This window comes from Homo sapiens, chromosome 1 (genome assembly GCF_000001405.40).
Source record: "Homo sapiens chromosome 1, GRCh38.p14 Primary Assembly".
In the NCBI taxonomy this organism is placed as follows: Eukaryota; Metazoa; Chordata; class Mammalia; order Primates; family Hominidae; genus Homo; species Homo sapiens.
This window is the reverse complement of record NC_000001.11, coordinates 31,994,561-32,536,973: the sequence shown is the minus strand read 5'-3', so window position 1 is coordinate 32,536,973 and position 542,413 is coordinate 31,994,561. Positions and strand designations below refer to the sequence as shown.

The 542,413-nt window shown below is 47.4% G+C and overlaps 17 protein-coding genes, 3 long non-coding RNA genes, 1 other non-coding gene and 4 pseudogenes across 88 annotated transcripts, besides 84 other annotated features; 8 read left to right on the top strand and 17 right to left on the bottom strand.

The window, feature by feature from the left end:
* Positions 15,575-15,694: an enhancer, noted in NCBI's record as "active region_693". NCBI's record gives its function as "activates an Ori minimal core promoter by ATAC-STARR-seq in GM12878 lymphoblastoid cells {active_cell/tissue: GM12878}" and the evidence as "EXISTENCE:reporter gene assay evidence [ECO:0000049][PMID:35858748]".
* Positions 15,745-15,794: an enhancer, noted in NCBI's record as "active region_692". NCBI's record gives its function as "activates an Ori minimal core promoter by ATAC-STARR-seq in GM12878 lymphoblastoid cells {active_cell/tissue: GM12878}" and the evidence as "EXISTENCE:reporter gene assay evidence [ECO:0000049][PMID:35858748]".
* Positions 36,069-36,338: a silencer, noted in NCBI's record as "silent region_600". NCBI's record gives its function as "represses an Ori minimal core promoter by ATAC-STARR-seq in GM12878 lymphoblastoid cells {active_cell/tissue: GM12878}" and the evidence as "EXISTENCE:reporter gene assay evidence [ECO:0000049][PMID:35858748]".
* Positions 36,429-36,558: a silencer, noted in NCBI's record as "silent region_599". NCBI's record gives its function as "represses an Ori minimal core promoter by ATAC-STARR-seq in GM12878 lymphoblastoid cells {active_cell/tissue: GM12878}" and the evidence as "EXISTENCE:reporter gene assay evidence [ECO:0000049][PMID:35858748]".
* Positions 40,288-71,902, bottom strand: ZBTB8B (zinc finger and BTB domain containing 8B). Its single transcript, NM_001145720.2, has 4 exons — positions 71,869-71,902; positions 65,359-66,390; positions 55,905-56,083; positions 40,288-51,873 (listed from the first exon to the last, which is right to left on the bottom strand). The coding sequence occupies exons 2-4, from the start codon at positions 66,347-66,349 to the stop codon at positions 51,556-51,558; spliced, it is 1,488 nt and encodes a 495-aa protein (NP_001139192.1). The 5' UTR covers positions 66,350-66,390; positions 71,869-71,902; the 3' UTR covers positions 40,288-51,555.
* On the bottom strand, positions 78,839-79,139 carry RN7SL122P (RNA, 7SL, cytoplasmic 122, pseudogene; annotated as a pseudogene).
* Positions 98,079-98,862: an enhancer, noted in NCBI's record as "OCT4-NANOG-H3K27ac hESC enhancer chr1:32903713-32904496 (GRCh37/hg19 assembly coordinates)". NCBI's record gives its function as "activates a minimal SCP1, AML or CMV promoter by ChIP-STARR-seq in naive and primed H9 embryonic stem cells {active_cell/tissue: H9 hESC(naive and primed)}" and the evidence as "EXISTENCE:reporter gene assay evidence [ECO:0000049][PMID:30033119]".
* Positions 104,765-105,094: an enhancer, noted in NCBI's record as "active region_691". NCBI's record gives its function as "activates an Ori minimal core promoter by ATAC-STARR-seq in GM12878 lymphoblastoid cells {active_cell/tissue: GM12878}" and the evidence as "EXISTENCE:reporter gene assay evidence [ECO:0000049][PMID:35858748]".
* Positions 110,437-112,498, top strand: LRRC37A12P (leucine rich repeat containing 37 member A12, pseudogene; annotated as a pseudogene).
* Positions 130,769-130,848: an enhancer, noted in NCBI's record as "active region_690". NCBI's record gives its function as "activates an Ori minimal core promoter by ATAC-STARR-seq in GM12878 lymphoblastoid cells {active_cell/tissue: GM12878}" and the evidence as "EXISTENCE:reporter gene assay evidence [ECO:0000049][PMID:35858748]".
* Positions 133,791-135,075, top strand: GAPDHP20 (glyceraldehyde 3 phosphate dehydrogenase pseudogene 20; annotated as a pseudogene).
* Positions 136,062-136,181: an enhancer, noted in NCBI's record as "active region_689". NCBI's record gives its function as "activates an Ori minimal core promoter by ATAC-STARR-seq in GM12878 lymphoblastoid cells {active_cell/tissue: GM12878}" and the evidence as "EXISTENCE:reporter gene assay evidence [ECO:0000049][PMID:35858748]".
* Positions 140,705-141,400: an enhancer, noted in NCBI's record as "H3K27ac hESC enhancer chr1:32861175-32861870 (GRCh37/hg19 assembly coordinates)". NCBI's record gives its function as "activates a minimal SCP1, AML or CMV promoter by ChIP-STARR-seq in naive H9 embryonic stem cells {active_cell/tissue: H9 hESC(naive)}" and the evidence as "EXISTENCE:reporter gene assay evidence [ECO:0000049][PMID:30033119]".
* Positions 142,099-142,794: an enhancer, noted in NCBI's record as "NANOG-H3K27ac-H3K4me1 hESC enhancer chr1:32859781-32860476 (GRCh37/hg19 assembly coordinates)". NCBI's record gives its function as "activates a minimal SCP1, AML or CMV promoter by ChIP-STARR-seq in primed H9 embryonic stem cells {active_cell/tissue: H9 hESC(primed)}" and the evidence as "EXISTENCE:reporter gene assay evidence [ECO:0000049][PMID:30033119]".
* Positions 142,099-142,807: a biological region, named in NCBI's record as "NANOG-H3K27ac-H3K4me1 hESC enhancer GRCh37_chr1:32859781-32860476".
* Positions 142,148-142,227: an enhancer, noted in NCBI's record as "active region_688". NCBI's record gives its function as "activates an Ori minimal core promoter by ATAC-STARR-seq in GM12878 lymphoblastoid cells {active_cell/tissue: GM12878}" and the evidence as "EXISTENCE:reporter gene assay evidence [ECO:0000049][PMID:35858748]".
* Positions 142,518-142,807: an enhancer, noted in NCBI's record as "active region_687". NCBI's record gives its function as "activates an Ori minimal core promoter by ATAC-STARR-seq in GM12878 lymphoblastoid cells {active_cell/tissue: GM12878}" and the evidence as "EXISTENCE:reporter gene assay evidence [ECO:0000049][PMID:35858748]".
* BSDC1 (BSD domain containing 1) lies at positions 142,533-172,341 on the top strand. Of its 7 annotated transcripts, NR_125352.2 has the most exons (12): positions 142,533-142,570; positions 142,834-142,894; positions 150,079-150,195; positions 152,977-153,144; positions 155,706-155,760; positions 158,135-158,250; positions 158,691-158,759; positions 158,926-159,004; positions 160,233-160,712; positions 167,636-167,744; positions 168,424-168,527; positions 170,320-172,341. NR_125352.2 is itself a non-coding variant. In NM_018045.8 (11 exons), the coding sequence occupies exons 1-11, from the start codon at positions 142,560-142,562 to the stop codon at positions 170,350-170,352; spliced, it is 1,293 nt and encodes a 430-aa protein (NP_060515.3). In that variant the 5' UTR covers positions 142,533-142,559; the 3' UTR covers positions 170,353-172,341. The 7 variants fall into 7 exon arrangements, 6 of the variants coding, with proteins under 6 accessions (NP_060515.3, NP_001137360.1, XP_047279768.1 ...); NM_018045.8 differs by lacking the exon at positions 167,636-167,744; NM_001143888.3 differs by lacking the exon at positions 167,636-167,744 and having other exon boundaries at positions 152,926-153,144.
* Positions 142,795-143,492: an enhancer, noted in NCBI's record as "NANOG-H3K27ac-H3K4me1 hESC enhancer chr1:32859083-32859780 (GRCh37/hg19 assembly coordinates)". NCBI's record gives its function as "activates a minimal SCP1, AML or CMV promoter by ChIP-STARR-seq in primed H9 embryonic stem cells {active_cell/tissue: H9 hESC(primed)}" and the evidence as "EXISTENCE:reporter gene assay evidence [ECO:0000049][PMID:30033119]".
* Positions 172,342-172,661: 320 nt separating the features above from the next.
* TSSK3 (testis specific serine kinase 3) lies at positions 172,662-174,435 on the bottom strand. Its single transcript, NM_052841.4, has 2 exons — positions 174,128-174,435; positions 172,662-173,379 (listed from the first exon to the last, which is right to left on the bottom strand). Exons 1-2 carry the CDS (start codon positions 174,270-174,272, stop codon positions 172,718-172,720), a joined length of 807 nt encoding a protein of 268 aa, NP_443073.1. The 5' UTR covers positions 174,273-174,435; the 3' UTR covers positions 172,662-172,717.
* Positions 174,489-175,704, top strand: FAM229A (family with sequence similarity 229 member A). Its single transcript, NM_001167676.2, has 3 exons — positions 174,489-175,016; positions 175,098-175,244; positions 175,439-175,704. The coding sequence occupies exons 1-3, from the start codon at positions 174,883-174,885 to the stop codon at positions 175,539-175,541; spliced, it is 384 nt and encodes a 127-aa protein (NP_001161148.1). The 5' UTR covers positions 174,489-174,882; the 3' UTR covers positions 175,542-175,704.
* Positions 174,558-174,757: a silencer, noted in NCBI's record as "silent region_598". NCBI's record gives its function as "represses an Ori minimal core promoter by ATAC-STARR-seq in GM12878 lymphoblastoid cells {active_cell/tissue: GM12878}" and the evidence as "EXISTENCE:reporter gene assay evidence [ECO:0000049][PMID:35858748]".
* Positions 174,908-175,207: a silencer, noted in NCBI's record as "silent region_597". NCBI's record gives its function as "represses an Ori minimal core promoter by ATAC-STARR-seq in GM12878 lymphoblastoid cells {active_cell/tissue: GM12878}" and the evidence as "EXISTENCE:reporter gene assay evidence [ECO:0000049][PMID:35858748]".
* On the bottom strand, positions 175,646-185,372 carry LOC124903933 (uncharacterized). 2 transcript variants are annotated; one of them, XR_007065636.1, is made up of 3 exons: positions 184,846-185,372; positions 184,172-184,262; positions 175,646-183,518 (listed from the first exon to the last, which is right to left on the bottom strand). It is a non-coding gene; the product is annotated as an uncharacterized LOC124903933 (long non-coding RNA). The 2 variants fall into 2 exon arrangements; XR_007065642.1 differs by having other exon boundaries at positions 185,319-185,372.
* Positions 183,325-183,839: an enhancer, noted in NCBI's record as "H3K4me1 hESC enhancer chr1:32818736-32819250 (GRCh37/hg19 assembly coordinates)". NCBI's record gives its function as "activates a minimal SCP1, AML or CMV promoter by ChIP-STARR-seq in naive H9 embryonic stem cells {active_cell/tissue: H9 hESC(naive)}" and the evidence as "EXISTENCE:reporter gene assay evidence [ECO:0000049][PMID:30033119]".
* Positions 185,044-185,563: a silencer, noted in NCBI's record as "silent region_596". NCBI's record gives its function as "represses an Ori minimal core promoter by ATAC-STARR-seq in GM12878 lymphoblastoid cells {active_cell/tissue: GM12878}" and the evidence as "EXISTENCE:reporter gene assay evidence [ECO:0000049][PMID:35858748]".
* On the top strand, positions 185,110-193,838 carry LOC105378629 (uncharacterized). 5 transcript variants are annotated; one of them, XR_947157.3, is made up of 3 exons: positions 185,110-185,364; positions 185,636-185,720; positions 193,741-193,838. It is a non-coding gene; the product is annotated as an uncharacterized LOC105378629 (long non-coding RNA). The 5 variants fall into 5 exon arrangements; XR_007065654.1 differs by lacking the exon at positions 193,741-193,838 and adding an exon at positions 191,549-191,938; XR_007065648.1 differs by lacking the exon at positions 193,741-193,838 and adding an exon at positions 188,074-188,491.
* Positions 187,492-187,786: a silencer, noted in NCBI's record as "tiled region #14076; K562 Repressive DNase unmatched - State 7:EnhWF". NCBI's record gives its function as "represses a minimal TATA promoter and a strong SV40 promoter by Sharpr-MPRA in K562 cells {active_cell/tissue: K562}" and the evidence as "EXISTENCE:reporter gene assay evidence [ECO:0000049][PMID:27701403]".
* Positions 187,875-201,597, bottom strand: LOC124903949 (uncharacterized). Its single transcript, XR_007065661.1, has 2 exons — positions 201,470-201,597; positions 187,875-188,568 (listed from the first exon to the last, which is right to left on the bottom strand). It is a non-coding gene; the product is annotated as an uncharacterized LOC124903949 (long non-coding RNA).
* Positions 199,368-199,496: a silencer, noted in NCBI's record as "fragment chr1:32803079-32803207 (GRCh37/hg19 assembly coordinates)". NCBI's record gives its function as "represses an EF-1alpha promoter that drives an FKBP-Casp9 reporter gene in an ReSE screen in HepG2 liver carcinoma cells {active_cell/tissue: HepG2}" and the evidence as "EXISTENCE:reporter gene assay evidence [ECO:0000049][PMID:32094911]".
* Positions 200,160-200,249: an enhancer, noted in NCBI's record as "active region_686". NCBI's record gives its function as "activates an Ori minimal core promoter by ATAC-STARR-seq in GM12878 lymphoblastoid cells {active_cell/tissue: GM12878}" and the evidence as "EXISTENCE:reporter gene assay evidence [ECO:0000049][PMID:35858748]".
* Positions 200,430-200,959: a silencer, noted in NCBI's record as "silent region_595". NCBI's record gives its function as "represses an Ori minimal core promoter by ATAC-STARR-seq in GM12878 lymphoblastoid cells {active_cell/tissue: GM12878}" and the evidence as "EXISTENCE:reporter gene assay evidence [ECO:0000049][PMID:35858748]".
* Positions 200,430-201,129: a biological region, named in NCBI's record as "H3K27ac-H3K4me1 hESC enhancer GRCh37_chr1:32801487-32802056".
* Positions 200,519-201,088: an enhancer, noted in NCBI's record as "H3K27ac-H3K4me1 hESC enhancer chr1:32801487-32802056 (GRCh37/hg19 assembly coordinates)". NCBI's record gives its function as "activates a minimal SCP1, AML or CMV promoter by ChIP-STARR-seq in primed H9 embryonic stem cells {active_cell/tissue: H9 hESC(primed)}" and the evidence as "EXISTENCE:reporter gene assay evidence [ECO:0000049][PMID:30033119]".
* Positions 200,741-203,135, top strand: MARCKSL1 (MARCKS like 1). 2 transcript variants are annotated; one of them, NR_052852.2, is made up of 2 exons: positions 200,741-200,802; positions 201,877-203,135. NR_052852.2 is itself a non-coding variant. In NM_023009.7 (2 exons), exons 1-2 carry the CDS (start codon positions 200,941-200,943, stop codon positions 202,375-202,377), a joined length of 588 nt encoding a protein of 195 aa, NP_075385.1. In that variant the 5' UTR covers positions 200,741-200,940; the 3' UTR covers positions 202,378-203,135. The 2 variants fall into 2 exon arrangements, 1 of the variants encoding a protein (NP_075385.1); NM_023009.7 differs by having other exon boundaries at positions 200,741-201,027.
* Positions 200,980-201,129: a silencer, noted in NCBI's record as "silent region_594". NCBI's record gives its function as "represses an Ori minimal core promoter by ATAC-STARR-seq in GM12878 lymphoblastoid cells {active_cell/tissue: GM12878}" and the evidence as "EXISTENCE:reporter gene assay evidence [ECO:0000049][PMID:35858748]".
* Positions 201,260-201,339: a silencer, noted in NCBI's record as "silent region_593". NCBI's record gives its function as "represses an Ori minimal core promoter by ATAC-STARR-seq in GM12878 lymphoblastoid cells {active_cell/tissue: GM12878}" and the evidence as "EXISTENCE:reporter gene assay evidence [ECO:0000049][PMID:35858748]".
* Positions 201,480-201,919: a silencer, noted in NCBI's record as "silent region_592". NCBI's record gives its function as "represses an Ori minimal core promoter by ATAC-STARR-seq in GM12878 lymphoblastoid cells {active_cell/tissue: GM12878}" and the evidence as "EXISTENCE:reporter gene assay evidence [ECO:0000049][PMID:35858748]".
* On the bottom strand, positions 203,348-244,891 carry HDAC1 (histone deacetylase 1). Of its 2 annotated transcripts, NM_004964.3 has the most exons (14): positions 244,756-244,891; positions 234,241-234,353; positions 220,192-220,309; positions 212,421-212,495; positions 209,897-210,035; positions 209,297-209,438; positions 207,814-207,906; positions 206,288-206,396; positions 206,066-206,206; positions 205,392-205,500; positions 205,168-205,298; positions 204,732-204,884; positions 204,225-204,273; positions 203,348-203,957 (listed from the first exon to the last, which is right to left on the bottom strand). In NM_004964.3, the coding sequence occupies exons 1-14, from the start codon at positions 244,802-244,804 to the stop codon at positions 203,930-203,932; spliced, it is 1,449 nt and encodes a 482-aa protein (NP_004955.2). In that variant the 5' UTR covers positions 244,805-244,891; the 3' UTR covers positions 203,348-203,929. The 2 variants fall into 2 exon arrangements, with proteins under 2 accessions (NP_004955.2, XP_011539611.1); XM_011541309.3 differs by lacking the exons at positions 209,897-210,035; positions 212,421-212,495; positions 220,192-220,309; positions 234,241-234,353; positions 244,756-244,891 and adding an exon at positions 209,516-209,830.
* Positions 206,690-206,890: a silencer, noted in NCBI's record as "peak162 fragment used in MPRA reporter construct". NCBI's record gives its function as "represses an SCP1 promoter by STARR-seq MPRAs in K562 erythroleukemia cells {active_cell/tissue: K562}" and the evidence as "EXISTENCE:reporter gene assay evidence [ECO:0000049][PMID:32103011]".
* Positions 243,452-244,026: an enhancer, noted in NCBI's record as "H3K27ac-H3K4me1 hESC enhancer chr1:32758549-32759123 (GRCh37/hg19 assembly coordinates)". NCBI's record gives its function as "activates a minimal SCP1, AML or CMV promoter by ChIP-STARR-seq in primed H9 embryonic stem cells {active_cell/tissue: H9 hESC(primed)}" and the evidence as "EXISTENCE:reporter gene assay evidence [ECO:0000049][PMID:30033119]".
* Positions 244,098-244,157: an enhancer, noted in NCBI's record as "active region_685". NCBI's record gives its function as "activates an Ori minimal core promoter by ATAC-STARR-seq in GM12878 lymphoblastoid cells {active_cell/tissue: GM12878}" and the evidence as "EXISTENCE:reporter gene assay evidence [ECO:0000049][PMID:35858748]".
* Positions 244,768-245,177: a silencer, noted in NCBI's record as "silent region_591". NCBI's record gives its function as "represses an Ori minimal core promoter by ATAC-STARR-seq in GM12878 lymphoblastoid cells {active_cell/tissue: GM12878}" and the evidence as "EXISTENCE:reporter gene assay evidence [ECO:0000049][PMID:35858748]".
* Positions 250,809-285,709, bottom strand: LCK (LCK proto-oncogene, Src family tyrosine kinase). Of its 8 annotated transcripts, none has more exons than NM_005356.5 (13): positions 285,603-285,709; positions 262,540-262,649; positions 262,156-262,237; positions 261,891-261,981; positions 261,555-261,653; positions 261,302-261,405; positions 260,911-261,060; positions 260,485-260,637; positions 260,188-260,367; positions 257,227-257,303; positions 256,980-257,133; positions 256,764-256,895; positions 250,809-251,460 (listed from the first exon to the last, which is right to left on the bottom strand). In NM_005356.5, exons 2-13 carry the CDS (start codon positions 262,642-262,644, stop codon positions 251,258-251,260), a joined length of 1,530 nt encoding a protein of 509 aa, NP_005347.3. In that variant the 5' UTR covers positions 262,645-262,649; positions 285,603-285,709; the 3' UTR covers positions 250,809-251,257. The 8 variants fall into 8 exon arrangements, with proteins under 8 accessions (NP_005347.3, NP_001036236.1, NP_001426075.1 ...); NM_001042771.3 differs by lacking the exon at positions 285,603-285,709 and adding an exon at positions 262,748-262,853; NM_001439146.1 differs by having other exon boundaries at positions 261,891-262,237.
* Positions 271,780-272,079: a silencer, noted in NCBI's record as "silent region_590". NCBI's record gives its function as "represses an Ori minimal core promoter by ATAC-STARR-seq in GM12878 lymphoblastoid cells {active_cell/tissue: GM12878}" and the evidence as "EXISTENCE:reporter gene assay evidence [ECO:0000049][PMID:35858748]".
* Positions 282,527-282,626: an enhancer, noted in NCBI's record as "active region_684". NCBI's record gives its function as "activates an Ori minimal core promoter by ATAC-STARR-seq in GM12878 lymphoblastoid cells {active_cell/tissue: GM12878}" and the evidence as "EXISTENCE:reporter gene assay evidence [ECO:0000049][PMID:35858748]".
* Positions 282,907-283,056: an enhancer, noted in NCBI's record as "active region_683". NCBI's record gives its function as "activates an Ori minimal core promoter by ATAC-STARR-seq in GM12878 lymphoblastoid cells {active_cell/tissue: GM12878}" and the evidence as "EXISTENCE:reporter gene assay evidence [ECO:0000049][PMID:35858748]".
* Positions 283,137-283,216: an enhancer, noted in NCBI's record as "active region_682". NCBI's record gives its function as "activates an Ori minimal core promoter by ATAC-STARR-seq in GM12878 lymphoblastoid cells {active_cell/tissue: GM12878}" and the evidence as "EXISTENCE:reporter gene assay evidence [ECO:0000049][PMID:35858748]".
* Positions 283,307-283,356: a silencer, noted in NCBI's record as "silent region_589". NCBI's record gives its function as "represses an Ori minimal core promoter by ATAC-STARR-seq in GM12878 lymphoblastoid cells {active_cell/tissue: GM12878}" and the evidence as "EXISTENCE:reporter gene assay evidence [ECO:0000049][PMID:35858748]".
* Positions 283,417-283,496: a silencer, noted in NCBI's record as "silent region_588". NCBI's record gives its function as "represses an Ori minimal core promoter by ATAC-STARR-seq in GM12878 lymphoblastoid cells {active_cell/tissue: GM12878}" and the evidence as "EXISTENCE:reporter gene assay evidence [ECO:0000049][PMID:35858748]".
* Positions 283,517-283,616: a silencer, noted in NCBI's record as "silent region_587". NCBI's record gives its function as "represses an Ori minimal core promoter by ATAC-STARR-seq in GM12878 lymphoblastoid cells {active_cell/tissue: GM12878}" and the evidence as "EXISTENCE:reporter gene assay evidence [ECO:0000049][PMID:35858748]".
* Positions 286,357-286,446: an enhancer, noted in NCBI's record as "active region_681". NCBI's record gives its function as "activates an Ori minimal core promoter by ATAC-STARR-seq in GM12878 lymphoblastoid cells {active_cell/tissue: GM12878}" and the evidence as "EXISTENCE:reporter gene assay evidence [ECO:0000049][PMID:35858748]".
* Positions 286,497-286,706: an enhancer, noted in NCBI's record as "active region_680". NCBI's record gives its function as "activates an Ori minimal core promoter by ATAC-STARR-seq in GM12878 lymphoblastoid cells {active_cell/tissue: GM12878}" and the evidence as "EXISTENCE:reporter gene assay evidence [ECO:0000049][PMID:35858748]".
* Positions 286,897-287,106: an enhancer, noted in NCBI's record as "active region_679". NCBI's record gives its function as "activates an Ori minimal core promoter by ATAC-STARR-seq in GM12878 lymphoblastoid cells {active_cell/tissue: GM12878}" and the evidence as "EXISTENCE:reporter gene assay evidence [ECO:0000049][PMID:35858748]".
* FAM167B (family with sequence similarity 167 member B) lies at positions 288,118-289,752 on the bottom strand. Its single transcript, NM_032648.3, has 2 exons — positions 289,292-289,752; positions 288,118-288,603 (listed from the first exon to the last, which is right to left on the bottom strand). Exons 1-2 carry the CDS (start codon positions 289,550-289,552, stop codon positions 288,373-288,375), a joined length of 492 nt encoding a protein of 163 aa, NP_116037.2. The 5' UTR covers positions 289,553-289,752; the 3' UTR covers positions 288,118-288,372.
* Positions 288,335-288,494: an enhancer, noted in NCBI's record as "active region_678". NCBI's record gives its function as "activates an Ori minimal core promoter by ATAC-STARR-seq in GM12878 lymphoblastoid cells {active_cell/tissue: GM12878}" and the evidence as "EXISTENCE:reporter gene assay evidence [ECO:0000049][PMID:35858748]".
* Positions 295,152-295,461: an enhancer, noted in NCBI's record as "active region_677". NCBI's record gives its function as "activates an Ori minimal core promoter by ATAC-STARR-seq in GM12878 lymphoblastoid cells {active_cell/tissue: GM12878}" and the evidence as "EXISTENCE:reporter gene assay evidence [ECO:0000049][PMID:35858748]".
* Positions 295,264-305,314, top strand: MTMR9LP (myotubularin related protein 9 like, pseudogene; annotated as a pseudogene). The gene is made up of 7 exons (NR_026850.1): positions 295,264-295,837; positions 296,310-297,105; positions 297,549-297,679; positions 301,764-302,022; positions 302,160-302,270; positions 304,790-304,932; positions 305,005-305,314. The product of NR_026850.1 is annotated as a myotubularin related protein 9 like, pseudogene (transcript).
* Positions 295,602-295,751: a silencer, noted in NCBI's record as "silent region_586". NCBI's record gives its function as "represses an Ori minimal core promoter by ATAC-STARR-seq in GM12878 lymphoblastoid cells {active_cell/tissue: GM12878}" and the evidence as "EXISTENCE:reporter gene assay evidence [ECO:0000049][PMID:35858748]".
* Positions 295,872-295,921: an enhancer, noted in NCBI's record as "active region_676". NCBI's record gives its function as "activates an Ori minimal core promoter by ATAC-STARR-seq in GM12878 lymphoblastoid cells {active_cell/tissue: GM12878}" and the evidence as "EXISTENCE:reporter gene assay evidence [ECO:0000049][PMID:35858748]".
* On the bottom strand, positions 300,804-314,567 carry EIF3I (eukaryotic translation initiation factor 3 subunit I). 3 transcript variants are annotated; one of them, NM_001394168.1, is made up of 12 exons: positions 314,530-314,567; positions 314,344-314,436; positions 312,853-312,940; positions 312,499-312,564; positions 310,654-310,803; positions 310,444-310,571; positions 308,365-308,475; positions 308,158-308,247; positions 307,766-307,839; positions 305,955-306,047; positions 302,425-302,550; positions 300,804-301,963 (listed from the first exon to the last, which is right to left on the bottom strand). In NM_001394168.1, the coding sequence occupies exons 1-12, from the start codon at positions 314,530-314,532 to the stop codon at positions 301,669-301,671; spliced, it is 1,317 nt and encodes a 438-aa protein (NP_001381097.1). In that variant the 5' UTR covers positions 314,533-314,567; the 3' UTR covers positions 300,804-301,668. The 3 variants fall into 3 exon arrangements, with proteins under 3 accessions (NP_001381097.1, NP_003748.1, XP_024306286.1); NM_003757.4 differs by lacking the exons at positions 300,804-301,963; positions 302,425-302,550 and adding an exon at positions 305,370-305,859; XM_024450518.2 differs by lacking the exons at positions 300,804-301,963; positions 302,425-302,550; positions 310,444-310,571; positions 310,654-310,803; positions 314,530-314,567 and adding an exon at positions 305,370-305,859.
* Positions 303,705-304,205: an enhancer, noted in NCBI's record as "H3K27ac hESC enhancer chr1:32698370-32698870 (GRCh37/hg19 assembly coordinates)". NCBI's record gives its function as "activates a minimal SCP1, AML or CMV promoter by ChIP-STARR-seq in primed H9 embryonic stem cells {active_cell/tissue: H9 hESC(primed)}" and the evidence as "EXISTENCE:reporter gene assay evidence [ECO:0000049][PMID:30033119]".
* Positions 314,149-315,348: an enhancer, noted in NCBI's record as "BRD4-independent group 4 enhancer chr1:32687227-32688426 (GRCh37/hg19 assembly coordinates)". NCBI's record gives its function as "activates an origin of replication core promoter dependent on BRD2, P300/CBP, MED14 and CDK7 cofactors, and independent of BRD4, by STARR-seq in HCT116 cells {active_cell/tissue: HCT116}" and the evidence as "EXISTENCE:reporter gene assay evidence [ECO:0000049][PMID:35650434]".
* Positions 314,239-314,872: an enhancer, noted in NCBI's record as "H3K27ac hESC enhancer chr1:32687703-32688336 (GRCh37/hg19 assembly coordinates)". NCBI's record gives its function as "activates a minimal SCP1, AML or CMV promoter by ChIP-STARR-seq in naive and primed H9 embryonic stem cells {active_cell/tissue: H9 hESC(naive and primed)}" and the evidence as "EXISTENCE:reporter gene assay evidence [ECO:0000049][PMID:30033119]".
* On the top strand, positions 314,621-322,497 carry TMEM234 (transmembrane protein 234). Of its 11 annotated transcripts, NR_133636.2 has the most exons (11): positions 314,621-314,667; positions 314,956-315,107; positions 315,777-315,843; positions 319,397-319,537; positions 319,623-319,715; positions 320,027-320,085; positions 320,457-320,590; positions 320,693-320,780; positions 321,179-321,301; positions 321,758-321,838; positions 321,925-322,497. NR_133636.2 is itself a non-coding variant. In XM_017001816.2 (9 exons), exons 1-7 carry the CDS (start codon positions 314,652-314,654, stop codon positions 321,432-321,434), a joined length of 519 nt encoding a protein of 172 aa, XP_016857305.1. In that variant the 5' UTR covers positions 314,621-314,651; the 3' UTR covers positions 321,435-321,505; positions 321,758-321,838; positions 321,925-322,497. The 11 variants fall into 11 exon arrangements, 8 of the variants coding, with proteins under 8 accessions (XP_016857305.1, XP_047281435.1, XP_047281439.1 ...); NR_133635.2 differs by lacking the exon at positions 319,397-319,537; XM_017001816.2 differs by lacking the exons at positions 319,397-319,537; positions 320,457-320,590; positions 320,693-320,780 and adding an exon at positions 321,426-321,505.
* Positions 320,030-321,229: an enhancer, noted in NCBI's record as "CDK7 strongly-dependent group 2 enhancer chr1:32681346-32682545 (GRCh37/hg19 assembly coordinates)". NCBI's record gives its function as "activates an origin of replication core promoter dependent on BRD2, BRD4, P300/CBP, MED14 and CDK7 cofactors, with strong dependence on CDK7, by STARR-seq in HCT116 cells {active_cell/tissue: HCT116}" and the evidence as "EXISTENCE:reporter gene assay evidence [ECO:0000049][PMID:35650434]".
* DCDC2B (doublecortin domain containing 2B) lies at positions 320,782-327,885 on the bottom strand. The gene is made up of 9 exons (NM_001099434.2): positions 327,615-327,885; positions 325,651-325,702; positions 325,137-325,213; positions 324,773-324,904; positions 324,338-324,484; positions 324,181-324,220; positions 322,042-322,177; positions 321,431-321,534; positions 320,782-321,172 (listed from the first exon to the last, which is right to left on the bottom strand). The coding sequence occupies exons 1-9, from the start codon at positions 327,878-327,880 to the stop codon at positions 321,077-321,079; spliced, it is 1,050 nt and encodes a 349-aa protein (NP_001092904.1). The 5' UTR covers positions 327,881-327,885; the 3' UTR covers positions 320,782-321,076.
* A 406-nt stretch (positions 327,886-328,291) lies between these two features.
* Positions 328,292-331,303, bottom strand: IQCC (IQ motif containing C). 2 transcript variants are annotated; one of them, NM_001160042.2, is made up of 5 exons: positions 331,011-331,303; positions 330,677-330,820; positions 330,213-330,465; positions 329,854-329,972; positions 328,292-329,734 (listed from the first exon to the last, which is right to left on the bottom strand). In NM_001160042.2, exons 1-5 carry the CDS (start codon positions 331,290-331,292, stop codon positions 328,892-328,894), a joined length of 1,641 nt encoding a protein of 546 aa, NP_001153514.1. In that variant the 5' UTR covers positions 331,293-331,303; the 3' UTR covers positions 328,292-328,891. The 2 variants fall into 2 exon arrangements, with proteins under 2 accessions (NP_001153514.1, NP_060604.2); NM_018134.3 differs by having other exon boundaries at positions 331,251-331,303.
* Positions 331,146-331,365: an enhancer, noted in NCBI's record as "active region_675". NCBI's record gives its function as "activates an Ori minimal core promoter by ATAC-STARR-seq in GM12878 lymphoblastoid cells {active_cell/tissue: GM12878}" and the evidence as "EXISTENCE:reporter gene assay evidence [ECO:0000049][PMID:35858748]".
* Positions 331,587-340,963, bottom strand: CCDC28B (coiled-coil domain containing 28B). 7 transcript variants are annotated; one of them, NM_024296.5, is made up of 6 exons: positions 336,265-336,379; positions 334,875-335,061; positions 332,929-333,095; positions 332,595-332,788; positions 332,354-332,376; positions 331,587-331,780 (listed from the first exon to the last, which is right to left on the bottom strand). In NM_024296.5, the coding sequence occupies exons 2-6, from the start codon at positions 335,036-335,038 to the stop codon at positions 331,726-331,728; spliced, it is 603 nt and encodes a 200-aa protein (NP_077272.2). In that variant the 5' UTR covers positions 335,039-335,061; positions 336,265-336,379; the 3' UTR covers positions 331,587-331,725. The 7 variants fall into 7 exon arrangements, with proteins under 7 accessions (NP_077272.2, XP_016857796.1, XP_047286173.1 ...); XM_017002307.2 differs by lacking the exon at positions 336,265-336,379 and adding an exon at positions 335,172-335,242; XM_047430217.1 differs by having other exon boundaries at positions 334,875-340,963.
* Positions 331,815-332,316: an enhancer, noted in NCBI's record as "H3K4me1 hESC enhancer chr1:32670259-32670760 (GRCh37/hg19 assembly coordinates)". NCBI's record gives its function as "activates a minimal SCP1, AML or CMV promoter by ChIP-STARR-seq in primed H9 embryonic stem cells {active_cell/tissue: H9 hESC(primed)}" and the evidence as "EXISTENCE:reporter gene assay evidence [ECO:0000049][PMID:30033119]".
* Positions 335,002-335,051: an enhancer, noted in NCBI's record as "active region_674". NCBI's record gives its function as "activates an Ori minimal core promoter by ATAC-STARR-seq in GM12878 lymphoblastoid cells {active_cell/tissue: GM12878}" and the evidence as "EXISTENCE:reporter gene assay evidence [ECO:0000049][PMID:35858748]".
* Positions 335,002-336,053: a biological region, named in NCBI's record as "H3K4me1 hESC enhancers GRCh37_chr1:32666522-32667041 and GRCh37_chr1:32667042-32667562".
* Positions 335,013-335,533: an enhancer, noted in NCBI's record as "H3K4me1 hESC enhancer chr1:32667042-32667562 (GRCh37/hg19 assembly coordinates)". NCBI's record gives its function as "activates a minimal SCP1, AML or CMV promoter by ChIP-STARR-seq in primed H9 embryonic stem cells {active_cell/tissue: H9 hESC(primed)}" and the evidence as "EXISTENCE:reporter gene assay evidence [ECO:0000049][PMID:30033119]".
* Positions 335,402-335,621: an enhancer, noted in NCBI's record as "active region_673". NCBI's record gives its function as "activates an Ori minimal core promoter by ATAC-STARR-seq in GM12878 lymphoblastoid cells {active_cell/tissue: GM12878}" and the evidence as "EXISTENCE:reporter gene assay evidence [ECO:0000049][PMID:35858748]".
* Positions 335,534-336,053: an enhancer, noted in NCBI's record as "H3K4me1 hESC enhancer chr1:32666522-32667041 (GRCh37/hg19 assembly coordinates)". NCBI's record gives its function as "activates a minimal SCP1, AML or CMV promoter by ChIP-STARR-seq in primed H9 embryonic stem cells {active_cell/tissue: H9 hESC(primed)}" and the evidence as "EXISTENCE:reporter gene assay evidence [ECO:0000049][PMID:30033119]".
* Positions 336,312-336,391: an enhancer, noted in NCBI's record as "active region_672". NCBI's record gives its function as "activates an Ori minimal core promoter by ATAC-STARR-seq in GM12878 lymphoblastoid cells {active_cell/tissue: GM12878}" and the evidence as "EXISTENCE:reporter gene assay evidence [ECO:0000049][PMID:35858748]".
* Positions 336,604-337,161: an enhancer, noted in NCBI's record as "H3K4me1 hESC enhancer chr1:32665414-32665971 (GRCh37/hg19 assembly coordinates)". NCBI's record gives its function as "activates a minimal SCP1, AML or CMV promoter by ChIP-STARR-seq in naive H9 embryonic stem cells {active_cell/tissue: H9 hESC(naive)}" and the evidence as "EXISTENCE:reporter gene assay evidence [ECO:0000049][PMID:30033119]".
* Positions 337,162-337,720: an enhancer, noted in NCBI's record as "H3K4me1 hESC enhancer chr1:32664855-32665413 (GRCh37/hg19 assembly coordinates)". NCBI's record gives its function as "activates a minimal SCP1, AML or CMV promoter by ChIP-STARR-seq in naive H9 embryonic stem cells {active_cell/tissue: H9 hESC(naive)}" and the evidence as "EXISTENCE:reporter gene assay evidence [ECO:0000049][PMID:30033119]".
* Positions 338,689-357,299, bottom strand: TXLNA (taxilin alpha). Of its 7 annotated transcripts, none has more exons than XM_017000563.2 (11): positions 357,198-357,299; positions 356,460-356,660; positions 355,298-355,732; positions 352,358-352,449; positions 348,850-349,020; positions 346,725-346,919; positions 344,544-344,663; positions 344,243-344,317; positions 343,674-343,766; positions 342,814-342,909; positions 338,689-342,072 (listed from the first exon to the last, which is right to left on the bottom strand). In XM_017000563.2, the coding sequence occupies exons 2-11, from the start codon at positions 356,626-356,628 to the stop codon at positions 341,779-341,781; spliced, it is 1,740 nt and encodes a 579-aa protein (XP_016856052.1). In that variant the 5' UTR covers positions 356,629-356,660; positions 357,198-357,299; the 3' UTR covers positions 338,689-341,778. The 7 variants fall into 7 exon arrangements, with proteins under 7 accessions (XP_016856052.1, NP_787048.1, NP_001363787.1 ...); NM_175852.4 differs by having other exon boundaries at positions 355,397-355,732; NM_001376858.1 differs by lacking the exon at positions 356,460-356,660.
* Positions 356,296-356,345: an enhancer, noted in NCBI's record as "active region_671". NCBI's record gives its function as "activates an Ori minimal core promoter by ATAC-STARR-seq in GM12878 lymphoblastoid cells {active_cell/tissue: GM12878}" and the evidence as "EXISTENCE:reporter gene assay evidence [ECO:0000049][PMID:35858748]".
* Positions 356,356-356,515: an enhancer, noted in NCBI's record as "active region_670". NCBI's record gives its function as "activates an Ori minimal core promoter by ATAC-STARR-seq in GM12878 lymphoblastoid cells {active_cell/tissue: GM12878}" and the evidence as "EXISTENCE:reporter gene assay evidence [ECO:0000049][PMID:35858748]".
* Positions 356,603-357,361: an enhancer, noted in NCBI's record as "H3K27ac-H3K4me1 hESC enhancer chr1:32645214-32645972 (GRCh37/hg19 assembly coordinates)". NCBI's record gives its function as "activates a minimal SCP1, AML or CMV promoter by ChIP-STARR-seq in primed H9 embryonic stem cells {active_cell/tissue: H9 hESC(primed)}" and the evidence as "EXISTENCE:reporter gene assay evidence [ECO:0000049][PMID:30033119]".
* Positions 356,603-357,425: a biological region, named in NCBI's record as "H3K27ac-H3K4me1 hESC enhancer GRCh37_chr1:32645214-32645972".
* Positions 356,636-356,715: an enhancer, noted in NCBI's record as "active region_669". NCBI's record gives its function as "activates an Ori minimal core promoter by ATAC-STARR-seq in GM12878 lymphoblastoid cells {active_cell/tissue: GM12878}" and the evidence as "EXISTENCE:reporter gene assay evidence [ECO:0000049][PMID:35858748]".
* Positions 356,916-357,095: a silencer, noted in NCBI's record as "silent region_585". NCBI's record gives its function as "represses an Ori minimal core promoter by ATAC-STARR-seq in GM12878 lymphoblastoid cells {active_cell/tissue: GM12878}" and the evidence as "EXISTENCE:reporter gene assay evidence [ECO:0000049][PMID:35858748]".
* Positions 357,236-357,425: a silencer, noted in NCBI's record as "silent region_584". NCBI's record gives its function as "represses an Ori minimal core promoter by ATAC-STARR-seq in GM12878 lymphoblastoid cells {active_cell/tissue: GM12878}" and the evidence as "EXISTENCE:reporter gene assay evidence [ECO:0000049][PMID:35858748]".
* Positions 357,362-358,121: an enhancer, noted in NCBI's record as "H3K27ac hESC enhancer chr1:32644454-32645213 (GRCh37/hg19 assembly coordinates)". NCBI's record gives its function as "activates a minimal SCP1, AML or CMV promoter by ChIP-STARR-seq in primed H9 embryonic stem cells {active_cell/tissue: H9 hESC(primed)}" and the evidence as "EXISTENCE:reporter gene assay evidence [ECO:0000049][PMID:30033119]".
* KPNA6 (karyopherin subunit alpha 6) lies at positions 360,411-428,918 on the bottom strand. Of its 5 annotated transcripts, none has more exons than XM_024446165.2 (15): positions 428,840-428,918; positions 397,110-397,219; positions 382,253-382,386; positions 380,029-380,121; positions 379,529-379,628; positions 378,613-378,707; positions 377,443-377,574; positions 376,271-376,359; positions 374,928-375,027; positions 374,450-374,613; positions 373,661-373,739; positions 370,744-370,869; positions 369,678-369,805; positions 366,914-367,092; positions 360,411-366,267 (listed from the first exon to the last, which is right to left on the bottom strand). In XM_024446165.2, exons 3-15 carry the CDS (start codon positions 382,379-382,381, stop codon positions 366,080-366,082), a joined length of 1,602 nt encoding a protein of 533 aa, XP_024301933.1. In that variant the 5' UTR covers positions 382,382-382,386; positions 397,110-397,219; positions 428,840-428,918; the 3' UTR covers positions 360,411-366,079. The 5 variants fall into 5 exon arrangements, with proteins under 5 accessions (XP_024301933.1, XP_047272627.1, NP_036448.1 ...); XM_047416671.1 differs by lacking the exon at positions 428,840-428,918 and adding an exon at positions 397,703-398,353; NM_012316.5 differs by lacking the exon at positions 397,110-397,219.
* Positions 421,152-421,446: a silencer, noted in NCBI's record as "tiled region #5670; K562 Repressive DNase matched - State 14:Gen5'". NCBI's record gives its function as "represses a minimal TATA promoter and a strong SV40 promoter by Sharpr-MPRA in K562 cells {active_cell/tissue: K562}" and the evidence as "EXISTENCE:reporter gene assay evidence [ECO:0000049][PMID:27701403]".
* Positions 428,188-428,705: an enhancer, noted in NCBI's record as "H3K27ac-H3K4me1 hESC enhancer chr1:32573870-32574387 (GRCh37/hg19 assembly coordinates)". NCBI's record gives its function as "activates a minimal SCP1, AML or CMV promoter by ChIP-STARR-seq in naive and primed H9 embryonic stem cells {active_cell/tissue: H9 hESC(naive and primed)}" and the evidence as "EXISTENCE:reporter gene assay evidence [ECO:0000049][PMID:30033119]".
* Positions 428,663-429,092: an enhancer, noted in NCBI's record as "active region_668". NCBI's record gives its function as "activates an Ori minimal core promoter by ATAC-STARR-seq in GM12878 lymphoblastoid cells {active_cell/tissue: GM12878}" and the evidence as "EXISTENCE:reporter gene assay evidence [ECO:0000049][PMID:35858748]".
* Positions 428,663-429,224: a biological region, named in NCBI's record as "H3K27ac hESC enhancer GRCh37_chr1:32573351-32573869".
* Positions 428,706-429,224: an enhancer, noted in NCBI's record as "H3K27ac hESC enhancer chr1:32573351-32573869 (GRCh37/hg19 assembly coordinates)". NCBI's record gives its function as "activates a minimal SCP1, AML or CMV promoter by ChIP-STARR-seq in naive H9 embryonic stem cells {active_cell/tissue: H9 hESC(naive)}" and the evidence as "EXISTENCE:reporter gene assay evidence [ECO:0000049][PMID:30033119]".
* On the bottom strand, positions 434,111-464,943 carry TMEM39B (transmembrane protein 39B). Of its 14 annotated transcripts, none has more exons than NM_001319677.2 (9): positions 464,522-464,943; positions 461,897-462,023; positions 461,152-461,371; positions 460,128-460,211; positions 459,656-459,810; positions 444,963-445,299; positions 442,003-442,190; positions 436,412-436,532; positions 434,111-434,543 (listed from the first exon to the last, which is right to left on the bottom strand). In NM_001319677.2, exons 4-9 carry the CDS (start codon positions 460,179-460,181, stop codon positions 434,301-434,303), a joined length of 1,098 nt encoding a protein of 365 aa, NP_001306606.1. In that variant the 5' UTR covers positions 460,182-460,211; positions 461,152-461,371; positions 461,897-462,023; positions 464,522-464,943; the 3' UTR covers positions 434,111-434,300. The 14 variants fall into 14 exon arrangements, with proteins under 14 accessions (NP_001306606.1, XP_047279796.1, XP_006710788.1 ...); XM_047423840.1 differs by lacking the exon at positions 464,522-464,943 and adding an exon at positions 463,923-464,035 and having other exon boundaries at positions 434,111-436,233; XM_006710725.5 differs by lacking the exon at positions 464,522-464,943 and adding an exon at positions 463,923-464,035 and having other exon boundaries at positions 434,111-435,902.
* Positions 444,683-445,208: an enhancer, noted in NCBI's record as "H3K4me1 hESC enhancer chr1:32557367-32557892 (GRCh37/hg19 assembly coordinates)". NCBI's record gives its function as "activates a minimal SCP1, AML or CMV promoter by ChIP-STARR-seq in primed H9 embryonic stem cells {active_cell/tissue: H9 hESC(primed)}" and the evidence as "EXISTENCE:reporter gene assay evidence [ECO:0000049][PMID:30033119]".
* Positions 449,967-450,025, bottom strand: MIR5585 (microRNA 5585). The gene has a single exon (NR_049850.1). It is a non-coding gene; the product is annotated as a microRNA 5585 (primary transcript).
* Positions 464,031-464,636: an enhancer, noted in NCBI's record as "NANOG-H3K27ac-H3K4me1 hESC enhancer chr1:32537939-32538544 (GRCh37/hg19 assembly coordinates)". NCBI's record gives its function as "activates a minimal SCP1, AML or CMV promoter by ChIP-STARR-seq in primed H9 embryonic stem cells {active_cell/tissue: H9 hESC(primed)}" and the evidence as "EXISTENCE:reporter gene assay evidence [ECO:0000049][PMID:30033119]".
* Positions 468,881-469,675: an enhancer, noted in NCBI's record as "H3K4me1 hESC enhancer chr1:32532900-32533694 (GRCh37/hg19 assembly coordinates)". NCBI's record gives its function as "activates a minimal SCP1, AML or CMV promoter by ChIP-STARR-seq in naive H9 embryonic stem cells {active_cell/tissue: H9 hESC(naive)}" and the evidence as "EXISTENCE:reporter gene assay evidence [ECO:0000049][PMID:30033119]".
* Positions 473,272-473,566: a silencer, noted in NCBI's record as "tiled region #7843; HepG2 Repressive non-DNase unmatched - State 12:CtcfO". NCBI's record gives its function as "represses a minimal TATA promoter and a strong SV40 promoter by Sharpr-MPRA in HepG2 cells {active_cell/tissue: HepG2}" and the evidence as "EXISTENCE:reporter gene assay evidence [ECO:0000049][PMID:27701403]".
* Positions 474,212-474,506: an enhancer, noted in NCBI's record as "tiled region #15509; K562 Activating DNase unmatched - State 25:Art, and HepG2 Activating non-DNase unmatched - State 18:Pol2". NCBI's record gives its function as "activates a minimal TATA promoter and a strong SV40 promoter by Sharpr-MPRA in K562 cells, with weaker activity in HepG2 cells {active_cell/tissue: K562 | HepG2}" and the evidence as "EXISTENCE:reporter gene assay evidence [ECO:0000049][PMID:27701403]".
* Positions 475,521-476,133: an enhancer, noted in NCBI's record as "NANOG hESC enhancer chr1:32526442-32527054 (GRCh37/hg19 assembly coordinates)". NCBI's record gives its function as "activates a minimal SCP1, AML or CMV promoter by ChIP-STARR-seq in naive H9 embryonic stem cells {active_cell/tissue: H9 hESC(naive)}" and the evidence as "EXISTENCE:reporter gene assay evidence [ECO:0000049][PMID:30033119]".
* Positions 476,124-523,106, bottom strand: KHDRBS1 (KH RNA binding domain containing, signal transduction associated 1). 5 transcript variants are annotated; one of them, NR_073499.2, is made up of 11 exons: positions 522,597-523,106; positions 506,552-506,676; positions 505,334-505,450; positions 503,640-503,786; positions 499,931-500,064; positions 498,938-499,139; positions 498,355-498,422; positions 497,401-497,459; positions 494,255-494,447; positions 491,584-491,643; positions 476,124-476,811 (listed from the first exon to the last, which is right to left on the bottom strand). NR_073499.2 is itself a non-coding variant. In NM_006559.3 (9 exons), exons 1-9 carry the CDS (start codon positions 522,976-522,978, stop codon positions 494,350-494,352), a joined length of 1,332 nt encoding a protein of 443 aa, NP_006550.1. In that variant the 5' UTR covers positions 522,979-523,106; the 3' UTR covers positions 493,097-494,349. The 5 variants fall into 5 exon arrangements, 2 of the variants coding, with proteins under 2 accessions (NP_006550.1, NP_001258807.1); XR_007066502.1 differs by lacking the exon at positions 505,334-505,450; NR_073498.2 differs by lacking the exons at positions 476,124-476,811; positions 491,584-491,643 and having other exon boundaries at positions 493,097-494,447; positions 498,855-499,139.
* Positions 491,662-492,545: an enhancer, noted in NCBI's record as "VISTA enhancer hs645". NCBI's record gives its function as "enhancer in: other[4/5]" and the evidence as "EXISTENCE:transgenic organism evidence [ECO:0001131][PMID:17130149]".
* Positions 522,098-522,207: a silencer, noted in NCBI's record as "silent region_583". NCBI's record gives its function as "represses an Ori minimal core promoter by ATAC-STARR-seq in GM12878 lymphoblastoid cells {active_cell/tissue: GM12878}" and the evidence as "EXISTENCE:reporter gene assay evidence [ECO:0000049][PMID:35858748]".
* Positions 522,301-522,871: an enhancer, noted in NCBI's record as "H3K27ac hESC enhancer chr1:32479704-32480274 (GRCh37/hg19 assembly coordinates)". NCBI's record gives its function as "activates a minimal SCP1, AML or CMV promoter by ChIP-STARR-seq in naive H9 embryonic stem cells {active_cell/tissue: H9 hESC(naive)}" and the evidence as "EXISTENCE:reporter gene assay evidence [ECO:0000049][PMID:30033119]".
* Positions 522,301-522,897: a biological region, named in NCBI's record as "H3K27ac hESC enhancer GRCh37_chr1:32479704-32480274".
* Positions 522,688-522,897: a silencer, noted in NCBI's record as "silent region_582". NCBI's record gives its function as "represses an Ori minimal core promoter by ATAC-STARR-seq in GM12878 lymphoblastoid cells {active_cell/tissue: GM12878}" and the evidence as "EXISTENCE:reporter gene assay evidence [ECO:0000049][PMID:35858748]".
* Positions 528,197-528,756: an enhancer, noted in NCBI's record as "OCT4-NANOG-H3K4me1 hESC enhancer chr1:32473819-32474378 (GRCh37/hg19 assembly coordinates)". NCBI's record gives its function as "activates a minimal SCP1, AML or CMV promoter by ChIP-STARR-seq in naive H9 embryonic stem cells {active_cell/tissue: H9 hESC(naive)}" and the evidence as "EXISTENCE:reporter gene assay evidence [ECO:0000049][PMID:30033119]".

The following is a 542,413-nucleotide window of genomic DNA, read 5'->3' as shown; positions in this document are numbered from 1 at the left end:
GGAGGCAGGGGTCAGACCATCAGGGCCTTGTCGGGCCAGGTTAAGAACTTTGGGAGCCATTAATGTGTTTTAAGCTGCATGGGGTGTGTGTGCTATGATGAGGTAAGCATTTTGAAAAGATGACTGTGGAAGATAAATTAGAGGGAAGGAAGAGTGGATCACAGTGGCCCAGCTAAGAGATGGTAGAATCTTGAACTAGAGTGGAGGTAGATAGAAGTGGGGAGATCAAGTGAGGTGGAGAGTTAAATATTAGAGATAATAGTTTGACTCTGAGAAATGAGGGAGAAGGAGGAGTCAAAGACAACTCCCAGCCTTTTGGAACTGGACAGATGGTGGTTCTGTTCACTGAGAGAGAGAGGACTAGAAGGGCAGGATTTTTAAAATTTTTAAATTAAAAAAAAATTCCTACTTGAACCCAGGAGGTGGAGGTTGCAGAGAGCTGAGATCATGCCACTGTACTCCGGCCTGGGCAACAGAGTGAGACTCCGTCTGAAAAAAAAAAAAAAAAGAAAAGAAAAAAGAAATTTCATCATCAAAGTCATATAGGTGGGATGGGAATTAAAACCATGGATATGCATAGAGAGAGAATATAAAATGAGAAGCAAAGAAGGCTTAGGACCAAACATTGAGCTACTTCCTCATCTAGTGGGTGGTTAGAGGAAGCTGAAATTGCAAATGAGTGTGAGAAGACTGGAGAGGAAGGAAGAGACCTGGGATAATGTGATGGCATAAAAACTAAAAGAAGAGTCCAGACACAGCGGCTCATACCTGTAATGCCAGCACTTTGGGAGGCTGAGGCAGGAGGTTGGCTTAAGGCCAGGAGTTCCAGACTAGCCTGGGCAACATAATGAGACCCGATCTCTACAAAAAAAATAAAATAAATTAGCTGGGCTTGGTTGTTTGTGCCTGTAGGCTTAGCTACTTAGGAGGCTGAGGTGGGAAGATCGCTTGAGTCCAAGAGCTTTAGGCTGCAGTGAGCCATGATGGCATCACTACTACTCCAGCCTGGGTGACAGAGCGAGAACCCAGCTATAAAAATAAGGAAAAAAGGAAGAATTGGGCAGTAGTGCTAAATATTGCTAAGAGAACAAATCTAAAAGAAAATGTCCATTACATTTAACAAGTTGGAGATCATTGACTTTAGAGAACATGATTAGGCTTAAAAGATGGGGTGGATTTCCAGATTAGAGGAATAAGTGGAGGATGAAGGAATAGAGATGATGAGAACAGACAATTCCTCTCAGAAACTGGTTTATAAAGGGGATGTTCCAGTTATTTTTACTGTGTAATAAACCAAACCAAACTTACTTAGTAGTAGAAAACTGAAGCTATTTTATTATGCTCCTGGATTCTGTGGGTCAGGTCACAGCAGGGGTGGCTTGTTTTTTTTTTTCCTGTTGTCTGGAGCCTTAGCTGGGAAGACTTAAATGACTGGGGGTAACTTGAACTACTGGGAACTGGAATCATCTGCAGGTTTCTTCGCTTAAAGGTTTGGCACCTGGGCTGGGATCACTTGAAGGTTGGCTCAGCTGAGATTTGTCATCTAGAGCACCTACCCATGACCTCTCTGTGGGGCTGGGGCTTCCTGCATCATGGCAGCTGGGTTCTGACAGAGTGTGTCCAAGACAGGTAGGAGGGAGCTGCATGACTTTTTCTGCCTATCTATGGAAGTTGTCCCAGCCTACTAAGATTCAAGCAGAAGGGGGACATAGTTGCTATCTCTAATGGAAAGAATGTCACAGAATTTGGGGTCATGTTTTAGAATTATTACAGGCAAAGAGAGATGGTGGTAGCTAGAAGGGGATATGTGTAAAAGAATTTTTGTTTGTTTGTTTGAGATAGCTGTCGCTCAGGCTGGAGTGCAATGGCATGAACACGGCTCACCGCAGCCTTGACCTCCTAGGCTCAAGCAATCTTCTTGCCTCAGCCTCCCAAGTAGCTGGGACTACAGGTGCACACCACAATGCCTAATTTTTTAATTTTATGTAGAGATGGGGATCTCCCTATGTTGCCCAGGCTTGTCCCAAACTCCTGGGCTCAAACGATCCTCCCACCCCAGCCTCCTGAAGTGCTGGGATTACAGGTGTGAGCCACCAAGCCGGGCCAGTAATTTATTATACAGCAATAGATCACTTATACAGATTGTGGTACCTAGAAGTGTTGCCATAACAGAAACCTGAAAATGTGACTTTAGAACTAGACAGTGGGTGGAAGGGCTTTGAGGTGTTAGTGAAAGCTTGAAGAATCTTCTAAAAAAATAGACAACTTATACCGGGTGCAGTGGCTCATGCCTGTAATCCCAGCACTTTGGGAGGCCAAGGTGGGTGGATCACTCGAGGTCAGGAGTTCCAGACCGGCCTGGCCAACATGGTGAAACCCCATCTCTACCAAAAATACAAAAATTAGCCGGGCATGGTGGCAGATGCCTGTAATCCCAGGTACTTGGGAGGCTGAGGCCGGAGAATCACTTGAACCCAGGAGGCAGAGGTTGCAGGGAGCTGAGATTGCGCCATTGCACTCCAGCCTTGGTGACAGAGTGAGACTCCGTTTAAAAAAAAAAAAGACAACTTCTAATGGTCTTTGAGGAAGATGCAAGTGAGGGCTTACAGAAAAATCTACAAATCTTATGGAAATCTGAAGCAAAGGGAGTCCTTGATAGGTATTGGTTGGGAGTCGGGGGGAAGCAACACAGTTGTCTGCAATAAGGTGAAAAGTAGAAAATATTTGAACTTGGTGATCTAGCTAAGGAAGTTGAACTTGGTGATCTAGCTATAAAGCTTCCCCCCAGAGTGTTGAAGGAAACAGGTGGTTTCTCCTTGCTGCTTGTAGTAAAATGTGAGAGGAGAGAGATAAGCTAAAGGAAGGACTGTTAGACAAAAGGAAGCCAAAGTTTTCTGGCTTGGAAAATTCCCAGGCTCTTAAGGTGGCAAATGATGATATGATTAAGAAATGACTTCTGAGCAAAGTTTAAATTTAGAGTAATGTCAGCAAAACAAGTCTAAAGATGAACTCAAGAATGTGGCTGTAAGATCCTTTGTTAAGTTTTCAGAAAGATCATAGATGGTACTTTAGAATACCATTCAGTTAGACAAAAAGTTCTCTGAAGAATTTAAGAGACTGGGCGCGGTGACTCACACCTGTAATTCCACACTTTGGGAGGCCGAGGCAGGAGGATTGCTTGAGTCTGGGAGTTTGAGACCAGCCTAGGCAACATAGTGAGACCTCGTCTCCACAGAAAAATTTAAAATTTTAAGTAAATAAATAAATAAAAATAAAGATAAAGAATGTAAGCATGTGACTTATAGATCATCTCAATCAAACAGTAGAGCTTCTAAGAAGCTTAAGGGGGCTGGGCACAGTGGCTCACGCCTGCAATCTCAGTACTTTGGGAGGCCAAGGCAGGCAGATTGCTTGAGGCCAGGAGTTCGAGACTAGCCTGAGCAACATAGTGAGGCCCTGTCTCTACAAAAACAAACAAAATTAACGGGACCTGGTGGCTCATGCCTGTAGTCCCAGCTACTCAGGAGGCTTGAGACTTGAGCCCAGGCAAGCTTAAGGGCTGTTCCTCAGCAGAGGCCCAAGGTAGAGAAGAGCTTATCTTGAAGAGATTTTTGGGGGTGTCTTTTGTCTAATGGAGTGAACCCCAAGAAGATTCACAAGACACCTACTGTGTTTCAAAGAGAATGTTCAGAACTAGGCATGGTGGCTCCTGCCTGTAATCCCAGCACTTTGGGAGGCCAAGGCAGGAGGATCATTTGAGCCCAAGAGGTTGAGACCAGCCTGAGCAACACAGTGAGACCCCATCTCTACAAAAAATAAAAAATAAAGAACAATTAGCCAGGCATGGTAGCATGCACCTGTGGTCCCAGCTACTCCAGAGGCTGAGGCAGGAGGTCAAAGCTGCAGTAAACCGTGATCACACCACTGCATGCCAGCTTGGGTGACAGAGTGAGACCCTGTCTCAAACAAACAAACAAATAAATAAATGAAATAACAATAAAGTGTTCAGAGGAGCACTGTCATGTTGGACTGAAATGGCCAGAGGCAGTACAAAATGATAGAAAATGGACCCCAAAAATTCTGGCAGGATACAATCTGTGAAAACTGCACAACTGTAAATATGAGCCACCTTTCTTTTTTTTTTTTTAATTTGAGACACGGTTTTGCTCTTGTTGCCCAGGCTGGAGTGCAATGGCGCGATCTCGGCTCATCGCAACCTCTGCCTCCTGGGTTCAAGCTATTCTCCTGCCTCAGCCTCCTGAGTAGCTGGGATTACAGACACCCACCACCATGCCCGGTTTTTTTTGTTTTGTTTTTGTATTTTTAGTAGAGACGGAGTTTCTCCATGTTGGTCAGGCTGGTCTCAAACTCCCGCCTCAGGTGATCCAAAATATGGGCCACCTTTCATGCAAAAGGAAGGGTGATTCAGAGGGCAGAAATAAGAGCCCAGAAGGTAGAACCAAAAGTCAGGCATAATTATTCCCGGGCCCTTGTGTTTTTTTGTTTTTGTTTTTGTTTTTGTTTTGAGACAGAGTTTTGCTCTTGTTGCCCAGGCTTGAGTGCAATGGCGCAGGGATTCAAGCGATTGTCCTGCCTCAGCCTCCCGAGTAGCTGGGATTACAGGCATGTGCCACCACGCCCGACTAATTTTGTATTTTTGGTAGAGACGGGGTTTCTCCATGTTGGTCAGGCTGGTCTCCAACTCCCGACCTCAGGTGATCCACCCGCCTCGGCCTCCCAAAGTGCTGGGATTACAGGCGTGAGCCACAGCACCTGGCCCAGGCCCTGGATCTTAATCAAGGATTTCCAACACTTGCCCAGTTGGATTTCAGAATTGCTATGGACCAGTGCTTCTTTTGTGCCTATGTTTCCCCCCATTTTGAGTATTAATGTCTATTTTATTTTACTTTATTTATTCGAGACAGAGTTTCGCTCTTGTTGCCCAGGCTGGAGTGCAATGGCGTGATCTCAGCTCACTGCAACCTCTGCCTCCCAGGTTCAAGTGATTTTCCGGCCTCAGCCTCCCAAGTACCTGGGATTACAGGCACACGCCACCAAGCCCAGCTAATTTTTGTATTTTTAATAGAGACAGGGTTTCACCATGTTGGCCAGGCTGGTCTTGAACTCCTGTCCTCAGTTGTTCCACCCACCTTTGCCTCCCAAAGCACTGGGATTACAGGTTGGAGCCACTGCACCCGGCCTTGTTTTTTTTTTCATATAGAGGGTCTCACTATGATGCCTAGGCTGATCTTGAACTCCTAGCCTCAAGTGATCCTCCTGCCCTGGCCTCCCAAAGTGCTGGGATTACAGGTGTGAACCATTGTGCCTGGCCTGGATTCTTTTTTATATTTACCTGTTATATATTTTTTATCCTTCTGTTTTCATCTTTTCTATTTCTTTTTGTTTTAAATATATCTTTTGATAAATCATATTGTTGGAATTTTAAAAAATCTGTTCTAAGCTGGGCACAGTGGTTCACGCCTGTAATCCCAACACTCTGGGAGGCTGAAGCAGGAGGATTGCTTGAGCCTAGGAGTTCAAGACCCGCCTGGGCAACATAGGGAGACTGTCTCTACAAAAAAATTAAAAAATCAGCTGGGTTTGGTGGTGCATGCCTGTGATCCCAGCTACTTGGAAGGCTGAGGTTGGAGGATTGCTTGAGCCCAGGAAGTCAAGGCCACAGTGAGCCATGACTGCACCACTGCACTTCAGCCTGGGCAACAGAGTTAAAAAAAAAAAAAAAATCTGGCCGGTGCAGTAGCTCACACCTATAATCCCAGCACTTTGGGAGGCCGAGGCAGGTGGATCACAAGGTCAGGAGTTCAAGACCAGCCTGGCCAAGATGGTGAAACCCCGTCTCTACTAAAAATACAAAAATTAGTCGGGTGTGGTGGCAGGCGCCTATAATCCCAGCTACTTGGGAGGCTGAGGCAGGAGAATTGCTTGAACCTGGGGTGGCGGAGGTGGCAGTGAGCCAAGATTGTGCCACTGCCTTCTAGCCTGGGTGACAGAGTGAGACTCCGTCTCAAAAAAAAAAAAAATCTGTTCTGAGAGGCTCTGCTTTTTAGTTTTAAATTTAACCCAATTGTATTATTGTATTTACAATTAATTTTAAATTTACTTCTGACCTGTTCTTTTGTGTTTTTTTTTTTTTCTTTTTTGAGACGGAGTCTTGCTCTTTCACCCAGGCCAGAGTGCAGTGGTGCTGTCTCAGCTCACTGCAAGCTCCGCCTCCCAGGTTCCCGCCATTCTCCTGCCTCAGCCTCCCGAGTAGCTGGGACTACAGGCACCCGCCACCACGCCTGGCTAATTTTTTGTATTTTTAGTAGAGACGGGGTTTCACCATGTTAGCCAGGATGGTCTCGATTTCCTGACCTCGTGATCCACCCGCCTTGGCCTCCCAAAGTGCTGGGATTACAGGCGTGAGCCACCGTGCCTGGCCTCTTTTGTATTTTATATTGGTTAATGTTTTATTGCTTTTATGTTGTTCTTCCTTGTAGTCCACTGGCTAGATTTTCTTCTGCTATACATTTATATTTTGCTCATTGTAGTTGCCTTTATTACTTATACTCATGGTTTTTGCCTTTCTGGATATAAAAAATGCATTGATATTTATTTCTTCCCCTTAATAAGAATATACTTAAGGCTGTGCACAGTGGTTCACACCTGTAATCCCAGCACTTTGGGAGGCCAAGGTGGGTGGATCACCTGAGGTCAGGAGTTCAAGACCAGCCTGGCCAACATGGTAAAACCCTATCTCTACTAGAAATACAAAAATTAGCCAGGTGTGGTGGTGCATGCCTGTAATCTCAGCTACTTGGGAGGCTGAGGCAGGAGAATTGCTTGAATCTGGGAGGTAAAGGTTGCTGTGAGACGAGATCGCGTCATTGCACTCCAGCCTGGGCAACAAGAACGAAACTCCATCTCAAAAAAAAAAAAAAAAAAGAAATATACTGCATATCTTCATGTCTCTTCTCCATCCCCTCCAATATAGGTATAGGTATTACTTATTATGAATGTATTTTTCCTTTTTTTCTTTTTTTTTTTTTTTTGAGACAGAGTCTTGCTCTGTTACTCAGGCTGGAGTACAGTGGCACAATCTTGGTGCACTGCAACCTCCATTTCCTGGGTTCAGGCGATTCTCCTGCCTCAGCCTCCCGAGTAGCTGGGATTACAGGTGCCCAGCCTCCATGCCCCGCTAATTTTTGTATGTTTAGTAGAGACGGGGTTTTACTATGTTGGCCAGGATGGTCTCAAACTCCTGACCTCAAGTGATCCGCCCACCTCGGCCTCCGAAAGTGCTGGGATTATAGGCATGAGCCAACACTCCTGGCCCCTTTTATTTTCTTTAATACAAACCTTTTTATTTAACAACAAAGACGGGCTGGGCATGGTGGCTCACTCCTGTAATCCCAGCACTTCGGGAGGCCGAGGTGGGCCGATCACTTGAGGCCAGGAGTTCGAGACCAGCCTGGCCAACATGGCGAAACCCTGCCTCTACCAAAAATACAAAAATTAGCCGGGCGTGGTGTCATGTGCCTGCAATCCCAGCTACTTGGGAGGCTGAGGCACGAGAATTGCATGAACCCGGGAGGCGAAGGTTGCAGTGAGCCGAGATCATGCCACTGCACCCCACCCTGGGGGACAAAGCAAGACTCCGTCTCAAAAAAAAAAAAAGAAAAAGAAAAAAGAAAAAAATAGCAAATACGGACAAGGACAAACTTTACCAAAGTATTTGAACACTTATTTTTCCTCCCTTGCAGCATCTCCTGGATGTGTTTCTCATCTTGAGTACTCTCTTCAAGGTTGTTTTCAATGTTTGTCTTTGTGTAACAAAGTTTCCAAGGCATTGTATGCTGGAGAATATTTTTATTATGCTTTAACATTTGAATAACAATTTGAATGGATATAAAACTCTAGATTCAAAAACAAAAAAAAATTTCTAGATTCAATGTGCTCTTTGATACTTTAAAACATATTGCTCTACTATAGAAGTATTCTGCCAAAACCAAAAACAAAACAGAAAAACCATATGGCTCTATTTTTATCTTGCATCCAGTGTTGCTATTGAGTAGTGTGGTATCAATTTGCTATTTCTATATGAGCCTGTAGGTTGTTCTCTTTGTCTTTGACGTTCTTTTTTTTTTTTTTTTCGAGACGGAGTCTTGCTCTGTCTCCCAGGCTGGAGTCTTGCTCTGTCTCCCAGGCTGGAGTGCAATGGCGCAATCTCGGCTCAGTGCAACCTCTGCCTCCCAGGTACAAGCGATTCTCCTGCCTCAGTCTCCTGAGTAGCTGGGATTACAGGCGCCTGCCACCGTGCCCAGCTAATTTTTGTATTTTTTAGTAGAGACAGGGTTTCGCCATGTTGGCCAGGTTGGTCATGAACTCCTGACCTCTGATGATCCACCCGCCTTGGCCTCCCAAAGTGTTGAGATTACAGGCGTGAGCCACGACGCCTGGCCGTCTTTGACGTTCTTACATTTTGTATTTGCTATTCTTACATTTTATTGTAATGTGCCTACGTGTAGATTTTTTCTTAACTATCCCGTTTGGCAGTCTAAGGGCACTTTTTTGTTTTGTTTTATTTTGAGATGGGGTTTTCCTCTGTTGCCCAGGCCAGAGTGCAGTGGCATGATCATAGCTCACTGCAGCCTCAACCTCCTGGGCTCAAGTGATCCTCCCACCTCAGCCTCCTAAGTAACTAGTACTACAGGCACATGTCATCATGCCCGGCTAATTTTTGTATTTTATTGTAGAAATGGGGTTTCACCATGTTGCCCAGGCTGGTCTCAAACTCCTGGGCTCAAGAGATCTGCCTGCCTTGGCCTCTGAAAGTTCTGGGATTACAGACGTAAGCCACTGCACCCAGCTGGGATTTATTTTTATATTCTCTAGTTCTTTGTCTTTTCCTACTATCTTCTGGGAAAGGTCCTAAATATAATCTTGAAATTTACTAACTTTTTATTCAACTATATCCATCCTGCCATTATTCTATCTCTTTGTTCTTTCTTTCAACTATTCAATTCTAATATTTATTCTTGGTTCTTCTTTACGATTTCTCGTTATTGCCTCAGATTGTCAACATAATCTCTTCTCTAAGTATATCTCTTTTTTTTTTTTGAGACAGTGGCTTCGCTCTGTCGCCCAGGCTGGAGTGCAGTGGTTTGATCTCAGTTCACTGCAACCTCCACTTCCTGGGTTCAAGCGATTCTCCTGCCTCATCCTCCCAGGTAGCTGGGATTACAGGTGCCCGCCACCACACACGGCTAATTTTTGTATTTTTAGTAGAGATGAGGTTTCACCATATTGGCCAGGCTAGTCTGAAACTCCTGACCTCAGGTGATCTGCTCGCCTCAGCATCCCAAAGTGCTGGAATTACAGGTGTGAGCCATCGCACCTGGCTAAGTATATCATTCTTATTTTAAATTTTTGATCCCTCTATTCTAATAATTCTTAGATTATATATCTATGTATATAATAATAATATACTACACTATATACTGTGTGTATATGTACATGTAATTTAGCTTACCCTTTTTTTTTTTTTTTTTTTTTGACAGGGTCTAGCTCTGTCATCTGGGCTGGAGTGCAGTAGCGTGATTATGGCTCACTGCAGCCTTGACCTCCCAGGCTCAAGTGATCCTACTGCCTCAGCCCCCTGTGTAGCTGGGACCACAGGCATGCACCACCACTCCTGGATAATTTTTTTTTTTTTTTTTTGAGATGGAGTCTCGCTCTGTCACCTCAGCTGGAGTGCAGTGGCGCTATCTCGGCTCACTGCCAGCTCCGCCTCCCAGGTTCACGCCATTCTCCTGCCTCAGCCTCCTGAGTAGCTGGGACTACAGGCGCCCACCAAGACGCCCGGCTAACTTTTGTATTTTTAGTAGAGACGGGTTTCACCATGTTAGCCAGGATGGTCTCGATCTCCTGACCTCATAATCTGCCCACTTCGACCTCCCAAAGTGCTGGGATTACAGGCGTGAGCCACCACGCCTAGCCTTTTTTTTTTTTTTTTTTTTTTAAATAGAGACAAGGTCTCATGTTGTTGCCCAGGCTGCTGTCTAACTCCTGAGCTCAAGCCATCCTCCCGCCTCAGCCTCCCAAAGTGCTGGGATTATAGGCATGAGACACATTACCTGGCCTATTTTTATTTTTTGTGGAGACAGGGTCTTGTTTTGTTACCCAGGCTGGTCTTGTACTCCTGGCCTCAAGTGATCCTCCCACCTCGGCCTCCCAAAATGTTGGGTTTACAAGCGTGAGCCACCGTGCCTGGCCAGCTTACCCTTTTTCTCATGGTGGTTGTATTCTGTCCTGTAAAGTCATGTTCTCTGGAGTATTGGCTACTCTCTCGCTAATGCGGCGTTTCTGTGGTAAAGAACCAGATTATTTTTGTTCCCAATCTCTTGTGGGCCTATTTATTGCAGCAATATCAAATTGCTGTAAAACTTTTAAAATGCTTGCTCTCGCTTTCTGTACTCACCGTAGACTAGGTACATCATTCCTTGGACCACATTTTGACTAGTATTGTCCTAATGTGTGTTGGGAGAAGGTGTTATTCATGATGGTATACTGTATTAGTCTTATTAGTCTTTCCAAATGTTCCCTCCTTCATCCCAAGAGGATTATACATTTCCACCCATTGCTATGTGACTTTCAATGACTCTCTGTAGGCAGAGTGCAGTTCCCTGCTCCAGTGTCTGGCTTGGCCTTGGGACCTGCTTGGGCCAGTGGAATGTAAGCAGTGACAGCGTGCCAGCTCTGAACAGGAGCTTTAAGAGGCATGATGCATTTTCACCAGCAATCTTGTTCTTCCTCTCTGCTGCAAAAACAGTATGACCCAAGTAGGGGCTGCTCTTGCAGCTCAGCCTGGGTCATGGGGTGAGCACGGAAGCTGCCCTGTAGTCACCAACATGTAACGTGAGCAAGAAATAGATGGTTTTTGTAAAGCAAGGGTTGCCAAATTACAGTCCATGGGCTGAACCAAGTCTACTCTCTGTTTTTGTAAGATCTGTAAGCTAAGAATTGTTTTTTATATGTTTGTTTGCTTTTTGTGTGTGTGTGAGACAGGGTCTCGCTCCACTGCCCAGGCTGGAGTGCAGTCGTGCAATCACTGCTCACTGCAGCCTCGACCTGCTGGGCTCAAGCGGTCTTCCCACGTCAGCCTCTCAAGTAGCTGAGAATATAGGTGCATGCCACCAAGCCCAGCTAATTTTTTAAATTTTTTTGTAGACATGGGGTTTTGCCATGTTGCCCAGACTAGTCTCAAAGTCCTGAGCTCAAGCGATCCTCCAGCCTAGGCCTCCCAAAATTTTGGATTACAGGCATGAGCCACCACACCTGGCTTTTTTTTTTTTTTTTTTTCATTTTCGAAGGGTGGAAAAGTAATCAAAAGAAGAAGAATATCTTGAGATATTAAAACTATATGAAATTCAAATTGTTAGTATTCATAAATAAAGTTTTATTGGAACACAGCCATTCTCATTCATTTATATATTGTCTGTGGCTGCTTTCACGCTATAACTGCAGAGCTGAGTAGTTGCAGCAGAGACGATATGTCCATCCCACAGAGCCCAAGATATTTACTGTTTCACCTTTTACAGAAAACATTTGCTGGCCTCTGTTGTAAGCTAAAGAGATTTTGAGGTTGGTTGTTACCTCAGCAAAGATGACTAATGTAGTCAAGATGAATTTAAGGAGAGAGAGGGAGTAGCCCCAGAGCAGGGAGCACCAGGCACCACAAAACCACTCTGGCTCACTCCTGTTTGCCCTCACTGTGGTCAGGTGGCCCTTCTGAGCTTTCACCTTTAAACTCCTCGGAGGAAGTAGCATTGGGATGAGGCAGTCTCTTGGCTTGTAATTCCTTAGCCTTGGGTATTTGGAAGAGAGGCTGACAGTGAATGCGCACCTGCTCACACTTTCCCCATTCTTCCAGCAGGACTCGGTGCTGCCCTGACTTTACTCTGTCAGTGCTGGCAGCCTGGACTTTACTCCCTCTCCCTCTCTAAGTTTAATTGGAGCCTCTTCTTGGCTCTGTTTTTTTCCCTTTTATTATTTTTTTATTGATACGTAATAGATGTACATATTTTTGGGGTGCGTATGATAATCTGATATATTCATGTAATATGTAAAGATTGAATCAGAATAATTGGGATGTCCATCCCCTTAAATATTTATCTTTATTTATTTTATTTTTTTTTTAGACGGAGTTTCGCTCTTGTCACCCAGGCTGGAGTGCAATGGCACTATCTTGGCTCACTGCAACCTCCGCCTCCTGGGTTCAAGTGATTCTTCTGCCTCAGCCTGCTAAGTAGCTGGGATTACAGGTGCCTGCCACCACACCTGGCCCTAGTATGTCTTTTTGTTTTGTTTTTTAAAGAGACAGAGTTGGCTGGGCACGGTAGCTCACGCCTGTAATCCCAACACTTTGGGAGGCTGAGGCAGGCGGATCACCTGAGGTCAGGAATTCGAGACCAGACTGGCCAACCTGTCTCTACTAAAAATACAAAAAAATTAGCTGGTGTGGTGGTGCATGCCTGTAATCCCGGCTACTCAGGAGGCTGAGGCAGGAGAATCGCTTGAACCTGGGAGGCAGAGGTTGCAGTGAGCCAAGATCGCACCACTGCACTCCAGCCTGGGCAACAGAGCGAGACTGTCCCAAAAAAAAAAAAAAAAAAAAAAAACCGCATGCGGTAGCTCACACCTGTAATCCTAGCACTTTGGGAGGTTGAGGTATGTGGGTCACCTGAGGTCAGGAGTTTGAGACCAGCCTGGCCAACATGGCAAAACCCCACCTCTACTAAAAATACAAAAATTAGGTGCACATGGTGGCACGCACCTGTAATCCCAGCTACTCAGGAGGCTGAGGCAGGAGAATTGCTTGAACCTGGGAGGCAGAGGTTGCAGTGACCTAAGATCGTGCCACTGCACTCCAGCCTGGGTGACAGAGCGAGACTCCGTCTCAAAACAACAACAACAACAAAAACAAAAAACATACTAGGTCTTATTTTTTCTAACTGTATATTTGTATGCTTTTTTTTTTCTTTTTCTTTTTTTTTTTTTTTGAGATGGAGTCTCGCTCTGTTGCCCAGGCTGGAGTGCAGTGGCGCGATCTCGGCTCACAGCAACCTTTGCCTCCCAGGTTCAAGCAAGTCTTGTGCCTCGGCCTCCTGAGTAGCTGGGATTACAGGCATGCGCCACCACACCTGGCTAATTTTTGTATTTTTAGTAGAGACAGGGTTTACCATGTTGGCCAGGCTGGTCTGGAACTCTGGACCTCAGGTGATCCACCTGCCTCAGAAGCCCAAAGTGCTGGGATTACAGGCATGAGCCACCGAGCCTGGCCAGGAAAACTCCTATTTTTCCTTCAATATTCAGTTCAGACATCAACTCTCCTGGGAAGCCTTATGGCATCCCTCCGCTCTGCTTCTGGAGGGCCCTAAACAAACATCTCCATTACTGTTCTTATGAAAAATGTTCTTGACTTTTCCTCTGTCCATTTCTTCAACTATGGAGGACAGCCATTTCCTGTTAGTTTGCTGAAGTCACTTACATGTATGTGCCCTGTGTCAGGTCCACTGCTGATGTCAGTAGTGTACAGCCCAGAGACATAAACCATGCCACGAATTTGAACATAGAAACTTTAATATAAAGAATTATACTAAATTATCCAGGTGTGGTGGTGGACACCTGTAATCCCAACTACTCGGGAGGCTGAGGTGGGATTATCAATTAAACCCAGGAGGTGGCAGTTGCAGTGAGCCAAGATCATGCCACTGCACTCCAGCCTGGGCAACAAGACTCTGTCTCAATAAAAAAGAAAAAAGAAAAAAAGAAGCCAGGTGTGGTCGCTCACGCCTGTAATCCCAGCACTTTGGGAGGCTGAGGCAGGTGGATCACCTGAGAGGTCAGGAGTTCGAGACCAGCCTGGCCAACATGGTGAAACCCTGTCTCTACCAAAGATACAAAAATTAGCCAGGCATGGTAGCACATGGCTATAGTCCCAGCTACTTGGGAGGCTGAGACAGAGAATTGCTTGAACCCAGGAAGCGGAGGTTGCAGTGAGCCAAGATCATGCCACTACACTCCAGCCTGGGCGACAAAGTGAGACTCTGTCTCGGGGCAGGGGGAGTGGGGGGAAGAAAAAAAGAATTATTATTTTCATTTTTATTTTTTTCAGACGGCGTCTCGCTCAGTCACCAGGCTGGAGTGCAGCGACACGATCTCAGCTCACTGCAACCTCCGCCTCTGGGGTTCAAGCGATTCTCCTGCCTCAGCCTCCCGAGTAGCTGGGACTACAGGTGCACACCACCAAGCCCAGCTAATTTTTGTATTTTTGGTAGAGACAGAGTTTCACCATGTTGGATGGTCTCGATCTCTTGACCTCGTGATCTGCCCGCTTCAGCCTCCCAAAGTGCTGGGATTACAGGCGTGAGCCACTGTGCCCGGCCTAGAAAAAAAGAATTATTAACTAGTAAAAGGTGGGGAGACGTTTTTTGTTTTGTTTTGTTTTGTTTGTTTTTTGAGACGGAGTTTCACTCTTGTCACCCAGGCTGGAGTGCAATGGTGCAGTCTTGGCTCACTGCAACCTCCACCTCCCAGGTTCAAGTGATTCTCCTGCCTCAGCCTCCCAAGTAGCTGGGATTACAGGCGCCTGCCACCATGCCCAGCTAATTTTTGTATTTTTAGTAGAGACAGGGTTTCACATGTTGGCCAGGCTGGTCTCGAATTCCTGACCTCAGGTGATCTGCCCACCTCTACCTCCCAAAGTGCTGGGATTACAGGCATGAGCCACCACACCCAGCCAAGAGAGATTTCTTATAAGGAATTGGCTCATGGGATTATGGAGGCTCACAAATCCAAATCTGCAGTGTGGGCAGGCTGGAGACATAGGAGAGCTGACAGTGCAGTTCCAGTCCACAGAGTCTGCTGGAGAATCCCCTCAGGAAGGTTGCTCTTTGTGTTCTATTTGGGACTTGAGCTGATTGGATGAATCCCACCCATGTTATGGAAGGCAATCTGCTTTACCCAAAGCTCACAGATTTAAATGTTAATCTCATCAAAACACCCTCCAAGTTGACACACAAAATTGACTAGCACAGGTAATTATCTACTAAAATGGAAACAGGGCTCCAAAGAAAACAGGAATACAGCCAGGCATGGTGGCTCATGCCTGTAATCCCAGCACTTTGGGAGGCCGATGTGGGAGGATCACTTGAGCCCAGGAGTTTGAGACCAGCCTGGCCAACAAATTAGCCAGGCATGGTGGTGCATGCCTATCATCCCAGCTACTCAGGAGGCTGAGGCAGGAGGATCACCTGAGCCTGGGAGGTTGAGGCTGCCATGAGCCATGATTGCACTACTGCACTCCAGCCTGGGGGACAGAGTGAGACCCTCTCTTAAATACATAAATAAACAAACAGGAATAGCAAATGTAGCAAATGGCAAAGACAACAGGACCAGCTATTACCTTTAAGGTTGAAGGAGAGTACTCAAGGAAAGAAGAAACTTGCAAGAGGACTTCCTTTCCCATGCCCCACCAAAGACTGGGATTTAGACCTCTTCAGAGAGGATATGTCTGCCGCCTGCTGGATGGTGAAGTTCATTGAGGTGCCACAGGTGTGGGCTGGAAGATCTGTGGCCACCCACCAGGGTGCCAGCAAACTCACTGCAGGGTGGGCACCATTCCCCATGGAGCTGTACTGTAGGATGAAGAAGAAAGTTGCACTGAAGCCGGGCACGGTGGCTCAAGCCTGTAATCCTCGCACTTTGGGAGGCTGAGGCGGGTGGATTGCCTGAGGTCAGGAGTTCGAGACCAGCCTGGCCAACGTGGTGAAACCCCGCCTGTACTAAAAATACAAAAATTAGCCAGGCATGGTGGCGGGCTGAGACAGAAGAATTGCTTGAACCCCGGAGGCAGAGGTTGCAGTGAGCTGAGACCACGCTATTGCACTCCAGCCTAGGCAACGAGAGTGAAACTCTGTCTCAAAAACAAAAAAACAAAAAAAAACTTGGCCTGGCGCAGTGGCTCACGCCTGTAATCCCAGCACTGTGGGAGGCCGAGGTGGGCGGATCACATGTCAGGAAATCGAGACCATCCTGGCTAACACGGTGAAACCCCGTCTCTACTAAAAAATACAAAAAATTAGCCTGGCGTGTTGGCGTGAGAGCTGTAGTCCCAGCTACTTGGGAGGTTGAGGCAGGAGAATGGCGTGAACCCGGGAGGCGGAGCTTGCAGTGAGCCGAGATCGCGCCACTGCGCTCGAGCCTGGGCGACAGAGCGAGACTCCGTCTTTAAAAAAAAAAAAAAAAAAAAATTACACTGAAATCACTAAGCCCCTGCCTCTGCTATTGCAGTGTCCCTCTGGCGCCCTCTATTGACAGGGCCTAACATTGCTCTAGCTGGGAAAGAAGAAATGTTTATAGAGTCCAGCTGGTTGCACAAAGCAGGGCAAAAAAAGCTTAAGTTTGAAGTTAAGTGATGATAAATTGATAATTTGCATACATTTGAGGAATAAATGAATGTCTTCATCACCAAAACTGTAACTAACTAGGAGGATCATCGGTTATCTGAGATATTCAAGTGAGAAAAATATTTAAATTTAATAAAGAAAGATGTGGGACTCTTCATTGGAAGAAAAGGGGAAAATAGGCGGTTGGACAAACCGCTGGTGACCAGGGAGATAAAAGACTAATAGAAAGCAAAGAGGAGGGGCCTGGTGCGATGGCTTGCGCTTGTAATCTCAGCCCTTTGGGAGGCCAAGGCAGGAGATCGCTTGAGCTCAGGAGTTTGAAACCAGCCTGACCAACATGGCAAAACCCTATCTCTACAAAAAATACAAAAAATTAACCAGGCGTGGTGGTACGCACCTGTGGTCCCAGCTACTCGGGAGTACTACTTGAGCCTGGGAGACAGAGGTTGCAGTGAGCCAAGATCATGGCATTGCACTCCAGCCTGGGCGACAGAGTGAGACCCTCTCAAAAAAAAAAAAAAAAAAGCAAAGAGGAAACAAGAAGCTGGAACAGATACCTGTGAATTTGTACCAGCTCTTTAACAAATGTAATGATCTTACCCTCATCTTACTCATCTCAGAATTAGAAACTTATACTTTATATGTTTATTATTCCAGTGACTATAGTTCCCATACCACACTTCAAAACACATCATCTAACAATAACTGCAGTCATGCACCACATTTTGGTCAACAATAGACTGCATATACAACAGTGGTCTCTTAAGAATATAATGGAGCCGAAAGCTTCCTATTGCTTAGTGATGTTGTAGCTGCGGTAGCATCCTAGCACTGCGGTGACACTGGTGTAAACAAATCTGTGCTAACAGTCATACAAAATTCTAGAACACATAATTATGTACAGTGCAGAATACTTGATAATAAATGACTATGGGCTGGGCACAGTGGCTCACCCCTGTAATCCCAACACTTTGGGAGGCTGAGGTGGAAGGATCACGAGGTCAGGAGTTCAAGACCATCCTGGCCAACATGGTGAAACCCCATCTCTACAAAAAATACAAAATTAGCTGGGCATGGTGGCGCGCGCCTATAATCCCAGCTACTCGGGAGGCTGAGGCAGGAGAATCACTTTAACCTGGGAGACAGAAGCTGCAGTGAGCTGAGATCATGCCACTGCACTCTAGCCTGGGCAACAGAGCGAGACTCCATCTCAAAAAAAAAAAAAGTTACTGGTTTGTGTGTTTAAATACTATACTTTTCATCATTATTTTGGAATGTACTCCTTCTAGTTATATTTTTAAAAGTTTTCTGTAAAACAGCCTCAGGCAGGTCCTTCAGGCGGTATTCCAGAAGAAGATACCATGATCATAGGAGATGACAGCTCCACGCGTGTTATTGCCCCTGAAGACCTTCCAGTGGGACAAGATATATAGATAGAAAACAGTGATATTGGTAATCCTGACCTTGTGTAGGCCTAGTCTAGTCTAGTGTGTGTGTGTGTTGGTGTGTGTGTGTCTTAATTTTTCACAAAAAAAGTTTAAAAAGTAAAATTAGCCGGGTGAGGTGGCTCACGCCTGTAATCCCAGCGACTTTGAGAGGATGAGGTGGGCAAACTGCTTCAGCTCAGGAGTTCAAGACCAGCCTGGGCAACATGGCAAAACCCTGTCTCTACAAAAAGCCCAAAAATTAGCCAGTCATGGTGTTTCAAAAAAATTTTTTAAATAGGAAAATGCTTATAGAATAAGGATATAAAGAAAGAAAATATTTTTGTACCGCTGTAGAATGTGTGTTTTAAGCTAAGTGTTATTACAAAAGAGTCAAGTGGGTTTTTTTGGTTTTTGTTTTTTATTTTGAGACAAGGTCTCCCTCTGTCACTCAGGCTGGAATGCAGTAGCTTGATCATGGCTCACTGCAGCCTCAAACTCCCAGGCCTAAGTGATCCTCCCCACTCAGCCTCCAGAGTAGCTGGGACTATGGGCGCTACCATGCCCAGCTTATTTTTTATTTTTTGTAGAGATGGGATCTCACTAAGTTGTTTAGGCTGGTCTTAACTTCCAGGCTCATGCAATTCTCCGGCCTCAGCCTCCCAAAGTGTTGGAATTACGGGCTTGAGTCACCACACCTGGCCTAAGAAGTTTTTTGTTTTTTGTTTTTTTTTTGAGACGGAGTCTCACTCTGTCGCCCAGGCTGGAGTGCAGTGGCGCGATCTCGGCTCACTGCAAGCTCCGCCGCCCGGGTTCCCGCCATCTCCTGCCTCGCCTCCCGAGTAGCTGGAACTACAGGCACCCGCCACTACGTCCGGCTAATTTTTTGTATTTTTGGTAGAGACGGGGGTTCACTGTGTTAGGATAGTCTCGATCTCCTGACCTCGTGATCCACCCGCCTCGGCCTCCCAAAGGGCTGGGTTTACAGGCGTGAGCCACCGCGCCCGGCCGTAAAAGTTTTTTAAAAATTAAAAAGTGTATAAAGTAAAAATGTTAGAGCAAGCTAAAGTTAATTCACTATTGAAGAAAGAAATTTTTAAAAATAAATTTAGCCAGCTGGGCGCGGTGGCTCAGGCCTGTAATCTTAGCACTTTGGGAGGCCGAGGTGGGCAGATCACCTGAGGTCAGGAGTTTGAGACCAGCCTGGCCAACATGGTGAAACCCTGTCTCTACTAAAAATACAAAAATTAGCTGGGCATGGTAGCGCGTGCCTGTAATCCCAGCCACCCAGGAGGCTGAGGCAGAATTGTTGGAAGCCAGAGGCGGAGGTTGCAGTGAGCTGAGATCGTGCCACTGTACTCCGTCCTGGGTGACAGAATGAGACTCTGTCTCAAAATAAATAAATACATTTAGCCTAAGTGTACCGTGTTTATAAAGTCTACAGTAATGTCCTAGGCCTTCATATTCAGTTACCACTCACTCACTGGCCCTTCTAGAGCAACTTCCAGTCCTGCAAGCTCCATTTATATAGTAAGTGCCATTAGGTGGACCATTATAGGTGTACCTTTTGTTAATTTTTGATACTTTTTTTGGGGGGGTGGTGGGGGGACGGAGTTTCTGTCTTGTTTCCCAGGCTGGAGTGCAATGGCACAGTCTCTGCTCACTGCAACCTCTGCCCCGCTGGGTCCAAGCCATTCTCCTGCCTCAGCCTCCCGAGTAGCTGGAATTACAGGCTCGCACCACCACGCCCGGCTAATTTTTGTATTTTTAGTAGAGATTGGGTTTCACCATGTTAGCCAGGCTGGTCTCAAACTCCTGACCTCAGGTGATCCACATACCTCAGCCTCCCAAAGTTCTGGGATTACAGGCGTGAACCACCACGCCCAGCCAATACTACATTTTTACTGTACCTTTTCTATGTTTCAATACAGAAATACCATTGTGTTGGCCGGGTGCGGTGGTTCACGCCTGTAATCCCAGCACTTTGGGAGGCTGAGGCGGGCAGATCACCTGAGGTGCAGAGTTCAAGACCAGCCTGGCCAAGATGGTGAAACCCCATCTCTGCTAAAAATAAAAAAATTAACCAGGCATGGTGGCAGGTGCCTGTAATCCCAGGTACTTGGGAGGCTTGAGACAGAAAACTGCTTGAACCGGGGAGATGGAGGTTGTGGTGAGCCAGGATAGCACCGCTGCACTCCAGTCTGAGCAGAGCAAGACTCCGTCAAATAAATACATACATACATACATGCCATTGTGTTACAGTTGCCTACAGTTTTCAATACAGTAACACACTGCACAAGTTTGTAGTCTAGGAGCAACAGGCTATAGCAGCGGTCCCCAACCTTTTTGGCACCAGGGACCAGTTTTGTGGAAGACAATTTTTCCATTGAAGGCAGGGATGGAAATGGTTTTGGGATGAAACTGTTCCACCTCAGATAATTGGGCATTAGATTCTCATAAGGAGCACACAACCTAGATCCCTCGCATGCGCAGTTCACAGTAGGGTTCCCACTCCTATGAGAATCTAATGCCACCGCTAATCTGACAGGAGGTAGAGCTCAGGCAGGAATGCTTGCTCGCCAGCCACTTACCTCCTGCTGTGCAGCCCTAATAGACTAGGGACTGGTACCAGTCTGTGCCCCAGGGGTTGGGGACCCCTGGGCTATACCATATAGCCTAGTTATATAATAGGCTATACTATCTAGGTTTGTGTAAGTACATTCTATGATGTTCATGCAAATATGAAATTACCTAATGATGCATTTCTCAGAATGTATCCCATTGTTAAATGATAAAAGACTGTATTTTCCTTTTTTTTTTTTTGGACAGGTTCTTGCTCTATCACCCAGGTTGGAGTGCAGTGGCATGATCATGGCTCACTGAAGCCTCAACCACCTGGGCTCAAGTGATCTTCCCACCTCAGCCTGCAGAGTAGCTGGGGCTACAGGTGCGTGCCACCATGCCTGGCTGTTTTTTATTTTTTGAGACAGAGTCTCGTTCTATCACCCAGGCTGGAGTACAATGGCATGATCTCAGCTCACCCAGGAGCCTCCACCTCATGGGTTCAAGCGATTCTCCCGCCTCAGCCTCCCAAGTAGTTATTTTGTGTATTTTTAGTAGAGATGAGGTTTCACCATGTTGGCCAGGCTGGTCTTGAACTCCTGACCTCAAGTGATCTGCCTGCCTCGGCCTCCCAAAGTGCTGGGATTACAGATGTGAGCCACTGTGTCTGGCCTTAAACATTTTTTTTTGTAGAGATAGGGTCTTACTATGTTGCCAGGGTGGCAGTGAGGTCTGTGCTGCCTATAGACTCTTCAGAGAGTCGCCTCCAACAAGAACTCCTGGGCGCAAGTGATCCTCCCACCTTGGCCTCCCAAAGTGCTGGGATTACAAGTGTGAGCTACCGTGCCCAGCCTATATTTATTTTCATGAAAACTTTTACAAAGGGAATCACATTAAATGTCAGTTTCATCTAATGTTGTTTTACCTGAAATATCTTGCCAAAAATTATTGGTAATGTAATATTAGGCTAGTGTTTCCACAATTCATTTTATTTATTTGTCTACTGTATTGGCTACACAACAACTATCATGTTTCTGTTTTATTGTTTTTTCTTTTTCCTTTTTTTTTCTTTGAGATGCGGTCTTGCTTTGTCACCCAGGCTGGAGTACAGTGGCTCAATCGCAGCTCACTGCAACTTCCACCTCCCAGGTTCAAGTGATTCTCCTGCCTCAGCCTCCCAAGTAGCTGGGATTACAGGTGCCCACCACCACACCCGGCTAATTTTTGTATTTTTAGTAGAGACAGGGTTTCACTAAGTTGGCCAGGCTGGTCTCTAACTCCTGACCTTAGGTGATCTGCCCACCTCAACCTCCCAAAGTGCTGAGATTACAGGCGTGAGCTTACTAGACTTGCTTTATCTCATATCTGTCTATCACTCTGTCCATTCATCCATTCATTTTCCTTTTTGATACATTCCAAACCAAATTGCAGGCATCAGTATACTTCCCCCTTAAAAAAGGCTCATATATAATTAATTAAAGTTCAATGTTTATACATATTTTTTTCTTTCAAGGTAAAATTTACATACAATGACATGTACAAATCTTAAGTCAACTTTTGCTGAGTTTTTAAAAATCCATACACCTGTGTAACCAAAACCTCTATAAAGACACAGAACCTTTTACTGGTTGATTGAGACAGAGTCTTGCTCTGTTGCCCAGGCTGGAGTGCATGGCACAGTCATGGCTCACTGCAGCCTTGACCTCCTGGGTTCAACAGACTCTCGTGTCTCAGCCTCCCAAGTAGCTGGGATTACAGGCATGTGCCACCATGCCTGGCTCTTAGTTATTTTTTTTTTTTTTTTGTAGAGACAGAGTTTTGCCATGTTGGCCAGGATGGTCTTGAACTCCTGGCTTCAAGCAGTCCTCCTGCCTTGGCCTCCCAAAGTGCTGGGATTACAGATGTGAGCCACTACACCCAGCCCAGAACCTTATCATCACCCCAACAAATTCCCTCATGCCCCACCAGGTCAATTTCTTTCCTTAACTTCCTATAGGCAAACCTTCAACTTTGATTCCACAAAGTTTAGTTTTACCTGTTCTAGAACTTCATATAAATGGAACTATAAAACATGTGATTTTTTTTTTCTTTTTTTTTTTTTTTTGAGACAGAGTCTCACTGTGTTACCCAGGCTGGAGTGCAGTGGTGCGATCTCGGCTCACTGCAACTTCCACCTCCTGGGTTCAAGCAATTCTCCTACCTCAGTCTCCCTGGGATTACAGGCACTCACCCCCATGCCCGGCTTTTTGTATTTTTAGTAGCAATGGGGTTTCATTATGTTGGCCAGGCCGGTCTTGAACTCCTGACTTCAAGTGATCTGCCCGCCTCAGCCTCCCAAAGTGCTGGGATTGCAGGTGTGAGCCACCGCACCTGGCCAAACATGTGTTCTTTTGTGTAAAAATTATTTTACTCAGCATAATGTTTTTAAGAGTCATCCCTGTTGTTGCATGTAGCTGTAGTCCATTCATTTACATTGTTGAGTATGCCACTGTACGAATATATAAGATTATATATATTCTCCTATTGATGGACACCTGATCTGCTTCCAGGTTTTAGCTATTGTGAAGAGAGCTGCTATGCACATTTCTGTACAAGTGTTTTTATGCATGTACATTTTCATTTTTCTTGAGTAAATAACCTAAGAGCGGAATTGCTGGTTCATAGAGTAGGCATATGTTTAGTTTTATAAGAAACTGCCACATTAAAAAAAGAAAAAGACAAAAAAAAAAAAAAAAGAAAAGAAACTGCCACATTTTTTCCCCAAAGTGGCTGTACCATTTTACACTTAAAAAAAAAAAAAAAAGTGAGCACCAGTTGCTATACATTCTTTCCAAATTTGGCATTGTTAGTTTTATTCATTTTAGCCATTGTGGTAGGTGTGGAGTCATGTTCATTTTAAAGGCTGATCTAGGCTGAGCATGGTGGCTCATGTCTGTAATCCCAGCACTTTGGGAGGCCAAGGTGGGTGGATCATTTGACGTCAGGAGTTTGAGACCAGCCTGGCCAACATGGTGAAACCTCGTCTCTACTAAAAATACAAAAAATTATCTGGGCGTGGTGGCGGGTGGCTGTAGTCCTAGCTACTTGGGAGGCTGAGGCAGGAGAATCGCTTGAACCCAGGAGGCAGAGGTTGCTGTGAGCCGAGATTGCACCATTGCACTCAAACCTGGGTGACAGAGTGAGGCTCTGTCTCAAAACAACAAACAAGCAAACAAAAACAAAAACCTCTTCCTAGTACCTTATCAACTGGATATTATGAATCATTTTAATTGTTGCTAATTTGATTGGTTAAAAAATAGCAACTATCTATTGTTTTGACCTGCATCCTCCCCTCACCAGTGAGGCTGAACATCTTCTCATCTGTTATTGAGTATTGGGTGTTCATTTCTTCTCCTGTAAATTCCTGTCCATAGCCTTTGTCTTTTTTGTTGTTGTTGTTGTTGTTATTTGGGTTTTTTCTTTTCTTTTTTTAGACAGAGACTCGCTCTGTTACTCAGGCTGGTGTGCAATGGCGCGATCTCTGCTCACTGCAACCTCCGCCTCCCGGGCTCAAGCAATTCTCCTGCCTCAGCCTCCCAAGTAGCTGGGACTACAGGTGCATGCCACCATGCCCGACTAATTTTTGTTTATTTAGTAGAGACAGGGTTTCACCATGTTGGCCAGGCTGGTCTCAAACTCCTCACCTCAAATGATCCACCCACCTCGGCCTCCCAAAGTGCTGGGATTACAGGCGTGAGCCACTGCGACCGGCCTTTTTCTTAAGGAGCTCTTTGTGTATTATCAATATCAATTCTTTTTCCATTATATGTTTGACAAATATATGACTCCAATCTTTTTCATCTTTTAACTTTGTTTATAATGTCTTTTATGTTACAAAACATTTTATTTTGACCTAGTAAACCTTACTTTGGACTACACAGTAGTTCATTCTTTTCTTCTGTGGTCTCTGGGTTTTATGTTTTTTCTTAGGAAATATTTTCTCACATCAAGTTTATATTATCTGTTATTTTCTTTAAATATTTTAATGACTTTTTTATGTTTAGAACTCTTACCTATCTAAATGTTATTTCGCTGTATATGATCTAATTTTTTTTTCCAATATAGCTATCCAATTGTCCCAATAATGTTTATTTAATAAGGCATCCTTTCCTTCAGATTTAAAAAGCCACTTTTTTCAGATATTAAATTTACATATAAGCCAGGTGTGGAGGCTGACACCTGTAGTCCTAGCTACTTGGGATACTGAAGCAGGAGGATCACTTGAGGCCAGGAGTTCAGGGATGTAGCGCATTATGATTGTGCCTGTAAGTAGCCACTGCACTCCAGCCTGGGCAACAGAGTGAGACCCTGCCTCTTAAAAAAAAAACTTACATATATTCAAGAGTCTTTTTCTACATATGATATTGTTTTCCATTCATCATCCCCTGATGTCTTAGTTGGTTTTCTGTTGCTATAACAATACCAGAGACTGGGTAATTTATAAAGAAAAGAGGTTTATTTGTTACAGTTCTGGGGGCTGGGAAATCTAAGACTGGGGCGTGCATCTTGTTGGCTTTTGGTGAGAAGGCATAAGAGGGTGAGGGAGCACACTGAGAGCCAAGTGGCTTTTATAACAAATCCACTCTGTGATAACTAACCTGCTCCCACAATAAATCTTTAATCCATTAACCCATAATCCATGAATGGATTAATCTATTTATGAGGGCAGAACACTCATGACTCAATCACCTCTTAAAGGCTCCATCTCTTAATACTGTTACATTGTGTATTAAGTTTCAACATGAACTTCAGAGAAGACAAACATTCACACAATAGCACTTGATGTGCTAGTACCATACTGCTTTTAATACTGTAGCTTTGTATTATATTTTACATTTATTTTATTTATTTAATTTTGAAATAGAGTCTTGCTCTGTTGCCCAGGCTGGAGTGCAGTGGCATGATCTCGGCTCACTGCAACCTCTGCCTCCTGGGTTCAAACAATTCTCTTGCCTCAGCCTCCTGAGTAGCTGGGACTACAGATGCATGCCACTACACCCAGCTAATTTTTGTATTTTTAGTAGAGACAAGGTTTTGCCAATGGCCAGGCAGGCTAGTCTTGAACTCCTGACTTCAGGTGATTCACCCACCTTGGCCTCCCAAAGTGCTGGGATTATAGGTTTGAGCCACTGCACCTGGCCTACATTTTACATAGAATAACCTTTTTATCAAGGCCTAATAAGATATACTTCCTTTTCTGCCCATTTTAGTATTTTTAAAAAGAGACAGATCTTGTTACATTGCTTAGGCTGGTCTCAAACTCCTGGGCTCAAGTGCTCCTCCTGCCTCAGCCTCCTGAGTAGAGAAGGGACTACAGGCATGTGCCAGTGCACCTGGCTCATTTTAGTATGCATTTTTACATTAAAATTAAAATGTATCGGCTGGGCGCAGTGGCTCACACGTGTAATCGCAGCACTTTGGGAGGCCGAGGTGGGCAGATCACGAGGTCAGGAGGTCGAGACCATCCTGGCTAACATGGTGAAACCCCGTCTCTACTAAAAATACAAAAATAAATAAATAAATAAATAATATAAAATAAAATTAAAATTTATCATTTAGCAACATGACCTCATAAAAAGCATCAAGAAAGCCAGGCACAGTGGCTCACGCCTGTAATCCCAGCACTTTGGGAGGCTGAGGCGGGTGGATCATGACGTCAGGAGATCAAGACCATCCTGGCTAACATGGTGAAACCCCGTCTCTACTAAAAATACAAAAAAATTAGCCAGGTGTGGTGGCGGGCACCTGTAGTCCCAGCTACTTGGGAGGCTGAGGCAGGAGAATGGCGTGAACCCGGGAGGCGGAGCTTGCAGTGAGCCGAGATCGCGCCACTGCACTCTAGCCTGGGCAACAGAGCGAGACTCCATCTCAAAAAAAAAAAAAGCATCAAGAAAACATTTACTATTGTTATTACCTCTTGTGCATTCAATCAGTTTTTGTTTATTGCCACAATTATATGGCCTTTCATACAAGTCTATGGTGAATGAGTTTAAGACTAAAGTCCCTTGTCGCAGGTTGGTTTTTCTAAAGCAGATGCTGAGATAGAGTCAGGAGTGTAAAAGTATTGATGGGAGTGATACCTTTGACAGAAAGGGGGAGGAAGCAGGATTGAGGAAAGAAATCAAATTGTGACAAAGTCTCTGTCAGCCCAGTGGGAAACTCAGAAGCAAACACTGCAAGGTAGCGGAGTCCTGTATTTGGGCCAGGCTTCTAGAAAGCTAATGCAGCTGCAGACACTAACAGCTGGAGGCCATTAGCAAGTTCTTTCATCAAGGGGAACCTCAGTGGCACATCTGTCCATGTCTGCCACATCACTCTTCTCAGCTCTGTGGTGGACATAGGGAGGTCTTTTAGTCATTCAACAAACATTTTCAAGCACCTCTTATCTACAAGATACTAATGCTACAAAGATGACTGGAGTATTTTCAATGAGCTTCTTTTCTCAAATAAGGCTCAGTCTCTGCAGAGGTGGGATAGGAGCTCACCACTCAGTGAGAGAAAAGCCAGCACTACTTGTGGGGTGTCTTTCAAATCTATGAATTCCTACATATCTGTGTTATAAAGTGAAATATGCTAAGTGCAAAGGATACAAAAGTGCAACACCTGGTGCAGGGTCTGGCAAATAATAAGCGTTGAATAAGTACTGCAGATTGAAAGGCTTGGAGAATTCAGAGAAGAGAAAAATAATTTTGTTCTAGGGAGCAGCTTTGTCTGTCACCTACCAATTGGTCAACAACAAAAACTTTATAAAAATCAGTTATGGCTGGGCACGGTGGCTCACACCTGTAATCCCAGCACTTTGGGAGGCCGAGGCGGGTGGATCACCCAAGGTCAGAAGTTTGAGACCAGCCTGGCCAATATGGTAAAACCCCATCTATACTAAAAATACAAAAAATTAGTCGGGTGTGGTGGTGCATGCCTGTAATCCCAGCTACTTGGGAGGCTGAGGTTAGTTGGGTGTGGTAGTGCATGCCTGTAATCCCAGCTACTTGGGAGGCTGAGGTAGGAGAATCATTTGAACCCAGGAGGTGGAGGTTGCAGTGAGCCGAGATTGCGCCATTGTACTCCAGCCCTGGGCAACAAGAATATAACTTCACCTAAAAAAAAAAAAAAAAAAAAAACTTTCATTCCCTAACTCTATTGGGTGTCCAACTGATTATTCACTACAATTCTTCACACCAACTTAAGAATGACTTTTAACTCTGCAAATTTATTTGCAGTTTTAAAAGAGGAGGTGTTTAAAACAAATAATTCTGTTGTTAGAGGAGGTATTTTTGAGGAGCAGGATCAATACTCCTGTCAGCCGCCAGTTCTATCACTTTCTCTCCTCTTCAGACACACCCTTTTCCCTTAAAAGTTAGAAATAAAGAATGTGTGATTAGCCTTACAGCCTCACCTTATTGCTCCTTCCTGGTTTTGAAAACAAAATTCAGAAGAATATTAGAAGCTCCAAATCTGGAGCCCCTGGGGCTCGCAGCAGCTGACCTCTGTGTGCGTTGTTAGGTGACTCAGGCCTCGAGGAGACTGAAAGATGAGGCTGCTCACCCAGGGCCATGCCCCCCAGGACTGCTGTTGTAAGAGACTCATTTCTTTGGAGTGGTACAGGCATGAGTTTCCAAAGGAGGAACCTATTGGGGAGCGTTCACTAAGGGACATGACTGACGGGGACACAACTCACAGCACAATATTAGCACAGGGGAAAGAGAGAAAGAGAGGGTGTCTAACATCTGTGATGGTTCTGCTAGTGACCTCTTTTTAAGTACACCCCAAATAAAACTGTCGGTCAACGCTGGCTTTGGCTGAGTGGGTGCACGGACTCACAGTCAGGCCCACCCTAGGCTGACTTCACAGTGACCCTTTTTTTTTTTTTTTCTGAGATGGAATCTCGCTCTGTCACCAGGCTGGAGTGCAGTGGCGCAATCTTGGCTCACTGCAACCTCTGCCTCCTGGGTTCAAGCGATTCTCCTGCCTCAGCCTCCCAAGTAGCTGGGGCTACAGGCGCCTGCCACCACGCCCAGCTAATTTTTGTATTTTTAGTAGAGACAGGGTTTCACCATGTTGGCCAGGATGGTCTCAATCTCTTGACCTTGTGATCCACCCTCCTCAGCCTCCCAAAGTGCTGGGATTACAGGCATGAGTCACCATGCCTGGCCCACAGTGACCCTTTAAAGGAAAATGGGAGGGACCTACCTCGGAGGTTGTGCAGAAAATGTTGGCTTCCCCAGCACTAGGTTTGGTTCCCTCCTAGGTCCTCCCACAGCTGTGCTTTGACACATAGCAGTCTCTATTAAAGTGCCTCTTTAATTTGTCTGTCATTGCCACCAGACCACAAGATACTTTGGGGCAGGGCTGTATTTCATTCATCCAGGTATCCCTAGCACCTGCAGCTACTCTGTAAACAGAAGAAAGAACAGTAGGCTGGGCACAGTAGCTCATGCCTGCAATCCTAGCACTATGGGGAGGCCAAGGCAGGTGGATTGCCTGAACTCAGGAGTTTGATACCACCCTGGGCAGCATGGCGAAACCCTGTCTCTACTAAACATAAAAAACTAGCTGGGCGTGGTGGTGTGCACCTGTAGTCCCAGCTACTCAGGAAGCTGAGGCAGGAGAATAGCTTGAACCCAGGAGGCAGAGGTTGCAGTGAGCCGAGATTGTGTCACTGCACTCCAGCCTGGGCAACAGAGCGAGACTCCATCTCAAAAAAAAAAAAAAGAAGAAGAAGAAGAAAACAGCGTTGCGGGCCCACTGTGCAAAGAGTAAGACCTAGTTCTTGCCCTACGAAGCAGGGATTTCAGGAAAAGGAAGCCTACTGGGACTTGGACTCAAAGAAGTAAATTTTCACCAGGGTGAAGTATGGAGTGAGGAAGAGATAACAGGGCAGAAGACAGCTGGGTGCAGTGGCTTACGCCTGTAATCTCAACACTTTGGGAGGCTGAGGTGGATCATCTGAGATCAGGAGTTTGAGACCAGCCTGGCCAACATGGTAAAACCCCATCTCTACTAAAAATACAAAAATTAGCCAGGCGTGGTGGTGGGCGCTTGTAATCACAGCTACTTGGGAGGTTGAGGCAGAGGAATCGCTTGAACTCGGGAGATGGAGGTTGCAGTGAGCCAAGATCATGCCATTCCACTCCAGCCTGGGCAGCAAGTGAAACTCCGTCTAAAAAAAAAAAAAAAAAAGAAGGCAGAAGAAAACAAGAGCAAATGCAACATGAAAGGGAATGGCATTTGCAGGGAGTATTCCAGAAGACGCAAGCAAGAGAGTGAGGCTGCCTTTGAAGGTTATGCCAGTTTTGGATGCATTGGCAAGAATATGACTCACTTGAATTAATATTTTTATAACTTTTCCTTATGATTGTTTACAGATTTTTTTTTAAGTCTGATAATTTTAAGTAGTATATTCTTGCTTTTTTGTTTGTTTTTTGAGATGGAGTCTTGCTCTTGTCACCCAGGCTGGAGTGCAGTGGCGAGATCTCGGCTCACTGCAACCTCCGCCTCCTGGGTTCAAGTGATTCTCCTGACTCAGCCTCCCGAGTAGCTGGGATTACAGGCGCCTGCCACCATGCCCAGCTAATTTTTGTATTTTTGGTAGAGATAGGGTTTCATCATGTTGACTAGGCTGGTCTCAAACTCTTGACCTCAGGTGATCCGCCTGCCTTGGCCTCCCAAAGTGCTGGGATTACAGGTATAAGCCCCCGTACCCGGCTTAAGTAGTATATTCTACTTGGTGGAAAAATTTTACTCTGTATTTGATGATTGTTGCTCAAGACTGGAAACACTTTACTTTTTTTCCAATCATGATCTAGACGTGTACTGTCCCATATGGTAGTCTCTAGTCACATGTGACTACTGAGCACTTGAAATGTGGCTAGCGCAAATTAAGATGTCCTATAAGCATAAAATACACACCAAGTTCTCAAGACTTAGTACAAAGAAAAGAATGTAAAATAGCTCATGAGTAATTTCTTATATTGATTACAGTTGAAATGACCACATTTCAAATACATTAAGTAAAATATACTAAACTATTACATTAATTTTAATATCAAGTCTTTTATTTCTTTTCAAATGTAGCCACTATAAATTTTTATTTTTTATTAGTTATATACAGTAAAATCCACTTTTTGGTGTACAGTTCTGTGAATTTTGACAAAGGCATAGAGTTGTATAACCAATACCACAATCAAGATACAGAACAATTCTCTTGCCCACCCCCCAAAAAAAACCTCCCTTATGCTGAACCTTAGTAGTTAGCCTCCTTTACACTCTCCCATCCCGTGGCAACCATTTTGACCACCAGTAGATAGTCTTTTGAGTCTAGTTTCTCTCAGTTAACATAATGCACTAAAGATTCATACTGTTGTTGCATGTAACAATATTTTTTCCTTTTGTATTGCTGAGTAATATTCCATTGTGTGGATGTTTATTTGCCAGTTGAACATTTTGATTGCTTCTTTTGGGGAATTTATGCAAAAAGCTACTGTAAACATTCATATCTAGGTTTTTGTGTAAATGTAAGTTTTCATTTCTCTTGGGTAAATAGGAGTGGGATGTGTGGGTCATATGCTAAGTATGCATTTAAATTTGTAAGAAATGGCCAGGTGGTGGCTTATATCTGTAATCCCACCACTTTGGGAGGCTGAGGCAGGAGGATCAGTTGAGCGCAGCGGTTTGAGACCAGCCCGGGCAACATAGGGCGACCCAACCTCTACAAAAAATAAAAAATTAGCTGGGTGTGGTTGTGCATGCGTATAGTCATAGGTGCTTGGGAGGCTGAAGCGGGAGGATCACTTGAATCCCTGGGAGGTCAAAGCTATAGTGAGCCGTGTTCACACCACTGCTCTCCAGCCTGGGTGGCAGAGTAAGACCTTGTCATTCATTCATGCATTCATTGATTCATTCATAAATAAATAAGAAATTGCCAAACTGTTTCCCAAAGTAACTGTATAATTTTGCATTCCTATCAGCAATTTGTGAGAGTTCCATTGTTTTGAATCCCTGCCAGTGCTTGCTACTGTTGGTTTTTGTTTTGTTTTGTTTTTGGTTTTTAGCCTTTCTAGTAGGTATGGTGGTTTTATTTTGCTCTGCTGTTTCAGTTTGCATTTTCCTAATCATTAGTGCTATCTTTGTCATCCATATATCTTCTCTGGTGAAGTTCAAATCTTTTGCTCTTTTTTTTTTTTTTTTTTTGAGACAGGGTATCACTCTGTTGCCCATGCATGCTGTAGTATTAGTCTGTTCTCACGCTGCTAATAAAGACATACCTGAGACTGGGTAATTTAAAAAGGAAAGAGGTTTAATTGACACACATTTCAGCATGGCTGGGGAGGCCTCAGGAAACTTACAATCATGGCAGAAGGGGAAGCTAACACATCCTTCTTCACATGACGGCAGGGAGAAGAATAAGTGCCCAGCAAAGGGAGAAGCTCCTCATAAAACCATCAGATCTTGTGAGAACTAACTCACTATCACGAGAACAGGATGGAAGAAACTGGCCCCAAGATTCAGTTATCTCCATCTGGTCCCTCCCACGACACATGGGACTACATGACACGACAATGGGAACTACAATTAAAGACAAGATTTGGGTGGGGACACAGCCAAACCATATCACATGCCCAGCTAATTTTTTTTTTTTTTTTTTTTTTTTTGAGACGGAGTCTTGCTGTCACCCAGGCTGGAGTGCAGTGGCATGATCTTGGCTCACTGCAAGCTCTGCCTCCCGGGTTCACGCCATTCTCCTGCCTCAGCCTCCCAAGTAGCTGGGACCACAGGCGCCCGCCACTGTGCCCGGCTAATTTTTTGTAGTTTTAGTAGAGACGGGGTTTCACCGTGTTAGCCAGGATGGTCTCAATCTCCGGACCTTGTGATCCACCCACCTCGGCCTCCCAAAGTGCTGGGATTACAGGCTTGAGCCACCGCGCCCGGCCATGCCCAGCTAATTAAAAAAATTTTTTTTTTTAGAGACTAAGTCTCACTATGTTCCTCAGGCTGATCTGGAACTCCTGAGCTCAAGCGATCTGCCTGCGTTGGCCTCCCAAAGTGCTGGAATTACAGGCGTGAGCTACTGTGCCCAGCATCCTCTTGATTTTAAAGCTCCAGCCCTGAATCAGTTTAGATTACCTAAAAGCTACAAACTTAGACACTTAGACAATATGTTTATGATTTAGTGTTGTATACTTGGATTTTACTGATGGCCCATGTTAGAAACACCTCTTGTGAATTCTATAAAAATGCTGATAAAGGAATTGTCACCAGGCGACAAAGTAAGACCCTGTCTCAAAAAAAAAAAAAAAAAGGAATTGTCTATTTTCCAACATCCCTGATAGAGGGATACATTCCTCTTAGAGTTTAGTGTCAGAAAAACTTCCTTTCTCCTGACAGACATCTTTCCTATAATTATACAATGAGAACTATTACATTTAACAATCTTTTTGCTAGAAAAGTCAGAACTATGTTTAATGTTTAATTATACAATCTTTTTTTTTTTTTTTGAGACGGAGTCTCACTCTGTCCCCCAGGCTGGAGTGCAGTGGCGCGATCTCGACTCACTGCAAGCTCCACCTCCCGGGTTCTCGCCATTCTCCTGCCTCAGCCTCCCAAGTAGCTGGGACTACAGGTACCTGCCACCACGCCCAGCTAATTTTTTGTGTTTTTAGTAGAGGCGGGGTTTCACCATGTTAGCCAGGATGGTCTCGATCTCCTGATCTCGTGATCCACCCGTCTCGGCCTCCCAAAGTGTTGGGATTACAGGCGTGAGCCACCGTGCCTGGCCTAATTATATTATCTTTAGCCTTAATTATCCTTCCACTTTCCATGGCTTTTTACTGTTGATATTTATTTTAGGGTCTTTTTTTGTGGGGGAGATTACAGACCCCTGGCTAATGTTTGTATTTTTAGTAGAGACGGGGTTTTGCCATGTTGGCCAGGCTGGTTTTGAACCCCTGACCTCAAGTGATCTGCCCACCTTGGCTTCCCAAAGTGCTGGGGTTACAGGTGTGGCAGGATCTTACATGAGGCCCTTTACTGAGCGGTTATTGTTCCAGTTACGACTGCTGCTCAGCACCCATCTGAAACACAGTGGCAGAAACCACCGCCACCGTATAACACTGATTCTGCGGGTCAGGAAATCTGAAAGTGCACAGAGTGTCGGATTTTCTCTGCTCCACCGTGTCTGGGGCCTCATGTGGTGACTAACATCTAGGAGCTAGAACTGCTGGGGCTGGAGGAGCCACTCCAAGGTGGTTTCTTCACTCACAGGTTGAGCCTGGGCTAGGCTTCACTGGGACTGTATTCAGAGCACCTCTACATGGCCTCTCCTTGTGGCTGGGTGCCACTGGAGAGCAAACCCAGAGGGAAAGTCCTAAGATCCATAGACTGTATTCCAATAAAACTTAACATAAATGGACACAAATCTGAAATTTCATGTAATTTTCACGTCACAAAATATTATTGCTGTTTAGATTTTGTTTTAGCCATTTACAATTTAAAAACCAATTTTAGTTCACAGGGATACAAAAATAGGCAGTGAGCCAAGTTTGGCCTGTGGGCTACTGCAAAATTGAATGAAAAAAACAGGGTACAAAATTGTATTTACAGTATGATGTCATATAACTCAAAGAAAGAGAACTATATGTAAAGAAAAAGCTGAATGTAAATCTACCAAAATACTATTTATTTATTTATTTATAGAGATGGAGTCTCACTCTGTCGCCCAGGCTGGAGTGCAGTGGCGTGATCTCAGCTCACTGCAACCTCCGCCTCCCAGGTTCACGCCATTCTCCTGCCTCAGCCTCCTGAGTAGCTGGGACTACAGGCGCCTGCCACGACGCCTGGCTAATTTTTTGTGTTTTTAGTAGAGATGGGGTTTCACTGTGTTAGCCAGGATGGTCTCGATCTCCTGACTTCGTGATCCGTGCGCCTCGGCCTCCCAAAGTGCTGGGATTACAGGTGTGAGCCACCGCACCCGGCCCCAAAATGTTATTTTTATACTGAGATTATGGTTGATTTTTATTCCTTTTTGTTTCAATTTTACTGAAATATTTTACTGTAAGGATGGGAATAAACTGTTTTTGAAAGAATAAATGTGGTAGTGTTCACCTTCACAGTAGAATAGACCAAACATCATGGAGAGGAAGAAAAGAAGAGTGAATTCTATGGTGTTGGATTGGAATTGGAGTTTCACTCTCTCTCAGAAAATGTCCAGTGTGAAGGCCTGAAAGCAGCACCACTTCAAACACAATGAAAACACCCAGTATCTGGATCTTGGTTTGTAAATAACTGCTCTCCAGTAAACAGAACCAGGAGTCCCTGGAGAAGTATCTGATTCCAGGGCTGGGGCAGGGAGAAAGTACAAGATGAGCCTGGAACATCTTGTGCCGGAAGGAAGGAAGTATTCAAAGAACAATAGGGACATGCCAAATGAACACACAAGCTGGCTTGAACAGGCTTTCACTGGCCAAACCTGGGACAATTTGAACATTAAAATAAATGACAGCGGCCGGGCGCCGCGGCTCACACCTGTAATTCCAGCACTTTGAGAGGCCAAGGAGGATGGATAACCTGAGGTCGGGAGTTCGAGACAAGCCTGGCCAACATGGTGAAACTCCGTCTCTATTAGAAATACAAAAATTAGCTGGGCATGGTGACGCACGTCTGTAACCCCAGCTACTCAGGAGGCTGAGGCAGGAGAACCCCTTGAACCCAGGAGGTGGAGGTTGGAGTGAGCTGAGATCGTGCCACTGCACTCCAGCCTGGGCAACAGAGTGAGACTCCATCTCAAAAAATAAAAATAAAATAAAATAAATGACAGCAACAGATTATAACCTAACAGCCAGGCCCAGTGGTGCGCCTACAATGCCAAGTTATGCCAGAGGCTAAGGCAGCAGCCCAGGACTTCGAGACCAGCCTGGGCAATATAGTAGAACTCCCCATCAGCTAAAAAAGAAAAAAAAAAAGGAAACCATGTGTCCATATGTATGAAAAAAAAAATAAATGGGCCGGGTACGGTGGCTCACACCAGTAATCCCAGCCCTTTGGGAGGCCAAAGCCGGCGGCACACGCCTGTAGTCCCAGCTACTCGGGGGACAGAAGTGGGAGGACTGGTTGAATCCGGGAGGTTGAGGCTGCAGTGAACGGTGATCGCACCACTACACTCCAGCCTAGGTGCCAGAGCGAGACTTTGTCCCAAAAATAAAAATAAGGTTTAAAAGGTTTGATGAGAAATGGTGATTCATGAAAATTCAAAGTACCACCCTACAAAATACTGTTATTATAACTGCCAAGTGAGTGTGACCTTACAGCGGAGAAGCCTACAGACAGCATCTTAAAGATAAAAGTGAGCATCATCAGTGATGAGACAAATTGACAAGCTGAAATTGTGTGCCACTAGACGTGCTGCGTTGAGAAGACCGCAGCAGCCCTTCTGTGACAGTCCTGTCTAGGATAAAGAACCTGAATCCAGTCGAGATGAGACAGACAAAGCCCAATTGAGGGAAGTTCTGCAAATTCGCTGGCTCGCGCCCCGCCCCCGGCGGCTGCTGTCTCTGCGCGGCGCAGACCAAGCCTCCCCGGAGTCCGCCGCGCCGGACGGCTCCAGACACGCCCGACGCCGTCCCCGCCGCCTTCCCGCCGCCGCCGCCGCCGCCGCCAGGAGGCTCCGCGCGCCTTCCCGGCTTTCCCCGGGCCGGGCCGGGCGGCGACAGCGGCGCGGCCATTGTTCCGCAGCCCCTTCCGGGCGCGCAGGAGAGGCCGGCCGGCCGGGCGCGGGGAGGGACGGCCGGGAGCCGGTGCCCGCCAACGCCCACCGCCGCCGCCCGCGCCTCCTCCTTGGCCGTTCCCAACCCCTCGGAGACAGCGCTGCAGCTGCTGCGCCCCAGGCTGCAAATGGCGCCCGCTCGGCTTGGCGCCTCCGGCCTCGCTCTCGGCCGGGAGACGGCTGAGGGCCGCACGCCCGTGGCCCGCATCCCAACGCCGCCGCCGCCGCCGCCCGCTACCAGGCTGGTTGCAGGTCCGGGGCAGCCCCGACGCCCTCCCGCCCTCTCGCCCTCTCGCCCTCTGCCCGCGCTGCGCGCAGCGGCAATCATTCCCCCTCCACCCCTCCTGCCAAGGGGACCTACGGGCGTCCCAAGAACAATAATTAGATTATTTTAAAATTGTAAAATACATAACAATATCATTTAAAAATGCAACTTAGGGACATTAAAGATATTCATGGCGTGCAACCATCAGTACTATCTAGTTCCAAAACTTTCTCATCGCCCCAAAGGCACCGGCACCATGAGCACTCAAGTCATTCCCCATTCCCTCCTTCCCTCAGCCTCCACCAACCGCCACTGGACTTTTTGTCTCCACGGATTTGCCTATTCAGGATCTTTTTCTCTCCCTTCCTCCCTTCCGTTCCTTCCTTCCTTTTTTTTTTTTTTTTTTTTTTTTGACGGAGTCTCTCTCTGTTGCCCAGGTTGGAGTGCAATGGCGCAATCTCGGCTCACTGCAAGCTCCGCCTCCCGGGTTCACGCCATTCTCCTGCCTCAGCCTCCCGAGTAGCTGGGATTACAGGCGCCTGCCACCAGGCCCGGCTAATTTTTTGTATTTTTAGTAGAGATGGGGTTTCACTATTGCTGTCCAGGCTGGTCTCGAACTCCTGACCTTGTGATCCGCCCGCTTCGGCCTCCCAAAGTGTTGGGATTACAGGCGTGAGCCACCGCGCCCGGCCAGGATATTTCGTATAAATGGAATCAAACAATATGTGGTCCTTTGTGACTGGCTTCTCTCACCTGAAGCAATGTTTCAAAGGTTCCTCCATGTTGTAGCAGGCATCAGAACTTCCTTTTAATGGATGAATAATATTCCACCTGTGTGTGTGCGCGCATGTGTGTGTGTGACATTTTTGTTCATTAGTTGATGAACATTTGGGTATTTCCACCTTTAGGCTATTGTGAACAGAGCTGCTATGAACCTTTGTGTACAAGTTTCAGTTTGAACACCTGTTTTCAAATAACTAAATACACTTTACTCTCCTTCTAATGGAAAACTCTACAGCCACCTGCAGTTTTTTCCCCCATTAATTCTGGGAGCTCCTGGAAGTATATCATGTGCATTCCTCTCAAATTTCCTGCCAGCCATGATTTTATTTATTTAGGAGACATGTAGGTCAACTTTCCTGCCCCTCTCCAGGGCCCCTTCTCAGGGGACCTGTCCCCATGACCACCACTCATCCTTAGTCAGAGCCTCATGCTTCCTGACCCAAGGGGTGCCATGTGATCTGAGGGAACCGATCTTTTGCTGGGCAGAAACTGAGGTGTTTTCCTTTGGAAGATTTGGACTGAAGGACAGGACAGTGGTTAGGTCAGGGCTGGGCAGCACTTTTGAGCTGAGGAATGGGCAGGAGAAAGGTGGTCTTCTGAGAGTAGCCGGGGACCCCACACAGGCACAAAGAGAAGTGTACAGGAAACATGGGCAAGGCACATGACTGACCAGGAGCAGCCTCAGCCCTGCTTTCCAATTCCAGGTGATCTGCTGATTTCCTCTCCCAGAATGATCGTAAAGTCACTCACTTTAATTAGAAACAAATCCTCTTAAAACTATTCTCGGTCGGGCGTGGTGGCTTATGCCTGTAATCCCAGCAGTTTGTATGGCCAAAGCAGGTGGATCGCTTGCGGCCAGGAGTTCGAAACCATCCTGGCCAACTTGGCAAAACCCTGTCTCTACTAAAAATACAAAAATCAGCCGGGCATGGTGGCAGGCGCCTGTAATCCCAGCTATGCAGGAGGCTGAGGCAGGAGAATCACTTGAACCCAGGAGGCAGAGGTTGCAGTGAGCCAAGATCATGCCACTGCACTCCAGCCTGGGTGACAGAGCGAGATCCTGTCTCAAAAAAATAAAATAAAAAATAAAAACTATTCTCAAAACTTTTTTATTTTTATTTCTTTTTTGTGAGACTGAGTCTCGCTCTGTTGTCCAGGCTGGAGTACAATGGCACAATCCCGGCTCACTGCAACCTCTGCCTCCTGGGTTCAAGTGATTCTCCTGCCTCAGCCTCCCAAGTACCTGGGATTACAGGCTCCCGCCACCACGCTCAGCTAATTTTTTTGTATTTTTAATAGAGACGAGGTTTCACCAGGTTAGCCAGGCTGGTCTGGAACTCCTGATCTCAGGTGATCCACCTGCCTCGGCCTCCCAAAGTGCTGGGATTACAGGCGTGAGCCACCATGCCCGGCCTTGTTTTTAGTTTTTGAGACAGGGTCTCACTTTGTTGTCCAGGCTAGAGTGTGGTGGTGCAATCATGGCTCACTGCAGCCTCGATTTCTTGGGCTCAAGTGAGCCTCCCACCTCAGCCTCCAGAGTAGCTGTGACTACAGGCACATGCCACCACACCCAGCTAATTTTTGTATTTTTTGTAGAGGCTGGGTTTCACCATGTTGTCCAGGCTGGTCTTGAACTGGTGAGCTCATGTGATCAGCCTGCCTCGGCCTTCCCAAAGTGCTGGGATTCAGGCGTGAGCCACTGTGTCCAGCCTATTCTCAAACTTTAGTTTGCATCAGAATCTCCCTAGATGATGCCGATCCTGCTGGTTCCGAGACCACACTTTACGAATCATTGCTTTAAGCTTGTTTGAGTGTCTGTTCTTTGAAGCCAAATGTGCCCTAACCAAGACAGGTTATCTGGATTCCCTCTGTGAGGTTTGGTGCTGAATTGTAGGTGTCAGGAAAACTGAAATCCCAGCTGCCTCTAGTGTTAACCCTTAGAGCCCATCCAGCAGGGACTCAACCTCTCTTGCTCCTGCCTGGGCCACACCTGTACTGAGAACACCCTGAGGACATGCAGTATTGCGGAAGTGCAGGGCAATGCCCCTGCCCTCCTACCTGGCATCAGGTGTTTAAAGCATTGCAGCAGTATTTAAATAAAAAAAAAAAAAGCAGTACAGTTTGAACTCCTAGCATCTCACCAAGATTATAGATCATGCTCAGTTTCTGCATGTAGCTCTCAAACGGAAGGCTTAGGCATACTTCCTTGGAGCTGAGCCAAGTGACCATCTTTCTCCTGGCCAGATCCTTCTAGTGACTTCTCTAAAAAAACTTCATACAGATCAGCGGTGCCCGCTCCACTGACCTTCATACATACCAGACATGTTTAAATCCTAGTGATGCTCACAGATTGGTCCAAAGTAGGGACTTATTCTACCTCCATCATCCCTACATAAGGAATAAAAGATCTCCTGTCCCACCCAACATCATAGGTAGGCAATTCTCTGTGAAGGGCCAGATAGTAAATATGTTAGGCTTTGTGGATAAAGGTGTCTGTAGCAACCACTCACCTTTGTCATTGATGGCATAAACAATGACAAAAAGGAATGGATGTGCCTGTCTTCCAATATAACTTTATTTACCAAAAAAACAGGCAGCAAGCAGGATTTAGCCTAACCCCTGTTCTACCTAGTAGCTTTTTTTCCTATTACTAAATGAAGTTAATGAGTCTTTAAACAGATGGAAACATATTTAGTGTTAGCAGTTCTATATTATTATGGGAATCCTTTAAAAATTTATAGGCTATACATGTTTTTCTTAAGAGCAGGCAGCGAGCCCAGCTAATCTTAAATAAACCCAGCCTCAACATTTAAAAAAATGTAAAATTATATCAATACATTGCTGAAACTAAACCAATTTTGTCTTCAAAAGAGAAATATTTGAAACTGTTGTTTAAGCAGAAATAATTTTTAAAATAAAAATATGCACATATGTCTTAAAGATTTATATAAAAAATGGAATGCCAAACAACTGAAAGGAGAAATCAGATTTAGATTATATCCACGAATTTATTCTCTCGTAATTTTAGTTCTTTATATATAAAAAAGTAAAAACAGCAAAACAATACAACCTGGGCAACACTGACCTATATAAACAGACCTGGTACATTACCACTTAAAAACCAATTCAATTCCAAAAAGCAGAAACTGTCTTACTTGTTAAACAAGGTATCAGTTGCTATTTTTTTAATGGTCAAGATGATTTCCAACTCTGGCTCCTCTTTTTAATAAATATGTTTTGACAAGTGCCTTTGTAATGAACTAATCCATTTGCAAACTTGGCAGGCAAAGATAAAGTCAGTTTCTGTTTTTCTTCCGAGAGCTGTTGGACAGTGTGTAACTGTAGAGCTCGGCACGTAGAATGGCTGCACTTCCTGTGATTTTTGAGTTGTCTGCCTTACTTTTTTCATACATTGCATCATCAATTACCCATTCATCAGACAGTAGTCAGTCTTCTTTCACAGAATCTAAAATGTCCCAGCTTGGGATAGTCTGCCAGAAATTGTCTCGTATTACTAAATTGTTGGTCCTAAGACCGTGGGACAAAAAAGTGGGAAAAACGGTTTGATGGAAGCTTCTTCTGTTTAGAGCTCTAATAGTTCTCTTTATTTTGTGGGGTTATTTTTTTCCTTAACTAAAATCTTGTCCATAAAATTCTCCATTAGAATTTTATATAAAATAATTGCCCTGAGAAAAACAGTAACTAAAATTATGAAGGGTTATTCACTCATTAATGTGAGACGATCCTCAATTCCTTATTGCATTCATTCAATTAAAAAAAAACCTTTTTTTTTGAGACAGGGTCTCATTCTGTTGCCCACGCTGGAGTGTGGTGACATGATCCTAGTTCACTGCAGCTTTGAACTTCTGGGCTCAAGCAATCCTCCTGCCTCAGCCTTTGGAGTAGCTGGGACTACAGGTGTACACTACCACACCCAGCTAACAACTCATTCTAAAGAAACTGTTTTAACTATTTTAACCTTAGCCATTTTAAATTTATAGGTACCAAATTCAGGTCAGCTTCAAATTTGGGACGGTACAGAAAATAGTTAAATTGTATTTGTTTCCGAGGACAAAATGAGCAACAGAGGAACAAAGGACTTTTTCCTTTGTTGAGGCCACTCCTATTCTAAACTTGTAACTAGGGTGTTTCAATCTGACTGTATATAAATCAAAACAAAAATTTAGCTTGAGATTATTTCCATTTACTCCCAGGTTGATTTAACCAAATTAAAGATAATTTGCATTTTTGATGGCCCTAAGTTAATTTTAATCCCAAACTAGATAAATATTTCATTAAAAACCAGGAATACTGCATCTAGGTATTTTTAGATTAAGTGGCTAATCTGTTTTTCTAATAATTCTTATATATAATTGCAGCCCTTTAAATAAAACTAGCTTTTGCAGTAGACTGATTAAAATCCACTGAGTCAAGAAATACCTAAGAATACATTTTTACTCAATACCATCTTATCATGTGGGCTGCTGACTTAAAAATATGTGGTTTTCTGTTTCAAATAAGATTGTTCTTGTTACATTCCCTGAATCACACCCAATTTATATTTCAAAAATCAGTTAGAGGCCGGACATGGTGGCTCACACCTGTAATCTCAGCACTTTGGAAGGCTGAGGCGGGTGTATCACCTGAGGTTAGGAGTTCGAGACCAGCCTGACCAAAATGAAACCCCATCTCTTCTAAAAATACAAAAATTAGCCGGGCATGGTGGCATACCTCTGTAATCCCAGCTACTCAGGAGGCTGAGGCATGAGAACTCTTTGAACTCTGGAGGCGGAGATTGCAGTGGGCCGAGATTGCACCACTGCACTCCAGCCTGGGTGACAGAGTGGAACTCTGTCTCAAAAAAGAAAGAAGGAAAAAAATCAGCGAGGTTGGAAAAAATCACTTCAAGTTAATAATATATATATTTTTACTTTTGAAATTTTTTATAAGTAAAATGAATACATTACAATCAAACACAGAACACATATTAAGTGGACAATAAATATTTTAATTTGCCTTTTGTGTGTATGTGAGTGTGAGTGTGTTCCATGGTGGTTTATGTTTTAGATATGTGTGGTATTACAGGACAAAGAAATTAACTCCCCCATGCTCAAAATGTGATTTCCCCCTCCCTGTCTAAGCATTGCAAGAATGCAGACCATAATCACACAATGCATACTTTATCATATGAGGCCAAAACAGCATTTTCCTCTCCTGTGCCTCTGGTCTGATGGATACCCAGGGAAACAAATGTTATCTATGAATGGTCTTTTCTGCCTGCCCAAACATGTCTGTCTATTATCAGGACTGGCCTGGCAGGACCTGGTTTCTGATCCTAACCAGCTGTGTGAGAACTAGAAACGTCATTTCATCTGTCACATGGAGTTGGACTAGACTATCTCTCCTGTCCCTTCTAACTTTCAAATCTCTTGATTTAATGGTTCTGTCCTATATGTATCCTGATTTCTTTTTTTTTTTTTTTTTTTTTTTTGAGATGGAGTTTTGCTCTCGTTGCCCAGGCTGAAGTGCAGTGGTGTGATCTCAGCTCACTGCAACCTCCACCTCCTGGGCTCAAGCAATTCTCCTTCCTCAGCTTCCCAAGTAGCTGGAATTACAGGCTAATTTTGTATATTTTTAGTAGAGATGGGGTTTCACCATGTTGGTCAGGCTGGTCTCAAACTCCTGACCTCAAGGGATCCACCCACCTTAGCCTCCCAAAATGCTGGGATTACAGGCGTAAGCCCCGACGCCTGGCATGTATCCTGATTTCTGGGGTATTAATTAGTTCACATGGCCAGCCAAGACCCACTCCAGATGCAGTGGGGCTCCTCCCCATCTGTCACAGTACACTGGATCAACATAATGGGAAGTTATCTGTTGTTGTCATTTCATTTTTACTTGAAAAATAATTTACATACTATATTATTTTTTAAATAAGAAAACCATATTATTATTATTTTTTATTTTTTTGAGATGGAGTCTCACTCCGTCGCCCAGGCTGGAGTGCAGTGGCATTATCTCAGCTCACTGCAACCTCTACCTCCCGAGTTCAAGCGATTCTCCTGTTTTGTATTTTTAGTAGAGACGGAGTTTCACCATGTTGGCCAGGCTGGTCTTTAACTCCTGACCTCAGGTGATCCACCCCCGTTGACCTCCCAAAGTGCTGGGATTACAGGCATGAGCCACTGCTCCCGGCCAGAAAACCATATTATTTTTTAAAAAAGAAAACCACCCAGTCAGGCACAGTGGCTCACGCCTGTAATCCCAGCACTTTGGGAGGCTGAGGCAGGCAGATCACGAGGTCAGGAGATCAAGACCATCCTGGTCAACATGGTGACACGCCATCTCTTATAAAATACAAAAAATTAGCTGGGCGTGGTGGCACACGCCTGTAGTGCCAGCTACTCGGGAGGCTGAGGCAGGGGAATCACTTGAACCTGGGATACGGAGGTTGCAGTGAGCCAAGATCGCGCCACTGCACTCCAGCCTGGCGACAGAGTGAGAGTCTGTCAAAAAAACAAAAAAAACAAACCTGATGCATATTTCCTAAAGACTACAACATTCTGATATTCTATGTATAGTATATATTTTTGCATAACTGAATAAAACACATAATTTAAACACTGTTAGTGACCAAAGCCACCATGTTTGAGAAAAGGCAATAAATTTCAGCAACTGTTTAAACTGCTTATAAATATAGTATGCCAAAGCTGGAAGTTTACTGGATAGGAAGAGTAGCTTAGACAGAAAGCGTCTCTGAGGCTCTATGACTGGCTAGGTACCCGACCCACGCGTTCTCAGAGTACCCTGTGCTTGTCCCTGTTGTCACACCCAACATGCCGTGTTATAACTGCCAGTCTCTGTGATTACACACTGCAGGATCCTTGAGGGCAGGGATGGTGCTGGTTCACTGAAGTACCCTTCGTGCTTGACATACAGTAAAGACTCCATAAATAATTGTTTGATAACTACTGAATGAGTAACCAGCCATCTTCACTCATTGATCTGCTGGGAGCAACAGAAGCAGGCAAGAGTAGCACCACATGACACAGGAATAAGAGGCACGGTTTCCAAGAGCAGGCCGGACGCAGTGACTCACGCCTGTAATCCCAGCACTTTGGGAGGCAGAGGCGGATTGCCTGAGGTCAGGCCGAGATCAGCCTGACCAACATGGTGAAACCCTATCTCTACTAAAAATACAAAAATTAGCCGGGCGTGGTGGCGGGCGCCTGTAATCCCAGCTACTCAGGAGGCTGAGACAGGAGAATCGCTTCAATCCAGGAGGCGGAGGTTGTGGTGAGCCGAGATTGCACCACTGCACTCCAGCCTGGCAACAAGAGTGAAACTCCATCTTTAAAAAAAAAAAAAAAAAAAAAAAGGCACGGTTACCAAGAGCCTGTGTTTGGTGTTTGCCAGATGGCCAAAGGCTCCCATCAAAATATGACTGATGGAATACTCAGACATGTCCATTCAATAATGTCCCTACAGTACGACATACTATACTCACCTATTATGAGTGACACCAAAGGATACATGATATTTTGGCTAGGATCATTTTGACTGTTAAGCCAACTCTTACACACACCTTACCAAAATTTGCAAACTGTCTATTAATCACAAGCAACTAAGCACCAACAACACTATTCAAGAAAGGAAAAATGAGTTAGGGTGGGTTATATTTTACTAGGAAATTCCTCTGGCTATATTCTATAGGAATTAGGTGTAATATCTGTTATGCAATTGCTTAGCATAGTGTTTGGCAAAGTATTAACAAAGCCTCTTTCCCTTCTGCATGAGAATTTTACCTTTGTTAACTTTCTAGCTCTGTTCCCCTGGCAACCTAATAAAAATTCATATGTCAACTGCTAGGCAATGTTACATATGGTAGACATGATGCCCAATTGGTAAACTGCATCTGGACTGGGAGAACTATAAATGCCTGATAGGAAGCCTCAGCTCTGGGCATCCCTAAGTACAGTGACGCTTGGAACAGGCATGTCTTTTATAGGGACACTGGAGGCCATGTCTATGAAGCTGTTATAAGAGATACTTGTTCCTGTGGGACAAGGGGCTCTTAAGCCGGGGAAGCTTCCATACTTGCCCCATGTAGATCTGTCTCCTTGCACCTGCACTATGCCACACAGACAGCTGCAGAGACTTTCAGAGAAGAGCAACTGGTTCTGCCTTGCTAGTAAGCAGTGCTTCCCATTCTATATCCTTTTAAGTGAATCTGATGCCAAGTGTGGCAGTTTATAAATTTGAATGTTTCTAAACCTTCAGTTGGGCCTAAGACCCTTGGAGGGCACTGCAGTATTATTTGCATGTTTTTCTGATGGCAGTAGATGCTCCTCAGGGGCTATGGATGGTAAAAGATGTGAAACTGTTTGGTATGTTTTTCTACTTCCAAAAAAATCCTGACCATACCCTTCACTGTATGCATGACAGATAATCCATATCCATTACATGTCACCAAGACCTGTATATGAAATTGATGCCTTCCTTCAAAATCCCCAAGCTTGTTACTACTAAACCTTCCTCATCAAAGCACATAATCCCTGCCCTAACCTCCACTGATTAACTGACAAAGGTCCAGAAATCAAATGATGGATATAAAAATTGCCCCCCCTAAAACCACAATTGTCAATGAAGAATTGGCAGTAGTAAAATAATCTACCTGGAGGGTCAAGACGGATGCTAAATGTTCTCCTTCAGTTATGAAGTTTCCATGTCATCCGATCATGCAGTCATGTGAGTTACTGTCACCTTTTAAAACTAGGATATATTTAGGCCGGGCGCGGTGGCTCACGCCTGTAATCCTAGCACTTTGGGAGGCCGAGGCGGGTGGATCACAAGGTCAGGATATTGAGACTATCCTGGCTAACACGGTGAAACCCCGTCTCTACTAAAAATACAAAAAATTAGCTGGGCATGGTGGCGGGTGCCTGTAGTCCCAGCTACTCAGGAGGCTGAGGCAGGAGAATGGCATGAACCCAGGAGGCGGAGCTTGCAGTGAGCCGAGATTGTGCCACTGCACTCCAGCCTGGGCAACAGAGCGAGACTCCGTCTCAGAAAAAAAAAGAAAAGAAAAACAACAACAACAACAAAAACTAGGACATGTTTAGGAACCAACCAAACTACTCTGACCCCAAAACACTTTTCGTTTTTCTCTACAGAAACATCATTTGAAGAAAAGAATTCAAATTTCCAGCACTACAATGAAAGGTTTGTGGAACACAGTACTGTTGAGTGGAGAGAACTACAAAAGCAACAGAAATCAATGAAAACAGTGCCCATCATATGCACCTGAATAAAGTGTCCCTTTATCAGGTTAGAAGATAGTGTGATCACATGAAAACACAAGGCAAGCTACAAGAGACCAGCAACAACAGGAAGCACAGTGGGAATGCTCAAAACAGAGCATAATAGGAACTTCTCACCCATCCCAACCCTTTGCCCCTCCCTACCCCATTACACTAGACTTCACAGAGATCATTCTCTTAATGCACAAGGGACACACACAAGAAAAATCTAGAGTTCCAAATAAAACAGTCTGAGTTCAGTTAACCAAAGGCCACTCCACTCTTTCCTACGGCTCCCAGAATCAGTGCATGCAGCCCTACCTGTTGCCTTTCTCTCCCTGGGGTTTGTCACGACATCAATGAACAATAACAAAAAAAACCCATCTCAGTATTCCAAACCACCAGAATACTCAATTCCATAACATGTTGCAGAACACTAGGTCAGCAGCTTCCTTAAGGAATATTCAAAGTCTGGTGGCCACCAAAATATTTACATCAGAACGGCATCTTTCTGCCAAATGATCAGAATCATGATGCACTATGTCATTTCTTAATTATTATAGGTAAGGCCCTATTTACATTCCTTCTCAACTTTTGAGAAGGGGGTCCTCATCCCCCAAGAGAAATAACTTCCCAAGAATGCCATTTTGGAATTCCATTACAAGTAAGAGTCCTGTTCCCATTCATGCAATACATCTAATATGAGACGAAAATATCCCTTTGTGAACTTGGGTGGAATGTGCCAGAATAGAAACTAAACCACTAACGGTCTGTGTTGGGCTCAACTGTAAATTTACTTAGTATAAAAATACCACCAACCCCACAAATTAAACCTCAAAGACACTGTGATTATAAATACTGACCACCTAAAGGGGACCAATTTATGATCTGATAGTCTAGACAGAGGAAGTATCTCCTTTAAAAGTGATAGAACTCAGTGATCCAGTTATTGCCAGTGCCTATACACAAACTCCAAATAGTCCACCAGAAATGCAACAATCTGAGATATTACGAAAGAAAGAGAATCATTTAAACATTAGGTGTCACATTCTGTTTTCTTCCCAGTGATTCTGCTACTTTAAAAATTAACAAAATGATCAGAACCTAGTAACGATTCTGGGTGTATGAATGAGTCAGAATTTTCTAAGTTTCCACATTATAAACCTAAATCAGATCTTGGGCAAGCTATGAACCATCTGGCCTCAGCGCTTCATTTTACTAATCCACTATTTTCTAAAATTTGCGAGAGTATAAGGGGCTACTAAATATTATGAAGGTCAGCCAGGCACGGTGGCTCACGCCTGTAATCCCAGCACTTTGGGAGGCTGAGGCAGGCGGATCACTTGAGGTCAGGAGTTCAAGACCAGCCTGGCCAACATGGTGAAACCCCATTTCTACTAAAAATACAAAAATTGGCCAGGCGTGGTGGCGCGTGCCTATAATCCCAACTACTCAAGAGGCTGAGACAGAAGAATCTCTTGAACCTGGGAGGTGGAGGTTGCAGTGAGCCGAGATCACGCCATTGCACTCCAGCCTGGGTGACAAAGATGAAACTCCATCTCAAAATAAATAAATAAATACATAAAATAAAATTAAAAATAAATAAATATTATGCAGGTAAAAGGTAGCTTAAAATAGAACACAAAATTAAGTCCACTCATTAAAGATCCTTTAAAAAATCCTACTTTATCTTACAGCAGAGTTTCTCAACATTGGTATTACTGACATTTTGAATTGGAGAATTCATTGTTGTGGGGACTGTCCTGTGCATTTCAGGATGTTTGGCAGCTTCCCTGGCCTCTACCCACTAGATGCCAGTAGCCACCTGCAAGGCACGAAATCACCCCCAACTGAGAATCACTGTCCTACAGTGAAATCTCTAATGTAAAATGTTTTACCCAGGGATATGAAGAGGTCACGGAATCACTGAAGAGGATCATAGCTCCACTGGAGAAAGCAGGCAAAGAGGCTGAACTATGAGGTAGAAAAGTCATTAAAACATCAGAGATAATTTAAACAGAGAAAGCAAAAATATCAAACACTGTTCCTGGCCAAGTAAATCTTCTACACATCCATTTAGGTTTCCTTTTTGCTGAGATCCCTCTTTTAAAATAACAGCAAATATATGTATACATTTTTGGAGACAGTTTCGCTCTTGTTGCCCAGGCTGGAGTGCAGTGGTGTGATGTCGGCTCACAGCAACCTCCGCCTCCTGGGTTCAAGCGATTCTCCTGCTTCAGCCTCCTGAGTAGCTGGAATTACAGGCATGCGCCACCATGCCTGGCTAATTTTGTATTTTTAGTAGAGACGGGGTTTCTCCATGTTGGCCAGGCTGGTCTTGAACTCCCGACCTCAGGTGATCCACCTGCCTTGGCCTCCCAAAGTGTTGGGATTACAGGCGTGAGCCACTGCGCCTGGCCACAGCTAGTATTTTTATTTCAGATAAGACAAATATCTCTGGTCCCTGATAATTTTCAATGAGTAACTCTTGATCTAGAATATTTTTCTTTTATTTATTTATTTTATTATTATTTTTTTGAGACAAGGTCTCACACTGTTGCCCAGGCTGGAGTGGAGTGGCACGATTCCAGCTCACTGCAACCTTTTCCAGGCTCAAGTGTTCCTCTCGCCACAGCCTCCTGAGTAGCTGGGATTACAGGCACATGCCACCACTCCTGACTAATTTTTGTATTTTTGCTAGAGACGGGGTTTCGCCATGTTGGTCAGGCTGGTATCGAACTCCTGACCTCAAGTGTTCCATCTGCCTTGGCCTCCCAAAGTGCTGGGATTATAGGCGTGAGCCACCGCACACAGCCAAGAATGATATTTATCGAACTACCTGTGATAAGAGAAGTTTTAAATTTTCCATTCTACTGCAGACCAATACGTGGTCCTGCTGTACAGGCTGGTATCCAACCTCTGCACCATGTGGCCCTCTAGCTGACCAGAACTGAACTGGTCCATACCTCACTCAAGAAGACAAAGCCATGAGTCACAGCAATGTCAAAGTGTTATCAACATTTCTATATGTGTATTCTTAATTTCTGACTTTCCTTGTAGCAGACTGGTAGAAAACAGTTTACAGAACAGGGCCTCTCTGTGGGCCAGAGTTTGAGTTGCACTGTTCCAGTTTTAACTACTATTGAGAAGTACGACTTAAACACCTGTCTAATGCTTTGGCTAACATTTACAAGCCAATTTATAATGTTTTTGACTTTTTTGTTGTTCAAGAGGTAGAAATAAAAGTGACTTTTACCACCTTTTGAAAGACAACTACACTTAAAGGAAGACAAGAAGATTTCTTTTAAAATCCATTTTGGATATTTTAACATAAGACAAAATTATGGAAATTGCCTTCAATTACATTCCGAATTCCTAACACTGCCTGCCCTTTAGCCCTTTAAAGAGTTCAGCCTCTTTTGTTACAATAATTGTGTGGCTGGAAAGTGGGCGAAAGGTAGACTGCTTTTAAAAACCTGTTCTGCTACTAACCTTCCCTTTCCCTCATGAAGATCTTTTAAAAGATGAACATTTTAGAAATGTTACTTGGCATTATGGGCTTATACTTTCCCTCCAATTAAAGTTCTAGGCAAGGAGGTAGAAGGCAGGACTCAACTCCAAAGGCCGGACTCGGACATGGACCAAATTGAGGACTAGCTAAAACAGGGCGGTGGTGGGAGGGTGGTGCAGGAAGCAGATTTCCATAAGAAACACTTATCACTGTGCCATGTCAATTACCATTGCCATGGCAACACCTGGAAGTCACTGCCCCTTATCATGGCAACCACCCAGCGGCTTGGAAGTTACCACCATTTTCCTAAATATTGCTGCATAATCTGCCCCTTAATTTGCATGTAACTAAAAGTGGGTATAAATATAAGTGCCGACCTGCCTCTGAGCTACTACTCTGGGCACACTGCCTATGGTGTAGCCCTGCTCCACGAGGAGCGGCCCCTTAGCTGCTGTTGGGCACTGCTGCTTCAATACAAGCTGCTGTCTAACACCACTGGCTTGCCCTTGAATTCTTTCCTGGGTGAAGCCAAGAACTCCTCTGGGCTAAGCCCCAATTTTTGGGCTCACCTGCCCTACATCAGCATAAACTAAGTAAAAGAATGCCAGAGGCAGCTACATTTCCAAGTTACACAGCTCCAGCTTTTGGAAATTGCTGGAAAAAGTAGGGGAGCATTTTGAGTTTTGCCCAAATGAGTTGTTTTATGATAACAGAACAGGTTGTATGTGTAGAATCGTCAAATGCCAAACCAGACAGGGAAACCATCCAGACCTGGGGTCATAGCCTCCCTTCTCAGGGCTAACTTAAAATTTAATTCAACTGGGCAAGTCAGGATGCCATAATGAGCCTTTCAGATCATTCCCATGTTCGTCTGCCCATAAGTATTCCAAGCCTTTAAAATTGTTCTAGATTTAGGGAGTACCTTTTATGATCATGTAGCCAGACCGCCCTGCCTGCTTTATATCAATGAAGGTTTCTCTTTAATACTTTGCCAGAAAATTTAATGTGGAATTCATTAGGAAAGGCTTGGCAAAGGTAAACTTGATCCCAAAACTTAATGGTTTTTAGAGAAAGAGGATGATAACAAAGGAATGCAGAGGACTGAATCAATATAAAAACAAGCCTGGAGATTTTCTTATCTTTCTCCTAACCAGAGTTTGGACACACAGCAAGAAAAACAGGAGACCTCAGGGCCTGCTTTGACTCACTCAGAATTAAGGAGTGGCCAGCAAAGCCCTCAGAAACCAAGGGCACCACACAAAAAGGTTATCTGTCCTTTGAGTCACAAAATCCAACCTCTATCAGATAGTCTAATAAAAATGCACATATAATAACAGTGAAAAAATGTTCCTCTCAGGGTTCCACAAAATTGGACAAATGGTATCTTTCAACAACAGAACGAGCACTAACAAGTTTTAAAACCTCCTCTTCCCCACCAATTTATTGCTACGTAAGTGTCTCTCGGTCTGATAAGTTAGGCTGAATTTGTGGTTTGTCATCAGAATCATCTCCAGCAGGGTCATTTTCCTCACCCGACTCCACATAGATTGGCCAGTCATTGTCTGTGTCGCTCTTTTCTTGGCTTTCAGATGAAGCCTCCACCAAGCTAAGGTTGATGGGCATCAAATCATCATCATCATCGGGTGTGTCTGTAACGCAGGTGCAGCTGTCACACAGCCCGAAGCGCCGCAGCCCCTGGGACAGGTGACTCGTGAATGTTCTCCTGCAGCCCTTGCAGATGATTGGACGGTTGGATCTGTGGACCTGTAATCACAAGCAGACACAGTAGATGTCACAGAAAAGGAGATGAGTGTTTTCCACAAGGCCCCGTGTGATCTGGCCCCTGCCTGATCCTCCCGATTCCTTTTTCAGCACTCCACCTGCATTCTCTGCCACAGTCTTTGTATTAGTCTGTTCTTGCACTGCTATAAAGAAATACCTGAGACTGGGTAATTTATAAAGAAAAGAGGTTTAATTGGCTCACAGTTCCACAGGCTGTACAGGAAGCATGATGCTGGCATCTGCTTGGCTTCTAGGGAGGCCTCAGGAAACTTACAATTGTGGCAGAAGACAAAGGGGGAGCCGGCACTTCACATGGCCAGAGCAGGGGGAAGAGAAAGAAGGGGGAGGTAACACATATTTTCAAACAACCAGATCTCATGAAAACTCACTATCACGATGACAGCACCAAGTAGGGATGGCGTTAAACCATGAGAAACTGCCCCCATGATGCAACCACCTCCCACCAGGCCCCACTTCCAGCATTAGGGATTACATTTCAACATGAGATTTGAGTGGGGACAGAGATCCAAACCATATGAGTCTTCATCTTACCAAGGTTCTTTCTACCCCGGAGCCACCGGACACATGTGGGACATTCCCTTCTGCCCATCATCAACCCTTCACCCCTTATGAACACCTTGGAAGGAGGTCTTTCCTGATGCTCTAGGCCAGTTAGGGCCTCCACCTAGCGATTCTCACCCATACTTCTTCCTTTGTTGTACTTCTCACAAATTGTTCATAAAAGTCACTAGAGTGGAAGCTCTAAGAGGGCAGGGACAGAGTCTGTCCCATTCCTTACTATATCCCTAGTGCTTGGCATACAAAAAGCACTCAAATGAAAGTGAACTGATTGGGATTTTTTTTTTTTTTTTCCAGAGACAGGGTCTTTCTCTGTCACCCAGGCTGGAGTGCAGTGACATGATAATAGCTTACTAAAGCCCTGAACTCCTGGGCTCAAGCGATCCTCCCCCTCCAGCCTCCCAAGCAGCTGGGACCACAGGCGCCCACATATCATCATGCCTGGCTAATTTTTTATTTCTTGTAGAGGTGGAGTCTCACTATGTTGCCCAGACTGGTCTTGAACTCCTGGCCTAAAGTGATCCTTCCACCTTGGCCTCGTAAGGTGTTGAGATTTCAAGCGTGAGCCACCATAGTTGGCCAGGATTTTTTTTTTTAGAGATGGGGTCTTGCTATCTTGCTATGTTGCCCAAGCTGGACTTGAACTCCTGGGCTCGAGTGATCCCCCTGCCTCAGTTTCCCAAGTAGCTGGGAATATAGGTGTGTGCCACTGCATCTGACTCTCATTAGGATTTTTGACATGGTTTTTTTTTTCCCTCTCATTGGACACCTTTGGTAATTGACATTTTATTTATTTTTATTTTTATTAAAGTATACTTTAAGTTCTAGGGTACATGTGCACAACATGCAGGTTTGTTACATATGTATACACATGCCATGTTGGTGTGCTGCACCCATTAACTCGTCATTCACATTAGGTATTTCTCCTAATGCTGTCCTTCCCCCATCCCCCCACCTCTTGGATTGTTTAATTATTAGGAAGGCAGATTTGCTAGGGTAGACAGCTACATTCCTCAGATGTGCCAGCAGCTGCTTTGGGAACTATGTTTTTTTGTTGTTGTTTTTGTTTTGTTTTTTTTGAGACGCCGTCTTGCTCTGTTGCCCAAGCTGGAGAGCAGTGGCCCGATCTCGGCTCACTGCAACCTCCGCCTCCCAGGTTCAAGCAATTCTCCTGCCTCAGTCTCCTGAGGAGCTGGGACTACAGGCGCGTGCCACCAAGCCTGGCTAATTTTTTTTTTTTTTTTTTTTTTTTTTTTTTTGGATTTTTAGTAGATAAGGGGTTTCGCCACACTGGCCAGGCTGACCTCAAACTCCTGACCTCGGATGATCCGATGATCCATCCACCCCAGCCTCCCAAAGTGCTGGGATTACAGGTGTGAGCCACCGTGCTGGGCCTAGGAACTATCTTTTTAATGTGTACACTTTTCAGGAACTCCAGCCGATAGGGGCTCTGTGAACCAATCACAGCCTCTCTTCTAGAGAGCTCTGGGTGCAAGCAAGAGGCAGAGACGGGGAGAGGCTGATGCAGGAGAGCCACCCACAATTAGCGCAGTCCTAGTGGGTGGGAAGTGGCATCTCACTTTGATTTGCATTTACCCTATGAGTAATGATGTTGAGCATCTTTTCATGTGCTTATTGGCCATTTGTCTATCTTTTCCTGAGAAATATCTATTCAAATCCTTTGCCCAGGTTTAATTGAGTTATTCATCCTTTTACTATTGCATTATAAAAGTTCTTTATTCTGCATACTAGACACTTATCAGATATATCCCTTGCAAATATTTTCTCCCATTCTGAGGGTTTTCGTATTCTTTTTTTTTTTTTTTTTTTTTTTGACACGGAGTCTCACTCTGTTACCAGGCTGGAGTGCAGTGGTGTGATCTTGGCTCACTGCAACCTCCACCTCCCGGGTTCAAGCAGTTCTCCTGCCTGAGCCTCCTGAGTAGCTGGGACTACAGATGCACACCACCACAGCTGGCTAATTTTTGTATTTTTAGTAGAGACAGGGTTTCACCATGTTGGCCAGGATGGTCTCCATCTCTTGATCTTGTGATCTGCCCACCTCAGCCTCCCAAAGTGCTGGGATTACAGGTGTGAGCCCCTGCGCCCGGCCAGTTTTCGTATTCTTAAGAGCGTCCATTGAAGATCAAACTATTTGTATGTTAGATTTCCCAAACACTGATTGTCTTGCTCAAAGACAATCATAACTGCACATGGTGGCTCATGCCTATAATCCCAGCACTTTGGGAGGCTGAGGCAGGCAGATCGCTTGAGCCCAGGAGTTCAAGACCAGCCTGGGCAACCTGGAAAAACCCTGTCTCTACAAAAAAACAAAAAACAACAACAACAAAAAAACACGTTAGCTGGGCATGGTGGTGTGTGCCTGTAGTTCCAGCTACCTGCGTAGGGGCTCAGGTGAGAGAATCACCTGTGCCTTGGGAGGTCAAGGCTGCAGTGAGCTGTGATCTCTGCAGCCTGGGTGACAGAGTGAGACTCTGTCTCAAACAAAACAAAACAAAAAAAGATGATCATAAAATGCAACATCTGCAGCCATTAAAAAGAATGAGATCATGTGTTTTGTGGGAACATGGATAGAGCTGGAGGCTATTATCCTCAGCAAACTAACATAGGAACAGAAAACCAAATACAACATGTTCTCACTTATAAGTGGGAGCTAAATGATGAGAACTTATGAACACAAAGAAGGAAACGGCAGACACTGGGGTCTACCGGAGGGTGGGAGGTGGGAGAGGAGCAAAGAGAACTAATTCCTGGGTGATGAAATAATCTGTACAACAAACCCCTGTGACATGAGTTTACCCATGTAACAAACCTTCTCGTTTACCCCTGAACCTAAAAGTTTAAATAAATAAATAAATATAACATCTTTCTAAGTGGCCTGAATGGTTTTCAGCGGGTTGGAATCACCAGCTCACATGGAGACAATGCTAGGGGGCAGCTTGTTAGAGGGGAGGGTCTCCTTGGGCTGGAGCCCTTTTTGTCTGCTGCCCACAGGTAGCTCTATACATGGCAGTATACCCTTCCCTTACCCCTAGGTGCTGGGGCTCGGTGGGAAACTGAGGATGCAGCTTACCTTTGGTATCACACTGGTAGGAAGAGATCCACAATCCTGTCTGAGCCCTGTTGTTCTCTACATTACAATAATCACCTCTTATCAGGATCTAAACTTTCTTGGCTCTTCCCCTTAGAAAACTAGTCTAACTTGAAGTTAAAACTTAACTCTAACATATAAAGTTTTAACTTTCTGTAAGTGCCACCACCTGAGCTTTAATTTAGTAGTAAAAACATACGTGGAAATTATCTGAAAATACCCCAGTAGACAGAGAAATGAAAGACAGGCTGGCTTCACCCTTCCATTAGATGATATCATGAATAGCTCTTGCCACAAGGGCATGGCCAGCTCGAACACTTACACTCAGTGCGTGGCTCCGCAGGTGCTCTTGTCGAGTGAACCTCTTGCCGCAGGTCTCACAGGGGTAGGGCCGCTCGCCTGTGTGTGAACGGATGTGCCGCTTGAGGATGCCCTTCTGTTTGGCAGTGTAAGGGCAGAAAGGACACTTGTGGAGCTTGATGGGGACCACCAGCACATCACCTGGGGAACCAAATGCTTTCATTTAGCTGTGCTGTATGCAGTGACCAACCCTGGCTACCCGCCGGTGGATGGGATCCAGAGCTGGGGAATTCCACCAGCCCAGATAGAAGAGGAGGACACCAACTCCGCCACCAGCCAACAGCAAGACATCGTCTGCAATTCCAACTCAGTCTGGCTCCCAGTCAGCCCCAGGATAAAGTAAAGTGGACTTCTTATAATGTCGGGAATGCTATAAGGCACCAGCTTCCACACTTCTGTGTGACTGACAGAAACTCAGCTTGCACTGCAACCTCAGAACACACGTGCCTTATGTGGATAACTGGAAAAGTTTCCCAAAACAATACTCACCCTGATAGTGTTTATTCTGTTTGGTTTCATTTTAAGACTGCTGGGTGAGACTCTGTTATGGACTTAATTGTGTCCCCCTAAAATTCATACCTTGAAGTCTGTATTTGGAGATAAAGCCCTTAAGAAGGTAATTAAGGTTAAATGAGTTTATAAGGTGGGGCCCTAATGATAGGACTGGTTTCCTTATAAGAAGAGGAAGAGACACCAGAGATCGACTGATCTCTCTCTCCTTCTCCCTGCATACCCCCCACCATTCCTCTCACCCCCACCCCCAGCACACACAGAGGAAAGGCTATGTGAGGACACAGTGGGAAGGCTGCCATCTGCAAATCAGGAAGAGGCCTCACCAGAACCCAACTCTGCTGGAGCCTCTAGAACTATGAGGATACATTTCTGTTGTTTAAGCTTCCCAGTCTGGGGCACTCTGTTGTGGCAGCCTGAGCTGACTAATACAACCCTCTGAATTGATCTCACTACCTTCAGAACTTGGAAAACGCTGTTATGATGGATCAGATTTCTAGACCAGAATTCATGCTTTCTTGGACAGTAGTTCCTAAGAATATTTTCTAAGTATACATAGAAGAGGCTTGCTTTGATGAAGACCCTAAATTGTTTGGAATTTATATTAACTCTATATATCTGAAATCATCAAATATCCAGGAATTCACTTAAATCTTTTTCCAATTTATTCCCTCACCTTGCTCATATAACCATTAAGGTGACAATGTGATTATCACTCACATGTATAGAAACTGTTCCATTCAAGTTCTGTGAGTTACACTTACTGCTATAGTCATCCCTTGGTACCCACTGGGAATTGGTTCCAGGATACTCCTTGGATACCAAAATCCAAGGATGCTCAAGTCCCAAAGTCAGCCCTGCGGATCCTGTGAATACTGTATTTTCCATATGTGGTTGGTTGAATCCACGGAACCACGGATGCAGAAGTTATGGACACAGAGGGTCAACTATATTCCGAGATTTCTCCTTCATTTTTATTTTTTTATTTTTTTATTTTTTGAGATGGAGTCTCACTCTATAACCCAGGCTGGAGTGCAGTGACACGATCTTGGCTCACTGCAACCTCCACCTCCTGGGTGCAAGTGATTCTCCTGCCTCAGCCTTCGGAGTAGCTGGGATTACAGCCACCCACCACCATGCCCAGTTAATTTTTGTATTTTAGTAAAGGCGGGGTTTCACCATGTTGGCCAGGCAGGTCTCAACTCCTGACCTCAGGTGATCCGGCTGCCTCAGCCTCCCAAAGTGCTGGGATTACAGGCATGAGCCACCATGCCCGGCCCGAGATTTGTTCTCTCTATCCATGCCCTTCAATATTTATAGACTTTGGTCATATCATATCATATCATATCATATCACCTATGAAGGCACTAGTGACTCAAGCTTTCTAGGTACAGAAACCTGGTTCAAGTCCTGGCTCTAGCACTGATCAGCTGTGTGGCCCTGGACATCTCACTTAGCTTCTCTGTGCCTCACTTTCCTCATCTGTAAAACAGGTATGATAACAGTTCCCACCTCACAGGATTGTGGTAAGAATGAAATAAAGTAACACATAAAGCATAGCACGTGGCACATAGTAAGAACTTGCAAATGTCAGCCATGTTTGTCATCATCGTAATCTCTTCAGAATTTTTTTTACCAGGTAAGCAGTCCAGGCTCTTGTGGTCTCTGTCAACACTGGAGTAACTCTTTTCTCTGGGGCTGGCTTGGGATACCTAACTGGCTCTGTCTTTCCTGAGGTGCTATGAAAAGTATGGCACACTAAACTGAATGTGAAAGTCCAACATCCTTTATGTAAGGGTGGAAACTCTCTTTGGTATCAAGTTCCCATCCTAATAATGCCTAACATTTTGCATACTCTATAGTGACTCCGATATCTGTTTCCCAGGATAAAAGCAGCAGCTCAAAAGCTCATCACTGCTCACATATGTGAGATTATTAAATCTCTGACTGCTCACACTGGTACTGATACAAGTAAAATAGGAATTATTACTATTATTATTTTTTTTTCCTGAGATGGAGTCTCACTCTGTCACCCAGGCTGGAGTACAGTGGCACGATCTTGGCTCACTGCAACCTCCGCCTCCTGGGTTCAGGTGATTCTCCTGCCTCAGCTTCCAGAGCAGCTCGGATTACAGGTGCACACCACCATGCCTGGCTAATTTTTGTATTTTTAGTAGAGACAGGATTTCACCATGTTGGCCAGGATGATCTTGAACTCCTGACCTCAAGTGATCCACCCGCTTCAGCCTCCCAAAGTGCTGGGATTATAGGCGTGAGCCACCATGCCTGGCCTGTTTTTCGTTTTTGACACAGGGTCTCTGTCACCCAGGCAGGAGTGCAGTGGCATGATCATGGCTCACTGCAGCCTCTACCTCCCAGGCTCAGGTGATCCTCCCACCTCAGCTCCCCAAGTAGCTGGGACTACAGGCGTGTGCCACCATGTGCAGCTAATTTTTTTTTTTTTGAGACGGAGTTTTGCTTTTGTTGTGCAGGCTGGAGTACAATGGCACAGTCTCGGCTCACTGCAACCTCCGTCTCCCAGGTTCAAGTGAATCTCCTGTCTCAGCCTCCCAAGTAGCTGGGATTACAGGCGAGTACCACCATGCCTGGCTAATTTTATATTTTTAGTAGAGACCGAGGTTTCACCATGTTGGTCAGGCTGATCTCAAACTCCTGACCCCAGGTGATCCACCCACCTGGGCCTCCCACAGTGCTGGGATCACAGGTGTGAGCCACCATGCCCGGCCATGGGCAGCTAATTTAACAATTTTTTTTTTTTTTTTGTAGAGACAGAGTCTCACTATGTTGTCCAGGCTGGTATTGAACTCCTAGGCTTAAGGGATCCTCCATGCCTCATGGTCCCAAAGTGCCAGGATTACAGGTGTGAGCCACAGCACCCAGCCAGGAATGACGACCTGTTTCCTAGGATCAAAGTAGCAGCTCATAACTCATCACCCTGCTCACTCCTCTGGCACTGTGGAACTTCCTTGTTATTTATCTCCATCACCTTAGCTTTGTACCACACACTTCTTCCTGATTATCTACAAAAACATAAAATAAAATAGGCCCAGCATAAGTCCTTGGGAAAAATAACTGTTAACTGTTTCTCCATCAGAAAAGTATGGATTGTCTCAACACTTTCTTCCCCTTTCCTGATCTCACTCCAATACCACAGTTCACCTGAATCCTATTACATGACAGGCCATTGTAAGACACCTGTTTCCTCCCTCAAGAAGTTAAGTCTAGCAGGAAAGATATGTAAACATATTCATACAATATGATGCCCACATGCAAAGTTCAAAGTGATGAAGAAATATAAATAAAAAGTGATGATTTTCCCTAGGAGTTCAGAGAAGATTTCACAGAAGAGGTTAACTTTGAGCAAGGTTTTAAAAGATGAACAGGAGTTCACCAGGACTTCAAGACAGAGAAAGGTATCTTGGGCAGAGGAAGAACACGTACTTAGGCATAGAGGTAAATGAGAATATGAAGTATGAAGTGGGGGTTAGGAATGAGGGCAAGGAAGGGACAAGAACTAGATTGTGATGGTCACATTCATTCATTCATTCAGCAAATTTATACTGAGCACTCACTATGTGTCAGGCTCTGTTCTAGGGTCCTGGGGATACAACAGTGAACAGAATAGACCAAAGTCCCTGCCCCTCATGGAGCTAACATGCTGAGAAACTTGGACTTTACCTGTAAGCAGCTTGGATTTTTTTTTTTTTTTTTTGAGACAGAGTCTCGCTCTGTTGCCCAGGCTGGAGTGCAGTGGTGCGACCTCGGCTCACTGCAACCTCCAACTCCAGGGTTCAAGTGATTCTTCTGCCTCAGTCTCCCGAGTAGCTGGGACTACAGGCCTGAGCCACCACTCCCAGCCAGCTAGGATTTTAAGCAAGGAAGGTACGTGGTCAAACTTTCATGGCCAGATTTAAAAGATCCCTCTGGGCACAATTCAGGGAAAAGACTTAAGAGAGTCAATATTAAAGGCAGGAAGTCCAGGTGGGAGGGGACCATGAGTCTGGATGAGAGATGACAGGAGCTAAGGCAGTAGTTGTGGAGGTGGAGAGGAGACACACTGAGGAGGAGTGAAATTAACAGAAGGAAAAGCAGGTACATGAGGAAAGGGGAGTTCAGTTCGGATTTTACAGGGATTGAGGCTTGTGCAGAGCATCCAGGTGGGAATAAAAATTTAAAAGAAACTACCAAAAACCCCCCTATGACCAGGCATGGTGGCTCATGCTTATAATCCCAGCACTTTGAGAGGCTGAGGCAGGAGGACCACTTGAGCCCAGGAGGTCGAGGCTGCAGTGAGCTGTGATCGTGCCACTGCACTCCAGCCTGGGTGACAGCGTGAGACCCTGTCTCAAAACAAAACAAAACAAAACAAAACAAAACAAACCTGGCCAGGCACAGCAGCTCACACCTGTAATCCCAGCACTTTAGGAGGCTGAGGCGGGTGGATCACTTAAGGTCAGGAGTTTGAGACCAGCCTGATCAACATAGTGAAACCCTGTTGCTACGAAAAATACAAAAATTAGCTGGGCATGGTGATGCCCGCCGGTAATTCCAGCTACTTGGGAGGCTGAGGCAGGAAAATCACTTGAACCTGGGAGGCGGAGGTTGCAGTCAGCCGAGATGGCACCACCGTACTCCAGCCTGGGCAACAGAGTGAGACTCTGTCTAAAAAAAAAAAAAAAAAAAACCTCCCCTCTTTGCATTTAAGGTTTTCCATGATCTGATTCCAGTCAATTTTTCCCTGTCCCCTCTTCTTACCTTCAGATGGCACTTTCAGGATGCCTCCCTGATCTCCCAGTAGGAAGCCAGTTCTCCTTCTGGACTACCATGAACTCATACCTCTGAGTGTCTTTCAACCCTAGTACCTTTCTAGCATGTGACGTCATTTACATTTGTGTCTTTTGTTTTGTTTTGTTTTTTGAGACAGTCTCGCTTTGTTGCCCAGGCTGGAGTGCAGTGGTGTGATCTTGGCTCACTGCAACCTCCGCCTTCCGGGTTCAAGCAATTCTCCTGCCTCAGCCTCCCGAGTAGCTGGGATCACAGGCACTCGCCACCACGCCTGGCTAATTTGTTTCTGTATTTTTAGTAGAGACCGGGTTTCACCATGTTGGCCAGGCTGGTCTTGAACTCCTGACCTCAAGTGATCCACCTGCCTCGGCCTCCCAAAGTGCTGTGATTATAGGCATGAGCGACTGAGCCCGGCCCACATTTGTGTCTTATCTCCTATACAACACTATCAGTTCTTTGAGGGCTGCATCCATGTCTGACTTATCTTTATGCCTTCACACAAAAGGTACTCAAATATTTGAACAAATAAATGAATAACCAAACAAATCAATCCTACTCTGTGCCTTAGCACTTGGAAAAACTATACCCTGGAGCCGTATGAATGAAATAAAAACATGGTAGACAACAGGGCATGGCCAGGGGCCAGGGCAGCTGCCTTGCCACACCACAACACCTTATAGCAAGAACTCTGACTTTCCAGACCAATAAGGACAGGACCTGAATATATTATAAGTGGCACAGAGCCAAATGCCTATTTCCTGATACTTCTTGTGCTTACATGCAGAGGGGTTCAAAGAAAAAAATCATTGCACTGAAATCCGCTACCTACTTGTGTTGCTTTCACTGTTTGTTTAATGAATGAAAGAAGCCACTCCAGTTTTCTGGTTTTAGCTGGGCCACTTACTACTTACATTCTTACGAAACTCACTAAACCCTTCTAGGTAACAGTTTCTCCATATTTCCTCTGCCAAAGGCATGGGACACCATGAGAGACTTGTGGATGTGAAAGGGTGATCAGTCTGTGAAATGCCATTATACACACAGCAATGAGAATTTGAACAAGTTCCCACGGTGTGTTCATGGAAGCAGCCACTATCTTCCCAATGCTGGTGAAGCCAGTGTCTCAGAACCAGAAACAGCATTTTCAAGTGTTTCTTTTTTTTTTCTTTTTCCTTTTTTTTTTGAGACAAGGTCTCACTCTGTCATCGAGGCTGGAAGCACAATCACAGCTCACCGCAGCCTCGACCTCCCAGGCTCAGGTGATCCTCCCACCTCAGCCTCCTGAGTAGCTGGGACTATGGGTACATGCAATGACGCCTGGCTAATTTTTCAATTTTTTTTTTTTTTTTTTTTTTTTTTTTTTTTTTTTTTTGTAGAGATGGGGTTTTGCCATCTTGCCCGGGCTGGTCTCAAACTCCTGGGCTCAAGCAATCCTCCCTCCTTGGCCTCTCAAAATGCTGGGATTATAGGTGTGAGCCACTGCACCTGGCCATTTTCAAGTTTTTCAAGTCTTGTTTTAATCAGACACACTGAGTGCTCTTGCTTTTTAAAAAAATGAAATTTGAAGCCGGGCATAGTGGCTCATCCTTGTAATCCTAGCACTTTGAGAGGCCGAGGCAGGGGGATCACCTGAGGTCAGTAGTTCGAGTCCAGCCTGGCCAACATGGTGAAACCTCATCTCTACTAAAACTACAAAAACTAGCCAGGCATGGTGGCACGTGCCTGTAATCCCAGCTACTCGGGAGGCTGAGGCAGGAGACTCGCTTGAACCCAGGTGGCAGAGGTTGCAGTGAGCTGAGATCGCACCACTGCACTCCAGCCTGGGCAACAGAGTGAGACTCTGCCTCAAAAAAATTAAAATAAAATAAACCCAGAAATTAGAAAGTTTCAAGACAGGCCAGGCACAATGGCTCACACCTGTAATCCTGGCACTTTGAGAGGCTGAGGTGAGAGGATTGCTTGATCCCAGGAGTTTGAGACCAAACTGAGCAACATAGGGAGACCTTGTCTCTATTATAAATCAAACATACAAAAAATTAGCTGGGTGTGGTGGTGTATGCCCGTAATCACAGCTACTTGGGATGCTGAAGTGGGAGGATCACTTGAGCTCGGGAGGTCGAGGCTGCAGTGAGCTGTGATTATGCCACTGCACTCTAGTCTGGGCAACAGAGTAAGACCCTGTCTCAAAAAAAAAAAAAAAAAAGTCTCAAGACAGCCATTTAGTAATGAATAAAAATAGCTGATCTCCCTTTATTTAAAAGACTTTCACTTCAGAGAATCAGAAGCTAAAAAAAGGAAAAGACTTTCACTACTCAATATTTCACTACTAGACTGCAATTCATGAATTTCTTGGCTTGAGGTTCTGGTATTTTTTTCCTTTTCTTTTCTTTCTTTCTTTCTTTTTTTTTTTGAGAAGTAGTCTCGCTCTGTCACCCAGGCTGGAGTGTGGTGGCACGATCTCGGCTCACTGCAAGCTCCGCCTCCTAGGTTCAAGCTATTCTCCTGCCTCAGCCTCCTGAGTAACTGGGATTACAGGCGCGTGCCGCCGCGCCCAGCCTTGGCTTAAGGTTTGGAAGCCACGTTTCATCAGTAAGTTGGCAGCCAAGTTTATTTTTGTCTCCTACAAGACACCTTATAACACAATTACCTCACCTGTTAAGAGGAGTTAGCCATATTAACTCAACTCTCATAACTGTTCAAAGAAACAAGCAGGTTCTCTTAAAACGCAAAAGCCCACCAAAGGATGTAAAAAATTAGCTCACATGATGTCAAATACTGGCTCTAAAATAGTCTCAAGTCAGCCGGGCACAGTGGCTCACGCCTATAATCCTGGCACTTTGGGAGGCCAAGGCAGGAGGATCACTTGAGGTCAGGAGTTTGAGACTAGCGTGGCCAACATGGTGAAACCCTGTCTCTACTGAAAATACAAAAACTAGCTGGGCGTGGCGGTATGCGCCTACGGTAATCCCAGCTACTCGGGAGGCTGAGGCAGAAGAATCACTTGAACCTGGGAGGCAGAGGTTGCAGTGAGCCGAGATCACACCGTTGCACTCCAGCCTGGGTGACAGAGCGAGACCCTGTCTCAATCAATCAATCAATCAATCAATCAAATAGTCTCAAGTAGATGGCATCATCAAGCATGCCAGGCTGGGTGCCTAGTCTCTGACAAGCACCTTGGCTGACACAGAGAAGTATAAATCTCTGGAGCATATATCTCTGGACATCACTTCAATCTCATTCTCCCCACACAAAACTGACCTCCCAGCATAGAGGAAATCTAAGATGATATGTGAGAAAAAGTTCTGAAAACTCTCTCATTTGGTCCCCACAACAAACCTGTGAGAGAGGCAGGGCAGGGATGATTATTCCCGTTTTACAGATGACAAAACAGACTCAAAGAGATTCAATGATTTAACCAAGGTCCCACTGCCGGTTAGTGGAAGAGAGTGGGTTCCTCCCATGTCTCCAAACTGCCCCCAACACACTTACATTCCAGTTGTAGAGGTAAAACACAAACATACATGAAGAAATAATGCCCTGCATATAGCAGGTGCTCAATTAATGCATATTGGTGGTGGTGGTGGTGGCAATAATGGTGACTGATGATGATCATAATGAGATGGTGATACTGGTGATGATGGTAGTGATGATGATGGTACTGGTGATGATGGTAATGATGATGGTACTGGTGATGATGGTAGTGATGATGATGGTACTGATGATGATGGTAATGATGATGGTGATACTGGAGATGATGGTAATGATGATGATGGTACTGGTGATGATGGTAATGAATAGTACTGGTGATGATGATAGTGATGATGATGGTACTGATGATGGTGATACTGGAGATGATGGTAATGATGATGATGGTACTGGTGATGATGGTAATGATGGTACTGGTGATGATGGTAGTGATGATGGTAATGATGACGATACTGGTGATGATGGTAATGATGATGGTACTGGTGATGATGGTACTGATAATGTTGGTAGTGACAATGATGATGGTGATAATGATCATGATGATGGGAGAACACAAGGCACAGACAGTGTGTACTCAATCACTGGCAGGGCTGATGAATGCTAAGGGAGCTCACCTGAGTCCTCTCCATACCAGTCAGCCTGGACATCCATCATGGAACTCATGGCTACTCCTGCACCTTCTGGTCTTCCTTCCAAACTCCTAGAAAAGTGATGGTCTGCATCATCCTTGCTCGGGGCAGCGCTGTTGCGCAAGAGCGCCTCCAGGAACTGCTTCACGTGGTAGTTGCTGTAAGCCAAGTCAACCGCCTGGCCGCTTGGCAAGGCCTCCTCCACGTGGGCCAGGTTCAGCGGGGCAGCATACTGCTGCAGCTGTTCACCAACGTCCACCTCCACTTCATCAGCATCAAATTCCACCTTGGGCTCTATCCGTTTGGGTGGAGTAGAGAGGTTGCTGTCAGCCGAGCCACCGCCAAGGCTGTCTCTCACCACCAGTTCCAAGGGGTGGCAGTCTCCGCAGTCACCGCAAGGGGACTCTCTCAGGCACTCCACGCTCTTTTCTCCCTCGGCTGGAGAGGAGACCAAGCTCTTGGTACCACAGGAGGTCCCCTCCCGGCCTGAACTGGGGCTTTCACTGTCAACCTGATGAGCCGCCGCTGCTGCCGCCGCTGCAGCCGCCGCCGCTGCCGCCGCCACTGCTGCAGCCACAGCAGCCTCCTTCTCCATCTTTCGGCAAATGTCGAGGGATGACCTAATGTATGTCTTGCAGAAGTTCACCACGTCATTCATCTGCAGGTAGCTGGCAGCCGACATCACTTCAATCACATTCTCCCCACACAAATCCAACTTCCCAGAATAGAGGAAATCTAAGATGATGGAGAAGGCATCAGAGGTGACAATGTCCAAGGAGGCGGTGCTATGCCGCCCGCTGTCCTGGATATAGTGAATGAGCAGGGCTCGGAAGTAGCCGCTGTTAGCAAACAAAATGTTCCTGTGGGCCTTGAAGATCCGCCCTTCCACAATGATGCTGCAGTCACAGAAAAAGTCCCTCTTTCTCTGTTCATTCAGCTCCCCCAAAAGCTTGGCATAATAGGATTGCATCTCCATTGCTCCGCCAGCTGCTGCTGCTCCAGAGCAAACCTGTATCTCTGCCAAGATTTTTCTTAAGTTAATTCACAAATCCCAACCTTTACAAACAAGATTTCTTTTTTTTTTTTTTTTTTTTTTTTTTTGAGTCAGCGTCTTGCTCTGTTGCCCAGGCTGGAGTGAAGTGGCGCAATCTCGGCTCACTGCAACCTCCGCCTCCTGGGTTCACGCCATCCTCCTGCCTCAGCCTCCCGAGTAGCTGGGACTACAGGTGCCTGCCACCACGCCCGGCAAATTTTTTGTATATTTAGTAGAGGCGGGGTTTCACCGTGTTAGCCAGGATGGTCTGGATCTTCTGACCTCGTGATCCGCCCGCCTCGGCCTCCCAAAGCGCTGGGATTACAGGCGTGAGCCACCACGCCCGGCCAATAAGATTTCTTTTAAAAATTTTAAACAACTTTTCCAAAACCAGTGGTGCAATAGTGTCTTTAGGATATGGGCTTCCCAGCACTTTGGGAGGACAAGGCAGGCAGATTACTTGAAATCAGGAGTTTGAGACCAGCCTGCCCAACATGGTGAAACCCCTTCTCTGCTAAAAATACAAAACTTAGCCGGGCCTGTAATCCCAGCTACTAGGGAAGCTGAGGTGGGAGAATCGCTTGAACCCAGGAGATGTAAGCTGCGTGAAACAAGATTGTGCCACTGCACTCCAACCTGGGTGACAGAGCAAGATTCTGTCTCAAAATAATAATAATAATATGGTCTGCTTTGGATCTAATAAAAATAAGAGGTTATCCAACTGGGTTAATTTATGGAAAAAAATAACTATAGCTAATTGCATGTGAGCACAGTGCTTACTGTTTTACATGAATTCTTTCAATGAATTTTTATAAAAACCTTGTAAGTAAATATTAATATTGTCTCCCTTGTTCTGATAAGGAAATTGAGGGTAGGAGATGACCCAGTTGTAACAGATCTGGGACTCAAAATCAGGTCTATTGGCCTCCAGAGCCAATGCTCTAATGTACTACATTCTACTTTCTTCAAGGCTCAAACTATAGAAAATATCCACATCTAAGAATTATACTTGAGGCCAGGCACGGTGGCTCACACCTGTAATCCTAGCACTTTGGGAGGCTGAGGCGGGCAGATCAGCTGAGGTCTGGAGTTTGAGACCGGCCTGGCCAACATGGCAAAACCCCATCTCTACTAAAACTACCATCTCTACTAAAAATTAGCCAGGCGTGGTGGCGGGTACCTGAGTCCCAGCTACTCAGGAGGCTGAGGAAGGAGAATTGCTTGAACCCAGGAGGCGGAGGTTGCAGTGAGCTGAGACTGCGCCACTACACTCCAGCCTGGGCGACAGAGTGAGATTCTGTCTCAAAAAAAAAAAAAAAAATTATACTTGAGTGTTTAGTGTATCAATCTGAAACTGGTTTTCTTTTTTAGAGGAAGGGTCTTGGGTCTGTCGCCCAAGCCAGAGTGCAAATGGTGTGATCATAGCTCACTACACCTTCAAACTCCTGGGCTCAAGCAACCCTCCTGCTTCAGCCTCCCAAGACCTAGGACTACAGGTGCATACCACTGCGCCTGGCCAATTAAAAAAAAATTTTTTTTTGTAGAGATGGCAGTCTTGGTATGTTTCCTAGGCTGGTCTCAAGCTCTTTGCCTCAAGCGATCCTCCTGCCTCCACCCCTCAAAGTCCTGAGATTACAAGCATAAGCCACCACACCCAGCCTCCAGTGTCCCAATTCAAAACTTTGAGACTGGTCTTTTTTTTTTTTTGAGACAGATTCTCCCTCTCTCGCCCAGGCTGGAGTGCAATGGCGCGATCTCGGCTCACTGCAACCTCCGCCTTCCATATTCAAGCGATTCTCCTGCCTCAGCCTCCCAAGTAGCTGGGATTACAGGTGTATGCCACCACACCCAGCTAATTTTTTGTATTTTAGTAGAGATGGGGTTTCACTGTGTTACCCAGGCTGGTCACGAACAAGACTGGTCTCCCTTTATCATCATTATACTGAAGTATTTGGTGGATTCTTGGGCTAGCCAGCATGCATTCCCCATTCTTTTGGTTCTAGTGCCTTTTTTCGGCTTTGATGGAAGCATCCTTCCCCCATTCTTGGCCAACATGCTTTGCATAAAGCTGGTGCCATCCTCAAGCACCAGGTGTGTAAGCTATAATGTAGGCTAATAAAATTAAGGCATCCCACCCTGTGACCACAGTGATTGGCTCGGAGATGGCCATGTAGTTTTCAGAGCCAATGAAAAGCAATGAAACATTTGCTGGAATTTCAAAAAAGAGCACTCTTTGCTCTGTGGGATGCAGGATGTGAGGGATGTTGCTGCCATACCACCAGGGAAGTCAGCCTAACAAAGATGACAGCCCAGCTCAGGCTGATGGAGCCTGGGGACAACATTGGAGCCCCAACTCAAGCAGTGCCAGAAGCCAATTAAGTTCCTTTTTGGTTTAGCTGGTCTGAGTTGGGTTTTCTTTTTTAAATATTATTATTATTATTTTTTGAGATGGGGGATGGGGTCTCACTCTGTCACCCAGGCTGCAGTGCAGTGGTGTGATCTCGGCCCACTCTGACCTCCGCCTCCCTGGCTAAAGTAATCATCCTACCTCAGCCTCCCGAGTAGCTGGGACTACAGGTACCCACCCCCACGCCAGGCTAATTTTTTTTGTACTTTTGGTAGAGACAGGGTTTTGCCATGTTGCCCAGGCTGGTCTCGAACTCCTGGCCTCAAGTGATCTGCCCCCCTCAGCCTCCTAAAGTGCTGGGGTTACAGGTGTGAGACACCACACCTGGCCTCTGAGTTGGGTTTTCTATTTCATGCAACTGGGAGACTCCTAACTGACTGATTCCACTACCCTTGGTTAACTCCTGTTTATTATTTATGTCCTGGCCCTTCTCTGTCAATGAACTACAAGCCCTTTGAAAGCATGAGCCATGTCTTATTCAATTTTATATCCCTTACAGTATCTGGCAGAGTGCTTTGGACAAAATAGATTTGTTAAGCAAAAAAGGAATATTCATTTCTTAACTGCTTAGTAGATAAACTATAAACCAAGTTTAAAATCCACTTGGGGCCGGGTGTGGTGGCTCACACTTGTAATCCCAGCACTTTGGGAGGCCAAGGTGGGTAGATCACCTGGGGTCAGGAGTTCGAGACCAGCCTGGCCAACGTAGTGAAACCCCGTCTCTACTAAAAATACAAAAAAATTAGCTGGGCATGGTGGCGGGCACCTGTAATCCCAGCTACTCGGGAGGCTGAGGCAGGAGAATCACTTGAACCCAGGAGGCGGTGGAGGCGGAGGCTGCAGTGAGCAGAGATTGTGCCACTGCACTCCAGCCTGGGCGATAGTGCGAGACTCCATCTCAAAAAAAAAAAAAAAAACAAGTGTGTGGAGGGACTTTCGCCTTTCATTTTAAACCTTTCTGATAGAATGTTTTACTATGTGCATGTATTGCTTTTCTTTTCTTTTGAGACGGGGTCTTACTTTGTTACCCAGGCTGGAGTGCAGTCCATGATCACAGTTCACTGCCGCCTCGACCTCCCAGGCTCAAGCAATCCTCCTACCTCAGCCTCCCAAGTAGCTGTGACTACAGGCATGCAGCACCACACTCAGCTAATTCTGAAAACATTTTTTTGTAGAGATGGGGTCTCACTATGTTGCCCTGGCTGGTCTCAATGGTCTTGAACTCCTGGACTCAAGTGATCCTTCTGCCTTGGCTTTTTTCTTTGTTAACTAAGAAAAAAAGGAGGCAGGGCAGAGGGGTAAGGAGTTGGTAAGCCAGGTAGATAAATATGTAAGTACGCACAACACTTCTTAACTTGTAGTATGGTCTGATCTATAGGGGCTCTTCCCAGGGCACTTCCGTCTTTCACTGGAAAAGCCTCCTTTCCAGAAATAGCACCTAAAACCAATTTCTTTTGGCTTTCTTACTGAAATTATTTTTTATTCTATTGCAATTATTTTTATTCTACTTCCTGACGTTGCAAAAGTCTATCCGTATAGTATTTTCTTCAAAATTTTCCCCAATCCTGTACTTGGTATATATTGTGTAAATATTTATTTATATCACCCCCATTTGCCTGAAGTGCTCTGCTGCCCCGGGAAGTGCTGAGGATCACCACTTATCCCAGAAGAGCAGCTCTTAGGGCAGACTGCTCTCAGAAGCACATTTATCCGCACTCTGGCAGGGAACCTCCCAACCATCCCACGGTTCCAACTCAATTCAACGGTTACCGGCTACATACAATGCCTGACACAAGGAAGATGCCAGGAATAGAAAAATGAACCAAGTATAGTGCCTGTCCTCCAGGAGACAGCAGATGCCAACACAACTACCTGCAATACAAACTCTCATATACCCTTGAGGGAGTCCTAGCCAGATCACACAACTGTCTCTGTTCAGAGGCCAAAAGCAGCCTTGAATTCCACCTCCGACCCTTTCTGACAAGACTCCTCCAGTCCCACCAACCTGAGAATAACAAAAACCTGCTCCTCAATTTTAGTAAATATTAAGCACTATTCCTTATAAAACACTGTACAAAGTACAAGCATATTCATTTTACTTTTTAAATTAAAATTTTTAAAAGGCACGGTCTTGCTCGGTTGCCCAGGTTGGAGTGCACGATCCTACCTCAATGCAGCCTGGAACTCCTGGGCTCAAGAGATCCTCCCAACCTTAGCTTCCCGAGTAGCAGGGACTACAGGTGCGCGCCACCATGCCTGGCTTTTACAAGCACATTAGTTTTCACCTCACAATAATCCAGTACGACAGATACTCTAACTACATCCTCTTTTTCAGAGGAGGAACTGAGATTCAAAGATGCAGATAACATCACCAAGTTAGTAATAGAACAGAGATCCGACTGACTCCCGGGTTGACATCCTTAACCACTATGCTAACCGGCCTCCTCAAACCCTCCAGGACACGATGCGACAGGTTGGGGAAGTCACTCCTTTCTTTTAGGCATGGATCGGAGGAGAAGGACACTGGAGAAGTTTCCATTTCCATACGAAGAATTTCAGGGTCAACTGCATCTAAACTGCTCGCAAGACAGACCCTCCCCCGTCCAGCATCAGACGACCTGCAGAGAGGCCACCAGAACCAGCTACAGGGCACGGCCCCCGAGGGTGGGACCCCAAGGCCTAGCCCCTCCCATGGCCTCCCGCGGACAAAGTGGCCATCGCTGCCGCTGGCACTTCTCCAGTGTGGCCGAGCCCCCCACGCCTGGGCACCATTCACCGTGGAAGTAGTCGGCGCCGCGACCCCCGGCTGGACGACGCGGAGGACACCCAATGACAGGGAAGCTGGGGCCCCACGGCCGCGCCTGCCCCTCCCCACGCTAGAAGGGCTCGCGGGGCGGAGGTCCCAGGAGTTGCCAGGGCCAAGCGGTCCGAAGGAGGATGACTGAGTGGGGGCAACCCTGCCCGCTAACCCCAATCTCCAGCCAGCCTCCCGGGTGCTAGGAATCCTCCCCAAACCAACGAAAGCGGCAGCGCCAACCCGCTTCTTCGCGCTCACCTTCCAGCGGGTTCCAGCAGCGCAGCCACGGAGCACCGCGCACCGACACGCCCCCCTTTCATTCACCTGGCGCCCTCCGATGAGAGGCGGGGCGGCTGGCCAATCGCGGGAGCGCCTGGCCTCGGGAAGGCGGGCCCTTCGGCCAGCAGGGTGGTCAATGGCGCTGGTGCCCCTCGGAGGATGCGCTCTGAAGGCGCTGGTGCTCGCAGGGTGATGGGAGTTGTGGTCTCAGCGCTGGCTTTTCGGGTAAAGATAGAGTGGACAAAACTACAAGTACCAAGATGCCAAAAGGGGCGAGGACCAGTGCTAGCGAAAGGCTGCAGCTCGGTTCGGTCTTTTGAGTCCCACTTGAGGGACCTGCCAAGTACCGGTCTCTTTGTCTGGAGAGCGAAAAGCACGTCGTGGGTATTAATGCAGTCCAGGGAATAAGAGCTTTGACTCATCAGTCCGCACATATTTCACCTACTGGCGCTTTCCGCAAAAATCTGGAAATAAGGGAAATGGTTTAATCGATTCAACAGGTTTTTATTGCATACCCGCGGTTTCTTTCACTGGGTAGTCGTTACAAAAGATAAAAGATTCAGCTCTTCCCTTGACAGGCTCTCCGGTTCATACATACTAGTGAAACGGTTAAATGGCAGTACTAGGTGCTAAGTGACCGTACAGGCGTGTTCTTGTCAGCTGTGAGCAAGACAAGGCAGCTTACCGCTCTCAGGGAGCTTAGTTCTCATGGGGGTGTATTCGTTTGCTAGGGCTGCTGTACCTAAGTATCACCAACCCGGTGGCGTCAATAACAGATCTTATTGTCTGACAATCCTGGGGGCATCTGAAAGCAAGATGTTGGCAGGGTTCTTTCCTTCTGAGCGCTGTGAGGAAACGGTCTCTTCCAGGCTTCTCTCCTGGGCTTGCATATGGCCATCTTCATGTTCACAGGGCATATTCCCTGTATATGTCTCCATGTCAAAATGTCTCCTTTTGGTTGCAGTGAGTCGAGATCGCGCCACTGCACTCCAGCCTGGGGCGACAGAGAGAGACTCCGTCTCCAAAAAAAAAGTATTTTTATAAGGATACCAGTCATATTGGATTAGGGGTTCACTCTATGCCAGTATGACTTTTTTTTTTTTTTTTTTTTTTTTTTTGAGACGGAGTCTCAGACTCTGTTGCCCAGGCTGGAGTGGTGGCGGGTGGATCACCTGAGGTCAGGAGTCCGAGACCAGCCTGGCCAACATGGTGAAACCCCATCTCTACTAAAAATACAAAAATTAGCCGGGCGTGGGCCAGTAATCCCAGCTACTTGGGAGGCTGAGGCAGGAGAATGCTTGAACCAAAGAGATTGCAGTGAGTGGAGATCTGGCCACTGCACTCCAGCCTGGGCAGCAGAGCAAGACTCTGTCTCAAAAAAAAAAAAAAAAAAAAAAAAGGCTACCCCCTTCGCTGAGAGACCCTAATGAGGAGTAGTGAGCCATGCTAAGATAAAACAGAAAACCGGTTGGTACATATCTAAGAAACAGGAGAATGCCATTGGGTTGAGGAAGTGGATGGCAGGTAGACCAGCTTAATGGACGTGCAACCCACGCAGTGGCACAGGCCCGCACACTCAGAAAGGGCTGGTGCTTCCAGGTGAGGTTTTATACTTAACAAAACAAAACAAAAAAAGAGCCAGGTGCGGTGGCTTACACCTGTAATCCCAGCACTTTGGGAGGCTGAGGCGGGCGGATCACTTGAGACCAGCCTGGCCAACATGGCAAAACCCAGTGTCTACTAAAAATACAAAAATTAGCTGGGCATGGTGACACATACCTGTAATCCCAGCTACTCGGGAGGCTGAGGCATGAGAATCACTTGAACATGGAAAGTGGAGGTTGCAGTGAGCTGAGATTGTGCCACTGCACTGTTTCAAGGAGGAGGAGGACGAGGAGGAGGAGAGAGGGAAGAGGGAAGAAGAAGAAGAGGAAGAGGAAGGAGAGGAAGGAGAAGGAGGAGGAGGAGAAGAAGAAGAAGAAGAAAGATTTAATTACTAACAAAAAGAAAATCTAAATAAATATTTTAAAAATTAAAAAAAAGGAAAGGGCTGATGCCTGGTTTAATGCTCTGCCATTGCCCTCTTAAAATTCTTAGTAGTTTTTGAACAAGGAGCTCTGCATTTTCATTTTGCATTGGGCCCCACAAATTATGTAGCCAGTCCAAGCGACAGGAAATATGAATGGATAGAGAAGCAAAGGCCAGATTATGTAGGAATTTGTAGGCCACCTTAAGGAGTTTGGATTTTTTCTTATGAATGTGAAGGGACACCTTCGAAGGATCTTAAGCAGGGAAGAGATAAGATATGATCTCTCCCCTGCTGATAGATGCTGATAACTGGGGATAGGGTAGAGGTGGTAGAGATGGAGGGGTTTGTTTAGGATATATTTTAGAGCTTGTCAAAAATGTAATTGCAGTTCACTCTAAAGATAACTTAATAATTTTAGAAGGTAAAATGTCAGCCAAACACCACTATACTATCTATCAAAGAAAAGTAGTTTACCTATTTCTTGTAAAGCTGGATACCCAGAGAGGGACAGCAGCAGTTACATCTTTCCTGTTAGTGTGGCTGTCCTTGCCACCTGGTTCCCAAAGGCCAGCTCAGGTGCTGAGGACTTTTGATCATCATAGCAGCAGAGAAAGCATCAGAAGTGAGGAGCACCAAGCTTCTCTGGGCTCAGCCTTTTGTATCTTCTTACCTGGGAAGTCATGTCACTGATGCCTTCACCTTAATTATGACTGTACCTGGAACTCACCCTAGTATTCATTCCACATCTCCTGCATCCAGGCTCCAAGTTTCAGGTCCCAAATTTTATGACTATGGCACACGCAACCTGTACTGGATGACCTAGTAACATTCCAGACTGCTAACGTAAAAGGGCTTTTTGGGGTGGCCTGCATAGGACATGCCCCTGACAACTAGGCATAGGAAATGTTAGAGGCCTTATGATCTCTAGATCTGTTGTGGTCTGCTGTGGGACTTACTCTCGCCACCAAGACCAGCACAACCTTTAGTGTTAGATGCTCTGAACTTCAGTATATTTTTCAAGGTTCAGTTAAAACCAACCTGGCTAGTTTAAGCAAAAAGCAACCTGGCTAGTTTAAACAGAAAAGAATTCATATAAGGAATTAAGTAATACAAATTATCAGGGAGGCTAGAGAATGACTCTGCAGGGATGACTCCAAACTGTCCCAACAGGGTAGCTACCCATTTTTGCTGCAATCAGGAAGGTAAGAAATCAGGACATCACCACTGTACCTGTTAAGCTCAACAACACACTGTTGTGGCTGTGATTAAGGGATTGGAAGTCACCATCACTATTGCTGCCCCTGAAACAGGCTCTCGACCCCTACATGGCTAGTGACTGGACCCTGCAACCCTGCTGCAGACACACCTCATACCTTTGCTGCCACACTTCAGCAGCAAGCAGCAGGCGGGTGGCCTCCACTTCATTTCCAAATCCTGGCCATGACATTTTAACTCTCCAGATTCTGCAGCATAGGAAGGGACACTAGAAGGAGATGGGAATGGATGCTGACTGCTAATCGACAGTACCCAGCAGCATGAATGGCACAGCAATGTGTCACTGAATCTAAAACTTAGGACCTCCAGAGCAAAAAATAGAGAATTAAAAATTGCTGGCTGGGTGCAGTGGCTTACGCCTATAATCCCAGCACTAGGAGAACGAGGCAGGTGGATCACCTGAGGTCAGTAGTTCGAGACTAGCCTGACCAACATCGCAAAACCACCCCCCACTAAAAATACAAAAATTAGGCTAGGCGCAGTGGCTCACGCTTGCAATCCCAGCACTTTGGGAGACCAAGGAAGGTGGATCACCTGAGGTCAGGAGTTTGAGACCAGCCTGGCCAACATGAAACGCCTCTCTAATAAAAATACAAAAAAATTAGCCAGGCATGGTAGCACGCACTTGTAGTCCCAGCTATTCGGGAGGCTGAGGCACGAGAATCGCTTGAACCCAGGAGGCAGAGGTTACAGTGAGCAGAGATGCTGCCACTGCACTCCACCCTGGGCAACAGAGCAAGACTCCATCTCAAAATAATAAGTAAATAAAAATAAAAATACAAAAATTAGCTGGGTGTGGTAGCATACGACTGTAATCCCAGCTACTTGGGAGGCTGAAGCATGAGAATCAACTTGAGCCTGGGAGGTGGAGGTTACAGTGAGCTGAGATGGCACCACTGCACTCCAGCCTGGGTGACAAAGCAAGACTCTGTCAAAAAAAAAAAAAAAATTCCTAAGGGATGACTTCCTGGAAAACAAGCAACCCTATCTTCCCAAAGGGAAATGAGAAAGCATCGCAGCAGGCACTATTTGTTTCCCTTGCCTCTTCCTTAATTGTTTTGATTTAAGATATCATAGAATATTTGGAGCTGTTTATTAGTTTCTACAATGCCAGAGTAATTGATTGAAGTATCAGGGTATAACCCCTTCTCTGGTAACTGACACATTTTTGAGTACTGACTGATGTTGGGAGACAGCTTCTGTCAAGAAGTTGACCTTCTGGAATGCTACAAAGGATACGTTCATGAAAACCTCTAGTGGTTAGGGACAAATTGTGAATACCCACAGGGTGACTTTTGCACTATAAGAAAGCAAAAATCAGGCTGGGTGCAATGGCTCACACCTGTAATCCTAGTACTTTGAGAGGCTGAGGCAGGCAGTTCACTTGAGGTCGGGAGTTCGAGGCCACCCTGGCCAACAGGGTGAAACCCCATCTCTACTAAAAATACAAAAAAAAAAAAAAAAAAAAAAGCCAGGTGTGGTGGTGCATGTCTGTAATCCCAGCTACTCAGGAGGCTGAGGCAGGAGAATTGCTTGAACCTGGGAGACAGAGGTTGCAGTAAGCTGGGATCATGCCACTGCACTCCAGCCTTGGTGACAGAGTGAGATCCTGTCTCAAAAAAAAATAAATAAATAAAAATTAAAAAGCAAAAACCAAGCTCCCTACCCCTAACACCAGGACATGTTCTGGCCTGACAGTGCCCTGTAGAAGCACTTGCTCTAACTAGGTAAAGCAACAGTGTTATGATGCCAGCAGGCTCCAAGTTCCTAATGGTACAAGTACTTGACCCAGGATAGGATGCTATTGACTTATTTCTCACCAAACCACAACTGTCCTCCCACTAATATATGCACAGAGCCAAGAGCTGTGCTTGAGTAGGATGGGGAGCATGGGCCCATTCATGGCAATGCTTTGTATGAAAACATAGCAGGAGAGTGATATGATTTGGCTGTGTGTCCTCACCCAAATTTCATGTTGAATTGTAGCTCCCATAACCCCCATGTGTTGTGAGAGGAACCCAGTGGGAGGTAATTGAATCATGGGAGCAGGGTGCTGTTCTCATGATAGTGAATAAGTCTCAGGAGATCTGATGGTTTTATAAAGGGCAGTTCCCCTGCACAGACCCTCTTGCCTCCCAGCATGTAAGACATGCCTTTGCTCCTCCTTCACCTTCCACCACGATTATGAGGCCTCCCCAGTCATGTGGAACTGTAAGTTCACTAAACCTCTTCTTTAAAATTACCCAGTCTTGGGTATGTCTTTATTAGCAGCGTGAGAACAGACTAATACAGAGAGAAATGAGTATTGCGGGAACCCGCCCCCAATATTTCAACGTAGGTTCTTTCTATTTTCCCTAAGTGTCGGCTCATCTGAGAAATAAAGAGAAAGAGTACAAAGAGAGGAATTTTACAGCTGGGCCTCCAGGGGTAACATCACCTATCAGTAGGTCTGTGATGTTCCCTGAGCCACAAAACCAGCAAGTTTTTATTAGGGATTTAAAAAGGGAGGGGGGCGTATGAACACGGAGTAGGTCACAAAGATCCCATGCTTCAAAGGGCAATAAAGATCACAAGGCAAAGACAAAATTAGAATTACTAATGAGGGTCTATGTCCCACTGTAGCATGTATTGTCTTGATAAACATCTTAACAGAAAACAGGGTTCGAGAGCAGAGAACGAGTCTGAGCAAAATTTACCATGCTGGAATTTCCTAGTCCTAGTAAGCCTCAGGGTACTCAGGAGATTAGGGCGTATTTCAGTCCTTACCTCAACCACATAAGACAGACACTCCCAGAGCGGCCATTTATAGACCTCCCCCCAGGAATGCATTCCTTCCCCAGGGTATTCCTTGCTGGGAAAAGAATTCAGCGATACCTCTCCTATTTGCATGTCCATTTATAGGCTCTCTGCAAGAAGAAAAATATGGCTCTATTCTGCCCAACCCCACAGGCAGTCAGACCTTATGGTTATCTTCCCTTGTTCCCTGAAAACTGCTGTTATTCTGTTCTTTTTCATGGTGCACTGATTTCATATTGTTCAAACACACGTTTTACAATCAAATTGTACAATAGTGGTCCTGAGGTGACGTACATTCTCAGCTTATGAAGATAACGGGATTAAGAGATTAAAGTAAAGACAGGCATAAGAAATTATAAGAGTACTATTAGGGAAGTGATAAATGTCCATGAAATCTTCACAATTTACTCCTAGTGAGAAGTACTCAGAACAATAGAGAGCCACTTGAGGAACTACACACAATTCACCTCTTCTCAGGGGTTCCCTAAGTTTCCACTGAGAGTGGATGTGTGTGATACTTGAATAATAGAGTCAGGAGCAGCTGGGCACTTCCCAAAAAGATGCAAGAATAGAAGCTGCCCACGTGGTCAGGAGGCATCTGGTTTGTCAGGAGCAATATGGTAGAGTGTGGATAACTTGTGTTGCAACAGATGTGGGCTCCACCTGCCTTCATCCAACAAGGTGCTATAATGTCCTTGCCTATAACCGATACCAAAGGCAAAACCATCCCCTCTGCATCTCCAGGTTCTGGGCCACCATCTCTCCTCTCCTGGGAGGAATCATGAAGTGGTCACCACAAAATATGTTGCACCTCAATGGAAGTCAGTGTTTGTTTGTTTGTTTGCTTTTAGAGATAGAGGTCTCACTATGTTGCCCAGGTGGGAGCACAGTAGCTATTCACAGGCATGATCCCACTACCGATCAGCACAGGAGTTTTGACCTGCTCTGTTTCCAACCTGGGCCAATTCACCGCTCCTTAGGCAACCTGGTGGCCCCCTGCTCCCAGAAGATCACCATATTGATACTGAACTTAATGCAGACACCCAATCAGCATAGTGCATTACAGCCCAGAACTCCTGGGCTCAAGTGATCCTCCTGTCTCAGCCTCTTGAGTAGCCGGGACTATAAGGCACGTGCCACCACACCCAGACAGGGTTTCTTATTAATATTAGTTTAGGCTGGGCATGGTGGCATGTGTCTGTAGTCCCAGCTACTCGGGAGGCTGAGGTGGGAGGATCACTTGAACCCAGGAATTCAACACTAGCCTGGGCAACATAGTGAGACCCTGTCTCTACAAAAAATAAAAAATTAGCCAGGCATGGTGGCACATGCCTGTTGTCCCAGCTACTTAGGAGGCTGAGGTGGGAGGATTGCTTGAGCATGGGGGGTTGAGACTGCAGTGAGCTCTGATTGTGCCACTGAACTCCAGCCTGGGTGACAGAGTGAGGCCTGTCTCAAAGAAAAAATTCCATTTAACCCAAGGGCAACTCTGGGTTGTCCCTGCCAATGTAGGGCACTCACATTTATTCTTAGGTGTATGCATTTTCCCCTGGATTAGGTACAGTGGCCACTGCCTCTTGAGTCAATTCCAAACACCCTCTCAATCTGTATTTTACTCCCAATTGAAGCCCTGACTTTATAGAAAATGTTATAGATGGACATTTGGACAGGATGGCAGGCACAGGAATGGTCCTCTGGTGTGATTGCCTCAATTTGGTTGTTGTTTGATAGTACTTTTTGTTACAGAAAACTTTTCATATACAAAGTACATTTATTGTAAATATCCTTTATGAGATAAAGAAAGTTCCATTATGGGACAGAAAGACTTAACAGCAGGGCTGCAACCCATTCCCTCTCTTTCCTGGGGTCTGGGGAAAAAGAAATGATCCTGGTCAAATCTTAGAAACATGCTACTAACTCATACCATTGGTAAACACATGAATAGAATTTACTGGCCGAAAAATAACAGAAAATCCTTATTTATGAAACATTCTTAACCGGATATACCTGGCCTGCCTAGGTTGCTTACTATACATAATCCTGGAATTTACAGATTTATGAGGAACTTGGCTAGCAAGAAAATGGAGGATAGTCATATAATAAACTGTGTAATTAACTGGATATAAGATGGAGATGTTCCATAACCAAAATGTTTCCCTTTCTATAAGTAATGGCATCCACTCCTTGGCCTTGGCCTTGCTTCAGCATACTCCACAGCTGGGCCCCACCCTGGCCACCCTGGCCTCAATGTCACTAGCGAAGCCTCTCCCGAAAGTTGCTGCTGTTTCCCATTCCAGGGACCCTGTGGCTTCTGGGCCCACCCGCTGCACCAGGGTCATCCGCCATTTGGTGTTTTCTCATAGAAGATGCAATTTGATAATATTTTGTTTAGGATTTTTGTATTGATATCCATGATTGAGATTGACCCTTCATTTTTATTCTTGTCATATTCTTACCAGGTTTGGTTTCATGGTTATGATGCAGCACAGGTGAGCCCTGTCCTGTATCATAACCATGAAACCAAAAGGTGCTTTTAAAAAGTCTTGGAGCAACTTTTATTGAAGCAGCAGTGCACAGCGGCAGCAGAGGTACCACTCCTTGCAGAGCAGGGCTACCCCGTAGGCAGTGTGCCCAGAATAGCAGCTCAGAGGCAGGTCTGCACTCATATTTTTACTTTTAATTATATGTAAATATGATCTTTGCATATAATATAATAAGGGGCAGTTTGTGCAGAAATTTCTAGGAAAAAGGTGGCAACTTCCTGGTTATCAGAGTCATTGCCATGGAAAGGGGTGGTAAAGTCTGGGTGTTGCCATGGCAACGGTAAACTGACATGGCATACTGGTAGGCATGTTTTATGGAAAGCTGTTTCCACCCCAGACCTGTTTTAGCTAGTCCTCAATTTGGTCCAGAGTCTGAGCCCCAGCTCTGGAGTCCAGTCCTGCCTCCTACGTCAGTTATGCCAACTTCATGCAATGCACTGGAGAGTTCTCACTTTTTCTCTTCTCTGGAAGAATTTGTATAGGATGGTAATTACTCAGTCTCTGCCACAGTCCACTTTTTGACTACTCAACATCCACACTCATTCTTCTTGCAAAATATAAAACACATTGATCTTCTCCCTGAGAGGTAATCTAAAGTCCCATCCAAAGTTACTGCATCATACTTAAAGTCTCGTTATGACATGTGGTCTTCTCCATCAAATTCACATGTATAAAGACATTATCTATCATTCAACACTCCCAATATACAATGAGAGAGAAGAAAGGATGACTACAACTTTTTAAAAACCTATCATTCAAAGGCTGGGCACGGTGGCTCATGACTGTAATCCCAGCACTTTGGGAGGCCGAGGCAGGTGGATCACAAGGTCAAGAGATTGAGACCATCTTGGCTAACATGGTGAAACCCCGTCTCTACTAAAAACACAAAAAATTAGCCGGGCATGGTGGCGGGTGCCTGTAGTCCCAGCTACTCAGGAGGCTGAGACAGGAGAATGGCGTGAACCCGGGAGGCAGAGCTTGCAGTGAGCCGAGATAGTGCCACTGCACTCCAGCCTGGGCGACAGAGCGAGACTCAGTCTCAAAAAAAAAAAAACCTATCATTCAAAAAGCAGATATTATTTTTGTTTGTTTGTTTGAGACAGGGTCTTGCTCTGTCACCAAGGCTGGAGTGCAGTGAGCATCAAGGCTCACCACAGCCTCCACCTGCCTGGCTAAAGGGATCCTCCCTCCTCAGCCTCCCAAGTAGGTGGGACTACAGGTGTGCATCACCGGGCTCAGCTAATTTTTAAATTTTTTGTAGAGATGAGGTCTTGCTATATTGCCTAGGCTGGTCTCAAGCTCCTGGGCTAAAGCAATCCTCCCACTTTGGCCTCCAAATTGTTGTGATTACAGGCATGAACCACCATGCCCTGCCAGTTGTTAGTTCTTGATCAACCAATTAGCCAGCCCCTGGATGGATTCTCTGGAAGGATCTCCCTAGTCCATTGTTCTCTATGTCTACCTCTGGGGGGAGGGGGCATTGGAGACAATGTTCTTGGCAGCTGCCCAGCTGTGCTGATTACTAATCTGTTGACTCTTGGCTTTAAACCCACTGTCTATGCTCTGCTTTCTAATGCCAGAGCTGAAACTGAAAACCTCCATTCTTTTTTTCCAGCTGCAAGTGGAGTACACCAGAGGGAAACTGCAAAGCTAGAAGCTCCTGTCAACTTCTTATACCCGTCAGCATCCCCTCAGCAATGATTTTTCACCTGGTAGCTGCAGTTTATTCCAGTATAAGCAGTTGATTTGTTTGTACTTTTCTACCATTCACAGAATCATCAGCTTCACTGTGGTCCCCTCAAAGACACCTGTCACTGCCAAGCAGCCTCCTCGCCTCAGATGTCAGGGTTCCAGCTAGGGTTGCCAGACTTAGCAAAGAAGAACACAGAGCATCAGTTAAATTTGAATTGTAGATAAACAATAAATAATTTTAAAGTATAAATATGTTCCAAATCTCACATGGTGTATAGACTAAAATTATTCATAGTTGGCTGGGCACGGTGGCTCACGCCTGTAATCCCAGTACTTTGGGAGGCTGAGGCAGGTGGATCACCTTAGGTTAGGAGTTTAAGACTAGACTGACCAACATGGTGAAACTCATCTCTACTAAAAATACAAAATTAGCCAGGCATGGTGGCGCATGCCTGTGATCACGGCTACTCGGGAGGCAGGAGAATCGCTTAAACCCAGGAGGCGGAGGTTGCAGTAAACCAAGATTGTGCCATTGCATTCCAGCCTGAGCAACAAGAGCAAAACTCCATTTCAAAAAATAAAAAAATAAAAAATAAAAATAAAGTATTCATAGTTTTTCTGAAATTCTGACTTAAAGGAGTGTCCTCTATTTTACCTGGCAATTTTAGTTCTAACTTCTAAATTGGAATAATTTCACCCTTTTCCCTATGATTCCCAGATATAAGGGTGGCAGCTACTTCTTTTTTATGATTCTCTTTATGATACTTTAATTTCCCTTTTTGCCTTTGGTTCTCTAATACGTGCTTTAAAAATATTTATAGGGCCGGGCGCGGTGGCTCATGCCTGTAATCCCAGCACTTTGAGAGGCTGAGGCGGGTAGATCACGAGGCCAGGAGATCGAGACCATCCTGGCTAATATGATGAAACCCTGTGTCTACTAAAAATACAAAAAATTAGCCGGGCATGGTGGCAGGCACCTGTAATCCCAGCTACTCGGGAGGCTCAGGCAGGGGAATCACTTGAACCCAGGAGGCGGAGGTTGCAGTGAGCCGAGATCGCTCCACTGTGCCATTGCACTCCAACCTGGGCGACAGAGTGAGACTCCGTCTCAAAAAAAAAATACACACACATATATATATATATTTATGTTAGCCAGGCACAGTGGCTCACGCCTGTAATCCCAGCACTTTCGGAAGCCGAGGCAGGCGGATCACCTGAGGTCAGGAGTTTGAGACCAGCCTGGCCAACATGGTGAAACCCCATCTTTACTAAAAATACAAAAATTAGCCAAGGATAGTGGCCCACACCTGTAATCCCAGCTACTTGGGAGGCTGAGACATGAGACTCACTTGCACCCAGGAGACAGAGGTTGCAGTGAGCAGAGATTGCGCCACTGCACTCCAGCCTGGGCGACAGGGCAAGACTCTGTCTCAAAAATAATAATAATAAAATAAAATGTATATTAAATTCTTTCTTAAAATAATTGAAGTCATATTGGATCCTAACTGATAGACCATCAATCACAGCCCACTTCTTGCTGATGTGGATTCCGGGGACACAGGAATGACCTTAAAGGTTGAAAGTTCACAGACTTTTACCAGCCAGGCTCACAGTGTTGTGTTGCAATATGTTCGCTCAGAAATTTAGTAGGTTTTGAAGTCGGGCACAGTGGCATGCACCTGTAGACCCAGATACTTGGGAGGCTGAGGCCAGAGGATCACCTAAAGCCAGGAGTTAGAGGCTAGCCTGAGCAACATGGTGAGATTCATCTCTAAAAAACAAACAAACAAAAAAACTCAGTAGGCTTCTAGCCTCTTTGCTTCTAATAAATATGCTTCTGTATCGAAGAAGTTACAGCCCAAACTCTCCTCTAGACATAGTTTTTTTTTTTTTTGAGACAGAGTCTCGCTGTCGCCCAGGCTGGAGTGCATTGGCACGATCTCGGCTCACTGCAGGCTCCGCCCCCTGGGATTCACGCCATTCTCTTGCCTCAGCCTCCCGAGTAGCTTGGACTACAGGCGACCGCCACCTCGCTCAGCTAATTTTTTGTATTTTTAGTAGAGACGGGGTTTCACTGTGTTAGCCAGGATGGTCTTGATCTCCTGACCTCGTGATCCGCCCGCCTCGGCCTCCCAAAGTGCTGGGATTACAGGAGTGAGCCACCGCACCCGCCTAGACATAGTTTTAAAGCCTGAGAATTGTTGCCGGTATTGCTGATCTCTGAGCTCTGCCCATCAACCCCTCTCCATGGCCACCTCCTTAAGTCTCCTTGAAACAATAGGTGAGCTCATTCCCAAGTGCTGCCAAGTGAAGGGTGCTTTTTTTATAGGTGCCAAGTTTTAACTCCTTCAAGGGTGCTCCTTTGCTGCCATCACTAATAACCTATCCAGCGGGTGCAGTGGCTCACGCCTGTAATCCCAGCACTCTGGGAGGCTGAGGCGGACAGATCATCTGAGGTCAGAAGTTCAAGACAAGCCTGGCCAACATGGTGAAATCCTGTCTCTACTAAACATACAAAAATTAGCCGGGCGTGGCAGGACATGGACATGCTACACAGGAGGCTGAGGCAGGAGAATCGCTTGAACCCAGGAGGCGGAAGTTGTGGTGAGCCGAGATCGCACCACTGCACTCCAGCCTGGGCAACAAGAGTGAAACTCCATCTCACAAAATAAATAAATAAATAAATAAATAAATACCTATCCAATTAGAGACAAACAAAACAGTGTGTAACTGATATAAGGATAGACATAGAGATTAATAGAATCGAATTTAGCGTCCAGAAACAAACCCAAACATCTATGACCAATGAATTCCAACAAAAGAGTCAAGACCAACGGGGAAAGAACAGTCTCTTCAACAAATGGTCCTGGCACAACTGGAAACCACATGCAGAAGAATGAAGCTGGATCCCTACCTCATTCCATATGCAAAAAATGTACTCATAATGGATTACTAGCCTAAATATGAGCTAAAACTATAAACTCTTAGAAGAAAACATAGGTGGCCACTGTGAAAAACCTCAATTCCAGGAAAGCCTCTAACATTTTTAGTTTATTGTTCCTTGTGTACGATTACATTCTTCCCATAAATCCTTCCCTTAGGTCAAAATAACCTTCACGTTATTGAAGTTTGGTGGATCCCTCAAAACCTTAAACATAGGATTAGCATATCAGCCAGCAATTCTACTCTTAGGTATATACCCAAGAGAAATGAAAATATATGGCCAGGCTTGGTGGTTCATGTCTGTAATCCCAGCACTTTGGGAGGCTGAGGTCGGTGGATCACCTGAGGTCAGGAGTTTGAGACCAGCCTGACCAACATGGTGAAACCCCATCTCTAGTAAAAAAACAAAAATTATTTGGGCACAGTGGCAGGAACCTGTAATTCCAGCTACTTGAGAGGCTGAGGCAGGAGAATCACTTGAACCCAAGAGTCCAAGGCTGCAGTGATCAAGTTCACACCACTGCATTCCAGCCTGGGCTACAGAGTGAGACCTTGTCTCAAAAAACAAACAAACAAACAAACAAACAAAAAATAGCCAGGTGGGGTGGCGTGCGCCTGTAATCCCAGCTACTCGGGAGTCTGAGGCAGGAGAATTGCTTGAACCGGGGAGGGAGGTTGCAGTGAGCCGAGAATGCTCCACTGCACTCCAGCCTGGGTGACAGAGTAAGACTCCATATATTAAAACAAATTATATATCCACAGAGTAACTGGCACATGAATGTTTATAGCAGTTTACAACACCACTCATGTAATCCCAGGACTTTGGGGGGCCTAGGTGAGAGGATGACTTGAGCCCAGGAGTTCAAGACCAGCCTGGGCAACATGGTGAGACTATGTCTCTAATTGAAAAAAGAAGAAGAAAGAGAAGAAGAAGGAGTCAGAGAAAGAAGAGGAGGAGTAGGAGGAGGAAGAGGGGAAGAAAGAAGAAAACAGAAAAAGAAGAAAACCTCGGGGTAAATCTTCATTACTTTGGATTTAGCAATGAATTCTTAGATTTGTCACCAAAAACACAAGCAACAAAATAAAAATTGGTAATTATCAATTGATAATTGGTAATTGGACTTTAACAACTTACAATTTTGTTTTATCAAGAATGAGAAAAGATAACCTACAGAAACGGAGAAAATATTTGCAAATCATATATCTGATAAGGTTGCAGAATATATAAAGAACTCTTACAACTGGCCAGGCATTGTGGCTCACGCCTATAATCCCAACACTTTGGGAGGCTGAGGCAGGAGGATGGCTTAAGGCCAATATTTCTTTTTTTCTTTTCTTTTCTTTTTCTTTTTTTTTTTTGAGGCAGAGTCTTGCTCTTGTCGCCCAGGTTGGAGTGCAATGGCACGATCTCCACTCACTGCAACCTTCGCCTCCCAGGTTCAAGCAATTCTTCCGCCTCAGCCTCCTGAGTAGCTGGGATTACAGGTGCCTGCCACCATGCCTGGCTAATTTTTGTATTTTTAGTAGTGGGGTTTCACCATGTTGGCCAGGCTGGTCTCGAACTCCTGACCTCATGATCTGCCCACCTTGGCCTCCCAAAGTGCTGGGATTACAGACGTGAGCCACCATGCCCGGCCAGGCCAAGATTTCAAGACCAGCCTGGGACACATAGCAAGACCCCATCTCTAGAAAAAATTTAAAAATTAGCTGAGCGTGATGACACATCCCCATAGTCCCACCTACTCGGGAGGCTGAGGGGGGAGAATCACTTGAGCCCAGGAATTGGAGGCTGCAGTGAGCTATGATTGCACCATTCCACTCCAGCCTGGGTGACAGAGCAAGATCCTGTCTCAAAAACAAACAAACAAACAAAAAGACTCTTAAACTCAACAACATGTTAGATATGAGTTCTAAATTTATTTTCGAAGAATCAATATGTCCGTATGTTCAATTCTTTGCCTTCTACTTTTAAACTTAACTTCCTCATAAAGGAAAGTTTTTCGATTACCTGCTCCACCCTGACTCATTCCAATTACCTGCTCTACCCTGACTCATTCCGATTACCTGCTACCTGCTCCGCCCTGACTCATTTGCCACCCTGCATAACCATTTTTCCTGCCAAACCACTCACCCAGTAATTCTCTTTAAATTAGCCAGTCGGAATTAGTTTAGCCTGTGCTGTCTAACCCTAGCCAATAGGGGAACGACACAGCAGCAGGGGCCACATGCTTCAGGGATAAAAACCCTTTCCCCTCCCTTGTCCAAGTGTGCACTCACCATTGCTCCATCTGTAAGGGTGCACCCTTCTATAGAAGTACCTTGCCTTGCTGAGAATTAAAAAGAAAATTTTATATTTGAGTGCTGTATCTTTTGCGGCACCAAAACTTTATTTACAAGAATTTGGGGGCTCATCCGGGATTACATTCCCCTCCAGGGATGGTCTCTGGTTCTCTCTCCTGAGGAGGCATGCCCCGCCCCCTAGTGGTGGCCTCAGGGGTGAGAAATCAAGACCCACCCAGTGCAAGGAATAAGCCGAGCTCTCAGCAACATGGAAAAACAAAATGGCCAGCAACCTAGCGTAAAGGAGCCTCACATACTGCAGCGATGACTCTGTAGGGTCCAGCCTGGGAGGGCCTTTGGGTTTTCTCTTCGTGTGCAGAGACAAGAGATCATAGAAATAAAGACACAAGACAAAAGAGAGAGAAAGACAGCTGGGCCTGGGGGCCACTACCACCAAGACGCAGAGACTGGTAGTGGCCTTGAATGCCTGGCCGCACTGCTATTTATTGTATACAAGGCAAGGGGGCAGGGTTAGGAGTGTGAGTCATCTCCAAAGATAGGTAAGGTCATGCAAGTCACATGTCCACTGGACAGGGGGCCCTTCCCTATTTGGTAGCTGAGGCGGAGAGAGAGAGGGGACAGCTTACGTCATCATTTCTTCTATGCATTTCTCAGAAAGATCAAAGACTTTAATACTTTCACTAATTCTGCTACTGCTATCTAGAAGGCGAGTCAGGTGTACAGAGTGGAACATGAAAGTGGACCAGGAGAGTGACCGCTGAAGCACAGCATCACAGGGAGACGTTTAGGCCTCCAGATGGCTGCAGGCGGGCTTAACTGATGTCAGGCTTTCCACAAGAAGTGGTGGAGAAGAGTGTTCTCTAACTCCCCCAGAGAAAGGGAGACTCCCTTTCCCAGTCTGCTAAGTAACGGGTGCCTTCCCAGGCTTTGGTGCTACCGCTAGACCAAGGTCTGCTAAGTAACGGGTGCCTTCTCAGGCACTGGCGTTACCACTAGACCAAGGAGCCCTCTAGTGGCCCTGTCCAGGCATGACAGAGGGCTCACACTCCTGCCTTCCGGTCACTTCTCACGGTGTCCCTTCAGCTCCTAACTCTGTATGGCCTGGTTTTCCTAAATTATAATTGTAGAACAGAAGTTATTAATAAAAGAGTAATGCTACAAACTAATGATTAATAATATTCATATATAATCATGTCTATATTCTATTTCTAATATAACTATTCTTATTCTAATTATTTATTTTATTATACTGAAACAGTTCGTGCCTTCGGTCTCTTGCCTTGGCACCTGGGTGACTTGTCGCCCACACAGACCAAGGAAGGAGAAGCCGCAGGAGCCAGTAAAGTATTTCCTTGGTGGTCGGGACTAAGGAAAAAGCCGCGGGGCGGTAAAGCATTCCTTGGTTAGGACATACCAAGGAGAGAGAAAGTGCAGGGGCGGTAAAGCATTCCTTAGTCAGGACTAGGGAAAGAAAGCCGTGGGGGGCGGTGAAGTATTCCTTAGTCGGATGTCTCGGAGGTTAAAAAGAGGTTAGAAATCCCCATGAGTGGGGATTGAACCCCAGAAAGAGGTGAGAAATCCCCATGGGGGGGTTGAACCTCAAAAAAGAGGTGAGAAATGCCTATGGCGGGGGGGTGGGGTTGAACCTCACACAACCCCCCCCTTTTCTTTCTTCTCGGGGGAAGAAAAAGTAGCTCCACTCCCACTGGTGCCTCCCCTAGGGGAAGGGGAAGGAGGGGGGAGAACAGCAGCATAAGTGGCTGGCAGAGGCAGGGAAAGACCAGCAGAGAGGAAAGAGAGAAAAAGAGAGGGGCAGAGAGAGGGAGAGATAAAGAGACAAAGAGGGAGTCAAAGAGAGAGAAAGAGAGAAAAAAAGAGATAAAAGTAGTAAAGAGAAAACAGTGTACCCTATTCCTTTAAAAGCCAGGCTAAGTTTAAAACCTATAATTGATAATCAAAGGTCTTCTCCATGACCCTATAACACTCCAATATAACCTTGTTTTCAGTGATAACAAAGGTGTAGCGGGAAAGCACTAAGGCCACTGACAACCTTTAGCCTTCCTATCAAAAATCCTTGGCTGGGCTTTGGTGGCTCAAGCCTGTAATCCCAGCACTTTGGGAGGCTGAGGCGGGCGGATCACCAGGTCAAGAGATCATTAGATCCTGGCTAACACGGTGAAACCCCATATCTACTAAAATTATCTGGGCATGGTGGCGGGCGCCTGTAGTCCCAGCTGCTTGGGAGGCTGAGGCAGGAGAATCGCTTGAACCCGGGAGGCAGAAGTTGCAGTGAGCCAAGATCGTGCCACTGCACCACAGCCTGGCAACAGAGCGAGACTCCGTCTCAAAAAATATATACAAAAAATTAGCTGGGCATGGTGACGGGCGCCTGTAGTCCCAGCTACTTGGGAGGCTGAGGCAGGAGAATGGCATGAACCCGGGAGGCGGAGTTTGCAGTGAGCCGAGATCACGCCACTGTACTCCAGCCTGGGCAACAGAGCAAGACTCTGTCTCAAAAACTAATAATAAATAAATAAAAATAAAAATCCTTAACCCAGTGCATTCAGTCTGTAGAGGCAACTGCTTTGCTAGCAGAAGAAAGTACAAAAATAACTTTTAGAGGAAATCTCATTGTGAGCACACCTCACCAGTTCAGAACTAACCTAAGTCAAAAAAAAAAAAAATAGCAAAAAGGTAGCTTACTAACTCAAAAATCTTAAAGTATGGGGCTATTCTGTTAGAAAAAGATGATTTAACATTAACCACTGATAATTCCCTTAACCCAGCAGGTTTCCTAACCGGGTATCTAAATCTTAATTAATTACCATACAAAGGCCCTACCAGACCTAGGAGGAACTCCCGTCAGGACAGGATGATAGATGGTTCCTCCCAGGTGATTGAGGGAAAAAAACCACAATGGGTATTCAGTAATTGATAGGGAAACTCTTGTAGAAGCAGAGTTGGGAAAATTGCCTAATAGTTGGTCTGCTCAAACCTGGGAGCTGTTTGCACTCAGCCAAGCCTTAAAGCACTTACAGAACCAAGGAAGGAACCGTCTATACCAATTCTAAGTTAATTTAGACTAAATAAGTTCTTATTAATAGCAAAGGATAATTGAAATCCCAAACTTACAAGGTTTTCAACAAAAGTAAAATTTGCTAAAAGTTAACAGTGTAACATTTATTATCCTAACTTCTAATATTGTGGCCTTAGGCAGTCTAGTCCACAGACATGAAGGAAGTTTGCTTTGGAGAAAATTAAAAAAAAAAAAAAAAAAGGAGGGGAAGAATTTATATAAAAAGAATGTTATATGGTAAATTCTTATCCTAAAGTAAATTAATTGGTTGTTTAAAAAAAAGGAATGTTTGCAACAAGTCAGAAGGTTGAGGCATGTCGAAGATTGTGAAGTCGTAAAAGAAAAAAGTTATAAAAGGGAATTTATGCAAGAAATGTTGTATAATTTAGAAGTAATTAGGCCTCCTGAATGTAAAACTATCGAAGAAACAGTTTATGTGCAAGTTGTACAAGTAAACTAAAATATACTTTTGGTAAAAGGATTATAAGGAGGCATAAAAATGTGAATTTTTACCTACTTTAAAAGGTTAAAAAAATTGTTTTACAGGTTTAAGCAAGTTTTAAAATGTTAATTGTAAAGGAAATTCTGTGTGTAAATATATTGGCTAAAGTTAAGGGAGTGTCATCCAGTTTTTCTGTGAACTGGACATTAAAATAAAAGCACAACAGGTTTTTCTTAAAGCACTAACCTGTTCTTTAACAAAAATTATAAAAGATTTAAAAGAGCCTATAAAAATCTTACCTTATGGTCAGACGTTAAAATTGAATAAATATGTCTATAAGGTTTTATTAACATTGAGTTTAACATAAATAACACACTAATATAAAGGTGAAATTTAGCTTATCTAGTATAAAAATCATACAGGAAGCACTGTCAAATATAAAGTGGTGTTTGGCTTTCTTTGGTCTAAAAACTAATAAAAATAGGTGCTAAAAGAAATTTCTCAGTAAGAAGGCACCAAGGACGATAAAGTCCACTGCTGATGTCCCCACATTTAAAACAAAAGATCAGTTTCTTAGAAATTATATACTTGGTTTATCTTCCATTTTCCTTTCCCTCAAAACTAAAAGTCTTTTAGCACAGGTACCGCCCCTAAAATTTCTGGTAAACCAGCACCAGCCTGAGAATCATGTTCTCATCAAAGGGTGAAAAGAAGGAAAACTCAAGCCAGCCTGGGAAGGACTCTACCTTATGCTGCTAACCACCCAGACTGCTGTTCCTTCAGTGAAAAGGGGATGGACTCATCACACCCAAGTCAAGAAAGCGCCGCCCCCTCCAGAGTCATGGGCCATAGTCCCAAGGGAAAACCCTACCAAACTAAAGCTAATAAAAATTTAACTCTTTTCATCTATTCTATTACTCTTTCTTCTTTCCTCGCTCTATTGCTGACCATCTAGTTATTAACATAACCAAGTCAATTTCACCTCAAACTATTGCATTTAATGCTTGCCTTGTCATACCCTTTGGGGACTTGCCAAGTCAAAGACAGCTCTCTACTTCAGAAAAGTACCTCTGTCCCTCCTGACTCTGCTCAGACTGGGCATTAGTGAATTGGGACCATTTAATCTGGGGAGATTTCAATAAAGACCCCAGTTTTCAATCATGAGTCTTGCTCCTCGATGTAGAGCTTTTATGCCGTAATTGGTCAAACATTCTGTGGACCACTAAAGAGCAAGGATGGACTGCTCCAACTGGTTTTTGTAATTTCCTAAAACCATACCTTCATTCTACTAGAGGGATAGCACCCACCCCCCACCCCCAAATGTCAGCTAAACCAGTGCAATCCTATACAGGTTATTATCTCAAACCCTCAAAGTTCTTCCCCTTTTATAAGCCAGTACTCTTCTTTAAGCCGGTTTTATGGTATATGGGGGCTAAGGTTTCAGGGACAGACCCTATTGGATTCTTTGAAATGCATTTCTTTGATCCCCCGTCACCTGCACCTTCCTCTAAGCCTTCTTCCAAAACCTCTCACAAACGGAACAATTGCTCCTCCTCCATCTAATGACAAGACCAAGATAGCTATTGTAGAAGTTAAAGACTTAAACTTCGGCAATTAAGACAGGATACCAAGATGCAAATGCCTGGTTGGAATGGATCAAATATTCCATCCATATGTTAAAGAAAAGCAATTGTTATGCTTGTGCGCACGGCAGGCCAGAGGCCCAGATTGTCCCCTTTCCACTAGGTCCTCCAGTCGACTGGGCGTGGGCTTCATGGTGGCTCTTTTCCAGGATTCTACAGCTTGGAGTAATAAGTTGTGCCACACTCTCTCTCTGCTATATCCCAAAGTCCAGCACCTTGCAGGTCAGCCCCCGAGTGCCATCCAGCTTTCGTCTCCCAACACTAAGTTCACTTCGTGTCTCTCACAACAGGAAGGAAACTTAGCATTCCTTGGAGACCTGAAGGGATGCAGTGAAGTTAAGAATTTTCAAGAGCTTATCAGTTAGCCCTTGTTCATCTCCAAGCAGATGTGTGGTGGTATTGTGGTGGACCTTTACTGGACACTCTGCCAAATAACTGGAGTGCTTTAGTCCAATTGGCTATCCCTTTCACCCTGACATTTCATCAACCAGAGGAAGGAAAAATAAGACATCATAAAGCGAGAGAAGCCCCTTATGGGTCTTTCGACTCTCACATCTATTTAAACGCAACTGGAGTCCAACAGGGAATACCAAATCAGTTTAAAGCCTGAAATCAAATAGCTGCAGGATTTGAGTCAATATTTTGGTGGGCGGCAATGAATAAAAATGTAGATTGGAGAAACTACATCTACTACAACCAATAGCGATTTATTAACTACAGTGGAGATGCTGTTAAAGGAATAGCTGAGCAATTAGGGGCTACTAGCCAGATGGCTTGGGAAAATAGGATAGCCTTAGACATGATATTAACAGAAAGAGGAGGAGTTTGTGTCATGATTAAAACTCAGTGTTGTACCTTCATCCCAAACACCACCACCCCTGACGGAAGCATAACAAAGGCATTGCAAGATCTGACTGCTCTATCCAATGAGTTAGCCAACAACTCAGGGGTAAATGACCCCTTTACAGGATGGCTAGAAAAGTGGCTCAGTAAATGGAAAAGAATAATAGCCTCAATTCTTACTTCCCTCACAGCCGTAATGGGTGTACTTTTTCTTGTCAGGTGCTGTGTCACACCATGCATCTGTGGGTTGGTGCAGAGTTCGTAAAAATGGCACTTACTAAAACCTCCCTTAGCTATCCTCCACCTTACCCAGAGAAGTTTCTTCTTTTGGAAAATCAAGCAAAGCAACTAAACCAAGACATGGTAAAAAAGAGTTCTAAAAGAAAGAGCTGTAAGGAAATGCAAAAGAAGGGGTTGTTAGATATGAGTTCTAAATTTCTTTTCAAAGAATCAATATGTCAGTATGTTCAATTCTTTGCCTTCTACTTTTTTTTTTTTTTTTTTTTGAGACAGAGTCTCGCTCTGTCACCCAGGCTGGAGTGCAGTGGCGGATCTTGGCTCACTGCAACCTCCGCCTCCCGGGATCAAGCGATTCTCCTGCCTGAGCCTCCCAAGTAGCTAGGACTGCAGGCGCCTGCCACCGTGTCCAGCTAACTTTTTTGTATTTTTAGTAGAGACAGGGTTTCACCGTGTTAGCCAGGATGGTCTCGATCTCCTGACCTCGTGATCTGCCCGCCTGGGCCTCCCAAAAGGCTGGGATTACAGGTGTGAGCCACCGCGCCCAGCCACCTTCTACTTTTAAACTTAATTTCCTCATAGAGCAACCTTTTTCGATTACCTGCTCCACACTGACTCATTCCGATTACCTGCTACCTGCTCCACCCTGACTCATTAGCCACCCTGCAAAACCATTTTCCCGCCAAGCCACTCACTGGTCACTCGCTTTAAATTAGCCAATCGGAATTAATTTAGCCTGTGCAGTCTAACCCTAGCCAATAGGGGAATGACACAGCGGCAGGGGCCATGTGCGTCAGGGATAAAAACTCCTTTCCCTCCCTTGTCCAAGTGTGTGCTCACCATTGCTTTATCTGTAAGGGTGCACCCTTCTATAAAAGTAACTTGCCTTGCTGAGAATTAAAAAGAACATTTTATACTCAAGTGCTATTTATTTTGTGGCACCGAAACTTTATTTATAACAAACAAAAAGATGAAAAATCTCGTTTTAAAATGGGCAAAAGACTTGATAGACATTTCTCAAAAGAAGAAGCATAAACGTCCAATACACACATGAAACGATGCTCAACATCATTGGTAACTGAGAAAATGTAGGCTGGGCACGGTGGCTCATGTCTGTAATCCCAGCACTTTGGGAGGACAAGGCGGGCAGATCACAAGGTCAAGAGATCGAGACCATACTGACCAACATAGTGAAACCCTGCCTCCACTAAAAATACAAACATTAGCTGGGCATGGTGGTGCATGCCTGTGGTCCCAGCTACTCAGGAAGCTGAGGCAGGAGAATCGCTTGAATCCAGGAGGCAGAGGTTGCAGTGACCCGAGATCGTGCCACTGCACTCCAGCCTGGCGACAGAGCAAGACTCCGTCTCAAAAAAAAAAAAAAAGAAAGAAAATGTAAATCAAAACCATAATGAGATACCACTTCACACCTTCACACCCAACAGGATGACCTTCATCAGAAAAACAGATCGGGCATGATGATTCATGCCTGTAATCCCAACACTTTGGGAGGCCGAGGCAGGCGGATTGCTTGAGCGCAGTTCAAGACCAACCTGGGCAACATGGCGAAACCCTGTCTCTACAAAAAATACAAAAATTAGCCGAGTGTGGTGGCACGTGCCTGTGATCCCAGCTACTCAAGAGGCTGAGGTGGGAGGATCACTTGAGCCTAGGAGGCGGAGGTTGCAGAGAACCGAGATCGCTCCAGTGCACTCCATCCTGGGTGACAGAGTGAGAGTCTGTCTCAAACAAAAACAAAAACAAAAACAAACAGATAATAACAAGTATTGGCAAGGGAAGAGGACAAAGCGATTCTATTCTGGATGTTAGTCTACCATGTTGACTTCTGATTAACCTCAGTTCCAGGAAAGCCTCTAAGATTTTTAGTTTCTCGTTCCTTGTGTAAGATTACATTCTTCCCATAAATCCTGCCCTTAGGTCAAAATAACCTTCATGTTCTTGTACTCTCCATGAGATCTGCCTATAAGCAATTGTCCTACACATCCCTTCTGAATCACATATGCCCTTTCCCTATGGTAAATAAGCCCTGGGTTTGGGGGGTAATGGCACAGGTAACCATTATCTCATCTCACTGCTGCCCAAGACAGACGTGGCTTCTGTTCGTAAGTCCCTATTAAATGTCTTTTTTTTTTTTTTTTTGAGATGGAGTTTCACTCTGTTGCCCCAGCTGGAGTGCAGTGGTGCCATCTTGACTCACTGCAACCTCTGCCTCCCGGGTTCAAGCGATTCTCCTGTCTCAGCCTCCCGAGTAACTGAGATTACAGGCACCTACCACCATGTCCAGCTAATTTTTGTATTTTTAGTAGAGATGGGGTTTCACCATGTTGGCCAGGCTGGTCTCGAACTCTTGATTTCAGGTGATCCACCCACCTCAGCCTCCCAAAGTGCTGGGATTACAGGCGTGAGCTACCATGCCCAGCCTGTATTTTTTGTCTTCAAAGAAAAAATTAAAATAGGCTGGGCACAGTGGCTCATGCCTGTAATCCCACCACTTTAGGAGGCCAAGGTGGGTGGATTGCTTGAGCTGAGGAGTTCAAGACCAGCATGGGCAACATGGTAAAACCCTGTCTCTATAAGAAATACAAAAAGTAGCCAGGTGCAGTAGCATGCACCTGTAGTCCCAGTTACTTGGGAGACAGAGGTGGAAAGATCATTTGAGCCTGGGAGGTCAAGACTGCAGTGAGCCGTGATCACACCACTGCACTCAAGCCTGGGTGACAGAGTGAGACCTTGTCTCAAAAATAATTAATTAATTAATTAAATAGTGTTGAGGTCTCACTGTATTGCCCAGGCTGGTCTCAAACTCTTGAGCTCAAGTGAGCCTCCTGCCTCAGCCTCTGAAAGTGCTGTTATTATAGGTGTAAGCTACCATGACCAGCCAAAAGGTCACATTTTGTATGATTTCTTTTATGTAATTTATTAGTTGAGATTCTCTAAAAAACAGAACCAAAAGGAGAGAGAGAAATTGATTTATTATGAGAAATTCCTCATGGTGAAACCACCTTTGCAAAAATTATGTCAGTGAGAAAATGATGACAGTGGGAAGACCTGATTTACTCTAGCCAATCCCCCTCTTACCTTTAGCCTTGCTTTGGGAGACATTTAGGTTATAATGTAAATGATAATAGCCTTTCCCCAAAACTCAGCCACCTTTGTAAATCTAATGAGAGACCACCAGGTTAGGGGGAAGAGAGGAGCCTGAATTCTGCTAAGGTGTAGACATAAATGATTGCTAGCCATTATTTCAGGAGTCACAAGATATACAACTTTCCCAGTTACTCCTATAAATAACATCACTATTGTAGAACCCAAGATTGGCATTGTGAGATATCTTTTCAGGTTTTTTGCATGTCTGACACCTAGTTCCACCTGGACCCATCTGCTGATGGCTCCTGTAGCCCTACCCAGAAGCAATTTGGCATGCAGGAGGATGATTTCCCACACCCCTATAATTACACCCCCAACCAATCAGCAGCAAGCACCCATTTCCTAGCCACCCCTCCCTCTTCCCCCAAACTGCCTTTGAAAAATCCCTAACCTATGAGTTTTAGATGATATTGATTTGAGTAATAACTCCATCTCTTGCACGACATGACCAGCCTGGCATTAATTAAACTCTTTCTCCACTGCAATGGTGTAGTCTTCATTTGTGCAGCAGGCAGGAAGAACCTGTCAGGTTGTTATAATGGAATCATAAAGGCTTAGAAACCCATGATCTGCCATCTGTAAGCTGGAGACACAGAAAATCAGTGGTGTAATTCAAGTCAAAGGCAGTAGAACCAGAGGAGATGAAGGTATAAATCCCAATTTAAGTGTAGCATAAAATAAGATGTCCCAGCTCACCGGGCATGGTGGCACACGCCTGTAATCCCAGCACTTTGGGAGGCTGAGGCAGGCGGATCACCTGAGGTCGGGAGTTCGAGACCAGCCTGACCAACATGGAGAAATCCCATCTCTCCTAAAAATACAAAATTAGCCAGGCGTGGTGGTGCATGCCTGTAATCCCAGCTAGTTGGGAGGCTGAGGCAGGAGAATTGCTTGAACCTAGGAGGCGAGGGTTGTGTTGAGCCGAGATGGCGCCATTGCACTCCAGCCTGGGCAACAAAAGCGAAACTCTGTCTCAAAAAAAAAAAAAAAAAAAAGATGTCCCAGCTCAAGCAGTAAGACAGAAAAGAAGCTGTGGGCTGCGAACAGTGGTTCATGCCTGTAGTACCAGGACTTCAGGGGGCCAAGATGGAAGGATTGTTTGAGGTCAAGAGTTGGAGACTAGCCTGGGCAATATAGCAAGACCCCTTCTCTACAAAAAATTTAAAAATTAGCTCAGCAAGGTGGTGCACACCTGTAGTCCCAGCTACTTGGAAGGCTCAGGCAGTGAGTTCAAGGTTGCAGTGAACTCTTGTCAATGAAAAGAGTTGAACTCTGTAAAATATTTGAAGAGATTTATTCTGAGCCAAATATGAGTGACTAATGGCCCGTGCCCATGAGACACCCCCAGGAGATCCTGAAAACATGTGCCCAAGGTGGTTGGGCTACAGCTTGGTTTTATACATCTTAGGAAGACGTAAGACACCAATCAATACATGTAAGATGTAAACTTTCTGGTTTGGTCCAGAAAGATGGGACAACTGGAGGTGGGGTGGTAAAAGGACTTCTAGGTCATAGGTGGATTCAAAAATTTTCTTTTTTTTTTTTAATCCTATTCTGTTGGTCCTGAGGCTCCAAAAATATTCGAATTAGCAATTGGTTGAAAGAGTTTACCTAAAGACCTGGAATCAATGGAAAGGAATGTCTGGGTTAAGATAAGGGGTTGTGAAGACCAGAGTTTTATCATGCAGATGAAGCCTCCAGGTAGCAGGCTTCAGAGAGAATAGATTGTGAATGTTTCTCATCAGATTTAACTAGCCTGTTCTGCCAGTCTTAAGGTCTCTGCATTGATGTTAATCTGGCCAGCTGTGCCTGAATTCCAAAAGGGAGGAGGATATACTGAAGCATGTTGGACCCCCACTTCTCATCATGGCCTGAACTAGTTTTTCAGGTTAACTTTGGAATGCCCTTGGCCAAGAAGAGGGCTCACCTGTCAGTTGTGGGTTTAGAATTTTATTTTTGGTTTACACTATCATTGTGCTGCTGCACTCCAGCATGGGTAACAGAGCAAGACCCTATCTGTCTCAAAAAAACAAAAGAAAAGAAAAGAAGCCCTGACTTTCATGCATGTCTCTGTGAAGAGACCACCAACCAAGCTTTGTGTGAGCAACATGGCTGTTTATTTCACCTGGGTGCAGGTGGGCTGAGTCCGAAAAGAGAGTCAGTGAAGGGAGATAAGGGTGGGGCCGTTTTATAGGATTTGGGTAGATAAAGGAAAATTACAGTCAAAGGGGGTTTGTTCTCTGGCAGGCAGGAGTGGGGGTCGCAAGGTGCTCAGTGGGGGAGCTTTTTGAGCCAGGATGAGCCAGGAAAGGGACTTTCACAAGGTAATGTCATCACTTAAGGCAAGGACTGGCCATTTTCACTTCTTTTGTGGTGGAATATCATGAACCAGCCATCTGGATGTGTACGTGCAGGTCACAGGGGATATGATGGCTTAGCTTGGGCTCAGAGGCCTGACATTCCTGTCTTCTTATATTAATAAGAAAAATAAAATGAAATAGTGGTAAAGTGTTGGGACGGTGAAAATTTTTGGGGGTGGTATGGAGAGATAATGGGCGATGTTTCTCAGGGCTGCTTCGAGCGGGATTAGGGGTGGTGTGGGAACCTAGAGTGGGAGAGATTAAGCTGAAGGAAGATTTTGTGGTAAGGGGTGATATTGTGAGACTGTTAGAAGAAACATTTGTCATTTAGAATTATTAGTGATGGCTTGGATACGGTTTTGTATGAATTGAAAAACTAAACGGAATAAGAGAAGAAGAAAAACAGGTATTAAAGGTCTAAGAATTGGGAGGACCGAGGACATCTAATTAGAGTGCCTAAGGAGATTCAGCATAGTCCTGTCAGCAAAGATTATTTATTTACTTCAAGAGTTAAGAGTGGCAGTTTGAGGATAGCACCAGGAGATATCAGCTGTGATGGCTTGGAGAAACAGTGTAAACCAGCAGTGTAAACAAGAGTAGGGCATTTATAAGTAGTTGAGAATGGAGAATAGGAGTATGACTAGACAGAAGATAGTAGGGATGACAAGTTTTTTTGGGGGGCACAGTCTAAGTTGGTCTGGTGTCTGGAATGAGACTGGGGCCTAATAAAAAGGAGCGTCTATACAGGAGCTCAAATGGGCTGTACCCTGTAGCATTCTGAGGACAGGTCTGACTTCTGAGAAGGGAAAGTGGTAAAAGTATTGTCCAGTCCTTTTTAAGTTGGTGGCTGAGCTTGGTGAGGTGTGTTTTTAAAAGACCTTTAGTCTGTTCTACTTTTCCTGAAGATGGAGGACCGTAAGGGATATAAAGGTTTCACTGAATACCAAGAGCATGAAAAACTGCTTGGCTGATTTGACTAATAAAGGCTGGTCTGTTGTCAGACTGTATAGAGGTGGGAAGGCTAAACTGAGGAATTATGTCTGACAGAAGGGAAGAAATGACTGCGGTGTCTTCTCAAACCCTGTAGGAAAGGCCTGTACCTATCCAGTGAAAGTGTCTACCTAGACTAAGAGGTATTTTAGTTATCTGACTTGGGGCATGTTGAGTAAAGCTAATTTGCCAGTCCTGGGTGGGGGCAAATCCTCGCGCTTGATGTGTAGGGAAGGGAGGGGGCCTGAATAATCCCTGAGGAGTAGTAGAACAGCAGATGGAACACTGAGAAGTTATTTTCTTGAGGATAGATTTCCATGATGGAAAGAAAATGAGAGGTTCTAAGAGGCGGGCTAGTGGCTTATACTATAGCATAGCCTGCCTTTGCTGGTGTGTGGCGATTAGGCCTGGTGGAACTGCCATCAATAAATCAAGCATGATCAGGGTGAGGAACAGGAAAGAAGGAAATATGGGGAAATGGGGTGAATGTCAGGTGGATCAGAGAGATACAGTCATGAAGGTCAGGTCTGGTATCCAGAATAACGTGGGAGGCCGAATTGAAGTCCGGGCCAGGAACAATGGTAATTGTGGGACTTAACAAAGAGTGAGTACAGCTGAAGGAGCCGGGGAGCAGAAAGTATATGCGTCAGGTATGAGGAAGAAAATAGATTTTGGAAGTTATGAGAAATGTAGAGAGTGAGTTGAGCATAGTTTGTGATTTTTAGGGCCTCTAAAAGTATTAAAGCAGCAGCAGCCGCTGCGCACAGACATGAGGGCTAGGCTAAAACAGTAAGGTCAAGTTGTTTGGACAGAAAGGCTATAGGGAGAGGTCCTGGCTCTTGTGTAAGAATTCTGACCCCACTAACCATGCCTAGGAAGGAAAGGAGTTGTTGTTTTGTAAGGGATTGAGATTTGGGAGATGAATCAGACACAATCAGCAGGGAGAGCACGTGTGTTTTTATGAGAATTATGCCGAGATAGGTAACAGATGAGGATGAAATTTGGGCTTGACTGAAGTAATGGGGGCTGTCTGTGAAGCCTTGCGGCAGTACAGCCCAGGTAATTTGCTGAGCCTAATGGGTGTCAGGGTTAGTCTAACTGAAAGCGAATTGAGGCTGGGATGAAGGTGCAAAGGAATAGTAAAGAAAGCATGTTTGAGATCCAGAACAGAATAATGGGTAGTAGAGGGAGGTATTGAGGATAGGAGAGTATATGGGTTTGGCACCACGGGGTGGATAGGCAAGACAATTTGGTTGATAAGGGGCAGATTCTGAACTAACCTGTAAGCCTTGTCTGGTTTTAGGACAGGTAAAATGGGGGAATGGTAAGAAGAGTTTATAGGGTTTAAAAGGCCATGCTGTAGCAGGCAAGTGATAACAGGCTTTAATCCTTTCAAAGCATGCTGTGGGATGGGATATTGGCATTGAGTGGGGTAAGAGTGATTAGGTTTTAATGGGATGGTAAGGGGTGCATGATCGGTCGCTAAGGAGGGAGCAGAGGTGTCTTATACTTGTGGGTTAAGGTGGGGAGATACAAGGGGAGGATGTGAAGGAGGCTTTGAACTGGGGGAAAAGGCAACAGTGAGGTGTGGCTGTAGCCTAGGAACAGTCAGGGAAGCAGATAATTTAGTTAAAGTGTCTCGGCCTAATAAGGGAACTGGGCAGGTGGGGATAACTAAAAAGGAGTGCTTAAAAGAGTATTGTCTAAGTTGGCACCAGAGTTGGGGAGTTTTAAGAGGTTTAGAAGCCTGGCCGTCAATATGCACAACAGTTATGGAAGCAAGGGAAACAGGCCCTTGAAAAGAAGGTAATGTGGAGTGAGTAGCCTCCGTATTAAGAAGGGGACGGACTTACCTTCCACTGTGAGAGTTACCTAGAGCATGTGTGATGGTCCTGTAGGCTTCTGAGGCGATCGGGCAGTGTCAGTCTTCAGCTGCTAAGCCGAGAAGATCTGGGAAGGAGTCAGTCAGAGAGCCTTGGGCCAGAGTTCCAGGGGCTCTGGGAGCGGCTGCCAGGTGAGTTGAACAGTCCGATTTTCAGTGGGGTCCCACAGAGATGGGACATGGCTTAGGAGGAATCCCGGGTTGTGGGCATTCCTTGGCCCAGAGGCCAGATTTCCAGCACGTGTACCAAGCTCTTGGGGGAGGAGGTTCTGGAGGAACGCCTGGCTGCTGCAGTTCAGGTGTTTGGAAGTTCTTGTGTGCTGGAGATGTGGCTGGGGTTTGTCTCACAGTGGAGGCAAGGAATTGCAACTCAGAAATACATTGCTACTTGGCTGCCTCTACTCTATTATTGTACACCTTGAAGGTGAGGTTAATTAAGTCCTGTTATGGGGTTTGAGGGCTGAAATTTAATTTTTGGAGTTTTATTTAATGTCAGGAGCAGATTGGGTAATAAAATGTATATTGAGAATAAGACGGCCTTTTGACCTTTTAGGGTCTAGGGCTGTAAAGCGTCTCAGGGTTGCTGCTGAACGAGCCATGAGCTGGGCTGGGTTTTTCATATTTGATGAAAGAGCCTAAATGCTCACTGATTTGGGAGAGGTCTGATAAAGAAAAAGGAGCATTAACCTTGACTATGCCTTTAGCTTCAGGCACCTTTTTAAGAGGAAATTGCTGGGCAGGTGGGGGAGGGCTACTCACGGAATGAAAATGTAAACTGGACCAGGTGTGAAGAGGGGAGGTGATAAAAAGATTATAGGGTGGAGGAGCGGAGGCTGAGGAAGAATTGGGACCTAGCTTGGCCTGGCGAGAAGCAGCCTGGGGAGGAGGGGAGAGGTCAGATGGGTCTGTAGAAAAGGAAGATTAGAAAGACTCAGCGACACTTGGGGTTGGGACTGAGGGGACAGGTGGGACGGAAAGAAGGAAGATTTGGGACAAGTTGCACTGGACACAGAGACTAGGGAGGAATGGATGTGTAAAAGAATGCCTGGACGTCAGGCACCTCAGACCGTTTGCCCATTTTATGACAAGAATTATTTAGATCTTGCAGTATGGAAAAATTGAAAGTGCCATTTTCTGGCTATTTGGAACCACTGTCGAATTTGTATTGGGGTCAAGCAGCATTGTAGAAGAAAATAAGGCATTTAGGTTTTAGGTCAGGTGAGAGTTGAAGAGGTTTTATGTTCTTAAGAACACAGGCTCTAAGGGAGAAGAAGGAGGAATGGAGGGTGGAAGGTTGCCTATAATGAAGGAGGCAAGTTTAAAGAAAAGGGAGAGTAGAGACATGGAGGGAAGCGGTTCGGGGGTTCTTACCTTCCAGAAAAGTGGGAAAGGGGTTGAGGCACAGAGATAGGAGGTCGGGGCATGGAAATAAGGGATCAGGGCACAGAGATGTAAGAGGTTGGAGTGTGGAAATAAGGGATCAGGGCGCAGAGATACGAGGTTGGGGTACTTGCCCCTCCCCTAGAAAAGTGGGACTTGCTGCTAAGGGTGAAGGAGAAGGGGTTGGGGGTTTCTTGCCCCCCAGAAAGGCAGAGAAGGGGTAGAGACATGGAGAGAAGGGGTTGGGGTACTTGCCCCTCCCCCAGAAAAGCGGGACTTGCAGCTAAGGGTGAAGGACCAAGGCAGGCATCCCTCCGTGGTCTGACACCTCTGAAACCTGGGTGAATAATCAGAGAGCATCCCTGCAATGATTATACACCAAGGGAAGGCTGCCTTACCTAGTCTGTGACCGGCACCGGAGTTTTAGGTCCACGGATAAAACATGTCTCCTTTGTCTCTACCAGAAAATGAAAGGAATTGAAATTAAGAGAAGGGAGAGATTGAAGTGTGGCGCCAAGTTTGAAAGGAGAAAGAGGTTGAGGGATAGTGAGGGAGGTTGGAGAAGAGAGTAAAAAGAGGCTGCTTACCGGATTTGAAATTGGTGAGATGTTTCTTGGGCTGGTTGGTCTGAGGACTTGAGGTCGTAAGTGGACCTTTCTCACGGAGCAAAGAGCAGGAGGACAGTCGATTGATCTCCCAAGGGAGGTCCCCCAATCCAAGTCACGGCACCAAATTTCATGTGCGTCCGTGTGAAGAGAATACCAAACAAGCTTTGTGTGAGCAACATGGCTGTTTATTTCACCTGGGTGCAGGTGGGCTGAGTCCGAAAAGAGAGTCAGTGAAGGGAGATAAGGGTGGGGCCGTTTTATAGGATTTGGGTAGACAAAGGAAAATTACAGTCAAAGGGGGTTTGTTCTCTGGCGGGCAGGAGTGGGGGTCGCAAGGTGCTCAGTGGGGGAGTTTTTGAGCCAGGATGAGCCAGGAAAAGGACTTTCACAAGGTAATGTCATCACTTAAGGCAAGGACTGGCCATTTTCACTTCTTTTGTGGTGGAATATCACCAGTTAAGGCAAGGAACCAGCCATCTGGATATGTACGTGCAGGTCACAGGGGATATGATGGCTTAGCTTGGGCTCAGAGGCCTGACACTGACTTCTTCCATGCTCTGAGTTTTGTTCTATTTAGGCCCTCAACAAATTAGATTATGCCTACCCACACTGCGGAAGGCAAGCTGCTTGACTGAGTCCAGAGATTCAAATGCTAATCTCATCTGGAAATACCCTTAAAGACACACCCAGAAATAATGTCTAACCAGATGTCTGGGAATCCCCTGATCCAGTCAAGTTGACACATAAAATTAACATCACACATGATATATCCCGAATAGGCAAATCCATAGAGACAGAAAGATGATTAGCAGTTAACAAGGCATGGGGGAGGGGGAAATGAGCAATAATTACTTAATGGGGATGGGATGTTTTTCTAGAGTAGTAAAAAATGTTGAAATGGGCCAGGCACAGTGGCTCACGCCTGTAATGCCAGCCCTTAGGGGGACTGAGGAGGGCAGATCACCTGAGGTCAAGAGTTTGAGATCAGCCTGAATAACATGGTAAAACCCCATCTCTACTGGGCACCTGTAAAAATTAGCTGGGCATGGTGGCAGGTACCTGTAATCCCCATTACCTGGGAGGCCAAGGCAGGAGAATTGCTTGAACCTGGGAAGTGGATGTTGGAGTAAGCTGAGATTTCACCACTGCACTCCAGCCTGGGTGACAGAGCAAGACTCTGTCTCAAAAAAAAAAAAAAAAAAAAAAGTTGAAACTAAGGAGAGTTGCTGGTGTACAACATTGTGAATACACTAAATGCCACTGAATTGTACACTTTAAAATAGTTAATTGTATGTTGCATGACTTTGACTTCAATTTTTAAAAAAAGCCTAGAAAACTCTTTCTCTGCTGCTGTGTAGTGACGCAGAGGCAGAGGCTTGTGTGCATTCAAGATTTGGCTTCACCTGTAACCCACCACCACGGCCGAGGAAGGCATTGCTGCAGGAGTTGTGGACATCAATACTGCTTTACAAGAGGCTCTGAAAATTGCCCTCAGCCACAATGTTCTGGCACTTGGAATTTGTTTATTTATTTATTTTATTTTATTTTTATTTATTTAGACAGGGTCTTACTGTGTTGCCCAGGCTGGAGTGCAGTGGCCCAATCATGGCTCAGTGCAGCCTGGACCTCCTGGGCTCAAGCGATTCTCCTACTTCAGCCTCCCCAGTAGCTGGGGCTTCAGGTGTGTACCACCACATCTAGCTAATTTTTATATTTCTTGTAGAGACAAGGTTTTGCCATGTTGCCCAGGCTTGTCTTGTAGTCCTGAGCTCAAGCAATCTACCCACCTCAGCCTCTCAAAGTCCTGGGATTACAGATGTGAGCCACTGTGCCCAGCCAAGACTAGGTTAGATTTCTTAGTGAGAATTGTCTACTGAGAGTAGAGATGCAATGAGAGAGTTGTCTACTGAGAGTTGTCTACTGAGCCCTAAGAAAGTGTTCCCAGCCGGGTGTGGTGGTTCATGCCTGTAATCCCAGCACTTTGGGAGGCCAAGGTGGGTGGATCACCTGAGGTCAGGAGATCGAGACCATCCTGGCTAACACAGTGAAACCCCGTCTCTACTAAAAATACAAAAAATTAGTAGGGTGTGGTGGCAGGCACCTATAGTCCCAGCTACTTGGGAGGCTGAGGCAGGAGAATGGCATGAACCTGGGAGGCAGAGCTTGCAGTGAGCTGAGATGGTGCCACTGCACTCCAGCCTGGGCAACAGAGAAAGACTCCATCTCAAAAATAAAAAATAAAAGAAAGAAAGAAAGAAAGTGTTCCCTTCTCCTTTGCCTGTAGAATTTGCTGAAGAATTTGATCCTCCTTTAATTGGGAAAATTATCCTAATTGCTGGAGAAAACAGGTCTCTTTTTCCCCCTTAGCCAGAACTAAAGTCCACACCTAGCATGTCCTAGGGGTTGAAAAGTAGACAAATATAGGGCAGAATAGGTCTTCCCAAATAAAAAAATTACAGGAATTTACTACTTTATTTAATGAGAGGGCAGGGGACTATTTATGGAGGTGGATTTGGAAGGTTCTCAACTAAGGCAAATCTGAATATAATTTTAGATCAAAATGAATTTATCGATTCGAGTGTACTTACTGGCCGATTCTGCATCCGATGCTCTCCCACTGACAGCTGCCAACCATTATTGTAGAAATTCGAAGTGTTAGTTTATGCAAACCTGGATATGATTCTGGCCCATCATTAATTTGTACAACAGTGGAAGTCTCTTGACATAAATTAGAGGAAGAAATTTAAAGACCTCAGGAGGCAAGAATGATTTACTGAATCTATATATGTATCTTGCTGAGCAACCCAATAATTATATTCCTTGAAAAGGCACAGAATTCACCTTCATTACCAAAGCTAGAGGACAATTGATGAAGGAAGTGCCAAAATCATTAAAAAGCACTTTCCTGACCATCCTCTCTAAGCCCAGAATAGTTGTGGTTGGGTTCACCATTGAAATGGCTCTGACCTCAAGGAGGATGAGAGGATTCTGGGTTGTTAGAGGCCATGTGGTGACAGTGAAGCAGCTACATCATCTGGTGTATATATGCTGGGGTTCATTGTTGTGTGCCAGGAAAATTTAGGACACGGACACACACAAGTTTAGGAGTGCAGGTTTAATAGGTAGAAGAGAAGAGAAAGAGAAACAGCTTCCTCCATGGAGGAAGGTGTCTCCAAGCGGAAAGGACCGAGTGGAAAAGGACTGGCTGTCGGTGAATGCACTGAGTTTTATAGTCCAGTTTGAGGAGGTGGTGTCTGATTTATGTAGTGCTTAATTGGTTCAATAAGGTATGACATTTACATAGTATACAGGGAAGACTGGTTGCCTCATCTTAATCTTACTATGCAAATGGGCTTTCCAGTTGATTGGCACCATCATGTCTGCTCCTTTACAATACACGTGGCTGGCAGAGAAGGGAAGATGGAGCTGCCATCTTAAACATGTCTAGTCCTTAGTTCTTTCCTGCCAGCATTCACCCATGCAAGCTCCCAGCTTGCAGGCTGCTCTTTGTTAGAAAATGATTTGGAGGGCCGGGCACAGTGGCTTATACCTATAATCCCAGCACTTTGGGAGGCTGAGGCCAGCAGATCACTTGAGGTCAGGAGTTCGAGACCAGCCTGGCCAACATGGTGAAACCCCGACTCTACTAAAATTACAAAAATTAGCCGGGCGTGGTGGCACACACCTGTAGTCCCAGCTACTCAGGAGGCTGAGGAATGAGAATCACTTGAAGCTGGGAGGCAGAGGTTGCAGTGAGCTGAGATTGCACCACTGCACTCTAGCCTGGGCCACAGAGCAAGACTCTGTCTCAAAAAAAAAAAAAAAAAAAAAAAAAAAGAAAGAAAGTGATTTAATGATTTGGGGCTGCTTTTCATTAAAAAGAAAAGCCTTACCGAGGACTCCCATACCCTTACTATCTGCCTAAGTAATTTCTTCTTAACTCCTGTATCATTCCCCGCTCTGGAGTGGTAACCCTAACTGCTGTTAGGGAGTGTTGGGCAATGACTCTTTCTGGCTACTTCCTTCTGAAAAGGGGCGTTGTGTGGGGAACAGCAGCTAGGACTCCTCCTGAGGTCTATCTAAGGGTCCTTGGAAGAAAGGCGTGCTCATGCATAGTTCAGTCTGCAGCAGCATTTGGAGTTTGATTGCTTCTAGGCAAGAGGAAACAATTTGAGTTATAATATTGAGCAGACAAGGTCACATGAGCAAGAGAGGGCTTAATAATGGAGCTAACCAGTTCCACAAAGAAGACTGGAATTCATTAAAGAGGGATTGTAGCCATCCAGGGCTGGAACCTGCATTTTCTCTTGACCTGTCAATGATTTTTACTTGATCTTTAAGCATCTGTAAGTTTTCTTCTACTTGACTAAAGGTGTTTATCCAGAAGCAGCATGTTTCATTTAAGACTGCACAGGTACCCCACCTTTGCTGTAAGGACATCGAGGGCCAGTCGATGGCTAAAGAGTCTATGGATTGTTGTGCTTCCACAGCTCCTAATGTTGCCTTCCATCCTCGTTGCATCATAATGGAAACATTAAATGCTGACCTTTCAAGGAGAGGAATACCAGCAAACCGGAAGAGGCCTCTGGTTATGGAATTCCCCATCCATGGTCCTTCTAAGATGAGATTGTCATGTGTGTGCCCTCCCAATCTTCTCTTTCAGTTAAACCTCTACATGAGGGCATGGAAATGATAGGTCTCTTTGCTCAGCGTATTCAAGATAGTGCACTTTTTTTTTGAGAATTACAATAGGTACCTTTTATTGAAAGCTCACTGTTTGCAAAGCAGTGTACATTCATTATCAAATTAAATCATCAAAAAACCCTAAAAAGTAGGTGTCAGTATCACCTGCACTTTGTGATTGTGCCAGACAATGAGTAATAAAATAGGTAAGAATGGCTGTGGGTGAAGCCAGCTGAGTTCTCGTTATAGTCGCATTTCAGGAAATTATTTAACATGCTGACTTTAACAACCTAAGCGTCTTCTCCATGTGTGCACATAGGGTAGACCTCTGAGAGTGGCGCTGTAGCTTCTAGGGTAAAGGCTGTGTTAAGTCAAGGCAGGATGACATTTTGGCCTCCTCCCAGGCTAGTGCAAAGGGCTGTTCACTCGCATTAAGGCCTTCTCTCTCAGACTGAATTGCCCACACCCCAAAACCTGTCCTACAGAAAATTTGCAGTCCTCGCTTGTTGCCTGGCAGCCCGTACCTAATAGGGCGGTGAATTAATTATCAAACATGCAACAAAGGGTATCGAAAGTTTAGCGAAAATGGCAACATTTTGGAATAAATGACCATAATGTGTGTTCTGCCTGCCACCCTAACTGGCGCAGATTTTGCAGGTCAGTTGTTTTCCCTGGAAGCCGTATTGGCCAAGAGGAGGAAGATTATCTCTCGGATTTCAGCTTGGAGGAGAAAGAATTCAGGCTGCCAGAACTGGACTAGCACCTCTGAATATCCCGAGGTGAGGTCCCGTGACTTCCTTGGGAAGCTCTGCCGCGCCTGCACCCCACCCCACCCAACCCTACACCACCACCACCACCACCACCACCACCACCACCACAATAGGCTGCTGGAGTCTTGGGACCACCAAGGTCTGCTGCCCAAATCCTTCCTCGCTTAGGGGAGGGGAGGAGTGTTCCTGCGGGGCGGGGCGAGAAGGGAGGCTTGGGCAGGATTGTGGGATGAGATCGCCCTGGTGACGCGGAGCGGATCTAGACCTCACCTAATAAAATTTGCTTATAAAGGAGGGGGCGGTGCCCACGGTTGCTAGGGGCGCTAGCGTCTTGGGGCTGCCAGAATGGCTCCAGCTCTGTGCGCGGCGCCAGCGCATGTCACGTCCCGGCTGTGCCTCTGGCTCCCACGACCCCCTCCTCACGTAGCAACTATTGTGGCTACTCGTCCAGGCGGCTCAGCCTCTGGAGTGGGTCCAGGACCCGCTGCAGCTGATCTCCGATGCCCTGTGGCCGATGAGCCCTTGTTTTCCCGCTCCTCTGATCTCCCACCCGAATCGCCCCCATGCGCTTACCCTCCCCCCACCACGCAGACCCGGGGCCTTTGAATACCTGGGGTCCTCTGCTTCCTCCCAGATGTCAGCTCTGCCTCAGGAATCGACTGAGACTTTCACCAAGACTTTGGTTCCATTCCTGGACACGGATACAGCTGGAGAGCTGCCCCCGTGGCCAGAGCAGTTCGTTGCTGCACACCAGGATCTGAATGACAAGCTGACTCGGCAAGAAAGGCTCCCAGAGGTGGTCCCAATGCTGGACTGGGATCAGAACCAGGCCCTAGCTCGGACTCTTTGCCTCAAAAGTAAGGTTAAAACTGCAAATCTAGATCAGGCTGCAGATCATCAGGCATATGAAATACTTGTTCTACCTCTGGATAGAATTCACAAGCAACGAAGCTTATTGTTTGGCCCAAGAACCTGAAGAAAGGTCTAGCTTAGCATCGGAGGCTTGCTAAGGTTGTGGCTGGAACTCCACACCGATTTGTATAAAAACCTCAGCGTCAGAAACAAACTTTGCAGGATATTTAGATGGAAGTATGGATATACTGTATCCAGGCACCCTGTCCCCAGAACTCCAGGTGAACTCAGACGAGCCTCCAGGGCCCCCTGAGCAAGTTGGACTTTTTCAATTTCACCTAGAGCCCGAAACTCAAAATCCAGAGACCTTGAAGAGATCCAGTCCTCTTCACTCCAGCAAGAAGCCCCAGAGCAGCTTCCACAGCTCCCTGGGGAGGTAGAACCTTCTTCAACCCAGCAGGAGGCCCCAGCTCTGCCTTCACAGTCCCTTGAGAGGGTCTATTCTACTTCAACAGAGCAGGAGGCCCCAGCATAGCAGCTACCTGCCTCCGAAGAGATTGTAGCTCAGCCATCAATACATCATGAGGTAAATGTTCTATTTAGAAGTTGGAGTGAAGCAGCTAGGCGCGATGGCTCCTGCCCGTAATCCCAGCATGGGAGGCTGAGGTGGGCAGATCACAAGGTCAGGAGTTCGAGACCAACCTGGCCAAGAGACCAGCCTGGCCAGTATGGTGAAACCCCATCTCTACTAAAAATACAAAATTAGCCAGGCGTGGCGGCAGGCGCCTGTAATCCCAGCTACTTAGGAGTCTGAGGCAGGAGAATTGCTTGAACCCGGGAGGCAGAGGTTGCAGTGAGCTGAGATCACGCCACTGCACTCCAGCCTGGGCAACAGAGCAAGACTCCGTCTCAAAAAGAAAAAAAAAAAAGTTGGAGTGAAGCTCAGCACTCACACTTGCCCAGTGTCACAGTCAAACCTGTGGATGTGGAGCTTACAGTAACTCCAGAGCCAGGTAAGGAACTTACGTCAAGCCAGGAACAGGCCGCAGCTCAGCCTCCAGAGCACCCTGAGGAGGTGGACTCTTCCTCAACCCAATTAGAGGACCCAGCTCAGACACCAGAGCACCCTGAGGAGACGAAACCTTCTGCAACCCACCAAGGGACCCCAGCTGAGCCTCCAGGTCCTCCTGTGGAGGCTGAACTTTCCCCCAGTGAGCAGGAGAAGCCAGCTCAGCATTCTGAATTTCCTGGGGAGGTGAACTTTCTCAGACCCAGCAGGAGGCCCCAGCTCAGCCTCCAGAGTCCTCTGTGGAGAGTGCAGCTCAAACTCCACCGAATCATGAGGTGACACTTCACCCTCTTGGTGAGGATCAAGCTCATTATAACTTGCCCACTGTTACAGTTAAACCTGTGGATGCAGAGCTTATTATAACCTCAGAGCCTACCAAGGAGACTGAATCTTCTCCAGCCCAGCAGCAGGCCCCAACCCAGTCTCCAGAGGAGGTAGAACCTTCTGCAACCCAAAAGGAGGCCCCAGCTGAGCCTCCAGGTCCTCCTGTGGAGCCTGAACCTTCTCCAGAGAGCAGGAGCAGCCAGCTCAGCCTTCTGAGTCTTCTGGAGAGGTTGAACCTTCTCCCGCCCAGGAGGAGATCCCAGCTCAGCCTCCAAACATCATGAATTAACAGTTTTACCTCAAGCTCAGCATTCAGATTTGCCCAGTGTCACTGTTAAGTCTCCAGATATGCAGCTCACCATAGCAACGTAGCCTACTGAAGAGGTGGAAACTTCTCTAATCCACCAGGAGGCTACAGCTCAGCTCTCAGGGCCAATTAATGATGCAGAACCTTCCGCCACCCAGCATGGGGGCCCATCTCTGCCTCCAGAGTCATCAGAAGAGGCTGGACCTTTACCAGTTAAACGGTAGACTTCAATCTCCAGAAACTATTAAGGATGAGAAACCCTTTCCAACCCAGCAGGAGGCTGCAGCTGAGCATCCACAGATCCCTGAGGAGGTTGAGTCTTCTCCAACCCATCAAGAAGCCCCATCCCAGCCTTCAGAGCCCCCTAATGAAGTTGTAGCTCAATGTCCAGAGCATCATGAGGTGATAGTTTCTCCTCTAAGTCATGATCAAGTTCAGCCTCCAACATTGCAAATGTCACTGTTAAACCTGCGGATCACATGGTTTCCATGACTCCAGAGTTCACTAATCAGGTTGAAATTTTAACACAACAGGGGGTCCCAGCTCAGTCCTTAATGTCCCCTGAGCAGTTTCAACATTTGAAAGACCAGCAAGAGATTATAATTTAGCAGCTAAATACCCCTGAAAATGATGAACTTCCTCCAGTCCATCAAAAGCCCACAACTCAGCCTCCAGCTCAGCTCTCCTCAGACTTTAAGTTCATTGAATGATGAGATGGTATTTTCAACTCTAGATCTGTCTTCAATATTCAGAAGTAATTCAACTTTGACTAATGCTAGGGTCACCCCGACCAGACTGTTCTCTTTCCTTCCCACAGGCCTTACAATACAGTCCCTTGCGCTCTCCACACAGCCACCTCAGGGCAAAAGACAAACCCCCTTTCACTGACCCCTCCAGTAACTGTTTGTCCAGAAGATTTCAGCTAAACTGGCAAACAGTTACAGGACGCGGTTAACATGTCTGCTAACCTTGCTTAACAAAGCTGGCAAAAACATCTCCAGGAAGCAGGCAGAACACCTGCTCCCAACTCAGTTCACATACCCCGACCCAGTTCCTTGCCCTGTAAAGCCCTGTTGCAGCCTGTAAGCAGGGCTGTCTCCTCTGCTAGTCAAGGAGCAGCCCAGCAGGACAATAAAAACTTGCCCGCCTGACTTTGGGTCTCCTTGTCCTTTTCCTCGGCTGACCTCACAACTAATACCACAGTTAAAAATGTGGATATGGAGCTTACCATACCTATAGCAGTCACTATCGAGGTTGAACCTTCTCCATTCCAGCAGGACAACCCTCCAATTCCCACTGAGCAGGCTGACTTTTCTCTAACCCAGCCTTATACCCCTTCCCCACCTCTGGATTCTCTTGAACGGATTGAATCTCCAGCCCAGCAAGAGGCCACAGCTCAGACTCCAGATCCCCCTAAGGAAGTAGAACCTTCTCCAGTCCTGCAAGAGTTCCCAGCTGAGCCACCAGAGCCCCCTAAGGAGGTTGAACCATCTACAAGCCAGCAGGAAGCCTCAGGTGGTCCTCCAAAGTCCACTGAAGAGGTCAGTCCTCTACTGCAATGGGAGATACCAGCTCAGCCATCAGAGCCACCTGAGAAGGTTGAACCATCTCCAGTCCTACAGAAGGCCCCAACTCAGGTTTTAGAGACACATTCAAAGTAATTAACTGGCTGGGCACAGTGGCTCATGACAGTAATCCCAGTATGTTGGGAGGCCAAGGCAGGTAGATCACCTGAGGTCAGGAGTTCAAGACTAGCCTGGCCAACATGGTGAAACCCCATCTCTACTAATACTACAAAAATTAGCCAGGTGTAGATGTGGGCACCTGTAATCCTAGCTACTCGGGAGGCTGAGGCAGGTGAATTGCTGGAACCTGGGAGGCAGAGGTTGCAGTGAGCCGAGATCGTGCCACTGCACTCCAGCCTGGGCAGCAGAGTGAGACTCTGTCTCAAAAAACAAACAAACAAACAAAACGAAGTAACTAACTGGCATTTCTGTTCAAGAGATTGGACAGATAGGAAGTTAAACTTCCTAGAGATGCCTCATCATTTGTGCCAGTGACCCCACATTATTTCTTGATTAATTGTGCAAACTGGGAAGCTGATAGCTAGTTTTTCCAATTTAAGAGTCATCATGAGGATATTTTCAATTGTTGTAATGGGATTTGTGTTGTTCCAATGTCTAGATATTTTAATCCTGGCAATTTTTTTTTTTTTTCTGAGATGGAGTTATGCTCTTGTTGCCCAGGCTGGAGTGCAATGGCGCAATCTCGGCTCACCGCAACCTCTGCCTCCCAGGTTCAAGCGATTCTCCTGCCTCAGCCTCCCGAGTAGCTGGGATTACAGGCATGCATCACCATGCCCAGCTAATTTTGTATTTTTAGTAGAGATGGGGTTTCTCCATGTTGGTCAGGCTGGTCTCGAACTCCTGACCTCAGGTGATCTGCCCGCCTCGGCCTCCCAAAGTGCTGGGATTACAAGCGTGAGCCACTGCGCCCGGCAATGCCGGCAATTTAAACAGATACGAATCTTCAACATTGTCAGAGGATTGCAATTGAGAATTGTTAGTGGTGAAGTTTTGAAAAGCTCTTCTTGCTGTCTCTCCTGCTGCTCCCTTGTATAGTGTCAATGCTGGAAGTTTCTGAGAGCAGTCTGCAGGTGCTGAACATCATACTTTAACCGGTCAACCTGAAGTTTGGCATTCTGCCTTTTGTTAGGGGGCTCCTTGCTAGACAAAATCTCCAGATGTTCTAGACCCCTGAATATCTGGTCTGTGCTTGCTTGGATTTCATTTTCTACTAAGTGTGAAAACTGCTTGTCTGCCATCTCCAGGCATCCCATGTGAGACTGGATCTCATGGACCTGCTTGTGGGTTTACTGGTACGGGGGCTCCATATCACCAGTCCAGCTTGACCTGGCTGCAGCTCTGGCTTCCAAGATAGTGCACTTTCTAAAAAGGACCTAGGTTAGGGATGTCCCCAGATGATGTGGGGCAAGAGATTGGACAGATAGGAAGTTAAACTTCCCAGAGATGCCTCATCATTTGTGCCAGTGACCCCACATTATTTCTTGATTAGTTGTGCAAACTGGGAAGCTGATAGCCAGTTTTTCCAATTCAAGAGTCATCATGAGGATATTCTCATGTCAGTGCAATTCCATGTCAGTGCAATTTAAAAATAGTAGGTTGGGGACCATTGCTACTATAGTGCAGTTTCCTTAGCGTTATTGAACTGAGCAAATTGCTCAGGACAGACCCAAGAATTAGTCTTTTTGTACAAATGGGCCATGGCTGATATTGTAGGAGCTAAAGGGTGTGATGTATCACTAAACCCAATAAAAAGTCCTAGCAGACTCGGTGATAGTAAAACTTTCATGCTTCCTTTTTGTTGGTAACTATTATCCCTGTTATAAGGATAATAATTAAACAAAATACTACAACGATGGAAACTCTCTGTCCAATATTTCAGTTAGAAGGTGCTACTGTGTATAGCTCTACTGCAGTTAGTAGAATGACTATAGCAATTTCTGCAAAGGTGATGTACTAGATTATTTCCATCTAAAATTTTACTTACCAACATACAGAATTTCACTTTGGGGGTCTATGAAGTTCCTTGGTTTTATTTTCCCAAACAAAGAAACCTCTGGGTTATGGGACCCTACTCACTTTCATTACCTGGCAGAATTTGCAGGATAATTGCCCAGAACCAGCGTATTGATCCAAATATTCACATTACCCATCCCTTTCTGCTTCTTCCAAGCTGCAGAAGATCACCACTTGATCCACAGGAATAAGCAGGGTTAGTCTAAAACATAGGCAAAAAGCTTAAAAACAATTAGACTAGGATTTAATGACAAATATGTGATAAGCTTGGGAGCATAATTTCTCTCTCTAGTCCTCATTTTTGGTAAAAACAAATTATCATAGGACTGTGTTATTCATAGAATAAACTTTAGTTTTATACTTGGCCTGGTTATTTGCATAAAGTGCAGCAAGAATAGTTATTTCAACATAAGCCTTTTGGACTGGTTTTGATGGAACTCTGTTCCACAAGGAATCTCAGATAAGACCTTTTAAAGCTGAGCCCAGCCATGGGTTTGTATCCTCAAATACCTGTGAGTTGGGTGATCCTCTTCTCATAAGGTCCCAAGATAAACTTGGAGCTCCTGGACCTGTTAGAAAGTGACATTCTTTACTGACCACAGGTTAAGAACCCTGTGTGGGAACTGTGCAGACAAGGTATGAGGCCTTGTTCTCCCCATGGGGCTTTTATCAGCTCAGCAAGTCAAGATTGACTCCTTAAAGGAAAGCATACCCTTCCAGTCAAAGCCTTGGTAAAATAACCAGGTTTTCCAATTGTGTCCTGTTGCAAAAGAAAAATGGATTCTTATCGCACCGATGCAAACAACTATATTGTCATAAGTTAAGAATACGTGCAGATAGTTTCCAAATTCTAGAGGAACCAGGCAGACAGAAACATGCTCCAAATTTTGTTCACAAGAGTATGCCTTACTCAATTATATAAGGCCATAAGTCGTTCAAAATACATTTCCTTGACTCTGAAAAACCAAACAAGGATCAGCAATATTTCAAGCAAAAGTCAAAAAGGTTGCTTTAACTTTCTGAGTGCAGTCCATTTAGTTAGCTCTTGTTTTGCTTGATATTCGTGAACATTTCAGTTATTCATGAGTCCCATACATTCTTTCTCTATTACAATGTTACAATCTTCAAAGCTATTAAAAACCTGCCTTTGAGAACACCTGTTAAAGTCTTATAGCTTGATTATAACCCATCTTTTGAGAAGGAACAAAGCAAGACAAAAATTATCTGTGAATGACAAAATTTCCAGGGTAGTTACAGTTAAAAACATGACTGACAAAGAAGTTTAGTTATATTTGTGGTTTACAATAACTTAACATAACAACCTTAATTACGATTGATAGCATATACTCATACATTAGAATTTTAGAAATCTCATATGATTTTGGAACATGTATTAGTATAATTCACCAAAATATAACTTAAAGAAGATTGGACATTGGCTGGGCATGGTGGCTCAGGCCTGTAACCCCAGCACTTTGGGAGGCCAAGGTGGGCAGATAACCTGAGGTTGGGAGTTCGAGACCAGCCTGACCAACGTGGAGAAACCTCGTCTCTATTAAAAATACAAAAAATTAGCCAGGTGCAGTGGCACATGCCTGTAATCTCAGCTACTCGGGAGGCTGAGGGTAGGAGAAAGGCTTGAACCCGGGAGGCGGAGGTTGCAGTGAGCTGAGATCGTGCCGTTGCACTCCAGCCTGGGCAACAAAAGCAAAACTCCATCTCAAAAAAAAAAAAAAAAAAAAAACCGCCAGGCGCAGGGGCTCATGCCTGTAATCCCAGCACTTTGGGAGGCCAAGGTGGGTAGATCACGAGGTCAGGAGATCGAGACCATCCTGGCTAACACGGTGAAACCCTGTCTCTACTAAAAATACAAAAAATTAGCCAGGTATGGTGGCGGGCACCTGTAGTCCCAGCTACTCGGGAGGCTGAGGCAGCAGAATGGTGTGAACCCGGGAGGCAGAGCTTGCAGTGAGCAGAGATTGCACCACTGCACTCCAGCCTGGGTGACAGAGTGAGACACCATCTCAAAAAAAGAAAAAAAAAAAAAGAAGCTTAGACATCATTTTGGCAATCTCATGTGACTAAACATGTCAAATAATCCTGTTTACCTCTTCTCTGGATTATTCAGGGGAACTGTGAACCATCCAGAAAGCCAGGCATCAGGAAAGACAATTTTGAAACTTGAAGTTTGATTTTGGGATGCCTGTTAAATGTTAGAGGTTTAAAACACTTGATGTTATGAAATAGAATTCTAGAATGCCATAAATTATTTATTTTGCCAAAATGATGACTCAGAAGGCAAAAACCATTCATTAGCCTTTACTATTACATAAAAATTCTGCTTAAAGACAAATTTTAACCTTGCATTAGTTTGTTAATGTTAACCCCAATGTGTTTAAATGAAACCTTATAGACAATTCTATCTATTGACCATGAGGTGGTCAATTTGACCACAAGGTGAAATCTTTACAAACCCTTTATAACCCCTTTTGCTAAAGGGCAGATTAGTGTCTTAAGACAACCTTGCTGTGCTTTTATTTCAATGTTCAATTTATGAAAAAACCATATAATATCCTTTTGAATTCAGTTAATTTTTATACATTTTTTGCAAGATTACTTTTTACAATCTTTCTATAACTTGCTTAAACCTCTAGCTCTCTTATCAAATTTAACATAATCCCTCATACCAGGGCAAAATTTACATTTCCATGCTTTCTTATAATCTTTACTAAAAAACACATTTTACTGTTTTTATACACCTTGCATGTAAAACTGTTTAGTGATCTCAAATACATGCTGCACTGTTAACTCTTAGCAACTTTTACTTTTGGTGAAAAACCTGGTAAGTAAGCAATTTTAATTATGTACCAAGTGTGGAGCCTAGGACCCAGACAGAAGTGCAGATAAGGTCTGACTCTTTCCAGCATCTAACTCCACATGTCCCAGGCCTTACCCATCTGCAAAGCAGGCAGTATACAACCTTGGAACATTTAGCAAACCTAGTATCTAAGTTGTATGTATTAGACCACCTATTTGCATTTTACCAATAATCCTTATGACTAATTTCTTAAAGACTAAAGTCACGTGAACTAAAAAATATTTGATTTAAGCCCTTATTTTTCTTTCAGCCAATCAATTAGAGCTCTTTTTATAGACATTACACACAAAACATATATAGCGACACAGACACAAGATTCAGCACTTGTTAGATTTTTTATTTGCCGGTTTCTTAATTAAATTATTGGTTTCAGGGTGGAGCCCTTGGAGGAACAGGGCCAGGAAGGCATGCATTTCTAGGGCATAATAAGCAGGCACGGCTGAAGGCAAAGACAGATCCTCAAAATTAAGGGTGTCATTTGATATTGGATCCCCCAAATAGGAGAGATACTATGGGAGAAGACAGTGCAGTGCTTCTACTGTGCATTTCATTGCAAAGCAACCCAAAGCCAATCAACTTATTTTGTAATTAGCCCATCTCCCATGGGAGTCTCATCTCTCGTTGTGGGGATAGGGGGAATGTTTCTGTATCTTTCAGGTGACCAAGAGCATGCTTCTCTGATTTATAACTACTATTAGCCATCCCTTAAAGTGTATTTGCTACCTAGTTATTACACACCAAACCTCTCTCCTAATGTAATTTGATACTCCCAAAATTCAAAACTGTCAGATAACATAATGCAAAACATAATGCAAAAATAAAGCCTTTGATTTTGAGAGAGAAATATCTGCTTCTAGTTCCTGGGGTTTCATGGGGAAAACGAGGTTTTTCTCCCAAAACAGGGTCTGTGGTGCCTCCTCTGGTTTTCCCAAGGAATCCCATGCTACCAGAAGTTATCTTAGAGCCTCTCATTGTGCATTACGAGTGGCAAGATAAAAAATGTAGACTAATAATTCAGTCAACTGAGAAGGAAAAAACCTTTTTCCAGAAAAACAAGATCCAAAAAGAGAAAAACATAAAGGCCATTAAAATATACCTATAACTTGAATATCCACTTTTAATTAACCTGAGTACTCTTTAACAAAATCCTTTTAAATCCCTTGTAACTTGACATTAGCCACCTCAAGCAGTTAAGATTTTTGGCTTTTGAAATTTACAAAAAGTAACCTCACAGGTGAAATCGACAAGCCTTAATTAGGTTATGACTTAACCATGAGTGCATGTGTACAAGGTATTTTTAAAGGGGTGATAGGCGGTTTTTGAAACTGTCATTTCAAAATTGTGACCACGATAGTGAAAGAGATCCAACCCAACCAACTCCATTTTGTTTCCAGCCCCCAAGCTTTCCTTGCTTATCCCTGGGCGTAGACCAAACCAACTTTGGGAGGAGCCTGGTTTAGAGTTTATAGTCTAAAATAAAGATGATGACAGCCCCTTCTTAAGATTTACTTCCTTCTTGCCTGGGTACCAGACCAGGAAACTAGCCACAAGATTAAAAACCATGGCCTAGAAGTCACACAGCTGGAGCCTACAAGATTTTGACTCTCCCTAAACTGCTCTCAAGATCGGTGCTGGCTGGGTGCGGTGGCTCACACCTGTAATCCTGGCACTTTGGGAGGCTGAGGCGGGCAGATCATGAGGTCAGGAGATCAAGACCATCCTGGCTAACATGGTGAAACCCCATCTCTACTAAAAATACAAACAAAAAAAAAAATTAACCGGGCGTGGTGGCAGGCGCCTGTAGTCCCAGCTACTCAGGAGGCTGAGGTAGGAGAATGGCGTGAACCCGGGAGGTAGAGCTTGCAGTGAGCCGAGATGGCGCCACTGCACTCCAGCCTGGGTGACAGAGCGAGACTCCACCTTAAAAAAAAAAAAAAAAAAGATCAGTGCTGAAGACATTTTTAAACCCTCCCCTGGATGGATCAGCTGGCACCATCCAGGTTGACAAACTGGCTTATCTGATTTTGTGGCCCTCACTCAGGAACTGATTTAGCATAAGAAGACAGCCATCATGTAAAATGGTGGCAACTAAAACAAAGTACTGCCATGTGGTTATGGGTCATGATCCCAAGGACATGAAACAAGATAGAGACCTGTAGCCAAGTTTATTACTGACCATTCTGTTGGGCTGCCTTGAACAGCAGGCTTATGAGGTCCACGGTCTGTATCCGAACCTAAGGTACCCTTTCTCTTAACAGAACCATATGGAAAGACACACAAAGCACATCAGAATGGCTACAGCTTAAGACCAACCTCACGATTTTTTTTGATTAATTAAAACTTTACAGAGAATATAAACAATGAACCTTATTATCCCTTTCGCTGGTTTGCATAGGGAGAGAAAAGCCAAAAGCTTGACTGTTAGAAAAAACTTCTACCCTTTTGCCAGCGTGTCAGGCTTCTGGGTTCCCTTCCCCTAGCTCAACTCTAAGCCAAGCATTTTAAGGTTTGGAGAAACTAACTTTTCCCAGTTTGGAAGAACATTATGAAAGAGCCATTTTAAACTGTGAAAGTAGGCCAGGTACAGTGGCTCATGCCTGTAATCCCAGTACTTTGGCGGGTCGAGGTGGGCAGATCACCTGAGGTCAGGAGTTTGAGACCAGCCTGGCCAACATGGTGAAACCCCATCTCTACTAAAAATACAAAATATCAGCTGGACGTGGTGGTGCATGCCTGTAATCCTAGCCACTCAGGAGGTTGAGACAGAAGAATCGCTTGAACCCAGGAGGCAGAGGTTGCAGTGAGCTGAGATCACGCCACTTCACTCCAGCCTGGGCAACAAGAGTGAAACTCAATCTCAAAAAAAATAAATAACAAATAATAAAAATAAATAAACTGTGAAAGAAGGAAAAACACTGTAGAAAAGTCTGGGTGTTCCAGTTAGGGTTGTCAAGAGGTATTTCCTCTCTTCCTATTGGGAATGGTGTTTCCCGTTTTTTTTTTTTTTGCCTTTCGTATTTTCTCTTTTCCTTTTAGGCCTACTATGGGAGACATATTCCTCATCTCCAAATTTCTCTGCTGCCTACAGAGCTGGCTGGCTCTCAGCTGTGGTTAGGGTTTGGCTTAGGAGAAGCATAACACCCCTCCATGAGAGGTCAAATACCTAAGTTACATTTTGGAAAGCTTCTATATACCTATTGGGGTTGTCAGAAAATTGGCCTAAGTCTCTCTTTATTTGCCTAAGGTCCTGTAATGAGAAGGGAACTTGAAAGGGCCCCAAATAAGGGAGATCCTCAGATGGATCCCCCAGAAGTTGCTTCTCTAATTTGGGGGCATTATTCTCTTTGGTCATGCCAAATGTGATTGCTAAAAGGGCTGGGTTAATTTTGTAACACTTGCAAAGGTCTAATAAAAAGGCCATGCCCTTGTGCAAAAGAAAATGAGCCACTTTTTCTTTAAAGTTTCAGGGTGAAAGGAGTCCCAGTGCTTCAGAATGCATTCCAGGGGAGTGCAGGCTGAAGATGGTACCCATCTAGAAAGAGAAGTGAGAAAAAGGCATCCTTTTAGTCTCCTTCCTTTTGGTGTGACCCAGGGTGGAGACGAAGACAGTGGGGGTGTCCCCCTGATGTTTTCCCTCCGTGGTTCCTTGGTCCCAGCACCTTGTTGAACATGCCACCCATGGTTGCAGGCGTGACCTCCAGCCATGGAACCAGAAGAACTAAGCGATTGGGGCTAGTCACGCTCACCCAAGTGACTCTAGTCCTCTGCCTGTGATTTCCCTTTGACTTCCTGGATTTGTGTGATCTACCTGGCTCCCCAAAAATTGGATCCCAAGAAAAGCTATGTAATAGTTGGGCAAGGACCCTTTAATGGAGTGGGAGTGCTAAATTGAACTCTATATCCTGCTATTATGGCCCATACTGAAGCGTTTACCCTTAGAGAATGGTTCTCGTTAACTTCTGAACTTAAAATCCCCTTACCAATTAAGTACCACTCTAATTGGAGGCAGAATAGGTGCCTTAAAAGAATGTAGGTATTGAATGGCCCTTTTACTGTTGATGGGACAGTATTGACACTAAAATTTGGTTTTGGAGGATATTTTACCCCTAATTGTTGAAGGCAGAGTTTTCCCATTTACAGAAGTAGCGTGAAGCCTGGTTTTTAGTAGAGAGGCACAAAAAGGGGAGAGAATTGGGAGGCTAGGGTGTTTCAGTGAAGGACAATGTGCCTCATGGAGAGGATCCCTATTCCACTAGGTGGCGCTGTTTACCTTGAAACGCCATGTGCTCTCTAGACCAAGGACAGAGTGACATTGACATGCCATATGTTCTCCAGACCAAGGACAGAGAGAGACCTGGAAATGCCGTGCTCGCCAGACCAAGCGCAGAGACACATGCTCACTGTTGGGGAGGAACCCTCTGTTCCTAGAAAATCACAAAGACACCTTCCCCTGAGCTATATCCCCAGTTACTATGACATTCCCTGATCTTGCCAAACAAGATTACTTCCCTGAAGTGTAAAACTTCCTGCACACTGCATACACAGAGAGGATAAGAGATATGACAAATGTGGTCAAGGAAGGAGGAAATTATGAAGGAAAGTTGGAGATCCTGGTGCCGACACCCCACTGGGGTGGTTGGAAGCAGGGGTCAGTCCAGAAGCCTTTGGATAACACCGGGGGGTAGCCCCAGCCAGAAGCCCTCAGTTGCCTCAGGACTTCTTCCAGCGCCACACCATGGCTGTCCTTCAAGAAAGGTCTAAAATGGAGACTGAGAGCCTCAGAATGAAAAGACAGAGTTGGAGTCCACTCCTTTACTCACTGTTTCGATGAATGTTGTACTTTGGTATCCCAGACAGGCCCCCATTATGAAGCAGCTTCGTTTTCTGGGGTATATACCCTTGGGTTCTTTGTTGTGGGCCAAAAAATTTAGGACACAGACAAACACAAGGAGTTTAGGAGCAGAAGTTTAATAGGTAGAAGAAAAGAGAGAGAAACAGCTTCCTGCACAGAGGAAGGGGTCTCCAAGCAGAAGGAACCTAGCAGAAAATGACCAAGTGGAAAAGGACTGGCTGGTGGCAAATAAGCTGAGTTTTATATACAGTTTGAGGTCGTGGTGTCTGATTTATGTAGGGCTCACAGATTGGTTCGATCAGGTATGGGTTTACATAGGGCACAGGGAAGACTGGTCACCTCACCTTAATCTTCTTATGCAAATGGACTTTCCAGTTGATCAGCACTATCTTATCCACTCCTTTACAGTACCCATGGCTGGCAGAAAAGGGAGGATGGAGCCATCATCTTGAACATGTCTAGTCCTTAGTTCCTGCCTGCATTCACCTGTGCAAGCGCCCAGCTTTCAGGCTGCTCTTTGTTAGAAAATGATTTGGGGCTGCTTTTCATTAAAAAGAGAAGACTTACCAAGGACTCCCATCCCCTTACTATCTGCCTAAGTAATTTCTTCTTAACTCCTGTATCAACAGTTACCCATCAAATACAAAGGAGGAAGGGTTACCAGTAAGCAACAGGGTTGACATGAAAACAGAGTGGTGAGACCTACAGAAATCTTTGGAAACAACTGCTTATGAACGGCCTACCAAGTTCCCACTTTTTTATTTTTTTTGAGACAGGGTCTCACTCTGTCACCTAGGCGGGAATGCAGTGGTGCAATCATGGCTCACTCATTACAGCCTCAACCTCCCGAGCTCAAGTGATCCTCCCATATCAGCCTCCCAAGTAGTTGGGACTACAGGCACGCACCATCATCCCTGGCAAATTTTTGTACTTTTTGTAGAGATGGGATTTCACTGTGTTGCCCAAGCTGGTCTCGAGCTCCTGGGCTCAAGCAATCCACTCACCTCAGCCTCCCAAAGTGCTGAGATTACAGGCATGAGCCACCGTGCCCAACTCCCACTTAATGTTTTCTTTTGTTTTTTGAGTCAGAGTCTTGCTCTGTCACCCAGGCTTGAGTGCAGTGGTGCAATCTTGGCTCACTGCAACCTCCATCTCCTGGGATCAGGCGATTCTCCTGCCTCAGCCTCCCGAGTAACTGGCATTACAGTCATGTGCCAACACACCTGGCTAATTTTTTGTATTTTTGGTAGAGATGGGGTTTCACCTTGTTGGCCAGGCTGGTCTTGAACTCCTGACCTCAAGCGATCCACCTGCCTTGGCTTCCCAAAGTGCTAGGATTACAGGCATGAGCCACCACACATGGCCTCCCACTTAGTTTTTATATCAAGACAAACAACAAAAATACCTCCTTGTCCAGTAAACAGAGGTCTATTTTGACACAATAGACAGTTTTCATCTTTCACGCAATTCCCATACATGAATCAATTCACAGGTGCACAGACCATTGATTAAAGGAAGAGTATAGGATGCTTAAGGAAAGATCCAGCAACAGCAACACAAGTTCATACTATGAACATTTTTTCCTGTTCTTTCCCAACGGATAAATACACAAACCTCTTGGGGACAATCAGACAACTAACCACAGATTCCTGGAGACCCACAATGCCTCTGGGCTTCAGCAGTCAGAGTATGGGCTTATGGAAATGTATGATTAAGTGTTGATAAGAAAAACAGAGAACATTCAACATATTTCAAGCAGAAATGTATATAATGCAGGGACTTGCTTACAAAGATGTTGGAAATGCCAAAGGAGCTAAGAGTAAAATGTGACATTTTCCAGAGCCCAGGAAACCACCCTGGGGGTGAAGCCAACAACCCCACTTTCACTACTGACAGTGCTGGAAGAGCCACCACTGCTAAAGGTAAGTCACCTCCTAAAGCCTAAGAATTTCTCCCTTCTTCTCACCTTCAAATATAACCAAGCACCTCCCATTGGCACAATGTAACTGGGACCCAGCTAGCAGTGGAGTCTGGGAAGTGTTGTTGGCTGGTGTCTAGCTCTGGCAGTACAGGGCAGATGGCAGATGGTCAACTGAGAGGCTAAGTACCAAGAGACAACAGGAGGCATGGGGATTTAGGTGACAAATGGAGTTTTGACCAAAGTCCACTTTAGGGTGGATCTAGTCCCCAAAACTGATAGTTTTGTCCTTGTTTGTATAACTGTAAGGAATTTCCTAAAATACTGGCAGAAACCTGCATTAGCCTACTGACCATAGGTTAATAGCTTTTATTATAAGAATAGGTTATTATATAACTTAACATAGGTTAAATAGAATAGGTTTATTATAAGAATAGGTTAATAGCTTTTATTATAAGAAGAACAGGCTGGGCGTGGTGGCTCATGCCTGTAATCTTAGCACTTTGGGAGGCTGAAGCAGGCAGATCACCTGGGGTCAGGAGTTCGAGACCAGCCTGGCCAACATGGGGCAACCCCATCTCTACTAAAAATACAAATATTAGCCAAGTGGCAGGTGCCCGTAATCCAAGCTACTCGGGAGGCTGAGGCAGGAGAATTGCTTGAACCCAGGGGCAGAGATTGCAGTGAGCTGAGATCACACCACTGTACTTCAGCCTGAGTGAGAGAGTGAAACTCTGCCTCTAAATAAATAAATAAAACAAGCTGGATGTAGTGGCTCATGCCTGTAAACTCTCAACACTTTAAGAGGCTGAGGCTGGCAGATCGCTTGAGGCCAGGAATTTGAAACCAGCATGGGCAGCATGGTAAAACCCTGTCTCTACTAAAAATACAAAAATTAGCTGGGCATGGTGGTGCACGCCTGTAATCCCAGCTACTCAGGAGGCCGAAGCAGGGGAATTGCTTGAACCTGGGAGGCAGAGGTTGCAGTAAGCTGAGATCATGCCACTGCACTCCAGCCTGGGTGACAGAGTGAGACTCTATCTCAAAAAAGAAAAACAAAGTAGAACTCATCAAAGTTTTTCATTCCCACCAAAATGTAAATTAAAATAAAAAATTCTGGTATGCTGAGAGCAACTAAAAGAATTTTTTAAATAAAAATAAAATAAAAAATCCTGAAAGCATTGCAAAGTTTAATGCCACCATCAAAGACCTCAGATATGCAGAGGCGGTGACTTCTGTCACATCCATATCCATGTCTTCAGTTTAGATAAAGAGACAGATGGTCTTCAAGAAGGTGGAGGAATATTGAAAACTGAATCAAATGGCAGCCTCAGTTGCCACTGCTATTTCAGATGTGGCTTTTGGGGGAGTACATCAGTACGACTCCCAGAATTTGATCAAGCAAATGCATTTTTCTCCAATATAACAGAGGATATAAGAAGCAATTTGTGGCCAGGCATGGTGCCTCATGCTTGTAATCCCAGCACTTTGGGAGGCTAAGGCAGGTGGATCATTTGAGGCCAGTAGTTCGAGACCAGCCTGGCCAACATGGTGAAACCTTGTTTCTACTAAAAATACAAAAAATTAGCCAGGCATGGTGGCGGGTGCCTGTAATCCCATCTACTTGGGAGGCTGAGGCAGGGGAATTGCTTGAACCCTGGAGGTGGAGGTTGCAGTGAGCCAAGATCGCGCCATTGCACTCCAGCCTGAATGACAGACCGAAACTCCATCTCAATGGAAAAAAAAAAAAAAAAAAGAAGCAGCAGCAATTTGCTTTATGGCCAGGCATGGTGGCTCACACCTGTAATCCTAGCACTTTGGGAGGCTGAGGCTGGCAGAAGTTTCAGTGAGCCAAGATCATGTGTGCCACTCCACTCCAGCTTGGGTGACAGAGTGAGACTCCCTCTCAAAAAAAAAAAAAAAAAAGCAATTTGCTTTATAATCTTTACTCAAAGAAAATCCAACACTTCTGCTCTGTGCCCCAATTTGGTCTGTAGAAATTTTGGCTCTGCCATCATCTGTATCAGTCAGTTCAGTGCAGAAAACAAACAACTCAATGTATTCAAAACAGGCGTTTCCTGCCAGCAGCCACTTCTGCAGAAAGGTGACTTCTGCCTCATGTCTGCTTTCCCAAATCTCACATGGATGTGCCTACTTGAAGGAACCTAGTTCACAAGCAGAACCTTAGCTGCAAGGGACTCTGGGAAATGTGGTATTTCACTTTACAATGCATCCAATAGAAGGAGGGTGGCATAGAGGTCAAGAGTCAGTCCAAGTATTTGTCATTCCATCCTACAGGCTGTCATGCTGTTCCACTATTTTGGTGGCATCGTGCTGACAGAACCCCAAAAGTAGAAAACATTGGGTATAAAAGGGTGGGAGATAAATCCAACAAAAATATAGCAGCCTGCCATTTCATTAAAATTTTGGAAGTCACACAGTCTGAGACACACCAGGACATTCCCTCCAGAGCAAAGGACAGGTTGCTGCACTTTAGTCTTCCTTCCTCTAAGAAGGAACCCCAGTGCTTGATAGGTCTCTTTGGATTTTGCGGGCAACATACAAACATTACTAGGTACACTACTTCTTTTTTTTTTTTTAATAATTTTTTTACTTTTATTTTTAGCAAAGACATGGTTTTGCCATGTTGGCCAGGCTGGTCTTGAACTCTTGGCCTCAAGCAATCAGCCCGCCGTGGCTTCCCAAAGTGCTGGAATTATAGGCATGAGCCACCGCACCCAGCCAACTCCTTCTAACTATTTGCCAGTCTCCAGGTTTGAGTAAGGCACAGAGTTAGAGAGGATGCCTCTCCAACTGGTCCAGGCTCAGCAATTTGGCCCTGACAGCTGAACAGATCCACAGTCAAAGTGTCTGAGGGAAGGCCAGGTGCGGTGGCTTACACCTGTAATCCCAGCACTTTAGGAGGCCGAGGCAGATGGATCACCTGAGGTCAGGAATTCAAGACCAGCCTGACCAAGATGGAGAAACCCCATCTCTATTAAAAATACAAAATTAGCTGGGCATGGTGGCGGGTGCCTGTAATCCCAGCTACTCAGGGGGCTGAGGCAGGAGAATTGCTTGAACCTGGGAGGCGGAAGGTGCAGTGAGCCGAGATCGTGCCATTGCACTCCAGCCTGGGCAACTAAGAGTGAAACTCTGCCTCAAAAAAAAAAAAAAAGCGTCTGAGGGAAATGATGCCATACTGAGCCTATTGCAAACATTGGTAGAGGGATCACCATAGAGGCCCTCAAAGTTTGGAGGCAAAGCTGTTAGCCGTTCCTCATTCATACTGAGTATTTTTCTTTTGAGAAATAGCTCCTGAGTTTTAGTAGTAGTAGCTACTCGTAGCTAGTAGCTACTTTTTTTTTTTTAAAGAACATGAACCAAAGTTTTATTTGTTCATTATCGCATTTGAAGTACTCTTCGATGACATCCTTGCCCTAGTAGTAGCTACTAGGATTTTCCTAATAGTTCTAGTAGGCTGAATGCTTGACCATAGAGCACTAGGTGACGTTGCAACCTGAGCTGCCCATCATGAATTGGGTGTTTTCTGATCGCCAATACTCAGTAATTCTCAAGTGAAAGTGGCCCATAGAGAATGTGGCCTAAACAGCCCTGAAGGTGCAATGAGCAGGCTGTTCTTACTCCCAGTACCCATTCCTGCACACTGCTCCAGAGACTCCAACCCAGGCGACATGGGAGGAAACGAGTGTGAACTGTTATGCATGGCTCTGTACAATGTGCTGGTATGAGCCAGAAATGGACTGTCATGGCCTGAGCAAGGTCACTCTGAAGGATAGCAGAGAAAGGAACTCTTCTTGGTGGCAGTTGGAGCAAGGCATGTGGTTTTCCACTGTCTCGAGGCAGAGATGTCTTGAAATCAGAATCAACATTGAATCACAGGCCATGGTTACTGAAGGAAGCAAGATGAGAGAATAAAAAGTTTAGGAGAGGATGGGCACGGTGGCTCATGCCTGTAATCCCAGCATTTTGGGAGGCCGAGGCAGGCAGATCACTTGAGGTCAGGAATTCTAGACCAGCCTGGCCAACATGGCGAAACCTTTGTGTCTACCAAAAAACACAAAAATTAGCCAGGCTTGGTGGTCACGCCTGTAATTCCAGCTACTCAGGATGTGGGAGCACAAAAATCACTTGAACCTGGGAGGTGGAGGTTGCAGTGAGCAGAGATGACACCTCTGCACTCCAGCCTGGGCAACAGAGTGAGATCCTGTCTCAACAACAACAAAAAAAGTTTGGGAGAGAGAAACAAGGATAGACCCGCTGAAATAGACCCAGCCATTAGAATATTCATGACTATGTAAATGATTGTGACAAGGCTCCACTGTAAAGAAAAAATTATATGAGAGCCTGGTTTTCAGATGGCAGATTCTGAAAGAGCAAGAAACAGTTTTATGAAAATGGTTATATGGCCCCAAAGGATGCTGGAGAAGGAAATTCCTCAATAGGCAGAACTGTAAGCAGTGCATTTCATTGTCCACTTTGCCTGGTAGGAAAAATGGCCTGAGGTCAGGATCTATACCAGTTCACGAGCCAATGACAAATAGTGTGAGTAGCTCAGCATCTTAAAAGATTGCAAGTTAATGACAAAGAGGTTTGGGAAAGGTGGATTTCCTGGAATGGTCACAGATCATGAGACAGCAGGTGTGCCAAATGATTGCTCACCATGGGCCCCCGCTGTGCAGGAAGCTTTCACTAATCAGCAGATCTGTTCTGTGGATATTAACTAGATGGCCTTTTCCACCAGCCAGTCCAGTTCTTGTTCAATGGGTTCATGGACAAAGGACGATAGTGACAGGAGTGGAAATTATGCATAGGCCCAAGAACAGGGACATCCCTGTCCAAGGCCGTCCTGGCAACCACCACTACTGACCTACTGATGCCCTGTTTGCCTACAGGAGCAAACAGTCCTGGACTCTTGATGTGATGTCATACCTTGAGGGAACAAACCAACTATCTGGTGGCAGATCAATTACATAGGACCATGTCCCTTGTGAAGAAGGAACAATTTGTCTCACCGGTGACAGTGCTTACTCTGGGTTTGAATTTCCTTTCCCTGCTTCTCATTCTTCTCTCAGAACCTCCATCTATGGACTTAATACACAGTCTTAGTGTCCCACACAATATTGTTTCTGACCATGAAATTCACTTCACAAGAAAAGAAGTGAGAGTGAGCAGACACCAGAGGATTCACTAACCTGAGCTCCATCAGCCAGCCTTCTAGAGTGGTGGCAAAACCTACTGAAGGTCCAGGTAATCTACCAGCTGTTAGATAGCACCCTGTGAGATACAGCACTGTTAAAAGGATGCAGTATATGCTCTGAACCAGTGTACCATTTCTTCCTTAGCCAGATACATAGTTCAGAAACCAAGAGCTGTGTGTAGGAGTGGTTTCTTTCACACTTAGACTTTTTTTTTTTTTTGGAGACAGGGTCTCCCTCTGTCACCCAGGGTAGAGTGCAGTGGTGCAATCTTGGCTCACTGCAACCTTCACTTCCCGGGCTCAACTGATTCTCCTGCCTCAGCTAGCACCACAGGTGTGAGCCACTATGCCTGGCTAACTTTTTTTTGGTATTTTTTAGAGACAAGGTTTTGCCATGTTGCCCAGGCTAGTCTCAAACTCCTGGCCTCAAGCGATCCATCTGCCTCAGCCTCCCAAAGTGCTGCGATTACAGGTGTGAGCCACTGAGCCCAGCCCACAGTGAAACTTTTTGACTCACTCATAAGTTATTTGCTTCTTGACTCTATGACTGTAGGGAGGGGAGGTATGTTAAAAGCTTTTAGTGTCTAAGAGAGAAATGCCTCCATCACGTGACACAAATTTTCAACAAATTGGAAGTTGAAATTGCCACTCAACCTTTTTGAGTATCTCCTGCCACTGAACAGACAGGCCAAAAAAAAAAAAAAAATCAAGATATTTTCTAGAATTTTTTTTTTTTTTTTTTGAGACGGAGTCTCGCTCTGTCGCCCAGGCTGGAGTGCAGTGGCGGGATCTCGGCTCACTGCAAGCTCCGCCTCCCGGGTTCACGCCATTCTCCTGCCTCAGCCTCCCAAGTAGCTGGGACTATAGGCGCCCGCCACTACGCCCGGCTAATTTTTTTGTATTTTTAGTAGAGACGGGGTTTCACCGTTTTAGCCGGGATGGTCTCGATCTCCTGACCTCGCGATCCGCCCACCTCGGCCTCCCAAAGTGCTGGGATTACAGGCGTGAGCCACCACGCCCGGCCATTTTCTAGAATTTTATACTCTAGTTACCAAGCGGAAATAGGTTGTTACCACTGAGTGGAGGCAGGGAGGTTTAGTGATAGACTTTGCTATATTTCCTAAGGATCCTACAACTACTGCAATATTCTGTGATCAAAGTCACGGCAAAACTACTGCAATTCTATACAAAAGGATCTTCTAGGCCACAGATAGCTCAGGAATGAAGGGGTGGGTCTCTCCTGTGGCTAAATAACTTGAACATCTGTTGCTGACTGAAGGCAGATGGAACCTAGAATAGATAGTAAAGAAGGAAAGTCATAAATACAAGATCAGCCTTAGACTGCTTTATATGGGGGGGGGGCGGATTATAGTCTCTACTTGAATTTCTTTCCTTGATGTAGATATTTACATATTTCAAATACTTTTGCTTCTCTTTCTTCTCCCTTTCTGCCACTATCGTCTCTAGGTGGTTTTATAGGGAGATTAACTTCACCATTCAGTGATGGATTGCAGATTCCTAAGCAGGAATTCTGAGAGCCGGAGGACAGTCGTCAAGGCTTTGGATGCCTTCTTTGGAGAGTAATTAAAACAGTGTTTTTAATTACAGAAGTGGTAGCTACTTTATGCTAATTGGGAAGCAAGTCTAAGTTCAAAACACAGAGTATATGTGTTTGGCAGCAAATGGGGAACAGGACAGTTGATGTTCGGGCTATCTGCATCCAAGCCCAGTCTCCCTTTTGGGAAAAAACCCTCACTGTTGTAGTAAGAATATTCCACTTCCCACCTCCCACCTCCCTTACACAGAAGCCAGAGGGAGCTAAATCTTTCCCCACTCCCAGAAATAGCCAAGAAGGAGGCTTATGGTGTGTGAGTCCCAAAAACAATGCTGGAGGTGCCCAGAAGAATATTATTATTGACTGAATGCGGTGGCTCACGCCTGTAAGTTTAGCACTTTGGGAGGCTGAGGCGGGTGGACTGCTTAAGCCCAGGAGTTCAAGATCAGCCTAGGCAACATGGCAAAACCCTGTATCTATAAAAATACAAAAATTAGCCAGATGGTGGCGTGTGCCTGTGGTCCCAGCTACTTGGGAGGCTGAAGTGGGAGGGTGGCTTGAGCCCAGGAGGCAGAGGTTGCATTGAGCCGAGATCGTGCCACTACACTTCAGCCTGGGAGACAGAGTGAGACCCTGTCTTAAAATATATATATATTGCCGGGTGTGATGGCACATGCCATGTGATGCATGTGATGAGTAATCCCAGCCACTCAGGAGGCTGAGGCAGGAGAATCGCTTGAACCCAGGAGGCAGAGTTTGCAGTGAGCCTAGATCGCGCCATTGCACTCCAGCCTGGGCAACAAGAGCAAAACTCCATCTCAAAATATATATATATATAATCTATATAATATATATTACATATTTTGCTATATTTCCTCTGAGCCAGTCCACAGTGCCATCTTTTGGGAACTCTGGTAACAGAGCCACCCTGGAGACAAAGTTCTTCTTTGCTCTTTGGGCTACAATATTCCACCCCTTTGGTTGTTCTAAGAATTCTATGAGACAACAGTGCCTAGCACACAAAGGATGCTCCCCTTTTGTCAATTATAAAGTGATACGTAAATATATGGGAGTCTGGGGAGAACAGGGCTTTGCTCAAAATCACATAGGACATTAGGAGTACAATCAGGACCCGTGTATTCTGGTAAAAGTTTAACAATTGGCTTGGCGGAAGAAGGGGCATGATTTGTATTGTTTGTGGATTTTAATGATTAAACACTCCCACCTTCATCAATTTTAAGGTGCCAATGTGACATCAATCACTGAATGCAGAGTTGAGGAGAGATATCTCCTATTAGGCCGGGCATGCTGGCTCATGCCTGTAATCCCAGCACTTTGGGAGGCCGAGGCAGGTGGATCACCTGAGGTCAGGAGTTCAAGACCAGCCTGACCAACATGGTGAAACTCTGTCTCTACTAAAAATACAAAAAAATTAGCCAGGCATGGTGGCATGCACCTGTAACCCCAGCTACTCGGGAGGGGGAGGCAAAAGAATCGCTTGAACCCGGGAGGCAGAGGTTGCAGTGAACCGAGATAGTGCCACTGCCCTCCAGCCTGGGCAACAAAAGTGAAACTCCGTCTCAAAAAAAAAAAAAAGTACACTATTATATAGTATTTCCACCATATAGATACAATAAATGTAAGTTACTTCAAGAACACAGATGAGCTCTCTGCTCTTGCCATACAACATACAGACACATCTCGTGTAGCACCAGCAGCAGCCTTGAGACATCATGGTGTGAGTGAAGGCCAGAGTAAATAGATGGGACCATATTGGAAGCCTGTTTACCAGGGCTGCTTTTAACTCTAGCAAAGTGGATAGTGTCACCATCTATGACCACTTCATTCAGGTCAACTCCATGGTCTACATGTTCTAGTATGACTCCACCCATGACAAGTTCCAAGGCACCATCAAGGCTAAGAACAAGAAGTTTGTCACCAATGGAAATCCCATCACCATCTTCCAGGAACAAAATCCCATCAAAATCAAATGGGCTGGTCCTGACGCTGATTATGTTATGAAGTCCACTGGCATCTTCACTGCCTTGGAGAAGGCTGGGGCTCACTTAGAGGGTGCAACCAAAAGGGTCATATCTGCTCTCTCTGTTGATGCCCCCATGTTTGTGATGGCCGTGAACCTTGAGAAGTATGAAAACAACCTTGTGATTGTCAGCAACGCTTCCTGTACTGCCAATTGTTTAGCTGCCCTGCCCAAGGTCATCCATGACAACTTTGGCATCATGGAGGGACTCATGGCCACAGTTGGTGCCAATATTGCCACCCAGAAGACTGTGGATGGCCTCTCTGGGAAACTGTGGCGTGATGGCCACAGGACTCTCCAGGACATCATCCCTGCATTTACCCACTCTACCAAGGCTGTGGGCAAGGCCATCCCTGAGCTTAACAGAAAGCCCACTGGCATGGCCTTCCATGTCTCCACTGCCAACATGTGGGTTGTAGACCTGATCTGCCATCTGGAGAGAGCTGCCCAAATATGATGACATCAAGAAGGTGGTGAAACTGGCATCGGAGGCCACCCTCAAGGGCCTCCTGAGCTACACAGAGCACCAGGTTGCCTCCTCCAACTTTAACAGAGACACCCACCTTTTCCACCTTCAATGCTGGGAATGGCATTGCCCTCAAAGACCACTTTGTCAAGCTCATTTCCTGATATGACAATGAATTTGGCTACAGCAACAGAACGATATACCTTATGGTCTACATGGCCTCCTAGGAGTAAGGGCCCTCTGAACCACCAGCCCCAGTGACAGCACGAGAAGAAGAGAGGCCCTCAGCTGCTGGGGAGTCCCTGCCAAACTCAGTCCCCCACCACACTGAGAATCTCCCCCTCCTGAACACTGTTTCCATGCCAGGCTCCCTGAAGAATGGGAGGGGACTATGAGACCGCACTTTGTCATGTACCATCAATAAAGTCCCCTGTACCCAGCCAAAAAAAGTAAAGTGAGCATAAATGATAGTGAAATATATAAAAGTAATTACATAGTGATGAGTTTGGGTTATTTATTACCTTTGTTTTTATTTTATTTATTTATTTTTTAGAAATGAGCTCTTGCTCTGTCACCCAGGCTGGAGTACAATAGTGTAATCATACCTCGCTGTAACCTTGAACTCCTGGGCTCAAGCGATCATCCTGCTTCAGCCGCCTGAAAAGTTGCGATTATAGGTGTGAGCCACCACACCCAGCTCTATAACTTATTTAATGGTAAGTTTATAAAATTTAATTAAATAATGTCCGTGTTCAACAACCAGCTTTTAAAATTCCTTTTTTTCTTTTTCTTTCTTTTTTTTTTTTTTTGAGACAGGGTCTCCCTCTGTCACCCAGGGTGGAGTGCAGTGGCTCGATCCCTGCTCACTGCAACCTCTGCCTCTCAGGCTGAAGTGATTCTGCTGCCTCAGCCTCCCAGGTAGCTGAGACTACAGGCGTGAGCCACCACACCCGGCCAAAATTCCTGAAATGTTAACAATCAGCTCTAGAGGGCTGAACTAGAACCAGTCCATGGGCTTTTAGGCATTCCCTGTGCTGCCTGCATCAGTAACTTAGGCATTTTGGTCTTACACTGGGTTCTACAAATTACGCAGCCAGTCCTCCTGCCAACTCTATGCTGGAATCTGCACGCCAAACCGAGGGCGGGCTTGGGCCTTGGAAATTTCTGAAAGGCTTGAGTCACCTCCCAGGATTATCCCAGGCCTAGCAGCCTTCCACGGAGGAACCCCACCCTGTCCAGAGGAGCCAGAAGGCCTCTCCTAGGAGCCGGGGAGATAGGGAGCCGGGGAGCCCGGGAGCCAGCTTCCCGTGAAGAATGAGTCCACAGCACCATCTGGTGGCACCTGGGTGTCAGGGCTCCTTGGGAGCAAAAGCCAGGATCCTGGGATAAGAATCACCTGCCAATTCTAATGGGGTGGGTAGGGGGAGTAGGAAAAAAATCATCTGCCAAAAGGGGTCCAGCAGTGTCAGAGGGGGGATTTGAGTCAAAGGAGGGTCTGAGGGTGTGGGATTTACCTGCATTCATACTTTGCCTAAGAGCTGCAGGAGACTGTAGAGGCCCCAAGGACAGTGAAAAAACTGAATTTCAGAGAGAAAAAGTGACAACTGCCCATAAACCAGTATTAAAATCTAGCTCTGCTGACTCCCAAACCAGTGTTCTTTCAACATACTGTTTAACTCAACAGATGTCCATTAGCCCTCTACCAGCGCCTAGCATTGTATGAGGCTCTGAGGACAGGGGTAAGGAGGTAAGACAATCATAATCCCTACATGAGGACTTTATGCCTTGCAATGTGCTAGGTGTTTTATTTATTTTCTTTAGTCATTACAACAACCAGAATTAGTATCCCAATGTTAAGGATGAAGACATTGGCCGGGCACAGTGGTTTATGCCTGTAATCCCAATACTTTGGAAAGCCAAAGCAGGTGGATCGCTAGATCCTAGGGGTTCGTAGACCAGCCTAGGCAACATAGCAAGACTCCATCTCTACAAAAAAAAAAAAAATTAAATTAGGCATGGTGGCACATGCCTGTGGTCCCAGCTACTCAGGAGGCTGAGGCAGGAGGATCACTTGAGCCTAGAAGGCTGAGGCTGCAGTGAGCCATGATCATGCTAGTGCAGTCCAGCTGGGGTGACAGAGTGAGACCTGCCTCAAAAAAAAAAAAAAAAAAAGGATGAATATGTTTGATGCCAGAGGTTATGGCAGTGAAAGGAGCCAACGGTCAAGGTACTGGGGTGAACAGATAAGGAAGACCAAAGAAACCCAAGCAAAGGGTCCCACTGAATCCACAGTCACTAGGGACATCATGGGCGAGCACTCTGCTGGGCCTGGGGGTGAGGAATGAGACAAGGTGAAGATAACGAAGGACAGGATGCCTGCAGCTATCATCTGGGTGGGGAGGCAGGACATAAGGTTGGAAGAAGTTAAGACTAGCATGAAATGCACAGAAGCTTGATTTTATTAGACAGCCTTGGGTTCAAATCCGAGTTCTGCCATTTCCTAGCTGTGTTACCTTGAGAAAGTCACCCCATATCTCAGAATCTTAGCTTTTTCACTTTTATTTAAAAAAAAATAATAGAGGCCGGGCACAGTGGCTCATGCCTGTAATCCCAGCACTTTGGGAGGCTGAGGCAGGCGGATCACCTGAGGTCAGCAGTTCAAGACCAGCCAGGCCAACATGGCGAAACCCTGTCTCTACTAAAAATACAAAAATTAGCTGGGTGTGGTGGTGCACGCCTGTAATCCCAGCTACTCAGGAGGTTGAGGCAGGAGAATCGCTTGAACCTGGGAGGCTGAGGTCGCAGTAAGCCAAGATTGCACCACCGCACTCCAGCCTGGGCGACACAGTGAAACTGTCTCAAAATAATAATAATAATAATAGAGATAGGGTGCCATTATGTTGCCCATACTGGTCTCAAACTTCTGGGCTCAAGCAATCCTTCCATCTCAGCCTCCCAAAATGCTGGGATTACATGAGTCACCGTGCCTGGTCACCTTCTTCATTTATAAAATGTAGATTAAAAATAGTTCCCACCTCATTGAGCTTTTGGGAAGGTACACTGTATAAAGTGCTCACCCCAATGGCACCGTTAGATCTGTTAACAGTAGCATTCAATCATTTGATCACATCATCTTCACAACACAAATCATTTCCTTATTCCAAACCTTTGGTGACTCTCCTCTGTCCATGAATTTTAAGTCCTGCATTCAAGGCTCTCAAGAATCGAGATGTTAATGACCTTTACAGCCTCACGTCCATCCTCTCTTTTCCTTTTTCTTTTTAGCTATTCCAGATTGCTCTAAATTAGTCCTGTCTTTGTCCTCACTCTCCTTGCATTTATTCTTTCATTCACTGAACAAATATTGAGTGTCTATTATGTACCAAACACTGTTGTAGGTGCTAGCCGTAGACAAGTGAACAAGACAGACAAAAATCCTGCCTTCATTGAGGTTGCATTTCTAGTCTGAAGGAGGCAAACAATTTTTTAAACAAAGTATAATATACAATATGTCAGAGAAGAGAAATGGGGGTGCTTGTTATGCAACTTGTGATTTTAAATAATGTGGTCAGGGTGAGTAAGAAGATTATATTCAAGTAAAGATCTGAATGAGGTGAAAGTTAGAAGCACATAAATATCTGGAGGTAAGTGCAGTCTAAACAAAAGGAACAGCAAGTTGAAAGGCCCCAAGTCAGGAGAGTCCCGGGAATTTTCAGGGAATATCAAAGTAGCCAATGTGTCTGGAGCAGAGTGACTAAGGGGGCCAGTAATGTGAGGTCAGATCAACTATACGGGGCCTTAAAGGAGACTGTGAGGACTTATTGGCTTTTTCTCTGAGTGAAATAAGAGGACATTGCAGAACTTTGGGCAGAGGAAGGCTGTAATCTGGCATGTATATACATATACATATATATATATATACACACACACACACACATGTTTTTCTTTGTTTTAAAGACAAGGTCTCTCCATTGCACAGGCAGTAATGTAGTGGCATGGTCACAGCTCACTGCAGCCTCAACCTCAAAAAATTAGCCAGGGCTGGGTATGGTGGCTCATACCTGTAATCCTGGCACTTTGGGAGGACGAGGTGGGTGGATCGCCCAAGGTCAGGAGTTCAAGACCAGCCTGACTAACATGGTGAAAACCTGTCTCCACTAAAAATACAAAAATTAGCAGAGCATGGTGGTGGGCACCTGTAATCCCAGCTACTTGGGAGGCTGAGGCAGGAGAATCGCTTGAACCTGGGAGGTGGAGGTTGCAGTGAGCCAAGATTGCTTGTCACTCCAGCTTGGGTGACGAGAAAGAAACTCTGTCTCAAAAAAAAAAAAATTAGCTGGGCGTGGTGGCATGCGCCTGTAGTTTCAGCTACTAGGGAGGCTAAGGCAGGAGAACTGCTTGAACCCGGGAGGCAGAGGTTGCAGTGAGCTGGGATCGTGCCATTGCACTCCAGCCTGGGTGACAAGAGCAAAACTCCATCTCAAAACAAACAAGCAAACAAACAAAAAACCACCAAATATCTGTTTGAGTACTTGCCTTCTATTCTTTTGGGTATATACTCAGAAGTGGAAGTGCTGGATCATATGGTAATTCTGTTTAATTTTTTTGAGGAAATGGCATATTGTATTCCATACCAGTTGCATTCCCAGTGACGTATGTCTTTTAAAAGATTACTTTCAGGCAAATGAAGACTAGACTTAAGGAAGGCAAGAGTGGATGCAGAAATATTTGTTAAGAGGCTCTTGTAATTAACCATGAGATTGATTATGGTAGCTTGTATCTACATAATAACAGTGGAGGTGGTGAGAAGTCACTAGATTCTGGTTTTGTTTGAAAGGCAGAGCCAACTGGATTTGCTGATGGGATTAGTTTGGGAGTATGAAAGAAAGTGAGAAAGCAAGGATGACTCCTAGGTTTTTGGCTCGAGCAACTGGAATAATGAGGTTCCATTTACAAATGTGGGAAAGTTTGCAGGAAGATGAGGTGGATAAATCAAGAGTTTGTTTTGGGACATGTTAAAAATAATACACCTATTACACATGCAAATAGACAAAATGAACCTGATGTTCAGAGAAAATGTATGGGTTGGAGAGGAAATTTGAGAGCCATCAGCATATACATGGCATTTAAAAGTATGAGATTAGTGAGATGGCTCACACCTGTAATCTCAGCACTTTGGGAAGCCAAGGTGGGTGGATCACTAGAGGCCAGGAGTTTGAGACCAGCCTGGGCAACATAGTGAAGCACTGCTAAAGAAAAATTAAAAGTAAGGCAACACAGGGAGACCTCATCTCTATTTAAAAAAATAATAATAGCTGGGCTTGATGGTGCATGCCTGTAGTCCCAGCTACTCAGGAGACTGAGGCAGGAGGATTGCTTGAGTTCAGGAAGTCAAGGCTGCAGTGAGCCATGATCGTGCCACTGCACTCCAGCCTGGGCAACTGATATGGTTTGGCTCTGTGTTCCCACCCAAATCTCATCTTGTAGCTCCATAATTCCCACGTGTTGTAGAAGGGACCTGGTGAGAGATGACTGAATCATGGTGGGGGCGGGTTTTTCCCGTGCTTTTCTCATAATAGTGAATGGTTCTCATGAGATCTGATGGTTTTAAAATCGGGAGTTTCCCTGCACAAGCTCTCTTCTCTTGTCTGCCACCATGTGAGATGTGCCTTTCACCTTCCTCCATCATTGTGAGGTCTCCCTGGCCATGTGGAACTGTGAGTCCAGTAAAACTCTTTCTTTTGTAAATTGCCCAGTCTCAGGTATGTCTTTATTAGCAGTGTGAAAATGGACTAATATGGCGACAGAGTAAGATCCTGTCTTAAAAATAAAATAAAATGGGCCAGGAGCAGTGGCTCACGCCTGTACTCCCAGCACTTTCAGAGGCCGAGGTGGGTGGATCACCTGAGGCCAGGAGTTCAAGACCAGCCCGGCCAACATGGTGAAACCCCATCTCTACTAAAAATACAAAATTAGCTGGGTGTGGTGGTGGGTGCCTGTAATCCCAGCTATTCTGGACGCTGAGGCAGGAGAGTCATTTGAACCCAGGAGGCAGAGGTTGCAGTGAGCCAAGATCATGCCACTGCACTCCAGCCTGGGCAATAGAGTGAGACTCCATCTTAAAAAATAATAATAAATAAAATCATGAGACTTTATGAGAATATCTGGGGAATGACTATAAACATCAAAAAGGAGGAGGACACCAAGGGCTGAGCCTTCTCCCAGGGAATATCCCATTCCAGCAACAAGAAGGCGGTGAGAAAACAGCAAAGAATACTGAGATGCCAATGAACGGGGAAGAAAGTCAAGAGGGCATGATGTCCTGGAAGCCAAATGAAGAAAGTGGTCAACTGTGTCAAATAAGATGCGGATGTAAAACAAGAACTGAAAAGTGGCCATTCCTCTTGGCGACCTTAAGAAAGTTATGTCAGGCTGGGTGCAGTGGTTCATGCCTGTAATCCCAGCACTTTGGGAGGCTGAGGAGGGCAGATCACCTGAAGTCAGGAGTTCGAGACAAGCCTGGCCAACATAGTGAAACCCCATCTCTACTAAACATACAAAAATTAGTCGGGCATGGTGGTGCACAACTGTAATCCCAGATACTCGGGAGGCTGAGGCAGGAGAATCGCTTGAACCCGGGAGGCAGAGGTTGCAGCGAGCTGAGATTGCACCACTACACTCCAGCCCGGGCAACAGAGCAAGACTCTGACTCAAAATAAATAAATAAATAAAATAGATGTTTCCGTCTTCCACAGGGAGGACCAAAAATAAATAAATAAATAAAATAGATGTGTCCGTCTTCCACAGGGAGGACGTGGGATGGTGGCGGAGCTGGCTGCAGCAGAGCTACAAATAAATATAAAATAAATAAAATTAAATAAAATTAAATAAATAAAAGAAAGTTATTTCAAAGGATTGTCTGAGAGGCAAAAACCTAACTGCAGTGAGTTCAAGAGAGAATGGGAGGAGAGGGGAGTTGCAGACTGTGAGTAGGCAACGCTTTTGCTGTAAAGGGGAGTAGGGAAACGGTGAGGGATATAGAGAGGGCTGGTTTTTGTTTGCCTTTGAGATGGGAGAAACAGCAGTACGGATGATGACAAGGATAAATGCAGTCATCAGAGGGAAAAGAGATGAAGGGGGGATTACTAGATCTATGTCCTTAAGCAAACAAGAGGCGATGGGATCTACCGCACACGTGGAGGGGCTGACCTTAATTAAAGTCCAAAGTATGTGGGCTGTGGAATCTCCCTTCCAATCGCAGTAGAACTCAATCCAGGCGGTCTCCGGATTTCTCCAGACCACCTCCACCTGGCGTTGTTCTGAGCTGGGCCACCGAAAGTTGAGATTACTGAATGTGTGTGTCTCCCATTAACCCGTAAGCCCTCCAAAGGCTGCATCTAAGTCGCCTCTGAATTATTCACATTCCTCCAAACTCTGGGCCACAGCCCCGCAATATGGGCTTATTGAATTAGCCCAAAGAGACACAAAGCAGCCTCTACGCAGCTGGTTTCACAAAGGGGGGCGGTCCTAACCCTGCGCTCTGGGATCCTGACGTTCGAGCTATCTCTCCTCCTCCCCTCTGCTCCCAGCTCTCCGCAGTCCAGCTTGTCGGCTGATCATCGTCCATAGAGGCCACCGTACCCGACGTTTGCGGACAGTGACAAAGAGTCAAGCTTGGTGGAGCCTGAGGACAGGACTGAATGACGATTGAACTGAGAGTTCAGGGGCGGAGTTTGAGGGCGAACTCGGGACAGAGACTGGATAGAGTTCAGGGAGGCGGGACCTAATGATGGCGCAGGGAGGGGATTGGGCTGAGGGCGGTGCCGGCGCGAGGATTGGGCCGAGCGCCTCGGGGGCGGTCCTTGAGGGGGCGGTGCCGTGTCGGAAGTCAAAGGTCAGTAAATAGTGGTGATGTCATGCAGGCAAGATGGCGGAAGGGTGAGCTTGTCGTTTTGCTCCTAGGCGTTGGGGCCTGAATTCTCCCAGGGTTGGGGTGCTGGGCGAGAGTCCCGGTGGGGAACGTGAGATCAGCGGGGGCGTGGACTGATCTGAAAGGGCAGAGTGGAGTCGCATTGTGAGGGGGTGGGCAAGCGGTCTGCGAAGCCTCGGCCCGCAGGGTACATCTGAGCGGGGAACAAACCGGATCCTTGGGCGGGCAGGAATCGCACCGCGGTGCTGCCAGATGTGTCTGTCTTCCACAGGGAGGACGTGGGATGGTGGCGGAGCTGGCTGCAGCAGAGCTACCAAGCAGTCAAAGAGAAGGTAAGCCGGGCCCGTGCCCTTCTTCCCTCAGCAGGGCCCTGCGCCGCCTCAATGCAACCTGGTCCAACCAGCCCCGCCCAACTTTTGCGGGCGCTAAGTCTCAAGGATGAGGCTGACCTGGGCCTTTCTTTTAGCCTCTACCGGTCCACGGGAAGACAGACCTCGACGCAAACCAGTGTGATACTAGCCACAGTGAAATAAAGATGGTTTTAAAGGCTGGAGTTAACGAACGTTTTGTAGGAATCCATAGGAAGGAGCAATTTATTCCAGCTCAGGAAATTCAGTTTCTTCGTGAAAGAGAGAGCATTTGATACAGGTCTTGAAGGAAAAGATTCTAGCAGTAAAAAAACTTACTCGTATAGTCATTCAAATATTAGAGTATATGCGACAACCAGCACTCTGATAGGTCTTGAGGATACAGACTTCAGCCAAACAGATGTAATCCTGGGCCTTACAAAGCTCACAGTCTAGTGGAGAGACAGCCATTAACCGAGTAGCCAAACAAATAGTTGTTTAGTTACCGTTGTGGTAAGTTCTGTGAAAGGAAAGTACAGGGGCACCTTGTCTGTTCTGGTTAGTCAGTAACTCACCAGGGAAGGCCCCTGTGGAGAAGGAACCTCATCAAGGGCAACCCTGCCTAGACAGGATGAAAAGCAAGAACCCAAGCCAGAGATGAGCATGAGCCATACACACTGGTGCCTGATGAGTTCTAAGTAGGGGCTATGCAACGGGCAGTAGAGAGAGAGAGATTAATCACCAGAGAGTGGAAGGCCTTCTTGCTGAACAATCTCTGTGGGATGAGTGATATTTGGCTGTGCCAGTGGGTAATTTGCCAATGTGTATTCCTGTTTCATTTCATGCTTATTTGTCAAAATCAGCCCAACTGAATTGTGGGAAAAGTTGATTACTATTTACCTCAAGCAATTGGGATGAGTCCTGCTTCAGGGCCAACTCCAGGAAGCTTCTGACCTCACCTAAATAAGTCCTCTACTCTGGGAGTATTTTTGTTTTGTTTTGAGACAGAGTCTCACTCTGTCACCTAGGCTGGAGTGCACAGGTGCGGTCTCAGCTCGCTGCAACCTCTGCCTCCCAGATTGAAGTGATTCTTGTGCCTCAGCCTCCCGAGTAGCTGGGATTACAGGCATGTGCCACTACTCCTGGCTAATTTTTGTATTTTTAGTAGAGACAGGGTTTCACCATGTTGGCCAGACTGGTCTCGAACTCCTCACCTCAGGTGAGCCACCTGCCTCAGCTTCCCAAAGTGCTGGGATTATAGGCGTGAGCCACCACACCCAGACATCTGGGAGCGTTTTTATTCCTCCCTTATCCTGGGTACTCCTGGACAGCCTCTCAGCAATAGCCCAGCAAATCTGAGAATGCCCTGAGCTGTTTATGTTGTTGATGAGGACTGAGAGGCTTGCACCCTAACATTTGATAGAAGAGACCCGATAGTAGCATATTTCCTGTTGGGTAATTTCCTGGCAGGAAAGTCTGACATTCATTCAGCAGATGTTGCATGAGGGCCTCCTGTGTTTGTCTCAAGGTTGGTCTTATCATAACTTATGAAAAATAGATAGTTGGCCAACCTTCCGTCTTCATTCTTGGAATTCCCAGTTAAAAGCTGGGGTGGGGGTGGAGGTGGGAGTTGTTTATGCCTTTTTGGAAAGAAAAGACGTAATTTCCCTTTTTTTACTTTCTTACTCTTATATGTACTTGGGCAAGTGTTTTTTGTTTTTTGTTTGTTTGTTTTTGAGACCAAGTCTGGCTCTGTTACCAGGCTGGAGTGCAGTGGCTCAGTCTCAGCTCTGCAACTTCCGCCTCCTGAGTTCAAGTGATTCTCCTGCCTCGGCCTCCTGAGTAGCTGGGATTACAGGCATGTGCCACCACGCCCAGCTAATTTTTCTATTTTCAATAGAGACAGGGTTTCACCATGTTGGCCAGGCTGGTCTCAAACTCCTGACCTCAGGTGATCCGCCTGCCTCGGCCTCCCAAAGTGCTAGGATTACAGGTGTGAGCCACCACGCCTGGCCTCTTGGGCAAGTTTTTAACCTCTCTAGGCCTCAGTTCCTCATCTATAAAATGGGAATACTAACAATACCTACTTGATGAGATTGTGGTGATGGTTAAATGTTAATATATGTAAAACACTAAGAACAGTACCTAGCATACAGTAAGTGCTATATAAGCATTAGCTGTTATTAAGTGCTGAGGCTGATGGGAAAACCTCTTAGATACCACCCCCAGTTCGTTTTTCCTTCCATTTTTTTTCTTGGTCTTTTGGTGCTTTCCTATCTGTATGTCCCATTCTGGCTCCATCTGGACCACTCACTTCTCAGCACTCCTTAGAACACATTGCCCTGAAGACCACAGCTATGAGATGGTGCTATCATCTGCTTTCCTCTGCTCCTTACCTCCTCCTGTCCTGTCTTCCTGTGTGTTGTCAAGGGCAATATGACTGACACAAATACGTGTGCATACACGTTGATAGAGAAAGGCATATCATTGCTCTACATACTTACCAGAAAGAAGAAATTAAAAAGAGAAAGGCACCAAATGCTTTTTGGTTCCATCACAGATTCCCCAACCTCATCTGGGCCCACATACTCTTCAGTCTCCAATTTGCTTCTCCTCCCCTTAACTTCAGAAACTTTCCCAAAACCTAACTCTTCCCTGGGGTCCCCTATTCAGCCGCTTTATCCCTTTCACTTCCAGGAGACAACCTCATCTACTTTTTGAAACTTCAGGTGAACAAACAGGATCTTTAACTCTCTCCCCACCCTCAAAGCCACCACCTATAAACTTATCTTTACTCAGTCAGCTTTACCTACTGCTTGCCAAATCCAGTGGGTGGTTTTCAGCCCTTATCTTCCTGGACCATTCTGCTGCATTTGACGCTAGTGATCACTCCCTCTCTTGAAACGCTACTCTCTTGGCATTTGTGACATGATTCTTAAGTCTCCACATACTTCTCCAGACGTTGCTTTTGTAACTGTCTCATGAGTTCCTCTTCCTCTGCTTGCCCCCTACAGGTAGTGTCTGAGGACACTTGTCCTCAGCCCATTGCTCTGTCCACTTTCCAAACTCTTCCTGGGTCACCTTCTCCACTTTCCTGTTAGGGCGACTCTTAGACCTTTTGCCTGAACTTTAGTGTTGTGTTTTGCTTTGTTTTGAGATGGGCTCTCACTTTGTCACCCAAGCTGAAGTGCAGTGATGCAAACATGGTTCTCTGCAACCTCCACTTCCTGGATTCAAGCAATCCTCCCACCTCAGGCCCCCAAGTAGCTGGGACTATAGGCGTGTACCATCACGCCCAACTAATTTTTGTATTTTTTGTAGAGATGAGATCTCGCCATGTTGCCCAGGCTGGTCTCAAACCCCTAGGCTCAAGCAGTCTGCCCACCTTGGTCTCCCAAAGTGCTGGGACTACAGGCATGAGCCACCATGCCCGGCCAGCTTTAGTGTTTGAGGATAGCTATTGCTGGACAGCTATCCTAGACAGCCCACAGTCATCTCAAGTTCTGCGTGCCCAAAGTCATTGTTACCACCTTGTCTCTAGGACTGCTCCTCCTCCAGGATTTTCTCACTTAGCTGGCAGTACTGCATCTACGCAGTCACCTATTTTAGCAGCCTGTGGTGCTTCCATGATTCTTTTCTAGCCCTCAGTCAACATACCTGTTCAGTCACCAAATCCACCTTCTTCCATCTCCTGTATCTTGAACCAGTCTCATCCTCTCCATCTTTACTAGCATTGTCCTTACTCACATTTTTCTATTTTCTTTCCTGGATTATTGCAGCAGCCTCCTGACTGGTCTTCCTTCTTCCTCTTCTAATCTTCTCGCCTCTGGACCTTTCCTCCATTCCAGTCACTGGAGTAATTTAGTGAAAAGGCAAATCTCATGTCCCACCCACTTCAAACCTTTGGTGGCTCCCCATCATCCATAGGGCTGACCAGGCTCTCCCTGGTTGCCCTTGGCAACCTCTCCAGCTTTATCCCTCACCACTCTTGCTTCACATTTTATGTCCATCAGGACTGTAATGCTTGTAGACGTCACTAAACCCATGTCAACACTTCTTAGCTGACTCCTGTTCTTTTTTTTTTTTTTTTTTGAGACAGGGTCTCACTCTGTTACCCAGACTGGAGTGCAGTGGCATGATCACAGCCCACTGCAGCCTCAACCACCCAGGCTCAGGTGATTCTCCCACCTCAGCCTCCTGGGTAGCTGGGACTATAGGCGTGTACCACCACTTCTGGCTAATTTTTTGTATTTGTGTGTGTGTGTGTGTGTGTGTGTGTGGAGACGGTTTTGCCATAGTGTCCAAACTGGTCTCAAATTCCTGGGCTCAAGCAATCCTCCTGCCTCGGCTTCCCAAAGTGCTGGGATTACAGGCATCAGCCACTGCACCTGGCCCACATCAATACTTCTTAACCAACTCCTGTTCATTCTTTAAGGGCCCATTCCAGGCTTCTGGTCACCACATCTTCCCAACCTCCCCATAGTACAGCAGCTACTGCTCTGCCCTTGCACATCAGCACTATCATGGGACCATTTTCCCCAGTAGACTGTGACCTGCTTGAGGGCAACGTATGTTCATGTTTGTCTGCTCAGAGCTCACAGTCTAGCGGGAAGACAACTGTTTAGTCACACAAGTGGTTACATAATTGAAATTTCAATGGTCCATGTAAATTTAACAAGCAAACATTTTTTGAGTACCTACTGTATGCTCTGTGTCAGATACTGGGGAACCATCAGGGAACAAAACACATAGGACCTGTGTTCACACAACTCACAGTTTATCCAGGAAGACAGACATTGAACAGGTCATCTGAAGTCTAAACTATGTTCAGTGTTAGAAAAGAGATAAATTGGGAGGCCAAGGTGGGCGAATCATGAGGTCAGGAGATCGAGACCATCCTGGCTAACACAGTGAAATCCCGTCTCTACTAAAAATACAAAAAATTAGCTGGGCTTGGTGGCGGGCGCCTGTAGTCCCAGCTACTCGGGAGGCTGAGGCAGGAGAATGGCATGAACCCGGGAGGCAGAGGTTGCAGTGAGCAGAGATCGCGCCACTGCACTCCAGCCTGGGTAACAGAGCGAAACTCCATCTCAAAAAAAAAAAAAAAGAAAAAAAAGAAGAAGAGATAAAGCAGGGAGAGCCAGCTGAGCCTGAAGAGGCAGCAGGAAGCCCCTCTAGGGAAATGAAGCATAGACGTTGAGGATGAACAGGAGTTTTCCAGATAAGAGGGTTCCTTCATCGTGTTTACAGACTTGGTTTTTTTGAAGAGTTAGAACTCTGTATCAGGGAGAGGAAACAATGTGTTCAGATACTCTGAGGCAGGACAGATGCTAGGGCATTTTAGAAACTTGAGGAAGGCCAGCTGGAGCTCAGTGAACGGCACAGTGGTAGGGGATACCAGTCTGCCAGAGGCCAAGTTATATAGGCTTTGTAAGTAAAGGTGGATTTTCAATTTGCTCTTAGGATAGTGTGTAAACTTAAAGAGTGTAAAGCAGCACGGTCTGCCCTGACAGACAAAGCACCCACTGGGTGTCATAAGGAGAATGAAGTAAAGGTGGCTGAGACAACCTGGGAGGAATCCAGGTGAAAGAATAAGTTGGCCTGGACTAAGATGGTGGCAGTGTGGATAGAAAGAGTGAATCGGTAAATGACCCAGGGCACAATTTCATGGTGCTGTGAAATATTTTTTAAAATTTTAATAAAAGTAAATAAGTAAATGACCTCCTCCACCCCCAATTAAGGAGTCCTGAGTTGATATGGAGGCATGATTACCACCCCTAGAGAAGCCTGTAGCTGATAGACTGTGCCATTCAGAAACTTCCCAAGCTAATGAAAAGTGGGCAGGCCCTTCCCAGAAGAACAAACCACAGGAGCGCTCAAAAACATGCTTTAAAAAATGCAGGTGATTATCCCCGTGTAAGATGAAAGGGCTTGCAGGGGGAGTGGCCACTGAGATACTCCAGGAAGCATCCTAGAGTTGGTGAGTCTGAAGCAAGACAGGGCAAGACCTAGAAGTGAGCTGAGGGTCTGCTTTCTCAAGTGAGGTCTGGGTGCAGGCTGAGAAACAGATTGGTTTAGCAGGAGCAAATATGCATTCTGCCCAAAGGAGCTTTGTATATGAATAGAACCTCGGGATGGTAGAACCAAGAAGGCCTCCAAGAGAATCTGATCTAGTCTTTCTCTTGACCGCTTCCTCCTTTGTTGAATGTAAAAAATCACATGCCTTTTTACTGATATTAAATTGTTAAGAATTACTCATAAAATAGCTTTCCAAGCTATTGCTGTTACTAATACAATTAGTAATTACTAATTCTTAAACCCGAAGGCAAATAACTTCACATACTGCCTCATATTTCAACTCAATTTCTCTGTAACAAAAAAAGTAAAAATAGAAACACTTTCCTTTGATAAAAAAAATCACATGCCTTAGGCTGGGTGGCTCACGCCTATAATCTCAACACTTTGGGAGGCCAAGGTGGGCGGATCACCTGAGGTTGGGAGTTCGAGACCAGCCTGACCAACATGGAGAAACCCCATCTCTACTAAAAATACAAAATTAGCTGGGCGTGGTGGCGCATGCCTGTAATCCCAGCTACTCGGGAGGCTGAGGCACGAAAATCGCTTGAACCCGGGAGGCGGAGGTTGCGGTGAGCCGAGATCGTGCCATTGCACTCCAGCCTGGGCAACGAGAGCGAGACTCTGTCTCAAGAAAAAAAAAAAAAAATCACATACCTTTTTTTCATGTTATTTGAAACTTGGTATGAATATCGTGATTTAAAGCATATCAAAGCAATTCATCAAAGTCAGTATTGTTTTCAGACTATGCCCCCTCTTTTCCTGTTTGCTCTTGAGAATCTCTGATCTAGATCACCTCATTTTACAGGAGAAAACTGAGAACTAGATGAGACTTACTCATGGCCACATAGCTTGCGAGTGCCTAGGCTGAGACTCAGTCCTCATGCTCAGAGTAGCAGGAAATTCCCCTGCACTCTCTGCTGTCAGGTAATCCCAGATCATGGAATTGGGACAAATGAGCATTGTTTCTGAGCCGAAGCTCCCCTGCCGCTGGAGATTTCCATTTGTCTGTCTGGTACTGAAGAAACACAGGGAACAGGAACAAGGGGTGGTGGGGCCAGCTGGCCCTGGCATCCCTCTCTGTCTTCCCACAGTCCTCTGAAGCCTTGGAGTTTATGAAGCGGGACCTGACGGAGTTTACCCAGGTGGTGCAGCATGACACGGCCTGTACCATCGCAGCCACGGCCAGCGTGGTCAAGGAGAAGCTGGCTGTGAGTACCACCCAAACCCTCCCAAGTAACTGCCCCTCGCAACCTGTCCTGTCCTGGGCTCCCAACCTTTCTACCATTAAGTGATTATTTTTCCATATGGGGAAAAATATGTGGATTACTTTTCCTCCCATTTTGAAAGAATTGTGTCTGGCAACCAAACAAGCTGCATATTTTAAGTAATAATTAGTTTTCCCACTTCTGTATTGTTTTAGCAAATGTTTTCCATTAGCAAAGTCATTCATGTTGACAATTTAGAAAACACAGACAAGTGAAAGAAAAGAGAAAGAATGAGAAAAGGAAGAGAGAGAGAGAAAGACCTAGAGACATCCATAATTCCATCTTCCAAAGATAGCTACTGTTAATATTTTGGGGGTGTATCACTTATGTACACTTCTTTTTCAAAACTGGGGTCAATTGAACACCATGTTTTGTAACCTATTTTTTTTTTTTTTTTTTTTTTGAGTTGGAGTCTCCATCTGTCGCCCAGGCTGGAGTGCAGTGGCGCCATCTCGGCTCACTGCAAGCTCCGCCTCCCGGGTTCATGCTATTCTCCTGCCTCAGCCTCCCAAGTAGCTGGGGCTACAGGCGCCCGCCACCACGCCTGGCTAGTTTTTTGTATTTTTTAGTAGAGACGGGGTGCACCGTGTTAGCCAGGATGGTCTCGATCTCCTGACCTTGTGATCTGCCCACCTCAATCTCCCAAAGTGCTGGGACTACAGGCGTGAGCCACCGCGCCCAGCCCTTATTTTTTTACTTAAACTGCAAACCTTATTCTAGAGTGTAGTAAGTGGCATGGTATTCCATTATGTGGATTTAACCAGTTGCTGCTTTCTTACTTCAGTTTTTTCCAGTATTGTACACTGAGCTACAGTAAACATTCTACTAAACCTTTACCCAGTGCCATAATATTTGCTTTATAATAAAATTGTGGAAAGTATCACAGAGTGGTTAGGTTAAGCCTTTTACTATCTACTCAAAACTGCCCTCCAGAAATGTTGTACCAACTTATTTTCTTACTGGTCCTGTTCTTTGGTGGTGGTGGTTATTGTTTTGAGACGGGGTCTCTCTCTCTTGCCCAGGCTGGAGTGCAGTGGCATGATCTCAGCTCATTGCAACCTTTGCCTCCTGGGCTCAAGTGATTCCCCCACCTCAGCCTCCCAAATAGCTGGGACCACAGGTGCATGCCACCACACCCAGCTAATTTTTGTATTTTTTGTAGAGATAGGGTTTCACTCTGTTGCCCAGGCTGGTCTCAAACTCCTGAGCTAAAGGGATCCACCTGCTTCGGCCTCCCAAAGTGCTGGGATTACAGGCATGAGCCACCGTGCCTGGCTTGTTTGTTGTTTTCTAATTTTAGATTCAGGGGATACATGCACAGGTTTGTTACATGGGCATATTGTGTATATGCTGAGGTTTGGGCTTTTAATGAACCCATCACCGACTAGTACCCCATAGGTAGTTTTTCAATCCTTGTCCCCCTCCCCCAATACTGTTTTTATTAATCAGAAATGTACAGTGGAAACCTCTTATAAGATGGAAGTTAGATTCTAAAGTCAGTGTGAGAAGGAAAAATTGTGGTCAAAGATATCCCTGCAAAGTTCTGAAGTTTCCAGTGAGGTAAAGCATACTGTTTTTTATATTACAATTTTTCCTTTAGCATTGGAACAGATTGCAGCTTCTTAATTTGATCACCAGCTGAATCAATTATCTTGTAATTAATTACTCATGTTACAAAAAATGAGTTTTGGAATTTTTTTAGACAAGCTTATTTTGCTGAATCCTCTTGTAAAATACCGTCCACCTGCTAATCACAGCTACTGATGAGCATGAATGACAAGTTGTAACCCTGCTAAACTGCTATAAGTCTAGTCAATAGCAGAGATATCACTTGTTTATTTCATTCATTTATTCTTTTTTTTTTCATTCAACAAATATTGTTACCTGTAACAATATGTGCCAGGCACTATGATAGGTTCTAGGTTTAAAATGCTTCAGCAGCTTAATCAAGAGTAAATAAAATTTTCCATGAGGTTTTTAGACCCTTTTCTCAGCACCCTATCCCTGTCTGCTGGAAGGCATTCTGACCAGTGTGGTCTGTATAGTGACCCTCAGTTGGTCCCAGGCAAGGCAAGGCTATCTGTTCTAATCCTGCCCATATGTTTCCAACCTTTTGTACAAAGTATTCTACTTCCTGAGCAATGATGATGATGAAATTGCAGTATTACAATGCTGCAGTTTATTAAGCGTATGCTGTGTGCCAGGCATTGTCCATACCCTATCTTTTAATCTTCATGGTAACCCTATGAAGGATGTATACTTAACCCCATTTTATAATAAGGAAACTGAGGTTCAGAAAGGGTTTCGGTCTCATGACCAACAAGTGGTAGAGCAAGGATTCAAACCAGCTTTGTCTAACTCCGAAGCTAGTACCCTTTCCACCACTCTACCCATAGGCTCTCTTCCCTGTTGATGTGTCTATGGCATGGACCTTCTCTGGCCAAGTTTTGACCGGCCTGACTGACCTTGAAATTTTGATGAAACAGCCAATCAAAGATCTCTGATCTACACAGGCCTACCATGGCCCTGTTCTGCAGCCCCACTTGGGGGATGGAGGACCCTTGCCTCCTCCCTCTCCTGCAGCCCCAGAGACGGGTGAAGGGTCGTGAGCGCTTCCCTGGTCCCCCAACACACGGTACACCTTTGCCCCAATGTTTTACCCCCATACCCCAGATTGCAGCCTGTTCCCGGGGCGCTTGCTTCCTCTGCCCGTTCTCTATACAGACGGAAGGCTCCTCAGGAGCAACAGAGAAGATGAAGAAAGGGTTATCTGACTTCCTAGGGGTGATCTCAGACACCTTTGCCCCTTCGCCAGACAAAACCATCGACTGCGATGTCATCACCCTGATGGGCACACCGTCTGGCACAGCTGAGCCCTATGATGGCACCAAGGTATTCACTGACAGTCTCCCCTGCAGATGCCTAACATCTGTAACCTGGGCTTTAACTTCCATCCTGTACTCACAAAAGCAGCCCATGTTCAGGCCAAAAAATAAATATGGGTATATTATTAATAGTAAATCAGAAAATACCAGTAAGCAAGGACAGGATAATTATTTTTAAACTCACAATTGCATCACCCAAAGAGAACCCCTGATTTCTTATTGGTATATAACCTTACATTTGTTTTTGTTTATAAACATAGGTAAAGATAGTTTGGTTTTTTCTTCTGAACAAAAAAGACATTTTATACATGCAGTTTTGTAACCTACTTTTAAAAAATCAACAAACATAGCATCTTTCCTAATCATCTTTTTTTTTTTTTTTAATGAGACAGGGTCTCACTCTGTCACCCAAGCTCTCTCTGGGGCTCAGTGGCACAATCATGGCTCATTGCAGCCCCGACTTTCCAGGCTCAAGGGTCCTTCCACCTCAGTCTCCTGAGTAGCTGGGACCACTGGCGTGAACCACCACACCCAACTAATTTAAAAAAATTATTTTGGTAGAAACGGGGTCTCACTGTGTTGCCCAGGCTGGTCTCAAATGCCTAGGCTCAAGTGACTCCCAGCTTGGTCTCCCAAAGTGCTAGGATTACAGGAGTGAGCCACTGTGCCCAGCCAGCCATAATTTTTAATGTCTTTAAATTCTTACAAGTGAATATAGCATTATTTATTCCATTATTTCCTTCATGTTGCATATTTGGATTCCTTTCAGCTTTCAAGCATAATAAGGAACGCTGTGGAGAGCATTTTTAGAGGCATAATCTCCACATTTGGGTTATTTAGACTAATTTCTAGTAATACACGTATAGGTAAGGGGAGAGAGGTGTCTTCAGAGCACTTAAAGCAACAGCCACAGTAGCGTATTTTTGCTGCATTTTCTTTTCTTCTTCTTTTTTTTTTTTTTTTTTTTTTGAGACGGTCTCACTCTGTCACCCAGGCTGGAGTGCGGTGGCATGATCCCAGCTCACTGCAGCTTCAACTTCCTGGTCTCAAGTGTTCCTCCCACCTCAACCTCCCTAGTATCCCTAGTAGCGGGGACCACAGGCGTGCACCACCACACCTGGCCTTTTTTTTTTTTTTTTGTAGCGATGAGGTCTCCCTATTCTGCCTAGGCTGGTCTCAAACCCCTGGGCTCAAGTGATCCTCCTACCTCAGCCCCCTAAAGTACTGAGATTACAGGCGTAAGCCACCGCGCCTGGCCACATTGTATTTTCTATTTCATGGAGTGTTTTCTTCTAAATTCACAATATAATGTCATGGCAGTTGGGCCCTCTTCGTAGTTTTTTTGTTTGTTTTTTGTTTTTTGTTTTTTTTTTGAAATAGGGTCTCCCTCTGTCCCCCAGGCTGGAGTGCAGTGGTGCGATCACAGCTCATGGCAGCCTCGATCTCCTAAGGTGCTCCTCCCACCTCAGCCTCCTGAGCAGCTGGGACTATAGGCACACATCACCACGCTCAGCTAATTTTTATGCTTGTAGAAATAGGGTTTCCCCATGTTGCCTAGGCTGGCTTTGTAGCATTTTATCACATTGACTTCTGTTTTTTTTTTTTTTTTTGAGATGGAGTCTCTCTCTGTCGCCCAGACTGGAGTGCAGTGGAGCAATCTCGGCTCACTGCAACCTCCACCTCCTGGGTTCAAGCGATTCTCCTGCCTCAGCATCCTGAGTATCTGGGATTACAGGCGCACATCACCATGCCCGGCTAATTTTTGTATTTTTAGTAGAGATGGGGTTTCACCATGTTGGCCAGGCTGGTTTTGAACTCCAGACCTCCAGAGATCCACCTACCTTGGCCTCCCAGAGTGCTGGGATTACAGGCGTGAGCCACCGCACCCGGCCCACATTGAACTTTTGTTCCAAAAGTACTGATTTTTCAAGTATGTGTTTTAGCACTAGCATTAGCGCCACCACTTAGTGAACATGTGAGTGGAATTGTGAAAATGTTTGATAAGATTTTGAGCTATAACGACAGTGAATTATCACCAGACCGCTTACACATAGCCCATGCTTCCTGCAATACTGAGGAAGAAAGGTGGACTTTGTCTTTGCCAGCTAAGTTTGCCACCCTGTGATCCTAGTGGGAACGTAACTTGGTAGAGACTGGCTATACAATTAATAAATTCTTGAGTGGTTTTAATTTGAGGGAAATTGTGTTATTTTAAAATTTGTCCCTAAATTTTGACTTTATTAACATATTGGCACTAACATTTTTCAAATTTTACTTACTACAAAGCATTTTATACAAATAATTTTGTAGCCTGCTTATGCTGTATTTTCTTAGTTCTTGGGGTAGAATACTGGGTGAAAGGCCATTTTTCTGGGAACCCCAGTTTTGGATGCCTAGCCTAGTGCCCCACTCTCTGTGCCACAGTGCTAATTAACAGATGCCCTGGGGGTATCCCAGCCAACAAGGGAGAAGCTGGATTGTGGTTGACTGAGTATCCTGGCAGAGAAAGGGTGCTTTCTATGCCCAGTATCTCAGAATTTCTGTTTTCCTCTTCTCCTTTTCTTACAGGCTCGCCTCTATAGCCTGCAGTCGGACCCAGCAACCTACTGTAATGAACCAGATGGTGAGAGGGTAGCACTGAGCGGGTGGGCTTGTAGGGCAAGTAGACTAAGGGGGCTGGGTTGTAGACCCTGTTTGTCTCAGGTAGCAGAGGCCGGGCACCCCCTATGTAGGGAGACCAGAGTGAGACTAGTGTGTACCTTATACTTTGTGGGGTGGGTGGATGTTCTCTTTTCTTTCCTGAACTTGAGCTGTCCTGCCCACCCTGCAGGGACTTGGCCCCTCTCATCCCTCATCCTCAGCTCAGCCTCCCTCCCAGCCCTGCTGCCCCCCTTGCCTTCTCTTCAGCTCCTGTTAGCTAAGCCCCTGCCATGCAGCAAACCCCATTATGGGAACTGGAGATCAGAAATGAGCCAAACCCTCCACCTAGTCCAACCCTCCAGGAACTGGCAGTTAAGAGGGGGAAAGCAGAAACAGTCAATAAAGTAGAAATACTAGAGAGCAGCATGACTGCTTCTGCAGAGCAGCGGGGCAGCAGGAGCCAGAGGAATGGCACCCTTCCTGGCCTGGGAACCAAGCAAGTGATGCTGGAGTTGGGTTTTGTTTGTTTGTTTGTTTGTTTGTTTGTTTTTGAGATGGAGTCTCACCCTGTCTCCCAGGATGGAGTGCAATGGCGCGATCTCGGCTCACTGCAACCTCCGCCTCCCGGGTTCTAGCAATTCTCTTTCCTCAGCCTCCCGAGTAGCTGGGCTTACAGGCGCCCGCCACCACATCTGGCTAATTTTTGTATTTTTAGTAGAGACAGGGTTTCACCATGTTGGTCAGGCTGGTCTCAAACTCCTGACCTCAGGTGACCCACCCGTCTCAGCCTCCCAAAAATGCAGGGATTACAGGCATGAGCCACCGTGCCTGGACGGAGTTGGGGTTTTAAGGTTAAATTAGAAATCAGCTAGTTTCACTATGAGAAGTCGGGAAGAGCATTCAGGCAAAGAGAGTGGGCAGAGAGAGCAGGGAGCACCCGCCTTTTAGTAACGCCGGGTTAAAGGGTGCGTATGAGGAAGTGAAGGCAGTGAGAGCAGCTCGTGGGAGCCAGATTGTGAAGAGCTTTGTGTGCCAGACCAGGCAGTTGGAATTTTGGCCTAAAAGGCTCACAGTAGTAGCTCTAGACCTCTCTTTAGTCACAAAGGCCTTTACAAATCTATTGAAAATGACAAGCCCTCTCTCCACCAAACTTTTTGTGCAATATGAGAATTCTTTGACCCTTTGAAGCCCATCTTGGACTCCAGCTTAAAAAGCCCTCCCATAGAGAGCCAATGAAAGGTTTTGAGGCCTGGGGTGATCAGAGTTTGCATTTTGTAAAGCAGCCCTTGGGGCAGCATTGTGAAGAATGAAATAGAGAGAAAGACAGAAGACAGGAAGACCAGTTAGGAGGCTAGGTAGGAATCCCGTGTCAGAGGTAAGGCCAGAACCTAGGAAGAGTCAGTTGGCATGAAGAGGACAGTGTACATATAAAAGACACAAGTTAGCCAGGCATGATGGCGTGCCCGTAGCCTCAGCTATTCGGAAGGTTGAGGCAGGAGGATCACTTGGGCCCAGAAGTTCAAGGTTGCAGTGAGCCACGGTTGTGCCACTGCACTCCAGCCTGGTGACAGAGCAAGCCTCTATCTCTCAAAAATAAAAAGGAGACACTGAGGAAGTGTGATCCAGAGTGATTGGATAAGGGAGGAGATAGGATGGCCCCCAGGTTGGATAACCCTGTCAGATAACCAGATGGGAAGGAAAATGAGCACACGGTGTGTTTGCAGGTGGAAGTATCGGGGGTACCTGGACCTCTGGATCTGGGGCCAAGAGAGTAGCCTGGGCTGCAAAGAGACACAGGAATTATCAGTGGGAGGATGAGGTTGAAACTTGTGGTTTAGTGGCAATTATTTTGGGAAAAAAAATAAAAAGCCAGAGAGATATGGAAAGGAAAGGAAAACGAGAAGCCCACAGAGACTCAGATGGACCAACCAGAGAAGTGGAGGAAAATAACAAAGGAGTGAGAAACCAGGAGAGACGAGGGCTTCAGGAGAAAGGCAATGGCCCCCAGAGTCAGAGATGGTCACACGAGGGAAGACAGAGAAATAGATGTTGGCTTTGGCAGCTGGGGTCATGAGACCTGAGAACAGCTGTTTCAGAGATGAGGAGATTCAGCAGCCAGGTGCCATGGGCTAAAAAGCCAGCAGGGATATGAGAAAATGGAGACTGCAGCCCCTTCTGGAGATCACTCAGGTGCGGCACCCGCCCCTTCACCCTGCCTGACCCCCTACCCTTGGCTAAGTGGCTTTGAATACACAAGCTTTCTTCATTTTCCATGTCCAGCCTTAGATATGTTCTGTAAGCCCAGTGTTCTTTTCCCAGACCAAGGCAACTGACCGTCAGCATCTGTCCCTCTGCAGGGCCCCCGGAATTGTTTGACGCCTGGCTTTCCCAGTTCTGCTTGGAGGAGAAGAAGGGGGAGATCTCAGAGCTCCTTGTAGGCAGCCCCTCCATCCGGGCCCTCTACACCAAGATGGTGAGGGCCCAGCCTGCAGGGCCTCAGCCAGCTCCAGGCTTGAGGTGTTGGGAGGTGGGAGGGACATGTTCAGAGTCACTGCAGAGTCATCTGGCCCGGAGAGCACTGGGAGGCTCCATAGAGCCAGACCAGCTGTGTCCTGAGCCAAGACCCCACATGGGAGAAGCTGGTTTGCCAGGCTTCTGGCAATCAGAGAATGGTGAGAAATGGAAGGGCCAGCAAAGCCTGATGGGAGTTCTTTTCTCACTCCTTGGCCAACCCGGACTAGGAAGGTGGGTCTGGCTGAAACTTTGGTGGGGGTGGAAGTGCTCTGACTGTCACTGCTAAGCCACTTACTGGGTCTGAAATCCAGACTGGCTGGGAATAGACTGATAAGGCTGGGGACACAGACCCCACACAAACACTCCCAAAGTCTCACCTCCATTTTCCCCTCCCTCCAGGTTCCAGCAGCTGTTTCCCATTCAGAATTCTGGCATCGGTATTTCTATAAAGTCCATCAGTTAGAGCAGGTATGCTGGTCTAGCATGGGGAGGTCCCCACTCAACCCTGGGGGAAGCAGGCTGGATTTATTGAGAGAAGAAAGGGATACAGGGTGCCAAGAGTTGTGGGATCAGGACCAGGGTCTAGGAAGAGGGTGCCCTGACTGCCTGTGGCCTTCTGCTCCCCCACATTCAGGAGCAGGCCCGGAGGGACGCCCTGAAGCAGCGGGCGGAACAGAGCATCTCTGAAGAGCCCGGCTGGGAGGAGGAGGAAGGTAAGAGGCGTTGAGAGGTGAGGGGCAAGTGTCACATCTGTGCGGGACGCTCTGGGCTGGGCCATGCTCTCTGAAGCCTGGAGAGACTTGGTGCCCATCAGGGAAGAGTAGGGAACAAGCACATTGTATGTGTGAGGATAGGCGGAGCTAACAAGGGGATATTGAACAAGGCTAGTGGAATTCCGATTTAGCTACAGAAATCACATGTGTCAGTTGGTGTAGATTCCCCTGCCAGCCCATGAACCAGCTGCCGCTTAGTCACTGGGGAGCTTCTTGAAAATCCAGATTCCTTTCCCCACCTTCTAAAGAAGACTGTAAAGATGCGGCCAGACATGTATTTTAAACAAGTTCCCTGGTAATATTAATGCCCAGGCTGGTTTGGGAACCACTGAGTTAGGGAGGGAGCTGAGCATCTTCTACCTGTAGCTCAGCTTAGAACAGCATGTTGAAGCCTTCTGGATGATATAATATTAACGCATTTCTTGTTTACACCATATGTCCAGGCTGCCCTAAGAGCTCTACACAGAGTCCTTACCACAACCCCATTACCCCTCTTAAGGATAAAAGTAAGTTAAGAGTAAGTTAAAAGTTAGGTGGCTTGCCCAATCATACACCTAGGATGTAGCAGAGTCCAACCTGAACCCAAAACTGACTCACTTCTGAGCCTTGGCTTTCTAATCCATAACAGCCCCTTGGACTGCATTGCTGGAAGCCCACCAGGCATTAGGCCCCAGGGCTAAACAGGACTTTGACTAGCAGGGACTGTCTGCAGAAGCGTTGTGATGGCGAAGGGGTGAGCTGAATGACACTATTGAGTCTTTTTTTTTTCGTTTTGAGGCAGAGTCTCACTCTGTCATCCAGGCTGGAGTGCAGTGGCGCAATCTCCGCCCACTGCAACCACCGCCTCCCGGGTTCAAGCGATTCTCCTGCCTCAGCCTCCCAAGTAGCTGGGATTACAGGCACGTGCCACCACACCCAGCTAATATTTTTTGTATTTTTAGTAGAGATGGGGTTTCACCGTGTTGGCCAGGCTGGTCTCAAAAACTCCTGACCTCAGGTGATCCACCCGCCTCATCCTCCCAAAGTGGTGGGATTACAGGTGTGAGCCACCATGCCCGGCTTGAGTCTTGATCAGAGTACACTTTGGCAGGAACTTGAGAGCTCCAAGGTTGTCTTATGGCTGGCCAGGTTACATTTCCCTCTTGCCCCTCCCTTTCTCTCTCTACAGAGGAGCTCATGGGCATTTCACCCATATCTCCAAAAGAGGCAAAGGTTCCTGTGGCCAAAATTTCTACATTCCCTGAAGGAGAACCTGGCCCCCAGAGCCCCTGTGAAGAGAATCTGGTGACTTCAGTTGAGCCCCCAGCAGAGGTGACTCCATCAGAGAGCAGTGAGAGCATCTCCCTCGTGACACAGATCGCCAACCCGGCCACTGCACCTGAGGCACGAGTGCTACCCAAGGACCTGTCCCAAAAGCTGCTAGAGGCATCCTTGGAGGAACAGGGCCTGGCTGTGGATGTGGGTGAGACTGGACCCTCACCCCCTATTCACTCCAAGCCCCTAACGCCTGCTGGCCACACCGGCGGCCCAGAGCCCAGGCCTCCAGCCAGAGTAGAGACTCTGAGGGAGGAGGCGCCCACAGACTTACGGGTGTTTGAGCTGAACTCGGATAGTGGGAAGTCTACACCCTCCAACAATGGAAAGAAAGGTAGGTCTGGAGGTCCAAGCCCAGAGGGTTGTGTGCGGTCAGGGCCACCTCCTGAGGCAGATTTGTCTCCTTGTCCCTTGTTAGGATACTATGAGCAGATTTTTTTTCGTTTCTGATAATGATGACAGCTGCTATATATTGACTATTTGCTAACATATTTCATTCTAAGTTGCACAACATCTCTGAAATAAGAATGCATCTTCAATTGTTGGCATCTTAAGAGTCAACAAAACAAGTTTGATGCCAGATCCCATGCTAAATATGTTATATGGCACCTAATTTCTCAGTATTATTGTCCTCATTTTACAAATGAAAAAAAGTGAGGCCCAAAAATATTAGGTAACTTGCCCAAGTTCACATGGCCAGGAGGCCCAGATTCAGACCCAGGGCTGTCTGACTCCAAGCCCATGCCCTTAACTAGCACACTGTGCCAATTTCTATCTTTTTGGACAATTTAACCTTACCCTGGCTTGGGAATCCCAGTGACATTGATGTTAAGGGTCTTCTTCCTGTGTAACCTTAGGAAAGTCATTCAGCTTCCCCAAGCCTTCGTTATTATGAAATATATAAACAAAACTCATACCTACAGTTTAAAGAAGAAATAATGAACACCCATGAATTTACAGCGACCCAGCTTGAGTAATGGAGCTTCAGTTTCTTATCTGTGTAATGGAATTTTAGACTGGAGACTCTGAGTTTATGTCAAAGAGCAACCTCTGTAACTGCAGGAATTAAAGGACAAGGATAGCCTTGGTGTCAGTCAGCCTTTTTGCCACATCCAAAATACCACTTCAGGGACGGCTGATTATCACTAAGAACCCCCCCTCCAGTCCCCCCACCACCTGTACACTTCACACACACATCCTCCTGTCTTTGCTAACACTCAGCACCAGCCACAGCCACAAAGCTTGCCCAGCAGGTAAGGCCTGGCCTGCTGGTGTAGTAAGGGACTGGTTTGCCACAGTGGATGGGAAATGGACCCCACCCCACCCCTAACCTATTCCCTGATGGAAACCATAGAGTTTCCAGTCTCCAACCCAGTGTCTCCCTTCTGACTTTGATCAATGAGGTCATCCATTGGGCTCCTACCTGGTTTTTATTGTTTTTTTTTTGAGGCGGAGTCTCACTGTCGCCTAGGCTGGAGTGCAGTGGCGCGATCTCGGCTCACTGCAACCTCCGCCTCTCAGGTTCGCGCCATTCTCCTGCCTCAGCCTCCCGAGTAGCTGGGACTACAGGCGCATGCTATCATGCCCGGCTAATTTTTTGTATTTTTAGTAGAGATGGGGTTTCACTGTGTTAGCCAGGATGGTCTCGATCTCCTGACCTTGTGATCTGCCTGCCTCGGCCTCCCAAAGTGCTGTGATTACAGGCGTGAGCCACCGTGCCCGGCCTGAGCTCCTACCTGTTCTTTATGAGACACTGAGTGGGAGAGGGGCAGAAGCCGCAGCCTTTGTGAGGAAGCATAAAGCAGGGTGGGCCAGTCTGGTACTGGAGGAGTTCAGAGAAAGAAGGAATCTCTGGACATCTGCGGTGCTTCACTGAGGAGACAAGCCTCGTATAGGAGAGTTGGTGAGTTTGGGGCAGGTGCAGGGGAGTGGTAGTCTAAGCTGAGGAGGCCTACAAAGACTAGCTAGCAAAGGGCATGGGGCATGTTTAAGGCGCGGTGACCTAAACCCACTCTTCTGTATTCTCTCCCAGGAGAAGGAGGTACAAGAAGGGTGAGTGGGTTGACTCAGAAATAGAACTTCAGAATTTAAAACCTTAAGCTGGATTCAGAAGGTTGGCCTTGGGGCCATAAAGCAGCAGAGCATGGATGCTAAGGCTGTGGGTTCTGGAGTTCAGACAGTTCTGGGTTCAAATCCCAACTTTGTTCATAAGTCATGTGACTTCAGAAAGATTACTAATCTTCTCTAAGCCTTTGTTTGCTCCTCCATAAACGGGATAATTGTTTCATGATAGATCCTCAGTCAGAGCAGAATTAAGTAGAGCCCTGCTTTGGGGAAATGAAAATAGAGGTAACATTCTCTGAGCACTTTCTCTGTGTCTAGATCTGTGCTAAGCACAGATGCATATGCACAGTAATATGCATATTACTCAATCCTTACAAAAGCCCTGTGAGATCTGTGTACTTTTTCTCATATTTCTAGTGGTAGGAACCTGAGATCAGTGACCCACCCAGTAAATATTTCAGTGTGAAATAGTCCTGTAGAAGAGGGAGGAGTAGGTGGTGGGCCTGACAGGTGTAATAGGGTTGCTGGGTGGATGGTCCCAGGGCCCACTGAGGTTGTGATTGTAGGTTTTAAGTGAGACCATCAACATGTTGTATTTTTGTTCAGCCATATTCAGTTGCTCAGGTGCAGGAACAGAGCAGATGGGGAGTTGGATCTAATTAGGTTCAAGTTTAGCCAGGTAAAATCAGTTGATGAAAAGAAGAAAGTCCGCTGGGCACAGTGGCTCACACCTATAATTGCAGTACTTAAGGGAGGCTGAGGCAGGTGGATCGCTTGAGCCCAGGAGTTTAAGACCAGCCCTGGCATTGTGATGAAACCCCATCTCTACAGAAAATACAAAAAATTAGCCAGATGTGGTGGCACGTGCCTGTAGTCCCAGCTACTCGGGAGGCTGAGGTGGGAGGATCACCTGAGTGGGGAGGTTGAGGCTGCAGTGAGTTGAGATTGCTGCACTGCCCTCCAGCCTGGGTGACAGAGCTGAGACCCTGTCTCAAAAAAATAGGAAAGAAAAGAAAGTATATGCAAGAAGTGATAAGAATGATGCCTCATGGAATCTGAGCTGAGTACGGGAGAGAATGAGGGATAGTGAAACAGTTGGAGGGTTACAAATTATAGGTTTCATTTGGAATTGGGCTACAAAGGGTGATCAGAAAAAATCAGTAGTGGTTGGAGACTGGATGGAATTGAAATTACAGGAGAGGTAAACATAAGCTCTTAACTACTCTGCTATGCTGCCTCTGCTGCCCTCAGGGCCTGTGAAAGGAGAGGCTGAGGATGTGCTATAGAAGACTCACAAGAAACAACCGTAGTCAGGTGGGAGGAAGCCAGAGTCTTGGACTAGGCTGGAACAGTGGGAACAGAGTAGAAGAAATAAAAAGAAGAATGGGGGCTTGGAGACAAAGTGACTCCTTTTTCCTGTTGGGCCCAAGTCCTAGGGTGACATAAGGCTTGGTCTCTGGGTATAGCAGAGTCTCTTGGGGTACCCTAGCCAAAGGGTTTTACTGGTTCCCAGGGTGATCCCTGTCATCGCAGAGCTGCTTTCCACCTATGTTTTGTCACAGCATTCGTCTGTTCTGAGAGACTGGACTTCTTTCTGCAGAGAAGGGGAGGAGAGATTGGGGCAGGCCTGTGGCCTGGAAGGAGCCTGGAGGTTAAGACCTCACTTCATGACCGTGTGACCTAAGAGCAGTTTTGCCTCTATTTCTTAACTGGGGAAGCAGAGAGCCGATTAAACAGAATAAAATGAGCTGTGAGTGACAGCACTACAAAGTTAGCAATCACCCGAAAACTTCCATTTTCAAAACCAAACCAGTAGAACTCCATTCTGAAGTCTTAAATTGTAGCATAGGCCACCTCTCTGCCACATGCACATTGTAATGGAGATCTTAGTGCTCTCCTTGTGTGACAGGGTAGGACGGTGGAAGGAGGCAGATGGCAGAGAGAACCCAGCTTCACAGCTCCCTGCACCACCTGAAGCCTTCATTTCCTCATCCGTATACTGGGACTGTTAATACCCACCCAAGAGCTAGATGTGGAATATTCCAGAAATGTTAGTGGATACTCTGTTCTCTACCCCTGAAAGGTTCTGCCATAGCATTTAAGCCTGAAGAGACAGTTTCAAGTCCCTAGAGGGCAACCTGAGGTTAGGGAAAGCTGTCATGGCCACAACCAAAGCCCTGAAGTGAGGAAGCAGCGAAGAGTCTGGCTAACCCACAGGAAGCCTGTGGTGACAGCCAGATGAATGTCACCTAAGTGTCCTGAAGGCACAGAGGGATGTAGGTGCAGAGTCAGAAGAGCTGGGTCTTGGCTGCCCTGACTTCCTGAGGTACCGTGTACAGAATGACATAACTCTGAGACAAGGCCCTTAGAAGAAAGGCAGCACCATTCATTACATAGCCATGTGTATGTATGTAATAGGCACTTTACATTCATACCTCTAATTCTAACACCATTGTTTCTCAAACGGCAGGGCCAGGTCTACACAGAACACACAGGTACCTGCTTATAATGCAGCCTTCCCAGCCACCAGCTAGACCTGCTGAGTCTTAGTTGGGACTGGGGGTGGGCAGGGTAGGAGTCTGTATTTTAATACGCTTCTCCAGTGGTTCTTTGCAGAGGTTGCTTTTATCCATATTTTATAAATAGACTGAAGCCAACAATAATTTGCCCAAGACTACACAGTAAAGGAGTAGGTATTCAACCCAGGTCTGCCTGGCCCCAGAGACCATGCTCTGGCTAGAAGAGAGGATGATGCAGGATACCATAGAAGGAATGTGGGAGCGGGGCTGAGGGGTAGGTCTCAGCGCGGAGGCATCTGGTGAGGAGTAGGTCGGAGAAGAAGAAACGGAGATGTTTACTGGTCATGCCGTTGGAGGATCAGGGACCCACTCTTTTTAAAGGTACTTAAAAAAAAAGACTACAGGCTGGGTGCGGTGGCTCACGCTTGTAATCTCAGCACTTTGGGAAGCCGAGGCGGGCAGATCACGAGGTCAGGAGATCGAGACCATCCTGGCTAACACGGTGAAACCCCATCTCTACTAAAAATATAAAAAATTAGCCGGGCGTGGTGGCGGGCGCCTGTAGTCCCAGCTACTCAGGAGGCTGAGGCAGGAGAATGGTGTGAACCCAGGAGGCAGAGCTTGCAGTGAGCCGAGATTGTGCCACTGCACTCCAGCCTGGGCGAGAGTGAGACTCCATCTCAAATAAAAAAAAAAAAAAAAAAAAAAAGATTACAAAGTCGTATGTGTTCATTTTAGGAAAAAAATTAAGGAAAATCACCTCATGAACTCATCACCTAGAGATAACTTTGCTAGTGTATTTGGATATCTTGCTCATCTCTTCTGCATGTGTGCATGCATCTATGGGCACATTTTAAAGCTGGAATCTTACTGTACATGCTTTATTGAAAGGAACTATTTGTGTAGTTTACTTCTTAGTAATAACTTTTATATATATCTTTTTAATATTACCTGTAAGAAGTCATAGCCAAATATGAATGTTTAGAGCAATGATCATCAAATAGTACAGACAGGCATCAGAATCATCTAGAGCAGAGGGTGGTAAGCTTTTTCTGTATAGGACCAGACCATAAATATTTTAGGCTTTTTGGGCCATGCAGTCAAAATTACTCATCTCCGCTCTTGCAGCATGAAAGCAGCCATAGACAGTATGTAAACAAATGATGTGACATGGCTAGAATTTTTTTTTTTTTTTTTTTTTTTTTTTTTGAGACGGAGTCTCACTCTGTCACCCAGGCTGGAGTGCAATGGCGGGATCTTGGCTCACTGCAAGCTCTGCCTCCCGGGTTCAAGCGATTCTTCTGCCTCAGCCTCCCGAGTAGCTGGGACTAACAGGCGCTTGCCACCACCCCCAGCTAATTTTTTGTATTTTTAGTAGAGATGGGGTTTCACCACATTAGCCAGGGTGGTCTCGATCTTCTGACCTCGTGATCCACCTGTCTCGGCCTCCCAAAGTGCTGGGATTACAAGCGTGAGCCACCACGCCCGGCGACATGGCTAGATTTGATCCCTGGGCCATAGTTTGCCAACCCCTGGTTTACAGAAAGGGTCTGTGACTATTGAGTGCCAACTATGTGTTCTAAAAACTTGAAATACATAAGAGAACAAAACAAAAGATCCTGGCACTCACAGGGCTTATATTCTAACTCCTCTATTAATATACAATAAACATATTAAGTCTGATTATGTAATATGTTAGAAAGTGATCACTACAATGGGAAAAAGAACAATCCAGAGCCAGGCGCAGTGGCTCACGCCTATAATCCCAGTACTTTGGGAGGTCAAAGCAGGCGGATCACCTAAGGTCAGGAGTTTGAGACCAGCCTGGCCAACATAGTGAAACCCCGTTTCTACTAAAAATACAAAAATTATCCAGGCATGGTGGCATGCCCCTGTAATCTCAGCTACTCAGGAGGCTGAGGCAGGAGAATCACTTGAACCTGCGAGGCAGAGGTTGCAGTGAGCTAGGATCGCGCCACTGCACTCCAGCCTGGGCAACAGAGCGAGACTCCGTCTCAAAAAATAAATAAATAAGTAAAAATACAAAAATTAGCTGGATGTGGTACCAGGCAGGTGCCTGTAATCCCAGCTACTCAGGAGGCTGAGGCAAGAGAATCTCTTGAACCCAGGAGGCGGAGGTTGCAGGGAGCTGAGATCGTGCCACTGCACTCCAGCCTGGGTGACAGAGCGAGACTCTGTCTCAGAAAAAAAAGAACAACTAGAGCAGAGTGAGGGTGATGATGGGTTGCTCTTTAAACTAGGATGGTCAGTGTAGGCCACATCTAGAAGGTACGATTTGAGCAATGGCATGAAGGAGGTGAAAAGTTGGTCTTGTAGATATCTGAGGATACGAGTTCCAGGTGCAGGGAACAGCCCATGCAAAAGCCCTAAGTTGGGAATGCGCCTGGTATGTTTCTGGAGGAACAAGATTAGTGTGGGCAGAATGGAGTGAGGAAGAAGAGGTCTACTGTTTGGGGGTCCGAGGGGAGGTTTTTGTTTTCTTTAGAGACAGGGTTTTGCACTGTCAACAGGCTGGACTGCAGTGGCATGATCATAGCTCACTGCAGCCTTGAACTCCTGGGCTCAAGTGATCACCACACCTCAGCCTCCTGAGTAGCTGGGACTCCTTAGGTGTGTACTACCATGCCTGGCTAATTTTTAAATTTTTTTCTAGAGACAAGGTCTCAGTTCACTGTTGATTTCCTCTGGAAGATTTCTGTGACTCTCTTGGAGCCTCTGGGCCAAAGTGCTTCTCCGCTCTTTAGTAACCTGCCTTTTCCGAGGTAATAGTTTAAGGCTGTTTGGCATGGATGTGAAGTTCTTCTCCAGCCTAACCTCTAACAGCCTACAGTGTTCCACCATGTAACTCACTGTTTACTTGTCTAATTCCCTGTCAGTGGGCTTTCAGATTGTTTCTAGGTTTCCATCACTATGACAGCACTGCAGTGAACACTCTTTGCTAAATTTCTGACTGAATCCAAGATTTTTCCTTAGAATAGATTCTTAAAAGTGGGGGCCAGGTGCGGTGGCTCACACCTATAATCCCAGCACCTTGGGAGGCCGAGGTGGCCAGATCATTGAGGTCAGGAGTTTGAAACCAGCCTGGCCAACATGGTGAAACCCCGTCTCTACTAAAAATACAAAAATTAGCCAGGTGTGTGGGGCGTGCGCCTGTAGTCCCAGCTACTTGGGAGGCTGAGGCAGGAGAATCGCTTGAACCTGGGAAGCAGAGGTTGCAGTGGGCCGGGATCACACCACTGCACTCCAGCCTGGGTGACAGCAAGACTCCATCTAAGAAAACAAAAAAAAAAAGTACGATTGGTGCGCCAGAGTGAACACAAAATGTAAAGACTTGTGTATTTGTGAGACCCTTTTGAAGCATGCTATCTCCCCAGCTACACCCTCTTCAGGTGCCCCTTCCCTGCCTCCTCCTGCTTTTCACACTGTGGCTCGTGGTTCCAGGCTCAAGCACGGACATCAGTGAGGACTGGGAGAAAGACTTTGACTTGGACATGACTGAAGAGGAGGTGCAGATGGCACTTTCCAAAGTGGATGCCTCCGGGGAGGTGAGTGGGCCTGGTGGGTCAGAGGGAAGCGAGCCTAATGGTCCTGGGTGTGAGAGCTCTCCCCAGCCAGCCCAGCTGTCCCCTCAGGAGGGTCCCTGCTCCTGTCTGAGGTGACAGGTGGTGGGAAAGGAGCTGGAGCTTCCTGCTCAGACCCACAACATTGGTCATCAGCAGGCTGCACTTTTCCTCAGTTCCAGGGTGGATAGAGGGTCAAGTTCTTGACCTTAGCTCTGTATCAAAATTGCCTGAGAAACTGCTTAAGAAAACAGATGTCATGCTGAGCGCGGTGGCTCACACCTGTAATCCCAACACTTTGGGAGGCCAAGGTGGGAGGATTGCTTGAGGCGAGGAGTTCAAGACCAGCCTGGCCAATATAGTGAGACCCCATTTCTGTTTTTGAAAAAAAAAAAAAAAGGAAAAAAGAAAACAGACATCAAACCCTGCCTGACCTTCTGAGTTGTGGTCCTCAGGTATGAGGCCTGAGTATATACTTGGCCTTGGAGACAAAAGACCAGTGTGATCAAGGGCAAGGGCAAGTTACTTAACCTGAGCCCCTGGTTCCTCATCTAAAACATGGAATTGATCATTATAAGACCTGGCTATAAGCTGTAATGAGGTGATCCATGTAGACACCTTAGGGCTATTGCCTGAGACATGGTGACCAGCACTCAGGAGACATTAGTGATAAACCCCACAAAACCCATTCCAGTTATTAAGCTCAAGGAGGCCTTAGTACTGTTATTCTTCACTACCTCTCAGAATCAAAAGTGGCTCATTTAGATTGAGAGGCTGGAACAGTCCAAAGCTCTCCCAGCTAATAAGTGACAGGACTGAGGCTGCAACCCAGACATCTGATTCATGTCAGCGTTAGTTCCACTGTCACATAAGAACCACATGAGTCCTTCCATCATGTAACTTATGAGCCTGTTAGAAAGAGGTGGACAGATTAGAGAGACATGTGAAGGGCCTCCTTTTTCATGATGGGAAACTGAAGCCTTGGGGGAGTATTTTACCTACTCAGGAGTATTTTGCACTTGTGACTACCTCACTATACCCAGGACAGAGAAAGCCCATAGTGCCCTGTCAGGCCACAGGGGCTTGCTGGCTTTTTGTGTCTTTGCAGCCCCCTTTAAAACCTGACGTGCAGTACACGTGAGCATTCTAGAACCTGCTATACCAGGGCTTAGCCGACAGCAGGCCAAGAGTAGGAACAAAGCAAGAAAACGTTCCGTGGGGAGACTTGAGCTGGGAATTAGGGTGTTGGTGCCCCTAGTGAAGACCTAGTGGGCATCTGTAGGCCACTGCCACCTCTGCTTTTGGCCACAGTGCCACTCAGGCAGTGGCCTCCATTCACCCAAAGACTAAGTAACTTGCCCTTGATTACACTGGTCTTTTGTGTCCAGGGCCAAGTATCTGCTCAGGCCTCCTGAGTTCTCTGCTTCTCAGAGCCATGGCATTATCTGCTCAGCAGGAGGCAAGTTCTCCTTAAAGGACTGAGGCTGACTTGGTTCCTGTAGGCAGCCATCACCTTGTGGTGTCTGGTGTTGGTTGGGGGAAGTGTTTCCTTTAGGTCTGAGGTAATCAGAGCATCAGGCCCACCCCTCAGGCAGAGGGCAGCTCTGCCCCTCAGACACATTCCTTAAGACTAGGGGTTCACTCTCAGTGGGACCTCAGAGTATGGCCTGGGGTAGGGGATGGGAGGTGGCTCTGCTCAGCAAGTGGAGGTTAGGTCTGGGCCTGACTCAGGAGTAACTATGTGTTTGTGATTTCCATTACCCCCTCCCATTTGCAGCTGGAAGATGTAGAGTGGGAGGACTGGGAGTGAGGGAGCCAGAGGGAGCAGCTCCCCCACCCATGGCATCTCTCGCCTCCCTCGCTCGTCTCAGCCCAGCCCTGGAAGACTGAGAATGTTCCCCCAAATCTCCTCTGCCAACCAGAGCTCTGGGCACAGATTCTGGTGGCTCCCTGCTGGCCCTCTTGGGCCTCTGCTCACACCTGGGAAGGGGCTCTCTAAATCCCGGCCAGAAACTCTGACTTGTGCCAACAATAGGATGACCCAAGGGAGAGGAAACCTATCCTCCTCACCAGAAGAGCCTGTGTTTTTCTGCTGAACACCCACTGTTCCTGAGGACTCCTGCTGGGAAGTCCCAAGGGATAGTTCTAGCCCTTCTGCCTGTGTAGACAGAAGCTAAACCACCAGTCTCTCTCGGAGGAAGCTGAGACAACATACTCTGTCCATACATAAGCAGGCAGGGAGGGCCATGCCACCTACCCTTGGCTAAACAGGGACAGTGAACACATTTTGGTTCCTATCCCAGTGGGTAAGAGGCACTTATCTCTGGGAAATTTGCCTCTCTTGGGACTCTCCCCCTCCCAGGCATTTTCCATTCCTGGAAAGGCTCCTTTGGGGTTCAGAATCCAGAGACCAAACCCTGACCCACCTCCTTCCTTTCCTCCAGCCCACGCTGGTCTGTCCCCATGCCTTCCCAGGGCTTCTTCATGTCGGATGCACCCAAGTCCTTAGCCCAGCTGTGCCACCTGCAGGAGTTCGCTCTTGCGTTTCTTCCCCTCCCCAAGAAGGGAGGGGGCTACTTCAGGCCCTTCTGTGTGTTGCCTGGCAGGATACCTTGTCCAACCAGCTACCCACCTCAACTCCCCTGTAGTTTAGGACACAAAACAGCTACCAGCGGTACAGAGCGGTGATCAAAGCCGAGTACTTACAACTCTGGTAAGCCTAGCTTCTCCGCCTCAGCCCTTCTGCTTCTGGAAGGGCTATCCTGGGGGTGAACTTGAAACTCTCATCAGGCTTCTGCAAAAGCTCTTCTTCCTGAAGACAGACCCAGCCTTTGTGCTCTCACCCTCCACTCTGGTAAAGCTGCACCTCTGGGGGAATGAGGGGCTGCAGGAATCTCTGGAGAGCCTGGTGCTTCACGATGCTGCTCTGGTGATTCTTGTACCTAATCTGGTGTGCTCACCAATGAGTGAAAGGGATCGTGGGTCAGGGACACCGAGAGAGTGAGGTCACTTCCACTTCAAACCTTCAGTGAGGGGGTGGGATGGAGAGAATGCTGAATCTTTTTTTTGACGGGATGGGGTTTTTCTCTTTGTAATTATTTCTTTAGTTTAATTAACCTTTTGGTTGTTTGTGCAATATTATATATTTTAAATTATAATGCATCTCCCCAGAGTATTTTGTAGCTGGGAAAAGAAAAAAGGAAAAAAAGAAAAAAAGATTCTAACAGCTGTTAGTTTTATAATTAAAAAAGAAAGAAAAAAGAACTTTGTCCTGAACCTTTTACAGACTTGCCGTTAACAGCATTAAAGTGATTCACCCGAAGCTGAAAGGTGTCTGGGGGTCTGTTTTTGTCCCCTTGGCAGCTGCACTGGGCCAGGGCAGGACTGGCTTCCCACTTGGAGCCAGAGACAGGGTAGGGGGATAGCCTAGGTCCAGAGGACGTACCTTGTCCTCATCCCAGATTCAGCTTTGCCTTTGGGATGAGAAAGGGTCAGGGCTCGCAACAGGCCTCTCACTGGGACAAGGAGTCGGGAGGCCATCTCTGCACTCCCAGTGCCTCTGCTTTCCTTTGGAAAGGAAGTTGCAACAAGAATGGCTTCAGTTGCTCTTGGTCATTTTTATCCTCTCTTCCCCCTGTTTGTATATGATTCTTGGGTCTATTTTAATTAACTTTAGTATGAAAATCACTTGTCATGCCAGGCGCAGTGGCTCATGCCTGTAATCCCAACATTTTGGGAGGCCAAGGTGGGTGGATCACTAAGGTCAGGAGTTCCAGACCAGCCTGGCCAACATGGTGAAACCCCATCTCTACTAAAAATACAGAAATAGCCAGGCGTGGTGGGAGGTGCCTGTAATCCCAGCTACTGGGGAGGCTGAGGCAGGAGAATCGCTTGAACCTGGGAAGCAGAGTTGCAGTGAACTGGAATCGTGCCACTGCATTCCAGCCTGGGCGACAGAGCAAGACTCTTAAAAAAAAAAAAGGAAGTCTGAATGAGGCCCTTTGATTCCATGAAGATCTCTAAAAGGAAAGAGTAGTAGTAAGGCTGGGGTAGATGTAGGTAAGTTTTAGGATAAGTAAACTTAAAGCGTAAAATATATATCACCATTTTAGAAGCGGGTTTTTGGGTTTGCTTTCTCCCCCTACTTTATTGGAGAGCACTTGCCATTGCTTTTATCAAGTGCTTGCTAGCCATGGATGCCAACTAACTTCTTCAATTGAAGGCCGGAGGATCATATCGGGTTCCAGGAGCCTCTTGAGCAGGTCCTGGCAATCGGCCGAGATGCTCAGATGAGTGGGGAAGGACACCCCCTTCTGCTGCTGCCACAGCATCTTGGGGATGTCTGTGTCGTCAAAAGGTAGGCTGGCACAGAGCATGACATACAGGACCACACCCATGCTCCAGACATCACCTTTTTTGCTATCGTGGGGAATGCCCTGCAGCACCTCGGGGGCAGCATAGGCTGTACTGCCGCAGAAGGTCTGGCTCAGCTCCCGGTGTGACTTGGGCAACACCTTGGCAAAGCCAAAGTCAGTCAGCTTCAGGTTGAAGCCCTGCAACAAGGCGTTCTCACATTTGAGGTCCCGGTGGGCCACACCACAGCCATGGCAGTAGCGGATGGCCTCAACCATCTGACGGAAGAGGGCCTTGGCCCGGCTTTCAGGCAGTGGCCCCCCATTCAGCACGCAGTCAAAGACATCCCCTCCCTCAGCGAGCTCCATCACCAGGCAGATTTTCCCGTCGGCAGACTCCAGCATCTCATACACCTGGATGATGTTCTTGTGGTCCAGGGTACGGACGATTTGGAGCTCCCGAGGGAGGAATCTCTGGATAAACTCTGAGGAAGTAAGGGGAGGAGAGATGGGCTGGCAGATCAGAAAGGCCCACCTCCTCACACCTGTCTCCTGCCTTCCAACTTCTGCCCACCTTGTCTGGGTCTTATTTCTTGGCTTTCTTAATGGTCTTAAGTGTGTCTAGCTGCTTGGACATTGCAAAGAATGTTCACTTCTATTATTTTTGTCGTTAGTATATCATTCAAAAGAAGCACTCCCCACCAGCCTTGTGGACTGTTGTGAGCAGTCTGTGAGACTGGATATCAAGGTGCTTTAGGGACTTTTAGACAAAGCCACAGAATCACAAATTATAAGGCCTGATTTGTCCACAGGGTGGTGAGCCAGCTCCTCCCGCCACTGTCCCCTGACCCCACAATTCTTTCCATGAGCCCTGTCTTCCTTTTTCCCATCTCCACGGGCCTTGGCACCAGCCCCTGTTCTCTACCAGCCCTGGTTGTGGCCTCTGCCAGTCTCTGTTCCCCTGCCGGAAAGGAAAGCCTGGCTCAGGTTTTGCCTCTGAGGATCCTTCACCTCATGCCACTTTCATCTTGCATTCTGGGGGGGTGTAATGTTCCTGGACTCCCAGAACCCCTCTGTTCCCCACTGACCCACTCCAGAGCTGCCATCGGGCTTGCTTGGTTCCAGGCCAGCGGGAGCAGGGAATGATCGAATGATCGTTCTAACAAACAGGAGGAAGCACCCACCCACCTCAGCCAGTCCTCCCTCCTTCCCTCCAAAGGGGCCCCGGCTCACCTTCTGGCCCTCCCATCTTGTCTATAACTTTAATTGCCACTTTTCTTTGGTGTTTTTTGGAAAATGCTTCTTTGACTTTTGAGTAGGTCCCTTCCCCAATGGTCTTGCCCAGCTGGTACCCATTGGAGAGCAGAAAGTCCTCCATGCTGTCTAGCGCCGCCTTCCTATCACCCTCTCAGCTCATGCTGCCTCTGAGAGGCAGCTCTACTCCACCATCGCCCTTGGCCTGCTCCTTTTCTCCCCAAGGACTTCATCCGCAGCCGCCCCCAGCGTTAGAACATTCTCTGTCTGGACACAGCGGCGGGTGGTGGGGAGGGACAGGGCCAGACATTTTTAAACTCCGGTGCAATTGTGATGTAGATGCTGTGTGACCCTTGGCCAAAATGGGCAGTGCCCCTACCTGCCCTCACTACCACCACCAAACTCAGCCCGGATTAAGTCACCGCCGAGCCCGCCCCCGTGCCAGGCATTGAGTTGTAGTCCCGCCTGGGAGGGCGCTCCGCCGCGTCTGTGTGGACCGGGAATGCGCGGCTCCTCGGCGTGGACGCCGCCTCGCGGCGGGTTGCCCTGGCCTGCTGCGCCCCCCTCGGGTGTCCGGGGTCTGCGCGACCCCGTCTCCAGGCGCCATGGCCAGAGGCCTCCAGTCCCCGATTCTGGCCCGCGCTGAGTGCCAGGGGCGGCAGGGGGCACCGTTGGGGGTTCTCCAGTGGGAGGAACGTGCTCTGTGAGGTCAGCGCGCCGCGGCCCGGGTCACAATGCTGCCCTCCTCGACGCCCGGGCCCGGGCACGCCACAGAGACCTGCCCGGCTCCGCCTGGACCGGAGCGTTCTCCCGCGGCCAGGGCTCCGGCAGCTGCTTCTAGCCTGGGACCGGTCTCAACCGCCGGGAGGTGAGCGACGGCCCAGGGGGCGGGCGCGAGGCGGCGGCGCCCGGCGACCCGGGAGAGGCCTGACCGCCACTCCCCGCGCAGAGCGCCCCGGGGCTTGGACATGAGCGCCCAGGAGCCCCCGCAGGGTCGGAGATTCCCCATTGAGGCCGGAGACTCCCGTGGCCTTGCCGCCGCCCCCGAGTCCCAGGACAGCCCGGAGGCGGTAGCGACGGAGCACAACCCGGTCAGGTAAGGCCCGCGCCCCACCCCCGCCTCCGCCCGTCCCGCGGCCCCGCCCTCCGTCCCACTTGGCGCCCCCAGCAGTCAGGACCCCGCATCCACGTCCGGACCCCCGGGGACCCCAGGTGCACTCCCTGGGTGCGCCCCACAGGATGGGCCAAGCCCCTGCCTCAGCGGCCCCTGTCGCGCGTCAATTTCCCCAGGCCGCTTCGTCGCTGCCCTGGATGCCACTGCCTGACGCTGCTGCACGTGCCCATCGACGTCTACCTCGCCATGGGCGGGAGCCCCCGGGCCCGCGCCACGTGAGTGCGCCTGCTCCCTGCGGCTCCGCGGGAGCTGGGCGGGAACGAGGCCCCCAGCGGGCCACCACGCTGAGGTCGCATGCGCCGAGCACGAGACAATGATGCACATTTTAAAATAAAAGAATGATGCACATTTTAATAAAGCACAGCACAAACTGTTCTTTCCACTCCGGGCTGGCAGTGTATGTCTATCCGTCGGGCCCACCAGCTGCTCTGCCCAGTCCAATAACACTTTCCCTTCCGCAGCCTCCTCGTTTGGACCCAGCCTTAGGGGCCCGCCCTTCCGCCTTTCAACCTACGCCACTTCACTCCTCTCGTATCTTGCTGGTCCTGACCCCTCCTGGGCAGCCTTTCCCTTGGGCCCTGCCCTGGTCCATCTCTCTAACCCTCTGGTGATTCTCCGGTGAAATTCACATCACTGTGCTGGACCCTGGCAACCCACAGAAGCGGGGAACAGGAGGAAGAGGTGGACCGACAAGTAACATAGAATACAGCCATAGGCCACCCACACCAGGCTATCTATCTATCTTATCTATCTATCATCTATCTATCTATCTATCTATCTATCTATCTATCTATCTATCTATCTATGAGATGGAGTCTCGCTCTGTTTCCCAGGCTGGACTGCAGTGGCATGATCTCTGTTCACTGCAACCTCTGCCTCCCAGGTTCAAACAATTCTCCTGCCTCAGCCTCCCAAGTAGCTGGGACTACAGGCACCCGACCAGACCCATTTTAATCCTCTCGAGCGAGAAGTTCTGCGACAAAGTTCTGCGACTTGCTCTTTGTGGCCCTAGGTGCCTGGGACCTTCCTTATTGGAAGGGTTTGGAGCTGCCCCAGTCCATCCTGAGCCTTGGTTTCTCCCAGGACTGAAGTGATCATAAAAAGATTGGGGAAGAGGCCATTTGAAAAATGGTGGCTTGCCAGGCGCGGTGGCTCACGCCTGTAATCCCAGCACTTTGGGAGACCGAGGCAGGTGGATCACAAGGTCAGGAGTTCGAGACCAGCCTGGCCAACATGGCGAAACCCCGTCTCTACTAAAAATACAAAAATTAGCTGGGTGTGGTGGTACGCACCTGTAATCCCAGCCACTCGGGAGGCTGAGGCAGGAGAATTCCTTGAACCCAGGAGGCAGAGGTTGCAGTGAGCTGAGATCATGCCACTGCACTCCAGCCTGGGCAACAGAGCAAGACTCTATCCAAAAAAAAAAAAAAAAGAGAGAGAAAGAAAGACGTTGGTTTAACTTCCTATTTTACAGATGAGTGAACTGAGCCTTTGAGACTTACCCAAGGTCCCCCAATGAGAGTCTAGCACACTCCTCAGCATCCTGAGACCACATGACCTAAGATCTGCCCTCGGAGGGGCCCATGACAGGAAGCCTGCCTGGAGGTGCTAGTATTTAAGCTAAACAACTATTTCCTACTTTCCAATTTGGCTTTAATGAGCCCGTATATTCTACTTTCCAATTTTGTTACGGGGGGAGTGTAACCTAAAGGTCAGGTTCAGTCTCCTGTCCCCTGAGATCTAAGGACAATTGATTCAACACCCTCCTCTAATCCTCATAGGGTAGAGAAGTCCAAGCTTTCCCTAGAGCACCTTAAAATTCCACGTCACCCAAAAGGGATACCCTTCTCAGTTTCCACATAAAATGCTCTCCCAGGCAGTCCCCATGTAGGAGGCTTACTAAAAGGGCCTATTTCCTCACTGGTTTAAAAAAAAAAGGCATCAGCTGGTCTCTTTGGACTCTGCCAGCCCCCAAATAGTGAATCCTTCTCATTCTTCCTTTTTTTCCATCTCTCCCACTTCCTTCTCCTCTCTTCTCAACCCTCCTTTCCTTAAAAAAAAAAAAAAAATAGGCCAGGCATGGTGGCTCAGGCCTGTAATCCCAGCACTTTGGGAGGCTGAGGCAGGAGGATCACTTGAGCCCAGGAGTTCAAGACCAGCATGGAAAACAGCAAGATCCCATCTCTAAAAACAAAACAAAACAAAAAAACCAGGTATGGTGGCGTGTGCTTGTAGTCCTAGCTACCGGGGAGCCTGAGGCAGGAAGATTGCTTGAGCCCAGGAGTTTGACGCTGCAATGAGCCAAGGTCACACCACTGCACTCCAGCCTGAGCAACAGAGTGAGATCCTGTCTCTAAAAAAAATTAGGCTGGGCATGATGGATCACGCCTATAATCCCAGCACTTTGGGAGGCCGAGGCAGGTGGATCATGAGGTCAGGAGATGAAGACCATCCTGGCTAACATGGTGAAACCCCGTCTCTACTAAAAATACAAAAAAATTAGCCAGGCGTGGTGGCGGGAACCTGTAGTCCCAGCTACTCGGGAGGCTGAGGCAGGAGAATGGTGTGAACCCAGGAGGTGGAGCTTGCAGTGAGCTGAGATCGCACCACTGCACTCCAGCCTAGGTGACAGAGTGAGACTCCATCTCAAAAAAAAAAAAAAAATTTAGAAACCAGTTACTGCCACATCCCACGTACCTGATTTGTGAGGGATACAAAGATTCTAGACGCAGTCCTTGCCAATGGGGCTAGTTAGCTCTAGAATGTCCATGAGCAAGAGAAAGGGCATTCCCTTTGGGGAGGAAGCATTGTGGGTAAAGGCCTGGAGGCAGGAAAGTGAAGGACAATTTCAAGAAACTCAGTTCATCAATTTTCATCAACACCTTCCTGGGCCATGCCTGGTACTGAGAACCCAGCCCTGAATCTGACATCATTTTCCCTTTCAGAGCATAGAATGCAGGGGATCCAGGAATGGGTTAACAGAAGAGAAGCTGGATCAAGGAGACCTTTGCGTACCAGGTGAAGGAGTTTGAACTTTGTTCTGCAGGCAGGCAGAGCACGACAGGCTCCTACCTGGGTCACTTCATTCTCCTATTTCTCTTCTCTTCCATCCTGTTCTGTTTCTTCTTACTCCTTTCCACTGGAAGAGCCACTGGCCGAAACTAGTGCTGAGTTCAAGTCCTAACTCTGCTGTTTCTCTAACTGTGCAGTCTTGAGCTAGTTACTTAGCCCCTCTGAGCCTCCATCTTCAAATCTGTTAAGTAGGGCTAATTGACACCTGGTAGAAAGTTTCAGTAAGGACCTGTATGTATAGCACCATGCAGGAATCACTGCCAAAGCTACCACTTGATAAGCAAGAGAGACTGCTACGGCTGCTGCTCCTACCTTTGGCTTCAAGGGACAGCAGACAGCCAGACAGCCAAAGACACTGTCCCCAGGGGTTGGGTGATGTCCAGCCCTGAAGAGGGCTGAGGAAACCCTCTTGCCTCTCTCTGCCAACTTCCTAGCAGTTCTGTTCAGGAGCCTAAGAACTTGGTGGGGGGATTGGGGGCAGGGGAATTTCCAAGGGAATCCCCAGGTGGAAAAGACAGAGCTGCCTCCCTCACCCTAAAGGTTACATCTGTCCCCGGACCCCAGTGCAGGACCCAATGCAGATCCCAGCCTTACTCTCTGGGCCTGAGGAATGGGGAGGGGCCAGGCAAAGGGGGATGCTCCAATCACTGCCTTCCCTGACTTATTTCCCAGACACCTTATTAGCCAGCCCCTCCCTAAGGGACCCCCTTTTAGAAGGAGGGGGCGAAGTACAGATGGACCCCCCAGGTTACCATGGAGACAGCAGGGAAAGGGTTGCTGTATCACCATGGCAATAATCGACGTCAGCGCTACCCTTTCCCATCGCTTGATATGAGAGGGGGACAGCCACCCCAACCACAAGCAAATCCCCCACAAATCCTCCTCCTCTTACTGAGCCAATCAACCAGGGGGGTCGCCAGACTTAATATAGCACAGGAGTTAAAAGCACAGACTCTGATGTCAGTCAAACCTTGGTTCAAATCCTCACTCTGCCTCATCCTAGCCGTGTGAATTTGAGCAAGTTCTTTAACCCTTTGAAGTCTCATAGGTGCCATGGGAATAAATAAGCTATGTGCCTCCAAGGATTACATGAGGATGACATGGGATCATGCAGGTAACAGGCGTGGGGTGTGCCTCACCCGAACTGTACATTGGCATTAGGGACGGTCAAGAATCCTACTCACCACCTTGAAACTTGTCAGGGGATTGTGGACCTCCAGATACAGACTCACACCCCCTAGAGGGCCCCCAGGACTTACAAGGACTGGGCCTCAGGGTTTGAGCATCTCAGGATTTGGGGATCTCAGAGTGGTCCCGGAAACAGTGGAATTTCCAGGCTCTGAGGAAACCCCAGATGCCACTTTCCCTGAAACCTCATCACATCCGGACTCGGACCCAACTTTCCCTTCTCCTCCCCTCTGCCTTGTCCTAGGCCTTATTAGCAGCCTTCTACCTCTTAGGGGCCTCCATCTGCTCTTCTAAGAAAAAGGATGGGTGCCCAGGCATGGTGGCTTATGCCTGTAATCCCAGCACTTTGGGAGGCTGAGGTGGGCAGACCTCTTGAGGCCAGGAGTTTGAGACCAGCCTGGGCAACATGGCAAAACCCTGTCTCTACAAAAAAAAAAAAAAAAAAATAGCCAGGCGTGGTGGCACATGCCTGTAGTCCCAACTATTTGGGAGGCTGAGGCGGGAGGATCACCTGAGTTCAGGAGGTTGAGGTTGCCATGAGCCAAGATCATGCCACTGCACTCCTGGCTGGGCACCAGAGTGAGACTCTGTCTCAAAAATAAAAAAGAAAGGGAAAGAGAGAGAGAAAGAAAGAAAAGAGAGATAAAGGAAGAAAGGAAGGAAGAAAGAAAAGAAAGAAAGAAAGAAGAAAAGGAAGGAAGCAAGGAAAGAGAAAGAAAAAGGAAAGTAAGGAAGGGAGGAAGGGAGGAAAGGAGGGAAGGAAAAAGGAAAGGGAAAGGAAGGAAAGAAAAGAAAAAGGATGAGGCCAGTGCAGTGGCTCACACCTGTAATCCCAGCACTCTGGGAGGCTGAGGCAGGTGTATCTTTTGAACACAGGAGTTCAAGACCAGCCTGGACAACATGGCGTCTCTACAAATTAAAAATATTAGCCGGGTGTGGTAGCGTGTGCTTGTAGTCCCAGCTACTCAGGAGGCTGAGCTAGGAGGCTCGCTTGAGCCTGGAAGGTCAAGGCTACAGTGAGCTGAGATCATGTCACTGCATGAATAAAAGAAAAAAAGATGGCCAGGCGCAGTGGTTCACACCTGTAATCCCAGCACTTTCGGAGGCCGAGGCAGGCAGATCACAAGGTCAGGAGTTCAAGACCAGCCTGACCAAAATGGTGAAACCCCGTCTCTACTAAAAATACAAAAATGAGCCAGACATGGTGGCGTGTGCTTGTAATCCCAGCTACTCAGGAGGCTGAGGCAGGAGAATCACTTGTACCCGGGAGGTGGACGTTGCAGTGAGCTGAGATCGTGCCACTGCACTCCAGCCTGGGTGACAAAGCGAGACTCTGTCTCAAAAAAAAAAAAAAAAGAAAAAAGACAAAGGATGGATGAGGGACTGCAGGTACGGTCACCACAGGGATATGGGTGGTCCAGTTCCCACTGCCCTCTCCCACCCACCATTAGGGTAGGAAGACCAGAATCATTCTCATTCCCTCCCTCTTCCCTGACTCCAGTACAGGCAACCACAGTTCAGTCTGCCCCAAATCCACTGCCACTGCCCTGAGTCAGGCCCCCCTTACTACTCACCCAATTATCCCGGCAGCTCCCTGCCAGGTTTCCCTCCTTCCTTCCTCAATTGATTCCTCCAATCCAGAATTATTTTATAAAGACCACAAACGCAGCTGGGTCAGTCTCCTATTTAAACCTCATCAATGGCTTCTTCACATCACTTGTGCAGCCACACTGGACACCTTTCAAATCATCACAAAACATTCCTCCTACCTTAAGTACACCATCCCTTCTGCCTGGAATAGCTTCCCCTGACCCCACAGATCACCCTCAAAGACAGTCCCCCTGACCACCATCCTTAGGGCCTGCATGGCCACTGTGTTGCCTTCAGTGTCCGTATCTATTCCTGATCTCAGCTTAATGCCTGTCTTCCCCATTACATGACAGGGGCCAGGGGCTGGACTGTCCTCCTCCTGACATCCCCAGGATCTAGAACAGGAGGGCTCAGGAATCTGCAGATTAGACTAGTTTGTGAATGACTGCTTGCGATGTCCACAGAGGAGAGGCCTTGGTGCTGTGAGGAGAAGAAATAGCAGAGCCACCTGCCTGGCTGGGAGTTTGGAAATGGCTCTCATGAGGAACGGACGCTTGAACTGAAGGATGAGAAGCTGTTACCCAGGCAAAGACTGAGGAATGCCCCAATACTGGGGTTGGCAGGGGCATGGGTTGGGTGAACTTGATGCTAAAGACATGGTGCAGGGAGACATATTCCTATGTTGGAAAGACACACCCAGCTGCCCTATAGGAACAGACCACACAGGGGATTGAGAGTGGCAGCAGGGAGACAGGTCAGGAGGCTGCTGCAGGAGGTGAAAGGTGATGGGCCCTTGGCTCAAGTGTTGGTGGCGGAAGTGGAGAGAAGCTATGGGATTTTAGGTACGTCCTGAAAGGACAGGTTTTCATAGCTGCTTGAGGATGAAAAGGGTGAGAGAAGCTGGGCACAGTGGCTCACACCTGTAATCCCAGCACTGGGAGGCCGAGGAGGGTGGATCATGAGGTCAGGAGTTCAAGACCAGCATGGCCAACATGGTGAAACCCCATCTCTACTAAAAATATAAAAATTAGCCGGGCATGGTGGTGCACGCCTATAGTCCCAGTTACTCAGGAAGCTGAGGCAGGAGAATTGCTTGAACCCGGGAGGCAGAGGTTGCAGAGAGCCGAGATTGCACCACTGCACTCCAGCCTGGGCGACACAGCAAGACTCTGTCTCAAAAAAAAAAAAAAAAAAAGGCGAGAGAGGGCAGAATCTAGAACCAAGTCCAGATTTCAGGTTCAGACAACTGGGAGATGGCTAAGCTGGGGAACATGGAGGGAGGGCAGGTATGCAGCCTGTTTCCTGAGAGGTGGGACATCCAGCAGGAGGGGTCCAGGAGGCAGGTGTGGGGTTGGGGAGAGGGCTGGACTGAGAAAGAGACATGAGTTTCTGACATGGGCTGGATGCTGAAGGCATGGGAGCTGATGAGACTCCCTGGGGACAGACTGTAGCAGGCCTGGGAACAACCATGATTAGGCAGTGAGCAAAGGATAAGAAATTTGCCATGTGGCAGCAACCCATAAGATAGCAAGAAAATCAAAAGTGCACAGTGTCCAGAAATACAAGGGCCTAAAAGTATCTGAAAGAGGAAGGAGTATTTGTGTCAAAGCTGGCCACTGCTAAGGGGTCAAGGCAGATAAAGACTTTTAAGCATCCCTTGGATTTAGCAACAAGGAGGTCAGCAGTGACCTTGGCAGGCTGTTCCTGTGGAATGGTGGGGGAGGAAGCCAGATTGCAGGGGCTGAGTGAGGAAGTAGAAACAACGTGTGTATACAACTCCTTCAAGAATGCTGGCTGCAGAGGGGAGCTGGCGAAGGATGTGGAGTTGAGGGAGGGCTTTCTTTTTTTCAAAGATATGAAAGACTAGAGCCTGTTTGTCTGCCTATGGAAGAAGCCATCAGGGAGGGTGAGGCTGAAGATAAGGAAAAATGGTTGAAGACAGGGAAAAAAGGAAGGGATTAAGGGAAGGAGAGTCCCCAAGGAGGAAAAACATTAAATTCCCAAATATGGCTGCAGAACTTGGGGGGCAAGTCAGGGCCTGTACTGGGCTCTGGGGGCTCAGAACAGCTGCCCACTCTCTCCGGCAGCCAGTGTGAGTCACTGGGGGGGAAATAGCCCAAACTGGCAGTGTGGGAAGGGGAGCTGGGCCAGCATGTTCCTTAGGATCCCCAGGGGTCAGGGAGGAGCAGGGCCCAGCCTGGGCTCTGAGCCCTGAACCCCATGCTGAGCTGGACAAGGACACACAGAAGGGTTGTCTCACCTTTTGTAGGAGCAGGCAGAGTTGTAGAAAGCCTAGGTTTTACTTTTGGCTTTTCACTGCCCGATTGTGAACCTCAGTTTCCTCTTCTGCAAAAAGAGAGGGTTAAACAGATCAAGGGCTTTTCAGTTTTGGGGAAGGAAAGTGTCAGGACTTTGCTGACAGTTTAGGGAGTCCTGGAGCCCCAGCAGCCTCCTGAACTAGAGTTGGCTGAGGAGCTGCCATTTAAGCATGCATAGAATTAGGGAAAAGGCTCCCATGAAAGCCATGGGGAGCAGGTCAGGGTGTGCCTAAGCCTGGGAGAAGAGGAGGCCCTTTGAGGCGTGATTTGTGCCTGAGCACACCATCAGGAGTGTGGGAGGCCAGCCAGGAGTGGTGGCTCATGCCTGTAATCCCAGCACTTTTGGGAAGCTGACTGGGAGGGGGGCAGATTGCTTGATCCCAGGAGTTTGAGACCAGCCTAGACAACATGGCAAAAGTCTCTACAAAACAAAGCAAACACACACACACACACACACACACAAAAATTAGCTGTACTTGGTGGTGCAGGCCTGTGGTTCCAGCTGCTGCAATCCCAGCAATCCTCCAGCTAATGTAGGAGGACTGCTAGGGCCCTAGGAGGTCGAGGATGCAGTGAGCAGTGATTGTGCCACTGCACTCCAGCCTGGGTGCCAGAGTTGAGACCCTGTCTCAAAAAAAAAAGAAAAAAGAAAATAAAAAAAGGTTGGGCATGGTGGCTCACCTGTAATCCTAGACTTGAGAGGCCAAGGCCGGTGATTCACTTGAGCTCACGAATTCAAGACTAGCCTTGGCTACATAGTGAAACCCTGTATCTACAAAAAAATACAAAAAATTAGCCAGGTCTGGTGGTGAGTGCCTATAGTCCCAGTTACTTGGGGGGCTGAGGCAGGAGGATCGTTAGAGCCTAGGAGGTCGAGGCTGCAGTGAGCTATGATCGCCCCACTGCACTCCAGCCTGGATGACAAAGTGAGATCCTGTCTCAAAAAAAAAGTGTGTGAGCAGGGGCTGGAAGCCCTGGGTGGGATGAGGAAGGGTTTCTCCAATGGGCAGCTGACCTTCCTGTCCCTGGCCCCCTCCTGCTGCCTCTGTTTGTCCTTGCACTTCTGTCCTTGACCCTGGGGAGGAGTGTCTCTGGGGAACCTGGAGATCTGGTGACCAGCCCCCTCCCACTGAAGCGGCTAGTGGGGGCAGACTAGACTAGACCTCACGAGAGAGACCAGCTCTGCCCCCAACCCCTCTGCCAGCTGACGCCTCCTGGCCTTCTGCTAAAAACAGCCGGGCCCGGGGGGAATATGGGTTTTCAGGCCTCCCCCTCCTCGCCCAGGCAGGTATTAAAGAGAGGCCGAAGTCGGGCCAGACCGGCTGGACACCATGCTATTCACCGAGACTGCTCACTTCGTGGTGAATTTTCTTCTGTCCCAGTGAGGGGGCCCGAGGGAGGGCGCCAGCTGGATAAAGCGCCCTGGTCTGGCAGCTGGGGGAGGAGGCACTCAGGTCCTTGGGAAGGCGCCAGTGGGGGCCTCCAGTCCCTTTCCACGTCCCTCTAAATCGACCAGGAGTGACCCCGGCCCGTGCCCTGCCTCGTCCGATCGGAGGCAACTTCCTCCTCCCCGCCTGTCGTGTTCTCCTGGGGTGACCGCTGTCCCATCTCCCCCGCAGGCGGCCCCAGGCCACGGCCCCGCACCGCCTGGACCAGGAGTTGTGTTTCTGGGGCAGCCGGGGCCCGGTCTTGCCGGCGCCCGCCGCCCGCCGCAGCCTGGGCGACTACTGGCTGAGCCCGCAGCGCCGCCACCCTCCGGGTGCCGCCTGGCACTGGCCCGCACGCAACCTGTTACTGCTGCCCCCGGCCACCGGCCTGGCCGACGTACCCTCGGCGCGCTGGCCCAGCTGCTACGGCGCGCGCCCGAGACTCACGTGAGTGCGCCGGGAGGGGCGGGGCGAGGGCCCGGGGAGTAGACGGGGTGACCGGGGCCTATGCGAAGGGGCGAGGTCTAAGGAAGGGGCGGATCCAGAGCCGAGGATCCGGGCCTGGGGGCGAGGGGAGGGGGCGGAACTGGGTGGGAAGGGCGGGGTCTGAGGGCGACCGGGAGCGGAAGGAAGGGGCGGGGCTAGGCGGAGTGGGCGCAGACCCGGAGGGAAGGGACACTTGCCCCAATCCCGTCTTCCCGATTTCCCTTCCCTCCAGGTGGAAGCACCGGTGGCAGAATATTAACTACTATTTTCTGGGCAAAAGGAAGCGACATCTAGTTCCCTTGCGCCCGTGAGAGCCGGTGAGGGGCGTGGCCACAGGGGGCGCTGTAGGTGGGCGGGGGCTCGCGGAGGGGCAGGTCTTGGGCGGGGCCTAGCTAGAGGCGTGGGGGAGGGGCGAGGCCCGAGCACGAGGTTGGCCTGCTGCAGTCGCGGCCTGCGAGGCTCCAGGACCCTGTGCAGATGAGCCGCAGTCAGAGGGGCCCCGAGTGCAGGGCGTGGTCTTTGCAGGGTTATTTTTCCCCGCTCTTCTTGGGCTGACACAAACATACTTTTAAAAAGATTGACAAATTTGACTATGTTGAAATTTCTGTTTGTCAGGAGACATCCCCAAAAAAGTAGAGGAGCCCCAAATAGGACTCCTCAAACATAATACCAGCTCTGTGCCCAGTGCAGGGAGTCGGGGACCAGGAAAGTGGTGCACTCGGGTGGGCACCAACTGGGTCAGAGCAAAGGTGACTCCAGCCCTGGGCCTAGAGGCGAAGCTGAATGACCAAGGGAAGGGAAGCTCGGGGTCAGTTTGAAGGGCCCTGTCGTGGTGATCATCCTGTGTGTCTGTGTTCACATTTCGGTGCATCTCTGAAAGTCTGTACCACCTCTGAGTGTGGTTCTGTTTCTGTGTGTTCTATCTCTGATCTATGTGTCTATTTAGTCAACGAATATTTATCAAGGGCTTGGCCAGGTGTGGTGGCTCACGCCTGTAATCCCAGCACTTTGGGAGGCTTAGGGGGGCAGATTGCTTGAGGCCAGGAGTTCTAGACCAGCCTGGGCAACATGGCGAAACCCCATCTCTACTAAAAATGTGAAAAATTAGCTAGGCGTGGTGGCGTGCACCTGTAGTCCCAGCTACTCAGGAGGCTTAGGTGGGAGAATCACTTGAGCCCAGGAGGCAGAGGTTGCAGTGAGCCAAGATCGCACCACTGCACTCCAGCCTGGGCAATACAGCAGACCTTGTCTCAAAAAAAAACAAAAACAAAACAATTATTTATCAAGGGCATGTTTTAGTGATTTGTGACAGGTTTATACACTGAGTTAATCACTGGGTTTACACTGGTGAAGCAAACAGTTGAGGTCCCTGCCCTCATGGAACATACATTCTGGTGGGGAGACAGGCCATAAACTGGAGAGAGAAACAGTGTGTTATGTTTGAGAAGAACAGGGCTGGGTCAGGTGCTACTTGATATGGGATGGGCAGGGACTTGGTCTTTTCTTGAGGGGGCAGGGGGACGGAGTCTCGCTCTGTCGCCCAGGCTGGAGTGCAGTGGCGCAATCTCGGCTCACTGCAAGCTCCGCCTCCTGGGTTCACGCCATTCTCCTGCCTCAGTCTGCCACCACGCCCGGCTAATTTTTTGTATTTTTAGTAGAGATGGGGTTTCACCATGTTAGCCAGGATGGTCTCGATCTCCTGACCTTGTGATCTGCCCGCCTTGGCCTCCCAAAGTGCTGGGATTACAGGCGTGAGCCACCACGCCATGCCGGGACTTGGTCTTGTTCACAGGTCTAGAACAGTGCCTAACACATAGCTGGGGCACAGTAAATGCTGAGAGAATGCATGTGTTGTCGGGAGGTCACTTCTGAGGAGGCAAGTCTTAAACGAGGCTAGCAAGGATGGTCAGCCGCTTCCAGAGCTTGGGAAGAGTGTTCTTGGTGGACGGAACAGTGTAGTCTTGTTGGTAACCACTTGCCTCTGGCTCTCTGTGCCTGGAGAATAGTGTTTCTGTGTCTTTTTTGTTTGTAGTCTGTGATCCTGGGAGCCCTGGGGCCAGTTTAAACAGGGCCCCATCAGGGTCTCTGGAAGTGAGGTCACTGCCCAACAGATTCACCCCACTGGCTAACTCTGGCTTAACTGGCTGGGCCTGGCCATTCCCCTGGAAGCAACTCCTCCCCACAACAGCATCAGTCCCACGACCTCTGGCTCCTTCCCAGGGCAGCATCCTGCAGTCCGGAAGGAAGTTCTTCGTCCTGTCTAACCACAGACCCCGCTGAGGCAACCCCAGCCTTTTCCTCTTATTCTGCCTTGTGGGCAGAAGGGAGGAGATGGGCTGACCCTTCAGCAACGGGTCCTGGCCTAGACGGAGAGCCCAGTAAAGACCTGACAGAGTGGGGGTGACAACACCCTGCAGCCTCGGGGAAGTGAACTTCAAAGGGCAGAAATAATCACTCATCTCAGAAGCTTCTTTGGCATCCATTATCTCATTTAATCAATTAACACCTACTTTATAGACAGAAACTCAAGCAGGCCCAGGGAGGGAAAACAGTGGCAGAACTGGGACCAGAATCCAGGCCTCTTGATAAAATAGTAATAATTAATATTATTGCACATATACTCACTGCCAGGTACTGTGCTAAAACTTTGCATGCATTTTCTTCTTTAAGCCTCATCACATCCCCATGAGGTGGGTACCCTCATTATTCCTGTTGTCCTCAGATGAGAAGGCGGAGGCTCAGAGCTGTCAAATGACTTGTCCAAAGACACCCAGGCAGTTCATGGCAGGACAGAATTTGAGCCCAGGCAGTCTGGCGTGCTCAGCCATGCTCCCTGTGCCCTGGGATTCGGGAGGATTGTCACAGATGTCTACTTTCCAGGGACTTGGGGAGACAGGCTTCAGGCTCTATCACATGATGATCCTGGGGCCGACTTGTGCCAAGGCTGGGCTGGGAGGGAAGATGGCCTGGACGCACAGCGTAATCCTGAGTCCCCTCTCTGTGGATGACGATGAGTTACCTTTGCCCTCCCTCCTGAGATCTCTGTGGTTCTGCCCTTCATTCTCCAAATAAAATCGCTGTGGCCTCACTCTGGCTATCTCTACTTTGAGGGGATGATCTCGGTTTTTCCCATTGACACACACTGAGTTGACCAAACCTACAGGGCTGGAAGAGATTCTGCCATCACCTCTTGACCTTCCCACCATGCCCACCCCACCCATGAGCTCCTTGGGGGGATAATGGATGAAAAAGGCCTGGTTCCTCCTCTCCTGACTCTCAAAGTGCCACAGAAAGAGGAGACATGCACCAGCTGAGTACAGTGTCACAGGAAGGTGACATTAGTTTGGAGCACAGTGGGTCATCTGGTGGGTCAGGAAAGTCTTCTGGAGGGGTCCCTGGAGCTGGTTCTTGACAGGTGGGCGGGCACTGGGGTGCACATGCCCAGGGAGCTATATTCCAGGCAGAGGGCACAGCGTGGAGAAAGGTTTGGGGATTTGTGAGACTGGCAGCCAAGCGGGCTCTCCCTAAAATGAGGCCAGCCAGGGCATAGCTTCAAAGACCTTGAAAGCCAGTACAAGGGGTTATCCAGGCAGAAACAGGGAGTCATGAACAGGTTTAAAGCAGGGGAGGGGCTGGGTGCGGTGGCTCACGCCTGTAATCCCAGCACTTTGAGAGGCCGAGGTGGGTGGATCTCTTGAGGTAAGGAGTTCGAGACCAGCCTGGCCAACACAGTGAAACCCCGTCTCTACTAAAAATACAAAATAGCTGGGCATGGTGGCGTGCACCTGTAATTCCAGCTACTCGGGAGGCTGAGGCAGGAGAACCACTTGAACCCAGGAGGTGGAGCTTATAGTGAGCCAAGATCACGCCACTGCATTCCAGCCTGGGCGACAGAGCGAGACTCTGTCTCAAAAAATAATAAATAAATAAATAAATAAATAAAGCAGGGGAGGGGTGCGGTCTGGCGATTGGTCCCTGGCTGTCAGCTAGGTCTGAGGCCTCAGGCACCTGTCCTTGCACCCTCTCTTACCCACTCTCCCAGGTCCTGTCCAGGACTGTGGCCTTGATGGGTTTCCCCCAAGCCTCCGTGCAAAGGTCTGGCAGAGGTTGCTGATGGCTAGAGGAAAGAGCTGCCCTGACTCATCCACTCACTGCTCAACAGGAGCCCCCCTCCCTCACCCACATAAGACCCCCCTATGGGCCAGGCACTGTGGCTGACGCCTATAATCCCAGCACTTTGTGAGGCTGAGGCAGGCAGATCGCCTGAGGTCAGGAGTTTGAGACCAGTCTGGCCAATATGGCAAAACCCTGTCTTTACTAAAAATACAAAAATTAGTGGTGTGGGGCACCTGTAATCCCAGCTACTTGGGAGGCTGAGGCAGAATCACTTGAACCCAGGAGGCGGAGGTTGCAGTGAGCCGAGATCACACTACTGCAATCCAGCCTGGGCAACAAGAGCAAAACTCTGTCAAAACAAAACAAAAGAAACAAAAAAACCCTATGATCCATCCCCTGCCCTTTACGGGGCTCTCAGTCAAAGAAACAGGTGAGACTGGCAGCCAGGTGGGCTCCACCTCAAATGAGGCCAGCTCAGGGCAGCCCCATACCCAGCTCTCCGGAGCAGCAGCCATGTCCCTCCCTCCTCCAGCCCCTCTCCCTTCGCGCAGAACCTAGTCCCCATCTCTGGGGCTCTCTGATCCAGGAATGTCTCTAGACTTCATCCTCTCCTCCTCTACCCTGTTCCCTCGCCTAGTTCAGGCCACCATTGCCTTTGTCTGGACGAGTCCATTGACTTTTCCCTGGGTTTCCTGCCTCCAACTCTGTCCTCTCTGATCTGTGTCCACTGGGGCCTGTTTGTCTGTTTTACAGGTCCCTATGGGACATCCAGGGTGACCTCCAAGGTCACCGGGAGTTCTGGACAAAGATCTAGGCTGGAGATAGAGACTTCAGAGTAGCATATAGCTGAGCTCATAGATATAGGAGAGAGAAAAGACAGACAGAGGGGTGGTCGATGGTCTCATTTTTTCTCTCCAACACAGATTTCTCTCCAGGCCATAGATCTAATGACATCCCAAAGCCACCTTGGTTTAGCCTGGACCAAACCGACCCCTCTTTTTCTATGCACACACCGCTGCTCTTCCCCAGCTTCCTCCGTGGTGCTTGACACGCCCTTCTGCCCATTTTCCCAAGCCAGACCTTCGGTCCCTCTCAGCCCTCCCACCTCCCCACTCCCACGTTGAGTCCTTCCCTGAGTCCTGTGGCTGCTGCTCCTGAACGTCCCCCGTGCTCCTTCCCTCTCCTTTCCTCTGCCTTTCAGTGGCATTTAACATGGTGGATCACTCACTCCTTCCGGAAGCTGTTTCTTCCCCCAGCCTTGAGGACACCCCTGCTCCTGGCTCACTGGCCATCAGCTGATCCCCTGATGGGAGTCTAAATGTCTTCTGCCTTCTTTTTTTTTTTTCTTTTAGAGATGGGGGGTCTCACTACATTGCCCAGGCTGGTCTCGAACTCCTGGGCTCAAGCAATCCTCCCGCCTCAGCCTCCCAAAGTGCTGGGATTACAGGCATGAGCCACCGCACCAAGCCTGGCTCTGCCTTCCCTTCTTGAGCCACTCTTTCTCTCTAGTGGATCCCGTTGAGCCCTTTGGCTTCAAATTTGGGATCACCCCTGAACTATTACCTGGAGATGGAGCTTCAGGTATTAACTGCCAGCCTGATGGCTCCATGGGGATTCTAACAGGCACCTGGAACTTCAACTCCAAGGCTACCCTCTTAAGCCCCGGCACTGAGAGCAGGGAGAACCATGAGCTCAAGACACGTGGGTGCTGGCCAACTCTCCCTTCCACTTGAGTTCAGGCCCCATCATCTCTGACCTCGATTACTGCAACAGCAGGGAAAGACAGCCAGGCAGAGGGGACTGCCTGTGCAAAGGCAGGAAGGAGAGCAAGGTTATGGCTTGGCCAGAAGCCCAGAGTGTGTTGTGGGGCTCCGATAGCAAATACCTTAAATGTAAGGCTCGGGCTTGGTCCTGAGAGCAATAGGGAGCCACTGAAAGGTTAAAATCCAAGGGGAGCACATTTGTTTTTACACTTCTGTCACGCCTTTGTTCATTCCTCCCCTCGTTTACTTTGTCTGTCAACAAATAGCTGCTGAGCACCCTCTATTAGAAAGTGACCCTGAGACAGTGGAGAATGTCTGGAGGGGCAGAACTGGTTGGCAGAGAGGTCAGTGAGAAGCTGATGACGTAACCCAGCCCAGGTGAATGAAGGGTCTTCCACAGGGCGAGGCATGGAGAGGAGCAATGAGCTGAGATCAGTCCAGGTTCCTGGCTTGGGCAGTGGAGGAGGTAAGTAAGGTGTGAGAGGTGCCGAGCCCAAAGCTCAGAGCGATGGAGTCTATGGTGGGAAGAGCCAGTCCTTCCTCCTGGGGACTCTGGAAAGCTCCTCGGGAGTGGCTTGATCTGGGTTTTAAAAGAAGAGTAGGCCGGGCGCAGTGGTTCACCCCTGTAATCCCAGCACTTTGGGAGGCCGAGGCGGGCAGATCATTTGAGGTCAGCAGTTTGAGACCAGCCTGGCCAACATGGTGAAACCCCATCTCTACTAAAAATACAAAAATTAGCTGGGCATAGTGGTGGGCACCTGTAATCCCAGCTACTCGGGAGGTTGAGGCAGGAGAATTGCTTGAACTCGGGAGGTGGAGGTTGCAGTGAGCCGAGATTGTGCCACTGCACTCTAGCCTGGGCGACAGAGTGAGACTCCGTCTCAAAAAAAAAAAAAAAAAAAAGAGAAGAGTAGAAATTTAGCAAGTAGAGAGGAATGCTGGGCAGAGGAAACAGCATGTTCAAAGGCCCTGAGGCAGGACGGAGCTCAGCACTCAGAGGAACTGAGAAGCCAGTCGAGTTGAAGCTCAGCAGGCCAACTGGAGTGCTATGGCTTGAATGTGTCCCCCCAAAAGTATGTGTATTCCCCAATGCAACAGTGGTGAGAGGTGAGGCACTAGGGAAGGGTCGCTAGGGATATGAGACCTCTCTGAACAAGCAGAAGAGAAGGGGAATTTAGGCCTGGTGCAGTGGCTCATGCCTGTAATCCCAGCACTTTGGGAGGCTGAAGCAGGCAGATAGCCTGAGGTCAGGAGTTCGAGACCAGCCAGGCCAGCATGGTGAAACCCTGTCTCTACTAAAAATACAAAAATTAGCTGAGCGTGGTGGCAGGCACCTGTAATCCCAGCTACTTGGGAAGCTGAGGCTGGAGAATCACTTGAACCCGGGAGGCGGAGGTTGCAGTGAGCTGAGATCACGCCATTGCACTCCAGCCTGGGCGACAGAGCGAGACTCTGTCTCAAAAAAAAAAAAAAAAAAAAAAAAAAAGAGAAGGAGAATTTAAGGAGGGGCTGGGAGGGGACAGAAAGATGAAGTATGTGTTTGGGTGCGGGTGGGGGGCCACTCCAGAGTATATTTTTCTGGAAAAAGGCACTAAAAGGTCCCAGGAGGACACTTATGGGTTGCAAGAGGAAAGGGAGAGAATCTTCAGGATTCTGAGGAAGAGGCACATTCCTTTCTCATATAAGAAATTAATTGAGGCCAGTGGCTCACGCCTGTAATCCCAACACTTTGGGAGGCCGAAGTGGGAGGATCACTTAAGTCCAGGAGTTCTAAGGCCAGCTTGGGCAACATGGCGAGACATTGTCTCTGTGGAAAAAAAAAAAAAAAAAAGCTGGCCATGATGGTGTGCACCTGTAGTCCCAGCTACTTGGGAGGCTGAAGTGAGAGGATCACCTGAGCCCAGGGAGGTCGAGGCTGCAATGAGCTATGAATGCACCATTGCACTCCAGCCTGGGTGACAGAGCAAGACCCTGTTAAAAAAAAAAAACAAAAACAAAAAAAGAAAGAAAAGAAAAAGAAAGAAAGAAAAAGAGAAGAAGAGAAGGAAGGAAATAAGGAAATTTATTGAAGCCAAATAAATTCCCCCCTGAACAATTCCCATCCTTGGAACAGCCCAGTCAGTGCCTTCACTACCTGCCCCAGACGAAAGATGATGAAGGGGCCACAGGGCTGACTCAGGGCAATCCTAGGCTCCCAGCTCCCCTCCCCAGGGCAGAAAGAGAGGAGAGAGAGAGAGGACAAGAATGGGAAACTGTTGAGCACCAAGTTTGTGTCTGGCACCTGCCCCGGAATTTTATGTAACAGCCCTGAGGAACATTATTGAAATCCTCCAGTGTGGTCTGCACCTCAAATGCACGGGTTTTTTGGTGTGTGTGTGTGTGTGTGTGTGTGTGTGTGTGTGTGTGTGTCTGTATGTTTTGTTTTGTTTTTTGAGACAGAATCTCCCTCTGTCACCAGGCTGGAGTACAGTGGCGTGATCTCAGCTGACTGCAACCTCTGCCTTCCGGGTTCAAGCGATTCTCCTGCCTCAGCCTCCGAAGTAGCTGGGATTACAGGTATACGCCACCACGCCCAGCTAATTTTTGTATTTTTAGTAGAGATGGGGTTTCACCATGTTGGACAGGATGGTCTCGGTCTCTTGACTTCAGGTGATCTGTCTGCCTCGGCCTCCCAAGGTGCTGGGATTACAGGCGTGAGCGACCGCGCCCAGCCAGGATGCTCTGTTTTAAGGGCTTTCCTTGATGCTTCCAACTCATTTATTTCGCAATAACCCCACAGAATGAGTACTATTATCATTCCCATTTTATAGATGAGGATACTGAGGCTCACTCAGAGAGGCCCTGAAGTCACACAGTGGTGATGGAGCCACCTCTTCACCACGAACACCACCTCAACACAACGACACCTCACCCAATCCTCACAACCACCTGAAGGGGTTCCCAGTGTCTTCATTTTAGAGTGGGCGAGTGGGGCTAGCAAGGGGAAGGGACCTGTCTAGGGCTGCAAAGCTGGAAGGCAGCAGTAGCGTGGGCTCGGATCATCTGGGGGAAGAGGCGGAATAGGAGAGGTGGTGGGGTGGGGTTGGAGTGATGTAGAAAGGGGTGGGATTGGGGACTAGCTAGGAGGGAGTTTCAGTTTCTCTTTTTGTTGTTGTTGTTTTGAGACAGAGTTTTGCTCTTGTCACCCAGGCTGGAGTGCAATGGAGCGATCTTGGCTCACTGCAGCCTCCGCCTCCCGGGTTCAAGCAATTCTCCTGCCTTAGCCTCCCGAGTAGCTGGGATTACAGGAACACGCCACTATGCCCAGCTAATTTTGTATTTTTAGCAGAGACGAGGTTTCACCATGTTGGCCAGGCTGGTCTCAAGCTCCTGACCTCAGGTGATCCGCCTGCCTCAGCCTCCCAAAATGCTGGGATTACAAGCATGAGCCACCATGCCCGGCCCAGTTTCTCTTTTGAAGGGACTTCCCCTAAGTGGGGATTTTGGTTGGAAAGTTGTAAGCAACCCGCATTCCACTGGTTTGGCCACTCCTTTCCCAAAGGTACCCAGGATCTGTAAAGAAACTGAAAGTCAGGAAGAGGTGAGAAGTGGGAGAGGGTAAGCTCCGGGCAGCCCAGATAAACTGGGTTGAATTTCTGGTGACCTCATCAAGCCTGGGGGAGGTCAGCAGGTGAGCTGGAATTACAGGCTTCTTTGCTATTGGGGAAACTGAGCCCCAGAGAGACAGCTCTATCAGATAGTGGCTGGGCCTCATCCAGTCTATGCAACCACCACACATACACATGCGTGTGCACCTGTGCACAAGTGCATACACACACACAACCAGGGGAAGGGGGAGGGGAAGGGAGAAATGAAAGGTCTGGGTGGCCTAGAATTCTGAAAGGGAACTTTCGAACCCCTGTCCTTATGATTTGGTCACTGTCTGGATGGCAGGTCCCAGTGAAGGGCCCCTGAGGTGCCCCCGTATCCAGAGCAGGGCTCAAGGCCTGTCACTGGCAGGGACGCAGCACACCTGGGTCTTGCTGACAACCAAGCCGGGAGCCAGAGAGCCCAGGCGAATGAGAATAGCTCTGGTTCTGCAGTGTCCAGCCCCTGGGGCAGGCCCTGCAGCTGCCTCAGCTCTCCTTGCCAGCACCTCTGGCAGCTCCTCTCATCCTGAGCTCACAACCCTCTCTGGATGCCTCCAGCTGACCCTAGCACCACACACGCCTCAGAGCTCTTGAAAGCCACCTTCCCCCAGTCCTGGCCTTGTTTCCTCCTCTGGAAATGGGGACAATGGTGGTACACATCTCACAGGGCCAGAGGGAACATATGGAAAGCAGGCGGCACAAGGCTTGCCATACAACAGGCACGCAACCAACGCCGGCAGCAATGACGGTGATTACTCTCTGTTCTTCCTGCCTTTAAAAACATTTATTTATTTATTTATTTATTTACTTATTTTTGAGACAGTCTCACTCTGTTGCCCACACTGGAGTGCAGTGGTGCAACCTCGGCTCACTGCAACCCCAACCACCCCGCCATCCCCTAGCCTCCCAAGTAGCTGGGACTACAGGCACACACCACCACACCCGGCTAATTTTTGTATTTTTAGTAGAGATGGGGATTTACCATGTTGGCCATGGCTGGTCTTGAACTCCTGCCCTCAAGTGATCTGCCTGCCTCGGCCTCCCAAAGTGCTGGGATTACAGACATAAGCCACTGTACCCGGCCTATCTTATTTTTTGTAGAGATGGGGCCTTGCTATGTTACAAGCCAGGCTAGTCTTAAGACTTCTGGGCTCAAGCAATCCTTCTGCCTCAGCCTCCCAAAGTGCTGGAATTACAGGTGTGAGCCACCGCACCCTGCCCCTATTCCTGCCTTTTGCCTATTTTTCTTTTTTAAGACAGATTCTCATTCTGTCACCCAGGCTAGAGTGCAATGGTGCAATCTCTGCTCACTGCAACCTCTGCCTCCCGGTTTCAAGCGATTCTCCAGCCTCAGCCTCCCGAGTAGCTAGGACTACAGGCATGCGCCACCACACTCAGCTAATTTTTGTATTTTTTGATAGAGGTGGGATTTCACCGTGTTGGGCAGGCTGGTCTCAAACTCCTGGCCTCAAGCAACCTGCCCACCTCGGCCTCCCAAAGTGCTGGGATGCGCCCTGCCCCCTTTCTGCCTTTTAAAGATTCTTCCCATTGGTCTGCACTCTGTGCTTTCTCCTGCCCCTAGTCAGCTGCTGGCTTCTTCCCAGAGCCCTCTCCTGCTGCTGCCCACCAATGCAGTGCTCCTGCCACCCAGGCATCTCCTGGGCGTCTGATGCACGACTTGGCTGCCGTTACCCTCTTATTGGCAACAATCAGAGGCCTAGATTTCCAGGGGTCAGTCCTGACTTAAAAACCTTCTGTCTGTTGTCCCTGTAAAGTCACTAGCCAGCCTTTAGGAACAGCCTTTGGCTCAGGAAATGTGATCACATGTCTATGTGAAGTATACAGACTTCAGGCTGCCTTCTGCGCATCCCCCTGAATCTTCCTTGGACATCGCAAACGCAACAGGGCTAGATTCAGCAACTCCCTCCCATGTTCTTTTTCCCTTTGATGGCCTATCTCAGTTGACAGGTCCACTTCACCCACTGTCACCCCAAACAGAAAGGTGGGCAGCATCAGTATCTGGTCCCTGCACGCAGCCAGTTACCAAATCCTAGAGATCCCACCTCCCAAACCTTGCTCCAGCAAAGGCCTCTGCCTCCCTCTGCACCCTCACACCTACCATTCCTGTTCCCACTTTGTCTTGCTCTGAGCTCTTCTCCATGTTCTTCTTCCTCCAGGCAGCCCACAGTTCCTTCATCTAATGCTAGGTCTGGCTTTCTTCTCCCTAAGATATGGCCTGTCTCTTTTCTCCCTCCCGTCATGGGAAACCCCTGAGGGCTGGGACCCTGCCTGACTCACTACTTACTCTTAGACGTCTAAGTGTGAGCAGAAAGAGGAACTCCAGTCAGTATCTGCAACTATGAATCACAGAGCCCAACCTCTCACTGTACAGATGAGCCAACTGAGGCCAAAGAGGAGAGAGGACTGGCTGATGGTGACAGCAAGAAGTGCCCAACCTGGGGCAAGAACCGAGGTCTCCAGGTCCAGCTGATGCTCCCCAGAAGGAGATGGGGACTGGGGCTGTGCCAAGTAGCTGTTCCCTAGGGCCTCCGTTGGGACCTCTGATGATGTGTCTTCCCATCTCAAGGCCTTTACATATGCCAGTCCCTCCGCTAGGAAGGCCCATGCCTCCATCTCTGACTACATATTGCCCATTCACACCTCCCCTGGCATCTAATCCAGTCCTCAACACAAGGCTCCGGGGCCTGACAGACCTTAAAGTATCCCCCAACCTCCTTCATGGGGCATTGGTTTCTGCTGCCCCCTCCCATCTTCACCCCTGCCCTGCGTCTCTCCAGAGGCCCCAGGTTGCCTGCCAGGGAAATTCATCCCCTGCTGTCCGTGCCTGATTCATGGTGGGGCCGGGAGCATCTCAGGCCAGGGCCAGGGCCAGAGCCCTTACTAGGAGAACTGGGACAGATGAGGAGTTGTATGAACGTGGGGTCTCTGGTCTCTGCACCTTCCATTCCCCCATCCATCCCAGCGTCACCCTGTCCTCATTCCTCCTTTCCCTGTCACTCCATCCTGGCAAACGCCCACATCTCAAAGGTTCTAACCACCACAGCCACAGCCTCAGTGACACACTGAGGCACACACAGCTCCCCACCGCCACAGGAACACTCACCCAGACATAAAGGAGCCGCTCTTTGCTCCACACATTCAGATATTCCCGAACTCTGGGCTTAAGCAGTCTTCCCGCCCCAGCCTCCCAAAGCACCGGGATGACAGGCGAGAAGCCACCACGCCCGGCCCATCGATATTCTCTCATACAGCCACACACTCAGTTTCACACCCAGTCAGACACAGTCACCAACAGTCTCAAGGAAGGGCAGGCACAAACCCAGCAAGTCTCAGTTACCAGGATCACCAGGCTCTCTCCTTCACCCTTGAATATACAGGGCCAAACAAAGATCCAGACGCACGCAACCACAAATGTGCACACCTGGGCACACGCGCACACACACACACAGCCAGAAAGTCTCACACACACAGACACAGAGCAATACACACAGTCACACACAGAGAGAAACAGATACACGCAGTTGCACACTGGCTCCCGGAGACGCAGAACAATGGGCGCATTGTCTGGGTTGGCAGCAGCTGGGGAGGAAGGAGCTGCAGTGTGGACCGAGGAGGCCATGGGGCTGCTGTAACCTCCCACCCCCACCCTGAAGCATCCTAAACCTCTTGCCTCTTCCAGAAGTCAGATTCTGCTGGGACCTGGATTTGCTGAGGGATCAGGCTCCCAGGCGCCCCCTCCCCAGCCTCCTGGGATGTCTGGTGGGGATACAGGGCATCCCCTGGGGACCAGGCTCCCTCTGGGGCTCTGGGGACTTGGGGTCTTTTACCCTGATGCTCTTCGATGCCCCTCCTGGGATCCTTGGGAAGATTTGCCTCTCATCCCCGCCAGGCAGTGCCTGGGGATCAGAAGCCTTAGGTTCTGCTCTTAACCTCTGACCCCAACCCGTGCAAGACTCACACACCCTCCGTCCCTCTGAGCCCAGCCAGCTGGTGCGGGCAGCGCCTGGCAGCATTGTGGGTTCCCTATTGTGGCTGAGACAGAGAGCAGGTCATGACATCCTTCCCTTAGTGGCAAGCTGTGGAGAAGTCACGGTACTTTCAGTGAGCTGCAGTGGGGGCACAGTGCCTCTCCCCGTCCCAAAGCTAGCCCTTGCCTCCCACTCTGACCAGGCAGCCCCAGATCTCAACAGAAAATTCTGCCAGGGGATTCCTTACAGCCCTTGGCCCATGTTATCAAACCTCTCCAAGCCTTTTCTCACCCTCAGCTACTGGTAGCTGCTGTGTGCCCTTGGGCATGTCACTTTCTCTTCCTGAACCTCAGGGTCCCAGTCTGTGAAATGGGGCGGGGGTGGGGGGCAAGTGAAGCTGAGATAGCTGAGGGTATTCTGTAGTCTCAGGGTGGGGGTGGGGATGGAGGATACAGGAGTGAGTGCAGAATGCAGAAGCCACCTCAGCCCTCCCCGCCCCTCTGTGGTCAGATCTCTGGGGAGTTCCCAATTTCTCAGGCCCTGGGGTGTCTCCACACTTCACAGCCTCAGGCCTCCCAGGAGGCTTCACCGTAGGAGGGAGGGGAGGGACTTGCTGAGCTGGCTGGGACACAGCCTTGCATTTGCAACACTTTGCTTCCTTCCAGCCCCCATCCCTTTCCTCCTGGGGGCTGAGGGCTGGCAGCCGGACACAGACATCCGGGGCCGGCCAGGATTCTGGGGTTCCCACCAGCCTATCCAGGCCAGCAGAAGGAGAGGTGGCAGAGGACCAAAGCTAGGGAGTCTCCAGCCCGGAGCACCTCCGGGCTCCCTTGCTCTCAGGCAGGGTGGGAAGCTGGGCTGGGCAGCTTTGAGGGCTGTCCTCAAGGGGCTGTCCCTTGAAGGGACCCTTGGTAGCATCCTATCCCTCCCCTTCAGAAACTGGGGTGTTTTGAGGTTTGTTGAGTCCCCAGCTGGGGTTCCTCTGCCGGCCTGGGGCACCCTGATGTAGGGGAGCAGAGTTGTGTGTGGAGGTAAAGAGGAAGGACCAGAGCCAAGTCAGACAGGTTGTCAATGCCTCTGAGCCTTGGCCTTTCAATGGGGATGGAGATGCCCTTCAAGGTCACAAAGTCCCCCACGTGGGACTTTGCAGTGGGTCCAGGCTGAGGGCAGGAGGGGCTCAAGGCGAATCTGTCTGTCCCCACTCAGAATGACTGGCCACCAAGGGACTGAAAGGAGGAATGAGGGAAAGGCCTCACTAGTCCGACCAGAGTGACCCCGAGGCAAGGCAGAGCCCTCCGCTCCCCGGCTGGCCATGGCAGGCAGGCAGGGACGTGGGTGGGACCTCTGACCGCTCTCCAGGCCGGAGCGGGTGCCGAGCCCAGCGCAGGGGCCCTGCAGCTTCTATGACCACATTTCTAGAGTATAATTCAGGACCAGCCATCTGACGAGCCTGGTCGTGTGAGCCCTTCGAAGGGTTCAAGCGGGAGACTGCCAGCGGCTGCAGGACCAAGGCGTTGGGGGCCGCTCCAGGCTGCGGGGGCGCCCACCGGAGAGGTGGAGCGGAGAGGATGGAATGACTGCCCGTCTCCTTCCTCCAGGCCCCCCGCCCCGCCCCGCCCAGCTCGCGGGAGGACTGGCCTCGCTCCTGCCCACACCGGACTCTACCTGCCCCTGGGATTCGGGTGGGGTGGGGGGTACCCGACCGCCAGCGTCGCCTGCTGCGCAAGTGGGGCCTGCGAGCCAACCCCGCCTCCGCCCCTCGATTGGGCGCGCATTTAAATGTCCGGCCCCGCCCCGAGCTCCGGGCGCTTATATATAGGCAGCTCGGCGGGCGGCGGGCGGCATTCTGGCGCGGAGCGGAGCGGCGGCGGGCGCAGCTAGCGGGTCGGCCGCGGAGCGGAGGTGCAGCTCGGCTTCCCCCGGCACCCCTCCCCCTCGGGCGCCAGCCCCACCCCTCCGCCGGCCGGGCCGACCCCGCCGTACTATCCCCTGCGGCGCGAGCCCGGGGCGGCTCCAAGCGCCCCCCAGCAGACCCCCATCATGGGCAGCCAGAGCTCCAAGGCTCCCCGGGGCGACGTGACCGCCGAGGAGGCAGCAGGCGCTTCCCCCGCGAAGGCCAACGGCCAGGTGGGTACGCTTGGCCCGGCCGGCCCCAGCCCCTCCTCTCGCACCTCGCCCCTTCTAGGGCCCGGGGCCGGGGCCGGGGCCGCGCGCTTTGTCCGGCCCGGGACACGCGGCGCCCCCTCCCCCGCCCGGTCCCTTTGTTCTCGGCGCCGCAGCCCCCGCGGGCGAAGCGAGGGGAGGGGCGGGGAGGGGGCGCCGGCCGGGCCCTGCCGCCTTCTTTGTTCGCGGCCCCGGTCCCCGGCGCTGCCCCCCGGCCGCCCCGAGTGCCGCGCGGGGAACAAAGGCGCTGCTGGGCCACGCCAAGGGGGCGCCCAGGGGCCGCGGAGCTGGGGCCCGGCGGGGAGCGCACTCCACCCGCCGACCCGACCTCGGTGGCCCACGGTCTTTTTTTTTTTAAGGGGGAGCCGAGATGCGGGAGAGCCTGGGGTGGGTGGGGGCCACTTACACAAAGCGGGAGGCTGGGAAAATAGGCCGTCCAGGTGCAGAGAGACAGCGCCCCGGGGCGGCTTCCCGCCCAATGTCGCCTAGAGCGGCTCGCCCGCCTGCCCGGGATCCGCACAGCAGATCCGGAGCGGTTCCGCGCGGAATAGAGAGCGCGCCCCGGGGGACGGGGGTGGGGGCCACGGGACCCCAGCGCCTCCTGCCGGTCGCGCCCTCTGCGCGCTCGCTCCCCGCGCGCCCGTGAGGGGCGAGAGGGAGGTGTTTGACGGGATCCTGGGTGTGGGTGAGGCTGAAGCCAGACTTTCGGGTTGCAGTAGAATCGAATCGAGGACCCCTTCCTCTAGAAGGGATCAGAAGCGGGCTGGGGGAGGGGGAGCCCCTGCCCTCATTGCTATTCCCTCTGCCCTGCAGGAGAATGGCCACGTGAAAAGCAATGGAGACTTATCCCCCAAGGGTGAAGGGGAGTCGCCCCCTGTGAACGGAACAGATGAGGCAGCCGGGGCCACTGGCGATGCCATCGAGCCAGCACCCCCTAGCCAGGGTGCTGAGGCCAAGGGGGAGGTCCCCCCCAAGGAGACCCCCAAGAAGAAGAAGAAATTCTCTTTCAAGAAGCCTTTCAAATTGAGCGGCCTGTCCTTCAAGAGAAATCGGAAGGAGGGTGGGGGTGATTCTTCTGCCTCCTCACCCACAGAGGAAGAGCAGGAGCAGGGGGAGATCGGTGCCTGCAGCGACGAGGGCACTGCTCAGGAAGGGAAGGCCGCAGCCACCCCTGAGAGCCAGGAACCCCAGGCCAAGGGGGCAGAGGCTAGTGCAGCCTCAGAAGAAGAGGCAGGGCCCCAGGCTACAGAGCCATCCACTCCCTCGGGGCCGGAGAGTGGCCCTACACCAGCCAGCGCTGAGCAGAATGAGTAGCTAGGTAGGGGCAGGTGGGTGATCTCTAAGCTGCAAAAACTGTGCTGTCCTTGTGAGGTCACTGCCTGGACCTGGTGCCCTGGCTGCCTTCCTGTGCCCAGAAAGGAAGGGGCTATTGCCTCCTCCCAGCCACGTTCCCTTTCCTCCTCTCCCTCCTGTGGATTCTCCCATCAGCCATCTGGTTCTCCTCTTAAGGCCAGTTGAAGATGGTCCCTTACAGCTTCCCAAGTTAGGTTAGTGATGTGAAATGCTCCTGTCCCTGGCCCTACCTCCTTCCCTGTCCCCACCCCTGCATAAGGCAGTTGTTGGTTTTCTTCCCCAATTCTTTTCCAAGTAGGTTTTGTTTACCCTACTCCCCAAATCCCTGAGCCAGAAGTGGGGTGCTTATACTCCCAAACCTTGAGTGTCCAGCCTTCCCCTGTTGTTTTTAGTCTCTTGTGCTGTGCCTAGTGGCACCTGGGCTGGGGAGGACACTGCCCCGTCTAGGTTTTTATAAATGTCTTACTCAAGTTCAAACCTCCAGCCTGTGAATCAACTGTGTCTCTTTTTTGACTTGGTAAGCAAGTATTAGGCTTTGGGGTGGGGGGAGGTCTGTAATGTGAAACAACTTCTTGTCTTTTTTTCTCCCACTGTTGTAAATAACTTTTAATGGCCAAACCCCAGATTTGTACTTTTTTTTTTTTTCTAACTGCTAAAACCATTCTCTTCCACCTGGTTTTACTGTAACATTTGGAAAAGGAATAAATGTCGTCCCTTTAGTGGTGCTTTAATGAGTGGTCTTCTGGGGGTAGGGTGAGAAGATTGGTGGAAAGTAGTTTACCTCAAACCTCAAGGGAGGAGTTAAGGCAGGCAGGTAAGTTTATGGGGTTTTCTTGTTCAGGGGGTTGCCCCAATACTCATGGACACCAGAACGGCAGGGAAGTAGAGTTGAAACCAACCCAGGGACACATAGGAAACAAGCTCAGGAGGATATAGAAATGTACCATTTTATTACAAAGAGGCTCACAAAAATGAAAATAGTATCTCAAAAAGGAAACTAGACTAGCAACCTCCACCTGCAGAATTAGGAGAAGACAGACAGAGGGCAGGCAGTGTTTCTTGGCTCACTTGAGGCCAGTGGGAAGGTACGAAAACAGAACCAATCTAAAAATGGCTGATGTTACTTTAGGAGCCTGAAAAAAACAGGAGATCCTTGAAGACCCAGCCACCCCTTCTAGAATGTTCAATAAGGGCACCTTTCCAAAGCTACTAAGCAGGCACTTGGCATTTCAGGAGTTTGTCTTATGGTTGCATAAAAGTATCCCTTTCACCCAGACCTGGCACCCTTTATGGTTCAAAGTTAAGAACGGGAAGAATGGGTGGCAAGGTGGCTCCTGGAAGAGCTCACCCAGCACAGCTGCCCTGAGCTCGGGGCCTTGGTTTCTGTCCCTGGGGATATTTATATTTAATAAATTTTTATATAAATACACAGAGAAATAGAAAATATAAAATCTGAGGGGTTGGGGAAGAAACGTGAGGGACTCAGCAGGAAGCCAGAGCTGGAGAGGTCCATTCAGGCCAACTTGACCTCCTCCTTGACCCTGTGGAGAGAGCAGAGACTGGCATGAGATGACCCAGCCCAGAGCCTCAGGGCAAAAGTGCAGACAGTGACTTCCACAGGATCCTAGGTGACTACTGGGGGCTGGGGCTCCTAGCTCTGCCTAGAACTGCAGAGCTGGACAGACTGGTCCCTGAAAGAGGCCTTTGTAAGCTGGACCAGCTGTCCCTGTGCCTTTCCTCAGAGTGGTGGGACAAAGGGGCTGGTGCTCCAATGCCAGGGAGATGGCCACAGGCAGCTCCTTCCTCACCCTTTGGCTTCTGGCTTCTCCTCCTTGGTTTTCTCCTCTTCGGTGACTTCTAGAACACAAGAGTACAGGGATGGCCAAGGGCAGCACCTCTGGGAAGACCCATGAGGTCTTCATTTACCCTGAGACCCCTTCCCCAACACTACAGCTCACTGGACATAAAGAGAGAAAAGCCCATCCCTGGTCCTCCCAGTGAGCCCTGTTGAGAACAGGTTGGACTGGTTTCCCAGCCTGCTACAGCCAGAACCTGGTGGGCGGAGGCAGCCCCCTGGGAAACTGGGGTGCAGTGCTGGGAAAAGGGCTGGGGTGGTATGTGAGAGCCGTGCTCAGGCAGTAGAGGTTCATTGTTTTGTGGGCTCTGCCACTTCTGGGAGCCACTGAAAGGCTCAAGGAACTGAGGAAGAGCCCCACAGGAGCTGGCAGGGCCTGAGTCACTCCCTCCTCCCACTGCCCTACATAGATTCATCCTCTCAGGCTCGAGACCCAAGTCCCAGCTGAACCCAAACCCACCTTTCTTCTCCTCTGGGTCTTTCTCTTTTTCATCCTCTGTTTTGACTCTCTTGGCTTTTTTGAAGTTGGAAGAGTTCTTGCGGCCCCCCTCTCCCTCCTCTTCAGAATCGGAGAACTCTTCCTCACAGGCAATTCGTTTGTCAGAGGAGCAGACTGGGAGGGAGTGGGAAGCATGGGTGAGAGGGCAGGCGGGTGCTGATTTAGCTCAGCATCTATGCCCAGTGCTTCCCTGCGTGTCCTCCAAGAGACACCAAGGGAAAGGGAACCAGAAGAGGGAGGAACTCGGGCTCCCTAACCTGTTCCTACAGGCACTGGAACTCGAAAACAGATTTCTCTACAGGTGGGGAGCTTGGAGGGAGTGTGCAGCCAGGAATGGTGGTGGAAGTGTGAGCTGCCTATTGAATGGAAGGCATAGGGCTCTAGGTCTGGGTCTCACTCGAGATGCGCTTGTCAGGGTCGTCTTCGTCCTCATCGCCACTCTCCTCAGGGATGGCGTCCTCAGGAATCGCCTGCATTTGGACCCCAGGTGCGTGCGGCAGCATTCTAAGGTTCTCAAACAGTCGCTGTCTGTGGCCAATGGGAGAGAGTAGCAGGGCTCTGGTCAGGGACAAACCAAAGTCAGGAATGTTCAACCAAGGGGTGGCTGGAGGATATACTCACTTGATCTTCTCCAGGTACTCATTCGTGTTCTGGTTAGTCATATTGGAAGGACTGATGTGGAGCTTGAAATCTGGTCCAAAGTATTCAAAGTAGTCATTGTATGGAAGCTCTGATTGGGGCAGGAGAGAAGACCGTCAAGAGACCTGGCCACCGCACCCTAACCATTTGCACGTAAGCACCCTAAAGCATTTGTAGGTTTCTCTGGGCCTATTTATCCAAACAGAGGAGAATGCCTCCAAGACACTGTGAGACACGGGTACCTATGGGATTTCCATCTTTTTAACATCACTCTCCTATGTCTGTACCAGTGGTGTATATGTCGCTAGGAGAAGGCCCATGTCCCTGGTTTAGGACACTTGAGGCCATGCTCATTATGAGCGCTCCCTTCACTCGCTACTCCAGTTACTCTACAGAGTAGAAATTCCAAAGCTGTAAATTACCAATGAGAACTTTGTCCAGACCAAAAGCAGGAGGGAGAGGGGAGAGAGCTAAAAAGGACTAGGGAAAAAGTGATGGTTATGGTCTGCTGATCACAAGAGGACAGGCAGGAGACTCAGTGACTAGTATCAGAAGAGGAGCGGTCATATGACCAACGGGGAAGGGGTTATAAACTTAAGGACAGATGAGCTCCAGCTCCCACCCAGCCCAGCCGAACCTGGCCCTGCAGCTATTACCATTAGGGATCTCCGTATCCAGGGCCACAGCTGTCTCATATGTCCAGCACCGGGCAACGTTACGAATGGTGTAACCACCGCCTCCCAGCATCAGCATAGGCAGGTTAAAGCTCTTGACAAATTCCACACACTTGGCGTGTCCTTTGGTGGGAGAAGGGGTGCTGAGTTACAGGAGCACCAAGCAGGACCCCGCCCACCCATCCTTGTGCTACCTGGTCTCACCTTTGATAGTTAGATTGAAGCAACCTAACCGATCCCCAGATAGGGAGTCTGAGCCACACTGTAAGACCACCGCACTAGGCTGGAACATCTCCATTACTTTGGACATGACCTAAAATGATACATCCTGGTCACCACCAACCTCAAGAAAGCAATACGAGGTTTGGAGTGGAAAGGCTGGGTGCAACACTTTCCCACCCACTCCTACCTTTCCACTCTCCCTCATGCTATGTGGGAGAGAAAAGGGAGTGCTAGGCTGGAGCCCTTGCTTGCCCACTTGGGATTTCAATTTTCCAATTTAAAAAGTTCTCTAAGACCCTTCTAACACTCTAGTAACACTGAACCTAGAATGGCCTCCCTCTCAACTCCCTAAGTCTCTTCTGTTGCCCAAGCTCTAGTGCCACTTCCTCCAGGAAGCCTTCCTGACCTTTAGCTGCATCTACTCTACTCATTCGGTCTTACAGACTTGAAGCCTTACATTATGAGCAAGCACTTTTAGTTTATCTTATTCTCACAAGCAGAGTCTAACGTTACTGAGACCGAGACCACAACTCCCACTTCTGTAGCCCTTATTAAATACTAGGCACATAGTGGGCAGTCAGTGTTTGCTGAATGACTACCTGACCTTATTAGGTTAAGCAGTTTCTTACTGTTTATAAGTGAAGATTTAACTCCTTGGCATGGCATTCAAGGCTCCCTTTGAAATACTGAGCCCAGCATACACTTCCCACCGCCTCCTTCAGCACTCCTCCCATACACCACACTGGCCTACATGCTGCCACACTGGCACCTCTGCACTTCTGCTAGTGCCATTCCTTCTACTAAATGCCACCCTTACTGCCATCACCTCCTTCTTCACATGGGCACCTCCTCATTTTCCAAAGTCCAGCTTAAACATCAGCACCTCTGTGAAATCATCCCTGGCTACCCTCCTGCCAGCCCAGGCAGTAGTTTGTCTCTCATTCCTCTGATCATCCCTCAAAAACACAGGCACTAGGCCAGCCTACCCATGGAACATGCCACACAGCCTTTCCAGAATCTCTGGATGGGCTGACTGGCAAAGGGCTTTCCCAGACAAAGCCAGTCTGCAAAGACTGGAGTAAGTCCCTACTTCTTCTAATGTGCAGACATCAATGTAAGGCAATGAGGAACACAAAAAACCAAGGAGACATACCACTACCAAAAGAACACAATAATCTCCCAGCAGCCCAAAGAAATGGAGATACAAAAACAGTACTAATCATAGACTACTGGGTATGTGCCTGCCTTCCCCACCATAGTCCGTGAGGGCAAAGATCATGTCTTAGATATTTTTGTATCCAGCAGAAGACCTGACCCATAGAAGGAACCAATAAATATGGGTGTTTGTTCCCCTAACTGACCACACAGCAATCCAGGGTTCAAACACTTCTATCTCCCCACCAGCTTTAGTAAGGAGAGATTCCTGAGGTATGGTGGGGGTGCTTTGCTCCCCTCCACCGCCAACCAATCCCCTGTTTGTAGCCCAAGGGGTGGATAAAGCCACTTACCGGCTTGAAAATGGCCTCATAGGACTCGTCATCAATCCCGTCTCGGAGCGGGTAGTTAACAGCATAATACTTGCCTTTGCCAGCCCCGATATCCTAATTAAAAAGGCCATTAAAGTAAAACTGAAGGATGAAGCTTGAAGGAAGGTCAAGGATAGGGGCTGGAGGGATAAAGGAAGAGGTTCAAGAGAGACAAGCTAGGCCCATGATGTGGGCCAGGACAGAACAGAGGTACCTTGTTAGTACCATTCTCTTCACTGGCAAATCTAGCTTCACTGGCAAATCATCTCTGGACATAGCATTAAGCCTACCCCCAGACTGAGAGCTCTTGATGGGACCAGAGATTGAATAGCCTACCCTATAGCACAAGATTTCTACCTTGGGATTGGGTTAGAGCTGGCTGGCAGGTGAGTCACAGAAGTGACAGCCACCCTTGACAACCCTTTCCACTCCAGAGAGCTCTAATGCTCACTCCTCTTCCCCCATGCTCCCTCTCTAGGGTGTTGTGGAGGGAAGGAGAGAGGTAAGAAAGTCCTTCCCAGTAACCTCAAAATAGTGAGTGCGCCTATTTAAGTCCAGCACTTTGGGAGGCTGAGGCGGGTGAATCTTGAGGTCAGGAGTTCGAGACCAGCCTGGCCAACATGGCAAAACCCCATCTCTTTTAAAAATACAAAAATTAGCCGGGCATAGTTGCACGCACTTATAATCCCAGCTAAATCCCGGCTATTCGGAGGCTGAGGCACAAGATCGCCTGGAGGCGGGAGGCGGAGGCTGCAGTGAACCGAGATCACGCCACTGCACTCCAGGCTGGGTGACAGAGAGAGACTGTCTCAAAAAAAAAAAAAAAGTGAATGCTCATTTATTCTAACGCTTGCCATGGCAAACAACTGAATTAGTGCCACTTTTTTACCCAAGGGCTACCAGGCATGGCAAAGCAGCTGATTTCACCACATTCATGCTAATAGAAGCAGATGGAACAGTTCAACGAAGTAGCTTCCAAGGATTCTTATCCTAAGGTTCATGGATGGGCTTCAGTAAGGGGACTTGTCTATTAACTATTCTATATCAGATGTAAAATCTCATGTACTTTTCTGGAGAGACAGTCCATAGTTTTCAGTCAAAAGGCTAAAGGGGAAAGTGACCCAAAAACATGAAGAACACTTGAGATGTCCTTCAGAGTCCCAATTCCTACCCCCAAACTCAAGGCTTATGAGACATAAGAATAGTGTGATGCAACCCAGCTGTGGCCAGGAGGAAAGTACAGTGAGTCAGGAGACCCCTCTTCTTTCTCTGGCCCTTTATGTCCCATCATTCCCTTCCTCCAGAATAAGGAAGGGAAAGAGATCAGGGCAAGTGCTTCAGATTGGGATGTGGTATTCTGATTGGCAGAAGAGGCAAGAAGCAATTTTTAGTGGCATGAGATAGGAGAGAGAAGTAGAGCTGCCAGCTGAGGGTAAGCCGGTTGGCTCCTAAAGGGCGTTCTCACCCGTAGGTCCCCAGTTCCTGGGAAGTACTCTCCATACTTATGAAAGGACACAGTCATGACCCGGTCCGTGGTGTAGAAGGCCTCTTCCACGCCGTCACCATGGTGAATATCAATGTCAATGTACAGCACCCTCTGGTGATACCTAGGATCAGAAGGGGGTCAGGGGTCTGGGGGCTCTTTGGGGATGGGACGTGCCAAGGGCGCTAGCTCCCAGCTTACCGGGCTGGCTGCCTCCCTCAGGTATCTCTAAGCACCAGAGACGTGGAAACTGGCTGAAGGAAGGTGGAAGAGCGGCCGGGTGTCTCCAGAGGCCTGACCAAGCCGACCAAGTCCGATCTTCCTACTCTACAGCCAGGGTCAACTCCAGCCACACAGGGACACTCTGGAGGCAGGATCTGAGCAGCATCTGCCCCTGATCATGCCGTGGCTCAGATCAAACCAAGACCCCATCAAGGAGATGATGGCCAGAGACACTCACCGAGCACATCCTAGCCAGCACATCGGTAGGAAAAGCAAACTAGGGAGGCAAGCCCAGGGGAAGAGGGAAATGGGAACCTGGCCTAAGGTGCTCTTCCAAGAGACAAGGCCAGGCAGGCATACTTTAGCAGTTCCAGGATGGCCAAGACGATATCATTGACGTAACAGAAGCCAGATGCCTCGGACTTCTTTGCATGGTGCAGGCCCCCAGCCCAATTCACAGCGATGTCCGTCTGCTGCTTATTAAGTTTCACAGCACTTGCTGGGCATGAGAAAAGAGAACATAAGCCTGTTACTAAGCCACTCTCCCCTTCCTCCAAGAAGCCCAGGGAACCTAGTGAAAGGTTAAGACCTGCCTATTCAACAGCTGTATTGTGCAATTCATAGACCAGTCCCCTCCCTCCCACCCTACTTCAGCAGGGAATACATGATACTGTCTACTCGTAAAAAACGATTTTCCAAACTGAGGGTAGTAACCCATTAGCAGGCCTTAAAATTGATTTAGTACATCATGATTAGTGTGTGTGTGTATATATATATATATTTTTTTAATGAAATAGCATAGAAAAAAATATCAGAGTAACAGTAAGGGTAACTGCTCTTTTGTAAAACTCTGGCTTCAGAGTGAGTGAGTGTGTGCATGCATGCATATGTTATATGTATCCTGGATTGCATGTGTAAATTTATTTCTTACTATGGCTCATGGTCAAGGAACTTTGAAAAAATACCAAAGATAGGCCATGCGCGGTGGCTCACACCTGTAATCCCAGAAGTTTGGGAGGCCAAGGCGGGCACATCACCTGAGGTCAAGAGTTCGATACCAGCCTGGCCAACATGGTTAAACCTCATCTCTATTAAAAATACGAAAAAATTTAGCTGGGCGTGGTGACATACACTTGTAGTCCCAGCTACCTGGGGAGGCTGAGGCAGGAGAATCGCTTGAACCCAGGAGGCGGAGGTTGCAGTGAGCCAAGATCACGCCACTGCACTCCAGCCTGGGTGATGGAGGGAGACTCTATTTCAAAAAAAAAGAAAAAGAAAAATTACCAAAGATAGTGCTGATACACTAGGTCAAAAAGCACTAGCACGAATAGGTCCCAGAAGAAGTAAAAGATAAATACACACCCATGTGTGCAAGTGCATTTGTGGCAGTGTTAATTTGTTGTTGTTTTTTGAGATGGAGTCTCACTCTGTCACCCAGGCTGAAGTGCAGTGGCGCGATCTCGGCTCACTGCAACCTCCGCCTCCCAGGTTCAAGCAATTCTCCTGCCTCAGCCTCCCAAGTAGCTGGGATTACAGGCACACACCACCACGCCCGGCTAATTTTTGTATTTTTTAGTATAGATGGGGTTTCACCATGTTGGTCAGGCTGGTCTCAAACTCCTGACCTCAGGTGATCCACCCTCTTCAGCCTCCCAAAGTGCTGAGATTACAGGCATGTGCCACCGTGTCCAGCTGCAGTGTTGATTTTAACAGCAATAAAAGCATAGATTGATCCAAATTATCAAGAAGAGGGACAGATTATATCAACTCAAGTAAATCCACAACATGGAATAATCATAGAGCCACAAGAAAGCAAGCTGTAGAAAACTACAGACAATTTCGTTAAGTAGGAAATGCAGGCATAAAACCATATATATGTGATATGTATATAACCCACTTTTGTAAAATATAGATGTTGTATATGTGTGACACAGATATAAACACACACACAAAAGAATGGCCATACAAACACCAACATGGTAACAGAGGTTATCCACCAACCCTGTGACTGTGGGTGATTGTGTTTTTTTCTGTGCACTTCTTTGTTTTCTGTGATTATATTGGTGGGGCAGCGGGGATGGACACAATGATTATATTGGTGGGGGATCACAGGAAAATAAATATTTGTTAAGAAAGCGTTTAGAGTAATCCTGGAGATAACCCAAAAGTTGCAAATGGAAGTGGGAGATACATGAGGAGTATTTCTGACCTCTAAAGGTAATTACCATACTTTTTCATAGGACAGATTCACAGATGATGACACTTCCATTTTTATAGCACTTTGCAGTTCACAAATTGCTTTTACGTACAGCATCTTAACAACCCCAGGAGGTCTGCGGGGAACGCCTGTACATAAGATCTCTTAGTAGGAAAGGACAGTCAAGGACACCTGTCAGTACCATGTCAGAGATTGAACCTGGGCTGGGACTGAACCAGAGGGACATTTTAGAGGCTTTTTAAATTTTTTTTTTGGAGGCAGGGTCTTGCTTTGTTGCCCAGGCTAGAGTGTAGTGGTGTGACCACGACTCACTGCAGCCTCAACCTACTGGGTTTAAGCCTCAGCCTCCTGAGTAGCTGGGACTACAGGCACGAGTCACCATGCCCGGCTAATTGTTTTTACTTATTTTATTTTTTTATAGACAGGAGGGTCTATGTTGCCTGGGCTGGTCTTGAACTCCTGACCTCAAGCAATCCTCCTCCTCAGCCTCTCAAAGTGCTGGGATTACAGGTGTGAGACACTACACCAGCCATTTTAGAGACTTCAGTAAAAACCACAGGACCATTCTACATGGTTTCAGATCAGCCAACTAGGATAGCAGCCTAAAAGGCAGACCTCACTAGAACAACCCAGTCTACCCCTGGGGAGAAGATGAATATTCCTTACCCACAGAACCACCAGTAGACAACTGACAGAACTCAAACAGGCCATCGAATACTGGACAGTCCTCACCAACGTTGACTTGAAAGAAATAAGCAAAAGGTTAGTTTCCACAATTTCCTTTAGTTTACATATTTATGAGCTGATGGAAAAAAACACAGAATTTAAATTCAGGAGGTGTGGGTTCTAGTCCAGGCTCTACTTCCTGGCTGTATGACTGCATCAAGTTGTTTAACATCTTTGAGCTTTAGCCCATTATTATTTTTTTATTTTTTAGAGCCAGGGGCTTGCTCTGTTGCCCATGCTGGAGTGCAGTGGCACAAACATGGCTCATGTGCAGCAGCTTTGACCCTCACCTCCTGGGCTCAAGCAATCCTTCCACCTCAGTCTCCCAAGTACTTTGGACTACAGGTGCATGCCACTATACCCAGCTAATTTTTTTTTCTTTTTTTTTTTTTTAGAGACAGAGCCTCACTATGTTCCCTAGGCCTCATGCAGTCTTCTTGCCTTGGCCTCCCAATAGGCATGTGCCATCACACCTGGTCTTAGCCCATTATCTATAACAAGCAAAACTGATATCCCACCTCACCCACTGGTCAGAAAATTAACAAAAATCTAATATGGAGAAGCAGTTAGCAACTTGGAAAATGTTGGTTCGTTTCTTGAGGGAGAAAAACTTATCCTCTGGCCCTCACGCCAGCTGACAAACAAGGGGCAAGAACAGAGACCCAGAGAACTATCGTTCACTGCGCACGTACAACACGCCAGACACTGCGCTACATGCGTTAAATACCCGAGATCATTCATCTTCACACAAGCTTCTGAGGTAAGATTTGGTCCCATCTTATAAGTAGGGAAACAAGGCCTGGCACAGTGGCTCACACCTGTAATCCCAGCACTTCGGGAGGCTAAGGCAGGAGGACCACTTGAGGCCAGGAGTTCAAGACCAGCCTGGGCAACATGGAGAAACCCCATCTCTACCAAAAACATAAAAATTAGCCAGGTGTGGTGGCAGCTGCCTGTAATCCCGGCTACTTGGGAGGCTGAGGCACAAGAACCACTTGAACCCGGGAGGCAGAGGTTGCAGTGAGCTGAGATCGCGCAACTGCACTCCAGCCTGGGCGAGACAAGAGTGAGACCCTGTCTCAAAAAAATAAATAAATAAATAAGTAGGGAAACAGGTTCAGAGAGGTGAGCTGTTAGTAAATGGCAGAAGCAGTATGCAAGCCTCAAGCTTTGGTTTGTCTGTTTTTTTTTTGAGACGGAGTTTTGCTCTTGTTGCCCAGGCTGGAGTATAGTGAAGTGATCTTGGCTCACTGTAATCTCTGCCCTCCAGTTTCAAGCCATTCTCCTGCCTCAGCCTCCCGAGTAGCTGGGATTACAGGTACCTGCCACCACACCTGGCTGATTTCCGCATTCTTAGTAGAGACGGGGTTTCACCATGTTGGCCAGGCTGGTCTCAAACTCCTGACCCTGTGATCCGCCCGCCTCGGCCTCCCAAAGTGCTGGGATTACAGGCATAAGCCACCGTGCCCAGCCAGCCTGTCTGTCTTAAAAGCCTGTGAAAATATATCCCGGCCCTTTTCCAAGTCCTTTCACATATACAACCTCATTTGATCCTCACAACAACTCTATGAGCTGGACAAGCCAGATATCAACCCCACTGTGCGGAGGAACAAACAGATACCGAGAAGTTAAGTGATTTGCCCAAGGTTATAAAACCAGGCAGTAGCAGAACCAGAATCAGGGTCCCGGTGTCTTGACTCCCGTAGCCCAGTGTCTTACTGCTACATTCACAGTGACAAGTGGAGTAAAGTTATTTCGGGCCTAATGGGGTAAAAGTACCAAGTAGTACATAATGTGGAAACATATGCAAACAATAAGGCAAATGAAATGAAAACAGGAAGGAAAGCACACCTGGAGGCTGTAGACTCACAGACCTAGAGGAACTTTATAGCTCCAAATCTCCTCTTACAGAAAAGGTAACTACTGGCCGGGCGCGGTGGCTCACACCTGTAATCCCAGCACTTTGGGAGGCCAAGGCAGGTGGATCACTTGAGGTCACGAGTTCAAGACTAGCCTGGCCAACATGGAGAAACCCCGTCTCTACTAAAAATACAAAAATTAGCCAGGCATGTGCCTGTAATCCCAGCTACTCAGGAGGCTGAGGCAGGAGAATCACTTGAACCCAAAACGTGGAGGTTGCAGTGAGCCAAGATTGCACCCCTGCATTCCAGCCTGGGTGACAGGGCGAGACTCCATCTCAGGAGAAAAAAAAAAAAAAAGTAACTGCTGAGACATCAATGAGCTACAGGAAGTCAGAGGCAGGAGGTGTGGGGCTGCATACTTATTCTCTTGCCCAGCCTTCTACTGTACCCACTGTTATCAAGATTTCCAAAAGTAGAGGAAGGAGCAGCCCTGGGGTGAGAGCAGAAGAGCTCAGTTTGGATTGTGCTGGTAAAATCTCAAGACACAGTTGAAGCTCAAGATCTACAATAACCACAAGAGTTACCAGCTCTGGTTCTGCACTAAACTTGGAGGGTGCCAAGATCCGGTGCTCTGAGGAAGAAGCATGGCTGCATGAGGGAGTGTGCAGCGGGTGGGTCTCTTCCTCACTTCCTGGGTAAACACTGGGAGGCTGTGTAAATAAGAACTTTGGTCCCTGGGCCCCGGCTGTTTATCCATTGGCAACTGATTTCCCTCTCTGGCCACTTCCTCCTGCACAGAGTTTGGCCTGCCTGCGTTTCCAAAGCTTTGTTTATACTCTTATTTGGGATATGGAGCCTCCATGGGAAGGAATGGGTGTTTTGGACGTGAGAAAAAAAAAAATATTTTTCTTCAGGCACCAAACCAACATGTAGCTCAAATGACCAGCCCTTTTATTCCTAGTCAATAAGCTATGTGATTAGAGATGGAAAGGGGGCAAATGGAAGAGCAGATACTCATGTGAGCTAATCTGTGAGGGTAGGGAAGACTTTTCCATGGGTTTTCTCTCTTTCTGCTATAAACGCTTTTCTCATTCTCACACTAGCTTTAGACTAAAGGGAAGCAATACTGGGTGAGAGGTGGAAGCAGACGTAGGCAGAGAAGGCAGTCAAATGCTCATTGCAAAGAGATGGGAAGATTAAACACTAACCTCAGGATAGTGCTTATACCTTGGCAGTGCTGGTAATGGGGTGGGGGGCTGGGGGAGTGGGAGAGAAAGGGTATGTGATCAAGGAAAGATGCCCAAGGGGGCATCAACTGTATTGATAATGTTTTCTTTCTCAGGCTGGGTATTGGGCACACATGGATGTTCATTATATTATTATTATTATTTTTTTTTTTTTGAGACAGAGTCTTGCTCTGTTGCCCAGCCTGGAGTGCAGTGGCGCAATGTCAGCTCACTGCAAGCTCCGCCTCCTGGGTTCACACCATTCTCCTGCCTCAGCCTCCCAAGTAGCTGGGACTACAGGCACCCACCACCACACCCGGCTAATTTTTTGTATTTTTAGTAGAGATGGGGTTTCACTGTGTTAGCCAGGATGGTCTTGATCTCCTGACCTCGTGATCTGCCCGCCTCGGCCTCCCAAAGTGCATTATATTATTTTTTGATGCTTTTTGTGTGTGTCTAAAATATGTTTTTTTCTTTTTCTGTTTTTTTTTTTTTTTTTTTTTTTTGAGATGGAGTCTTGCTCTGTCGCCCAGGCTGGAGTGCAGTGGCGCGATCTTGGCTCACTGCAACCTCTGCCCTCCAGGTTCAAACAATTCTCATGCCTCAGCCTCCCGAGTAGCTGGGATTACAGGCATATACCACCACACATGGCTAATTTTTGTACTTTTGGTGGAGACAGGGTTTCACCACGCTGGCCAGGCTGGTCTCAAACTCCTGGCCTCAAGTGATCCACCTGCCTCAGCCTCCCAAAGTGCTGGGATTACAGGCATGAGCTACCCTGCCTGGCCTGTGTATCTAAAATATTTTATATACACTATATTTTTTAAAACTACAGAATTGGGGGACTAGAGTTCCATTCTGCATTCTACCATCACCTTGCTGTGTGACTGGGAAAGTTTACATGTCTGTAAAATGGATGAGAATGTCTCCCAATTTTTTACCAATCCCTTTTATCATGTTTTCACCAAAAGCCCCCTAAATGCATTTATTTGTGTTCCCATTTTCACTTGCTAAATATTAGGTCAGAACTTCTGGTCAAGGCTCTCAAAGTGACCAGAAAGGGTTTATTACATTTCAGCCACAAGCAAGGAAACCTGATTTACTCGATCTTATCATAAGCATAACTTCCTAGATTAGGTGTGTGGGATGTTTTTGTGTGTGTGTGGGTTTTTTTTTTTTTCTTTTTGAGAAGGAGTCTCGCTCTGTCGCCCAAGCTGGAGTACAGTGGCGTGATCTCGGCTCACTGCAAGCTCCGCCTGTCGGGTTCACACCATTCTGGTGCCTCAGCCTCCCGAGTAGCTGGGACCACAAGCGCCTGCCACCACGTCCGGCTAATTTTTTGTAAATTTTTAGTGGAGACGGGGTTTCACCGTGTTAGCCAGGATGGTGTCTCGATGTACTGACCTCGTGATCCGCCCACCTCGGCCTCCCAAAGTGCTGGGATTACAGGCATGAGCCACCACGCCTGGCCATGTGTGTTTTTTTTTTATTGAGACGAGTTCTTGCTATGTTGCCCAGGCTGGAGTGTGGTGGCGAAATGAGACCATACCTCAATGCAGCCCTGAACTGGGCTCAAGGGATCCTCCTGCCTCAGGCTCCTGAGTAGCCAGAATCACAGGCATGTGCCACCATACACAACTAATTTTTTATTTTTATTTTTTTAAGATAAAATAAGAGATGGGGGTCTCACTATGCTGCCCAGGCTGGTCTTGAACTCCTGGCCTCAAGCTATCCCTCCTGCCTTGCCCTTCAAAGCACTGGCATTACAGGTGCATGCTACCATGTCCAGCGCCTAGGTTAGATATTGGTACATATTCTAAAAGGGCAAGTTAAGGATTAAGGAATTTGAGGCTGCAGTGAGCTATGATCTTGCCACTGTACTGTACCCTGGATGACAAAGCAAGACCCCATCTCTAAAAACAAGAATAAAAATAAAAATAATTCTTTTTTTAAAAAGGGCTCATTACTGTCTTGGTAGATACCCCAGGTTATAAAGCACTGTGTTAAGTGACATCTAAAGTCTCTGTCTACTCTGACCCTCCATAACCCTACAAATCAACTCAGTGAGGTACTCTGAAGTTCTTAGAGAGGCTTATTCTTCCTGCCCCCATTTCTGATGACAGAAAAATCCAAGACCTAATTATTTTAATTAGAAAAATTTTTTTTAGAGACCAGGTCTCACTATATTACCCAGACTGGCCTTGAACTCCTGGGCTCAAGAAATCTTCCTGCTTCAGCCTCCTAAGTAGCTGAGACTATAGGCACCCAGACTGAATTTTTTTTTTTTGAGACGGAGTCTCGCTCTGTCGCCCAGGCTGGAGTGCAGTGGCGCGATCTTGGCTCACTGCAACCTCTGCCTCCTGGGTTCAAGCAATTCTCCTGCCTCAGCCTCCTGAGTAGCTGGAATTACAGGCATGTACCACCAAACCAAGCTAATTTTTGTATTTTTAGTAGAGATGGGGTTTCACTATGTTGGCCAGGCTGGTCTCAAACTCCCGACCCCAGGTGATCTGCTTGCCTCAGCCTCCCAAACTGCTGGGATTACAGGCGTAAGCCACCACACCCAGCCAGACTGAATTTTTTAATGTACAACTTTAGAATGCTGGATTCGGAAAAATTGGCGCACCAGAGCAGAACCTGCACACTCCTCAGGGCATAGCATTTTGTCTGCCTTGATAAGTTTGTAAATAATAAAAATAGTAAGTCATAATAGCAAAAGTGATTATGCAATAGCAAAAATAGCAAAAGCAATTCATTGAGGGTAGACATATTATATATATTTAAATATATTATCTTCACTTATTCCCCCATCCTTGACTATGAAATAGGCACTAATGTCTTTTTTTTTTTGGTCTCGCTCTGTTGCCCAGGCTGGAGTGCAGTAGTACAATCATGGCTCACTGCAGCCTCGACCTTCCAGGCTCAAAAGATCCTCCCTCCTCAACCTCCTGAGTAGCTGGGACCACAGGTGTGCACCGCCATGCCCAGCTAATTTTTTTATTTTTTTGTAGAGATGAGGGTCTCACTATGTTGCCCAGGCTGGTCTCAAACTCCTGGCTGGGCTCAAGCAATCCTCCCACCTTGGGCTCCCAAAGTGCTAGGATTACAGGCATGAACCGCTGTGCCTGTCCTGTCTTCCTCTTAAAGAGGGAAAACAGGTCGGGCACAGTGGCTCAGGCCTATAATCCCAGCACTTGGGGAAGCCGAGGCTGGCATATCACCTGAGGTCGGGAGTTTGAGACCAGCCTGACTAACATGGAGAAACCTAAAAATACAAAATTAGCCGGGCGTGGTGGCACATCCCTGTAATCCCAGCTACTCAGGAGGCTGAGGCAGGATAATCGCTTGAAGCCGGGAGACGGAGGTTGTGGTGAGTAGAGATCGCCCCATTGCACTCCAGCCTGGGCAACAAGAGCGAAACTCTGTCTCAAAAAAAAGTGGCAGGGGCGGGAAATAACACCAGAGGGGCTAGGAAACCAAGGATTCAAACTAAGACATGAAAGCTTATTTTCTTACTTTAATAGCAAGTTGCTCCTCTAGTGAGAGCCCACTGTGCTGAGAGTAGAGCCTGATCCTTGGCCTAAATGGGTTATGGAAACCTCTAAAGCCATCTACAGGAAAGGCATGAATTTGCCTCATCTTGGAGGGAAATAAGACCCTGCAATTCAGAGAGCAAACACCTCACTCACAGCAGCTGGCAGCTCCTGGAGTTGTCGGTAGCAAAGAAGCTTAATGCTTCAAGGAAGGTCTCTGTGGTTCTGCCATCAATACCACTGTACAGTTATTATTAGTTGTAATAATAGTTATAAATAACTTTCTTCCTTGGGAGTAAGACTACCTTGTGGTCAGCAGCAACAAACAAGTGCCGCATATTTTCTGACACTTCCATATAAGCTGTCATAAGTTAATCAAAACTTCTTCTGGACAGTGCTGTTATACTATATGAAGTCTTAGGTGCTAAGAGATAATTTCTAAAATAACACAAGGGGGAAGTCAGGTATGATAGTTTTGTCCCAAATTTGAATACTTTTTTTTTCCCCCTCACAGCTAAAATAATTCCCACGATTCCTACAAACTAAGCGTGGCTTCCAAGATGGGACCTGCTCTGAAGTTCAAGTCCAAGGGATCAGGGGCAGCATCACCTCATCTCAAAGATTACACCATCTAGAATCTGTCCTGAGTGGCCTCTAAATTCTCAATTAATACCCACTAAGTCAAAACAGTTACAGTTGGACAGAAATCAGAGATCATGTGGCCCAGCCCACTTTACAAAAGAAGAATCTGAGGGGAAGTGACTTGCCCACTCAGCTGAGAGTTAGAGTTAAATTTTACTGTATCTATTGTCTCCCCGTCCCAGGTCAGTGCTTTTTCCACTACAATAATTACAGTACTCTTGGGACAGTGTTGTGAACATAACCAGAAAAAGTACTACCTCTATCGTTTACAAATCAGGAAACATGAAAAATCCGACTTGAGGGGAAAAAGCACTCTGGCACCTTTAGGAGGTAGGGGAAATCAGGTGTCCACTGAATGGGAGGTGCGAGGACGGCAGAATGGGCCTCTACAGTGGAAAGGGAGATGCAACTGGCGGCTTCAGAGTGTGAGGGAACAGAATGGACTTACATCTCTGCATCTGCTTGCTGTACTCCGACATGTTATCTGGACGGATGGAGCGCAAGAATTTAATGTAGTCATCGCTGTGGTACTTGGTCATCTCCTCAGCATTGGCTTTGTGAGGGCGCTAGAGGGCAGAAGGGAGAAAGGGCAAGTTATTTTTGACCACGGCCAGTCCAGTCAATCTAGTTTGAATATTTATATTTCCTGCGCAGCATGGAGCTAGGTGCTATAAAGAATAAAAAGAAATAACTGGTTAGATTCAGGCTTCAAGAAATTTACAATCTAACTAGGCAAACAAGATTATCAAAGGAGACAGAGTATCAGAAGACCTACAGCAGCTCAAGCTCTGTTGCTTAGGCAAGTTACTGTCTCTTGAACCTCCATTTCCTCATTTACTAAACAGGGACAACATAGACCACACAGGGAAGTTGAGAGAATTGGAAGAGGTTGTTAAATCTCTTTGTAAACTGTAAGGTGCTTTACAAAATTATTACTTTTTTTTTTTGAGACGGAGTCTCGCTCTGTCTCCCAGGCTAGAGTGCAGTGGCGCAATCTCGGCTCACTGCAAGCTCCGCCTCCCGGCTTCACGCCATTCTCCTGCCTCAGCCTTCCAAGTAGCTGGGACTACAGACGCCCACCACCACGCCCGGCTAATTTTTTTTGTATTTTTAGTAGAGACAGGGTTTCACCGTGTTAGCTAGGATGGTCTTGATCTCCTGACCTCGTGATCCGCCCGCCTCGGCCTTCCAAAGTGCTGAGATTACAGGCATGAGCCACCAAGCCCGACCTTTTTTTTCGTTTTTTTTTGTTTGTTTGTTTGTTTTGAGGCGGAGTCTCACTCTGTCACCCAGGCTGGAGTGCAATGGCATGATCTCGACTCACTGCAACCTTCGCCTCCTGGGTTCAAGCGATTCTCCTGCCTCAGCCTCCCGAGTAGTTGGGATTACAGGCGCCCACCACGACGCTGGCTAATTTTTGTATTTTTAGTAGAGATGGGGTTTTACCATGTTGGTCAGGATGGTCTCGAACTCCTGACCTCAGGTGATCCGCCCTCCTCGGCCTCCCAAAGTGCTGGATTACAGGCATGAGCCACTGCGCCCGGCCTACAAAATTATTACTTATTATTATATAAAACTGGCCGAGTGCAGTGGCTCACGCCTGTAATCCCAGCACTTTGGGAGGCTGAGGCGGGTGGATCACCTGAGGTTAGAAGTTCGAGACCATCCTGACCAATATGATGAAATCTGGTCTCTACTAAAAATACAAAAATTAGCTGGACGTGGTGGCATGCACCTGTAATCCCAACTACTCAGGAGGCTGAGACAGGAGAATCGCTTGAACCTGGGAGGTGGAGGTTGCAGTGAGCTGAGATTGTGCCACTGCACTCCATCCTGGGCAACAAGAGTGAAACTTCCTCTCAAAAAAATAAATTAAAAAAAATATATATGTATATATACGTATTATAAAATTATGGACAAAATGGCTCCAAGAGTTCACGAAAAAAGGGTATCTAATGAAAACTGAAACAGATGGGAAATCCTTTATAAGTCATCACATCAACAATTTTGATCACATCCTCCCCACTAACACTTCCTTGACAAGCTAATTTCCTGGTTATCCCAACATTCTGACTCCTCCTTCCCTTTTTAAAATTATTTCCTTTTCCTCCCATCCCTTAAAGGTAGGTCTTCTTCAAACATGACCCTCTGCCTCTCTAATTACCAATACAACAAAAGTCCTCACTTAATGTCATCCACAGGTTCTTGGAAATTGTGACTATAGGCAAAACAATGTATAAAGAAACCAATTTTACCATAGGCTAATTGATATAAACAAGAACTTAAGCTCCTACAGCATATTTCTGTCACAAAAACATCACTAAAATTCTAAATAAAGACCCAAAACACTTCAAACATCAAATACTGAAATAAATGTGAAATATCCCTTTTTTTTTTTTTTTTTTGAGACGGAGTCTCGCTCTGTCGCCCAGGCTGGAGTGCAGTGGCGCGATCTCGGCTCACTGCAAGCTCTGTCTCCCAGGTTCACACCATTCTCCTGCCTCAGCCTCCCAAGTAGCTGGGACTACAGGCGCCCGCCATCACACCTGGCTAATTTTTTGTACATTTAGTAGAGATGGGGTTTCACCATGTTAGCCAGGATGGTCTCGATCTCCTGACCTCGTGATCCACCCGCCTCGGCCTCCCAAAGTGCTGGGATTACAGGCATGAGCCACCTTGCCCGGCGAAATATCTCTATATTTAAGAAATATTTATAAAAATAAGGAAGATCATTATTGGGCTGGGTGCAGTGGCTCATGCCTAAAATCCCAGTACTTCGGGAGGCTGAGGCAGGTGGATCACTTGAACCCAGGAGTTTGAGACCAGCCTGGGCAACGTGGTGAAACCCTGTCTCTACAAAAATATAAAAAATTAGCTGGCTGTGGTGGCACTTGCCTATAGTCCTAACTACTCAAGAGGCTAAGGTGGGAGGATCACCTGAGCCCAGGGAAGTCCAGGCTGCAGTGAGCTGTGATCTTGCCACTGCACTACAGTCTGGGCAACAGAGCAAGACCCCGTCTCAAAAAATATATACATTATTATTTACCCAATTTTTGGTGAATCAGTGAGTGATGGCGGTTGTTGTGGTGGTGGGTTAAATCAAATAATAAATGTATGCAAAGTTAAAATTGCAAGGAGAACCTTCTACCATCATGCAGTTCAAAAACGAACAATAACAAATATGGCAGGCTCGCTGAGTGTTTCTGTATCACATCTTTTATTGTTGTGCATCTGTATGATTATTGTCTACTTTATGAATTTTTACTTGACAATAATTTGAATTCAATCATTCATTTCCAAGGGTGGCCAGAGCCTGTCCCGCAGCTCAACACAAGGAACCAACCTTGGACAGGACGCCATTCCATCACAGGGTGCACTCACACCCATATCCACACTTGCTCAGACTAGGACCATGGAAACATGCCAACTCACCTCACATGCACATCTTTGGGATGTGGGAGAAAAATGGAGTACCCGGAGAAAACCTACACAGACATGGGGAGAATATGCAAACACCATACAGATAGTGGCCATGCCAGGAATCAGTTATTTTTCTCCTCAACGTTATAACTAAATGATGCTGAGCGAAGTGATGTTATTTGAGAACCTGCCATATTTTCTGCAGTTTATAAAGCATTTTCAATACACAGCCAACATTTATTGTTTCCTCTGTGACAGTCACTCTTTCAGGCACTTTAAACGCTATCTCATATGATTCTTACAACAACCTTTTAAAGATCTAAGCCCTGGAGGATCGCTTGAGCCTAGGACTTCAAGGCTAGCCTGGACAACATAGTGAGACCCTGTCTTTTTCTCTTTTTTAAAATAATTATCGGGGCCAGGCGCAGTGGCTCACACCTGTAATCCCAGCACTTTGGGAGGCCGAGGTGGGTGGCTCACCTGAGGCCAGGAGTTCAAGACCACCCTGGCCAACACAGCGAAACCCCATCTCCAATAAAAATACAAAAATTAGCCGGGCGTCATGGCAGGTGCCTGGAATCCCAGCTACTCAGGAGGCTGAGGCAGGAGAATTGCTTGAACTCGGAGGCAGAGGCTGCATTGAGCTGAGATCATGCCACTGCGTTCCAGCCTGGGCAACAAAGCGAGACTCCATCTCAAATAAATAAATAAATAAATAAATAAATAAAATAAAATAAGTTATTGGGCAATCTCTCCAGGCCAGAATGTGTTCAGATTCCTAAGACCCCATCTCTGAAAAACAAAACAAAACAAAAAAACACCTTTTAAAGTTCATGGCCAGGTGCGGTGGCTCACGCCTATAATCCCAGCATTTTGGGAGGCCGAGGTGGGAGGATTGCTTGAGGCCAGGAGTTTCAAACCAGTCTGGCCAACATGGCGAAATCCCATCTCTGCAAAAAATACAAAAATTAGCTGGGCGTGGTGGCAGGCTCCTGTAATCCCAGCTACTCAGGAGGCTGCAGCATGAGAATCACTTGAACTTAGGAGGCAGAGGTTGCAGTGAGCCCAGATTGTGCCACTGCACTCCAGCCTGGGCGACAGAGCGAGACTCTGTCTCAAAAAACAAGCAAACAAACAAAAAAAAGTTCATAGCCAGGCACAGTGGCTCACGCCTGTAATCCCAGCACTTTGAGAGGCTGAGCGGGGCAGATCACTTGAAGTCAGGAGTTCGAGACCAGTCTGGCTAACATGGTAAAACCCCATCTCTACTAAAAATATAAAAAATTAGCTGAGTGTGGTGGCGGGCGCCTGTAAACCCAGCTACTCGGGAGGCTGAGGCAAAGCATCGCTTAAATCCAGGAGGCAGAGGTTGCAGTGAGCTTAGGTCATGCCACTGCACTCCAGCCTGGGCAACAGAGTGAAACTACATCACAAAGAAAAAATAAAAATAAAAAATTCATACTATTATTATCCTTATTTCACAGGGAGGAAACTATAGAAGAGAGAGGTTAAGTAATTTGCCTGGGGTTACACAGCTGGTAAACTGGAAGGAATCCAGAGATCTGGCTCTGGGTACTTTGACTCTCTCATTTAATCCTCACTTAATTTAATGAGGCATAATAAGACTGAACGACAGATACTGTTTTATCAAAAACAGCCATAGTGAAGCCAGATGCAGTGGCATGCACCGTAGTCCCAGCTGCTCAGGAATCTAAGATGTAAGGATCACTTGAGCCCAGGAGTTCAAGGCCAGCCTGGGCAAACACAGTGAGACCCTGTTTCTAAAAAGGCAAACCAAAACACCCACAGTGAAAGAAAAAAGACTTAGCTCCAAATACCAAGTTGTTTTTTTACTATACTAAGCCCTTTACTCTCTTCCTAATGTCATCAAAACTTTGGTCTGGCTATCCCTTCTACACAGATGACTGCACAAACTCCATTTTGATCTTAGTTCTGAGCTCCAGATTCACAGTTCAAATAGCTTCTCAGTCTGCTCCACCCACAAACCCTAAAGGCACTTCAAATTCAACTGGACTCAACAATTTGTTGTTGAGAGCCTAGAAGCACTCAAATTCCACTTAACTTCCAAAAGTTCTCTTTCATTATTTTTGTTAATGATACCAACATCCACTCAGGCTGAAAACCTAAGTGTCATTTTAAACTCTGTCCTTTTTTGCCTTCCTGTTTCAATCCATTGCCAATCTCTCTCATTATGCCTCCATAATATTGATTGCATCTACTACCCTATTTTTCCTATGTCCTTCTTTCCCGGGTTTCCTATTCTCAGCACCAACCACCTAGTTGTTCAAGATCGAAGCCAGGGTATCATCTTTGTTTTTTTTTCGAGACAGAGTCTCACTCTGTCACCCAGGCTGGAGTGTAATGGCACGATCTCGGCTCATTGCAACTTCTGCTGCCCAAGTTCAGCGATTCTCCCGTCTCAGACTCCTGAGTAGCTGGGATTACAGGCACCCGCGACCACGCCCGGCTAATTTTTGTATTTTTAGTAGAGATAGGGTTTCACCATGTTGGCCAGGCTAGTCTCAAACTCCTGACCTCAGGTGATCTGCTGGCCTTGGCTTCCCAAAGCGCCAGGGTTACAGGCATGAGCCACCACACCACACCAGGCAAGAATCATCTTTGATTCTTCTTTTTTCATCCGCTACATTCAACTTCTCTTGAAACTACCACCAATGTATTATCTGTCAAATCTGTCCACTTCCATCCTGGGCTACCACTTTTTTTGACTTGGATTCTGGCAACAATCTCCTAACTGGTATACTAGCCTCCTTCTTAACCATTGTTAATTTATGCTGAATACTACAGGCAGAGTTTTCTGTCTCTCTTTCTTTTTTTTTCTTTTCTCTCTTCTTTCCTTCCTTTCTTCCTTCCTTCTTTGTCTTTCTCTCTCTCCCTCCCTCTCCCTGTTTCTTTCTGTCTCTCTATTTTTTTTTTCTTTTTTTCACCGACTTTCACTCTTGTCACCCAGCTGCAGTGCAATGGCACAATCTTGGCTCACTGCAACCTCCGCCTCCCAGATTCAAGCAATTCTCTTGCCCCAGCCTCCCGAGTAGCTGGGATTACAGGCTCCCACCACCACTCCCGGCTAATTTTTGTATTTTTAGTAGAGATGGGGTTTCACCATGTTGGCCAGGCTGGTCTCAAACTGCTGACCTCAGGTGATCCATCCGCCTCAGCCTCCCAAAGTGCTGGGACTACAAGCGTGAGCCACTGCGCCCGGCCTGTCTTTTTCTTTTTTATTTAGAGACAGAATCTCCCTGTGTTGCCCAGGCTGGTCTCGAACTCCTGGGCTCAAGTGATCTTCTTGCCTTAGCCTTGCTAGTAGCTGGGATTACAAGCGTGTGTCACTGTGCCTGTTATAGAGTTATCAGTCTTAAAATGCAAACTGAATCATGTCACTCCCCTCTAAAAACACTTCAAAGGCATCATTACTCAAAATATCAAGTTCAAACTCTTTAACCTGGCTTGGAAAACCAGAATAATCTGATCCCTGCTCACCCCCTTACACTCACCTAAATATTTTGTGCTGTATGCCAGGGAACACCAAACTCAAATCACTCATAAGCGCCAGTCAGTTTAGCTAGCTTAAAACAAACATAAACAAAACACTGGTGAGCAGAGGACAATCTTTATTTACATAGCTCTAGCTGATGGCTGCCATGAGGGAATTTGGGCCCAACTGCCAGATCCTTTCTGGACAATTTCATTTTTTAAAGGTTGGCCACTAACCTAATGCCCTTAAAATACTTTGAGTTAAATAAAACATGTTTGAGAGACTGAATTGATCTCATTCACTGTGCCAATCTGCCAAGCACCATTTTGCTTGCACTTCCCCAAGGGCCATCTCTCTCACATTTAGGCCTTTATACATGCTATGACCTACAACACTGTTCTCTTCACACCCTCTACTCAACCTTTAGGTTGCAAATGAAAAGTCAACCCAGGCACACACTTGTAGTCTCAACTACTTGGGAGGCTGAGGCAGGAGAATCACTTGAGCACAGACAGGAGTTTGAGGCTATAGTGCATTATAATCTCACCTAGGAATAGCCACTGCATTCCATCCTGGGCAACAGAGCAAGGCTTGTTTTTTTTTTTTTTTTTTTTTTGAGACTCGCTCTGTTGCCCAGGCTGGAGTACAGTGGCACGACCTCAGCTCACTGCAATCTCCGCCACCCAGGTTCAAGCGATTTTCCTGCCTCAGCCTCCTGAGTAGTCGGGATTACAGGCATCCACCACCATGCCCAGCTAATTTTTGTATTTTTAGTAGAGAGAGGGTTTCACCATGTTGGCCAGGTTTGTCTTGAACTCCTGATCTCAGGTGATCCGCCTGCCTCGGCCTCCCAAAGTGCTGGGATTGCAGGCGTGAGCCACGGCACCCAGCCAAGGCTGTCTCTTAAAAAAGAGAGAGAGAGAGAAAGAGAAGAAAAGCCAATTCCCCCAAAAAGCTGTCCTTGACCTCTCAGAATCTCAGTTAAGTAACTCTCTGAAATGCTACCCTGAGAAGCCTGTACTTCCCTTATCATTACACTCACCAAACTGCATATAAATTGCATGTTTGCTTGGTCTACTCTGGGAGGCCAGGAGCAGGTTCTACCTTTATTTGAAGCAACAAGCATGGTGCCTGACATATAGCACCTGCTCAATGAATAACTGTTGACCTAACAAATGAACTCTTGGCTGGGCGTGGTGGCTCATGCCTATAATCCTAACGCTTTGGGAGGCTAAGGGGGGCAGACTGCTTGGGCCCAGCACTTTGAGACCAGCTTGGGCAACAAGGTGAAACCCCATCTCTATAAAAAATACAAAAATTAGCCAGGTATAGTAGCACACAGTGTAGTTCCAGCTACTCAGGAAGCTGAGGTGGGAGGATCACTTGAGCCCAGGAGGGTGAGGCTGCAGTGAGATGTGATCACATCACTGCACTCCAGCCTGGATGACAGAGCAACACCCTATCTAAAAAAATAAAACGGGCCAGGCGCCGTGGCTCACGCCTGTAATCCCAGCACTTTGGGAGGCTGAGGCAGGCAGATCACGAGGTCAGGAGATCGAGACCATCCTGACTAACACGGGGAAACCCCGTCTCTACTAAAAATACAAAAAATTAGCCAGGCGTGGTGGCAGGTGCCTGTAGTCCCAGCTACTCGGGAGGCTGAGGCAGGAGAATGGCATGAACCCAAGAGGTGGAGCTTGCAGTGGGCCGAGATTGCGCCACTGCACTCCAGCCTGGGTGACAGATCAAGACTCCGTCCCAGAAAATAAATAAATAAAAATTAAAAAAACAAAACAAAACAAAACCCATACACAAATTAAATCTCACTTGGAGTATTTTTGGCCTCCTAATTGGTCCTATTTCTATCCAGCCTTATCATCTTCCATCTTCCATATTGGTATCACAAAAATCTTAAAACGTTAAAGTACTGCTCTCATTCAATGACACCCTGTTGACGAAGTAAATATTCTTTTTTTTGAGACGGAGTTTCACTCTTGTTGCCCAGGCTGGAGTGCAATGGCACGATCTCGGCTCACTGCAACCTCTGCCTCCCAGGTTCAAGCTATTCTTCTGCCTCAGCCTCCCTAGTAGCTGGGATTACAGGCATGTGCCACCATGCCCAGCTAATTTTGTATTTTTAGTAGAGATGGGGTTTCTCCATGTTGGTCAGGCTGGTCTCAAACTCCCGACCTCAGGTGATCCGCCCACCTTGGCCTCCCAAAGTGCTGGGATTACAGGCGTGAGCCACTGCGCCCGGCCCGAAGTAAAGACTCTAAGCTCTTTGATATAGCAATCAAGAAACTTTACAAGGTTCCTTTCCCAATTTAATTGCCCCTGCTCTCTTTCACAAATATTATACTCCAAACAACTCTTCCTTAAGATCTAGAGAGGTATAGAGCTTTTCAACAGTGTCCGTGCTCATGTTCTTCCTATTATTTGAAATTCATCCCTTATCCCAAATCTCTGAAGGAAAGGGCTCATCTCAAATGCCACCTCTTTTACAAAGTAAAAGCAAATCACCTTCTAACAATCCATCTTCATCCCAGGACTCAAAGTTCCAAAGAATACAGCAGTGCCCTCTTATCCTCAGTTTTGGTTTCTACAGTTCCAGTTACACACAATCACTGTCCAAAAATATTACATGAAAAATGCCAGAAACAAGCAATTCATAAGTTTCAAATTGTGAACCATTTGTTATGAAATTTTGTAACATCCAGCTCTGTCCCCTGGGTGTGAATCATCCCTTTATCTGGCATATCCACACTGTATACTACCCACCTGTGAGTCACTTAGTAGCCCTCTCAGTAATCAGATCGATTATCAAGGTATCACACTGTTTGTATTCAAGAAGCCCTTGTTTTACTTAATAATGGCCCCAAAGTCCACGAGTAGTGATGCTGGCAATTTTGATATGCCAAAGAGAAGCTGTGCTGTGCTTCCTTTACATGAAAAGGTTGAAGTTCTCAATATAAGGAAAGAAAAAAATCCTGTGCTGAAGTCGCTAAGAGCTAAGATCTACAGTAGGAATGAATCTTCTTTTTTTTTATTTTTGGGAAGGAGTTTCACTCTTGTTGCCCACGCTAGAGTGCAATGGTGAGATCTCAGCTCACTGCAACCTCTGCCTCCCAGGTTCAAATGATTCTCCTGTCTCAGCCTCCTGAGTAGCTGGGACTACAGGTATGCACCACCACGTCTGGCTAATTTTGTATTTTTAGTAGAGATGGGGTTTCACCATGTTAATCAAGGTGGTCTCGAACTCCTGACCTCAGATGATCCACCGGCTTTGGCCTCCCAAAGTGCTGGGATTACAGACATGAGCCACCACGCCCGGCCAGGAATGAATCTTCTATGCATGAAACTGTAAACGGCTTATTGCTATAATTGTCCTAGTTTATTATTGTTAATTTCTTACTGTACCTAATTTATAAATTAAGCTTTATCAGAGGTATGTATGTATTAGAAAAAATATAACATATATAGGATACAGTACTATCCATGGTTTCAGGAATCTACTGGGCATACTAGAAAGTATCCCCCCTCAGATAAGAGTGGCCTACTGCATTATCCCACAGTCAAAAATCACAAAATACACAGGAAACACAGTCCAGGATCCTACAGAAACAACAACAAACAACAGAATCAGATCTACATAGACCTTGGTGAATTAGTGAAATGTATATCAAAATCGTAATTAAATTAAAAAGAAGTGCTACTCAGGAGGCTGAGGAGGGAGGATTACTTGAGTCCAGGAGCTTGAGGCTGCAATGAGCTATGACTGTGCCACTGCACTCTAGCCCAGGCAACAGAGTAAAACCCTGTCTCTAAAAGAGAGAAAAAGAGGCCGGGCGCCATGGCTCACACATGTAATCCCAGGACTTTGCGAGGCCAAGGCGGGCGGATCACCTGAGGTTGGGAGTTCGAGACCAGCCTGACCAACGTGGAGAAACCCCATCTCTACCAAAAATACAAAATTAGCTGGCCGTGGTGGCGCATGCCTGTAATCCCAGCTACTAGGGAGGCGGAGATTGCAGTGAGCCAAGATCGCGCCATTGCACTCCAGCCTGGGCAACAAGAGCAAAACTCTGTCTCAAAAAAAAAAAAAAAGAAAAAGAAAAAGAAAAAAAAGTGAAAGGGCAAATAGCCAAATCACTTTTTCAGAAGAACAAAGTGGGAGGACTGTGCTACCAGATAACAAGACTTACTATAATATAAAGCTACTGTAATTAAGCCACTGTGGTATTGGCATATGGGTCAATAAACAGACCAAGTCAACCGAACAGAGAGCCCAAAACCAGACACACACATATTGCCTGGCACAAAGTAGGTGCTTGATGAGTATATATGCAATGAATGAATAAAAATGGACATTTAATATATAAAAGAAATGGGTCAGGCACTGTGGCTCACGCCTGTAATCTCAGCACTTAGGGAGGCCAAGGTGGACAGATCACTTGAGCCTAGGAGTTTCAGACCAGCCTGGTTAACACAGCAAAACCCCATCTCTACAAAAATATAAAAATTAGCCGAGTGTGGTGACATGCACCTGTGGTCCCAGCTACTCAGGAGGCTGAGGTAGAAAGATGGCTTGAGCCTGGGAGGCAGAGGTTGCAGTGAGCCGAGATCGCACCAGTGCACTGCAGCCTGAGTGCCAGAGTGAGACATTGTCTCAGGGAAAAAAAAAAAAAAAAAAGACAACCAATGGGAAAATGGGCAAAAAGGTTGAATAGGAATTTCAGTAGGGGAATATAAATTAAAATAATAGTAAGATAACATTTCATGTCTACCTAAATTAGCAACAAAATTGAAATCTGACAAAATCAAGTGTTGGCAAGGACTCAGAGCAACTGCAATTCTCCTACATAGCTGGCAATTGGAAACCATTTTGGCTTTATCTAACACAGGTGAATATGTGCATATGTCCTGACCCAATTCTAATCCTAGTATATCCTTTAGTGAAACTTTAGCATATATGCATCAAGAGACATGTTCAAGAAAGTTCATAGCAGCAGTATTTGCAATAGTCAAACCCCAGAAGCAAATCAAATGCTCATCAAAGAGATAACAGACTAGAATACATTTATTTCAATGAAATACAGTAAAAATAAATACAGCTACAGGTATCAACATGGGTGAGTCTCAAGAACATGTTTAGCAAAAAAAGTCAGTCACATAATAAATACTGTATGGCTCCATCTATATAACAATCAAACATGTAAAACTAAAACATACTGTGCTTGGAACTGCAGGTAAAAAATAAAAATCATTTTTATAATTTTTAAAAAAGAATACAGGCATGGTGGCTGATGCTTATAATCTCAGCACTTTGGGAGACCAAAGTAAGAAGATCTCTTGAGGCCAGGGGTTTGACACCAGCCTGGACAAAACAGCAAGACCCTGTTTCTACAAAAAAATTTTTCTGAATTAGCCAAGAGAGGCTGGGTATGGTGGCTCATGCCTGTAATCCCAGCACTTTGGGAGGCCGAGGCAGGCGGATTGCTTTGAGCTCAGGAATTTAAGACCAGCCTGGGCAAAATGGTGAAACCCCATTTCTACCAAAAAATTAGCCAGGCGTGGTGGCTTACACCTTTAATCCCAGCTACTTGGCAGGCTGAGGCTGGAGAATCACTTGAGCCCAGAAAGCAGAGGTTGCAGTGAGCCAAGATTGCACCACTGCACTCTAGTCTGGGTGACAGAGTGAGACCCTGTCTCAAAAAAAAGAAAAAAATAAAATAAAGCCAGGCATGGTGGTGCCTGCCTGTAGTCCTAGCTACTTGGGAGGTTGATGTGGGAAGATAACTTGAGCCCAGGAGTTCAAGGCTGTAGTGAGCTATGATCACACCACTGCACTCCAGCCTGCAGGGAGCAGAGCTCTCGGGAGCAGAGATAGTCTGCTCCCTAGAGTACCTAAAAATATCTTCTGCCTTTTCTGTTTTTCATTCCCAGCTGCCTTCACACCTAAAAAAGCTCCGTAGTCCCAAGGTCTGTCTTCTCCTCTACTTTCCTTCCTTGCTTCCCCAGTTGCCTCCACTGGCTCCAGAGACATGACAAGGCCATCTAGGAAAGAACACTCATCTCCTTTCAGTCTCTGGAATGGTGACAAAAATACCACTGTTGGTAGTTTACTCAAGCTGTAGAAACAGACTTTAACCACAGATTCTTATGTAGTAAGGCAACATCACCTCCAGCCCCTCTTTATTTTCTCATTTGGACTCTTGTAACAGCCACTTACCTAGCCTCCCTGCTTCTAAAATGCATGCCCGTTCCTATCTCTCTTTCATTTAAAACCCTTCACTTGTTCCTCCTCACTGTCTCCAGAGAGGTTAAAACTGGGAACCATTGGACCTATTTGGTCTACAGATGTACTAATGTGTTTGGTTTGTATACATGCTTAAAATAAAAACCAAAAAGCAAAAACTCTGGGTTAACTTTTTTTTTGAGACAAAATCTCATTCTGTCATCTAGGCTGGAGTGCAGTGGTGCAATCACAGCTCACCGCAGCCTTGACCTCCCAGGCTCAAGTGGTCCTCCCACCTCAGCCTCCCAGATAGCTGGGACTACAGGTGCAGGCCAGGATACCAGCTAATTTTTTTCATATTTTTTGTACAGACAAGGTTTCTTGGGATAACATTTTAAACCTAGGAGATTTTACATAATAATCTGGATTTCCAGCTTCTCTTTAAAAACTCAAAGATCAGTGACAAATCACCTGTAGCTGAATCTACAGGTTAGACCGTCTATACTCTCTAATAACTAGAGATTTGGCATCTGCTTCAACATGGTCCCAATCACTCTTATTTAGGCATTAAATTTTTGGTTTTTTTGTTTTGTTTTGTTTTTTTGAGACAGGGTCTCACTCTGTCGCTCAGGCTGGAGCACAGTGGTGCAATCACGGCTCACTGTAACCTCTGCTTCCCAGACTCAAAATGATCCTCCTAGCTTAGGCTCCTAAGTAGCCGGGACTACAGGCATGTGCCACCATGCCTGGCTAATTTTTTGTAGAGATGAGGTCTTGCCATGTTGACCCGGATGGTCTCGAACTCCTGGGCTCAAGCAATCTGCCCATCTCAGCCTCCCAAAGTGCTAGGATGACAGGCATGAGCCACCGCACCTGGCTTTGTTTTTTTAAGACAGAGTCTTGCTCTGCCCCCCAAGCTGGAATGCAGTGGCACAATCATAGCTCACTACAGCCTCGACCTCCCAGGCTCTAGCAGTCTTCCCACCTTAGCCTCCCAAGTATCTGGGACCACAGGCACATGCCACCATGGCCAGCTAATTTTTAAATTTTGTTGTAGAGACAGGGTCTCCCTATGTTGCCCAGGCTGGCCTAGAACTCCTAGGCTCAAGTGATCCTCTTGCCTTCACCTCCTGAAGTGCTGTGATTACAGGCGTGAGCCACCATGCCCAGCCAAAAATCTTTATCATTTACAGTACCTGCCTTGTAACAGCAGTCAACATGCATTTGATGAATGAGTGAATGAGTGGTGGAGAAAATGAGATAATGAATGGCATATGGGGAACCAGAGCAGATGAGGTTAGGGAGCGGTAGCACCTCTGGTAACTCACATAGATTTCCATTTTTCGGTAGAGACCATAGTTGAGCAGCAAATTATGAGTCATGCGGATTCGGTGAGGCTTCATTGGGTGGCCTTGTCCATAATAGTAATTTCCAACATCCCCTGAAGAAGAGAGAGTGACAGCTTCACTAACACAGTTAGGCATACACTACCAGGAGAACCCAGGAATTTTTACAGCGAACTCCCAGTCAAATTCTTTCTGGCTCATTTCTAGTTTCCAAGATTCTCTCCCACCTTTTGAAGGGTAACTCCAAAAGAAAAAAAAAAAAAAAAGCAGGGACCCTGGTGAGGTGAACATTTAAGGTTCAGTCTAGCTCACTTTCTTCTGGAACCCACAGGCACTACATAGCAAGAGGGGTTCATTCCAAAGCTACTGGGGAACAACAGCCAGTGAAATGATTCACCTCACTATACCTCCAAGGAATTCCCTCCCACAACAGAAAAATAACCATCGCTACTCAGAATTATTAGAAGCCACAATTCACCTCCTACATATTGTAACACTTATGGTGTCAAAGCACATTCACTTCGTTTTCTTACTGGATCCTCACAGTAACATGGGTAGGACAGGGGGTATTATTATTCTCACCTTACAGATAAGAAAACTAAAACTTATCACATGCTTAATCTATAACACTAGCCTTCTAATTGGTCCCTCTACCTTCAATTCACACTACCTGCCACACTGTCACCAGAGTTATTTTCCTAATCCACAATTCTGATAACATCACTCCTTCGCTCAAAAAATCCTTATGGCTCCCCATCCCCTACAGGATAAAGAGTAAAGAATAACTTTAATAGAGATAGGCATGGTGGCATGAGCCTGTAATCCCAGTTACTCTGGAGGCTGAGGCAGGAAAATCACTTGAGCCCAGGAGTTCAAGACCAGGCTGGGTCTCAACATTTAATAATAATAACTTCAGAAGACTGGCATTCAAGGACTTTCTTTTTTTTGAGACAAGTCTCGATCTGTTGCCCAAGCTGGAGTGCAGTGGTGCAATCTCAGCTCACTGCAACCTTCGCCTCCTGGGTTCAAACAATTCTCCTGCCTCAGCCTCTCAAGTAGCTGGCATCACAGGCATGTGCTACCATGCCTGGCTAATTTTTGTATTTTTAGTAGAGAAGGGGTTTCACCTTGTTGGTCAGGCTGGTCTCAAACTCCTAACCTCAGTTGATCCACTCACCTCGGCCTCCCAAAGTGCCGGGATTACAGGTGTGAGCCACCGCGCCTGGCCAGCATTCAAGGACTTTCTTTTACTTTATTTATTTATTTTTTTGAGACAGAGTCTCGCTGTGTTGCCCAGGCTGGAGTGCAGTGGCGCGATCTCAGCTCACTGCAAGCTCCGCCTCCAGGGTTCACGCCATTCTCCTGCCTCAGCCTCCCGAGTAGCTGGGACTACAGGCGCCTGCCACCATGCCCAGCTAATTTTTTGTATTTTTAGTACAGACGGGGTTTCATTGTGTTAGCCAGGATGGTCTTGATCTCCTGACCTTGTGATCTGCCCGCCTCGGCCTCCCAAAGTGCTGGGATTACAGGCATGAGCCACCGCGCCCGGCCAAGGACTTTCTTAATCTGCCTTTCCAGCTTCATCCAAGGACTTTCTTAACCTGCCTTTCCAGCTTCATCTCCTGCTACCACCCTTTCCCACAACACACACACACTCACTCTCTCTCTCTCTTTGCTCTAGACTGGAGTAGGCAAACTATGGCCCTTGGGACAAATACAACTAGTTGCCTGTTTTGGTAAATAAAATTTTATTGGAACACAGCCATGCCCATCCGTTTACAGTTCCTCTATGGCTGTTTTCACACTACAGTGGCAGAGCTGAGCAGTTTAGTTGCCACAGACACCCAAGCATATGGCAAAATAAAGCCTAAAATATTTACTATCTGGCCCTATATAGAAAAAGTTTGCCAACCTGTGCTCCAGACACACCAGATTATGATCAGTATCCTGAACATGACATTCACCTTCACACCACAGTATCCTCTGTGCAGACTATTCCTTTGACCTGAAATGTCCTCCTTTCTTTGATGATGCTCATACTACAAAGCCCACCTCAAGCTCCAAACCCTTTCTTGATCAAAATAAATGGTCTTTTCCTCTACATGCAATTTGTATACAGCACTTCATTAGTTTTCTTTTCTTTTTTTTTTTATTTCTTGAGACGGAGTCTCACTCTGTCGCCTAGGCTGGAGTGCAATGGTACTATCTCGGCGGCTCAGTGCAACCTCTGCCTCCCAGGTTCAAGCAGTTCTCCTGCCTCAGCCTCCTAAATTGCTGGGATTACAGGTGCGTGCCACCAAATCCAGCTAATTTTCATATTTAGTAGAGGTGGGGTTTCACTATGTTGGCCTGGCTGGTCTGGAACTCCTCACCTCAAGTGATATGCCCACCTCAGCCTCCCAAAGTGCTAGGATTGTTTTATATCTGAATTATTTACATGACTATATCCACAAGACTGGGTACCCCTTGAAGGCAAGGATTAATATGCCTTGTATATCACAGAGGCTCAATAAAGATTCAATGAATTGAATTGAGACTCAGAGAAGTTAAGTGCCTGCTCAAGATCACACAGCTAATGACTGATCTGGAGTCCACTCTTCGGACTCCAAATCCAATATGCTAAAAGCTACATTGGATTTTCCTTTTTTCTTTTTTTTTGAGACAGAGTCTCGCTCTGTCGCCCAGGCTGGAGTGCAGTGGTGCGATCTCGGCTCACTGCAAGCTCCGCCTCCAGGGTTCACGCCATTCTCCTGCCTCAGCCTCCCAAGCAGCTGGGACTACAGATGCCTGCCATCAAGCCCGGCTAATTTTTTTTGTACTTTTAGTAAAGACGGGGTTTCACCGTGTTAACCAGGATGGTCTTGATCTCCTGACCTCGTGATCCGTCCACCTCGGCCTCCCAAAGTGCTGGGATTACAGGTGTGAGCCACCGTGCCAGGCCCTACATTGGGCTTCTCAGGTACCTACTTCAGTTTGCACTTAATCTAGAGGGCTCTATAAGTCTACCTGATAGAAAATTCCTTGAACAATGTTGCAAAATCAAGTGAACTACACACCCAAAGATCTCTCCTTAGAGATTTATTAGGATGAGGCAGAGCTCTAGGCACCCAGTGAAAAAAAGGCATGAGCCTTGATCCCTAGCAACTCCCTTGCCTATCAAGCCTAGATCCAGCCAAGGCTCAGACCTGGGGGACTAAGATATCTTATCCAGAAGGTTAAGGGAGTATCTGAGGTGAGGGTAGTGAGGGTGGGGCTCTGAGACAGCATCCTTTTCTTTTTATGTTTTTTTTTGTTTGATGTTTTTGTTTGTTTGTTTGTAGAGATGGCATCTTGCTTTGTTGCCCAGGCTGGTTTCAAACTCCTGATCAGCCTTCTAAAGTGCTGGGATTACAGATGTGAGCCTCCAACAGTGCAGGCCAACCATCCTTTTCTTAACAGTTTTTAATTAGTTTGCCAACCCGTGCTGTGTGTATTCCTATACACATTGACAAATGCTATGACAGGGGAGCACACAGCATGAGGGACACTGTCCACTTCCTTAGAATTCCACCCTGGATCCTCTTCTATATAACTTCTTGGGTGACTGCATCCTTTATGATTAAATTTACTGTAATTAAAATAAAGATATATCTCTATATCTTAATCAGGTTGCTGAGAGACTTTAAAAGAAATGGTCCTTTTTATTTAGGTACTACTTAATTTTAATTTTTATTTTTGGAGACAGAGTCTCACTCTGTCACCCAGGCTGGAGTGCAGTGGTGCGATCTCAGGCTCACTGCAACCTCTGCCTCCCAGGTTCAAACAATTCTCCTGCCTCAGCCTCCTGAGTAGCTGGGATTACAGACATGTGCCACCACGCCTGGCTAAGTTTTGTATTTTTAGTAGAGTCAGGGTTTCACCATGTTGCCCAGGCTTGTCTTGAACTCCTGACCTCAAGTGATCCGCCCACCTCGGCCTCTCAAAGTGCTGGGATTACAGACGTGAGCCATGGCGCCAGCCATACTTTAAACTCTTAAAGAGCTTTCCCATCATTGTTCTCATAATAGGAACTCCTATCATTTTGATTTTATAGGAGAGAAATCTGAAATGTAAGGTGACTTGCCTGATATTACAAAGCTTCTCAATGGCAGAGCCAAATCTGAATCCCAAAGTAATGACCTCACTGCAAAACTCAGTTTCTCAAGTAAGAAGTCTATTCCCGGCTGGGCCTAGTGGCTCACGCCTGTAATCCCAGCACTTTGGGCCGAGGCGGGTGGATCATGAGGTAAGGAGATCAAGAACATCCTGGCTAACACGGTGAAACCCGTCTCTACTAAAAATACAAAAAATGGCCGGGCGCGGTGCCTGACGCCTGTAATCCCAACACTTTGGGAGGCCGAGGCAGGCGATCATCTGAGGTCGAGAGTTCAAGACCAGCCTGACCAACATGGAGAAACCCCGTCTCTACTAAAAATACAAAATTAGCCGGGCGTGGTGGCATATGCCTGTAATCCCAGCTACTCAGGAAGGCTGAGGCAGGAGAATCGCTTAAACCTGGGAGGCGGAGGTTGCAGTGAGTTGAGATTGCGCCACTGCGCTCCAGCCTGGGCAACAAGAGCAAAACTTGGTCTCAAAAAAAAAAAAAAAAGGCCGGGCGCGCTGGCTCACGCCTGTAATCCCACCACTTTGGGAGGCCGAGGCGGGCGAATCACAAGGTCAGGAGATGGAGACCATCCTGGCTAACACGGTGAAACCCCGTCTCTACTAAAAATACAAAAAATTGGCCAGGTGTGGTGGTAGGCGCCTGTAGTACCAGTTACTCGGGAGGCTGAGGCAGGAGAATGGCGTGAACCTGGGAGGTGGAGGTTGCAGTGAGCCGAGATCGCGCCACTGCGCTCCAGCCTGGGTGAAAGAGCAAGACTCCATCTCAAAAAAAAAAAAAAAAAAAAAAAAAAAAAATTAGCCAGGCGTAGTGTCATGCGCCTCCAGTCCCAGCTCCTCGGGAGGCTGAGGCAGGAGAATGGCATGAACCCTGGAGGCAGAGCTTGCAGTGAGCCGAGATGGCGCCACTGCACTCCAGCCTGGGCGACAGAGCAAGACTCCGTCCCCCCCGCAAAAAAAGAAGTCTATTCCCTTATCTAAAGACTGAGGTCTTTGTACTTTTTCTTTTTCTTTTTTTGAGGCAGGGTCTTGCTTTGTCACTCAAGCTGAGTGCAGTGGTGCCATTATGGGTCACTGCAGGCTCCACCTGGGCTCAAACCATCCACCTGCCTCAGTCTCCCACCTCAACCTCCCAAGTAGCTGCGATTACAGGCAAGTGCCACCACACCCAGCTTATTTTTTTGTGTTGTTTTGTAGAGCTGGGGGAGGTCTCATTTTGTTGCCCAGGCTGGTCTTGAACGCCTGGTCTCAAGTGATCCTTCCGCCTTGGCCTCCCAAACTACTGGGATTACAGGCGTGAACCACCATGCCCAGCCCATTTTTTTCTTCTTTTAAACTGACAATGTTATCATAAAATGTTATCATAAAACTGTGCAAAATGATATGACTACAAAAATCACAGGTTCCAGCCTCAAAATGATTCTTATCACTGCCAGCAATCCTTCCAAATTTCTTTCCCTAGCCCCCCACTTTTGCAAAAGCTATTTAAATCTCCTCTCTTCAAGATTCCTGCTCCACCAACTGCCCTACCCCACCCTCAGGAAAAGGAATATTCTCTTTCCTGATCTTGAGAACTCCCTCAACTTTCTCCTTATCTTCTCCTCTTCAAACTTACCTCCATTTGAACTTTTCCTTGACATTTACCCTCGCATCACAAAGGAATTTGTTGAAGGTTAGTGTCTCTAGCTGGGCTCCGGTTTCCATCTCCCCTGGTCTCCTCAGGAAGCTCCATCACTACTAGTCCCTTTCCTGTATCTTCAGCCTCTCCCTCTCTTCTGGCTATTTTCCATAAGAATTATTTCAATATGCTCAACTTTTAGCCACTACATCTCCATCTCCCTTATCAACAATCCTCTCTCCCTACCTCACACAAGCTTCCCTTTAAAAGGGTTCAACCAGCTGGGCATGATGGCTCACGCCTGTAAACCCAGCACTTTGGGAGGCTGAGGCGGGTAGATGACTTGAGCTCAGGAGTTTGAGACCAGCCTGGGCAACATGGCGAAATCCTGTCTCTAAACAAAAGACAACCGTTTGTCTTCTAAACAAAAAATACAAAAAGGGTGCACACCTGTGGTTCCAGCTACTTGGAAGGCTGAGGTGGGAGGACTGCTTGAGCCTGGGAGGCAGAGGTGGTAGTGAGCCAGGATCATGCCACTGCACTCCAGCCTGAGTGACAGAGTGAGGCCCTGTCTCCAAAAAAAGGGTTCAACCTGATGTCTCCTCTTCAGTTAGCCATCCATGTACTGCAATCTACCACAATCTAGCTTCTGCCCCAGTTGCCGCCAACACTTGCCCAATCCCTCCCTTCTTTAGCTTCTGCAACCCAGTACTTTCTGGTTCACCTACCTCTCCGGCCCCTCACTCTCTATCATTATACATTTAATCAACAAATATTTATTGAGAACCTACCATGAGCTAGGCATTGTTTTTGGTGCTGGGGATACAGAGGTAGACAAGGCACGGCCCCTTTCCCTAAAGAGCCTCCTCTCTACAAGAAATATGACCAAGTAAATGGGCAATTCCTCTACACAGTGACAAATACTATCACGGGGGAGTACACAGCATGAGGGGCACTAAACTTTTCCTCAATCCACTTCCTTAGAATTCCACCCTGGAATTCTATATAACTTATTGGGTGACTGCATCCTTTATGACTAAATTTACTACAATTAAAATTGCTAGCAGCCAGGAATGGTGGGTCATGCCTATAATCCCAACACTTTGGGAGGCTGAGCCCAGGACTTCAAGGCCAGCCTGGACAACATGGCAAGACAACATCTCTACAACAAACAAACAAACAAACAAACAAATAAAATAACTATCCATATGCTGATTGTTATGGTCTGAATGTGTCCCCCAAAATTCATGTGTTGGAAACATATTCCCCAATGCCAACAGTGTTTGGAAGTGGAGCCTTTTGGGAGGTGTTTAGGTCTCAAGGGCTCTACCATCCTCACTAATACATTAATGGCCATATAAAAAAACAGAGTTTATCCTTTTTTGCCTTTCCACCTTCTGTCATATGAAAACACTGAATTCAAAGCACCATATTGGAAGTAGAGACCAGACCCTCACCAGACACCAAATGCTGGCACCCTGATCTTGGACTTTCTAGCCTTGGACTTCTCAGCCTCCAGAACTATGAGAAATACATTTATGTTCTTTTTTTTTTTTTGACACAAGGTCTCACTCTGTCCCCCAGGCTGGAGTGCACTGGTGCGATCATGGCTCACTGCAGAGTCGACCTCCCAGGATCAAGTGATCCTCCCACTTCAGCCTCTCTACAGGCACATGCCATCATGCCCAGCTAATTTTTTTACTTTTTGTAGAGACAGAGTCTCCCTAAGTTGCCCAGGCTGGTCTCAAACTCCTGGGCTCAAGAGAACCATCCGCCCCAGCCTACCAAAGTACTGGGATTATAGGCGTGAGCCACCACATTCAGCAATTTCTGTTCTTTATAAACAGTGTTCTGTTATAGCAGACTAAGATACTGATGACTACCAAAAAATTTCTATCTTCTAAACTGCCTACTGGATGCCTCTACTTGGATGTCCCCTAAACATCTTAACAGTTATCAATAGTTATTTCTAAACAAACAAACAACAACAACAAAAAAAACAGTGGCTTAGGCCTGTAATCCCAGCACTTTGGGAGGCCAAGGTGGCAGGATTGCTTGAGGCCAGGCACAGGAGTTCAAGACAAGCCCAGGCAACATATTGAGACCCCATCTCTAGAAGTTTAAAAAAAAAAAAAAAAAGTTGGGGCCGGGTGCGGTGGCTCACACCTGTAATCCCAGCACTTTGGGAGGCCGAGGCGGGCGGATCATGAGGTCAGGAGATCCAGACCATCCTGGCTAACACGGTGAAACCCTGTCTCTACTAAAAATACAAAAAATCAGCCCAGTGTGGTGGCGGGCGCCTGTAGTCCCAGCTACTGGAGAGGCTGAGGCAGGAGAATGGCATGGACCCGGGAGGTGGAGCTTGCAGCAGTGAGCCGAGATTGCGCCACTGCACTCCAGCCTGGGCGACAGAGCGAGACTCCATCTCAAAAAAAAAAAAAAAAAAAAGTTATCAACTGACATGGCATTCTCCAAACCTCCAAACACTCACCATCAAATTGCCCACATCAGAGGCCAGGAAGTGTGGCTCATGCCTATAATCCCAGCACTTTGGGAGGCTGAGGCAGATGGAGCACTGGAGGTCAGTTTGAGACCAGCCTGGCCAACATCGTGAAACCCCATCTCTAATAAAAATACAAAAACTAGCCAGGCATGGTGGCGCACGCCTGTAATCCCAGCTACTCAGGAGGCTGAGGCAGGAGAATCCCTTGAATCTGGGAGGTGGAGGTTGCAGTTGCAGTGAGCCGAGATCAAGCCACTGCACTCCAGCCTGGGTGACAGAGCTAGACATCATCTCAAAAAATAAAAAATACTGCCCACACCAGGAACTTGGGATCCATGCCTTCTTCCTTACCCCTACAATCTGAATTTTTTTGTTTTTTTTTTTTTTGAGACGAAGTCTCGCTCTGTTGCCCAGGACGGAGTGCAGTGGTGAGATCTCAGCCCACTGCAACCTCTGCCTCCCAGGTTCAAACAACTCTCGCACCTCAGCCTCCTGAGTAGCTGGGACTACAGGCATGTGCCACCACACCTCGCTAATTTTTTTTTTTTTTTTTGAGATGGAGTCTCACCCTGTTGCCCAGGCTGGAGTGCAGCGGTGCAATCTTGGCTCACTGCAACCTCTGCCTCCTGGGTTCAAGCGACTCTCCTGCCTCAGCCTCCTGAGTAGCTGGGATTACAGGTGCGCACCACCACACCCGGGTAATTTTTGTATTTTTAGTAGAGACAGGGTTTCACCATGTTGGTCAGGCTGGTCTTGAACTCCTGACCTCATGATCCGCCCGCCTCAGCCTCCCAAAGTGCCGGGATTACAGGCGTGAGCCACCGTGCCCAGCCTAAATTTTGTATTTTTAGTAGAGATGGGGTTTCACCGTGTTGGCCAGGCTGGTCCTGAACTCCTGGCCCCGAGTGATCTGCCTGCCTCAGCCTCCCAAAGTACTGGGATTAGAGAGGTGTGAGCCACTGCACCTGGCCCCCATTACTTTAATTTCTAAGGTATAAACCTGATGATGTCAATAACCTGCATAAAACTTGAATCACTCACAAGTGCCCTCAATAAAGTCCAACTTCCTTGGGACAGCATGCCCAGCCCTTCATGGTCCGGTCCCTATTTACATCTTTTTTTTTTTTTTTTTTTAAGACAGAGCCTCGCTCTGTTGTCCAAGCTGGAGTGCAGTGGCACGATCTCAGCTCACTGCAACCTCTGCCTCCCGGGTTCTAAGGGATTCTCCTGCCTTAGGCTCCAGAGTAGCTGGGATTACAGGCGCACACCACCATGCGCGGCTAATTTTGTATTTTTAGTAGAGACGGGGTTTCACCATGTTGGCCAGGCTGGTCTCGAACTCCTGACCTCAGGTGATCCACCAGCCTCGGCCTCCCAAAGTGCTGGGATTACAGGCGTGAGCCACCACGCCCGGCCAAATGCCTGTTTTTCAAAGGTCCTGTCCTCTCTCTTGCCTCTGAAACTTGCTGTTATCTTTGCCTTCCCTGTGCCTGGCTAAGAACTCCTGTTCTTCAGGTCCTAACTAAGATGTCCCCTCCTTCGCTGACTCCTCAGGTGGAGTTCGGTGCCTCTTCTCTGTGCTCCCCTAACACTCTGAGCTCTGACACGGAGAGAACTTCGGTCACTGGGAAGGGTGACCCGATCAACCCCACGGCCCCAGCCCCTCAACACTTCCTCGAACACAGTAACCTGCTTGAGAGATTAAGTGAGAAGTCTGTTTTAACAGGTTGCATCCTTCTCCTTGCAACCCCTGGCGCCCCACGTCGCAGTAGCAACCGCAGGCCCCGCTCAGAGGCTGGGGGAGGGGAGGCGGGCAACCAGTCGTGCAGGACTCTTCCCCCAGAAAAGATGAGGAAGGGACGGGGCAGGGAAGAGCTTTGGGTTCTCGGCAAGAAAATGTATCCTTGCAGCCGTCTCCATCAGATTCAGCCTCCCCGCTCCGACGCACCCTCCCCTCTAGGAGTCCCACTCAAACTCTCCACATCAGACTTCCTCAGAATCTTCCCATCAAGATTACCTCACGCTTCCCCCACGCGATCCCCTCTTGGTCTCAGCCTCGATCTCCCTTCCTCGCAGCCTCCTCCCTCAGCCTCGACTTCCCCCTCGCAGCCTCCTCTCCGAGCCTCTCCCCAGCGCCTCAGCCTCCCGCAGCCTCCCATCGGCGCTCCAGCCTCAGCCTCCAGGTTCCCGGTCCGGCCCGGCCTGGCCCCGCCCCCGCCGCGAGGACGGTGCTCACCGTCGTAGTAGTAACAGACTTTCCTCCGGGTGCCCTGCGTCTGCGCCATCTTGCTCGCCTCCCGTCCCTACCGTCAGTCGGTCCGTCCGCCCTCCCGCCCGCGGCTCCGCTCAGCGTCCGACCCAGGGGGGAGGGGGCGGGCCTCCGGCCCGCCCCGCCCGTCCCCTCCTGGGCTCACCTATAGCCGCGCAGCCCGGGCACCGCTCCAGCCAATCAGCTTGCGCAGACACGGGCCCGGAACTCGGCAGGGGGCAAGGGCAGCCCGGAGAGGCCGCCGAGGGCCCCCTGGGCCTGTACCAAGGTCTGCGACAGATGGGTGGGGAGCCGCCCGGGGACCGTACCATCAGTCCCGGGGGAGGAAAGCAGCTCTGTAAACTTAACAGTCCCACTTCGTCGTGAAAAGCGTGCTTGGAGATCGGAGGCCAACTTTCTGATTTTACGGAGAATAAACCGAGGCCTACAGGGGAAAAGTGACTTGCACAAGGTCACTCAGCCAATAAAAGGGCTGAACCTGGGTTAGAAAGCGAGTTTGTGGCCGCAAAGGAGGGCTACAGAAAAATAATTAAAAAGAAAAGCAACACGCGGGTTTGGAGAGGAAGAAACCGACAAGAAAGGGAAAGAAAGCTAATGTTTGTCGAGGGGCTGCTGTGTGCCAAGTACTGTGCGACACTTTACCAATGTTATTTCAGTTTTTCCTCAAAACAGCTCTCGGCCAAGGGCTTTTTACCTCCATTTTACAGGACAGGATAAAGAAGTTCAGACTTCTGTGAATTATTCAAAGTTACACAAAGTAATTAAATTCAATTTTTTAATTGTACAGGGTTTTTAAAATGCTTTCTTTGCACCAGAGGCACTGTAACAAAGTGACAGAACCCAGCCTTTCAGACTCCAAAATCTACCTCCCTGATGCAGTCACCCAGGATGACTAAGTAGGCGTCTCTTTAGACAGGAGGAAATGGGATTATCCTATGATAGGAGGGCAGGTTTCCTTTCTTTTCTTTCCCTGTTTTTTTTTTTTTTTTTTTTTTTGAGACAAGAGTTTCGCTCTAGTTGCCCAGGCTGGAGTGCAATGGTGTGATCTCGGCTCACCACAATCTCTGCCTCTGTGTTCAAGCGGTTCTCCTGCCTCAGCCTCCCGAGTAGCTGGGATTACAAGCATGTGCCACCATGCCCGGCTAATTTTGTATTTTTGGTAGAGACTGGGTTTCTCCGTGTTGGTCCAGGTGGTCTCGAACTCCTGACCTCAGGATCCGCCCACCTCGGCCTCCCAATATGCTGAGATTACGGGCGTGAGCCACAGCGCCCGGCCTAGGAGGGCAGGTTTCTCAGCCTGGTAGCTAATGACATTTTGGGCCAGGTAATGCTTTTTTGTAGGAAGCTATTCTGTGCATTAACAGCTTCTGTGAAGCTGTTCTGTGCCTGGGCAACTAGAGTGAAACTCTTGTCTCAAAAAAAAAAAAAATTAAGCAGCATCCTTAGCCTCTACCCACTAGATGCCAGTAGCACCTTCCCCCCAGGCTGTGACAACCAAAATTGTCTCTAGACATTGCCAAGTACTGTGCAATAGCTTTACCATTGGGTTGGGGGGAAGATTAGTGGGGTGTAAGGGAGTGTAAAATTGCCCCCAACTCTACCATTAAGAACCACTCCACCAGATCATCAATTATCAACTGATCATCACTGAAAGCTGAAAGACCTAAAAGTGCAATGCTGGGCTATTAAAATAACTACAATAATGTCAATATTTAATGAGTGCTTCCTGTGTGCCAAACATTGCTCTAAGTTAGCCGCCAACTTGTGGTCCTACAGTCAACAAGAGGCTGGGCACAGTGGCTCACGCCTGTAATCCCAGCACTTTGGGAGGCCAAGATGGGTGGATCACTTGAGCTCAGGAGTTCGAGACCAGCCTGGGCAACATGGCAAAACCCCATCTCTACAAAAAATAGAAAAATTACCCAGGTGTGGGGGCGCGCTCCTGTAGTTCCAGCTACTCAGGAGGCTGAGGTGGGATGATGGCTTGAGCCCAGGAGACAGATGTTGCAGTGAGCCAAGATCATGTCACCACACTCCAGCCTGGGCAATAGAGCCAGGCCTTGTCTCAAACAAAAGAAAACAACAAGATACATCTTTATGCCTCTTTAAAGAGTGTTTGGGACTTGTGTTTCTCACTCAGAAACTGCATTTGAGTCATTAATTATAAGGTAACAGAAAATCTAAGACTGGGTGGCTTATAATAGAAACAGCAAAGGGCCAGGGAACAAATTCTACTCCCAGTTCTCTGTTGCTAATTCTCAGCTAGCCCTGGGTGGGTTTACTTAACCATTCTGGGCCTCCATTTCCCTTGTTATAAAATGGGGAGGAGGCCGGGCACAGTGACTCATGCCTGTAATCCTAACAATTTGGAAGGCTGAGGTGGGCAAATCACCTGAGGTCAGGAGTTCGAGACCAGCCTGCCCAGCACGGTGAAACCCCGTCTCTATTAAAAATGCAAAAATTAGCTGGGCGTGGTGGTGTGTGCCTGTAGGTCCCAGCTACTTAGGAGGCTGAGGCAGGAGATTCGCTTGAAACCGGGAGGTGGAGGTTGCAGTGAGCCGAGATCAGGCCACTGCATTACAGTCTGGATGACAGAGTGAGACTCTGTCTCAAATAAATAAGAAATAAAATAAAATAACAAAAATGGGGAGGATAGGAATACAAAGTTCACCCACGCTATGGCTGTACACAGTATCCCAAAGAGAAGGAGTGTGGGGATCAGATGAGATCATGAGGTGTGGCAGCAGGTCAGTCAGGTGATAGATTTACATTATTATGACTCAGATGCTCTTTGTTTGCATATATATATGTATATATATATATATAATTTTTTTTTTTTTTGAGATGAAGTCTCACTCTGTCGCCCAGGCTGGAGTGTAGTGGTGCGATCTTGGCTCACTGCAAGCTCCACCTCTCGAGTTCACGCCATTCTCCTGTCTCAGCCTCCCGAGTAGCTGGGACTACAGGCACCTGCCACCAGGCCCGGCTAATTTTTTTATATTTTTAGTAGAGACAGGGTTTCACCATGTTAGCCAGGATGGTCTCGATCTCCTGACCTCGTGATCCACCCACCTCAGCCTCCCAAAAAGTGCTGGGATTACAGGCGTGAGCCACCACACCCGGCCCTTTTTTTGTATATTTTAAAAATTACAAAAAATAAATAAAATAAAAATTAAAAAAATAAAAATTAAAAAAATTAAAAATAAAAATTAGAGGCCGGGCACTGTGGCTCACTCCTGTAATCCCAGCAGTTTGGGAGACCGAGGCGGGCAGATCACCCAAGGTCAGGAGTTTGAGACCAGCCTGGCCAACATGGCGAAACCCCACGTCTACTAAAAATATAAAAATTAGCTAGGCATGGTGGCAGGCGCCTGTAATCCCAGCTACTAGGGAGGCTAAGGCAGAAGAATGGCTTGAACCTGGGAGGCAGAGGTTGCAATGAGCTGAGATCGCGCCATTCAGCCTTCCGAGTAGCTGGGATTGTAGGCACCTGCCACCACTCCCGGCTAATTTTTTGTATTTTTAGTAGAGACGGGGTTTCACTATGTTGGCCAGGCTGATCTTGAACTCCTGACCTTGTGATCCGCCTGCCCCGGCCTCCTAAACTGCTGGGATTACAGGTGTGAGCCACGGTGCCTGGCCAACATTTCCCTATCTTTCATCAAACACTCTGCCATCCTCAGGTATCTTTAATTTTCTCACTTTTTAATGGAAATGTGGGTGCAAAAAACCATTTTCTTTATTATACCATTTATTAAATGGTATAATACCATAATATAATTTTCTTTATCATACCATTTATTAAACCATTTATCTTTATTATAAGAACAACAAGCATGAGCTTGGTGGTAAATAGCTACTAACACTCAGTTTCATTGTCTAAGACCAACAGGGAGTGGAGGGGACTCTGGCAAAGGTAGAGTTCAGGCCCTACCTGGAGGGGTGGCCATTATTCAGCTCCATGAGGACAGGTAAGTCCAACATAGCTAAATCTTCCCTTTTTTTTGAGATGGGGTTTCGCTCTCTTTTTTGCTCTGGCTGGAGTGCAATGGCAGGATCATGCTCACTGCAGCCTTGACTTCCTGGGCTCAAACTATCCTCCTAAGTAGCTAGGAATACAAGCTTGCCTCCTGAGTAGCTGGGACTGCAGGTGTGCACCACCACACCCTGCTAATTTTTTTTTTTTTTTGGTAGAGACAGGGTTTTGCCATGTTGTCCAGTCTGGTCTTAAACTCCTGGGCTCAAGCAATCTGCCCACCTTGGCCTTCCAAAATGCTGGGATTATAGGAGTGAGCCAACGCACCTAGCCCCTATTTTTCAAGAGAAGGCAGAAATCTGGAGTTTTATGCAAAATCTCCCCAGTTTTATAAACTGACTAACTCAGTCTATTTTCAAGACAGCAGCAAGAGCCATCCTTTTAAAATGTAAGTCAGGGCTGGACGCTATGGCTCACGCCTATAATCCCAGCACTTTGGGAGGCTGAGGAACATGGATCACTTGAGCTTAGGAGTTTGAGATCAGCCTGGGCAACATGGTGAAACCCCGTCTCCACCGAAAATACAAAAAATTAGCCGGGAGTGTTGGTGTATGCCTGTGGTCCCAGCTACTGAGGAGGCTGAGGTGGGAGGATTGTTTGAGCCCAGGAGGCAGAGGCTGCAGGGAGCCGAGATTTCACCTTTGTTCTCCAGCCTGGGTGACAGAGTGAGACCCCATCTCAATTAAAAATAAAAAAAAGAGGCCGGGTGTGGTGGCTCACACCTGTAATCCCAGCACTTTGGGAGGCCGAGGCAGGCGGATCACAAGGTCAGGAGATCCAGACCATCCTGGCTAACACGGTGAAACCCCATCTCTACTAAAAATACAAAAAAATTACCCAGGCTTGGTGGTGGACGCCTGTAGTCCCAGCTACTCGGGAGACTGAGGCAGGAGAATGGCATGAACCCGGGAGGCAGAGCTTGCAGTGAGCCGAGATCGCGCCACTGCACTCCAGCCTGGGCGACAGAGCAAGAAAAAATAAATAAATAATTTCATTATTTATTTCAAAAATAAATAAATAAAATAAAATGTAATTCAGATCATATCAGCTTTGCAGAGATTCCTGCAAAGTTTCCTCAAAATGGCTTCTGCAGAGGCCACAAGGCCCCAGGCCTGTAGGATCTATCCCCCTCTCTCAGAGCATGCCCGGTAAACGCCTGCCTCACCCTGTTCCCTCTGGCTGACTGCTCCTCCCCTCCTCCATACAAGGCTCACTCCTTCACCTTGGAATCTTTGCTCAAAAGCCACCTACCTTCTCAATGAAGCCTTCCCTTTTTTTTTTTTTTTTTTTTTGAGACAGGATCTCCCTTCGTCGCCTACTCTGGAGTGCCACAGTGGCACAATCATATCTCAAGCAATCCTCATGCCTCAGCCTCCTGATCTGCTGGGACTACAAGCATGAGCTACTATGCTCGGCTAAGTGTGTTTGATTTTTTTAAAACTTTTTTTGGAGACCAGGATCTTACTCTGTTCTTGAATTCCTGGCCTCAAGAAAGTAGTCCCAGGTACTCGGGAGGCTGAGACAGGAGGAGCATTTGAGCTGGAGAGGTTGAGGCTACAGTGAGCCGTGATCATGCGACTGCACTCCAGCCTGGATGAAAAAGTGAGACCCAGTCTCAAAAAAAAAAAAAAATCTGAGGATAGTTACAGATTTATTTGTTCCTCCTCCATTCCCGCCGCTTCATTTGACTAGCCTTAAAAAAACAAAATCTGAGGTCAAATATAGCCCTTGAATCAGTAAAAAATGCTGTTGCCCTTTTATAATGGGGAGGAAGGTCCTTTGACGCACCCATTCCCTAAGGGATTCCAGGTAGGAGTCACCCTGAATCCTTTGGGGAGGGGTGAGGAGCACTGTCCCATTTGAAGGGGTCTGCAGAGCCTCCAGACATCCACTCATCCCATCTTTCACCCCAACTCAGGGTGACCTAATTACCATTTTCTTAACCCCCACTGCCCACCCACAAAGAGTGGACAGCAAAGAGATGTACAACAGTCATCAACAGACATTTATTGAACTCCTGATGTGTGCCAGGCCAGGCACCAAGGAGGAGCACACAGAGGTATTAGATAAAGTCCTGGCCCTTGAGGAACTTCTGGATGATCTGAGGAAAGAAAAGTAGGTGGGCAGAAGCTTCTGTCAATCCCAGGCTTCTCCCCTCTCTCTGTGGTCTCAGGAAATGGGAGAGCCAGAAAGGGGTACCTTGTACAGTGTCCAAGACATACATGCACAGGCTACACATGTACAAGACATGTGCAGAGTCCACGCAACTACAGGACACGTGTACAGACACAAGGTGCATATGTGTCACATGTGGGTGGGATTCATGTGCAGAGTCCATATGTGCATAGGCCATGTGACTATGGCACAAGAACTCCATCTCCCCAAGTCAGGCTGGAGAGAAAGGGGGAGAACCCCAGGGCCTCTCAAGGCCTCTCAAGGCTGAGGCTGGTACTGGCCCTCTGTGGCCGTGAAGAAGTCCTCCAGCACACTGCGCAGGTAGTCAAAGGTGGGCCGGTCCTCTGGGCGCTCCTTCCAGCACAGCCTCATGAGTTGGTACAGCTCCTCTGGACAGTTGTCAGGGCGCACCATGCGGTAGCCTCGCTCCAGGTTCTGAATCACCTCCGGGTTGGTCATCCCTACGGGTTGATGGGTGAAAGGACATCAAGGTCAGGCACTGGAAGCCCACAGGCAAGGGTAATGTTCGGAATATTTAACTGGCACAGTGTGAGCACCAATCCAAAAGAATCTTGGTCTTCATCAATGGTAAGGTCACACTAGAGGTACTTGTTGAATATCAGTCACACCACTTGGAGTGCCTGGTATAGATTATTTCCTTTTCTTTTTTTTTGAGATGCAATTTCACTCTTGTTGCCCAGGCTGGAGTGCAATGGTGCGATCTCGGCTCACCGCAACCTCCACCTCCCAGGTTCAAACAATTCTCCTGCCTCAGCTTCTCGAGTAGCTGGGATTACAGGCATGCACCACCACGCCAAGCTAATTTTGTATTTTTAGTAGAGACGGGTTTCTCCATGTTGGTCAGGCTGGTCTTGAACTCCTGACCTCAGGTGATCCGCCCGCCTCAGCCTCCCAAAGTGCTGGATTACAGGCGTGAGCCACCGTGCCCACCTGATTATTTACTTAAAAAAAATGTTTTAGATAAGGGATCTCACTATGTTGCCCAGGCTGGAGTGCAGCAGCTGTTCACAGGCACAATCATAGCACATTGCAAATTTGAACTCCTCCGTTCAAGTGATCCTTTCACCTCAGCCTCCTAAATAGCTGGACAACAGGTGCACACCACCACAACCTGCTTCCCTGGTGTAAATTAAATGCTCAATAATACACACATGTTAGTTGTGGAACCTTGGGCGAGCCCAGTTTCCTTATTTGGAAAATAGAGTAAATAACTGTTCCTACCTCATAGAATTGTTATGAGGATTAAATGAGATTGTGCACAGAAAGCATCAAATATAGTGCACAGGCCAGGCATGGTGGCTCATGCCTGTAATCCCAGCATGGTGGGAGGCCAAAGCAGGCAGATCACTTGAGGCCAGGAGTTCAAGACCAGCCTGACCAACATGGCAAAACCCCATCTTTACTAAAAATACAAAAATTAGCCAGGCTTGGTGGTATGCGCCTGTAGTCCCAGCTATTTGGGAGGCTGAGTCACAGTAATTGCTTGAACCTGGGAGGTGGAGGTGCAGAGGTTGTAGTGAGCTGAGACTGTGCCACTGCACTCCAGCCTGAGCAACTCAAGCCAGACTCTTGTCTCAAAAAAATTAAAAATAAAAATAATATATATATTATTATATATATATCTCACATATATATATCTCTCACAGATATATATATATCTCACAGATATATATATCTCACAGATATATATATATATATATATCACAGAAAGCATCAAATCTATCCAGGCACAGAAAGTCTGGATCGGAGATGCTTCATAAAGGGCACCTGAGGCCATCTGCGGTGGCTCACGCCTGTAATCCCAACACTTTGGGAGGCCAAGCCGGGTGGATCACCTGGGGTCAGGAGTTTGAAACCAGCCTGGTCAACATAGTAAAAACCTGTCTGTACTAAAAAAATACAAAAATTAGCTGGGCGTGGTGGCACACACCTGTAATTCCAGCTACCCGAGAGACTGAGGCAGGAGAATCGCTTAAACCCAGGAGGTAGAGGTTGCAGTGAGCTGAGATCATGCCACTGCACTCCAGCCTGGGTGACAGAGACTCTGTCTGAAATAAATACATAAATAAATAAATAATAAAGGGCACCTGGGATTATTATTATTTGGTAGGAATGATGAGATGGTCAGGGCCCAGGGCAGGATGGGCACCCACAACCAAGACAGTGGTGAGGTCTCTCCAGTTTTAAGACCAGGCACATGACATCCTGCATCACGAAGCCAAATGGACCCTGGGCCTAGCAAAGCAGACCTTGCTTGGACTTGAGAAGGTTCCCCAGGCCCCTCCATGACCCAGATGAAATAGTCTTTGGGCTGGTTCCCTCCCTTTATGCTGGTCCTGGCCCCTCTGGCAGGCTTTTGGCATGTAGACCCCAAGAAGAGCTGCTCTGGAGAACTACATGATCACAGCAGTAACATAGCTCCCTCCTTCCCTATTTCTAAATTGCTCATGTAGTGTCTGGTTTCTCCTTCAGTCTTCTGAACAAAGATTGTGACAAGCAGTTCCCAAAGACCAAAACCTTATAGGGTATTTACAAAATCAAAGTTTTGCTCCTGGAAAGCTTGGGACTAAAGCCTGGTCAACAGAGACCCTTTTTCCCCAGGACTTGTACAAGGGAGCCTCTGCCTATGGGACTCTCACAATTTTTTTTTTTTTTTTTTTTTTTTGAGACAGAGTCTCGCTCTGTTGCCCAGGCTGGAGTGCAATGGTACAGTCTCGGCTCACTGCAACCTCCGCCTCCCAGGTTCAAATGATTCCCCTGTCTCAGCTTCCCGAGTAGCTGGGACTACAGGTGCATGCCACCACACCCGGTTAATTTTTGTATTTTTAGTAGAGATGGGGTTTCACTATGTTGGTCAGGCTGGTCTCCACCTCCTGACCACGTGATCCGCTCATCTCAGCCTCCCAAAGTGCTGGGTTGCAGGCGTGACCCACCACGCCTGGCTGGGACTCTCACATTTTAAAACTGGGGCATAGGAGGACATAGGCCACGGAACTAAACACCCATGGCCAGAGTTAAGGGTGCAAGCCCACAGGCTAAATCCAGCCTGAGTATAGCCCACAGATCCACTTTGGATTGGCCCTAGAGTGGTTTTATTTATTTATTCATTTAATTAATTTATTTATTTAATTTATTTATATTTATTTTTGAGATGGACTCTCACTCTGTCACCCAGGCTGGAGTGCAACAGCGTGATCATGGCTCACTGCAACTTCCGCCTCCAGGGTTCAAGTGATTCTCTTGCCCCAGCCTCTTGAGTGGCTGGGACTACCAGTGCCCAACACCACGCCTGGCTAATATTTTTGTATTTTTAGTAGAGGCAGGGTTTCACCATGTTGGCCAGGCTGGTCTCAAACTCCTCACCTTGTGATCCACCCACCTCAGCTTCCCAAAGTGCTGGGATTACAGGTGTGAGTCACCGTGCCCAGCCCCTAGAGTGCTTTTAAACAATTTGAATCAATCGCCAATAAATGGAAATGAACAGATTTTCCTAAAACTCCAAGTTTGGGCTTCTCTTAAAAAAACAAAAGATCTGTTTTTTTGGGTCCCCCACGCCTTAATTGCAGCCATCTGCTGGAGCAGCTGCAAGTTTACCAAGGTCCCCATTTCTCCCCATTGTCTCCCTGACCCTAATGCTATATGTCAGTTGCCATTTATCATCATGCTTTCACTGCCTATTTTCTTCTAATAGATACATTCCCTATGGGTTTGCCTCTGTGGGAACCGGGAAGGAGCAGTGAGGACCCCTGGCAGGATAACTGGAGAATATTTCTGTATTTCCAGCTCCAGCACTACCCCTGGACGCTGGTTTGGGGCAAGCCCAGGGCAGGGAAGCCCCTCAGCTTTTCACCTGTTTCCAAGGTGGTTGTTTTTGTTTTTGTTTTGAAACAGAGTCTCACTTTGTCACCCAGGCTGGAGTGCGGTGGCATGATCTCAGCTCACTGCAACCTCTGCCTCCTGGGTTCAAGCAATTCTCCTGCCTCAGCCTCCTGAGTATCTAGGGTTACAGGCGCGTGCCACCATGCCCAGATAATTTTTATATATATTTTTTTTAGTAGAGACGGGGTTTCACCATGTTGGTCAGGCTGGTCTCGAACACCTGACCTTGTGATCCACCCGCCTCGGCCTCCCAAAGTGCTGGTATTACAGGTGTGAGCCACTGCATCCGGCCTTCCAAGGTGTCTTTACCTTCCTTGGAGCAAAGGTCTGTTCACCTTGCTCTGGGGATATGGGAAGCTTCTACAAATCTAGCCACTGTGCCGCATGACCCCCCTACTCCTGTCTTTATGCTCCATTTCCTTTCCCCAGAGTTTCTTAGCAAGTTCCTTTCAAAAATTCCATCCCTGTCTTGGCTGAATTCAGGGGTAAAGGGCTTTGTCCAGGAGATGGTGGGAGGAGTCAGTGTATACTGACAACCTACTATGAGTCAGGCTCTTTCACAAATGGTCTCTCATTTTTTCTTTTTTCTTTTTCTTTTTCTTTTTTTTTTTTTTTGAGACAAATTCTCTCTCTGTTGCTCAGGCTGGAGTGCAATAGAACAATCATGGCTCACTGCACCCTCAACCTCCTGGGCTCAAATGATCCTCCCACCTCAGCCTCCCAAATAGCTGAAACTACGGGTGTGTGCCACCATGCCCAGCTAATTTTTAAATGTTTTTTTTGTTTGTTTGTTTTTTTTTTTTTGTAGAGATGGAGTCTCTCTTTTTCTTGTTTTGAGACAGGGTCTTGGTCTATTGCCCTAGGCTGGAGTGTTATGGCATGGTCTTGGCTCACTGCAACCTCTGCCTCCCTGGCTCAGGTGATCCTCCCACCTCAGCCTTCTGAGTAGCTGGGACTAGAGGCACATGCCACCAAACCTGGCTAACTTTTGTTTTTGTAGAGATGGGGTTTCGACCAGTTTCCCAGGCTGGTCTCGAACTCCTGGGCTCAAGCAGTCCTCCCACCTTGGTCTCCCAAAGTTCTGAGATTATAGGCATAAGCCACTGTACCTGGCCTAGTCTCTTATTTTTAGTATCAGGAAACTGAGGCTTAGAGAAGTGAAGTGACTAGCTTCACTAGTTACAGTAATGATCTGAACAAAGCCAAACAGAAAGTTAGCAACAGTGGCAGATCTGCTGATAAAAGGTAGGCCTCTTGTTCCTGAGCTAGATCTTCTTCTACCATACCAGGCTGCCTGGGCCAGAACTAAAGAAAAGAGCTGGGGCCGGGTGTGGTGGCTCACGCCTGTAATCCCAACACTGGGAGGCCGAGGCAGGCCAATCACGAGGTCAGGAGATTGAGGCCATCCTGGCTAACATGGTGAAACCCTGTCTCTACTAAAAATACAAAAAATTAGCTGCGCATGGTGGCACGTACCTGTAATCCTAGCTATTTGGGAGGCTGAGGCAGGAGAATCACTTGAACCCAGGAGGCAGAGGTTGCAGTGATCCAAGATGGCGCCACTGCACCCCAGCCTGGGAGACAGAGCAAGACTCCGTCTCAAAAAAAAAAAAAAAAAAAAAAAAAAAAAAGAAAAAGAAAAAAAGAGAAAAAGAAAAGAGCTGGGGTTATTAAAGAGAGATACGGAGATGGAAGCCAGCCCTGGGAGATGTGGCATCTGCCTGGGGACGTTGGACTCATACCCCTGAGAAGATAGAGGAGATGCAGCTACAAAGTTTCAGATTCTGAGACTGGAAAGAATTGAATGGGAAGACATGGACTTGCCCTTCCCATCACCCTTTCAGTTCCTGCCCTTGGCTCTAACCTGGGTAAGGGATGCGGCCGTGGGTGACAATTTCCGTCAGCAGGATCCCAAAAGACCACACATCTGACTTGATGGTGAATGTCCCGTAGTTAATGGCTTCTGGCGCTGTCCACTTAATGGGAAACTTGGCCCCTAAGGAGGAGGCAGAGTGAGGTCACCTGGGTCTGCTTGGCCAGACCCTGCAGGGCCCAGACCACCCTTAAATCTCACACGTACCCTCCCTGGCTGTGTACTCGTTGTCCTCAATGAGGCGTGCTAGGCCAAAGTCTGCAATCTTGCAGCTCAGGGTGTCAGACACCAGAATGTTGGCAGCCCGAAGGTCACGATGAATATAATTCCGCTCTTCAATGAATGCCATGCCTTCTGCAATCTGCAGGCCAAACACAGATCAGCGGTCCTGAGCCAGATGTCTTCACGTCACTGGTCTGTTCCCTTGCCCAGCCCCCCTCCCCAGTCTCCTTACTTGGGCTGCCATGTCCAGGAGTTTGTTGATGGTCAACTTGATGCCTGAAGGGGTCTTGAGAAAATCCACTAGACTCCCTGTGGGCAGAAGCAAGAGTTGCTGGCCCAAGTTGCCCCAGGGGGAGGCCCCCAGACCTTTCTCCTCCAACTGGGAGTCTAGAAGTGTGTCTGACATGTGAAAAGGAAGATTGAAGAGTGAGAATGGAGGAGTGTGTGTTCAGGGTAAGGATGCCCAGGATATGTAAAGGTTTTTTTGCAGAGGGGCTAGGGTAGAGCATGCTGGGAGGGATCTGTAGGTTTTTCATCACCAATAAGGTAGAACCTAGAATCCTCAACTAGTATCCTAAGCTTGGCATGGTCCACACTGGTAGCTTCTTCTCTTTCCCCCACTCTGCCTTTGACTTCAAACAGTTTAGCAATTTTGAGATCCTGCACTCAGACCACTAGGCTCTCACCCCAAAGCCTCTTTGTTTCATCTCTGCCTGCTAAAAAAAATTCTACTTTTCTTTCGTGGCCCTGCTAGACTGCCCCACTAGGAAGCCTCTCTAGATCCTACCAGGCATAATAAACTGGATCATCATCTACACTCCCATGGGCATGCTGGAACTTTCCCATGGCACAAACTCTGGTTTCCCCAGTAGCTGTAACTAAAATCAGGTTTCCCTGACAACAGGAACCTTGTTTCATCCATCCATGTTCCTGGTGCCCAGCCGAGAGTAAGAAACAATAACTATGTGCTGAATATATTGGATGGAATAAGAAAGAGGGGGTCTGGGGGTCTGAGGGACCACCTCTCTAATAGTGGAGGGCAGCTGGACATGGATGGGAGTTGCTAGGATGCAGTGAGTGACCAATGGCCCTTCCCAAGAGATTAAAACCCTGTAAAAGGATGACAGCAACCTGAGTGTCCCCACTTTGAGTGCTGAACTAGTTACCAAAGACAAAGACCTCACCTACACACAGCAAATACATAGACATAGATATACTGCCATTCTTCCATTGTATCCATGGCAGATGTTACTAATCATTCCTGGCACTCACTTCCAATGAACCTCAGAATCCTTCTCCAGCACTACAAGCAACTACCAATCAAAGTCGATACACATGATAGGCTGGGCATGGTGGCTCACATCTGTAATCCCAGCACTTTGGGAGGCCAAGGCGGGAGGATCACCTGAGGACAGGAGATCGAGACCAGCCTAGCCAACAAGGCGAAAACCTGTCTCTACTAAAAATACAAAAATTAGCCAGGCATGGTGGCACATGCTTGTAGTCCCAGCTACTTGGGAGACTGAGGCATGAGAATCATTTGAACCCAGGAGGGGGAGGCTGAAGTGAGCCGAGATCATGCCACTGCACTCCAGCCTGGAGGACAGAGTGAGACTCAAAAAAAAAAAAGATACACATGACATAATCTATTTGCCATTTCCCATTAGCCAATGAACAGCTTGTTTCTCTTCCTGAAAAAAGGATAGATCTTACACTCCCAAAGAATCAGAGCCAGATAACAGCAACAAACTTATTGATCAGTTACTATATGGTAGCCATAGTTTTGTGGGTTTTTTGTTTTGAGACAAGGTCTCGCTCTGTTACCCAGGTTGGAGTGCAGTGGTGCAATCACAGCTCAGTGCAGCCTCAACCTCCTGGGCTCAAGTGATCCTCCCACCTCAGCCTCCCAAGTAGCTGGGACTACAGGCATACACCACTATGCCCAGCTAATTTTTAAACATTTTTTTGTAGGAATGAAGTCTCGCTATGTTGCACAGACTGGTCTTGAACTTCTGGGCTCAAGTGATCCACCCACCTTGGCCTCCCAAAGTGCTGGAGTTATAGGCTTGAGCCACAGCACCTGGAAGTAGGCATAGTTCTAACTGCTCTGTATGCATTAATTATTTCATCCTCACAAGACCCTGTGAGGAAGTTACTAACGCGTTATTATAGTAGGAAACCATGGCAGAAAGAGGTGATATAATTATCACAAAGCCATAAAATCATGAAGCCAGGCTTCTGACCCAGGCAGTCAGACTCTAGAGGCCTTGATGAATACTCTGTATTATTTCTGGTGAGCCCATTTAGATTTCTGCTGTTATACTTGGGGAAACTGAGCACCAGAGACAGTGCAGGCACTTGGCCTGTCACACGGCAAATCGGTGTGAACAAAGCTGAAGCTAGAAACTCATATTCCTCTTCCTGGGGCTCTCACTCTGTCCAGTAACAGACCAAGAGGGGTGCAGGGGTGGGGGTCTCACTCAGAACTGAAAAAGAGGGCTTTGGGGGCAGATCTGCCCTCCTAGGGCTCAGGGGCAGAAGGGAGAGAAACAGGGCTAGGGACCCACTTGCTTTCTGAGATCAAGCATCCTGAGATCAAGGTAGGGCTTTGAAGAAGGCAAACAGAATGGCAGGTCAGGGAAGGTTGGGGTGAATGCTCTTCCAGAACATTCTTGCCACCTTAGGCTTGCCCCCAGACAGGATCAGATCAGAGGATACACCTTTTTCTCATGCCTGGAGGTGAGTCTTTTTTTTTTTTTTTTTTTTGATAGAGTCTTGCTCTGTCACCCAGGCTGGAGTTCAGTGGCATGATCTCAGCTCACTGCAACTGTAGCCTCCACCTCCCGGATTAAAGGGATTCTCCTGCCTCAGTCTTCTGAGTAGCTGGGATTACAGGCATGTGCCACCACACCTGGCTACTTTTTGTATTTTTAGTAGAGACAGAGTTTCACCATATTGGTCAGGCTGGTCTCGAACTCCTGACCTCGTGATCTGCCCGCCTCGGCTCCCAAAGTGCTGGGATTACAGGCCTGAGCCACCGCGCCCGGCTGGAGGTGAGTCTCCAGGGGGCAGGAAAGCTCAAGAAACCCTCCTTGCTTGAGCTTTGGGCCAGAAGAAAAGGTGTATTTCCACCCTCTGGCAGGGACAGCAGGGAGAGCAGTATCCCCTGGTAGCCGACTCGGGTAGCACCCACCATTCTCCATGTATTCAGTGATGATGTAGATGGGCTCCTGGGTGACCACAGCGTAGAGCCGAACCAGCCGCTGGTGTTGCAGCTGCTTCATGAGGTTGGCCTCGGCCAGGAAGGCGTCCGGGGACATGCTGCCCTGCTTCAGGCTCTTCACCGCCACCTTCGTGTGCCCGTTGTAGTACCCTGGGTCGGGGAAGGGAAGGAGTGGGAAAGTCGCCAGGCAGCTGTCCTGGGACTCTCATCACCTCAGCGGCCCCTCCCGTTCCCCTCTTCCCAGGCAGTCCTGGAGGCCACACTCACCCATCCACACCTCCCCGAACTGTCCAGCCCCCAGCCGCTCCACCAGCTTCAGCGTCTCCCTGGGAACCTCCCACTCGTCCTCCCACCACGGCTTCTGGGGCTTCTGGGTCTGGCAGGGGCGGCTCAACCGTGTGCACAGCCCATCTGAAGCATCTGCGAGGACGAGGGAGGGGTGAAGGCTGTCAATAGGGCAGGCCTCGTATTGACACCACCTCCCCCACTTCTCCAAGCCCCCATCTAGGTGAAGTGGACTAGCAAGGGGGTGTGGGGCTGTCACCCAAACACTTGGGGCCGTAGGGTCAGGTTCCACACCTCACCCACTGCGGGGAATGGAGTAGGGCATTGAAAGATGGATGGGGGACACCTGAGGGGGACTGAGGGGAGATAGGCTGATAGGGCACGGGGGAGGGGTCCCGTCGGGCTCACTGGTGTAATGGCGGACCAGTTCATGCAGGCCGGGAAAAGTGATTCGAGGGGAGATGTAGAAGCCACCGTTGTCCAGATTACGGATCTTGTAATGTTTCACCACCTCTCCCTGGTTCTGGTCGAAGTCCCGGACCGACAGTGAAAACGATCCTGAATGAATGAATGGATGGACAAAGCGACGAAAGAACGCAGTGAGTCTGGCCCGCCACCGCGCCCCCACCTTGGGCTCACCCAGCACCCCCAACTCCGGGTCATCCCGCGCCCCCACCTCGGGCTCATCCCGCGTCCCCCTCCGACTCACCCCGTGTCTCCACCTCGGGCTCACCCTGCGCCCCCCCTCGGGCACACCCCGGGGCACCCCCGCGCCCGGTCGAGACCGCCGCCCGCTCACCCGCGGTGCTCTCGCTCTCCCGGATGAGGAAGGAGCCGTGAGTGTTCCCGGGCGCCAGGAGCTGCCGCTCCGCGTCCTTGCGGCTCAGGTTCTTGAAGAACCAGCTGTGCAGGGCGGAAGCGAACGAAGGCCGTCGGCTGTCGTCGGATCTTCCTCCGTGGCCCTCAAGCCTTCACCGCCACCCCAGGCCTACTCCCTGCTCCAGGATCCCTAGATCTGCTCCTACCCACCCCCACGACGGGTCCCCACTTACGGTTCGGGCTCCAGGCTGTTCGCTTTGGCCACAAAATTGAAGGGGATGAAGCCTTCCTGGCCCGTGGTCAGGGACTGCGCCTTCCACCACTCGCCGCTCCTGCGCCACGGAGGTGGGTCAGTGTGGCTCGCTCAGCCGTCGACCTGAGACCCTCCCTCAAAGACCCCTCCACCCCTTAAGCCAGCCTCCCCCAACCCTGGCTCAGCAATACTGAGCCTCGAATTTTGTCCCAAGGGCGGCCACCCCGAGCTGGTCAAGGGCCGCAGGAGGGCTGCGGGTCGCGGAGATCGCCGCTCCCTCACGGACTCCGCCAGAGCAAGGTGGAGAGGGACTCACTGCTCCAGGATGCGGAGCTGTTCCCCCTTCTCAAAGCCCAGATCTCCGTCGTGAGAGGGCTCATAGCTGTGCAGAGCGATAACCAGGTTGTCTGTAAAGACAAGGGGCATCAGGGAGAACCGAGCTGGGATCGGCAGGAAGCCTGGAGTTACAGGGTGGGGGACAAGGAAGGCAAGACCGGGGAGAAAGTAGGTGGGGGAGAGGTGGAAGCCAACAGCCAGGGATCCGCAGGCCTTGTCTTTCAGGCCCTGCTGCCTGGGGTCACCTTGCAGTGGGGAAGCCGGCGGATTGGAGCCTTCGTAGGTAACCAGTGGGTCCCGCACCTCAGAGCCATTTCGGATGAGCAGCTGTGGAGTGGGGGATGAGGGTGGGGTCAGAAAGCAGAAGATTGGGTCAGACCCTGGCCCCCTTCCCCCCTGCTCTGCTCTCAGCCTCTCCAGCCTGGTTAGATGTTATCCCTGAGTTTACCAACTACTTTCTGTGTGATCTTAGGAGATTCCCTTCCCCTCTCTGGGCCTCTTTTCCTTTCTGTATTTCAGGGGAGAGGGCCACTCTATTCTTTCAAGGGCCTGTAGTGCTGGTCATTTCTTTCTCCTGGGTTGCATTCTCTACCCAACTCCCTCACCAAGGCCCCTGTCTCGCCTCTTACCGTGCCCTTGCCATCCAGTGGGACTATGGGATAATGGCAGTTCTCACACACATCGATGTTTTCCATCCAGTCATCTTCCGGGTGTGAGCTGCAGCCACAGCCCATGGTCCCTGAGGGAATGGAAGAGGGGGCTGAAGGGGCTCCCCCAAGATCTGCTCCCCCAACATCAGATATAATGGGGCCTTGCCCTGGAAAGTTCCAAAAGTACCTGAGATTGTGAGATCCTGGGATCCCCATTCACCAGCCACAGAAAAGCTAAAATAGGGGGTCCCAGCTCCAAACCGGTGCTCCCTCTGAGCCCTCAGGCTACAAGTAAATTCACACACGGCCCCTGAGCCCTAGCCCCACCCTCCCACCTGGGATGGGCAAACCGCCACAGGCACCTTTGTTAGTCTAGTTACCCACTTCCTGCCTCTGCCCCCTCCCTCTCCCTCTGCCAGTACCCTGTGTTGGGAGGACCACCTCCTAGAGATGACACACACTTTCCCAAGCCTGGGAGAGACCTGACTTATCAGACCCTCCCCTACTGGAGAGGTGTGCACGCCACACCTCCTATTATAATTCCCCTGTCTAGCTGAGGAGGCTGAGAAAGAGGCTTCTGCTCCCGAAGTCCACCATCAAGCCCCCGCTGTTCCCCTCACACAGCCCACAGTCATCTCACAGGGTTCCTTCAAACACGGGCTTGCTTCTCCCCAGCAGAAAACCCTCCAGTGACTCTGTTGGCCATAACTTTTTTTTTGTTTATTTGCCTGTTTTAGCAGTGGAAATTTTTTGTCTGATGAAATCAAGCAGAACTCCATAGATAAAGTGATAAATGTGTGCCTGTTTTGCCTGAAGCAGAGTGGGGCCCTCACTTTGAAGCCCCCGGAGTCCCTGCAGCTCCTCCTTCTCTAGGGCTGCTCCTCAGAGTGCTTGGAAAGCGCTGTCCTCAAAGTTTAATGTACCATGCATTCCAGACCTTTCATATCAAGATGAAATCCACCTCCGCAGTCTATTCTGCCACACACACACTCTCTCACACACACACACTCACACACACCCTATACATATACACACCCTACACACACACACTCTCACACACACACACAGAGGCACCCCCTATCCCACCTCCACAGAGGCATCCACACACACACACTTTCACATAAACACACACACTCACCCCTCACAGGTACTCCCCCACACACTCACACACAGACTCACCCTCCCACACACAGGCACCCACACTCACACTCAGTAAACACATACACTCACCCTCCACAAGTGCCCCCCCACACACACACTCACCCCCCACACACAGGCACCCACTCTCACACACGTACCCACACACACATTCATGCACACACCCTATACATACTCCCCCTACACACACAGGCTCCCACACCCAGGAACACACACACTCGTCCACACACCCACACAGTCACACCCACATACACACACACACGCATTCACCCCCACACACACGCACTCACCCCACACACACACATTCTCCCCTCCCCAACACACATTCATACACACACACAGGCACCTCCACACACTCACCCACACCCATGCACACATCCACACACTCACCTTACACACACACACAGGCATCCCCTCCATAGATACCCCCACACACCCACACTCACACACACACAAACACCCACACACAGGCACCCCCACACACCCCCACACACACAGCCTGTGTTCTGAACTATTCTTGCCTTTCCCAAACACCCCATGCTATTTTCTTACTTAATGCCTTTGTACTTGTGGTTCTCCCTGCTTTGAAATGCGTGCGCTCTCTCGCTCTCTCTCTCTCTCTCTCTCTCTCTTTCTCTCTCTCTCTCTCTTTCTCTCTCTCTCTCTCTTTCTCTCTCTCTCTTGAGACAGGGTCTCCCTTCCTCTCCCAGGCTGAAGTGCAGTGGCGCAATCCCCTTAGACCTCCTGGGCTCAAGCAATCTTCCCACCTCAACCTCCCCAGTAGCTGAGACTAAAGGTGCACACCATCATGCCCAGCTGATTATTTTTTTGTAGAGATGAGGTCTCACTATGTTGCCCAGTCTGATCTCGAACTCCTGGGCTCAAGCAATCCTCCTGCCTTGGCCTCCCCAAATGCTAGGATTATAGGCATGCACCACCGAACCCAGTCGGCATGCTCTCTTTTGTCCAACTGCTGAATTCTAACTCAACCTTCAAGGCTCAGCTGAAATATTACCTTTTTTTTTTTTCCTGCAACCTCTACCTCCCAGGTTCAAGCAATTCTCCTGCCTCGGCCTCCTGAGTAGTTGGGATTACAGGCATGCACCATCACGCTTGGCTAACTTTTGTATTTTTAGTAGAGACAGGGTTTCACCATGTTGGCCAGGCTGGTCTCGAACTCCTGGCCTCAAGCAATTCTCCTGCCTCAGCCTCCCAAAGTGCTCGGATTACAGGCACCTGGCCTAAATATCACCTAGTCTGAAGACTTCCCAATGCTCTTTGCTTCCCTCTCACCCCAGTCTCCTGCAACATTCTATTCAGACCTCAATAATCAACTTAGACACAGAGTTCCATGATTACTGATTTACATGTCAGCCCCAGGGTCCCACTGCCTCTCCCATACCTTTGATGAGAGTGGGGGTTCATCAAGAGCAGAAGCTGTAGTTTATTTGTCTGAAAGCCACCAGCACCCAAAATTAGTTAATAAATGTCAACTGGAACATGCAGTGTTAATGCATAGAGTCTCCCATCTGCAAAGGTCTTAGAAACCAGCAAGCCTAATCTCCAATTTTATTATTTGTTGATTTATTTTTGAGATAAAGTGTCACTCTCTTGCCCAGACTGCAGTGCAATGACCCAATCCTAACTCACTGGAACCTCAAACTCCTGGGCTCAAGTGATCCTCTAACTTCAGCCTCCTGGGTAGCTGGCACCACTGAGCCCAGGTGATTTTTTATTTGTTCTAGAGATGGGGGTATTGCTATGTTGCCCGGACTGGTCTCAAATTCTTGGCTTCAAGTGATCCTTCCTTCTTGGCCTCCCAAAGTGCTGGGATTACAGGCATGAGCTGCCATACCTGGCTAAACCTCTGATTTTAGATGAGCAAACTGAGGCCCACAGAGGTATGCTTAAAGTCACACAACCTATTTGGAGTAGAGCAAAGCTGGAGTTGCTGGCCGGGCGTGGTGGCTCACATCTGTAATCGCGGCACTTTGGGAGACTGAGGCAGTAAGACCATTCAAACTCAGAAGTTCCAGACTAGCCTGGGCAACATAGTGAGACCTCATCTCTAGAAAAAAAATCAAAAAATTAGCCAGGTGTGATGGGGCATGCCTGTAGTTCCAGCTACTTGGGAGGCTGAGGCAAAAAGATCACTTGAGCCCAGGAGCTCAAGGCTGCAATGAGCTACGATTGTGCCACTGCACTCCAGCCTGGATAACAGAGCGAGAGCCTGTCTCAAAAAAAAAAAAAAAAAGGCCAGGCGCGGTGGCTCACACCTGTAATCCCAGCACTTTGGGAGGCCAAGGCGGGTGGGTCACAAGATTAAGGGATCGAGACCATCCTGGCCAACATGGTGCAACCCTGCCTCTACTAAAAATCCAAAAATTAATCGGGCTTGGTGGCAGGTGCCTGTAATCTCAGCTACTCAGGAGGCTGAGGCAGGAGAATCGCTTAAACCCAGGAGGTAGAGGTTGCAGTGAGCCGGAATTGCGCCATTGCACTCCAGCCTGGCAACAGAGTGAGATTCCGTCCGTCTCAAAAAAAAAAAAAAAAAAAAAAAAAAGTCCGGGCACGATGGCTCATTCCTGTAATCCCAGCACTTTGGGAGGCTGAGGCGGGTGGATCACGAGGTCAGGTGTTCAAGACCAGCCTGACCAACATGGTGAAACCCCGTGTCTACTAAAAATACAAAAATTAGCCAGGCATGGTGGCACACGCCTGTAATCCCAGCTACTCAGGAGGCTGAGGCAGGAGAATCACTTGAACCCGGGAGGCAGAGGTTGCAGTGAGCCGAGATCAAGCCACTGCACTCCAGCCTGGATGACAGAGCGAGACTCCATCTCAAAAGAGCAGGCTGGGCACGGTGGCTCATGCTTGTAATCCCAGCACTTTGGGAGGCCAAGGTGGGTGGATCACCTGGGGTCAGAAGTTCAAGACAACCAGCCTGGCCAACAATGGTGAAACCCTGTCTCTACTAAAAATACAAAAAAAAAAAAAAAAAAAAAGTTAGCTGGGCATGGTGGCTGGAGAATTGCTTGAACTCAAGAGGTGGAGGTTGCAGTGAGCCTAGATCCTGCCACTGCCACCGCACTGTTCACTCCAACTTGGGTGACAGAGACTCTGTCTAAAAAGAAAAAACAAAAGAGAGACAGAGAGAGAGAATTCATGCTGGGTCTAAGTGGAAGCAGGGAGCAGTGGAAGTTTCTCATTAGCAAAACTCAGAAGACTGTCCCCATAGTTAGAGACCTAAGTTCAAATAGCAATTTTGACACTTACTGTGTGACTTTGCTGAAATCATTCCTCCTAAGCCTCACTTTTCCTCTTCTGTCAAATGGGGCTCTTCATCCATTTCTCATAAGCTCACATGAATGTTAGCTTAGTTTAGTGCTTAGAAACACTTTCACCAGTGCACAATTCTGTCCTACCAACTCCTGCTTTGGAAGGTGGAAGAATGGGACTGGGTAATTAATCTCCTTTGCTTTAGACTCCTGTTTCTTTCTTTTTTCTTTTTTTAATAGAGTCTCGGCTGGGCGCGGTGGCTCATGCCTGTAATCCCAGCACTTTGGGAGGCTGAGGAGGGCAAATCACATGGTCAGGAGTTCGAGACAAGCCTGGCCAACATGGTGAAACCCTGTCTCTACTAAAAATACAAAAATTAGCTGGGCGTGGTGGTGCGCGCCTGTAATCCCAGCTTCTTGGGAGGCTGAGGCAGGAGAATTGCTTGAACCATGGAGGTGGAGGTTGCAGTGAGCTGAGACCACGCCATTGCACTCTAGCCTAGGTGACAGAGCAAGATACCATCTCAAAAGAAAAAAAAACAGACAGAATCTCACTCTGTCACCTAGGCTGGAGTTCAGTGGTGTGAACTTGGCTCACTGGAACCTCCACCTCCCAGGTTCAAGTGATTCTCCTGCCTCAGCCCCCTGACTAGCTAGGACTACAGGCATGTGTCACCACGCCCAGCTAATTTTTGTAATTTTAGTAGAGATGGGGGTTTCACCATGTTGGCCAGGGTGGTCTTGAACTCCTGACCTCAAGTGATCCACCCACCTCAGCCTCCCAAAGTGCTGGGATTACAGGCGTGAACCACCATGCCCAGCCTAGACTCCTGTTTCTTTTCTCTCTTTCCTTTTTTTTTTTTTTTTAGACTTGCTCTGTTGCCCAGGCTGGAGTGCAGTGGTGTGATCTGGGCTCACTGCAAGCTCTGTCTCTCCTCCCTCAGCCTCCCTAAGCAGGTGGGACTACAGGCGTGCACCACCACGCCTGGCTAATTTTTGTATTTTGTGTTTTGTATTTTTAGTAGAGACAGAGTTTTGCCACGTTGGCCAGGCTGGTCTCGAACTCCTGACCTCAGCCTCCCAAAGTGCTGGGATTACAGGCAATGAGCCACTGTGCCCAGCCCTAGACTCCTGTTTCTTTTCTTTTCTTTTTTTTTTTTTTTTGAGACGGAGTTTTGCTCTTGTTGCCCAAGCTGGAGTGCAATGGCACGATCTCGGCCCACCGCAACCTCTGCCTCCCAGGTTCAAGCGATTCTCCTACCTCAGTCTCCCAAGTAGCTGGGATTACAGGCATGTGCCACCACGCCCGGCTAATTTTGTATATTTATTTATTTACTTATTTATTTATTTACTTTTATGGGTATCTGGTAAGTATATATGTTTATGGGGTACATGATATATTTTGATAGAGGCATACAATGTGTAATAATCACAAAAGGGATAAATGAGCTATCCATCACCTCAAGCAAGCCTCTTATTATTATTATTATTATAAAAACTAGCTGGGCATGGTGGTGCATGCCTATAATCCCAGGTGCTTGGGAGGCTGAGGCAGGAGGATCACTTGAGCCCAGGAGTTCAAGGCCACAGTGAGCTACGATTGCACCACTGCACTCCAGCCTGGGTGACAGAACAAGACCCCTTGTCTAAAGTAAATAAATAAATGAATAATAATAATAAATTTTTTTAAGTTTTGAAAAGAAGCCCAACATACTGCCAGGCATTTGCATTTCTCTTTCTGCATTTGCATTTCTCTCATTACTTTTTTCTTTTTTATTTTTTTTGAGACAGAGTCTCACTCTGTCTCCCAGGCTGGAGTGCAGTGGCGCGATCTCAGCTCACTGCAACCTCCGCCTCCTGGGTTCAAGCGATTCTCCTGCCTCAGCCTCCCTAGTAGCTGGGACTACAGGCGCGTGCCGCCACACCTGGCTGATTTTTTATATTTTTAGTAGAGATGGGGTTTCATCGTGTTTGCCAGGATGGTCTCAATCTCCTCACCTTGTGATCCTCCTGCCTCGGCCTCCCAAAGTGCTGGGATTACAGGCGTGAGCCACTGTGCCCGGCCTTATTATTATTATTTTTTGAGACAGAGTTTCGCTCTTGTTGCCCAGGCTGGAGTGCAATGGTGTGATCTCGGCTCACTGCAATATCCACCTCCCAGGTTCAAGTGATTCTCCTGCCTCAGCCTCCCAAGTAACTGGGATTACAGGCGTGTGCCACCACACCCGGCTAATTCTGTATTTTTTAAGAGACTGGATTTCTCCATGTTGGTCAGGCTGGTCTCAATCTCTCGACCTCAGGTGATCTGCCCGCCTCGGCCTCTCAAAGTGCTGGGATTACAGGCATGAGCCACCATGCCCGGCCTAATTTTGTATTTTTAGTAGAGACAGGGTTTCACCATGTTGGTCTGGCTGGTCTTGAACTCCTGACTTCAGGTGATCTGCCCTCCTCGACCTCCCAAAGTGCTGGGACTACAGACGTGAGCCACCGTGCCCAGCTCGACTCCTGTTTCTTAAACTGAGATACTCAGCCTCCCATGGGTACCGGAAGTCATGTCATGGTGTGCATTTTTCCAGAGCATGAGTGTTTCCTGACCTTATTCATGTAAGTTAAACAAACATGACCTATTATGGAGGAAAATGCAAAATGTGCATGGAATTTTAAATCAAATCAAGAAACTTTCCAGGAAAAGGGTACGTATTCACTCTTTCCCCTACTGTTAGGAGTCCTGGGGGGAGGTGGACATTTGGGAAATCCTGCTAGACCAGAGTGCACCCATCTGTGACTGCAAATGACTTTTTGACTATTATAGCCTGAGAGTAATTAGCAACAAGAGCCCCCAGTAAAGGACTAACAGCAACCTGGAACTGGTCTCAGATAAGCTGAGCTGTTTTGTGAGGTAGTGAGCATCCTGTTGTTTGTGATAGTCGTATGAGCCTTAGGAAACCACAAGTTGGTTGTGTTGTAAAGAGAATACCAACATCAGATGGAATGTGGACTTAGACCAGTAAGGTCCCTGCCAGGCTTGACATTCTTGGAGCCTTTAGAAAAAGGCAAGAGAAAGATTGTAGAAGTTTGAGGTTAAGAAGAGGGAATGTATAGGAGGAAGGGAGAGATGGGAAAGAAGAAGAAGGAGGAGAAAGAAAGGGAGGGGGAAGGGGAGGGGGAGGGGGAGGAGGGGGAAGAGGAGGGGGAGGAGGGGGAAGGGGAGGGGGAGGGGAGGAGGGGGAAGAGGAGGGGGAGGAGGGGGAAGGGGAGGGGGAGGAGGGGGAAGGGGATGGGGAGGAGGGGGAAGGGGAGGGGGAGGAGAGGGATGAGGAGGGGGAGGAGGAAGAGGAGGAGGAGGTGAAGGAGGAGAGGAGGTGGTGGTGGCGGAGGAGGAGGAGGAGGAAGAAAGGGCGTAGTAGCTCAGGCCTATAATCTCAGCCCTTTTGGAGGCTGAGGCAGGAGGATCTCTCTTTTTTTTTTTTTTTTTTGAGACAGAGTCTCGCTCTGTTGCCCAGGCTGGAGTGCAGTGGCGTGATCACGACTCATTCACTGCAAGCTCTGCCTCCTGGGTTCACGCCCTTCTCCTGCCTCAGCCTCCCGAGTAGCTGGAACTACCGGCGCCCGCCACTGTGCCCGGCTATTTTTTTTTTTTTGTATTTTTAGTAGAGACGGGGTTTCACCATGTTAGCCAGGATGGTCTTGATCTCCTGACCTTGTGATTTGCCCGCCTCAGCCTCCCAAAGTTCTGGGATCACAGGCGTGAGCCACCGTGCCCGGCCAGGAGGATCTCTTGAGCCCAGGAATTAGAGACCAGTGCCTGGGTAACACAGTGAGACCTTATCTCTACAAAAAAAATCTGAAAATTAGCAGGGCATGGTGGTGCGCCCCTGTAGTCCTAGCTACTCAGGAGGCTGAGTGGGGAGGATCACTTGAGCCTGGGAGGTTGAGGCGGCAGTGAGCCGTGAACACGCCACTGCACTCCAGCCTGGATAACAGAGCAAGAGAGCAACACCCTGTCTCAAAACAAGGCCGGGTGCTGTAGCTCATGTCTGTAATCCCTTTGGGAAACCAAGGCAGGAGAATTGCCAAGAGTTTCAGACCAGCCTGGGCAACGTAGCAAGACTCAGTCTCTATATAAAGGAAAAAAAGAAGAGGAAGAAGAAGGAGGAGGAGAAGGAGAAGAGATAAACTATGGTGCAACAGTGAGAAAAGGCCAGTAGAAGAAGCAGAAGGAATCTAGGTTGGAGATCATGGGGCTGGAAGCTGGTACCTGGTCCAGGCTGGGGTCAGGTGGGGAGGGAAAAGGAATCACAAGGCCTTGGGCTAGGATCCAGGAAAGCATGCAAGGCAGGTCCTAGATTCTGGACTGAATCTGGGCCAGAAAATCCCCGACTTAAGACTGGGCAAAAAGTGAGAAAAAGTCAGCCTATGTTAAATTAAGATCAGAGGAACTCTAGCTTTGCAGGGTATCTGGCCTCTACTGTTTCCTCTATGGCCCCCCAGCTACAGGTGGCAGTTCCTGCCCTCTATAAGCATGTGAGCTTTGGAGGATAGGGCCTGGCAGCAATCGTAAGTCCATAGGATCTGGCAATGCCAGAAATGTTTGTAGTCAGAGGCTCCCAGCCTGAAGTTTACATGCTCCCAGGAAGTCCCAGGCTAGTGCCGGGGAGGCCTTTAGGTTATTTTAATATTTCAAAAATCTGAAAGGAAATTCCACTATACTTTGTTTCTTGTTTTGACAAATTGTATTATTTATTTCTTCATTGCATACTTAATTAAATCGCTGATTACATTTTTTTTTTTTTTTGAGACAAAGTCTCACTCTGTCACCCAGGCTGGAGTGCAGTGGCGCAATCTTGGCTCACTGCAACCTCCGTGCCTCAGCCTCCCGAGCAGCTGGGATTACAGGCACGTGCCGCCACGCCCAGCTAATCTCTCTATTTTTAGTAGAGATGAGGTTTCACCATGTTGCCCAAGCTGGTCTTGAACTCCTGACCTCAGGTGATCCACCTGCCTCGGCCTCCCAAAGTGCTGAGATTACAAGCGAGAGCCACTGTGCCCAGCCAAATCTTTGATTAAAATGTAAACTTGAGGCCAGGTGCAGTGACTCACACCTGTAATCCCAGCACTTTGGGAGGCTGAGGAGAGAGGATCGATTGAGCCCCGGAGTTTGAGACCAGCCTGGGCAACGTGGTGAGACCCTTTCTCTATTAAAAGAAAAATTTTTTTAACTTGAAAATAAGAAAATTTGCATCTAAATGAGGTAGCTTAGTAGGTAAAAACTTTAAAATCATGAGATCCATGTGGGGAAGAGGGAGTGTAGAACAGGGAATGGTAAAAGACACTTTGTCTTCACAAGAGTTTAGGAAACACAAATACAGTTCATCAGCCTCATTTTAAAACTGGGGAAAAGGAGAGGTTCAGTGATTGTCCCAATAATACACTGAGGGTTCCTGGCAGATGCAAAACTCATATCAAAACCTTACATCCTTTTTTTTTTAGACGAGGTCTCACTACGTTGCCCAGGCTGGTCTCTAACTCCTGGGCTCAAGCGCTTCTCCCACCTCAGCCTCCCAAATAGCTGGGATTGCTGGCATATGCCTGGCTTGGCTCCTACATCCTTTATCAAGATCCTCTCCTCTACTTTTCACTCCCTGGAAAGTCTAAGGGTGGAGGGGGAGGGCTGAGAGGTCTAGGAGAATGTGAGGCAGGAAGGCAGGTCTGACAGGGTAGGGTCCATTTCCCATCAAAAATTTGACCACTGTGCTGTTAACAAAGGCTTTTCTCTTCAAGACAATCCCCCCTCTACCTGGAATGCACGTTTCTGGGTATATATTTACCTGCCTGTTGAATGCAAGTCTGTGCATATGAAAACATATGCAGTGAGCCCTGTGCTTATGGGTGCATATCTGTGGGTTTGCAGGAGTCTGTGTGTGCAGAGGGATATATAACAGAATGAGACTATGAATAGCAGCGACCGTCCCTATGTAATTGTGAAGTCATATAGGCATACATCTGTTTATACAAAATGTGGGTATACCCCATCCTTCCGGTCTTCTTCTTTTTTTTTTTTTAAACAGGGTCTTGCTCTGTCGCACAGGCTGGAGTGCAGTGCAGTGGCACTGTCTCAGCTCACTGCAAACTCCTGCCTCCTGTGCTCAAGGGATCCTCTTACCTCAGCCTCCTGAGTAGTGGGGACTGCAGGCCCATGCCACCAAGCCTGACTAATTTTTGTGTTTTTTGTAATGATGGGGTTTCACCATGTTGGCCAGTCTGGTCTTGAACTCCTGGGCTCAAGTAACCTGCCACCTTGGCCTCCCAAAGTGCTGGGATTACTAACCTGCCACCTTGGCCTCCCAAAGTGCTGGGATTACAGGCATAAGCCACCATGCCCAGCCTTTTATTTTTACTTTTTTGCAGTGACAAGGTTTCACCATGTTGCCCAGGCTGGTCTCAAACTCATGGGCTCAAGCAGTCCTCCCACCTCAGACTCCGAAAGTGTTGGGATGGCAGGCATGGGCCACCATGCCCAGTCTAATTTTTATTTATTTATTTATTTATTTATTTATTTATTTATTTATTTATTTTATTTATTTTGAGACGGAGTCTTCCTCTGTCCCCCAGGCTGGAGTGCAGTGGCACAATCGCAGCTGACTGCAACCTCCACATCCTGGGTTCAAGCAATTTCTCCTGTTTGAGCCTCCCAAGTAGCTGAGATTACAGGCATGCACCACCATGCCCGCTAATTTTTATTATTTTTAGTAGAGACAGGGTTTCACCATGTTGGCCAGGTTGGTCTCGAACTCCCAACCTCAAGTGGCCTGCCCACCTCCGCTTCCCAAAGTGCTGGGATGACAGGCATGAGTCACCAGACCTGGCCTGTGGCCTTTTTATAATCATCACAAAATGTTCTGTGGACCACGGGCAGCCTTAAGTTTGACTGAGAACATTACATGCCCTAGTCAGAGGCAGCCTCGAATCTATGAAATTCTTACTCGTGACCTTGGATTCCTAAATTGGGAGAAAAGAATGTCCTGTTTCATTCACCCCAGAATCTGCCCTCATTGCTGGTTCTGGGAGCCCTGGGGATTCCTTTCATCTGTTTTTTTTTTTTTTTTTTTCTCCCTTCCTCCACTTCTTTCTTTCAGACAATGAGAAATTTATATTAAGCTTTAATTTTGATTTTCTTTTTACTGACCTCATTTATTAACCTGGTTAGATCATGTTGGCTACTCAGCAATCTTTATCAAACTAAGACCAGAAGGAGTCTGGGCATGGTGACTCACGCCTGTAATCCCAGCACTTTGGGAGGCTGAGGCAGTAGGACTCCTTGAGCCCAGGAGTTCGAGAGCAGCCTGACCAACATGGTGAAACCCCGTCTCTACTAAAAATACAAAAATTAGCCAGGTGTACTAGGCGCATGCTTGTAATCCCAGCTACTCAGGAGGCTGAGGCAGGAGAATCGCTTGAACCCAGGAGACAGAGGTTGCAGTGAGCCGAGATCGCGCCATTGCACTCAAGCCTGGGTGACAGAACTAGACTCCATCAAAAAAAAAAAAAAGAAAAGAAAAAGAGATTCTCCTGCCACAGCCTCCCAAGTAGCTGGGATTATAGGCACGCACCACCACACCCAGCTGATTTTTGTATTTTTAGCAGAGATGGGGTTTCACCATGTTGGCCAGGCTGGTCTCAAAATCCAGTCCTCAAGTGATTCACCTGCCTCGGCTTCCCAAAGTGCTGGGATTACAGGTGTGAGCCACGGCACCCGACCATGCTCAGCTATATAATTAGTGGCCGGCGTCCGGCTACCGGGGGCCGTGGCTCACACCTGTAACCCCAGCACTTTGGGAGGCCGAGGCAGGTGAATCACTTGAGGTCTGGATTTTGAGACCAGCCTGGCCAACATGGTGAAACCCCATCTCTACTAAAAATACAAAGATTATCTGGGTGTGGTGGCACGTGACTGTAGTCCCAGCTACTTGAGCTACTTGGGAGGCTGAGGCAGGAGAATCTCTTTTTTTTTTTTTTTTTTTTTTTCTGACAGAGTCTAGTTCTGTTGCCCAGGCTGGAGTGCAATGGTGTGATCTCGGTTCACTGCAACCTCTGCCTCCCAGGTTCAAGCGATTCTCCTGCCTCAGCCTCCGGAGTAGCTGGGATTGGAGGCATGCGCCTAGTATGCCCGGCTAATTTTTGTATTTTTAGTAGAGACGGGGTTTCACCATGTTGGTCAGGCTGGTCTTAAACTCCTGACCTCATGATCTGCCCACCTCGGCCTCCAAAGTGCTGAGATTACAGGTGTAAGCCACCACACCTGGCCCTTTTTTTTTTTTTTTTTTTGAGACAGAGGACAGAGTCTCACTGTGTCGCCCAGGCTAGGGAGCAGTGGCACGATCTCGGCTCACTGCAACCTCCAACTCCCAGGTTCAAGTGATTATCCTGCCTCAGCCTCCCAAGTAGCTGGGATTACAGTCACGTTCCACCAGGCCCAGCTAATTTTTGTATTTTTAGTAGAGACGGGGTTTCACTATGTTGGCTAGGCTGGTCTTGAACTCCTGACTTCGTGATCCGCCCACCTCGGCCTCCCAAAGTGCTGGGATTACAGGCTTGAGCCACCACCATGCCCGGCCAGCAGGAGAATCTCTTGAACTGGGGAAGCGGAGGTTGCAGTGAGTGGACATCACGCCACTGCACTCCAGCCTGGTCCATGGAGTGAGACTCTGTCTCAAAAAAAAAAAAAAAAAAAAAAAAATTAGCCAAGCATGATGGCGTGATGGCATTTGCCTGTAGTCCTAGCTACCCAGGAGGCTGAAGTGGGAGGATCACTGAGCCCAGGAAGTCAAGGCTGCAGTGAGCCGTGATTATACCACTGCACACCAGTCTGGGCGACAGGGGACCCTGTCTCAAAAAAAGAAAAAATTAATTAAATTAAATTAAAAAAAATTTTTAAGTTAACATTTTTTCTCCTCCAACTATAGACCTATTGATTTATTGAACATTTTGTCCAAAATGTGTGCCAGCTTCGTGGCTGAGTTTCTTGGGCCAATGCTTTACATCAAGAACAGGCAGGTGGTCGGATGCAATGGCTCACGCCAGTAATCTCAACATTTTGGAAGGCCAAAGTGGAAGGATCACTCGAGGCCAGGAGTTCAAGACCAACCTGGGCAACATGGTGAGAACTCATCTCTACAAAAAATACAAAAATTAACCAGGTGTGGTGGTGCACGCCTGTAGTCCTAGCTACTCAGGAGGTTAAGGTAGGAGGATCGCTGAGCCCAGGAGGTTGAGGTTGCAGTGAGCCAATATCATACCACTGTACTCTAGCCTGGGGGAAAGAGCAAGAACCTCTCTCAAACAAAACAAAACAAACAAAGCAACACAAAAAACAGCAGACAAGACTATACTTCCTTTAGGGATCATTTCTTTAGTTCAGTTTCTCTGAACATGTAGAGCACAAAAAGTAAAAAAGAAAAAAGAACAAGCAGACTATTCTACTGCAGACCATTGTTGTACTCTGGACCACCTCATGGCAAAATCTGTCAGAAATCATTTAGAATAGCCAGGGCTGGAGGCTCACGCCTGTAATCCTAGGGCCGAGATGGGAAAATCACTTGAGCTCAGAAGTTCAAGACCAGCCTGGGCAACATAGTGAGACTTTGTCTCTGTAAAAATAAAAATAAAAGGCCAGGCGCAGTGGTTCACACCTGTAACCCCAACACTTTGGGAGGCTGAGGTGGGTGGATCATGAGGTCAAGAGATCGAGACCATTCTGGCCAACATGGCGAAACCTCATCTCTACTAAAAATACAAAAAATTAGCTGAACGTGGTGGTGCACACCTGTAGTCCCAGCTACTCGGAAGGCTGAGGCAGGAGAATTGCTTAAACCCGGGACTGCACTCCAGCGTGGCGACAGAGCAAGACTCTGTCTCAAAAATAAAATAAAATAAAATAAAAATAAAAATAAAATTAAAAAAAAATGAATCATTTAAAACATTTTCTTCGCCTTTGCCCCGACCCAGACTTGATTAATGACAAAGCTGCCCATGTTCAATAAAGAGCCTTAGCTATTCATGCCCACATAGAACCCTCATGACAATATCAAGCAATATCAAGAATCAGGGCTAGCAGGCATGGCAAATAATTTCTTTCTTTATTTTATTTTATTTTGAGACAGGGTCTTGCCCTCTTGCTCTCTTGCTCTCTTGTGCCACTGGAGTGCAGTGGCAAAATCACAGCTCACTGAAGCCTCGACCTCCCGGGCTCAAGCAATCCTCCCACCTCAGCCTCCTGAGTAACTGGGACAACAGGCATGTGCCACCACGCCTGGCTATTATTATTATCATTATTATTATTATTATTATTTTTATTTTTTTAGATGAAGTCTCACTCTATCGCCCAGGCTGGAGTGCAGTGGTGCAATCTCGGCTCACTGCAACCTCTGCCTCCCAGGTTCAAGCAATTATCCTACCTCAGCCTCCCGAGGAGCTGGGACTACAGGCGTGTGCCACCACACCTGGCTAATGTTTGTATTTTTAGTAGAGATGGGGTTTCACCATGTTGGCCAGGGTAGTCTAGAACTCTTGGCCTCAAGTGATCTGCCTGCATTGGCCTCCCAAAGTGTGGGATTACAGGTGTGGCATGAGCCACCGCACCCAGCCTCCAGCTATTTTTTTTTTCTTTTTCTTTTTCTTTTTTTTTTTTTACCTGAGAAGCTGTGAATGAGAGGGCCCGGGTAATTTTTGTATTTTTTTAATTTTTGTAGAGACAGGGTTTTGCCATGTTGCTCAGGCTAGTCTCAAACTCCTGAGCTTAAGCAATCCACTGCCTCAGCCCCTTAAAGTGCTGGGATTACAGGCATGGGCTACCGTGCCCCGTCAGTAATTAATTTCTAGTGGGTAAATCAGGGATGTGTCCTGGGCTACCTCCTTTTTCATATTTGTTTAAATACATAATACTTTTTTTTTTTTTGAGATGGTATCTCACTCTGTGGCCCAGACTGGAGTGCAGTGACACAATCATGGCTCACTGCAGCCTCGACCTCCCATAGCTCAGGTGATCCTCCTACCTCAGCCTCCTGAGTAGCTGGCACTATGGGTGGGCAACACCACGCCTGGATAATTTTTGTATTTTTAGTAGGGACAGGGTCTCACCACGTCACACAGGCTGGGTTTTTTTTTTTTTTTTTTTTGAGACGGAGTCTCGCACTGTTGCCCAGGCTGGAGTGCAGTGACGTGATCTCAGCTCACTGCAACCTCCACCTCCCAGGTTCAAGCGATTCTCCTGCCTCAGCCTCCCGAGTAGCTGGGATTACAGGCACCCGCCACCATGCCTAGCTAATTTTTTGTATTTTTAGTAGAGACGTGTTTTTTAGTAGAAACTAATTTTAGTTTCACTATGTTGGTCAGGCTGGTCTCGAACTTCTGATGTTGTGATCCACCTGCCTCCGCCTCCCAAAGTGCTGGGATTACAGGTGTGAGCCACTGCGCCCAGCCTGGTTTTTTTTTTTTTTTTTAAAGAGATGGAGTCTCACATCTCACTCTGTCACCCAGGCTGGAGTAGTACAGCACATGATTGTAGCTCACTGCAACCTGAAACTTCTGGCCTCAAGTAATCCTCCCACCTCAGCCTCCCGAATAGCTGGGATTACAGGCAGGAGCCACTGCACCTGGCTTTAATTCCGCTCTCTCTCTTTTTTTTTTTTTTCCTTTAGAGATGGGATCTCACTCTGTTGCCCAGGCTGGAGTGCGGTGGCATGATCATGGCTCACTGCAGCCTCAACCACCTGGGCTCAAGTGATCCTCCCACCTCAGCCTCCTGAGTAGCTGGGACCACAGGTACACACCACCAAGCCCAGTTAATTTTTTTATTTTTTGTAGAGACGGGGTCTGCCTATGTTCCCCAGGCTGGTCTTGAGCTCCTGGGCTCAAGCAGTCCCCTTGCTTTGGCCTCCCAAAATGCTGTGATTATAGGTGCAAGCCACCACACCTGGCTTAATACCTTTTTTGAATGAACTCTGTAGCCTCTCGACACAGAGAGAACAAAAAAAAAAGCATTATTTTGGATGCAAACAAAATGGATTTATTTTCACAAATTGGGAGTGTCTTGAACATAGAACTGATTCTGCTAGTCAAGTATCGCTATAAATAAGGGATATAGAGCAATTATTCTAATTGGTATTTTAGTAGAAGTCCCCCAACCAGTAACGTGAATATACCTGATAATCCCTTTTACTGAGTCCGCTCCCTTGGGTACTTTGGTGTGCTTTTTGTATCATGGACAGTTTTATTAGGATGGAGCCTTACTTACAGCTTGGCAATCCACACTGCTTTATAAACGTTTCTGGGAGTCTGGCAGCTCTGGAAGCTCAGTTCACCATGTCCATGCCATGGCAACCCAAATTCAATCCAGGTTCTCCCAATCACTTGCTGGCAGAAGGGCACCAGGCGTGGTGGTTCACACCTATAATCCCAGCACTTTGGGAGGCTAAGGTGGGCAGACAGATACGTGAGCCCAGGAGTTTGAGACCAGCCTGGGCAACATGGCAAAACCCCGTCGGTACAAAAAAAATACAAAAATTAGCCGGACTTTGTGTCCCATGCTTGTGGTCCCAGCTACTTGGGAGGCTGAGGTGAGAGGATCACCTGAGATTGGGGAGGTCAAGGCTACAGTTAGCCAAGATTGGGCCACTACGCTCCAGCCTAGGCGACAGAGCAAGACCTTGTCTCAAAAAAACAAAAAAAACAAAAAAAAAAAAAACAAGACTTACTGGCAGAAGGTTGTTGGGCAGCTTACTAAACCTCTGCACTTCCCTCAGTTCCTTCATCAGCAAAATGATGACAAAAATAAGACTTGCATCTAAGGCTGGCTGTGGTGAGCATTATACGTGATATATAGATGATCTCATATAATAAAATGCTTAACATAGTGCTTGCTACATAGACACTGGCCTTAAACATCTTTCAGGCTAAAATGATTGATCATTTTCATTTTCCTTCATGATTTTTGGCACTTCCACGGGCTACCTTTTCACGTTTGATATATGTACCTAAAATGGAAACTTTACTACCATAAATGGAAAACCAGAATCATGAGACATAAATAGAAGTGAAACAACAGCGCACACTAAAATAAACACATAAATTAACATTCGTAAATGGTCATCCATTATCCCCTAAAATCACTTACACACCTGAGTGGTGTACAGGTCATATTTTAGGAAATGCCACACTGCAAGAGAGAACTTTGGGCTTAGGCTGCTGCTTGTGGATTAAAGGAGCTGGCCTATTGACAAAAATGTAATGGGTGAGGTAGGACGATTGCTTGAGACCATACATAGTGTGAGTGCAGCTTGGGCAAAATAGTGAGATCTTATCTCCACACACTTTTTTTTTTTAAGACAGAGTTTTGCTCTTGTTGCCCAGGCTGGAGTGCAATGGCACGATCTCGGTTCACTGCAACCTCCACTTCCCGAGTTCAAGCAATTCTCCTGTCTCAGCCTCCCAAGTAACTGGGATTACAGGCGCCTGCCACCACGCCTGGCTAATTTGTTGTATTTTTAGTAGAGACAGGGTTTCACCATGTTGGCCAGGCTGGTTTCAAACTCCTGACCTCAGATGATGCACCCACCTCACCCTCCCAAAGTGTTGGGAGTTTAGTAGAAACCCCATTTCTACTAAAAATACAAAAGTTAGCCGGGCTTGGTGGCATGTGCCTATAGTCCCAGCTACTTGGGAAGCTGAGGCAGGAGAATTGCTTGAACCCGGAGACAGAGGTTGCAGTGAGCTGAGATAGTGCCACTGCACTCCAGCCTGGGTGACAGAGCAAGACTCCATCTATAAATAACTAAATAAATAAATAAATAAATTGTATTGTTATTATTATGTTTTAATAGAGACGGGGTGTTGCTATGTTGCCCAGGCTAGTCTTGAATGCCTAGTCTCAAGAGATCTTCCTGCCTCAGCCTCCCAAAGTATTGGGATTATAGGCATGAGCCACTGTGCCTGGCCAAGAATTTTTTTATAATTAGCTGGGCATGGTGGTACACATCTGTAGTCCTAGGCTACTCAGGAAGCTGAGGTGGGAGAACCACTCAAGCCCAGGTGTGTGAAGTTACAGTGAGCTATGATCACACCATGTGCCCCAGCCGGGGCAACAGACTGAGACACTGTCTCAAAAAAAAAAAAAAAAAAAATAAATTTAATGGGTACCTCCTATGTGCCAGATTCTGACCTAGAGCTGAGGATGCAGAAGTAAGCAGACAGAGAGCGTCCCATGCATTTGGCCCTGCCCTCTGTGACAGAGGTGGGTGCCCCTCTGGTGGGTCACTTCATTTTCACAGGAGGCTATAAGGCTTGTAGTTAGCTCACTGATCAATAATATCTGTGACTGCCGACAACATGGCCGCACATGACAGCAACACTTGCCAGGAAGTAACATTTCAAAATCACCACCGTTAACCATTTACCAAGCTAACGTTTAGTGAAACAGTTAAAAGGATGAGGTATTTTGTATTGACATGTATTGACACGGAAAGACATCCCGCATACACCATGGCAAGCAAGTTGCAGAACAGAATGCAGAGTATATGCCTATTTGCATTGACATATGTATACAGGGGATTCTTTTAAATAAGCTCTGTGCTAAGCCTTTATTTGCATTATTTCATGTAATTCTCATAATAATCCTATGAAGTGCTATTATTATCCCCATTTTACAGATGCAAAGACTGAGGCCCAAACCAGGTAAAATGATTTGTCTGAGGCCTCATAACAAACAAATGAGCAGTGGAGTTGTGAAGTGAGTCCCGGTCTGCCAGCCTGCAGAGACTAGACTTAACCTCCATGTTTTTCAGCAGCCATACATGGGAAAATCTGGAAGGACACACACCAAATTTTTCACGATGGGCATATCCCAGAAGTGGGATTGGAGGAGGCTGCATTTCTTGTATTTCTTTATATGCCTCTTACTGTTTGAGTTTTAAATTTTATTTTTTTTTTAAATAATTAAATAGAGATGGGGTCTGCCTATGTTGCCCAGGCAGGTCTCAAACTCCTGGGCCCATGTGATCCTCCCATCACGGCCCCCCAAAGTGCTAGGATTACAGGTGCGAGCCACTGTGCCTGGCCTGTTTGAGTGTTTTTAAAACAGCAATGTGCTAATTTTGTAATTAGAAACAAAAACAGCCGGGCGAGGTGGCTCATGCCTGTAATCCCAGCACTTTGGGAGGCTGAGGCAGGCGGATCACCTGAGATCGGGAGTTCAAGATCAGCCTGACCAACATGGAGAAACCCCATCTCTACTAAAAACACAAAATTAGCCGGGCGTGGTGGTCCATGCCTGTAATCCCAGCTACTCGGGAGGCTGAGGCAGCAGAATCACTTGAACCAGGGAGACGGAGGTTGCAGTGAGCCAAGCTCGCACCACTGCACTCCATCCTGGGCAACAAGAGTAAAACTCTGTCTCAAAAAAACAAAAAACAAACAAACCAAAAAAACCCCACAAAACTTAGCCAGACATGGTGGCACACGCCTGTAATCCCAGTTACTGGGGAGGCTAAGGCAGGAGAATCACTGGAACCTGGGAGGTGGAGGTTTACAGACATGCACCACCATGCCTGGCTAATTTTTTGTATTTTTAGTGGAGATGGGGATTCACCATGATGGCCAGGCTGGTTTCGAACTCCTGACCTCAGGTGATCCACCTGCTTTGGCCTCCCAAAGTGCTGGGATTACAGGCGTGAGCCACTGCACTCTGCCGTGTTTATTTTTTAGAGACAGAATCTAGCTGTGTCACCCAGGCCAGAGTGCAGTGGAGCGATCACAGCTCACTGCAGCCTCAAACCCCTAGCTCCAGATACTTTAAAATCAACACTGAGGTTGATTGTGAGAGGCCCCATTACTGGATGGTACCTTGGTCCCACCTGCTCCTCACCACCTACCCCACCCCACCCCACTGAGAATTACTTTCACTGAATTGAGCTTGGCCTTGAAGCCATCAGCTCGTGGGTGTGTGCATGGAGTTATAGGATGTAGTCTGTGTTTTATGTGTAGCCCCTGCCCTGCCTCTGAACACATCTGTACACGTAGATTTTCCCATGATATGTATGGTGTTTTGGCTTGTGTGTGTGTGTGTGTGTGTGTGTCTGTGTGTGGCTGCGTGAGAGACCCTCTTCTAAAGTAGATCCCATGGCCCCGCTCAGAGTCCAGCCTGCCTGAGTTCTCACACTCCTCACACTGTATACAGGAAACAGGCTGATTTGCAAAGCCACACCACAAGTGTGAGGGAATGGGTGGTTCACTGGCCCACCAAGGTGCTGAGTGGGCATAATTTGGGTGTGGACAGCCCTCCCTTTGGTGCATCATTTGCAGGGGGAGGGAGTGCCCCACCTCCCTTAAACACCTACTATGTGCTGGCCAGGTGCGGTGGCTCATGCCTGTAATCCCAGCACTTTGGGGGGCCGAGGTGGGCGGATCACGAGGTCAGGAGATCGAAACCATCCTGGCCAATATAGTGAAACTCCATCTCTACTAAAAATGCAAAAATTAGCTGGGCATGGTGGCGCGCCTGTTAATCCTAGCACTTGGGAGGCTGAGGCAGGAGAATCACTTGAACCCGGGAGGCATTTTTGTTTGAGATGGGGTTTCGCTCTGTTGCCTAGGCTGGAGTGCAATGACTCGATCTCTGCTCATTACAACCTGTGCATCCCGGGTTCAAGCAATTCTGCCTCAGCCCCCTGAGTAGCTAGGATTACAGGCACCTGCCACCACGCTCGGCTAATTTTGCATTTTTAACGAAGACAGGGTTTCACCATGTCGGCCAGCCTGGTCTCAAGCTCCTGGCCTCAAATGATCTGCCCGCCTCAGCCTCCCAAAGTGCTGGGATTACAGGTGTGAGCCACCGTGCCCAGCTTGATTATTGCCTCTTTACAGATAAGTAAACTGAAGCTCAGAGAGAGAGATGAAGCCACTTGCTCAAGGAAATGGTCCAGCGGAATTGTGACTGGGTCGGCCTGTCTCTGAAATGCACATTCTCTGCTCCACACCACACCTGTGGGCTCTCTGGCCTTTGGTCTTGCTCTGAGGTCTCTGCCCTCGTGGTACCCAAGGAACAGAATCCAGGGATAGTGACCTTGGCTTCATGTCCTACGCACTCTTGAAAATGGGTCTTTCTCCTTCTCAGAACTGTCTTGACTCTTGCAGGAAGCTTTCCAGATCTTAAGAGACACCTTCTCCCCTCCTCTGAACCAATGCTCAGCCTGTTCTTGGCCCTTGTCCACTTGGCCCTTCTCTCTTTGAGAAGAGCCTCTGTTCCTGGGGCCCAAGAGCAAGGGACCCTGTCTGATTCGTCTGTCAGCATAGGGCTGGGTGGAAGGAACTGCTCATGCCTGTCCAGGGTGAATGACCCTCCCTGAAGTGCGAGGAGAGCCACCATGTTCCCTAGCCCCCACAAGAGGCTACAGGACTTGGAGCTGTAGACAGGAGAAAGGCTGGGACCAGCTGACTAGGCGGAAAGTGTGTGTCAAGAAAAACTCCAACGAAGCAGGGGAAACCTGGAAATCTGGCTGAGTGAGGACTTCCCAAAAAAATTAAGGCTCAGAGTTAAAAAGTGAGGAGGTGAGCAGGTAGCAACTATGCCTCCCCAGTCTCTCTCCACCTCCCTGGGGTTTGAAGCAGGAATCAGCAAAACCAACTGGCCCTACACAGGCAGGGCTGAAGCGGGAGGGAGCCAGGGGCGAGGGGAGGACATCCTGCTGTGACGCTTGGCAGGGGCAGGAATGGTGACTTTCCAGATGGAAGTTCAGCGCTTCCTCACCCAGGACCAACTGCACCCCTGTCTGGGATAAAAATAGTACTTCCTCTTCCTTTCTCCCATCATTCTCTTTCACTTCCAACTTCCCATACTCAGATCAGATATGTCCATCCACCCTGGAGCTCCATCCCAGATGATGGACACCCCCACACATATCAGTTCACGCCCATCAGGAGATTCTTCCCTCGATCGCTGAGGCTAAAATCACTCCTCGCATGTCCATCTGGATGCCTTGGGTGATCTCTGTCTCTCTCTCTCTCTCTCTCTCTCTCTCTCTCTCTCTCTCTCTTTCTCAGGAGATTCTTGTCACTGGGGTCTGCCCCAGAAACCAGAAGGATTCCTGGGTCCTCTGAGTCCAGCCTGTCCATCACCCTGCTCCAGGCGGGGTGGCCACAGCCTCAGCCATCACTCTCAGCCCTGCCACTGCCTTGCTGAGAAACCGTGGGCAGTGAGTGCCTTGTTCTCTCTGGGCCTCAGGAGCCTCATCCTCATGGCCTGAGGGACTGGGCTTGGTGGTTTCTGGAAGCCTTTTTAACACCTGACTGTCCATGTGCCTGGTGTCCAGGAAACACGCTCCCAGTCAGGTGGGGCCACTGGTGGACAGCACGACAGAGGCAAGCGACACCAGCTTCGCAGGAAAGAGGCGACCCAGCTACACTGCCTGCCTCCCACCTGACCTTGAGCGAGGATCTTCTCTCCCCAGCCACAAAGGGCTGCTGCATCCCTAGGGAGCCTGGGCCCGCACAGCTGCAGCCGTCTGCTATCAGGCCTCTCACCCCGGCGCCTGCGCCCCCAATACCAGCGCTCCTTACCTGCCCAGCCCGGGAGCCCTCTGGCCCCATTCACATGGTCCTCCTGGCCTAACCTGGCTGCCTGGACAGTCTCAGCTCCCTTCGCCGTCGTAGCCACCACCTGTCTCCCCGCGCCCACGTCCCACCCTGACTTCCTGCCTCCTCCGGAGGGCTCCGCAGCCAACCGGGCCCCAGCAGCCCAACCACAACCCTCTAGCACGCCAAGCTTCCTGCCACCATAGACCCCTGCCTCTCAGCCCCTGGGGGTCCCCTACATCTCCAGACCAGGTCCATCTTCCCCTACTGTCCCAGGGTGACACTGGGAGGTTTAAAGTTGAGGGGAGGATGTCTGATAGACCCTCCCTTCTGCCCTCCAGGGTGCATCTGGGCAAGAGATTCAAGGGCAGCCTTTGGGCCCAGTGAGCAGGGGGCAAGCGGACACACACTCAGCTTATGGTGAGAGGCAAACAGCACCTCAGCACCACCGTTGCAGCTGAGAGACCCTTTTGTTTCTGTCTGGCAGCAAAGGTAGCATCGTTCAGAGTCAGAGGAGAGGACAATATCCCTGTTAAATAGCTGGTGAGCAGACCATGCATGTTACAGTCAGGTCAGGCCGAGAGAACAATTCCCATGTCATCTCAGGGCATGGAACAGTAGCTTTATTATAGTCAAGGGTAGGTGAATGGCAGGCTACCATCCCTCTTACAGACAGAATGCTGGAAAACAGCCTGTTTCAGGAGGCAGACAGGACAACCTCATGTCTTCAAGAGGGCATAGTAACGGCCCCTGCTGTAGTCAGAGGCCAGGACAACACCCATTAATCATGGTTGGAGAGTAGGGCAACAGTTCGAATTCAGGTAGAGGCAAGGCCACAGCCCCTGGCAGAGGTGGAGGGCTTGGCACTATCTCCTGCAACAGGTGGAAGACAGAGCAAACAGGGCCGCTCAGGCCCCCAGGTGCAGGCCACAGACTGTCAGGACTTTCTGTTATAAGCAGGAGGCAAGAAGATTGTCACGAGCAGCAGGCAGGCAAAGAATTTCCATTTCCCCTGGGGCCAGGCTGAGGGGGCACCCATCATTAGCTGAGGGCCAGGTCACCAGTGATATGAGGAACTCCAGGTGGCCTCATCAGGTCCAAGAACTCGGCCTTGACCCCACCAGGAGGAAAGTGCACATGCGTCACTGCCTGAGTGAGCTGGTAGGGGGAGGGGAACCCACAGAGCATTGTTGGGGCTTGTGAGGTGGAAGCGATGCTGTGTGCACCTCAGCTGCAGAGAGAAGTGGGGGCAGGAAATAGGTGGGGGGAAGAGGAAGCCTGAGTTGGAAAGTCAGACAAAGAGGGTAACACAGAAACAAAGGCTGAGAGAGACAAAGTGAAAAACCTTCACAGTGACACAGAGCCTAGAGTTGGAGCTCCAAGCCTGGTGCAGGGCCCAGACTCCCTTGCAATGTAAGCCTGAACACTTCACGGTCCATCTCCCTGTCTCAGCACAGAGTAGAAAGACTGCCGCGCTGGGAGTGAGTAATAGTTCATATTCACTGAGCGCTCACTGTGCACTATCTCCCGTAAGGCACATCTGCTGCCTGTGGAGTGAGAATCAGCATCTCCATTGTGGAGGTGAGGAAACAGACTCAGGGGTTAAGGGAGCTCCTCAGGGTCGAATAGAAATAAACGGTGGCTCAGGCCTGTAATCCTAGCACTTTGGAAACCCCAGGCAGGTGGATCACTTGAGGTCAGGAGTTTGAGACCAGCCTGGCCAACATGCTGAAACCCTGTCTCTATTAAAAATACAAAAATTAGCCGGGCATGGTGGCGGGTGCCTATAATCCCAGCTACTCGGGAGGCTGAGGCAGGAGAATCGCTTGAAATCGGAAGGTGGAGGTTGCAGTGAGCCAAGATCGCGCCACTACTCCAGCCTGGGCGAAAGAGTGAAATTCCATCTCAAAAAAAAGAAAAAAAAAAGAAAAGAAAAGAAAGGAAATTAGCTAGGCGAGGTGGTGGCCACCTGTAATCCCAGCTACTTGGGAGGCTGAGGCAGGAGAATCGCTTGAAATCAGAAGGTGGAGGTTGCAGTGAGCCAAGATCGCGCCACTACTCCAGCCTGGGCGAAAGAGTGAAATTCCATCTCAAAAAAAAGAAAAAAAAAGAAAAGAAAAGAAAGGAAATTAGCCAGGCGAGGTGGTGGCCGCCTGTAATCCCAGCTACTTGGGAGGCTGAGGCAGGAGAATCGCTTGATCCCCGGAGGCGGAGGTTGCAGTGAGCTGAGATTGTGCTACTGCATTCCAGCCTGGGTGACAGAGTGAGACTCTGCCTCAAAAAAAAAAAAAAAAAAAGAAGCAGAAGAAATAACAACAACAAAAAGAAATAAACGGGGTAGCTGGCTTTGAACCCATGTCTCTCAGATTCTGCATTCTTCAGGAGCCCAATTTACCTAAGTCACCTCCCATGGGCCTGCAGTGAACTAGGGTGGTCCCAGTGACAGGCGACATTCAGATAGCGGCCTTGGGCCTGAATAAACGACTGCAAGAGACCTTGATGGGAACCAGAGAAAGCGTTTATTGAGGAGTTTGAGGGTGTGAGCTCCTCCTCCTCCCCCTCCCAGCTGGGTCAGCAGAGGAAACAGGATGCTGGGGTTTTGCACTCTTGGAATTCAGCTCTCAGAAACCTGAATGTTCCTCCTCCCCCGCCAGGAGCTGGTGCCTCTGGGGCACCCCTCCCTTTCCTCTTCCCAGGCAGGCAGGGGAAGCGGCATTGGGAGAGGGGGCGGGGAGTCGGGGGGCACAGGTGTTCCTCAGCAGAGGGTGAAGCGCCGGGCGCTGATGTTCATGCGCGTGAGGCCCAGGTGCCGCAGCAGCGGGGCCAGGGCTAGGCCGGCCCCGGGCTCCAGCTCCAGCTCCAGCTCGGCCTCATCCAGCAGCTCCTGGTGCAGGTGACAGGCTTGGTCCATCTTCAGTCGGTGCAGCTGGGCCCGCAGCCGCAGCAGCTGCCCTGCCAGCTGCCTGTCCTGCGCCTGCATCTCCCGCTGCGGCCGAGAGGGGGCGTGAGCCTACTGGACAGGCCCTCGGCCGCGCGCCGTTTCTCCCTTCCTGGCAACGCTGGGCCTTTGCACTGACTGTGTCCTCCCCAGCCCCCTCTCACCTCAGCTTGATCTCTCCCTATCTCCCAATCTGGCTTCACCTGGTGGTTCTCAAACCCAGCTAAGGAGTCATTATTAAGCAAATCCAACTGCCTGGGCCCCATCCCAAATCAACTAAGCAGAATCTCTGTGTTGGAGCCTGGGTATCTTTATATTTGCACATGTTGAGTTGGGAGCCACCTACTGAAACTTCACCTCTTCAGAATCTGCCTGCAGCATGGCCAGTGCCTCCTTTTGCACTTCGCTGTATCTTTAGGCCATAGAAAGTCCCAGAGTAGGGGAGGCTGTGTATTTCCCTATTTATAATGGTGCCCCACACCCCCCAACACCAGTGCTCTGTCCCCTAAGCAACAGGAGCACAAGGTCAGTAGATTGGATGGAATCCTTCTTCAGCAAGCCTCCCTGAATACAACACTGGACAAGTCCATTCCCGGCTCCTCAGCCCAGGACACCGGAGCGGGCGGTTGCTGGAGGCAGGGTCCATTCTCATCCCTTCCCCATGCCTGTGGTCTTGGACCCTAAGGAGGACCAGCCTGAAGGCCCTGGGCAAAGCTGCCCACCCCACCAGACTCACCAGCTCCCGTCGGAGCCACTCAAGGGCGGAGTCCATTGAGTCGAAACCACAGATGTCCCCAGGTCCCCCTGGTCCAGGTTTGGCTTGGGCCCTGCGCCAGGCCTGGCTCTGGACCTGGGCTGTCCACTCCAGATATGAGGGCCGCCGAGTCTGCAGCTGCAGCTTGGCTGTCAGTGCCTTCACAGAGTCCAGGCTCTCCCCCTCCTCATCCTCCTCGTCCTCTTCACCCACTGCCTGGAATTTCAGTAGCCCCAGGGACATGGCAGGTTTGAGGTGAGTGACAGGGCAGGGCTGCAGCTCTGAGATTAGGGAAAGGCTGGCAGTATTGCCCAGGGAGAGGTGGCAGAAGTTGAGGGTGAGAAGAGCGTGCCAGGGAGTGTGTGGTGGTCAATGTTCAAGGTGGGTTAGGGGGGCTGAATGTGCCAGGGTGAGTGAGCAGATGGGTGTGTGAGGCCAAGTATGCAAGGGCTGGAATTTTCCTGGACTGCTAACTTGGGAGCCACGTGATGCCCATCTGGGTGGGGGCCGGAGGAACCCTGCTCCTCTGGCCCTTTGGATGAATTTTATTGTCTTTGCCCAGAAGGAGACACCCAATTCCCAGAAAGGAAGTTGCTCCAGGATGAGAAAAGCATCATTCATACCAGAGTCTTGGCCCTCCTCCCAAGACTCATGTTAAGGGAGCTGAGATCAGGAAGGAGGCTGCCTAGCCACCCCTTGTCCTTACTCGTGACACCAGCCCTTCAGGAAAGGACTAGCCTCCAGGGCCCTGGCCTGGGAGTCAGGAGACCTGAGTTCTAGTGCTGGCTCTGCAGAACCTTGGGCAAGTCACTGACCTTCTCAGAGCTCTGTTGGGACAGATGAAGGATTTCAAGCTAATACTCTAAGGAGCCCTCAAGGGCTGCCTGCAGGAGAAGGACAGAGCTGTGGATGGGCTCCTTGCCTTCCATCTCCCTGCCCCTCCCAGGGCTTCAACCAGAGCAGTTCCCTTTTTTAAACTTTGTTTTCAAACATAACATACACACAGAAGGACAGGTGCAGTGGCTCACGCCTGTAATCCCTGCACTTTGGGAAGCCGAGGTGGGCGGATCACGAAGTCAGGAGTTTAAGACCATCCTGGCTAACACGGTGAAACCCCGTCTCTACTAAAAATACAAAAAATTAGCCGAGTGTGGTAGCATGCATCTGTAGTCCCAGCTACTTGGGAGGCTGAGGCAAGAGAATCGCTTGAACCCGGGAGGCAGAGGTTGCAGTGAGCCGAGATCGAGCCATTGCATTCCAGCCTGGGTGACAAAGCAAGACTCTGTCAAAAGAAAGAAAGAAGGAAAGAGAGAGAGAGAGAGAGAGAAGGGAGGGAGGGAGGAAGGAAGGAAGGAAGGAAGGAAGGGGAAAGAAGTGTAACATACACACAGAAAAACTGTACATATCATAAATGCATGGAGACACGGTGGCTCACGCCTGTAATCCCAACATTTTGGGAGGCTGAGGCGGGCAGATCACCTGAGGTCAGGAGTTTAAGACCAGCCTGGCCAACATGGTGAAACCCTATCTCTACTAAAAATACAAAATGAGCTGGGCGTGGTGGTGCATGCCTGTAATCCCAGCTACCCAGGAGGATGAGGCAGGAGAATCACTGGAGCCTGGAGGCGGAGGTTGCAGTGAGCCAAGATCACACCACTGCACTCTAGCCTGGGCAAAAAGAGCGAAACTCCATCTCAAAAAATAAGTAAATAAGTAAATAAATGAATGTATGGCTCGATGAATTCTCCCAAACTGAACACATCCATGTAACCAGCACCCAGATCAAGCAACAGAGTATTACCAGCACCCAGGAACCGCTGTTAGCCTCCCATGTGCTCCTGGCCTGTCACTAATCTAAGGGTAACACCACCCTCATTCTAACAGCATAGTTTTCTCTGTTTATATGCCTTCTAGTGGTTCACAAACTTTAGCATGCATCAGAATCACCTAGAAAGCTTGCTAAGATGGCTAGGCCCCACCACCCAGAGTTTCAGATTCAGTATGTATGGGGTGGGGCCTGGTAATCTGCATTTCTACCAAATTCCCATCCCAGCTGCTGCTGCTGGTCTGGAATTTTACAATTTATGCTTTTTTTTTTTTTCGAGACAGGGTCTTGCTTTGTTGCCAGGCTGGAGTGCAGTGGTGGGATTACAGCTCACTGCAACCTTGAACTCTTGGACTCAGGTGATTCTCTTGCTTGACCTCCTCAGTAGCTGGGACTTACAGGGCCAAGACCCCACACCCAGCTAATTTTTTTTTTTTTTAAGTTTTTGATAGAGATGAGGTCTTCCTCTGTTGCTCATAATGGTTTTGAACTCAGCCAGGCGCGGTGGTTCACGCCTGTAATCCCAGCACTTTGGGAGGCCAAGGTGGGTGGATCACGAGGTCAGGAGATCGAGACCATCCTGGCTAACATGGTGAAACCCCATCTCTACTAAAAAAATACAAAAAAATTAGCTGGGCATGGTGGCAGGCACCTGTAGTCCCAGCTACTTGGGAGGCTGAGGCAGGAGAATGGCGTGAACCCGGGAGGCGGAGCTTGCAGTGAGCCGAGATTGCGCCACTGCACTCCAGCCTGGGCAACAGAGTGAGACTCCGTCTCGCCGGGCGCGGTGGCTCACGCCTGTAATCCCAGCACTTTGGGAGGCCGAGGCGGGCGGATCACGAGGTCAGGAGATCGAGACTCCGTCTCAAAAAAATAAATAAATAAATAACAGGATTGAAAGAGGATGAGAAAGAAAAAAAAATTAGGGCATGGTGGCACATGCCTGTGCCCAACTACCTGGGAGACTGAGATGGAAGGATTGCTTGAGCCCAGAAGGGCAAAGCTGCTGCAGTGAGCCCTGATCACATCACTACACTCCAGGCCTGGGTGACAGAGGCCGACCTGTCTCAAAATAAAAAATTAAAAAAAGGCTTCTGTATCTATGAAGTACCATTGTTTTATTCCTTTATTCTTTTTTTCTTTTCTTCTCTTTTTTTTTTTTTTTTTTTTTTGAGAGAAGTCTCACTCATCCCCCAGGTTTGAGTGCAATGGCTCAATCTCGGCTCATTGCAACCTCCGCCTCCCGGGTTCAAAAGATTCTCCTGCCTCTGCCTCCCAAGTAGCTGGGATTAAGTTGCCTGCCACCACTAATTTTTGTATATTTTAGTAGAGACGGGGTTTCGCCATGTTGGCCAGGCTGGTTTCGAACTCCTGACCTCAAGTGATCCACCCACCTCAGCCTCCCAAAGTGCTGGGATTACAGGCGTGAGCCACTGCGCCCAGCCTATTCTTTTCTTTTTTATTTTTTTGAGACGGAGTCTCACTTTGTCGCCCAGGCTGGAGTGCAGTGGTGCAATCTAGGCTTACTGCAAGCTCCACCTCCTGGGTTCATGCCATTCTCCTGCCTCAGCCTCCCAAGTAGCTGGGACTACAGGTGCCTGCCACCATGCCCCGCTAATTTTTTTGTATTTTTAGTAGAGACAGGGTTTCACCGTGTCAGCCAGGATGGTCTTGATCTCTTGACCTCGTGATCCGCTCTTCTTGGCCTCCCAAAGTGCTGGGATTACAGGTGTGAGCCACCGTGCCCGGCCTCTTTTTTTTTTTTTTTTTTTTTTAATGAGACGGGGTCTCACTCTGTCACCCAAGCTGGAGTGCAGTGGTGCAATCTCAGCTCACTGCAACCCCCACCTCCCAGGCTCAAGTGATCCTCCCACCTCAGCCTCCCAAGTAGCTGGGACCACAGGCCCATGCCACACCTGGCTAATTTTTTGTGTTTTTGGTAGAGTTGGGGTTTCACCATGTTGCCCAGGCTGGTCTCAAACTCCTGGGCTCAAGTGATCCTCCTGCCTCGGTCTCCCAAAGTGCTAGGATTATGGCCATGAGCCACCACTCCTCTCCCTATTCCTCTATTCTTTTTCTTTCTTTTTTCTTTTCTTTTTTTTTTTTTTTTTGATACAAGTCTCACTCTATTGCCCAAGCTAGAGTGCAGTGGCGTGATCTCAGCTCACTGCAACATCCACCTCCTGGGTTCAAGCAATTCTCCTGCCTCAGCCTCCCAAGTAGCTAGGACTACAGGTGCGAGCCACCATGCCTGACAAATTTTTCTATTTTTAGTAGAGACAGGGTTTCACCATATTGGCCACGCTGGTCTTGAACTCCTGACCTCAAGTGATCCGCCTGCCTTGGACTCCCAAAGTGCTGGGATTACAGGAGTGAGCCAACTCGCTTGGCTTTTTTTTTTTTTTTTTTTTTTGAGGCAGAGTCTTGCTCTGTTGCCCAGGCTAGAGTGCAGTGGTGCGATCTCAGCTCACTGCAGCCTCCGTTTCTCGGGTTCAAGGGACTCTCCTGCCTCAGCTTCCCGAGTAGCTGGGACTACAAGCACATACCACCATGCCTGGCTAATTTTTGTATTTTTAGTAGAGACCAGATTTAGCCATGTTGGCCAGGCTGTTCTTGAACTTCTGGCCTCAAGGTATCCACCCACCTCAGCCTCCCAAAGGGTTGGGATTACAGGGGTAAGCCACCGCACCCAGCCCTATTCCTTTATTCTCAATTAAAAAGAAAGAAAGAAAATAAATAAATAAATAAATAAATAAAATAAGCTGGGCATGGTGGCTCATGCCTGTAATCCCAGCACTTTGGGAGGCCATGCAGCAGGAGCATTGCTTGAGGCTTGGAGTTGAAGACCAGCCTGGGCAAAACAGGGAGACCCCCATCTCCACAAAAATATTTACAAAAGAAAAAGAAGACGGATGGATGAATAGATGGGTCCTGTGGTAAATCAGCTCAGCTCTCGTCCTGCAATTTTACCAGCTTAATTGTGTCTCTTGCCAGACTGAAAACCCTGTGAACAGAATCTTCCCCAGTCATCCCTGGGCCCCAGCACCAAACACAGGGCCCAGCTAACTCACTGTACAGGTAATACACACTTGCTGAAACGATGGTGGATAGCTGATGGGGTTCTTGAGGTCTGGACTCAGCCAGAAGTGGGCTGCACAGAGGGCGCCCTCAGGCAGGGACTTCCAGCTGCGAGGTCGAGGAGGGACGCCAGCTACACAGCTGCAGCATTTAAGGTGGACCAAAGGATTTCCCCAACCCAAGTTTCTTATGTATGGGAGGAAGTAGGCAGTTCCCAGTTTCACACCCACTTTCCAGCCCTTCCACCAGGGTATGGTGGAAGAGATAGTTATCTTTCTTCCTTTCCTTCCTTCCTTCCTTCCTTCTTTCTTTCCTTCCTTCCTTCCTTCCCTCCCTCCCTCCTTCCTTCCTTTCTTCTTTCTTTTCTCTTTTTTGACGGAGTTTGCTCTTGTTGCCCAGGCTGGAGTGCAATGGCGCTATCTCATCTCACTGCAACCTTGGTCTCCTGGGTTCAAGCGATTCTCCTGCCTCAGCCTCCCGAGTAGCTGGGATTACAGGTGCACGCCACCATGCCTAGTTAGTTTTGTATTTTTAGTGGAGACGGGGTTTCATTATGTTGGCCACGATGGTCTCGATCTCCTGACCTCGTGATCGGCCCGCCTCGGCCTCCCAAAGTGCTGGGATTACAGGTGTGAGCCACCACGCCTGGCCAATTTTTTGTATTTTTAGTAGAAACAGGGTTTCACCATGTTAGCCAGGGTGGTCTCGAACTCCTGACCTCAGGTGATCCGCCCCGCCTCGGTCTCCCAAAGTGTTGGGATTACAGGCCTGAGCCACTGCGCCCAGTCTTTCTTTCTTTTTAAAGTTAGCAGTAGTGCTAGCACCTCAGGGCTTGAAAAAACAAAAATACAAAAATATTGAGTGTCTCCTGCAACCCAGGCACAGGGTTAAGGACTTTAGGCAAGATTATTCTCCCCATTTCACAGACGATGACATGGAGATTTGCTTATAACAGTCTCTGGCCAGGGACCTCGCTAAGAAATATTGGCAATATGAGGGGAAATTCCTGTGAAACTGTGATCCTTTCCTCTGAGGGGCCTCCTTAACAGCTGTCCAGACGGCGTCGCCAGCTGCCCAGGCAGTTCCTATCCCTTTCGGAGCTCCAGCCTGCCCCTCCTGACGCTCTCAGAGTCTGGCCTTCTGCTGGGCCCCGGGTCTCTCACTGGCAGAATGGAGTTCTCGGAGCTGATCCATACGGGCTGAGCCCAAGCAGAGTTTCTACGGGGCCCGGAGGCGCCCCCGCTTCGCGGCACGGTGTGAGTCACCGTCCACCACCTGCTCCTGTCGCCAGGGCCCGCGTCCTCTCCGGACCTGTGGCTGCTGCTGTTGCGTAGCGTCGACTCCTTCGAGAAGCAGTGAGACGTGGCGGGGTGGGGGAGGGTCCCCGGGGTTGGGGAGCGCGCGGCTTGGCGGAGTAGGGGGCACGGCCAGCGCAGTCAGAGCTGGCGCCCTCCTGCGTAAGCCCAATCCGGGAAACTCGTTGCCCCTCTCCTGGGAAAGGAACGTCCCTCCCCAGGGTTGCGAGTGACTCGGGCACCATCACCCTGTGCTGTAAAGACCTGCGAGTGCTGCAGCTGGAAATAGAGGGCGCGGAAGCGACGCTGGGCATCGCCCGCTCCATCGAGGTGTGCCGAGGGAGCTCCCGAGCCCTTTAAGCTCTCCCTGTCTCGCGTAGAGGGGAATAAAAAGGTGCTTCTGTTCAAAGAGGCTCCGCAGCCGCAGCTAAATGGCAGGGGGATGCAGGGTGGTCCGGGGTACTTGGAGAGGCCGAAGCTGAAGCTACAGGACTGAGGGGCTGGAAAGGGCGCGGGCGAGACAATTCCGACCCTCCCCAGAGCCCCTGACTTCCTTCTCCGGACGCTGTCCTCCCTGGAATCAGTCATCACCTCCTTCCCTTTATTCTACCGTCCCAAGGGCCTGAGATTGGGCGACTCCTGGCACTTCCTCCCGCCCGAACTCTACTGCAAGAGAGTAGCTCGCGAAGTGGGCGCGGTCGTAGGGGCCCGGGAAGGTGGAAGCGCCGGGCCTGGAAGAGGCGCGGGGACAGGGCACTCCCTGGGTGCCCTAGACCTGGCCTCTCTCCTCCCTGCGCTGCAGACCAACGCGTGGCGGCTGAGCGAGGTGAACGAGGACTTCAGCTTGTGCCCCAGATACCCCCGTGCGGTGATCGTGCCATACTTGGTGGACGATGATGCCCTGGCGCGCAGCGCCCGCTTCCGTCAGGGAGGTCGCTTCCCGGTGCTCAGCTACCACCCGGCTCCCAGCGGCAGAGGGAGCGCGCCCTCCCCACGCTCCGCCCCTGGGTGGCTGCGTCCTTTCTGGGCCTTTTCTTTTTGGCCCGGTCAATTCGCGGCGTAGCCGCTGCCCCAACTCCTGCCCCATTCTGGTCCCGCCCCTCTCCCGCCTTTTCGCTGGGAAGGGTATCACCTTTCTCTGGCCCCGCCCCTGACGGTTCCGGGCCCCGCGAAGCTTAGTCCCTTCTTTGTCAAGCCAGGACCCGCCCACGGTCTATTCATAGGGTCCCAAACCACTTTGGCCACAACACCCCCAGACTGGTCCGAAGCCTCGTGAGTTCGCCCTGGTCGTTGCACTCCAGCCTGTCGCTGTGCAGACCTGGCTTAGAGGACCCCTAAGGCTGAGGGGTCACTTCCAGAACTGAGTCCGGTCCGCAGGTTCTGCTACGCTCCAGCCAGCCCCTAACTGGTCCCCAGAAGCGGCGCTGCTACAGGGACCAGGAGCTGCTGCGAACTGCGCTGGCGGGGGCTCGTCCTTGGGCGCGGGGCTTCATCATGGACACGCTCTCGGCCCAGGCCGCGAAACAAGCCCGCGTGACTGGCGGAGGCACAGAGACCAAGGCCGCTTAACCTGGCTGGTTGCACTGGTCCCTGGAGAGGTAAGGGGCCTCCCACCCTCTCCCAGGCCCTCTCCTGCAGGGCTCTGTGAATGTACATGTGTGTGAGTATGTGTTGGCGGGAGGCGGGGGGTCCTCCAGGAACCTTGAAGACTCAAGCCTTTCCTGGTGTCATCCCTCCACATGAGCAACCCCACTTGCACACCACCACTGAGAGAGCTCCTTACTCTTTAGGCACCCCAACTTTGCCTGGGAAGAAAAAGCACCTCTTTACATTAAACTGAAATTTGTCTTCCCGGAACAACCTCCCTGCACACACGCACCCCCTCCCTGAGGGCTGCACCTGCACAGATGTGATCTGTTCCCTCTGTCTCCAGGCGATGGCAGTGCCAAGAAGAGGTCCTGAGGGAGTTTTGTGTTTTGAGGAGAGTAGACTGCTTCCCTATCCAAAATACAAAGCTCTGTTTATTCATTTATTTACCCAGCACTGAGCACAGGGGCTGCCACAGTGGCCGGCTCAGACATGGCAGAGATCAGCAGAGAATGGGCAATCAGGCTCCCCTGAGATGAGCAGCAGCGCAGAGGAGGTGCCCCTCTCTTACTACACCAACTTCAGGTAATCAGAGGTTTCCTTGAGAATAGGATGCTTTAGCTGAGACCCAAAAATGGAGGAGTGAGCCAGAAGAAGAAAGACCCTGCATGTGGAGGGAATTGCAAGTGTCCAGGTGCAGAGACAGCCTGGTCATTTGTCCTGTTTGGGGAACTGCCAAGTACAGTAGTCCCCCCTTATCCTCGGGAAGTATGTTCCAAGATCCCCAGTGAATGCCTGAAGCCTCAGATAGTACCAAACCCTACAGACAGTATGTTTTTCCATACCTATGATAAAGTTTAATTTATTTTATTATTTTTATTTATTTTATTTTATTTTTTTGAGACAAGAGTCTCGCTCTGTCACCCAAGCTGGAGTGCAGTGGCGCTATCTTGGCTCACTGCAACCTCCTCCTCCCAGGTTCAAGTGATTCTCCTGCCTCAGCTTCCCAAATAGCCGGGATTACAGGCACCTGCCACCACGCCCAGCTAATTTTTTTTTTTTTTTTGTATTTTATCTTATTTTATTTTATCATAATAATTATTTTTTAAGATGGAGTCTTGCTTTGTTTCCCAGGCTGGAGTGCAGTAGCGTGATCTTGGCTCTCTGCAACCTCCATTTCCTGGGTTCAAGTAACTCTCCCATCTCAGCCTCCCAAGTAGCTGGGACTACATGCACGTGCCACCATGCCTGGCTAATTTTCTTTTCTGTATTTTATTTTATTTTATTATTTTTTGAGACAGAGTCTCACTCTGTCGCCCAGGCTGGAGTGTGATGGTGCGATCTCAGCTCCCTGCAACCTCTGCCTCCCAGATGCAAGCAATTCTCATACCTCAGCCTCCCAAGTAGTTGGGACTACAGGAGCCTGCCACCATGCCCAGCTAATTTTTTTTTTGTATTTTATTTTATTATTATTATTTTTGAGATAGAATCTCTCTTTGTTGCCCAGTCTGGAGTGCAGTGGTGTGATCTTGGCTCACTGCAACCTCCATTCCCCGGGTTCAAGTGATTCTCTCGCCTCAGTCTCCTGAGTAGCTGGGACTACAGGCGCGTGCCACCAGGCCCGGCTAATTTTTGTATTTTTAGCAGAGATGGGGTTTTGCCATGTTGGCCAGGCTAGTCTGGAACTCCTCACCTCAAGTGGTCTGCCCATCTCAGCCTCCCAAAGTGTTGGGATTACAGGCATGAGCCACCACGCCCAGCCTTTTTTTTGTATTTTAGCAGAGATGGGGTTTCATCATGTCACTCAGGGTGGTCTTGAACTCCTGAGCTCGGGCAATCCACCTGCTTCAGTCTCCCAAAGTACTAGGATTACAAGCGTGAGCCACTGCATCCAGCCAAGTTTAATTTATACAGTAAGCACAACAATAACTAATAATAAAGTAGAACAATTACAATAATATGCTATAATAAAAGTTGTATAGGTCAGGTGCTGAGGTAAAAGATAGGTATTTTTGGAGATTTAGAAGATTGTGGCTGGGCACAGTGACTTATGCCTGTCATCTCAGCACTTTGGCAGGCTGAGGAGGGTGGATCCCTTGAGCCCAAGAGTTTGAGACCAGCCTGGGCAACATAGGGAGACCCTGTCTCTGTACAAAATACAAAAATTGGCTGGGTGTGGTGGCTCATGCTGGTAATCCCAGCATTTTGGGAGGCTGAGGCGGGAAGATCACCTGAGGTCAGGAGTTTGAGACCAGCCTGACCAACATGGAGAAACGCCGTCTCTACTAAAAATACAAAATTAGCCGGGCGTGATGGCACATGCCTTTAATCCCAGCTACTCAGGAGACTGAGGCAGGAGAATCGCTTGAACCTGAAAGGCAGAGGTTGCAGTGAGCTGAGATAGCACCATTGCACTCCAGCCTAGGCAACAAGAATGAAACTCCATCTCAAAAAAAAAAAAAAAAAAAAATTAGCTACATGTGGTGGTGCACACCTGTAGTCCCAGCTTCTCAAGAGGCTGAGGTGGATGGCTTGAGCCTGGGAGGCAGAGGTTGCAGTGAGCTGTAATTGTGCCACTGCACTCCAGCCTGGGTGAGAGCAAGATCCTGTCCCAAAATTAGCCAGGCATGGTGGTGTGCTCCTGTAGGCCCAGCTACTCAAGAGGCTGAGGTGGGAGATCACTGGAGCCCCGGGAGGTGGAGGCTGCAGTGAACTGTAATCACACCACTGCACTCGAGGCTGGCTGACAGAATGAGACCCTGTCTCAAAAAAAAAAACAAAAAAAAAATGGCCGGGTGCGGTGGCTCATGCCTGTAATCCTGGCACTTTGGGAGACCAAGGCGGGTGGATCACCTGAGGTCAGGAGTTCGAGACTAGCCTGGCTAACATGGTGAAACCCCACTTCTACTAAAAATACAAAAAATTAGCCAGGTGTGGTGCGGGCCTGTAATCCCAGCTATTTGGGAGGCTGAGGCAGGAGAATCGCTTGAAACTGGGAGGTGGAGGTTGCAGTGAGCCGAGATCACGCCATTACACTCCAGCTTGGGCAACAAGAGTGAAACTCCAAAAAAAAAAAGTTGTATGAGGCCGGGCATGGTAGCTCACGCCTGTAATCCCAGCACTTTGGGAGGCCGAGCTAGGTGGGTCACGAGGTCAGGAGATCGAGACCATCCTGGCTAACATGGTGAAACCCTGTCTCTACTAAAAATACAAAAAAAATTAGCCAGGTGTGGTGACGGGCTCCTGTAGTCCCAGCTACTCAGGAGGCTGAGGCAGGAGAATCGCTTGAACCCAGGAGGCAGAGGTTGCAGTGAGCTGAGATTGCGCCACTGCACTCCAGCCTGGGTGACCTAGAGTGAGACTCAATCTAAAAAAAATAAACAGTTGTATGAATGTGATCTCTTTCTTAAAATATCTTATTGTACTATACTCACCCTTCTTGTGATGATGTGAGATGCTTAAATGCCCATGTGATGAGATGTGGTGAATGACATAGGCCTTGTAATGCAGCCTTAGGCTCCTACTGACCTTGAACACAAGCCCACTGCAGTACTGCCACAGTCACTCTGATAACCAAGACAGCTACTAAGTGACTAATGGGCAGACAGTGTGTGCAGCATGGATATGCTGGACAAAGGGATGACTCCTATCCAGCGAGACAGAGCAGGGTGACTCAAGATTTCGTCACAACATTCAGAAGGGCTTACAATTTAAAACTTATGAATTGTTTATTTCTGGAATTTTCCATTTAATATTTTCAGGCCACAGTTGACCATGGGTAACTGAAACCTCAGAAAGTGAAACCATGGATGGGGTCAACTAATGTCCTTTGGTATGGTGGGAGTGTCGAGTATGAAATGGGAGGACAGATGAGGCTACAGATAAGCTTAGACTTTATCCTCAAGGCAGTGGGCAGCCACTGAAGGCTTTTAAACAGAGCTGAGAAGTCGCTGTTAGATTTTCTGGCAGGAGGTCACCAGTAACCTTGAACAGAGCAGTTTCTGGGAGGTAGGAGCAGATGCAGAATTCCAAGAGAACTGTGTTTTTCTTGTCAGACCGGGGCTCCCCAGGGAATGCTATGTTGCTCCCATCAGACTGGTGTACATCAAGGGTGTTGTGATACTTCCATCAAATTGGTGGTTTCCCAGGACATTGTGTGTTTCCCCAGAGGGCTATGTGACCCTTCCCCAGGTACTTTCTCAAAGGGTCTTGAGTCTCTCCCATCAGACTGAGGAATCCTCAAAGCTAAGAAACCATTTTAGGCTGGGCGCGGTGGCTCATGCCTGTAATCCCAGCACTTTGGGAGGCCGAGGTGGGCGGATCACAAGGTCAGGAGTCCGAGACCATTCTGGCCAACATGGTGAAACCTAACAATGCAAAAACTAGCTGGGTGTGGTGGCGGTCGCCTGTAGTCCCAGCTACTCTGGAGGCTGAGGCAGAAGAATCACTTAAACCCGGGAGGCGGAGGTTGCAGTGAGCTGAGATCGCACCACTGCACTCCAGCCTGGAGACAGAGCAAGATTCCGTCTCAAAAAAAAAAAAAAACCATTTCATGGACAGAACGAGACGCTGTCTCAAAGATTAGGAACTCCTCTGTGGGTCGTGTGTGCCGTGAGACTGGACTCCCTAAAGGGCTCTGTGTCCCTTTTATCAGATGGGCTCTTTACAGGATTCTGTGTCTCCCTCATTGGTCTTGAGCACTTGCTCCCTGGCTGTACTTGGCAAGGGCTTGAGCTGGAAAAGATGACCAGACTCCCACCGCCCAGAGGGCGTCCCCTGCAGGAGAGCTTCATGCGCCTGGTGGAGGCCTGTGGGGACTCGGAGCAAAGCATGGACAACTGGCTGAGTCGGCTGGACGGCTGCCGCTGACTGTAACATGTAAAGCAGGCACTGAGCACCACCTGCCTGGCAGTCCAGGGCATGGAGAGGTAAGGCCCCATTGACATAGAGAATAGGGTGAGATGGGCAGGGCTCTCAACCCCTGGATGCAAAACTGTGATTCAGTAAGCAAATATAGCCTAGAACTGGGTCCATTCTATTCCTGGCCTGGTACATGGGGCTGAAGGCACAGACAGCACCCTGCTTGTGACTTCACTGGCCCAACTCATCCTGGACCCCTTGAGCAAGACCATGGCTGGATTCCAGGAACTGGTGGAGTGGAAGTGGATCCAGGAAAGTAAGTGACCACCCAACCCCAGCCTTACCCTCCATCCAGAAACTTGCTTCCTCGTGCCCATTGCTCTGCCCCCTCCCCAGGCCAGCCACCCCTTCCAGCTGCGCTGTGCCCATTCAGCCTTCTCCCATGCCCACCCCAAGCATGAGGCACCCACCTTTCTCCTCTTCCTGGACTGCGTGTGGCAGCTGGGCTGCCGGTTCCCACTGTCATTGGAGTTTGGGGAAGGGCTACTGTTGGCGCTGTTTGGGCACGCCTATGCCTCCTCTTTTGGCACCTTCCTCTGCAACAGCGAAAAGGAGAGGTGAGCTGAGGGGGTGTTGAGGTAGCTTAGGGGCAGGCACAGGAAAGGGTTGGATACCTGTGCCATCAGTGCCTTACTTCCTTTTTTTTTTTTTTTTTGAGATGAAGTCTCGCTCTGTCACCTGTCGCCTGGTCTGGAGCGCAGTGGCACGATCTGGGCTCACTGCAACCTTTGCCTCCCTGGTTCAAGCTATTCTCCAGCCTCAGCCTCCCGAGTAGCTGGGATTACAGGAATGTGCCACCACGTCCGGCTAATTTTTATACTTTTAGTATAGATGGAGTTTCACCATATTGGCCAGTCTGATCTCAAACTCCTGACCTCAGGTGATCTGCCCACCTCGGCCTCCTAAAGTGCTGGGATTACAAGCGTGAGTCACTCCGCCCAGCCAGCACCTTACTTCCTTAGGAGCCATCTTTCCCGAATTCAAGTGGGTTTGTCTTTTAGGAAAACTGAGTGTTCTCCTTGCCCCACCTCCAAATCTCATACTTCCTCCTAACTTCTGCAAACCCAGAGATAAATAGGTCCAAGGCCAATCCTTTAGACAGACCTACTCTGTCCATAGCCAATTGCAAGTGAACCCCTACCTTGAAAACAAGGATTAAAGGGGAAATTTGCTGCAAAAATAATTTATAAGGCTCTCTACCACTTTGCAAGGTCGATTGTTTCAAAGCAATAGAACAGAGGTTGAAAGCAGAGTGGAATCATTTGGGCTCAAATTCCAGTTTCACCACTCACCTGCTGGGTGTTCATAGCAAACCCGTCTGAGTCTCAATCTCATCGGTAGCATGAAGGGGATAAGAGCAGCCATAATCTGGCCGGGCGCGGTGGCTCACGCCTGTAATCCCAGCACTTTGGGAGCTGAGGCAGGCAGGTCACCTGAGATCAGGAGTTTGAGACCAGCCTGGCCAACATGGTAAAACCCCATCTCTACTAAAAATACAAAAAATTAGGCCTGGCACGGTGGCTCACACCTGTAATCCCAGCACTTTGGGAGGCTGAGGTGGGCAGATCACAAGGTCAGGAGATCGAGACCACCCTGGCTAACATGGTGAAACCCCCTGCCTACTAAAAATACAAAAAATTAGCCGGGCATGTTGGCACCCGCCTGTAGTCCCAGCTACTCAGGTGGCTGAGGCAGGAGAATCACTTGAACCTGGGAGTCAGAGGTTGCAGTAAGCCAAGATCCCACCACTGCACTCCAGCCTAGGTGTCAGAGCAAGACTCCATCTCAAAAAAATATAATTAGCCGGGCGTGTTGGCACATGCCTGTAATCCCAGCCACTTGGGAAGCTAAGGCATGAGAATTGCTTGCACCTGGGAAGCAGAGGTTGCAGTGAGCCGAGATCATGCCATTGCATTCCAGCCTAGGCAACAGGGTGGGACTCCATTAAATAAATAAATAAATAAATAAGTAAATAAAAGAAGTGGTATTTTTATTATTTGGTTGGCTTGTTGCATATGCTGCCTATCAGTCCCAGATGCCAGCTGTCTTATGAGATTGAGAGATGCGGGGAGGGAGGGTTCACCTTTCCAGGGTGAAGATCAGATTTAGTTATCTTCTGTTGCTCAGTCTTCCTCTATACCCCATCCTGCTTCACTAACCCCACTAGTCCTGGATCATCTCTATTTACCTCCCTCTCCCCCATCCTTCATCTTTAGTCTTTCTCCTAAAATTGTCTGAGTTTGGTCCTCCCTTGCCAGAAGGCCCTCCCCCCGTCTTCATCCACACTGGTCTCTTCCATCTGGACTCTCCGGCAGCCGCCTCACTGTTCTCTGCATCTTCATTGTTATCAATTTTCTTTCAAAAGCTCCTGGGTCCAGACCTATCAATATTCACAGTGGGCCCTTTCCCGCCTTCTTTCTTTGGCTCATGCCGTTCTCCCCATGTTGGCTGTTGCTTTGCACAGTGGGTATGCTAGGTCTGTTGAGACTCAGCTCAAACATCACATTCTTAATTAGCCTTCTCTGACATTGAGGCAAAACTAAATTGGTTTCTCCCTTTAAATAGAACTCCTTAAGAAGTAGGACTTTGTCTTGTTCCCCTTTTATTCTAGTGCCTAGTACAAGATCTGACTAGCAATAATGTTTGCAAGAAAAAGGAGAAAAGTAAAGGTTATCACTGCTCCAAAGTGGCTGTCACCCTACTAACCAGGGCTGCCCACCCAGACTCCCAGAGGGCATACCTGGGGCTGGAAACTCACTCCCTGCCTTTCTGCAGATGCCGTGTGAAGGGAGGACTCAGATGCACTCCCTGTGGTCTGGGCTCAACCAGCCAAAAGAGCAACAAAGACTCCAGAACCCACTCTACCTCCTCAATCCCTTGGCCATCTGTGGAGCCCCAGAGCCTGCGGCTGTGGCAAGGTGAGCTCCACACCTTCTCCCCTGGGTATTACCCCTCTGCTCAGCGTCCTGACCTGTCTTCCTCCTCCTCAGGCCTGTTTCTGCGCTGGACCTGCTCACCTGAGCCTGCAGAAGCTGCATGGGGGAAGAGTGTGGCAAATAGTGACAGGAAGGGAGAAGACAGAAGCCTCTCAGCCAACTGCTTCAGCCGAGCCCCTATTCTAAGCACTGGCTCCTTGGATAGCAGCTGAGATGTTCCTGAAACCTCTGCAGGCCCCTTAGGACCTTTACACCTTGGATGAGGGTGCCTGCAACCCAGGTTAGCCAAAAGTACTGAGGGTCTTAAGTTTGAAGTGTCCAAAGTATAGGGAGGTCTCAATAATAAAAGTCTCCATGATCAGCATCAGCTTGCTGGGGTGTCAGTGAAAAGGAAAAATGATGAAACAGACACCACAAAATATCTGACCAGAAGCCATTTATTACCAAACCAATTTATTTCTTAGAGTTCAAAACCTTCTGTGAGAATCTTCTCTGGCCTGGTTGGAGATCCACCTTCTTCTTTTTTTTTTTTGAGACGGAGTTTTGCTCTTGTGGCTCAGGATGGAGTGCAATGACGTGATCTCAGCTCACTGCAACCTCTGCCTCCTGGGTTCAAGTGATTCTCCTGCCTCAGCCTCCTGAGTAGCTGGGACTATAGGCGTGTGCCACCATGCCTGGCTAATTTTTGTATTTTTAGTAGAGACGAGGTTTCTCCATGTTGGTCAGGCTGGTCTTAAACTCCTGACCTCAGGTGATCCGCCTGCCTTAAAAAAAAAGTGGTGGGATTACAGGCATGAGCCACCACGCCCGGCAGGAGATCCAGCTTCTTAAGCCTCAAACTCAAATTCGAAGTACTGTGGGTCGAAGTAATGGATACGGACGTAACCATCTTCGCCGCCGCTGCTGTAGCTGGAAAAAGATAGCCAGGCACCAGTCAGGTGCTTACTCTGGGAAAGGCAGAGACCCAACCCAGGCTTAGGTCAGCTGCTTCACTGGTACCCTACCTCTTGCCATCAGGATGGAAGGCAACACTGTTGATAGGTCCAAAGTGACCCTTGACTCTTCCAAACTCTTCTTCAAAGGCCAAATGGAAGAACCTGGAGGAAAAGGGACACAATTAATTCACTTTCTATCTTCTTCCAAAACACTTTGGAGGTGGCACTCCCCAAATGCAAATTGTTATTATTATTTATTTATTTTGAGATGGAGTCTTACTCTGTCACCCAGGGTGGAGTACAGTGGCGCAATCTCGGTTCACTGGAACCTCCCCCTCCTGGGTTCAAGCAATTCTCCTGCCTCAGCCTCCTGAGTGGTTGGGATTACAGATGCCTGGCTAATTTTTGTATTTTTAGTAGAGATGGGGTTTCACCATGTTGGCCAGGCTGGTTACGAACTCCTGGCCTCAAGCCGCCTTCCTTAGCCTCCCAATGTGCTGGGATTACAGGCATGAGCCACCACACCTGGCCTCAAATGCAAATTGTATCACAAAAAATAAAGCAGAAGCCGAGGCGCAGTGGCTCACGCCTGTAATCCCAACACTTTGGGAGGCCGAGGCGGGTGGATCACTTGAGGCCAGGAGTTTGAGACCAGCCTGGCCAACATCTCTACTAAAAATACAAAAAGCAGCCAGGGACGGTGGCCATGTACCTGTAATCCCAGCTACTCAGAAGCTGAGGTAGAAGGATCGCTTGAGCCCAGGAGGTTGCGGTGAGCAGAGATGGTGCCACTGCACTCCAGCCTGGGCAACAGAGTGAGACCCTGTCTCAAAAAATAATAATAATAAAGCAGAAAAATTGAGATAAGAAGTGAATGTGAACAAAATAAGATGGAAATTGGTGGCTGCGTGCCATGGTTCACGCCTGTAATCCCAGCACTTTGGGAGGCTGAGGACAGAGGATTGCTTGAGCCCAGGAGTTCGAGGCCAGCCTGGGCAACATAGTGAGACCCTGTCTCTTACTTTTTTAACTTTTTTATTATATGGGGAAGACTGGACCCAGATGTCTGCCTGAATACATAACTAATACTTATAGAGTGCCTACTATGTGCTGGGCAGTGCTTAAAGAGCTTAATAAATATTAACTGAATAATTTAATCTGCATAATTTTATGTTAAGTATATTGTCATTGTCTCATTATACAGTAGAGGAAATTTAGACATAGAGAAATATAATGAAGGCTGGGCACAGTGGCTCATGCCTGTAATCCCAGCACTCTGGAAGGCCAAGGTGGGCGGATTACTTAAGGCCAGGAGTTCAAGACCAGCCTGGCAAACATGGTGAAATCCTGTCTCTACTAAAAATACAAAAATTAGCCAGGCGTGGTCATGGGTGCCTGTAATCCCAGCCACCCAGGAGGCAGAGGCAGGATAATTGCTTGAACCCGGGAAGCAGAGGTTGCAGTGAGCAGAGATCGCGCCATTGCACTCCAGCCTGGGTGACAGAGCAAGACTCCGTGTCAAAAAAAAAAAAAAAAAAAAAGGCTGGGCACGGTGGCTCATGCCTGTAATCCCAGCACTTTGGGAGGCTGAGGCGGGCGTATCACGAGGTCAGGAGATCGAGACCATCCTTGCTAACACGGTGAAACCCCGTCTCTACTAAAAATACAAAAAGAAAATTAGCCAGGCATGGTGGTGGGCGCCTGGGCCGCTGAGGCAGGAGAATGGCGTCAACCCGGGAGGCAGAGCTTGCAGTGAGCAGAGATCACGCCACTGCGCTCCAGCCTAGGCGACAGAGCGAGACTCCATCTCAAAAACAAAAACAAACAAAAAAGGTACACCACATGAGATTTTAATTTGGAAGAGCTCTCTTCTTCTTTACCTGGCCTCAAACTTGCCAATCCTGGTGGAGGTTGTGGTTACATCCATGGCTTCCTGACCACCGCCCAGGACCACCTGAATGGAAGAAGAAACTCTAGATGGGACCAATGGACACCAAGTCCATTTTGTGTTTTTCTGCTGCCATATACATTTTTAACATCTCACACGGCTCAATGGGAGGATACCAAAGGTAGGGGATGATCAGACACTTCTGCCACCTCCTGCTGGCTGCCCTGGGGCTATTCAATCCTTCCAGCTTTGTCACTCCTCTGGGCATCTCCTCTCTGCCTGACATCATTTCCCCCACAATGTTGTAGCCCAACTTCTGGACAAGCATCTAGAACTTGGAAGCTTCCTGAGGCTTCAGCAGGAAGGCAGGTGGGGTTCTCTTACATGGTCATAGTTGGGGGAGAGGGCAGCTGAGTTGACAGGACGTTCTGTCCGGAAAGTCTTCTGATGTTCAAGAGTTGTGGAGTCAAAAAGCTGGAGAGAGAAGGCAGGGGGGAAATCTGTAAAGAGCTTTCCTGGGGGAAGTCGGGCAGGGTGAGCTGTGCAGCCGGAGGGAGGGAGCAGCCCTGCCAGACCGCTGCCCAGGCTCACCTTGGCTGTGTTGTCCTTGGACGCGGTCACAAACATGGTCATGTCCCTGGATAACTGGATGTCGTTGATCTGCCGGGAGTGCTCCTTAACATTCACCAACACCTCTCCAGACTAGGGAAGGAAGAAGAGTGACACTGAATGGGCCCAATCCCTACTAATCTCAGCTCCCCAGAAACCCAAGCACCCAAATGAAAGCTGAGACAGCATGGACTTTGTGTTTTCCTCACCCCCTCTATCCTATCAGTCACCCCTAAATATCCCTTGACTCTGTCCAGTAATGTACATCCTATGCCTATTGGCTAGTTCAGGTTCACTCTCCAAACATAAACTGCAAAAGCTGTTGGAAGGAAAATCTGGCCATTGATAACCCTTTAAAGATTCCCTACTGCCTGGAGGAAAGTCAAAACTCTTTACCTCCTCACACTGAAGGACGTTTAAAATCTATTCCCCGTCCTCTGTCCCCAAGACCACACCCCAAGGGTTTCTGAAGACTCCATACTTTCTTAACTCTGTGCCTTTGCCTTTGCTGTTCCTTTTGCCTGTGGGATGTTCTTTCCTTCCTGCTTGAAGCTCCATTTATTCTCCAGGGTTTAATGTACACGCCACCTCCCTGGGAGAGTGCACCTTCCACACTTGGCTGAGACCTCTATGGTGGCACAATTCACAATCTGACTCAGGTGCTAGCTGTTTGCAAGTCTGTCTCCCCATGGGGGAAGGGACTGCATCTGATTTACTTCTTTGTTCTAGGAGTTCAGCATTATACTCAGCATTATACAGGGCATTATACTCAGTGGTGGCAAGGAAATGCTCATTTGTGATCCTTAATTATTTTTTTGAGACAGGGTCTTGTTCTATCACCCAGGCTGGAGTACAGTGGCACAATCATGGCTCACTGCAGCCTCAATCTCCCAGACTCAAGCAATCTTTCAGCCTCAACATCCTGAGTACCTGGGACCAAAGGCACACTCCACCACACCCAGCTAATTTTTAATTTTTTTTTGTAGAGACAGGGTCTTCCTATATTGCCCAGGCTGATCTCAATCTCCGGGTCTCAAGCAATCCTGCCACAGCCTCCCAAAGTGTTGGGATTACAAGTGTGAGTCACCACACCCGGCCTGTGATCCTTATTAACATGTCCTGAGTACTTTGTGACAAGTTTTTCAAACATGTGATATCATTTGATCCTTGAAACATTTTACAGATAAACAGGGTCAGAGAAGTCATGTAAATTGCCCAAGATCACACAGCTAGAAAGTGGTGAAATCTACATTTGAATCTCACCTCTGCTCTTTTTAAAATTTTTTATTAACTTTTTTTTTTTTTTTTTTTTTTTTAGAGACAGGGTCTCACTGTCACCCAGGCTGGAGTGCAGTGGTGCAATCATAGCTCACTGCAGCCCCAACCCCTGGGCTCAAGAGATCCTCCTGCCTTGGCCCCCAAAGGCACTGGGATTACAGATGTGAGCCACAGCATACAGCCCTGCCCTTGTTCTGAACTAGTGTGCTATCACCAGGACCCGAGGCAGGTGGATCATCTGAGGTCAGGAGGTCAGGATTCAAGACCAGCCTGGCCAACATGGAGAAACCCCATCTCTACTAAAAATACAAAAATTACCCAGGCATGGTGGCAGGTGCCTATAGTCCCAGCTACTCAAGAGGCTGAGGCAGGAGAATGGCTTGAACCCAGGAGGTGGAGGTTGCAGTGAGCCGAGATCGTACCACTGCACTCCAGCCTGGGTGACAGGGTGATACTCTGTCTCAAAAAAAAAAAAAAAAAAAAAAAAAAGCCACGAGCGGTGGACTGCCTGAGGTCAGGAGTTCGTGACCAGACTGACCAACATGGTGAAACCCTGTCTCTACTAAAAATACAAAAAAAATTAGCCAGGTGCGGTGGCATGCACCTGTAATCCCAGCTACTCGGGAGGCTAAGGCAGGGGAATTGCTTGAACCAGGGAGGTGGAGGTCGCAGTGAGCCGAGATGGCGCCACTGCACTCCAGCCTGGGCAACAGAGAGAGACTCTATCTTAAAAAAAAAAAAAAAAATTATTCTGGTAGGCTCAGGCCCCATGTGGCCTCTTACCTTGGCACTATACTGGTTGAGCTCTCCACTCTCATGGCCAGCGATGATGCACTCCCCCAGGGGTCCCCAAACAGCACTGGTGATTTTAGAGTCATTGCAAGGGATCTTCATGTAGGGCTCATTGTTGTCTGTGTGGGGCAGTAGATGTTAGGCCCTGGGCTCTAGAACTGTACCCTTTACCTCAACCCCAGCCCTATTCCCAGCCCTCACCAATCTGGCTCGGATCCCGCAGGTCAAAAAAGCTCACAAAGCACTGGTAGCCCATCTGCTTGTCCGTGGAGAACATGATGATGTTGCCCCCAAAGTCAAAACCGCAGGTCCGGACAGCCGAATTGGTCTTGAGAAGGGCCAGCTGCTTTCCTGGAGTCAGGCAAAGTCTGGGCTACACCATCCATTGCAATTGCAGGGAGGACATTCTAGAGAATGCTACCATCACATCTCACTGTTTGTCTTGCTCCAGTGACCCAAACTTAAAAAGTATTTTAACTTTTCTTTTTTTTTTTCTTTTTTGAGACAGTTTCACTCTGTTGCCCAGGCTGGAGTGCAGTGGTGCAATCTCGGCTCTCACTGCAAGCTCCGCCTCCCGGGTTCACGCCATTCTCCTGCCTCAGCCTCCCAAGTAGCTGGGACTACAGGCGCCTGCCACCATGCCCCGCTAATTTTTTGTATTTTTAGTAGAGACGGGATTTCACCGTGTTAGCCAGGATGGTCTTGATCTCCTGACCCGTGATCCGCCCGCCTCAGCCTCCCAAAGTGCTGGGATTACAGGTGTGAGCCACCGCGCCCGGCCTTTTTTTTTTTGAGATGGAGTTTCGCTCTTGTCCTGCAGGCTGCTGTGCGATGGTGTGATCTCGGCTCACTGCAACCTTTCAAGCGATTCTTCTGCCTCAGCCTCCTGAGTCGATGGGATTACAGGTGCCCACCACCATGCCTGGCTCATTTTTGTATTTTTAATAGACGGGGTTTCACCATGTTGGCCAGGCTGGTCTTGCACTCCTGACCTCAGGTGATCCACCTGCCTCAACCTCCCAAAGTGCTGGGATTACAGGCGTGAGCCACCACACCTGGCCAAGTATTTTAACTTCTTACCTAGACTCTTTCCTCAGACATCCTGCTAATGTGGCACTACTCATACGTAGACTGCAATATATCTGTCTCTCCCTCAGACTGTGCTTCTCCACAGCAAAGACCTGATCTGATTTCCCTCCATGTCCCCAGTACCCAGCATAGACCTGGCACTAAACAGAACAGCTTAGGCTGGGCACAGTGGCTTGTGCCTGTAATCTCAGCACTTTGGGAGGCCAAGGCGGGTGGATCACTTGAGCTGAGGAGTTCGAGACCAGCCTGGCCAACATGGTGAAACCCTGTCTCTACTAAAAATACAAAAATTAGCTGGTGGCCAGGTGCAGTGGCTCATGCCTGTAATCCCAGCACTTTGGAAGGCCGAGGTGGGTGGATTACCTGAGGTCTGGAGTTTGAGACCAGTCTGGCCAACATGGTGAAACCCTGTCTCTACTAAAAATACAAAAATTAGCCAGGTGTGATGGCGCATGTCTGTAATCCCAGCTATTTGGGAGGCTGAGGCAGGAGAATCACTTGAACCTGGGAGGCGGAGGTTGCAGTAAGCCAAGATTGTGCCACTGCACTCCAGCCTGGGTGACACAGCGAGAGAATCTGTCTCAAAAAAAAAAATCAGCCAAGCATGGTGGCGTGCGCCTATAATCCCAGCTACTGGGGCTGGCTGAGACAGGAGAATCCCTTGAACCCGGGAGACAGAGGTTGCAGTGAGCCGAGATAGTGCCATTGCTCTCCAGCCTGGGTGACAGTGAGACTCTGTCTCCAAAATAAGAAAAAGAAAAAAAAAAAAAAAAAGAAAACTTAATCTATGCTTCCTCTACCATGGCGTGTATTTTCTCATCTATCTTTCTTGTCTCTTATTCCCTAGACTGGAAACTATCTATGGATTTCATCTCTATTTTCCTAGGACCTGTTTACTCAAACAGGTACACTGTAGGTCCTCAATATTTGCTAAAAAGGTGAATGAACCCAGCTTACCTGTTTCACAGTCCCAGAGACGACAGCTGTTGTCAGCTGAGCCAGTGAGGACATGCTTGGTGTCCCCTGAAGAGTTGTTAAGAAATATGACGAAGTTCACCCGAGCCCTTGTCCTCTTGGGATGCCAAGTGAATCATCTCCCTGTTCAGCCCCAAAGAGCCTTTCTACCCCTCTTACCTCCTTATCCAGAACTGGAATTTGTCCTGAATGTTTCCTCAGTCAGTGAAGAGACCAGGGAGTAGGAGGTATCGTTCTCTAGGCCCTCAACAGCACCCCCAACTCCCAACTCCCAACTCAGCCTCTCCATCGCTGACAGACCCTAGCAACACGGACTCAGACCCAAAATAAGGATACAGTCAGCGTCCACACACCACACAGCTCCGGTATGGCCCATGTAGGTGCCCAGCCTCTCACCATTCACAGAGTACCATACATTGACGATCTGGAAAAGTCAAACCACAGGATAGTACACATCCCAGTAAGAGCAATGGCTTCCTATTTTGCCCCAGGAACCCTCAGCAGCCTGTAGCAAGGCTGATTCTGCCCTCTTCTGTTTATTTCTTGGGAAACAGCAGGGAGCTGGTAAAAAGACCAACTCCTGGATTCTCCTCCCTTCCTGAAGGGAAGCAACAGAGGAGTCAGGCGGCTTGTAAAGGCATCCTCATTTGTTAGCTCCAGCTCTCCTGGGACTCCCAACGGCTCCAAAGAATAAAAGGCCAAGTTGAGCTCCAGTCCAGAAAAACAGTATCTCTGATGTCTTATCCAAGTGGGAGCAGCTGGTAGTAAGGAAGTCTGGGTTCTGGTGCCTGCTCTGCCACTGTCTCACTATATGATCTCAAATACAGTGCTTCTCTCCTCTGAACTTCAGTTTTCTCATCTTGAAAATGGCCAGGCCGGGTGTGGTGACTCATGCCTGTAATCCTAGCACTTTGGGAGGCCGAGGCAGGCGGATCACCTGAGGTCAGGAGTTCAAGACAAGCCTGTCCAACATGGTGAAACCCCATCTCTACTAAAGATACAAAAAATTAGCTGGGCATGGTGGCACGAGCCTGTAGTCCCAGCTACTAGGGAGGTTGAGGCAGGAGAATCGCTTGAACCTGGGAGGCAGAGGTTGCAGTGAGTCGAGATCGCGCCACTGCACTCCAGCCTAGGCGACAGAGCGAGACTCCGTCTCAAGAAAAAATAAAATAAAATGGCCAGGTGCCTCAAAAGGCAGTATCATGAGGGATTGTTTGGCATTGAGTAGCAGGATGGGATTGACTTAAAATGAGACTAGAGACACCCTCATTAAGTTCCCTGTGTCTGAATAACACAGCCTGCACCTATCCTGGTAGAAAGATTAGATTATCCCTAAAGGTCGCATCCCGTTCTCTGGGCAAGCTGACCCTCATCTTTATCCCCTTTCCACAGTGGTCTCTTGCTTTTCTTGGAGTGCAGTGGCACGATCTCAGCTCACCGCGCTCAAGCGATCCTCTCGTTTCAGACTCCGAAGTAGCTGAGACCACAGGCGCGAGGCCACCATGTCAGGCTAATTTTTTTGTGTGTAGAGATGGGTCTTACTACGTTGCTCAGGCTGGTCTCCAACTCCTGGGCTCAAGCGACCCTCCCACCTCGGCCTCTCAAAGTGCTGGGATTACAGGCGTGAGCCACCGCACTCGGCCAATAGAGTTCTTCCCCACCTTTCCCGGTAGAATACTTTCGCCAACCTACCCCCGGCATGGCCTCTCCCTACTTCTCACAATGGGCTGCTCTTTGGTTCCCCGCTAACGGCAAAACTGGCGTGTCCACCCATCGTCCTGGCAGAAGGATCCCGCCCCTCCCGGACCCCCTCCAGCCAACACTCACAGGGTCCTTGGCCACAGTAAAGAGGAGGTCTCCTTCGCGGTTATACTTAATCTGCGTAATGGACCGCTCATGGCCCTGCAGTAGGATCGGCTTCTGTGGGGACAAGACAGTAACGTCAGTGCTCGGAATTGGGCCCCAGCCTCAGCCCAGGACCCCCACTGCAATACCCCTAACTCTGAAACTCACCATCCCGGCTGTGACGCGAGGAAGGCCGCAACGTGAGTAAGACCGGAAAAGGTTTCGAGGTCACTTCCGGATTATGGGTCTCCGCCCCTTCGTTCCCGGAAGTAGAAGACAGCGGCGTTGCCATGGCGGCGTCTCTGGGTAGGTAGCCGGCCCCGCCCTTCCATGGATTTCCCGACCCTCGCCTCGAATTCATTTCCTGCTCCACATCCACCCTCTAACCCCGACCCCTGCTACAACCCCAGAGGCCGGACTCCTGGATTCATCTCCCTAGCTTCCCTGGGCCTGCCTTAGCCGCCAGTCGCAGCCGAGGCGAAGAGAGCGAAGGAGGGAAGTGGGGGCGGCTAGCTGGGGCTAGAAGGCCAGGAGAGGGCGGGGTGGGCGGCCGTTTGGGGTGGGGGTCAGGGTGACTCACTCGTCTGCATTCAGGGCAGGTGTTGGCTCTGGTGCTGGTGGCCGCTCTGTGGGGTGGCACGCAGCCGCTGCTGAAGCGGGCCTCCGCCGGCCTGCAGCGGGTTCATGAGCCGACCTGGGCCCAGCAGTTGCTACAGGAGATGAAGACCCTCTTCTTGAATACTGAGGTGCGTCTCTGTGAAAGGCCCCTCTCTCGGTGGAGTTGCCGCCAAGAATTTGGTCTTTGGAGTCAAACAGGTCTGGGTCAGCCCCACCACTTACTCACTAGAAATTCTCGGAAAAGTCAGTTGTCCTTGAGCCTCAGTTTCATCATCTGTAAATGGCGATTATAATAATAACCATCTGATAGGTCAGTTGCAGGAATTAGGTGAGATACGTAGAGCACTTAGCATTAGGCCTAGAACATAGTAAGTGCTCAATCTATGGCTGCCATTATTCACATTTTATTGTGATTCCTTCAGTTACATAAGGCAACATTTGTGAGCCTTTCCAGAGGGAGGGCTTGGGGCTCAAATTGGCCCTGCAGGGGAGGAGTTCAGAGGAGGAAGGCTGGAGCTGGAGGACTTGGGGAAGGCTTCCTGGAGGGGCTGACATTGGCTTCAAGGCCTTGCAGGATGGGAACTAGCAGAGGTGAGGGAGAGGGTAGTTTGAGCAAAGGCACAGACTTCAGTCTGTTTCCCTCTTTGCCCTGGAAGGATCCTCCTTAGAGGGATTAGTGTTCTCTGGGTCCTTATAACCCTGCCTCCCTCCAAGGAAAGACATTCGCTAGGAGCTCAAAGAAGGCAGTGCTGCTCAGTCAGGCCATCACACTGACTGCAGGTTTCTCCTCTTTCCAGTACCTGATGCCCTTTCTCCTCAACCAGTGTGGATCCCTTCTCTATTACCTCACCTTGGCATCGACAGGTGGGTCCTGGCTTGGAACTGTTCTGCTTAGTGTTTGAGGCCACCTGGAAGAGTGATTGGGGGGGGCGGGGTGGAGCTTGAAACACCTCATTCCCATCAGTGAGAGAGGGCTGACTAGCTCTAGTTCCCTCTTACTATCCTCTTCTCTGAACAAGAGGGGCACAGTGTGCTGGTTATGAGTATGTTGCTAGGCACTGGAGTTGGTTTGAAGCCTGGCAGTCATGTGTGACCAGCGGAGGAAGAAGGAAGGTTCATTTTGCTGTGCCAAGTGCTGGCTTTCACATTCTTGCTTCCACTGTGTGCTACCTACCTGACCATGAGCAAGTCACCCATTTGAGCCTTGGTTTTATATAGTTGGCTTCATAGCATTGTGAGGATTAAATTTAATGAATGGGAAACATCTAGGAGAGTGCCTGGCACACAGTCAGAGCTCCATATACATAAATTTCCTTTCTCTTGACATTTGTGACTGCCCTCTACTACGTCAGATACTGCACTAGTCTTACACATTATTTAATTCCAATCATGACTCTGTAAAGCAGATATGATTATCTTAGAAAATGAAGTTGCAAAACTTTGTGCAATTTCACCTCTCAAGTCCCACAGGATGTCAGTGCAGAAGGATTTGAAGCCATATATTAAAAGTTTATGCTCGACTGGGCATGGTGACTCACGCCTGTAATCCCAGCACTTTGGGAGGCCAAGGAGGGCAGATCATTTGAGGTCAGGAGTTCGAGACCAGTCTGGCCAACATGCTGAAACCCCGTCTCTACTAAAAATAACAAAATTAGTTGGGTGTGGTGGTGTGTGCCTGTAGTCCCAGCTACTTGGGAGGCTGAGGCGCGAGAATGGCTTGAACCTGGGAGGCGGAGGTTGCAGTGAGCTGAGATCATGCCACTGCACTCCAGTCCCTGGGCAACAGAGCGAGACTCTGTCTCAAAAACAGAAAGAAAGAAATAATATGCACTTATTTAAAGAGTTTGAAAACCTCTGGCCTCATGCATTCACTGCTGTGGAAGAATGCTGAACCCTTGACCAGCTGACTACAGGTAGCCATTCACCAAGTTTTAATCAAATTGCAGTTTTAGGTTCTTTTTATCTCATTACCCTTTCTGCCTGTATCCTTTAATATCCATCCTTTCTAATAACCAGAACAGTAATAACTATTTATGAAGCATCCACTTCAGCCAGGGACTATCCATGCATTATCACAGTTCATCTTACGACAACCCAACAAAAGAAATGGTATACTGTGACCCCTATTTTACATGCGGGGAAACAGGTTGAGTGTTTGAATATCCTAACCAAGATTGCAAGGGAAACTCAGATCTGCCTCACTCCAATGCCCTCACTTTCCACTGCACCGTGCTGCATCCTTCTTCCATCTACTGTTGCAAACCAGACCTTAGCAGCCATGACACTCCTTGTAAGGTATGTAAACTTAAGAAGGCAGCTCTGGGCAGGGCACAGTGGCTCAGGCCTATAATTCCAGCACTTTTGGAGGCTGAGGTGGGCAGATAACCTGAGCCTAGAGATCACCCTAGGCAACAACAACAACAAAAATACGAAAATTAACTGGGCTTGGTGGTGTGTGCCTGTAGTCCTAGCTGCTCAGGAGGCTGAGGTGGGAGGATCGCTTGAGCTCAGGAGGTTGAGGCTGCAGTGAGCCTTGACCTCACCACTGCACTCCAGCCTGAGCAACAGAGAGAGACCCTGTCTCAAAACAACAACAACAAAAACGAAAAACAACCAAAAAAGAAAGCAGCTCTTTGTAAGTGGGGTTGTATCAATTTCTTAGATGGGTAATGCCTCCATGCTGGGGCCTCCCAGGGGATGAGGAGCAGGACAGTTTGCTCCTTTGCCTCACACAGGCGAGCCCTGGGAGTGCTGGGAAAGAATTTGCTGAGGAGCCAGTGTGAACATCTGGTCTGCAGTTGAGTCTTGTTACCATGGATAACTCAGCTGATTCGTCCATTGGTCTTTTTTATGTGTATGTGGTGCTTTTTTTTTTTTTTTTTGAGACGGCATTTCGCTCTTGTTGCCCAAGCTGGAGTGCAATGGTGCGATCTTGGCTCACTGCAACCTCCGCCTCCCAGGTTCAAGTGACTCTCCTTCCTTAGCCTCCCCACTAGCTGGGATTATGGGCATGTGCCACCACGCCTGGCTAATTTTGTTCTTTTGTTTTTGTTTTTTGAGATGGAGCCTTGCTGTGTCACCCAGGCTGGAGTGCAGTGGTGCAATCTCTGGTCACTGCAACCTCTGCCTACCAGGTTCAAGCAATTCTCCTGCCTCGGCCTCCCAAGTAGCTGGGACTACAGGCATGCACCACCATGCCTGGCTAATTTTTGTATTTTTAGTAGAGACGGGGTTTCACAATGTTGGCCAGGCTGGTCTTGAACTCCTGACCTCAAATGATCCACCCGCCTCGGCCTCCCAAAGTGCTGGGATTACAGGCGTGAGCCACCACACCCAGCCTAATTTTGTATTTTCAGTAGAGACGGGGTTTCTCCATGTTGGTCACGCTGGTCTCTAACTCCCAACCTCAGGTGATCCGCCCGTCTCAGCCTTCCAAAATGTTGGGATTACAGGCATGAGCCACTGCGCCTGGCTGTGGCTCTTTTTTTGATGTGATAAGAACACTTAACAGGAGATCTACCCTCAACAAATTTTAAGTTAACTCCATTAGTCTTTTTCTTTTTTTTTTGAGACAGAGTTTCACTCTTGTTTCTCAGGCTGGAGTACAGTGGTGTGATCTTGGCTCAGTGCAACCTCTGCCTCCTGGGTTCAAGCGATTCTCCTGTCTCAGCCTCCTGAGTAGCTGGGATTACAGGCGTCCGCCACTATGCCTGGCTAATTTTTGGTATTTTTAGTAGAGACGGGGTTTCACCATGTTGGCCAAGCTGGTCTTGAACTCCTGACCTCAGGTGATCCGCCCGCCTCAGCCTCCCAAAGTGCTGGGATTACAGGCGTGAGCCACCCTGCACCCAGCCAACTCCATTACTCTTTTTCAAGTTTGCTTATTGGCAGTCAGCCCCTTGGAACTTCAAAATTAAGGAACAGATCCTGGGCTATGATGCCCTCTACCCACACCACAGGTCCAGCCCAATGTCCTGAACAGGTCCTGCTCCTTCCTTCTGACACTTTTTATTTTTAACTCCATAAGGCCTGAGCTTGGGCTGAAACAGAAACAAAATGTGCTTCATCTGATGTTCTGCTCTGTCTATATCCACAGTTTAATAACGGCGCAGGCTTTGGAGTCAGGCAAGCCTTGGTTTAAATCCTCAACTTGCCTTAGTTTATGTGACTTCTTTGAGCCTTTGTTTCTTTTACGCAAAATGGTGATAATCCCCTTCTTGCAGTGTTGTGAAAACTGAGATATGTACACAAAGCACCTAGGCCATGGTATGTGCTTAATAAATGGTGGCTGTGCTTGGTGTTACCTGACTCTCTACTCATCCTTTGGGATTTGGGTGCCTGCCTGTCCGTCCAGATGTCCTTGAGATCTCACGAGTTCTCTTTGAGTGCAAAGACCTCATTCTCATTATCAAACCAGGCTGGTCCCAGACCTCAGAGTTCAGGTCTTCATGCTGGAATCCTGGGAAGCACTGAACGTGGAGTCAGGAGATGTGGGTTTGAGTCCTGAGATTTGCTGTGACTTCATCTGGAAGATGGGGTTTTGATACCTTTTTTAAAGGTATGAAATGATGATGATGGAAGTGTTTTGTGCCTAGAAAGGCATTTGTTGCATCTCAGGCATTCTTTTCATTCTGACCACCCAGATCTGACCCTGGCTGTGCCCATCTGTAACTCTCTGGCTATCATCTTCACACTGATTGTTGGGAAGGCCCTTGGAGAAGATATTGGTGGAAAACGTAAGTTAGACTACTGCGAGTGCGGGACGCAGCTCTGTGGATCTCGACATACCTGTGTTAGTTCCTTCCCAGAACCCATCTCCCCAGAGTGGGTGAGGACACGGCCTTTTCCCATCCTGCCCTTTCCTCTGCAGCTGTTTTGCTTCCTTGTGGCCATCAGAGTTCCCTTCCCCTGGACAGTCTGGAGAAAGACAGAGGCTGGGGTTTGGGATTGAAGACCAGACCCCATCTGAGCCCTTCCTCCAGCCCTGTACCAGCTCCTACTGGCATGGCTGAGCTCAGACCCTCCTGATTTCTGCCTATTATCCCAGGAGCAGTTGCTGGCATGGTGCTCACCGTGATAGGAATTTCACTCTGCATCACAAGCTCAGTGAGTAAGACCCAGGGGCAACAGTCTACCCTTTGAGTGGGCCGAACCCACTTCCAGCTCTGCTGCCTCCAGGAAGCCCCTGGGCCATGAAGTGCTGGCAGTGAGCGGATGGACCTAGCACTTCCCCTCTCTGGCCTTAGCTTCCTCCTCTCTTATGGGGATAACAGCTACCTCATGGATCACAATAAGAGAACAAGAGTGAAAGAGTTTTGTAACCTTCAAGTGCTGTTCAGCTGCGGGGATTTAGCACAGGAGACTCTACGCTCACCCTCAGCAACCTTTCTGCCCCAGCAGCTCTCTTCCTGCTAACATCTCAGGCTCCCAGCCCAGCCACCATTACTGTGGCCTGATCTGGACTATCATGGTGGCAGGTTCCATGGACTGCAGAACTCCAGCTGCATGGAAAGGGCCAGCTGCAGACTTTGAGCCAGAAATGCAAACGGGAGGCCTCTGGGACTCAGTCAGAGCGCTTTGGCTGAATGAGGGGTGGAACCGAGGGAAGAAGGTGCGTCGGAGTGGCAGATGCAGGAAATGAGCTGTCTATTAGCCTTGCCTGCCCCACCCATGAGGTAGGCAGAAATCCTCACTGCCAGCCCCTCTTAAACAGGTAGAGAGCTGTGAGCCCCAGCCCCACCTGACTCCAGCACACCTGGCGAGTAGTAGCTGTCAATAAATCTATGGTAAACAGACAAGAGGTTAGTAAGTATTCTTTTATTGTGACAAACCCTCTCCCAGGCTTAGTCAGCTACTCCTTTCTCTGGCCAGAGAATCCCATAAGGAAATAGCCCCCACAGCCAGGGCTGCTCTGCTCAGAGGAAGGGAAGGCTGGGCTGTGGGTTTAGGAGCAGGAGAACGGGGAGGGCTGAGGAGGCCGCAGTGTACCCTGTGAGCCCAGCGGAGGTGCTGGCTCCTGAGGAACAAGCTGCTGGAGGCTAAGGACAAAAGGTGGCCAGAGTAGTGGTCCCCAGTTGCCCTCTGGAGCTGCTGGCTCTCAAGATGGCAGAGCTGGGGCTGAGGCTGAGATAGCAGCCCCAGCCCCAGGCTGGTTTTCCAGGGACAAGGCCTCTTCCACTATCTGTGCTGCCCTCTGCAGGAGGTGGAAGGCCATACAGAATGGAGCCGTGAGTATGGCCAGCCTCCAGCTCTCAGCCAGGAGGTCCCCAACCCCAAGGAAGGAAGAAACTGGAAATTAGGAACTGCTTCCTCATTTAACAAGGTAGGAAGTTAGGAGATCATTTACTTTCAATCACAAGGGAGGAGAACTGTTCCTGGGGCCCAAGGCTGCCAGTTTCCAGCTCAGAGCTCCTCCCACCCCAACATACTGTTTCCTGATCCAACAGCTTACCTGATCCAAGGGCTCCTCTGTCTGAGTGTCTTCATCATCTGCTACTTCCAGGGCCCCCGCTGTCTCCTTCCTTCGGTGGGGAGCTCCATATACTCCTATAACTCCTAAAGAGGGGAGGCAGCACTGGGTGATGCCCAGGCTGAAGAGCCCTCAGCATTCCTGCCCTGGACCTTCATGCTAGCCCCTTTCCCTCCCCTGAACCTGGTTCTGCATTCCCCACCACCTCCCAGGATGGCAAGGAAGTGAGAGGTGGGCCTTTGGTCCCACCCCCATCCCCTCTATATCCCACCCCTGAAGTCTTATCGCTTTAAGCACTGCCCTTTCCAGGTGCTTCTTTTCATGTGATGAGGCCCTGTGAAGAAGGGACAGGATATACAGACGGGGGCAGCTGGAGACAGTTATGATGAGGTCAGTACCAGCTTTTTTTTTTTTTACGGGCAGTCTCCTGAGCCACAGTAGGTTCAGACTCCTTTATCTTTTTTTTTTTTTTCCAGTGCCGGCTTTGTGTCTGAGCATTCTGCTCCCATGGACATCCCCAACAACAGCAGGGACCAACCTATGTCACTGTCAAAGGGCAGCTGAGAAGGGCCTGAGCCCCAGGGACCCCTCACCTGATGGGAATGAGAGTGTGGGGAGCTTGCTTCTTGGCTGAATGGTCTGCTGGGGTCTGGCATAGAAAGCAGATGGCTTAATTCGGTCTGGTTCCTTTGGAGAGGGCTGGGTTACCTGGGCCCTGTGGCCTTGGGCCTAGAGAAGGGACACTGGGCTTGGACCCTGATTGCTGGCCATTCTTACCTTTCCTACTCCCCAGTTCAGGCTTCAGAGAGCCCCTGACGCCTGCAGGAACATGGCAGAGGAGACACCGTCTGTCTTCACAAAGTACGTCCTCCCTCCTTGCTGCCTCTTCCCACCAGCCTGACTTATCCAGGGACAGAGCAGTAGATGCCTGGCACTCCTCGATGCCCAGTGAAACCAGACTGTGCTTCCCCACCCCCACCACCATGCCCCATGCTCACTGGCTCATTTCTTGGGAGGGCTTAGAGCTGGATAATATAAGTTCCCTTGGACCCTGCTGTGCCAAATATACCAATTCTCTCTCCCAGCGTCCAACCTAGCAAGAAGGTATTAAGTCCTGCAAATCAGATGAGAATTCTGGTCTGGCCCCTGCCACTCAATAACTCTGTCACCCTGAACAAATCACTTCACTTTTTTTTTTTTTTTTTTTTTTTTTGAGACTTGAGTCTTACTCTCTCACCCAGGCTGGAGTGCAGTGGTGTGATCTCAGCTCACCACAACCTCCGCCTCCCAGGTTCAAGTGATTCTCCTGCCTCAGCCTCCCAAGTAGCTGGGACTACAAGCACCCACCACCATGCCCAGCTAATTTTTTTGTACTTTTAGTAGAGATGGGGTTTTACCATGTTGGCCAGGCTGGTCTTGAACTCCTGACCTCAGGTAATTCACTCTCCTCAGCCTCCCAAAGTGCTGGGATTACACGTGTGAGCCATCGTGCCCAAGGCCCACTTCACTTTTCAGCTTCAGTTTCCACCTCTGGAAAATGGGGATAATCTTTCTTTCACAAGATTATTAAGAGTGGCCAGGCGAGGTGGCTCACGACTGTAATCCCAGCACTTTGGGAGGCTGAGGTGGGCAGATCACCTGAGGGAGTTTGAGACCAGCCTGACCAACATGGAGAAACCCTGTCTCTACTAAAAATTAAAAAAATTAGCCGGGTGTGGCTGAGCGCGGTGGCTCACGCCTGTAATCCCAGCACTTTGGGAGGCTGAGGTGGGCTGATCACGAGGTCAGGAGATCGAGACCATCCTGGCTAACACGGTGAAACCCCGTCTCTACTAAAAATACAAAAAAAATTAACCGGGCATGGTGGTGGGTGCCTGTAGTCCCAGCTGCTCGGGAGGCTGAGGCAGGAGAATGGCATGAACCCGGGAGGCGGAGCTGGCAGTGAGCCAAGATTGCGCCACTGCATTCCAGCCTGGGCAACAGAGCGAGACTCCATCTCAAAAAAAAAAAAAAAAAAAAAAATTAGCCGGGTGTGGTGGCACATACCTGTAATCCCAGCTACTCGGGAGGCTGAGGCAGGAGAATCACTTGAACCCAGAAGGTGGAGGTTGCAGTGAGCTGAGATTGTGCTATTGCACTCCAGCCTGAGCAACAAGAGTGAAACTCCGTCTCAAAAAAAAAAAAAAAAATTATTAAGAGGATGCAGGCTGGGCATAGTGTAATCACAGCACTTTGGGAGGCCAAGGTGGGAGGATTGCTTGAGCCCAGGAGTTCAAGACCAGCCTTCGCAATATCGTGAGACTCATCTCTATATTTAAAAGAAAAAAGGAGGCCGGGCACGGTGGCTCACGCCTGTAATCCCAGCACTTTGGGAGGCTGAGGCGGGCAGATCACAAGGTCAGGAGTTCAAGACCAGCCTGGCCAACATGGTGAAACCCCATCTCTACTAAAAATATACAAAATTAGCTGGATATGGTGGAGCGTGCCCATAATCCCAGCTACTCAGGAGGCTGAGGCAGGAGAATTGCTTGAACCGGGACCTGGGAGGCGGAGGTTGCAGTGAGCCAAGATCCTGCCACTGCACTCCAGCCTGGACTACAGAGCAAGACTCTGTCTCAAAGAAAAAGAAAAAAGAGAGGATGCAGTGAAATAAGGTCAGAGCCTGTGCCAGAAGAGTTGTCAGCCAGTCACTCCCCTTCTTCCCACCCCTCATTGTCCCCTGCGTCACCTACCCCCTGCCTGTGGGGCCTAGACTTCGAGCCTGGAGGTTGCCTACAATGACAAAAGGAAAGGCTTGTAGTGGGCAGAGGGCATAGAGTCAAAGCACACAGACCCAGAGGGTGGCTTCCTCTGCCCGGCCTGTTACCGCTCCACCTCCCACATACATACCAGCAGCCCCTGGGCAGGGAGGGGCTGGGCACCAGCAGCTCCAGATAGGGAAGGTCCTTGAACTCATCCTCTCCGACAGCCACATAGTAATGGCCAGTTACCAGCTCCTTCCCTGCTGACAGTGGGAGCCCCTCTAGGGTGCAGAGTCTGGGAGAGAGAGGTGAGGAGGATAAGGGCTGGTAGACTCGATGCTTCTTCACATTCAGCAGACTGAAGGGGTGGGTGCAGCTATTCCAAGGTGCCCTCTGGCCTCTAGGCACCCAGGCTCTACCCTGCCTCTGAGGGCTGGGCAGAGGGCCCTCTCCCAGTGGCATAGGGGGAAGTCCCATGTGGGGGAACATGCTTTCCTTTTGCCTCTTCATCCTCAGCCACAGCTGAAGCCAGTGGCGAGGCTCTCTTTGGGGACTTTTGGGCCCTCGCAGTCCCCATACTCACTTGCACACAGCCCCACTCTGCAACTTGACCTTCTCAGTCAGGAGCTTCAACACAGTTTCCCAGTCCTGGCTGGCAGCCTGGGACAGCTTCAGACTAAATGGGGGACTTACCAGGTCCCCATTCCTGAACACACTGAGACAAAAAGCCTGGTAAGGGGGAGTGTCCCCAGGAGTCCCTACATGTGAGGGGAAGGGTGGCACAGGGCCAGCAATAACCATAACACTGGTCTCTCTTCACCCATCAAGCATGCTGGACTTCTACATTCCCAACAGTAACCAGAGGCTCCTAGAACAAACCCAACACCATTTTCTTGGCCTTACTAAAACAAACATCAACACCCCTGCTCCCTCACACTGGCACTCACTGGATATAGCTGGGAGCACCTGCAGGCAGCTGCCGTCCAATGGCCCCATCACACAAGTGGCGAGTCACGGGAGGACCCTGAAACCCATGTCAGGCCTCCAAATCAGGAGAGTTGGGGCCTTTGGTTAGGGGTGGGCCCATCCAAGGTGTGGAGTGAGGGGGCCGGAACCAGACTGGGGCAGGAAGGGGGCGAGGAGGAGTAAGACAGTTTACACCTTTCACCAAACGGTGCTTAGATGTTCCCTAAGTCACATTCTAACCACCCCCTCCCCCAATCTGTGTTTCACATCTTTCTCTTTCCTTTGGGGACCCCAGTGTGGAGTTAAAGGCTGCGACAGAAGCAAGAAATAGTGTCTTGAAATCCCACGCCCCAGGAAAGATAGTAGCTGGCTCCAAAGTACCCCCCTGGAACTGGCAGATCCTGCTGCTTCCCTGGCTTCCCAGACCAAATTGGGGGCAGTTCCAGGAGGAGTGGGAAGACAGAGGGGCTGGGGCACAGGTTCCCCGGGACTCACTTGTAGTCTGCAGCTCTTCCCACCTGGGTCCTTCCCTCTATGGGGTAAATAGCTGAAAGGACAGATAGATCACAGGTCATCTTGTGGAGACTGAGGCCTCAATAGCCTGGCAGATGTCAGTGTTGGGTTGGGGCGCAGCTCACCAGATATCCCTCCCCATGGAATAGTGGCAATCATCTCAGTCCAGAAACAAGATATTGGCAGCTGAACCTGCCCTAGGACCCCTTGAGTGCTCAAGTGCTGTCTGGGTAAGTGCTGAGTAAGTCTGGAAATCCAGACTGGGGTCTCAGTACTAACCATGAGATTAAAGGTCAAGAAGGCTGGGCATGGCAGCTCACGCCTGTAATCCCAGCTCTTTGGGAGGCTGAGGCAGGAGGATCACTTGAGCCCAGGAGTTTGAGACCAGCCTGGGCAACCTCATTGCTACCAAAAAACAAAAAAATTAGCCAGGCATGGTGGCATGCACCTGTGGCCCCAGCTACTTGGGAGGCTGAGGCAGGAGGATTGCGTGAGCTCAGGAGTTCGAGGCTGCAGTGAGCCATGATCGCGCCAGTGCACTGCACTCCGGCCTGGGTGACAGAGCAAGACCCTGTCTCAAAAAAAAAAAAAGTCAAGAGAAACTAGAAACTAGTGCATTATGCATCCTGCTGTATCCCAAGAATATTCTCATTCATGAGATAGGTCGTTTTATCTCCATTTTGTATGAGATTCCAAGAAATTAAGTGACTTGCCCAAAGTCACACAAGGAATGAAGCCTAGATTCTAAGTCTACCTAGCTTCCCTCCTCTGGCCTTTTTTTTCTTTTTTTCTCTTTTTTTTTCTTTTTGAGACAGAGTCTCACTCTGTCCCCCAGGCTGGAGTGCAGTTGTGCGATCTCAGCTCACTGCAACCTCCGCCTCACGGGTTCAAGCGATTCTTCTGCCTCAGCCTCCTGAGTAGCTGTGATTATAGGCACGTGCTACCAGGCCTGGCTGATTTTTTTTTTTTTTTTTTTTTTTAGATGGAGTTTCACTCTTATTGCCCAGGCTGGAGTGCAGTGGCACGATCTCGGCTCACTGCAACCTCTGCCTCCAGGTTCAAGCGATTCTCCTGCCTCAGCCACCCGAGCAGCTGGGATTACAGACATGCGCCACTACGCTCAGCTAATGTTGTAGTTTTAGTAGAGATGGGGTTTCTCCATGTTGGTCAGGCTGGTCTTGAGCTCCTGACCTCAGGTGATCTGCCCGCCTTGGCCTTCCAAAGTGCCGGGATTACAGGTGTGAGCCATCGTGCCTGGCCAATTTTTGTATTTTTAGTAGAGACAGAGTTTCGCCATGTTGGCCAGGCTGGTCTCGAACACCTGACCTCAGGTGATCCACCCGCCTTGGCCTCCCAAAGTGTTAGGATTACAGGCGTGAACCACCGTGCCCAGCCACTTACTCCCTCTTGATCCTTACATTATAGTAAGCAACCTCAGCTGAGAGCTAAGAGTAGGACCTGGAAGCCAGACATGAGTCAGAGACTCAGGTACTCAAATTCTTCTCCCACCCTGGGAGACAGTCTCCTCCTGCAACAGAGGATGGCCCTAGCCTAACGGGAGAGTCTGGGATGCCTATGCACAGTGGGGAGGAATGGATGGGTGGATTTAGAGTGTTCAGTGATAGGGGGTCCAAGCAAGAAGAGCTTTTGGAAAAAGGGGCTCACCCTGTGGGAGAGTGGTCTTCCCACAGGCTGATCTTGGCTGTGATGGGCATAAACATTAGTAACACACAGAATTCTATTTGAATTTCAGTTCAACTATTTGTTATGTACTTTTAGGCAGGTTTTCTGTCTGTTTTCCCTTTCTAATGGAGGCAAAACCACCCCCCCTACATAGAGTTCAGTAAGTACCAGTAACATGCTGGTACATACATGGTAGGTACTGAATACACGCTCTTGCCGTTACCTCCCTTGCTAGGCTGTTTGACCAGCCCCAGCCCACTCACTGGAGCTTGTGGAATCGTTCAAATCCAGCGGCCACATACTGCCCTCTGTTCTTCAAGTCTGCCAGGTTGGTGACAGGGTGGCCATGACAAGGTGTGTAGAGGGCACGCACAGCCAGTGGGGCCTGCACAGCTGATGTCACCTCGCAGAGGAAGGCCTCCATGGTGGGGAAGCGGCGTTGAGTCACCACCAGCTGGGAGCCTGGGAAGAATGGGTCCCCATTCCGGTACACCACTACCCTCTTGGCTGCTGGACTGCCACCTGCCATAGTGTATCCTCAGTCAGAGAAACAGACCTGTTGCCAGGCAACCAAGGAAGGGCTGGGAACATTGCCAATCAGAGGTGGAGTCCTGCCCTCTCACCCAGGAAGGCAGAGGGAGACTGTGGCAGGAGCATTTATCTGCATTCAGGGTTTTATCCCATCTGCCCTGGGGAGATCACACTTAAACATAGGTGTTACCCTACTCTCCAGAGCCTCCTTGCCACTCTAAAGCACAAGGCTGAGCTCAATTGGGGATCAGCTTTGGGAGCTGTTCCCTAAGGAGGATGGCTAGATCTTTTCCTGGGCCATGGCTCCCAGCTGGCTCCGGGGTCAATGCCCCATGCCAGTAGGAAGTGAACGGCAGGGCCCAGAATCTGTCCTGGCCAGAAGCAGAAATGAAAGCAGCCAGACTCAGAATCTAAGAAAAACCTTTATTCCCAACAGACCTCTCATTCTACTTCCCCCAGGTAACTCCTTAGCCACACATTTGTTTTTTGAGACCGTGTCTCGCTCTGTAGCCCAGGCTGGAGTGCAGTGGCATCATCTTGGCCTACTGCAATCTCCATCTCCTGGGTTCAAGCGATTCTCCTGTCTCAGCCTCCCGAGTAACTGGGACTACAGGCATGCACCACCACGCCTGGCTAATTTTTATATTTTTAGTTGAGATGGGGTTTCATTTCACCATGTTGGTCAGGCTGGTCTCAAACTTCTGACCTCAGGTGATCCACTCACCTTGGCCTCCCAAAGTGCTGGGATTACAGGTGTGAGCCACTGCACCCGGCCCCTTATCCACAAATTTGGATTGAGCTACAGGCAGAGGATTGAAAATGTGTCCTTCCTCCTTCCCTATACTCATGCCAGCTCTCTGCTCCAGCTTCTCTTGGCCCCACTAGTCACCAATGGCCAGGGGCAGGAGCAGAAGCCAGAGCTGGTCAGGGAGGTAGGATGAGGTCTTGTCTCACTGCCCTTTCATAGCATTCCCCTTTGGAACCTGATCCTCTCCTGGCTTCCTAGGGTCTAGCCAGGTGGTTCTGTTTTCCATGGCCTGCCCCTCCACTGTTCCTCTCCTGTACAGCCTGCCTTTGTAGAAGACAGAATCTCAGGTGACTTTGATCTCCATGGTATAGTCCTCTGCTTTTTCTGTCCTTCATGACTAGGCTCATTGGAGGTTCCATCTCTGGAGCTTCTATCAGTGGGGGCCTGGCCTTTGGGTGGTTTAGTCCTCCAGAGATCGAGGACACTATGCTCTGGCCCCCCCAAGGTACCATCCCAGATGATGTGGTCCTCTGAGAGGCCCAACTCTTGTGTCCTGACTGTTCGGCAGTCAGGCTCTTTGTGGTCTAGTTTTCTGGGAGACATCTCCTTAATATTTGAGTCCTCATAGAGTGCAGACAGCTGTGTCCTGGACTTCCTGGGACAATGGTTCCTAGGTTTTAAACCTCTGGGGGTCTGGTCCTCCAGGATTTTCATCTGCAGCAGGCAGGTCCCTCCAAAGGTCTGTCTTCCATCGTCTGGCCCTTTGGTGAGCCTGTCCCCCAAGGCCTGGCTGTTTGATGGTATAGACGACGGTGGTCCAGACTTGCTGTAGCATGGTTCTCTGCACTTAGCCCCAGCAATGTTTTTTTGTGTAGTGGCCAAACTTCCTGGGGATCTGTGGGGTGATTTGACCCTGTGACAGGAGTCATCCTCCTGTTCTAGCTCTCCAGTGGTCCTGTCTCTGTAGGACTGGTCCTCCAGTGGTGCGCTTGGTTGTGACTGGTCCCTCTCACAGGCCTGTTCCCCATGTTCTAGGAACACGCGGGGTTCCTCTCTGATCGGGCCCGCCTCTGGGGATCTCAGTGTTTGTTTAAGAAGTAGGTACTGTTGGGGGAGAGAACATACATTGTACCAAGCAGGCCTGCTTGGGCATGGCAGGTCGTCTCTCCCTAACCCCCACCCTTGACCCTAAATGTTCAGAAAGAGTTCCAGGTTAGTGTTACCTCCTTACGGCTATTGATGGCCTGTTGCAGCCACAGCAATTCCATGGCCAAGTGGCTGCGGTGGTACTGAAGCTCTTGAAGCTGAGGTTGGCTGTGGGGCAGTCTTTGATCTGTGGCTTCTGTGAAGGAGGGAAGAAAGGAAGGAGAAAACCTTGAGGGACCAGACCCTGGGAAATGGCCTAGCCTTAGACTTTGGAAACTCCCTCCCCTGCACTGCCCAACCATGTGGTGGCCCTATCCCGGCAGAGGGAAGACGGGAAAGGGATGCAGCTTATCTAGCGCAAGCCTTTCACTCTTCAGATGGGAGGCTGAGGCACAGTGAGGGTCAGGGGCTTGCCCTGATCTTTGCAGAGAGGTACCTGGATTCTCCATCCTTGTCGTGTCTCTGGTCTTCTCTTGGCTGGGTTTCCTGTTCTGCTTCATCTGAAGCCAGGAGCTGTGATCTCTGCAGAGGCTTCCTTGATTTGCTGAGCTCTCTCCTGACTTCTTCAGCACCATCTCCTCCCAGGTGGCCTCTCCCTCAGACTCTTCACATGGGAAGTGGTTCCACAGCCCCTGCTCTGGATTTGCTACCCTGTCTCCTGCTTTCCAGGTCTGATGGGATTTTGCCTTCTGAGAAACAAGAGAGATGTGAGAGCCCCAGGGCTAAACCCTTCCAAGTATCTGGGCACCATGATCTAGCAGACAAGTTGGTGAGGGTTAAGGAGTGGGGTGTGAGGAGGTGAGTCTACTGCCTCTTCCAGTGAGAAAAGCTTATCACTGGGAAGGGTGGGTTCCACCCTGCCCAAGTCCCTCCTTCCCTTCTCTCCTAGGTGTGTTCTACCTCTGGGAGGAATCGCGGCCTGGGAATGCGGCCCTCGGTCCACTGAAGCGTGCCCAGGTCGCCCTCGACCTCTCGTACAATCGCCTCATACTCAGCTCGCAGGCTCTGGAACTGGCGTCGGACCAAGAAGCCCCGGACGCAGGCCTGGTATGGAGAACGAGAGGAAAGAAGTCCCTTATCACGGTAAGAGAGGGGGCATCTCGGAGGACTGTCCTGAAGAGGTCGTCCCGGCGAATGCAAGAGGGGACCTGACGGCGGGGAAAGGATAGGTGGGCTGTGCGCTAGGGCTCCGGGGGGCTCGAGGGACGATGCCAGACTGGATGCCCCTCCTCGCCTTAAGGCTCTTCCCGTTTCCCTGATCCGGCGCGAGCGTGTGGTGGGAGTGGGGACGCGCAGGGCAGGGAGTCCGTGGGTCCCAGCTTTCCTCAGCGCGGTTGGGGACAGCCGGTATCTCCAGAGGTTGGCGCGCAGTTAGGGGACTGAACGTGGTAGCATCTCGCTGGGAGGTCCAGGTACGAGACCCCATGATTTCCCTAAAGGAAAAATCCTGTGAACCCCGCGCCCGCCCCCGCACCTGCAATGCAGACACCTTCCGAACCAGCAGCTCTGGCTCCATGGGCGCCAACTGCCAGGCCCGCCCGCGCGCCTGCGAAGTACGTCATTGGTCGGCGTCGCTCCTGAGCATGCGCGGGCGTGGGCTTTGCCCCAGCCGTTCCCACGGCAACCTCCTACCGTCCAGGGTAGAGGCGTCCTGGCGACAGGCGTACCTGCGTCCCCCCAGCCCCCGACTGCCCCTCCCACAGCCGCAAGGGGCACTCCAATCCCGCAGGCGGTACCTCCATAACCGAGGGCTGTCTCCGCGGAGACCGGGAGGAAAGGCGCAAGGAGGGGAAGCAGGACACGGAGCCGCTTGCTTTCTTTCTGGTTTAATTCCATTCAACGCCCCCCTCCCCCATAGCACCTGGGGGGCCGCAGAACACCCGCCCGAGTCTGTAAAAAGTCACAGTTTGAAGAGAATGAGAGGGGCAGTGTGGGCCTGCGTGGGACGCCTACGCAGCGGACTGCTCCTCAGGCTCGGCGTTCTCGGCCAGGTGCAGCTTCTGGCTGTGCCCGTCAAGGATCGTGGCGCTTTGGACCAGTCCTTCCTCCCACCCCGGTCTCCCATCTTGCACAGGTTTAGTTCCCTCACCTGTGCAAAGGGCCGGGGACGAGGGTCTCGGGCCGTCTGTGGACTGAGGTTGCAGTCCCCGCCTGCCCTCTCTCACCCCCTCTCTCTTCATCCAGATCGTGCAGGTCAGACACACTGGGGTGTGTGCGCGCGCACTCGCGCTGTTTCTGACTGAGGACCAGGTGAGGTGGTAGTGTAAATTAGTAAAAATAATTGTTCAATGCTGAAAGGATAGGAGGACATCGGACAAGCTTTGCTATGATTGATGTCAGCTAAAGTACTCACAAAGATTTTGATCAGTAGTAAAACATCCCCTACAACCACTTTTCTTCTAATTTTGGGGAAATTCTAAATTCCTGTACCTGGGTTTGGGCAGTCTGTGGCTAAATCTGACAGGACTGCAAGAGGTGGGGAAGTTGGTTGTGTGTGAATACTCCTGGAGGGCTGGAGAGGAGGAAACTGACCTCTCAGGAACACACACACATAGACGGGTTCCTTGGAAAGGATACATAGAATTACTGAGGTCTTCCAGCTGCCAACAAAGAGAAAAAGGGAGGCTTCTGTTAGGAGGGGAACCAGGCCAAATCCCCAATGCTCTGGGGGCTATCTTCTGGGGAGGTTGAGGGGCCCAGAGCTCTTGGATCCATGCACTCCCACCTTTTCACCCAGGGCCCAGGAATGGCTTTGGGAGTATGTACCTTCTCCACCCCTCATGCCCCCAGGAACCAAAGCACCCAGACATGAACCCACATTGCTAAGCAGCTGGTCCAGGTTACGGTCAGCCATTGTCTTCTTCTGCTCCTCTGGCAGCCCCTCAGTGACCCCATCCTCTTCCTCTTCATCGTCCTCCTCCTCCCCACACACATCCAGGCTGAAGTGCAGCCGGGCTAGCTTCTCCTGCATCTCCCGAACGTGCTCCAGCTGCTCAAAGGAGCATTCCTTCCCTGGAACGAAGCCCCTGTCTGAACCCTGGGAAAGAGTCCTGGAACCCTGGAACCCTGGAACCATGGTCCCAGCCATGCCCCATGGACTGGGCCCTACAGCCCTATCCACACACCCGCTGAAACCAGCCCCCAGGACTCACCGAAGGCCTGCAGCCGGCCAGAGTGGAAATCATTGAGCAGGTTCAGGAGTCCCCCCTCCATCTCATAGACATCAGTCACCTCGGTCAGGAAGGAGTGCTGCAGGGGCGTGCCTGCAGAGCCGCTTCCACCTCCAGCCAGGACTGGGCGGCACTTCTCTTTGCCTACTCTGGGTGGGGTGGACATGACCATGATCACAGGGTAGGGGGCAGTCAGGCACCTCCCGATCTTTTGTGCCATCTGCCTATGCACCAGTTTATCTGTCTATCTGCACTAACTCATCTGCCCATCTACTTACTAGCATAAATGGGTAACTTTATGGTTCCCCTTGGGCACTGGGAAGGGGTGAGGAGGCGTGAAGAGGTCAAAAAGAAGTCTTTTCTGCTAATAACACAGCCAGAGCAGTGCCTGAAAGGGGGTCCCTGGGTTCCTGTCTGAGTGCCTCACTCATTTGTTTTATGACCCTGAATGAGTCACTTATCCTCCCTAGTCTTCAGCGTATATAGAGACAGCTACTCCCTTATTGCCACCAGGGCTGTCTTACCTCCTCCCAAAATATCTTTCTGCCCCTCTTCTTTTTTTTTGTTTTTTGAGACAGAGTCTCGCTCTGTTGCCCAGGCTGGAGTGCAGTGGTGTGATCTCGGCTCACTGCAACCTCGCCTCCTGGGTTCAAGTGATTCTCTTGCCTCAGCCTCCCAAGTTGCTGGCATTATGGGCGCCTGCCACTATGCCCTGCTAATTTTTTTTACTTTTAGTAGAGTTGGGGTTTCACCGTGTTGGCCAGGCTGGTCTTGAACTCCTGACCTCAGGTCATCTGCCTGTCTTGGCCTTCCACAGTGCTAGGATTACAGGCCTGAGCCACTGCCCCTAGCCCTCTTCTTTTTTTTTAATTAAAAAAAAAATTTTTTTTTTGTTTGAGACAGAGTCTCACTGTCACACAGGCTGGAGTGCAGTGGCACAATCTCGGTTCACTGCAACCTCTGCCTTCCAGGTTCAAGTGATTCTTGTGCCTCAGCCTCCCAAGTTGCTGGGATTATAGGCACCCACCATCACGCCTGGCTAACTTTTGTATTTTTAACAGAGATGAGGTTTCACCATGTTGACCAAGCTGGTCTCAAACTTCTGACCTCAGGTGATCTGCCTGCCTCAGCGTCCCCAAGTGCTGGGATTATAGGCTGAGCCACCATGCCCAGCCAACCCTCTTCTATTTAAAAACTCTTTTAAACAAAAACAAAAATACATAGAAAACAAAGCCAAACCAATAAACCAAAAAAACTGTCTTAAAATTTCCACTGCTCTCAGGATAAAATTGAATGCCCCTGCCAGCCTGGCCCTCCTGCCTTCCCAGTTGCCTTTCCTGCTACTCTCCCCACAGCCTTGAGCTTCATGCCCCTTAGGCAAGTGGTGTGCAAAACCAGGGGGAAACACAGTGGTCTTATCTGGAGCAACTGGAGAAAGAATACATTGTATTTAGTGGGGAACAAACATGGACACATTATAAGGCAGCATGCAAACTCCCAATCATAAAAAAAATTCAACAGAGAATTCAAATTGTGCCCCCAGGTATTTCCTCACCATTTCCTGTTCCCTGATACTCCAGGGCCCCCAAACCACCTGTGGTTCCTGAAACCTTTCAGGTAATAGCTTTCTTCCATATTTATACCAGGTAAGCCTCTCAGCGTGGAACATTCACTTTCTTGCAGAGTTGCTCACTCCCTCCTCTGAGGCGAATCCTCACGCTATGTGATCCCAGTGACCCACCTGGCCTTTTTGCCACACAGTTGAGGGTAGGGACTGGGTCTGAGTGAGCTCTGAGTTCTCAGGGGTCTGCTCCAGAAAGGCATCAATTATTGCTTAGGAACTAAAGGCGGAGGCCCCCCTTGCCTTCCTCTCTACAGTGCAACCCAGAGTTGGGGTCCCTCCTCCTTTCCTTCCCTTCTGTACCCACCTCTTGAACTTGGCCCGCTGCTTGGGGGATGGCAGATGAGGAAGTCCTAGGGCCAAGGAGCCGCTGTGGCTGGTAGGCACAGGGACCCTCCGTAGTGTGCCTGGGGCCTGGGCTGGCTGGGCCAGGCAGGGCTTGGGACTCCGTTTCTTCTTTTTGTCATCCATTGGGCGCTGGCTGGGCCTCAGGCCTAGGAGGGAAGCAACCCCACAAAGATAGCCAGGGGCAAAGTTAGCCCTTCACCCAGAAATCCCTGAGAGCTGCACCAAGGAAGGGCCCTGGGACCTTCCAGCTTGTCACCTCATCTATACGGTAGGGGCAGAGCCAGATGCCAGTGTCTGCTGCTGGGATCGTGGATGTACACTTGAAGGACCTTCTAAGGCCCAACCTAATTCCCCTTCTGCCTGAAAACCTAGGCCCCTCCTGAAAGGGTGGGACCAGTCACAACTATCTTGGCGCTACTGGGGCTTCCTGTCACGGTGGCTGGGGGGCGGGGCTGGCAGAGGAAATGTAGTGGGAGACAAGACGGAGGTGAGCTGCAGAAGCCCAGCCGAAGATTAGGGATGTCTTAACTAAACCCTATTCTATTTATCAGGGGCCTAAGCAGATGCTAACAAACCCTGTCAGCATGGGAGGGGGACAAGGTGCAGGTAGGGGCGCCTGGGAAAGCCCCAGCGTGTGGGTAATTGTAGGAGAAGCCGCAGCATACAGGGCAGGGTTCATTGTGGGTTTCCCCCACATAGACACCGGCATCCCTCCACTTCCACCCACCCCCAACCGAAAATATTAGGGACTCCCTATAGGTCCCGCGGGTGTGCTTTCAGCTGCTTCATTTTTCCCAGTCGGAAAGTCCCTGCTGGGCTTCAGCTGCAGCCAGGGTGGACTGGGTGGTTGGCCGCTGGCTGCCTGGGCCTCCGACAAAGGCTGCGCCTGTGGCTGGGCTGCTCCGAGGTCCCCGGTCCAGCAGCGCCCCCCAAGCCTCCGGTCGGCTGGGGTTCCCTCCTCTGGGGGTCTCATTCCAGGCTGCTGCTACCGAGCCTAACTTCGAATTCTGGGACTGGGGGGGTTGGGGGGGTGGGTGGCGCTTAAGCATTTACACTGACACATAGCTGGCTGCCACTGACGGGGTCTGCGGGTGTGGGGAGGGGAGATAGGAGCGCATCCTCTGCCTCTCCGTGCAGCAGCTTGACCCAATTAGGGACCTGATAGAAGAACTGGAGCCGGAGCCTGTGCTCCCCAGGAGCGGCTGGGGCGACCGGGGATCTATTTCCCAAGCCCGGGCTCCAAAGCCATGTGCCAAACTCATCGCTCAGCTCCGCAGCCGCGCTCGAAGACAGAGCGTCAGACCCGCGTCATTCCGCCCCCGCCCTCACTCCCTCAGGGGGCTACTGACCTGGAGGTTTGGGGTCTCGAGTGATGCTTCGGTGCAAGTTCCCTCCGCCCTCCGCCCTCTCCTCCCGGGAACACCACCGGGTGAAAGCTAAGCTGGAGGGAGTTCATTTGCATTTAAAGAGAAAGTGACCTTCTCCTTAGCGCGGTGGGGTGAGATGGGAGGAGCATCCCCGCGTATGCTAAGCAGTTCCTCTCACTCGACCTCACCTCCCCGCCTGAACCTAGGGGACCCTGTTGGTTGTGTGATGTCTATTTTAAAAAGATTTTCCCTTTCCCGGCAGTTTCAGAGAGAAGCTACAGTTCCTTACAAAATGGTGGTGGCTTTGTCAGAAAGGGGGTGGGGCGGGGGAGAGGAGAGACAGAGTGAGTGAGTGAGAGAGAGAGAATGTAAGCACAGAAGAAGCACAAGCAGCAACAGCAGCAGCATCAGGAAGACACTTCGAGCAAAGACAGCCATCAATGGAGTGAGTCCAGTGCCCTATTGAGCACTTTACATACATTTCATCCCCATAACAACCCTTAAGGAAGATACCAGTGTCATTCCCCATTCTACTGAAAGTAAGCAACAGTCTTTTGAGGGCAAAACCCCTCTCTCTACAATGCCAGACAGTTTTCTCTGGTAAGTGGTGGGGGCTGTATTTTGCCGCAGATGAAGTGACAGGAGTCCTCCCCACCCCCCAGGCCTAGGAGACAGGTGTGGGGAGCACCAGGTCATAAGGTAGACCACGCGATTCCCTGGCACCTGACTCCAGTCCTCAGGGAAACCTGAGCACCTGATGGAGGCTGACCCAGTGTGACTGCTGCTGCCTGCAGCCAGATCAATGGGGGCAGCTATTTAAAGCCCTGGCAGAGGCTCCTGGCGCAGGTCCCCAGAACAGCATCTGATACAACAGGAGAGAGGCTCATGTTTGGCCAGGCGGCTCAGCAGGCTCAAGTGAGCTGGCCCAGGGCAGTGCACACAGCCACCCAGCCCACCTTCCCCATCCCCGGGCAGGAGTGGCTTCCTGGGGTTGGGCCTCTTGGCTGATGTGGGGAGCCATGGGCACTGCTCCTGAGGGCACCTGCTCAGGGCTTCTTCCTGGGTACTTCCAACACTCAGAACACTCCACAAGGGTAAAGAGTAATTCCGAACTTTTTCAATAACCAGGGGCCCAGACTGGGGACAACAGAAATCCCTCTCCTTCCCCACCGGAGCTGCTAGAGTAGACAGTGGTAATGCTGCTGACAGAGGGAGCACCCCTGTGGTTCCCATCCTCAGCTGCTTCACTGGGGGGTCAGAAACCTCATTATTCTCAGAGCTGCTTTGCTTGGAATCTCCAAGAGTTGGGGCGGCACCCCCCCCACACCCTCCAGAGGATCTGCGACTAGAAATAACATGGCCAGCATGGAAAACATGTATCAGGACCCAGCTAGAAGGGTCAGAGGCTCTGCTGGGACTGTCACAGTCATTGTGGGCACATCTATTTGTGGAGGCCTGGAGGGAAGGGCAGGTGGGTTGTCTCTGCCATTTCCTGGGCATTCAGCACATATCATCCTTTGTGCCTGACCAACCCAGGACCCAGAGAGAACAGGGTGCTGGGTGAGGCCACCAGCAGCATGTCTCCCATATAGGAGTCCCATGCTTGAGGTGGGTAAATGGGGGGTGTAAAAACTGAACAGAGAATGTGCTCTCCTTAAGGAATGCATACAATTAGAGGCCCCTGTGAATTCCCTTGGGCAGGCCAGGGCTATAGGAGCCTACCCACAGCTCAGACCCAAATAGCAGTGATGAGTGTCCACCCCTCTTAACCTGGGCCTCAAATGGCCTATGCCTGGCTCCATGCCTTTTGCCTTACTGCTGGAGCCTATCAATTTCCTATTGAAACACCTTCAGTTGCCCCCCCTGCCCTCTGGATCTAGCCCACATTCCTTAACCTGGTACCCAGACTCTGGGCCCAGCCTCACCCCCTCTCCCAGTCCCATGGACCTGCTTCCCAGCTGTACCATTTAATCACTAAATGACGTTCATCTTCTACCTGCCCTGTGGTTCAGAAGGCCATTCCAGGTATCACCCCCTCACCTTGCTGAAGGGGGCAGGGGCCTCCTCTCTGCTCTCAGCACCATTGACCTGTCTATAGCTAAAAGTACCTTTTCCCTTCACTAGCCTGTGAGCCCCCAGGTCAGGGAAAACTTTTTTGTGTGTGTGTGATCCTCTCTGAGGCAAGGGTCTTGCCAACTTTGCCAAGGGCTCCACTCAGGCAGCTCAAGTGAATATGCCAGCATCCTGAGGCTGTGGCGACTGCTCAAAGACACTGTGGAATATGTAAGATACCAGGGAACCACCATGGGCGCTCTGCAGCAGACCTGAACAAGTCAGTGATGATGGAAGGGGCTGAATGGATCAGATCCAGAAACAAAGGAATACACAGGTCAGGAGAGAAACAAGTAAGGCAACAGACTCTTTATTTAATGTGGTTTAAAATACATCAAAATCAAGTCCCTGGCTGTTGTGAATACCCAAAGGAGACAAAAAAGCTGCCAGTGCAGCTTCAAACAAGTCTGAGTGGCCGGGCTGGGCCATAAGGAAAGCAGTTACAGGGACAGAAGGCAGCTCCCTTCCCCCAGGAAGGGCAAGAGGAGCAGGTGCCTGGCTGTCCCTGGGGTGACCACCTCTGTGCTGTGCAAGGCGGAAAGGCTGGGGCAGCAGCTGGAGAATCAGCTCAGCAGGCCTTGGCCCTCCCCCGTGGACACCAGGCAGCTCCACTGGCCTCCGGGTCAGCCCTCAGGGCCACCGTGATGGGGTGGAGGAGGGTTAAATAACCATCTTTACAGAAATAACAGTCTCCTACAGAAAGTGCCTGAGCTCAGCCCATGGTCCGATAACCTCATGGAAAACAAACAACAAATAAAAAAAAAAAGTGCTGCTGACACCTCTCAGAATCTGGTGGACATGAAGCTCTCAGCTGGACAAGGCCCTGAAAACAATTTACTATTAGCAGAGCCATGCGCTCTTGAGCTTCACCTGCTGTGGTCCCCTGGAGGAAAAGCTAGCAATCTAAGAAACCAACACAGATCTTGGTCCTAAAACTGAGGTCACAAGTGTGGGACCCACCCAGGTGAGGAAGACACTGGCCTTCACTCATGGATAGGCACCTCCCCTGCATCTGGCCCAGGACCTGGGCTACTTTGGAAAGCAGAAGCAGAGCAGCTGTAGTGATTGGTTGATTTGGTCAATGAAGAGAAGAAAAAGGTAGGGAACCTCATCTGCAGACTGGCCTGAAGGTCTAGACATGGATGGAGCTGTGAGCAAAGGCTGCACCTTGCCTGGGGCCCACATTCCTGACCTGGGAAACCCAGCTGGGGCCACCTGCTCACTGTGGCCTCCTACACCACCACACTGGGATCCAGCAGCTCCAGTCCCTCCACAGGCATTAAGAGGTAGCTGAAGTGTGAGTCAGGCAATTATGTGGGCCACTGTAGGCCTTTCCCCTCTCTTCAAGGGGGAAGGTGCATACCTCTGCCTCTTCCCTGCACCTCTCTCGCCTAGCAAACACTCTGTGAGGTTGGCAGCTCTTGTACCAGCTTAGCCTGGCACAGGGGCTGGGGTAGGGAAAAGGCCCTACTGGAGCAGGAAGAGGCAAGGACTACTCCAGACAGAGGGATTCAAAGGGGAAGAAAAAGGTCATGGGAAACACTTCACAGGACAGCAGTATCTCAGCCAGAGATGGCAGAGATCTCAACACTCACACAGCTGCTTGAGGGCACCTAGATGTGAAGGATACACCAGAGAATAGCAGGCAACTCTGATGCAGATCAGTGGTACCTGCCCTGGGGCAGGAGAAGGAGAAATGGTGTGCCATTCATTTGCCATCTCTGGTCTCAGTCACACATGATTCAGTACTTAACATTCTTTGTGAACCAACTTATCTGAGAGATTTAAGGTAAGGGCTAAAAGAGTGGGCTAGGTATGGAAGATGAAGGGACCTGCAGGACAATGAACTAGCTTCAAAGAAAAACAGCAAGAAGCAAAGCCCTAACCATCCTATCCATCTTGGTCTGAGTCATTCTGTTGTCCCAGAAAACTGCTTGGCACAAACACTGGCTAATACCCTGGCAAGTTTGCAACAGCAGAACATTCAGCATATAGAATGGCTCTACACAGTACATAGTAGTTATGTACTGGAGTGGGGGTAGAACAGGACACAGAAACAACTGTCTGCAGCCATTTTATGGATTTCTGGGGCCCAGTCAATAGTTCAATTTCATTTCTTACCTGTTAGACAACAGCTATGGGCTCCCACACAGGAAGAAGTAGAATCCCCAAGGACAGGCAGGGAGGTGCCAGGAAATAGAATCAGGACAAATCTTGAGGATTGCACATGTGGGGGTGGGGGCAGGAAGCAGAAAAACCCATGAAGCCAAAGAGGCAGCTGGACATGGGACCCAGCAACTGCTGCATGGAGACAGTGCTGATGGGAACTGGTGGTGGCCTCTCAGGACTGAAACCCACAGGTAAGCTTGTGGCAAAGCCATCAGAAGCCCTTTCCTTTCTTTTACCACAAACAACCTGATCTCACCAAACAGGAAACCTCAGCATCAAGATGGCAAAGGAGCCAAGTGGGGTGGTGAAGGAGGTGGGACACTGGAGGCCAGGCACCCAGGCACCACTGCTACAGCATCCCTCTTCCTTGGAAGGTCCTCAATACAAACACTGTCATGTGCAAAAAAAAAAGAAAAAGAAAAAAAAAAAAAAAGAAAAAGAAATAAAGAAAAAAACACCTTCAGAAATAATCCTTTGGGTGATCTCTTGTCAATCATTTGTGCAGGCTAGAGAGGCACCTGTGAATGATAAGGCTACTGAGAAGCATCATTGGCCTGGTCCTGGCACTACCAAAGGGCAGGGGAAGCGATGCCCAAGGGGCTCCTGACCAGCACATCATCCCACGCAAAAACATTCTCCAGGTCCCTTGTTCCAGGCAGGAAATCCCCAGCTCTGAGCGCCCTGCCAGGGCTCTGCCTAGGGACACCTTTTCCAGGTCTAGAGAATCAAAGGAGCCTCCAGAGCAGCTAGGAGGGCCTGAGCTGACCAAGCAAGCCCTGCTCACAAGACAAATGCAGTCAAGACCTGGGTGTATTACTTGTCTTGAGCTCTGAAGGGCAGGGAGGGGTCTGAGCCTCAAATCAGACAGAGAAATGCTCAAGTCACTTCTGCCAACTCACTGTGATGGCAGCTACAGATGACAGCCCCTCTCAAGACTCTTCAGCTCACAGACAAGCCACTGACTTCATCTGTACACACCCCCATCCCCAATGCAAGCCCACTGTACACTTACAGGTATAAATGCATTTGCAAGGCCTTGCAAAATGCCCTATGTACGTAAAACTGACCCACAAAATCCAAAATTGCAAGTGCCAGATGCCAGCCAGGTCAGAACATCCTGGCTTCAGCAATGGGCTGCTCAGCATGGGAGCCTTTTATGGGCCAGGCCTGGCTGGGCTGCCGCTCCCTTCCCAGCATGACCCAACACCAGGCTCTCTAGGCCCTGGCGGAGGTGGGCTCTTGAGGCCCAGTCTGGCCTGATGCTTCTGTGCTCGGTGCTCCTGGGTAGCAAGGCGCTTCTGTGACCCTGGGGGAGCTGGGTGCTTGAGCCCCAGGCCCCTCTGGCCTCCTCTCAGGGCCACTGTCAGTGAGGGAGCCCTGGCCACCAGCACTCAGGTCCTGTACCCTCTTGTTCAGGTCATTGCGCTCTGTCTGCAGTGCCCGGCACAGCTTCTCCAGCCGTTGGATTTTTACCTGCAGGCCCTCCAGTTCTTTATCCCGGACTGTTTTCTAGGGAAAGAAATGAGACCTTCAGTGCCGTGCCCCATCAACCTCCCACTTACCATCACCACTTGGCGGCAAACACTTTAACAAGGCTGAGAGCAGACCGAGTCCAAAGCTGGCCCCCTCTAGGAAACAGTCCTAGTTGAAGCCATGACTAGGCTGTCAGGTGGGGCAGCATGGTGCAGAAAAGGGGCACGGCTTGGAGATAACGTATTCCTCCATTTATCTACCACGTGACCTTGGCAAAGGACTTGACTTTTGAGCCTGTCTCATCTATAAAACAGGACTACTAATACCATCCTCAGAGCTCAAGAGAAGGTTCAATGAACAACGTACCTAAAAACATTCAGCAGCAAAAAAGACAAAAAAAACCCAAAAACTTTCAGCAAGGTCTGGCTTGCAGTTGCTGCTCCATCGTTAGTTCCTTTCTTCTACATTACAAGCTGTGAAATCACAAACTACCTGGGCTGCTTTACATGTAAACCAGGCACATCACTGGCACCCGTTTTTTTCTGCTCTTTTATTCCTTTCTTCCATTTGCTCCCTTCACTCCCACTGGAGACCTACCACTGGGCTCACCACCTCCCATGGGGAGAGAACAGCATTAACTTTGGACTTGGACATTGTGTGCAAATCTCACCTCTACCTCATGCTAGCTGTGTCACTGATGGGTAGAACATACAGGAAAGGGCCTGATATGCGCTAAGTGCACACCCCCACCCTGGCTGCAGATCACAGACAGCCCACCTCCTCAGCCATCTCAAGCAGGGCCTTGTTGCTGCTCTCCCACCGGGACCGGTACATGGTGGTTTCTTTCTCCAGCTTCTTGATCTTCTTAGTCATCTAGGTTATGTGACAGACAGAAGGAAATGGTCAGAGCTGGCCTCTCCAAGGTCTGTGTCTCCAAGGTGGGGACTGCACCTGTGTCTCCAAGGTGGGGAATGATTGATCCCAAGGCGCAAGGCATTACAGGATGCAGTCAATGCCCTCTGTGCCACCTCACCACCAGGAAGTCAGAGGTGTCCACCACCAATAACAAGGAATGGTAAGGGGCCAGGCATGGTGGCTCACGCCTATAATCCCAGCACTTTGGGAGGCCAAGGCGGGCAGATCACTTGAGGCCAAGAGTTCGAGACCAGCCTGGCCAACATGGTGAAACCCCGTCTCTACTAAAAATACAAAAAAAAAAGAAAGAAAAAATTAGCCAGGCATGGTGGCACGCGCCTGTAATTCCAGCTAGTCAGGAGGCTGAGGCAGGAGAATCACTTGAACCCGGGGGGCAAAGGCTGCAATGAGCTGAGATCATGCCACTGCACTCCAGCCTGGGCAATAGGTGAGTCTCCATCTCAAACAACAACAACAACAACAACAACAACAACAAACCCCCCAAAAAAACCAAACAAACAGAAAAGACTGCCCCATTCCCTGGGACAACCTGGAGTGTATACATACCACTGATACTGCCTCAAGAGGGGAAAGGCTGTGAACCTTCCTAACAGCCCTGCCCTTGAGACACCCCAGATGGGAGCTTCCTGAAGGCAGGCCCAACAATTTTGAATGAAGCAGCTTATGCCCCAGCAGCCATGCCTGGCCTGGACCACAGTTACCTTTTCCATCTCCTGCTTGAATGTGGTGAATACCTCGCTGCTTTTGGAAAGTGTGTTCTGGAACTCCTCAAACTTCTCTGTGTATAGGGCAAGCTGTGGGGAGAAAGCAGCCCACAGATAAGACTGGGTTTCTCTGGGAGGCACTCTGGTCAACACACTCAGACCCGTCCTTGACTCTCTGACCAGTAATTCTATTGAGATACTATTTTTCCTTAAAACAAAGCAAAGCTATATATTTGGAAGGATATAATCCAAAATGCTAAGCCTGGAAAGTAGGAGACTTAGGGTGACTTTTATTTTGCCTTTATGTTGATTTTCAAACTCTTCTGTTCCTACCTCCTCAAAAGCAATACATTTCTGAGCTACAAATGAAGTCCTCTGAGCCCACCTAACTACCTGGTCACCACCACATAGGTACTGTGCAGGTCCGGAGAGAACAAAGGCTCAACCAAGGCGTCATAGCAGCCAGGACACAGCCAGTCCTAGAATGAGGGTCCCATTTCACTACCCCCAGGATGGGGCCCAGTGAGGGAAACTTGAAGGCACAGGGTCAGGTTATATGCTCTCACCTGTTGCTTCAGGTGGGTCTCTTGCTGCTTCATCAGCTCACACATCCTCTGGGACTCTACTGCCTCTTTCAGGAGCTATTTCCAAGACAGAACCCCAGATCCTGTCAGAAGCCCCCAGGGGCTATGTTTGGTTTTTAGCCACAAGCACCAGACCCACTGAGGCTTCCTGCTCTCAGACTGGTACTCAAGGAATCTGTGCCTGGTCTGGCCAGACTTCTCCCATATAACCCGGCTATGAGCTGAGCCAGAGCCCAGCCTGTCTCCTCCCACCCCCACCCCAACCCTGGGGCCTGAGCCTCACAAAATCCTTCTCCCGCTGGTGCCGCTCTTCTGCCTCCTTTAGCATCTCCTGGGCCTGCTGGAGCTTGGCATCCACCAGCTGCTGTTGTAGGTCCTTGTGTTTGAAGACTTTGTCGATATGCTGCAACAAAGATGGTGGGAGCAGTCGGCTTGTCAGGCGCTCCCTTTCTCAGGGTAGCCCCACAGCCACAGACCAGGGCACTTTGCCCAGCCCCCCATCTCAATCTGATATGATGGACTCCCATGTGTACCACACAACATGGGCCCCAAGTCTCTGGAAGGTCAGCTTTCCAACCTCACGTCGTTTCTCTCCCAGTGAGTCAGACCTTGGTAAGCACATGGTTTATGGATGGAATCTGCTCCCAAGAAGGCAAGCAATAAACACACTCAAATCTCTGACCCCAGGATTGATCACCTATGGGGCTGGAAGCCCTCACTTCTGTGTCCCTGATTCTCTTGTAAATGGGAAGAATGGGCAAAAACAATGCCTCTAAGAACATAACAGCCTAGCTCAGTTGGCAAAGACTTGCCATATCTAGGCAAAGACTAGACATGTGCATCCCCAAGGAATGGCTGTCCTGCCTACTAGAGGAGCGCTGCAGACCTGTGTCAGGTGAGAGAGAAGGGATGGAGAGAAGGTGAAGGACTCAGGTGCTACTTCAAAGGTAAAATCAACTGGACTTGCTGAAATAAGGGAAAATAACTCCATTTTTTTGGATGGGGAAGGGAAGGTGCCTAGCAGGTAAGTCCAGTTTGGGTATGATGAGGGTGCCTGTGTCTGTCTGGGGAGGGCTGTAAATGCAAAGCAGCAGGGCCTGGTAGTCCTGCACCTCCTTCTCCACAGGTAGTACTAAGTCCTTTTTTGCCTTGGCGGGGAGAGAAAACGGGGGTATTCAGATTCTTGAAGTTCGTGTCTCACTGTAGTGGCCCAGGAAGCCTCTATGTCTCAGCGCTGAGGGATAAGAACCAAACCAACTCCCCTCAAACCAAACAAGCAGCTTTGTTCCCAGAGGATGAAGTATGGCAAGGAAAGGGGTGGGTCAGGGGAGCGCCCTCTAGGTCCTGCACACACGATCATCACTTTGGCCTATGAACCTAAGAGGGCAGATCTTCCCGGTCTCACCCACTGCCACACCCCAGGGGCTAGGAAAGGGCCTAATCCAGAGCAGGTCCTCTGCCAGCCCTGTAAGGGGGCTGCAGGTCTCCCTTCTCATGATGAGAACGCGCCCAGAACAGCCAGGTGACTGGCAGGGAAGATCCAAAGATTCAAGTGCCTGGGGTGGCAGCCAACGCAGTGACAAAGGGAGTGACATCCTGCTTTTTTTTTTTTTTTTTTTTGAGATGGAGTCTCGGTATATCACCCAGGCTAGAGTGCAGTAGCACAATCTTGGCTCATTGCAACCTCTGCCTCCTGGGTTCAAGCAATTCTCCTGCCTCAGCCTCCTGAGTAGCTGGGACTACAGCCGTGCACCACCACACCTGGCTAATTTTTTGTATTTTTAGTAGAGACAGGGTTTCACCATGTTGGCCAGGCTGGTCTTGAACTCCTGACCTCAGGTGATCCGCCCGCTTTGGCCTCCCAAAGTGTTGGGATTACAGGCATGAGCCACCACGCCCAGCCTGATAAATTCTGCCTTTTGAGTGGCAGGAGCAGCAAGGAATCAGTGGACACAGTCTCTGGAGTCCATCACTGATCACAGGTACACCCCTCCCCTGCAATTCCAAATTCTACAAAGTTCTGAAAATGGAAATTGTCATAAGCTGGCAGCCAGACTTGACCTGCATCATTGTAAGCCCATAATGTAGGTGAGTATTTGGAAGTTCTACTGCATAAATACATTAATGTGTCTGGCTTCCCCAAGGCCCTGCTGAGGGTGCTATATAACACACAGTCCATACATGTACCTCCATTCTAAAATGTGGATAGTTCTAATTCCAAAAGATGCCTGGCCCAGTCATTTGGGACAAGGCACTGTGGACCTGGGGCTGTGTGGCTGTAAGTGAGTCTCTTCTCCACACCTGTTTTTTATCTATGAGGAATAACATTACTCTCCTCCCAAGGAGGAGGAGGAGGAAGAAAGGGAGAATGGGATGAAGCCTGAAAAGGTACTGTCCCAGTGCCTAGCACACACTCAAAACCTCACAATTTCTGGGCCATGACTGCTGTCCGTGATACCCTTACCTCCTCGCGCAGCTCATACTGCTCAATCAGCTTCTTGAGCCTCTCAGCCAGCTCCATGTTCTCTTGGCGCAGCTTGGAGTTGCGCTCATTGTGCTGTTCCATCTGCAGCTGAATGTCATTCAGTGTCACCTGGAAGTGCGAGGTCACCTCCTTGCGCTTCTCCTCCTCCTCCCGGGCCCGCTGCACACCTTCTTCCTGGGCAAAGAAGTCAGCCCGAGAGCCATCATCCACTGCTACCTCACAAGGGTCCCCCAGCTAGTCCACAGATGGTCTCTGCCAACAGCCCTCCCTGCTCCCAAAGCGTGGAGTAGCCAGACTCCAGGATGTTGTGCAATGCGGGTTCCAATGGGCCCCTCTGTATATCAGGTGACATCAAGTGAGATTCTCCCCCTAGAAAAATGCAGGCACATGGCAGGCGCGGTGGCTCACGCCTGTAATCCCAGCACTTTGGGAGGCTGAGGTGGGCGGATCACGAGGTCAGGAGTTTGAGACCAGCCTGGCCAATATGGTGAAACCCCGTTTCTACTAAAATACAAAAATTAGCCGGCGTGATGGTGTGCACCTGTGGTCCCAGCTGCTTGGGAGGCTGAGGCAGAGGAGTCATTTGAACCTGGGAGGCGGAGGTTGTGGTGAGCTATGATCGCGCCACTGCACTCCAGCCTGGGCGATGGGCCACAGAGCAAGACTCCGTCCCCAAAAAAAAAAAAAGGAAGAAAAAATGCAGGCACACATGCACACATGTAAGTGCTAAGTGCCATTCTGAAGCAAGTCGGATCTCCTAAGGCCTATTCTTCCAGATTTCAGATTAATGTGCATTTGTCCCCTCTGTACCCCCAGAGACCAAGCTGTTAAAATTTAGTAACACCCAGGGTTTGCAAAGTTGTGCAGAATTAGGCACTCAACACTTTTGATGGGGAAGGCACACTGCCCCCTCACTGGAAGGCAATCCAGCAAAATCTATTAAAATGAAAAATCTGCATATACTGTGACCTAGCCATTTCAATTCCATGACTTATCCTACAGATAAGTTCTATATAACTGACCAGTGATAAATATAACAAGAATTTTCACTATAGTTCTATATGTAATAATGAAAAATTGTAAACAACCCCCAAAATGCTTTAACTAGGGCACTGATATAATATATCCATATAATGAGAAGATAGCCCTACACATACTGATAGGGAAAAATGTTATGTAAAGTGAAAAAAAGGCACAGGATATGAAATGGTACATGTATAATAATTTCATTCTAAAAACTACATGTAAGATTTTACATATAAAAAAGAAAGTTAAAAGGCTGTATTTAAACTTGGTGTAACCACAGACTGACCTCACCATAGAAGCAGCAGAACATGGGAAGGACCCAGGTTCCTGACTGACCAACGTCTGGGACAAGAGCTGCTTGTCAGAGCCAGGCCTCCGCTTACCAGGGGACTGTCATTTCATTGAGAAATACTAACGCCAGTGCATTATGGATTCTCTTAGTACTTTATCCTTCACCTTATCTAATACATGTCAAATGATTACAAGCAGTACTCTCTTAACGTAAGGCATTATTGAGAAAGTGTATTTCTATGCCACAAGCCTGCACTACTTTTTTTTTTTTTTGGACACTGAGTCTCACTCTGTTGCCCAGGCTGTAATGCAGTGATGCAATCTCGGCTCACTGCAACCTCAGCCTCCCAGGTGCAAGCAATTCTCATGCCTGAGCCACCTGAGTAGCTGGGATTATAGGCATTTGCCAGCACACTCGGCTAATTTTTGTATTTTTAGTAGAATGGGGTTTCACTGCGTTGACCAGGTTGGTCTCAAACTCCTGGCCTCAAGTGATCCATCCACCTCAGCCTCCCAAAGTGTTGGGATTACAGGTGTGAGCCACCACACCCAGCCTTGCTTTTTTACACTGATTTCATGTTGAAATTGTAATGTTTTGGATATTGGGTTAAGTATATTACTAAAATTAATTTCTGTTTTTTAGTGGCCAGAAGATTTTTAATCACTTATGTGTGCCACTGCGCCTGGCCCTAGCCTGCACTACTTTTTAAGAGGAAAGCCCATGAAAGAAACATTAAGTGGAAGTCAAGGAAACCAGAGTCACCTGTTCCAGGGGGCCCAGGCCTACCTTGAGGGAGCGGTTGTGCCGCTGCAGCTCACGGCATAGGCTCTCAAGCTTGCTGCGGGCCAGGACGGCCTTGCTGTGCTCACCGCGCAGGTGGTCCTTCTCTTGCACCAGCTGGCTCTGCTTTTTCTGTAGGAGCTTCATCTGCTTCTGTGAATTCCGGTGCTCCTCCAGCTGGGGACAGGGATAGGGAGGGCAGGTGAGCATCTTGTGGGGCCTTCCTGGTGGGGGGATCACTATGCAGGTCTAGGGTCTCCTGAGCTGCCCTGACCCTTACCCTCTCAGGCCAGGAGCACTCTCATGGGCTGATGCTGTGCCGGTGCTTACACGCTCCTCCCATGAACTCACAATAACCCCAAAGGCTCCACCGTAGGGACAGAGAAATGGTAACTCACTAGGGCAAGCAGGGGCCACACAGCCAGCAGATGCCAATTCCTATTCCAGCTCTGACTCTGGGCCACTAGAGCCACTTCAAGCTGTTGCATTTCCCCAACTTGCTGGACACTCATGCCCGAGGATGAGACCACCTGCTACCGTACCTTGTGCCTATTAACAGACAGACCCCCATCGCTCCCTCGCATTCCTTCAAAACGTTAGCGCTGCGTTCATCAGCGCTCTCCCCAACACAATTACTTTTCTCATTTGTGGCCACTTCAGTATCAACAGATAATCCTTCTAACTCCCTGGCCTCACAGTCCATCACCTCTTCCACAAACCCACTCCTTTCCCCAGCTCAGTTCCCCTCCCATGACCCTATCCAGGCCTGTACAACAGAAATATAATGCAAACCACATAAGTAATTAAAAATATTCTACTGGCCGCACTAAAAAAGTAAAAAACAGGTGAAATTAATTTTAGTAATATATGTATTTAACCTAATATCCAAAACATTACAATTTCAACACGGAATCAATGTAAAAAAGTGAGGCCGGGAGTGGTGGCTCATGCCTGTAATCCCAGCACTTTGGGAGGCTGAGGCAGGCAGATCACTTGAGGTCAGGAGTTCAAGACCAGCCTGGCCAACATGGTGAAACCGTTTCTACTAAAAAAAAAATACAAAAAAGTAGCCAGTTTGGTGGCATGCGCCTGTAATCTCAGTTACTCAGGAGGCTGTGAGGCAGGAGAATCGTTTGAACCTGGAAGCAGGACATCACGCCACTGCACTCCAGCCTGGGTGACTGAGACACTCTCTCACAAAAAGATGTTTTATATTCTTTGTTTTTGCTTAAGTCTTCAAAAGCTGATGTGTATCTTACATTTATAGCATGTTCAAATTCAAACTGGCCACATGTCAATTAGCTAGAGACGAATTTATCTTGGACAGCGCAGATCTAGACTTTGTCACTACCAGAGAGCACACCCACTATCTCAATTTCCAGCATCCCAGTCCAGGACTACCATCACCTATCTTTTTAGCTCATTCCAATCAGTATCTGTGATCCTCAGAAAGTCTCTTACCCTATAGGACCTCCAATCCATTGACTCAACCATCCTTCCACTCTCCTTTAAAATAACTACATTACCTGGCTTGGATTTCTTACACCCTCAACTCTCTTGGCCCTTCCCCAGTAGTACTGCAACCCTAGTAAAGCACCTTCCTGCTTTACACCAGTACTATAACAACCCTACTTGAAGAGTCTCACTTTAAATTCATGGCCACCAATTTCAGGAAGACCAGCAATCCCAATACAATGCATATGCTATTCACACTCCTCTCCTTCCAGACAACTATTTCATCGTTCTCATCAAATCTCAAAACACAGAAGAAACTAGAGAATCAGGGGCACAAGCTGCACATCTACCAGTCCACCTGCCCCGTCCTCTCCTCCAGTCACACAGACCTAGCCATGTGGTTACCACAGCCAAGCCCCCTTCTTGGGCAGGCCTCAGCTCCCCTCCTCTACTCACAACACCACTCTAGCAACTCATTTCCTCTCTTGCATCAGCAATTTTCCCCTGGCTGGATCACTCCAAAAGGGTGCTTATCTTCCTTATACCTTTTATTTAATCCTTACAAGAATGTCATTAGGCAGGTATGACATTCCCCATTTTAAAGATGAGTAAAGTTCCTTACAGGAAAATATTAATAAATGTGTGTGGAATGAATTAATTTTAAAATAAATACTTAGAGGCCAGGCACAGTGGCTCACACCTGTAATCCCAGCACTTTGGGAGGCTGAGACGGGCGGATCACGAGGCCAAGAGATCAAGACCATCCTGGCCAACATACTGAAACTCTGTCTCTACTAAAACATACAAAATTTAGCCAGGCATGGTGACATGCACCTGTAATCCCAGCTACTCGGGAGGCTGAGGCAGGAGACTCGCTTGAACCTGGGAGGTGGAGGTTGCAATGAGCCGAGATCGCGCCACTGCACTCCAGCCTGGTGACAGAGCGAGACTCTGACTCTGAATAAATAAATAAATAGGCCAGGCGTGGTGGCTCAAGCCTGTAATCCCAGCACTTTGGGAGGCCGAGGCGGGCGGATCACGAGGTCAAGAGATCGAGACCATCCTGGCTAACACGGTGAAACCCCGTCTCTACTAAAAAAAAAAAAAAAAAAAAAAATAGCCTAGCATGGTGGCGGGCGCCTGTAGACCCAGCTACTCGGGAGGCTGAGGCAGGAGAATGGCATGAACCCAGAAGGCGGAGCTTGCAGCGAGCCGAGATCGTGCCACTGCACCCCAGCCTGGGCGACAGAGCAAGACCCCGTCTCAAAAAATAAATAAATAAATAAATACATACATACATACATACATACATACATACACAGGCTGTGACCATCAATGGATAAATCTGTTAGTTCAAATTCTGACAAGGGACCTGATGATGGAAGAATCTGGCTGCCCCACCCCCAACCCACTGAACAATGTTACAACAAAGTGGGAAGAGCATGCTTTGCATTTATTGTGATGGAACATGAAGTACTTATGAAGAATTCTTGTCAAAAAGTTGAAGCTGAATTGGATCAAGCTTTAGAGCTAACTTCTACTTCACTTACATGTACCAGGAGGTAAAGAAGTAAAATGATACCACAGAGATGACAAAGCTAGAAGGGGGCATCCTACAAGACAGCTAGTCTAGTTTCTGTTAAAAGTCAATGTCATGGGGAATATGAGGAGGCAGTGACAAGAAGACTGCTCTGGAGTAAAAGGAAAAAGTATCAAGTGACTAGTGTTAGTTTTATTAACTGTGATAATGGCTCTATGCATCTGTATTTGAGGAAGAAGCATCAAGATCACAAGGTGTCTTGGACTCAGGCCAGGAACAAGGGCTCTACCACCTTGGAATCATTCTTTGAGAAATTTCTTTCAAGGAATATGCAGTTTCTCCTCTTGCTGCACAGCCCTGAAGAGGCTGGCTGGAAGTGATTCCCCATTTAACAGATAGTTCAGAGAAAAGCTGAACAGGAATTAAGCCACCTACTTGACTCTGCACCCCCAACCTTACACCAGGTGGCATGCTGATTTTCCCAACGCAGGGAAGGTGCCCGCGGAGGGGGGAACTGACCAGTTCAGCATACTTCTTGCACAGAGCAGCCAGCTTCTCCTCTGGGGTACTCAGAGTATTCAATGTCTGCATCAGCAACGTGATCTCCTTCCCTGAAAAGCACAGGAGCAAAGACATGCACCCTCTTCTCCAGGTGTCCCCTCCAGGCCTGGGCTCACACTCATGAGTGCTGAAGACAGCCCTCCCCATCATACTTTATATTTTGCTTGTTGATTAGCTGCCTTCCTTGCCATAAGGACCAACTCAATCCTGCCCTCACTATAGCCCCAGTACTGTCCATAGTACCATCACAGAGGATATGCTCAACAAATGCTTATCAAATGAACGACTGTACCCTAGTGAAATCTCCTTAGTAGGCACCATTGGCAGGAGAAAAAAACTGCCTGCTCTACCAATAGAAGAAAGGTGTCCCACTTATGAATTCAGGGCTACTGTTTCATACTGTTTCAATGCAAGGAAGGCCCACCCTCCTGATAGAGGTAGGATCCAAAAAGGAATAGGTATCTTAGCCTCCTTGAGAAATACTAAACTCTTGTCAACAGAGTAGCCAAACAGTGAACTTTAAAATGAAGATACTTTCGGCCAGGCAAGGTGGCTCATGCCTGTAATCCCAGCACTTTGGGAGGCCGAGGCAGGCGGATCACGAGGTCAAGAGATCGAGACCATCCTAACATGGTGAAACCCCATCTCTACTAAAGACATACACAAAAAAATTAGCTTGGTGTGGTGGCACGCGCCTGTAGTCCCAGTTACTCCGGAGGCTGAGGTAGGAGAATCGCTTGAACCCAGGAGGCGGAGGTTGCAGTGAGCCCAGATCGCGCCACTGCACTCCAGCTTGGTGACAGAGCGAGACTCTGTCTAAAAAAATTAATTAATTAAAAAAAAAAGGCAGGGTACAGTGGCTTACGCCTGTAATCCCAGCACTTTGGGAGGCTGAGGCGGGCGGATCACGAGGTCAGGAGATCAAAACCATCCTGGCTAACACAGTGAAACCCCGTCTCTACTAAAAAAAATACAAAAAAATTAGCCGGGCATGGTAGCAGGAGCCTGTAGTCCCAGCTACTCGGGAGGCTGAGGCAGGAGAATGGCGTGAACCCAGGAGGTGGAGCTTGCAGTGAGCCGAGATCGCGCCACTGCACTCCAACCTAGGGACAGAGCGAGGCTCCATCTCAAAAAAAAAAAAAAAAAAAAAAGGCAGGGTACGGTGGCCCACGCCTGTAATCCCAGCACTTTGGGAGGCCCAGGTGGGCGGATCATGAGGTCAGGAGATCGAGACTATCCTGGCTAACACAGTGAAACCCTGTCACTACTAAAAAAATACAAAAATTAGCCGGGCATGGTGGCAGGCGCCTGTAGTCCCAGCTACTCGGGAGGCTGAGGCAGGAGAATGGTGTGAACCCGGGAGGCGGAGCTTGCAGGGAGCTGAGATCGCGCCAGTGCACTCCAGCTTGGGTGACAGAGCAAGACTCCATCTCAGTTGGGGGTGGGGGGTGAAGAAGATGATACTTTCCATGTATGTGACGTTAAGATTTTTTCCTTTTTCTTTTTTTGAGATGGAGTCTCACCCTGTCACCCAGGCTGGAGTGCAATGGCATGATCTCAGCTCACTGAAAACTCTGCCTCACGGGTTCAAGTGATTCTCCTGCCTCAGCCTCCCGAGTATCTGGGATTATAGGCACGTGCCACCACGCCCGGCTGATTTTTTGTATCTTTAGTAGAACTGGGGTTTCACCATGTTGGCCAGGCTGGTCTCGAACTCCTGACCTCATAATCTGCCTGCCTTGGCCTCCCAAAGTGCTGGAGTTACAGGTGTGAGCCACTCTGCCTAGTCGTCCCTAAGATTTTTTAAAGTTCCTCTTTAAAGTAAGAGGATACATAAGGGGAAAAGGGAATAGGAATAAAACATGGATATAATGACACTCGACTTAGATTCTAGATTCTTTTTTTTTTTTTTTGAGACAGAGTTTCACTCTTGTCACCCAGGCTGGATGTAGTGGCACAATCTCAGTTCACTGCAACCTCTGCCTCCCGGGTTCAAGCCATTCTCCTGCCTCAGCCTCCCAAGTAGCTGGGATTACAGGCGTGTGCCAGCATGTCCAGCTAATTTTTGTATTTTTAGTAGAGACGGGATTTCATCATGTTGGCCAGGCTGTTCTCGAACTCCTGACCCTCAGGTGATCCACCCGCCTCGGCCTCCCAAAGTGCTGCAATTACAGGCGTGAGCCACCACACCCGGCCTAGACTCTTAAACATACATACCCTGCTGTAAAATGACTGTCACTGCCTATTCCCCATTGCCTGTGACTGAGTCAGGGAGCCTTCCCTCTGCCTCCCCAGAAGGGCCCAAGAGATCAGCATGGAGACTGCAATTCGCAGGCATGTGTGCCAAATCCAACCCACGGATGGGTTTTGTTTGGCTCTTACCATTTTAGCTGCTAACTATGAAAAAATCTAGAGTTCTCACATAACTCTAGATTTCTGGCTTTTCTTTATTTAAAAAAAAAAAAAAAAAAAAAAAGCCTGACTGCACCCAGCCTGTAGTTTTGCCTGCTCTCAGTTGGCTAGCTGAGAGCAACTAATCAGGAAGCAGTAAAGCCTCCATCTTCAGGTGGCCCCATGGCCAGCCCAGCTTATGCAGATATTTGGGTTTTCAACTCTGGCCTAGTCTAATTTTCTTACTGTAAAGAGAAATATAAACTAAGACCCAGAGAGGAGAAGGGACACACCCAAGGTCACACAGCAGGTAGTACTGGCTGGCACAGGAGCCTACCCTAGCCTCCCGTCTCCATTTTCTCAAAGAGAGAACAGGTCCCATGCCAAGCTCCAGTTGCTCCAAAACCCAGAAGGCTTTGTGCTGGTAACTCCTGCATCTCTCTATGCCGTGGCCCCCACATCCCTGGCTTTGATTAGACTAGAGTGACTTGCTGCTCTGAGAAGTACCGTTTTCCTTTGAATCCTGGCAGAACAGACTGGCCCAGAGAACGTCAAGTCCAAACTCCCTCTCCTCACCAGCTTCACAAAGAGCCGCCCTCTGCTCACCCAAACCCTTGGCTTTTTTCTTCTCCTGTGGCCTTCGATGGTCTCGGTCTCCGACCTCGTCACTCTGCCGGATCTCTTCTGTGTTTGGATCCCCCTTGGAGGGTTCCTTCTCTCCATTGACTACTGGAGTTGGTTCAGGCTCCCCATTCCTTGCCACATAGGTCCGGGACTTCTCTGCATCTTCGGGTTCAGCCGGCTCACCCTGTGCCCCATCCTCGCCGGGGCCCCCCTGGTTATTGTCCACACAGTATGTGCTCAGTATGTCTTCCAGTTGGCGGCTCAGCTCCTCAGAGACATCACGAAGGGCCCCAGACTGAGCCGTTCTGGCTTGAGCCCCTACAGCAGGAGAGGATGAGGGGTAGAGTGAGAAAGAAGACGATTATACCACTGGTTGGGATTTTTCAGGCCCAGCCAAACTCATCAGTTTGAGTTAAATGTTGCCTAACTTTTTTTTTTATGGAAACTGAGAAGCAAGAATGGAGTATCATTCAGCAAATCTAGTTCCTGTCAGAATTTAGATTCGAAACATCTTTTAAATCAAGAAATTATAGTAATCGTTGCCTAACTTCTTTAAGTCTGTTTACTTGTAAAATGACACAACTATTTCTCACTACCACCCGAACATATTTGTTAGATCATAAAAGTATGTAAAGCATCAGCACACAGGGATGGCACGGAGCAACTTCTAGTCCATCTCCTTCCCCCCCACAAAACCATTTCTTGCCATTCAGATCATTCTAGAAATGCCTCAAACAGGAAGGGCAGTTAGCTGCTGGTGGCTGAGGTGTTTCTAACGGGACCTGGATTTCCTGACTGGGTGCCTCGTTTGGCTGCCACCTGACTTAATCCCGTCGGAGCTTCTCTCCAGAACTCTGTTCCTGTGCTTAGAGGGGGCAGCTCCGCCAACTCGCCAGAGCGCAGGGGGGACCGCGGCCCCCAGCACTGTCCTCTCATTCTACATCTCCTCCTCCCGGACAACCTGGCCTCGGCCTGTAAGTCCAGAAGCGAGGCCGACCCCACAGCTCCTCCCCCTGCCCGCTGGCAACGCAGAGCTGGCACACACCCTCCGGCTTCCGAGGAGCCTGGCTGCTGCCGGGACCTTCTGCTTCTACTGCAGGAGCCGCCTGGCTGGGCCGCTCCTGGGCTCCCTCGGGTCCTGCTTCCGGTTGTCCTGGGCTGCTTTTTGGATTGGATTGTTTGGCAGCCCCGTTCTTTTTGTCTTGGTTCTTCATTGTGATGAGCGATGCTGGGTCAGGAGAAGATCCTTTAGAAACAAACACAGTTGCTATTTTCCAGACTTCGAAATTCTTCGCAGCCTGGATCAGAAATCCCCACAGCAGGCGCACAAAGCTTCTTAAAATAAACGGACCGGCAGGCCCGGGCGGAGGGCGCCAACGGCTCTCTGGTCTTGGCGGGTCAGGAGAGCCCGACGTGCCGGGGCAGGCTTTCGGGGCGCAGCTCCCACAGCGGGTGAGGGAAGAGGCCTCTTCTCCCTGGAGCCACTTCCCGGCACAACCGGCCCCCTCGCGGCAGGCCGGGCGCGGGATTGGCTCAGGGCCGGAGACTGACGTGGCGGGACTCCCGGCACCGCCCCCGCCCCTCAGGCCCCACGTGCGCCCCCCGCGCGCGCAGCCACCCACGCCCCGCGCGCCCTCAAGCCGCGAGGCACGCCCGCGCATGCGCATATCCCCAGACAGCCCCCGGCCCACGCGGGGAGTTGGCGTGATTTCCCCACAGGCCGAGAACATCCCGGCCCGCACACTCTCAAATAGTCTCGCCCACCGGCCGCCGCTGCACGTACCTCACCGCCGACGTCCGATGGCTTCCCCACCTCTGGCCTCGCACCGGAAACCCCGAGTAACTGCTGCCGGCCAGCCGCCTGCTCCCGCCTCAGCCAATCAATAGCCGGCGCCGGCGCGGAGCTTGCTGGGAAGGACGAAGCGAGGGCGGCCTCGGAGGCGGGCGCCCCGGCAGGGCGGGGCAGGGAAAAGACTACGCGTCCCTCTTTACGCAGGGGCTAGCCGCAGATCCCAAGGTGCATAAGGGACTGTAGTCCTGGGAGTCCAAAAGGAGCCCGTCATTCTGCACGAGTGCCCATGTCAACCTTGTTTCTATCTCGCAGAAGCTATGCTTCAACTCCCAAAGCCTTGCGCCTGGCTGTTGTTTCCTGCAGGCCTCCATCAAACCTTCCTCCCTGGCCGTGAACAAATGTGACTCCATCCGGGAACTCCGAGGACTCGGGAAGAGGGATAGAGTCCTGGGCTGAGACTCAGGAGACCCATACTCCAGTCCCAACTTCATCACGGATTTGCTGTGTGGCTGGACGTTCTGTTCTCTCTCTGGGCCTCAATGTCCTTCTTCCAAAGGAGGCTTTTAATAACAATAGCAGTTCCTTGAACGCTTACTGTGTGCTTTCCCGCTATCTAATAGCTTGGTTCTCATAACCACTCATAGAAATAACTACTATCTGTTATCCCCATTTTACGGAAAAGGACAGTAAGAGAAAGGTTAGGTAACTTATCCAAGGTCATATCGATAGTGAGTGGTTAAAACAGGGATTCAAAACTGGTAAGTCTGAGACCAGCACCCAGGTAATTACCTGGTCTTTCACCCAGAAGAAACACTACCACAGCAGGTTTCCCTGAGGCAGTCAAGGTAACTTGTGAAAGTAGGTCATATTTTCCCCTCTCCATTACCATTTTGGCAGTCAGTTCCTCAGAAAGGTGCTGAGTTAGGCTTCAGGCATATTCATGAGCCTTTTCTCTACCCCACACTCTACAAAGTCTCACTGGGGTTAAAGTAGAAAAAACCCCCACAGTTCCCTACACATGAGATCACAATTCTGTATCCCCATTGCTTCTGGATAATGAAATCAAACCCAACAATCCTTGTGCCTGGAATTTGAAGCCTAAGAGATTTGACTTTTGCCAAACCCAAAATTTTTTGAGGCCCAGTTCAAAGGTCACTTCAGAGCCTTCCCAGTGCTCTGCAAACCGTACTTGCTCCCTAGGTCTGCAGAGTTGTTACAGCATTAGCAGTGAGGTGTTGAAATTACTATTTACTTATAAGTCAGTTAATTTTGCAAGAACTGTTGGCTAAATAGTCTAGTCCCAGAGCCTCGCATCAGGCTGTGGGTAGAGAAGATTGTAAACTGTTGTGCTAATTGAGCGTTGGTTTAGGGCTGTTAGGATGTTAAATATTTCCCCCAAAGGCTCAGTGAAAGACTTCAGAGCCGTGCATGTTGGATTTCAGATTTTCAGATTGGGGAAGCTCAACCGGTAAAATTTGAGAAAATCCCAAATTGGAAACACTTCTGGTCCCAAGCATGTTGGATAAGAGATATTCAATTTTTAGTATAATGATGGAACTGAGGCTCAGAAAGGTTGGAATCTAGATGTCCTGAAACCAAGGCCCTGATTATTTCTAGAAAAGCATTCTGGAAATCTCTTGAGAAGGCACCATATAAATCAGGCCTTGATAGATTTCCATATAACAAGGGTGTTCTAGGTGAGATAAAGAACATAAAAATGTATGCATGGGGTGAGGGATAGAGGATGTAGTAGAAGGGTCAACAATAGCCTAGAGGGGCCAGTTGGGTAATGAGAACAGGCAAGAATAATTGACAGAAACATAGGTTAACAAGTTACTTTCTCCTTTGCTATAAACAATATATAGCAACAATATTAGCACCTGCCAGAGTGAGGGAGAGGTGGTGATTGCAGTAAAATACAGCAGCTCTTGCACATTGTTAGCAAGCAGAAACTCAGGCCGGGTAGGGCCAGATTGTATTTTTGTTTTTTAGACAGGTTTTACTCAGCTGCTGGGGCTGGAGTGCAGTGATCATAATAGCTCACTGCAGACTCGACCACCTGGACTCAAGTGATCCCCTTGCCCCAGCCTCCCAAGTAGCTAGGATTACAGGTATGTGCCACCACAGCCAGCTAACTTTTAAATTTTTTTGTAGAGACAGATCTCACTTTGCTGCCCAGGCTGGTCTTGAACTCCTGGCCTCAAGTGATCCTCCTACCTTGGCCTCCCAAAGGGTTGGGATTACAGGCATGAGCCACAGTGCTTGGCCTCTTTTTAAAAATGGAGACTTCAGGACAGTCTTTTTCAAGACAGACATTTGATTTAAAAAAAAAATGTTGGCAACTAATTCAAACTTAAACACGCTCTGCCAAGCAAAACCTTCCTGTGGGTTCAATCAACTTTCTGGCTGCTTGTCTGTAATCTCTGCTTTAGGAATTATCTAAACTGAAGGGAGGAGTCTGTGAACTATTTGATCTTAAGAGGTTCAGGCTGGGCACGATGGCTCATGCCTGTAATCCCAGCACTTTGGGAGGCGGAGGCAGGCGGATCACCTGAGGTCAAGAGTTCAAGACCAGCCTGGCCAACGTGAAACCCCGTCTCTACTAAAAATACAAAAATTAGCTGGGCGTGGTGGCGGGCACCTGTAATCCCAGCTATTTGGGAGGCTGAGGCAGGAGAATCGCTTGAACCCAGGAGGCAGAGGTTGCAGTGAACCGAGATCACGCCATTGTACTCCAGCCTGGATGCCAAGAATAAAAAACTCCGTTTCAAAAAAAAAAAAAAGGTTCAAAGGGCTGTAGAGTGGTGCTGATGAAACTAAGTCAAAATCATTTAGAGAAACTCTAGAAAATGCAAACTAAACTACAGTGACAGCCACAGATCAGTGGTTGCTGGAGGTGGGGCAGAAAGGAGGGATTCTCAAGCGGGAAGCTTACGGCTTATGAAGGTCATAGATATATTCACTATCTTGTGGTTGTTTTATGGGTGCATATGTGTTTCAATTTATCAACGTGTATATACTTTAAATATGTACAGTTTATTGTATGTCAATTATATTTCAATAAAGTCGATGAAAAAAACTTTAGAGCAGGTGCAGGTTGGTACAACTCTTATTTCCACTGTTAAGCTACAAATTTAAACACCTCCTCATTCTCTTCCCCCAAATCCAGTCTAGGGTCACTCCAAGCCAAAGAAGACAATTTAGAACTTTGCAACAGGTTTTTATTTTTGCTTTATATCTATTACAGTGTTTGAAACCTAAAGAAATACATTTTCTCTTCAAATTTGGATGTGTATATAAATAACATTTGTCTGGACTCAGCACACTCAATGCCATGTTTTCTTCGCCTATGTCTGCTCTGAAATCAAGCTGTGTCTGTCTACCCAGGGGCCCTGAGAACATGGAAAATAGAGTTTATTGTTATTAGAAAAATAAAAGCAAATGAATTTGCAAAGAAAAACCAGTGAGAAGGATTAGATTCATCTTCCAAGGGTCCATAGCTGGTAACCCAAGCCATTCTCGGGGGATATCCAGTCTCTTGAGTGGCTGGGACTCCATTACCCACTTTCCTTCTTTAATAGGTCAAAGGCAATTCCCACAAAAGCTGGCTAAAAAAGCCGACACCCAACTCCAGAGTCTGAGGGTTCATGAAGATGTGGACTTTTTTTTTTGAGACAAGAGCCTCACCCTGTCGCCCAGGCTGGCACAATCTTGGCTCACTGCAACCTCTGCCTCCTAGGTTCAAGAGATTCTCCTGCCTCAGCCTCCCACGTAGCTGAGATCACAGGTGCCCACCACCACACCTGGCTTATTTTTTTTATTTTTTTATTTTTGTAGGGACGGGGTTTTACTATGTTGGTCAGGCTGGTTTTGAACCCCTAACCTCAAGTGATCTGCCCGCCTCAGCCTCCCAAAGTGCTAGGATTACAGGCATGAGCCACCGCGCCCAGCTGAAGATGTGGATTTTTTTTTTTTTTTTTTTTTTGAGATGGAGTCTCGCACTGTCACCCAAGCTGGAGTGCAGTGGCATGATCTTGGCTCACTGCAACCTCCGCCTCCTGGGTTCAAGTGATTCTCCTGTCTCAGCCTCCCAAGTAGCTGGGATTACAGGCGCCTGCCACCACGCCCAGCTAATTTTTTGTATTTTTATTAGAGATGGGGTTTCACTATGTTGCCAGGCTGGTCTCAAACTCCTGACCTCGTGATCCACCCGCCTCGGCCTCCCAAAGTGCTGGGATTACAGGCATGTGCCACCGCGCCTGGCCAGATGTGGACTCTTTAAAGACATGCTCTGAGTCAGAGGTTCCCAGCCAGTGTTAGGATCTCTGAGAGCTTACTTCCTTCAATGCCCCCCAGGCCATGGCGTATATAATAGTTACAGGAGAACAGGGCTGGCATTCAGCAACAGGGTTCAGGTACGAGCTAATGTGGACATCAGAAGTCAGCCTGGCCCAGAGGCAGCTAGGCAGGCCACTAAGATACACTACATAAACCTTTTCCCATGGTGTTCTGGGCCTAACATGTAATACTGCCTCTTCTAACTCTCACAGCCTGCTTAGGTTCTGCACATAGCCCAGACCTGAAGCAAAGCGCCCTTGCAGAGAAAAAAATAACAGCTTTAATTCACAGATTTGGTTGGTCTTGACCTCAAGTTCTTCCTTTGCCACGGTCTAAATCAGGGTGTGGGGCTAGAGGACAGATAATGAGAGACTGAATCATTTATGAAGGCCTTGGCCAAAGAGCAGCTAGTGCCCACTACATGGATCCCAGCAGGGCCAAATTCTCAACTTGTTGGCTTAACAAAAGAATGAAAAAGCTCAAACAGAAAACATACTGGACAAGGTTGGTCCAGAACATGCAATCCTAAATGGCTATGGAATAAATTTATTCTGAGCAATATCTCAGTCTCACACTCACTAAATTCTAGGGTAGTTCTATTGAAGATGTTTACCATGGTTTAGCGCACTGAGCCCTGCACCCTTCCCCAGGCTGCCAGGGAAGCAGAGAGGTACAAACATTCCTAATGCCCCAGTCAGCCTGTTCTCCCTATGGGGTCCCTGGATTACCTGCAGGGACCTGGGGGAAATTGGCTCCCTGTCTTCAGCTGAGAGTCTGGAATCTGAACCCTAGATGAATCTACTGAAGAATGCTCAAGATGATGGATACCAAGCTGAGTGAGTCTAGGGGAGAAGAGAGGCCTGAACAAAAGAGCTGGGGCCTTCAAAGAGGTGTATGAGAGGTGAGGTTAGTAGTGCCAGGCTTTCCTATCTTTTCCTTCTAGTTTGCTAGAAACAAGTACAACTTTAGGGTGTGGGGGGAAGGCAGGTAGACATGAAGAAATGGAAATACAGTTCATTCTGCTAGACATTTTAAACTGGTTTGGCTTGAGAAAAATAGAAAGTCTGTGCCTGAGAACCTTCTTTTCCTCTCCCTTATTTAAGTACAATAGCAGCTATAATCTGTGCAGTTCAGCTCCAAAAAACAGGGCTCCTGGAAGATGGCTTTCATGGCAGAGAGTTGATGGGGTAGATTAATGGGCTCTAGGTAAGGAGCAACACCAAGGGTCCCTGAAAACTGAGGCCAACACCTGCTCCCTGGGGGGGGGCCATTTGTATTCCCTGACCCATGTAACAAGCCTGGCCAGCTGTGGGTGGAATCCATGTGGTTCTATCAGAAGGCTGCAGCCAACATCAAGGCCAGGCAGTCACCAGGGTCAGCTGGGATCTGAAGGGAGGCTTCTAAGACCAGACACCCTGTTAGTACTAAAGATGATGATTTGGGGGTGGGATGCCTGGAGGGGCTGGCACCATTCAAAAAAGTATTGGAAAACATTAGCCAAGAAAAAGGCTCCTTGTCCCTCCTAATCCATATCCAGATACCCCCAACCAGAGATCTTAAAAAGGATAGACCAGCCATATGCCAACATGCCAGGATTCCAAAAGCATGCCTCAACTAATTAGGGTATTCCCTACAGCAGACTGGGGTAGAGGGGCTCCATCCTGGCAATAACCAGAGAGCCTTACCTCGCCTAGGCCAGGGTATGGAATCTAGATGAAGACTGTCCACAAACAGTGGCTCTCAAGCCTGGGCTAAATAAATAATATTTTGCTTCATTACATGGCCAAAGGAGAGGAGGAGATAGAAAAGATGATATTACTACCTCTGTGGGCTGGAAGAACTTCACCTGTTGGTTGAAAGGGGATTAAAGGAAGATAACAGGAAAACCTGGTCTGGAGAAGACATAAATGAAAGCTCCTGGAGGCCACTTTTCTCTGATTAGAAATCTATCCTCACACTCTGCCCCTAGTAGACTTTAGCCTTTGGAGTTCTTAGGGAAAACTGGCTTTAAGCAGCAGCCAGATCACCAAAAACATTTTCCATCTGGTACAGGACCCGGAGCTGAAGCCAAAGTAGATTTTGGAGGAACAGCTGGACAAGCAGGATGTGTATGTCTTACACTAAGAAACTGGTCCCTGTATCAGGGACTTAACTCTTACTTGAGATGTACAAAGTAGATCCTACTAAATTGCCCTTTGGAAGAGAACAATGGGCGGAGGTTGGGTAGGGGAAGGCTTTTTTTTTTTTTTTTTTTTTAAACTGTAAGAGAATGGTTTTTTAATGGAGGTAGCAGGCCAAGTGAAAAAAAGATTCTGCCCCCTGCCTTCCTGGGAGATTGGGAGTTGGCAGCCATCATTCCCAAGCTGATGAGTGGCATATGACTCACCAAGGTGGTACAACATGGGTGGGATTTTTCAAGGACAATTGCCAGACCTAAACCATCCTCCTCAGAAAATGGCTTTGAAGTGGGACTGCAGCACTAGGAGAGGGCAAATTCAAGATCAATGGCCAATAATAAGTACCTGAACTTTAGGTCTATAAGCAGAAGGGCATGGATTTCACCTGAGCCAGAAGGAGATGTGTAGCAATAGAAGCAAGAATGGCATTGTTTCAGAGGAAGGAAAAGCAGAGCTTGGAGCAGGATGCCTCTGACTAACCACAGTGGGGAGGTGGGGGTGGGGCAGACTGTGCCTTCAGCTCCACAGCTGGTCTACACCAACTTCCTCTACTCCCATCCAAACAGGTGGGCTTTACTATCATATGTAATCCACCCAGAGGCACAGGCAAGCCACTAAGGCAATGCACTACCGTAATTCAAACAGAAAGAAGAGGCATCTGGATTATAATTGTCACAAGGAAGGGAAAACCCAAACCAGGTACAAGGATCCCAAACAGGGAAGATACGCAATAGCTCTAAAAAAAAAAAAAAAAAAAGCAGGCTACTAAGTTTCAGTGATAATAGATAATAGGAGAGGCAGCCATGGGTGATCAGTTATGTGGACAATGGCCATTGAGATTGAATTTGACAAGGCAAACTGCTTCTGAGTTTCCTGATACAAGCAGGATGTTCAGCAGTAAGGACAGAGTAGCAGACTTCACCAGGCCCTGAGGCCATCCTTGCTCCCTTCAGGTCCTGGGACAATCAGGCCACGCTGACCTGCTTTATGAAGGTTCCAGAGCTGAAGGTTGGTCCCAGGTGGTGGTCCAGAATCCAAGCAGAGAGGAAAAGGACCAAGCTCAGGCCTCCTGAGCGAGGAAGCATCCATATCTCTTTTTGGTCTTCCTCACAGTATCCTACTTACCGAAATGACAGACAGTTCTTCCTCTTGAGACCAATTAAGATTGACCTACCTAATATATAGAATATAAAAAAATACAGAACTTTTTGACATTCTCTCCTTTAGAAGTAAAATATACATGATCCAACTATGGAAGAGGAAGAAGAAGAAGAAGAAAGGCCAAAGGCAGGGATCCCTGACTATCCCAATACATGACACTCTCACTCCACCCTCCTCTGCAACTTACAGGTCACCAGAGCAAGGACTTTCTCCTCAGGAGAAAGGAAGGACCACAGCCCCCTATCTCAAGCTTAGGAGAAAATACAGCCACCTCAGAGGTTCTCTCAACCTCGAGGGGGAATTTTCAAGTAAACAAATGAAGTTGGGTCGCACCATTTGGAAGGTGAGTAGGAAATATGGGATCAGTAGCTACACGTGGGAAGCCCCATCTGAAGGCCTGTGCTCCTCCCCTGCACTCCCACTGGTATACTTGAGACACTTCAGGAGAGTGAGGAGGATCCCCCAAACTAAAGAGGTCTGGGCAAAGAGTCAGAGGGAGGGAGGGACCTTTGTTTCATGGTAGCCTCCCCAGCCTCTAGTCCCAGGCAATGCAGGCAGCTGGGTTTACTAAAACCAGGAACTTGTGGCTCTTGGGAAGAGCAATCTTAATACAAGAAAAATGTGCAAAAGAAAAAAAAATTAAATAACTCAATCCAAGCGTACAAGATTAATATTCTGTCAGAGCAAGAACACTTTGTTTTGGATTTCTCCCTTCCCCTCCCACCTCCCACCTCTGGAATATACCGTCTGCTCAAGTACCCAAGATAAGAGTTACACAGATCAGGGCAGAGGACCGGGAAGAATGAAAAAAGATAAAGGGAAGGAAGTCACCACTGAAGAAAAAAAGAAAAAAAATAAAAATAAAAAAAGGTGCAAATTGATTACCTTAGTCCTCCTTTGTCTACCCCTGGGCTCCTGGGTTAAAGACATGTGTGCAGCCAAAATATAGTGTAAGGAAGAAAAACCCAACACGTCCCCTTCTTGTCACAAAACCCAAAGGTGAGCCTCAGATGGTTCTGTCTGTCCAGAGGGTGCTCCCTCCAGGGAAGGGGGCGGAGCAGGTCAAGAGCACAGTCTCCAGGGCAGCAGAGGTGTGTGGTGGCTGATGGTGGGGACACTGGTTTCCCGCCCACCAGAGGGCTGCTCTTCCGCTGGCTGGTGGTGCTTCCCATCCCCTCCCCTCCCTGGAGGCAGATATTATAGCTGGAAGCCCTCCATGGGGGCCTCAGGCTGCTGGAAGATGAACTGCTGTTGCGTTTCATCGACTTGGGGAGCCAGGCTGCTATCATCGTCTTCTACACCAAAGTAGTGCTCAATGAGGTCGAAGGCCTTCTGGTAGATCTCCTGGTTCTCGTGGCTCTGGAGAAACTCAATTTTATCCAAGCCTACAGTAGTAAGAAGGAAGGAGAGGGAAGTGTGAGTGCTTTTCTATGGGCAGGTGAAACATTTACCTATTTTTCCTTCCCTGAGGTATGTTAGTGCTTACAAACACAAGTCATATGATCAGATCACTCTTGGACCTGAAAGGGGAGAGTTAAGATTTCTTCTCAAAACTACAGAATCCCAAAGGAAAGAGACCAAAATGTCAGTTACAGAGGTTCTAGTCCTGATTCTGCTTTAAACTAGAAGCATGACCTGGGCACATCATCAGCCTCTCAGGGATGAGTGATGAGTTAATCCAGCACTCTTATAGGTACAGCCTATCAGAAAGAGAACTGACCTATCACTCCTTAGAAGGAGAAGAAACTGGTGAGAGACAACTCTCAACTCAAAAGATGAGCCAAATCCAAATCCTAGCTGTACCCCAGCTACTCAGCACATCCTGATTATACTCATGGTAACGTGTGAAACCCTGTGGATGGTGAAACTTGGCTAGGGCAGGAGCTCTTAACTGTTCTGAAGACACAGACATCAGTCTCATGGAAGCTATGGATGCTTCCCAACCCACACTCCGCCACCACCAACATATGTATACCACGTTGGAGGCCTACAGTCTCAGGTTCTGACCTAGATTGAGGAGAGGGCACATACCATAGGCTTCCTCTATGAGGCCACAATAAGGATTGACCCCTGAGCCACTGCGCTTGCCCTCTTGCTCTCCAAGCCGCAGGATGTTCTCCAGTCCATTGAGGGCCACTTGCACAATCTTCGAATCCATTACAGTCAGCAAGTCACATAGGGGTTTGATGCAGCCCAGTGAGACCAGGTACCTAGGGGCCAGAGACCAGGCAAGTGCTAAACTAGTACAGGACACATGAAGTGCTGGGCAGGTGCTCTGAACTCTCAGCAACCCACTCTTACTAATTTATTTTTTTATTTTTAAGAATTGTGAGGCCGAGCGCGGTGGTTCACACCTGTGATCCCAGCACTTTGGGAGGCTGAGGTGGGCGGATCACAATGTCAAGAGATCGCGACCATCCTGGCTAACATGGTGAAACCCCGTCTCTACTAAAAAAAAATACAAAAAAAAAAAAAAAATTGGCCAGGTGTGGTGGCGGGCACCTGTAGTCCCAGCTACTCGGGAGGCTGAGGCAGGAGAATGGTGTGAACCTAGGAGGCAGAGCTTGCAGTGAGCCGAGATTACGCCACTGCACTCCAGCCTGGGCGACAGAGTGAGACTCCGTCTCAAAAAAAAAAAAAGAAAAGAAAAGAAAAAAGAATTGTGCAACACCCCATTCCATGCCAGAGAATGAGAGTGTTCCCCAACCAAGTCCTTTTTTTTTTTTTGAGACAGGGTCTTGCTCTGTCACCCAGGCTGGGGTGCACTGGTGCGATCCCAGCTCACTGCAGCCTCCTGGGCTCAAGTGATCCTCCTGCCTCAGCCTCCCAAACAGCTGGGACTACAGGTGTGTGCCACCATTCTCAGCTAATTTATTTTTTATTTTTTGTAGAGACAAAGTCTCATTATGTTGTCCAGGCTGGTCTCAAATTCCTGGTCTCAAGCGATCCTCCCACCTTGACCTCCCCAAAGTGCTGGGATTACAGGTGTGAGCCACTGCTCTTACTGAGCCTTGATAACCGCTTATCCTTTCTCTATCTCTCTACCTTCCTGTTGATATTGTTCTAGTTCATTTCACATGTGGTTGGTCTAGTTCATTTCACATGTGGATGCTACCAAACACTCCTCCTCCTTGCCTCTAATGTCTCCTTGGCTGCAATATTACCCCTCTGAACACATTACTTCCCTGCATAAAATTTTTCACAGGCTCCCTAATTCGCTGAACTCCAAATTCTATGGCACAACAATACCATAATACCACAAGCCCAGCCCAGCCTGGATGCTCTGCAATCTGGCTCCTAGTTCCTTTCTAGCTCTGCCTCCCATTATTCCCTTCCAAGGACAATACATTCTAGTCACACTTGTAAAGGTCTCCAGGTTTCTGATTCCTGTACCTTTATTTATGCTTTTCCCTGTCTAAGAGGCCTTTTACAATCCCATATTTATCCTTCAAAGCTTAACTCAACAGCTATCTCTTTTCTCCTAAGACTTTATATATACTAACTGTGCTCCCCTTAATAGGCAACAAGTGAAGGGCAAAACACTTAACTATTCCCACCACTTTCCACTAATGTTCAGATAATGTAAACTAAAATAAAAGAGTACACAGGCCAGGTGGCTCATGCCTATAATCCCAGCACTCTGGGAGGCCAAGGTGGGAGGATCATCTGACATCAGGAGTTCAAGACCAGCCTGCTAACATGGTGAAACCCCGTTTCTACTAAAAGTACAAAAAATTAGCCGGGCGTGGTGGCACGTGCCTGTAACCCCAGCTACTCAGGAGGCTAAAGCAGAAGAATCGCTTGAACCTGGGAGGCAGAGGTTGCGGTCTCAAAAAGAGCACACATACACAAAATAGCTTTCTATTCGCTTCTTTCAAGTCTCATATCCCAAATTAATTTCTCAAAGAAGCTGCTTTTTTGTTTGAGACAGGACCTTGCTCTGTAGCAAATGCTGGAGTGTAGTGGCACAATCACAGCTTATTACAACTGTGACCTCCTGGGCTCAGGTGATCCTCCTGCTTCAGCCTACTGAGTAGCTGTGGCCACGGGCACACGCCACTACAACCTGCTAATTTTTACATTTTTGTACACATGAGACAAAGTCCCTATGTTGCCCAGGCTAGTCTTGAACTCCTGGGTTTAAAGGATCCTCCTGCTTCAGCTTCCCAAGGTGCTGGGATAACAGACATGAGCCACTACACCAGCTTGCTTGTTTTTTTTTGTTTTTTTTTTTTTTTGTGACAGACTCTGGCTCTGTCACTCAGGCTGGAGTGCAGTGGTACAATCACAGCTCACTGCAGCCTTGACCTTCCAGGCTCAAGCCATCCTCCCATCTCAGCTGGGACTATAGGCACATGCCACCACGCCCGGCTAATTTTTGTCTTTCGTAGAGACAGAGTCTTCTTATGTTGGTCAGGCTGAAGAAACTGTTTTGAGTAACCCATAGTACGGTTCCCCTTCATTTGAATTGAGAACTACATAGATTTCAGTTCTCTGTTGGATAAGAAAAGGTAGAGAAAGGATGGATGTCCATGTCATGTTTCTCTTCTCCAGAAGGGAAAACTGGTAAACTGTTATAGTGTCACTGGAATCTGGAATAGATTCCCACATGGCTTACATGGAATCTATTCCAGATTCTAGTGACACTGTAGCAGTTTACCAGTAAAATTCTATTACAGTGAGACTAGGGGGCAGACCTGTCTGAGCAAGAGCAGTTTATAGGTCACCTGTAAACCATGAGCAAACAGGGAGAGCATCCATTATCATTCAAGACAACGGGAAAGGAATGTAATACCTGATCTGCTCAGGGGTTCCTCCTGATGTGGCATTGGTGATGGCCCAGGCTGCCTCTTTCCTTGTACGAAACTCTGCTTTCTGAAGGATTTCGATCAACACAGGGAAGATATTTGCATCTATAACAGCCTGAGAGAGAATTGAGAGGAGGCAGATGGAAGGAGAAAGTCATTTCAGCATGATAAATAAATCTAGTCCCCAAATCAGCTGAGACTTAGACATCTTCCCCATTCTGGGAGTTTTCTTTTGTTCTTCCTATATAGGTGACAGGCTACTACAGAAGAACCCAGTTTTGGTTACACAGCTTCTTTGACCAATAGTACACACTGACTCCAATTTATTTATTTATTTATTTATTTTCTGAGACAGTCTTGCTCTGTCACCCAGGCTGGAGTGCAGTGGCGCGATCTCGGCTCACTGCAAGCTCCACCTACCAGGTTCACGCCATTCTCCTGCCTCAGCCTCCCGACTAGCTGTGACTACAGGCGCCTGCCACCACGCCCGGCTAATTTTTCTTTTTTTTTGTATTTTTAGAAGAGACATGGTTTCACCACGTTAGCCAGGATGGTCTTGATCTCCTGACCTTGTGATCCGCCCACCTCAGCCTCCCAAAGTGCTGGGATTACAAGCATGAGCCACCATGCCCAGCCCCTCTTTTTTTTTTTTTTTTTTTGAGACGGAGTCTCGCTCTGTTGCCCAGGCTGGAGTGCAGTGGCGTGATCTCAGCTCACTGCAACCTTTGCCTCTCGGGTTCAAGCAATTCTCCTGCCTCAGCCTCCCGAATAGCTGAGATTACAGGCGTCCGCCACCACACCCATCTAATTTTTGTATTTTTAGTACAGATGGGGTTTCACCATGTTGGCCAGGATGGTCTCAAACTCCTGACCTCATGATCTGCCCACCTCGGCCTCCCAAAGTGCTGGGACTACAGGCGTGAGCCACCGTGCCTGGCCAATTGACTCCTATTTTTAAAGGGAAACAAATTCTTTCTTCTGAAAGCAAATATTCCAACAACCTCCCAAGTTCCTATGACTTCCCATGCCCCTTGACTTCCCTGCCTGTTTTACCTGTATTTGAGCCCTGTTGCCAGCAGTAATATTTGAAATAGTCCAGCAAGCTTCCTTCCGGATTGACTCCTTGGGACTGCTCAACAAGTGGAGAAGGCAAGGTAGGGCTGAACAGTTAAGAATGACCTAGAACACCAAAAGCACAGGAAACAAAAGAAAAATTAAACTGTTTTTAATTTTTTTTATGTTTTTTTGTTGTTGTTGTTGTTGTTGTTGTTTTTGTTTTTTTTTTTGAGACAGAGTCTCGCTCTGACGCCCAGGCTGGAGTGCAATGGCACAATCTCGGCTCACTGCAACCTCCGCCTCCCAGGTTCAAGTGATTCTCCAGCCTCAGCCTCCCAAGACGCTTGGATTACAGACGCCTACCACCACGCCCGGAAAATTTTTCTATTTTTAGTAGAGATGGGGTTTCATCATGTTGGCCAGGCTGGTCTCATGCTCCTGACCTCAGGTGATCTGCCTGCCTCGGCCTCCCAAAGTGTTGGGATTACAGGTGTGAGCCACTGTGCCCGGCTTCATTTTTTTTCTTTAAATAGGGTCTCACTTTGTTGCCTAGGCTGGAGTGCAGTGGCATGATCATGGCTTACTGCAGCCTTGACCTCCCAGTCTCAAGCAATCCTTCTACTTCAGCCTCCTGAGTAGCTGGGGACTCCTGAGTAGCAGGGTGCCACCGCACTCTGCTAATTAAAAAACATTTTTTTTTTTTGTAGAGACAGGGTCTTCCCATGTTGCAGGGCTGGTCTCAAACTTCTGGGCTCAAGTGATCCTCCTGCCTCAGCCTCCCAAAGTGCTGGAATTACAGGCATGAGCCACTGCACCTGGCCCAGGTAAACTGGACTTAATCAAAATGAAAAACTGTTGTGCATCAAGACATTGGAGTAAGCTGGGCACAGTGGTATGCACCTGCAGTCCCAGCTACTCAGGAGGCTGAGGCAGTAGGATCACCTCAGCACAGGAGTTCAAGGCCAGCTGGGGCAACATAGTGAGACCCTCTAAAAAAAATTAAAAAAGAAAAGAAAGTTGGTCTGGGTGAGGTGGCTTCATGCCTGTAATCCCAGCACTTTGAGAAGCCAAGGTGGGAGGATTGCTTAAGCCCAGTAGTTCAAGAGTAGCCTGGGCAACATGGTAAAACCCTGTCTCTCCAAAAAAAAACAAATTCAAAAAATTAGCTAGGCATGATGGTGCATGCCTGTAGTCCCAGCTACTTGGGAGGCTGAGGTGGAAGGACTGCTTTGAGCTCAGGAGGCAGAGGTTGCAGTGAGCCGAGATGGCATCATTGCACTCTAGCCTGGGTGACAAAGACAGACTCTGTCTCAATTTTAAAAAATTAAATAAGTTAAAAGTTTTTTTTTTAAAGACACCAAAGTTAAAAGATAAAACCACAGAACAAGAGAAAATATTTGCAAAACATGTGTCTGATAAGAGATTAATATCCAGAACATATGAAGAACTCCTAAAATTGAACAACCAGAAAACTCAACAACCCAATTAAAACATGAGCAAAAGACTTGAATAGACATGTGTCCAAAAAAAAAAAAAAAATACACAGATGGCCAATAAGCATATGAAAAGATGCTCAACATTACCAATCATTAGAAAAATGCAAATCAAAACCACAATGAAATATCACTTCACACCCATTAGGGTGGGTATTATCAAAAAAAAAACAAAAAACAAAAAACGGAAAATAACAACTGTTGGCAAGGCTGTGGGGAAACTGGAACATGCTGCATTGTTGGTGGGAATGTAAGATGGCATAGCAGCTGTGCAGAACAGTATGGTGTCCCCTCAAAAAAATTAGGCATAAAATTAGAACATGATCCAGCAATTCCACTCTGGGTATATACCGGGGACTTGAACAAATATTTGTACACCAATGTTCATAGCAGCATTATTCACAATAGCCAAAAGGTGGAAACAACCCAAATGTCTATTGATGGATAAATAAAATATGGTATATACATACAGTGGAATATCATTCAGCCTTTCAAAGGAGTTCTGATGCATGCTACAACATGAACGAATTTTAAAGATACTAGGCTAAGTGAAATAAACCAGACGAGAAAGAATAAACACTGTATGATTCCACTTACATGAGGTACTTAGAGCACTCAAACTCACAGATACAGAAAATAGAATGGTGGTTACTAGGCACTAGGGGAAGGGAGAATGGGGAGTTACTGTTTAATGTGTACGGTTTCAGTTTGAGATGATAAAAAATTTCTGTAGCTGGCTAGTGGCAATAACGGAAAAACAATGTGAATGTACTTTATGCCAATGGTTAAAATGGTAAATTTTATGTTGTATTTTAAAGTACATGCATATACATATACAAAGTAACCCAGAAAATGAGCATGTGGGTTTGAGTGTTTGAGTGACACTACTCACCTGTTAAGAAACCTGTCCAGAATCCCACAGAATTATGCTCGCTACTCAAAACCCAAAGAATACCCAAATCTCTAGCCTTTGAGCAGGGGAACTTTGTTTACTATGCCTTCACCAGAAGGGTTATTTACAAAAGATTATTCCAAGGTCCATGATATCCATGAGACCTTAAAGATCTAGGAAGCAGGGGTGGAGTTCCATAGCTTTCAGTATCTCAAAGGGACCATGACTCAAACTTAACTAACTCACAATGTCCCAGGTGGTAAGTCCAGTTATTCCACTTAGTTTTCCTTCACCCATTAGACGATGATTTGTTCCCAATTTATGTAAGAAAAGAAGGAACCAAGTTTCCCATGACTGTTTAGAGAATAACAGAGCTGGAACTTTTCACTCAAGCCCACACTTACTTCCTTAGACCATAGTGCCTCCCATCAGGACCACAGCCCTTTGCAGGAAAGGCTTTTGTCCACTGGCAGCTCTCCACAAGCTCTTCCATAGCTGGTCTAAGATCCTGCACCCTCCTCTTTCTTACCTGGGTCTGGATGTCATCCCCAGTGACGATGTTACCCACGGCTCTCAGGGCAGGAGAAGCCACTTTGTAATCATTGTGCCTACAGAGGAGGGAGATCTGATCAGAAGGCCAGCACACCATTTTCGGCCCTGCTGATTCTCTCTCTTTAGTCTGAGCCTGGAGAAGCTTAAGGAACCTGTACCCTTTTTTTTTCTTTTTTCTTTTTTTTTTGAGACAGAGTCTCGCTCTGTCGCCCAGGCTAGAGTGCAGTGGCGCGATCTCGGCTCACTGCAAGCTCTGCCTCCCGGGTTCACGCCATTCTCCTGCCTCAGCCTCCCGAGTAGCTGGGACTACAGGTGCCCGCCACCACGCCCGGCTAATTTTTTGTATTTTTAGTAGAGACGGGGTTTCACCGTGTTAGCCAGGATGGTCTTGATCTCCTGACCTTGTGATCCACCCGCCTCAGCCTCCCAAAGTGCTGGGATTCTTTTTTTTCCTTTGAGACGGAGTCTTGCTCTGTCACCCAGGCTGGAGTGCAATGGCACGATCTCGGCTCACTGCAACCTCTGCCTCCCAGGTTCAAATGATTCTCCTGCCTCAGCCTCCCAAGTAGCTGGGATTACAGGCGCCTGCCACTGCGCCCAGCTAATTTTTGTATTTTTAGTAGAGACGGGGTTTCACCATGTTGGTCAGGCTGGTCTCGAACTCCTGACCTTGTGATCCGCCCACCTTGGCATCCCAAAGTGCTGGGATTATAAGCATAAGCCACCGTGCCCAGCCAGAACCTGTACCCCTTCTAAGACCACTCACATCAGCAGCTCTACCAATCTCCGGCAGACTCCGGAGTCTATGACTGCCTGGATCTTCTCATTGGGGCCATCAGACAGATAAGAAAGGGCCCAGCAAGCATCTGCCAGCAAGTCCGAGTCGCTGCTGAAGAGTAGGCGAGACAGTACAGGCAAACAAGGAGAGACCTGTGGGAAGCAGAGTGAGAAAGACTCACAGGGGAACAAGACTATATCAGCTCTATCACGAACCCTAACATTGCAACCACCGCCCCCACAATACACACACACAAGTAATTCCAGACCCTAGGGATCGCTACTACATTAAACATTTGGGTCTACCTTTTCACTTTACTATCCAGGTACACAAGATCATCTACTTCACTAACAATTGCTTCTTTCAGTTTCCCATGATTTGAGACTCCAAGGAGTATCCCAAAGACTTAAAAACTCCATATGAAGGAACCTGATGTCACTCAGGGTCTAGTAAGTAGCTCTCTCACCTTTGCAAACTCTGGGGGTGGGTTTTTCCCTCGGCAGAGATTTGACAGGGCCCAGACTGCATTCCGTGTCATCGTCAGTCGTGTGGACTTGGTAAGGAGTCTGAAGGAAACAGCAAAGCCAGATCCTGAGCACTGAGGCCTTGGCATAGGACTGTTGCCAATGAACCCAGAGACAAATCCAATGAGACCTCTCAGACTCTAGCAGCCTGTTTCTTCCTACTCACAGACCTAAGTTAATAGAGCTGGTATAGGTTAGGAGGCCAGGCTCTATACAGAGTATTCATTTCAGGACCAGCTGTGGCTAGTTAATACCATAGATAATAGGGACGAAACAGAGGGCTAGATCTGGAGTAAGCCTGTAAAGCTTCTAAAGTGGGATATATCATGCCCATAACCCTGGCCACAAGTCCAGGACAAGGAATGGTGTTCTCTGGAAATAAAAGCTAAAAGTCTAAGAAATAAAAGCTATAGGTCTACTGTGAGAGCTTTAGCCACACAGTATGGAATAATTTTCTGTGAAGGGTCCAAGAAAGTGACAGTGGTAGGCTATGAGACTGTGGTCTCTGAAGAACAGTTCATTCATCTGTTTTGGTTTAGGCATAGTTTACTCTAAGGGTACGGAGGGAAGGATGGGAGAAGGATACAATGACGCTTCACGGGGTCTTTGATCTATAATTTACGACAGAGCTGTCCGATGTATGTATGCAAAACCCCATAACAAATCAATGCATTTTGTAGAGAAGGTTGGATTTTTCCAGGTGGGCTAGTCCTGCCTCTCTCCCCTGGCTCAACAATGAGGAGGATATGAGGATATGACTAACATGAGGTTCTGCAGTGCCATGAAGTGAGGAACAAGATCCTTTTTGGCAGATGGGTGGCACAATCTTTTTTTTTTTTCACTCTTTTGCCCAGGCTGAAGTGCAGTGGTGTGATCAATCACAGCTCACTGTAGCCTTGATCTCCCTGGGCTCAGGTGATCCTCCCTGCCTCAGCCTCCCAAGTAGCTGAGTCTACAGGTGCCTGCCACCACACCTGGCTAACTTTTGTATTTTTTGTAGAGTTGGGGTTTCACCATGTTGCCCAGGCTGGTTTTGAACTCTAGGCTCAAGGGATCCACCTGCTCTGGCCTACCAAAGTGCTGGGATTACAGGCATAAGCCACCATGCCCGGCCACAACCTTCTCAATCTCCAAAGATACCTATCTTTTACTTTGGCAATCAGAATGCATTTTTATAGTTTTTGCACTTACCTATCATCTTAAGGAATCAAGTATGCTGCCCCCAAATGACCTGCCACGTGGCCACCCAGTAGACGCCCAGGTACAGATGATTATAATTACTCACGTTAACAAAGGATTAAGGATGGAACAGTTCAAGACGTAATCTCGGCAAACAGAGCTATCTCCAGCTATGTTTCCCAGTGCCCAGACTGCCTGAAAAGGGGATAATGAAACTGTCACCCACAAAGCTTGGTACTCCTGTGAGTACTTTATAGCCACAACTGCAAAGTGAGTACCCACCAGGATGAGAATGATGTCAAGGCCCCAAATATACTACACAAGCTCAGGTAACCTCCCTATTGAAATTCTTACTGAGCACTTGTTCTACAATGACCTATCCCTGGGAGTTCCTGGTTCAGCAGGGAAAGACAGGCTGCCATCTGTACTATAGCCACAGAAGCCAAAACAATATCGCCCAGAAAAGGAGAAAGTAATCAGAAAGTTGCATTTTTTTTTTTTTTTTTTTTTGAGACGGAGTCTCGCTCTGTCACCCAGGCTGGAGTGCAGTGGCACAATCTCTGCTCACTGTAACCTCCACCTCCCGGGTTCAAGTGATTCTCCTGTCTCAAGCCTCCTGAATAGCTGGGATTACAGGTAAGCTCCACCATGCCCAGCTAACTTTTTAGTATTTTTAGTAGAGATGGAGTTTCACCATGTTGGTCAGGCTGGTCTTGAACTCCTGACCTCGTGATCTGCCCACCTCGGCCTCCCAAAGTGCTGGGATTATAGGCGTGAGCCACCGCGCCTGGCGAAAGTTGCACTCTTGTAGCTGCCTTGGACCAAGTCTATAAAAGAGCCCACTACCACTCTCCAATTCTATCCAACTAGTAAGAATTCAATGGGAGAAATGGAAGTTGTATCTTTATCTCCATGATTTGTGGGTACTCAGATATGGGTACTGTGGTGTCTTTTTTCCAATGGCACTTCCAACAACAAATGTATAGAGTTTTTTCCACATCAACCACCCATTCTCTGATACCAACCATGTGTCCAACGATTTAATTCAATTCTGACTCTAACACCTAGAGTTAATGCAGAGTCCGCAGGTTAGTCCCACAAGACTGCCCCAACTTGAGATACCAGTTGCAAGTCCCAGGGGCCATCTGTACTTGACACCCCTATCACTCAGGAAATTCCAAGAGTTTTAACACTGTGCCAAGAACCAGGACAAAGACCAAATATATTTTTTATTATACCACAGGTACTATAAAGAATCACACCAAATCTAAGCATTACCTGTTCCTGAACATCCTCAAAGTCTGAATTAAGCAGCTCTATAAAAATGGGGACAGCCCCTGCTTCAATGACAATTTTGGTCTGCTGAGAGGTTCCAGAGGCAATATTCGTTAGAGCCCAGGCAGCTTCAAACTGAAAGTGAGATTAAGCAATGATTGAAAGGTCATTTCAGACTGAGCAGCCATGCCTATCAGCTGGCTCAGAACAGTAAGCCTCCTGCCCATGAATTTAAAAAACCAAAACAAAACCTCACAAAACACAAGCAAGCCTCTTGCCCACGAATTTAAAACACACACACATAAAATACAAGCCTTTCCCCTCCCGTCTTTAGAGAGTGGGAAGATGCAGTGATGTGATATAGATGAGAATAAGACATTGGGCTTCCAGGGTCCCAGGTTTAGTCCTGCACTACCACAACACCCATGCATCCTTTGCCAGGTCACTCTTTTATTTCCTGAGCTTCACTTTCTTCATTTCTGAAATGAGGATTAGAATGAAATGGGTCTCTCAAAGTCCCTTTCAGCTGAGTTCTGGCAAGTTCCAATGGATTGACCCATCACCCATCTCTGAAACAAGAGACCCAGAGAGGCTAAACAATTTGCCTCAGGTCACACAGGTAGTGGACTATAGCCTCTGATTTATAACTGAATGATCAGTCTATCATAGTCTGGTGCCTTTCCTTTGAAATTGTTTTAAGGAAGAGATTCTGGCTGTGAGGGAACTGATGGTTTCTCCTGAATGTTTCCTAACATTACTTTTGAACTTCCTGAGAGATATGTCAATAGAAGTATCCCACTGCAATTTCTTGGAAGTAGGGCTTTCATCTAATAACCCCTTCCCAGTAGTGGGGGACTGGGGGTGGGATGGGGATAAGTAATGGGTACAAAAAAACCCAGAAAGAATTAATAAGACCTACTATTTGGTAACACAATAGGGTGACTATAGTCAATAATAACTACACAATTTAAAATAACTTAAAGTGTATAATTGGATTGTTTGTAACTTAAAGGATAAATGCTTGAGGAAATGGATACCCCATTCTCCATGATTTGCTTATTTCAAATTGCATGCCTGTGTCAAAACATCTCATGTATCCCATAAATATATATACCTACTATGTATCCCCCAAAAATTAAAAGACAAAACAAACCCCTTCCCTTCAGGCCTCACCTGTAATGTACAATTCTCATTCCTCTTCAGAAACTCCACGAACCGATCCACCACTCTTGGAGTGTTGATAACTTCATCTATTGGAGGACTAGGCTCTGGATAAGGGAGAAGGGAAAATAAAAACACAGGAGAAGCTTTTGCTGATCCCTTCATGGGGGTCAGCTTGCAATCCTTCTTAGACACTTCTGACCACCCTTACAAACATTCCCAAACTCCCTTCTGGTAAGGTGGTTTTAACAATATCTACTCGTCTTTGAACTGTATAATACAGCTGGAATGTTAAAGAGTAAAGCCAATCCTAATTTAAGAATGTTCATCTTTGGCTTACTAAATGTAAGCAAAGAAAGGTGTGGGAGAGAGAACCACCTAAGGGATGAACAACCATGGTCTGCACATTTCCCTTTCAAGAAAGACCAGTACTCTCTTCTTGGGAAGACTATTTGATATACTGAAACAAGAGGTATTTTTCCAATCATACATTAAATTTTTTTATTAAGTACCTATGGTGTGCCACACAGTTCTAGGTACAGAGGACACAGGAGGGAACAAAAACAAAAGTCTCTGCCCTCAGAGAGTTTATATCCTAGTGGGAAGAGTCATTTTATTATGTTAGAAGATAAATATAATGGGGGGAGAGGAGGAGAATATGTAGGGCAAGGTAAAAAGATAAAACTGTTGAAGGTGGGATTTAATCATAGGAGTAAGGGAGTTGCTACAAAGATATCTGGGAATAGAGGACATCAGGCAGAGGAAGTATCCAGTGTGAAGGTAGCAATGTGTCTATCTTGTACAAGCAACACCAAGGTCAGTAGGGCTAGAGCAGAATGAGTGAGGGCACGTGTAAGTTGATGACATCAGTGAAGAGAAAAGAGGCTAAATCATATAAGGCCTCTCTGACAAGGGCCAGGCTTTGTACCTTTGGAGAGCAGTTTCCGGAATTTCTGTGTGGTTGCTAACTGCAGGTCAGAATCATCAGAAAAGAGCATCTCCACCATCTCTCTTGTGATCACACTCTCCTAGAACATAAAACAAGTTTAGGACTTTGCAAACCAACATTAGAGCCAGATGTGAGCACATAATACTGCTTGGCATCCTGTTTTCTAAAAAACTGAGGGCAAGAGGATGGCATAATAGGCTCAGGAGAAGGGGTCTGTTTAATCTATAGGTGCTTCAAGTTGGGACATTTGAAAAGTGATTCCTAATTCTGAGGCAACTGATGGCTTCTCTTAAATGTTTCCTCAGATATATCTAACAAAGTTGAATCTTTGTTGACTCCTAAAGCTGACGAAAGGGTCCACAGAGGAAAGAACTTGTCATGGTTACTGGCAAAGCTGGTAGATGATGTGAACGGCCCAATTTCTGTCCTTAGAAGCAGGTGTTTTCCAGGTCAGCCTGAGGCACATGCAGGGGCCTTACCCCAGTGGTAGAGCTCACATAAGAGTCCATGAGAAGACTATCGAACATGGCAGCTTCTTCATTAATCAGCTCCACATTTCTCCGTTTAAAAAGCTGAAAGTAAAGAGACAGTGGTTAAGAGTACTCTCTGAACCAAAGAAAACAAAGAACAATCCAATGTTAAATTATGGCATAACTGACAAGGATATACTAGAGTAGCTGAGAAGTGAGGCCAAGCTTTATACATTAGTCTCCCCTTATTCAGTTTTGCTTTCTATTATTTTAGTTATCCAGTCAACCGTGGTCTGAAAATATTACACAGAAAATTCCAGAAATGAACAATTCATAAGTTTTAAATTGCATGCCATTCTGAGTAGTGTTGAAGTTTCACGCTATCTTGTTCTGTCTGGCCCAGGATGTGAACATCCTTTGTCCAGTGCATCCATTCCATGCTGTATACGCTGCTGCCAGTTAGTCACTTAATAACCAACTTGGTTATCAGGTGGCAATTGCTTGTGTTCAAGTAACCCTTATTTTACTTAGTAATAGCCACAAAGTGCAAGAGTAGTGATGCTGGCAATTCAAATGTGCCAAAGAGAAGCTGTAAAGTGCTTCCTTTAAGTAAAAAGATGAAAACATGAAAAAAAACATAGTATATGTAAGGTTCAGTAATATCTGCAGTTTCAGGCATCCACTGTGGGTCCTGGAATGTATTCCACAAAGAGAAGAGGAGACTATTGATTACTAACATGGAAAAGATATTCAAGGACTTGGAGGCAGAGGCAGCAGTGGGCCAAGATCACGCCACTGTACTCCAACCTGGGCAACAGGGCAAGATCCTGTCTTAAAAAAAAAAAAGAAAAAAAGGAATGATAGTATAGCAAAAGGGTGGGCAAAATCAGGTTAGGTTGGCCAGGCACAGTGGCGCATGCCTGCAATCCCAGCACTCTGGGAGGCCAGGGCAGGTGGATCACTTCAGCTCAGGAGTTCAAGACCAGCCTGGGCAACATGGCAAAACCCTGTCTGTACAAAAAAAAAAAAAAAAAAAAAATCCACAAAAATTAGCCGGGCGTGGTGGTACATGCCTATAGTCCAGCTATGCAGGAGGCTGAGGAAGAAGGATCACTTGAGCCCGGGAGCTTGAGGCTGCAGTGAGCTGAGATCATGTCACTCACTGCACTCACTGCACTCCAGCCTGGGTGACAGAGTGAGACCTTGTCTCAATAAATAAATAAATAAATAAATAAATAAATAAATAAATAATAATAATCAGGTGACTGAATCTGTTGGCGGGGTGGCGTAGGAGTGCAGATGGTGAGGCATTATTATAGTCTCAGGCTGGGCGTGGTGGCTTACGCCTGTAATCCCAGCACTATGGGAGGCTGAGGCGGGCAGATCTGGGCAGATCACAAGGTCAGGAGTTCGAGACCAGTCTGGCCAACATGGTGAAACCCAGTCTCTACCAAAAATATACAAAGTTAATTGGACGTGGTGGTACATGCCCGTAATCCTAGCTACTCGGGAGGCTAAGGCAGGAGAATTGCTTGAACCCAGGAGGCAGAGGTTGCAGTGAGCAGAGATCGTGCCATTGCACTCCAGCCTGGGTGACAGAATCAGACTCCGTCTCAAAAAAAAAAAAAGAAAAAAAAAAGAAAAGAAAAGGTAACAAGGAACTAGAACTAGAATGTTACAGTAAAGACATAAATGATGTCTAAGTTGGTCTAACTTGTGAAAAGGGGATAAGGTCAGTTTTCTCTTTCTCAAAGCTCCCAACATTTATTTACAACAAAGGAAACTGGATGAGTAGCTCACTCAGTAAGTAAGCTACTTTTCTTTTTTTTTTTTTTTTTTTTTTTGAGATGGAGTTTCACTCTTGTTGCCCAGGCTGGAGTGCAATGGCACGAACTCAGCTCCTGCAACCTCCGCCTCCCAGGTTCAAGCAATTCTCCTGCTTCAGCCTCCCAAGTAGCTGAGATTGCAGGCGCATGCCACCACGTCCGGCTAATTTCTGTATTTTTAGTAGAGAAAATGAAGTTTCACCATGTTGGCCAGGCTGGTCTTGAACTCCTGACCTCAGGTGATCTGCCTGCCTTGGCCTCCCAAAGTGCTGGGATTACAGACATGAGCCACCATGCCCACCTAGTAAGCTACTTTTCTACAGGGCAAGTCAGGGTGCATGGTGGAGGCCAACCATAGGGGCTTGTTTCCCAGAATAGTATGTTTGAGAATACTCCCATTAACTCACTTGTTGCTCTCGCTTCTGCTTCCGGAGCTGAATGCCCTCTTCCTCTCTTCTTCGTCTCATTTCTTCAGGGTTTAGAGCATTGTTCTTATAGCTCTTCATTCGATAATTGTCTTTCCCTGGGCTCGCCATGGTCTCTAGAAGAAAAGATACACACTGCCAAAAACTCTTGAGAGGACAGCATTTCCTTTTCACTAGACTTCTATCCCTACCCACCCTTCACCCTCCCCTACTCTGGGGGGAATACAGCTCTCTGGGAGCTCTCAATAGCACCTGACATCTCTACCCACCCCCCAGCCCCAGTATCTTTTAATTACAATAAGCTTGCTAAACAGGTGGTATTAAAGCAATTGGTATAAGCTTAGTAGTTAAAAGTGTGGGCCCTAGAGACAGATTGTCTGGGTTCACATCCTGACCCTTCTACTTGTTAGCTGTGCAACCTTGGACAAGCTCCTGTAACTTTTATTGCTTCAGAATTTAATCTTTAATAAAACAGGAACACATCAGGCACAGTGGCTCCCACCCGTAATCCCAGGGGTCTGCAGACCATACTTTGAGAAATGCTGTTTTTTTTTTTTGAGACAGGGTCTCACTCTGTCACCCAGGCTGGAGTGCAGTGGCACGGTATCGACTCACTGCAACCTCTGCCTCCTGGGCTCACGTGATTCTCCTGCCTCAGCCTTCCGAGTAGCTGGGATTACAGGCGCACACCACCACAACTGGTTAATTTTTATATTTTTAGTAGAGACGGGGTCTCACCATGTTGGCCAGGCTGGTCTCAAACTCCTGACCTCAGGTGATCCACCTGCCTTGGCCTCCCAAAGTGCTGGGACTATAGGCATGAGCAACCACGTCCAGCCAAGAACTGCTGTTCTAAGCAGTGAATTACTCAGTTGTAGGTAAATAAATGTTAACTTGACCAGCTAGTGCCAAAGTTGTCTTCCATAGTACTGCCACTGACAAATATCTTGACCAATACTTTTGACAATCTACTGGGTGTCATAAAGTATTTCACAGAGATGATTATTTGCATATCCCAGATTACTAATGAGGTTAGATTTCATGTTGTTATTAGCTATATGTTTCCCCTTCTGTGAAAAATGTTTGTTTCTGTATTTTTAAATATTTTTCTTCTTTTTTTTTTTTTTTTTTTGAGACAGAGTTTCACTTTTGTTGCCCAGGCTGGAGTGCAATGGCACCATCTTGACTCACTGCAACCTATGCCACCCAGATTCAAATGATTCTCCTGCCTCACCCTCCTGAGTAGCTGGGACTACAGGTGCCTGCCACCACGCCTAATACGGCTAATTTTTGTATTTTTAGTAGAGACGGGGTTTCACCATGTTGGCCAGGCTGATCTCGAACTCCTGACCTCAGGTGAACTGCCTGCCTCGGCCTCCCAAAGTGCTGGGATTACAGGCATGAGCCACTGCGCCTGGCCTGTTCACGTTCTTTTAAATCAGTTATCTGTGACTGTGTACTTTCTTCATCCTTAATATTGTCTTATTTGTGCCCTCTTTTGTTCCTGAGAACCTTTACCAGAGACTTGACTATTTTTATTTTAGTCTTTTGCAAGATCCAAGTTTTAGCTTCATTGAGTCTTCTCTACTATATGATTTCTATCCCCTTTCTACATTTTTTCTAATTTAAGTTGTATATCTAAGTAATTAAATGTTCACACTATACTTTTTTTTTTTTTTTTTTTTTTGAGATGGAGTCTCACTCTGTCACCCAGGCTGGAGTGCAGTGGCGCGATCTTGGCTCACTGCAACCCTCCGCCTCCTGGGTTCATGTGATTCTCCTGCCTCAGCCTCCCAAGCAGCTGGGATTGCAGGTGTGCACGCAGGGCTAATTTTTTTTATTTTTATTTTTATTTTTTTTAGACAGAGTCTCCCTCTGTTGCCCAGGCTGGAGTGCAATGGCGCCATCTCGGCTCACTGCAAGCTCCGCCTCCTGGGTTCACGCCATTTTCCTGCCTCAGCCTCCCGAGTAGCTGGGACTACAGGCGCCCGCCACCACGTCTGGCTAATTTTTTCTATTTTTAGTAGAGATGGGGTTTCACCATGTTAGCCAGGATGGTCTTGATCTCTTGACCTCGTGATCCACCTGCCTCGGCCTCCCAAAGTGCTGGGATTACAGGTGTGAGCCACCGTGCCTGGCCCCACACTATACTTCTATATTACCTTTCTAAGGCTTATAAATTTCCTTCAAATTAATATTTGTATTGTAATTCAGTCCTAAATATCTAATTACTTTTGATTTATTCAATTTACATAAGTGTCCCATGTGTGCTTGAGAAGAATCTGTATTCTTAAATTATTGTGCATGGCTTTCTGAATATCATGTCCATTAAATTAAGTTGTCATCATGTTGTTCTTTATTTATTCATTATTTTTTGAGATAGGGCCTCCCTCTATTGCCTAGGCTGGAGTGCAGTGCACGATCACAGCTCACCACAGCCTCAACTTCCAGGGCTAAAACAATTCTCTTGCCTTAGCCTGAGTAGCTGGGACTACAGGCTCGTACTACCATGAGTGGCTAATCTTTACGTTTTTTTTGTAGAGATGGGGGTCTCACTATATCGTCTAGGCTGGTCTTGAACTCCTGTCCTCAACAATCCCCCTGCCTCAGCCTCCCAAAGTGCTGGGATTATAGGCATGAGCCACCATGCCCATCATGTTGTTCAAATCTTCTATTAATGTTTCACTTCACTAATGTTTTCCTTATTGATAGTGAATGTAGCCATTTTACCCCGTAGTTTAATTTTGCTTTATGTATTTTAATACTATTTCATTAGAAGCATACAAATTTAGAACTGTTGTATCTTGACTGTGAATAGAAGTTTGTTATAAAGTGAGCCAAATTATTCCTTAACAATGCCCTTTGTTGCCCTTTTTCTTTTGTTGGATATTAATATAGTTATCACTTCCACTTCCAGCCATGATGGAATAAGAGGGATAGGATTTCCCCTGTTGCTATAAACTGTTTCAGACATCGGGCAACAGCAATGCAGAATTGTGATTCTCCAAGAGGGAAACGAATTAAGTGAGCTCTACTTGTCTCCTTGGCTTTCTGCCCAGAGGCACATTCTATAGCAGAAGAGGGGTCCCAAACAGCACCACGGAAATCTCACCAGTGGAGGAGAGACTAGAGACTTCAGTGAGACTGAGGTGGCTGAAAACACTGAGACAGCATTCCAGCGAGGAGAGAAATAGGCAGAAAAAAAAAATTGGGAAATCTGTTTGGGGTTCCCTAAATCTTTGCTGAAGACTAAGGATGCATACATGCTGGGTGAAGCTCCATGAGTCACACAAAGGGCAACTGAGAAGCTGTATGTAAGCTCAGCAGTTCCCAGAGCTCGCACAGGGCTGAGAGACTTTAGACAAATCTGAATGGGGATTTCTCCCTGATCACTTAGGGCATAGTAGAGACCCTAAGAAGGGCTATGGCTTAGTAGTGGGATTAAACTATTCCCAGAAAAGGCTACTCATGAAGCTTAAAAACGAGCCTTACACTGCTAAAACAGAACACCTATAAAACGCCCTACATCCTTTAAAAAAAAGACAACAAAATCCAGACACTAAAAACAAAATTCACAATGCTTGGAATCCAATTAAAAATTATGGGCCAGAGCCAGGCATGGTGGCTCATGCCTATAAATCTCAGCACTTTGGAAGGCTGAGGTGGGAGGATAGCTTGAAGAACCTAGGAGTTCTTCAAGGCTGCAGTGAGCTATGACTGCACCGCTGTACTCCAGCCTGGGCAACAGAGTGAGACCCTGTCTCTAAAAAACAAAAACAGCCGGGGCGTGGTGGCTCACGGCTGTAATCCCAGCACTTTGGGAGGCCGAGGTGGGCGGACCACGAGGTCAAGAGATTGAGACCATCCTGGCCAACATGGTGAAACCTCGTTTCTACTAAAAATACAAAAATTAGCTGAGCTTGGTGGCACGCACCTGTAGTCCCAGCTACTCGGGAGGCTGAGGCAGGAGAATCACTTGAACCAGGGAGGTGGAAGTTGCAGTGAGCAGAGATCATGCTACTGCACTCCAGCCTGGTGACAGAGGGAGACTCTGTCTCCAAATGAACAAACAACAAAAAGTACTATACATGCTAAGCAGCAGAAAAATTGTGACCCATAGGAGAAAAATCAGTCAAAAGTTAGATCCAGAAATGACACTTCAGTAGATAGTAGGATGGTTTCAAGTGCTCTCATATATTAGTAACTGGATTCACAGGGGAAAAAAATTGAGAGGCAGACAGAAAAACATTTACAAGCAAAGACTAAAAATTGGCAGGGCATGGTGGCTCAAGCCTGTAATCCCAACACGTTGGGAGGCCGAGGCAGATGGATCACTTGAGGCCAGGAGTTCCAGACCAGCCTGGCCAATATGGTGAAAGCCTGTCTCTACTAAAAATATAAAAATTAGCCAGGCGTGGTAGCTGGTGCCTGTAATCCCAGCTACTCGGGAGGCTGAGGAAGGAGAATCACTTGAACCCGGGAGGCGGAGGTTGCAGTGAGCCAAGATCATGCTACTGCACTACAGCCTGGGCAATAGAGTAAGACCCTGTCTCAAAAAAAAAAAAAAAAAAAAAAAGACTAAAAATTTTCCAGATCTAATCCCATTAACCCTAAAAGCTATGCTAATCCTTAAGCAAGATAAAAACAAAGAAAATCACAAGACACATCACAACCAAAATCTTGAAAAGCAGCGATAGATAAAATCTTAAAAGCAGCCAGATAAAGACCTATTAAGACCAAAGATAAGAATGGCCTAGCTTCTTGTCAGAAACCGTAAGTCAGAAAACAACAAAACATTTTTAATGTTCTGGAAAAAACAAAAAGCTGGTAAACTAGAATTTTATATCCAACAAAGATACTTTTTGAAATGAAAGCAATTCAGCAGGTCATGGGCTAAATTAAAAATAATATTAATAAAGACTTTTTCAGATAAAAGCTGAGAGACTTTTTCTCTAGCTGACCTGCACTAAAGAAATGCTAAAAGTCTTCAAGTAGAAGGAAAATGATACCAGATGGAAACTCGGATATCCACAAAATGAAAAACACTAGATATGGCAGATAAACATAAAATAACTTTTTTGCCATTTAAAAATTGTCTTTAAAAAATAAGGCACATGGACACACACACAAAAACAGGGAAGCATGGCCCATTCGCGGAATAAAGTAGAAACCATTCCTAGCTGCGTGTGGTAGCTCAAGCCTATAATCCCAATACTTCGGGAGGCCAAGATGATAGGACTGCCTGAGGCCAGGAGTTAGAGACCATCCTGGGCAACATAGGGAGACCCTGTTTCTATTTTAAATAATTTTATAAAAATAGGAAACCATCCCTCAGGAAGCCCAGAGACTGGACTTACTAGACAGATTCTAAAACAACTGTCCTAAATATGCTCAAAGAGATAAAGAAAAACCTGGACAATGAACTAAAGGAAATCTGAAACACAATACATGAATAAAATGAGAATATCAATAAAAAGAAAGAAATTATAAAAAGGAACCAAACAAATGTTCTAGAGCTCAAAAGTACACTTATTGAAATAAAAAATTCACTAGAGGGGTTCAACAGCAGATACAAGCAGATAGAAAAAAAAGTAGCAAACTTGGAGACAGATCAATTAAAATTATCCAATCTGAGGAGCAGAAAGAATAAAGAATGAAGAAAAATGAACAGAATCGAGTGGACCCATGGAATACCATTAAAAGGACCAATATGGCCGGCACGGTGGCTCATGATTGTAATCCCAGCAATTTTGGAGGCTGAGGCAGGAGGACAGCTTGAGCCCACAGTTTGAGACCAGCCTAGGCAACATAGGCAAGATCTCATCTCTATTGAAAAAAAAGTAGGGGGGCCGGGCGCAGTGGCTCATGCCTATAATCCCAGCACTTTGGGAGGCTGAGGCGGGTGGATCACAAGGTCAGATGTTTGAGACCAGCCTGGCCAATATGGTGAAACCCCATCTCTACTAAAAATACAAAAAACATACCCAGGCGTGGTGGCGTGCGCCTGTAATCCCAGCTACTCAGGAGGTGAGGCAGGAGAATTGCTTGAACCCGGGAGGTGGAGGTTGCAGTGAGCCGAGATCGCACTCCAGCCTGGGTGACAAAGCGAGACTCCTTCTCAAAAAAAAAAAAAGAAAAAAAAAAAAGACCAATATACACCACATTATGGGAGTCCTAAGAGCAGAAGATAAAGAGGTAGAATATTTGAAAAAATATGGTCAAAAACTTCCCAAATTAAATAAAACACATGAATCTACACATGAAGGAGCTCAATGAACTCTAATGAAGATATACACATTTGGGATACTGAGGCAGGTGGATCAACTGAGGTCAGGAGTTCGAGATCAGCCTGGCCAACAGGGTGAAACCCTGTGTCTATACTAAAAAAAAACAAAAATTAGCCAGGCATGGTGGCACCTACTAAAAAACCAATTAGCCAGGCATGGTGGAACGCACTTGTAATCCCAGCAAGTGGGGGGGCTAAGACAGGAGAATCACTTGAACCTGGGAGGCAGAGACTGCATTGAGCCGAGATCATGCCACTGTACTCCAGCCTGGGTGATAGAGTGAGATTCTGTCTCAAAAAAGAAAAAGAAAATATCCACATTGAGACACATAATCAAACTGATGAAAGCCAAAGACAGAATCCTGAAAGCAGCAAGAAAGAAGTGACTTATCACATACAAAGATGCCCAATAAGATCAACAGGTGATTTCTCATTCGAAATTATGAAAGTCAGGCTGGGAGCAGTGGCTCAGGCCTGTAATCCTAGCACTCTGGGAGGCCAAGGCAGGCGAATGGCTTGCGTTGGAGACCAAGAGTTCAAGAACAGCCTGGGCAACATGGCAAAACCCCGTCTCTACAAAAAGTACAAAAATTAGCTGGGCATGGTGGTGTATGTCTGTAATCCCAGCTACTTGGGAGGACGAGGTGGAAGGATCACCAGAGCCCAGGAGGTTGAAGCTGCAGTGAGCCGTGGTTGTACCACTAGACTCCAGCCTGGGCAACAGGGCAAGACCCTGTCTCAAAAAAAAAAAAAAAAAAAAAAAAAAAGAAAAGAAATCACGAAAGTCAGAAGGCAGTAGAATAAGAAAGTGCCGAAAAGAGGCTGGGTTCAGTGGTTCATGCCTGTAATCCCAGCACTTTGGGAGGACAAGGCCAGACGATTACTTGAGCCCAGGAGTTCAAGACCAGCCTGGGAAACAGAGCAAGACCCTGTCTCTACAAATAATTTTGTTTAATTTAGTTGGGCATGGTGGCGTGCACCTATGGTCCCAGCTACCTGGGACACCTCTAAGTCAGGAGGATTGCCTGAGCACAGGAGGTTGATGCTGCAGTGACTTGTGATTGCACCGTCACTCCAGCCTGTGTGACACAGTGAAACCCTGTCTCAAAAACAAAACAAAACAAAACAAAAAGCAAAGTGCTGAAAGAAAAACCGTCAAGCAAGAATTCTATATCTGACAAAACTGTCCTTCAAAAATGAGGGAGAATTATGACATTTCCCTATAAGCAAAAGCTGAGGGGCTTTGTTACCACTAGACCTGCTCTGCAAGAAATGCTGGCTGGGCCTGTAATCTCAGCACTTGGGAGGCTGAGGCAGGAGGATCACATGAGCCGAGTTCGAGACCAGTCTAGGCAATGTGGTGAAACCCCATCTCTGCAAAAAAATATATAAAAATTAGCCGGACGTGGTGGTATGCACCTGCAGTCCCAGCTACTTGGGAGGCTGAGGTGGATTGCTAGAACCTGGGAGGTTCAGGCTGCAGTGAGCCGTGACTGTACCACTGGACTCCAGCCTGGGCAACAAAGCAAGACTCTGTCAAAAAAAAACACAAAAAACAAAAAACTAATGGGAGCCCTTCAGGTTGAAATGAAAGGACACAGTAACTTGATGCCATATGAAGAAATAAAGATCTCTGATAAAGGTAACTATATGGGCAGATATAAAAGCCAGTATTACTATACATCGGTTTGTAACTTTTCATTTCCTACATGATTTAAAAGACAAATGCATAAAATAATTATAAATCTACATTATTGGTCACACAATGTTTAAACATAAAATGTGTGATGACAACAGCATAAAGGAGGAAACAATGCTGTACATGAGCAGTTTTGTATGCTTCTGAATTAAGCTGGTATTGATTCCAACTAGAGTGTTATAAAGTTAGAATATTAAGTGTAATTCCCATGGTGTTCACTAGGAAATATCCAAAAAACTACATGCACAGAAAATAAAAATTAAAAATATACACAAAAGGAAATGAGAAGGGAATAAAGAGAGCTGGAATAGCTACATGAATATCTGACAAAACAAACTTTAAGTCAGAAACTGTTACCAAAAAGAAAGGACATCATATGGCCAATTCATCAAGCTATTAAAAAACATATGCAATAAACAAGAGCCCCCAAACATGAAGCAAGTTCTGACAGAAGTGCAGAAAAAATATTTGGAGACTTTTTTGTCCCCACCAACTGTGGCCTACAGATATTTGGAGACTTTTAATGAACCACGTTCAATAATGAACAGAACACCTAGACAGAAGATCGATAAGTAACAGAGGACTTGAACAAAATTATAAAGTAGACCTAAGAGAGATATACAAGGCATTCCACCCAATAACAGCAGAATATACATTCTTCTCAAGTATAGATTCTCCAGGATAGGCCATATGTTAGCCCACTAAAAGTGTCTCAATAAATTTTGGAAGACTGAAGTCATATAAAACATTATCTCTGACTACATGGAATGAAGCTAGAAATCAGTAACAGAATGATAACTAGAAAATTCACAAATATACAGAAATTAAGGAAGACATTCTTTAAAATGTCGGAAGACTCATATGTCCTGATTTCATAACTTACTACAAAGGTACAGTAATTAAAACAGTGTGGTACTGGCATAAGGATAAGCATATGGACATACAGAATAGAATTGAGAGTCCAGAAATAAACCCTTACATCTACGGCCAGCCAACTGATTTTGAAGAAGGATATTATGTCCATTCAGTGGAGAAATAAATATTTCATTGTATAGAGAATATTTTATACATTATATAAAATGAAATATTAGCCAGACCAGGCGGGGTGGCTCACATCTGTAATCTCAACACTTTGGGAGGCCGAGGTGGGCAGATCACTTGAGGTCAGGAGTCTGAGGCCAGCCTGGCCAACATGATGAAACCCCGTCTCTACTAAAAATACAAAAATTAGCCAGGCATGGTGGCGGGTGCCTGTAATCACAGCTACTCAGGAGGCTGAGGTGGGAGAATCACTTGAACCTAAGAGGCAGAGGTTGCAGTGAGCTGAGATCGTGCTGCTGCACTCCAGCTTGGGGAACAGAGCTTGCTCCATCTCCAAAAAAAAAAAAAAGAAATACAAATCAAAACCACAATGATTCAACCTGAGAAAGCTGACTGAAAAACGTATATAAAAAAGTTTTGGCCAGGCGTGGTGGCTCACATCTGTAATCCCAGCACTTTGGGAGGCCGAGGTGGGTGGATCACGAGGTCAGGAGATTGAGACTATCCTGGCTAACCCAGTGAAACCCCGCCTCTACTAAAAATACAACAACAAAAAAATTAGCTGGGTGTGGTGGCGGGCCCCTGTAGTCCCAGCTACATGGGAGGCTGAGGCAGAAGAATGGCATGAACCTGGGAGGCGGAGTTTGCAGTGAGCCGAGATCGCGCCACTGCACTTCAGCCTGGGCGACAGTGTGAGATTCCATCTCAAGAAAAAAAAAAAAAAAAGTTTTAGGCCAGGCGCGGTGGCTTACGCCTGTAATTCCAACACTTTGGGAGGCTGAGGTGGGGAGATTATCTAAGGGTGGGACCCTCCAGCCTGGCCAACATGGAGAAATCCCATCTCTACTAAAAATACAAAATTAGCTGGGCATGGTGGCACATCCTTGCAATCCCAGCTACTCGGGAGGCTGACGCAGGAGAACTGCTTGTACCTGGAAGGTGGAGGTTACAGTGAGGCGAGATTGTGCCACTGCATTCCACCCTGGGCGACAGAGCGAGACTCCATCTCAAAAAAAAAAAAGTTTTAAAAACCACAGTGACATACTACTCCACACCTACTAGGATGGAGTAAGAATAATAAAAGCACACGCTGGCTAAGATCTGGAACCTGGTGGATTGCTGATAAGAATGGAAAATGGTGCAGCCACTGTGGAAAACAGAATAGTAGTTCCTAAAAAAATTAAAAAGAATTACTATATAATCCAGCAATTCTACTTTTATACGATTTCTCCCTTATTCAGTTTTGCTTTGCAGAGTGTCAGTTACCCATGGACAACAGTGGTCTGAAAATATTAAATGGAAATTTCCAGATAAAAACAATTCATAAGTTTTAAATTTCATACTATTCCAAGTAACATGATGAAATATCGCGCTAACCATCTATTCCACCTGGGACATGAATCATCCCTTTGTCCAGTATATCCACACTGTATACACTGCCAGTTAGTAGCAGATATTGCAGTGTTTGTGGTCAAGTCATCCTTATTTTACCTAATAATGGCCCCAAAGTGCAAAAGTGATGATGCTGGCATATTGTTATGTGTTCTATTTTATTATTATTGTTCTCAATCTCTTATTGTGCCTAATTTACAAATTAAACTTCATCATAGGTACGTATGTATAGGAAATAATATAGTATATAGGGTTTGGTACCATCTGTCGTTGCAGGTGTCCACTGGGGGTGTTGGAATATATTGCCTGTGGATAAGGCAAGGACTACTGCATATGGATACCATGGAATATCATTCAGCCAAAAAAGGAATGAAGGTCTAACACATGCTACAACATGATTGAACCTTGAAATTAATGTGCTAAGTGAAATAAGCAAGACACAAAATATTCCACTTACATGAGGTACCTAGAGTCAAACTCAGAAAGTAGATTAGAGGTTACCAGGTGCTAAGAGGAGAGGAAAATAGGGAGTTATCGCTTAGTGGGTACAGAATTTCTGTTAGGGGTAGTAAAATATTTGGAAATAGTGATGATGATGGTCACATAACATTGTAACTGTAATTAATGCCACTGTATTGTACACTTAAATTGAAAATTTTGTTACATATATTTTATCACTAATAATTTTTTTTTCTTTTCTTTTTTTTTTTTTTAAGACAGAATCTTGCTCTGTCACCCGGGCTGGAGTGCAGCAGTGCGATCTTGGCTCACTGCAACCTCCACCTCCCAGATTCAAGTGATTCTCCTCAAGTAGTGGGGATTACAGGCACCCACCACCATGCCCGGCTAATTTTTGTATTTTTAGTAGAGATGGAGTTTCTCCATGTTGCCCAGGCTGGAATAATTTTTTTTTTTAATCGGCATTGTAGCCTGGGCTCAGGCCTGTACTGCCAGCACTTTGGGAGGCCAAAGTGGGCAGACTGCTTGAGCCCAGGAGTTCAAGAGCAGCCTGAGCAATATGGTGAAACCACAATCTCTACAAAAAAATACCAAAATTAGCTGGGCATGGTGGCATGCACCTGTGGTCCCAGCTACTTGGGAGGCTGAGGCAGGAGGATTGCTTGAGCCCAGGAGGTTGAGGCTGCAAGTGAGCTGTGTCTGCACCTCTGCACTCCTTTTGAGGCCCGATTATCCCTGTGAGACTAACAGAGTAGACAACAGATTTCTGAAGGCAGCACTATGAACTGCTGTCCCCTATTACCTGACACATAGCTTTTCATGACTGAGCCTGGGCTGTCCTGGACGCTAGCCTCTCCTTCAAGCACAGCTGACAGTGAAGCTGGGAGGAGAGCCATGCTGAGCTTCTTTAGTCACCATGGTGACAAGAAACTATCACAAATATTTGCTTATGACTTCACTGGGGAAGCAGACAAGGGAGGTTAGATTGGAAGGAGGAACATCTGCACAAGCACATCTGGAATCTCAGGGATCCAGCACGCCAGCGGCTTTTTCCATTATGTACTCCCTTACTTGCTGTGGATGAATTTTTTAAAATTCACAATACAAATAAACTTTTCTAGCATCTGGCTGTCCTAGACTGTCTTTGGGTTTTCTTAGTCAAGGAACTCTCTCAAAGTGAATAGGTCTCTGAAGTCACACCTTTCATTTCTAGGGAATGTCTAATGTTGCCATGCACTTTCTAAGCTTTTAAAACCAAAGAGCTAGCAATGATAATACAAAATAGGTAGGGGCCTTAAAATGGCTGAATCATGTCTGTTCCTAATTCATATTATGAAGTCCTAAACCCCAATACCTCAAAACGCGTCTATATTTGAAGATAGAGTCCTTAAAGAGGTAATTAAGGTAAATAAGGTTATTGGGGTAGGCCCTAATCCAGTAACTGGTGTCCTTAAAACAAGAGAGGGAGAACAGCATGTGAACATGAAGACAGCTATATAGAAGCCAACAACAAACGGCTGAGAATAAAACAACCCTTCTGACAACTTTTTTTTTTTTTTTTTTTTTTTTTTGAGACAGGGTCTCGCTCTGTCACCCAGGCAGGAATGCAGGGACACAATCTCAGCTCCCTGCAACCTCTGTCTCCGGGGTTCAAGCGATCCTCCTGCCTCAGCCTCCTGAGTAGCTGGGATTACAGGTGCGGGCCAGCACGCCTGGCTAATTTTTTGCATTTTTAGTAGAGACGGTCTCACCATGTTGAGGCTGGTCTCAAACTCCGTGATCCGCCCGCCTTGGCTTCCCAAAGTGCTGGGATTACAGGCATGAGCCACTGCACCTGACCTCTTCTGACAACTTGATCTCAGACTTCTAGCCTCCAGAACTGTGAGAAAATACATTTCTGTTGTTTAAACCACCCAGTCTGTGGTTCTTTGTTATGGTGGCCCTCGCAAACTAATATAGGCCCTAATTACCTAATCTAAATAAGGCACCGACTCCTGCCAGTGTCTGATATCAAATTCAAGTTAATTAAGCCTTGTCTTTAGACCTCGGCAAAGGCGACAATCGAAGTAAACTGCTTTCATGAGACACAAGGACACGCCTGTAATAAGAAAGGTTAAGATTCACTTAATAGGCCAGGCACGGTGGCTCATGTCTGTAACCCCAACACTTTGGGAGGCTGAGGCGGGTGGATCATCTGAGTTCAGGAGTTCAAGACCAGCCTGGCTAACATGGTGAAATCCTGTCTCTACAAAAATATAAAAATTAGCCAGGCATGATGGTGGGTGCCTGTAATCCCAGCCACTTGGGAGGCTGAGACAGAAGAATTGCTTGAACATGGGAGGCGGAGGTTGCAGTAAGCCAAGATCGCGCCACTGCACTCCAGCCTGGGTGACAGTGTGAGACTCCGTCTCAAAAAAAAAAAAAAAAAAAAAAAAAAAAAAAAAAAAAAAAGGATTAACTTAAAAAAAAAAAGCCCTAATGGATAAATGAAAAAACTGAGGCTCACTCAGGTCACACATTAGTGAGTAGCAAGATTGCCATAGTGCTCCATTTAATCACTGGTATGTTTAACATTTTGAGATTCATAAACATTTTAAACTCAGGCCAATTGACTGTTGAGCCTCCCCTCCACCACCATACCAGATTTTCATAGGAACTCACCTTCACAGTACAAGTTTTCCTTTTATTAATACAATGAATTCTCACCCTAGACCACAGATCCAACCAACCACAAACCTGAAGTACATGTATGGACTAACACCTACAACATCAGGATTAATTCCCCCAAAGCAAGTAAAGCCAGCCATGATGCTGGGATGTGATGGGTGAGAAGATAACCCACAATACACAAGTGATAGACACAATAATAAATCCAAAGATTTCACAGATGTTCTTCCAAATCTTACCTGGCCCAGTTTCTTACCAAAGATGCCATAAGAAAACATCAAAGATGGCTTAAATTTTGCTGTCTTCTTACTGGTCTACCTATTAGTTATTTACTGTAAATTAATATAAAGTTGATGACAAAATTTGGGTATTGTTGTAACTCTGCCAGCTAAAAACACACTGTAGGAACAGTTCTAGGAATCTCACCTGTGATTCCTTGTACTGAGAACCAGACACTTGTGAGTGCATTTTTTCATTCATTTTCCCTTAGCTACTGCCCCATTTCTCAGTTCTCAAGAATAGCCGAACTATTTTTTCTGTTTCCATTATAAACTGCTTAAACACTAAAAGTTTGATATAGTACAATATCTATAAATTATCCACTAAGATTCAATGATTTTTAACATCATATTAGTTTTATTCTATCAGATGTATATATAATATAGCTATATTTTTAACTGTACATTTGAAAATTGTAAATGTCATCACTTGGCACTTCGCCCAATTACTTTAGTATGTATCCCATAATAAGGACCTTCTTCTTTTTTTTTTCTCCTGAGACAGAGTCTCGCTCTGTTGCCCAGGCTGGAGTGCAGTGGCACCATCTCAGCTCACTGCAACCTCTGCCTCCTGGGTTCAAGCAATTCTTCTGCCTCAGCCTCCCAAATAGCTGGGATTACAGGTTCACACCACCATGCCCAGCTAATTTTTGTATTTTTTAGTAGAGATGGGGTTTCACCATGTTGGCCAGGCTTGTCTCGAACTCCTGACCTTGTGATCCGCCTGCCTCGGCCTCCCAAAGTGCTGGGATTACAGGCGTGAGCCAGGCCCAGGACCTTCTTCTTATATAACCACAACAGCATTTTCAAACCAAAGAAATTAACAAAATACCCAATATCTAGTTCATATTCAAATTTCTTAATTATTTCAACATATCCTTTATATCTGGGTTTTTCTCCCCAAATCCAGCCAAGGTTCACACATTGTATTTGTTATTTTAACATTTTATCATGGAAAATTTCAAATATACACAAAAGTAGACAAAACAGTAAATAAAATGAATCTCATACACTAACCATCCAGATTCAATGATCAACTAGCAGCCATTCATATCTATGCTTCTGCCTCTCCCAGATCCTTGAAGCAAATTCCTGACCTATCACTTCATCCACATTTCAGTATGTATCTGCAAACAACAAAGCCATTTTAAAAACTACAATATCATTATCCAACATCTGATCACTTTTAATCTATAATGTCCATCCTCCTCTCCCCCAACCCTTTTATTTGCTTGTGATACTTTCTGAAGAGACTAGGTCAGTTTTCTTATAGAACGCCTCACATTCTAGTTTTGTGTTATTAAACTCATACCCTTACCCCTTGTATTTCCTGTAAAATGGAAGTTAAGTCTAGGGGCTAGAATAGATTCAGGTTGAAAATAACTTTTGGTGTTGCTGGGTTATAGATGGAGAAAAAAACATATATATATAGTAATTGTTGGCCAAGAATATATATAGGTGATGCTGTGTGCTTCATACTGTTTCCTACTACATAGCCTTTGCACTTCCTGTTCTTTTTGCCTTCAACGCTTTTCCTTAGCTCTTGGAATTGCTGGGTCCTTCCCCATTACCCTAACCCAAAGTAAGTTACCCTATTTTTGTCAGAACACCTGTTTTCTTTCTTTCATTATACTAATTCCAATCCATCTGCTCTCCATAGGATGTTAAGTTCCACAAAGGCAGAGTTGTTGTATCCCCGGCATCTACAACAAATATTTGTCGAGTGAATCACCATTCAAATATTTATTATATACTCATCGAGCATATACGTTGTTCCAGACACAAGGCCTAGCCACAACAGCTATTTAATAAGTGTTTGCCAGATAGGTAAGTAAAGGAGTATATAGCAAAGAAACCTTCCTTGTGACTGGAGTGAAGCAGACCCTCCAAAAGCAGACTACAGAAGAATTTCTTACTAAAAACCCAGAAACCACGATTTCCTCCAGAATTCATGTGAAAATTAAACTAAAACCATCCATTATAAAAACTACAGGACACAAGACACAAATACCTCAGAAAAAGCCAGTTTAGACTGTTAAATCCAGTGACCCACTCAGTAGTCATTGCATTCAGCTTTCTAATTTGTCACTGATGATCACCTTTGCCTTCCTGAAACTCTATTCATGATTCTAGTAACACCATCCTCTCCCAATTTTTCTCTTAGCCTTCCAACCACTCTTCAAGTTTCTTACTGTGGTCATCTTCCAGAGCCAACCTCTCAATGTCAGTGTGTACCAAAATCCTACCTTTGGTCCTCTTCTCAGCAGGAGGAGCCCCCACTCCAAGCTCACGATCTCCCTTAGCTTCCACCTCCATTTTTTTTTTTTTTTTTTTTTTTGAGATGGAGTTTCGCTCTTGTTGCCCAGGCTGGAGTGCAATGGCGCGATCTCGGCTCACCGCAACCTCCGTCTCCCAGGTTCAAGTGATTCTCCTGCCTCAGCCTCCCAAGTAGCTGGGATTACAGGCATGTGCCACCACGCCCGGCTAATTTTGTATTTTTAGTAGAGATGGGGTTTCTCCATGTTGGTCAGGCTGGTCTCGACTCCTGATCTCAGATGATCCACCCGCCTTGGCCTCCCAAAGTGCTGGGTTGACAGTCATGAGCCACCGCGCCTGGCCAGCTTCCACCTCTACTTTTAAACCAAGTTTGAAATCCCTATTGTCAAAACATCTTGCCTACCAGCTATCTTCACCCAACTTTCTCTTTAAACCAGTTTCTGCTATCTTCCCTATTTTTTTTTTTTTTTGGACAGAGTTTCACTCTTGTCATCCAGGCTAGAGTGCAGTGGCACGATCTTGGCTCATCGCAACCTCTGCCTCCCGGGTTGATGCGATTCTCTTACCTCAGCCTCCCAAGTAGCTGGGATTACAGTTGCCCACCACCATGCCCAGCTAATTTTTGTATTTTTAGTAGAGATGGGGTTTCACCATGTTGGCCAGGCTGGTCTCGAACTCCTGACCTCAAGTGATCTGCCTGCCTCAGCCTCCAAATGTGCTGGGACTACAGGCGTGAGCCACTGTGCCTGGCCTATCTTCCCTATTTCGCAGTTAATGCCATCACCATTCACCTGGTCTTGGAGTCACCCATGAACATTCTCCTCCCCAATTCAGGAAACTGATTTTTATCTGTTACTCCAAATTGGCTCCTACTGACCACCTCCAATAAATTTTAGTTTACACCCTCATCACCTCTCACTTCTAGATTATTAAATCTTTGAGAACAAGAACTCTTTTACTTATCTTTGCGTCTATAGCAAAGTACACAGCATGCCCTCAAATGTTCCATCTAACATTTTAAACTTCAGTTTTCTAGAGAATCTGAAGTCGTTTACAATAAATTCAATGAAATATAAATAAAACAAGAATCTGGACTAGGAATATACAAATTTATATAGAAATTGGGGGAAGTAGCCAGGTGCAGTGGTTCACACTTGTAATCCTAGCACTTTGAGAGGCCAAGGTGGGAGGATCACCTGAGCCCAGGAGTTAGAGACCAGCCTGGGTAACCTAGCAAAACCGTCTCTGAAAAAAATTTCAAAAATTAGCCAGGTGTGGTGACACACACCTGTGGTCCCAGCAACTCGGGAGGCTGAGCTCGGAGGATTGCTTGAACGGAGCTTGAGACTACAGTGAGCCGTGCTGGTATCACAGTGCTCCAGCTTGGGTGACAGAGCAAGACCCTTTCTCAAAACAAACAAAAAAAAGTGGGGGAAGATGAATGCAGTAAACAGAACCCAAAGAACCACTTAATTATTAAAACAGAGTGGCATTTTGGCATGTCAGCTACCCGTCATCCAAAATAAAGTAAAATGAGCACTTACATAATTTTCATTGTCCTTGAAGAGAACACTCAAGTATATTTGGAAAGCAAAGTAATTCTTTTTTAATTGTTTTATTTTTGTTTTCTCCTCTACTACTCATTCAAGAAGGAAAGCAACGTATTTCTGAAACTTGGCTTCAAGAACGAATAATACCTAAGGCTTTAGGGTCTGCCCTTTAGGCTTTGATTTGAAAACCAGAAACGCTGGCAGTAATAGTGTATGATGTCTCTTCTAACCATATCTTCACTCCAAATGTAATGAATTGGGGAGGAATAAATGCGTAGAGAATCTCATTCTGCTTATTCCATATAACTTCCCACTTTATCAAACAGAATCCATAGGCTGAATCAGAATAGATTTAGATTATTAGTCTGATCTCTCCTCTGATACTCTGAATCATTGTTCTATTTCCCTGACCTATAACCTATGTCTGAGTACTACCAGTGATAATATATTATTACAAAAGCAACCCATTTCATTTCACACAGCTCTAATTACTAAGGTTTCCATCATTGTGAATGAGACCTACATATGACTAACTTACATGAGTCCCATTTGTTAGATTTGCTAGATCAGATTTTCAAGAGAAGCTAAAGGCAGGGCTCACATCTGTAATCCCAGCACTTTGGGAGTCCAAGGCGGACAGATCACCTCAGTTCAGGAGTTTGAGACCAGCCTGGTCAACATGGTAAAACCCTGTCTCTACTAAAAATACAAAAAAAATTAGCCATGTGTGGTGGCAGGCACTTATAATCCCAGCTACTTGGGAGGCTGAGGCAGGAGAATCACTTGAACCCAGGAGGTTTCAGTGAGCCAAGATCACGCCCTTGCACTCCAGCCTGGGCAACAAGAGTGAAACTCCATCTCAAAAAAAAAAAAGAGAGAAGCTAGAAATGTGGATTTTATATACAGCCAACTGTTTAATGTTTGTTTAATTTTTGAAAAACATATTAGTCCCTGTAAGACACATCTACTACAAGCCAAGTGTGGCCTACAGACTACTAGTTTGGAGCCTCTGGTTAAATTGTTAATACAAATTAAAGAGCATGTTAGAATTTTTAAGTGATCCTATCTCTTTGTGCAGACTTTTAAGTGTCCTGTTGGCAAAGAAGTCCTATTATTTTTATTTCCTTTGGTAATAGGTTTATTGAGATGTAATTCCTAAACCATACAATTCATACATTTTTAGTATATTTAGTATGATTTTTGGTGTATTTATAGAGCTGGGCAACCACTAGCACAATTTTAGAACATCTTCATCATCCTAAAAAAAAAAAAACCCCATAACTCTATGGCCAGGCATGGCAGCTAATGCCTGTAATTCCAGCACTTCGGGAGGCTGAGGCAGTCAGATCACTTGAGCCCAAGAGGTCAAGACTAGTCTGGGCAAAATAATTAGACCCTGCCTCTAAAAAAAAAAAAAAAAATGGCCAAGCATGGTGGCTCACACCTGTGATTCTAGCAATTTGGGAGGCTGAAGTGGGTGGATCACTTGAGGTCAGGAGTTCAAGACCAATCTGGGCAACATAATTAGACCCTGCCTCTAAAAAAAAAAAAAAAAATGGCCAAGCATGGTGGCTCACGCCTGTAATTCTAGCAATTTGGGAGGCCGAAGTAGGCAGATCACTTGAGGTCAGGAGTTTGAGACCAGCCTGGCCAACATGCCAAAACCCTGTCTCTACTAAAAATAAATTGGCCAGGCGCGGTGGCTCACACATGTAATCCCAGAACTTTGGGAGGCTGAGGGGGACAGATCACCTGAGGTCGGGAGTTCAAGACCAGGCTGACCAACACGGAGAAACCCCACCTCTACTAAAAATACAAAATTAGCCAGGCCTGGTGGTGCATGCCTGTAATCCCAGCTACTTGGGAGGCTGAAGCAGGAGAATCACTTGAACCCGCGAGGTGGAGGTTGCGGTGAGCTGAGATTGCGCCACTGCACTCCAGCCTGGGTGACAAGAGTGAAACTCTGTCTGTAAATAAATAAATAAGCCAGGAGTGGTAGCACGTGCCTGTAGTCCCAGCTACTCAGGAGGCTGAGGCAGGAAAATTGCTCGAACCTGGAAAGCAGAGGTTGTGGTGAGCTGAGATTGTGCCACTGCACTCCAGCCTGGGCAATAGAGCAAGACTCCATCTCGAAGGAAAAAAAAAAAAGTAAAAAAAAAATAAATAAAATTAAAAAAAAGAAACCCTATTACTCTTTAGCTGTCACCCCCAATGCTCACCCACCTAAGCTGTAAACAATCACTAAGGTACTTTCTATTTCTTACAGATTTGCCTGCTCTGGACATTTCATTTAAATAGAACCATACAATATGTGGTCTTTGACTGGCTTCTTTCACTTAGCATAATGATTTTGAGGTTCATCCATGTTTTAACATATATCAGTACATTCTTTTTATAGCACTTTTTTTTTTTTTTTTGAGACAGACTCTTGCTCTGTTGCCCAGGTTTGAGTGCAGTGGCATGGTCTCAGCTCACTGCAGCCTTTGCCTCCCGGGTTCTAGCGATTCTCCTGCCTCAGCCTCCCAGGTAGCTGAGATTATAGGCGTGCACCACATCTGGCTAATTTTTGTATTTTGAGTAGAGACGGGGTTTTGTTATGTTGCCCAGGCTGGTCTTGAACTCCTGGGCTCAAGTGATCTTCCTGCCTCAGCCTCCTAAAGTGCTAAGATCATAGGCTAAGTCACTGCAGGTTTAGTGGTAACAACCCCCCTAAGCTTTTGTTTATCTGGAAATATCTTAATTTCTCCCTCATTTTAGAAGGGCAGTTTTGTTAGATATAGAATTTTTTTTTTTTTTTTGAGACGAAGTGTTGTACTGTCACCAAGGCTGGAGCGCAATGGTGCAATCTCGGCTCACTGCAACCTCCGCCTCCTGGGTTCAAGCAATTCTCCTGCCTCGGCCTCCCCAGTAGCTGGGACTACAGGGGCCCACCACCCATTTTTTAAATACAAAAAAAAAAAAATTTTGTATTTTTAGTAGAGACGAGGTTTCACCATGTTGGCCAGGCTGGTCTCGAACTACTGACCTCAGGTGATCCACCCACTTCAGCCTCCCAAAGTGCCGGGATTACAGGCATGAGCCACCACGCCTGGCCTCAAGCAATTCTCTTCCTTCAGCCTCCGCAGTAGCTGGGATTACAGATGCCGGCTGCTGCACCTGGCTAATTTTTGTATTTTTAGTAGAGACGGGGTTTCACCACGTTTGCCAGGCTGGTCTCGAACTCCTGACCTCAAGTGATCCGCCTGCCTCGGCCTCCAAAGTGCTGGGATTACAGGGGTGAGCCACCACGCCCATGCTGCCTGGCCAGATATAGAATTCTTGCTTGACGGTTTTTCTTTCAGCACTTTGCTTTTTTGTTTTGTTTTGTTTTTGAGACAGGTTTTTGCTCTGTCATACAGGCTGGAATGCAGTAGTGCAATCAACTCCCTGCAGCCTAGACCTTGTGAGGCAATCTTCCTACCTCAGCCTCCCACACAGCTGGGACCACAGGCCCATGCCATCATGTCCAAGTAATTTTTTTTTTTTTTTTTTTTTTTTTGTAGAGACTAGGTCTTGTGATGTTGCCTAGGCTGGTTTTGAATTCCTTGGCTCAAGTGATCCTCTGGCCTTGGCCTCTCAAGGTGCTGGATTACAGGTATGAACCACTGCACCTGGCCTCTTTCAGCACTTTGTTATCCTACTGCTTTCTAACCTCCACAATTTTTTTTTTTTAAGACAAGGTCTTGCTCTGTCACCGAGGCTGCAGTGCAGTGGTGCAATCATGGCTCACTGCCGCCTCAACCTCCCAGACTCAAGCAATCCTCTTACCTCAGCCTCCTGAGTAGCTGGGACTACAGGTGTGTACCACCACACCCGGCTAATTTTCGTATTTTTTGTAGAGATGAGGTTTCAACATGTTTTCCAGGCTAGTCTCAAATTCCTGGGCTCAAGTGATCTGCCTGCCTTAGCCTCCCAGAGTGCTGGGATTACAGGTGTGAGACCCCGCACCCAGCCCTGCAACCACTTAAAAAAATACTCTGGGGCCAGGCACCGTGGCTCACATCTGTAATCCCAACACTTTTGGAGGCTGGGGCAGGTGGATCACCGGAGCCCAGGAGTTTGAGACCAGCCTGGGCAACAGAGTGGGACCCCATATGTATATATTTTTTCTTTGAGACGGAGTCTCGCTCTGTCGCCCAGGCTGGAGTGCAGTGGCGCCATCTTGGCTCACTGCAAGCTCCGCCTCCCAGGTTCACGCCATTCTCCTGTCCCAGCCTCCGGAGTAGCTGGGACTACAGGTGCCTGCCACCACGCCCGGCTAATTTTTTGTATTTTTAGTAGAGACGGGGTTTCACCGTGTTAGCCAGGATGGTCTCGATCTCCTGACCTTGTGATCTGCCCGCCTCGGCCTCCCAAAGTGCTGGGATTACAGGCTTGAGCCACCACGCTGGGCTGGGACCCCATATTTTTAAAATAAAATGGCTGCACTGACTGGAAATGGTGGCTCACGCCTGTGTTCCCACTTTGGGAGGTTGAGGCAGGCAGATCACTTGAGCCCAGGAGTTTGAGACCAGTCTGGGCAACATGGCAAAACCCCATTTCTATAAAAAATACAAAAAGCCAGACATGGGGGCATGTGCCTATAGTCCCAGCTACCTGGGAGGTGGGAGGATTGCCTGAGCCCTTGCGGTTGAGGCTGTAGTGAGCTGTGATCACACCACAGCACTCTAGCCTGGGCAACAGAGTGAGATACTGTCTCAAACAAAACAAAACAAAACACTTTAATGCTTTAAAAGACACCACTGGGCCGGGCATGGTGACTCATACCTGTAATCCCCGCACTTTGGGGAGCCAAGGCGGGCAGATCACCTGAGGTCAGGAGTTCAAGACCAGCCTGGACAACATGGTGAAACTCTGTCTCTACTAAAAATACAAATATTAGCCGGGTATGGTGGTGCATACCTGTAATCCCAGCTACTTGGGAGGCTGAGGCAGGAGAATTGCTTCTACCTGGAAAGCGGAGGTTGCAGTGAGCCGAGATTACGCCACTGCACTACAGCCTGGGCAACAGAGCAAGACTCCGTCTCAAAAAAAATAAAAAATAAATAAATAAATAAATATAAAAAATAAAAAGTAAATAAAAGACACCATCAAGAAAGTGAAAATGTATCCTCATTTGTATAGTATCCCTGCCTGTCACACAGGAGACCAGGCTGGATTCCCTGATAGGGAGACAGAAAATTAGAAGAAAAAAAGGTGGGGTGCAGTGGTCAAGCAATCTGCCTGACTTGTCCTCCCAAAGTGCTGGAATTATAGGTGTGGGCCACTGTACCTGGCCAAAAGTTTTAAATTTTAAGTATATATACACATACATATATATATATATACACACGCACACACAACTCCTTTGTTGTGTGTGTATATATATATACACATACATATATGTATATATGTATATATATGTGTGTGTATAGACTTAAGATTTAAATATATATACACATACATATATGTGTGTATGTATGTATGTGGTTGTATGTGTTTTCAGTGTCTTTTTAAATTTTTAAATCTTTTTTTACTTTAAAAAATAAAAGTAGAGACAGGGTCTCACTTTGTTGCCCAGGTTGGTCTTGAACTCCTGGGCTCAAGTGATCTTCCTGCCTTGGCCTCCCAAAGTGTTGGGATTACAGGCATGAGCCACCATGCCCAGCCTTTGGCATCTTATCTAACAAATCATTGCCTACTCCAAAGCCATGAAGATATACCCCTAAGATTTCTTCTTTTTGAGATGAAGTTTCGCTCTTGTCGCCCAGCGGGAGTGCAATGGCGCAATCTCGGCTCACTGCAACCTCCACCTTCCAGGTTCCAGTGATTCTCCTGCCTCGGCCTCCCGAGTAGCTGGGATTACAGACGCCCGCCACCAGGCCTGGCCAATTTCTGTATTTTTAGTAGAGACGGGGTTTCACCATGTTGGCCAGGCTGGTCTCGAATTGCTGACCTCAGGTGATCCATCCGCCTTGGCCTCCCAAAGTGCTGGGATTATGGGTGTGAACCACTGTGCCCGGCCCACTATTTTTTCTTATAGTAATTTTATGGTTTTAGTTCTTACATTTAGGTCTTTGATCCAGTGAGTTAATTTTTTGTGTATGATGTGAGGCAGGGGTCCAAATTAATTCTTCTGCATATGTTTATCTATTCTTTTTAGGCATTATATATAGCAATTAGCACATTAAGATAATAAAAATAAATCAATGATCCACATGAGCCCTTTCTTAATGAACTTCTTTGAGATGCCTGTGACTTTTTTTTTTTCTTTGAGATAGAGTCTCACTCTGTCGCCCAGGCTGGAGTGCAGTGGTGCCATCTTGGGGTTCAAGTGATTCACCCACCTCAGCCTCCTAAGCAGCTGGGACTACAGGCATGCACCACCATGCCCAGCTAATTTTTGTATTTTTAGTAGAGACAGGGTTTCACCATGTTGGCCAGGGCAGTCTCAAACTCCTGACCTCAAGTGATTTGCCCGTCTCGGCCTCCCAAAGTGCTGGGATTACAGGCATGAGACCCTGCGTCTGGCCTGAGATGCCTTCAATGTTAATGACTTTTGTGATTAAATCAACTTATCAAACCAACTGACTTGCAGTATACAAGTTCCTTTCCTGTGTCAAGTTACTTATTTTCCATGACCTGCTGGGAGAGGACCTCTGTAAGGCACCAAGGCAGGCAATGATCACAATGCTTTGCCAAGAAAGTCACATTTGTGTCCTCTCTACTAGCTGTGAAGCAGTCTTCTCAAGTTCAGTCTAGAATGCTTTTCAAAATCACTGGCCATGGTAAAAAAAAAAAAAAAAAAAAAAAATATTTATCTACTAAATCCAGACTAAAAACCAAGATATTATATTTGAAATATCTTTCAAATACCCCAAAGTCAATCTCTAATATCTGTAGAGGGAGGCATTCTCAGGCAAAATTCATATTTGACTGATAATTGATTTAGTAAGGATTTGATTATTAGCTTAGACTCACATAGAATTCTCATTTTAGAGGTAGGCAAACTGAGGCATAACTTGCAGAAGAACCAGCTAATAAGTGGGAGAGATTAAACCAGGTATTTCCATGACAGCCAATGTTTCCAGCACTACATATTCCTTATTTGACAGCATACCAACCACAAGAGGACTCCTTTGTTGTTTCCTGGAAGGAGTGTGCTCCCAGGAGTGTCAATGCTGCTTCTCAATTCCACCACGTTTGATTCAATCTCTCAATTGAGGTATGATCCAGTTCTTGCTGTGAACAAGGAATATAAGCCTGGGAAACATAGTGAGACCTCGTCTCTACTAAAAATAAAAATAAAAAATATTGGCTGTGCATGGTGGTGCACACTTGTAGTCCCAGCTACTTGGGAAGCTAAGGCAGGACGATCACTTGAGCCCGGGAGATCAAGGCTGCAGTGAGCTATGATGGCGCTACTGCACTCCAGCCTGGGTGACAGAGCGAGACCCTGTCTCCAAATAAAAACAAAACAACACAACAACAAAAAAAACACAAATATCAAATGATACAAATACTAATATGCAGAGAAACAAAATTATAGGGACTGGCAAGTAGTTAGGTAGTCATTTGAAGGCTGTCACCTCAAAGGAAAAACAAAAACAACCGCATTTGAATCAAACAGATTGCTTGAGCCCAGGAATTCAAGACCAGCCTGGGCAACATGGCGAAACCCCACCCCTACTAAAAAAAAATACAAAAATTAGCCAGGCATGGTGGTACATGCCTCCCAGCTACTAGGGAGACTGAGGTGGGAAGATGGCTTGAGCCTGGAAGGTAGGTAGAGGTTGCAGTAAGCTGACATCTCACACTGCACTCCAGCCTGGGCAACAGAGCTAGAGCCTGTCTCAAAAAAAAAAAAGAAAGAAAAAAAAGAGGAAGGAAGGAAGGAAGGGAGGGAGGGAGAGAGAGAGAGGGAGGGAAATATCTAGTATTGACAGAAGGTAGCTGTGCTGGATGGACCACCAACAGGCACATTGGAAGTGGTGTGGTACTGGTGAAAAGAGCTACAAAGACAGATCTAATTCTTAGTCTTGCTACTTAATAATTGTGCAACTTGGGTATTATTTATCTGTATCTTAATTTTCATACCCTTACCCAGACTATCTCAGAGTCACAGTGAAGACTGAATGAGAATATATACCCAAGTACTTTGTAAACAGTAAAATGCTATGCTGGTAAAGTGGGTTAGATTTGAAGATGGCTTTTCAAAATTCCTGAATTTCTCTCAGAGATTCATGACCAGGAAATGTTGCAAACGAGAAAACAGTTTGAAACAGATCTGGCAGCATGAGGCTCTCAGGGTGTTATGTGCAAGCCTGTCAGAAGTGCCAGTCACCACAACAATGGCAGAGGCTCTTCTTCTACTGGACAATTGGGTCAGTCCACAATGGGACCATAATAAGGCTGCTCATATTCTGGTAGCATCTTCACTGAACTGGGCTGAACAGTAATCACTCTAGGAAACAAAGCTAAATTTATAAACTAGGTGGTTTAGCTAAAGGCCACTGGGGGAAAACTATCTCCTGTACACATGACTATATATCCAAAGCTCAAGGTCTAAGGAAAAAAAAAATGTGTATATATATATGTGTGTGTGTGTGTATATATATATATATATATATATATATATATATATATATAAATACATATATAATATAAAAAATATATATATTCCTAGTTCTTCTAGTTTGCTAATCCTAATTCTCTCTTAGGATTTACTAGTTCTTTGGCCCTTGAGTGTATATATAAATATGTAAACACAATGCTCAGATCTACGGAAGGGAGGTAAGAGGTGGAGGGGAGACACAGGAGAAGACTGGGATAACTATAGTCCAAACAGTTTCTCCAAAAGAAATTTTCCAGCGATCTCATTTGAAATAGAATCAGGTGGCTCTTACCTTTCTAGGAACACTTCACTGCCACTACCACTAGGTACCACAAGGGACTAAAACGAATTAAAGTAGGAAAATGAAAGAGCTCAATTTCCATTTAAGCCAGCACAAAAATATTCACTGAATAGCTCCTAAGCACTTGCATTGTGTGTGTGTATGTGTGTGTGTTGCAGATAACCAAATGGTTATCTCCAATCTCAAACAGGCACTGTGTAATTGTTTCTACCTTCAGGAAGCTTTACAACTTAGTTTAGACTCACAGCTCTAAGAATACAAAAGATAATGAATGTAACTGTACAATGAGTTCAGAGAGTGAGAGTGAGAACTCTCTTTACTGAGTGGGTAAGGTCTGAAGTGGTCTTTGAAGGCTAGATGGTTAATATTTCTGAAGGGTTTGGGGCACAAGACCAGTTCAGTTAAAGAGGCATAAAAACAAAGGTCCACACAGCAAAATGCCTCTGAGATAGAATAGCAAAACGGCTGGTTACCTGGCCTCTATTCTGCAGTACCCTCCACCCACAACTCGTCTTCAGACAAAGAGGGTTCTGCATTGTCTGTCAGCTGAATTATAAAAATCCCTCTGATTAGCTCTTCCTTTTAGCTCTTAGCAACAATACAAGAAAGGGCCTTTCCAACAGCCCTTCTGACAAATTGGAAACAGGGATTTCTCTAACCTGTATGTAATTCATCAAAATGAGGGAGTTAGATTTAGGAGGCAATATTCTAAGGCCCCATGTGAGAAAGGCCCAGGGTGAAATGGGAGAGAAAAGCCAGGCTGAAAGGCCACACAAAGAATCCTCTCCACTCCCAGAAGACATGCCATGAACAAACATCCAATGTTCACCCTCAAACTCCATCAACTTGATCCAACATGATGTAGTGAAAAGAGCACTGATTTGGAGGTCAGGTGAACTGAGTTCCAAGCCCAACTGTATAATTGTGGGCAAAGTACCCACTATCTTAGTCTTGCTTCTGCCTCTCTAAAACAGGGGTATTTCTCATGGCGCAAGTCTTCGGAAAGCAATAAATAAAATAAAATGGGCACAATAAACTTTATAGGGCCCTGTAGGATTAAGGAGGTAATGTGAAAGTATCTAGGGCCTAAATGCTGAATCAATGGTGTTCCCTTTTTCTTCTCACCTCCTGTAGTGAAAGGCCTAAATTCCTTATAAGGGAAATTTTCAGGAAGTTACGGTCAAAGAAAAAAACCATTATTTTCTTGCTTTCTATTGAACAGGTGGTTTTTCCTTTTCCTTCCAACACTCAGTTCTTTCTCTTAATCTTTATCCTTCCATTCTGTCTTCATTCCCTTGAAAGCTACACTTAAGGAACCAATGACCAGGGGTTTAAAAAAGGGCCTATTTCCCCCTTTACTTCACCTCAAAGTGGACAATTCCAATCATTACTCATTAGAAAATTATAGCCTCTTGGGTGATTTAAATATTGATGACTGTTCAGATGCAGTGACTCACACCTGTAATCCTAGCACTTTGGGAGGCTGAGGCGGGTGGATCACCTGAGGTCAAGGGTTCGAGAGCAGCCTGGCCAACATGGTGAAACCTCGTCTCTACTAAAAATACAAAAATTAGCCAGGTGTAGTGGCAGGCGCCTGTAATCCCAGCTACTTGGGAGGCTGCGGCAGAAGAATCACTTGAACCCAGGAGGCAGAGGTTGCAGTGAGCCAAGATCGCACCATTGCACTCCAGCCTGGGCAAAAGGGCAAAAACTCCATCTCAAAAAATAAACAAACAAATGCTGATGACTTCTGCAATCTATACCTAACACCTAGAGGGAACATGGGTTCCTTCCAATCATGTCTGTAAGTACCTCAAATGGGGGGTGGGGGGGTGGGGAAGCATCTTCTTCTCCATAAACCGGTTCCTTATATATTTCTCTTAATTCATGGTCCACAATTCCTTACCTGGAATTCTGAAATCAAAGGGGCTCTCAGGGCCAGGCACGATGGCTCATACCTATAATTCTAGCACTTTAGGAGGCCGAGGCAGGAGGATTGCTTGAGGCCAGGAGTTTGCAACCAGCCTAGGCAACTAAGCAAGACCCAATCTCTACAAACAAACAAACAAACAAACAAAATAAAAAGAAAAAAGAAAAACAAGCTCTGAAAATAGGACAGGTTTTTTTTTTTTTTTTTTTTTTAGTAAATATAGTCTCAAAACACATTTGGCGGCAAAATCTGAACCTCACATGAGATTATTTATAGTCTTTATATATATAATCTCAATTAATTTTCAACTGGATATTTTTGCTACAGAAACATTCATAATATTTGACTATACAGGGTTCTATCCCAAACCTCACTGGAGGTGTTATACAAGTTATATGCACCATAATGCCTTTCTAAAATTCAAAAAATTAGGATTCTGGAACATCTGGCATGAATAATTTCTTAAAAGGCATACACTCTCAACGGGGGCAATATCATACCCAAAGGGCAAAATAGGTTTGTCGGCGAGGGAGAAAAAAAGTTAAGACGTTAGAATGGTGCGTAGCCCTCCAAAGCTCAACCTTACCCAACAAAATCTTACTATTACATGAGCAGGACTGACAGTGACTTCATGGAAGGCAGCCAAAATATATGCAGGATCTATGCTACAAAATTATGGTGACCAGATGGCCGTGACTGGGGAACTTTCTCTTGATTGATCGCTGGATCTCGATATGGCAAGAGATGGCCTGTGCAGGCCTGTTGGCTGCCTCATGAATGTTATTTATGTTTTATCCTCAGTGGATTGTGTGACTTGGGCTTTGGTCATTATCAAGCAAAAGTCTAAAAACTCACTAAATAATTTTTAATTGTTTCAAATTGTTTTACTTTTGTTGGATAAATTCTAGTTTTGAATGATTTTTAAAGTTTTGATTACATTGTTTTTATACAAACTGCCAAACTGGATTGTAATTTGATAGAATTTATGTAAGCAAGTAAACTGCATTAAAAGTTACAAAGCAAATACAGCCATAAAAATTAAGTTAAGACCAGGTGAGGTGACTCAGGCCTGTAATCCTAGCACTTTGGGAGGCCGAGGCGGGTGGATTGCCTGAGCTCAGGAGTTCGAGACCAGCCTGGGCAACACGGTGGAACACCATCTCCACTAAAATACAAAAAATTAGCTGGGCGTGGTGGCATGCGCCGGTAGTCCCGGCTACTCAGGAGGCTGAGGCAGGAGAATTGTTTGAACCTGGGAGGTGGAGGTTGCAGTGAGCTGAGATTGCGCCACTATACTGCAGCCTGGGCGACAGAGTGAAACTCCGTCTCAAAAATAAATAAATAAATAAGTTAAACGCAAACAGCTCTTAAAAAAAGACGAGGCCGGCCGAACACGTTGGCTCACACTTGTAATCCTAGCACTTTGGGAGGCCAAGGCGGAAGGATTGCCTGAGCTCAGGAGTCTGAGACCAGCCTGGGCAACACAGTGAAACCCCGTCTCTACTAAAATACAAATAATTAGCCAGGCATGGTGGCGGGGGCCTGTAATCCCAGCTACTCAGGAGGTTGAGGCAGGAGAACTGTATGAACCCAGGAGGCAGAGGTTGCAGTGAGCCGAGATCGTGCCACTGCACTCCAGCCTGGGCAACAGAGCGAGAGACTGTTGGAAAAAAAAAAAAAAAAAGATGAGGCCTCACTATGTTGCCCAGGCTGGTCTTGAACTCCTGGCCTCAAGCAATCCTCCCGCCTTGGCCTCCCAAAGTGCTGGGATTATAGGCGTGAGCCATCTTGTCCAGCCCAAATAGATTTTTTTCTTTTTAAAGACAGGTCTCACTCTGTTGCCCAGGCTGGAGTGCAGTGGTGTGATATTGGCTCACTACAGCCTCTACCTCCTAGGCTCAATCTATCCTCCCACTTCACCCTCAAAAGTAGTTGGGACTGCAGGTGCATGCCACTACACACCGCTAATTACTGTATTTTCTGTAGACACGGGGTTTGATCATGTTGCTCAGGCCGGTCTCAAACTCCTAGGCTCAAGCGATCCTCCTCAACCTCCCAAAGTGCTCAGGAGTTTGAGCTTAACCTAAAAATTTTGGGTTAAAAATTTTTAACCTAAAAATTTTGTTTAGTCATTCCTTTTTTTTTTTTTTTTTTTTTTTGAGACAGAGTCTTGCTCTGTCGCCAGGCAGGAGTGCAGTGGCATGACCTCAGCTCACTGCAACCTCCACCTCCCAGGTTCAAGCAATTCTCCTGCCTCAGCCTCCTGAGTAGCTGGGACTACTGGTGCACACCACCACGCCCAGCTAATTTTTGTATTTTTAGTAGAGATGGGGTTTCACCATGTTGGCCAGGATGGTCTCAATCTCTTGACCGCATGATCCACCTGCCTTGGCCTCCCAGAGTGCTGGGATTACAGGCGTGAGCCACTTGGCCTTTTTTTTTTTTTTTTTTTAAGACAGGGTCTCACTCTGTCACCCAATATGGAGTGCAGTGGCATGATCTTGGCTCACTGCAACCTCAATCTCCGGGGCTCAAGCAATCCTCCCACCTCAGCCTTCTGAGTAGCTGGGACTACAGATGCATGCTACCACACCCAGTTAATTTTTTATCTTTGGTAGAGACAGGGTTTCACCATGTTGTCCTGGCTGGTCTTGAACTCCTGACCTCAAGCAATCCACCCACCTCAGTCTCCCATAGTGCTGGGATTACAGACATGAGCCACCATGCCCCGCCCTGTTTAGTCTTTCTTAACCATGCATTGAATAAAAACTAAATTGTACACTTACTCTTATGTATAAAGCACAGACATGGTACATAAAAAGATACAGAGTTTATCTCAGTGTTAATATGTCATAGGGCAGGTACATTAGGGGGAAAAAAAGGTCTAAAAAGTTTCCTTAGGAAGGTGATTAAAAAAAAGTTGAGAAACACCACGCCCGGAAACACTGGATTACTGATCTGTACCAATACCTTCAAAGTTTTTCAACCCAGAAACATGGGAATAATCTTTGACAGTTCTGTTTCCCTTAACTCCCACCCCACATCCAATCACATCCAATCAGAAAGAATGGCCAGCTTTATTTCCTAATTATTTCTGGACTCTGTGTCTTTTTCTCCATTCCTACTGCCATTGCACGAATTTAGGTCTTCATAATCTCTTGCCTAGACATTATAAGAGCCTCATCAAACTGCCTTTTTGCTCCTTACACCCAAACTTTTTTTTTTTTTTTTTTTGAGATGGAGTTTCGCTCTTGTTGCCCAGGCTGGAGTGCAATGGCACGATCTCGGCTCACTGCAACCTCTGCCTACCAGGTTCAAGCGACTGTCCTACCTCAGCCTCCTGAGTAGCTGGGACTACAGGCATGCACCACCACACCCAGCTAATTTTTTGTATTTTTAGTAGAGAGGGGGTTTCTCTGTGTTGGTTAGGCTGGTCTCCAACTCCTGGCCTCAGGTGATTTGCCTGCCTCGGCCTCCCAAAGTACTAGGATTACAGGCATGAGCCACTGCACCCGGCCCACCCAAACTTCTTAAAACAGCTTGCCTCTTCTCTCTCCTTTTTTCTTTAAAAATGAGAAAGGGTCTCGCTAAGTTGCACATGCTGGTCTCAAACTGCTGACCTCAAGTGATCCTCCCACCTGAGCCTCCCAAAGTGCTAGAATTACAGGCATCAGCCACTGTGCCAGGCCTCTCCTCTCTCATTTCTTAGCTTACTTAGCACTTCCATGCCATCAAAACCGTCTTTGCACAGGCCACTTACCAAGTACATGATGCTAAATTCACTAGACATTTTCAGTCTTTTTTTTTTTTTTTGCTTGTTCTCTTGGCAGCACTCAATTCTGACAACCACTTCCTTATTTTTGAAATACTCTCTTTCTCTTGGCTTTTTTTTCGTTTTGTTTCACATTTTGTTTTTTGAGACAAAATCTAGCTCTTGTCCCCCAGGCTGGAGTGCAATGATATGATCTCGGCTCACTGCAACCTCTGCCTCTTGGGTTCAAGCGATTCTGTTGCCTTAGCCTCCCGAGTAGCTGGGATTACAGGCGCCTGCCACCACGCCCAGCTAATTTTTGTATTTTTAGTACAGACGGGGTTTCACCATGTTGGCCAGGCTGCTCTCGAACTCCTGACCTCAGGTGATCCGCCTGCCTCGGCCTCCCAAACTGCTGGGATTACAGGCGTGAGCCACCGCGCCCAGCCTCTCTTGGCTTTTTTGTTTGAGTCGGAGTGTCGCTCTGTCACCCAGGCTGGAGGGCAGTGGCACGATCTCAGTTCACAGCAACCTCTGCCTCCCGGGTTCAAGTGATTCTCCTGCCTCAGCCTCCTGAGTTGCTGGGATTACAGGTACACACCACCACGCCCGGTTAACTTTTGTATTTTTAGTAGATCTGGGGTTTCACCATGTTGGCCAGGCTGATCTCGAACTCCTGACCTCAGGTGATCCACCCATCTCAGCCTCCCTAAGTGCTGGGATTACAGGTGTGAGCCACCACACCTGGCCTCTTTCTCTTGGCTTTTAAGACACCAAGCACTCCTTGTTTTCTTTTAATTCTGACTGATGTTTCCTTCCTTTCTGCACATCACAGCTGATCTACCTTGGCCAGCTTTTTAGCCCAGCTCTCATCACATTTTTCCTGAGTGTTGATGAATCACTCCATAGTTTTAGTTGCCATGTATAGAGATAAATAGATGATCAAACCTCTATCTCCATTCCCAGGCCTCACTCTTGAGCTCCAGACTTCTACATTCAACTGATTTTTGAACAACTTCCCTGGAGGTCAGAGAATCCTCAAAATGCACAAATTTAAATTCAGCATCACTATCCACTCTGCTCTCAAAGCAACAGGCATAGGAGTCATGCTTAATTTTTTTTCCCCTTGGCTTCAGCCACCAGATGAAATCAATAACCAAGTCCTGATGATTCAAATTCCTAACTCTCTTATTCCCTACCATTACCATCTCAGCTGCTGCCATCATCTCCTGCCAGGACTACCACATTACTCAAAGAGCTCCTAGGTACGGCCAGGAGCAGTAGCTTACGCTTGTAATCACTCTGGGAGGCCGAGGGAGGCAGATCACTTGAGGTCAGGAATTCCAGACCAGCCTGGACAATATGCTGAAACCCCATCTCTACTAAAAATACAAAAATTAGCTGGGCATGGTGGCACATGCCTGTAATCTCAGTTACTCAGGAGGCTGAGGCAGGAGAGTCGCTTGAACGCTTGAACTCAGGAGATAAAGGTTGCAGTGAGCTGTGATCGCGCCACTGCTCTCCAGCCTGGGTGACAGAGCAAGACTCTGTCAAAAAAAAAAAAAAAAAGAAGGAACTCCGTCTGGGTGTGGTGGTAATCCCAGCACTACTGTGGGAGGCCAAAGAGGGAGGATCACCTGAGGTCAGGTGTTCAAGACCAGCCTGGCCAACATGGCGAAACCCCGTCTCTACTAAAGATACAAAAAATTAACCGAGTGTGATGGCAGGCGCCTGTAATCCCAGCTACTTGGGAGGCTGAGGCAGGAGAATCTCTTGAACCCAGGCGGCGGAGGTTGCAGTGAGCTGAGATCACGCCACTGCACTCCAGCCTGGGTGACAGAGCTATACTCCATCTCAAAAAAATAATTAATTAATTAATTAAAAAAATTAATTGGCTGGGTGCAGTGGCTTAAGCCCATAATCTCAGCACTTTGGGAGGCTGAGGCGGGCAGATGGCCTGAGGTCAGGAGTTCGAGACCAGCCTGGCCAACATGGTGAAACCCCGCCTCTACTAAAAATACAAAAAAAGTTAGGGAGGCATGGTGGTCCATGCCTGTAATCCCAGCTACTTGGGAGGCTGAGGCAGGAGAATCGCTTGAACCAAGGAGGCAGGGCTTGCAGTGAGCCAAAATCACACCACTGCACTCCAGCCTGTGCGGCAGAGCGAGACTCCATCTCAAAAAAAAAAAAAAATTAACATTTAAAAAAATACATATAATTTTGTAAAATACAGAGACTACGTAATATTTCATAAGATACACAGAATATTAATTGAAGTAACATTTACAAATAAGACAGACAATTCTCAGGCTATATTTGGCCTCAAATATCTTTTGTTAATGTTTTCAGATTTTGAAAGTTAGCTTGTAACCTTTACAAAGCAGTAAGTATTATTTAAAAATCCAGGCCGGGCGTGGTGGCTCACACCTGTAATCCCAGCACTTTGGGAGGCTGAGGCAGGTGAATCACGAGGTCAGAAGTTTGAGACCAGCCTGGCCAATATGGTGAAGTCTACTAAAATTACAAAAATTAGCCAGGTGCAGTGGTGAGCGCCTGTAATGCCAGCTACTTGGGAGGCTGAGGCAGGAGAATTGCTTGAACCCGGGAGGCGGAGGTTATAGTGAGCTGAGATCGTGCCACTGCACTCTAGCCTGGGCGACAGTGCAAGACCCCATCTCAAAAAAAAAAAAAAAAAAATTCCAGATTTCCAGCTTCAAGAGGGAGAGGAATTGTGGAAAGGATGCGAAATCAACAACACTAGAACCACATTTCCCCATGGCAACAATTGGCTGGAGCGTAGCAGCCAGGAAATAGGGTTGTCCCGTTCATCTAACAGTCTCCCTTTGGTTTATTTCATAAAATTATTCACTAGAATATAAAATCTGGGACTTCACCAGAAAGAGGTTTTGTCTGTTTTGTTAACCACTGTATTTCCAGGGCCTAGAAAAGTCCCTTGCACATAGTGGGCACTTAATAATCATTTGCTGAAATTAACTGCTGTCTGCCTGGTCCTAAAAGTATGAGTTTCTGACAAGTATTCACAATATGTTCCTGTCCTCCACTCAAAGACAAAGACTAGTAAATTTAACTTTATATTTAATGTAGGGCCTGGCTGGGTGTGGTGGCTCAAGCCTGTAATCCCAGCACTTTGGGAGGCCGAGGCAGGCGGATAACCTGAGGTCAGGAGTTTGAGACCAGCCTGGTCAACATGGTGAAACCCCACCTCTACTAAAAATACAAAAATTAGCCAGGCGTGGTTGTGGATGCCTGTAATCCCAGCTACTCAGTAGGCTGAAGCAGGAGAATCGCTTGAACCCAGGAGGTGGAGGTTGCAGTGAGCTGAGATAGGCCACTGCACTCCAGCCAGGGTGACAAAGTGAGACTCTCTCTCAAAAAAAAAAAAAAAAATATATATATATATATATATATATATATATATATATGTATACACACACACACACACACACATATATATGGCTTGACACATAGAAAGTACTTTGTTTACTAAGTGATTAACAGCTATTAATTATCACTTATTGAGTACTTACTATGTGCTAAGCACCGAGCTAAAATGCTTTACAGGCATTACCTCATTTAATTCCTGTAACAATCCTATTATCTCTATTTTATTTCATTTTTATTTTTTAAAGACAAGGTCTTGCTCTGTCACCTAGGCTAGAGTACAATGGTGAGATCATATAACTCACTGCAACCTCAAACTCCTAGGTTCAAACGATCCTTCTGTCTCAGCTTCCCATGTAGCTGGGAGTACAGGCACATCCCACCACGCCCAACTAATTTTTTTTTTGTAGAGACAGGGGTTTTGCCATGTTGCCCAGACTGGTCTGGAACTCCTTGCCTCAACCAATCCTCCTTCCTGAGCCTCCCAAAGTGCTAGGAATACAAGTGTGAGCTACCGCACCTAACCTATACCTATTTTAAAGATAAGAAAATGAGGCTATGTAGAGTAAGTAACTGGTCAAAAAACTAATAACATGGAATAAAACAACTGTAATAGAAAAAAGGATGTGAAAAGCGCACACCACTGCACCCCAGCCTGGGAGAAAAAGCGAGACTCCATTTAAAAAAAAAAAAAGTAAGAACAAAGTGCTATAGAATTTAGGAGAGTTCATTTCCAAACTGGAAGGCATAAAGTACTTCAGAAAGGTTCATGAAGAAGGCAGTATTTAAAGTATATCTTGAAAAACAGGTGAGATGGCTGGGCACGGTGGCTCACGTCTATAATCTCAGCACTTTGGGAGGCTGAGGCGGGAGGATCACCTGAGGTTGGGAGTTCGAGACCAGCCTGACCAACATGGTGAAACCCCGTCTCTACTAAAAATACAAACAATTAGCTGGGCATGGTGGTGCATGCCTGTAATCCCAGTTACTCAGGAGGCTGAGGCAGGAGAATAGTTTGAACTGGGAGGCAGAGGTTGCGGTGAGCGGAGATTGTGCCACTGCACTCCAGCCTGGGCAACAAGAGCGAAACTCCATATCAAATTAAAAAAAAGAAAAGAAAAACAGGTGAGATTTCTATAGGAAAAGATGGGTGGGGAAGAGATTGCTTTAGCTACTTCAGGAATGCTTATGTACAAACAGCCCATATTTTGATTAGAATCATACTGAGTAAGCGTCTCTTCCATGTATTAGCTATGAATTTGCCCAAGTTACTGAAACCTCTCCATCCTTTGGTTTTCTCAACTAAAACATGAGAATCTGAGAATTAAATGAATATATAAAGTACAGGCATATCTCATTTTACTGTGATTCACCGATACTGTGTGTTTTTTTATTGTTGTTATTGTTTTTGTCTTGAGACAGGGTCTCACTATGTTGCCCAGGCTGGTCTCAAACTGCTGAGCTCAAGAGTTTCACCTGCCTTAGCCTCCCAAAGTGCTGGGATTATAGGCGTCAGCCAGCATACCCAGCCAATGTGTGTTTTTTTTAAAAAAAAAAAAACAAATTGGGCCGGGCGCAGTGGCTCACGCCTGTAATCCCAGCACTTTGGGAGGCCGAGGCGGGTGGATCACAAGGTCAGGAGTTCAAGACCAGCCTGGCCAAGATGGTAAAACCCCATCTCTACTAAAAATACAAAAAGTTAGCCGGGCGTGGTGGCAGGCGCCTGTAGTCCCAGCTACTCAGGAGGCTGACGAAGGAGAATCATTTGAACCCGGAGGGTGGAGGTTGCAGTGAGCCAAGATCGTGCCACTGCACTCCAGCCTGGGTGACAGAGTGAAACTCCGTCTCAAAAAAAAAAAACAAAAAAAAACAAATTGAAGGTTTGTGGCAATCCTATGTTAAGCAAGTCTACTGGTGCCATTTTTCCAGCAGCATGTGTTCACTTTGTGCCACATTTTGGTAATTCTCGTAATATTTCAAACTTTTGTTTTTTGTTTTATCTGTTATGGTGATCTGTGATCAGTGATATTTGATGCTAGTATTGCAACTGTTTTGGGGTGCCATGAGCCATGGTCATATAAGATGGAGAACTTAACTGATAAATACTGTGTATGATCTGACTGCTCCACCAACAAGCCATTCCACAGTCTCTCTCCCACCCTATTCCCTGAGATACAACAATATTGAAATGAGGCTAATTAATAACCCTACAATGGCCTCTATTTGTTCAAGTGAAAGGGGCAGTTGCATGTCTCCACATTAAGTCAAAAGCTAGAAATGATTAAGCTTAGTGAGGAAGGCATGTCAAAAAGCCAAGATATGGTGAAAGCTAAGCCTCTTGCGCCAGTTAGCAAAGCTGTGAATGCAAAGGAAAAGTTCTTTTTTTTTGTTGTGAAGGAGTTTCCAAGTCTGGAGTGTAATGGTGCGATCTCAGCTCACCGAAACCTCCACCTCCTGGGTTCAAGCGATTCTTCTGCCTCAGCCTCCCAAATAGCTAGAATTGCAGGCATGTGCCACCACACCCGGCTAATTTTGTATTTTTAGTAGAGACAGGGTTTCTCCATGTTAGTCAGGCTGATCTTGAACTCCTGACCTCAGGTGATCCGCCTGCCTGGGCCTCCCAAAGTGCTAGGATTACAGGCATGAGCCACTGCACCTGGCCAGGAAAAGATCTTGAAGGAAATGAAAAGTACTAGTCCAGTGAACACACAAATGTTTAAAAAAAACAACCGGCCGGGCGCTACTCAGGAGGCTGAGGCAGGAGAATGGCATGAACCCGGGAGGCGGAGCTTGCAGTGAGCCAAGATAGGGCCACTGCACTCCAGCCTCTGTCTCAAAAAAAAAAAAAAGAAAAGAAAAGAAAAAACAGCCTTATTGCCAATATGGATAAACTTTTAGTGGTTTTGACAGAAGATCAAATCAGCCACAATACTGCCTTAAACCAAAGCCTAATCCAGAGCCAGGCTCTAACGAGACTGGTTCATAAGGTTTAAGGAGCCGAGCGCAGTGGCTTATGCCTGTAATCCCAAGACTTTGGGAGGCTGAGGCAGGTGGATCACCTGAGGTCAGGAGTTCGAGACCAACTTGGCCAACATGGTGAAACCCCATCTCTACTAAAAATACAAAAATTAGCCAGATGTGGTGGCGGGCACCTGTTATCCTGGCTACCTGGGAGGCTGAGGCAGGAGAATCGCTTGAATCTGGGAGGAAGAGGTTGCAGTGAGCTGAGATCATGGCACTGCACTCCAGCCTGGGCGACAGTGAGACTCCGTCTCAAAAAGAAAGGGTTTAAGGAAAGAAGCCATCAATGTGGAGGCCAAACTCAGTGACTCATGCTTGTAATCCCAGTGGCTTTGGAGGCTGAGGAATAAGGATCACTTGAGGACAGGACTTGAAGACCAGCCTGGGCAACATGGTGACACACTGTCTCACAAAAATTTAAAATTGGCTGAGTGTGGTGGCACACACCTGTAGTCCCCAGCTACTTAGAAGGCTGACGTGGGGGGATCCCTTGAGCCCAGGAATTAGAGGTTGCAGTGTGCTATCTTGCCACTGCACCCCAGCCTGGGTGACAGACAAAAACCCTATCTTAAAAAAAAAAGTTGGGCACAGTGGCTCACGCCTTGTAATCCCAGCACTTTGGAAGGTTGAGATGGGCGGATCACGAGGTCAGGAGATCGAGACCATCCTGGCTAACATGGTGAAATCCCATCTCTACTAAAAATACAAAAAAAAATTAGCCGGGCGTGGTAGCGGGCGCCTGTGGTCCCAGCTACTCGGGAGGCTGAGGCAGGAGAATGGCGTGAACCCGGGAGGCCGAGCTTGTAGTGAGCTGAGGTCGCGCCACTGCATTCCAGCCTGGGCAACAGAGAGAAACTCCGTCTCAAAAAAAAAAGTGAAGCCGGGTGTGGTGGCTCATGCCTATAATCCCAGCACTTTGGGAGGCTGAGGTGGGCGGATCACTTGAGGTCAGGAGTTCGAGACCAGCCTGGCCAACACGGCGAAACACTGTCTCTATAAAAATACATAAATGTTCTGGGCGTGGTGGCACACACCTATAATCCCAGCTACTTAGGAGACTGAGGCACCATAATTACTTGAACCCGGGAGACAGAGGCTGCAGTGAGGCGAGATCGTGCCACTGCACTCCAGTCTGGGTGACAGAGTGAGACACTGTCTCAAAAAAGTGCAAGGTGAAGCAGCATGTGCTGATGCAGAAGCTACAGCAAGTTATCCAGAAGATCAAGCTAAGATCATTAATGAAAGTGGCTACACTAGCCAACAGATTTTCAATGTAGAAGAAACAGCTTTCCATTGGAGGAAGATGTCATCTAGGACTTTCATAGCTAGAGAGAAGTCAATGCCTGGCTTCAAAGCTTCAAATGACAGGCTGACTCTCTTGTTATGGGCTAATGCAGCTGGGGCCTTTAAGTTGAAGTCAATGCTCAATTACTATTCTGAAAATCTCAGAAGCTTAAAACGTATGCTGAATCCACTGTGTTTATGCTTTATAAATGGAATAAAGCCTGGATGACAGCACATCTGTTTACAGCTTGATTTACTGAATATATATATATATATATATATTTTTTTTTTTGAGACAGAGTTTCGTTCTTGTCGCCCAGGCTGGAGTGCTGTGGCGTGATCTCAGCTCACTGCAACCTCCACCTCCCAGGTTCAAACAATTCTCTTGCCTCAGCCTCCACAGTAGCTGGGATTATAGGTGTGCACCACCACACCAGGCTAATTTTTTGTATTTCTAGTAGAGACAAGGTTTCACCACATTGGCCAGGCTGGTCTCGAACTCCTGACCTCAAGTGGTCTGCCCGCCTCGGCCTCCCAAATTGCTGGGGTTACAGGTGTGAGCCATTGCGCCGGCCTAATGTTGTTTTCCCACCTGTTAATACAACATCCATTCTGTAGCTATACAGAATCCATCCATTCTGTATGAATTAAGGAGTGATTTCAACTTTCAGGTCTTATAAAAACATTCACGATTCATAAGAAGTCAAAATATCATAAATAAGAGTTTGGAAGAAGTTGATACCAACCCTCACGGATGACTTTAAGAGGTTCAAGACTTCAATGGAGCAAGTTACTGCAGATGGGGTGGAAACAGCAAGATAACTAGAAGTGAAAATGTGATAACTAGACAACTGAAAATATGATTGAATTGCTGCAATCTCACGATCAAACTTGAATGGATGAGCAGCTATTCTTACGGGTGGGCAAACAAATGGTTTCTTGAGATGGAATCTACTCCTTGTGAAAATGCCGTTAATCCTGTTGATAAGACAATAGGCTGGGCAAGGTGGCTCACACCTGTAATCCCAACACTTTGGGAGGCTAAGGCAGGAAGATCACTTGAGCCCAGTTCAAGACAGGCTTAGGCAACACTCTTTAAAAACAATTTAAAAAATTAGCCGGGCATGGTGGTGCATGCCTGTAGTCCCAGCTACTCGGGAGGCTGAAGTAGGAGGATTGCTTGAGCCTGGGAATTCAAGGCTGTAGTGAGCTGTTGATAGCACCACTGCATTCCAGCCTGTGTGACAGAGTGAGACCCTGTCTTAATAAATAAAAAAAACATATATACATACATACATACACACATACATGAAATGACAACAAAGGATTTTTGGGGTTTTTTTGAGACAAGATCTTGCTCTGTCGCCCAGGCTGGTGTGCAATGGCACAATCATCTCACTGCAACCTCAACCTCCCAGGTTCAAGTGATTCTCCCACTTCAGTTTCCTGAGTAGCTGGGACTACAGTCACGCGCCACCACACCCAGCTAATTTTTTAAATGTTTTTTTAGAGATGGGGTCTCACTATGTTGCCCAGGCTGGTCTGAAACTCTTGAGCTCAAGCAGTCCTCCCACCTCATCCTCTCAAAGTGCTGGCATCATAGGCGTGAGCCACCAAGACCGGCAGATTTAGAACATTACATAAACTTAGTTGATAAAGCAGTGGCAGGGTTTGAGAGTACTGACTCTAATTTTGAAAGGTCTATGGCAGAGAGAAATGTTATCAAACAGTATCACATTACAGAGAAATCTGTGGTGAAAGGAAGAATCAATTGATGTGGCAAATTTCATAGGTTGTTACTGCCACCCCAGACAATCACCACCCTGATCAGTCTCAGCAGCCATCAACATCAAGGTAAGACCCTCCACCAGCAAAGATTACAGCTCACCAAATGGCAATTTTTCACAATAAGGATTTCTTAATTAAGATATGTACTTTTGGCTGGGCATGGTGGCTCATGCATGCCTATAATCCCAGCACTTTGGGAGGCTGAGGCAGGCAGATCATGAGGTCAGGAGTTCAAGACCAGCCTGTCCAACATGGTAAAACTCCGTCTCTACTAAAAATACAAAAATTAGCTGGGTGTGGTGGTGGGCACCTGTAATCCCAGCTACTCAGGAGGCTGAGGCAGGAGAATGGTTTGAACCCAGGAAGCGGAGGTTGCAGTGAGCCGAGATCACGCCATTGCACTCCAGCCTGGGTGACAGACAGGGCCAGCCTGTCTCAAATAAATAAATAAATAAATAAAAGAGGTACTTTTACTCTACATATTATTGCACACTTAAGAGACTACAGTATAGTATAAAGATAACTTTTATATGCATTGGAAAACAGAAAAATTCATGTGACTTGCTTTATTATATTTGCTTTATTGCAGTGGTCTGGAACCAAACTTGCCTTAGCTCTGAGGTATGCCTCTACTTAGAAGAGTACCTAGCACATAGCAAGTTCTATACAAGTGTTGGGTATTATTATTATTATAGCTTTCCCATCTCTGTCTTTGTTTGTGGTTCACACATTTTGGTGCAACCTGGGTTAAAATACAAACTGGCAAAAAATAATAAAATAAAAGCTGGCAAGTCTCTTTTAAATAAGGAAGGCTTCTCCACAAGTTCCCCAGGCTTCCCTTCCCATCTAATTAGCAAGAACTGCATCATATGCCCATGCCTAAATCAATCACTGTCTAGGGAGCTAGAGTTACAATGATTGGTTTAGAGTTTATATCAAGACCCACCCCTTGGGGTAAGGAAGGGTGGCCAGATTCCCAGTTAGCACAGTAGTAGTAATGGTGAAAAGACAAGTAGTGTCTGCCAAGACTCATGAGGTTGTAGTCTCTGCTAGAGGGTCAGAATAAAGCAATCTCCAGAGCTACAAATATCACCCCTACAGGGCACCTAGTGGCAGGGAAATCACTGCAAAGGTCTGTTAAGGGTAATGAAGTTTGGCATAGTAGAAATAGTGTAGGATATACGACTGAGCTAGTAGGATACAGACTGAGAGTACACTTAAGAGGCAGTGAAATACGGCAGGTTCCGTACTTGTGGGCATGTGAAGGCAGGCTGTGTTAGTGTCTCCAGTGCCCAAAGGATCCAGAATACCAGCCTTGGACTAGTCACCTAATCTTCTCAAAGCCTCAGTTTATAAGTGTAAATGGAGATAACCCAAGATACCTTAGATTAGATGTTAGAATTAAATGAATGCATTAGTTTGGTCTACAACAAACAAAAAGCTGACATTCATAAAGACAAGCTACGATGAGGGAGAGGTACCTGAGATGGAGCTGGAAAGAGGAAGTTACCTGACTCTAGGCTAAAAACCCCCTTCAAGACCTTGGTCAGGGTTTGTTGCTCCACTGAAGAACTTTCATGTTGAACTGTACCAGAATAGGACTAACTTTATTTCTTAACTTCTTAAGTCTTATAGATTTATGTGCTGCAAAATGGGTAAGAATCTTACTCCTGGCTTTGTGGCTTACTGGCTGTGTTATCTTCTCCGAGACAGTTTCCCAATCTATAAAACTGAGTAAATCTCTACTTATTTCACTGAGCTTATTAAACATTAGTTCCTTCCCTTTGAGGCAACAGTGTTTCTGAAACTGAAGACCAATATAAAATTTATAACAAAGTTTATAACATAAAACCCCCTAAATTTTTTTCACTGAAAGATGAAGCTCCAGCTACTAAGAAAGGCCTATCAGTCTTATTACTCAATAGGGAAACCTGGAAACCAGAGTGCTTAAGGGAAAGGAACATTATTGAAAGTGGAAAAGAATCTGTTCTGATATTCATGGAGCCCTTTAGGCTCCAAACACTGTTATCTGTTTTTTGTTTGTTTATTTGTTTGTTTTTGAGAGGGAGTCTAGCTTGTTGCCCAGGCTGGCATGATCTCGGCTCACTGCAACCTCCGCCTCCCGGGTTCAAGCAATTCTCCCTTCTCAGCCTCCCAAGTAGCTGGGATTACAGGAGCACGCCACCATACCCAGCTAATTTTTGTATTTTTAGTAGAGACAGGGTTTCACCTTATTGGTCAGGTTGGTGTCGTCCTCCTGACCTCAGGTGATCCACCCGCCTCGGCCTATGGGATTATAGGCCTGAGCCACCTTGCCCAGCCCAAATGCTGTTATCTTATTTAGTCCCCAAATATCTTGATAACACAGCCCCACCCCTTCTTTCTAGAGGTCAGAAAAGGAAGGCTCAGAAAGGAAGAAAAACATTATTGTGGACTGTGCTAGATGCTTTCCATATGTGTTGTTGTGTCTGACATTTAAGTGACTTCCAATACCAGATCTGATTCTACAGTCATTGCCTTGAAGCTCAAGTGAATAATTTCTGCTTCCTTAGAATCTCAGATCTTTAAAAATCCAATTCCAGGCCAGGCGCGGTGGCTCATGCCTGTAATCCCAGCACTTTGGGAGGCCGAGACGGGCAGATCACCAGAGGTCAGGAGTTCGAGACCAGCTTGGCCAACATGGTGAAACCCTGTCTCTACTAAAAATACAAAAATTAGCTAGGTGTGGTGGTGGATGCCTGTAATCCCAGCTACTCAGGAGGCTGAGGCAGGAAAATTGCTTTAACCCGGGAGGCAGAGGTTGCAGTGAGCCGAGATCTGGCCACTGCACTCCAGCATGGGAGACAAGAGTGAAATTTCTTCTCAGAAAAAAAAAAAAAAAAAAAAAAATTCAATTCCAGATTCTCATTTTGCTTGCCCCACACACAATAATTAGAGTTATCAATTCACTCTGGACTCCTTCAGTTTCGTTCAGAAAAAGGATTTCAAAGTGGCCGGGCATGGTGGCTCACGCTTGTAATCTCAGCACTTTGGAAGGCGAGGCGGGAGGATCACGAGGTCAGGAGATCAAGACCATCCTGGCTAACACGGTGAAACCCCGTCTCCACTAAAAATACAAAAAAATACAAAAAAAATTATCCAGGCGTGGTGGCGGGCACCTGTAGTCCCAACTACTCGGGAGGCTGAGGCAGGAGAATGGCGTGAACCCGGGAAGGTGGTAGTTGCAGTGAGCCGAGATCGCGCCAATGCACTCCAGCCTGGGCAACAGAGCCAGACTCCGTCTCAAAAAAAAAAAAAAGATTTCATAATGGGCCCACATGCAAAAACAAAAAGCAAAACAAAACAAAATAAACAAACAGAAAACCCAAACACATTTACAACTTTGCCTAGGGTTAAAAGCTTTTTTCCCCTTTTCTCCCTGCCCAACCACTAGAGGGCCAGGTCATTTAAAAAAAAAAACAAAACAAAAAAACAGGCTGGACGCAGTGGCTCACACCTGTAATCCCAGCACTTTGGGAGGCCGAGGCAGGCGAATCACTTGAGGTCAGGGGTTCGAGACCAGCCTGGCCAACATGACGAAACCCTGTCTCTACCAAAAACACACAAAAATCAGCCGGGCGTGGTGGTGGGTGCCTGTAATCCCAGCTACTCGGGAGGCTGAGGCAGGAGAATCGCTTGAACCCGGGAGGCAGGAGGTTGCAGTGAGCCGAGATCGCGTCACTGCACTCCAGCCTGGGCGACAGAGCAAGACTCTATCAACAACAACAACAAACAGCAGTTACAAACTAGGCTTGGGAGTGTTCACCCTGGCTTAGCCACTGCATGACCTTGGGTAAGTTACTTTACCTCTCTAAAGCTCAGCTTCCACATCTGTAAAATGGCAATGGTAGCATCTATTTCCTTAGGTTGTACAAATTAAGTAAAACAAGACATGTAAAGCAATCAGAACAATGCCCGTACGTAGAAAGAGCTTAGCAAATTTCACAATTTTTACTGCTTTAGAGGAATTACCACTGTTGGTTCTGTCTCTAAATCCAAAGACTTCGCCATGGTATTCTCTCTGAACAGAGGCCTTGCCAGCCGGAGTCCCCTCAGAAAGATCAACAGGTCGCTCCTTTTCTCCTTACCAGGGCCAGCCCAGAAACCTAAAGTCCTCAACCTAAAGATGGCCAAGAGGACTTGGCCTTTGGTGTTCTACCATCACAAGCGATGCCACTCTGAGCCCAACCGAACCACACTATTTCCGCCTTGATTCCGTTCTCCCGGCCTTCAGCGGCGCAAGCTGCCCTCGGCCTGGCTGCCCATGCTTACCGGCCTAGTGCTGGCTCGCCTGACGTCCCCTCACTAGAGGACTCCACCTCGCTACGTAGGTAGGACTTCCCTGAGTTCAGGGGAGCCACTGAATCTAGTCAAGACACGCGTTGGCCAAACACAACCCAGGAGAAAGCTACCTTAGCGCCGCCCAGGCCTGCCGCCGGGAGCCCGTCCCCCAGCCCCAGTCTGGGCGCAGGACAGAGAGTAGGCCCCTTTCTACCTCCCAGGAACACGTGGGCTCCTGCCCGAGGCCACCATGTGGGGGGCTCCAGGCGTGCCAAGGTGTCCCCGAAACCAGCACCAAAGGACTGCTTCCAGCACGGGCCCTAGCTCGGCCCAAAACTGGCAAGAGGGGCACTCCCGGCCTGACTTTTCCCCTCAGACCTAGCTAGAGGGGATGCAGACATCTTCCGCAGACCGGAGACAGGCTCTCGCCAAATCCCAGGCCCCGACACTCCCTGAGCCCAAGAACCCTACTGCGTGGTTTCCTCACTCACCCATCGCGGGTCCGCTCGCTCACTCTTGGCGGCGGAGGCAACGGCGGCAGCTTCAGCGGCAGCTTTCAGTAGACAATATGGCGGATCTGTAGGACGGCAGCCCGAAAGGGACAAACCAGTTAACTCCAGGACGAAACGCTTTATTGGCCCAATCGCCTATCATTACACCGAAAGTGCGCACTTAAAGAGACCGCAGCTACTAAAGGTGGGGAGTGGAAATGAAATAGGAAAGGAGTGGTTGGGAGGAGACTGGAAGGGATACCTAAGAAAGTTAAGTGTGTCTAGGAGTTCCCAGCTGTTTCTGCTACTATTTCTTTTTTATAGTGAGATTTCTTTACCCGGAACTTTTTCTCCCAGAAGCTTATCCCTCCTTTTTTTTTTTTTTTTTTTTTTTTTTTTTTTGAGACGCAGTCTCGCTCTTGTCCCCCCAGGCTGGAGTGCGATGGCGCGATCTCGGCTCACTGCACACTCTGCCTCCCGAGTTCAAGCGATTCTCCTGCCTCGGCCCCCCGAGTAGCTGGGATTACAGGCGCCTGCCACCACGCCTGGCTAATTTTTGTATTTTTACTAGAGACGGTGTTTCAACCATGTTGGCTAGGCTGGTCTTGAACTCCTTACCTCAGGTGATCCGCCCGCCCCCAAAGTGCTGGGATTACAGGCTTGAGCCACCGCTCCGGGCCAGTTTATCCCTTCTTCTAATAGTTGAAACCAATCGGCTGGGCGCTGTGGCTCACGCCTGTAATCCCAGCACTTTGGGTAGGCCGAGGCGGGCGGATCACCTGAGATCAGGAGTTCGAGACCAGCCTGCCCATGGTCTCTACTAAAAATACAAAAATTAGCTGGGTGTGGTGGCGCATGCCTGTAATCTACTTGGGAGGCTGAGGCAGGAGAATTGCTTTAACCCGGGAGGCAGAGGTTGCAGTGAGCCGAGATTGTGCCACTGCATTCCAGCCTGGGAGACAAGAGCAAAACTCCGTCTCTAAAAACAAAAACAGCAATCATAGACCTTGGGCTGAATATGAACAACGAATCATCTAGAGAGGGGAAGTGCCTTGCTCAATGAGGCTATGGAGAGAAGGAAACAAAGAAGTAAGACTAAACTCAGGTTTTCTGATTAGGCCTACGTAGGTAGCCCTAGTTGAGGTTGCAATCTTATTGGGAGATGAGAAATAGAAAAATAGGGCTGGGTGTGGTGGTTCACGCTTGTCTATAATCCTAACACTTTGGGAAGCTGAGGCCAGAGAATCACTTGAGGCCAGGAGCTCAAGACCAGACTGGGCAACACAGTGAGACCCCATCTCCACAAAAAATAAATTAAAAGAAAAAAATTAGCCAGGCATGGTAATGAGCACTTGTACTTGGGCGGCTGAGGCGAGAGGATCACTTGAGTCCGGGAGGTCAAGGCTGCAGTGCCATGACTGTGTCACTATACTCCAGGTTGGGTGATAGAGTGAGACCCTGTCTCTAAAAAAAAAAAAAAGAGAGAGAGAGAGAGAGAAAGAAATGGGCTGGACATGGTGGCTCATTCCTGTAATCCCAGCATTTTAGGAGGCTGAGGCGGCAGATTGCTTGAGCCCAAGAGTTCGAGACCAGCCTGGGCAACATAGCAAGATCCCCCGTCTCTAAAAAAAAAAAAGAAAAACAATGAGACCCATGCAGTATAGTTAACAGAGTGATTTCATAATCATTTCATTTATCCTCACAGCAAGCTCCTTGAAGGCAGGGGTGGGTTCTATATTGTTTACCACCGTATCTCCAGCACCTAGCACAGAATCTGGCACATTGTGTGTGCTCCATAAATAACTATTGAATGAATAAACAAAGGAATGAACAAAAAATTGAGTTACACAGAGCAAGGGACATGATCTCCCCTTTTAGAGATGAGGAAATTGAGGCTTTTATTGTTCATATGCCTTTTCAATCACGGGACGTATGGCTAGTACATATCAGGCCTTTCTTTTTCCATGACATGGCAGCCCTCCTGTCCCCCACCTCGACACACAGAGCCAGGCTATATCTTCAAGACACAGAGGGATCTATCTTCTGGAAGCAGAACAAGGGCCTGTCACAACAAACTGCCAACTTTAGTTGTGCGCCTGGCCCATTTTCTTGAGGCAAAGAAATCAAAAGGAAAACTCTAGGATGAAGGTCAGGAAGGGGCGCACTTTATTTCCCTTCCTACTGCCCCTGCTTAAGGTGAGACCTCATCACTTTGCCCTGTTCTGTTTTGCCTGCCTCCTCTCTGGCCTCCTGCCTCCAGACTCTCCGGCTCCCACCCACTATCTCCTGAAAAGCAGAGACCTATAATCTCAGCTACTGGGAAGGCTGAGGTGGGAGAATTGCTTGAGCCCAGGAGTTCAAGACCAGCCTGGGCAACACAGAGAAACCTGTCTCATTAAAAAAAAAAAAAAAAAAGAAAAAAAAAAAGAAAAAAAAAAGCAGAAACCTTACAGTGTAACTCTTCTGCTTAGCAACTTCCTACTGCCTGCCCTTAGGTAATGCCCAGACATTTTAATCTGGCACAGACTGGTCCTTACCTGCTTCTTGGGACACTCCCCACCAGGCAATGCAGGCTCCAACCATATTTGGAGAACCACTTTTCTTCAAATATGCGCCTGTCTTCTCATGTGCCTTTGCATATGCTGTTCCCTCTGCTTAGAATGCAGTGCCCTCCTTTCCCCACTTAACCATGAGAACTACTCACTTTTTTTTTTTTTTTTTGAGACAGAGTTTTGCTCTTGTTGTCCAGGCTGGAGTGCAATGGCATGATCTTGGCTCATTGCAAACTTCACCTCCCAGGTTCAAGCAACTCTCCTGCCTTAGCCTCCTGACTAGCTGGGATTACAGGCATGCGCCACCACACCCGGCTAATTTTTTGTTGTTGGGTTTTTTTTGGTGTTTTGGTTTTTTTTTTTTTTTTGAGACAGAGTCTAGCTCTGTCGCCCAGGCTGGAGTAAAGGGGCGTGATCTCGGCTCACTGCAACCTCTGCCTCCTGGGTTCAAGCGATTCTCCTGCCTCAGTCTCCCGAGTAGCTGGGATTACAGGTGCCTGCCACCACACCCAGCTAATTTTTGTATTTTTAGTACAGACAGGGTTTCACTGTGTTGGCCAAGCTGGTCTCGAACTCCTGACCTCGTGATCCACCCGCCTCGGCCTCCCAAAGTGCTGGGATTACAAGCATGAGCCATGGCACCCAGCCTAATTTTTGTATTTTTAGTAGAGACGGGATTTTGCCATGTTGGCCAGGCTGGTGTTGAACTCCTGACCTCAGGTGATCCACCCGCCCCAGCCTCCCAAAGTGCTGGGATTACAGGCGTTAGCCACCGCGCCTGACTCTGAGAACTACTCGCTTTCAAGACTGAACTCAGCTATCAGCTCTTTGGGGAAGCCTGTCTTTCCAGATAGGGCACCTGTCCTCTCTGCTACTACAGGAAGAAATGGACACTAATTTTCCTTAGCATTTCACACCCAAATTTGCTCACAATGTGTGTCTCTCTCTCCTTGTCTATGGAAGGAACAGTATCTTCCTTATCTTTGTAACCATCCCAGTGTTCAGCACGGTGTCTGCCTCAGTAGAGGCACCAAAAATATTTGTTGAGGTGTGTGTCTCCCATATAGCATTGTGAGCTCGTCTGCATACCTTATGGCGAAGAAGGGCTCAGGGAACGTGGGCTGAATAGATGAGAATGGCTGAGTGTCCATGTTTCCTCTCCTTTCAGCCTGAACCCTCCATCCTATGCCCATAGGAGGCAGTGACCTACAAGCAGCTGTTTCTACTCTAGCACATGACCCTGCTCATACACCTTTGCTAGCCTAGGACTATTGGTCCTCCCTGATCCAGCCTCTGTTGACTTTTCCCATTCCACTTTTTTTTTAAATCATTCCTGCTCTAAGATCCACATTCTGTTTACCTTCCCCGAAACACACCAGGATGTTCCAAATCTATGTGCTACTGCATGTGCACTATTACATTTGCCTGCTTCTCTAACTGAAACACCCTTTTCCTCTCTTGTTCACCTAGGAAGTGGCTAATACAATTCAGACTATCCCCTCCTCCAAAAAGCCCAGAGAACATTAAGCATTCTCTCCCCTCTGCTCTGTTGTACCTTGTAACTGTTGGGCTCATCCCAGTGTAGTATTACTTGCTTGTTCCAGTGTCTTGGCATCCTCACCATCTACCATAATACCCAGCAAGGAGGGTCCCAGTGACTGCATGCTGAGATAATCAAGAAATCACATTCTGCCAGGATAGTAGTGTCATCTTTCAGAGGTTTTTTATTTTTATTTTTGAGACAGAGTTCTGCTCTTGTTGCCCAGGCTGGATCTTGGCTCAGTCTTGGCACTGCAAGATTGCAGTGGTGGGATCTTGGCTCACTGCAACCTCTGCCTCCTGGGTTCAAGCAATTCTCCTGCCTCAGCCTCCCGAGTAGCTGGGATTATAGGCATGCGCCACCCGCCATGGCTGGCTAATTTTGTATTTTTAGTAGACAGGGTTTCTCCATGTTCGTCAGACTGGTCTCAAACTCCTGACCTCAGGTGATCCACCTGCCTCGGCCTCCCAAAGTGTTGGGATTACAGGTGTGAGCCATGGCGCCCGGCCTTATTTTATTTTTTTTGAGACAGCATCTTGCTCTGTCACCCAGGCTGGAGTGTAATGGCGCGATCTCAGCTCACTGCAACCCCTGCCTCCAGGTTCAAGCGATTCTCGTGGCTCAGCCTTCCAAGTAGCTGGGACTACCGACATGCGCCACCACACCTGGCTAATTTTTATATTTTTAGTAGAGATGGGGTTTTGCCATCTTGGCCAGGCTGGTCTCGAACTCCTGGCTTTCAGTGATCTGCCCACCTCGGCCTCCCAAAGTGCTGGGATTACAGGCTTGAGCCACTGTGCCCGGCCTTTCAGAGGTTTTATGTCCAGCTCTACCACTTCCTAGCTGTGTTACTACGGGCAAGTCACTATAACTCTCTGAGCTCCAGTTCTTCATCCATTGGAGTGATAGCACTTTCCTCCTAGGGTTGTCATAAAAGTTAGATTAAGGCAAGGCCTGAAATACACACAGAGCAGCATCTGGCACACAGTGAGCATTCAGTTCGCAGTAGCTATCACTGCTCCCGTGGCCTCCAGTGCCTTCTCATCTCCTCTCTACTGAAGAAGGCAGTACCCACAGAGGCTTCAGAAGCCACATGTTGGGGCTTCCTAAACCAGAATCCCACACCTCTGTAATAGGTCTCACACACACGAAGGAAAAGAACCACAGGACACAGGCTTGTTGGGAGTATAAAAATAGGACTTTTTTCCTTATCACATCAATTATCAAAGAAACAGTACGTAACAAAAATACAAAGCTCTGGTGGATTTTTTTGTCTTTTGTCCCCCCCACCACCACTTCTACCCAACAGCCCCTTGCCAGGGAGCCCTTGGCTGAAGCCTGGACGCTGTCCCTGAGGTGACCCCAGGGCTCAGGAGAAACGGTGGTCCAGGTCTCTCTGGGGGCTAGCAGAGTATGAGTAGGCCTTGCCCAATACCAAGCGGTCCCGGAGCAGCTTGAAGAAGGCATAGTAGTTGCTGAAGAGGATGAGGGCCAGCGAGATGGTCTGGTGCCACTTTTCAGAGGACATTAGGGAGTACAGCTGATAGACAATGACAGCGCCCTCCAGCAGCAGGAGGATGTTGAGGATCCGCAGGGGTTTGCTGAAAAAGAACTGCCCGGAAGCGGGTGGGCATGGCTAAAAGGTGTGCTCCAGAAATCTTCCTCCTGGATGGGGGTTCTGGGTGGGCCAGTGAAGGGGACAGCCTCCTGGGGCCCCATGCAGACATGGGTGGGGAAGAAGACTTTCTGGGGTTGGATGTGGACTTTGCCACCTCATCTGCCTTTGCTTGTGGTATTCCTCCTGATAGGACTGCTGCTTCTGATGTAAGTCATCTAAGATCCTGTTCAACTTCTACCTCCCCTAGGAAGTCTTTCTTGACAGGTTCTGCTTGCTCTCTCAAACTCTTTTTGTGGTCTAAAGTCAACACCTTTAAAAAAATTTTTTTTAATTTTTGAAAACTTTTTCTCCCTCATCCACTGACCCTCAATAAAATCAACACCTTTTAATGTCATCTCCTGGGTATTGCTGGGCCTGAACAAATTAGAATCCTATGACATAGGCATGGAAAGTTATTACAGACTCTACAGCCTGAATTACCTACTACTTCATAGGTACATCCCTAGCTAGGCTGGAAGCTGCCAAGGGACATGGCAACAGCTCACTCTCAACAGCAAGGTAGAACGTAGGGACTAAAAAAAAATCTCTGATGAGTTCAAAAGAGTGCACAGTGTCTAGGGATTTTGATTCCACAGGGGCCAAGGTACCTAAATCTCAAGAGCTGCTTACAGGACAGGAGAAGTGGTAGGAAATGGGAGGCCAAGAGACCAGGATATCAGGCTCAGCTCTGCACCTAACAGGCTGCAATACTTTGGTCAAGTCCCTTTCCTCTCTGGGGCTTGGATGTCTCAACTGTGAAATGAAGACATCAGTCTAGGTCAGTGATTTCTCATGCTGTGTTCCTTAGAGCCCCAGGTTTCAAGGGGATCCTTTAGGAGTTACAGCGGGGGTGAGCAGGAAGTGAAGGGGGTTCTAACTCCTCCAAACAGAGCAGTGCCAGGATGTCCCATATATTGGATTTTGGCCTCTGATTGTTTTTTTTAAAAAAGGGGGGGAGGGGATTTCATAGTGAAATTTAAAAAAAAATAGAGATCACTAGTTTAGATAATTTTGAGCAGCCCTTTCCATAGCTAAGTCATGAGTCATTACCATTAGGTTCTCAAGTTTCCCAAGAAGGCACCCTTTAACAAGTTAAACTCTCTTAGCTGATTTCAGTATCTAAAAACAGAGATAACCCTAGCATATCTTTCACGTACAAGGTTCAGGGTAAGGCTGAGTAGGAAGGTACATGGAGAGTGCTTAACGACATGCCTGGCACACAGTAACAAATGAAGACAGTATTGTCTTTCACTGCCAAGAGCCCCTTCTTTTACTGTATCATCTTCTCTCCCTCTGTCCAATGTTCTCAAAGATCTACAACCAAATGAGCTGCAGTTATTTATTTATTTATTTTTGAGAATGAGTCTTGCTCTGTTGCCCAGGCTGGAGTGCAGTGGCATGATCTCGGCTCACTGCAACCTCCGTCTCCTGAGTTCAAGTGGTTCTCCCTCCTCAGCCTCCCGAGTAGCTGGGATTACAGGCGCCCGCCACCATACCTGGCTAATTTTTGTATTTTTAGTGGAGACGAGGTTTCACCATGTTGACCAGGCTGGTCTGGTCTTGAACTCCTGACCTCAGGTGATCTGTCTGCCTTGGTCTCCCAAAGTGCTGGGATTACAGGCGTGAGCCACCATGCCCGGCCGAGCTGCAGTTATTAAGTGACAATTTATATGGCTGTCCTTGTGCTACATGTGTGCACTGTCTTCCTTTGGATTGGGGAAATACTGAAAATAGCTTTCTCTTGCAATGACATCACATTCCTGCCCTGCAGATCCTCCCACCCTCTCAGGCCCCAACCCTCCTTCCCCGGGGAGGAGACTCACATGGAAGCGGAAGTGGGAGACGTCAGAGGGGATAGCCACGTTGTAGTGGCCTACGGCTTTGTAGACGTTCTTGCTGTGCTTCACCAGCACGCCCTGCGGCCACATGCATTCTTCAGTCCACCTGGGGGCACAGTTCAATGGTGCCCCTTATCCCCAGCTCACCCACAAAAGGGATACCAGAAGAATGGGCAGGAGGGAATCACCAGGGCTCTACTCCCATTTCTATCACTTAGACACGCTGACTTTCCTTTTCTGGGTTTCAGTTGCCTCCTCTGTAAAATGGGGTAAGAATCATGAGGAATTCACTGTACTGTGAGTTAGGTGGTCTAGGGCTGACATTAATTACTAAGAGACTGTTGAGAGAACCCTTCTTCCTCTCTGGGTCCCTTTGCTTCATCTGGTCTCACCTCTTGCCTCCAAGTGGTCCACCACACAGTTGTCTGAGTGGTCTTTGTAAAATACTAAGCTCAGCCTGACCACCCTCTGCTTAAAACTCTTTGTGGGCTTTTTTTTTTGAGAATGAGTTTCGATCTTGTCGCCCAGACTGGAGTGCAGTGGCACAATCTTGGCTTACTGCAACCTCCGCCTCCCAGGTTCAAGCAATTCTCCTGCCTCAGCCTGAAGAGTAGCTGGGATTACAGGCATCTGCCACCATGCCCAGCTAATTTTTGTATTTTTAGTAGAGATGGAGTTTCACCATGTTGGCCAGGCTAGTCTCGAATTCTTGACGTCAGGTGATCTGTCCACCTCAGTCTCTCAAAGTGCTGGGATTACAGGCGTCAGCCACAGCGCCTGGTCCTGCTTAAAACCTTTTGAAGGCTTCCTAGTGCCCTTGGGGTCAAGGCCCCAAGGATTTGACATGGCCTCTGAGGTCTTGTGTGGCTTCCCACAACCCTCACCACACAGCTCATGCTGTTTCTCGTTCCTCCAGCACTCTGTACTGCTTCACGTCTCTCCCTAAGCTGCTCCCTCCAATTGGATTGCCCTTCCCAAAGCCTAATCCTTCTGGTAAGCTCTTCATCATCTTTCAAAACCCAGGTTCCTCCACAAAGCCTTTCTCAAACTCCCTAGAGTTTGACATCCTTTTATTTTTTTAAAAAAACTTTAAGTTCTAGGGTACATGTGTACAACATGCAGGTTTGTTACATATGTATACATGTGCCACATTGGTGTGCTGCACCCATTAACTCGTCATTTACATTAGGTATTTCTCTTAATGTTATCCCTCCCCCACCCCACCCCACCACAGGTCCTGGTGTATGATGTTCCCCACCTTGTGTCCAAGTGTTCTCATTGTTCAATTCCAACCTATGAGTGTTTTTTTTTTTTTGAGACAGAGTCTCACTCTGCCGCCCAGGCTGGAGTGCAGTGGCGCTCGGCTCACTGCAACCTCCACCTCCTGGGTTCAAGTGATTCTCCTGCCTCAGAACTATAGGCACCTGCCACCACGCCCGGCTAATTTTTCTGTATTTTTTGTAGAGACGGGGTTTCGCCATGTTGCCCAGGCTGGTCTCAAACTGCTGACCTCACGTGATCTGCCTGCCTTGGCCTCCCAAAGTGCTAGGATACAGGCAATGAGCCACCGTGCCTGGCCCATTTGGCATCCTTTAACTGTTCCCTGCATCTCCTGCTACTAGTCCACATTCCCCAATGCTGGTCATCTATTTATTTCCCATCTGTATACCTCACTAGGCTGAGAGCCCTTGAGCGGGAGGATCTAATCCATCCCTGTGTCCTCAGAGCATGCCGCAAGGCCTGGCACAGAGAGGCCCTAGTGAGCATGTGAATGAAATGCTAGGACCGGTGAGCTTTCTTTTTTTTTTTGAGACAGAGTCTCGCTCTTTCGCCTAGGCCAGACTGCAGTGGCGCTATCTCTATCTCGGCTCACTGCAAGCTCCGCCTCCTAGGTTCATGCCATTCTCCTGCTTCAGCCTCCTGAGTAGCTGGGACTACAGGCGCCCGCCACTGCGCCCAGCTAATTTTTTTGTATTTTTAGAAGAGACGGGGTTTCACCGTGTTAGCCAGGATGGCCTCGATCTCCTGACCTCGTGATCCGCCCGCCTTGGCCTCCCAAAGTGCTGGGATTACAGGCGTGAGCCACTGCACCTGGCCCAGTGAGCTTTCTTATAATGTCCTGTGAGATCTCCCAGGAATCCCAAGGGCCTGGACCAGAGGACTGCAAGTCACAGCCTGTAAGCAGCCCCCTTCTCAACCCAATGCTCTTGCCTTGCTGACTCACTCATTTAAAAAAAAAATAGTTGGCTGGGCACAGTGGCTCACACTTGTAATTCCAGCACTTTGGGGAGGCCGAGGGTGTGCAGATCACCTGAGGTCAGGAGTTCGAGACCAGCCTGGCCAACATGGTGAAACCCCGTCTCTACTAAAAATACAAAAAAAAATTAGCGGGGCATGGTGACACAGGCCTGTAATCCCAGCTACTCGGGAAGCTGAGGCAGGAGAATCGCTTGAACCCGGAAGGTGGAGGTTGCAGTGAGCCAAGATCGCAGCACTGCACTCCAACCTGGGCAACAAGAGCGAAACCCCGTCTCAAAAAACAAAAAAGAAAAGTTATTGTGCGACTCATAACATGAATGAACCTCACAAACAATATGCTGAATAAAAGAAGTTGGGGGCCGGGCACGGTGGCTCACGCCTGTAATCTCAGCACTTTGAGAGGCTGAGGCGGATGGATCATGAGGTCAGGAGATTGAGACCATGGTGAAACCCTGTCTCTACTAAAAATACAAAAAATTAGCCAGGTGCGGTGGCGGGCATCTGTAGTCCCAGCTACTCAGGAGGCTGACGCAGGAGAATGGTGTGAACCTGGGAGGCGGAGCTTGCAGTGAGCCGAGATCACACCACTGCACTCCAGCCTGGGCGACAGAGCGAGACTCCATCTCAAAAACAAACAAACAAAAAAAAGAAGTTGGGGCCGGGTGCAACAGCTCACGCCTATAATCCCAGTTCCACTTTGGGAGGCTGAGGCAGGCAGATCACGAGGTTGGGAGTTCGTGACCAGCCTGGCCAGCATGGTGAAACCCCATCTCTACTAAAAATACAAAAAATTAGTTGGGCATGGTGGCGCACGCCTGTAATCCCAGCTACTCGGGAGGCTGAGGCAGGAGAACTGCTTGAACCTGGGAGGCGGAAATTGCACTGAGCCAAGATCGCGCCACTGCACTCCAGCCTGGGTGACAGAGTGACACTCTGTAGCAAAAAAAAAAAAAAAGAAGAAGTTGGACACGATTTCATTTATATTAAGTTCTACAACAGGCAAAACTAACCTCTCGTGAAAGAAAACAGAAAGGTAGTTTGTCTTGGGGGAAGGATCACTGGGAAGGGCCATGAGGACATTTTCTGAAGGGCTGGAAATGTTCTATATCTTGAATGAGGGGTGGGTTACATGAGTATATATACCTTTATCAAAACTGAAAGAATTGTACCCTTTAAGATTTGTAGGCCAAGTGCAGTGGCTCATGCCTGTGATCCCAGCACTCTGGGAGGTCGAGGTGGGTGGATCGCTCGAGCCCATAAGCTCTAGACCAGCCTGGGCAACATGGCAAAACCTTGTCTCTACAAAAAAATACAAAAATTAGCTGGATGTGGTGGCATGCGCCTGTAATCCCAGCGACTTGGGAGCTGAGGTGGGAGGATCACCTGAGCCCAGGAGGTTGTGGCTGTAATGAGCTGTGATTGCACCACTGCACTCCAGCCTGGGAGACAGAGTGGGACCTTGTCTCAAAAAAAAAAAAGGATTGCACATTTCACTGTATGGAAATTTTACCTTAAAAAGAAAGGCCTAGGCCAAGTGTAGTGGCTCACTCCTGTAACCCCAGCACTTTGGGAGGCCAGGACGAGTGAATCACCTGAGGTCAGGAGTTTGAGACCAGCCTCGCTAACATGGTGAAACCCCATCTCTACTAAAAACGTAAAAATTAGCCGGGTGTGGTGGTGCACACCTGTAATCCCAGCTACTTGGGAGGCCCGAGGCAGGAGAATCGCTTGAATCCAGGAGGTGGAGATTGCAATGAGCCAAGATTGTGCCACTGCACTCCAGCCTGGGCAACAGAGCGTGACTCCATCTCAAAAAAAAAAAAAAAAAAAAAAAAAAGGCCAGAGGAGACAACTGAGTGCTAGACAGGCAAGGGCCCTGACCTTTGTGAACTTTTAGTCCTGAAATGACAGGCAGGTAACTAAGCAAACACAGTAGACAGCATTAAATGCAATGATTATGGTATTATGGGCCACTGAAAGGAGGGGCCCCTTATAGGGGAGGGGCACTGAACCCATTCTGGATGGTCAGGAAAGTGTTCCTGGAGGAAGCAAAGTGCTAAAGGATGAATAGGAGTTAATCAGGATAGAAAGAATGGAAAGACCATCCCAAGCAAAAGACACATCACATGCAAAATCCTGAAGGCACAAGTGCATAAAGCATATGAGGACCTGAGGAGATTTGCTTTGCTTTGCTGAAGAGCAGAGGATGGGTTGGGGCATGGTAAAAGATGAGGCAGAAACATCTGGCAGGACCCAGCTCATCATCTGGGAAGCCACGCGAAGGACCACGGTGAGCCATGGACAGGTATATCCTCATGTTCAGCTATGTTCTATCTTTCTATTCCTCCCACCCCTCAGAGCCCAAGGCTAAGCCAAGCCTCCTTTTGGCCCAATCAGCAATGCCCAGTCACTCTTCTGGACCTCCAGGACAGAGCCTGAAAGGGACCCTGACTGACATGCATGGCCAACACCAGGAGGCTTAGCTTCTATGGCCTTGCTTGCATCTCTGCTCCTTGGTGGGCCTACCTCTGCAAACCTGTCCTAGGGGCCTCCTCTCTGCCAAGCCTTGTCCTGGACCCAAGACTCAGATGTGCTTCCGAGGTGATCCTGGCCTTGAGGAGCTTCCAGTCTAATGGGGAAATACAGGCAGGAAAATTAGTATAATGGGGTGAAAAGTACTTTGGAAAAGGGCCCCTGAGCAGTGTGACTTCTGTGTCTGCTCTGGGTGCAGTGCCTTCTTGCAGCTAGGTCTCTTTTGCCCATCTCATCCTTCCCTGGCCAGGGTTCAGCATCAACTAGCACAGCACCACATCCTGGCACCAGGCTGATGACTCTAAAGCACACCTTGGCATGGGTCCCTCCACTGCTAAAAATCCTCTATCTCCGCTGGGCCTAAGTCAAAGTCCAAGCTCTTTTGCCTGGCACATCCACAGGCCTGGTATGGATTGGGTGGAAGTAAATGTCTGCTGAAAGAGTAGGTGACGTAATGACCCAGTGGATGAGTGAGCAGGTAAGAGAAGAGTGAAGCATGAGCAAGTAAGGCAATGAGTGAATAAACAGTCAGCAAAGAGAAAGTCAACAAGTCCATGAATTACCATCAGTCCCCTCCCATCTTCAGTACACTGCAAGTTACCCAAGGATAGGGAACATGTGTGTCAGGCCCCACCATACCCCACCCTGGACACCTGGCCTAATAATATACAAGACACGCTCAATAACTATTTGCTAACTAAATAAGTTAATCAGCGAGTGGACAAGTGACTCCAGATGCTGACCAGAAGGGCTGGGATTGGGTTGAGCAGGGTAGGGTGACTCACGGGTGCTGCAGCACGTTGGAGCACAGCGCTGGGTCCACCTTCTGCCAACAGCCCAGATGGGCGGCGGCCTTGTGCAGCAGGTCACAGTAGCTGGCAGGCAGCAGGTGCTGCATGAGGATCACGGAGGTGCTGATGGACACCAGCAGGAAGAGTTCACAGGACCAGCGCTTGTCATAGTAATGTGTGTTCTGGGGGTAGCAGAAGGTGGGTGAGGCCTGGGATCCCCATAATGGCCTCATTCCCTTTCCTTCCCTGATTCTACCTGACTGAGAGGTTAGGACAGTCCTGGGGAGACCTCAGAATAGCCTGAAACCAAGAATCAAACACCCAACAAACAAGGCTTAGGCCCTGTGCCCACTAGTTGGTTTTCTACAAGGAAATTTGCTCCCACTGCCCACCACTCTGAGCCAGAGAACAGGCTCTGGGGTCCAAGAGACCTGAATTCAAATCTGGGCTCTTTTGCTTATTTATGTGACATTGGGCTAGTCACTTACCTTCTCTGTGCTTTAGTTTCCTCATCTGTCAAATGAGGATAGAGCAACTACTAGGCCCAGCGCAGTGGCTCACACCTGTAATCCCGGCACTTTGGGAGGCCGAGGTGGGCAGATCACGAGATCAGGAGTTTGAGACCAGCCTGGCCAATATAGTGAAACCCTGTCTCTACTAAAAATACAAAAATTAGCCGGGCGTGGTGGCGTGTGCCTGTAGTCCCAGCTACTCAGGAGGCTGAGGCAGAAGAATAGCTTGAACCTGGGAGGCAGAGGTTGCAGTGAGCCAAGATCACAACACTGCACTCCAGCCTGGGCAACAGAGCAAGACTCCGCCTCAAAAAAAAAAAAAAAAAAAAAAAAAAAGGCCAGGCGCAGTGGCTCACACCTGTAATCCCAGCACTTTGGGAGGCCAAGGTGGGTGGATCACAAGGTCAGGAGATCGAGGCCATCCTGGCTAACACGGTGAAACCCCATCTCTACTAAAAATACAAAAAATTAGCCGGGCGTGGTGGCGGGCGCCTGTAGTCCCAGCTACTCAGGAGGCTGACGCAGAAGAATGGCGTGAACCCGGGAGGCGGAGCTTGCAGTGAGCCCAGATTGTGCCACTGTACTCCAGCCTGGGCAACAGAGCGAGACTCTGTCTCAAAAACAAAACAAAACAAAACAAAACAAAAAAAAAGCAACCATGAACCACCTCCAAGAGGCGCTAGGAGGATTGTAACACTTATGAAAGCTCCAGGCGTGTTACAGGTGCTCAAAAGACATTAAGGGCCGGGCGCAGTGGCTTACGCCTGTAACCTCAGCACTTTGGGAGGCTAAGTTGGGTGGATCACTTGAGGTCAGGAGTTCGAGACTGGCCTGGCCAATATAGCGAAACCCCGTCTCTACTAAAAATACAAAAATTAGCCGGGCATGGTGCTGCACACCTGTAGTCCCAGACATTCAGGAGGCTAAGGTAGGAGAATTGCTTGAACCCAGGAGGCAAAGGCTGCAGTGAGCCAAGATTGCGCCACTGCACTCCAGCCTGGGCCATAGAGCAAGACCTAGTCTTAAAAAAAAAAAAAAAAAAAAAAAAAAAAAAGGGCCGGGCTTGGTGGCTCATGGCTATAATTCCTGCACTTTGGGAGGCCGAGGTGGGTGGATCACCTGAGGTCAGGAGTTCAAGACCAGCCTGGCCAACATGATGAAACCCCGTCTCTACTAAAAATACAGAAATTAGTTGGGTGTGGTGGTGCTCGCCTGTAATCCCAGCTACTTGGGAGGCTGAGGCAGGAGAGTTGCTTGAACCTGGGAGGTGGAGGATGCAGTGAGCTAAGATCGCACCACTGCACTCCAGCCTGGGCGACAGAGCGAGACTCCGTCTAAAAAAAAAGAGAGATTAAGTTCTCTCAAGCCCACTGCAGCTTGCAGCTGAGGAGGTACCTTCCCAGGAGACTGAGAGGTTAGGACAAAGAGAGCACAGGCTTTTGGGATCACTCAAATCTGGATGAACACTGGCTTCCTTACTAAATGATAAAACCAGACATTGTGACATGTCTGTGTTACAACAGCTGCTGAAATACAAACTCACTAGTCTTTGTAATCAAGTATTACGAATAACAATGCCATGTCTCCCTCATTGGCTGGGTGACCTTGGACAGGTCACTTCCCTTCAGTGAGTCTAGTTCTCTGCACTCTAAAATGGACACAGGCTGGGGTGTGGTGGCTCATGCCTGTAATCCCAACACTTTGGGAGGCCAAGGTGGGCGGATCACTTGGGGCCAGGAGTTTGAGACCAGACTGGCCAACATCATGAAACCCCGTCTCTACTAAAAATACAAAAATTAGCTGGGCATGGTGGCACATGTCTATGATCCCAGCTACTTGGGAGGCTGATGCAGGAGAACTGCTTGAACCTGGGAGGTGGAGGTTGCAGTAAGCCGAGATCGTGCCACTGTACTCTAGCCTGGCCAACAGAATGAGACTCTGTCTCAAAAAAATAAAGTAAAATAAAAAATAAAAAAAGTAAAATAAAATGGACACAGGCTGGATGTAGTGGCTCACGCTTGTAATCCCAACACTTTGGGAAGCTGAGGCAGGAGGACCATTTAAGACTAGGAATTCTGAGACCAGCTTGGGCAGCATAGTGAGACTCCATCTCTATAAAAAATTTTAAAATTAGTTGGGCATGGTAGCTCATGCCTGCAGTCACAGCTACTCAAGAGGCTGAGACAGGAGGATCACTTGAGACCAGGAGGTTGAGGCTGCAGTGACCCATGATTGTGCCACTGCACTCCAGTGTAGGTGACAGAGCAAGACCCTGTCTCTAAAAATAAAAAATAAAATGGAGATAGTAGTCACTCCAGTCCTCCAGAGATGGGAAATCACATCAAAAACAGCATAGTTAGGCCAGCAGGAGAACTCACATCGGGCAGGCAGCAGGGTAAAGTCCCAGCTAGTCCCTTTCCCTCCCTGGCTTGAGGTACGCACCTTCACGAACCAGACAGGCACAAAGGCCACATAGTAGGCGCTCAGCATGGAGCTGACGAGCACTTCCTTCATGCGCCAGTTGAAGTCCATCTTGAGGAACTCCACCTCACTGCGGATGAGGCTGGGTGACAGGCAGCAGGCATGGGTGGGCATGGCGTCCGGGCCATACAGCTGTCTTGTGTGCTGCTTCCACGTCTCCCGCAGTGTCAGGAGGTAGTCCCGGCTCTTTGCCAGGCCACTGACCGCCTCCCGGGGCCCCATGGAGGCCATGTGGTTGAAGAGGCTTGTCTTGCGGAGGTCGCAATTCAGCTGCAGGAACGGAATGTACATCCCAAACCTGCTGGGGAAGACGGTGGTGAGGGAAGGCCTGCCCATGGGCCAGGATCCCAACTCTCAGCCACTGAGGGGATCTTCTTTCCTTCCTGGGCCTCAGCTCTCCTGGCTGCCCAGAGGGGAGAATTTACCAGTCCTTCCATCCATCCACCCTACCATCCAATGGCCAGTCACTCAGCACACGTATTACCACTCGGTACGTGCCAAGCACTAGGGGTATAGCAGAAATGCTGACACTGGGGCTACAGTAGGAAGCAAGAGACAAGTCCCTGCACTCGCAGCCTAGGGATGACTAACAGCAACAGCCCACATTCGCTGGGCTCGGCCTATGTTCCAGGCACTGTACCGAATGCTTTCAGGCAAACGCTTTTCTCATAACAACACTATTCATTAGGTGCTGTTATTTTGTCCCCTTTTCAGCTGAGGAAGCCTTGGCTCAGAAAGGTGAAGTAAATTCCCAAAGCTTACACATTAGTAAGGAAGTGATAGGGCAGGTGGGGGTGGGACTCAAAATCAGAACTGTTTGGTACCAAAGATCAAGGCACCTACTCAACAAATCATTATGAGTAATTAGTTAAAAGTGTACACAGAGGACAAGCACGGTAGCTCATGTCTGTAATCCCAGCACTTTGGGATGCCGACGTGGGAAGATCACGTGAGCCCAGGAGTTCAAGACCAGCCTGGGCAACATAGTGAGACCCCATCTCTACAAAACAAATTTAAAAATTAGGCAGGTATGGGCCAGGCGCAGTGGCTCACGCCTGTAATCCCAGCACTTTGGGAGGCTGAGGTGGGCGGATCACAGGGTAAGGAGATTGAGACCATCCTGGCTAACATGGTGAAACCCCGTCTCTACTAAAAAATACAAAAAATTAGCCGGGCGTGGTGGCGGGCGCCTGTAGTCCCAGCTACTCGGGAGGCTGAGGCAGGAGAATGGCGTGAACCCGGGAGGTGGAGCTTGCAGTGAGCCGAGATCGCGCCACTGCACTCCAGCCTGGGCGACAGAGCGAGACTCCGTCTCAAAAAACAAAAAAACAAAAAACAACAACAACAACAAAAAAAAATTAGGCAGGTATGGTGGTACATGCCTATAGTCCCAGCTACTCAGGCTGAGGTAGGAGGATCACCTGAACCTAGGAGGTTGAGGCTGCAGTGACCCATGATTGTGCCACTGCACTCTGGCCGGGCAGAGTAAGACTTTGTCTCAGAAAAAAAAAAATACACGCACAAGAGAGGTATAAGTAATGAGTTGTTATGGGTGCATATGAGAACAGCTCTTTAGTTTGCAGAGGGCGGTTCAGGAACAAATATGTATGTGTTTATTACGTACCAGGCACTGAAATGGGCCCTTGAACAGAACAAATCCTTTCCCCTGAGCAGCACCCTGAGAGCAGGGCTGGAGCTAATTATGTGTGTGGCTGCTATTGTATGCGGAGAAAACTAGATGGGCCCATAGTCTAGAAAAGTAATTATAAAAACTGAGTAAGTGCCATGCCCATCATAGTAGGGGCTTTTATAAATATTCCCTTTTTCAGCTTGGGGCCTCTCAATTTCCCCAGGTCCTCAGAATTACACACCCCCACAAGGGTTCCTGGGCTGCCCCCAGGAGTTAGGGCTGATCACAATGCTACATTTCTTTTCTTTTTTTTTGAGACAGAGTCTCACTCTGTTGCTCAGGCTGGAGTGCAGTGCCGCGATCTTAGCTCACTGCAACCTCCGCCTCCTGGGTTCAAGCGATTCTCCCACCTCAGTCTCCCGAGCAGCTGGGATTACAGGCACCCGCCATCATGCCCAGCTAATTTCTGTATTTTTGTAGAGATGGGGTTTCATGATGTTGGCCACGCTGGTCTTGAACTCCTGACCTCCACCCGCCTCAGCCTCCCAAAGTGCTGGGATTACAGGCGTCAGCTACTGCACCTGGCTGACAATGCTACATTTCAGGAGGCAGAGGTTGCAATGAGCCGAGATCACACCACTGCACTCCAGCCTGGGTAACAGAGTGAGACTCCATTTAAAAAAAAAAAAAAAATCTCCTTTTACTTTTTTCTGGGGGTCCCAAGAAGAAATATCTGAGTGTCCCTGGCAAGTCATTTAGCCTCCCTGAGTTTCTGTTTTCCAGTCTATAAAATAGGGATGCTACCATAATTGTGGTCAATTATACTGTACAGTCCGTAATATAAAAACAGAACTGTGGTCAAGAGCACAACCTTTAGGGTCAAACAGGCCTGGATCAAAATCCCAGCTCTGGGCTGGGTGTGGTGGTTCAAACCTGTAATCCCAGCACTTCGGGAGGCAGAGGTAGAGAAACTGCTTGAGCCATGAGATCAAGACCAGCCTGGGCAAGATGGCGAAACCCTTGTCTCTACAAAAAATACAAAAAGTAGCCAGACTACATGCCTATAGTTGCAGCTATTTGGGAGGTGGAGGTGGGAAGATCACCTGATCCTAGCGGGGTTCAAGGCTGCAATGAGCTGAGATCACACTACTGCACTCCAGCCTGGGTGACAGAATGAGACCCTGTCTAAAAAAAAAAAAAAAAAAAAAAAATTCCCAGCTCTGCCACTTACTAGCTCTGTGATTTATGGCAAGTTATTTAACCTCTATGAGCCTCAGTTTCCTTAACTTGCCCTAAATTACATAGCTTGTATTGATCCCACTCTCAGCAAGGTATTACACTAGTTTTCTCATAAATACTGTCTTTTAGTCCTACAACAACCCTTAGCATAGTTTCTGGCCCAGAATAGATGATCAATAGAATTTTGACTAGAAAAGGAAGAGGCCAGTGATTCTATGGGGACAGGAAAAAAGACTAAAATGGCATTCCCGAAATACTCTTCAGGGTATCTTGTGGTAATGAGGGGGCGGGGGCACCTATGTGAACATACAAAGGTCTCCAGCTTAAACTTAAAGAATCTCGCTGGCTTTGTCTCTAAGAAGGACTGCAGATAGGTCCTATGATCAATTAAATTATTTGGTGACAGACTGCTCTGACAGGTTAGAAGTTAGAAGCAGCTTCATATGCATGATAGCAGATTCCCTCCCACCTCCTCCACCCTACATGTGAGTCTATCAAAGTAGAAAATAAATCTGTATCAGAAAAAAAAAAAAAAAAAATGGGAGTGAGGGTCATCAGTGCACAAATGATTCTGACAAATTTAGAAAGCAGATGGAGACATGATGACAGACGAAGAAGCAGTCATGGTCTAGAGCATCGCTTTCCAACAGAAAGATGAGTCACATAATTTTTATTTTTATTTTTTTTGAGACGGAGTCTGGCTCTGTCACCCAGGCTGGAGGGCAGTGGCGAGACCTTGGCTCACTGCAAGCTCCGCCTCCCAGGTTCACACCATTCTCCTGCCTCAGCCTCCCGAGTAGCTGGGACTACAGGCGCCCGCCACTATACCCGACTAATTTTTTTGTATTTTTGGTAGAGACGGGGTTTCACCATGTTAGCCAAGATTGTCTCAATCTCCTGATCTCGTGATCGCCCACTTCGGCCGCCCAAAGTGCTGGGATTACAGGCATGAGCCACCGTGCCTGGCTTTTTTTTTTGGAGATGGAGTCTGGCTCTGTCACCCAGGCTGGAGTACAGTGGCGAGATCTCAGCTAACTGCAAGCTCCACCTCCCAGGTTCACGCCATTCTTCTGCCTCAGCCTCCTGAGTAGCCGGGACTACAGGCGCCCGCCACCAGAGTCACATAATTTAGCCACATTAAAAAACAGAAGAGATGGGCCAGGTGTGGTGGCTCATGCCTGTAATCCCAGCACTTAGGGAGGCTGAGGCGGATGGATCACGAGGTCAGGAGATTGAGACGATTCTGGCTAACACAGTAAAACCCGTCTCTACTAAAAATACAAAAAATTAGCCGGGCGTGGTGGCAGGCGCCTGTAGTCCCAGCTACTCGGGAGGCTGAGGCAGGAGAATGGTGTGAACCTGGGTGGCGGAGCTTGCAGTGAGCAGAGATTGTGCCACTGCACTCCAGCCTGGGTGACAGACTCCGTCTCAAAAAAAAAAGAAAAAAAAAAAGAGAGATGAAATTATTATTATTATTATTTTGAGACAGTTTCACTCTTGTCGCCCAGGTTGGAGTGCAGTGGCATGATCTCGGCTCACTGCAACCTCTGCCTCCCAGGTTCAAGCGATTCTCCTGCCTCAGCCTCCCTAGTAGCTGGGATTACAAGCATGCACCACCACGCCTGGCTAATTTTGTGTTTTTAGTAGAGACGGGGTTTTTCCATGTTGGTCAGGCTGGTCTCGAACTCCTGACCTCAGGTGATCCGCTCGCTTTGGCCTCCCAAAGTGCTGGGATTACAGGTGTGAGCCACCGCACCCGGCCTTTTTTTTTTTTTTTTTTTTTTGTGAGACGGAGTCTCACTCTGTGCCCCAGACTGGAGTACAGTCGTGCATTCTCGGCTCACTGCAACCTCCCCCTCCCGGGTTCAAGAGATTCTCCTGCATCAGCCTCCTGAAATTAATTTTAAGATTCTATTTTACTTAACCCAATACATGCAAATACTATCACTTCAACATATAATGAATATTTTGAGATGTTTTACTTTCTTTTTTTTAATTAAGACAGGGTCTTGCTGTGTTGCGCAGGCTGCTGGAGGGCAGTGGCATAATCATGGCTCACTGCAGCCTCTACCTCCTAGGCTCAGGTGCTGGCACACACCTGTAGTCCCAGCTATTCAGGAGCAATCCTCTGACCTCTCGAGTAGCTGGTACTTCAGGTGCGTGCCACCATGCCCAACTAATTTTTATATTTTCTGTAGAGACAGGGTTCTGCCATGTTGCCCAGACTGGTCTCAAGCTCCTGGGCCTGATCCACCCTGCCTTGGCCTCCCAAAGTGTTGGGATTACAGGTGTGAGCCACTGTGCCCAGCCTCAGTTTCTCTCTCTTTTTTTTTTTTTGAGACAGGGCCTGGCTCTGTTTCCCAGGCTAGAGTGCAGTGGTGCAATCTCAGTTTATTGCAACCTCCACCTCCCAGGCTCAAGCCATCCTCCCACCTCAGCCTCCAAAGTAGCTGGGACTACAGGTGCAGGCTACCATGCCCAGCTAATTTTTGTATTTTTGGTAGAGATGGCATTTTGCCAAGTTGCCCAGGCTGGTCTCAAACTCCTGAGCTCAAGCCATCCGCCTGCCTCAGTCTCTCAAAGTGCTGGGATTACAGGCATGGGCCACCATGCCCAGCCTACTTTCTTTTTTGTGTGTGTACTAAGGGTTCAGAATCGGTGTGTATTTTACACTTAGAGCACATCTCAACTCAGACTACCCTATTTCATGTGCTCAATAACCAGGGGGGCTAGTAGCTACTCAACTGGACGGTACAAGTCTAGAATATGGCATGAGCGAACTGGACTGGAGGTGGGAGCTTATCTACCCAGAGTGACCCAAGAGAGACTCTGCCTTGAAGTGGGCACATATGATAGAAGATGAAGTGGGGAGCAGGTATGAATAAATGGGATTAAACAATGACCTATGTTTATTTATAAGAGTCAGTCCCTTTATTCCCCTACTCACCTCATACAACACACCCTGAAGGATTCTTTTCTAAAGAAATTGAGTAAACTGAGAATTGAGGTCTCTAATGGCGATATCTTAGAGTAACACCCCCACCACTCCCTTTCTGGCCTACGGAGGCTCAAAGCCTAACAACCAGCACTTCACTCACTCATCCTCAAAGCAAAGCCTGCCAGTCAGTGTGCCCTGCCCATGTACTTAAAGTTTCCAGTCAAAGCTCTTACCCCCTTAAACAATGACAGAGAGAAAGAAACTGCACTCCTGCTACTCAGTCCTTCATTTTTACATATAAAGAGACAAGCAAACAAGCCAACTATACTTGGAAAACAAGCAGCATGAAACAGAAAAATTGACCCCAGTGAAAAGACAAAATTGAGGAAAATAAGGGAATTTTTTTTTTTTTTTTGAGACAGAGTCTCGCTCTGTTGCCCAGGCTGGAGTGCAGTGGCGCAATCTCAGCTCACTGCAACCTCCACCTCCCGGGTTCAAGCAATTCTCCTGCCTCAGTCTCCCGAGTAGCTGAGATTACAGGCATGCACCACCACACCCAGCTAATTTTTGTATTTTTAGTAGAGACAGGGTTTCACCATGTTGGCCAGGCTGGTCTTGAACTCCTGACCTTGTGATCCACCCACCTTGGCCTCCCAAAGTGCAGGGATTACTGGCGTGAGCCACCACGCCCAGCCAAATAAGAGATTTTTAAAACAAGAATAGTATGCTATGAGAAAAGAACAATCAGCAAACATAGAGGCCTTAGAGATGAAAAATATGATTGCTGAAAAAATCTCAGTAAAAAAGCTAGAAGATAAAGTTGAGGAAATCTCTCCAAAGGCAATGCACATACAAAGAGAGAGAGAGAGAGAGATTAAATATTAGAGAAATATAGGAGAAAAAGATGACCAATCTATGAGGTCTACCATCTGATGAACAGAAATCCAGAGATAATAGAAAAAATTAAAAGGAAGATATTATCAAAGAAATATCAAAGGAAAATTTCCCCAAGCTAAAGAAGTACTCAAATCTCCAGGTTAAAAAAGTCCTAGAGTCCTGAAAGGATGAATGACAAACGTCCCACAACAGACACATCCTTTGAAATTTCAAGTAATCAAAAGATAAACAGAATATTCCTCAATGCTTTCAGAAAGGAAAATACAAGTCATCTATAAAAGAATTGGAATCAAACTCAAACTGGCACCAGACTTCTCACTAGCAACACTGGATACTAGAGACAATGGAATAATAACTGCAAAAGTTCTGAGAATGTGAATTTGAACTTAGAAATCTACACTGAGACTGGGTGCGATGGCTCACACCTGTAATCCCAGCACTTTGGGAGGCTGAGGTGGGTGGGTCACGAGGTCAGGAGTTTGAGACCAGCCTGACCAACATGGTGAAACCCCGTCTCTACTAAAAATACAAAAATTAGCTGGGCATGGTGGCGTGCCTGTAATCCCAGCTACTCAGGAGGCTGAGGCAGGAGAATCACTTGAACTCGGGAGGCGGAGGTTGCAGTGAGCTGAGATCGTGTCATTGCACTCCACCCTGGGCGACAGAGCGAGACTCTGTCTCAAAAATAAAAAAACAAAAAAAAAGAAATCTACATTCAGCCAAACTATCAATCAAGTATGAGGGCAGAATAAACACACTTTTAGACATGCAAGGACTCATCTCCAACGTACCCATTGTTAAAGTAATTACCTGATAATTTACTCCAGCAAAATAAGAAAACCAAGAAAGAGGAAGACATGGGATTCAGGAAGCAGGGGGTCCAACCCAGGAGGGCAGCAAAGGGAAGTCCCAGGCTGAGAGCTGTACAGCAGACCTAAAGAGCAAACACTCCAGACTGCAGCAGGAGGAGGAAGGGCTCCAGGAGGGATGCCTTTGTAGGGGGAAGCAGGGAGAAGGAAATGGACTCCAGGCAACAGGCAGTATGACTGAGAGGCTGGATAAACTTGAGGATATGATGAAGGCTCATCATTCTTTTGTCAATAAGAAAAAAGAAAGGCAATTAGAAAGTCCAAGAAAAATAAAAAGCCATATAAGAAAGCTATGGTGTAAACATGAAGCAAACTAAAATGTGCTATGATTTTAAGTAACTGATAGAATGTAAGAAAAATCATTTCACCTTGACACTAGGAACATTTGTGTGTGTGTGTGTGTGTCTGTGTGTCTGAAACAGGGTCTTGCTCTATTGCCCACGCTGGAGTGCAGTGGAACAATCTCAGCTCACTGTAACCTCTGGCATTAGCTGGGCATGGTAGCCTGTACCTGTAGTCCCAGCTACTTGGGAGGCTGAGATGGGAGGATGGCTTGAGCCAGTGAGGCAGAGGTTGCAATAAACTGAGATTGCACCACTGCCTCCTGGGTTCAAGCGATTCTTATACCTTAGCCTCCTGAGTAGCTGGGAGTACAGGTCCTTTAAAGAAGTCCTTTAAGGCTGGGCACGGTGGCTCACACCTGTAATCCCAGCACTTTGGGAAGCTGAGATGGACGGATCACGAGGTCAGGAGATCGAGACCATCCTGACTAACACGGTGAAACCCCGTCTCTACTAAAAATACAAAAAATTAGCCAGGCGTGGTGGCGGGCGCGTGTAGTCCCAGCTACTCGGGAGGCTGAGGCAGGAAAATCGCTTGAAACTGGGAAGTGAAGGTTGCAGTGAGCCAAGATTGCACTATTCCACTCCAGCCTGGGCAACAACGGCGAATCTCCATCTCAAAAAAAAAAAAAAAAAAAAAAAAAAAAAAGAAGTCCTTTAAAAAAATGTTCCTGCCGGCCAGGCGTGGTAGCTCACACCTGTAATCCCAGCACTTTGGGAAGCTGAGGTGGGTGGATCACCTGAGGTCGGGAGTTCGAGACCAGCCTGACCAACATGGAGAAACCCCATCTCTACGGAAAATACAAAATTAGCTGGGCATGGTGGCGCATGCCTGTAATCCCAGCTACTCGGGAGCTGAGGGAGGAGAATCACTTGAACTTGGGAGGCGGAGGCTGCAGTGAGCAGAGATGGCGCCATTGCACACCAAGGCTGGGCAACAAGAGCAAAACTCCGTCTCAAAAAAAAAAAAAAAAAAAAAAAACCAGGCTGGGCGCGGTGGCTCACGCTTGTAATCCCAGCACTTTGGGAGGCTGAGGCGGGTGGATCACGAGGTCAGGAGATCGAGACCATCCTGGCTAACACGGTGAAACCCCGTCTCTACTAAACATACAAAAAACTAGCCAGGCGTGGTGGCGGGTGCCTGTAGTCCCAGCTACTCGGGAGGCTGAGGCTGGAGAATGGCGTGAACCCAGGAGGCAGAGCTTGCAGTGAGTTGAGATCGTGCCACTGCACTACAGCCTGGGCGACAGAGCGAGACTCCGTCTCAAAAAAAAACAAAAAACAAAAAACAAAAAAAGTTCCTGGCTGGGCTTGGTGGTTCATGCCTGTAATCCCAGCACTTTGGGAGGCCAAGATGAATGGATCACTTGAGGTTGGGAGTTCGAGACCAGCCTGGCAAACATGGCGAAACCCCATCTCTACTAAAAATACAAAAAATTAGCTGGGCGTGGTGGTGCACACCTGTAATCCCAGCTACTCGGGAGGTTGAGGCAGGAGAACTGCTTGAACCTGGGAGGCGGAGGTTGCAGTGAGCTGAGATTGTGACACTGCACTCCAGCCTGGGTGACAGAGAGAGACTCCATCTCAAAAAAAATAAAAATAAAAATAAATAAATAAAGAGGTCCAAGACTGTAACTCTGTAACTACAGAGAAGAAATGTCATGTATGCATACTACTGGGCCCTGGAGTGAATGATATTTTCATACACATAATTATATCAAAGCCACATACTGGTTTTTAATTTTCAGAATTAGGCTTAGACAAAGAATGGAAGGCTTAAATGTGGTTACATAGGAGAATGTGAATGTCAAGCTTGACGATATAAAAGTAAAAATACAGCTGCCAGGAAGTGAAAAGAGGAAGAGGGGAGGAAAAGTGGTTGGATAGGGTGCCTAATATTCTTGTCTTACATAAAAAGTATTCAAGATACTATTGTTGATGGAAAAAAAAAGTATAGGGATACTTATACTATTGATGAAAATAACCAACAGAAACTTAAAAATATTAAAAGCTATCAATTACTGGGAACAGTAAGGATGGGATCGTGAGCTAAATCATCTGTCATTGCAGGGAATCAATATACTTGCATATGTGTGTATGTGGTATGTTTGTATATGCGTAGAACATTTGTTTCCAGGATATACAAGAAACCAAAAACATTGATAATTACCTCTTGGAAAGGAAACTGGGTGGCTGGGAGGCAGCAGTCAAGGGGAGACTTTTTCATGGTATACTCTTTTAAACCTTCTGAATTTTAACTATGTAAACCTCTTATTCAATTCTAAAATAAATCAATAATTTTCTTTTTTTTGAGACAGAGTCTCACTCTATTGCCCAGGCTGGAGTGCAGTGGTGCAAACTCAGCTCGCTGCAACCTCCACCTCCCAGTTTCAAGCAATTCTCCTGCCTCAGCCTCCCAAGTAGCTGGGACTACAGGCGTGCACCACCACACCTGGCTAATTTTTGTATTTTTAGTAGAGAAAGGGTTTCACCATGATGGCCAGGCTGGTCTTGAACTCCTGACCTCAAGTGATCCATTCACCTTGGCCTTCCAAAGTGCTGGGATTACAAGCGTGAGCCACCACGCTTGGCCAATAAATAAATTTTTAAAAAGAATAAGCAGGCTAGGTACAGTGGCTGATGCCTGTAGTTCCAACTACTCAGAAGGCTGAAGTGGGAGGACGGCTTGAGCCTGGGAGGCAGAGGTTGCAGTGAGCCGAGATTGCACCACTGCACTCCAGCCTGGGCAACAGAGCCAGACCCTGACTCAGGGTCTTGTCACTCAGGCTGGAGTGCAGTGCCACTTTAGAACTGGATAATAGGTTTACAGACTCTGTCTGTAAACAAACAAACAAACAAACAAACAAATAAAAAAACCCAGAAAGTAAAAGAGACTGCTATTGAAGAGTGGGACTAAAAATCTGGAGGCGGGATTGGAGACTAATGTTTTTCTATGAAGAGTGGGACTAAAAATCTGGAGGCGGGATTGGAGACTAATGTTTTTCTATTTATTTATTTATTTATTTTTAGAGACAGGGTCTCACTCTGTTGTCCACGCTGAAGTGCACTGGTGTGATCATGGCTCACTTCGGCCTCAAATCCACCAGCTAAAGCAATCTTCTCACCTCAGCCTCCCAAGTCACTGAGATCACAGGCATGAGCTACCGTGCCCAGCAATGGTTTTCATTATAAGCTTTTCAGCACTATTGGATTTAATTTTTTACAATATGTTTATATTTGGTCAATAAACATTTTTAAATTAAATAATGAAAAATAAAGCATAATATGACATTGGGTGTTATCTGCATCCATGAAGAAAAGATTCACCAGGTAGTAACCATAAACTGTCAAATTAAGGCAACTCTTTTTTTTTTTTTTTTTTTTGAGACAGAGTCTCACTCTGTTGCCCAGGCTGGAGTGCAGTGGTGCAGTGGTGCGATCTTGGCTCACTGCAAGCTCCGCCTCCCAGGTTCACACCATTCTCCTGCCTCAGCCTCCCGAGTAGCTGGGACTGCAAGTGCCATCCACCATGCCCGGCTAGTTTTTTGTATTTTTTTAGTAGAGACGGGGTTTCACTGTGTTAGCCAGGATGGTCTCAATCTCCTGACCTCGTGATCCACCCGCCTCAGCCTCCCAAAGTGCTGGGATTACAGGCATGAGCCACCGCGTCCGACAGGCAACTCTTAAGTTCTAACCAGTGCAACCCTTTCGAAGGACAATTTGTTAATAACTATGAAAAATCTAAATGAATCCATCTTTTGGTGTAGTTAATTCTTCTGGGAATCTACTGTGCAGAGATACTGGACACATATGCAATTATTCATTGTTATGAATAAGGAAAAGCTAGAAACAACTTAAAAGTTTGCCAGTAGGCCAGGCACGGTGGCTCACGCCTGTAATCACAGCACTTTGGGAGACCAAGGTGGGCGGATCACGAGGTCAGGAGATCGAGACCATCCTGGCTAACACGGTGAAACCCCATCTCTACTAAGAATACAAAAAATTGCCGAGCATGGTGGCTCATGTCTGTAATCCCAGCACTTTGGGAGGCCAAGGCAGGCGGATCACCTGAGACCAGCCTGACCAACATGGAGAAACCCCATCTCTACTAGAAATACAAAATTAGCTGGGCTTGGTGGAGCATGCCTGTAGTCTCAGCTACTTGGGAGGCTGAGGCAGGAGAACTGCTTGAACCCGGGAGTTGGAGGCTGCAGTGAGCCAAGATTGCACCACTGCACTCCAGCCTGGGCAACAGAGCAAGACTCCATCTCAGAAAAAAAAAAAAATTGCCAATAGAAGACAAATAAATTGTGAAAATTCTATAACATAGAATACTGCGAGGCCATTAAAAAAATGAGGCAGCAGGTCATGATGGCGCATGCCCATAGTCCCAGCTACTCAGAAGGCTGAGGTGGGAGGATTGCTTGAGCCGAGGAATTCTATGCTATAATGTGCTATGCCGATGAGGTGCCTGCATAGAAGTTCAGCATCCATATGGTGAACTCCTGGGAGTGGGGGACCACATAATTGCCTAAGGAGGGGATGAACTGGTCCAGGTTAGAAATAGAACAGGTTGGCCAGGCGCGGTGGCTCATGCCTGTAATCCCAGCACTTTGGGAGGCCGAGGCGGGCAGATCATGAGGTCAGGAGATTGAGACCATCCTGGCTAACACGGTGAAACCCTGTCTCTACTAAAAATACAAAAAATTAGCTAGGTGTGGTGGCAGGCGCCTGTAGTCCCAGCTACTCAGGAGGCTGAGGCAGGAGAATGGTGTGAACCCGGGAGGTGGAGCTTGCAGTGAGCCAAGATTGTGCCACTGCACTCCAGCCTGGGCGACAGAGCGAGACTCCATCTCAAAAAAAAAAAAAAAAAGAAAGAAATAGAACAGGTTAAAACTCCTGTGTTGATCAGTAGTGGGAACAGACCTGTGAATAGCCACTGCACTCCAGCCTGGGCAATACAGCAAGACCCTCATCTCTAAAATAAAATAAAATAATGAGACAGACCCGTATGTATTGGCATAGAAAAATATCTGTTATATGATTAAGTGAAAAGTGTGGTAAATTGTACATCATGCATAGCATAATACCATTTTTCTTTTTTAAAAAACTGCATGTGGCCAGGCACAGTGGCTCACATCTGTAATCCCAGCACTTTGGGAGGACAAGGTGGGCAGATCACTTGAGGCCAGGAGTTCGAGACCAGCCTGGCCAACATGATGAAACCCCAACTCTACTAAAAATACAAAAAGTAGCCAGGCGTGGTGGTGGGCACCTGTAATCCCAGTTACTTGGGAGGCTGAGGCAGGAAAATTGCTTGAATCCAGGAGGCAGAGGTTGCAGTGAGCCGAGATCGTGCCACTGCACTCCAGCCCGGGTGACATCAGACTGTCTCAAGAACAAACAAACAAAAAAACTGCATGTGTGTGTACTTGCACAGAAAATATTTTGGGAAAATTGCTGCCAGTAATGGATTTCTGGGGGAATAAGACTATGTGGGACTTTCTTTTTCCATGTTAAAAGCTTCTGTAAAGTTTAATGTTTTTATAAGACATTATAATGTTTTTTTTTTTTAAAGACAGGACCTCACTCCAGTTGCTTAAGCTAGAGTACAGTGGCACAATTTCGGCTCACTGCAGCCTCGACCTCCTGAGCTCAGGTGATTCTCCCACCTCAGCTTCCTGAGTAGCTGGGACTATAGGCGTGCCTCACCACACCTGGCTAGTTTTTTATGTTTTTAGTAGACAGGATTTCGCCATGTTGCCTAGGCTGGTCTCAAACCCCTGGACTCAAGCAATCTGCCTGTCTTGGCCTCCAAAGTGCTGGGATTACAGGTTTGTGCTACTGTGCCTGGCCACATGTCACTCTTATAATTAAAAAGTAGATATAACTGAAGGAAGTGTGACAGGGCTCCCATGCCAGTGCCTTTTTGGACATGCAGGGTAGAAAGGGGGAGGTGCCAGCTCTGAAGCTTCCCAGAGACCAGGATTGACCCAGCTTGAGGAATTTTGTGAACCAGAAAACCTGGGGGTTGGGAAACGACTGTTAATGCTCAGGCAGCCAGCAGCCTGCCCCAGAAGCAGCCAGATCCAACACCTCACCAAAGTTCTCCCTGATGCAAGGCGAGAAATGGGCAGTCCTGGGCACATCCCCGAAACAGTCTCTCCATCCTCAACAATCTAGGGTCTGGTGAGACGGAGAAAGAGAGCAAAAACAGGCACAAAGGCATACACACATGCATATGCAGGCACACACACATGCTTCATGCATAGACACCCACACGCTTCATGCATAGACACCCACACAGAGACATGCAACCATGCAGCTGTTTGCTGGCACACAGACTCAGGGAGATACCAAGAGATTACACAAACACTGAGATACACAAAGAGAGACACAGAGAAAGGGAAAGAACCAGAGGGAGGGGAAAGGAAGAGCGAGGGAGACAAAGCCCATACATTCCCTCTTGGGAATGTTCCTTTGGGATATATATGCAGATCTGAGTCCCATTCTGACCTCCCCCATAGTGAGAGCTGGGTAAATTATGCCACCTCAGTTTCGTCTGCAAAAAAAGGCTAATTATCCTGACCTCAGTGAGTGAGTGTCATCTGACAATGTGAGAGGATGTTGCTGCCTGCCTCCGATCTTCCAGATATGGAGGCCTGGTGAGCCAGCTACGGTCAGGGCAGAGGTCAGGGGCCAGGTGCTGGGCAGTGAGGGGTGAAGTGAGGGGTACTCACGGATAGCAGAGGAACAGGAGGTTCAGGAAGGAGTAGGTCCTGAAGAGGTGGATGAGGGATCGGCACAGACTCCAGCCTGTTGCCGTGAGAACGGTGAAGCGAGTGAGGAACAGCAGGATGGAGCGAAAGAGGGAGACCTTCCCCCTCTGAGAGGCCTGGGTCGGGGCAAGATAGGACGGGATGGGGCCTTGGATGGAGGCCGAAGGGGCTGTGCCCAAATCCCACCCAGCATGACCTGTGATCCCACCCAGGGAGAGGTGGCACAGCAGGCTGGGCAGAACCTGGCAAGGTAAATCCTTCTCTTTGATGCCCAGTAAACTCCAAGATGGGATGTAACTAATGTTCTTCAACCAAGTCCAAAGGGAGCCCCAAGGAAATACCCTAAGGCTGAAGGGCTGGGCATGTTTCCTTGGCATCCCCAGGGGAAAAGGGGAATCCCAAAGTCCCTGGCCAGCCTCTAGGACCCAATCACCTCCTTCACGATGGACCCAATGAAGCGGCGGCCCAGAACGATGGTGGTCACCATCAGCAAGTTGAAGTCGATCAGATGGAAGTTCTGTCAGGGGGCAGAGGCCTGGGGGTCATGTGGGCCCCTTGCCCATATGCAGGCTTTTTTCATACCCACCTCCCGCTGCCCATTTCTTTCCACAGAGACTGTCCTCATTCTCTGACCTTCATCGGCCTCCAGCTGAGTCAGGCCAGGAAATTACCTACAGGAGTAGGACAGGACCCCGAGAAGGGAAGTGGGACAGTCCCTGGGGATAAGAGAGTGGTATGTGAGCCCTCTTGCTCTGCTCACACATGCCCCTGTCCCTATACTGTGTCTGCACTGAAGTCTTTCCTCCCCTTGAAGCACTCATGTATCCCTGTGGTTCATCTCCACTACTGGATTAAGACTCTCAGCTCCTGGCCGGGCGCGGTGGCTCACGCCTGTAATCCCAGCACTTTGGGAGGCTGAGGCGAGTGGATCATTTGAGGTCAGGAGTTCGAGACTAGCCTGACCAACATGGTGAAACCCTGTCTCCACTAAAAATACAAAATTAGCCGGACATGGCGGCACACACCTGTAATCCCAGCTACTCGGGAGACTGAGGCAGGAGAATCGCTTGAAACTGGAAGGCGGAGGTTGCAGTGAGCTAAGATTGCGCCATTCCACTCCAGCCTGGGCAACAACAGCGAAACTCCGTCTCAAAAAAAAAAAAAAAAAAAAAAAAAGAAGAAAAGAAAAGAAAAGGACTCTGAGCTCCTTTAGGCAAAATCTTTGTCAGATTCATCTCCCATACACTTACAGTGCCCAATGTGCTACTAAACACACTAGGAGTATTCAGTGAATCATCAGTTTCCTGTTCCTTCAGCACCTTCCATGTTCAGCATGGAGCCAAGTGCACAGTGGTGCTTAGTAGGATATGCTAAACTGAAACCAAAAGAAACACACACACACATACACACACACGCACACACACACACACACACACACACCCTTGTTGGGTACCTACCAGGGAGGTGTGGGAGGGTGGGTGGGAAGGTGGATACCACCACACTGTCTTGTAGATGTTGATGTAGTGGACGAAGAGTGCTATGAGCTGGCAGAAGAAGAGCTGCAACTCAAACAGAATGCTGGCCTGGACTGGCAGCTCGGGGATCTTGCAGTGCTGTAGAGGCACAACAGTTTGGGTGGCCAGAGGAGGGCTGGAGAGGCCTGTTCCAGAACTGCTCCTGACAGTGGGGAGGGAACAACATCAGCAGCTGACCTGAGAATCCTACCAGGAAGGGCTTCTGAGGCAAAGGATTGTGGGATAAGATCAGAAAAGCAGCTCATAGCAAGGACGGGGTCTTCCTAATCCTGCTTGTCAGACAAAGGAACCCGACAAAGCCTTTTCCTATCCCTAATCTTATTCAGGTCTTCCAACACCCCCTAGGAGAGAAAGAATTATTAGGTCCATCTTACAGATGAGGAAAAGGAGGCCCAGAGAAGGGAGGCAACTTGTCCAAGCCATCAGCAAATCTGGAGCAGAACTGTAATTAGAATCCAGGCCTTTGGATTTATTCTACCATGTCCCACTGCATCTGTCCAAGTGATCACCCTCAACTGAGCTCCCTCTGGATCTTTTCTGCTGCTTACTCCCCTCTAAGCCCCCACTGGCATCTAGGATTTCACATCTTAGAATCCAGTCAGAGAGAGCCCTGTCCACATCGTCCCTGTGAGGCCACAGTGAGGGGTGAGACAGAGAGGTGGTTTACCTGGTGCGGGAACGAACACTGGTCACCGATGCACTGGAAGTGTGGCTTCCACTAGAGCCCCCCGAGGATCCCGGCTCACAGAGCGGATTTCGACAGTAAGATGTCCTGTTGGGACCTCTTCGTCCTCCTGTGGGGCTCAACATAAAATAGAGCCTCAAGCCAGGGGGCATATATCAAGGATAACAGCAATGATACCAGCTGCCAGTCACCTAGTATCTCACTTTATCATTTAATCCTCACTGAGACCTATGATCTGGCCCCTTCTTACATCTTCAGCTTCATCCCCTATCATTCTCTACCTCACACCCACCCTCTACCACCCGCCCCATGCTCTAAACATCTTGATCTTTCTTTCCTCAGCAAGCCAAGCTCATTGCTACCTCTAGCACTTATAATATCCTATCTGGAAAGCCTTTCCCGGACTGCCATTTCTGAAGTTTTGAAGTAACTCCCCATCACTCTCTCTCCAATTTCTATTCTTTTTTTCCACCAGAATTCACTCTCTGAAATTATCTTACTCATTTGTTAATATGCTTATTGCTTGTCTGTCCTATTACAATGAAAGGTCAATGAGGTCAGTTACCTTATCTTTTTCACTGCTATATCCCCTACCTCAGTGCCCAGCAAGTATATGTTGATGAGTGAATGAACCCAGCAAGGTAGGTTTTTCACACATTAGGAAACTCAGCTTACACTATGTCACAGTATCGTGGCTGGGTCGTGTGCTCTCAACTCTGGTACACATTGGGCCCCATTCAGACATAAGTTTCTGGAGGCCTATAACTCTGGGTAACTTTGGGACAGCTTTTTCATCCAGGGCCCCATGATTCAGCTCAAAGGGCATTCTGGGATCTCATGGGCAGGACCCAGGGCCTAAATAAAGGGTCAAGGATATGGCTGGGAGAATCCTGTGGCTGTGGACTGAAAAATTGGACCTACTAGGCTGAGCAGTCTAGCCCAAGCTCCCACGCACCACTTCGCACAAAAGTTCTGCACAAAGCTCCTAAGCACCTAAAAAAGTCACAACCTGACTGGGTGTGGTGGCTCACGACTGTAATCTCAGCAATTTGTGAGGCCGAGGCGGGAGGATCGCTTGAGACCAGGAGTTGGAGACCAGCCTGGGCAACATGGCGAAACCCGGTCTCTATTAAAAAATATATATACATACATATACATATTTTTAAAAAGTTATAACCTGTTCATACCTCTTCACAGTAACACAGCAGCCTCCATTCACATACACCCCACGCCGTAGCATCTCAGCTCGGAAGCGTTTCCCACACTTCGGAGCCAATTTTGGGCTTGGATGTATGCCCAAAATTATAAACCTCCACAAGTCTCTAAAAAGTACCTGGCGAAGAGCTCTGCCCTCCATAAACCCCCAGACCAGAAGCTCTGTTCATACGCTGTTATACTTGGCTTAGAAAATCCCACACAAACACCCTTAGTCCAGTCCAGAAGCTCTGCCCACACCCACTCTCCTCTCTTTAGAAGCTCTGCACCCACATAAAGCCCCTCAGCCCAGAAGCTCCGCCTACACACAACTGTCAGCCCAGAAACCCCGCCCACAAGCCAATAAAAGCCCTCTCAGCCCAGAAGCCCCACTCCAGAATGGGCTCCCTCAGTCGGAAGTCTCCCCGCTCCACCGCCCCCAGTGTAACCCCTCCAACCCAGAAACGCCGACTGCACTAGCGCCCCCTGCCCAGAATCTCCACCCTTAGCGCTGAAGCCACGCCCACTGGTAAGTCCCGCCCCCCTTTCTAGCCCCGACGAGCTGGTCCTCACGAAAGCCCAAGCCCCCACAGGGCTTCGTCTTAGAAGCCCCGCCCACCGTCCAATGTCCCGCCCCCACAACAGAGGCCCCACCCCGCAAAACGACAGGAGGGGGCGGGATCCCGTCTGCGCTCGCATCCCCTCCCCCTCCCGTCACCGGGCTCCTGTCCGCGTGGAGCAGCAATTAGCAGCCTGGCCATCCTAACCCGTGCGCCCGCTCGTTGCCAGGCCGAGCCTGAGCCGCTCTGCTCACCCATCTCCTCCCCCCGGTGCTCTCCGCTTCGCCGCCGCAGCTCCTGCGGGCAATATGTCGGAGGCGACGGCGGCCGGGAGAGGACTAACCGCCGCAGCCCAGTCCCGGGTATCAGCCGCGCGCTCCCGCCGCGCCGCTACATTTGCATACAAGGCGGGCTGGAAGCTGGCGCGCGCTTCTTAAAGGGGCCGCCCGGACGGAGGCGGTGCCTGCGCGCTCTTTGTCTCTCGGTCCCCCACGCCCTTCCTGCAGCTGCTGGTGAAGAGACTCAAGAGGGAGGGGAACGGAACCCACCTCCTGCTCTTCCCGTGCGTGTCTTCTCTCAGCATCTCCTGGACCGGGGCGGCGGCGACCGGAGGAGGGTGCGGAGCCGCCTCTCCGCTCCCCTAGGGGTGGACCATATCCCTGACCGGTCCGCAGGCACCTCCAGCCCAGCCCCACGTTGCGCTTCATCCTTCTCTTAGGCCTCACTGCGCTTTAGTCCACCCCAGTCAAAATCCAGGAGTCATTTCCTCCCTCCCTCGGCCCCCACATCCGATCTTTGCCTTAGTCTTTGTGAGCCTAAGTCCTAAATATTTCTCACATTTGACGTTACTCACCGTTCTCATTGTCAACACCGTGGTTCAGATCCTGACTGCCATTTCCCAGCCTTGCAATCTTGTTTTTTTATGCTTTACGATGAGGCTGCTGATGGTCACCGTGTAGGTTTCGGTGAGGGTTAAATGAAATAGAGCATGCAGAACTGAGTCTGTTTTAGTATTAGCCATCACGATGTTTGGAGAAGCATTGACTAAATGAGCTACATTTATTGTCATTAGGATTCTTCCCTCACAAGACCTACAAGCAGTTTTAGTCATCTTGTAGCTCCATTGCTTAGCACAGTGCTTGGCACTTAATAGCAGTATTCAATTAATTGAATGAATTAGTAGATATTTCATTAATAGTCATAGAGCTTACAGTCAAGTGGGAGGAGATAGACATGAACAAAATTGGTAAATTCTGTAGTATGTTAGATGGGAATGGTGTGAAGGAAAAACAGGAAAGGGGGATGGGGTTGCAGTTTTAAATAGGGCAGGCAGAGCAGGCTTCAGAGTTGACTTGAGTAAACACATGAAGGAAATGAGTGAGTCAGTGGTGCAGATTTCTGGAGAAAGGGGGCATTTCAGGCAGAGGGAATAGTTAGTGCAAGGTCCCTCAGGCAGGAGGGTGTATTTATTTTATTATTTTGTTTTTTGAGGGGATGGAGTCTCTGTTGCCCAGGCTGGAGAGCAGTGGCTCGATCTCGGCTCACTGCAACCTCCACCTGCTGGGTGCAAGCGATTCTCCTGCCTCAGCCTCCCAACAAGCTGAAATTACAGGCGTGCACCACCATGCCCGGCTAATTTTTGTTTTTGTTTTGTTTTGTTTTTTTGAGACTGGAGTCTCCCTTTCTGTTGCCCAGGCTGGAGTGCAGTGGTACGATCTCGGCTCACTGCAACCTCCGCTTCCCGGGTTCAAGCGATTCTCCTGTCTCAGCCTCCCAAGTAGCTGGGATTACAGGCACCCGCCAGCATGCCCGGCTAATTTTTCCATTTTTAGGAGAGGCGGGGTTTCACCATGTTGGCCAGGCTGGTCTCAAACTCCTGACCTCAAATCATCCACCCACCTCGACCTCCCAAAATGCTGGGATTACAGGTGTGCACCACCACGCCTGGTCTAATTTTTGTTTTTTTGTTTGTTTGTTTTTTTGAGACGGAGTCTCACTCTGTCCCCAGGCTGGAGTGCAGTGGTGTGATCTCGGGTCACTGCAACCTCCACCTCCCGGTTTCAAGTGATTCTCCTGCGTCAGCCTCCCAAGTAGCTGGGACTACAGGTGTGTGCCACCACACTTTGCTAATTTTTTGTATTTTTAGTAGAGATGGGGTTTCACCATGTTAGCCAGAATGGTCTCAATCTCCTGACCTCATGATCCGCCTGCCTTGGCCTCCCAAAGTGCTGGGATTACAGGCACGTGCCACCACCACCGGCTAATTTTTGTACTTTTTAGTAGAGACGGGGTTTTACCTTGTTGGCCAAGCTGATCTTGAACTCCTGACCTCAAGTGACCTGCCAGTCTCGGTCTCCCAAAGTGCTGGGATTACAGGCGTGAGACACCACGCCCAGCCAAGAGGGTGTGTTTGAGAAATAAGGAGGCAAGTGTGACACAGGTATAGATATAAGAGTAGGACATGAGAAGGGATAGATCATGTAGGGCTGTGTGGCTTTTACTTTGAATGAGATGCAGAGCTATTATAGGGTTTGAACTTCTATTTAAAAGAACTATTCCAGCTGTATGGTGAGAATAGACTGCAGGGGCACCAAGGTGGAAGCAGGGAGACCAGGCAGGAGGCTGTGGCAATGATCTTAGCAAGAGATGTTGATCGTTTGCACCAGGTTGGGTGAGATGGTGAGACATGGTTGAATTCTGGATTTGAAGGTAAAGTCTACAGGATCTGTTGGGCTGACTATGGTGGCTGATGCCTGTAATCCCAGCACTTTGGGAGGCTGAGGTGGAAAGATTGCTTGAGCCCAGGAGTTTGAGACCAGCCTGGGCAACAAAGTGAGACCCTGTCTCTACAAAAAAAAAAATTTAAAATGAGCAAGGTGTGGTGGCATGTGCCTGTAGTCCCAGCTACTTGGGAGGCTGAGGTACGAGGATCACTTGAGCCCTGGGAAATTGAGGCTGCAGTGAGACGTGATAGTGCCACTGCACTCCAGCCTGGGAAATGTAGAAAGACCCCATCTAAAAAAAAATTAAAACAAAAACAAAACAGGACTTGTTGACAAAATGGATAGGAGTGTGTGAGGAAGAGAAGAGATAAGGATGACTCCAAGGTATGTAGCCTGCACTAATGAAAATATGGAGTCCAATTCAACAGATGTATATTTTTAAATTATGACAGTTTTTTTTTTTTTTTTTGAGACTGAGTCTCACTCTGTCGCCCAGCCTGGAGTGCAGTGGTGCGATCTCGGCTCACTGCAAGCTCCATCTCCCGGATTCACGCCATTCTCCTGCCTCAGCCTCCTGAGTAGCTGGGACTACAGGTGCCCGCCACCACGTCCGGCTAATTTTTTTGTACTTTTAGTACAGATGGGGTTTCACCGTGTTAGCCAGGATGGTCTCGATCTTCTGACCTCGTAATCCACCCGCCTCGGCCTCCCAAAGTGCTGGGATTACAGGCTTGAGCCACCTCGCCTGGCCAATTATGACAGATTTTACACCAAGTCAGTCCTTCCCTTCAAGGGGAAAAGTGGCCCAGGGATGGAAAATGACTATCCCTGGCTCAACAAGCAAAGAAGAAAGCAGGACTGGGAGTGCTTTTTTCCAGCCACAGAAATTCTTATAGAGAAAAAAAGAAAAAAAAAGAAATTCTGTTAGAGGCTGGGTGCAGTGGCTCATGCCTGTAATCTCAACACTTTCTCAACACTTTGGAAGACTGAGGTGGGAGGATCACTTGCGTCCAGGAATTTGAGACCAGCATGGGCAACACAGGGGAACCCTGTCTCTACAAAAAATTTAAAAATTAGCCGGGCATGATGGGTGCATGCCTGTAGTCCTAGCTACTCGGGAGGCTGAAGGGAGAGAAATCACTTGAGCCCAGGAGTTTGAGATGACAGTGAAATGATCACACCACTGCATTCATCCTGGGCGACAGAGTGAGACCTTGTCTCAAAAAAAGCGGGGGAGGTAAGTCCACTTGTATGGACTGCCATGAATGTGACCCACCTATTACCTGTGGCTCCAGCCCACCTTGTAGTGGTGGACTACTAAATTTGCCTGCTCAGCATCTATTCTTCCTCCTCATAAGAACACTGATTTTTCCCTTGGGGAACTACTCTTCCTCTGACTCTCTCAGTCTGTGTGGTTTGGTGGAGTTGCCTTACTTTGCAGTTCCTTTGTGGGCAGAAGACACAGGCTTGGCAAATCAAAGCATTCCAATATCCCTGCCTCCTAAGGCTAGTGACTGGTTGGGGTGGTTGGGGAGTAGGAGGGGATTAGTGACCTGTCAGCCCAAATGAGGTGCAATCCTAGGATCTTTGTTAGAACTATTGGGAAGGAAATTTTTATTCCCCTCTGGGCTGGCTGAGCAAGTAAGTTATAAACTTGGAGGTCTTGGTGGCCATCTTGCCATCTTTTGAGAATTATTTAGCTGACAATGAAGGAAACACAGAAGAGTCAAGAAATGCCTGGCTGCAGTGGGTCATGCCCATAATCCCAGTGCTTTGGGAGGTGGAGGCAGGAGGATCACTTGAGCCCAGGAATTCAAGATCCATCTCTACAAAAAATTTAAAAAATTAGCTGGGCATGGTGGTGCATGCCTGTAGTTTCAGCTATTCAGGAGGCTGAGGCTGGAAGATTCCTTGAGCCCAGGACTTTGAGGCTGCACTCTGGCCTCGACAACAGAGACCTTGTCTCAAAAGGAAAAAAAAAAAAGGTCAAGAGATCAGTAGACATTTCTTTCTTTTTTTCTTTTTTTGAGACGGAGTCTCGCTCCGTCACCCAGGCTGGAGTACAGTGGTGCGATCTTGCTTACTGCCAGCTCTGCCTCCTGGGTTCACGCCATTCTTCTGCCTCAGCCTCCCGAGTAGCTGGGACTACAGGCACCCACCACTATGCCCGGCTAATTTTTTGTGTTTTTTAGTAGAGGCGGGGTTTCACCGTGTTAGCCAGGATGGTCTTGATCTCCTGACCTCGTGATCTGCCCGCCTCGGCCTCCCAAAGTGCTGGGATTACAGGCGTGAGTCACTGTGCCTGGCCTCTTTCTTTTTCTTTTCAAGACAGGGTCTTGCTTTGTCACCCAGGCTAGAGTGCAATTGTGTGTTCATGGCTCACTGCAGCCTCTACCTTTTGGGCTCAAGTGATCTTTCTACCTCAGCCCCCAGAGTTTCTGGAACTACAGGTGCACGTGGCCACACCCGGCTATTTTTTTTTTTTTTTTTTTTTTTTTGAGATGGAGTTTCACTCTTGTTGCCCAGGCTGGAGTGCAATGGCACGATCTCGGCTCACTGAAGCCTCCGCCTCCTGGGTTCAAGCGATTCTCCTGCCTCAGCCTCCCGAGTAGCTGGGATTACAGGCATGCACCACCATGCCCGGCTAATTTTTGTATTTTTAGTAGAGACAGGGTTGCTCCATGTTCATCAGGCTGCTTTTTTTTTTTCTTTTTTTTAGACGGAGTCTCGCTCTGTTGCCCAGGCTGGAGTGCAGTGGCGCGATCTCAGCTCACTGCAGGCTCCGCCTCCCGGGTTCACGCCATTCTCCTGCCTCAGCCTCCAGAGTAGCTGGGACTACAGGCGCCCGCTACCACGCCCGGCTAATTTTTTCTATTTTTTTTTAGTAGAGACGGGGTTTCACCATGTTAGCCAGGATGGGTCAGGCTGGTTTTGAACTCCCGACCTCAGGTGATCCGCCAGCCTTGGCCCCCCAAAGTGCTGGGATTACAGGCATGAACCACCGCACCTGGCCCATACCTGGCTAATTAAAAAACATTTTTTTTAGAGAGACAGGGTCTGTGTTGCCCAAACTGATCTCAAACTCATGTGATCCTCCTGCCTTGGCCTCCCAAAATGCTGGGATTACAGGTGTGAGCAACCACGCCCAGCCAAAACACTTTTTTTTTCTTTTTTTGAGATGGAGTCTCGCTGTTGCTCTGTTGCCTAGGCTGGAGTGCAATGGCGCGATCTCAGCTCACTGCAACCTCCGTCTCCCAGCTCCAAGCAATCCTCCTGCCTCAGCCTCCTGAGTAGCTGGGATTACAGGCGTGTACCACTACACCCGGCTAATTTTTGTATTTTTAATAGAGATGGGGTATCATCATATTGGTTAGGCTGGTCTCGAACTCCCGACCTCACAATCTGCCTGCCTCAGCCTCCCAAAGTGCTGGGATTACAGGCGTAAGCCACCATGCCTGGCCCGACACTTTCTTGATGGCATCAATTGAATCCTGGATCCAACTATACCTGAAGCTTTTATGGATTTTTTTCTGTTGCAGAAAGCCAGTTTGTGCCTGTTGTTTGACAACTGCAACTGAAATAATCTAGAATCTACAATTCTATCATAGAATCTACCTGAAACACCTAGGGTTTTTGTCCTTTTCAAATCTGCCTCTTACAGTTTCCCTGGAAAAAATATTTATCTTTTCTTTTGTAAAAAATATTTTTATATCCCACATACGATCATTACCAATCTCTGGAGAAAATAGTAAGACGGCAGGATTTTGGCTAGGACCTTGTCTTCCAGACCTGTGGCCACAAGTCTCAGCTGTTTCGTAACTTTGAAACCCTCACTTCCCCTCCCTGAGCCTTCATTTCCTGATAAACTTGCTATCTATTGGCCCTTCGAGGAGTCTTAAGTTTTTGAGGAAATGCCACTGGCTCTAAGCCAGTCCTGTCACTGGGTACTGGAAGCTGAGATCTCTTCTTTGGTCATGTTATTTTGGGACTGTGGCCAAAAGCTGGCAATCTGTCCTGTTTTTTAGAGACACAGCCTCACTTTGTCACCCAGGCTAGAATGTAGTGGTGCAATCATAGCTCACTTCAGCCTCCAACTCTTGGGCTCAAGTTATCCTCCTACGTAAGCCTCCCGAGTAGTTAGGACTACAGGTGCACACCACTGTGCCTGGCTAATTAAAAAAAAAAAAAACTGGCCAGGCGCGGTGGCTCAGGCCTGTAATCCTAGCACTTTGGGAGGCCGAGGTGGGCAGATCACAAGTTCGACACCAGCCTGGCCAACATAGTGAAACCCCGTCTCTACTAAAAGTACAAAAAAAAAAAAAAATTAGCCTGGCATGGCGGTGTGCACCTGTATCCCAGCTGCTTGGGAGGCTGAGGCAGGAGAATTGCCTGAAGCTGGGAGGTGGAGGTTTCAGCGAGCTAAGATTGCACCATTGCACTCCATCCAGCCTGGGCGACAGTGCAAGACTCCATCTCAAAAGAAAAAAAATTTTTTTTTTTTTTTTTTTTTTTTTTGTAGAGACAGGGTCTCACTATGTTACCCAGGCTGGTCTTCAACTCCTGGGCCCAAATGATCCTCCTGCCTGGGCTTCCCAAATCACTGGGTTTACAAAATGGAGCCACCACACCTGGCCCAAATCTGTCCTATAAATCAGCATTTTTTTTTTTTTTTGAGATGGACTTTTGCTCTTGTTGCCCAGGCTGGAGTGCAATGGCACGATCTCGGCTCACTGCAACCTCTGCCTTCCGGGTTCAGGCGATTCTCCTGTCTCAGTCTCCTGAGTAGCTGGAATTACAGGCGCCCACCACCATGCCTAATTTCCATATTTTTAGTAGAGTTGGGGTTTCGCCATGTTGGCCAGGCTGGTCTCGAATTCCTGAACCTCAGGTGATCCGCCCGCCTCGACCTTCCAAAGTGCTGGGATTACAGGCATGAGCCACTGCGCCTGGCCTTAAATCAGCAGTTTTCAGACCAGACTATGCAGACCTCTGGTGGTACACAGAAGTGATGAATCCACAGGATAAAACACAATGCAGCTTTCTGGAATGTCAGTTTTATTCAATGGAAATATAAGGCAGAATTTTCTTTTTCTTTTTTTTTTTTTGAGATGGAGTCTCGCTCTGTCGCCCAGGCTGGAGTGCAGTGGCGCAATCTCGCCTCATTGCAAGCTCCGCCTCCTGGGTTCACGCCATTCTCCTGCCTCAGCCTCCCGAGTAGCTGGGACTACAGGTGCCTGCCACCGGGCCTGGCTAATTTTTTGTATTTTTTAGTAGAGACGGGGTTTCACCACGTTAGCCAGGATGGTCTCGATCTCCTCACCTTGTAATCTGCCCACCTCGGCCTCCCAAAGTGCTGAGATTACAGGCGTGAGCCACCGCGCCCGGCCTGTAAGGCAGAATTTTCAACATCAAATCGCAGTCATTAAGAACACGTTCTCTGGAGCCAGACTTCCTAGCCCCATCACCTACTGGCTGTATGACATTAGCAAGTTACTTAACCTTTTTGGGTCTCAGTTTCCTCAAGCCTTATGGGTTTGAGAATCTATGTAAAGTATTTAGACTAGAACCTGACATACATTCAGTGCTATTGAAGCATTAGCTATTTTTATTAAAACATGGATATACTGTAAAGTACAAAGTAAACTAATGTGGGCTGGGCATGATGGCTCACGCCTGTAATCCCAGCACTTTGGGAGGCCAAGATGGGCAGATCACCTGAGGCCAGGACTTCAAGACCAGCCTGGCCAACATGGCAAAATCCCACCTCTACTAAAAACACAAAAATTAGGCAGGTGTGGTGTTGTGCACCTGTAATCCCAGCTACTCAGGAGGCTGAGGCATGAGAATCACTTGAACCCGGGAAGTGGAGGTTACAGTGAGCTGAGATTGTGCCACTGCACTCCAGCCTGGGAAACAGAGCGAGACCCTGTGTCAAAAACAAAAACAAGCCAGGCGCGGTGGTTCACACCTGTAATCCCAGCACTTTGGGAGGCTGAGGCGGGCGGATCACCTGAGGTCGGGAGTTTGAGAACAGCCTGACCAACATGGAGAAACCCCGTCTCTACCAAAAATACAAAATTAGCCGGGCATGTTGGCACATGCCTGTAATCCCAGCTACTCAGGAGGCTGAGGCAGGAGAATCGCTTGAACCCGGGAGGCAGAGGCTGTGGTGAGCCGAGATCGTCCCATTGCACTCCAGCCTGGGCAACAAGAGCAAAACTCCATCTCAAACAAACAAAACAAACTAATGTGAATTTAAGATTGAAGGCTTTGAAAAAAATGTCACCTGCAGCCCGGTCCCAGCCCACCAGGGATTTGCTTTCACCTTCTCTTGCCAGCAAGAATACTTACATCTGATTTTCAATACCAGAGAATCCAGGTGTCTTCATGTTCTTCCAGTTTCCTGGGCCATTCTCACTCCATGTATACATTAGTCTCCCCACACAACCTCCCACCTGTCAGGCAATCCCCCTACCCCCATTCTTATCCAGACATTTGTCTTCCCACATCTTATATTACAAATATATGTAAACTATAGAAAACCCAGAAAATGTCACATTTCTTTAGTTTAAAAAGAGATAAGATTTTGGCAGGTAATGTATTTAAGGTAATTAAGATAGAGAGAACTGTAAAGTAGGCTATGTTCCAGAAGGGTGAGTCTAGTTTGGCTTGAGAATAACTGAAGATGAGGTTGGAAAAATAGGTTCAATTCAGATCACTTGATGATCCTGAATGTTACACACAGTAAAGAATTTGGACTTGATTTCAACTCTCTAAGCCTGTTTCATCTGTACAATTAGGAAAATTACTATGTTGTGAGGATTAATGGAGAGAAGCAAACACATGGGAGAGATATCCTGTGACAAATGGAGCAGATGTTATTAGGAGTTGGAGACACAGATTCTTTTCCTTAGTGTAAACTATCCCCACCTCTCAGGGTGGCCTGAAATTCAGTCTCTCATTTATCTTATTTTTCTGTAATGCACATCTTAACCACCAGAGAGAGCCTGATACAAAGGAATCTCAACTCCAAGTACAACAGAGAAATTAAGCTGGGCATAAGATGTGGAATCCTGGATACAACTGCAGCGATTCTCAATGGTAGGGTAGGGAATGGATCCCAGTGCCTCCTCTATGGGCCTTCTTAGACCCATCCCAAGGAGAGGGGGTGGGGCATGCTGCCACAACCTAGAATTTAGCAGCTAGCCAGATGTAAGGTCACCAGGAAAGAGGTGAGGTGGGTAAGGATGAGGGCCAGATCTAGTTTAGGGACCTGAATTTCTGTATCTCAAGCAAAAGAGACTCTCAACTCTGCTCATAAGCCACCAGGCCCAACTCCTTCCTGGGCTACCCCATGGCAGGCCAGGTCATCTAGCTGGCCCGGGAACTTTAGAAAATTTCTAAAGAGCAGGGGGTGCATCGTGGGGAAGGAGGAAGGGGAGAGAGTGGCATATCTAAGAGCTGTCTTTAGGGTGACATCCACATGGCATCAAGACCTCAGCCTTTAGGTCTATCAGAAAGGGCAGTGGGACCTAGCTTCTCCAATCATGATTCACTAGCCTGGCATCTTACAGCATTTTTACAAAACCTCCTTTGCTTTCTTGGATTTTTGTTACGAATGTTAAAATGAAAGCCTAGGGACATTGAACAATTTACCTGAGGTCGAAGAGCAGCAGCCAAGGGCAGAAGTGGGCCTGTAGGCAATAGGAGTGGCTCTGAGGGGCTGAGGAAAGGGAAGGCAAGCAGGTAGAGCAACAGCCTGCTTGTCAAGCTGCAAGCATTGGCTCTTGGCCAGGCCTCATACCCACTCCTCCAGGGCCAGCTCTGCTGCCAGGCCCCAGGCTGCCAGCCCTACCTCCACACTCCCACCCCAGTCCCCTGAGAGCCCATCACCTTGGCAACAGCCAGAGAAAGGCCCAGCTAAAATATTTATGGCTCAAAACAGCCTAGAGGCTTGGGAGGGGGGAAGAGGGAAAGGCTGATGTCATCCCTTCTCAGCTTACAGGGGAGGTGACTGACATACAGGGCAGCTGGGTGGGTGGGCCAAGCCCAACAAGTCAGGGCTCTCAAAGGAAGATCCCAAGGGCCATAAGTGGTAACAGGAGGAGGACGAAGACTGTGACAGGTGACAGGACTGGATAAGACCCACAAGCCTGGGAAAAAAGGAGGAAGGAAACTTAAAGGTTGAGCAGTATTGTGTCTAGACCCCATGCCAGGCATTTCAAACACATCATTTGCTTCTCAGATCCCATTCAGTACGTAGCAATTCTTTTTTTTTTTTTTTGAGATGGAGTCTTGCTCTGTGGTCCAGGCTGGAGTGCAATGGCGCGATCTCGGCTCACTGCAAGCTCCGCCTCCTGGGTTCACACCATTCTCCTGCCTCGGCCTCCTGAGTAGCTGGGACTAGGGGCGCCCACCACCACGCCCGGCTAATTTTTTGTATTTTTAGTAGAGATGCGGTTTCACCATGTTAGCCAGGATGGTCTCGATCTCCTGACCTCGTGATCTGCCCACCTCGGCCTCCCAAAGTGCTAGGATTACAGGCGTGAGCCACCGCACCTGGCCAGTAGGTAGCAATTCTTATCCTACTTTGATGGAGTAAACAGGCCCTACAGCTCTTCTTAAAGCAAAAAAAAAAAAAAAAAAAAAAAAAAAAATTAAAACAAGCTCTGGAAATATGCAAATGATGAGCTGGGATTTGAATTCAGATCTGTTTGGCTTCAGCCCTGTAAGCTTTCCTATAAAATTCTGTGGCTCCCGAGTAGAAATCCTAGCAGACTGAAGGTATAGCGATCTAGGAACCTAACACCAGCTCCTCAGTCAGTGACTCAGGTTCTGTGCCTCCATTTATATATGATGAAGATGCCATCTGATTCCCTAATTCCCCACCCCAAACTCCTCCCTTGTCAGCCCTGGACTCAGAGCATCCAATGTAAACAACAGGGTGACAAACTCATCGAGGCTGGCCTGTGACTTTTCTAGTTTTAGCACTGGATAGTCCCATATCCCAGAAACTCTCTCTTGGGTAAACCTAGATGATCTGTCATCCTAGACGAACCCCTCATGCAAACATAATGCTTTAATATTTCAAAGCACTTGTGGCTGTGAGAGGTACAAACAGGTCAAAAGAATAGGCCATGAAGTCTGATAGTATAGACCATGAAGTCTTTTTCTAACCATAGGCAAATTTTTTATCCTCCTTGAGTCTCAGTTTTTCTTATTTTCCTGGTACATACTAAGAAATCAGTAAATTATTAGCTGTTATTTACAGTAATCAACAATGATGACAGAAACAGGCTCAGAGATTAAATAGCTTGCCCAGTGTAAATCAACTGACTTTAAGGAATCCCTTTCCATTATACTTCTGTTCCTGCTAAGGATGAATCCAAGCTCACTAGAATGCCCCAGGCACAGTTAAAATGCAGATAGGCTCTATTCTCTCCCTAAACTCAGTCCTTCCCCTTGTTCCTTTGTTAGGATAAATAACCAGAAGGCATTAGGGAAGAGTACAGTATCAGAGGTCCCTAGCCTCTCAGGAAGCTGAGTATAAATCAACCTAGAAATAGGCCAGAGGAAACCAGAAGCCTATCAAAGGCTGACTTTCCAATCCTTCAAGGGAAAATGGCAGAACAAATAGCTGGCCTAGTATAGCTGGAAGGAAAGTGAGAGCTAAACAAGGGGGCTTTGGCTCTCTCCCAAAGCTGATAGAAGCTACCAGAGTGGGACCATTCATCACTTGACCAAACCTTTATTGAGGTCCTCAGGGGCAGATATTTGTTGGGGAGAAATATAGTACAGAGGTGGAACAGAAAAAGCCCTACCCTTTATGACCTTTTTGGACAAGGTAAGTAATAAACAATGAAGAGAAAAACAGGTTCAGATGTTAAATAACTTGCCCAAATTAATTGAATCTTCTCACTTGGCTTTCCTCAGCCTTTTATGGAAGGGCAGTGATCACCCTCCCTTGGGAGCCCTCTGGAAGGGTTCAAGGACTCACAGGCTGACACCCATAACACAGGTGTGGTAGTGGGGAAACAGAAAACGGTGGTAGGGTGTTTCAGCCAATTCTATGGGAGGCTAAAGGGAAGCACACATACTGGGAATGGCACAGTAGGAGTTGCCAGTTAATTCCCATCTAGGAGGCCATGCTAGGGATACCCATTAGTCCCCTTCAACTCTTTAAAGTCTTGAACAGTTTAATTGTTAGCACCACAGTCCCCTGCAGCCCTGAGGACTCCATTCTGGGCCTAAAGACTCTTAAGGGATCCTGACTGGCTTTCTGTGGGTAAATCTGACAGATCAAGTAGAGTGAAAGAAAACTGCTGATCTCCTCTCCTGGGTTTCTCTGTGTTCAGCAAATGCCCTCAGGCCAGCCTTTATACAGCAGGTAGCTCTCCAGGTTTCAGGAGTCCTCTGATAGCTGCAAAGACACAAGGTAGAAAATTAAGAAAGCTCCCTATTAGGGGGCTTCCCAGCCTCCCACCTGACCAGGATGCTTCCCTCACAATTGCCCCATCCCACAGCACAACTCTACTTGTTTCATTCAGTACACAAGTTTCTTGGGTACACAGATGGGTAGAAAACAGAAGTCCACAGCCTATGAATTCTCTTTTTACTGTCTGTCTGGTAATGAAAATGCAGTCTCACGCTCAATATCTCCTGTCCTTGGCCATATCTCAGCTGAGTGGATCCAGGGAAGAATCAACAAAACCTTTGGGGGGCCTATCCAAGCTTTGAAGCCTCTATAAACAAAGGGAAAAATGCTTTCTGCTGTCCTAGAAATGTGAAAAAGATGAACAAAAATCTTTAAAGTCTTTTGAAGAATGGAAATCAGAAAATAGGCATCTTATTATCACTATTATTGGTAACTCAATGTTAGGCTCAAGGGGCGATGGATGTTATGAAGGATTCATCCCAGCACCAAATACTCAGGGTGGACTAGAGGAGACGCATCTTAAATCTGCGGCACAGGGAAGGGGCTTGATCTCATGCTAAAACCTATAGCAATGCTCCTTCTTCTTCTTCTTCTTTTTTTTTTTTTTAAAGAAAGAGTCTTGCTTTGTCACTCAGACTGGAGTACAGTGGCAACATCATGGCTCACTTCAGCCTTGATCTCCTGGGCTAAAGTGATCCTCCAACCTCAGCCTCCATATACGATCACAGACACACACCAACATCCCTGGCTAATTTTTAAATTTTTGTCTCCATATGTTGCTCAGACTGGTCTCAAACTCCTGGGATCCTCTTAATGGCTTGCCAGAGTGCTGGGATTATAGGTGTGAGCCACCATGCCTGGCCAGTGCTTCCGATCTTTTAAATGGCGCTACCATCTCCCTTAGTTGTTCCAGTCAGTAACCTGGAGCCTTAATATGTTCATTCTATCGCCTAAAAGGTTTTGTTTTTTTTTTTTTTTTTTTCTCCTGAGACAGAGTCTCGCTCTGTCACTCAGGCTGGAGTGCAGGGGCATAATCTTAGCTCCAGTACTGCAGCCTCTGCCTTCTGGGTTCCAGTGATTCTCCTCCCTCAGGCTCCCAAGTAGCCGGGATTACAGGCACGCACCACCATGCCCAGCTAATTTTTGTATTTTTAGTAGAGATGGGGTTTCACCATGATGGCCAGGCTGGTCTCAAACTCCTGACCTCAGGTGATCCGCCCACCTCGGTCTCCCAAAGCGCTAGGATTATTACAGGCATGAGCCACTGTGCCTGACAAAAGTTCTTGAATTCATTGACTTCTCTATGTTTGCAATATTACTCTACTATAGACCTTTTTTGTTGTTGTTGAGACAGTCTCACTCTGTTACTCAGGCTGCAGTGCAGTGGCACGATCTCAATTCACTACAACCTCTGCTTCCTTGGCTCAAGCGATCCTCCTGCCTCCACCTCCCGAGCAGCTGGGATTACAGGCATGTGCTACCATGCTCGGCTAGACCTTTCTTATTTCTTGCCTAGACTAGCAAGTTTCTTAACAGGGCCCCATAACCATTCTCCACTCATCAGCAAGTTTAAAAATCAGACATTGAATAATTTCATTTTCCACACCCCCCCTCCTCCCATTCAAGTTGTCTTCAGTGGGATGTTAGGACTGCCATGTGTTAAGGGACTCTCCTCATATTCTATTCCTTTCAACCACCCTGTGAATTGGAAACCAAAACTCTATGATAAACTTTGCTTTTTTAAGGTCAGCCAGGTGCAGTGGCTCACACCTGTAATCGTAGCACTTTGGGATGCCGAGATGGGAGGATTGCTTGAGGCCAGATTGCTTGAGGCCAGAAGTTCTCCATCCTGGGCAACATAGTAATACCTTGTCTCTACAAAAAATAAAAAAATAAGCTGGGTGCAGTGGCCCATGCCTACAGTCCCAGCTACTCTGGAGGCTGAGGTGAGAGGATGTCTTGAGCCCAGGAGGTAGAAGCTGCAGTGAGCTATGATCAATGCAGTGAGACCCCATCTGTTTTTTTTTTTTTGAGACAGTTTCACTCTTATTGCCCAGTCTGGAGTACGGTGGTGCGATCTCGGCTCACTCCTACCTCCGCCTCCTGGGTTCAAGCAATCTTCCTGCCTCAGCCTCCTAAGTAGCTGGGATTACAGGCGCCCGCCACCACACTCAGCTAATTTTTTGTTTTTTTGGTACAGGTGGGGTTTCACCATGTTGGCCAGGCTGGTCTTGAACTCCTGACCTCAGGTGATCTGCCCGCCTCGGCCTCCCAAAGTGCTGGGATTACAGGTGTGAGCCACCGCACCCGGCCCCTGAGACCCCATCTCTCTCTCTCTTTTTTTTTTTTGAGATGGAGTCTCGCTCTGTCGCCCAGGCTGGAGTGCAGTGGCGCGATCTCAGCTCACTGCAAGCTCTGCCTCCCGGGTTCACGCCATTCTCCTGCCTCAGCCTCCCGAGTAGCTGGGACTACAGGCACCCGCCACCATGCCCAGCTAATTTTTTGTATTTTTAGTAGAGACGGGTTTCACTGTGTTAGCCAGGATGGTCTCGAACTCCTGACCTCGTGATCCGCCCGCCTCAGCCTCCCAAAGTGCTGGGGTTACAGGCGTTAAGCCACCACGCCCGGCTGACCTCATCTCTTTAAAAAAAAAAAAAAAAAAGAAAAGAAGAAGGTCCAGCTAGGTGTGGTGGCTAACACCCATAAATCCCAACACTTTGGGAGGTTAACATAGGAGGACCAATTTTGCCTAGGAGTTGGAAACCAGCCTGGGCAACAGATTGAGATCTTGTCTCTACAAAAAATAGAAAAAATTAGCCACCTGCCTATAGTCCCAGTTACTTGGGAGGCTGAGGTGGAGGATCACTTGAGCCTGGATCACTTGAGGGTGTAATGAGCCATCATATTGATAAGTGCTCCAGCTTGGATGACAGAACAAGACCCTGTCTCAAAAATAAAAATAAAAAAGGTCCAGATTCGTACCTCGGCTTCAACTTGCTTCAGTCCTATCCTCTGCCTATAATGTGCTGCTCTATGTCCTTTCCCCAAGCCCTCTGCCTAGCTAAGTCCTCCTTTATATGTTGGCTTAAACATCATTTCCTCAAGGAAAACCACAGTATTAGGTTGTATACCCTCATTGCACCCTGTTCTTTTCTTTGTAGAACTTAACACAATTGAAATTATGTTATTTATGAGATTATCTGTTTAGTATCTGTTTCCACAAATAGACTATAAGCTCCATGAAGCCAAGGACCATTTTATATTGTTCACCGGCCACTGGATCCCCAGTGTCTAGCACATAGTAGGTGTTCTAATGTATAATAGTGAATGTATTTTTAAAAATAATGAAAGGAGACATTTGTACTGATTTCTAGAGAGAAGCTTAGAAAGAATCACATCAGAGCATAAGATATTTCTCTTTCTCAAAGGCAGATGCAGAATTTGTTTGCTACATTCCAACCCCAGAGAGCCTGAGACCTGAGGAGCAACCATCTTATACCTAAAGCTAGGCCATGAATAGGAACCATGAAGGCTGCTGGAGTTAGAAGACCCCTGGGAATAATTAGCTCTGTATCTGAACCCAAACTCTTCTATCTCAAGTTTTCACACACATCACAGTGCCTAGAAGAAAGAGACTGGATACCCTGAGGTGGGCACCAGAGGTTGACAGGGGAACAGCCAATTCAGGCATCTTAATGCAATATTAAGATCAGAAATAGTACCCAAATTTCTGGCAAGGTGCCCTATTTAGCTGATTAATCTGGGCTGATAGACTGGCTGTGCCTCACACTCTATCTAGAAACATCTCAACTAAGCTGTCTTTTTTAAGGAGTCCCTGGACAACCCCCGCCCCCACCCCCAATTTGCCCTGAAAGTGACAAGGCCTCCTTGAAGCAAGAAGCTCCCCAAGGTCTAAGGATGGGGTTAGCTTGTGTACATGAGAACTCCTATCGGCCCATTCCCTGCCTGAGATGCAAAGACAATCACCACAGTACCGGCTAGGAATGAGAGGTACAGTCACTGGTGAGAGGCTAGTGAATCTGTGATCAAGGAATGCTAAGAAGCTAAACCTTAGCAGCACGGCTATGAAATTCACATCCCTTCCAGATACATGTCTCTCTCCTTTTAGAAGAGAGCTGTATACGAAAGCAGAAAGTACATTCGAAACAAACAAAAAAACAGAGAGTGCTACAGTTTGCAGAACACTAGATGAGACTGCATCCTCAGCTTCAGAGCCAGAATAGACAATAGAGTGGAAGACCTCCAGTCCTGGGACTGGAAAATGGATTCTAGAGGTCCGTGAACATTCTTCCCCATTACTTCCCAAAAAGGGTTGAGTCTCCTGCTTGAATGCAGCCTCCTTAGGAGCCGAGAGCAGCAATCAGGCTACAATAGGACTAGGGTGCAGTGCCCCCATAGGCTTGTGCTCCTAAGGGGCCTTGAAGAGCCAGACCTATTTTCTAGGCCAGGAAACAAAAGAACGGGTAGTTAAGGCAGTGTTGTGCACTTCCTCCTCTCCCACTAAGCAGCTGCTGTCTCAGACAGCTGTTTCCAGCCTGTCTGCTCAATGCTATTAAATATTCATCAGATGCTTGCTAGCTTTAAACATGCAACGACTATTAATCTGGGGAGCAGGAGGTACATGTGGGTCTCAAGAGAAGAGGGGAGGGCTCATAAGGATCCAACTCTTCTTTTTTTGGAGACGGAGTCTTATTCTTGTCGCCCAGGCTGGAGTGCAATGGTGCGATCATGGCTCACTGCAACCTCCGCCTCCCAGGTTCAAGCAATTCCCCTGCCTCAGCCTCCCAAGTAGCTGGGATTACAGATGCGCGCCACCACGTCCGGCTAATTTTTGTATTTTTAGTAGAGGTGGGGTTTCACCATGTTGGCCAGGCTGGTCTCAAACTCCTGACCTCATGATCCGCCCGCCTTGGCTTCCCAAAGTGCTGGGATTACCGGCGTGACCCACCGCACCCGGCCCAGGATCCAAGTTTTTAAACTTCAGGAATCTGGAAACCAAGCTAGGAGTACCAGTCCTATACACCAAAGCCAGGAACTACTTTGGTGTAAGCTGATCATGCGGCCACCCTAGGTACAGAGAAGACCAGCAGGCAGCTAAGGAGGAACATAAAGACTTCAGTCTAAACTCCATCTCTTGGACTCTGTGGTTATCCTAACTTCTAGACATACATTTCTCACTCTGTATACCATGGATAATCATTGCTTCACAGGGTTGTTTGTGAGAATTAAATGAGATACTGTATAATTCTAGGGTGTCCAATCTTTTGGCTTCCCTAGGCCACACTGGAATAACTGCCTTGGGGCACACATAAAATACACTAACGACAGCCGATGAGCTTAAAAAAAAATTGCAGAAAAATCTCATAATGTTTTAAGAAAGTTTATGAATTTGCGTTAGGCTACATTCAAAGCCGTCCCGGGCCATAGGCTGGACAAGCTTGCTGTATATGATACTCTCAGCACAGAATTAGAACATAATTAAGAGCTTAAAATGGAGGCAGGGACCTCATCCATTGAGGACTTCTAGTGGTGAGCAAAGCCTTGCTTAACAATCCGTTAAGAGCGAAGTTTCTTTTAGTGGACAGTCAAGAGTTTTGGTTTCCATTTTGCAGGGTGGGCGAAAGGAATACGACACAAGGAGATTCCCTTAACATAGGTAAGTCCAGACATCTCATCCTCAAACGACTCAAGTACCAGACAGGAGAGATGAGTCTCCTTTCTGAAAAAGGCAGGAATTAAAGGCCTTCAGGCAGGAGGGAAGGCGGGAGGACAAGAAGGGGAGAATATCCCCTTCACTCTCCCACAAAGGAGTAGTGCCACTTTATAGAAGGCTTCCTTCCCTTATTTTCCCTACCTTGCCGGTACACTGGTAAACAGATGTGATGTAAGTCACTCTCATGCTTAAGGCATTAAATAGCTCAAACTTTAGAATAAAGTCCAAACCCCTTGATTAATATGTAGCTTCCAAAATCAGCACTAACTTATTCTTCCAATCTCTATTTATAGCTAATATTTGAGTGCTTACTGTGTGTCATGTTAAATGTTTTTTTTTGAGATGCAGTTTTGCTTTTGTTGTGTGCAATGGCGCTATCTTGGCTCACTGCAACCTCCACCTCCTGGGTACAAGCGATTCTCCTGCCTCAGCCTCCCGAGTAGCCAGGATTACAGGCATGCGCCACCACGCCCAGCTAATTTTTTGTATTTTTAGTAGAGACGGGGTTTCTCCATGTTGGTCAGGCTGGTCTCGAACTCCTGACTTCAAGTGATCCGCCCACCTCGGCCTCCCAAAGTGCTAGGATTACACGTGTGAGCCACTGCACCCGGCCTGGTGAATGTTTTATATGCATTAGCTCACTTGATCTTCCCAAGTGTCGAAGTAAATGATATTATCCCCATTTTACAAATGATGAAATTGAGACTTGAAACTAAGGCAGAATTTGAAAGTAGTCTGCTTACACAGGGTATGGTGGCTCATACCTGTAATCCTTACCACTCTGGGAAGGTGCTTGTGGCCAGGAGTTTGAGTCCGGCTTGGGCAACATAGAGACTTGTTTCTATAAAAAATAAAGTCAAGTGGGCATGGTGGCCCATGCCTGTAGTCCTAGCTACTTGGGAGGCTGAGGCAGGAGGACAGCTTGAGACCAGGAGTTCAAGGCTGCAGCGAGCTATGATCACACCACCGCACTCCAGCCTGGGTGGCAAAGCAAGACCCCATCTGTAATTAATTAATTAATTTAATTAGTCTGCTTAAAGCTATAATAAAGTGTTATTATGCTAAGCTATCCATTTGTCTGCCTGGCAAATTTTGATTATCCTTTAAATTGTAACTTAAATGCTATCACCTTTCTCTGGCACTCCCTAAGCCTTTCTCAGGCAGCTCCTCCAGGCTCCCTGGTATTCAGTTCTGCAAGAGAACATGATGATACACTATTGCAACTATTTTTTAATTTATTATTTTATAGGTATATTATTTTTTGAGACAGAGTCTTGCTGTCACCCAAGCTGGAGTATAGTGTCATGATCATGACTCACTGCAGCCTTGACCTCCTGGGCTCAAGAGATCTTCCTGACTCAGCCTTTCAAGTAGCTGGGACTACAGGCGTGCACCACCACATCTAGCTTTTTATTTTTATTTTTTTTGTAGAGATGGGAGTCTCACTATGTTGCCCAGGCTAGTCCCGAACTCCTGGACTCTAGCGATACTCCTGCCTTGGGGTTACGGGGTGAACCACCAGGCCTGGCCTGTTTAAAATTTTCTGGTCTCAGTTTCATCATGTGTAAAAATGGGATAATAACATCTACCTCACTGGTGGAGAAAACTACATGGCACAGAGTAAATAGTCAATGCATGTCTGAATTCACAAAATGCGGTAATAACATGACTTTTTTTTCAGGATGCATCTTGTACTTGATGTGAAAAGAAACCACTCGGCTGGGCGCAGTGGCTCACACTTGTAATCCCAGCACTTTGGGAGGCCGAGACGGGTGGATCACGAGGTCAGGAGATCGAGACCATCCTGGCTAACACAGTGAAACCCCGTCTCTACTAAAAATACAAAAAATTAGTTGGGTGTGGTGGCGGGCGCCTGTAGTCCCAGCTACTCAGGAGGCTGAGGCAGGAGAATGGCATGAACCTGGGAGGTGGAGCTTGCAGTGAGCAGAGATCGCCCCACTGCAATCCAGCCCGGGCGACAGAGTGAGACACCGTCTCAAAAAAAAAAAAAGAAACCACTATGTCAGTTTAATTGGCAGCTTTTTTTCTTTCTTTCTTTTTTTCTTTTCTTTCTTTCCTTTCTTTCTTTACAGCACTTAAAGACACAATTTACAATAAGCAGTCTCTTAGGGTCAATGAAATTTGGAATTACAGAAGCAGCAAGCTTTTAGCACAGAGAATAGACTTTGCTGTACAAAAATGTTGATATGCACCCTGTCCTAATGTGCTATGCAACCATGGTAAATTACCTCACCTCTTCTAGTATCAGTTGCCTAATCTATAAAAATAGGGACACACAGTAGGCATTCAAATTGAGCTCTTCTCTTTCAGCCAAACAAAGCTGCCTATTTTCCCTATCTCACTTTCTTCTTCTTTTAAATGTGGTCAAGATCAGTGGATGGCATAGACTGAGAATAAAATGAGGGAAAAAAATGAAAATGACTACTTACTAGTAGTACTGCCAGCAAACAGCAGCCTCTGTAGGGTCATACAAAGTACAGGAACATATCAAGAAGACAGTGAGCCCATGTGTTGCCTAACACACTCTAATCCACATTTTTGGTGGCCACAAAGTTCTAGCAGGTGTTAATGCATCTCTAACTTCATTCTTAGCCTGGGACAGGAGGTGGGATTTGGTGGAAGAGAGTATAAAGGTGGGACAAACCCTAAGCCTGTATCCGTAGGTAAGGAAGGGTCAGAGTATTCCCTCAATAGTAACTGTCACTGCCAAGTGTCCACCCTGGAGACTCTATGGAAACTGTGGTGGGGGAAGAGAGGGCTAGGAAGCGAGGAAGTTGATGGTGGGAGAAGGGCATGCTGGAGCGCTGCCTCTGAACCTCTGGAAAACCACCTATGACCAGGCATGGCAGCTAGAACAGCCTCATTCCCACTTTAGCAGCCTGCAGTATAATACAGAAATAAAAGCATGCTTTGTAGTCACCCATTCTTGGGATCAAATCCTAGCTCTATCACTTACAAACTCTCAGTGATGTAAAAATAATCTGATCAGCTATTATGTATTATTGAACAGCTACTGCCAGAAATTGTATCAATAACTTTTAAGTAATAACTACTTCAAAAGGCAGTACACCTACATACATCTGTGGTTAACTGATTTTTGATAAGGGCGACAAGACCATTCAATGAAGAAAGAATAGTCTTTTCAACAAATGGTGCCGGGACAATGGGATATCCACATGTAAAAGAATGAATTTGGGCCGAGCACGGTGGCTCACGCCTGTAATCCCAGCACTTTGGGAGGCTGATGCGGGCGGATCACCTGAGGTCAGGAGTTCGAGATCAGCCTGGCCAACATGGCAAAACCCCGTCTCTACTAAAAATACAAAAATTAGCTGGGCATGGTGGTGGGCGCCTGTAATCCCAGCTACTTGGGAGGCTGAGGCAGGGAGAACTGCTTGAACTTGAACCTGGGAGGCAGAGGTTGCAATGAGCCGAGATTGAGCCACTGCACTCCAGCCTGGGTGACAGAGTGAGACTCTGTCTCAAAAAAAAATAATAATTTGAACCCCCACCCCAGGCCACACACACAAAAGTTAACATAAAATGAATCATAGACCTAAATGCAAGAATTAAAGCTGGGTGTGGTGGCTTACACCTGTAATCTTAGCACTTTGGGAGGCCGAGGTGGGTGGACTGCCTGAGCTCAGGGGTTCAAGACCAGCCTGGCCTGGCCAACATGGTGAAACCTTGCCTCTACTAAAAAATAAAAAAAATTAGCCAGGCATGATGGCACGCACCTGTAGTACCAGCTACTTGGGAGGGTGAAGCATGAGAACTGCTTGAACCCGGGAGCTGGAGGTTGCAGTGAACTGAGATCATACCACTGCACTCCAGCCTGGGGGACAGAGTCAGACTCTGTCTCCAAAAAACAAACAAACAAACAAACAAACAAAAAGAACTAAAACTAAAAAACTGAGAAAGAAACAAACAGGTACAATCCTGACCTTGAATGAGACAATAGTTTATTACCTATGACAAAAAAGAAAAAAACAGATAAACTGGACTTCAACAAAATGGAAAATTTTGGTGATTTAAAGAAAGTAAAAGGACAACCCACTGAATGGGAGAAAATATTTGCAAATCATACATCTGACAAGAGTTTAGCGTCCAGAATATATAAAGAACTTACAACTCGCTAATAAAAAGACAAATTATCCCATTTAAAAGTGGGCAAAGTATTTAGATAGACATTTTTCCACAGAAGATATATAATTGGCTAACAAGCACATGAAAATATGCTCAATGACATTAGTCATTAGGGAAATGCAAATCAAAACCACAGTGAGGTACCACTTCACACCCACTAAAGATAGCTATAATAAAGTAAATGTTGGTGAGGATATGGAGCATTTGGAACCCTCATATGTTGCTGGTAGGAATGGTACAGGCTCTCTGCAGAAAACAATTTGGCAGTTCCTAAAAAAATTAAACAGGCCGGGCGTGGTGGCTCATGCCTGTAATCCCAGCACTTTGGGAGGCTGAGGCAGGTGGATCATGAGGTCAGGAGATCGAGACCATCCTGGCTAACACGGTGAAACCCCGTCTCTACTAAAAATACAAAGAATTAGCCGGGTGTGGTGGCACGTGCCTATATTCCCAGCTGCTTGGGAGGCTGAGGCAGGAGAATCACTTGAACCCAGGAGGCGGAGGTTGCAGTGAGCTGAGATCGTGCCACTGCACTCCAGCCTGGGCGACAGAGTGAGACTCTGTCTCAAAAAAAAAAAAATAAAAAATAAAAAAATAAACAGAGTCACCGTATGACCCAGAACCCAGAAATTCTTCTAGGTATATACCCAAGAAACTGAAAACATGTCCACACAAAAACTTATATACAAATATTCAAAGCAGTATTATTCATAATAGCCAAAAAGTAGAAATAATCCAAATGCCTGTCAATGGATCAATGAATAAATGAAACGTAGTATATGCATACAGTGAAATCGCATTTAACAGTAAAAAAAAAAAAAAGAACAAAGTAGGGATACATGCTACAACATGGATGAACCTTGAAAACATCCGAAGTGAAAGGAGGCCAGTCAGCTGAGCGTGATGGCTCACGTCTGTAATCCCAAACTTTGGAAGGCCAAGGTAGGCGGATCACCTGAAGTCACGAGTTCGAGACCAGCCTGGCCAACACGGTGAAACCCCACCTCTACCAAAAATACAAAAATTAGCCAGGCATGGAGGCGCGTGCCTATAATCCCAGCTACTCAGGAAGGCAGGAGAATCGCTTGAACCTGGGAGGCGGAGGTTGCAGTTGCAGTGAGCTGAGATCGCACCACTGCACTCCAACCTGAGCGACAGAGCAACACCCCGTCTCAAAAAAAAACCAAAAAAACAAAAAAAAAACAAAAAGGAAGCCAGTCACAGAAGACCACTTATTGTATAATTTCATTTGTATGAAATCATACAGAAAGTGGTCTTCTGTGACTGGCTAAACCCTTGGACTTAGCCTTCTGGAGGCTAAACCCTTGTCATCTTTAGAGACAGAAAGCAGAGTAGTAGCCTACGGCTGGAGGGAATAAATAGATTGGTGGAAGACAGATAAAAGGCATGGGGTTTCTTTTTGGAATGATAAAGACATTTTAAATGGGCCCTAGTGATGACTGAACAACTCTGTATATACTAAAAACCACTGAATTATACACTTTAAGTGAGAGAACAGTATGGTATGTGAATTATATCTCAATAAAGTTGTTATTTTAAAATTCCGCCAAAACTCTAGACTTCTTTGCCACTAGGACAGTTATGTCTGTCCAAAAAGAATCACTTAAAAATGCTAACATGACCTTTAATTTATACTAACAGAAGCTAACCACAGGCTGCAAACTGGTAAGCTAAAGGCCACATCTGGCATGCAGCAAATGTATTTTATTGGGACCAATAGTATTTTAAAAACTTTCTACCCGGGCTGGAGTACAGTGTTGTGATCATAGCATACTGTAACCTTGAACTCCTCGACTCAAGTGATCCTCCTTCCCCTGCCTCCTGAGTAGCTAGGATAAGAGGTGCAAGCCATCATGCCCAGCTAATGCCCAGCTAACTTTTTGTAGAGACAGAGTCTGCTATGTTGTCCCGGCTTGTCTTGAACTCCTGGCCTCAAGTGATCCTCCCAACTCAGCCTCCCCAGGTGTTGGGATTACAGGCATGAGCTGCCATGCGCAGCCAAGAAAATTTTTAGAGAAGGGAAAGACACAGTAATGAAAATGATCTTCAAATACCTGAAAGGATGTTGCTTCAGAGGTCCAAAGCAGATTCAGTTTAAATTACTGAGGTACAGGTCTCATTCAAAATGAGAGATAAAATACTTAGAGCCATCTCTAATGAAATGGGCTGCTTTTGGAAGTAATGTTTCCTATGACTAGTATGAAGTACTATGTTACATGCTATAACCTGGATGAACCAAACACTATGCAAAGTCAAAGAAGCCAATTCCAAAAAGCATATATTATATGATTCCATTTATATGGAATGTTCAGAATAGGCAAACCCACAGAAAGAGTAGTGGCTGCCAACAGCTGGGGAGAGAAGGGAGTTGGGAGTGACTATTAGCAGATATAAGATTTGTTTTTAGAGTGATGGAAATATTCTGGAATTAAATAGTGGAAATGGTTGCACAGTATAAATATACTAAAAACTACTGCATTGTACACTTTAAAATTGTAAATTTTATGCTATGTGAATTTTTCCTCAAAACAGAAACAAAGGTAGAAAGGGACCAAATGAGATACTTACTAACTCTGTTAGGATATTATGATGCATACAGTGATAAATGTCAGGTATTATCATCAACTTCATTTGATGATAAATGAGGCACTGAAAGGGTTTTGTTTCTGACTAAGGTGACAAAGGCTCACATGAAGCAGAGCCAGGACAGATACCCAATCTTGCCTGTCTCTAAAGCTTACAGAATTGTAATAAAAGTTCACAGGCTGGCCGGGTACAGTGGCTCACGCCTGTGATCCTAGCACTTTGGGAGGCTGAGGTGGGCGGATCACTTGAAGCCAGGAGTTCAAGACTAGCCTGGCCAACATGGTGAAACCACATCTCTACTAAAAATACAAAAATTATCCAGGCGTGGTGGTGTGTGCCTATAATCCCAGCTACTCCGGAGGCTGAGGCAGGGGAATCGCTTGAACCCGGGAGGTGGAGGTCGCAGTAAGCTGAAATCACACCACTGCACTCCAGCCTGGGCAACAGAGTGAGACTCCACCTTAAAATAAATAAATAAAGTTCACAGGTAGTGAGTGATAGAATTTTACAGAAAACACTTGGATCAATGGGCGAAGCTACATGTCCAGAACAGGCAGAACACCAGCAGGCCTAGGTCCACAAACAGAACCTGCCTTTCCAAGCACAGTTCACAGTCCAAATGAAAGGTTTCCCCAAACTTCTAATCCATTTTTCTTCTTCAGACTACCCTAGGAAGAGTTGAGACTAAATTCTCTGCATTCAGGGATTCCCCACGCTAAATTTCCTAGCCATTCATGTGACCAACATCAAACGTAGGACTTGCCAGGTGCCCAGAATCTTGTTCAGTACATATGCCCCTCTCTTAAAGCTTCCAGATCTCTCACAGGCTGAGAGGCAGGCTTGGAAGAAAAAGAAATTCCAAGAAGCCAAATTTCACTGTGAAAGGTTCTATATGCGTAGGGCTTACCTAGTTAGGCCTTTCTCCTCAGTGTCATCCTAATCCTAACACCTCAGAGCAGAGAAAAAATCAGCCAGTTAGTTGCTTAATGGCTTCAATTAACAGGAAAGCTCACTGTTGTCACAGCCCCCAACTACACAAACCAGGGAGTCAAACTCCACATCCTTTCTTCTATACCACAATTATCCCTATGAAGGACCTCCTAAGTATAAGAAATATCCTTTCCCAGCCGGGTGTGGTGGCTCACGCCTGTAATCTCAGCACTTTGGGAGGCCAAGGTGGGTGGATCACCTGAGGTCAGGAGTTCGAGACCAGCCTGACCAATAAGGTGAAACCTCGTCTCTACTAAACAATACAAAAATTAGCCAGGCGTGGTGGCAGGTGCCTGTAGTCCCAGGTACTCGGGAGGCTGAGACAGGAGAATTGCTTGAACCCAGAGGCGGAGGTTGCAGTGAGCTGAGATTGCGCCACTGCAGCCAAGCCTGGGTAATGGAGCAGGGCTCCGTCTCAAAAAAAACAAAACAAAAGAAAACCAAAAAAACCAAAAAAAAAAAAGAAATACCCTTTCCCTAGATTAAGGACAGTATAGTATAGGATTAAGATGACAGGTTTTGGCAACAGAAATCTTGAGCTTGAGTACCAGCCATACTAATTATGGGACCCTGGGAAGTTACTTAACTTCACTAGGTCTAAGTTACTTCTGTAAAATATGGATATTACTGGACAATTGTTTCTGGGCTGCCCAGCATCCATTTCCCTTTCCTAACAACTCACCAACTGCCTTTTGAGGAACTGGTTTTTCTTACGCATGTGACTCAGCTAATCCAGTCTGATATTCCCTCTCTAAAACCTGAATCTTGAGTAGAGGCAGAAAGAGACCCAACATAGTTTGAGTTGTGCCCAAGGAGCCAGTCCTTGTTTCAAGATCGTTCCTGTGGTCTACCACTGTTGTCCCAGTTCCCTGCAGCCACTACAGTTCCCACACCAGATTTTTTATCCTTCGCACTGAACATTGAGCCCTTAACACCTTTCTAATAAAGTCTTTTTCATTTACATTAGCCACTTTGTTGCTTGCAACCAATGAACTCCAAGTGGAACACCACCTCATCAGGTTATTAACAGGATAAACAGAGTGGGATTCAACAGATCTAAGTTGATATTGTCTGGCCTTATCAACCACTAGATGTAAATTCAGTATGGACATGTAAGTGTGGTCATGTCGTAAATAAGGTACAAATGACCACAAAAAAGATTAACCCATTGACCACCTTACAGGCCACCTCCTAGCATAACTGTTTTACAGTTATGATAAAAGGCCCATGTTCCTTAATAGAAAGCCACCTTAACATACCTGACATGGGTCTTCACTACCCATTCTAGTCCAGGAAATGCCTCAGGAGTTTTCAGTCACCTGAAAATGGAGAAATAACAGATCAGTCTTTTGAAGAGGAAGTTTTAAAGACATACAAAATAAAAGATAAAGAGATCCTGCATGCAGTTTACACATTACAGGAGAAACATGCAACTTTTAAGAAATTTTAAGTAAAGTTTCATTGTGAATATCAATATGGGGACCTACAGGGACTCATCCTTACACAGTTTTAAATAGCTGAGCAGAAAGCTTTTGGGGTGCAGCAGGAGGTCTAATCTACAGTCATTGAAATTTTACAATGTGTCATTTAAGATGTCAGACTTTGTGCCCAGGTTACGTTACAGTTCACTTGTGATGGGCAGGATTATTAAGAGTTATGGCTAATTTATGCGGCAACATATGGTTTTTCTTTTTACAGCTATTTTTATTAAACAAGTTTTGCAAAGTTTTAACATTAAAATTAACAGCTAAAGAATTGTTTATGCAAGTTGCTGTCACAGTTTATGTAAAAGAGAAATATGTGCTATTAAAATCAGACATTTAGGTTACCTTTGGTTTTTTGCGATGCATGTTAGCTTTACACATCCTGATTCTCTTGCGATAATTTTCCTTTAAAAAGGGGGGTATAGAGTGATCTCTTTTCATCAAAACAAGACATAATGCCCTGAAAGCTGACTTCAAACCATGGTTGAAAATTCAGTTATTTACATTTTATCACAATCTACAAATACATTTTTTTGTTGGTGTGTTTTAAAAAGAAAAAAAAAATGTCCATCATGCACTGCTGCAGGCAGCTTGGCACTTCAATACAAGAGGATTTTTCACCCCCGAGCAGTTTAGGTGGCTCTCTTAGGGAAGCCATGAGAACCCTGAGAATCAGCATAGAGTTGAAATGGGACCAACCAATTCCATCACTTCCTCTCTTGGTCTCTTAGGAGGGGGTTCAGAGCCAGCCTATCATGCCAAATCCTGCCCCAGCCCAGCTGAGTTATCAGCATTTCTGGGATTGAAAGAGAAACCCTCAAGGGCACCCAGAGTTGGCTGAACTGTCATGCCTAAAGGCAGATGCTGTCCCCTTCTGAGCTCACAGAAATTATTTGGTGTCACACTTTAGAGCCACCTAGGGGTTCTACAGAAGGTGCAAACCAGGCTGGCTTGCACTTTTAAATACTGAGACCTATCTATGGAAACCAATCCAAGTTTCAGCTCAGTTGAGTTGAAAACTCTCCATAAATTAGAATTTTTGATAGGATTGGATACAACAGCTTCCAACAACTTCCAGGGGGTGAAAAAGCTTTGGTTATTTTTAAACTAAAACTTAACAACTCCATCAACTTTTTTTTGGTAAACTTAAAATAAAATCCCCCCCACCACTTTTAAGAATGTTTCCAACTTTTAACAAGCCCATTAACTTTAGAGTTAATTTAAGTTTATTTGAAAGAGAAAACTATTTTATGGTCCACCCAAAAAAATGACAATTCATCACATTTACTTTGATTAAAAAAGGACTAAACTTTATTGACAAACTGCTGCAGACATTTTGACATAAGTTTAAGCTACCTATTTAGGCAGACTTACACATGTAGCATTTAATCTTCCGAGAACAAAATGGGAGGACGGTACAAATCCAATTAGGACTTTAACTTATGTACAAAGTGGATTTTGATTCCTTTTTCATTCAGCTGCAGTGTCCCTTTTTATATCATGCTAGTGTTGAGACATACTTGACTAACTTGGGAACAGTTCGATATATTGACAACCGTCAACTTAAGAAAATCAACAGCTTTTGGCCCCAGCGTCCAAGTGAACTTTTCATGGAGTGCAGAATCTCAAATGGACAAAATACTTTGTCTTTTTAAATACTGAAAATTTAATTATTAGTACTATGACTGAAAGATTCTTCATGGCTAAAAAGCTCTGCATCAAACTCAATTCAGGAGGCCTTCCCTCCCCACCACCATCAACCTCTTCAAAACCTACTCCCTCCCTCTAAGTATCTCTCAACACAGTATGTCTGGGGCTAGATTTCAAAACCCACGTAATGAAAAAGTCAGTTTTACAAGCCTAATTTTGTTGTTTTTTTTTTTATATCAATTAACGTTAAAAATTGCATCAACTATTTAATTCATGAGGATCTTTCATATTAAAATTTAACCTTAAGATTCAACCGCCATGTGCTTTTATAAAGGAAACATTTTTTAGAGACGTCTGAGCTCACTTTTACATGGTGGTGCCTACTGCCGTTAATGTTTGTGATTTTAAATCTTAAACAGCCCTGAATTTTGAAATGTAGCCTAGTTTGGGATTCTGCAACTACAACTTTACGGGATGCCTCAAATCAAAACTAAGAGAAACTTAACAAGCCTTTACTTCAGAACCTTTAAGCAAGCAATGTCATTTTTGAAACTAACAGGTTTGTGTGTTTTTTTTTTTTACTCAACTTCTTTTTTTTATTATAAAAGGTACACTTCTGTTTATATTTAAACAACAAAGAAAAAAGCATCTACACACTTAAAAAATTAATTCAATATTCCTAAATCTATTTTAACTCATTTTAAAATACTACATACAGAAGCCAGAATGCAGAGTTAAGAATGGAATAAGGTGGGGAGAAGAAGGGGACCACGAAGAAAAACACTTAGACAATTACTTGTCTGTTGTGGGTAAAGCAACAGGAATCCTGGGAGATACAAGAAATCAGTAACAACTTTGCTCATAACTGATATTTTCCCCTCATGTTTGTTTTTAATAACGTCCATATGGGTGCTCTCTGTATGCTCCCTTCACTGGCCTAGCAGGAGGGGCCTTCAGCGACGGCCTGGTCCCATTCCAGTCGTCCTGGCCTGTGGGGAAAACAAAGACAGTTTATAAACCATGTGGCGACAGCACTTAGGGATAAGCAGGGATAGGTCACATAGTAAAGATCACCAAAAACACTGAGTTTCTTCTAATGTCTTGACACTTCCCCTGGTGTTCCTTGCTCTCTACTTGGCTTGGCCCTCTTGGGCAGCCTGGGCAATTTTTCAGTTTTGAGTGGAAGGACAGAAGGGAACAAATCTAAAAAGGCTGCCATTGACTCTGGAGTAATCTCCCACAACGAGGTTCTTCATAGACAAATGTGATCTGTACGCCAGTCCCCAAACCTGGAGATACCCAACACCTTGCTTGAGATAGTGAGGAACTCATTAATCTTAGTGAGTCTGCAATGGCCTTTCCTGTTCCCAAAACAATTTGGCAGGCACCCTCAGGTAAGGTGGGAAGACTTCTGGAAGTCTTTCAGATTGGAAGCAGGCAGCCAGCCCCACTTCCATGCAACAGCAAGTCACGTTTCCTTACGGAGAAGTGTCCTCTAGCTCCCTGGGAAAACCAAGCAAGGGCCACTTTCCATGGGGCCCTCCACCAGCAGAGCTGATACTGCTCTCTCTGGTAGAGGGATGTGCAATCAAATGTTGCACTGACAGCACTGTTTAAGATAATTCCAAGGCTGCATGCGGTGGCTCACGCCCGTAATCCCAGCACTTTGGGAGGCCAAGGCAGGCAGATCACAAGGTCAGGAGTTCGAGACCAGCCTGACCAACAGGGTGAAACCCCATCTCTACTAAAAATACAAAAATTAGCCAGGCGTGGTGGCGCATGCCTGTAATCCCAGCTACTCAGGAGGCTGAGGCAGGAGAAGTGCTTGAACCTGGGAGGCAGAGGTTGCAGTGAGCTGAGATTGTGCCACTCCACTCCAGCCTGGACAACAGAGCCAGACTCCATCTCAAAAAAAAAAAAAAAAAAAAAAAAGGATAATTCCTTATCTCCTTTCTTAAGTCAACAGGTGAGAGAAGCCAGAAGCCAGACAATGTGGTTCACATCCTCAAATGGTTCTCCTTTGTGACAGGGAAAAGCCTGAGGAATATGATCACATAATTCTAGAGGTGACCTCTTATGAAAATAAATTGCGTTAAATTTATTCTTCCCACACCTTACACACGCTAGTTCATCCCTGAAGTATTTTTCCAGCTGCCTGTATTCACAAGTATCTGCCTCCATCTCTATAGGCCTCAAACTCCTATACAGATCTAAAGTCACACAGAACCCTAATTATACCCCTAGTATAACACACATGTCCATCACTTTCCAAGTGGCTTCTGGGTATCAACAAGACAGTTTCTTTTTCTTTTTTTCCTGACGTATACAGATCATCCTGGACAGTTTATTTCTCTAATTCTGTTAATCAAAGCAGAGATCAGAACGGATTAACTGTGGCAACGTCGTATCAGGAGCACAAAGAGAAGCCTGCCTCTTTCAGTTTGGTCTTTTCTCCAGCAAAACAGAAATGCAATTTAGTCAAACACATACAGAGGCCCCACTGTACTGCCTCACTGATGGAGGGAAATACTTGGGTGCAATCACACACAGTGTTAGTGATTGGCAACTGTCCAGTGCTATTTCGCTAAAACTGGTAAAAACAGTTTCCTTGGGCAAGCAGCTGATTGGCTACTTCATACTGTGCTGAGTTGGGCTCAGCTTGTCTGTCTCTGGGAGGCCCTAAGGGGCTCCTCTTTTTCAGCTAGGGATAAGGGGAGACTGTCAACCAGTATCTTAGCGTGAACTGTCAATCGCTGAGCCCCTGCCAAGGACTCTCTGGAAGTCCCTCAGGTATGCTGAAAATACCTTATACTGAAAAGGTAGCTCTCGCTGCATCCACTGCCACATAGTATTCCCAGTGAGGCCTATTAACACAGGGCCATAACTGGCTCTTGAGGACACACTTGAGCGATGTGTTTTTAACCAAACCTCAGGGAAGGCAGCCTTGTCCTGCTGCTGTTGCAGCCTCCATAGCTCTCTTGGGATCAAGGACTGTGTTGATGTCTTCAAGCCAACAAGGAGCTTGGTGCCAGTACTGTCCTGAATTATTGGCTCTAGCCCCTACAGCCTCTAATCTGATTCTAATAGGCACTATTTTTTTTTTTTGAGACGGACTTTTGTTGCCCAGGCTGGAGTGCAATGGCACGGTCTCAGCTCGTTGCAACCTCCGCCTCCCAGGTTCAAGTGATTCTCATGCCTCAGCCTCCCAAGTAGCTGAGATTAAAGGCGCCCACCACCACACCTGGCTAATTTTTTTGTATTTTTAGTAGAGACAGGGTTTCACCATCTTGGCCAGGCTGGTCTCGAACTCCTGACCACAGGTGATCCGCCTGCCTCGGCCTCGCAAAGTGTTGGGATTACAGGCATGAGCCACCACGCCCGGCCCTAATAGGCACTATTCTTGCCCCGCAACCTGGTCTGGCTAGCTGCTTGCCATCTAGGTCCCTTTCAGCTGACATTTCCTTTACAATGACATTCTTTTCAATGAGATCTAAATTTTTTTTTTAATGAAATGGGGTAGATGAGTACAGTTGTGTACGATTAAGTTCTTGTTATCTACCAAAGTGGCCTAGATATCGGCAGCAAAGGCCCAGAAATACAACCCAGGTCTAGCTATTTCCCTGCCTAAAGTAGAAAAAAAATAACATTAGCTTATAAGTCTGCTGCTCCAACCAGGGCCAAGCTGGTCTTGAGCCCTTGTTTAAGACAAACACTACCCTTCCAAGAGTAACGATACCCCACCTCACTTTAGCAGTCCCTCTTTCTACCATGTACCGCAAAATTTAAGCAAGAGCAGAACTCTTACTGTCACATCTAGCAAAATCTTGGCCTTCTAAAGGTTTATCCGTAGGTGTGTTTGTCTGACTCTCAATACTTTAGTCACCAGCATTCTCCCAGGCACTTACTTGTACATTCTGCCCCACCACAGAGATAAAGACATACCATAAGCTTCATAAGAATCTTGAACCTCCCCATGTCCATAGTCATAATATTCTGAGTCCCTGAAAGCCAAAGGCAGAGTGTTAGGAAGCTACAGAGTAACTATGTTTCAACTTTCTCTCAAATACTTCCATAAGTCAGTCATTTTACTAAGTGTATTAATACAGGAAAATACTCATTCTGCCCCATCCCTAAACCGTAAAGTATTTCCAAAATATGTATAGACTATGTACTTATAAAATAATTGACAACTATTGCAAAGAAAAATGGATACCACAGAATATAAAGTGAAAAAGCACAATCCTAAATTGACCCTTTTAATATAGCATATATATACATGTATTCATAGGGCTCACCAGAAGGAAAAAAGAACTGTTTTATCACTGCTGTAGAATTCTGGAACTCTTTTTCAATCAATTCACAGGTAAGCTATATATATGGACACACAAGGAAATGGTCTTAAAGAGAAATGCAGAAAAGAACCTAAGTTATGGTAATGGAATTCAAGTTTCTTGTAAAATTTTATGGAGCTTTAATGTGGTTTTGATATTTTAAAATAATAAATCAAAATAACATAAAGGCATTTCTCCTTGTTTCCATGTAGTCACAGCTTGGAAATTTTTCATTTGTTACTCTCAGGTTCTAAATTATAATTTAAGGTTCACAGTTATCCAGATTTACAAATCCAAGTGTGTGCTTCACAGATGTCAAACGCAGAGGAAAGCATTGCATGGTGGCACGCACCTGTAACCCCAGCTACTAGAGAGAGCTAAAGTGGGAGGACTGCTTGAGCTCAAGAGTTCAAGACCAGTCAGGACTGTGGGGGTTGCAGAGGAGATACCCTCAAAAGGCGAACCATTCTGCTCCTTAGGGTTGTACTGTCTAAATCTCTCTGTTCCTCCAACTCCCTCCATCCATCCTCAGGACAAAAAACAGTGCTTATACTGCCTGACTCACCCTTGACTCTGGCTGTAATAGCCTTCGTAGCCTTCGTAACTTTGTTCTGCGTATGTATCATCATATCCCTAGAACAACAACAACAAAAAAATGAAATAAAAGATCAAAATCATAGAGAGTAGGAAAGGTAATTACATCCCATGGGAGTAAGTAGGCTTCTGAATTAAAAGGACATGACATTTCCCTCCAAAATGTTAATGCCTACTGTAGAATAGTCAAAAGAGAAAGGGTTACTAAACAAAGAAAACCCAAACAAATATGATATGCCACAGAAGAAGTGTGGGCAGGAAGTAAAGTACAAAATCGAGCTTTAGTATTATCAGTACTAGTAGTAAGAAATTCATTATAAAATACTACATTAAAGTACATTTTATTTCTTGTTTAATCTACAGGCGTATAGTAAAACCCTGCCTAAAATGGAAAAATCTTCTAATAGTTCAACATTCACTGCAAGAGAAGAGGGCAGATTGCAAATCTTACAGGCAGTCCATGACACCTACATAAAGGACCGAGGCCCTGTCATTCAACTTCCTTTAGCAGCCTTCTAGGTACTGGGAAATGGCACATTGTTCAAATTTCTTACATATTCTTCATATGTTTCTGGTGCAGGAGGTGGAGGCAAAGGTATCCTCTGGATGCCCGCTGTCCGTGCTCTTGGTGCTGGAGCACCCCTCACAGTAGGTGGGGGTGGCACGCCTCGAGTCACAGTGGCACCTCTGGTGATGGCTCCCCTTACTGGTGTACCACGTACCAAAGCCCCCCGAGGTGGTCCAACACCACGGCCCCTACAAAATGAAAGTTTATCTTAAATGGAGCTTTTTATAAACAGGCCACTTTTATGTTCTGATTTGTTTACAAATTCTGGAATTAGGCAGATTTTATGAAGCCTTAACTAGGCTATTATTAAAGCACAGAGGAATGTACAGGGTAAAGGACCCACACTGCAAGATCCCCCAGGTCCTATAGAGGACCAATTCATCACTGCACTGCCTTGGGTAGGTCTGGAGAGTCTGAATACTCTATAAAGGTCAGTCACAAAAGGTAGAATTTTAAAGTCAGACCATTAACAAATGCTAAGACTGTCCAAAATTAGAAGACCAAAAGTTTCAGCTAGACTGCAGCACTTGGCTATGGTCAAAGTGCCCAAGATCTAGAACTCTATTTTTTTTTTTTTTTGAAATGGAGTCTTGCTCTATCTCCCAGGCTGAAGTGCAGTGGCATGATCTCGGCTCACTGCAACTTCCGTCTCCTGGGTTCAAGCAATTCTCTTGCCCCAGCCTCCTGAGTAGTGTGGTGTATGCCACCACACCTGGATAATTTTTGTATTTTTAGTAGAGACAGGGTTTCACCATGTTGGCCAGGCTGGTCTCAAACTCCAAATGTCAGTTGATCCGCCTGCCTTAGCCTCCTAAAGTGCTGGGATTACAGGTGTGAGAGTATGGTTGTAGAATTCTGTTCTTTATGCAACATACAAATCCTGAGACCCTTCCTAAGCTAGACATAAGAGCACCACTAAAAGAGATGACACTAGTAGTCAAATTCACATCCTATTTCTGGGTGTCTCCATTATTTTTACCTGGGAACAGGTGGTGGAGGAGGTGCAGCTCCCCGGCCTCTCACTGGCACCCCACGTCCACGAGAGGGTTCAGGTACTCCATTCAAGTAGGACAGCTCTAGAAATTGCTCCTGACAGATATCATCCATCATATCCTGGGAACGAAAGATACAAGGAGTATTGTGTGGTATCTACACTTTCTACTGAGAAATCATCTGGTCCACGGGAGACTTGAATTCTAAGAAGAGCTCTTGAGAGCCCAGATGAGGTCTCAGGTCATTCCTTCTCTGAAGTCAAATGGCACCCTATCTGTCACCTCTTTGAGAAAAGTCTTGATGGTAGACCCCTCATTATTCATAATGTGGTCTCTGCCTAGCTCTCCGGATCACTTCCATTCTCTCTCTATATATAACCTACTCACAAGCCAGACTGAACAACTTGTAGTTCAGAGCCTGGCATACTCTTACATATCCATTCTTTGCAAATAGTTTCCTTTTCCTGGAATAATAAAAGCCACTACCATTAATGGAGCTGTATGCACTTGGCTCTATATAATAAGCTTTATATAGATTTTTCAGTTTAATCTTCAAAATGAGGGCCGGGTGCAGTGGCTCACGCCTGTAATCCCAGCACTTTGGGAGGCCGAGGCGGGCAGATCACGAGGTCAGGAGATCGAGACCACCCTGGCTAACACGGTGAAACGCTATCTCTACTAAAAATACAAAAAAATTAGCCGGGCGCGGCAGGCACCTGTAGTCCCAGCTACTCGGAAGGCTGAGGCAGGAGAATGGCGAGAACCCGGGAGGCGGAGCTTGCAGTGAGCCAAGATAGCGCCACTGCAGTCCGGCCTGGGCGAAAGAGAGAGACTCCATCTCAAAAAAAAAAAAAAAAAAAAAAAAAATCTTCAAAATGACCCTGAAATAAGTAGGCAGATCTCCACATTTTACAGTTAAGAAAACAGACTCAAGGAGTATACATCAACCAGCTTAAGAACACAGAGCTAATAAATGGCAGACTCTAGATGTGAATTCAGAATTACCTGTCTCAAAATCTAGGTGTTGGATCAACAGGCTTTTTTGTCCTTATACTGTCTTTTTTGTCCACCTGAGGGATTCTTAATTCATCCTTACAAGACTTGCCTAAATAAGTGTCTCTTGAAAAACTTTCTCTTGATGCCACCCCTACAACTCCTCTTTTCTCAAAGTACCACATAATTCCCTATACCCAAGCACTTACCACATAATTTTAGAATTGTCTGTCACTAAACTGTAAGCTCTTTAGGAGCCATTTTTGTAACTTTACACCCAAGCATAGTATCAGACATCTGACAGATACTTAAGAAATGTTTGGGACGAACAAGAAACCTGAAGCTCAGAAAAGTGAAATGATAACCTGTTCAGGAAGACACAGATAGACAGACATACATAGTCCAGTGCTCTTCCTACGGCACTGTGAAGCATTGCTGGTATAGTTAATTGTTCTAAGTGGAAAATGGAGGGCTCTGGTCACAGATGCAAAAATAGCCTCACTTTTCTTTCCTCCACAAGAGGGAAAAATCAAATGCCACTGGCAAATCTTTTCACACTTCCTATTGAGAGCCATTCAGTCTTAATACTTCATGCATTTTTATATATCCCAGGCGTATACAGCTTCAATAGATGATGCTAGTCTTTGATGCCCCCCTCAACTCTCTAGCTCCTCCTACCTTACACATTACCGCTGCTTGAGACTCACACCTTGGAGAATCAAGTAACCAATGCCAGACCATTGCTCAGACTCCTCCAACTGCCACATCAACACTGAGGAAACCCACATCTCCCCGGCAAGCATCTTTTTCAAAAGATTCACTTACAAGCAAGCCTCATAAACCTAACCCTTCTGAGGAATATGAGGGAGACTAACAATGAAGAGAGGAGATGGGCATTCCCTCTGCAGTCCTTTGGAAATTGAATGGCTTGGGTGATCAATAGAACACCCCAAAAAGAGTAAAAAGAATTTCCTTAAGATTATTAACCAGCTGTGTTTTTCTCTAGGATATGTTAAATGGTCTGTTTCATGTTGAACATTCTTTTTTTTTTTTTTTTGAGACAGAGCCTCACTCTGTCACCCAGGCCAGAGTGCAGTGGCGCAATCTCGGCTCACTGCAAGCTCCGCCTCCCGGGTTCATACCATTCTCCTGCCCCAGCCTCCCGATTAGCTGGGACTACAGGCGCCTGCCACCACGCCCAGCTAATTTTTTTTTTGAATTTTTAGTAGAGACGGGGTTTCACCATGTTAGCCAGGATGGCCTTGATCTCCTGACCTCGTGATCCACCCGCCTCGGCCTTCCAAAATGCTGGGATTACAGGTGTGAGCCACCGCGCCCTGCCTCATGTTGAACATTCTAATGAAGATGAGGTACTTGAAAGCAAAGCAGCTGCTAAGACATTTGAGACTGTTGGAATCCTTGGAGTTCAGCATTATGGGTACACAATGCCTAAAAACTTATTTATTTATTTTTTTTGGAGATGGAGTTTCACTCTTGTTGCCCAGGCTGGAGTCCAATGGTGCAATCTCAGCTTACCGCAACCTCTGCCTCCTGGGTTCAAGTGATTCTCCCGCCTCAGCCTCCCTAGTAGCTGGGATTACAGGCATGTGCCACCACGCCCGGCTAATTTTGTATTTTTAATAGACAGGGTTTCTCCATGTTGGTCAGGCTGGTCTCGAACTCCCGACCTCAGGTGATCTGCCCTCCTCGGCCTCCCAAATTGCTGGGATTACAGGCGTGAGCCACCGTGCCTGGCCCACACTGCCTATAAATTTTTGCCCTATCAATTTTCACATCATCTGACACCACATTTAGTTCTAATTCCCTCATTTAACATTCAAGAAAACCAAGGACTGTATCTTACCTCCTCCTAGTTTTCTGATGAACACATGACGCTTACTCAATTCTACTTAATAATATTCCAAATCCTTCATAAGTCTCCAGATTCATCCTTGTTATTAAATATTCAACAGTAGTATGTTAACTCTGACAACCACCAGGCCTTGCTAAAAGGCAAAAATAGTACCATTTCCTATTTATTCAAAGTAATATTCCAACCAAGTATTCAAAGGTGGTAACAAGCAAGATAGATAAACTGGCCTGTCCCATCTCTATCTAGTCCTCAGTAATAGTCTGAAAAAAGCTGCTCACCTATCTGTTAAACATCAATAGTCAACCTCTTCCAAACTAAACTCGTCCTCAGCAAACTCCTCCAGGAAAGAAATCCCTGAGTGTGCTCAGGTCAGAATTTAACCCAATAACACTAGATGCTATAAGCTTCTTGCTGCTAGTCTCTACTCTCTACAGCATGAACTTCTTGAGTGCAGAGACCCACCTTAGTCACTTTCCTAACACAATCTCCTTGTTCCACACTACTACCAAAATACTCAGCTAGGTGAAGACCCTGTTAAACCTTAGTTAACCAAATATCAGAATGCAGGCACACTGTGGACCCGAGATACTGACAAGATACCGGTACACAATGAAAACCACATTAGACAAGGAGGGATAGAGTGGCCTTGGAGCATAATGCTTTGAGAACTAGGTGCAAGTAACGAACTACCTAAGGAAAATGAACATAAGTGCAGAATTTGGTATACATACAGGTTATGCAGAGACCTTAGTTAAGAACCCCTACCTTCACAACAGTATAAGATCCCAGTTCTCTTTTGCTCAGAAGACACAGGATATGGATTTCCTTACCGGTACTAGAAATTTCTTGACTTCCTCCATGGCATGGGCCATAAGAGCATAAGCCTCACATGGGGGTCCAAAGACTTCAATGAAGACATGCAGATCCATATTCAAGTGGGCATATTTGGGGTCTCCACCTTTGCGCAGCTCTTCCTCCTATGGAAAAATGCAGAGAAATGTCACACCATGGACTAGGGAGAAAACACCACCTTTACCTCTAAGCCAAAGGAACAGCAAGAAATACCCCTAATGTCCATGAAAAACAGTAAAGTTAATTGGTATGAGCTGAGAAGAATTAAACAAAAAAAGAAAAAAGAAAAAAGAAAAACAGTAAAGTTTAAGAAAGTAAAACAAGCAGCCAGGCGCGGTGGCTCACGCCTATAATCCCAGGACTTTGGGAGACTGACGCGGGAGGATCACAAGGTCAGGAGTTCGAGACCAGTCTGACCAATGTGATGAAGCCCCGTCTCTACTAAAAATACAAAAATTAGCCGGGCATGGTGGCGCACGCCTGTAATCCCAGCTACTCAGGAGGCTGAGGCAGGAGAATTGCTTGAACCCGTGAGGTGGAGGTTGCAGTGAGCCACTGCACTCCAGCCTGGGCAATAGAGCAAGGCTCCCTCTCAAGAAAAAAAAAAAAAGTAAAACAAACTCTCAAGAACAGTAATTTGCACAGCCTGCTAAACTTGCACATGGTCTGCTGCTTACAGTTAATTGTTGTCTTAAATCCCTGAGATATCCATTGGAGCTCCTACTAAAAGCATAAAGAAGAAAAACTTAATTCTAGTCTATTCAGATAATAGCTGTTTGCCAAGCATTTGTTTTTAAATCACAGGTAGAGCTGTTAATCACCACGAGCTCTGCTTATCTGCTTATATGGTCTAGGGAGTGGTAGGGGAAGAAAGAAGTCAGGACAGAGGGAAGAAAAGCTCATGTAAATCTCATTAGTTAGAACACACTTCAGCCGTAACTATATGCATCTAGCAAGAAATGACCTGAGAAAACAAACATGTGTCCATTAGACTACATAAAAGGAGGGTTGAAAGAATTGGTTTTTGGACTGTAGCAGGAATATCTCATCAAATAAGGTGACCCCAGAAGGCTAAGACTATTCTGTTTTGGTGAGAAGTTTCTTGTCACAGAGTACACAGCGTACGCGGCTATGGCATGGGGAAAAAAAAGACGCATTAGATTCTGTAGTCAGGATTACTCATGGTTCCTTTTGGAATACATTCTTTTAGTGAGCCTCACATTCCAAACCGGCTATAAAACAAACCAACTAATCCTCAAACTCATCTGCTCTCACATTATTGTTCTCACTTTTCCAGGTTACAAAAAAGGGGGTGTGCTATTTGCATTTTAGCGTCTTTTGTCTGCTTTAGACTAAATTTTAGTATATTCAGTTCCCCTTTCAAGTTTTCACAGACAATCCTACCAATGCGCAACATGCTACTGCTGTTTCCATTACTACACAGTCAAAAAGTCCAAAAGAAAACTATCACCAGGGCACACCTAGGCTCTTCCAGGGTTGCCAAGCCAAGTAAATTAACTTGGTGTATAATCTCTTGCATCCAGTGCAAACTTAAAGGAGCCACATTCTGTACACATACAAAATTCTTGCCGCCTCTATAAGACATCCATACTGCATTCTGGGCAAGTAGAAGGCATTAGGATGTCCTCTTGCCTCACTAATGTGAGCTTACCTTGGCTTTGTCTCTCATTGAGCCCTTTCCCAATACAGAGATCTTTGCACCAGTCTCTTCCTGCAGTCTTTTGATTGTATTCCCTTGTGGTCCAAGAATCTTCCCCACAAAATTGAACTGACAGAAAATAGAGGATTTCTAAATATACATGCTACTATATAAAAACATTTCCACATAAATTACCTCACTTGATTTTAAACAACCCTGCAAAGGTAGAGTATTACCATTCCCATTTTACTGAAGGACACTGAAGCCATATTAATAAAGTGATTAGCTTAAGGTTATGAAACTAGAAAGTGGCAGTTCCTAGACCTGAATTTGGCTTTTCTGATGTATTCTGGTGCTCTTCCATAATACATTAAGACCTTTACTATTTTATTTTTTACTTTATTTTGAGACAGGCTCTCACTCTGTTGCCCAGGCCAAAGTGTAGTGACACAATCATGGCTCATCACAGCCTCAACTTTCTGGACTCAAGTGATCCTCCTGCCCCAGCCTCCAGAGTAGCTGGGTACAGGTGCACACCACAACACCAGGCTAATTTTTGTATTTTTTGTAGAGATGGGGTTTCGCTATGTTGCTCAGGCTGGTCTTGAACTCCTGGGCTCAAGCAATCTGCCTGCATCGGCCTCCCAAAGTGCTGGCATTACAGGCATGAGCCACTGTGCCTGGCCCAGCACTTAACATACATCAACATTTTTAAGGCAGTGACCTCAGAACAGAAGAGACTATATAGCACCCTTTGATAACACGCTGGATAAACTAAATGTAACTAAATGCTTTCCTAAAAAAAAAAAAAGGAAGAAAAAAAGCATTTACTTAAAAGTAAACTTTTAGTAAGAAAATAAAATTAACTTCAACCAATTGAGGATTCATATTATATTTCCTTTTATTTAGATTTCAGGTTAGTCTTTTGACAAAGAGCAACTCTTCAGGTTTTAATTTTTTTTTCTTTGAACTTGTAGCCTGAGCAATCATTTGAGAAAGAAACTTTTTGATAATAAAAAGATGATTATATTTCCTTCCTGGCTATAGCTATGTTATTAGTTAAGAACTTAGATATTTCAACTCTCAGTAACAGGTACTACAAGCATGAAAGAGAAGCTTCACAGGCTTAAGTTTCTAAAGCATCACAATCCCCAGGAGTCTTTATTATAGCCCATGACTCTCTCATAACTATAAAGATAACTCAAAGATCCAAAGCACTTTTTGCCTTACCTTGGGATACTGCTTGACAGGTATCAGCACTCGCTCTTTCAGTTTCATGTTCTTATGAGAAAATAAATCCAAGTAATTCTCCTCATCATCCTTTTTTGAGTCTCCTTTCTGAATCTTCTCAATTTCTGAATAGGAAAAACAATTTATTTTTGCCCTGGTAAATAAATGCAAATTTTGAAGTCTGCTTAAAGCAATAACATGGAATACCATATAGTGAAACCAAATAGTTCACACAAATGTGCCAATTTCAGAAAGAAACTAGCTGAAAGCACTAAAGCTATATGAAGTTGACTAGAAAGCCCAAAGCCTGCTTCTAATAAAAGAAGTGTACTCTTCCACCCTCACCTGAAGCCATGACAACAGAGACATTTAAATGTTTCTTAAATCAATTTAACAAAATTAATTGGGTGAGATGGGGGAAAGGAGAATAAAGAAACAAACAAAAAAATCAAAATCTGCATCAAGACAAAGTATAATCTTACCTTGAAAAAAACAAAAGTAAATAATCTAAATATACAATGGATAGTTCCATTAAAGTTCCACGGTGACATTAGTACTCTAGATACTAGTCCTTAAGAGTCTGAAAGACCTTATTCTTACTCTGCTACTCACTAGTCGTGTGACCTAAGTTAATAAAATACGTAGATATGCCTAATTAAGGCCAATTTTTCATAAAGTACTTAATATATCGTTACCGTTATCTAGCCCAAATTCAGCCAATGCCTAAATGATACAAAATGCACAAGGTACTTTTTTTTCTTTTTTGAAATGGAGTTTCGCTCTTTTTGTCCAGGTTGGAGTGCAATGGCATGATCTCGGCTCACTGCAACCTCTGCCTCCTGGGTTCAAGCAATTCTTCTGCCTCAGCCTCCCAAGTAGCTGGGATTACAGGTGTGTGCCACCATGCCCGGCTAATTTTGTATCTTTAGTAGAGAAGGGTTTTCTCCATGTTGGTCAGGCTGGTCTCGAACTCCCGACCTCAGGTGATCCGCCTGCCTCAGCCTCCCAAAGTGCTGGGATTACAGGCGTGAGCCACCGCGCCCAGCCACCAGGTACTTTTTAAAAAAACATTTTATTGAAGTATAACTGATATGTAAAAAGTTATACATAATTAATGTATACAATGATGAGTGTGGAGATAAGTATACACCCATGAAACCATCACCACCATCATGGGCACAGACATATCCATCATCACCTAAAAGTACTTTCAATTCGCGGGTTAAGACAGTTTCATTAGATAGAAACTTGGCATACAAAAAGATTTCCTACCATTAAGGAACTTCATTCATTGAGTGACTGCAAGTGTTTGAGTGCTTCCTATAGTATGGAGAGGCAGATGAAGGGAGGGCTATAATAGGTACAATCATTAACCACTATGGAGGACTTAATAAGAGCCAGACATCTGTCTTGCAAAGCACAGGAGATACAATAGAGCGAGTCAGACTGGTCTCTTGTCTTCACTGTTTATATACTGGAGTTCCCAGACTATAGAGGTGGCAATGAAGTAAAGTACTATAACAGGAGTTCTAATAGAGATGAGGGCAGAGTGCCCAAGGATGAGTAGCAACTGAAAGCTTATATGATCCACTGAGAGTAGTTAAAAAAAAAAAAAATAGGCCAGGTGCGGTGGCTCACGCTTGTAATCCCAGCACTTTGGGAGGCTGAGGCAGGAGGATCACAAGGTCTGGAAATCGAGACCATCCTGGCTAACACGGTGAAACCCCATCTCTACTAAAAATACAAAAAAAATTTAGCCGGGCGTGGCGGTGGGCACCTGTAGTCCCAGCTACTAGGGAGGCTGGGGCAGGAGAATGGCATGAACCCAGGAGGCAGAGCTTGCAGTGAGCCGAGATCGCGCCACTGCACTCCAGCCTGGGCGACAGAGCGAGACTCTGTCTCAAAAAAAAAAAAAAAAAAAAGTATATATAGTATATATATATACGTGTATATATATATACTCCCTAAAATCAGTGGAACATTCTAAATATCAGAGAATAGTCTGTAATAGAATATTACATAACATTCCCATCTTCTATAATTTTAAGGCGGGGGTTCTCAAACTTCTTCATGCATCACAATCACCTAGAAGAGGGCTTATTAAACTAGATTGCTGGGCTTCAAAGCCAGTCTGGGATTTGTGTTAGGAATTTGCATTTCCAACAAGTTCCCAGGTAATTCTGATATTGCTGGTCCAGGGACCATACTTTGAAAACCATTGGCTTGAAGTATAAAGACACCCTACCTCAAACACGTTCCACAAATCTATACCCTTAACAGTTTTTATTTATTAATTATTATTTTTTGAGACAAAGTCTCGCTCTGTCACCCAGGTTGGAGCGCAGTGGTGCAATCTCTGCTCACTGGAACCTCTGCTTCCCGGGTTCAAGCGATTCTCCTGCCTCAGCCTTCCGAGTAGCTGGAACTACAGGCATGCGCCACTATGCCCGGCTAATTTTTTTCCCTATTTTTAGTAGAGATGGGGTTTCACCATGTTGGCTGGGCTGGTCTCGAACTCCTGACTTCAGATGATCCACTCGCCTCGGCCTCCCAAAGTGCTGGGATTACAGATGTGAGCCACCGTACTGGCCTAACAGTTTTTAAAATAAATATTTAGAGAGGTGCAGCTGTGAAATATATAGACGAAGAAAAATAACTTTGACTCTGACATGCCTTAGAGAATTTAGAATTTCAGACTGAATGCTTGTTTGTTAAAAAGCCTAATTTCAGATGCTATACTATACCATGAACTAATAGACACATACTTCCTGGTTTTCTGACAATTAAAATTGCTGATGAATTGTAAATATCCTTAATTAAAAACCTTTACTCCTATGAGAAGAACTGTAAATGACAGTGCTCTTCACAATCCTGTTTCAGTGCTTGGAATAGAAAACAAATTTGACCTTACAGTTAACAGAGTAATGCTTCATTCAACAGTCTACTTGTGAGGGTAATCCTAACCCTAACCCTTACTGTTTGGTGGCAGATCCTGACCTCTACTTCTTTTCCCCTACTGCTAATATACTTTTTCTGATCAATCTTTTTGAGCCTACTGTACCTGACTACACCACTTTCTAAGTTCTCAGACTGGAAAACTTAGTTATTCAATCCTCAAAGTCCTAGAAGAACAAAGATGCCATAATTCTGATCTGAGAACATCACCAAGGAGCTTTTAATAATGTGGAACAGGCCAGGAGAGGTGGCTCATGCCTGTAATCCCAGCACGTTGGGAGGCCAAGGTGGGCAAATCACCTGAGGTCAGGAGTTCGAGACCAGCCTGGCCAACGTGGTGAAACTCCATCTCTACTAAAAAAATATATACATAGACCGGGCGCGTTGGCTCACGCCTGTAATCCCAGCAGTTTGGGAGGCTGAGGTGGGCGGATCACCTGAGGTCAAAAATTCGAGACCAGCTTGGTCAACATGGGGAAACCCCGTCTCTACTAAAAATATAAAAATTAGCCAGGCGTGGTGGTGTGCACCTGTAATCCCAGCTACCGAGGAGGCTGAGGGAGGAGAATCGCTGGAACCCGGGAGGCAGAGGCTGCAGTGAGCTCAGATTGCGCCACTGCACTCCAGCTTGGGCGATAGGGCAAGACTCCATCACAACAACAAAAAAGAATGTGGAACAAATTAGATACTTCATTTTATCTATGTCGCTTTGTGCTTCCGAGGGCTACCATTGAGTTAGACCTTTCAGCTGTATTTTATACCACTTTCCAGAAACCTTGGTCAGTGCAAGACGATTCAAAGTCTGTTCATCTGCTATACTCCTACAAGAAGGTGTGTTTATATGCAATGTAATGCACTCTGTGAATTTAAGGCCTTTCATTTTTTCATTTCTTAAAGACCAGTGTGATAGTATAAGACCTTTCTATAACATGGATTCTTCTATTTTTGAACTACTCAGATCTTAGAATCCTTCTGTCCAATTATTTCACAACTTTTTAAAGAATAGCAGTGGCCAGGCATGGTGGCTCACACTTGTAATCTCAGCATTTGGGGAAGCTGAGGCAGAAGGATCACTGGAGCCCAGGAGTTTGGGACCAGAGCGGGCAACATAGTGAGACCCCTTCTCTATAAAAAATAACAAATTAGTCAGGCATGGTGGTATGCGCCTGTGGTCCCAGCTATTTGGGAGGCTGAGGCAGGAGGATAAGCAGTTGGAGGCTGTAGTGAGCCAAGATCATGCCACTGCATTCCAGCCTGGGTGACAGAGTAAGGCCCTGTCTCAAAAAAGCAAAGGAAAGCATTTTTAGAGAATTCAGAGAAGGATCATTTAAATAAAACAGAGGGTTGAAAAGAGAATCAGAATTTTAACCTACAAAGCAAAGGACTGGTTGGGCACAGTGGCACATGCGCTTGTAATCCCAGTGCTTTGGGAGGCTGAAGCAGGATGACTGCTTTGAGCCCAGGAGCTTGAGACCAGCTTGGGCAACACAGCGAGACCCTGTCTCTACCAAAAATAAATAAATAAATAAATAAATAAATATATATATATATTTAAATTAGCTGGGTGTAGTGGTACCTGCCTATTATCCTACCTACTCAGGAGGCTGTGGTGGGAAGATCGCTTGAGCCCAAGAGTTCAAGGCTGCAGTGAACTATGATGACTGTGCAACTGCACTCCAGCTTGGGTATCGAAGGGAGAGAGGAGGGGAGAGGGGAGAAAGGGAGGAAGGAAGGAGGGAAGGGAGGGAGGGAAGAAGGGAGGGGGCAGGAAGGGAGGCAGGGAGGGGATGAAGGGAGAGGGAGAGGGAAGAAAAGGAAGCAAGCAGAAGACTAAGAAGCTACTCGAGCTTTCAAGAAGGGTGGAGGGGGCCAGGCGCTGTGGCTCATGCCTGTAATTCCAGCACTTTGGGAGGCTGAGGCGGGTGGATCACCTGAGGTCAGGAGTTCGAGACCAGCCTGACCAATACAGTGAAACCCCATCTCTATTAAAAGTACAAAAATGAGCTGGGCATGGTGGCGTGTGCCTGTAGTCCCAACTGTTTGGGAGGCTGAGACAGAAGAATTGCTTGAACCCGGGAGGCGGAGGTCACAGTGAGCTGAGATCGTGCCACTGCACTCTAGCCTGGGTGACAGAGCGAGACTCTGTCTCAAAAAAAAAAAAAAAAAAAAAAAAAAGGAGGAGCCGAATTTTTTTTTTTTTTTTGAGATAGGGTCTCACTCTGTCACCCAGGCTGGAATGAGTGGCACAATAATGGCTCACTGTAGCCTCAACCTCCTGGGTTCAGGCGATCCTCCCACCTCAGCACCCCCAGTAGGTGCAACCATAGGCGCGTGCCACCATGCCTGGCTAATTTTTTTTATTTGTAGAGATGGGGTCTCCCTATTTTGCCCAGGTTGGTCTTGAACTCCTGGGCTCAAATGATCCTTCCACTTCGGCCTCCCAAAGTGCTGGGATTATAGGCGTGACCTACTATGCTCCCCCCGCCTTTTTTTTTGTTTGTTTTAAAGAGATGGGTTCTCTACTGCCTAGGCTGAAGCATAGTGACACCATCATAGTTCACTGCAGCCTCGAACTCCTGAGCTCAAGTGATCCTCCCACCTCAGCCTCCCCAGTAGCTAGGACTAAAGGTGCGTGCCACCTTACCCAGGTAGGGCTGAATATTTATTTGATGCCTACTATATATCAAATACCATAGAACTATTACCTCATTAATCCTCAAAAATAACTCAGTGAACTGAGTTACTTACATCTGAGGCAACAAAAACTCAAAGAGGTTAAATAACTATCTCTAGGTCATAAAATTGTTAAAGTAACAGAACAAGAATTAAAAACCCACGCCTGGCTGGGCACAGGGGCTCACATCTATAATCCCAGAACTTTGGGAGGCCGAGGTGGGAGGATTGCTTGAGCCCAGGAACTTGAGACCTGCCTGGGCAACAGAGTGAGATCCCATCTTTACTAAAATTAAAAAAAAAAAAAATAAATTAAATTAGCTCAGTGTGGTGGCGTACAACTGTTGTCCCAGTTACTAGAGAGGCTGAGGCAGGACGATCACTTGAGCCCAGGAGTTGGAGGCTGTGGTGAGCCATAATGGGCGCCACTGCATTCCAGCTTGGGTGACAGAACAAGACCCTGTCTCTAAAAAAAAATTAATAAAAAATTTTAGAAAACCCCCAAACTCAGGCCTTTAGGCCTTTTCTGACTTTTTTTTTTTGAAACGAAGTCTCACTCTGTCGCCCAGGCTGGAGTGCAGTGGCACAATCTCAGCTCACTGCAACCTCTGCCTCCCAGGTTCAAGCAATTCTCCCTACCTCAGCCTCCTGAGTAGCTGGGATTACAAGCATCTGCCACCACGCCCAGCTAAATTTTGTATTTTTAGTAGAAAAAAGGTTTCACCATGTTGGCCAGGCTGGTCTTCAACTCCTGATCTCAGGTGATCCACCCACCTTGGCCTCCCAAAGTGCTGGAATTACAGGCGTGAGCCACCGCGCCAGGCCTCTAACTTCTAATTTCATGCTTTTCCTATTGTCTCTTGATGAGTGTGTGTTTGTGGGGGGCACACTTTATTTAAGCAAGGAAGAGCTGACTTTTATAAAATTTTAAGTACAATTTATACCCTCAGACACTGGCATGTGGCCTAAAGGTAATAAAAGGGCTTTATGGGTGTCTCAGATGTTCAGTTGTCTGATGGTCTGGTCTTTCTTTTTTCTTTTTCAACTCTGTATGTCTCTCCTTGTCCTTGCTTTCCCCGGAGAGCTAGAGTAGACTGAAATGGGAAGACAAAAAATCAAGGAGGAGCTTCCTAAAAATGGTTTAACCTCAGGCAAAAGTACTTTCTAGACAACCCTTTTGGAACTGACTCCTTTAAGTAATCTTTGCTTGGGTCTCTGGAGACCTTGGATATCCCAAGGGCCAAAGAAAACAAAGCTGAGGTGTAAACAACACAAGAGGTGACCCATTTGTTTCCCAGCCACTCAGAATAATCATATCTTATCCAATGCCTTCTATGCGTCAGGAATTTTGTATTTATTATTTCACTTTGTCTTTGTAACCAGTATTATCTTCATTTGACAGATGAAGAAACCCGGGCTCAGAAAAGCTATATAACTTGTCCAAGATCTCAAAACTAATTAGTGACATAGCAGATACTTAAACCCAAGTCACTTCTTATACCAAAGAAAGTAAATTCAGTTAACCTTTCAAAATTTCCTTCATCTTTTACTATAACTTAACCTTTCCCACCCCCCACTTTTGTTTTTTTTGTAGATTTTATCCCAACCAGACTATAAGCTTCCACGTTGCTTAATATATCTTGGAGGAAAGACAAGGGTTTTGAAGCTAGACAAAGTGGGTTTGATTCCCAGCTCTCCTACATGCTTGGTGTATGACTTTAAAAGAGAATGTTAATAAGAAAAATAGTAAGAAAAAAAGAGAGAGGGCGAAAAAGAGATGTAACTCACACAAAAAAAGTTAATATTAGAGAAGTCTGGGAAAATTATATACCAACTTTATCAACTGGTCTGGCTTAACTAAAAAATCAATACAAATATATCATTAACTGAACTTTTTTTTTTTTTGAGACAGGGTCTTGCTCTGTCACCCACACTGGAGTGCAGTGGCGCAATTTTGGCTCACTGCAACCTCCGCCTCCCGGGTTCAAGCAATTCTCCTGTCTCAGCCTCCCGAGTAGCTGGTGACTATAGGCGCATGCCACCACACCTGGCTAATTTTTGTATTTTTAGTAGAGACGGGGTTTCACCGTGTTAGCTAGGATGGTCTCGATCTCCTGACCTTGTGATCCACCTGCCTCGGCCTCCCAAAGTGTTGGGATTACAAGCGTGAGCCACCGCGCCCGGCCAACTGAACGTTTGATATGGCCTGCATAAGGAACAAGACAATGGTCAAGATTTTCTAAGTATCCAGAGCGAGTATTTCTAGGAGAGCAAGATTCTCAGAACTGCTCTAAAAGGTCAGGGTTCATTTCATACCCTCCTCTAGACTCCCACTATACTTGGTTCTACACTTCTAAACACAGCACTCCTCCTTTGCCTGTTGTTAACAATCTCTGGACTCCTTCCATTGCTGAGTGTCTGTAATTCTTAGTACAGTACAATGCTTGATACACAACAGGCATCTATAATCATTAACCGAATTAAAAGAAATGTACCGGCTGGGGCGCGGTGGCTCACACCTGTAATCCCAGCACTTTGGGAGGCCAAGGTGGGCAGGAGATCGAGACTATCCTGGCCAACATGGTGAAACCCTGTTTCTACTATGGTGAAACCCTGTCTCTACTAAAGATTTAAAGATTTACTCTAGCTAAATCTAAAAACTGGTTGGGCGTGGTGGCGCGCTCCTGTAGTCTCAGCTACTCAGGAGGCTGAGAGAGGAGAATCGCTTGAACCCGGGAGGTGGAGGTTGTAGTGAGCCGAGATCATGCCACTGCACTCCAGTCTCCAGCCTGGGTGACAGAGCAAGACTCCATCTCCTTAAAAAAAAAAAAAAAAGAAATGTGCCGCTGGGTGTGGTGCCTCACGCCTATAATCCCAGCACTTTGGGAGGCTGAGGCAGGCAGATAACCTGAGGTCAGAAGTTCAAGACCAGCCTGGCCAACACAGTGAAACCTTGTCTCTACTAAAAATACAAAACTTAGCCAGGCGTGGTGCCGCCTGCCTGTCAAAAATTAGCCAGGTGTGGTGTCATGCGCCTGTAATCCCAGTTACTTGAGAGGCTGAGGCACAAGAATCGCTTGAACCCGGGAAGCAGAGGTTGCAGTGAGCCAAGATTGCGTTACTGCACTCCAGCCTGAGTGACATAGTGAGAACCTGTTTCAAAAAAAAACAAATACAAAAAAGTATGGTTAACACCCTCAACTTCCCTTAAACAACTCACATGACTTTATCATCCCCAAATTTATAATTCTCAACTTTTCTGTTGGTATCATCTTTTGGAATCAGAAGTCCCATAAGCTTACTATTGCAAAACAACTTCATTTGTTTTATTTATCAAATTACTTATTGTTTCAAGCAAGAGCACAAAGCCAATAGGTTCTTTATTTTTTTTGGAATCATGGGTCCCTCTGAGAATTTGATGGAAGCTACTGATTAGCAACCCAGAAAAAAATATAAACTCATAATATATTATATACAATATTGGCTATGGGTATAGAAAGGCTGGGTATTGGTTAAAAAAAAATCCCCCAAAGGCCTGTTACAAGCCCTTTCATATGGGCTCAATTTTTACATTCCAGGACAGTAGAAAACTCTGTCATATTGACTATGGTCTCCCAAATCTTTTCCTTAGTGCACAATTTAGAGCTTTGCAACTTTGAAAATTTTTTTTTTTAATTTTAAGGCAATTTTAGATTTATATGCAGTTCTAAGAAATAACAGAGATCCTGTATACTTTAGTTTTCCCCATAACATTTTGCATATCTGTATCACAATCAGAAAATTAACATTAAAATAAGAAAATTTGTTGTACAGGTTTCATGGAAAAAAAATTAACAATTGACTTTATTAGGATTTCACCACCTTTACATGTACTTGTTTGCTTAGTTCTATGCAATTTAATCAGACTCATGTGACCACCACCTCAGTCAAGATACAGAACAGTTCCATCATGAGGATCCTTACCCTTTGATAGCCAGTCACCGTTTTCCCTCATCTCTCACCACTGGCAACCACTAATATAGTCTTCATCTCCACTATTCTGTTTCTTCAAGAATGTTATATTAATGAAATCATATAGTATGTAACCTTTTGAGATTGGCTTTCTTCACTCAGCTTAATTCTCTTGTGATCAAGCAAGTTGCTGCATTTATTAACAGTTCCTTTTTTTTTTTTTTTTTATTGCACAGTACTGTTCCACTGTATGGGTGTGCCAGTTTATTGGAGGCATTTGGTTTGTTTCCAGTTTTTGGCTACTATGAATAAAGCTGCTGTGAACATTCATGTACAGGTTTTGTGTTGAGTTTTAATTTCCCTGAAATAAATACCCAAGAATGCAACTGTTGAACGATACGGTAAGCACGTTTTTTTTTTGAGACAGGATCTCACTGTTGCCCAAGCTGGAGTGCAGTGGCACGATCTCAGCTCAAGGCAGCCTCGACCTCCTGGGTTCAAGCGATTCTTCCACCTCAGCCTAAGACCAATCTCCTGGGTTCAAGTGATCCTTCTGCTTCAGGCTCCCGGGTAGTTGGGACTATGGGTGTGTGCCGCCATTCTCAGCTAATTTTTAAATTTTCTGTAGAGACAAGCTCTCACTAGGGCTCAAGCAATCCTCTCACCTTGGCCTCCCAAAGTCCTGGGATTACAGGCATGAGCCACCATGCCCAGCCAATAAGCACATTTAGTTTTGTAAAAAACAAAAAACAAACAAACAAACAAAACCTGCATTGGGCTGGGCATGGTGGCTCACACCTGTAACACAGGCACTTTGGGAGGCTGAAGAGGGAGGATCATGGTCAGGAATTTGAGACCAGCCTGGCCAACACGGTGAAACCCCATCTCTACTAAAAATACAAAAATCAGCCGGGCATGGTGGTGGGCGCCTGTAATCCCACCTACTCGGGAGGCTGAGGCAGGAGAACTGCTTGAAACCGAAAGGTAGAGGTAGCAGTCAGCCAAGATCGCGCCACTGCACTCCAGCGTGAGCGACAGAGCGAGACTCAATCTCAAAACAAACAAACAAACAAAAAAACAAAACCTGCAATATCACAGATAAATGTATACTTAATGATATTCTGCTTTATCTTACTAGGCTTTGTTTTATAGAAATAGTATTATACTGTATGTAGTCTTATGGGATGTACTTTCTTCATATAACATTAGATTTTGGAGATTTCTCCATGTTGTTGCCTGCAGCTATAGTTCATCCATTTTCACTGCTGTACAAATATTTTCTTTTTCTTTCTTTCTTTCTTTTTGTTTTTTTTTGAGATTGAGTTTCACTTGTTGGCTAGATCTCAGCTCACTGCAACCTCTGTCTCCCGGGTTTCAGCAATTCTCCTGCCTCAGCCTTCCAAGTAGCCGGCATTACAGGCACCTGCCACCACGCCCAACTAATTTTTGTATTTTTAGTAAAGACAGGGTTTCACCATGTTGGTCAGGCTGGTCTTAAACTCCTGACCTCAGTTAATCCACCCGCCTCTGCCTCCCAAAATGCTGGGATTACAGGCGTGAGAAACTGTGCCCAGCCAAATATTTTCTGTTGTAAATCTATCACATTATCCAATGAATGGTGAAACAAGTTGCAATGTTTTGTGAACAAGGTACACCATTTCATGAATCAAGTGCTCATGTATAAGTTTCTTTGAGCATATTCCTAGAAAAGGTGTTGCTGGTTTTTTGTTTGTTTGTTTGTTTTTTAAGACAGAGTCTCGCTCTGTCGCCCAGGCTGGAGTGCAGTGGCGGCGCAATCTCGGCTCACTGCAAACTCCACCTCCTGGGTTCAAGTGATTCTCCTGCCTCAGCCTCCTGAGTAGCTGGAATTACAGGCTCCCGAGTAGCTAGGATTACAGGCACGTGCCACCACACCCAGCTATCTTTTGTATTTTTAGTAGAGACAGGGTTTCACCATGTTGGTCAGACTGGTCTCGAACTTCTGACCTCAAGTGATCCGACTGCCTTGGCATCCCAAAGTGCTGGGATTACAGGCATGGGCCACCGCACCTGGCCTTACTCTCCAGTTTGTTTGTTTGTTTGTTTTTGAGACGGAGTCTCACTCTGTCCCCCAGGCTGGAGTGCAGTGGCGCGATCTCGGCTCACTGCAAACTCCGCCTCCCGGGTTCACGCCATTCTCCTGCCTCAGCCTCCCCAGTAGCTGGGACTACAGGCGCCCGCCACTGCGCCCGGCTAATTTTTTTGTATCTTTTAGTAGAGACGGGGTTTCACTGTGTTAGCCAGGATGGTCTTGATCTCCTGACCTCGTGATCCACCCGCCTCGGCCTCCCAACGTGCTGGGATTACAGGCGTGAGCCACCGCACCCGGCCTGTTTGCTTTTTTGAGACGGAGTCTCACACTGTCGCCCAGGCTGGAGTGCAGTGGTGCGATCTTGGCTCACTGCAACCTCCGTCTCCTGAGTTCAAATGATCTTCCTGCCTTAGCCTCCTGAGTAGCTGGGATTACAGGCGCCCACCACCACACCAGGGGTAATTTTTTGTATTTTTAGTAGAGACAGGGTTTCACCACGTTGGCCAGGCTGGTCTCGAACTCCTGACCTCGTGCTTTGCCTGCCTCGGCCTCCCAAAGTGCTGGGATTACAGGCATGAGCCACCAGGCCCGGCCCTTATTTTCCAGTTTTAAAAGCAGGTTTTGCTAGCCCTGTAGAATGAACTGGGAAGGTCTTAATGTATTTCTAGAGAATACTGTAAATAAAGGAATTAACTATTTTGAAGTTTCAACAGACTTTGTAAATGTTTTCCACTGTATGCTTTTGAAGGATGGATTTTTGAGTATCTCTCCAAGATCTTTTGCAGATTGCTAATCTATTCAAAATGTTTATTCTTGAGTCACTTATACTAACTTGTATTTCCCTAATTGTAGAAAGTAGAAAAATAGGCCGGGCGCAGTGGCTCATGCCTGTAATTCCAGCACTTTGGGAGGCCGAGGCAGGCGGATCACCTGAGGTCGGGAGTTTGAGACCAGCCTGACCAACATGGAGAAACCCCGTCTCTACTAAAAATACGAAATTAGCCGGGCGTGGTGGCACATGCCTATAATCCCAGCTACCAGGGAAGCTGAGGCAGGAGAATTGCTTGAACCTGGGAGGTGGAGGTTGCGGTGAGCCAAGATCGCGCCATTGCACTCCAGCCTGGGCAACAAAAGTGCAACTCCGTCTCAAAAAAAAAAAAAAAAAAAAAAAAGTAGAAAAAGAACACTGGTATCTATACAACAGCATTTTACTTACTATATAAATATATTAACACAATAAGGTAAATTATTTCTCTTCCAGAAAACAAAGATAGATGATTGAATCCTTATGTCTGCAGACACATTCGAATATATACAACAGCATTTTACTTAGTATATAAATATATTAACACAATAAGGTAAATTATTTCTCTTCCAGAAAACAAAGATGGATGATTGAATCCTTATGTCTGCAGATACATTCGACAGTCATCACAGCTGAATATCAATCTGGCTAACATAGAAGTCTACATTCAAAATCTACATCCCTCAAAATTTTGTCTTTTTTTTTTTTTTGAGACGGAGTCTTGCTTCTTCACCCAGGCTGGAGTGCAATGGTGCAATCTGGGCTCACTGTAACCTCCAACTCCCGGTTTCAAGTGATTCTCCTGCCTCAGCCTCCCAAGTAGCTGGGATTACAGGCATGTGCCACCACGCCCGGCTAATTTTTGTATTTTTGGTAGAGACGGGGTTTCACCATGTTGGCCAGGCTGGTCTTGAACTCCTGACCTCAAGTGATCCGTCTGCCTCAGCCTCCCAAAGTGTTGGGATTATAGGTGTGAGCCACCGTGCACGGCTGTCATCATTTTTTCATCAGTCCCATCTTCAATGAAGGTGAATATGTATTATTTCGTGAAATATTTAATAAGAGGCCACTCTGTGCAGCACTCTTCAAGGCATAGAAGATACAACGGTGAACAAAGTAGACAAAAGATTCCTGCGCTCTGGTGGAGCTGACATTCTAGCCATGGAGAATGGGTAATCAACAAACAAATACTGTACATAACGACAATATAGTGCAACAGATGCTGATAGTGAAAAATAAAGTAAACCCAGGAAAGGAAGAGGAGAGCTGTGTAGGTGGTACAGGAAGAGTGCTCAGGGTCTCACGGTACCTTATTGGGAATGGTCAAAGGTGCCTGGAGGAGCCACAGTCCCAAGCAGTAGACTCTGCTCTCTGGTTTCCTTTCTGTATCTTAGCCTTATCATCTTCACTGCCCTGTTAACACTGTGATACTTTCAAATATACTTTTTTTTTTTTGGTCACCTATCATCCCAGATAGATTTTAATATTTTGTCCAACTATAGCTTAAAGTACAATTTGCAGCAGGCACTATAGTGAGGGAACGGGGAAGGTGTGTAGACTGACCAAAAATCCTGGTTACGATGCTTACTAATTTTGTTACCTTAGGCAAATTATTAATCTCTGGGTGTCTTGGTTTCCTCATCTGTATAAGTGAGGATAATAAAAGTAAGTTCTCATTTCATTTTATAGGTTAAATATTTAATGTAAAGTGCTCAGACCTCAAACATTAAGTGTTAGCTATATTTTTCTTCCGTGTGTTCTTTTCTTTTTTTTTTTTTTTTCCTTTTTTGAGATGGAGTTTAGCTCTTGTTGCCCAGGCTGGAGTGTAATGGCGCAATCTGGGCTCCCTGCAACCTTCGCTTCCCAGGTTCAAGTGATTTTCCTGCCTCAGCTTCCAAAGTAGCTGGGATCACAGGCGTGCGCCACCACGCGAAGCTAATTTTGTATTTTTAGTAGAGACGGGGTTTCACCATGTTGATCAGGCTGGTCTCCAACTCCTGACCTCGCGATCAGCCCGTCTCGGCCTCCCAAAGTGCTGGGATTACAGGCGTGAGCCACCGCGCCTGCCCCTTCCATGTGATCTTACCAGAGCTTAAATACTACTATTCTATCTTCTCAAAGTCTCACTTCCGCACAATGGGTTGTGACTTCACTGCAATCCCCTTGCAAGATAATTCAGAAATACCTTAAAAGCCAGGCTCAACATATATTAACACTTATCCATGCTAGAAAGAATTCATACATCCCAAACCAACAGTAACCTCAATCACATTTCTCCAATTTCAGTTGGGTTTAAAAAAAATACATCCAGAAAGCCCAAGTTAAAAATAAAGAGCACTCTCTTAGTTAAGCAGTGAGGGGAGACTGAAAATTAAAAGTAACTTTTAAGGATCAACAGTTTTTGACAGTTATCTTAAGAAAGCATAAAAGATGAACACCACACTGGTAAAGATCCCTTACCTTACAGTGTTGGGAGACAGAGAACAAAGGGAGGGAGATAATATTTTCATAATGAACTGTCCATTATATTAACCTTGCCAAAGAGTCCAACTACTCATTCAGTGTTGAAGGATGTGAATTTTTACTTGCTTAGTAAAATTTAGGTATCATAAAAAATATTAAAATAATATTTTAACTAGAAGCGAAAGTCAGACAGCTTTAGGGAAAAATCAGAGCGACTAGGTGATTGGCCAGTGCTGATGAGGAAAAGAGCGCTAACCTACAGAACAAAGACTCTCATTTCTAATCTATTTCACTACTGAATCAAAAATGTAAAAAACAGCAACAAAAAGGCCAAGCCTTTCAGTACAAGCATCATGCAACTTCTCTCAATTTCTGTCCATCTCGTTGGGAAACGTCATGTGAACTACGCGGGAGTCCCTATCGTCCCATTTCACTGTCTCTAGGGTTACTTCACTCCTTCAACGACAGTGAACACACGGTGTAAAATGGCTCAGTAGCAATTCTTATTTTATCAGCCTTAGTCGGAAATCTGATTCGGAAACCTCAAGCTCCGATCCACATAAATCGCTCCTTCCTCCCAGCAACTTAAGCTGCGGTTACCGCTAAGTCCGGCTCGGCCCCAGCGACAGCAAGGCACTGGACAGGGCATTCCAGCCTCACCCCACCTCACCTCGGCCCTTCCTCCCACGGTCCCTCCCCGCTCTGGCTGTCTTCACCTCCTACACCTCGGTCGAGGCGCTCATCGCCACCCGCGATCAAAAAGGGTTTCCCTTCAGGGAAAGGGGGAAATGAAGGTTCATTTCTGGAAGAATCTGCGCGCCCGGCAGCCGCAAGAGGAGGGAGGAGGGAAGAGTCGGGAAAGGGGCGGGGAGCTCAGCACTATCCATCAAGACATTAGCGCTAGGGGATCGCAAAGTCGCCTTCGGGCCTCCACTGCAGCCTAGAAATTCTCCCACGCACTCCGGGCTGAGGTGGGAATGTGGAATCCAGGCTCCCAAAAATGAGGATGAGACCGGAACTCCCGACTGCCTCGGTCCCGAGGGGGCGGGAAGCGAGAGGAACAAAGCCAGGGCCACTCATGCCCGGGATGGCCGGGCGACCCAGAGGGACACGGGAGGCCCCCTTACCTGCCGTCAGCAGCTGCATGGCGTGAGTGAAGGACGGGTCGAGCGAGTCCTTCTCGGCCATGAGTTCGGGCAGGTACTTGTTCTCTGGCTCCATCTTGACCGAGGCTGTGGCCGAGGGGGGCAGCAGCGGGGTCGGCGCTGGCCCGCCCACTGTCGCGTCGGGACCCGTGGCCGAGGGCGGCAGCAGCGGTGGCGGCTGCGTGGCGGGCGAGGCCCGGGCGCCCCCGCGGGATCCCCCTCCGCCTCCCCGGGACCGGTGAGGCAGCGGCGGCTGCCGAGACGGCGTCTGACGCACCGAGGGGTGGGCACCGGAGGGGTCCATGGAGCCGCTACGGCCCGAAGACCGGCTCATGCGCGCGGCGGGGTCGTCCCGGCGCTGCATCTGGGAGGATGTGCGATCCAAGGAGCGAGAAAGCGACGCGGCAGCGACGGAGGCCCGAGCGGCGGTTGGCGGGGGTGGCAGAGCGGGAGCGGTAGCGACCGAAGCCGACCCGAGCGACCCAGCGAGAGAGAGCACCGGAAATGAGGCGGCGCGCGTGCGCAGCCAGCCACCGGCACCGCCCTTGGGTTTCTCCGCGGAGAACAAAGTCCCCAGTCCGGCCACGGCGCCTGCGCACCGCCGCGGCGTCCGAGAAGTCGCCTCCCGACTCTGGCTTTCCCTCCGCTCCCGCCAGGCCAGAGCTTGATGCGCATGCGCGGGAGGCAGTGGGCTCCGTTCGTTTCGTTTTCCACGTGACTCGGCGCTAGCGGAACACGTGTCTCCTCCCCTTTCTGGCGTGGAGGGGGCGGGAGCTGTGGAATGTCTTTGTCTGCGCGCGGGCCCGCGGAGTGTGGGGCGGGAGACCTGTTACTCGCGGGGCCACGCCCTCTCCAACGGCTGAGCAGTGGAGGGAGGCTGTGGGGAGTGGGGTGGGGGGCGGTCACCGAAGTAAGGAAGTAAAAGACTGCCGAGAGGGTCACGGAAAGGGGAGGGAGAGAGAATTGAGACCGCCTGGGGAGGAAGACAGGAGTGAGACAGACTGCACAGGGAGAAAGGAAGGCTGAGGGAGAGTCTGATGCAGGGGGAAAGTTGGGGAAGGGAAACCTGGAGGGAGAAATTGAGGAAGGACGGCTTGGTGGAAACACTGAAGGCGATTGGAGTACTTGAACTAAGAGGGATGGTTCAGATCAGAGATCTGAAGTCTAGCAAAGAAAAGGGTCCCAGACATCAGGGAACACAAGAAGTTGTTTCCAGTATATATATTTCCAGTATTACATATATTCCAGTCGGTTCTAAAACGGTTGACATTGTTGGTACGGGAAATCTTAAGCAGCATTTTAGCTCTTTTTACATATTTTACTGCTTTTTCTGAATTGTGTTTGTTTTGTTTCGCCGTCATTATTGCCAATTAAGTGTTTCTTCCTTCAAAAAGTGAGGTAGAGACCAGATCCTTAATCCACGTTGGTTGCATCATTAGGATGGCTTCTTCTACCACTCCAGACTTGCTCAAAGAGACCCTTGCCACTACTCTCAAAGGCAAGGTACATAGTGGACAGTCGCCTACGACGTTCTCCACATCCTGGTGTGCTATATGCAAGTGGAGCCTTAGGTCCCTACTTGTCCCATAAGCCATCAAAAGCCTGGTGCCCTCTCTAACTTTCCCTTCCCTCCGCAGATTATTTTCTTCTTCCATTTAAAGCACTCACTCCCATCTCTTTTCCTTCTGGATTAGTTCTCCTAATGAGCCCACACTTTTCAAAAGTCTTTGGGGACCGGTGCGGTGGCTTATGCCTGTAATCCCAGCACTTTGGGAGGCCTAGGTGGGAGGATTACTTGAGGCTAGGAGTTCGAGAGCAGCCTGGACAATATAATGAGACCTCATCTCTACAATAAAAAAAGTTTCCGCCCGGCTTGGTGGCTCATGCCTGTGATCCCAACACTTTGGGAGGCCGAGGTGGGCAAATCACCTGAGGCCAGGAGTTCGAGACCAACTTGGCCAACATGATGAAACCCCATCTTTACTAAAAATATAAAAATTAGCCGGGTGTGGTGGTGCATACCTGTAATCCCAGCTACTTGGGAGGCTGAGGCAGGAGAATTGCTTGAACCAGGGACGCGGAGGCTGCCGTGAGCCGAGATCACGCCACTGCACTCCAGCCTGGGCAACAGAGCGAGACTACGTCTCAAAAAAAAAAAAAAAGGAAAAAAAGGTTTATTTGGAAATTGTCTTCTGAGTGCCTGGAAACTTGATTTTTGGATGTGAAGCTTAGAACCCTTTAACTAGAGAACCTAAAGGCCTTCTTTAAGGGGTTAAGGGAGAGGATTTCCAAATTACCCACAGAAATGAAAACAAAACACGTATCTACATAAATTATATATATATAATATAAAATATAGGCCAGATGCGATGGCTCATGCTTGTAATCCCAGCACTTTGGGAAACCGAGGCGGGCAGATCACAAGGTCAAGAGATCGAGACCATCCTGGCCAACATTGTGAAACCCCGTCTCTACTAAAAATACAAAAATTAGCTGGGTGTGGTGGTGTGCCTGTAGTCCCAGCTACTCAGGAGGCTGAGGCAGAAGAATCGCTTGAACCCAGGAGGCGGAGGTTGCAGTGAGCTGAGATTGCAGCACTGCACTCCAGCCTGGGGGACAGTGCGAGACTCTGTCTTGGGAAAAAAAAGAAAGAAAGAAAGAAATTAGCTGAGTGTGGTGGCGTGCACCTGTTGTCCCCAGCTACTTGAGAGACTGAGGTGGGAAGATTGCTGCTTGAGCCTGGGAAATTGAGACTACAGTGAGCAACGACTGCCCCACTGCACTCAGCCTGGACGACAGAGTGAGACCTTGTCTCAAAAAAAAAAAAAAAAAAAAAAAAAAAAAAAAAAAAAAGGCCAGTGCGGTGGCCCACTCCTGTAATCCCAGCACTTTGGGAGGCCAAAGTGGGTAGATCACCTGAGGTCAGGAGTTCAAGACCAGCCTGGCTAATACAGTGAAACCCCATCTCTACTAAAAACATAAAAAAGTTAGCTGAACGTGGTGGCATGCACCTGTAATCCCAGCTACTTGGGAGGCTGAGGCAGAAGAATTGCTTGAACCCGGGAGGTGGAGGTTACAGTGAGCCGAGATCGCGCCACACTGCACTCCAGCCTGGGCAACAGAGTCAGACTCCGTGTCAAAAAGAAAAAAGAAACGAAAAAATTAAGTGCTGTTGGAGTTCAATGCAGAAGATAGATTTTGGCCAAGGAAGAATAAGTTCCAGGCAAAGGGAAGTGGAATAAATGAGCAGAGATGAGAACGTGGGAAATGTGTTCAGGGAATGGGAGTAATCCAGTGTCAGACTTGAAGGAATAGGTGGGTTGAGAGAGCAACTGCATGAAGAGGGGGGAAGGGGCAAGGAGAATTTACAGTTCCTTTGCAACTCATTTCCACTGCCACCCTTGAAGATCCTTCTTGAGTGGTGGTGTTACAAATGGCTGAAGCGTCCTTGCCCTGTAATGAGATGCCCAAATAGAGATCCCTTGAGCTGAGGCTAATAAAACTTTGATAAAGGTTTGTCTGAGAAGGAGCTGGGTAGTGGTATCTATGGCCTTTCTAGACTAGAATCAACAGTTACTGCATATGTATATCAAAACATGTTGTAGCCATACCTATATACAATTTTAAAAACACTGGAAACAAAACAAAAAATAACCCTCAGTCTTTCTGGGTGCTTGCCAGATCTTTACTTGCTTTCCCTGAGAGTAGGCTGAGCGGGAGAGATGTGCTCTTCTTCCAGGCGAGAACCCTAAAGGTAATCTCAGGCCAAGAGTGGTTGAGGTTGCGGTGTATGTATCCACTAAGTGATGCAGCAGCCTTCTATTTTGGGGGCCCTTCTCAGGGTAGGGAAGAGTAATTTCTGCTCTGAAAGCCTAGAAGTCTGGAGTTTATTTTGTGTTCACCACAGTATGCTGCCCCAGGTCCACCTGAAGGTTAACAACCATGTGAAAAGACTAACGTTGGAGTGGGGCAAATTCAAACAACCCGGCAATGCCTTGTCCTCACTGTGTATCATTTGGAAGACCTCTGAAACTTAGTTTTCTCTTCTATAAAGTGGGGTAATGCCATCTACCTTGAAGGCTTATTGTGAACATTAACAAATATCAGTGTAAACCTCCTGATAGTAGGGCTTATAAACAGAAGTAATCACTATTATACCCTTTAGTACCTGATGAAGATTTGTGGGTGCTTTATGTTGGCTATGGATCTGAAAGTCCTACTCTCTCTCTCCTTTTTTTTTTTTTTTTTTTTTTTTTTGAGATGGAGTCTTGCTCTGTCACCCAGGCTGGAGTGCAGTGGCAGGATCTCAGCTCACTACAAGCTCCACCTCCTGGGTTCACGCCATTCTCCTGCCTCAGCCTCCCGGGTAGCTGGGACTACAGCTCACCACCATGCCCAGCTAATTTTTTTGTATTTTTAGTAGAGACAGTGTTTCACCGTGTTAGCCAGGATGGTCTCGATCTCCTGACCTCATGATCCGCCCGCCTCAGCCTCCCAAAGTGCTGGGGTTACAGGCATGAGCCACCGCGCCTGGCCAAGTCCTACTCTCTAATCTGTATAATTTTCACTGAGTATAGCTAGGCTTGTTTTGGGGGGAGGAGGAGGTTCCAAAAAGAGCAAGTTTCTTCTACCCTTAATCCAGTTACTATGGTATAGGATACAGCAGCAGTGCATAATGGTTCAGATGGAGGTTGGTAGCTCTGCCTCTTACCTGCTGGGTGATTGAGCACAGTGTTTTGCTTTGCTGCATTAGTCAGGATTCTTTAGAGAGACAGAATAAATACAGTATATAGATAGATGTACACATTCAAGAGGGGACTTGTGAGGGCAATTGGTTCACATGATTATGGAGGCTGAGAAGTCCCATTGGAGGCCTTCTGCAAGCTGGAGACCCTGGCAAGCCGGTCGTGTGGCTCAGTCCAAATCTGAGATCCTCAGAACCAAGGAAGCCAGTGGTGTGATGCTTAGAGGATGAAGGCCTGAGAACCCAGGGGCTGCTGGTGTAAGTCCTGGAGTCCAAGGGCTGAAGAGCATGGGGATCTAATGTCTAAGGACAGGAGAAGAAGAGTGTCCTAGCTCCAGGAAGAGAGACAGGAAATCCCTTCTTTGCCTTTTGTGTTCATTCTGGGCCCTAGCCCATTAGCTGGCGCCCGCCCACATTGAGGGCGGATCTGTACCATTCAGTCCACTCACAGGCCACTCTCTTCTGGGAACACACTCACAGACACACCCAGAAATAATGCTTTATCAGTCCTCTGGGTATTCCTTAATCCGGTGAAGTTGACACCGAAAATTAACCATCACACTAGCTCAGACTCCTCTTCCCTCTCCTTGATAAAACAGAGATGGCCGGGCGCGGTGGCTCACGCCTGTAATCCCAGCACTTTGGGAGGCCAAGGCGGGTGGATCATGAGTTCAGGAGTTCGAGACCAGCTTGGCCAACATGGTGAAACCCCCATCTCTACTAAAAGTAAAAAAATTAGCCGGACGTGGTGGTGCGCACCTGTAATCCCAGCTACTCGGGAACCTGAGGCAGGAGAATCGTTGGACCCTGGGAGGCGGAGGTTGCAGTGAGCCGAGATCGCGCCACTGCACTCCAGTCTGGGCGACAGAGCAAGACTCTGTCTCAAAACAAACAAACAAACAAACAAACCAAAAACAGAGGATATAACAATGCCTGCCCCAGGGCTGTTAGGGTTAACACATACAGGGTTAACATGATAGTATCTATAAAGCACTTAGCACAGAGGCTGGCAATTAGTAGGTACTTCATAAGCAATATTGGCCATTGTTATGATCACCACACACATTTATTGAGTACCCTACTGCAGACTTTCACTTTCACATGAATCCCTACGGGAATGACTAGAAGGACTGAAACTTGCCTAGAGCTCCTGACCTGTGTGATCTCAGCAGGTGGGAGATCTGCAGGCCCCATCTACCTCTCCTGCATTGCAGCCAGTTCCCAGGAGACAAAAGGCCCCAGCCCTGGGCAGGAGAGTTTCTCTTCCAAGAGTGTAGTTCAGGTGGCGCGGTGGCTCATGCCTGTAATCCCAGCACTTTGGGAGGCTGAGGCTGGTGGATCACAAAGTCAGGAGTTCAAGACCAGGCTAGCCACGATGGTGAAACCCCGTCTCTACTAAAAATACAAAAATTAGTTGGGCGTGGTGGTGGGTGTCTGTAATCCCAGCTACTCGGGAGGCTGAGGCAGAGAATTGCTGAAACCCACGAGATGGAGGTTGCAGTGAGCCGAGATCACACCACTGCATTCCAGCCTGGGTGACACAGCGAGACTGTCAAAAAAAAAAAAAAAAAAAAGAAAAGAAAAAGAAAAAGAAAAGAAAGGAAAAGAAAAAAAGTGTAGTTCATTTGTTCAATTTTAAACACCTACTTGGTGCCAAATATGTGGAGGGAAGGGGAAGGAGATGGGGAGACCAAAATTCAACATTAAGAGAAAGTCCCTACTCTCAAGGAGACAAATATGTAAATCAAGTTGCCATGTAGAATGAAAGGTGTTGTAATAGAAGACTGTGCAGAGACACATAGGTATGCACAGGAGAGAGTGACTGACCAACTGCCCAGATGAGGTAGGAAAGCTGAGTATTTGGGAAGTGGCCAGGTGGAGGGAGGGCCAGGGCATTTAAATGTTGGGAGTTCAGCAAAGCTTGGTCCTGTGCCGGTACTCCTTCCTCCATGTTTACAGCTCTGGAATTCAGATCTCCAACTCAAACTTCTGAATTCCAAATCCAGAAAGCCAATTGCATCCCTGACATCCTCATCTGGATGTCTCAGAGGCTCCTCAAACTCAACATGTCCCCAGTAGAACCCAAACTGCAGGCATTAGCGGTGCTGCTCTGGGCCCAGCTCCCCTTTCATGGAACTTTTCCTCTCTCCGGCCTGCTCCAGCGCAGAAAGAGAACATGGGGCCCGCAGATTTGAAGGAGTCACTCACTTTGAGGCTTGCCCTTTGCCACCCTCATAATAGTCTGAGTCCTGCCCACAGGGTCATCAGGCACTCCCACAGTAGGCACCTTTGGTAGGGGCAGAGGGGATCAGAGCAAGGCTGATGTGACCAGTGATAGCCTTGTGTGAAAAGTCCCTAGAGAAATCCCAGAAATACTTGAAGGAGACTTTGCTGGGGCAAGAACAGGAACTTGGGATGATTAGCATTCACGTGGCTTTGTTTGAATCCACAGACCACTGAGGCTTGTGTGATGTTTGCATTATAATCATCTTTTTTTTTTTTTTCCTGCCTGTCCTGCTAACCAGAAAGTGAGCTGCTTGCCAGGTGCAGTGGGTCACATCTGCAATCCCAGCACTTTGGGAGGCCAAGGCAGGCAGATCACCTGAGGTCAGGAGTTTTTAGACCAGCCTGGCCAACATGGTGAAACCCCATATCTACTAAAAATACAAAAATTAGCCAGGTGTGGTTGTGGGCGCCAGTAATCCCAGCTACTCGGGAGGCTGAGGCAGGAGAATCGCTTGAACCCAAGAGGTGGAGGTTGCAGTGAACCGAGATTGCATCACTGCACTCCAGCCTGGGCGACAGAGCGAGACTTCATCTAAAATAATAATAATAATAATAATAAATAAAAAATAAAAATTACCCAGGCATGGTGGCGGGCACCTGTAATCCCAGCTATTTGGGAGGCTGAGGCAGGAGAATCGCTTGAACCTGGGAGGTGGAGGTTACAGTGAGCCAAGATCGCGTCATTGCACTCCAGCCTGGGCAACAAGAGTGAAACTCCATTTCAAAAATAAATAAATAGATAGGCTGGGCGCAGTGGCTCCCAATCCCAGCACTTTGGGAGGCTGAGGTGGGTGGATCAGCTGAGGTCAGGAGTTCGAGACGAGTCTGGCCAACATGGCAAAACCCCGTCTCTACTAAAACTACAAAAATTAGCCAGGTGTGGTGGCACCTGCCTTTAATCCCAGCTACACGGGATGCTGAGGCAGGAGAATTGCTTGAACCTGGGAGGTGGAGGTTGCAGTGAGCCGAGATCGCACCACTGCACTCCAGCCTGGGTTACAGAGAAAGACTGTCTCAAAATAAATAAATAAATAAACAAACAAACTCCCACTCTGCCCTTTGCCACTGACCTGCTCCTCCTCAGTGTCTGTATCTTAGGGAACAGCACCCCTAACTCACTGCACACCCTGGATATCTGAGACTTGTTCTGACTTCCCTCCTCTGCCTCATCACTCTACCCCCACCACATACAAACCATTCTTAAGTCCTTTGTTGCTTACCTCATAAATACTGAAAATCCCATCCACATTTCTCTGTCTCCCCTGCCTCTGCCTCCAGCTGAAGTGCCATAATGCCTCTCTTGAACTTCTGCCACCTCTGACCTGGTCCCCTACTTCCACTCCTTTTCCCCTTTTCTATTTTCAACCCAGAAGCCAGAATAGTATTTTTCCTATTGCCTTTAGGATAAAGACCTGAGTCCTGTTAACATGTTTGACCTGCCCCTACCTGTATGCCTTTCTTTTCTTTTTTTATAGAGATCGGGTCTCACTGTATTGCCCAGGCTGGAATGCAGTGGCGCCATCATAGCTCACTGCAGCCTCCAACTCCTGGCCTCAAATGATCCTCCTTCCTCAGCCTCCCAAGTAGCTGGGACTACAGGTGCTACTGTGCCCAGCTACACATGGCTTTCTTACCTCATCTCATGCCATTCTCCTCCCTGGTTCCTGTGCTTAGCAACCCTGGCCTTTTTCAGTTCCTCAAATAAGCCAGACTCCTGCTTCCTCTCGACCACACCCATTCTGGTTCCTTAGCTTAAAACTCCAATCACTGTCCCCCTTCCTCCAATCCAGTCCCTTGTCTTTTCTTTCTTTAGCTACTCCTCTTTTCTTTAGCTACTGTAATTCCTATATATTCTTCCGATATAGTCAATTGCCACTTCTTCAGGGAAGGTGTCCAGGCCCCCTAGTGCAGATTGGCTTAGCTCCCTTTGTTACATGCTTTCATGGCTCCTTCCTAAAACAGCACCTTTTAAATTTACCTCTTTGGGGCTGGATGTGGTGGCTCATTCCTGTAATCCCAGCATTTTGGGAGGCCAAGGTGGGTGGATTACTTGAGCTCAGGAGTTCGAGACCAGCCTGGGCAACATGGCGAAACCCTGTCTCTACCAAAAAAAAAAAAAAAAAAAAATTCACTGGGTGTAGTGATGTGAGCCTGTGGTCCCAGCTACTTGGGAGGCTAAGGTGGGAGGATTGCTTGAGCCCAGGAGGTGGAGGTTGCGGTGAGCCGAGCTCATGCCACTGTACTCCATCTTGGGTGACAGAGTGATACCCCATCTCAAAAAAAAAAAAAAAAAAACCACACAAAAATTTACCTCTTTGTGATTATTTGAGTAACCTCCATCTCTGCAACTCAAATGTAAGCTCTATGAGAGCAGGAACTTTGTTTCTGGTGTTTAAGGTTATGTCCCCAGCACAGTGCTGGTCTGGATTGGCTGATCAGTAAATATTTGTTGACTCAATGAATATCAATAGGAACAGCACATGCAAAGACAACAAAACTTTACAAAACTTGGTGTGGGTCCCTGGAATGGCAAGTTGCGGGATATGAGCTAGATTTGGATGAGTGGGGAGGGGCTCATGGAAGATGGCAGGAGATAAGGCCAAAAGGTAGTCTGAGCCGGGCGGGCTGGCTCACGCCTGTAATCCCAGCACTTTGGGAGGCGGAGGCGGGTGGATCACGAGGTCAGGAGATTGAGACCATCCTGGCTAACATGGTGAAACCCCGTCTCTACTAAAAATACAAAAAAAATTAGCCGGGCGCGGTGGCGGGCGCCTGTAGTCCCAGCTACTCAGGAGGCTGAGGCAGGAGAATGGCGTGAACCCGGGAGGCGGAGCTTGCAGTGAGCCAAGATCGCGCCACTGCACTCCAGCCTGGGTGACAGAGCGAGACTCCGTCTCAAAAAAAAAAAAAGGTAGTCTGAGTCTTGATGCTCAGATAAGGAGATAGAGTGCCAGTGGAGAACAGTGAGATAACGTGGTCAGACGCGGAAAGGAGGGAAGAACACCACAGCTCACAGGTTAGATTTAGCCTATCCATATGTTTTAAAATTGGGCCTATCTAGGCCGGGCGCAGTGGCTCACGCCTGTAATCCCAGCACTTTGGTAGGCCGAGGCGGGTAGATCACAAGGTCAGGACCGACCTGGCCAAGATGGTGAAACCCCGTCTCTACTAAAAATACAAAAATTAGCCGGACGTGGTGGCAGGCACCTGTAATCCCAGCTACTTGGGAGGCTGAGGCAGAGAATTGCTTGAACCTGGGAGGTGGAGGTTGCAGTGAGCCAAGATTGTGCCACTGCACTCCAGCCTGGGCAACACAGTGAGACTCCATCTCAAAAAATAAAATAAAATAAAATAAAATAAAATAAAATAAAATAAAATAAAATAAAATTAGGCCTACCTAACTTTAAAAAATTGAATTAGTTGCCAATACTTAAACATTAGGAGATTTCATATTTTTTAAAAAGTTCTGGATTTCTGGTTTTTCTTGAAACATCAGATGTTCTAGGGACGTACAGGAGTTCTGGGCTCATACTCCTCCAAGCAATAACTAGCTTCTGCCTTTAGATGGCACTACCTCTAACTCCCCAGGCGTTTATGCTACCAGCCTGCCTCTTTAAGCGTTTGATTGAGGTAGTGATCCTGTCCTAGATCATTCTGGTCGTGGAATGGGAGAGGAGACTGCAATGGCAGTCAGAGAAGCCCAGGGAGAGAAGGGAGTTCACCCTCAATTTGGAGATATGTAGACCCAAGGGACACTATATTTGGGCTCAGTCAGGCTCAGGCCTGGGGCTGGGGAGGGGGATAATATTCAGAACTTAGGGCCACCCTTTCACATTAGAAGCTTAGTTTGGGCTCAAAGAGAATATAAAAGCAAAGGAATCCACTGTGATGCTGGCTGATCTGAGAGCAACCTTTGGAATTTTAGCAAAATAAATGCCACCTTCTGGGCTCAGGCTCACCTCTGTCCTCTTCATGCCTCAGAGAGATAAAAGATGAGTAAAGCTGTGGACCTCACTGTAGAAGAAACTGGCAGTCTTGAGGGAAAGGAAGGCATTTAAAGAACTAAATAATAGGCTGGGTGCGGTGGCTTACACCTGTAATTGCAGCACTTTGGGAGGTCGAGGCGGGTGGATCACCTGAGGTCAGGAGTTCGAGACCAGCCTGACCAACATGGTGAAACCCCATCTCTACTAAAAATACAAAAATTAGCCGGGTGTAGTGGCAGGTGCCTGCAGTCCCAGCTACATGGGAGGCTGAGACAGGAGAATCGCTTGAACTTGGGACCTGGAGGTTGCAGTGAGCCGAGATCATGCCCACTGCACTCCAGCCTGGGCGACAGAGCGAGACTCCATCTCAAAAACAACAACAACAACAACAACAACTAAGTAATATATGCAAGATAATAGAATGGAGAAGCATTTATTCATTTAACAAATATATTTTGAACATGTACCATGTGCCAGACACTGTGCTCAGTCCTGGGGACATAGTCATGAAAAAGACAGATATTGCACCTGCCCTCATGGTGCTTATACTAGCTGGTGTGGGAAGTGGGAAGTAAGGGGATGATGGAATTAATTCTTTTTTTTTTTTTTTTTTGAAACACTCTCGCTCTGTTGCCCAGGCTGGAGTGCAGTGGTGTGATCTCAGCTCACTGCAACCTTAACTTCAGGTGATTATCATGCCTCAGCCACCCAAGTAGCTGGGATTACAGGCATGCGCCACCACGCCTGGCTAATTTTTGTATTTTTAGGAGAGACCAGGTTTTGCCATGTTGGCCAGGCTTGTCTTGAACTCCTGACCTCAAGTGATCCACCCACTTTGGCCACCCAAAGTGTTGGGATTACAGGCGTGAGTCACCATGCCCGGCAAATAATGGAATTAATTCTGAAGGAAGTTTAGATGGGGTGGGAATTCTGGAAGGCAAATGTTTGAGCAGGGCCTAGAAAGAAGAATACAATTTTACTAGGGACTGGGGTAAAGGATAGAAGGTCTATTTTGTCAGAGGAAAGAACAGAAAGAGGGGCACAAACTGGTGAGAATCTGTGAGATGCTTGAGAATAGCAAAGTTATCAGATTGGAGTGATTCTTGTAGGAGAGAAGGAAGCAATTGTTTAGACCCTGAGATGCCTTCTAACGTAAATACCATTGTGTTTTTTTTTCCTAGAAATTGAATTATTCACAATGGAACTGTTTCAAAAATCACTAAAATGAGAAAGCAGTCCAAAAGTGAAAACGCTGTTGTCTTAGTGTATAAAGTTTCACTTCCCGCACTTTGGGAGGCCAAGGCAGGCATATCACCTGAGGTCAGGAGTTCAGGACCAGCCTGAACAACATGGTGAAACCTCGTCTCTACTAAAAATACAAAAATTAGTAGGGCATGGTGGCGTGCACCTGTAATCCCAGCTACTGGGGAGGCTGGGGCAGGGGAATCAATTAAGCCCAGGATGCAGATGTTGCAGTGAGCCAAGATCGCACCACTGCACTCCAGCCTGGGTGACAGAGCGAGACTTTGTCTTAAAGAAAAAAGAAGTTTCACTGTAAAACAAGATGATCTTTTAGAAGTAACATAACACTGGAGAACTTACACATCAGAATGAGAGGTGCCTGAATTTCCCTTTGCAAATTCCCTTTAGAGCCTAAAGTTTATTCTTCAAAATATTGACACAGGTGACAAATTTTATTTATTTTTTATTTTTGAGACAAGGTCTCACTCTGTTGCCCAGGCTGAGTACAGTGGCACAATCATGGCTCACAGCCTCAAACTCCTGAGCTCAAGCGATCCTCCTGCTTCAGTCTTCCCAGTAGCTGGGACAACAGGCACGTACCATCATGCCCAGTTAATTTAAATTTGTTTCTTTTGTAGAGATGGGGTTTCACTGCCATGACCAGGCTGTTCTTTAACTCCTGGACTCAAGCGACCCTCTGCCTCAGCCTCCCAAAGTGCTGGGATTACAGATATAAGCCACCATGCCCAGCTGTGAATCTAGTTTTCTTCTGTAACTTTTTTCTTCATGCCATCTTGTCTAAGAGCTTGTGTAACTTTTGAAGTGATCCTGAAGTCAGTTCTAAAAGATAAGGCCCCAAAATACCTTTGAGCAATATGGCACTGTCAGAGCAAGGATAGACACACCCGCCCAAGGTGACTACTTCGAAGGCAGCATTTGCTCCATTCATGAGGCATGCATGCATTAATTCATTCAATGAATATTTATTACATACCTACCGAATAGATGCCAGCCATTGTACTGGATGTGGGGTAAGCGGTAAACAGGATAGACAGGGTTCCTGCTTTTGTGCTGCTTTCTACATAGGGGAGACAGATAAACACCAAGTAAACAGGGTAGAAATAAGTTCTAGAAAGATGATAAAATGGCCAGGTGTGGTGGCCCATGCCTGTAATCCCAGCACTTTGGGAGACTGAGGTGGGCAGATCACCCGAGGTCAGGAGTTTGAGACCAGCCTGGCCAACATGGTGAAACCCCGTCTCTATTAAAAATACAAAATGTAGCTGGGAGCGGTGGTGCACACCTAGTCTCAGAAAAAAAAAAAAAAAAAGATAAAACAAGATACTGTGATAGAGTGACTGAGAAGGGATGGGTTGCTACTTTAAGTAGGATGGTCCAGGAAGGTCTCTCTCGGGGGTTCCTGATCGGGGAGAAGAAGCCAGCCATGGCAAGTACTAGGGGAAGAGCTCTCTGGACAAACGGTGCAGCGAGTGCAGCTACCCTAAGACAGGTACTGGTGAAGTGAATTCTAAGAAAAAAAAGAAAGGCCGTATGGCTGGGGAAGACAGTGAGCACAAGCAGGTAGAAATGAGGTGGGTGAGGTAGGTAGGGTCACAATGCTGCATGGCCTTGTAGGCTGTGCTGAGCTTTCTCTAGCTGTTGTGTAGAAATTGGGAGAAAAACGAAACCATGAGGACCAATTAGGAGACTACTACACTAAATATGCAACAAATATTTACTTATTGAGCATTTACTATGTGCCAGAACTATGCTAGAGGCTAAGGATATAATGGTGAATAAGATGTGGGTTCCTATCCTCAGGATACTGATGATTGCGGGGGGCAACACAGATAAATACACTGGCAGTTGCAGAGCAGAGTGGGTAAAATAATAAGAATAAGATTAAGTACAAGGTGTTATAGGAGTACAGAGGAGGGTCACCTAACCCAGTCTCAGGTTAAGGAATGCTTCCTGGAGGAGGTGTCATCTAGGCTGAACTTAAAGGACCTCAGGAGTTAGCCAGGTAAAGGGCTGGAGAAGCGCATCCCAGACACATGAGAGGTTGTAGAGCGAAGAGAGAACTTGGTTGTTTGAGGACCTACCTGTAGTTCAGAGGACCTACCTATCTTAGGGGTTTATATCCTGTTAAAAAAGAGATTGGTCTAAGTTTATTTTATTCTTTTTTTTTTTTTTTTTTTTTTTGAGACAGAGTTTCGCTCTTGTCACCCAGGGTGGAGTGCAGTGGTGTGATCTCGGCTCCTTGCAACCTCCTCCGCCTCCTGGGTTCAAGTGATTCTCCTGCCTCAGTCTCCCAAATAGCTGGGATTACAGGCACCCACCACCACGCCCAGCTAATTTTTGTATTTTTAGTAGAGACAGGGTTTTGCCATGTTGGCCAGGCTGGTCTCAAACTCCTGATCTCAGGTGATCTGCCTGCCTCAGCCTCCCAAAGTGCTGGGATTACAGGCGTGAGCCACTGCACCTGGCCATCTACCGTGCTTGGCCTATTTTATTCTTATAAGCCTCTTAAGTTTGCATAGGAAAGGCATTCAAAGGTTTTTCAGCAGTGGAATGACATGGTTCATGGTTGGGCCTGCCCAACTCTCACCTGCCTTTCTCCCTACTCTCAAGTCAGTCTTAACAATCAACTGCTGAGCTGAAACTTTGAATCTGATATTATACTCAGTGTTGATAAAGAAGAGAGCATATTGGTCCTACTGAGTAGCTAGGACTACAGGTGTGCACCACCATGTCCGGCTAATTTTTGTATTTTTAGTAGAGACAGGGTTTCACCATGTTGGCCAAACTGGTCTCGAACTCCTGACCTCAAATGATCCACCTGCCTTGGCCTTCCAGAGTGCTGGGATTTCCGGTGTGAGCTACCATGCCCACTTCCTACCTAGGTGAAAAGGAACAAAGGAGGGAAAAATCAAGATGTTTTTAGTCTCTGAGTATCGGAAAAGGACTACCCGAAAAACTGCCTGAGACCACTTACATCCTATCATCAGTGAGGCCACAGCCCAGAGGTAGAGTGTAGTAAAGAGACTTGAGGCCTACTTTAAGTTTTTTTTTTTTTTTTTGAGATGGAGTCTCGCTCTGTCACCCAGGCTGGAGTGCAATGGCACAATCTCGGCTCACTGCTAGCTCTGCCTCCTGGGTTCATGCCATTCTCCTGCCTCAGCCTCTCAATTAGCTAGGACTACAGGCGCCTGCCACCATGCCCAGCTAATTTTTGTATTTTTAGTAGAGACGGGGTTTCACCGTGTTAGCCAGGATGGTCTCCATCTCCTGATCTTGTGATCTGCCCGCCTCAGCCTCCCAAAGTGCTGGGATTACAGGCGTGAGCCACTGCGCCCGGCCTACATTTTTTAAATGAACTTTTGGAAAATCTAATTTTTCAAAGCTTGGGACCAGTCAGTTGATTGTGTGATCCAATAAGCTGACTCACTAGGCTTGTCCCTAAGCTCTGGGGAGGATGTGTATAAAATGGATACCTTATCAGCATGGTTGGTCTGCATTTCTTGGGACAGCAGTTCACTACCTGTGCCAAGCTCACTAGGGCACTTATGACTCTAAAATACCTTTTTTCTTTTTTTTGAGATGGGGTCTCACTCTGTCCCCGAGGCTGGAGTGCAGTGGTGCGATCTTGGCTCATGGCAACCTTGACCTCCTGGGCTCAAGTGATCCTCCCAGCTCAGCCCCTCTGAACAGCTACAACTATAAGCACCCACCACCATGCCCAGCTAATTTATGTATTTTTTGTAGAGACCAGGTTTTGCCAGGTTGCCCAGGCTGGTCTCAAACTCCTGGGCTCAAGCGATCCTCCCACCTCAGACTCTTGAAGTGCTGGGATTATAGGTGTGAGCCACTGCACCCATCTTGAGATACTTCTTTTGACAGGACAGGCTGATCCTACTTCTGTTCACATTGCATTTACTTACTGGGAACTTAGAATCGCAGGAATAAGAAATAATGATAGCCAACATCTATATGTGTTTGGTTATTTAATTCTCACAACAGTCCTGTGATGCTGGTACTGTTATTCCCATTTTACAGCTGAGAAAATAAAAGCACAAGGAGGGGGCCGGGCACAGTGGCTCATGCTTGTAATCCCAGCACTTTGGGAGGCTGAGGCGGGCAGATCATGAGGTCAGGAGATCGAGACCATCCTGGCTAACATGGTGAAACCCCGTCTCTACTAAAATACAAAAAATTAGCCGGGCGTGTTGGCAGGCGCCTGTAGTCCCAGCTACTGGTAGTCCCAGCTACTCAGGAGGCTGAGGCACGGGAATGGTGTGAACCTGGGAGGCGGAGCTTGCAGTGAGCTGAGATTGCGCCACTGCACACCAGCCTTGGGTGACAGAGCCAGACTCCGTCTCAAAAAAAAAAAATAATAATAAAAAATAAAAAATAAAAGCACAAGGAGGTTAAGTCACTTGCAAGGTTACTGGGGATTTGAATTCAGGCAGTCTGACTCAAGAGCCCAATTTTTTTTTTTTTTTTGAGATGGAGTCCTGCTGTGTTATTTAGGCTGGAGTGCAGTGGTGTGATCTCAGCTCACTGCAACCTCTGCCTCCCAGGTTCAAGCAATTCTCCTGCGTCAGCCTACCGAGTAGCTAGGATTACAGGTGTGCACCACCATGTCCGGCTAATTTTTGTATTTTTAGTAGAGACGGGGTTTCCCCATGTTGGCCAGGCTGGTCTCGAACTTCTGACCTCAAGTGGTCCGCCTGCCTTGGCCTCCCAGAGTGCTGGGATTTCAGGTATGAGCTACTGTGCCCAGCTGAGAGCCTAAATGTTTTAAGCATTATATCAGAGGTGTGACTTACTTAGGGATTTAAAGACAAAGATTTAATCATAAACCCCCAAAATTGGCAAATTCTGGCCCCTAGTTCTGTAAAATTTGGTTTACTTATACTGACTTCAATGATTATACAGTGGTTTCAGTGTCCTACAAAATAAACTTACAACTCATTAAAACATAATTTCTCTGTATCATGTTGACCTAAGTTAATGAATTTATTCTAAAACTATTTTATTTTAAATATCTATGATAAAATTTAAATTAAGCAATTGTGCTTTCTTTCTGAAAGTTTATCAAGTGTTTTTTTTTTTTTTTTTTTTGGCGGGGGAAGGGAAATGATCCAACCTTCTAAAAAACAGCCTAAAGGAAACTTAAGTTGGAGTCTTTTCCTCTTGATAAATTTCCCTGTTATAAGCAGAGACTTCTGAAATCTTTCATTCATCTAAGAGCCCAATACTTATAATGCCTAGTAAGTAATAACTATTAGAAATCACAATTGCTAATATTTTTAAAAGAATTTAGTACATGCCAGTCTCTTTGTAAGCCTTTAAGTCTGGGAGATAGGACAATAGTTGTGCCCACTTTACAGAGAAGAAGAAACTGAGGCTCAAAAAGTTTAAATCATCTGCCCAAGTCACATACGTGGTGAACTAAAGCTTGAAATCCAGGGCTGTCTGATTTCAAAGTCTGAGCTCATAGCTCCCAAATAATTGTGGAGATTTGCTCTAAGAAACACTTATTTAAATGCATGAGGTTGATTACTATAATGAGGGTGTTTCTCCCAGAATTTTGAACATGAAGTCAGACCCTTTCTTTCATCACAAACTGCTCCTCAGTTTAATCATAGATATTAGATCAAATTATGAAATGGGAAGCATTAGGGGCCATTATCCTTTTTTCTTTTCTTTTTCGTTGGGGGTGGGGGAGGCGGGGCAGAGTCTAGCTTTGTCACCCAGGCTGGAGTGCAGTGGCATGAACTTGGCTCACTGCAACCTCCGCCTCCCAGGTTCAAGTGATTCTCATGCCTCACTGGGACTACAGGCATGTGCAACCATGCCTGGCTAATTTTTTGTATTTTTAGTAGAGATGGGGTTTCTCCATGTTGGCTAGGGTGGTCTCGAACTCCTTGCCTCATGTGATCTGCCCACCTTGGCCTCCCAAAATGTACAGGCGATAGCCACTGCACCTGGCCTCATTATCTTTTTTTCTTGACCAACACAAAACCCACTTGACACTTTGTTGATGTGTTACAGAGCATATCACAGTTTATGAATCCACAGAAATAATTACCACATTGTCATTTGCAATTGTTCTTAATAGCAAATTTAAAACATCTCTGTGAAAAATGCCGAAATAGGCCTAGCGGACATATTCTCCACTGTGTGGGGTGAAGCCATGAGAGCAGGGATATGAGTGATAATTAGGCATCAATTGCATGGCAAAACCCAAGTATCTGAGGTAGGGGTCTGCCCTGTATAACTTAAAAAGAAAATTACAAAATAAGAGTGGTTATGGTTTTCTTGGTTTTGTTTTTGGTGATGAAAATATAAAGTGTTCTCAAATAACCAGAATATCCCTTGAACACTTTCATAGAGAGGTGGTAAAGCCACCAGCGAAAAATTCCAATTCAGATGTCACACCTTAAGACAAACTCTGGATAGTGTAGGAATGGCTTAGGAAGTCACAGCCAGCTGATTCCTGGGAATGCCATCAAGGAGACAGCAACCTGAAAGTTGAGGTGATATCAGCCGGGCATGACGGCTCACACCTGTAATCCCAACACTTAGGGAGGCAAAGGCAGGAAAACAGCTGGAGGCCAGGAATTTGAGAACAGCCTGGGCAACATAGTGAGACCCTGTTTCCACAAAAAGAAAACAAAAGAGAAAGACAAGTTTTGAGGTGATGTCAAAGGATGTGGCATATGCCTTAAACAAGTCACCAGTATACAGTACCGTCTGCATCCAGGGTGGGAGTGGGAGTGATCTTTCTCACATTTCTACTTAATAACTCATATGTTTTTTTTCCTTTTTGTCCCTGCAACTCTGGGTTCGGTAGGTTTGGAAGTCCTATTTCCCAAGGGAGAAACGCTTCCTTCAGGGAACACAGACATTACATTGGTTCTTGTAATTTGGAAGCTGAGACTTTCCACTGGTCATTTTGGACTCTTAGTACTACTGAGCCAATGGCAGATAAGGAGTTTATTATACTATTGGCTAGGGTGATTAATCCTGCATGGAAATTAGGTTGCTGCTACCAACAGGGGCAAGAAGACCTATGCTTATTCCCAGTGGATACACTAGGGTACCTCTTAGTACTCCCATACCTAATAACTATCAATGTAAAACTATAGCAAAGCAATAAAGACAGGACCACTTATGGCTTGAATCCTGTGGAAATGAAGGTTTGGTTCATTCCACTGAGTAAAGAATTTCCTCTGGCTAACATGTTGGCAAAGGGTGAGGGGAACATGGACTAGAGAGTGGAAGAAGGCAGCTATGAGGACCAACTCAGCCTCATGACCATCTCACTGTGGCAGGGTCTGTAGCTACAGTAGAGATTTTTTTTTGTTTTTTTTTGAGATGGAGTCTTGCTCTGTCACCCAGGCTGGAGTGCAGTGGCGCAATCTTGGCTCACTGCAACCTCCGCTTCCAGGTTCAAGCAATTCTTCTGCCTCAGCCTCCTGAGTAGCTGGGACTACAGGTGCGCACCACTTCACCCAGCTAATTTTTATATTTTT

Bases quoted from the DNA above. Each gene is read 5' to 3' on its own strand.
- DCDC2B (NM_001099434.2), bottom strand. From the start codon at position 327,880: ATGGCAGGTGGCAGTCCAGCAGCCAAGAGGGTAGTGGTGTACCGGAAT. The intron at 322,178-324,180 runs GTAGGTGACGCA...TCCCTTCTCTAG, and splicing joins CTAGGCCCCACAGGCAGGGG to GCCCAAGGCCACAGGGCCCA. The intron at 321,173-321,430 runs GTAAGCTGTTGG...CACCTCCTGCAG, and splicing joins CAGAGGAGCCCTTGGATCAG to AGGGCAGCACAGATAGTGGA.
- TMEM234 (XM_017001816.2), top strand. The intron at 315,844-319,622 runs GTGGGTCCTGGC...CTGACCACCCAG, and splicing joins CCTCACCTTGGCATCGACAG to ATCTGACCCTGGCTGTGCCC. The intron at 319,716-320,026 runs GTAAGTTAGACT...CTATTATCCCAG, and splicing joins AGAAGATATTGGTGGAAAAC to GAGCAGTTGCTGGCATGGTG.
- BSDC1 (NM_001300958.2), top strand. The intron at 150,196-152,925 runs GTGAGTACCACC...CCCATACCCCAG, and splicing joins TGGTCAAGGAGAAGCTGGCT to ATTGCAGCCTGTTCCCGGGG. The intron at 158,760-158,925 runs GTATGCTGGTCT...CCCCACATTCAG, and splicing joins AAGTCCATCAGTTAGAGCAG to GAGCAGGCCCGGAGGGACGC.
- MARCKSL1 (NM_023009.7), top strand. From the start codon at position 200,941: ATGGGCAGCCAGAGCTCCAAGGCTCCCCGGGGCGACGTGACCGCCGAG. The intron at 201,028-201,876 runs GTGGGTACGCTT...TCTGCCCTGCAG, and splicing joins CCGCGAAGGCCAACGGCCAG to GAGAATGGCCACGTGAAAAG.
- TMEM39B (NM_018056.4), bottom strand. The intron at 459,811-460,127 runs GTGATTGGGTCC...GCCCCGACCCAG, and splicing joins TTGGGTCCATCGTGAAGGAG to GCCTCTCAGAGGGGGAAGGT. The intron at 442,191-444,962 runs GTGCGTACCTCA...TGCTACCCCCAG, and splicing joins TGCCTGTCTGGTTCGTGAAG to AACACACATTACTATGACAA.
- CCDC28B (XM_047430215.1), bottom strand. From the start codon at position 335,038: ATGGATGACAAAAAGAAGAAACGGAGTCCCAAGCCCTGCCTGGCCCAG. The intron at 333,096-334,874 runs GTGGGTACAGAA...CACCCCACCCAG, and splicing joins CAGCGGGCCAAGTTCAAGAG to AGTAGGCAAAGAGAAGTGCC. The intron at 332,377-332,594 runs GTGGGTTCATGT...CTTTGTTGGCAG, and splicing joins TGGACCAGCTGCTTAGCAAT to CTGGAAGACCTCAGTAATTC.
- IQCC (NM_001160042.2), bottom strand. From the start codon at position 331,292: ATGGAGCCAGAGCTGCTGGTTCGGAAGGTGTCTGCATTGCAGGTGCGG. The intron at 330,821-331,010 runs GCGAGGAGGGGC...TCTCCATACCAG, and splicing joins GAAACGGGAAGAGCCTTAAG to GCCTGCGTCCGGGGCTTCTT. The intron at 329,735-329,853 runs GTAACACTAACC...CTCCCCCAACAG, and splicing joins CCATCAATAGCCGTAAGGAG to TACCTACTTCTTAAACAAAC.
- FAM229A (NM_001167676.2), top strand. From the start codon at position 174,883: ATGCTGCCCTCCTCGACGCCCGGGCCCGGGCACGCCACAGAGACCTGC. The intron at 175,017-175,097 runs GTGAGCGACGGC...CTCCCCGCGCAG, and splicing joins CCGGTCTCAACCGCCGGGAG to AGCGCCCCGGGGCTTGGACA. The intron at 175,245-175,438 runs GTAAGGCCCGCG...CAATTTCCCCAG, and splicing joins ACGGAGCACAACCCGGTCAG to GCCGCTTCGTCGCTGCCCTG.
- ZBTB8B (NM_001145720.2), bottom strand. From the start codon at position 66,349: ATGGAGATGCAATCCTATTATGCCAAGCTTTTGGGGGAGCTGAATGAA. The intron at 56,084-65,358 runs GTGAGCTCCCTT...TTGGTTCCCCAG, and splicing joins CTGGTATGGAGAGGACTCAG to GTGATGTGCTGGTGGTCCCC. The intron at 51,874-55,904 runs GTAAGTGTTCGA...TTGTGATTACAG, and splicing joins TGCGGAGCCACGCACTGAGT to GTCCACAGATCCAACCGTCC.
- LCK (NM_001439146.1), bottom strand. From the start codon at position 262,644: ATGGGCTGTGGCTGCAGCTCACACCCGGAAGATGACTGGATGGAAAAC. The intron at 261,061-261,301 runs GTGAGCGGGCGG...TCATTCATTCAG, and splicing joins GGAGAGCGAGAGCACCGCGG to GATCGTTTTCACTGTCGGTC. The intron at 257,134-257,226 runs GTAAGGAGACTG...TTTGGCCTGCAG, and splicing joins TCCTGGACATGGCAGCCCAA to ATTGCAGAAGGCATGGCATT.
- KHDRBS1 (NM_006559.3), bottom strand. From the start codon at position 522,978: ATGCAGCGCCGGGACGACCCCGCCGCGCGCATGAGCCGGTCTTCGGGC. The intron at 498,423-498,937 runs GTAAGAAATTTG...TTGTTGTTCTAG, and splicing joins CAGAAACATATGAAGAATAT to GGATATGATGATACATACGC. The intron at 494,448-497,400 runs GTATGTCTTTAT...TTTTCCCCACAG, and splicing joins AGATTCTTATGAAGCTTATG to GCCAGGACGACTGGAATGGG.
- TSSK3 (NM_052841.4), bottom strand. From the start codon at position 174,272: ATGGAGGACTTTCTGCTCTCCAATGGGTACCAGCTGGGCAAGACCATT. The intron at 173,380-174,127 runs GTGAGCCGGGGC...TTACTTCCTCAG, and splicing joins CAAGATGGGAGGGCCAGAAG to AGTTTATCCAGAGATTCCTC.
- HDAC1 (NM_004964.3), bottom strand. From the start codon at position 244,804: ATGGCGCAGACGCAGGGCACCCGGAGGAAAGTCTGTTACTACTACGAC. The intron at 207,907-209,296 runs GTGAGAACGCCC...CTTTTTAATTAG, and splicing joins CAGGAACTGGGGACCTACGG to GATATCGGGGCTGGCAAAGG. The intron at 206,397-207,813 runs GTAAGTGGCTTT...GTATCATTTTAG, and splicing joins ATGAGGCCATTTTCAAGCCG to GTCATGTCCAAAGTAATGGA.
- KPNA6 (XM_005270711.4), bottom strand. From the start codon at position 394,043: ATGGCTCTCCTCCCAGCTTCACTGTCAGCTGTGCTTGAAGGAGAGGCT. The intron at 379,629-380,028 runs GTAAGGCCCCTG...TTTATGTTCTAG, and splicing joins ATGTGAGCTCTACCACTGGG to GAGAGTGTGATCACAAGAGA. The intron at 366,268-366,913 runs GTATGTGCCCTC...TTACTACTGTAG, and splicing joins CCTCATAGAGGAAGCCTATG to GCTTGGATAAAATTGAGTTT.
- TXLNA (XM_017000563.2), bottom strand. From the start codon at position 356,628: ATGAAGAACCAAGACAAAAAGAACGGGGCTGCCAAACAATCCAATCCA. The intron at 344,318-344,543 runs GTGAGGCTCAGG...TCTTGGAAATAG, and splicing joins ACCAGCGGGAGAAGGATTTT to CTCCTGAAAGAGGCAGTAGA. The intron at 343,767-344,242 runs GTGAGAGCATAT...TTCTCCCCACAG, and splicing joins AGACCCACCTGAAGCAACAG to CTTGCCCTATACACAGAGAA.
- EIF3I (NM_001394168.1), bottom strand. The intron at 302,551-305,954 runs GTAGGGTACCAG...TCGCTGTTGCAG, and splicing joins TTCCATCCTGATGGCAAGAG to AGGAAGGTGCCAAAAGAGGA. The intron at 301,964-302,424 runs GTGGGTGCCTCA...TACATGTTACAG, and splicing joins AGTCCAGGAAGAGGAGAAAG to TCAGCGGCAGCCGTCCAGCC.
- FAM167B (NM_032648.3), bottom strand. From the start codon at position 289,552: ATGTCCCTGGGGCTACTGAAATTCCAGGCAGTGGGTGAAGAGGACGAG. The intron at 288,604-289,291 runs GTGAGTCTGGTG...TCTCGGCCGCAG, and splicing joins AGTGGCTCCGACGGGAGCTG to CGGGAGATGCAGGCGCAGGA.